Consider the following 576,716-nt stretch of genomic DNA (forward strand, 5'->3'; position numbering starts at 1 on the left):
TCCACTACGCACTGAGGCCCATTCAGAGCACATTCCATAAATCACCATTCACTGTTTTCTGTTGTACAGCCAATTACAGTACTTACCCAAGTACAAATAGTGTTTCCCACCCCAAGCTCTCTCAATTTGAAAATTAGTGTCTTATGTGGGACTTTGTCAAAGGCCTTAGCAAAGTCCAAGAAGATCACATACACTGCTTTACTCTGGTCAATATTTTTGCTCACTTTCTCATAGAAGCTTATTAAGTTAGTTTGACATGAGCTGTCCTTTACAAAACCATGTTGGTTTCTATTAATAACCTTGGAGGGATCTAGTTAATTATCCATTAATATACCTTCAAGTATTTTCACCAACATAGATGTCAAACTTAACGGTCTATAGTTGCCGGGATGAGTTTGAATTCCCTTTTAAATATTAGGACTACCTCTGCTATATTGGAGGAAGAGAAATGCAGATGCACATTCTAAGCACTAAGAACACTGATAGTAAAAATAATTTAAATAAACCCTCACAATTAACATGGAGTATAATTGAAGTTCTTAGCACACATTTGTGCAAATATGCGGGCCCATGTACCACAGCCAGGTGACTTCATCACATGGGTCCCTAACTTTCCTAATACTATCACATTCTATAAATTTATTCAGCACTTACCTCTAAATAGGGTGTATATATTGTACACTGGCAAGCAAGGCTTCCTTCCTCTGGCATTGGCACTCCTTCCATTCACCCTCAGGTGTTTTAATTAGCTGGGTTCCTGCATTTCAGATTACACATTGATAAGGCCCTATTTAGAGGTAATTCCTGAATAAATTTATAGAATGTGATAGTATTAGGAAAGTGAGGGACCCATGTGATGAAGTCACCTGGCCGCGGTACATGGGCCTGCATATTTGCGCAAATGTGTGCTAAGAACTTCAATTATACTCCATGTTAATTGTGAGAGTTTATTTAAATTATTTTTATTATGGAGAATGGAGAAACACACTTTTTCTCAACTCACAGGGAAGCAACAGTTTGGCTTGATATACATTTCCCAGCACAGAGAGCTATTGCTGATGGCTGAACACTGGACTTCTGTGCATCCTGCTGCAAGTATTATTTGTCAATGTATTGCATCCTCTGCTACAGTGCTGTTGCAGGGCTGCTTGGCTTTTTTTCCCTCCCCCCTCTCTCCTTAATTAAGCTTTTGTGCCTAGTTTAACGGGTCATACAGGCTCACTATTTGCACGGATTTATATTGCATTCTTCTCTGCTTGTTATATGCTGTTATATGCACCATGTTCTCAACTTTAGTTATATTGTGGTCCACGGTAGTTCTAGGGGGGGGAATATACTTTAGCTGGGAGTTTCTCCCACCTTGGTGTCATTAAATTCTTGGCTTCCCTCCCTTTTTTCCCCGCTTTTTCCCTCACTGTTACCGGGGCTAGCATAGTGTGTATGTGTTTACTTATACCATAGTTGTTATATTTTTTCTTGGGGTAGTTTTGGTTTAGTTCGGGTATTAGGTATGCTACAATTTCGGAGTGGCATACAGGATGGGGGGAGGGTTTTTTCTTACAAATTATCTGTTTTCGTATATCTGGTTGTAAAGTGAGTCAGACATTGTTTTACTTGTATTGCGAGCAAGAGTGGTTGTATTTTTTTCTGGGTGTGGCCTGTCCGTGGGCTGCCTGCTTCAGTACTGTGTCCATTTATCATGGCTACAGTTAAAGTTTTAGCTTGGAATGTGCATGGCATTAATGACAAAATCAAGCGGTCCCTTGTGCTTAGTCAGATCAAGCAATATGCATCTGCCATAACCTGTCTCATGGGTGGGTAGTAAGATTTTGTCCCTTAAAAAATCTTGGGTGGGTTGAGCATTCCATTCCATTCATACCTCGGCATCACGCGGGGTCTCTGTCCTTATTAGGAAGACAGTCCCTTTCTCTCTTGCCAGTGTTCAAACAGATCCCTGGGGTAGATATGTTTTTCTAAATTGTAGAATTATTTCTATACCCTTGCCTCTCATGGCTGTCTATGTCCCGCCTCCCTACTCACATGATATACTCAAAAAAGTAGCAAGTTTTCTGGAATTATCTCTGGGTGTGCCCACCATCTGCCTGGGAGATTTTAACAATGTCCTTGATCCTGCATTGAATAGGCTGTTTGCGGTGCCCGCTCTTTCCCCCTCAGGTAGTACACGGTTTGCGGATACTGTCTCTGAGCTGGGCCTGTTTGATCCTTGGAGATTGAGGCACCTCTCTCTGAGACAGTTCTCATGTTTCTCACATTCACACTCCTCCTTTTCTCGAATAGACATGGCCCTTCTCTCCAAAGAGTTGGTTCCCAAGGTTCACGATGTTGGTTACGAGACAAGGGGCATCTCGGATCACTCTCCTCTATTACTTAATATGGATTTAAATTGTCAACGGGGTCAAGCGGTTTGGAAATTTAATCCCTGTTGGTTGACGCATATGGGGGAGGGCACCGAGCTGGACGCAGCTTGGCTGGAATTTTTTTAACTAAATAAGGGAACAGTTACTATCTCCTTATTATGGGATGCATTTAAGGCCTTCCTGAGAGGGACTTTGATTAAACGGGTGGCGGGTTTGAAATCCTTCTTTAAAAAGAAGGAGACTGATTTGGAAGCCCGAGTAGTTGCTTCTCAATTGGCCTACTTGCAGGATAGACTGGAAAGATCCAAAATGATTTGGCTCTCTGCTCAAAAGGAATGGAAAGACTTTTTGATGGAAAAAAACTCAGCATAGGCTTCTCTTTTTCTCTCATGTTTTATATGCCATGTGGGATGAGCCAGGTTCTTATTTAGCTAAGCTTGCCCAGGGTGATCGTTCCATCTGCACGGTTGCCTCACTTATAGGGTCTGGAGGTGCCAGTTTAGATAGGACTCCTCAAATTGTAGCAGAATTTGTTGCTTATTACCAGCAACTTTATAGCTCTAAATTGAAGTGTCCCCTACTAGAACTGACTAATTATAATTATTTACATGATATACCACTGCCTTGTCTATCCAATGATGCCCGTGAGCTTCTTGAAGCTCCTTTAATATCAGACGAGATTGAAGCTGCGATTAAGGCATCTCCTGGTGGTATAGCTTCGGGTATGGATGGTATAACGTCGGAATTATATAAAAAAAATCTGTCTTTCTTTGTCCCCCAGCTACTCCACTTATTCAACTCAATTTTTGAACAGAATGCACTTCCTCCTTCCATGGCGGAGGTGTTAATTATAGTTATTCCCAAACCAGATAAAGACCCTAGATATGTTGAGTCTTACCGTCCAATCTCTCTCTTACCCACTGATATTAAGTTATTGGCTAAGGTTCTAGCAAATAGACTTAATCGGGTTATAACACAAATCATTCACCCTGATCAAACGGGCTTTATGCCTAGCAAATCCACCTCTATTAACTTGAGGCGTTTGTTCATCCACTTCCAGCTTCCCTGGAGACTGACTACGCTGTTATAGTCTACTTGGATGCTGCTAAGGCCTTTGATTCAGTGGAGTGGGCATTTCTCTGGGAAGCTATGAGCAGATATTGTATAGGCCCTAATTTTATAAACTATGTTAAGCTGCTGTATTCTTTGCCCGTGGCTAGGGTTTCAGTGAATGGCTATGTTTCACAATCCTTCCCACTGTCTCGGGGAACGAGACAGGGGTGTCTTTTATCTCCCACTTTGTTTGCCATTGCTATTGAGCCATTGGCCTGCTTAATACGGGCTAGCCATGACATCTTGAGGATCAGAGTGGGAACTAAGGAGGATAGAATAGCATTATATGCCGATGATTTACTATTGTTCGTGGATGATTATGTCCGATCTATGCCCAAGATCCTGGATATGATAAATAATTATGGTAGCTACTCTGGACTTAAAATAAACTGGGATAAATCCTGCATCACTCCGCTCAAGGGTGAACTCTCGAAGATTCCTCTACTCTCTCTACCGCTCAAGTGGGTGGATTCTTTTAAATATTTGGGTGTGTGGGTGTCAAATAACTCTCTTCTTTATGTCTCTCTCAATATTACACTGCAGATAGCCTATCTTTGCTCTAAAGTTAGGATCTGAGGGACATTGTCCTTGACTGTCACAGGCAGAGTCAACCTGGTCAAATGGTATATCAGCCCAAGCTCCTTTATGATCTCCAGCAATCTCCTGTGTATATTATACTCTGAAAATATTTAGACAAATTGACGGTCTGTTGTCATCATTCATTTGGGCCAATGAGAGGGCGCGAATTAAGCTCAACACTCTATCCAGACCCAAATTATTGGGATGTTTGGCCCTTCCTGTTTTTAAATTCTATTACTATGCAGCCCAACTAGCGCATATCTGGGACTGGGTTAATGATTCTAATCCTCTTTCTCTACAATCACAATTAATGGTACAGGAGTATCCAGGTGGCACACCCCTTCAAATGCTTCTATGTGGACAAACCAAAATGTCCAATGTCCCCTTGATTAAACAAGCTATTCTTATTTGGAAATCGGTGCACTCTGTTTTACGGGGTCCGGGTGTGGACCCGGATACTCCATTAGATAATACCTTTGGTTTCTCTGAGTTGTCCTCTCTACAAGTCAGGGAAGTGTGGGGGAGGTGGGGTATAACTTCCCTTGGGATGTATTTAAATCTTTCCAACAACTCCAGCAAGACTACTGTATGCTATCCTCCTATTTTTATCATTTTTTGCAACTAAGGCATGCGATTCAAACAAACAATACAGAAAGGCATGCGACTAATGCTCAGTTTTCTGATTCTCCCCGCTGATTATTGACTCTCCAGTTAAGTCTTTATTACAAAACCGGGAAAATAGTAATTTGGTTTCTGGTATTTCCACGACTATAATCCAATCCCACCGCTCGGACCAGCTGACCACCCTTAGAACTAAGTGGGAATCTGATTTAGGCCCTTTTACAGACAAAATATGGGAGTGTGCCTTAAGTTCTCCTCGCTCCTCAACTACTAGCATCCGATACCAACAAATTCAATTATTTATACTCCACTGACGATATATTACACCTGTGAGAATGTTCCATTTTGGGGGTACCCACTCCACGAAATGCCCTAAATGTGAATCCTTATATGCCGATTTGTGGCACTTAATCTGGCACTCTGATAGCAGCATTCTGGACTGTCATTATTAATTATTAATACCTTAGTGTTAACAGACCTTCCCTTGTCTGTCTTTACCCCTGCGGTATATGTCCTGTCGGCTGTGGAGGGGGAGACTCTGGATTCCTCTAGCAGACGTTATATTGTCAATATGTTTGGGTTGGCTAAGGTGTGTATTGCCAGACTGTGGCTTGTCAGTGAAGTTCCCAACATTACAGTCTTGGATGATACTTGTCAATGACACGGCAACACATGAGAAATTTGTATACCTGGCCAGGAAAGCGCTAAATAAATATTGTGATATTTGGGGTAGATGGCTTGAGTTTCCCTACTTGACATGCCGCCGGGTCTAACCTTTGAGCTAGCACATTTTCAACTGATTTTGGTGGGGACGGATTATTTGGGTATTGCCAACGGCCTGCGGCCGGCCACTCACACAATCACTCATTTGCTCGATTATCCTGTATTTATGTATCCCTTGTCACGCAGCTTGCTAATTTATGATATTTGTCTATATACTGTACATGACATGATATAAGTGTTAGGGTTGTCAATATACACTTGTATGTGCTTTCCTACTTGATCTAACCTAACACCATGTTTTTTTTTCTATTTGCCGAATGACGAACTGAGACCACACACAACGAATGTTCTTCTAGAATATGTTTATTGTTTGAACTGTTATGTTTAATTGTATGTCTTTTTTTCTTGTAATGTATAATTACAAAACTCAATAAAAATTATTGAATTAAAACAAATTTAGCCTTTTTTGATTTCCAGTTAAATCACAATTTCAATTTAATGATGAATACATTACAATATGATAATATAACTTCTTTAAGGTTAATAAAGTACAATATCTTGAAGAAAATAATAACTAACCCCATCCACCACCACTGGCAATATGTTTTACATTATGATTTCCTTTTGATCCTAATATATAAACTAAATAACAATAGTCCAATACCATAAAGATCAAAACAGTATATATTTATTCACCTCAATTACAAACTTGGCTACAATAAAGGCTTTTAGATAAGTTTATACTCCCCAATTTAAGGTGATGCTTTTCCAGACTTTCCAAAGGATATAAGTTTTTAAGAGAACAGTTTTAGGTTTAAGTACAGTAAATATGCATGGAACAAGGAATATGTTATATTTGCTGAAATGTTTCAAACCTAATACAGGTTGAGTATCCCATATCCAAATATTCCGAAATACGGAATATTCCGAAATACAGACTTTTTTGAGTGAGAGTGAGATAGTGAAACCTTTGTTTTTTGATGGCTCAATGTACACAAACTTTGTTTAATACTCAAAGTTATTAAAAATATTGTATTAAATGACCTTCAGGCTGTGTGCATAAGGTGTATATGAAACATAAGTGAATTGTGCGAATGTACACACACATTGTTTAATGCACAAAGTTATAAAAAATATTGGTCAAAATGACCTTCAGGCTGTGTGTATAAGGTGTATATGTGACATAAATGCATTCTGTGCTTAGATTTAGGTCCCATCACCATGATATCTCCTTATGGTATGCAATTATTCCAAAATACAGAAAAATCCCATATCCAAAATACCTCTGGTCCCAAGCATTTTGGATAAGGGATACTCAACCTGTATAATAGAATGCATTTAATTGCTGCCAGCATACATTTGATCCAGATTCTAGAGCTTGAATTAAACTTATTTTCTCCTGTTAATTGAATCAATCCTATAACCTACTGTATGTATATCAGGTTGAGTTTTAACCTTCATTACCTTGGCAAGAATAGAAAGTATCAATATTCAGAACATTTAGGGGTCTATTTACTGAGGTACAGGTATTTAGAAGTGGAGATTTTGTCCATAGCATTAAATTAGATTCTAGCTTTTATCTTCTAGAAGGTGCTAGTTAAAGGTAAGTAGAATCTGATTGGTTGCTATGGCCAACAACTCCACTTCTAAAACTTTTCACTTTAGTAAATATACCCCATACGATCTGATATTGAGATGCTTTTTAAAAGCATAAAATATGGTATGCAAAAATATACATTATTCCTATAAGAAACCTTTTTAAAATTGACTCTAACCACCTATCCTAATTGTTACAAAGATAGAAACATTTAATACTGTATGAAAATTGATTTAGGGCACAGTGGGGTCTATTTACTAAGTCATGAATGGATTCAGAGTTGATCGCAGCAGCAAATTTGTTAGCAGTTGGGCTAAACCATATGCACTGCAGGGGGGCAGATGTAACATGTGCAGAGAGAGTTAACATGTACAGAGAAACCATATGCACTGCAGGGGGGCAGATATAACATGTGCGCGATGTGTGCTGTGCATGTGGGGGGAGACGGGGGGGGGGCGCTCATTTCACCCAGCGGGTGAAATGAGCGACCTGCTAGATTGAGCCTGCACGCAGGCCAATCTAGCACCAGCGATAGCGATGCACGGGGCCGTGCATCGCTATCACTGTGGGGGTACACACGGAGTGATCACTGATTAAAATCTAAGCAGTCTAGTCAGATTGCTTAGATTTTAAACAGCGATCACTCCGTGAGTACCCCCCTTTAGATTTGGGTGTGGTGTGTTCAATCTTAAATCTAAATTGCAGTGTAAAAATAAAGCAGCCAGTATTTACCCTCCACAGAAAAAAATAACCCACCCAAATCTAACTCTCTCTGCATATGTTATATCTGCCACACCTGCAGTGAACATGTGGGGTAATTCAGACCTGATCGTAGCAGCAAATTAGTTAGCAGTTGTGCAAAACCATGGCCCTCATTCCGAGTTGATCGCTAAGTTTTTCGGACGCACAACATATTCGCAAAGTTGCGTTAATGTAGTAATTTTGCGAACTTCCGCCCTCAACGTATTTTTGCAAATTCGCACGCAGTATTACACAAAGTGGGCGTACGCCAAATGACATCGCAGTAATGCAAAACCATCGCAGCATTGCGAAATCATCGCAATAACACATACTTAATCGTAAAAATACTAAGTTTGAGTATATTTACAAAGTTTGGCGTAAAAGTGCACACTTTTAAGGTAAAACGCACAAAAATGTTTTTTTGGACTATTAAGTGCAATTACACCTTTCCTTTTAAAGACCACAAGCCCTTTTCAATTACGAACCCAATTAGTGTTTTGATTGTTAATGTTCAAAAACAATTAAGTCTGTGAACAAAACCAGATTAACACTTTGTTGCCATAATTGCCCATCAACATGTCAAAGTGTAAATTTTTTTTTTTTTTTCTTCACTTTTTTAATTTTTAAAGGTGTTGTTTGTGAATGAAGGTGTTTACATGTTTCTTAACACAATATTATCCTTTTTTTTTGGGTAAAAATGTAACGTTAGATGTGTGTAATTTTTTTGTCATAAAAATTCTACCTGCAAATCTGCTGATCCTTTTTTGCATTAAGAAACACAACACCCGGTTAACTTTAAACAACTTTTTTTTTATTTTTTTTTGTTTTTTTTTGTTTTTTTGGTAAATCAAATATTCTAAATTATGCAAATTTTTCCAAATGGTCCACACAATCCAGCATTGCTTGCAGGTGTTGGCGCATGGTGTTTAGAATCCCTGCAAAACTTGTGGGATCTCCAACTGCAACATCTGAAATTAAGATGCAACACAAACATTAATAACTTAATTACATTACTTATTAGCCAAGCAAGGCGCAAAGCACACTTAAATGCTGGCATGTACAAACTGCTGGACTCCAGCTGTTGTGAAACTACATATACCAGCATGCCTTTACACAGTTTTGTGGTCAGGGAATGGCAAAGCTGTGTGAGGGCATGCTGGGATGTGTAGTTTCTCAACAGTTGGAGTGCCGCAGTTTGGACAGGTCTGCTTTAATGGCAAAATTACTACATCCTGGCTGTTTTATGGTACAATCATTAGCAGAACACACAAGCCTGCTCAGCCTTTTTTTCAGATTTTAAAGTGTTCCAGACCATGTGTTACATTTACTACTATGTGAGTTATATTTAAGATGGAACGTTGCCCATAGCAATCAAGCCAAAATATGATTATTATATTGTAGAAGTGGCTCCCAATTTTTTAAGTATAATCTTATTGGTTGCTATGTCCGACATCCCATGTTAAAGATAACTACCATCTTCGTCAATGTGACACCATGTTGGCATTCATTCCCATTTGTTGTTTATTTATTTTTTTATTTTTAGGGGGTTGGTCCTGCATCATCACACTGCATAAACACATCTTCAGCAGCCCAACATATCATAGCATTCCCACACTCCCTGAAAGCTGCCCTTACTAAATAAGTGGAAACATGTTTGACTCGAACAATTATTAATTTTGAGAATGTAACTTTCACACAAAAAAACAGTGTGTCATTAGGCTGCATAACAAAGTGAAGCATGTGATTTGTAAGTGTAAATATTCAGACTACACAGGCCCAAGTGTAAAAGGCAAACAACATACTAAACTCCACTCAGGTCTAACTGTTTCACTGAAAAAGTAACACATATAAACCCTGTTGTCCTGGCAACCCTGGCTACCTAATGAGTGTCAACCTAGAGTGGACACACAAAACATTGCACACATACACACTGTACATATAATGACACTCACAAATATGTAAAGGCAACATGTACACCATGATGAAATGTTTAATTATTTTTCCAGGGTCCAAGAATTCAAACAGTACAACACTGCATGTTTTGCCATTGTAAGTGTAAGTGGGTAATCTTATTGTATAAAATTTAAATAAACTTACTGTCCTCGGAAACATCCAGACTCCCGGAATGCGGAATGTTCTGCAGGGGCTTCCTCTGCCCATTCACTTGGTGGGGATGTTGCCTGGATGGGGGAAGGCGGCTGGATGGGGGAAGGAGGAGGGATTGGGGAAGGAGGAGGGATTGGGGAAGGAGGAGGGATTGGGGCAGGAGGCTGGATGGGGGAAGGAGGCTGGATTAGTGCCGCAATTTCAGAGGGGGGGTCTGATTGAGAGGGCGAGGGGGGCGGAGAGAAATTTAAAGCAATAGAGGGTGAGGGGGGTTCAGATGGGGATGTCGAAGTGGAAGGAGAAGGGGTATGGGAAGGAGGAGAAGGGGTCCCAGAAAGAGATGGAGAGGTGTGGTGAGAAGGGGAATGGAAAGTGGAGTGGGCCAGGGAAGCTGAGGGGGACTGGGAAGCTGAGGGGGACTGTGAAGATGAGGGGGACTGGAAAGCTGAGGGGGAGTGTGAAGGGGAGGGGGAGTGAGAAGGGGAGGGGGAGTGAGAAGGGGAGGGGGAGTGAGAAGGGGAGGGGGAGTGGGAAGGGGAAGGGGGTGGGGAGTTGTGCCGTTGTTGTTGTCCTAGAATGAAAATATTGTCCACATTTTTTAATCATGCCAAATTACATAGTATTGATTTTTAAATATAAATGTTATGTTACATGTTTTTTTTAATAAAATTTAAAATAGAAAATCAAACATGTTAAGATCCTCTTCATGTTGGCCATAGCAAACAAAATGAAGCCAAACTTTAACTTTGAAGCTCATTCCTTAATCTAGTCCATTGAGTCATAGTGATTTGTCTAGGCAACATCACCAGATTACTATTCAAGGGCCCTTATTATATAGCCAGCACTTATCAAGTATTTTGGACCAGTTTCCTGGCTGCTTCTTATTTCTTGGAAACATGCACTTGTTTCGTGTCACTTTACTACAGTCAGTACTGTTTCCCCTAACCACACACACTGACCTAATTTCCTAAAAAGGAGACTGAAGGTTGCAATTAGCCTACCACTTACTGTAAAATGTAGGTAATTCAAAGGGGATTACAGCTGGAATTTAGTTTGCAATTGTCCAAAAGCATGTGCTCTGCAGGGGTTGCATATATAACATGTGCAGAGAGAGTTAGATTTGGTGGACTTTTTCAATTATGGGCATGGAAAATACAGGCTGTTTAATTTAAACACAGCAAATTATTGAGATGCTTTAACACACCCCACCCAAATCTTACTCACTCTGCACATGTTACATATGCTTCCCCTGCAGTGCACATGGTTTTGCACAATGGTTTACAAAAAACCTTTTGTTCAAAATTGGGAAGATCAAGCATTATCACATTTTAAGATAAAAATCTTATGTAATGTAACTTACTTCGGGTATGGAGAGCACGGATTTGCTGGCGGATCTCCGCCAACAAATCTGGAGTCCGCCTGCGGAGATCACTCCATCGCCTCTCGAGCTGGATGATTGTCCGCCTGCTGCGGACGCGAGTCCGCAGCAGGCGGCGGACCTCCGCGTAGGCCTCGCGCTTCACCCGATTGGGGATGAAGCGCCCAACGCGGCCTACGCGGCGGTCCATCACCGCTACCAGCACGCGGAGCTCCCGCCTGGAGAACGGTGCTGCACGCATCATGGCAATGGCGTTTTCCTTATTTGGGCATATATTTATAGTGTCTGTTAGCATGTGATTGGCCAAAAATATGTCATTTCTAATAACTTTATTGATCTTTGCAATGCTGTGAAGAGCAGAGAGTTATTTTGCACGAGCGGAAATTCGCATTAGCAGAAGCGAAAATGTTTGTTAGAAACAATTAGAATAAACACACAGAGACACAGACTTTACTGAAAATTACTAAACATATCTGTGTACTCACCACAGGTCGTGTGATCATTCAGCTGGACAGTCACAAAGTGTCAAACATTGAGGATCATTTGTTTGTGTGTTTGTTTACATAATCAGGATTTGAGGATATAAAATAAATAAGGACACTATTTATTATCATTACAGTATTTAAATTATTACATAAACATTGTCAGCTTAACGTGTTTTTGTTTTTTGTGTTTAAAAAGAAAAAACCATTCCAACACAACAACAGCATTACCCAATCACTTTACAAGAACATACTAAATGCAATCATGTTTAAAAATACATAAGCATACTGGGTTGTATTATTTGTGCAAATATAAATGTTAAAAACACTATACCTGAAATGTTCTGCTACAATTCTTGCCCTCACTTGGCTCCCCCTCCGTGTCACACTCCCCCCACCGAAGCGTGGCACAACCCCTGGCTCCTCATCAGGCAATTTCTCTGCCTGAGGAAGCTCGACACTACTCCTTACCGCGATATTATGGAGTATTGCGCACAGGACCACTATTTTACTTGCCATCTCCGGCGAATACATGATGTCGCCACCCGTGCGGTGGAGCACACGAAAGCGCCCTTTCAGGACACCAATTGTGCGCTCCACCAGCTGCCTAGTGGCAGTAAGCGCGGAGTTAAATGCCATCTGTGGTCCTGGCCTGGGATTACGGTAAGGAGTCATGAGCCAGGGGGTGCAAGGATATCCACGGTCTCCTGTTGGAATAAAAGCAAAATTTTAGATCACAAATTTCATATATTTTTGTAAGTTTGTAACTAAAATATTTGAGCAACAACTCACCCAATAACCACATGTCTGGTCGTTGACTTGATCTTAATCTCTGCCATATCCCTGATTGTCTAATGACATACGCATCATGGGAACTTCCTGTAAACTTTGCGTTCAGGGAAAGGATCTGGAGGGATGGCCCACAAACAACCATTACATTCAGAGAATGAAACAGTTTCCTGTTTCTATAAATTTCTTCATTATGTCTTGGTGGCTGAATAGCAACATGTGTGCCATCCACAACCCCAATAACATGTGGGAAGCGACTACCACCTTCCGCAAATTGCCGCTTCACCACATCTAGGGCACCAACATCCAAAGGCATAGCAATAAATTGCTTAACACGCTTGATGAAAGCCTGGCAGACACGTCGCAGGACCTTACTGAACTGGCCCTGCGACATGCCAACCAGGTCTCCAACAACATGCTGGAATGATCCTGTGGCCAAAAAATGTAACACTGCAAGGAATTGTGTCAATGGTGGTATTGCTGTAGGATACCGAATTTCAGACTCCAGATCACTCTCTATTATGGAGAGAGTGTCTAGGATTAGATGTGGTGGCAGCCGGTATCTACGCACCACCACATCATCTGGCATCCCAAAAAGTATGACACGGGTTCTGAAAATTGGTGGCCTAGCACGCCTCCGTTGCCTTGGTTGATGAGGAGCCGGCTGTGGTTGTGGGGCTGGCGGTTGGGGTGGGAGTGCTGGCGTGGGTTGGGGAGGTAGGGCTTCTGCCGCAATATGTATTGACATCACACACTTTTTGGAGAGAATGTTAAGAAATGTAAAAAAATAAAAATTCAAAGTTTTCCAAAATTTTACACAATAACTGTTTTTACAATTGTGGTGTCAACTTACTGCAGGAGCGTACATTTTTTTCTGTGTTGAATTCATGTCCAAAATGCAAAAATAAAAAGCAAATAAAACTAAATTTAATATTTGGATATAAAAAACATATATTAATGCAAAAAAACTTTATAAAAAAAAAAAAAACCCAAAAAATAAGAAATTTAGTACCTAGTCCAGGAAAGACAAACACTACTTTGCAGATCAATCCTGGAAAACCCAAACACTTTGTTTAGCAAACTTTACCAAAAAAAAAAAATACAAAAATTGAACAAACACAAACAAGCACCAACACAGGCCAAGGACACTTACCTGCTCCTAAAGAAATAAAGTCTTGTTTTTGTGGACCACACCCAAAAATGAAGACAAAATTGGTTTTTCTCACCAAAAAAACAAAATCCTACAAGAGAACACAAATGACAGTCAAAAACAGCATACAGACACTTCCAACAAACAAGCTCCAACACAGGCCAACGACACTTACCTGCTCCTAAAGAAATAAAGTCTTGTTTTTGTGGACCACACCCAAAAATGAAGACAAAATTGGTTTTTCTCACCAAAAAAACAAAATCCTACAAGAGAACACAAATGACAGTCAAAAACAGCATACAGACACTTCCAACAAACAAGCTCCAACACAGGCCAACGACACTTACCTGCTCCTAAAGAAATAAAGTCTTGTTTTTGTGGACCACACCCAAAAATGAAGACAAAATTGTTTTTTCGCACCAAAAAGTAAATTCCTACAAGAGAACACTAATGACAGTCAAAACAAAGAAGCACGGGAATATTTTCACAAATGGACTTGCAAAATATATATGTGTTATAAAAATTAAAATATTAAAATGTATTAAAAAAACTTGCCAACACAAAAAAAAAAAAAAAAAAACTGAATACTCACAAACGAAAATACCCACAAAAAATGCCACTGTCTATATTCAAAACGCAAAGAAAAGGACAAAGGTATGCTTGACAATTACTCACTCTGCCAATTCCACTATCACCTTCCCGCACAAGCCAACAACTCAAACGCCAAACTACCAACACTTACAGCATGCACAGTAGGCCCTTAAATAAGCAGTGCAATCATTCAACAGAATAACAGTGTACACCTGTGTGAATTAACGAGTCGCACGTAGGTATATAAGCGCACACACCTCGGCGTACACACGTCATCACAAACATGGCTTCTCGTGAGCAAATCGCAGCAGAGATAGACCGCATTGCAGAGCAGCAGATGGCATTGCAGAAACAACGGATAGAGTGTCAAAGGCGCTTGTTAGAATACGCCTCTGCGGAGGTTAATGCAGGACCTAGTACTCTGCAAATTTCTGCTTCTGAACCTCAACAATTGAGTGTGGATACCCTGCCACACACACATAGTGAGCAAACTGAGGGAGAATTGACTTTAGCCACACAAACACAGCAGACAGAAGCTGCTAGTGAGGAGGAAGATGGAGATGACCAACCTGAAGAAACCTCACAGGCTACCTCCAGACGGAAAAAAAGACAGCCTGCATTCACTAAGAGGGAGTTGCGTGTCTTGGTCACGCAGGCCATGTCCAAAATACATAGGGGCCCCAAAAACATGGGGGCTGCTTCCAAAGAACGCATCTGGAGAGACATCACAAAATCTGTGAATGAAGTTGGCTCTGTCGTCAGAACATCACAGGAAGTGAGACGACGGTAAGTGCATCTTGACAATCCTTTTTCTGTGCTAAGTTGCATAAAAAATGTAGTTACATGTCATGTTATGTCTAGCAAACACAAGCAGAACATGTGTGCTATATATTTACTTTGAACAATAAGAAGACTCAACTTTTTCCCTCTTTCACAATATTTATGTAGGTGGGCCGACTTCAAATCCCGCCTGAAGGCAAAGAGGGCTGCGGAGTGGAATGCCTCAAGGGCAACAGGGGGGGGACCACCTGTCGCTGTGGAGTATACTGACTTGGAGGAGATGGCGATGGCCTGTGTGAGTTATGAGGAGGGCCAAGGGGTGTCTCATATGGACACGGACCTGCCTGAGATTCTGACGGGACATGACTTGGAAGGTAAGTTTACACATGTATTTGTCTGAAATTTGAACTGTATTAATAATCTTAAACTAATTTTGACTCCAACTTTTCCCCCACACATTCTTCTATTTGCTTGCCACAAAACACAGCACAGGGGGGTGAACAGTTTGAGTCACAGGCCGGTTATGTGGTTGAGGCTGAGGTGGAGGGACCTAGTGGGTCTGCCAGTGTGGGCCAACAAAACCCACCTATGCAGGTTCCTACTGGCCCCCCCACCCAACCCTCTGCTATCCCGGAGATCCTGCTTGAAATTGCTAGGTATGGTGAGAGCCTAAACACATTTCAAGACGGGGTCATCCGGGAGGTAAGCCAGATAACTGTCCGGCTCACTGAGATCCGAACCTGTGTTGAGCAAGGTGTTGCTCAACTCTGCCAAAGTCTGGCAGAGATCAGGCAGGCCCAAGAACAACTGGCCTCCTCAAACCAAAGCCTTGCAACTAACATCTTGCAAGGGCTCCAGGCCATCGCTGTCTCCCTTGCCCACAGTGGCAGAGAGCCAACCACATCGGCTCCCTCCCCTGCCCCTGCCCAGGAAGAACAGGACACTGGGCAGGCCCAACGAAGGTCACTCCGCAGACCAAGCAAAGAAGATCAGCCTCAGGCGGGGCGAAAAAGAAGAAAGTGATGTCTCTCCAGATGGGCAGCACCCATGTTTTTGTAGTTGCCTCTATGTTATTTTGGACTTGGCTTGTGTGGCCAGAATGGATCACTCCCTCTTAGTGAAATGTCTTTTTTCTGTTTGGAGGAATTGTAGCCTGTGAGTTTCTTTTAAAAAACAACAGAGCCATCTTCCTCTCACTAGTGTGCTGTGTATTGTTGTGTTTGTGTGGTGGATACTAATTATTTCTCAGTTTGTGTCACATTTTTGTGTGGCAGGGTGTGAAATATGTTGAATTTATAAGATACTTTTGTCAGAAGCAGAAATTTGCAGAGTACTGAGTTCTGCAATATAATTTTTGTCAGTGCCATCTGCTTGGTGCTTGGTCTATCTCTGCCTGTGAGACTCATGTGGAGCCATGTTTAAATGTTGGATCATATTATTTCTGAAATAAAAAATATAAATTCAAAATGTGTGCAATTTCTTGAAGGTAATGCATTAGCAAAATCTTACTTACAAAAAGATTATGTCAACATATAGACACTTGGTGACCAATCTGCTAATTCTCCTTCAAATTAAAAAAAAAAAAAAAAAAAAAAGGTATGTTTTGCACCACACTTTAATGTCCATATTAATAAAACAGACACGACAACTTGATAAAATATCTTTGGACAACATGACATCATTGAAAACATTGACAGATGTTAAAAACATATATTATTGTGACTTTTAAAAATAAATCATAGTGTATGCGGCATTATGTGGGTGTTGGTTAATTGATCAGAATGTTGCAGAATTATATAACTTTAAATAAAAATGTAACTTGTTTGTATTTAGTAGTCTAACACACATTCAAACATTTCTGCACAATGCTTACACACCAAGTTAAACACAAATAACAACCTTATTTAACAGTGTGTGAGATTAATATGTGAGTAGAATAAACATGTAATGTGTGTTCAGTCAATTGCTGGTTGGTAACTTTCATGGGCTCAGTAATTAACAAGTAATTGAACATCAGATGAATGTGCTCTCCAATTAACTGCTAATTACTGCATACACACTTGTACCAGTACTTCGCAAATGTAGAGTAACTGCAGACCTACTCTGCTGCTGCGTGAATATTGCTACGGTTTCCTATGTTAGTTTTAACAGCGACAAAGTTTATGTGCGAAAAACACGCCCATTGCAAGTTGCATACTCCCACACAGTACGCCCACTTTCACGCCCATGTCGGAGCATTGCGAAGTCTCGCCTCCGCCACGCCCACGCCACTCCTTGTTTTCGTTTGGCAGTTACGGCTTTTTTTGTCCAAAGTAATTTTGCACAGTTGTCGTACGTATGTCTTCGCGCATGCGTAATCACGCATTTGCGCATGCGCAGATACTTACATTTCGGACATTTGCGATGCGATGACTCTTAGCGATCAACTCGGAATGAGGGCCCATGTGCATTGCAGGTGTGGCAGATATAACATTTGCAGAGGGAGTGGGTTATATTGTTTCTTTGCAGAGTAAATACTGGCTGCTTTATTTTTACACTGCAATTTAGATTTCAGTTTGAACACACCGCACCCAAATCTAACGCTCTCTGCACATGTTCTATCTGCCCCCCCCCCCCCCCTGCAGTGCACATGGTTTTGCCCAACTGTTAACAAATTTGCTGCTGTAATCAACTCTGAATTACACCCAGAGATTTATGCATGTTCTTTTACATGCATACAGTACATACAAATATACATATATTTAGAGTGTTTAATGTGATATTTTTTAATATATGTACAGTATTTGATATTTTCTGTACTTCAGAGTTATGCAGTTTCTCATTAAAAAATGATAGCACAGGTTTGTACAATTTTATAATTCATAAAAACATGCATCAAATTTCCAGTCTTTTTAATTGCGTGTCTGGAAAATACATACAAGGCACCCTAATCTGGAATTGAAGGTACACTTGTAATATCAACCTAAATTGCTTCATGAATTATAGTCATTAAAATGTCAAACATATAAATAAATCAAATTATTGCCTTAAATAAATCATTTATCCTGACAATATTGTAATCTAAAAGTATACAAATAAAATTATAATTGCTATAAAAATGTGAATTTAAATCAGTAATTTAAGTGCAAAATAGTTTTCTGCTTACAGTATTTTAATTGTTATTTGTACATTATACCAGGTACTGATTAATTTAAGAGAGGTACTGATATTTCCATACAGAAGGTCAGTTGGGAAGTATAAATCACCTCCTATTTCCTATTGGTCTACTAAATTCATAGTCTACTTATACTGTGACTTGTCACCTTTTAAAAAATCACAATTCCTCTTTTGATCCTTCAAATCTTGTAGATGCCATGATTAAATTCATCATGGCAATGCAATACACCAAGCAATCTGTCATTAGCCCTTTGGCAATAATGTGTCTAAAGTGACAATTTCTCAGACAAGCTAAAGAGATTATACTAAACATCTTCATGCTAGTATGAGGCAAGCCACTCTTCATCAACGGTTAACCTTAACCAGTATTTAATGCACTGCCAAGTTTAAAATCTGCCTTTTTCAAGCAGAAAATAGAGTACAATGGATTTATACAATATACAAAAACAGTATCACATATCACTTAAATGTATTGTATTATCAGCCTTAAAAGCAGCAATTTGGTGATAAGATTTTTATAATGTCTAGAAAAATAAATTGTAGTCTGAAATGTTGATGCTTAACATCTTTTGGAGCAATGCAAAAAAATGCAAGTACCTTTGCAGCTTGAACAAACCATGGGCCTAATTCAGAGTTGATTGCAGCAGTTGGGCAAAACCATGGCACTGCAGGGGTGGTGGTGGTGGTGGTGGTGGGGGGGGGGGGGGCTAGGCAGATATAACGTGCAGAGAGAGTTAGATTTGGGTGGGGTGTGTTCAAACTGAAACCTAAATTGCAGTGTAAAAATAGAGCAGCCATTATTTATCCTGCACAGAACCAAAATTACCCAACCAAATCTAATTCTCTCTGCAAATGTTATATCTGCCACACCTGCAGTGCAGGTGGATTTGCCCAACTGCTAACAAATTTGCTGCTGCGATCAACTCTGAATTAGCCCCATGTTGGAATGCCAGGGGTGTACATTCTTTTATTTATTTATTTTTGCATGAAGCTACATAAATACTAGCTGCAGATGCTGAAAATCTTGATTTTTACAATGAAATTTAAATTTGAGCTTCGGCAGGCCCTTCTGAAATCTAAATAATAAATAGCACTAATAGTCCGACATTCCAGAAAGTATTTTTCCTCAGAGACTATATATATGTGTGTATATATATATATATATATATATATATATATATATATACATTATTATTATCCTTTATTTATATGGCGCCACAAGGGATCCGCAGCGCCCAATTACAGAGTACATAAACAAATAATCAAAACAGGAATACACTGACCTACAGTTTAAGACAATATAGGACAAGTACAGGGTAAATAAACATAGCTACATCAGCAGATGATACTGAAATAAGTATCGGGGTAGCAGAAATCCCGTGGGATTTGGTGCAGTGGAAGATTATTACAGTTAGAAATGATTAACACAATAGGAAAGAGGGCCCTACTTGTGAGAGCTAACATTCTCTCTCTCTCTCTCTCTCTATATATATATATATATATATATACACACATATATATATATATATATATATATATAATCGGTACCTAGAGATATCCACATGGGACAAAAACCAGGAGACCAGCACACCACCATTTAGAAAAAATTAGAAAAAGTCTTTAATATATAAGTAGCATCAAGACATCGGAATTATACTCATCCACAAGAAGTGGATACAGTCAGCATTCAGGCACATGGCCATCCCTACGGCCCGTTTCGATTACAACACCTTCATCATGGGGACCCATATATATAATGTATATCATTTGAAGGTTTTTACAAATTTTACTCATGACTTAAGTAAACTGAGCTATTTGACATTTGAGATGGAATCTCTTGTATTATATTACAAATGATTTTTTTTTAAACTGAATTAAAAATATTTTCTTATGCAAATTGTATAACAGATAGTTTTTTGCAACTGTAGTATCTGTTCAATAATTAGATTTTTACAATGTTCCATTGGCTATCTTACATTGAATTGCACAGATATGCAGTACAGAGGATGAGAACTGTAATGGCCAGAGAAAAAAACACTTTGTAGATTCCCAGATTAAAACTGAGAATGTCACATCTGAAATGAATCTTGCAAAGCAAGTTAAATCTATACACTGTACAGTACTAGACTAAAGCAAGTACTTTCCTTGATTAATGTAACGATGATACAGTATTTAGCGCACCTTAATTTTTCCCATGAAATCTTTGGTTAAATAAAACAAATACCGTATATACTCGAGTATAAGTCGACCCGAATATAAGCCGAGGCACCTAATTCTACCACAAAAACCTGGGAAAACTTATTGACTCGAGTATAAGCCTAGGGTGGGAAATGCAGCTCTAGCCGTACACAGCCCTCAGTGCCAGATATGCCCTCATACTGCCAGATATGCCCTCATACTGCCAGATATGCCCTCATACTGCCAGATATGCCCCCACAGTGCCAGATATGCCCCCACAGTGCCAGATATGCCCCCACACTGCCAGATATGCCCCCACACTGCCAGCCCACACTGCCAGATATGCCCCCACACTGCCAGATATGCCCCCACACTGCCAGATATCCCCACAGTGCCAGATATGCCCCACAGTGCCTGATGTGCCAGATATGCCCTCATGCTGCCACATATGTCCCTCATGCTGCCACATATGCCCCTCATGCTGCCACATATGCCCCCTCATGCTGCCAGATATGTCCCCTCATGATGCCACATATGCCCCCTCATGCTGCCAGATATGTCCCCTCATGATGCCACATATGCCCCCTCATGCTGCCAGATATGCCCCCTCATGCTGCCAGATATGTCCCCTCATGCTACCAGATATGTCCCCTCATGCTGCCAGATATGTCCCCTCATGATGCCACATATGCCCCCTCATGCTGCCAGATATGCCCCCTCATGCTGCCAGATATGCCCCCTCATGCTGCCAGATATGCCCCCTCATGCTGCCAGATATGTCCCCTCATGCTGCCAGATATGTCCCCTCATGATGCCACATATGCCCCCTCATGCTGCCAGATATGTCCCCTCATGCTGCCAGATATGTCCCCTCATGCTGCCACATATACCCCCTCATGCTGCCAGATATGCTCCCTCCCCAAGTGCCAGGTATGCCCCACAGTGTTGTTACTTACCCCTCCGTCGTTCCCGCGCTGTCTTCTGGAGGGACACGAAGCGCACAGCGCGCGGCTCTCCTGTGTCCCTCCTGCATCTTCGGCGGCCGCGGCAGGTCTATTAAAGGAAGTGCCGGTTCGTGATCAGAGGTCACGAACGGGTACTTCCTGTAATAGAACCGCCGCTGCTGCCGCCGGAGATGCAGGAGGGACACAGGAGAGCCGCGCGCTGTGCGCTCCGTGTCCCTCCTTCACACTGCTCTGCCTCTGCCTGTCACTGACTCGAGTATAAGCCGAGGTGGCTTTTTCAGCACAAAAAAAAGTGCTGAAAAAGTCGGCTTATACTCGAGTATATACGGTATATCAATTTTCTCCATTTAAAAAGCCTGTGTTTGATTCCTATTACCAATTTTGAATAGGTACGTACTAGCTTATAGTCCTTATCTCTGACATGGGGAGTGATTCAGATCTGATCGCTCGGCTGCTAATTTTGCTCTCCTGTGTTCAGATAGTTGCCGCCTCCATGGGGAGTGTAAATTCGATGTGCAAGTGCGTGATCCTATGTGTACGCTGAGCTGCTAAAATCCAGTGTGTGCAGTGTGTGTGCGCAGCCCAGGACTTACTCCTTCAGTGCGATGAGAACAGGCTAATCGGGGCCAGAGCTGACGTCAGACACCCTCCCTGAAAATGCTTGGACACGCCTGCATTTTTCCGGACACTACCTGAAAACGGTCAGTTGCCACCCATGAATGGCCTCCTCCTGTCAATCACCTTGCGAACGCCCGTGCAAACTGATTTTTGCACACCATCCCGTCACTAACCGCCAATGCCCGTTGTTGTTGTCCGAAACACGTGCGCATTGCGGTGCATACTCAGGCGCCATTAGTACCTGATAGACCTCTGTGTGAAAACGCACAGCAGCAATCAGATCTGAATCACCCCTATTTTCCTTCTATTTTCAGTTGCCAGAACAGTTCCCATAGAAGTATATGGAGAATTTGTTCTGAGCAAATTCATTACCTCCCAATAGCCATTACCTTCCAATAGCCATTGTAGGCAATAGGCTACAACATACTGTTATTTTTCAGGAAGGGAGACCTGTTACTGGCTGTACGTGCACATTAGCTCTGGTAAGTTCAAACTCATAAGTAGAGTAATTGTTCAAGTAAGAGTTGTTTATAGCATTGTCTCAAACATATACTATATACAGGTGAAACTCAGAAAATTAGAATATCGTGCAAAAGTTCATTTATTTCAGTAATTCAACTTAAAAGGTGAAACTCATATATTATATACACTCATTAAATGCAAAGTGATATATTTCAAGCCTTTATTTGTTATAATTTTGATGATTGTGCCTTACAGCTTCAGAAAACCCCAAATCCAAATCTCAGAAAATTTGAATATTGTGCTCAAAGTGTCACACTCTAATCAGCTAATTAATACAAACCACCTGCAAAGGGTTTATGAGCCTTTACATGGTCTCTCAGTCTGGTTCAGTACAAATCACAATCATGGGGAAGACTACTAACCTGACAGTTGTGCTGAAAACCATCATTGACACCCTCCACAAAGAGGGAAAGCCTCAAAAGGAAATTGCAAAAGAAGTTGGATGTTATCAAAGTGCTGTATCAAAGCACATTAATAGAAAGTTAAGTGGAAGGGAAAAGTGTGGAAGAAAAAGATGCACAAGCAGCAGGGATGACCACAGAGTATTGTCAGGAAAAGGCCATTCAAAAGTGTGGAGGAGCTTCACTAGGAGTGGACTGAGGCTGGAGTTAGTGCATCAAGAGCCACCACACACAGACGGATCCTGGACATTGGCATTAAATGTTGGAACGTCAGAAGTGTCTTACCTGGGCTAAAGAAAAAAAGAACTGGTCTGTTGGTCAGTGAGAGCAAATTTTGCATCTCATTTGGAAACCAAGGTCCCAGAGTAGAGTATGTAGGAAGAATGGAGATGCACACAATCCAAGATACTTGACGTCCAGTGTGAAGTTTCCAAGGCCTGTGTTGATTGGGGAGCCATGTTATCTGCTGGTGTTGGTCCAATGTGCTTTATTAAGTCCAGAGTCAACACAGCCATCTACCAGGACATTTTAGAGCACTTCATGCTTCCTTCAGCAGACAAGCTTTATGGAGATGCTGACTTCATTTTCCAGCAGGACTTGGCACCTGCCCACACTGCCAAAAGTACCAAAACTTTGGTTCAATGACCATGGGATTACTGTGCTGAATCGGCCAGCAAACTCGCCTGACCTGAACCCCATAGAGAATCTATGGGGTATTGCCAAGAGAAAGATGAGAGACATGAGACCGAACAATGCAGAAGAGCTGAAGGCCGCTATTGTAGCATCCTGGTCTTCCATAACACCGCAGCAGTGCCACAGGCTCATAGAATCTATACCTTGCTGCATTGAGGCAGTAATTCATGCAAAAGGGGCCCAAACCAAATACTGAGTACATATGCATGATTATACTTTTCAGATGGGCGACATTTCTGTATTTAAAATACTTTTTTTATTGATTTTATGTAATATTCTAATTTTCTGAGATTTTGGATTTGGTGTTTTTTTAAGATGTAAGCCACAATCATTAACATTATAACAAATAAAGGCTTGAAATATCTCACTTTGCATGTAATGAGTCTATATACAGGTTGAGTATCCCATATCCAAATATTCCAAAATACGGAATATTCCGAAATACTGAATATTTTGAGTGAGAGTGAGATAGTGAAACCTTTGTTTCTGATGGCTCAATGTACACAAACTTTGTTTAATACACAAAGTTATTAAAAATAGTCTGCTTTAATTTTACACTGCAATGCTTTTGTACTTGTGCGGGGGGGGACAGCCTGACATGAGGGGCGGACTAGCTCTGTGCTGGGCATTCCCCCACATGTCAGTGTAAGTGATCGTAGCAGCTACAAGAAATAAAGAACCAAGTTGCACTCAACAATCAAAATAAAACAAACATTTATTAAAAGATTAATACAATAATACTCCTGGGAGTGCCATATATTTAAATCAATACAACATAAAATATGAGAGATATAAAATGCCTGTTCCCAGGTGAATTTATGATGATATAATTCTTTTTCAACACTTCCTATTATTTTACAGCATCTAATCTCAGAAATTTAGTAATAAATAGAATACCAGCAATAATTGGGAACTGTTAATGACTAATAATACCTAATGGTATAGAATGATGGGTCTAAATGCCAGTGTGACTCACTTGGTTCATGAAAAAGTCCCAAAATGTCCTTATTCCATGCGGACCCGTGTCAGTTCGGATAGAACTGGTGTAGATGGAGTCTTTAGGATGAATTGTGCTTCTCAGAAGGACACATTAGTGTCGGATGAGCTGTATGTTGAAAGCCAGAAAAGTGAAATAATGCTGGCAGGGAGAGCCCGGAGTGATGTAAATGCTACCAGCCGTTCACTCCCACGCCGGGGAGGGGGAGCAGTGCCCGCACTCGCCGCCGGGCTACGATGAAATGCAGCCGTACACCGACTGTGCGACGGCTGTGAGTCCCAGGCGGCTGGAAGTGACCCGTGCGGCAGTGTGACTATGCTCTTACCGGGAGCGGCTGGACTGTCCTCTCACGGGTAGGCTCAGAGGAGCCTCCCTGGTGAACGCTTGATGTTTAAAGATGTTGATGGTGGAGCCACAGGTATGTTGTAGTGGCTCTGTGCAGGAGCCAGCTGCGCTATATTCTGCATAGTAGAGGCTGGACATACACACAGAAAACCGACTTATCCTCACCACAATTGGCCGCCGGCGGGATAGAGCAACACTGGAGCCTCAGCACCTGAGATGTCAGCTGGGCAAAAGGTTCCTGTAGTAGCAGCAGCCGTGGTGAGCCTGATCCACTGTAGTGGCTCCACTGGGTCTAACTTCTGATGGTTAGGACAAAGGTATTGCTGGATAGATAGACCTGTATCCTTAACGCGTTTCAACGCCAACAGGGCGTCTTTTTCCAAAAGGCAGGTATCGTAGCAGCTATGATAAGGTCGGAATGACCCCCTATGTCCTGCTGCCAGTCTGCCTGCCCCCTCCGGCATCAACAATCCCCACTCCCTAGCCGTGGTGTAGGTGGAACAAAAGCTGCTGTGGCCACCGGCATAGATGTGTATGAAAGCGGCAAAGCGGAAGGCTTTCATAGCCCTCCCTGCGCCACATACTCTCTGAGCCCCGGAGCCTCCTCTGCGCGTGATGTCACAGAAGTGCCTCCCCACTACAGCCGCGCACAGATCCCCAGAGGCCCTGACTCTGCAACACAGCACTTGGGCTGCCGGCCTGGAAGCCCCGAGATGGCTACTGTAACGGATAGAGTGGGTGCTATCAAGGAGGGTAATGTCTGGATGCTGAATCAATGTAAAAGGTGACAGTGCTGTGCAGTACAGTGGGTGTGCAGTGTCAATGACACTGCACAGCACTCTCACCTTTTACACTGATTCAGTGAGTCATTCAGTTCTTCCAGCCAGTCATTATTGTTAGCGCTGGTGTCCCAACGCGCAGCATTACAGGGAAGTAGATGCACTAAATAAAAACAGCTCCCAGCAACCCTTTGCGCCGATTCATTCTGGTGCTAAGGCATGCTGGGAGCTGTAGTTTATTGAGTGCATCTTCTTCACTGTAATGTGGCGCGTTGGGACACCGGCGCTAACAATAGTGATTGACTGCTGTGAGAGTCTCCAGAAGAGCCACTGCCAAAGGGAGGACAGCAGCCTAGCTGCTTCCAAGAGAACAAGCAGGAGAAGCATTTACCGCCCCTCCCCCACTCACAGTACCTCTGGGCCCCATCTGCGGCACCTGCACACACACCCTCCACCACCCACGGTGGCTCCGAACCTCCTCCCCCCACCCACAACACCCCCGCACCCACCCCTCCCCCACCCACGGCACCCCTGCACCTGCGGTGGCTCTGAAACCCCACCGGCAGCACCCACCCTTCCCCCACCACCTCACCAGCCCCTCCCCCACCCGCGGCACCCTCAGACCTCCTCCTTCATCCATGTCTCCCCTGCACCCACCACTCCCCCAACCACAGCACCTACTAGGTGATTCATCAGGGTCTGTGTGCGCTGTTCATGCTGTTGCAAGGGGCTATGACCCCTTAACCATTGCACGCCCTTTGTCCGGGCAATATTTAACCACTCACACAATTATGATTGGAGGTAATACGCCATATAATACAAAAATTGCACACCACAAGGGTATGCAAGGGTTAAGGGGGCACAACCCCTTACGACAGTGTGAACAGCGCCCGTAGGATGCGATGATTCACCTAGTGTGCATATAAGGAGGATAGACATAACAAAGAATAATAAACAAGTTTCAGTATGCTCCTGGTTATACATGTATAGCAACTGTCTTTTCCCTGAGATCTACCCTCAAATGGCTACTCATATGTTCCCATCTCTTAAATACCATAAAGTAGTTGGAACTACAAACAACAACTGAGAAGTAGACCAAGACAGTAAATCAATATAAAGAAGTAACAGTAATGGTGCCCATACACTTGCATCGCACCGGCAGTTCAGGTGCGATGAAATTGCACCTGAACTGCCAAAAAGATTACCATGCAATCATGTGATAGATCGCATGGTAATCATGTGATGGGCACATCACCGCAGAGTGGGAGCGGCCTCCGGCCGCTCCCGGCGGGTGCCCATCACACATCGCAGTGCGATATATAGCATGCGTTTCTAAAAACATATGCGATTGCACTGCGATTCGATAAATATTATGTGCAGCACATAATATCTTGAGATGCGATATTCGACCGGCATGCCCGCGCATAGCGTCAAAAGGTACTAAAATGTGCATACAATCCTTTGATTTCTCTCACAGATGTGGTTGAAATCGAAGGATAGTACCGATAATCTCATAAGTGTATGGGCACCATAACTAAGCAAAGGGACAAAAGCTATTGTAAGCAATGAGATAAGATAACATATCACAAAAAACAGGACTGAGACAGAGACTAGATACCCAATATGAAATAATACAAAACAAAAGGAACAAGACAACAGCTGAGATAGGATCAAAATGACCAGAAAGTCAAATATGATCTGGAAAACTTCTGATGTACATTGGAAAAACAAGCTTTAAAAATACTTTGAAGCAGGGCCGGTGCTACCTGCCCATATGGGTATGCAGTACAGTGAGGCACCGTGCTGAAGAGGGGTGTGGTATGGAAGGTCGACAGTAACTAGGTCATCCGTGTCTAAGTCAACCACTATTGGTTGACAGTAACTAGGTCGACAGGTTAAAAGGTTATCTCTTCATCTTTCTTCCTGACACTGTCTCTCTCTCCCAACATGGGCCTATATTTACTAATAATCCGAGTTTGACCGATTTGTGGTTTTTTTTTTCTAAGTCCCAACACGGGAATTCACTAAGCACAAATCCTGGCAGTGTTTGGGCTATTCGTAATGGTTTTCAAGGCTAAGTTCAGAAATACGAATGAATAGACCATCGGTCAAATGCGGCTGTTGGCCCTCATTCCGAGTTGATCGGTCGCAAGGCGAATTTAGCAGAGTTACACACGCTAAGCCGCCGCCTACTGGGAGTGAATCTTAGCTTCTTAAAATTGCGACCGATGTATTCGCAATATTGCGATTACTAACTACTTAGCAGTTTCAGAGTAGCTTCAGACTTACTCTGCCTGTGCGATCAGTTCAGTGCTTGTCGTTCCTGGTTGACGTCACAAACACACCCAGCGTTCGCCCAGGCACTCCCACCGTTTCTCCGGCCACTCCTGCGTTTTTTCCGGAAACGGTAGCGTTTTCAGCCACACGCCCCTGAAACGCCGTGTTTCCGCCCAGTAACACCCATTTCCTGTCAATCACATTACGATCGCCGGAGCGATGAAAAAGCCGTGAGTAAAATTACTTTCTACATAGCAAAGTTACTTGGCGCAGTCGCAGTGCGAACATTGCGCATGCGTGCTAAGCGGATTTTCATTGCGATGCGATGAAAAATACCGAGCGAACAACTCGGAATGAGGGCCGTTATTTCATACAACACGGGTATTCACTATTAATTCGTATTTGGGTGTTAGTCTCTGAATGCTCAAGTGCGGGTGTTTTTTTTTGCGATTCGTTAAAAAAAGCAGCAAAAAAATAGACTTGCTTTTTCCTGGCGAGTTTGGATAATCATGCACGGATCAGTGAGATCTGTGCATGTTTATCTATGGGAAAGGGTCGTTTAGTGTAAAAAGTGAAGAAAAACAAATGGCGTGGGGTCCCACCTCCTAAGCACAACCAGCCTCTGGCTCTTTGAGCTGGTCCTGGTTGCAAAAATATGGGGAAAAAATTGACTGGGGATCCCCCATATTTTAACAACCAGCTCCGGGCTCTGCGCCTGGTCCTGGTGCCAAAAATACGGGGGACAAAAAGTGTAGGGGTCCCCCGTATTTTTAACACCAGCACCGGGCTCCACTAGTCAGAGAGATAATGCCACAGCCGGGGGACACTTTTATATAGGTCCCTGCGGCCCTGGCATTAAATCACTAACTAGTCACCCCTGGCCGGGGTACCCTGGAGGAGTGGGGACGCCTTAAATCAAGGGGTCCCCCCCTCCAGCCACCCAAGGGCCAGGGGTGAAGCCCGAGGCTGTCCCCCCTCAGCGGCGGATGGGGGGCTGCTAGCCATGTGTAAAAATAAGAATATTGTTTTTTGTAGCAGTACTACAAGTCCCAGCAAGCCTCCCCCGCAAGCTGGTACTTGGAGAACCAGAAGTACCAGCATGCGGTGGAAAAACAGGCCCGCTGGTACCTTTAGTACTACTACAAAAAAAATACCAAATAAAAACAGAACTCACACACCTTGAAAGTAAAACTTTATTACATACATGCACACCTACATACTTACCTATGTTCACACGTGGCTCGGTCCACTTCTCCAAGTAGAATCCATGGGGTACCTGAAAATAAAATTATTGACCGCGAGTAACCTCAACCGCTGACCGCAAAGTTCCCACCATTGGATACAATGGAGCGCCTATGCGCTACATTGTATCTCTGCCGTGCGCAGCCTGAGTGACAGCTCAGGAGCGCACAGCCAATCAGGAGAGTGCCACGACGTGGCGCTCCCTGATTGGCTGAAGGGACCCTCTTTGACAGGAGTTACGGGGGGTCTCGGCAGTCGAGGAAAGGGGTCCCATGTGTAAACATGGGGCCCCTTTCAGTGCGTGGTTCGGGTTTTTCGGTTTGTTTTTTTGCCAAGTACGTGGATTACAAGCTCAGAAGAGGACCGATCTACACTGCATTGTGTGAGTATCATTTTATTTTCAGGTACCCCATGGATTCTACTTGGAGAAGTGGACCGAGCCACGTGTGAACATAGATAAGTATGTGTGAATGTAGGTGTGCATGTACAGATGTAGCCACCTTTATCTTGACTGGCTGAGGCGTTTGTCCCGATCGAGCATACGCAGCGTAGGGAGGCGCGCCTAGTCACAGAGAGGCGTACCTAATCGCACGGAGGCAGACAGAGCGTTTGGCGTTACCTTTACGTGTAATACCTGTGATCAGCCACCAGATGTCGCTTTTTACAATCACCACTGAGCATGCGTGTGGTCTCCCGTAAAATACAATACTGAAATATATAATAAGGACTACTTTACTAAGCGTCTCATTATGCTGCATACAGTAAATACTCATTACGCTGCATTATTTAATACAGTAAATACTCATTATGCTGCATTATTTAATACAGTATATACGGTACAGACGCAAATAGTACAGCATACAGTATATGATCCATCTACAGTACTTTATGAATATGTGAGCGTCCAAGTCCAGCAGACAAAACAACATAAAACCAGTAGTGTACACTGTCGCAAATGGACGTGTTAGAAGTTCACTATTGCCTCTTGAGATTAGGAATTTTGTACAGTATGTTAGCGTCCTAATCCCATAGCCATTACAGCATAATCAAAACCAATGGATTTATTCATCTGTCTGCGGCGAAGTGGTGAAGTGTTCCGCTTCCTATACTCAGAGTCCCGAGTTCGATTTCTAAAGTACGAATGCATGTTAGTTTTTTCCAGACACTTTATTATTTTTTTATTCACATAAACCAGGGCAAAGCTGCAGGAGCGGTTCTGTTAAGGTTCTATGCACCGTACAGTACACATACAATTCTGTAGCAGGGCAGACTCAATTGAAATGGCTACCACCTATGACTCCTTGCTCCACGGAGGCCCTAGGCTACGGAGCAAGTAACAGTCCAGATTTTGCAGGCTATGGGGCAATGCTGAAGGAGCGTCACAATCCCCTAGCTAAAATACACAGGGGCGATAGGACTAAGCGAGGTACAGTATATGCACATAACGATACACTGCAAAGTTCCCCATGGTTTTAATTATGCCTTTTCTTTGAACACAGTATTTTCGACTGCCTCGCCCTACACCCATCCCAATTTCCCCTTCCCCCCTGGGAGCCTGCAATGTACATGCAGTAGACAGGGAGGGAGTTCCGATCAGGTTACAAGACGTGCAACAGTATACTACTGTATGTAGGAAAATCCCCCGCCCACTCTGATTTATGTGAAACCTGTGTGCACCCTTCCATTGAATGTATAACAAAGAAAAAAAAATAATAATAAAGTGAATGTTACAGGAACACATTAAAAAAAGGTTGGCACTTCCTTCCCATTGGTGTTGGTTTATGCCTTAGGGGACTCGGACGCAAATACTTGTATTTGAAAAGCACGTATTTTCCACTGCCTCTCCCTACCCCCATTGCCCTTCCCCCCTGGGAGCCTGCACAGGTCATGCAGTGGACAGGGAGGGAGTTCAGGTCAGGTACAATACACAAATGCCGACAATCTACAGTACTGTGTTGCTCAGTTAGTTGCGTCGGAATACACTAGTTTATACTCATTACCGCTGTGTATTTGTATATAGCGGAATGAATCGCTGCTGCAGATTTACTTTGATTTATGTGAAACCTGTGTGCACCCTTTCATTGAATGTATAACAAAGAAAAACAATAATAAAGTGAATGTCACGGGAACATATAAAAAAAAAAAGGTTGGCACTTTGGGACTCAAAGCTGGGACTCTCAGTGTGGGACGTAAGAGCCTTCATCGCTAGGTTGGTATGGAAGAGGAGACAATTAGCTACCAGAGGGTACCAACTCCAAGTTTCTGTGACCCCCACAAGGCTCATGGCAAGCGTCGGAACCCATGGTGGGTCTGAATTAACGGGCCCATTATAGTCTATGGGAAAATGAGTCCAATTTGCGTATTGATATCTCTGGTTCTGGGTGTCCCAGAGACTCGGGACTGGTACCATTTAAAAGAGGAGACTCTTGGGTTTCAGGGCAGACCAACGACTAGTTTATGTGACACTGGAAAGGGAAACAGTAAGCAACCGTGTATCGGGTCCCCTCCAGTTGTCCGCCTAGCTTGCACAGGATGCAGGGTTTCTGGCTAGATAGGAAATACTGTACAGAAATGCTAAGCATGGTAATTTGACATCCAGGAACATAGGGAGGAGTTTATCTCTCTCCATTATACTTAGAAAAATTACACTTGCCACTGTACGTTACAAGCTGTTCGTGCTAATTAGTACAATAGTAGAACATACTGTACAGAGATACTAAGTACAGTGATTTGGCATCCACAAACTTAGGGAGGAGCTTTAATCTCTCTCCATTGTAATCTTTCTAAGCATAATGGAGAGAGATAAAAGCTCCTCCCTAAATTCCTGGATGCCAAATTGCCATCCAGAGTATCGCTGTACTCTATGTTCTACTAGTGTACTAATTAGCACGATCAGCTTGTAACATACAGTGGCAAGTTTAATATTTCTATGTATAATGGAGAGAGATAAAAGCTCCTCAGTAAGTTCCTGGATGCCACATCACTGTACTTAGTATCTCTGTACAGTATTTTCTGTTAGGGTACTAATTAGCTGTTCGTGCTAATTAGTACCCTAATAGAACATACTGTACAGAGATACTAAGGACGGTGATTTGGTATCCAGGAACTTACTGAGGAGCTTTTATCTCTCTCCATTATACATAGAAAGATTAAACTTGCCGCTGTATGTTACAAGCTGTTCGTGCTAATTAGTACCCTAATAGAACATACTGTACAGAGATACTACAGACAGTGATTTGGCATCCAGGAACTTAGGGAGGAGCTTTTATCTCTCTCCTATATACTTAGAAAGATTACAGCGGAGAGATATAAAAGCTCCTCCCTAAGGTTCCTGGATGCCAAATCACTGTCTGTAGTATCTCTGTACAGTATGTTCTACTAGTGTACTAATTAGCACGAGCAGCTTGTAACGTACAGTGGCAGTTTTGATCTTTCTATGTATAATGTAGAGAGATAAAAGCTCCTCCCTCAGTTCCTGGTTGCCAAATCACCATCCTTAGTTTCTCTGTATAGTATTTTCTATTAGGGTACTAATTAGCACGAACAGCTAATTAGTACCCTAATAGAAAATACTGTACAGAGATACTAAGTACAGTGATGTGGCATCCAGGAACTTACTGAGGAGCTTTTATCTCTCTCCATTATACATAGAAAGATTAATCTTGCCACTGTACGTTACAAGCTGTTCGTGCTAATTAGTACACTAGTAGAACATACTGTACAGAGATACTACATACAGTGATTTGGCATCCAGGAACCTTAGGGAGGAGCTTTTATCTCTCTCCATTATGCTTAGAAAGATTACAATGGAGAGAGAATAAAGCTCCTCCCTAAGTTCGTGGATGCCAAATCACTGTACTTAGTATCTCTGTACAGTATGTTCTACTAGTGTACTAATTAGCACGAACAGCTTGTAACGTACAGTGGCAAGTTTAATATTTCTATGTATAATATAGAGAGATAAAAGCTCCTCCCTAGGTTCCTGGTTGCCAAATCACCGTCCTTAGTATCTCTGTATAGTATTTTCTATTAGGGTACTAATTAGCACGAACAGCTAATTAGTACCCTAATAGAAAATACTGTACAGAGATACTAAGTATAGTGATGTGGCATCCAGGAACTTACTGAGGAGCTTTTATCTCTCTCCATTATACATAGAAAGATTAATCTTGCCACTGTACGTTACAAGCTGTTCGTGCTATTTAGTACACTAGTAGAACATAGAGTACAGCGATACTCTGGACAGCAATTTGGCATCCAGGAATTTAGGGAGGAGCTTTTATCTCTCTCCATTATACTTAGATAGATTACAATGGAGAGATTAAAGCTCCTCCCTAAGTTCATGGATGCCAAATCACTGTACTTAGTATCTCTGTACAGTATGTTCTACTAGTGTACTAATTAGCACGAACAGCTTGTAACGTACAGTGGCAATTTTAATCTTTCTATGTATAATATAGAGAGATAAAAGCTCCTCCCTAAGTTCCTGGTTGCCAAATCACCATCCTTAGTATCTTTGCATAGTATTTTCTATTAGGGTACTAATTAGCACAAACAGCTTGTAACGTACAGTGGCAATTTTAATCTTACTATGTATAATATAGAGAGATAAAAGCTCCTCCCTAAGTTCCTGGTTGCCAAATCACCATCCTTAGTATCTCTGCATAGTATTTTCTATTAGGGTACTAATTAGCACAAACAGCTAATTGGTACCCTAATAGAACATACTGTACAGAGATACTAAGTATGGTGATTTTGTATCCAGGAACTTATTGAGGAGCTTTTATCTCTCTCCATTATACATAGAAAGATTAAACTTGCCACTGTACGTTACAAGCTGTTCGTGCTAATTAGTACCCTAATAGAACATACTGTACAGAGATACGAAGTATGGTGATTTGGCATCCAGTTAAAAGCTGTTCGTGCTAATTAGTATACTAGTAGAACATACTGTACAGAGATACTAAGAATGGTGATTTGGCATCTGGGAACTTCCAGAGGAGCTTTTATCTCTCTCCATTTTACATAGAAAGATTAAACTTGCCGCTGTACTTTACAAGCTGTCTGTGCTAATTAGTACCCTAATTGAAAATACTATACAGAGATACTAAAGACGGTTATTTGGCACCCAGGAATTTAGGGAGGAGCTTTTATCTCTCTCCATTATACTTAGAAAGATTACAATGGAGAGAGATAAAAGCTCCTCCCTAAGTTCGTGGATGCCAAATCACTGTCCTTAGTATCTCTGTACAGTATGTTCTACTAGTGTACTAATTAGCACAAACAGCTTGTAACGTACAGTGGCAAGTGTAATTTTTCTAAGTATAATGGAGTGAGATAAAAACTCCTCCCTATGTTCCTGGATGTCAAATTACCATGCTTAGCATTTCTGTACAGTATTTCCTATCTAGCCAGAAACCCTGTATCCTGTGCAAGCTAGGCGGACAACTGGAGGGGACCCGAAACACGGTTGCTTCCCGTTTCCTTTTCCAGTGTCACATAAACTAGTGATCTGCCCCGAAAGCCAAGAGTCTCCTCTTTTGTATGGTACCAGTCCTGAGTCTCTGGGACACCCAGAACCAGAGATATCAGTACGCAAATTGGACCCATTTTCCCATAGACTATAATGGGCCCGTTAATTCAGACCCACCATGGGTTCCGACGCTTGCCATGAGCCTTGTGGGGGTCACAGAAACTTGGGGTTGGTACCCTCTGGTAGCTAATTGTCTCCCCTTCCATACCTACCTAGTGATGAAGGCTCCCACCTCCCATGCTGAGAGTCACAAAGTGCCAACCTTTTTTTTTCTATGTTCCCGTGACATTCACTTTATTATTTTTTTTCTTTGTTGTACATTCAATGAAAGGGTGCACACAGGTTTCACATAAATCAAAGTAAATCTGCAGCAGCGATTCATTCCGCTATATACAAATACACAGCGGTATTGAGTATAAATTAGTGTATTCCGACGCAACTAACTGAGCAACACAGTACTGTAGATCGTCAGCATTTGTGTATTGTACCTGACCTGAACTCCCTCCCTGTCCACTGCATGACCTGTGCAGGCTCCCAGGGGGGAAGGGCGATGGGGGTAGGGAGAGGCGGTGGAAAACACTGTGCTTTTGAAATACAAGTATTAACGTCCGAGTCCCCTAAGGCATAAACCAACACCAATGGGAAGGAAGTGCCAACCTTTTTTTAATGTGTTCCTGTAACATTCACTTTATTATTATTATTTTTCTTTGTTATACATTCAATGGAAGGGTGCACACAGGTTTCACATAAATCAGAGTGGGCGGTGGATTTTCCTACATACAGTAGTATACTGTTGCACATGTCTTGTAACCTGATCGGAACTCCCTCCCTGTCTACTGCATATACTTTGCAGGCTCCCAGGGGGGGAAGGGGAAAGTGGGATGGGGGTAGGGTGAGGCAGTCGAAAATACAGTGTTCAAAGAAAAGGCATAATCAAAACCATGGGGAACTTTGCGGTGTATCATTATGCGCAAAGACCTCACTTATCCCTATCACCCCTGTGTATTTTAGCTAGGGGATTCTGACGCTCCTTCAGCATTGCCCCGTGACCTACCAAATCTGTGCTGTTACTTGCTCCATAGCCGAGGGCCTCCATTGGGCGAGGAGACACAGGCGGTAGCCATTTCAATTGAGTCTGCCCTGCTATGTATACCATATGGTGCATAGACCCTAAACAGTACAACTCCTCCTGCAGCTTTGCCCTAGTTTACGTGAATAACTCCCTCCCTGTCTACTGCATGACCTGTGCAGGATCCCAGGGGGGAAGGGCGATGGGCAAGCGGGAGGCGGTGGAAAATACTGTGCTTTTGAAATGCAAGTACTGTATGAGTCTGAGTCCCCAGTAGCCTCCTGCTAGCCTATTGCCCTTCCCCCCTGGGAGCCTGCACAGATCATGCAGTAGACAGGGAGGGAATTCAGGTCATGTGCAATACACAAACGCCGAATATCTACTGTATAGTACTGTTTGCTCACAGTAGCGTCAGAATACACTCATTTCTACTCATTCCCGCTGTTTAGTTGCATTTAGCGTAAAGAATCGCTCCTGCAGATGTACTCTGATTTATATGTAACTTGTGTGCACCTTTCCATTGACTGTCTTACAATGTAGATAAAATAATACAGTGTATTATTACAATAAAAAAAAAAAAAAGAAGACACATCACGTCTCGAACCCTGGACCCCCAGCGTGGGAGGTGGGAGCCTTCACCCCTAGCCCACGACGCCTCATGAGAGACTCCCAATTTCATGTGTGAAAGTACTGCAAACAGCGCCCGGCCCCCACCCCATTGGTGTTGGTTTATGCCTTAGAGGACTCGGACGCTCGCATTTGTAAAGCACGGTATTTTCCACCGCCTCCTGCTAGCCTATTGCCCTTCCCCCCTGGGAGCCTGCACAGATCATGCAGTAGACAGGGAGGGAATTCAGGTCATGTGCAATACACAAACGCCGAATATCTACTGTATAGTACTGTTTTGCTCACTTAGTAGCGTCAGAATACACTCATTTCTACTCATTGCCGTTGTGCAGTTGCATTTAGCGTAAAGAATCGCTCCTGCAGATGTACTTTGATTTATGTGAAACCTGTGTGCATCCTTCCATTGGATGTATTAGAGAGAAAAATTTTTTTTTTTAAATGAATGTCACGGGAACACATAAAAAAATGGTTGGCATTTCCTTCCCATTGGTGTTGGTTTACAGTATGCCGTAGTGGACTCGGACGCTCATGTAATTGCATTTCAAAGGCACAGTACAGTATTTCCCATCGTCTCCCCCTACCCCCATCGCCCTTCCCCCCTGGGAGCCTGCACAGGGAGGGAATTCAGGTCATGTCAAATACACAAACGCTGAAGATCTACAGTACTGTTTTGCTCAGTTAGTAGCGTCAGAATACCCTCATTTCATTCCCGCTGTTTAGTTGCATTTAGCGTAAAGAATCGCTCCTGCAGATGTACTCTGATTTATATGTAACTTGTGTGCACCTTTCCATTGACTGTCTTACAATGTAGATAAAATAATACAGTGTATTATTACAATAAAAAAAAAAAAAAAGAATGCACATCACGTCTCGAACCCTGGACCCCCAGCGTGGGAGGTGGGAGCCTTCACCCCTAGCCCACGATGCCTCATGAGAGACTCCCAATTTCATGTGTGAAAGTACTGCAAACAGCGCCCGGCCCCCACCCCACTGGTGTTGGTTTATGCCTTAGAGGACTCGGACGCTCGCATTTGTAAAGCACGGTATTTTCCACCGCCTCCTGCTAGCTACTGTAGCCCTCCATTCCCAGACGCTCATGTATTTTAAAAGCACGGTGTTTATACATTGTCCTGTACATTCTTCCTTTTACACAATTACTGTAGTTGCGTCTCCATACACATACAGTACTCCATACTTTTTCCACCGCCTCACGTTACGCCTACAGTATTGCCAGAGCTGTAGATCAATCCGCCGCTATACTGTACGATCGAAAGTACTGGATTAGTGGAGCATTAGCCACACAGTGGTGGAGATGTGTAATGCATGATGAGTATCTAGATCGCCTCAACGCGCCTACCTGTGATTAAACTCAGCTATCGCCTTAGCGTGACTAAACGCCCGTCTCGGCGGAGAAACAGTCAAGATAAAGGTGGCTACATCTGTATGTAATAAAGTTTTACTTTCAAGGTGTGTGAGTTCTGTTTTTATTTGGGTATTTTTTTGTAGTAGTACTACAGGTACCAGCGGGCCCGTTTTCCCACCGCATGCTGGTACTTGTGGTTCTCCAAGTACCAGCTTGCGGGGGAGGCTTGCTGGGACTTGTAGTACTGCTACAAAAAACAATATTCTTATTTTTACACATGGCTATCAGCCCCCCATCCACCGCCCTTGGATGGGGGGGACAGCCTCGGGCTTCACCCCTGGCCCTTGGGTGGCTGGAGGGGGGGACCCCTTGATTTACGGGGTCCCCACTCCTCCAGGGTACCCAGGCCAGGGGTGACTAGTTAGTGATTTAATGCCAGGGCCGCAGGGACCTATATAAAAGTGTCCCCCGGCTGTGGCATTATCTCTCTGACTAGTGGAGCACAGTGCTGGTGTTAAAAATACGGGGGACCCCTACACTTTTTGTCCCCCGTATTTTTGGCACCAGGACCAGGCGCAGAGCCCGGTGCTGGTTGTTAAAATATGGGGGAACCCCTGTCAATTTTTTCCCCATATCTTTTCAACCGGGACCGGCTCAAAGAGCCCGAGGCAGGTTTTGCTTAGGAGGTGGGACCCCACGCAAATTTTTTCTTGATTTTTAACACTTAAAAATTTTTTTTAAAGGTGCACAATGAAGCCCTGCACGGATCTCACAGATCCGGCCGGGATTCCTTGTGTTTTGTCAGGCAGTGTTTTACTCATCACTCCCGTAAACACTGCCTGACATTATGAATCACATCGACATCGGAAAAGACGAATGTTGCAAACTCGGCAGCTTAGTAAATGACCTTATCAGGATTCAAAAAGTTGCAGTAAAATGCACCCGATACCATTCGAGTTCAAACACCCTTAAAAACGGATAAAACACGAATATTAGTAAATATACCCCATGGTCTTTATCCTTCTCTCTCTCCCTGACACTTAGTCTCTCTCTCCCTGATACTGTTTCTCTCACACCGTCTCTGACACTGTCTTTCTCTCTGACTGTCCCTGACACCATCTCTATGTCTGACTCTCCCTGACACACTCTCTATCTCTCTCCCTTACATTCGCTCTCTCTCCCTGACACTATCTCTACCTGACACTGTCTCTCCCTGACATTATCTCTCTCTCTCTCCCTGACACTGTCTCTTTCTTCCCCTCTCTGTCTCTCCCTCTTTTTTTTCCGTGACACTCTCTCACACTCTATTGCTCCCCTTTTTTTTTTGTCCCTGACAATATCTCTCTCACTCCCCCCCCTCTCTCTCTAGCTCCTCTCCCTCTCTGTGACTCTCTCTCACTCTTTCCCTGATGATCTCTCTCTCCCTTCTCTCATCCTTTTCTCCTTGACACCCTCTCTCTTTCTCTTACTCCCTCTTTTTCCATGAAAACCTCTATCTATTTCAAAATCCGAACATGCACATTTTTATTCCCTATAAATGTAGCAGATCATATGGTCCCAAAAGCCAACTTTTTGCATATGAATGAACCCAGCTCATAATCAAGCAAAAGAGGTTCAACCAGATAATACACTGTAACAGAAGTTTTGGAACAGGGTAAAATGTGAGTTTCCATGACTAAAAAAATTACAGCCCCTTGTTCATTTAAATAAACATTATAAAAAACTACTGAGTAGACTGTATTGTGATGATGATTGTCATTGAAATCCCTTTGTCCATTTAAGTGTATGAAAATCCTATGAACATTTTCCAGCACATGGCAGCACTGGTCACTACGAGTTTGAAAGATGGCTTAGGGCCTAATTCAGATCTGATCGCAGCAGCAAATTTGTTAACTAATGAGCAAAACCATGTGCACTGCAGGTGGGGCAGATATAACATGTGCAGAGAGAGTTAGATTTGGGTGGGGTGTGTTCAAACTGAAATCTAAATTGCAGTGTAAAAATAAAGCAGACAGTATTTGCCTTGCACAGAAACAATATAAGCCACCCAAATCTAACTCTCTCTGCACATTATATCTGCCCCCCATGCAGTGCACATGGTTTTGCCCATTAGCTAACAAATTTGCTGCTGCGATCAGATCTGAATTACCCCATTAATCCACTAAAATCTGGCTATTTCACTATTGATTGTAAGCTTGCGAGCAGGGCCTTCCTACCCATATGACTGATTGTTATTACCCAGTTTTGTTTTATTATTGTGTCCAGTTGTAAAGTGCAACTGAATTTGCTGCGCTATATAAGAATCGGTTAATACATTTAAATAAATGAGAGGTGAATATCCCACTTTAGTAAAACTATGTACTTTATCAATCAAATTTCAGCAAAGGTGTTATGCAAACAGTAATTGTTGTTGCTTAGATTATCAAAATATTGAATTGTAATGAATTGTAATGTTTTGGTGTACGAGCTACAATGCTAGCAAAAGAAGTGCTATAGAGGAGGAGGCCCATGTGTAGACTCCGTCAGGCCTACCTCCTGCCTAGCTTGCAACACTGTGTACTCTTTGCCCTAGGGTCAGTGCTGTCCCAAAGTCTATGTGCAGGTTTCCAGGAAAATGGCACAGTGGCCATTTTCCCAGTGATTTTTCTACTGTGCATGCGTGAAATGCCAGGAAAATGTCGGTGGTACCATTTTCCCAGTGATTGCTGTTTCTGTGTTGCTGCCAACGCAGAACTCTGGAGAATAAGTATTGAAAGATATGGGTGCAGGGCGTGCAATGTGGGCCCCCTGGACCCCAGGGGCCTGTATGCACAGCACACACTGCACCCATTATAAATACGCCAGTGGCTAGCAAATTATTTTCCATTAGAATGAACATTGGGTCTAAGTGACCAAACCATATTTTACGGGTCACGTAGGGCCTCGTTTATCTACTTTACCAGTGTCATCACAGGGATACACCAGAACTACGCAATGGTTCATAAAGGGTTAATAAAATATGTTTGCTATTGTGGTATTGTTTGTATCAGTAATACAGTATGGTCCTTATTTAGAATTGGTGTCTTACTAAAGATTACTGTGGTTCTACCTGTGTGTCTCCAGCACCATCCCACTGTGCATCTCCAACACCAGCTTCTTCCTTTTGTCTCTAGTATACCAGCCCCCTGTGTCCTCTCTAGCACTGCCCATATGTCTCTCCAGCACCACCCCCCTGGGTCTCTCCAGCGCCATTTCCTTATTTCCCCAGATACATCTCTTCCATATTCCCAGCTCCATCTCCTATGTGCCCAGATCCATCTCCTCCATGTCCACAACAACATCTCCTCTCCCCAGCACCATCTACACTCCCCCCAGCACCATCTTCTCTGTGTCTATCTGGCCCCATTCCCGGGAGTCTCCAGCCCTGCCCATATCACCAACCCCCATCTTATTGCATCCCCATGTGTCATGCACCCAGCCTTACTGTACCTCCATCATCAAATCATATTTGCTACACCATCTGATTGTACCCACATGAACTCAGTCTTACTGCACCCCATATCACCCTGAATCCAGCCATACTTCACCCCAATTCACACTGCATCCATTTTACTGCATACAGATATCCCCAGCCTACATATTACTACAGCACTGCCACCCCTCTCACTTCATTAACAGTGAATTGGATTATGATGAGCAGGATTGCCTCCCTTATATAGAAGCATCCATCTCCTCCAACAACCAGAATCGCATACTGCCCGATGTAGGAGTGAGGTGGCTCTAGCTGCACTGACTGTTTATATTTTATGAAGAAAACTGACAGTGTGCTTACATAGGTCATAGTATCTGTTATATACAGGAGACTGGCAGTGTGCCCACGTAGAGCAAAGTACACTTTATCTGCAGGCAACTGGTAGTGTATTCACTGTAGGGCATAGTACATTACATGCAGATGACTGGCAGTGTGCAACATACAGTAAGGCATAGTATATGTTATATACAAGAGACTGGCAGGAGACTTGCAGTGTGCCCATATAGGGCATATTATTTTTATTGCATATGCAGGGGACCGGCACTGGCCTTGTCTCTGGGTTTTTTCCTAAACCATATGAAACAGAGCCTGTACAGAAACCTCTCTCTCCCTGCCACCACTATCACTGTACCCCTGTCTCCTATATGAGCACCAGCTGATACATTTATGGCCTGATCTGCACATACGGTGTCTCTACAGTATACAGCTGTCGAAAAATGCATGAAGCAAAGGCCACTACACCTCTGTACCAACTGGCCACACTCAACTGCATACGAAAGCAGTGGCTTGCAATTCCCACTACAGCAGGTGTGTCGAGATGGGGGGTGATACAAATTACCCGGGCTGCTGGAGGGACCTGGCGGGGCCTGGTTCTCCTAACCTCCCTAGAAGTTCTCAATTTTGGTATACATGCCAAAACCACACACTCTCTAATTTGTTTGAACTATATCACTACTGCCACACTTCACTGGCTACACTCAAATCCGTCCGATCTTGGAAGCAAAGCAGTGACAGGCCTGATTAGTACAAGGTTTGGTGACTACCTTGGAATATCAGGTGCAGTAGCTCCAATGCACATTTATCAACAAAAAGCAGAAGTGGTGGAGAAAACATTGGCTTTACCTCTATCCCACTCGTAGAAAATCTTTAGATATCTCCTGATACAAGTAAAGGAAACTCTGCTAGCAGAAAGTACCAAGGGAACTAACATCAAGGAGTACTGTACATATCATTATCACTGAGAAAATTTCCTTTCTATTATCTGATAATATACTCCTGATGTAAGGAGATATCATATATATCCCTGATTTTAATATTTTTCGCCTGAGGCGAATTTGAATTGGCACTAGACACTAAGAAACACGACTGGTGTCATCTGAGTGTACTCTAACCCTAATATCAACACCATTCAACTCTACTCAAGGTGATTGTTGTTTTTTTATACAAAAACCTGTGCTGATCCTTTTTTTCTGATCAACCTTAATAAAAGTTAAGATTTAATATTTGTTACATTTACACAAGCGTGCCCCAACACAGAGTCTTTCTTTTTTCTTTTCAATCTTCAAACTGTACTACTGACTCTGGGTTACCACCAACAAATACATGTACAACAGATATTCCCAGCACATACAGTTGGATTTTGCAAAGGGATATACACAATCCTCCGCAATCAGAAGTTCAGTGCGGTGCCCAACCAACCTAAACCTCCCCTGTTATCTGTGCTGTGGCTGGCGGCGGCACCATCTTCCCAGTGATATCTTCTGTGATATCTTCGGGAAGATGGCACCGCACGTAGAAAGCAGAGAGGCTGGGACTGTGCCAGAGTCCTTGCTCTCTAGTGGCCAGTGTCATCTTCCCAAATATCACTGGGAAGATGGAGCTGGCAGGGGAGAAGGGACCCACTTACAGCTCGAGTTTGGTATGAAGTGGGTGCCCTCCCAGCATCCCCCCACCCTCCCTGTGCGGGACAAATTTTATTATTTACAGCTTTTTAGTGGCACCACAAGAAAGGGTTAGGGCTAGGCTGCAGGGAGGGTAGAGTTTGGTTTAGGCTATGGGGGCGGGTTAGGGGGCCAGGGGGGAGGTAAGTATACTTACCTTCACCTGTCGAGATTCTAACTATCGGGATGCCATGGTCGGTATTCTGATGATCAGCATCTTATATGCCAGCAAATCGAACCCAACCAATTTTGTTTGGCTGGTGCTGCAAGTGATATATTAAAAAGTATGACAGCTATGGTCTGCAACAGCTATTATTTGATAGTATCCGAAGTCTTTCTGCATTATGTGCTATGGGCTCTGGGGTAAAAATATAGGTGAGTGTATAGGGAAAGGGAAAGGGTCTTTTTATGGGATATTTTTGAATAAGGATGGCAAATGAAACAGCTGTCATTCCTTAGTAAACAACTGCCATTCCATGTCATTCTGCAGGTAAAATATGTGAAGTCATCCTAGCAAGATTTGTGCTGAAGATATAGGGTCTTTCAGATATGCTCACTATGCCAATATTTATGCAGTCAGGCAAATATTGGCCAACCACGCATGCATCGTAGTCACTTGTGATGATTCTCACAGTGAGAATTATTCGCAAAATGATTGACAGTCAGGGACCATTTGGGGGCGGTTACTGGGAGGGGCAGAAGAAAGGTAGGCATGTCACTATCCTTTTTGGGGCGGGCCAATATATGCAATCTTGCACGCAGAAAACATGGCACCAGCATCTCATCTCCTGAGGCCATTTTGTATGACCATATGGTCACTCAGATAATTGACTATCAGAGACTCTACGACCACCACTGCATGTTTGTATGCAGATGCTGATATTTGCAGTGTCTTCAGTGGGCGTCTCAATACATTTCCAAGCGGATACAGCATTAGCATATATTCACACATCTGCTGTGTATGGAATCACAGCTGTGAATGCATTAGTGTACATCTCTGAATAACTCCCATAGTGCTTAGGTTTAAGATTAAAAAGAAATACATATAAAAGTTTAGTCTGCTCTCATAGTCAATTGGCATTCCGTTTCTGTAGACCTGAGCTGTCATTGTTTTTAGTATCCCTCATGCGATGAGGCCCCTTTCTGTAGTGGATGTGACTGAATTTAAGTGATCCTCCTGAGGCTGGTATCCAGCTACATTATAAAACTTGCCCTCCACGTAGCTTACCAGTGCAACCAGTGTGCATTGCCCTGCAGTTTGAGCTATGATCAATGTAAAACACCTTCCTGTGAGATTGCTAAGGAGAATCTTTGTTAGTCTGACCAAGATATCACCATGTGCTTTGGATTGCCACGCCTGACAGACAATCATTGATTCCCTGTTCCTGCTGACACCGAGTCTGATAGCTACAGTATTTGAAGGCTAATGCTGCTCAGCATCTGTAACAGGCAGACGTGAGATAGCCATATGCCAATTTGGCCCATGTTTGAAGCCTGTACTTCTTTTACTGTTTTTATCAAGAGTGCTCCATTTCTCCCTTCTGGTTTGTCAGTCCTTTGCTTTCAGGAAAAATCTGTAGCAACAGGCATTTGAGTGACCTGTGAAATTCCATAATACCCTGGATTTAATGTTTATTATCCCCGGTATTTCTTGAGCCCAAAATTGACTGGAATACTTGGGAATCAGACACAATTACCAAGAAAAAAAACTTGTTAAGTTAACATCACTTATGCTAAGTAAAATGAACTACAAACAGTTAGTAGCTGAGTATAATAGTAGTGCTGGAAGAGGCATACATATAAGAATTTAGAACATCTGGTAAATTTCAGGGATGGGACATGGCAACAGATGCTCAGACATCAGATCTTAATCAGGGAATCCTTAGGATAAGACTCAACAAAAAAAGAAAATCTCCTCTAACTAATTTGAATAATTATGTTGCGCATGCAATATTAACTCTATTCTCCACTTTGACATCTTGTTGAGTTTATGCCTGAGTAGGCATAAGGCTGGGTACACACTGGAATGACCAGCAATCATTCCAACTTTCATTGAGCGTACACAATGAGATATATTGCTGAGATATGTTGCTCCTGTACACACTAGAACAGTGGTTCTCAACCTCGGTCCTCAAGTACCCCCAACAGTTTGTGTTTTCCAGGTCACCTAGCAGTTAACAAGTGTTTTCATTACTCACTGACACATTTTAAAGGACCCACAGGTGGAGCTAATTATTTCACATGCAATCTTGTGAGGAGACCTGGAAAATATGAACTATTGGGGGTACTTGAGGACCGCGGTTGGGAACCACTGCAGTAGAACGATCACTGGCTAATTTAAATACTGGGAATATCGTCAGGACATCTGCTTGGCAGTACACACTGCATGATAGGCAGCAAATCGCTGGTGATTTTGCTAGGTTTGATGTGCAGCACATTAACTTGACAACATTGCATGCGACTGCGGGAGCACACTTATTAAGCCTACACACTGAGCAATGTAGACGATATGTCAGTCTGTAGCGCCCGATCGGGCGACATATCACTCAGTGTGTGCCTGGCTTTACAATAATATCAGAAAAGATGTAAAGCACGTATACCTTATATAAATATATATATAGAGCCACAGCAGCCGGCACTCCTATACATATCGACAATGTGTCTCAGTGCCCAAACAGCAGCATACACATTCTTCCAAAAAGAATGGTACTTGAGGCTTTTCAAATGCAATAAAACTTGTATTCAACTTTCAACGTTTCGGAGTAGCTGCCCTGTCGTCAGGACCATACAAGTGCACTTATATGGTCCTGATGATGGGGCGGCTGCTCCAAAATGTTGTTCATTGAATGCAAGTTTAATTGCATGTAAATAACCTCAAGTGCTGTCCTTTTTGAAAGAAAAAATAAATAAAATATAAATAAAGTAAAAAAATAATAATATATATATATATATATATATATTGTACCCTAGCTATCACAGAATAGACTGTGGGTCAATCAATACAAAGTGGTCCAACACCTGTTGCTTGTCCATTTTTTAGGAAAACAAATCATTTTTTGTCAGTTATCTTCCCTATATGCCAATAATTACAAAAATACATTGTTCTCAGCAAAGTTTGGGCTACATTTTTGACTTGATGCATAGGTTGTCTTATTTCACTATAATGGTGAAAAAGAGGGCCCAACTAGAACAAAATATTTGTGAAAATATGACTTTCATGGTGCTATTATCTCAGCTTGGAAAAAAATATAAAGTTTCAGGGTTTTTTTTAATCAATAGTTTTTATTGAATTTTCGTATTGCAAAACAGGGGTACAGAAGGAAGAAAAAAGGGGGGGAAGTAGGTACATAAATACATGAGACAACGCTATGACAGACATGTGCAGACAGTTCAAAGTTAATCAAACAGGTACATCATAAGAAAAACAAAAAAATTAAGGGAAAGGTGGCAATGGGCATATTATAAATACAACACAAAAAGAAGGTCATCTCAGGCTTAGGGGGGGAGGGGGGCCTCATCAGCCGATAGGACTGGAGGGAGCATGTCTAAGGGAGAGGAACATAATATCAGTCTAGCACCCTCACCCTCCATGGTAAACAGATGCCAAGGCATCCAACGCACAAATGGAGATTTAGCGGTGAAGGAGTATGGGATGTGTTCAGTCTCCATCAAGAAGTGCAGCTGTATTTTGTGTAACACCTTCAACAGGGGAGGTGGTGTGGGCTGTTTCCAGTTTTGGGCTAAAGCCGCACATGCGGCGAGACAGATGTGGCCTAGGACATAGTGTAGATGTGCACCCACGGATCGTGGGTATACATTCAATAAAGCTATAAGGGGGGAGGGGGACAAGTCAAGATTCAAAACTTGGTTGATAAGCCCAAATACCTCCACCCAGTACAATTGAATATGGGAACATGACCAAAAAATATGGAAGAGGTGGCCTACCTTTTCGCATAGACGCCAACAAAACTTCGAACATGCAGGCCAAATCGTATGCAACCTTTCCGGTGTGAGGTATAATCTAGGGAGCAGCTTGACATGCATTTCGGAGTGATTCAGGCATTTAGACATAGTAAAGATGACATAAAAATGTGTTGCCATTGAGAATCATGGAAAACACAGCCAACATCCGCCTCCCACCTGATTTGGGCTCTAGATTTAGAAACGGGGAGTAGTGAGAGTAATGTTCTATACCAGAAGGAAATCTCCCCCCTAGAAGTAGCACTAGAAAATCAGCCTATGGCGTGCAGAATACCAGGGGTTGGGGGGGAGGGGGTAAGGTGGAGGCTAGTCCACCAGTGCTGGATTTGATAATATCGAAGTCTCTCAGAGTCAGGCAGAGTGAAGCGTCCCTGAATATCAGAAAAGGAGGTGAGCACAGACCCATTAAACAAGTCTCCCAGGACCGCCATCTCCCTGGACCGCCAGCCTGCCAGATTAAGGTTAGGGACCAGGGAGGCCACCGTTCGTAGTGATATCAAAGACATATTATGATAAGAGGGGGATATGGCCACAGTCAATTTGTCCCAAACCTAGAGCGTGGCTCGGGTAGAGGGAAGGAGGTTTAAGTTCTGTGGGCGAAGGGGTTTGGGGATCCAAAAGAGATCTTTCAGGGGAAAACGGGGCAGGTCGCCTCTTCCAGACACGTCCCCCGGACATACATCTTTGTAGAATTCTTTAATCTGGGCCAGAAGGCAGGCCTCCTGGTACAGTAGTAAATTAGGCATATCCAGGCCACCGGCTCTCCTCGGTAGAGACATCCGCGCGCGAGCAAGTTTAGGCGGGCGCGAAGACCATATATAATTAGTGAGGATTGTAGTGGCCTTATCTAGATATTTCTTGGGGAAAATAAAAGGGATAGTACGGAACAGGAACATTAATTTAGGGAGCAACGACATCTTAAAAGCGGCCAGACGTCTCAACCAAGAAACTTCATAGTTGAGCCATGATTTGGTGAACATCTGAAGGGAGGACAGCAGAGAAGGAAGATTAACCTCGAATACAGAAGAGGTAGATGGAGGATGTAGATACCTAGATATCGTATCGAGGATGTTTGCCAGTTATATGGGTACTTAGCGCGTAATGGGGGCAAGGAGTGAGTGAGATTAATGGGCAAAGCATCGGTCTTAGAGGCGTTTAATATATAATAGGATGCTGCAGAGTACATATCTAAAATATTGTGCAAATGGGGAAGTGTAGTGGAAGGGTCCGTTACAAATAAAAGAACATCGTCCGCGAACAAACATAGTTTGTGTAGCGAGGCGCCTAATCGCAGTACAGGGAACTGCGGGTCCGCTCGAAGCCTATCTGCCAGTGGCTCAATGGCCAGTACAAAAATGAGAGGGGAGAGAGGGCAGCCCTGGCGGGTGCCATTGTAAATTGGAAAAGAGCAAGATAAAAAAACATTACTGAAGACCCGGGCCGACGGGGAGCTATACAGGGCTAATATCGAAGAGATGATGCGATCGCGCAGGCCAAATTTTAGTAGGACTTCTCGCATATAAGACCAGTTTAAACGATCAAAGGCCTTCTCTGCGTCCAAAGATAGCAGAAGGAGACCATGCTTAGGGGCTAGGGAATCGACAAGGTTAAAAACCCTGCGTGTATTATCAGACGCTTGTCTTCCCGGGATAAAGCCAACCTGGTCCGGATGTATCAGGGAGGGGAGGAGGGCGTTCAATTGAGAAGCTATTAATTTAGCATATATTTTAATGTCCCCATTCAGTAACGCAATGGGACGGTCATTTTGACAAGAGGTCACATCTTTGCCCGGTTTAGGGATCGTGACAATACGCGCCTCGAGCATCTCCTCAGGGAGGATGCCCTGAGAGGTAATGTCGTTGTAAACTGTGACCAAAGAGGGAGCTAGGAGGTCTTGGAGCGAAACATAAAAGTCATTAATAAAACCATCGGGGCCCGGCGCCTTACCTCGAGGAAGGGACTTGATCACTTGGAGGGTTTCTGATAAGGACCATGGGGCATTCAGTAATACTAATTGATCGTCTGAGATAGTTGGGAGGTTTATATCAGCTAAGAAGGAGTTAATAGAGGAGGGGGTAGGCTGGGGGGTGACAGGATCAGTCGAGAGGTTATAAAGTTGGGAGTAGAAGGTGGCAAATTGATTCGCTATCTCCCTTGGGTTAGAAATTTTGGTGCCTGTGGGGGATACAATGAGCTTGATTCTATTCCGAGCCTGCTGAGCCCTAAGTTTACGGGCAAGCATTTTCCCCGGCCTGTTCCCCGCTAGGTAAAACTTCTGACGCATCCTATTTAATGAAGCCTGGGTGCGCGCCATAAGTAATTTCTGGAGTTGGGACCTAATGTCGGCTAACTGCTTCTGTAGGGTTTTCGTAGGTCTAGATTGATTTTTGTCCTCTAATTCCTTCAGCTTGAGCTCCAAATCGGCCTGACGTTGTAGGTTAAGTTTCTTAAGCTGCGCTCCTGCCTGAATCGCTGCCCCCCCGGGTGACGGCTTTAAGTGCGCACCAGAAGTTCAGGGTGGACGTGTCCGAGGGGGAATTAAATTCCATATAGGACGAGATACTGTCAACTATGATTTATTTGAGACTGGGTTAGACAGCAAGTTAGGAGAGAGTCTCCAAGGGCGGGGGGGAGAGTGTTGACTAGCAACATCCCAGTTAAGAGTCAGCGGGGCATGGTCTGACCAAGTTATAGGGAGAATGTCCATGGATCTGGCAAACTGGAGGGTCCATTTGTCCGAAAACATAAAATCAATACGGGAGTAAGAGTTGTGGACGGGGGAATAATAAGTGTACTCCCGACCAGTAGGGTTTTGCACTCGCCAGATGTCATAGAGGTCAAATTCAGCTAAGAGGTTACGAAAGGCTAAGGAGGTGGCGTTGGGGGAGGTTGAAGAGGGGGAGAGGACCTAGGAGACCTGTCCAGTTTAGGGTCAAGGACTAAATTAAAATCCCCCGTGAGTAGAAGGGAGCCCGTACGAATCTTCTGAATAGCTACACATAACTTACGGATAAAAGCAACTTGGTTTGAATTCGGGGCATATGCAGAGACCAGAGTGACCGGCTTATCGTTTAAAAGGCCGCTCAGTATAAGATACCGGCCATTTTTATCAGCTATCTGAGAATGCAAAATAAAGGAGATGGAGTCCATAAACAATATGGCCACACCGTTCCTCTTAAAAGGGCCATTAGCAAAATAACCTAGAGGGAATCTGCGATCTTTAAAAGTAGGGGGTGCTACAGATGAAAAGTGTGTCTCCTGCAGCGTGACAATATCAGCTTTATGCCTAGCAAAATAACCCAAAGCCAGCCTACGCTTATTAGGGGAGTTCAGCCCCTTGACGTTCATGGATAATACCCGAACCATCGGAGCAAACGAATGCACGTTGTGGGAGGTGAAAGTCCTTGACACATACAGAGATGGAATTGTCTCAAACAGCGAATACCTACATCATAAAATAGGGGGTGGGGGGGAGGAAGGGTGAAGGGAGGTGAGAGGAAAGGAACAAACCAAAACGACCCAGTACATCGGGTCGGCATAACTACTGCAAGGAAGGCAAAAAAATGCAGTAGTATATTACCAGGGGGGAACATGTGGCCTAGCGCCACCACCCATGAAACTGAACAGGTAAAATAACAGTAAGCAGGAGCAAATATGCCTACCAACAATACAAATTAGAACAAATGTAGAAACAGATACATATAAACTAAGATATAACATGAAAAGATAGGACACCATTATCACAACTGCACGCAGGGCAACTCACGTGACCGCAACAAGGATAATGGCTAAGTCCATTCTGTGATAACGGTACCGGAGACCGTCCAACGTGAAAACCAAAGCTGGAGGCATCAGTGTCAGGCGGTGACCCATTCCGAGTGGAGGGCAGGCTGTTTCTTGGAGCCAGGAGGCAGCGTGACAGAGATATCCCACTCCGCCAGTAGTTTAACTCCGGTCTCCAATGAAGTCACTGTGTAGAACTTATTTTCATACGAGATGACGAGTTTCACCGGAAAACCCCATCTGTACGTGATGTCTTGGTCGCGAAGTGCCAAAGTGATAGGAGGAATACTCGTCGTTTGGCCAAGGTCAGAGCAGAGAAGTCCGGGAACAGTTGTAAGCCGCCAACAACATCCGAGTCGGAGTCGCCCGACTCTCTGGCCGCTTTCAGAATGCGTTCTTTGGTTGTAAAGAAATGCACCCTCAGGAGCGTATCTCTCGGGAGCAACTGAGCGTGGTTTAGGCAGTCTATAGATCCTGTCTATAAGCAGCTCTTTAGAGTCGGCTCTAGGCAGAAGCTTCTGGAACAGCACGGTAGCGTAATTCTCCAACTCGGAATTCTGCACGGAGTCGGGGATGCCTCGGATCTTAATATTATTGCGCAAGGATCTGTCCTCTATATCTGCAATCTTGAGTTTAAACGCCTCAAGGTCACTTTGCTGCTGATCGTGGGCCGTTATGAGGTCATTATGAGACGAGACCAGTTCCTCTACTTTCCTCTCTAAATGGTCCGTACGGTCTCCTATAGCGTGCAGCTCCATCTTAACCTCCCGAAGAGCGGCTGTGAAGTCCTGAGTCAACTCAGACTTGAACGCTGAGAGGGCCTGATATAGAGTTTTGACCATGAGAGGTGCATCAGAATCAGGGTCAAACCCCGGCAAAGAGGCAGGGCTGCAGGGGGTATCTTGTGGAGAAGCGGCAACCGGGGACTTCCGTAGAGAAGAGGCGGCAGGGGCCGTCTTCTGAGGTGGAAAATATACTCTGGGAGGCAGCACCCCTTTTGAGGAGGCATTCCAATGAAATGAGGTTCCGTAGGTGGAATGACGATGATAAAGAAGCTCAGGATCTCGTAGAATATATGGCGGAGAGTTAGGTAAGCATAAAGAACACGGGTGGTGGCGGACAAGCGGTCTGGGCTACATCAGAAGATTGGTATCACACATGGCCAGGCAGAGGGTCATCTCCATCCTGCGGGGCCCAGATGGAAGGCACCCAGCCGGGAGAGAGGGGTGAGCGGTCAGGCACACAGCCAGGGTCCAGCAGCACTGCACGTTAAATAATGTGAAAGAGGACTGAACTGATAGGGCACACTTCCCTCTAGGCACTTCCCTGTTGCAGGATCCAGGAATCAGCAGGCAGGAGAGGAGTAGGTGAGTAATAACTGCCACCCAGGAGAGCAGGCAGGCTGGAAAGGGGGCAGTTTCGGGTCTCCACGTTGATATGGAACTTCCGGCGGGGGGAGGCCCAAATCTAGGCCGCGGCTCCCGGTTATGATATAGGCCGCGAATGGCCGGAGCTCCGAGGGAGGTAGGCAACCACTCCACCCCACCGTAGGAGGGCGTCTGGGTGATCAGGGGTGCGGAGGAGCGTGGCCGCCGCTCGCCGGTGCGGGGCGGGGAAGCAGGAGAGGCAGTCATGTGGAAGAAGATGGCCACCGGGAGGAGAGAGGCAGACGCAGGCCCGCCGCAGCCGCGGCTCAGGAGGGCAGATAGAGGAGCCCCGAACTCATCGCCGGTCCCGGAGCCCCAGAGCAGATGGTAGGCAGTGGGGGAACCTCGTCCGGGGCGGGAGGGAGCCACCACCGATCCCGGTCTGGCTCCAGCACGTCCCCGGAGCTCACAGCCGGGGAGGCACCAAACGCAAGGCCCCAGTCTCCACAGGGGTGGTAGGCCTCAGTCGCCAAACGTCTCGGGGGGGCCACTTTGGAATCTCCCCGAGGCCCACACGCCACGTGGGGCTACAGGAGGGGTATTGCAGGAGGAAACCATCCGTAGGGGACAGTTATTTAACAGGAATCTGGCCTCAGGCAGCAGGAGCTCTGAAACTGCATGTCTGCTCAGAGCTAGGTCCAGGCCACGCCCCCCCCTCAAGTTTCAGTTTTATGTACTAGCAGTTTGTTACTAAAAATTCTGAGGTCTAAGATATGTGCCCTACTGTTTTTATTACATTTTTAAAAATAATTTTGTTCACAATTTTTACCAAATTTGGTCCTAAAATTCTCAGGTTGTCAAAATAGAAAATATTAAATTTTTTTGCTCAAGTTCCATATGACTCTAAGCTACTGTGAAAATGTCAAGTTGAGACTGAAGCGGAACTAGAGTGAGTTATACAATAACTTACTTTCTAGAAGATTTAATTTTTCAGTAAAAATAAATAAATAATGAAATATAATTGTAAAAGAAATGTGTATTTTATTTTATGTTGGTCCCGAAATACAGTTGATTAGCTTGTTTGGAGGTTATATGGTTGAGTAGAGGACAACTTTTTTCTGTTGAGACATGCACAGAGTAGAGCAGGCTGAGATGATTTGACATGTCTGCGCATGTTGAGACATGAACTTGGTGTTACCGCTAGGCAATTTTAGCGGTACCCTGCTAAAACAGTTTAGCGGGAACAATAAGTACATGTCTCAGCAGTGCTGGAACACAGATGTGTCTTAATACACTGTTGCGCGGGTGGTATTCATGTGACCGCCGGTCAGCTGACCGACAGTCACATGACCTCCTCCACCAGCCTGATGGCTCACTATCCCGATGGTCGGCATGCCGACCAACAGGGACTATTTCCACTCGTGGGTGTCCACGACACCCATAGAGTGGGAATAAAACCCGTGGCGAGCGCAGGTCGCCACCGAGCCCACAGTGTGGTGAGTGCAGCGAGCCCGCAAGGGGCTTGCTGCACTCGCCCGTCCCCGCTGGGATCCCGGCATCGGTATGCTGCCGGGATCCCGGCATCGGTAAGCTGACCGCCGGTCAGTAGTACTACACCCCTGTTGCGCAAGTCAAATAATCCCTCTCTGTACACCAAGCCCCAGGTGACTCAGCCATACAAAGCTTCTTTCTCGCTCAAAATGTGCATTTTATTTGCAGAAATATAACAACTGGAAGCAACAAAACTGCTTTGCCCGATTACTCTGATCAATTCCATGTGCATCTCAGTATAAATCTGTGCAAGAAATGCTATGGTGTAGCTGCTGGGGCTTTTTTTTCCACAAAGTTCTGTTGTACTTCATCTACATCTTTCCTTGTGTTTTTAACTACAGTAAATCCTGCATGATTAAAGTCACAGACCAGCATCTGCATTGTGAGTGGTGTTTTGCTGTGTCTGTGATGCAAATGAGATGCTAAATTTCAATAAAAACACACTACACATCTCTTCTGTGGGCATCTCAGTTGTGTAGACATCTCATGCCGAGGACACATCTGTAAAGTCTGAAGGTCCCTTCTGGTAATCTGTGTTTTGACTTTTAAGTCTCATATATGCTTATCATTTGTGTATGGCAGTATGACATCAGTAAATGGACCTTGAATGTGATATGTGTGTACAATGTGAAAGAGAATATTTTGTTTTAAAAGCAACTTTTGTATTAAAAACTTAAATGTAATAATAAACTTATTTTGTGTATGTTACTGTATCTGTTAGTGTGCAGGTCAAAAAGGGCATTTCTTGTGTGGCATAGGAGGAGATTGGGGCAGCATAATAAACTGCAATTACCTCTTTTTGTCATTATCTATGGAATTAAAAACAAAATACAAAAATAGTAACAAAAAATACGTATCTCTTGGAAAACATAAGTAGCTGTTACTTTTTAAGGGATCATTTTACATTATATATAGTGATTTGCACCGAGGTCGCTGAATGACTAAGCTAAGCGACCCAAGTGGCCGACACAAACACCTGGCCCATCTAGGAGTGGCACTGCAGTGTCAGACAGGATGGCAGATTTAAAAAATAATCCCCAAACAGCACATAATGCAAAGAAAAAAAGAGGTGCACCAAGGTCGCTGGATGGCTAAGCTAAGCGACCCAAGTGGCCGACACAAACACCTGGCCCATCTAGGAGTGGCACTGCAGTTTTCTAACAAGAGGATGAGTGCTTCCATCCTCATGTGAATCTGACCCACTAGCCATGAACATAGGCCAGGGCCTCAGCCGTTCCTTGCCACTCCGTGTCGTAAATGGCATATTGGCAAGTTTATGCTTCTCATCAGACGCTTTTAATTTTGATTTTTGGGTCATTTTACTGAACTTTTGTTTTTTGGATTTTACATGCTCTCTACTATGACATTGGGCATCGGCCTTAGCAGACGACATTGATGGCATTTCAACGTCTCGGCCATGACTAGTGGCAGCAGCTTCAGCAAGAGGTGGAAGTGGATCTTGATCTTTCCCTATTTTACCCTCCACATTTTTGATCTCCATTTTTTAATGTGTGGAATTATATGCCAGTAATATATTAATAGCAATGGCCTACTGTACCGTACTGCTATATATTATATACTGGTGGTCAGCAAAATTATGTACTGTCCTCCTACTATATATACTGTGCACAACAACTAAAATGCACCACAGGTATGGATGGATAGTATACTTGACGACACAGAGGTAGGTAGAGCAGTGGACTACTGTACCGTACTGCTATATATTATATACTGGTGGTCAGCTAAATTCTGCACTATCCTCCTACTACTGCGCAAAACTTAAATGCACCACAGGTATGGATGGATAGTATACTTGACGACACAGAGGTAGGTAGAGCAGTGTACTACTGTACTGTACTGCTATATATTATATACTGGTGGTCAGCAAAATTCTGCACTGTCCTCCTACTATATATACTGCGCAAAACTTAAATGCACCACAGGTATGGATGGATAGTATACTTGACATCACAGAGGTAGGTAGAGCAGTGGACTACTGTACCATACTGCTATATATTATATACTGTTGGTCAGCAAAATTCTGCACTGTCCTCCTACTACTGCGCAAAACTTAAATGCACCACAGGTATGGATGGATAGTATACTTGACGACACAGAGGTAGGTAGAGCAGTGGACTACTGTACCGTACTGCTATATATTATATACTGGTGGTCAGAAAAATTCTGCACTGTCCTCCTACTACTGCGCAAAACTTAAATGCACCACAGGTATGGATGGATAGTATACTTGACGACACAGAGGTAGGTAGAGCAGTGGACTACTGTACCGTACTGCTGTATATTATATACTGGTGGTTAGCAAAATTCTGCACTGTCCTCCTACTATATATACTGCGCAAAACTTAAATGCACCACAGGTATGGATGGATAGTATACTTGACGACACAGAGGTAGGTAGAGCAGTGGACTGCTGTACCGTACTGCTATATATTATATACTGGTGGTCAGCAAAATTATGCACTGTCCTCCTACTATATATACTGCACACAACAACTAAAATGCACCACAGGTATGGATGGATAGTATACTTGACGACACAGAGGTAGGTAGAGCAGTGGACTGCTGTACCGTACTGCTATATATTATATACTGGTGGTCAGCAAAATTATGCACTGTCCTCCTACTATATATACTGCGCACAACAACTAAAATGCACCACAGGTATGGATGGATAGTATACTTGACGACACAGAGGTAGGTAGAGCAGTGGACTACTGTACCGTAGTGCTATATATTATATACTGGTGGTCAGCAAAATTCTGCACTGTCCTCCTACTACTGCGCAAAACTTAAATGCACCACAGGTATGGATGGATAGTATACTTGATGACACAGAGGTAGGTAGAGCAGTGGACTACTGTACCGTACTGCTGTATATTATATACTGGTGGTCAGAAAAATTATGCACTGTCCTCCTACTATATATACTGCGCAAAACTTAAATGCACCACAGGTATGGATTGATAGTATACTTGACGACACAGAGGTAGGTAGAACAGCGGACTGCTGTACCGTACTGCTATATATTATATACTGGTGGTCAGCAAAATTATGCACTGTCCTCCTACTATATATACTGCACACAACAACTAAAATGCACCACAGGTATGGATGGATAGTATACTTGACGACACAGAGGTAGGTAGAGCAGTGGACTACTGTACCGTACTGCAATATATTATATACTGGTGGTCAGCAAAATTATGCACTGTCCTCCTACTATATATACTGCGCACAACAACTAAAATGCACCACAGGTGTGGATGGATAGTATACTTGATGACACAGAGGTAGGTAGAGCAGTGGACTACTGTACCGTACTGCTATATATTATATACTGGTGGTCAGCAAAATTATGCACTGTCCTCCTACTACTGCGCAAAACTTAAATGCACCACAGGTATGGATGGATAGTATACTTGACGACACAGAGGTAGGTAGAGCAGTGGACTACTGTACCGTACTGATATAATACTGGTGGTCACTGGTCAGCAAAATTCTGCACTGTCCTCCTACTATATACTACAATGCAGCACAGATATGGAGCGTTTTTCAGGCAGAGAACGTAGATATTTTCAGCACACTGAGCACAGATATTTGCAAGCACACTGAGCACAGATATTTGCAGCAGACTGAGCACAGATATTTGCAACACACTGAACACAACTGAGAGAACACTGCACACGTCCTCTCCCTATCATCTCCAATGCACGAGTGAAAATGGCGGCGACGCGCGGCTCCTTATATAGAATACGAATCTCGCGAGAATCCGACAGCGGGATGATGACGTTCGGGCGCGCTCGGGTTAACCGAGCAAGGCGGGAAGATTCGAGTCCGCCTCGGAACCATGTAAAATGGGTAAAGTTCGGGGGGGTTCGGATTCCGAGGAACCGAACCCGCTCATCACTAATTATATAAAACATTTCCATATGTTTAAATAACATCCTTTATCTAGTAATTACTTGCCACAGAGGTAAATATTATGGAATTTAACTGGTGGGTGATGGATGAAAAACAGGTTGAGGAGAATGAAACCGGAAAACAAATAACATACTGGGTGGTATTAAAATGATATATCCCGCCCAATCTCCTTTCTAAAGTGATCGCCATTATCGCGCATATCATGCCCGTAGTAATCAGGTTTAGCTGCGTAAAGGGTTGGGCGCCCTTACTATCCCAGGGGTAGCGAGCGAAAATTATTATACCACACCCGTCAGCAGAAACAGAACAGGTGTGGAAGCGGGTGAAAATAATTGAATACCGCCCACTGTGTTTTCTTACGATATTGTATTTTCTCCTAAAATAGAATCTCATGCAATAGTATGAATAAAACACAATGTCAATAAAATGCAAGTGGTAATAAAAGTGAAACTTTTATTCATGCATTGAAAGTTGGAGCAGTTTATGAACACAATTTAAACTGCATGCATTAGTTTCAAGCTATCACTAACAGCTAATAAATTTCCCCTTTATACATCCATCAGGAACTACAGTAACCTAGAAAAGTACTTAGAGATTAAGAAAAAGAGGGCATTGACACCCAAATATTCGTTGTCTGTTAATGAAGTCAATGTTTATCACAATATACTGTAGGTTAGTTTTTAAGGGAAAATGCTAATTTATTTTATAATAATATGCAGTAGTGTGACAATATTTATATTTCATTCTCAGTCAGATGCTAATTAATATACTTCGTTCACTGTATATGAAGCAATTTCATGCATTACCTACTGTAGTTGCTTCATTCCATGACATATTTTCATAAGCAGTGCTCTTCTTGATAATGTTTACACAGAACCAATTTGGGTATAATAATGAAAGTATTCCCTCGCTACTCACAGCCAGAAACTTTAGTTTTTAATAACCTGACTTTGTAATTGGGTGCAATTATGAGTAACCAACCATAATTGAATAAAATATAATACAATACACTATGTATATGATATACTCATATACTGTGAACTAAATGAATACTAAAAGTCAACTGAGGAATTATAAGCCCATTTATAAGTAATAGGCTGCAATTTATTATTACATGATGTACAGTATTATTATTCCATAAACCTCAAGGATTGCATATATTTGACAGGCAATCATAAACCAGTTACGCAGTATTTGTACATCTAATGCTGTTAATCCAGATGTATCAGAATGTGTACATTCTAGAATACAAGATATTTTATTATTTTTATATTTAGTGTCTCCTTGGTCATTTTTAAAGGTCTAATTTATATAGACAGTATTTTATATGGCAAGAAAATGAAAATAATAAGGTGTATAAATAGGATACATTTCTAGATTAAAGCAGAAAAGTGGCAGCTGTTTTAGGGATCCGCAAACTCCCAAAAAAAGAGAAAAAACCCTAATACCAAATGAGAACAATAGACAATTTTAGTAATCCCATAAATAGGAAAAATATGGAAAATTCCAGAACATGATCAGTATGCTAAATAAGATAAAAATGATTACACTAAAAAAAACCTGCAACTATAAATAATATTATAGTAAATAGCAAATACTATCTGGTAGCATACACTATATCACTGCAGTGACTGAGAGCCATTAATACACAGTCACCAATAAAATAATCATGTAAGAAGAGCTGGACTAAGATCCTATGGGGCCGTATGCAAGTCACTTGTTTGTGCCGCCCTCCTCTTCCAATCCATCCATGTCAAAATGCCTTGCCCCTGGCAATACTAATCCCCTTGCCATTATACTACTCTATTTACAGTACTTACTGTAGCTAACACATCTTATGAGCTTTTCTCTCATATGCCAACCTGCCTACTAGAATTTTCCAACAGTACCCACACTGCCCCTTCTACTTGCCTGCTTCTACACCATGGTTGCACAAGAACCTCCAGAATTTTGTGATTACAGATGCACCAGAGACAGCAAGAAGAACCAACATTCAGCTTCAGAGCAAGTACTGTTCCAGCCTGGAGGCATGAGCTTGCAGCTGTAGGCAATAGGTAGACAGGTGAGGTGAGATAGGGCATTCAACAACACCCCCTAAGCATGCACTTGATCTTTCAGCTGTAGGCAATAGGTAAGGAGGTGAGGTGAGATAGGGCATTCAACAACACCCCCTAGGCATGTCTCATATATAGACAAACACATATATAGATGTAGGGTTACATATAGAGATACACATATAGACACACATCTATATGGCTGGGTTACATGTATATACACACATACACAGGCAGGATTATAGATAGAGACACACAAATATATACATACATACAGAGTTACATAACAGGATTTTGGTACTTACCGGTAAATCCATTTCTCCGATTCCACAAGGGTCACTGGAGGCTTATGACTGTGGGTTATAGACGGGTGTTTAAATGGAGCTGCCACTTTAAATTTATAAGTATGAGTGTCTCATTCCCCTATATGCCCACCTTCCTGACCAGTTAAAGAAATTGAGCCCGAGGAGAGATGGAAAAAACAGAACTTTAGAGAAGGAAGTGAAACACGTGAAACAGAATATGAGCATCCATAAAACAATCTGCAGTAACAGATGCAGTCACAACTGAGAAACACACTTTCCATGGAAGGAAAAACAGTGTAAGGTGGATATCTATTGTCCCCTATGGAATCAGAGAAATGGTTTTACTGGTAAGTACCAAAATCCTGTTTTCTTCTTCATCCACTAGGATACACTGGAGGCTTATGAATGTAGGGACATCCCAAAGCACCCTCCATGGGTGGATGAGTGCTGAGACACCTGCAACACAGAGCATCCAAATAGAGATTCTTGGGCAGCAAAGATATGAAACCTGTAGAAGTTTTAAGTCAGCCATTTCTAAAGGCTCAAAAAAAGGATGACTGGAGGAAAAATAGTTTTAGGTTAAAGTCCCAAGACATCATGGGAGGAACAAAGGGATGCTGAATGTGAGGCACTCCCTGGAGAAAAGTCTGCAGTTCTTGTATTAAGGCCAGCCATCACTGGAAAAAAACAAATAAGAGAGCAGAGTGTATCGTTTAAGGACCCAAACTTTAAAAACTCCTGAAAACCCTGCCTGTAGAAAAAAGCAGGAGATGGGACAATCTGAATGATGTGGTAGGAAACTGTCACCTTTTACCCCATGCCACACAGTACTTCCAACGTTGGTAGCAATGTGCAGAAGTCACCTGCTTACTAGCACAAAGATAGTATAACAGACCTGGGAAAACCCAACTGTAACCCAAGGAATAACAAACCTGGGAAACCCAACTGTAGTAGCTGCGCGGTCTTATCATTCACGCTGTCAAACTCAGATCACGTCCTGCAAAGTACTTCAGTGCACTTTATGCACTGAAGTACTCGAGGTAGAAGAAGAAAAAATGTGGGAAAAGGTAAATTACTGTAGCTGGAACAGCCAAGGAGTCATTAAGCCACTGGGTCCCAAGTACTCCTGTTATGAGGAGATTGTCTTTATAAGAAATTATAGTCACCTCTTGCACATGGAGATGAGTCATCATCACAGCCATCACCTTGGTGAAAACTGTTCCAGATTGGAATGTGGAGAGAAGCTTCACTGATATCCAATGAAACTACAAACTCCTCTGCCTCCATCCCCACAATTACTGAGTGGAGCAATTCCATCTTCAACTTGAAAACCCTTAGGAATGGATTTAGGGGCTTCAAATTCAGAATGGATTTGATGGATCCATTAGGCTTCAGGACTACGAACAGGGCTGAGCAACAAAAACATTGTCTTTTATTATAGGATAGGGGGGGACCGGGAGCAACCTTTTTCTGTAATACCCCCCTCCTTTCCTCTGAAACTTTCGGAGTGATGAAATGATGAGGGGGTTTGAAAAGTAAGTCTATTTCGTACCCATGCATTATTAGTTTTAGCACCCAGAAGTCCCAACAAGTTAACTTCCAATGACCTTGAATTTCCAAAGATGGGCTCCAACCCTGGAGTTCCCCCGGTGAGAGGGCAGCCCATCAAAGAGCTGAGTTTTGGGCATTTTTAAGAACCTGTTGTCTTGAAACGGCTGCAGTTCGAACTCTAGTGCAGTACCTAGGGAGCTGGAGGTTGTGCCTGGATGTCACAAGGCATATCCGTGGCTTGCCCCAATGATGGACTAGCTGTGTGAAGACTTTTGGATGGAACACCCATTTTCCCCCGATGAAAATCCTGATGATCTAGGCAGTCAGCCTTTCAATTGTCAACAGAAGAAAAAGATATATATGTTTGTAACTTGCGCCAATGACCGTAGCCCATTTCTGGTCCAGAGCCACACTCCTGCTTAACCACAATACTCAACAACACAAGCAAACAGAACCAAGGTCCAGTCAGACCTATGTAAGGAAAAGGACAAATGGTGAGATCTTAAATATCACCTAGACCTAATAGTGTTGATGCCTCCGTGACACTAAACTTAAGGCAGTGCCCTATTTTCATTGAAAGGTTCCTTTATGCTTCTATATGAACAAGGGGCCTAATTCAGACCTGATCGCTAGGCTGCGTTTTCGTACAACCTGCGATCAGGTCTGAACTGCGCATGCGTATGCACTGTAATGCGCAGACATGTCAGCCCGCAGCGACGAGGATCTGCAGGCAGCGACGGGATGTTGCGAGAAAAGAGATCGCACAGGTAATCGCAAGGTGACTGACAGGAAGTATCCATTTGTGGGTGGCAACTGACTGTTTTTAAGGAGTGTCCAGAGAAGCGCAGGAGGGACCAGGTGTTTGAAGGGAAGGTTTCTGACGTCAGCTCCAGCCCCGATCATCGCACTGGAAAAGTAAGTACTGGTCTGTGCAGAGACTGCACAAGCTTCTGTTTCTGCAGCTCTCCTGCACATATGATTGCACCCCTGCACAGCGATTTCCCCCTCCCCCCTGTAGGCGGTGACTACCTGATCGCAGAGATGCAAAAAAACACACCCTAGCAATCAGGTCTGAATTAGGCCTAGTGTAGGGTGAAACATCCTTCCTGGAGATATCACATCAGTAGTGGACCATACTGACCTTCAAGAGGTGCCCTATGTTTACATAAAGGTTTCTTTAGGTGGGTCCAGGTGATCACTCAAATAGTTGGTAGCTTATTTCCCAGAGTTAGGAAAAAAGATGTCAATTACCAACATGGATAGAATAAAAAATACAAAGTTTATTATCACAATAAATACTCAAATGGGAGTTACACAATCCAAAATTTTTAGTAGCATATGTAAAATTATTTTAGCATATGTAAAAAGGAAACATGCAAAAAAGAAAATATTCCCTGACTGGAGACACACAAATTAATTGGTGGTAAGGGGAACTAGCTAAAAGACAGAAAAAACACCCCAAATCTGGATATCTAGGAGGTATTTCTGTCTCTCTGCCCACACAGATCTTACATATCCCAGCCAACCATAGAGGGATCTCCAGTCCAGTCTCCATAACACTAATGCATTTCGGATCAAGTCCTTTTTCAAAGTGTCTCTCAATTGTCAACTCCGGGAATGAAAACTGCTGAGATCTCCATGGCATAATTGCAATCCAGAGGAGGATGCAACTTACCTCCCCCCTTCACCCTCTGCTTCAAGTTCCCATTTTAATCATGCATGCAATGGCCGTGGTGTTGTCTGACTGGACTCAAATTGCCTGAGCAGAGGAAAGGACAGATGAAAAGCAGTGTATAGCACCCCAATTTCCAGTATGTTGATTGGTAGGGATGAATTCTGATGTGATCAAAACCCTTGGAACAGACTCACCATCTTTACAGCACCCTATACTTGAAGACTGGTGTATGTTGTGAGGAGAATCCAGTTCCATACCCAAAATTGATGGCCCTCTAGAAGGTAAGAAACCTGCAGCCACCATAGGAGCAAAAGTCGTGTCCTGGGTGTTAGATGGACTAATTGATGCATCAGCAAATGTTACCCCGGCCATCTGAGATGCTTGACATCTGCCCCCCCATGCAGTATCTCCAGCAGAGGACTCGGCAGAGATGTGATGAAGTGCACAGCGCCACAAGGAGCCATGGCATTTGCGTGGTTAGGCAGTGGGAGGAAGGAGAGAAGGCATCCAGTGTGAGCCCACACTGCAGCTACAGCCCAGTGCAGCGTGAGCATGTAGCGCAAAAGGTGCACTGCTCTGCCACCAGTCCATTCAGACAATTGGTGACCTTTCCTTCACCTGCCCTCAGTCACAGATCTTGAAGGTGGTGAGTGTGGTACATAAAATAAGAATGTATATTGTATAATAATATAATTTATTAAGTCCAGTGAATGATGAGCAAGGGGGGTAGAGGTAGAATTAATTTCAAAACGTAGATGCTGTTTCTTGCAAACTGCACTAAAATGTCTAGTTACGGCACTGGTGGTACTAACTGTGCCAACTTCTGTAGCACCATGTCAAAGATCCTCTCTATGAACTGCAGTCTCTGAGCTAATTTCAGGTGTGACTTCGGGAAGTCGTTGAGCCATCCAAGCTGTACCAGAACCTGATGACTTAAGGCAAATATCCAGCAATAATGTTTCCCTCAATTGAACTGGTGGAGGAAGAACCTCTGACACGACCAATGAAGATTGAGTTTACATGAAAAGGACCAGAATGAGTGCCCAGAGTATGATGTATGTGGGGCTGATGAGGTGGACGGTAGACACGTGGATTTACCTTAGCTGGAGAAAACCACTTGTCTAGCTCCAGGCCAATAATATGTTCCTGAAAAAGGGTGAGCCTCTACTGCCCCTTTTATATATAACATCTGCCTTTCCCTGGCTGAAGCCATAGGGCTCTGCCGGTCAAGACTGCCTACATAGAAATAGGACAGTTAAGCATGCCTACATAACTGGTGGCATCTCCTAAATAGACAGCAGAGTCACTGGTTTGTTCTGCTATTGTGACAAGTGTAACTCTTGGGATACCAGCTTGCAACCCTATTGACAGCATCTTGGCCCAGGCTTCTGTGGGCCTGTTAACTGAGGAGCCAACAAGAGCAGAGTGAAGGATTACCCCTGCTATTGATAAACTTAAGCGTAGTCCAATTTATGGTCTGGTGTTTCCTTTAATAAATTTGCGGAAGACACTGGTTTAATAGTCTTCCCCAACTGACATCACGTGAAAGGTTCCACTGTTGGAGTAGTCTCCCACTGAACTGTACTATCTGTGGGAAAAATATAGGAGGCAAGCAGACGCTGATTGAGGCTCATAACTTCATGGACAGCCCGGTGAAATTTGAAAATGAGTCAGGAGGTCATAGATTTTCTTGATGTGCGCATAATTAAAAATGGCAATACTTTTACCACCACACTATTCTCCAAGGCTACAGATTTAAATTCATTATTATTAGTATATCAAAGTTGCCACCCAAGAAATTTTAAATTAGGGTTACCCTACTCTCAAATGATCTGAGTCCACTAATTGAATAGCGATATTGGAAATACTATTAATCAGTTAGATTTAATGATTGAAAAATTTGTCACAAGAGGCTGTTTGACATCATTTGCTAAATACAAAAAGGCAGGTATTGGCTTTTCAAAGGCGCAAATTACTTATGCAGAATCCCAAGGATAGAATAAGTGGCAGATAGCCATGGGTATCACAGTATACAACAACATCACCAGATATACGTACCACTTCGAACAAGTTGTGGCTATTGATCACTTCAGATCCCGAATTGGGGTTAACTGAAACCACCATAATTCCTTGCTACTCTAGATGGAGAAACTTACGTGACATTTTAGTTAAAACAAAGTATAGTTCCAAATCTATGGCTAAACAGAGTAACTTTATGTCATGTTAGCGGCTTGGCTGCTTTAGATCTGGAAGTGTGACCTGCAGCTTTTTAATTGCTGGCGACACATTCAATCATCCTCATATGGGCAAACAAATGAAAATTAGATATCAGTTAACATGCAGCAGCAGCTTTGTAATTTATCAGTTGATTTGCCCCTGTGGATTATCCTATATAGGGAAAACACAAAGCAAATTCAAAATAAGGATGGCAAATCATCGCTATGCTGTACAGCTGGCACTGTTGAATGGTACTAGTGACCAACCGATGTCTAGACACATTCTAGAAAAGAAACACTTCTTAGCTCCATTAAAGTATAGGATGATTGACCATATGCCATTTAATATTCGTGGGAGGGAATCGCAACAAAGCTTTACTGCGGAGAGAAGCATATTGGATTTCTAAATTAGATGTTGTTTTTCCTATAGGCTTGTATGAATCTATCTCATTTCGCCTGTTTTTTATAATTCATTATTATAACAACCTTCCCACTTGGTAGGCATAGTTTGCTTATGTGTAAACAGACCGGAGGTCCCTCTGGGTGTGTTCTTGATTTGGCAATGTGGTGTGCTGGCCATAACCTTTCATAACCTTGTGCAACTTTGTGTATGATAGTTATCCTTACCGTTATGCTTGATGAGCTGTGATACTCACTGCGGCAGCTACCTCTTGATGTGGATGTAGTAGTGACTGATAATTTACTTTTTGATATAGATATAAATATGTTATATATAGCTGTTGAGGTCTGTATAATTCCATTAATGTCATGGATTTATGTTTACTCTATTTACAATGACTGTATATCACTTTTTCTGTGTTGTGTTGCTTGACAACAGTCCTACGCTGGGTGTTCACATGGTGTGTGGCACCCTACAATACGTGATGATGTCACTGCAGGTGATGGAGGTGGGATGACATCATCCAAAGATGCCGGGACGGCGTGGCTGCTGGGCTTCACATGGTGGTGGTGAGGATATATTAAGGTCACCTGTTACTGTTTGTATTTATCTTGAAAACAGTTTAGATAAAAACTTAAAAGTTGACTAGGCTAACTGCTTATTATTACTGAGCTCTGAGTGCCGCATCCTGAGTACTGTGAGTACCATATTGTGTTGGCCCCGGGACAAGCTGCTGAGATTATGTTAATGCTGGACCTATATGAGAATATGTAGATTTATAATTAAAAGTGCCTTTTTAATGTATAGTCTATGTATATAATGTATTTACTTTATGCATTTTTAGAATTGTAGACACCCACCCCTGATGAAGTCTCCCAGGAGACAAAACGCATCAGGTTTTTGTCTGTGATGTCCGCTGTGACCCCAAAGGGGAAGAACAATCATTGTACCTTTGAAATTTTAAGAAGAACATTGTAATAAATTATGTAGCTCTTTTATTGTGTTTTTGGATTATCATACGAAGACTAAGGAGAGGGCTAATAACATTGTGACCCTTATTGGAGCGCCATACTGCTATTGTTTATATTAGTGGTGGGCAATGATTAAAATATCTAATCGCGATTAATCGCATGTTTTTCTCAGATTAATCACGATTAATCGCATTGTTATGCGCAAGATTCAATAATGAATTCAAAAGTAGTGTATTGCGCACATTTAGAGAGCGAGACAGAGAAAAAAGAGAGAGAGAGAGATACACATACATACATACATACATACATACATACATACATACATACAGCATGTAAGTATTCTATTGTGCAAAACTGGATCAGGCTGTGTAGTGCATGGCTGGGAGCACAGGCTGTGTAGTGCATGGCTGAGAGCCAGGCCGCTGCCACTATTGCATGTGGCTGCTGAGCTGGCTAATGCAGAAAATGATGGTGATGGGCGGGGCTTGTAGAGAGGGCGAGGCTACCGATCAGTGTGCTCCGTGTTGTGGAGGCAATGACATGAGAGTTACTGCCACTGAAAGAAGGGGAGTGGGCGGGACTTCAGTGTCACTGCAGGGAGATGGAGAGGAGCTGCATGTCTTCCCCGATGGCCGATAAGCGTTAAAATAATTGTGGACGTCAATTAATTAATGCGTTAACGCGATATAAACATGTTAACTTGTCCAACCCTAATAAATAAATATATATATATATATATATATAGATCGCAGGTCTGGCACTCCATGCTCCACTTGAAACTGCGCCGGTGCCCTCACAAGATTATTTGTGTAGCATGCACAGGTGCGGCACTCAGGCTTGTAAAAATGACACTTAAGTCTGTGGAGTTATAATCAATGTTTCAATATTATCAATATTGTCATCAGGATAATACAATAGAAGTGAACATACCTTTTATATGTGTACACCACAAGTGAATGCTGGCGTCAGGGCCGGGACCACTCACCCTCCCCGTTGCCGCGCTGCAAGGTGACGTCATTCAATTGAGACCGTACACCCGTTAGTGAACCAATAGCAAATAACGTGATGAAAATATGGAAACAGGAACATACATAGTAACAGGCATTAAACATGAACATATGGATACATAATCTCCAAACTGTAACATCCACAAAAAAGATACATTGAATATGTAATGGTAATTACTGTTCAGTTAAATACAATTACTCACTGATCACTGTCATTAAATAAAACTAGAAAGGTGGGTATTTAAACTACCGTAAGGCTGCATAAGCTATATTATCATTTAACCCTTTCGGATACATGAAATTCAAATGTTGTATCCACCATGCTTCACATTTTAACAACTGTAAAGATCGATCACCCTCCCCCCCCCCCCCGTTTGTTTAAAGGGATAGTGTCAATCATCCTATAGCGAAGGCTGGTTAAGGGGTGACGGGCTTCTAAAAAATGACGTGCGACCGGTTGGTCGCTAACACCAGTAGCTAATGCCACCAGTATGGCAGCCCTATGATTACCCATACGCTCTTTGAATTTAGTCTCAGTTTTGCCAATATAGCAAAGCCCACAGGGGCCTATTAACTGGTACACTACAAAAGTTGAATTGCAAGTAAAATAATGTTGTATTTTATAGGTCTTGCCAGTATGAGGGTGTGTAAAAGAATCTCCCGTTAATAAAAATTGACATGTGGTACATTTGCATTTAAAACATCCCACTCAAATGTTCCTCAGAAATGTTGTCTTTCTTTGTATAGGTCCAGCAGTGTCAGTTTTCACTAAGATATCTTTTAAATTACGGCCATGGGAGTAACATGACATTAGTCTATGCTCTCTCAAATTTAACTTAGTATCACTTTGTACCATTGGCCATAATGATTTAGCTGTTTTAGCAATTGCTGGTGATGCTACATTAAATTTATTCACCCAGGGTAAGATCTTTACACTAGATGCCTTATTTGAATCAAAATTATCCAGTATTGCTAATCTATCTAAAGCTAACACTTTATGTTTACAAGATTCTAATAGCTTAGCACTGTAACCACGTTCCAGAAATTTCTGTACCATTAGATCAATTTATTTTTCCGCTAAAAAAGGGTCACTGTTAATGCGAAAGACTCTAAGCATCTGCGAGTAAGGGAGACCATTAATCAAAGATCTTGGGTGATAACTTTGTGCCTTCAATAGCGTGTTTCTGTCAGTAGACTTAGTAAAAAGACTATTATGTATGACCTGGTCTATGATAGAAACATGTACTTTCAAAAAATCCAACAACTTTTTATTGAAAGTGTAAGTAAACTTAATGGGGTTATCTGTGGCGTTGTGTTCCTCCAACTTCATTTGGAGGACATTAATATCCCCACGCCGAATCAAAAATAAATTGTCTAGAAATCTTAAAAATAAGACGATATGATCCTTAATTACACCTTCTGTAAAGAACACCAATTGTTCAATAAAGAACATCACTATATTGGCATAGGCCGGTGCCATTGAACTGTCCATGGCACAGCCTTGAACCTGCAACTAAAAATTATTATCATAAAGAAAAAAATTATTATGCAAGATGAGATTAAACAATTGTAATATGATGTCAATTTTATCACCAGAAAATGTGCTCATTGATTCTAAAAACCCCGTAATGAATGCAATCCTAAATCATGAGGGATTGACGTATATAAATTAAACACGTCAATACTAATGAGCCAACAATTGTCATCCAACAAAGGGACAGTACGTAAATTCCTCAAGAATGTTGTAGTATCAAGAAGAAATGTCTCCTCCTTTTGAATCATCGGTTGTAGGATTGAATCCAGAAAAGTGGCTACTGGCTGAAAAAGAGAACTTTGGGCCGATACAATAGGGCATCCCAGGGGTGGGTCTATGCCCTTATGTACCTTAGGAATGTTATAGAAAATTGGAATAACCATTGCACTAGAGTACAGTACATCCATAATTTTTTCAATAATTAACCCCATGTCCAACGCTGCTAATAGAAGTTGATGCAATTGTTTTTTACAGGTTTTAGACGGGTCTCCTGATAATTTACTGTAAACAGAGGAATCCAATAATTGACACATAATCTCTTTATGATAATCTTGGTAGTCCTGGAGGACTATTGCCCCTCCCTTATCCGCTTGACGAATAATTAAGTCTATATTATTTGATAGGGTTTTAAGTGCTTGTCGTTCAACTGGGGTCAAATTTGGATGAGATTCTTTTGAAGATTTAACAAACATATTAACATTCTGATCAAGTAATCTCATAAACGTTTAGATGGCTGGGTTGATAGATGTCAGATCATAATTAGATCGTGGGCAAAATTTCTTTAGTTGGTTTGGTAGCTGGTCTTCCATATTAGTATTGTTAGCACCAAAATGTTCTTTAAGCCTTAGACTTCGTGTCAGCTCATATTTCTCTACCCCCAACCAAAACTATCAAAACGTGAGGTAGGAACGAAAGACAACCCTTTTGATAGAAGACTATATTCCCCATCTGATAACTCGTATGATGAAAGGTTAAAGATTAAGTTTTTCTGGATTAGGGAGGATGCCCTACTCTTCCCCTGCCTTTTTGACTGTTTGCCCCTCCATGTGTATTTCCTTTGTGGCTTTCTGTGGTGTTTTCTTTCACCACTCTGGAAGGTGTTCCTAAAGGGGCTGAGGCTGTATCAGTTTTCTCCTGTTCACTATTGGAACTAGCATAATCGTTTGAAGACTCAGTATCAAAGAGTGTAATGTTACAGGCTCATTGAAATGTATTCCTCCTAAAAAAAAGGTTGTTTTCGTTCCTGTGAAGAATTCCTTGTTAACCATTTGTACACAGTATGTTTCTCATAGTCCGCCTCGACTTTCAACAGCTTTTCTTTTTTGAATTGCAGAAGTTCTTTTTTTATAGGTTGTTAATTGCTGTTTTAATAGATCCATCCAATCAGTGCTTTCATCAAGGGACAGAGTGGGAAGGTGGATTGCCTCAAATTGTGAGATCTTCTCTTTAATGAGTTGTGATTCTTTTGTTGCTTGCTCTATTACTAAAATCATTAAATCGAATGAGCAGCGATTTAAAATTCCAATCTACTTCTTACAGAAGGCAGGATCAAAACATCCTATAGTGGGACAATTTTGAATGCAGAAATCGCGGGATATTTTCTTGGTTTTATAATAATCACTTAATGATAAGCTGTGCAAATAGAAGTCAATCTCCTTTTTTAAACATAACAAATCTCAATAAATAATGTCAGGAGCCGTTGCCTCAGCCTCATTATTCATTCCCGTATCAAATAAAATTGCCTCCACTTCAGATCCTGAAAATGTGTATACATCCACTGTAGGGAAATGGAATTGTGCTGTCACATTTTCTGTATCAGACGTTACAGCCACCATTGTATCCAAAAGATTTACAAAAAGATACTATCAGAACTGTGATACCAAGAAATCAGTGTCACTCTCTTGTTGCTAATAGTGATGAGCGGGTTCGGTTTCTCGGAAACCGAACCCCCCCGAACTTCACTCTTTTTACACAAGTCCGAGCAGACTCGGATCCTCCCGCCTTGCTCGGCTAACCCGAGCGCGCCCGAACGTCATCATCCCACTGTCGGATTCTCGCGAGATTCGGATTCTATATAAGCAGCCGCGCATCGCCGCCATTTTCACACGTGCATTGAGATTGATAGGGAGAGGACGTGGCTGGCGTCCTCTCCGTTTAGTTATAGAGCCTTAGAGTTAGTTGATCTGATTGATTGCTACTGCTTAGCTTATTGTGGGGAGGATTGGGGAGCAGCTGTTAGGACAGGAGGAGTACAGTGCAGAGTTTTGCTAGTTTTTTTTAATCCGTTCTCTGCCTGAAAAAAACGCTCCATACCATATCTGTGCTCAGCCTTAGTGTGCTGCATGATATATCTGACTGTGCTGAGTGCTCACACTGCTTAATTGTGGGGGAGACTGGGGAGCAGCTATAGCAGGAGTACAGTGCAGAGTTTTGCTGACAGTGACCACCAGTATACATTTGTCTGCCTGAAAAACACTCCTGTGGTGTCTTTTTTTCTTTATACTATAAACGCAGTCTGCTGACAGTGTCCACCAGGTCCATTATACTGTATATAGCAGTACGGTAGGCCACTGCTGTACCTACCTCTGTGTCGTCACTCGTCGTCATACATAAAGTATACTAGTAGTATATCCATCCATCTACATTGTATACCTGTGGTGTCTTTTTTTCTTTATACTATAAACGCAGTCTGCTGACAGTGTCCACCAGGTCCATTATACTGTATATAGCAGTACGGTAGGCCACTGCTGTACCTACCTCTGTGTCGTCACTCGTCGTCATACATAAAGTATACTAGTAGTATATCCATCCATCTACATTGTATACCTGTGGTGTCTTTTTTTTTATACTATAAACGCAGTCTGCTGACAGTGTCCACCAGGTCCATTATACTGTATATAGCAGTACGGTAGGCCACTGCTGTACCTACCTCTGTGTCGTCACTCGTCGTCATACATAAAGTATACTAGTAGTATATCCATCCATCTTCATTGTATACCTGTGGTGTCTTTTTTTTTTTATACTATAAACGCAGTCTGCTGACAGTGTCCACCAGGTCCATTATACTGTATATAGCAGTACGGTAGGCCACTGCTGTACCTAACTCTGTGTCGTCACTCGTCGTCATACATAAAGTATACTAGTAGTATATCCATCCATCTACATTGTATACCTGTGGTGTCTTTTTTTTTTATACTATAAACGCAGTCTGCTGACAGTGTCCACCAGGTCCATTATACTGTATATAGCAGTATGGTAGGCCACTGCTGTACCTACCTCTGTGTCGTCACTCGTCGTCATACATAAAGTATACTAGTAGTATATCCATCTATCTACATTGTATACCTGTGGTGTCTTTTTTTTTTATACTATAAACGCAGTCTGCTGACAGTGTCCACCAGGTCAATTATACTGTATATAGCAGTACGGTAGGCCACTGCTGTACCTACCTCTGTGTCGTCACTCGTCGTCATACATAAAGTATACTAGTAGTATATCCATCCATCTACATTGTATACCTGTGGTGTCTTTTTTTCTTTATACTATAAACGCAGTCTGCTGACAGTGTCCACCAGGTCCATAATACTGTATATAGCAGTACGGTAGGTCACTGCTATACCTACCTCTGTGTCGTCACTCGTCGTCATACATAAAGTATACTAGTATTATATCCATCCATCTACATTGTATACCTGTGGTGTCTTTTTTTCTTTATACTATAAACACACTCTGCTGACAGTGTCCACCAGGTCCATTATACTGTATATAGCAGTACGGTAGGCCACTGCTGTACCTACCTCTGTGTCGTCACTCGTCATCATACATAAAGTATACTAGTAGTATATCCATCCATCTACATTGTATACCTGTGGTATCTTTTTTTCTTTATACTACAAACGCAGTCTGCTGACAGTGTCCACCAGGTCCATTATACTGTATATAGCAGTACGGTAGGCCACTGCTGTACCTACCTCTGTGTCATCACTCGTCGTCATACATAAAGTATACTAGTAGTATATCCATCCATCTACATTGTATACCTGTGGTGTCTTTTTTTCTTTATACTATAAACGCAGTCTGCTGACAGTGTCCACCAGGTCCATTATACTGTATATAGCAGTACGGTAGGCCACTGCTGTACCTACCTCTGTGTCGTCACTCGTCGTCATACATAAAGTATACTAGTAGTATATCCATCCATCTACATTGTATACCTGTGGTGTCTTTTTTTCTTTATACTATAAACGCAGTCTGCTGACAGTGTCCACCAGGTCCATTATACTGTATATAGCAGTACGGTAGGCCACTGCTGTACCTACCTCTGTGTCGTCACTCGTCGTCATACATAAAGTATACTAGTAGTATATCCATCCATCTACATTGTATACCTGTGGTGTCTTTGAGTTGTGCGCATTAAAATATGGAGAACAAAAATGTGGAGGTTAAAAAAATAGGGAAAGATCAAGATCCACTTCCAGCTCGTGCTGAACCTGCTGCCACTAGTCATGGCTGAGACGATGAAATGCCATCAACGTCGTCTGCCAAGGCCGATGCCCTATGTCATAGTACAGAGCATGTAAAATCCAAAACACAAAATATCAGTTAAAAAATGACCCAAAAATCAAAATTAAAAGCGTCTGAGGAGAAGCGTAAACTTGCCAATATGCCATTTACGACACGGAGTGGCAAGGAACAGCTGAGGCTCTGGCCTATGTTCATGGCTAGTGGTTCAGCTTCACATGAGGATGGAAGCACTCAGCCTCTCGCTAGAAAAATGAAAAGATTTAAGCTGGCAAAAGCACAGCAAAGAACTGTGCGTTCTTCGAAATCACAAATCCCCAAGGAGAGTCCAATTGTGTCGGTTGCGATGCCTGACCTTCCCAACACTGGACGGGAAGAGCTTGCGCCTTCCACCATTTGCACGCCCCCTGCAAGTGCTGGAAGGAGCACCCGCAGTCCAGTTCCTGATAGTAAAATTGAAGATGTCAGTGTTGAAGTACACCAGGATGAGGATATGGGTGTTGCTGGCGCTGGGGAGGAAATTGACAAGGAGGATTCTGATGGTGAGGTGGTTTGTTTAAGTCAGGCACCCGGGGAGACACCTGTTGTCCGTGGGAGGAATATGGCCATTGACATGCCTGGTCAAAATACAAAAAAAATCAGCTCTTCGGTGTGGAATTATTTCAACACAAATGCGGACAACAGGTGTCAAGCCATGTGTTGCCTTTGTCAAGCTGTAATAAGTAGGGGTAAGGACGTTAACCACCTCGGAACATCCTCCCTTATACGTCACCTGCAGCGCATTCATCATAAGTCAGTGACAAGTTCAAAAACTTTGGGCGACAGCGGAAGCAGTCCATTGACCAGTAAATCCCTTCCTCTTGTAACCAAGCTCACGCAAACCACACCACCAACTCCCTCAGTGTCAATTTCCTCCTTACCCAGGAAAGCCAATAGTCCTGCAGGCCATGTCACTGGCAAGTCTGACGAGTCCTCTCCTGCCTGGGATTCCTCCGATGCATCCTTGAGTGTAACGCCTACTGCTGCTGGCGCTGCTGTTGTTGCTGCTGGGAGTCGATGGTCATCCCAGAGGGGAAGTCGGAATACCACTTGTACTACTTCCAGTAAGCAATTGACTGTCCAACAGTCCTTTGCGAGGAAGATGAAATATCACAGCAGTCATCCTGCTGCAAAGCGGATAACTGAGGCCTTGGCAGCCTGGGCGGTGAGAAACGTGGTTCCGATATCCATCGTTACTTCAGAGCCAACTATAGACTTGATTGAGGTACTGTGTCCCCGGTACCAAATACCATCTAGGTTCCATTTCTCTAGGCAGGCGATACCGAGAATGTACACAGATGTCAGAAAAAGAGTCACCAGTGTCCTAAAAAATGCAGTTGTACCCAATGTCCACTTAACCACGGACATGTGGACAAGTGGAGCAGGGCAGACTCAGGACTACATGACTGTGACAGCCCACTGGGTAGATGTATTGCCTCCCGCAGCAAGAACAGCAGCGGCGGCACCAGTAGCAGAATCTCGCAAACGCCAACTCGTTCCTAGGCAGGCTACGCTTTGTATCACCGCTTTCCAGAATACGCACACAGCTGAAAACCTCTTACGGCAACTGAGGATGATCATCGCAGAATGGCTTACCCCAATTGGACTCTCCTGGGGATTTGTGGCATTGGACAACGCCAGCAATATTGTGCGTGCATTACATCTGGGCAAATTCCAGCACGTCCCATGTTTTGCACATACCTTGAATTTGGTGGTGCATAATTATTTAAAAAACGACAGGGGCGTGCAAGAGATGCTGTCGGTGGCCAGAAGAATTGCGGGCCACTTTCGGCGTACAGGCACCGCGTACAGAAGACTGGAGCACCACCAAAAACACCTGAACCTGACCTGCCATCATCTGAAGCAAGAGGTGGTAACGAGGTGGAATTCAACCCTCTATATGCTTCAGAGGATGGAGGAGCAGCAAAAGGCCATTCAAGCCTATACATCTGCCCACGATATAGGCAAAGGAGGTGGAATGCACCTGTCTCAAGCACAGTGGAGAATGATTTCAACGTTGTGCAAGGTTCTGCAACCTTTTGAACTTGCCACACGTGAAGTCAGTTCAGACACTGCCAGCCTGAGTCAGGTCATTCCCCTCATCAGGCTTTTGCAGAAGAAGCTGGAGGCATTGAAGGAGGAGCTAAAACAGAGCGATTCCGCTAGGCATGTGGGACTTGTGGATGGAGCCCTTCATTCGCTTAACCAGGATTCACGGGTGGTCAATCTGTTGAAATCAGAGCACTACATTTTGGCCACCGTGCTCGATCCTAGATTTAAAACCTACGTTGTATCTCTCTTTCCGGCAGACACAAGTCTGCAGAGGTTCAAAGACCTGCTGGTGAGAAAATTGTCAAGTCAAGTGGAACGTGACCCGTCACCATCTCCTCCTTCACATTCTACCGCAACTGGGGGTGCGAGGAAAAGGCTAAGAATTCTGAGCCCACCCGCTGGCGGTGATGCAGGGCAGTCTGGAGTGAGTGCTGACATCTGGTCCGGACTGAAGGACCTGCCAACGATTACTGACATGTCGTCTACTGTCACTGCATATGATTCTGTCACCATTGAAAGAATGGTGGAGGATTATATGAGTGACCGCATCCAAGTAGGCACGTCAGACAGTCCGTACGTATACTGGCAGGAAAAAAAGGCAATTTGGAGGCCCTTGCAGAAACTGGCTTTATTCTACCTAAGTTGCCCTCCCTCCAGTGTGTACTCCGAAAGAGTGTTTAGTGCCGCCGCTCACCTTGTTAGCAATCGGCGTACGAGGTTACTTCCAGAAAATGTGGAGAAGATGATGTTCATTAAAATGAATTATAATCAATTCCTCCGTGGAGACATTCACCAGCAGCAATTGGCTCCAGAAAGTACACGGGGACCTGAGATGGTAGATTCCAGTGGGGACGAATTAATAATCTGTGAGGAGGGGGATGTACACAGTGAAAGGGGTGATGAATCGGACGATGATGATGAGGTGGACATCTTGCCTCCGTAGAGCCAGTTTGTGAAAGGAGAGATTGATTGCTTCTTTTTTGGTGGGGGCCCAAACCAACCAGTCATTTCAGTCACAGTCGTGTGGCAGACCCTGTCGCTGAAATGATGGGTTGGTTAAAGTGTGCATGTCCTGTTTATACAACATAAGGGTGGGTGGGAGGGCCCAAGGACAATTCCATCTTGCACCTCTTTTTTCTTTCATTTTTCTTTGCGTCATGTGCTGTTTGGGGAGTATTTTTTTAAAGGGCCATCCTGCGTGACACTGCAGTGCCACTCCTAGATGGGCCAGGTGTTTGTGTCGGCCACTAGGGTCGCTTAGCTTAGTCACACAGCTACCTCATTGCGCCTCTTTTTTTCTTTGCGTCATGTGCTGTTTGGGGAGTATTTTTTTGAAGGGCCATCCTGCGTGACACTGCAGTGCCACTCCTAGATGGGCCAGGTGTTTGTGTCGGCCACTAGGGTCGCTTAGCTTACTCACACAGCTACCTCATTGCGCCTCTTTTTTTCTTTGCGTCATGTGCTGTTTGGGGAGTATTTTTTTGAAGGGCCATCCTGCGTGACACTGCAGTGCCACTCCTAGATGGGCCAGGTGTTTGTGTCGGCCACTTGGGTCGCTTAGCTTAGTCATCCAGCGACCTCGGTGCAAATTTTAGGACTAAAAATAATATTGTGAGGTGTGAGGTGTTCAGAATAGACTGAAAATGAGTGGAAATTATGGTTATTGAGGTTAATAATACTATGGGATCAAAATGACCCCCAAATTCTATGATTTAAGCTGTTTTTTAGGGTTTTTTGAAAAAAACACCCGAATCCAAAACACACCCGAATCCGACAAAAAAATTTCGGTGAGGTTTTGCCAAAACGCGTTCGAACCCAAAACCAAAACACAAAACCCGAAAAATTGCCGGTGCACATCACTAGTTGCTAATAGCAATTACATCCAATGCATGTATGAAATATGCTTCACACTCCCAAGTAATGTCCTTTTGTAGATAAATACTGTTAAAAAATCCCAAACAGAACATCCAATGTGATGAATAGAAAATTTGCAGGGTGCCCTGACAGAGTACTCACTCCACAATGTCTACTCTATGTAAAGATCACAGGTCCGGCACTCCAGGCTCCACTTGAAACTGCGCCGGTGCCCTCACAAGATTATTTGTGTAGCATGCAGAGGTGCGGCACTCAGGCTTGTAAAAATTACACTTAAGTCTGTGGAGTTGTAATCAACATTTAAATATTATCAATATTGTCATCAGGATAATACAATAGAAGTGAACATACCTTTTAAATGTGTACACCACAAGTGAATGCTGCCATCAGGGCCGGGACCACTCACCCTCCCCATTACCGCGCTGCAAGGTGACGTCATCCAATTGAGACCGTATACCCGCTAGTGAACCAATACCAAATAACGTGATGAAAATATGGAAACAGGAGCATACATAGTAACAGGCATTAAACATGAACATATGGATACATAATCTCCAAAATTTACCATCCACAAAAAAAAGATACATTGAATATGTAATGGTAATTACTGTTCAGTTAAATACAATTAATCACTGATCACTGTCATTAAATAAAACTAGAAAGGTGGGTATTTAAACTACCGTAAGGCTGCATAAGCTATATTATCATTTAACCCTTTTGAATACATGAAATTCAAATGGTGTATCCACCGTGCTTCACATTTTAACAACTGTAAAGATCGATCTCCCCCCCCCCCCCCCCGCTTGTTTAAAGGGACAGTGTCAATCATCCTATAGCGAAGGCTGGTTAAGGGGTGACGGGCTTCTAAAAAATGACGTGCAACCGGTTGGTCGCTAACACCAGTAGCTAATGCCGCTCGTATGGCAGCCCTATGATTACCCATACGCTCTTTGAATTTAGTCTCAGTTTTGCCAATATAGCAAGGCCCACAGGGGCATATTAACTGATACACTACAAATGTTGAATTGCAAGTAAAATAATGTTGTATTTTATAGGTCTTGCCAGTATGACGGTGTGTAAATGAATCTCCCATTAATAAAACTTGACTCGTGATACAATATATATATATATATATATATATCTGTGCTATGAGAAATTATATTTAATATATGTAAAAAAGGAGAAGCAGGCTCACAAGAGTCAGAAAAAAGAGGGGCCTCTGCCTGTCTCTGTGTAGATTATGGATTACATGCAGACACAGTAACAAATATACAAACTGTAGAACCTCAAGAAGCCACTTCCAACTCCTCCATGATGCCATGGCAGCAGAAGTTGAACATAGTCCCATCCCTTGCTCAGGTCAGAGGCATTACCATAGATCTGAAAGTGCCAGAAGGAGCAGCTGCTCTTGTAATGTATCGCACACCATTACCCAGCTTTTCCCTAGTGCGATTCTCCCAAAATTGGGAGAAGCAGATTGCCCCATATACAGCCTGATAAATAAAACAGAGGCAATGGGCCCCCATGGGACCACCATAGCTCTCCCTATTAGTTCATAGTATAAGTCAAATTCAATAAGAGCAGTACAAATGGAAAAATAACAAGCCAAAATATTTCCCAAATACTGGTACATTATGCTCACTACTCTTTATGTCAGTAATCCCCTTTTCCAGCATGTACTGTAATGTATGAGCAGTAATATCTCTAACAATAGAGTTAAAGAGCATTCAGAAAGTAGATGGACTACACACTGTTAATGTGGTGGTGGTGGGGCAGGGAAACCAGAAGGACGATAACGGCGCCACTATCACTGCATTTGCCTGTATCTCTCTGCTGGTTGCCCTGTACAGCAGTAGAGACACTACTGCCCATAATAATAATTAATAATAATTTTATTTATATAGTGCTCTTTCTCCAAACAGGACTCAAGGCGCATCCATGCTTAATAAATAATTTATTCTACATCTGAGATACTAATACAATGAAAACCCACAGGTCATTTGCAGCTACGATACAGCTGTGTTACATTTACAACTTTGCAGTGGTGGTTTTAGGGGAGGGTTAGCAGGGTGATTGCCCAGGGCACTGTAGCTTGAGACCACACTAGCACCATCTAATTTAACTGTGCCCATCCGCTGCCCACTGTTCACTTCTGCCCAGCTGAATGCTGGGTGGAAGTGAGGTATCGGGAACTGCAGAGGCTAGAAGTATCCACTCCATCCATGTGAGATATTTATGGGAGCTGAGGACCTACTGCTGCTGCAGGCAGGACCTAGAGCTGCTGTGCAGTGAGTGATGGGGACACAGGCATCAGGGCAGACAGCACACACACATACTTTCTCTCTCTCTCTCTCTCTCTCTCTCTCTCCTCTCACTCTCTGTATAAAAGGGCTCTACCTGGCATGTAATGTGTGTAAGGGGCTTTACCTGGTGTAACGTGTATGTTGGTCTCTACCTGGTGTAATGTGTATAAGGAGCTCTACCTGGTATAACGTTTAAAAGGGTCTCTACATGGCATAATGTGTAAAAGGGCCTCTACCTAGTTTAATGTGTAGAAAAAGAGCTCTACCTGGCGTAATGTTTATAAGGGGCTCTATGTGGCATAGCATGTATCTGAGGTTCTACCTGGTGCAATGTGTATAAAAGGTGTTCTACCTAGTGTAATGTGTATAAGGGGCTCCACCTGGCTTCATGTATATACGTATCTACTCTACTGTGGTGTAATGTGTGTAGGAGGCTCTAACATGGCATAATGTGTACACACTCACAGACACACACAGTATGATTCTTCACAATATCTCTATTGTCTAATCCATACATTGAAGATTATAATATATTTTCATGATGTATAGCATATAGTTTTGTTATTTAAATCATATTGTTAAATATCTATTATGAGTAAAGTAACGCAGCTCTCTCATCAGAAACACAAACTTGCAAAAAAAAAAAAGTACTGTCATTTTCTTATGGGAACATATGTTGCTTTTAAAGAATAAATAAAGAGAGTAAAAGTGTATTTTATAGCCCCCACCTCAGGAAGTATATCAATAGGAAAAATCTCCTTCTTCAATGTTAATCCAAATCTACTCTAATTGAATTTTGTGGCACAACAGCGTTTATGCTGTTCTTTCTAATTAATCTTGTTATGTTTAATGATTTAATGGCTTTCCTATCACACTATTGTGTGATTTCATTGTTTCTATTTATAGTACATCTTGATTACGAGATACAGCAGACATTCCTTTAATCAATTCAATACAAGTACAGTAAATTTACATACAAAAATTAAAAAAATGTTTCAGGAGTAAGCTGTTTAACTCACTTAAAGAATAGTTGCCTATTTAAAAATATAAAAAATTGTGTTAGTTGAGATACTGTAAGTCTTAAACAGAAACAGTTAGACCTCACACAAACAATTTTGCTTTCTGAAATAATTGAAATCATTCACCTAGTAAATGTCATCTATAAACATTAGTAGTTAGAAAGGTAACACAAATGTTCTTCGGTAATCACTTTTGTACAAGTGAACCTACTTATCTGTGACAGTTCTTGTATTTGTGGTACAATATTTAGTAACTTGTACTTTAACAGCTATTATCAATATGAGGAATTATGTGGATTAAGTATTTCCCTTGCTAAATGTAATTAAGAACACACGCATGTCTACTTTTGCACTGAAATGCAATCCATTTTTTTAATTTTGTGTTATGATTATTCAATGGCTGAAAAAAGAGCTTTTACAGTGGTATTTGATGCTTGGAAGAGGTTACTAATCCTTTCTTTCCCATAAAACTAGTTCAATTCTCAGACCCCTTAGAAGTCCCAGAGATCGGAATTTATATGATATATATATGGGTACTAGTATGTACATTTTCATTTGCACTTATTATTTTTTATATGTAGGGCTCAAAAGTGCTTTACAGCATCAGACAGTGGGGAAAACAGCATACATAAAGCAAGTGCAAACCAGGTAGTCAAAACAAATGCCGATATAAAAACTAAGGGTAGAAAGTGTCCTGTTAATGAGAAATCTTACTCTCTAATGCAGAGATTCCCAACCACCGTGCTCAAGGCACACAAACAGTCCAGGCTTTAAGGATAACCATACTTGAGCACAGGTGTCTTAATTATATATATGTAACACCTTCACATAATTTTCTTTTACTCCTCACATTATTCACACATGCAGCAACAGCTGCTCCTACCTCTTTAACCTTATATTTTTATCACTCCTGCGATGCCCTGGGGTTGTCTGGCTGGGTGGCTCTGGGGTGTCCTGCCCCCCGGACCTGAACCCCTATAGTTAGTGTTAGGGACTTACCCAATGAGAGGCTACCTTGATGCGGTGGGTAAGCTCATAGCCCTGGCCAGGAATATGCTAAGTGCCTCTGGTTACTACAGGTTGAGCTAGTGTGAGATAGTGCACCTGCTACCTTTTCCCTCTGTACACTTTACTAAGTCTCAAGCAGAGTAGCACCTCACTACCAAATTAAGGTGTGCAAATTAGGGCCCTTTTCCCTCTGTAACTGATGTATTCATACATTTTTGAAGGTAGGAGACACCTTCACCCTAATTTAGCACCCTGCCCCACCCACCCTTCTGATTTTAAATAGTCCAACACTCTAGCCTTTACATTTGGAATGAGCACACTGAGGTAAGACTCCTTCATTTTGTTTAATATGGCAGTCCATAATGGGGGGAATTCTCTGGGGTGCGGGGCTCCCTGTGCCTGCCGTGGCTGGGTGTCCCTGGGGCATCGCAATTTAACACTATTTCATTACTCCATGGCCCTTATAGTTTGTTTTATATATATGTAACACCTTCACATAATTTTCTTTTACTCCTCACATTATTCACACATGCAGCAACAGCTGCTCCTACCTCTTTAACCTTATATTTTTATCACTCCTGCGATGCCCTGGGGTTGTCTGGCTGGGTGGCTCTGGGGTGTCCTGCCCCCCGGACCTGAACCCCTATAGTTAGTGTTAGGGACTTACCCAATGAGAGGCCACCTTGATGCGGTGGGTAAGCTCATAGCCCTGGCCAGGAATATGCTAAGTGCCTCTGGTTACTACAGGTTGAGCTAGTGTGAGATAGTGCACCTGCTACCTTTTCCCTCTGTACACTTTACTAAGTCTCAAGCAGAGTAGCACCTCACTACCTAATTAAGGTGTGCAAATTAGGGCCCTTTTCCGTCTTAATTAGTACCTCAGTTATTTTGATTTAAACATCTGTTCTCAAGCATGGATCACTAAAACTTGGACTAATAGTCTGTCTTGAGGAACGATGTTGGGAAACTATAATTGGAAGAGGACACTGCTGAAGCAAGATTAGCAAGTTTGGCTCAGGGTGGATTATAGGACAGTTGTTGGGGTATGCCTCAGTAGGTACAGATGTAGCCAGGCTCATCGTTGCCACAATGCGTACGCATGTGCATTTACAATGATTAACTGCACCTAGCTGTGCCGATTCTCACCCGCAACCTGTCAATGCAATGCAAATGGTTTGTATATATGAATATACGCACGCAAGTACCAGCGCGTGCATGCATCGTGTCGACCTAGTCGCACTCACGACTAGGTGCATATAACTAGCATATGTGGTGTTGTATGTTAGGCTGGCAGTTCTTGCAATATATAAGGTGAAGAGAATGCTGAAATGTTGACATGCAACCAGGGCGTATTAACAGAGGAGGAGGTCCTTGTGCAGTCTCCTCCCTCTGGGTCCCCTCCTCTGTATCTGGGGATATTTGTAGCTCTCTGGATGCTAGTTCACCTGTAATTAATTCAGAGAGTCCATGAATAAATGCAGCAACCAGGGCTTCATTATTCGACCCTAGCTTGGAGGCAAAGTTTCTGAATTGCACCACATTCTGTCCCATGGATATAGGATACCTGATGATGCAGAGGACACCTATTTGGGTGTATGATTGATGAAAAAAGTACATAATCTACAGTAAAAATACAAAAACATGTGTGATGCGAGTGATATGTGCCATACATCATTATGCTTAATTTGTGGCTTTATCCCAACTCTTTTGATACAAAATACTAATCCTAAGTACTAAGAGGTCTATTTACTAAGCCTTGGATAGTTATAAAGTGTACGGAAATAAATGACCAGCCAATCAGCTCCTAACTGCCATGTCACAGACTGGGTTTGAAAAATGAGTTAGGAGCCGATTGGCTGCTACTTTATTTCTGTCCACTTTACCTCCATCCACGGCTTAGTATATAGACCCCTTAGTGTACTATAAGCAATGTAAGATGCCAAATTAAGGATAAAGTAGGCAGAATGTATAAAAAGGGCAATTCATTGTTATACTTCATCTATGATTTTTTTTACAACTTTCTTTGTGACAAAAAAACTAATCCTTAGTACCTAGTACACTATAAAAAAACTAAGATGGAAAATTGAGAAAAAGTGAGCAAAGAATCACACTAGGCATCTTGTGCAATATGGTACAAACATGGTAAATGTATGAGAACACATATTTAGGTCATACACAAGGTGAAAAACTTATTTTAAAGAGGTATGGAGAGAGATCCTGAGTTAAGAAATTGTTTCTTTAGGATTGGTGAGATGAGCATATTATTTAAAGGAAGATGAAAATGTGCTAGTTGAGAGAGACAGGTTGAAGAAGTAATAGAGGTGCAGAGGGTGTGGGACCAGAAAAGTTGTATGGGAAAATTGGCAAGGGGGCAGGTTGTAGGGTAAGATAATAACATGAAGTTAAAGACTTCCTCCTTGGTTATTTGGGAGAATGCACTGAGGGTGGATTGGTAAATGTAAGAGAATGTGAGTGGGATATTTATTTATTTATTTATTTATTAACAGTTTCTTATATAGCGCAGCATATTCCGTTGCGCTTTACAATTAGAACAACAGTAATAGAACAAAACTGGGTAAAAACAGACAGACAGAGGTAGGAAGGCCCTGCTCGCAAGCTTACAATCTATAGGGAAATAGGCATAGATACACAAGGATTGATGCTAACTATTGCATAATGGTCCACCAGATTGCTAGGTTCTTAATGGGTTGTATGATGATACCCCACAAAGTTATCCAAGTGTCAGGAGGGTGTGAGAGTAAAGAAAGACAAGATATGTGATGTTATGAATACTCTACAGAGGATGTAATTAGATAGGGAAGCACTGAAGGTTATGTGGGTGGGTCTGGAATTTGATCGGCTTGTCTGAAGAGGTGAGTTTTCAGGGAACATTTAAAGGTTTGGAGACTAGAGGCGAGTCTTACTGTGCGTGGGAGGGCATTCCACAGAGTGGGTGAAGCCCGGATAAAGTCCTGTAATTTTGAGTGTGAACAAGTAATGCGTGTGGATGAGAGACGTAGATCTTGTGCAGAGCGGAGAGGTCGGGTAGGGAGATATTTTGAGATGAGTGAAGAGATGTATGTTGGTGCAGTTTGGTTAATAGCCTTGTATGTGAGTAAAAGTATTTTATATTTAATACGGTAGAATACCGGTAACCAATGGAGGGACTGACAGAGCGGATCTGCAGACGATGAACGTCTGGCAAGGAAGATTAGCCTCGCAGCTGCATTCAAAATGGATTGTAGTGGTGAGAGCCTATGTTTGGGAAGACCGGTCAGGAGACTATTACAATAATCAATGCGGGAGATAATGAGAGCATGGATTAGAGTTTTTGCTGTGTCTTGTGTAAGATAAGGGCGTATTTTGGATATGTTTCTTAGATGTATGTAACATGATCTTGAGACAGATTGAATGTGGGTAACAAAGGACAGTTCAGAGTCAAGAATGACACCTAGGCAGCGAGCTTGTGGGGTAGGGGTGATTGCAGAGTTCTCAACAGTGATAGAGATATCAGGTTGGAAACTACTATTGGCCGGTGGAAATATAATTAATTCTGTTTTGGAAATATTAAGTTTGAGGTGGCGAGATGTCATCCAAGATGAAATGGCAGAAAGGCATTCAGTGACACGGCCCAATACAGATGGTGACAAATCAGGGGAGGATAGGTAGATTTGAGTATCATCCGCATACAGATGGTACTGAAATCCGAAAGAGTTGATTAGTTTGCCAAGAGATGTGGTATAGATAGAGAAAAACAGAGGACCTAGGACTGAGCCTTGCGGTACTCCAACTGAGAGAGGTAGCGAAGGAGAGGTGGAATCAGAGAAACGAACACTGAAGGAGGGATATGTAGGATTTGGTATGAGACTATTTCTCACTGTGTTAATTTTGCTTATAAAATTACTGTAGGTTAAAAAAATCATGAGACTTTTGAGGGGAAGAGGAGCAGATGTGCAGAAAAGTTAGATGAAGGTGAAAAATATTTATCAGGGGTTAGAAGATTAGGTGAATATTAGATAAGTGCCACATGTTTTCCGTGTAAGTGAAAGGACAAAGGGCCTAATTCAGAGTTGATCGCAGCAGCAAATTTGTTAGCAGTTGGGCAAAACCATGTGCAGTGCAGGTGGAGCAGATATAACATGTGCAGAGAGAATTACCCCCATTGTTGGAAGATGAAAGGACACATTTATGCATGCTGTAATAGGTCAGATTAGGACCAAGGTTTCCCTGGTTGCTTTCAGTGGTATTAGAGATCTTTGCAGGTAGAAGGTATGTTTGGTGAGCCATGATTAATATATGGGTAATTAAAACTGTAGAGTTTCAGAGTTTCATATGTATGGAACTAGCATTTTTTAGTAGACTGCTCAAGGGTTGAGGAATGCATATACAATTTAGAGCATCCATGGGTGATCTAGAGTCACACACATTCCAGTCAGATCTTCACTTGTGGCGTTAAAATGTAGGTTAAGTCTTGAATGTACATACCATGAGTGTATTGGTGGAATTGTGCTATGCAGATGTGTGCCTATGTTGATATCTGTCTGGCTTCCATCAGATTTCTTGTACCAAGGATAGAGCTGGTGCAAATGTGTGCTACTGCTGCTACTACTGATGTCTGCTTTCACCAGTGTATGGATAAGGCAGTGCAGTCACAGAGATGCGTCTGATTACAGTAGGCCTTGTATGTGCTGACTTGAACTTCATGGTCTAGTGTGTTTTGGTATAGAAAGAGACGTCCTGATTAGGGCTTTATAGATAAAGAGAAGTGGATCATGTTGAGAGTTTCTAAGTGCTATTCATGTGGATTTTGTTTGTAGGTGGGGGATACACAAGGTAAAGTAAAGCAAAAGAAATTAGTAGGCATGAGAACAGGAAAGTCAAGCTGAAGAAACTAGAAATGGAGCAGAAGCTGGAGAAAAGAAGGTAAAAAGTAAGCCTTTAACATTGAGTGTGTATTAAATTATACTTAGAGGGACAATAGGAGTAAAAAAGAAGTGATAGAGATAGTGGAGATAGTTGAGTTTGCATTGGGAATGTTGAATTCACTTAATATCAGAGTAGGCAGGTCACATGATTACATTAAACACAGCAGTTCAATAGCAAAACTGTGAAGAAATTGGGAAAAATTAACTGGATATTAAGAAATGACAGAAACATGAAGTTGGAGAGAAGATAATAGATGAGCAGCACGGGTGTATATATATATATATATATAGCTTCCAAAGTGGGACCCTGGCACTCCGGCCTTAAGTGTAACCTGCTCAGGTGCCTTCCCATCAGTATTGTCCCTGCTGTATATACTCCATAGGTTGGACGGCACTCAGAGACTTTCACAAACCAGGAAACAGTGAACAAGCCCCTCGTGGTAGTTTTAATGTGACGTTTTGGGGCAAAGATCCCCTTCCTCAGATTGTTTTTTTATGATGCACATTATGGACCCCACCCACCCAACAAGTCCTGCCTAGCCATTGTCTGCTGTCCTAGAAGCACAAATACTGCTGGACCTGGTAAGAAGGATTCAGGATGCAGCAAACTGTGACATTTCCAACTCATCAAAGAGTGGGCACTGAGAGCTCCACAAAAGGTTTTTGGGGAAACTTTGTTTGGAACTTGAATACCAGTTGATGGGCATGGATAACCAAAGACTTCACCCAATCTCTCTTCTCTGGACCGAAACCCTTTCAGCCTGCCAATTATTGAATGCATCTTTGGAAAAATCAATTAAGAATAATGGGTTTCAGAAGAGAGGCATGAAAAACACTAGAAGTCTTGAGTGCATGGGGGAGTTTTAACCTGAATGGCACTGTATTGATAACTTGCAAATTTTGGAATGGGATCAATAAATCTAAGAGAAAGTTTCATAGTAGTCACCTTTAAATGTAGATGTTTAAAAACTAAATAAATAAACATTTGTTTTTACTTTTTTTATTTTTATTCTTCATTAAATACCTCTACAGAACACATTTTAAGATATTATTCTCTTTGTGTTGTATATATATATTTCTAATATATTTTTTATACTGTATAATTTTTTATCTTTATTACATTTTTCATATAATTTACGCAACTATTATTTCACACTTGTTGTGTGGCCTCAAAATTCTCTCCAAAACCATTCTTAATTGGCATTTATTATTCCTTTACTGTTAGTCTAGAATTCATACTACTAGGAGAAACAAATGCATTCGGTCTATATTGGTTCTTTTTTATGTCTTTAAATTGGTCTTTAATGGTGCAAATACACATTGATGAAGATGGTTGCCAGCACTAGCTAGCTGCTCCTGGTTGTTTTCTTAATTGATTGTGCCTATGTAATATGATATTCTTTTTTTGATGCTTTTTTGGTTACATGAGCAGAAAGAGTATATCTGTGGTATTACAGGAAATTCTTTTTGTATTTAAATTAACACAAACACTGTATGCACTCTTTGCTTTCAAACAAATGTTGACAAATGCTGGCCTTACTGCTATATTGCTATGTAACACCAAGATGGCTGCATCACCTTTTGCATGCTCCTGATCATCTCCATAAAACAGCTGAAATTCACCACAACTGACCCATAAATCATCGTAAATATCCAAGGACTTACCTTTAACTTGTTCTACTCTACGCGGACATCTGATCAAAACCAACGGATTGCATTCCTGCGCTGAGATACACACTAGATTGAAACCTCTGCAACTCTCCACTTAGAAGTCCTTCAGTTTGGAATCTACTGTGCTCTGCAATGGAGATCCCAGACAAGGTACTGTGAACTACAACCTATATTTGGCTCCATCCAGCCCCTCACTTAGACATCATTCACCTCTGTTCTCTGAGCAAAAAATAACTGACTTCTTGCATTAATCAACTAATATACAGTATATTCAGGCTCTGAATCACTGAAGGGTCACTGCTCACTTCAATTTGCAGGAGCCATTCCAAAGGACACATGTTATCACTACCCCCCACAAGAAATTTACTTCAAAGGCCTCTCACACTGAGATCTTTCACACCTACACAACAGGAATTGGATTCTAACACCTCTCCACAAGCCTGCTTTTGACTAAATCAGCAACAGAAAAAGCAGTTATTTTATTTACAGTATCACTTGTTTCAAATATACCCATTGTATTAAGGAGCAGCAATAGGTTACAGCAACAACGATTATTGCGATTACAATCTAAGATGGCGCCGCAGATGGCTGCCTCGGAGCTACGCAGCTCAGCCAAAATACCTGTTTCCCCTTGTTTTCCCTTGCCCTCGTCTACCCCACCGGTGACCAAATACAGCAGGGAAGCCCTCCTTAGTTGGAGCGCTCCCGAGGTGCTTACCACACGTTCAGGCCCGTCGACGGGCAGATCAGCGGCCCTTGCAGCCCTCGCTGCCCTTGCTGCCCTGTGTGGCAAGGATGCAGACGTTGTGGACACCGAAGTGGATGACCGAGCGGCTGCGCCCCCCCCCGCAGCCCAGGTGGCGACTGGCGGATGGATCACCGGCCCCGGAAAGAGAATGACGGAGGCCCTCATGTCGGCCCTAGTAGAAGGACCTGGACTCAGAGGAGAGGCTGTTGCGCAGGCGCCCTAGTGAGGTGGCGGCGGCGAGGGCACCGGTCTGCACTACCCGCGATCCTGCTTTCGAATGTGCGCTCACTGGCAAACAAGTTCGACGAATTGTCCCTCCTTCTGGGCAGCGCAGGGTCAGGCATTACAGGGTCATCTATCCTCTGCTTTACGGAGACGTGGCTGGACGACCATATTGCGGACAACCCGATGTCTCTGCCGGGCTTCAGTCTCTTCAGGGCCGATCGCTCCAAGGTTCTCTCAGGAAAAACGAAGGGTGGTGGCATCTGCTTCTACATCAACGACGTGATCATAGGTAAAGAAGATGGTAAAACAAAATTATACACATACCGTTCATAGTAAAGTTACAAAGTCACCTGAGGTTTTATGACCAGCCCTTGCCTCCTATCATTAAGGGCCAAGGATATAAAACAAAATTGAGAAGTAGCTGGCAAATTGCAGATACTTTTATAAAAGAAAAATAATAATTACAAAAATATGAGTAAATTACAGTATATAATACAATATACTGTACATTAAAATGGAACCTATATATTTCACAAGTATATATATTCTCTTCCTCAGGTGTAATACTGAGCTTCTATACACAATTATATCATTGTGATGATGTCATTTCCTGTTTCCGAACATAGGGCCTAATTCTGAGTTGATCGCAGCAGCAAATATGTTAGCAGTTGGGCAAAACCATGTGCACTGCAGGGGGGACAGATATAACATGTGCAGAGAGAGTTAGATTTGGGTGGGGTGTATTCAAACTGAAATCTAAATTGCAGGGTAAAAATAAAGCAGCCAGTATTTACCCTGCACAGAAACAAAATAACCCACCCAAATTTAACTCTCTCTGCAAATGTTATATCTGCCCCCCCCCCCTCCTGCAGTGCACATGGTTTTGCCCAATTCCTAACAAACTTGCTGCTGCGATCAACTCAGAATTACCCCTATAGTTTTCTTTCTTGAGCATGGGAGCTGCTGCATCCATTAACGGAAAGTAAGAGAAGAACTTCAGCTGACCCTTCACATCACAAAAAGTTAAGTGAAATACTGTAGCTTTAATAAATAATCAGTGTCTTCTGATAGTATAATGTACCGATTATACAAACAATATTACCAGAAGTAAAAAAAAAATGGATTATGTGCATGAAAATGTTTTATATAAACTTATTTATTTCCTAGTTAATGCTACATTAATTAATCCTTAATGTTTTGCTTATTTGGGATTTGCATAAGATTGGTTGTATTCTGCATATTAATGGTACATGCAGATTGACATACATTTACCAGGTTTTGCATTTAAGTTACTGTTACCCTGTGGGGTTTTACACATTTAATTACATAGAGGGTACAGTATATTTCTAGCTAAACTGAGATGAAGCCATCTGAGTCCAAACACTTTCCCCGCTGAATGAAAGTTTAAGTAGCTTAGCTGTTTAGCAAGATATATTCCTAGAGACAAACAAGTGTGCCAACTCATTATGCAAACCATATTAAATACTTAAGAAATGAAAACATAAGCAGTGCTTTATTCAATGTAGGTTTTGGCACATGGGAAATTCTGACAAAATCTTCAATGCTTTTCTTTTATAAACATCCTACTTTAATTAAGAACATATTTCCATATAAACAACATATCTCCTGATTGTAAAAAAAAAACACCTTGATTTCAATAACAACAGTACAGTATATATTAGGTAGCATATTGTGTACAATATGCATATGCTGCTCAACACCTGTGCTGAACAAAATGCCATGGATTTTCTGGGCATATTTTGCATTGATGTTAAGATGTGCATTTACTCTCCACTCTTTGAAGATACCTCTGCAAATGATATAAATACTAGTAACCAGCATATGCTAAGTCACCTTAGTGTTTGCCCACTGTTTAGCTGCTCTGCCCCTTGACCTGTCCCTACCCACCCTACCCAGCTCTTTTCCTGCAAATGGGTCCCTCTATAGCCCCAGCTATCTCCAGCCCCACTCCCTCTCTGTCTCCTGCTGTTCCTCCTTCTCCTCTGTTTTTTTTCTGCAGTCACTCTGTCCTACCCTTGACCAGTCCTGCCCCCTTTTCTTCCTGCCCCCATACTTACCATGTTCCCAGTGGCCCTGGTACCTATCCTCCTCTTGTTCTAGAGTACAGTCTGTCCCATCTTCCTAGCAGTGGGAGCCAGAGCTCACTGCACAAGCATGTTAAAGACAGTAAAGACCTTAGCAGATTTTTTTATAGATAGCATGCTATTCATTCAAATTGCATTGATGTAGTATATATTTTTTTACAAAAACATAACATAACATGGATTATTTTTGTGTGCATTTCCAGCCACCTTCCAGTCACCACTGAAAATGGCCATCACTTTTGTGCCACATTTCTTATACTGTCTCTTTTGCAGCAGCGCCTATATACACTTTTCTGTGGGTGGCACTCAAGCTGACTTAATTAGCAAGGATACTGGTCCCCAAAATTGATATCAATGTTCAGAACTTTTATACCCCGTTCACACCAGCAGCTTTGAACACGGGTTATTGACACATGAGCATGCATAACCCGTGTTCCTGTGCGGTGTGAAAGGTACCAGGGGCAATATACCGGGTTGAGCGACCTGGTATTTCAACCCAGCTAGCGAGCAGGGTTGAACTCGTGTTCAACCCGGCTCGCTGTGTGGTGTGGTCGGGAGCCGGGTCAGTGCGACCCCGTTTCCCGTTCACAGTGTTTGGATGGGCAGGGCTTGGAGATCACTGCCGACGTTATCAACCTGGCAATATGCTGGGTTGCAGTCTGCGGTGTGAAAGGGGTATTGAGGCGGATTGCACACTGGAAGCTCCCATGTCAGGCTCCCGTGTGTGACCCGCCTTCAGACGGTGTGAAAGTGGTATTATTTGCATTCTTTCATCAGGATACAAAAAAGAAACAACAGTTTGTACATACCTTCAATGCTGACACCACGTGAATGAAAGCATCAAAACTGCCCACGGGAACTCGTTGTGATATCAACTGTAAACCTACACCTTAGAAACTAACATAGAGCTTCTACTGGTAATACAGAAGCCTGTTTAGGACATTATGTATACAAATGCATTTTTTAGATTCAACATCTCTAGTATTAACTGAATTACCTTTTTGTAAAATAATATTGGTTGTCGCATCTCAAAAAAACAAACAAACAACAAATGGTTAAAAAGCTGTTAAGGTAACATGTTATAGAAACTTTGTGATTATTCAGTTCTTGCCATAACTGACATATAGCACTTCCCTATCTATGGACTGCTAGTTATAATGTACTGTATCAATATTACCTGCTCCAAACCTCTACGGTGATACCATCATATAATTAGAAATACAATAACTTGATACAAACACATTTTTAAAACACTGAAGACCTAATTGTTCATTCAGACCCAATGGACGTAGAGAGTTTAAATGGTAAATCAACTGCGATTCCCGCTGTAGTATTAACTGTGACCTGTCCCTTCTGCTTTTCAGGGGGGGGGGGACATGGTCAATACTTCTGGAATGAAGTGAAGCTAAACTATGCTTGGCTGCCGCAAAATGTTTAGCTACTGGATGGTCGCTAGTACAGTACCTTTATTAAGAGCACTTCTGATAGTGCTTCTGTGCATCGCAATTTTTTATCTAAACATGTACTCAGTTTTCCAGTATAATTCTTGCTGCATGGGCAGCTGATCATATAAACCAAAAATGTAGTTGTACAAGTTATAAAGTATTTGATGTAGAATTTTTTTACCTGTTTACGGATGGTAGAAGGAATTAGGCAGAAGTAATTACTGCTTATCATGTAATTGCATGTAAGACAGTCTAAACAGTTATAGCAACCTAATTTTCTAGAGACAGACAGTTGACCCACTAAAAGTAGGGAGGTTCGAATATGTACAGGGACACCCTTTTTTTCTTTTTGGTATTGTAAGGATGTATGCGCAATCTAAGCTTGATTGGACATCTCTAACTCGTGCCTCAAGAGGATTTAATTTTCCACATTTTATGGTTTTCCATGTATTTTGTGCCATGCGTACTGTTACTTGTGGTAGGCTCAAAGACACGTTTCAACACATATAAAGGGTAAATAATATATTCTGAGATGCAGTGTCTGCCCGCACTCATAAAGTAAAGGCGGTTGCAAATCTTATCAATAAATGGAATCTCTCAGATAAAGTTTAAGCGATGTGCATGCAGACTACAAGCAGTAACACATGTAGGAATAGCGTTTATTGTTTAGTTCAGGGAAGCCAGATATTTTGTAATTTTCTTATAGTTGACCAAACATGTTTCCCAGATTTCAGTAGTGGCACCTGAGTTATGTTAGAGAAAATGCTTGACTAAGACCTTCTGTACATAGCTTGTTGACACCATATGTTCGAGGTGGTTCAAGTTCACTGTGGCAGTATCCACTGTTCCTGACATAATTCTCTTCAAGAGGTTCCGAGAATCTAGGGAAGAAGTAGACAATACATCATATGTCACAGGGATCAACAACAGACACTAGTCACAGCATCTGAAACAGAAAGCAGAGGAAGTACTCTCATTGTTATGTAAATGCTCCAGTTACTTTAATACTTACTGACTACTAGATGTAAACTAGCAAATTATTTTTTTTCTTTATGACAGAAGACACAATGCCAGGATGATTACAGAAACTTTCTTGAGCTTGTTTGTATATATTTGGGTGGAACTCCTGCAAGAGGTATCAAATTTGCCCGACCTGGTGCCATTCACGATGCCCATTTCATGGCTCGATCAATATGATCTTTGAAGGTCTTGCTCTTTAAAGACCAGTTTAAACTGTAGCATTGTGAGGAAGTGGAAATGTGTGACTTCTGTTTGTTTGTAACAACTGTGTACATCAGAGTGTGGTTCACAGCACCTTGTGCTGTTTGTGCCCCAAACCATGATTTTAATTTCATGAAACTCCTGCATGCCTATGTCAGTGTCAACAAGAGAGATTAAGAGGCTGTGAAAATCTTTGTGGTCACCTTTGGTATCTGACACAGGAATTGGCTGGGTTGGCTTTGTTTGATCATGCTGTCCCTTTAGAAACATAGAAATATAGAATTTGATGGCATATAAGAACCACTTGGCCCATCTAGTCTGCCCCGTATTTTTACCATATTTTTATCTCAAACCTTTCTTGTTTCTTATTTATTTGTAAGGATATCCTTATGTCTATCCCATGCATGTTTAAATTGCTCTACTGTCTTAGCCTCTACCACCATGATGGGAGGCTATTCCACTTGTCCACTACCCTTTCTGTGAAGTAATTTTTCCTCAAATTTCCCCTGAACCTACCTCCCTTCGGTCTCAGTGTATGTCCTTGTGCCCTATTGCTTCTCTTCAGTTGAAGAATTTTTCCCTCCTGGACTTTATTGAAACCCTTGATATACTGTAGTTAAAAGTTTCTACCATGTGTCCCCTTTCCCTTCTCTGCTCCAAACTATACATATTGAGATTTTTTTGTCTTTCTGGGTATGTTTTGTGATGTAGGCCATGCACCATTTTATTTGCCCTTCTTTGTACAGTCTCTAATGTATTAATATCCTTTTGAAGATATGGTCTCCAGAATTGAACACAGTATTCTATAGATTGAGCCATGCTAATCGTGGCTCCATATGTGCCTGGGCGCGCCCACCTAGGGGCACCCATCACCAGGTCTTTGGCTCAGGCGCACCCGAGATGCGCACGTGGCCCATTCACTTTAATGGGAGCGTCTCTGTGCGCTCCCGTAGTGGGGCTAGGCATCGGACCACCTAGTCCCACCAGGAGTGCATGCCTGTGATGGAGCCACACTAGATGAGTGCGGCTCCATCTGTAGATGAGGCCATACCAATGATCTATTCAGTGGCATTATTACTTATTTCTTTCTGCTGCTGATTCCTCTCCCAATGCAGCCAAGCATCTGAATAGTCTTCCTCATTGCTTTGTTACATTGCTTACCTGCCTTCAAGTCACCTGAAATAGTGACTCCTACATCCCTTTCCTCCTCATTAGTTTCCGGTATAGTGCCATTAATATTGTATTTAGCCTTTGGATTTTTTGAGACCCAAGTGCATGATTTTGCATTTTTTGGCATTAAATTTCCACACTCTTGACCATTCCTCTAGTCTACCTAGATGCTCAATCATTTGTTTTAACCCTCCTGGTGTGTCTACCCTGTTGCATACCTTTGTGTCATCTGCAAAAAGGCATACTTTCCCTTTAATGCCATTTGCAATGTCACCAATAAGGATATTAAAAAGCATTGGTCCAAGAACAGATCCCTGGGTTACTCCACTGGTAAAATTTACCTCCTGTGAATGCACTCCATTTACTACAACTCTCTGTTTTATACCCTGCAACCAAGATCTTATCCATTCCAAAATCTTAGTATCCAATCACAAGCTTTCAAGTTTATTTAGCAGTCTGCAATGTGGAACAGTGTCAAAAGTCTTACTAAAGTCTAGAGAAGCTATATCCATGGCTCCATCTTTATCCTTCACTTTAGTCACACAGTCTAAAAAGTCAATAAAGTTTGTTTGACATGATCTCCCCCCAGTGAATCCATGCTGTTTGGGATCCTGTAAATTTGCTGGATTTGAGATAATCTACAACTCTCTTTTAAGAGTGTTTCCATCAATTTTCCTACTACTGATGTAAGACTCACTGGTCTGTAGTTGTTTGCTTCTTCCTTGCTTCCACTTTTGTATAGTGGGACTACGTTCACTCTTTTCCAGTCATCTGTAGCTAATGACTGGTTGAATAAATCTTTTAATGGTTCTACCAGCACCTCTTTAAGCTCTGGCCCCATAGATGTGTCCACTTTCAGCTTTGAGAATTCTGTTAGGACCTCCTCCTCTGTAAATGTATTTGTTTCATTTTCCTGAATATCCTTGCTTAATTGTGGCCTCTTCCCCTCTCTTTCAGTAGTGAATACTCAGCAAAAATAATTATTAAGATGATCTGCTATTACATTGTCTCCCTTAACAAGACTCCCAGCCTCTGTCTTTAGTTTTATTATTCCGCCATTTGTTTTTCTCCTTTCGCTTATATACCTAAAAAAAAGTTTTGCCTCCTTTACCCACTGACTGGGCCATTTTATCCTCAGCTTGTGCCTTTGAACATCTGATTACCTTCTTAGTCTCCTTCTGTCTAACAAGATATATCTCTTTGTCTTCATTATTTTGTGTCTGCTTATATTTCCTAAAAGCCATCTTTTTTGCTTTCACAATACTTGCTACTTCTTTCGCAAACAACCCTTTGTCTTTGGATACAAAACACAGCATGTTCACAGCCATGCTTGCAGATTTGGAGGAGAGTGAAAATTGACCCGTCATCACAACGAAAAAGATTTACCTCACTTGGGGGGTCATTCCGAGTTGTACGCTAGCTGTTTTCGGTTGCAGCACGGCGATTAGGTGTAAAAGTGGCAATAATACGCATGCGTATGGTGCGCAGTGCGCACGCACGATGTACTTTCACACAAAACTATGCAGTTTCACACAAGGTATAGCGATGCTTTTCAGTTGCTCTGCTGATCGGTGAGTGATTGACAGGAAGTGGGTGTTTGTGGGTGGTAACTGACCGTTTTATGGGAGTGTGCTAAAAAACGCAGGCGTGTCAGGTAAAAACGCAGGCATGCCTGGGGAAACGTGAGAGTGGCTGGCCGAACACAGGGCATGTTTGTGAGGTCAAAACAGGAACTAAATAGTCTGAAGTGATCGCAAGGTAGGAGTAGGTCTACAGCTACTCAGAAACTGGATGGAAAAATTTCAGCACTGTTCTGCTAACCTTTCGTTCGCACTTCTGCTAAGCTAAGATACACTCCCAGAGGGAGGCGGCTTAGCATTTGCACTGCTGCTAAAAGCAGCTAGCGATCAATCAACTCGGAATGAGGGCCTTGGTGTCCAAGAGAATGAGTGACTTTGTTTCTCCAGAATCTGTTTGTACTTTTAAGAGTTTCAGTTTGCCATTTGATTTTTTAGATGAAGTGTGGAATAAATGTGCAGATTTTAAGCAAGCCTGGGAATTTTCTTTTGTAAATGATCCAGCTGAATGGGGAGCTGCTTTGACCTAAGAGTAGCTCAGTCAAGTTAAGAGTGGGGACAATTTTCAGAGTCTGTTGTTCTCTCGGCACACATGCAGGGCAGTAAAATCCTGCACAAAGGAACATTTGTCATTTAATTTGACTAATAGAAACTGAGTGTCAGAACATTACTTCACGTGGATAAATGTGATTATTTTGTTACTGCAATCCAAATAAATAATTTATAGCATTTCAACTAAATTGTCTTATTTTCAAGTACTTTGAGGCACGAGTTGTGGTAGTCCGATGGAGCTCAAACTTCGCATACATTTTAATTAAACCAAAAGGGGGAAAAATTAGGGGGTGTACCACATCAAATGAAAAAAATATGTCAGAATCGCCCTATATATGGGACACCCTTATTTAACTAAGAAGTCTTTCCAAAATTTACCCCTGGTTACTCTGCATTAAGGTGCTATTTTTTCTGCTCTACTACTGTGTTAGTGGCTTTATATACTGTATATACAGGTTGAATATCCCATATCCAAATATTCCGAAATACGGAATATTCCGAAATACGGACTTTTTTGAGTGAGAGTGAAATAGTGAAACCTTTGTTTTTTGATAGCTCAATGTACACAAACTTTGTTTAATACACAAAGTTATTAAAAATATTGTATTAAATGACCTTCAGGCTGTGTGTATAAGGTGTATATGAAACATAAATGAATAGTGTTAATGTACACACACTTTGTTTAATGCACAAAGTTATAAAAAAATATTGGCTAAAATGACCTTCAGGCTGTGTGTATAAGGTGTATATGTAACATAAATGCATTCTTTGCTTAGATTTAGGTCCCATCACCATGATATCTCATAATGGTATGCAATTATTCCAAAACAAGGAAAAATCCGATATCCAAAATACCTCTGGTCCCAAGCATTTTGGATAAGGGATACTCAACCTGTATATATATTTGTGATTAGCGCAGTTCCTGATACACATCAATCTACTGTATCTATTGTTGACAAAATGGTAAAAGTACTCTTACAGCTCTCAGCCAATATCAAAATACAGCTGAATATGTATGCTGTTTAAATTGTAGTAGTAACTGATTTTCTTAAATTTTGACAAACAGCAATAGAAAACATGTTATCACTGATTTGTAAAAAAAAAATAGGGGTCCCAGTGAGAAGAGCAGAGGCATGAGTGGAAGAATACTGCATGTTTATCATCTATCCCTTCTTTTCTTTGGGTTATGCATTGATCTTTGGGGGGCTATGGTAAGGAATACAAAAGATCCTTCTATAGTAAAAAAAAAATACAATAAACCTTAGAGTAGCCTATAGTTTACAATGAGATAAAACCATCTGAAGATGGCATTAGCTATTGGTACCAAGCTTCAAAATCCTTGCATTCTAGAGCTTGGTAAGTTTGACATTTTAGCGGCCTGATTTTGTGATCAGAAATGTAGGGGCAGTGGTAGGTATCAGAGAAATCTAGAAGATGTATTTTAGAGGATGTGCCAGAGGAAAGGAACTTTGACTACAGTTTCCAACTTTCTTTTCTCTGCAATGTTTACTTCTACCCATGCTCAATTAAAATGTCATGATGCAAATGATCAGTCTGCCCTTGTTATGCACACCAGTGCCTGCAGGAAAGTACTGGTGTCAGAACTGTTATGCACTCCAGTGTCTGCAGGAATGTACTGGTGTTTGAACTGTTATGCAAAACAAATGGACTCACAGACAAACTGGGGAATATGACATAACGTACACAGAAGGTAATAGGGTAACAAAATACACACAAAGTGAACAGAGAAGCCCAGAGGCTAAGGAACTGGGTATCTCCCTTGTATTAGAACTGCACAGATGGAAAAAGCAAGATGTTGTGTTTTAATACGTAGAGAACCCGAAATGCTGTTGCTAAGGGCAACAGCAAAACCCTAAAGGGTTACCAACGGGTGTGGCAGTAAACTCCTTGGTCAGAGATGGAATGATAGACACAAGGAGAGTCTCCACAATCCTATTTCTCACTTGCAGTGCACAGGTTTTAGCTTACTGCCACTAAACTGACCCCTGACACCTAGCACAGTGAGACAGGATTAGACAGGCAAGTCTTAGAATACAGCCGCAAACTTGCTAAGTTCACAGAGTAGTAACAGAACCCCGACCCAACTGGAGACTGTGAAGGTCTGATAAATCCCTTAGCCAAGTTCTCCTGAATGTACTCTGCCATAGCCTGAGTCTCTGGACGTGACAGGGAGTACAACCTGCTCTTGGGAAGCTTAGCATTTGGCAACAAATCAATGGCACAGTCATAGGGGCGATGGGGAGGTAGTACCTCTGCAACTTTTTTGGAGAACACGTCCGCAAAATCTGCATAACACCCTGGCAATCCTGGCAAACTTAGCTGCGAGAGCCTGACTGGAAGGCTCAAGCAACTCCTGAAACAATCAGTACCCCAACTAAGAATCTCCCCAGAGACCCAGTCAAATTGAGGATTGTGGGCCCTTAACCAGGGTAACCCCAACACCAATGGGGCAAAAGTACAGACAGTCACATAAAAGGACAATTTTTCAGAGTGTGTGGCTCCAATAAACAAAGAAATCTGGCTAGTGCAAGAGGTAATTTTACCTTGGGATAATGGTTCCCCGTTTAACCCACAAATCTCAATTTCCGATGCCAAGGGTACTAAGGGAACAGAGTGTTTCAGGGCGAATTGGCGGTCCATAAAAACCCCGTCGGCCCCACTGTCCACAAAGGCCTCAGTCTTGACAGTTTGACCGAGGATCTTCAAGGTCACCGGAATGATAAAAGTCTTCTTGGGAAATTCTGACTTCTGGCCTGACAGGATATTTCCCATCACCCTCAGGCCCTGAAGTTTTCCGGCTTTTCTGGGCATGATACTACCACATGACCTTTATTCCCACAGTACAAACACAACCCCTGCTGTCTCCTCCGCGTCTTCTCACGCGAGGAGAGGCGAGTAGCCCCAATCTGCATAGGCTCCTCAGAAAATTCCTCAGAGTCTGAGGTTCCCTTGGGAAGGAAGGAAATCTCAGTCTCCCTTTCAAGCCTACGCTCTCTCAGCCGTCTATCCACCCGGATGGATAACTGCATGAGCTGATCCAAGCTATCAGGCAAGGGATATTGTACCAGTTGGTCCTTTATCTGGTTAGAAAGACCTCTTCGGTACTGGTGTCTCAGGGCTGGGTCATTCCACTGGGTATCATGGGCCAACCTCCGAAACTCCGTACAGTAAACCTCAACTGGCCTTCGCCCTTGCTTAAGGATCGAAATCTGAGCCTCGGCTGAGGCCGTCTTGTCAGGGTCATCATACAACATGCCCAGTGCCGTAAAAAAAGCATCAACACTTTTAAGCGACGGACAGTCAGGCTGCAACCCATATGCCCAGACCTGTGGGTCTCCTTGTAGCAAGGAAATCACTATGCCCACCCGCTGAATCTCCGACCCAGAAGACTGAGGCCTAAGCCGGAAGTATAGCTTGCAGCTCTCCTTGAAACAAAAGAACTGCGAGCGATCTCCAGAAAAACGATCCGGGAGATTTACTTTCGTCTCCTTAACCCCTGCAGGTGCTGCTGCTGCGGGAGCTCCGCCAGCAGCCTGGGAGGTGTGCATTTTAATGGACAAATCATTAAATTGTCGAGTCAGGACCTGCACCTGATCGACCACCTGTTGCAACGTATTTTGAGGGGTATGCTCCATATTCCCACAAAATTTCAACAGGAGTATTAGGCTGCTGAATATGTTATGCACACCAGTGCCTGCAGGAAAGTACTGGTGTCAGAACTGTTATGCACTCCAGTGTCTGCAGGAATGTACTGGTGTTTGAACTGTTATGCAAAACAAATGGACTCACAGACAAACTGGGGAATATGACATAACGTACACAGAAGGTAATAGGGTAACAAAATACACACAAAGTGAACAGAGAAGCCCAGAGGCTAAGGAACTGGGTATCTCCCTTGTATTAGAACTGCACAGATGGAAAAAGCAAGATGTTGTGTTTTAATACGTAGAGAACCCGAAATGCTGTTGCTAAGGGCAACAGCAAAACCCTAAAGGGTTACCAACGGGTGTGGCAGTAAACTCCTTGGTCAGAGATGGAATGATAGACACAAGGAGAGTCTCCACAATCCTATTTCTCACTTGCAGTGCACAGGTTTTAGCTTACTGCCACTAAACTGACCCCTGACACCTAGCACAGTGAGACAGGATTAGACAGGCAAGTCTTAGAATACAGCCGCAAACTTGCTAAGTTCACAGAGTAGTAACAGAACCCCAGCAAGCTAAACGACTGACTCCAGTCTTACTGCTAGGTCTGGATTGGCAGAGTGTAATACCAAATCCCCAGGCCTATTTGCAGTAAGCAACAAACAAATACAAAGCTACACAGTACTGGCTAACTTTCATGAACTGACTAACCAACAAAGATTCAGCAGCATCTGCTTACCCTGAAAAGAGGCCTTATAAAGCAGGTGCTGTCCACGCCCCACTCAGACCTCACAGACTGTGAGCACAAAAACCAGCACCGGATCCCCTGCTGTGCACAGAGCCTATATCCACTGCACAGCAAAAGACCCGAACCGGAGTATCAGCTGCGCTCAGGCTACTCCACTAGCACTTGTCTCCCGGTTGCCATGACGACGTGGCAGCACAGGGCAGGAGACCCTAACAGCCCTATGTATTAAATATACTTATATGCATTAGTAGCAATATGTAATTCTATTAAAACCATGTATACTGGTCTTGAGAAAGAGGTATGTATATTAGCCATCAGAATGGAGACTTTTTTTTATAATTGACACCAAGGGCCTGATTCAGATTTGTATGGTAATGCATTTGCAATTGCAATTTTCTAGGCTATGGAACGGCTAATGTTAGCAAGCAAAGCTGCTGCTCAGAAATGAAATGAGATGCTCACCGAAGCAATCACAACTCATTTTCATTTGCATACACATTCAAAACCTAAATGTAAAAATGAGGAACATCTACTGCTCAAGTAGGTCTATGGCTATGCAGACTGGACATGGCAGTAGCAATGCAGGCACCATGTTTTTTTAGACACATGGGTAAAGGTAAAAGTCTTGAATAGGTGTGCAATAAGGATAACAGTGCAGCTCTAAATAAGGTGCAGGAGGGTACATCCACAATTCCTTAAAGAGAGCAATTGCAGCTAAGAGCATATACATGCCCCGCAAATGGCCATGACATGGCTGCATTTTTTCCACCACTCCCCACTAACACGCCTAAACTGGGTCACTTTCTGTCAATCATTGAAGGAAATCCTCACTGTGAGCAGACCTTTACATATGCGTAGTGCAATCACAGTGTATGCGCAGTCTGCTGATAATTGTCAATTGCAAAAATATTGGCCTAGCATACAACTCTGAATCAGGCCCTACCTAATTAGCCATGGTAATTTACTGCAGCTAATTACCTTCCTCTGGGCTATCCAATTAGCCGTGAAGCTGGCAATGATCGAGGATTTGAGGCAGGGGAAACCAAATCCCCAATAACAAGTCATTGTTTCCCTGTTCACAGCTGTAAATAGACATAGGTCCTTGACTTTTTGCAGATTTTATATGCCGCATACCCCTTAAAATTACTAGCTGCAATACAAATAATTTATTTTAGGAAAATATCTACACCTTCAAGTTGCTTATGTTTTAAAATGAACTCCGGTTTCTTATGCCCATGAATGTCAATAAGGTATCCCTTCATTTAATTTTAATTTAGATGAAGGTTGACCCTAGGCATATGTACTATCAAGATTAAGATATATGTCCTGCTAATGGTGCTATTAGTGCTGCACAGGTGAGATACATTAGCCAGTGTCACTGGGAACATATTTGTCTTCTATTTCTTGAGCTTGTGCAGTGGGGATGAACTGCATTGTGCAATGGGATATTGTATTTGCTACCTGTGGAATATATTTGGAAAAACAGTTGGAGACTGATTGACAAGCACATCCTAGCATTTATATTGCCATATCATAAATGGGCATATGCAATAGTACCCAGTTGAACCTAACAAGTCTGTATCAATGATACAGTAGACATCATATAGATGCTCTGACCATCGTAATATGTAATGAAGTTTGGTACATTATATTCTTTTAAAAATTGTTACACATACTGGACTATGTTAAGGCTGGTTGTCATAGCACAGGACAAGTTGTGCATGCATCATTTCTGTTTCTCAGTGAGAATAAGTTTGAAACTTAATTGTAACACTGACAGATGGATGCATGTTACATATGGAAGCCCTATTGAACAAACAAGCTGTCTATGCCAACATTAGTCATTCAGACATTAACTTAATGTGCTGTCCCATTAATTTCATAATAATTAAAACACATTGTAAAAGCAACAGGAAACAAGAAGTATGGTACTTTGGATCATGTATCTTGTGTTTGGAACAGATTTTATAAAGAATACTAATTAATCAGCTAAAAGCTGTATATTTTAATAATACATAACTTATTTCAAAGAACAGTTCTGTAATAGGAAAGCATATCCTTAGAAATAGGCAGCATTTGTATTTCAGCATCTAAAGTAATCCTTAAATACAAAATGGGTAATATAAGAGAGCTAATTAATATACAATACTTTGCTGATATTATAAGTTTTATTATACTGCATTTATAAAGGGCTTAGCATTATCTGTAGAGCTGTGCAGTCACAGAGAACAAATAGGGGCTTACAAACACAAACTTACATTTACAAATGGAACATAGTCAAATACAGTAAAAAAAGGTTTTCTTTAACATTTGAAACCCAAAAATATTTTCCAATGTTTCTAATTTGCAAGTTCCTTGTTAAATGTAATTGATGAATACAGCGCATTCTTCTTTCATCGTACCGAAGGGGCAATGTGAAAGGAGAAATAGAATGATTAGCATACAGTATAAGGACAGATGCTATTTGTGCTTTGCAGTCATATCAAGTATTACATGCTACTATATCCATGTGCAGATTTGGGTGCACTGTATCTTATACTTAATACTTCAATTAGACAGGCAAGATGGGGAGAGAATGGGGCATTTGTAATTTGTTGGGTCTAAATCAATGATGTGAATAAAGTAATCAAACCTTACTGGGTCATTGTTCTTATTCTTTAAATAGCATATTGGTGCCCTAATTTCTGGGGATTTTCCAAATATGTTAACCTCCTCCCCCAGGACATAGGTAAACTGATGTATCAAAATCTTATTGCAGTTAAATGTGTACTAGACAGGAACTGGAAAAATTTGCTTGCTGCACAATCTTAGGGGTAAATCCAATTCCATGTACAGTTCTAACGAGTTTTATGTTAGCTCAAATTTGTGCAAAACTGCAAGAAGTCAGGCTCAGAATGAGCCTTGAGGGATGCAAGATGCAGTGCCATTGGCTGCATTTTAATGCTGCGGCAATGGCAACTCGCACCCTTACTCAAGATTGGATTGACTCCTTAGAATTGCAAAACTACAGTATAGCTGGCATATTACAGGCATGGAAGAAATCTTCTGCTACCTACATGACAAAAGTCATCTCTTTGATCAGGTGTGCTCCCCATGGTTTTTCAGGGAGTGCCATGACCACTTTCAGCTCATTGATTGATATGCCTCCTTCCAGGCTAGGGACTGCATGTTGAGATCTCTCAGCAGTTCTAAACCTGCATATATTGACTGATTGCCACAAACAAAGTGCAATACTTGGATATTGTCACCTTCATATTTTAACTAACTATTGTAAAGACCTGCAACCCTCTCCTTCACAAATGTTAATGACCACCCCGCACCCCTTCCCCTGTAATTCTCAGACTCTACTTTATCATAGTCAAAGTATTGTTCTTCATTTTAGGATATACTTGCATTTTCAGACTGAGATTGTTATTGTTAATAACTAAGGTCTACGGTGTTATTTCTCTGCTTTATTCAGTATTGCGTATTGTCTTTATCTGACAAAATGTCAAGTGCAAATACTGCATAAATGGATTATATAAATGAATTCTAAGACAAAATGTTGGGCAATTTTATTAAAGTCCTGTTTTAGTAAAAACCTCCATTTCTACACAACAATAATTTAGCAATTGTCTGAAACCAGAGAGTTTACAGTGGTTAAAAATATTAAGAGATACTTAAATTAAATTGAATTGAATTCTACAGTATGAACCTAAAATGTAACATTTCAGGTTCTGTTTCAAGTAGAAATAAAAATTCTAATATAAGCTACTGTATATAGTTGCAGGGGGAAAAAAATTATGCCGCAGACATCAGAATAGGTTGCCAAGGTAAAAAAAAACTTTTGTTGACAGGCAGTTATTGCTTCAAAGCAAAACTAAAATAGACCTAGAAGTCTTATGTACTTTATGTTAAAGTATTAAAAATTACATATTTCGTATCAGTAACTTATGCACCAAGTTTAAATCAGGCACCCATACAGCCACGTACACTATACAACCAGATCATAATCATAAAGAAAGCTTTATTTTAATAGTGAAAAAAGCATTTGCTATTAACTTTAATTGAAATAAAAAATCTCTATAATACATGAGATAAAATATTCATTCTCTCATATGAATAAAAGTAGCAAGAAAATCATTATTAACATAGAGGCACAAATTCATATACAGTAACATATACCTGTATAATCACCCAATTAGATGTGCTGGCATCTGTCATCATCATCTTCATCAATATGTATTTGAAGTAATCCTTTAGGCATCTGCAATTGAGACAGTTACAGACAAGCATATAGATAGAATAAAGGAGAAAGGATAAGTTCTGGTATCCTGAGCGGAAGCTATTAGCAGACTGTCCTACTATGTTCTCTAGTGGTGTCCATGTATAGTATGTGAACTAAGGAGAAGATTCAAACTGCTAAAGAGGTCAAAAGGGGGTGTTGCCCAAGGCAACCAATCCAATTCTAGTTACAGTATCCTTTATCTAATCTCTAAAAAGATATCTACTGTAGAATCTGATTGGTTATTTTAGACAACACCTCCATTTGTCCTTTTATGAGGTTTAACACGGTTTTCCCTTAGAGACCATTGGGGACATGACCATGTGCTTGTTTCAGATGCTGAGTAATGGGGTTTGTTCTCCTACCACAATTGACATTCTGATGAGTGAGAAATACTTATTCTCCATTCCATGTAGTTGGTATGAATCATTAGGTTGAAGAAAAAAAAACACAAAAAAAACTATCTTCTGGTTTCCCAGGTATCCTTTAATCCTTTAAAGAAAAACAATGACCCACTGTTGCGAAGAGTAGTTAGTTCTATCCTTTTTCTGTATTTGGTGTCCCGATTAAAGCCACCTCATACTAAATAATATGTATTTGCTATCCACCTAATAAAGCTATTCTATAACTGATACATTTGGGTTTTATATTATTATTATTATTATTATTAGCAACATTATTATTATGCTGGCTAAAATATAAATATTGTATTTTCCATCATGGGGGATGAGTCAGTAAGGATTACTGATGCGATCCTTACTGCTTGTACCCTGATGGACGGGTCCTGCGTATGCGCAGGACCCATTTTGCGCATGTGCAGAACGGGTCCTGCGATCTCAATGCAGGAATGCGAATGCCTCTGCCTGATTGAAAGGCAGAGGCATTCACGGGGAAGGGCAGTGTTTGGGAAAATGGGGGCATGTTGCCCCAGTTTTCTGGGAGTGACAAGGCCAAGGAGTGCATCGCGAGAGATAAACATTGCGTTGGTGAATGCAGTGGTTATCTCAAATTCAATCTCTTCGCATATGCATGGAGGTGGTATTCTAAGAATTGCAATTGCAATGGTGATGTAAACAGCTTTGCAATTGCAATCCTTAGTGAATTAGTCCCATAGTTACTTAATCCGATGGATATGTACCCAATGGCTGGATATATGAACAAAGGTTTATAGGCTTCTAGCAGCTCAATAAATGTTCTATATTTGATGCTCAGTTCAGAAGATTTCATGTACAATATGGGATTGAGTATTTAAGAAGACAAGCAAAGGATATATTATCCAATACTTTGGAAACCATGATGAACATACAAAATAACTATGCATGATATTTAAGTTTGGTTTACTAATATTATCTACAGTACAGTACTCACTTATTGATGTGATGCACTTTTTCACAATTATTTCTCGATACGGGATCTTAGTACATATACTTCTGTAAGATTGATGAACATTGAAAAGATTCTAACCAAGATTTTCATGACTCATTAATCATTTCATTTGCATTTTCATCTTAATTATCTTCATTGAAGCTCATTAACTTCAACTTACTCATTTGTGGTGATCATTCATTCATTATCTAGCTATCATTCATTTCTATTCTTGGACACAATCTCTTCAGATGTTTCTTCTCTATTGATTCAGTTTTACATGTAACCAATTATTTTATTTGCGGAACACTAATCTGTATATTATACCATTTCACTGGACTTTTATTAGCAGAATTTGATTGGCTCCCATTTGGGTAATTATTTCAGTATATTGAGACTATCTATATAGATATATCTTAGTTATACATACATATACATATATAGAATATACATGGTATTTTATATTACATACCGTAAGCCGCTAACAGGGCCGGCAAAAGACATCTTGGGGCCCGGTAGCGTGATATCTCTGGGACCCCTCATAGCAACGGAATTTGCTGCACTATATAATAAACCGTTATTAAATAAATATATATATTTTTATTTATCTGTAGTATACAGATATATAAATATGTATATCTCTCTTTCCTCCCCCACACACACCATGCTCTGTCTCTCCCCAATAACTCCATGATGATTCCCTGCTCACATCCCTGCTGGACACTAAGTAGCATATACTTGGGGCCCTTCTGATCCTTGGGGCCCAGTACAGGTGTCACCTTTGTCGCCGGCCCTGGCCGCTGAATATATTTTCAGAAAAGAAACAACTCAGTGTGAAAGTATATGTAAATATGCTACAGAAATTTATTTTGCATGCTTCTCAGAGTTCTGTTTATGCTGGAGACAACTTTTGCAAAACCACATTCAATGTAGGATCCAAGAATATTAGCATACCATATTTTTAAGCAACACATTTTATCATCACTCTCATGTATTAACTTTCCTTGTGAAATTACAGTAGTAATCATATATGGAAAACAGACTAAGGGTTGTATTCAATTGGCCGCTGTAAAACAACGGGTGTGAAAAACATCCTTTTTTTTTTTTTTGCTATTTTTCCCAATATTTCACCTATGTTTTTTTTTTTACAGGCTATCCAATTAGGATTGCCTGTAAAAAAAAATTCTCACAAAAACATACAGGTTCAAGGAAACCTGTGTGTTTTCACCAGGCACAGCACCGATTTTGCTTGACCACTTTCAGGGATTTTGTTTTGACTACCTAATGCATAAAATTACAAGTAGGCAGGGGCATGGTGTCAGGACGAGGAAAGGATGGAGAAAAGTAGTAGAACCCAGTGAAGATGGTGGAGTGCTTATGATCTTGTAGAATGAATTAGTTTGTTGAATGGCACAAAGAAAGGTCTAGTTCAAACTCCCGTAACAACGCTTGCTTTTGGTGACTTTTTTAAATTCTTCATTTAAAGAGCTCATGAGAGTAGACAGACTGAACCAGGGACAGATTGGGAATTCCATCCGGCCCTGGCCTACATGCGCACAATACGCCCCCATTTGCAGTGTCCGCACGCCCTTTATACGGTGCGTGGACACAGCAAATGGGGCGTGTCATGAGTCATGGGTCGTGGACTCACAGCATGTCCCCATATTGCTTAGCAACGGGGCATGTCTGGCAGTGGCGGCAGCAGCGGGGGACAAACCAGAGAGCCAGGAGCTGCACTGAGCACAGCCTTCCCGGCTCTCTGTGGACCGGACCGGCTTACCAGCCCTTTGGCCCTTCTGGCATTTGCCAGAAGTTTAAGAAGGCCAGTCTGGCCCTGGGCTGAACATATAAGTGTACATATGAATGTAAATAGCATCAACAATGAGACCATATTTTCAAATGTAAAAAAAATACAATAGGAATCAGAATCATTAAATGGAACCAATAGAAAATAAAGTCTGGGGACTGGGGTAGACTGTGGCGGTATGGAGTGTAAGTGTGTGTGTGTGTGTGGGGGGTAGGTGGGGGGCGGTAGCAGGACTACTTGAGAAGACAGAACATACCAAGGAGCATCAGATGGTGTGCAAAAAATATCATTATAGGGACAAAGTAGATTACCTATCAAAGGTAGTAGAGCAAGACAGAGTAAAGTGAGGAAGATGGCCCTACCTGTTGTGCATGGGTCCAGTGGAGGAGGTAGGTATAGGGGTCAAGAGGGAGGGATGCCTCTTTTGCAGGACTTAACTATAAATAGAAGACAATGACTCAACTGAGTGTTTGATCAGTTAGTATAGCAAGCTAATTAAAGGAGGGAATGTTGCAGGAAGAAAAGTTAAAGTTCTAAACAGACTTTCAATGTAAAATATTTTAGGTGTGAAAAGTTGTAGCCAGGGAGAAACAAAACATCAGATTTGTAAAACCTGCAATGAAGGGATGTACAGATGGGTCCTCCATTATCTTGGCTCTTTCTGCACCTAGACGGAGGTTTAGTCACGCCTAGACGATAGCTTAGGTTGCTGAGTTTAATCATGGACAGGCGCGTTGAGATGCAACTAGATACTCAGCATGCAATACACATCTCCACCACTGGGTGGCTAATGCTCCACTAATCCAGTACTTTAGATCGAATAGCGGCGGGTTGATCTACAAGCTCTGGCAAATGGTCAGTGACAACTGTAATGTTAATATACAGTCCTGTACTGCATAGTGTACACACAGATGGTGACCAAACACTTGTGTATGCAGACACAACTAAAGATTGCATATGCAGATGCAACTAATGTGTGAAAGGAATAATGTAGCTCATTGACTTTCAAGTATGTACAGTGCACTAAATACCGTGCTTTTGAAATATGAGCGTCCGAGTCCCCTAAGGCATAAATCAACACCAATAGGAAGGAATCGCTCTTTGCAATAATTTTATACATGAACTTGTGTATCTTCCATGCAGTGTCGTAGGCTAGTGATGAAGTCTCCCGCCTGACACTCTGAGAGTCCCGGGTTCGATTCCCAAAGTGCCAATCTTTTTTTTTTGTGTTCCCATGACATTCACTTTATTATTTTTTTCTGTGTAATCCATTGTAAAACATTCAATGGAAGGGTGCACACAGGTTTCACACAAATCGGGGGGAAATCTGCAGGAGCGACTCATTTGCTATCTACACAGCAGTAATGAGCACTTGTAGACATACCAGTAAATAGAAATTAGTGTAGTCTGATGCAACTAACTGTTCGAGCAACACAGTACTGTAGATTGTCGGTGTTAGAGAATCTGTGTTGTGAGAATCTGTGTTGTACGTTACAAGCTGTTTGTGCTAATTAGTACACTAATAGAACATACTGTACAGAGATACTAAGGACGGTGATTTGGCATCCAGGAACTTAGGGGGAGCTTTTATTTCTCTCCGTTATACTTAGAAAGATTACAATAGAGAGAAATTAAATGCTCCTACCTAAGTTCCTGGATGCCAAATCACCATCCTTAGTATCTCTGTACAGTATGTTCTATTAGTGTACTAATTAGCACGAACAGCTTGTAACGTACAGCGGCAAGATTAATCTTTCTATGTATAACGGAGAGAGATAAAAGCTCCTCCGTAAATTCCTGGATGCCAAATCACCGTCCTTAGTATTTCTGTACAGTATGTTCTATTAGGGTACTAAATAGCTGTTTGTGCTAATTAGTACTCTAATAGAAAACACTGTACAGCGATACTAAGAACGGTGATTTGGCATCCAGGAACGTAGGGGGAGCTTTTATCTCTCTCCTTTATACATAGAAAGATTACAATGGAGAGAGATAAATGCTCCTCCCTAAGTTCCTGGATGCCAAATCACTGTCCTTAGTATTTCTGTACAGTATTTTCTATTAGGGTACTAATTAGCTGTTCGTGCTAATGAGTACTCTAATAGAAAATACTTTACAGAGATACTAAGGACAGTTATTTGGCATCCAGGAACTTAGGGAGGAGCTTTTATCTCTCTCCATTACACATAGAAAGATTAAACTTGCCGCTGTATATTACAAGCTGTTTGTGTAAATAGTACACTGATAGAACAGACTGTACAGAGATACTAAGGATGGTGATTTGGCATCCAGGAACTTAGGTGTTACACTCAAAGGTAACGCCAAACGCTCTGTGTGTCTCCCTTCCACTAGGTGCACCTCCTTGCTCCCAGGCACGCTGCGTATGCCTGATCGCGACTATCACCTCAGTCAGCCAAGATAACAGAGGACCCATCTGTAGTTAGCATCCCGACGGTGACTATGCTGATGGTCATAATCCCGGAAACAGAATCTTGACAGTGCTAACAATACTGCCTGCAGAATCCCAATGGTCACAATTCTGAAGTTAGGTCTTAGGGTTAGGGTTAGGGGTTAGGCACTAGGGAGAGGGCTACAGTTAAGCTGCAGGAAGGGAGGGTTAAGGTTAGGCTGCAGGAAGGCAGGTTTATAGTTAGGATGTTGGAGTGGTGTGTTAAGGGCAGAGGCTTATCTAGAGAGGAAGGGACCCATGTGCAGTCTCCGTGTGTGAGCCCCCTCCTCTCCCATAGCTGGCAGCGCTGCTGTTAGCGCTCTGAGCACTGAGACTCTGGCACAGTGCCAGAGTCTACAGCGCATGCACAGGACTCCAAAAAAATGGGCACCCCACCATTTTTTCAGGAGTCCTGTACATGCTCTGTAGACTCTGGCACTGTGCCAGAGTCTCAGTGCTCAGAGCGCTAACAGCAGCGCTGCCAGCTACGGGAGAGGAGGGGGCCCACACACAGTCACCGATGGATGCCGTAAAAGGTAAGTATAGAAGAAATATGTGCAGTGTGTGTGGTGTGGGCCCCCTCTGGACCCAGGGGCTCATGTGCATCGCACACCCTGCACCCATTACAAATACGCCACTGGTTAAGGGGATGCTAAGGGTTAGAGTACTTACCAAAATGTGTTGGGATTTTGACTGCCAAGATGGTGCTGTCGGTATTCTGACTGTCAGCATCCTGACATTTGGAATCCTGTACACAACCTATGAGGAATAGAGAGATGGGGTTCAAACTACATTTACTGTATAACACTTCATATTTTAGAGAACAAGTTTAAAATTCAAGCTTGATTATGAAGACTAAAGCCATGTTTATATTAGAAATTCAAATTTAAAACACATTTGTTTTCTCTTCAGCAAATCCACTTTTTGGTCTTTGGAATTATTATTGCTTGGGCTATTTAGGATTGTACAGAACCTTGCACATCTTTTCAATAAGTACAGAAAAAAACAATTAGAGAAAATCCAAATAATTTGAAAACTTTGGTACTGTATCTATTATATAACAGCCTATATTCTGTCTCCACAGTTGGCCCTGTCCCCTTCAGAGCTATCAGTGTCCCCACCCCACTTTCACAGACACAGCTGGCACTGTCTGCACTGAATTCTGTCCTTACCTGGAGTTGGTGCCACCTCCAATTGCATCCCCCACTCACAGCACCCACAGCACACCCAAATATGACATCCCCCAGCACCAGCAGCAGCAATACCCACATGCCCCGATTTGCTGCAGCCTCCACTTGCGATACCAACACCTCCTGCACTCATTAAACCTTTGTATCTTGCCTTTTCCCCCAGATGGGAAAAAGGGGATAGAAATGAGAGAGATTGGGGAGTAGAACAGATAAGAGATGGGGAAGGCATTGGTGTTTCCATCGTGAATGCTATTGGTCTAAAGGGGGCCCACACTGCACATACTGCACCCATTTTATACTTACCTTTCTGTAGTCCAACATGGCTTCTGCATTTGAATATACTGTAACTTATTTTAAAAGTTATTTTTTATATATATGCAGATGTTTCAAACATCCATAACATATTCTCTTTTCCATTTCCTTAGGGTACAGTATTTTTAGCATGTTAGCACTTATTCAGTTATATTCTTTCCTTCTCCCCAATATGTCCAGGGGCATACCTCAAAATAATGATATAGCGCATTACCTTAATTTATCCATAACTCATTGAATATAGTCTGAAGCAAGGATGTGGTAACCTTCACAGTAAACTTCCATATTTTGCCTAGTAAATGATTGCTGCTTTAAAAAAAAAAAAAAAAAACTAGTACAAGTACCACACCTCTGGCAAATCGCAGACCACTATATTTAGCCCTGGGTTTACTATTCCAAATAGGTAGTTGAATTTCTCACACCACCAATGTGATTCAACTTGAATATCTTCCTCAGGGTGATGTCTGTACTGACCAAGTGTCCTCTTACTATATATACCCTCTATATGTCTCTCCTCAAATTTGTATGGTTACTACGATTAATCTTGAAGTGCTTATGAAAAAAAATTGTTCCCCAACTTCAATTGCTGACCCTGAGTAAATTTGATGGCAATCTGAAGCTCTGTCATTGAATCAATGCAAAATACTCTTCAAGCGACTTTATAATAATTTTTCTGACAGCAAGATCTAGAGTTGCATATACAGTATTATTTCTCTGTTGTGAGGATCAGTCTTGGATGGGGTTTCTCCATTATGTAAGCGAGCAGATCATCTCCTGTCAAACTATGCTGAGTTCATTTCCACCTTCAAAATGTTTGATGAGTCTGGCAGACCATCTTCTCTGTCAATACTTCAGGATAAATCAACTGGTACAATACATCTCTTTCTCATAACTTGTGTAATCCACGTGCTGTGGAGGACATTCACCAGTCCCTTGCCTGCATGCACTTCCTATGCCATCTTCTCTTTAAAGAGTCATTTGAAGTCAGAAAAGTGCTTGTGACAATTCAACACTTCCATCTCCAAGCTGCAGATACTGACAGCATCATGCATTGTCTGCCATATCCATTTTTTTCTTTATCATATGCTTATCATACACTGGCACAATTAGTGTGCCATTTTCACCATAACTGAAGTGGATATACTACACGATTTTAGTCTTGCCTGAGGCAGACTGTTCAGGTACTTCTACAGCATCAACATCCTAATCCTCTACACTCTTCTCCACTTAATCATGAGGTGTGTCCCTCTCCCGTATTTATCACTATGCTCCACCTGAACCCTCTTACTCACCATATTCTTCCATACATAATACAAATAAAAGGTAACAAATAAACAAACAAAATAAAAAATACAAACATATGCTATCACATAACACTTACACGCCACTCACACACATATAAGACAGGACAGGCAAAAACAGATAAAATACAAGAACCAATGTCAAAACTTATCAGAAAACACTGCAAAATCTATGCTTCTATTAGGCTAATAAGGTCCAACTCATGCAACTTTGGTGGGTTTCAGTTGCAACCAACCCAACAGAAGCTGTTGACAAGTAACATAGCCACTGTGTGACTCCTTGTCTATTACACTACATTTGGCGACTTGATTTGCAAATTCTACATACTGTAGGTACTGTAAGGAGGTGGAGTCAGAAGCTTAGTGGGTAAAGTGCCTAGAGACAGAGATAAGAAGTCACAAGAGGACTCACATTTCAGGGTCATGATATAATAGTCAGGACATAGAACAGGAGGGAAGGAGGTCTTGAAAGTGCATAAATGGCCTGCAGCCATGATAAATCATGTGTTTTTAAGAAGAGTAAGGGGAGATACTCCCCTACAAGGAGGAGAATCACTGCCACTCTCACATCATAGCTGCACTGAAGTAGTTAAACAGCATGTGTGCAATGAAAGAGGTCATCTAGAAAGATAGAAAATGAGTATCCACATGCTAGAGAGAAGAGTGAGCTTGAAAAGTTTCCCCATATTATGAGGTATAGGGATACTGGTGCAATCAGAAAGTAAGGCTTGAGGAGAAGCACAGGTGAATTGGCTGTAAGGGATGGTGACAAAAAAGCTGTAATCCTGTGTGATTGTGAAATTACTGTTCCCAGCAACATTTGAGGCAACACTGCTGTGATTAGGACCTGCACTTGTAGAGTGAGGCGACTGTGATTTAAGAACAGCATTTAACATCTGCTAACATATTGTGCTGGAGGATTTGTAATATTACAGATGTGTGTTCTTCCATTACCATTAATACAGGAGGAAATTGGAAATTCAATCATGTCCACCTCCTGGAATCTTATTTGCTAAATATCTGTGTATTCGGGGGACTTCTTGTAAAGTATACTTTATCCATGACATAAGCCTAAGAGGAAGGGTCTGAGTCTGACACATTTGTAACCTGTTTTTACACTCAGCCAAAGGGAGTTTACATGGGAAGTGGTTAAAATACCGCTAGTCAGGATCCCAGCAGTCACAATGCCAATGCCGGAATCCCAACAGGCGGTGAAATGCCGCCACTGGAATATGACAACACAGGCTATTCTCTCTTTGTGGGCATCCACGACACCCATAGAGGGAGAATATAATCTGTGGTGAGCACAGCAAACCACCGTGCCCACTTTCTAGGACTTGCTTCACAGCCGGCATACTAGTGGCCAGGATGCCACTGTCGGAATGCTGATGGCCAGCATCTCAGTCACCGGCAATTCATACTATACCTGTTTACACTAGTGCAAAACTGTGAATACTGGGTATTAACCTCTTAGTGTCTGAACAGCTACATATTCATGTTCTATTCAACATAATAATGAAATATGTCATTTATTACATGCAAGAGTACAAATCTGTTATGGTGGATTTACCAGATTCATATTTAGGCAAAAAATGTAAACTTAACCATGGCACAAACAGGCAGTTAGCAAAAATGAAAAACATGAGTGTATAAAGGGCACAAAGCAAATTTAAGGCAATTACTTTCATCCAGGTGAAATAAATAAGGACATAAAATGTAGGCATAATCAGAAGCAAATATACATACATTAAATTACCCTGATTACCTGCAACTGTGGCTAGCAGAGCTGCAAGACCTCAGTGACTTTAAAGGAGTGATTTGTTGGGGAACCTTAACAGGTTCATGTTCTTTTTTTACTTTAATCATATCAAGATTCATCCATAATGTTGACACATTACTTGACTACTACAACTCGCAGCAAAGTCATCTGATGAATTGGTCCTGGTGGTATGCTTCCCTATATATAACCCTCAACTGTACTGTCTAACTCTAACCATGCCTCATGCAGCCTAACCCTAACCCACCACTCCCACAGTCTAAGCCTAACCTTCTACTCCTGCAGCCTATCCCTAATGAAAGAATTGTTCAGAATGCAAACATTTCACATGTGGACATTTCAGATACTGACATTGTAAATGTTGTCTACATTTTGACAATGTTGACATCACAAATCAACATTGTAGACATCCTAACTGTCAACCGTTATGCATCCACTTTATCAGCAGCTTCATTGAAAAACTGTTCGAAGTGTTACTGTACATTTCATGAACAACATTGTGCAGGGTGATGTCAGCATGAAACTTGGAGGTAAAAACATCATCAGCAAGGGCAGCAGTGAGCATAAGCGCATACAGTACTTAATATAAATTTAAAGTGCAAAGCAATATAGAAGTGTAGATCAAATGTCTGCAATTCGCAACCTGTGGTATCATCAGCTAGTTTAGAAATTGCCAAATTCAATGCCACAAGCTCATTATCATGATCAGGTTGCAGTTTATAAACAGTTCATCTCTCTTGGCAATGCATAGTGTGACAGTAAAGACAAGCAGCAGATGAATCATTCCTTATCATGTTTCTGACAAATGACTGAGTGCATATGTGAAAGCAACTGCATAGCCTTGAGTGCTAGTTTCCATCAGTGGTAGGTTACAGTGATTCTGTTATGTTGAGCGAGATTATTTTTGGTAAGTATTGAGTGCAGTTATTTCCAAAGTGGTAAGGCCAGTGATGATCATTACTTAATGGTACTAAGTTATCATCTTCACTACATGTTCCATCATTTCTTTGACAATGGGAAGGGTGTCTTCAAGGATAACAGTGCCTGCATCCTTAAACCAATGTAGTTGCTTAATGGTTTGATGACAATCACAAGATCAGAAATCAGTTAAGCACTATTGAATATTCTGGAATTATGGGCTGTATGTAATGAAGTCCGAGTTGGGCAGAGACGCGGGTTCCCACCAAACTCAGATGTTTTTTAAGCAGTAATTATTTGCAAGGCATGGTTATGCCTTGTAAATGACTGATACTTTAAAAAAATTCTGAGTTTGGCCGGGAACCTCCTGCCAACTCAGACTTTATTACATCTGGCCCTATTTCTGAGACAGCATTTTTCATCACCATCATCTACAGTCCCCTGTGAGTTGATAAGTGTTTGAGGATTACTCTGCAGTTTCCACCTTGGAAGCCCTCTATTCAGTTCACAGGTGAAATACGAGAGGTGTGCAATACTTTTCCGGATGTGAAGTGCATAGTCAGAGTAGGCACAATCTGACTGTCTGATTGTGAACTTTAATCTCTGACTATAGTTCTTGTAAAACATCAAGGCACACTGAAGGAGTCAGCATGTTCACTTCCTTCACAAACTCATTATAGAGCTCACCACTCCATAATGAGCTCACCACCGGAGCTCACCACTCCATAACAAGCTCACCACTGGAAAACCATGATTTTCTACGACTACAAAAGGGGTCTGCGACAGCAAAAGAGTTTAGATGGAGTGCAAGAAGAAGGAGAGATGCATCTCATTGAGATCCATCTGCTTAAAACTTCACAAAAAGCTTGACCTGAGCAAGGTTTCTGCACCTTGGATGACCCATCAGGTGACTCAAGAGCCGAAACACACTCAGGTGACTTTGTGCCGCAACATGGGGCCTAATTAAGACCTGATCATAGCAGCAAATTTGTTAGCAGATGTTCAAAACCATGCGCACTGCGAGGGGGGCAGATATAATATGTGCAGAGAGAGTTAGATATGGGTGGGTTATATTGTTACTGTGCAGGGTAAATACTGGCTGCTTTATTTTTACACTGCAATTTAGATTTCAGTTTGAACACACCACACCCAAATCTAAATCTCTCTGCACATGTTATATCTGCCCCCCTTTCAGTGCGCACAGTTTTGCCCATCTGCTAACAAATTTGCTGCTATGATCAAGTCTGAATTAGACCCATGATGGCCAGGTTTGATGGAAGTCACTCAAACTCATTCTGGGTGATCATCAGTGGCAATGATTCCTGGATCTACAGTTTTGACTCCAATACTTAATAACAGTCGACCCAGTGCTTCCTGGTTGGTGGTGCGCCACTACAGAAGTTCCAACATGAGCGCAGCATGGACAAGGAGATGGTGGCTGTTTTTATGGCCAAGACTGGTCTTGTAGCTACCGTAGTACTCATGCAGCAGTGCACCAACCAATGCCTGCCGAAAGTGCTGGAATCCATTTCCAGGCACCATCCAAGAACTCACGCTCTTGGTGCCCTTCTCTATCATAACAAGGCAACTGCCCACAAGTTCAGAAATGTGGTGGATTTTCTAGCCTATGAACATTTCCAGGAGCTTGACAATCCAAGGTTTTGTGCTTGCTGTGCCCTTCTTCATCATGACAATGCACCTGCCCACAAATCCAGGAAAGTGGTGGACTTTCTAACCCATAAACACATCCAGGATCTTGGTCATCCGTCGTACAGTCCAGACTTGGCCTCCTGCGACTTCTTCATGTACCCACAATTTAAGTGCAAGATGCGTGGGATTCGTTTTGAGTCACCAAAAGCTACCTGGCTACCTGGCTGTTTATCAACAGGCCACTCACAGCCAATCAGTGGGCTGTTACTATAGTAGAGGCTGCTAATTTTCTGGCAGCTCTGCAAAGATGGAACTATATGTGTATTAACAAATAGCTCCTCTATGTCCAGCTGGATCAGATGATGTCTTTTTTTATTTTTAACCCATGGATGCCTACTGGACAAAATGGACCCAATTTGCACAAGGGATAGATGAGTGTGGATCCCCCCCCCTCCCCCCCATGAAGCGGATTTGACTGGAAAAGAAGAATTTTCCAGGAACAAGGTGAGTATTGATTATGTAAGTGTGTGAGTGCATGTATTTATTAAAGATACACTTTCAGGGTATGTCTTTATTTTAATATTTATTTTACATGGAGACTAGAGGTACTAGCACACCCTTACTGCCCTGCATGCAAGTATTTGTAGTTCTCCACATACCAGCATGAAGAAGAGGCTTGATGGGACCTGTAGTCCTCCTGTAACAAACAATATTGCTTCTAACTTTCAACTGAATTGCTATCAACTGGGTACCCATCACCTAGGGGTTCTAGGGATAGCCCCAGGCTCCAGTCCAGGCTTTGGGTGCCATGGAGTGGGGAATATCTGGTAGTGTTGTTCGAAACTAGCACCCCTAACTCTATCGTTGGTATCCAGATCCCCATTAGTCCTAAACAATTTCTTTTTCCTGTAGGCATCCCTGAAGCATCTCATCACCAGAATTAACTATTCACTCACATGGTTTTGGCAGCCAGATGTGTCATAGCCTTAGCATGGACGTCAACTAAGACACCTACTATGGGTGATATTATAGCCAAAATAAGGCATATCCACTCTATGGAATATACTGCATCTCCAGCATATTGAAAGTTTTTCCAAAAAGTTTCTATGGTCTGGGAACCATGGACCTCCTATTACCAGACTCCTCCTGCATTCAATTGATCACTTCTATTTTGTTTATTTTAAATATTGACCCCAATACTAGGCTGCCCAGCTGAATAGTCATGTACCTGACCAGTCGTGTTAACCCTCTCCTCCCTCACCTACTCTACCCCCCCCCCCTTATCTCTCTTTCCTTGCTTCTTTCTTTTCCTGTTCTTCTTTTTAATGCTCTATTCTTCTTCTTCTTCTTAAAAAGGAAAATTAGATGAGACTACAGGTGACTTGCCTTCATATGTGCTCAATGAATGCCTTTTGTTTCCAGTTTGACAATTCTATTGGACCTCTACGCAGGTAATTTCTGTAATGTGTCTCATCTTACTAATAAAATATATCATAAAGGTAACTGAGTAGATCTCTGTTAGTCAGTGACAGGGATATGAGCATTTTACTGTGTAATGATTGTTCTGTGCTTATCCTGACGAAAAATAAAGCTGTAGTGGAGAAGTCCAGAGCCAGTGTGTGCTTCCACTACAAAGCTTCTTTATCACAAGACACACAGACATACACACACTATATATATATATATATATATATATATATATATATTTTATATATACATATATTTATATATATATATTTATATATACTGTGTATATATATATATATATATATAATTATATATACTGTATATATATATATATATATATTTATATATAGTGTATATACTGTATATATTTATATATACTGTGTATATATATATATATATATATATAATAGTTTGGAGTCTATGTAGTAGGTGAAAGGCTCAGTGCTTTATTACATTATTATTGTGATTATTATTATTATTATTATTATTTGTTTAATTATATTTATGATAATAAAGCACTGAGAATTTCACCAGCTAAATAAACTCTGAGTGCCACCTGCAGAGGCATAACTAGGGTTTTTGGAGCCCAGGGCAAGATTAGGAATGCCCCCACCCCCCAAAAAAAAAAGAAAAAAGAAAGGCCTATAAAGTAACTGCGTGAGCGCACTGAAAAAATGGTTGTGGAAACACATACCAGAAGGGGCGTGGCCACTGAAAATCGGGCGTGCCACCATGATATGCTACCTGTTTCACGTCACACTGGGAAAAAATTTTTCAATTCAACATGCACCTTACCTTTATGTTGGTTTCTCACAATGTGAAACCTCTGAAGAACTGTATCCTCTACGATAAATGCCAAGTTCAGTTGTTATTCAATATTCATGTAAGAGATCACATCGTCCAGAAGATGCCTGTTTGTGTAGGAATATTAACAAGGTCAGCATCATACAACAGCGGTTCAACAAGACTCACATCCTGCCACCTCTGTCACATCCTGCCCCCTGTGTCTCTCAGACACACTATCATCTCCCCTCATCATCTCTCAGCCACACCATCACCTCCTCCTGTGACGTCTCTCAGCACACCATCACCTTCCCCACGTGTTGTCTCTCAGCACATCTCCCACCCTGCATAGTCACTCAGCACACCATCACCTCCCCCTGCATCGTCACTCAGCACACCATCATCTCCCCCTGCATCATTACTCAGCACACCATCATCTCCCCTGCGTCATTACTCAGCATACCATCATCTCCCCCTTTGACATCACTCATCACACCATCACCTCCCCCTGCATCGTCATTCAGCATGCCATCGCACTCTGTCTCTCTCTATGTGTGTGTCACCACACACACACTGCTAACCCCTTCCTTTGTGTCACCTCCCCCTTGTAATCCTATAACTGTGGCACCTCTCCCATTCCTCACCCCCTTATCATCTGGGAGGTAGGAGCTAGGAATTGTGAGCAGTTGGGCACTGTGTGCGAGGTCCTATGCTAACAGGTATGTGTAGCCCAGGGGGGTACAGACACCACACCTATCTCCCATCTGGCACAGAAAGGGTCAGTGGTCTCTCCCACAGCATGTTCCACCACCGGCCCTCTCCTCCCTGGACTCTGCCGTCTACTCCCCATCTCTTCTCCCATGCGCTGGGAGCTGCTGCTGCTGTCAGGGAGACTACACCGCTCCTGACTGACCTGTGCTGGCATGTGTGCCTTCCAGACACCTGGGACCAGGACTGCAGCCCCGTCACAGCAATCCGTTCACACCTGGTTTGGCACTCCGTTCATTAGAACGGGACCATGCTCCCAGCAGCAAGCAGACATGGTGGAGGATGGCTGGGGATCTGGTTACAGTGGTCACAGTGATGTGAGCAGGCTGTGCAGGTGCCAGTGGCTCCTCCCTCTGCTGGGTGTGCCATGATGCCCATGGCACATGCCCTGCTTGCACCCACTAGTTATGCCACTGGTGGGTGGCCTCAATATTTATTGATGGGTGCCCCCACACATTTGTTGCCCTGGGACCCCCAAAAGCCTTAATCCGGCCCTGCCCTTCATTTTGTGTCTCTATGTGTCCCACTCCCCCTTTTAGAAAGAGAGAGAGTGAGAGTGTGTTTGTTTTTGTGTGTGTCTGTGTCTGTCTGTGTTGTTTCACCCCTTGACCCTCCTTACCTTTAGCTGGGAGCCGTCAGTCAGGGAGACGGGAGCCAGGGGTCCGGTGAGCCTGCAAGTCAGGATCAGGGGTGGCCAAGCAGCGGGGAGCTCAGGGAGCGTGACACTGGTGCTGCAGTCACGCTCCCTCCCTGCAGCAGGAGACTGGATGCTGCTGCTCAAACGCCGCCGAGCACCACGATTACGGGTCTAGCTCGGCGGCACAGTGGGCATGGCGGGTGGCAGCAGCACAACTATGGAGGGAGGTGGAGCAAGTATGATGCCCTGGCCAGTGGTGCCCCCTTCTGCTGGGCCTGCCATGATGCCCAGGGCATGTGCCCTGCTCAACCCCCCTTAGTTATGCCTCTGTCACCTGGCTACTTCGGATAACCAGAAATGAAAATAATTGCCCACCGGAGTGGATGCAACTACATAGCAATTTATGTAGATATACGCAACCTATATGCAAAAATGTTTAGCATCAACTGCTCGAGTAGGTCTATGGCTATGAAGACTAGGCACAGCAGTAGTCATGCTTGCGCCATGTATTTGCATGCAACATCACATACACACCCTATAAACAGCCAAGACGTGCCTGCATTTTTACAACCACTCCCTGCTAACAACATGTTACCACCCCCAAACTGTCACTTCCTGTCAATTACTTTTCAACTGAATTTTGTTTGGGAACGCAATTGCAAAGATACCTTTGTGCATGTGTAGTATCATTGCAGCTCGTGCACAGTTTACTAGTAATCACTCCCTTGCGAAAACATCATAGCGTACACCTCTGAATTATGCCCCATGTCCCAAAACTATGGAAAATGGTATTTATTCCCCTCAAACTTTGCTCTTGTGAATGGGCATCTTTACATCTTAAAATGTACCTATTTCAGATTATAAAAGGGGTGAATTTGCATTTTCTTTTACACAATGTGAGAAAAAAAATCAACATACAGATGAATGTTGTGAATGAGATGCAATTTGGCGGGAAAAATTGCATAAAAAAACATCCAGTGTTAGTAAATGCACTCAAGACTAGGTGCAACTAAAAGGCATGTTTAACTTGACTGCAGCAACTATGAAGGAAGACACATGCGTATGTATGAAAATGAACATATAAAATTGTACTTACAGGACCACACAAGAATTAGAAGTGAGTAGCTTTTCAAGATTTATGATTATACAGTATATGACTTTCACGAATCAGCCCACAGATCTAGTTTCCCATCATGTTTTATACTGTCCTTGGTAGCAGCATTCAGACTCAAGTATATCCTGGAGGAAGCACTCACCTTGCTCCTCAAAGTATGCTCCCATGTTTTTTTTTAATTTCTCAAGATGAGCATCAAGAATATGAATTTGAGGGACATCCTCCAGCCCATTGTGCCAAACTTCATTACCAAATTCTCAACTACATGTAGTGTTCATCTTGTGATTTCCCAGGAACCCCTGTACCACTGTGAAGAAGCTGATCCAAGTAGTTGCTTGCACTGCATGATCTTCCTAATCTGTGGTCCCACAAAAGCACTGACTTCTTTGCCTCAGACAGCTTAGGGAAGAAGTCTTGAAGGTACTTAAAGGCTGCCGAACCCTTATCTAGAAAGCTAACAAATTGTTTCATAGGGCCCAATTTGATGTGTAGTGGAGGCATCAGCATCTTCCTGGAGTCCACCAGTGGCTCCCACGTGATGTTATTCATCCCCACACAGAACTTGCTGTGACCAGTGTGATCTGTTGTAGTGCTAGCACCTTGGTGTCCCTGCTGTCCCAAAGGAAAAGAAAACTGACAAACTTGTTAAGACAGCCTTGTAGACTCATTAGGAATCCCAACATTTTGAAGTCTCCGATGATCTACCAGCCATGCTCATCATATTTCAAGGCTTCTAGCAAGGGCTGACACTGTTGTCATCCTCTTTGTGGTACACCGAGTGAACCAGAGGAAGAGATAGGTTCTTGTTCCCATTATCGAGCACCACAGTTTTGAGGTTCTTAATAAGAGAGAACACACTCGCTTCGGTTCAAGGTGTTTCCAATTGCATCGAACAGACCAATCACACTAAGCAGTACACCCAGTCCGTGTACAGAAGAAAACTGTGGATGCTACTTTTTACACAGATATACAATACAAGTGTGTCCTTAGCAGGAATAAAACCCTAGCTCACTGCATTGTAACCATCGGTGATACCACTAAGCCAAGAGATCCTTTGAGACAGGGGACTGTTACCTACAGTGACATAGTGATGTCGCTCATTGTAATTTTTTTATAGTGCTGTTTGCCCCAACTCTATCGCTGATTGTAATGATTTTTTTTCTTTTAGAGAGCTGTGTAGAACTCTAGACTGTGCTTTTCTTTGTGTGCGTCGGAGACTCTGAGCCAATTGTTTTCTGTGCTTACATTGCTAATAAATGTAGAGATCATCTAAAAAAAGTAGTTCTTAAACTACAATCATCGTTTGACTTTACAGTGGAGACTTCACGCATGTGTAATGGTGGTTTTAAAAAGTAACACCTGGTGGACAAATACCTGTATTGCACTTGATGGAGTCTCAACTCATTACACTGTGACTAAATGCACCACACTACAATAAGCCGCAGGCAAACGTAATACGACTAGTTTTTCACACTACACACCACAAGTAGGATAGATAAGCATGGCTACAGCTGCAGATGGCTAGTTGATTGTTAGCTCCTTGGAGCAGGGCCCTCTTCCCTCCTGTTCTCACAACTCTCTTCTCTCACGCTTCAATTGCAGCTCTCTCCTACTCAGTGAATGTCTATACCCGCATCTCTTCTTGCTCGTTATTGTTTATTTCTTTCATTGGCTGCCTGCCCCAAGTAGTATGCCGACTACTCCTTTGCTTCCTTAAATCTTAGCTGTATCATGTACTGAGAGTTTTGGTGCTAATTGTTACCTTTGCTTTGTTTTAGTTTTTCAGTTACTGTAATGTTAATTCTGTGTACCCTGTATTGTTCTAATGTCTGCCATATGTATGGTGCTGTGAAACACTGGTGGTGCCTTATAAATAAAATGTAATAATAATAATAATAATACAGTGATGTACTCATATACTATTGCTGCAGTCATGCCAAAGATCCCTTCTCATGCACCAGGTCCAGGTTGTGCCAAACATTTCTTTGCCTGGAAATGCATCTTAGCCACAAATGGATGTGACAAGCTGCTTCATGCGACTGCATAGATTAATTTGATATGCGACAATTGTATGCGACTGAGTCTGAGTCTGTACATAAAGTTCTTCGATGTAACCACTGTGGCTTTTCTTCACTCCAAGTTATGTTATGCTTCATATACTATACAAGTGCCACATCTATTTGCGACTAAAACACATTGGTGGAAATTTACTAAGTTCCCGATTTGATTCGAGATTGCATTTTCATACGAAAATGCAACTCGGAAATGTACTAAACACAAATCTTGGCAGTGTTGGGCCAATTCGTATTGAAATACACTGCCGTCCACATAAATACGAATCAATAGGCCATAGGTCATCAAGCTCACCTCAATTAACCTTGTGGTCTACCGCAGACCACAGGTTCTTCCCATAGGCGTTAATGGGGATTTCTTTCCCCATTACTGCCTATGCGCTCCACTTGATTGGATGGCCGGGAACGCAAAGCCAATCAGGAGAGCGCTATGGTGTGGCGCTGTCTGATTGGCTAGCGGGTCCCCAAGTGACAGGTGTCACGAGGGGTCCCGGGATTCAGGGAAAGTATGTGTACTCATGGATCCCCTCAAGTTGCGTGGACTGGGTTTTTTGCGTTTTGCTTTTATTAACCCCCTGTATGCCTACATGGAATGAAGAACACCGATGTATCGGATTAGGTGAGTATAATTTTTTTATTTACAGGTTCCCCGTGTATTCTACTTGACAAGGGGACCAAGGGGCTCTGTGGTACACTAGGTAAATATGTGTGAGTGTGTAAGTGTGCATGTATGTTTTGTGTGTGTCTTGTGGTTTTTTTGTATATTTCTTTTACTGTGGAACTACAGGGCCCCTATCCCTGAATTCCCCCAGTGGGCCCTTCTTGCCACAGTCCGACACTGTGCGTGGGGTATGCATGGCATATGAGGCAAGGTGTATAAGGACACATCTGTATATACCATATTCTTTTCATTGCCCTTCATATTTGTATTTGTTTTGTCATATGGATGTACCTTCTAGTTTTGTGAAAGTGCAGGGAACACTGATGCCTATTATCTGTGAATTCTTCATAACATTTTTTAGACAAACATCTGCTTATATTCATATGTAAATGCTTTAATTATGTATGACATTTCAGTATTCATGTTATCACATTTCACATAACTGAGGAAGGGGAGGTTATTTCAAAATAACAGTACTGTAGTACAACATTACATTATAGCCACTCAATGCAACTAGTACAGTTGATGAACCACAGAGTACAGTACGTCTCTTTTACAAATGTATTTAGTAAACACGAGTAATTGTCTCCTATAAAATTGGACAAACAGCAGCACATCATTCTATCTTTACTATAAATCCTGTTTATTGTGTGTTCAGACATACAAGATATATACTGTACTTGTGGAAATGTAACCATTTCAAGATGCGGTTTATTTTGAAAGATACAGTATGTAACAATTTTGCTTTACAAGTGATACTTTCTGACACTGCGGAATTGGTCTAACTATGGGCCTAATTCAGACCTGATCGCAGCAGCAAAATTGTTCTCCTCTGAGCAAAACCATGTGCACTGTAGGGGGTGCAGATATAATATGTGCAGAGAGAGTTATGGTGCCCATACACTTGTGAGTTTGCATTCTACATGATATCGGGCCTGATTTCCCTTGAAGCTCACCTTGAGATAAATCACATCGAGAGTGCATTTTTTTGTGCATTCAATGCGCATACAATCCTGCAATTTATTGCATGCCCCTTATGATTAGAAATCGGGTGGCATCGGATGATCGAATGCGAGCGCATCGTATGCTGACCAAAGCACACCAGATTTATCTGCAATATCTTTAAAAATTTAAATAGAGAGCTGGGCTATCTGGAGGAAATATAAACATGCAGCCATTTTAACTCTGTGCACTTCTGTTTGCTCTGTGACTAGAGAAGTTTGGTTTATACCTGCTGCTTGTTCCACATTGCTAGCTACCGTGCACTGCTTTGTTCTGCTTGCATTACAAAGTGTTTCTATACTGCTGTGTGTGTGTAGAGATGGATTATACTCGCTATCAGGCTCTCATGTGCTATTCTGTGCTGAAGATGAGGGGAGACAGGGAGAGGGCCCAGCAAAGGCGGAGGGAGAGATCTTGCTGGACCAAAGAGTGGCGGCTTAAGCGGCCTACTCGCTCCTACATGCCCCTCCTGGATGAGATCAGGGACAACAACCCGGATGACTACCGCAACTTCCTGCGCATTGATGATGACACCTTCCAGGAGTTGCTGCGTCTGGTGACCCCCACCCTCATACAGAAGCAGGATACCAAATGGCGGGTTCCTATCCCTGCTGGGGAGAGGCTCGTGGCTACCCTGCGGTTCCTTGCTACTGGACAGTTGTTTGAGGACCTGAAGTTTGGGACCCGTATCTCTACGCAGGCTTTAGAACACATCATACCTGAAACCTGCAAGGCTATTATCAAGGTGCTTCAGAACAATTACTGTAAGGTAAGAAAATTACACCACACATTGCTTGTCGTGTAACAAAATGTTTTATTTTGCAAACTGAATTTGGTAGAAAAAAATGTGCTTTTTAGTTCAAGACATCATTTTATTAAATATGTGGCCAACATGGCTAAACTTTAGCAAACAGTATAAATTTTCATAATGCAGCACATCTGCATCATTACATTTATGAAATGAAAAAAAAAAGCTACAGTATATATAGCAACAACTGTGGTGCATTCTGGTACTATGGAGTTGAGTGGCACCACAGCCAGGTGCACAATGCACACATGCAACTTCGTGTAGGGAGATGAGTCCCCGGTGCCCCTGACAGCAGTGCCACTCAACTCCGTAGTATCAGAATGCACCACATCTGTTGCTATATATAGCAAGGACAGCATTACATTTGTGAAACATAAACAAAATGCCATATATATATCAAAATATAACTATTTTTATAAATATGCAGCCAACATGGCTGAACTTTTTATAACAGTATCTTTACAGTAGCATCTGAAGCAGTATGAGATATGGTGGTAGTGGCACATGATTTCTGACTATACCATGAGGAAGAGTGCCTGTGGGTGACTGAACAAACAGAAGAGAGAGACTGCCTATAACCACCTGGTGGAGTAGTCAAAGCCCACCTTCTTAGTGGACACTGTGGCCTGGAAAAATTGTGGTTCCCCGGCACCAACCAGCTGCCCCTAGCAGCATGTTTGTATTGTGCGCCTGAAAGCGGTGCAACTCTTAACCATGGTTTTCATGATGCAGCACATGTGCATCATTACATTTATGAAATTATAATAAATTGCTATATATTGCAGCAGATGTGGTGCATTCTGAGACTACGGCATTGAGTGGCACCGCAGCCAGGGGCACAATGCCACATGCAGCTTTGGGTAGGAAGATGGGTCCCCGGTTCCATCAACCTGCATCAAGTTGCTTGTGTGCACTGTGCCCCTGGTAGCGGTGCCACTCAATGCCGTAATATCAGAATGCACCACATATGCTGCAATATATAAGTGCATGAATACACTTGTGAACCAAAAAAATAATTGTATATATATTTATATATAAACATAAGTATTTTAGTAGTATGCGGCCAACATGGCTGAACGTTTTCAAACACTAGAACTTTATATTAATGTTTCTTCTAATTGTAATTTTGAATATAAATATGGTGCAGTATGATATACAGTGATTTTTTGAGTGGCAGCGCTTTCAGGGGCACAATGCACACACGCAGTGAGGCCCGGCTTCAGGCTCCCCGGCACCATCTACCTGACCCAAGCTGCATGTGTGCATTGTCCACCTGAAAGTGGCACCACTGAAACGCAGTATATCATAGTGCACCAGATCTATCGCAGTATATACAGTACCAGGGCAGCAGGAATTTTATATATACCAACAGATGTGGTGCATTCTGATACTACGATGTTGAGTGTCACTGGTGACAGAGGTGCAATGCACACATGCAGCTAGGGGCAGGAAGATGGGTCCCCAGTACCATCAACCTGCCCTAGCAGCATGTGTGCATTGTCCACCTGAAAGTGTTGACACTCACCGTAGTACCAGAATTCAACACATCTGTTGGTATGTATAACAAGGGCATCAGTAAATGAGAATCACCCTACATTTGAAAGAGACTTGTCTCCTCCACCTCTTCCTGTTCCCCCTGTTACATCAAGGAGGTCAAAATTTCAGAGGGGATGGTGGATGTGTCGCTGGCTTGGGAAGGATAGCTGGGTTGAGGAGGAGATTGGATAGTGGGGGAATGGTGGGTGGATGGGGGTTGACGATAACGGGAAGGGTGGCTGGTTTGAGGAGGCTGGAAAGTGGAGGAAGGGTAGGTGGATGAGGTCTGCGGTTGCAGATAACTGGAATGGTAGCTGGGATGCGGAGGGGGATGGGTACTAGAGGAAGAGTAGGTGGGTGGTGAACTGAATGTCATTGGGAGATGAGGAGCAGATGCTTGAGGTTCTGGCTCACTCTGGTGTCAGTTGTCCTGTGAGTGTTTTGTACAAAACCTGTGACTCGCTGACACTCTACTTGCTGCTGCTCGGAAACCTTACGCATGGTTTTGCTAACATATGATGCAAAGTCATCAAATTCATCAGGTTTCCGGAGCAGCGGTGAACAGGCCTCCAATAGTAGTGGGTCTTCCACAAATTATGTTTTCCGTGGCTTCCTCCTGGAACCCTGTAGTTGTGTAGATTTCGGTTCCTCTGGTGATGTGTTGTTGAGGTCAGGGGTACGGCTGAGGTCTTCAGGTGTCTGTAGGGTAAAAAAAACATACTTAGTAAATAGTCAAACATTTTTTTTTTCTTTTACAGTTCCCTACAAGCGTGGAAGAATGGCAAGCTATTGCAGAGGACATTGACAGGTGCTGGAATTTCCCAAACTGTGGTGGTGCAATAGACGAGAAACATGTGCGCATCACCAAACCCACCAACAGCGGGTCGGACTACTTCAATTATAAAGGCTACCTTAGCATTGTTCTCATGGCGGTGGTTAATGCAAACATTTTGGGCAGTGGGCCAGTATAATGGTGGGTGCAGCAGCAGTGGCGCTTGCAGTGGGGTAGCATAATGGTGTTTAGGGTGCGGCCAGTGGCTTGCAGTGGTGCAGCATTTTGGGCAGTGGGCCAGTATAATGGTGGGTGCAGCAGTATAATGGTGGGCAGTGGTTTGCAGTGGCACAGTATAATGGCGGACAGGGCGCGGACAGGGGCATGCAGTGGTGCAGCATTTTGGGCAGTGGGCCAGTATAATGGTGTGTGCAGCAGCATAATGGTGGGCTGTGGCTTGCAGTGGTGCAGAATAATGGCGGACAGGGTGCGGCCAGTGGCTTGCATTGGGGCAGCATTTTGGGCAGTGGGCCAGTATAAATGGTGGGTGCAGCAGCATAATGGTGGGCAGTGGTGGTAAAACATCATAATAATCATTGGTGGCCAGTGGTATAGCCTGCCTGCCTACCTTGTCAGCTGTTTGGGAGCTCAGCAGCAGGCTTCCAGCCTCCTCTCCAGTCATGTGCGCAGTGGGGGGAAGATGAGTGGCCAGGAAGTCGGCTCCTATCTTCACAGATCGCACATCACAGTGTGATAAATCGAAAGTTGTAAAAAACAGCATGCGATCGCACCGCCATTCAATAAATATTAAGTGCAGCACATACTATCTTGAGATGCAAGATTCGACCAGCGTGCCCACGCATCATGTCGCATAGTACCTAAAATGTGCATACAATCCTTCGATTTATCTCACAGCTGCGGTCGAATTCGGAGGATTGAACCTGATATCTCACAAGTGTATGGGCTACATTAGATTTGGATGCAGTGTGTTCAAAGTGAAATCTAAATTGCAATGTAAAAATAAAGCAGCCAGTATTTTACTTTTGCACAGAAACAAAATAGCCCACCCAAACCGAAGGGGTCATTCAGAGTTGATCGCTTGCTGCCATTTTTCACAGCGCAGCGAACATGTTACTACTGCGCATGCGCATGCACCACAATGTGCAGGCGCGTCGTACGGGTACAAAGCGAATCGTTGCTGGACGATGGATTTAACAAAGAATCCATTCGCACAGCCGATCGGAAGGAGATTGACAGGAAGAAGGAGTATATGGGTGTCAACTGACCGTTTTCAGGCAGTGTTTGGAAAAAAGCAGGCGTTTCCAGGCGATTGCAGGGTGGGTTTCTGACATCAATTCCGCTACCAAAAAGACGGAAGTGATCGCAAGGGCTGAGTAAGTCCAGAGCTACTTAGAAACTGCCAAAAACGTTTTTGTCCCACTCGGCTGCAAAGGCGTTCACACACTTGCAAAGTGAAAATACACTCCCCCGTGGGTGCCGACTATGCATTTGCACGGCTGCTAAAAGTAGCTAGTGACCTATCAACTCGGAATGACCCCCCTAACTCTCTCTGCACATGTTATGTTATATCTGCCCCACCTGCAGTGCACATGGATTTGCCCATTAGCTAAGAAATTTTCTGCTGTGATCAGGTCTGAATTAGGCACTATGGGGGTAATTCCAAGTTGATCGCAGCAGGAAATTTTTTAGCAGTTGGGCAAAACCATGTGCACTGCGGGGGGGCAGATATAACATTTGCAGAGAGAGTTAGATTTGGGTGGGTTATTTTGTTTCTGTGCAGGGTAAATACTGGCTGCTTTATTTTTACACTGCAAATTAGATTGCAGATTGATCTCACCACACCCAAATCTCTCTCTCTCTGCACATGTTATATCTGTCCCCCCTGCAGTGCACATGGTTTTGCCCAATTGCTAACAGAATTCCTGCTGCAATCAACTTGGAATTACCCCCTATGGGCCTAATTCTGAGTTGATCGCAGCAGCAAATTTGTTAGCAGTTGGACAAAACCATGGCCCTCATTCCGAGTTGTTCGCTCGGTAAAAATCTTCGCATCGCAGCGATTTTGCGCTTAATGCGCATGCGCAATGTCCGCACTGCGACTGCGCCAAGTAAATTTGCTATGCACATAGTAATTTTACTCACGGCTTTTTCATCGTTCTGGCGATCGTAATGTGATTGACAGGAAATGGGTGTTACTGGGCGGAAACAGGCCGTTTTATGGGCGTGTGGGAAAAAACGCTACCGTTTCCGGAAAAAACGCAGGAGTGGCTGGAGAAACGGAGGAGTGTCTAGGCGAACGCTGGGTGTGTTTGTGACGTCAAACCAGGGACGACAAGCACTGAACTGATCGCAGATGCCGAGTAAGTCTGAAGCTACTCAGAAACTGCTACGAGGTGTGTAATCGCAATATTGCGAATACATCGTTCGCAATTTTACTATGCTAAGATTCACTCCCAGTAGGCGGCGGCTTAGCGTGTGCAAAGCTGCTAAAATTCACTTGCGAGCGAACAACTCGGAATGAAGGCCCATGTGCACTGCAGGGGGGACAGATATAACATGTGCAGAGAGAGTTAGATTTGGGTGGGGTGTGTTCAAACTGAAATCTAAATTGCAGTGTAAAAATAAAGCAGCCAGTATTTACCCTGCACAGAAACGAAATAACCCACCCAAATCTAACTCTCTCTGCAAATGTTATATCTGCCCCCCATGCAGTGCACATGGTTTTGCCCAATTGCTAAGAAACTTGCTGCTGCGATCAACTCAGAATTACTCCCTATATAATAAACATCCACTTGTAGACACTTTGGGGAATATCCTATTAGCAGCGGTAATATACCATGGAGGTCATTCCGAGTTGTTCGCTTGTTGCCGATTTTCGCTATGCTGCGATTTGTTGCAAAATGCGCATGCGCAAGGCACGCAGGGCGCATGCGCTTAGTTATTTAAAAACTTAGCAGTTTTGCTGTGGATCCTGCAGCGCTTTTCAGTCGTACTGCTGATCGGTGAATGATTGACAGGAAAGGGGCATTTCTGGGTGGTAACTGAGCGTTTTCCGGGAGTGTGCTAAAAAAACGCAGGCGTGTCAGGGAAAAACGCGGGAGTGTCTGGAGAAACGGGGGAGTGGCTGGCCGAACGCAGGGCGTGTTTGTGACGTCAAACCAGGAACTAAATGGACTGAGCTGATCGCAATCTGTGAGTAGGTCTGGAGCTACTCAGAAACTGCAAAGAATTATTTAGTAGCAGTTCTGCTAATATTTCGTTCGCTATTCTAAGCTAAAATACACTCCCAGAGGGCGGCGGCCTAGCATGTGCAGTGCTGCTAAAAGCAGCTAGTGAGCGAACAACTCGGAATGAGGGCCCATGTGTATTCCTCCTGGGCCAATCCTATTAGCCCCCATGCCAGCGTGCTCTTCGCCTGATGCTGGCAATTATCGGGGATTATCCTTTGGGTGCTTCAGGCACCCAAATTATAACCATCCCATAAGCAGCTCTTCAGAGCTGCGATAACATATGGATCCCGGAATTTTTCTGCTCAATATAAGGTCTATAATAGGATAGCCTGATACTCCCCATTATACTAAAATCGTGAAAAAAGAAAATTTTGGGGGGATGAAAAATTAATTGGGCTAATAGGATACTCCCGTATATCTGTAGTTACTTTTTCTGTCAGAGACATGGAGCATAATTCAGACCTGATCGCCAGCAAGCGATTTTTGCACTGCTGCGATCAGATAGTCACCGCCCACAGGGGAGTGTATTTTAGCTGTGCAAGTGTGCGATCGCATGTGTAGAAGAGCTGTACAAACAGATTTTGTGCAGTCTCTGAGTATCCCAGGACTTACTCAGCCGCTGCGAACACTTCAGCCTGTCCGGGACCGGAATTGACGTCACTAATACTCTCAGCAAACGCTTGAACATGCCTGCGTTTTTCCAACCACTCTCAGAAAACGGTCAGTTGCCACCCACAAATGCCTTCTTCCTGTCAATCTCCTTGCGAATGCCCATGCGAATGGATCCTTCACACAAACCCATTGCTGAGCGGCGATCCGCTTTGTACCCGTGCGATGCACCTGCGCATTGCGGTGCATACTCATGTGCAGTTTATACCTGATCGTCCGCTGTACGAAAATACAGCCTAGAGATCAGATCTGAATTACCCACATTGTCGCCCCAGTAATTCTCTCTTTGGCTGTGCTGGGCCATGTGACTTACCAACCAAAATCAGAAACTAAAAGCTTTCATAGTCTCTGGAATCTAACTCATTTTCTAAGGACTGGCATCAGTTAGAATCTTACCCCTCATTGCATCAGCAAATGAGGGGCAGTAGAATTCAGAAAATGTTTTTTTTTTAAACGGCATTTTTATTAGAATACTGTATATTAAAATTTACATTTTAAATACTCTATATACAGAGCCGGCCATAGGCATAGGCAAACTAGGCAATTGCCTGGGGCATTTGATATGCCTAGGGGCATCAGCAGCTTCTGCTGATTCAAATGATATGCAGCATGCCTATATTCTGTGTGTAGCATTTCATATGCAGATGCAGCCACAGTCTCACACAGTATATAGGCATGCTACATATCATTTAAATCAGCAGAATCTGCTTGTGCATCCTAGCCACATAGCAATGCAAATAAGCTGCATTTTCATAACAAAAAGGTGCCCGACGTTAGCATTGAGGCAAGATTTATGAGGACACATCTGTATCCAAGCAGAGGCAGAGGTCACAGTGTCAATGGCAGTGTGAGTGCTGTGTGCACTGTGCATGTGAGTGGGTTGGTTGTGCAGTAGTGTTCGGAATATGTGTAAGGAGCATTATGTGTGTCATGTAAAAATGCATTAATAATGAGCAACATATGTGTAAAGGGCACTGTGTGTTTCATTATGTGTATAAGGGCATTAATAATGTGCGGCATATGTGTAACATGGTACTACTGTATGTGTCATTATGTGTATAGGGGCACTAATAATGTGCAGCAAATGTGTAGGGGGCACTTTGTGTGTCATTATGTGTTTAAGGGCATTAATAATGTGCGGCATATGTGTAACAGGGTACTACTGTATTTGTGTCATTATGTGTATAGGGGTACTAATAATGTGCAGCAAATGTGTAGGGGGCATTATGTGTGTCATTATGTGTATAAGGGCATTAATAATGTGCGGCATATGTGTTAGGGACATTATGTGTAAAAGGGCATTAATAAAGGTTGTCATAATGTGTAAGGCGCATTATGTTTATAAGGACATTAATAATGTGTCTCATATGTGTAAGGGGCATTACTGTGTGGAATTATGTGTATAAATGCATTACTAATGTGTGGCATTATGTGTATAAGGTGCTCTACTATGTGGCATTGCGTGTAGAAAGGGCACTACTGTGTCGTCTAATGTGAATAAAGAGCAATAGGGTGTGGTGTAATGTGAATTAGGAGCAATTCAGTGTGATGTAATGTGAATAAGGGGCTGTACTGTGAGGAGTAACGTTTATAAGGTAAAGAGATACTACTGTGGGATGTAATATGAATTATGGACACTATCGCATGATCAAATGTGAATAAAGTTGCAGTACTGTGTGGCGTAATTGGAATTGGGGTTACTATTGTGTGGCCATGCCCCTTGTCAGCAAAAACACACCCCCTTTTTGGCTGTGCGCCAAATGTGCGAACTGTTCCTTTTTAAAATATAGGGGGTGCAAATACCAAAATAAGGACTGCTAAGGGTGAGGGGTGATGGTGCTGGGAAAGGGGTGCAAGGTCAGAGGCGAAACCAGCTGTGGTGCTAGGTGGCACCAGCCAAAATCTTGCCTGGGGCATCATATTGGTTAGGGCCGGCTCTGTCTATATCCCACCCTACTGCTATCAATAAGAGTGCCACAGTGAATAAGAGTCTTTCCTATACTAGTGTAGGTTTTCTTCATTGGCTTCAGTTTATATTATTCTTAGGGAGCACCACCACAAAAGCTCACTGTGATTTCTGCCGCTTACAGAATTTATACGGTACTAACTCTTGCACTTGAGAATACCTGAGCAGCGAAAAAATATATATATATTTTTATAAACATCCGTGATTCAGTGAAGTATGCTTACAGGTGAAAAATCTGTTGATTAGTTACTTAGTTACTGTCTGACCTGCCTCCCATTTTCCATGCTCTGAGAGTCACCCAATGGTAACAAAACACCTACCTGCTCACCGCCTGTTGCAACAGAGTCAGAAACCAGGAGCTACATCATGGCCTGAATCACCTGTAAACAAAATTATCATATGAGTAAAATTTTTAAACAACACATATATATTTGTGTGAGTTTTTAATAATCTTTACACCTGAGCAACTGTATACATATCCAGCAGTCACCCCTCTGTCATTTGTCCCACTTCAAACTTATCATAGAGGGATGACTGACTGTGGATGAAGCCATCATGACATTAACACTCATTAAGTTTTGTTTTGCATCCGGGGATGGCAACACAAATTTTGGGGCCTGGTACACTCATGTCTCTGGGGAGGTTAAGTATGACTGACCACCAGACAGGACACCGGTGGTCACAATTAGTGATGAGCGGGTTCGGTTTCTCGGAAACCGAACCCCCCTGAACTTCACCCTTTTTACATGGGTCCGAGGCAGGTTCGAACCTTCCCGCCTTGCTCGGCTAACCCGAGCGCGCCCGAACGTCATCATCCCGCTGTCGGATTCTCGCGAGATTTGGATTCTATATAAGCAGCCGCGCGTCGCCGCCATTTTCACTCGTGCATTGGAGATGATAGGGAGAGGACGTGGCTGGCGTCCTCTCCGTTTATTGTTGAAGTTGATTGGTTTATTGATTAATTGTGGGGAGGACTGGGGAGCAGCTGTTAGGAGGAGTACAGTGCAGAGTTTTGCTGATAAGTGACCACCAGTTTTTATCCGTTCTCTGCCTGAAAAAAACGCTCCATACCATATCTGTGCTCAGTGTGCTGCATAATATATCTGTGCTGAGTGCTCACACTGCTTAATTGTGGGGACTGGGGAGCAGCTATAGCAGGAGTACAGTGCAGAGTTTTGCTGACAGTGACCACCAGTATACGTTGTCTGCCTGAAAAACACTCCATATCTGTGCTCAGTGTGCTGCTTTATTGTGGGGACTGGGGACCACCAGTATAATTAATATTATATAGGAGGAGTACAGTGCAGAGTGCACTACTGTACCTACCTCTGTGTCGTCATCCATTAAGTATACTATCCATCTACATTCTATACCTGTGGTGCATTTTAGTTTTGCAGTTTGCTGACAGTGTCCACCAGTATACTATATATAGCAGTACGGTAGGCCACTGCTGTACCTACCTCTGTGTCGTCATCCATTAAGTATACTATCCATCTACATTCTATACCTGTGGTGCATTTTAGTTTTGCAGTTTGCTGACAGTGTCCACCAGTATACTATATATAGCAGTACGGTAGGCCACTGCTGTACCTACCTCTGTGTCGTCATCCATTAAGTATACTATCCATCTACATTCTATACCTGTGGTGCATTTTAGTTTTGCAGTTTGCTGACAGTGTCCACCAGTATACTATATATAGCAGTACGGTAGGCCACTGCTGTACCTACCTCTGTGTCATCATCCATTAAGTATACTATCCATCTACATTCTATACCTGTGGTGCATTTTAGTTTTGCAGTTTGCTGACAGTGTCCACCAGTATACTATATATAGCAGTACGGTAGGCCACTGCTGTACCTACCTCTGTGTCGTCATCCATTAAGTATACTATCCATCTACATTCTATACCTGTGGTGCATTTTAGTTTTGCAGTTTGCTGACAGTGTCCACCAGTATACTATATATAGCAGTACGGTAGGCCACTGCTGTACCTACCTCTGTGTTGTCATCCATTAAGTATACTATCCATCTACATTCTATACCTGTGGTGCATTTTAGTTTTGCAGTTTGCTGACACAGTGACCACCAGTATACTATATATAGCAGTATGGTAGGCCACTGCTGTACCTACCTCTGTGTCATCATCCATTAAGTTTACTATCCAATATCCATCTACATTCTATACCTGTGGTGCATTTTAGTTTTGCAGTTTGCTGACACAGTGTCCACCAGTATACGATATATAGCAGTACGGTAGGCCACTGCTGTACCTACCTCTGTGTCGTCATCCATTAAGTATACTATCCATCTACATTTTATACCTGTGGTGCATTTTAGTTTTGCAGTTTGCTGACAGTGTCCACCAGTATACTATATATAGCAGTACGGTAGGCCACTGCTGTACCTACCTCTGTGTCGTCATCCATTAAGTATACTATCCATCTACATTCTATACCTGTGGTGCATTTTAGTTTTGCAGTTTGCTGACACAGTGTCCACCAGTATACTATATATAGCAGTACGGTAGGCCACTGCTGTACCTACCTCTGTGTCGTCATCCATTAAGTATACTATCCATCTACATACTATACCTGTGGTGCATTTTAGTTTTGCAGTTTGCTGACAGTGTCCACCAGTATACTATATATAGCAGTACGGTAGGCCACTGCTGTACCTACCTCTGTGTCGTCATCCATTAAGTATACTATCCATCTACATTCTATACCTGTGGTGCATTTTAGTTTTGCAGTTTGCTGACAGTGTCCACCGGTATACTATATATAGCAGTACGGTAGGCCACTGCTGTACCTACCTCTGTGTCGTCATCCATTATGTATACTATCCATCTACATTCTATACCTGTGGTGCATTTTAGTTTTGCAGTTTGCTGACAGTGTCCACCAGTATACTATATATAGCAGTACGGTAGGCCACTGCTGTACCTACCTCTGTGTCATCATCCATTAAGTATACTATCCAATATCCATCTACATTCTGTACCTGTGGTGCATTTTAGTTTTGCAGTTTTCTGACACAGTGTCCACCAGTATACTATATATAGCAGTACGGTAGGCCACTGCTGTACCTACCTCTGTGTCGTCATCCATTAAGTATATTATCCATCTACATTCTATACCTGTGGTGCATTTTAGTTTTGCAGTTTGCTGACAGTGTCCACCAGTATACTATATATAGCAGTACGGTAGGCCACTGCTGTACCTACCTCTGTGTCGTCATCCATAAAGTATACTATCCATCTACATTCTATACCTGTGGTGCATTTTAGTTTTGCAGTTTGCTGACAGTGTCCACCAGTATACTATATATAGCAGTACGGTAGGCCACTGCTGTACCTACCTCTGTGTCGTCATCCATTAAGTGTACTATCCATCTACATTCTATACCTGTGGTGCATTTTAGTTTTGCAGTTTGCTGACAGTGTCCACCAGTATACTATATATAGCAGTACGGTAGGCCACTGCTGTACCTACCTCTGTGTCGTCATCCATTAAGTATACTATCCATCTACATTCTATACCTGTGGTGCATTTTAGTTTTGCAGTTTGCTGACAGGGTCCACCAGTATACTATATATAGCAGTACGGTAGGCCACTGCTGTACCTACCTCTGTGTCGTCATCCATTACGTATACTATCCATCTACATTCTATACCTGTGGTGCATTTTAGTTTTGCAGTTTGCTGACACAGTGACCACTAGTATACTATATATAGCAGTACGGTAGGCCACTGCTGTACCTACCTCTGTGTCGTCATCCATTAAGTATACTATCCAATATCCATCTACATTCTATACCTGTGGTGCATTTTAGTTTTGCAGTTTGCTGACAGTGTCCACCAGTATACTATATATAGCAGTACGGTAGGCCACTGCTGTACCTACCTCTGTGTCGTCATCCATTAAGTACCCGCAGTCCAGTTCCTGATAGTCAAGTTGAAGATGTCACTGTTGAAGTACACCAGGATGAGGATATGGGTGTTGCTGGCGCTGGGGAGGAAATTGACAAGGAGGATTCTGATGGTGAGGTGGTTTGTTTAAGTCAGGCACCCGGGGAGACACCTGTTGTCCGTGGGACGAATATGGCCATTGACAAGCCTGGTCAAAATACAAAAAAAAATCAGCTCTTCGGTGTGGAATTATTTCAACACAAATGCGGACAACAGGTGTCAATCCGTGTGTTGCCTTTGTCAAGCTGTAATAAGTAGGGGTAAGGACGTTAACCACCTCGGAACATCCTCCCTTATACGTCACCTGCAGCGCATTCATCATAAGTCAGTGACAAGTTCAAAAACTTTGGGTGACAGCGGAAGCAGTCCACTGACCACTAAATCCCTTCCTCTTGTAACCAAGCTCCTGCAAACCACACCACCAACTCCCTCAGTGTCAATTTCCTCCTTACCCAGGAAAGCCAATAGTCCTGCAGGCCATGTCACTGTCAAGTCTGACGAGTCCTCTCCTGCCTGGGATTCCTCCGATGCATCCTTGAGTGTAACGCCTACTGCTGCTGGCGCTGCTGTTGTTGCTGCTGGGAGTTGATCGTCATCCAAGAGGGGAAGTCGGAAGACCACTTGTACTACTTCCAGTAAGCAATTGACTGTTCAACAGTCCTTTGCGAGGAAGATGAAATATCACAGCAGTCATCCTGCTGCAAAGAAGATAACTCAGGCCTTGGCAGCCTGGGCGGTGAGAAACGTGGTTCCGGTATCCATCATTAATTCAGAGGCAACTATAGACTTGATTGAGGTACTGTGTCCCCGGTACCAAATACCATCTAGGTTCCATTTCTCTAGGCAGGCGATACCGAAAATGTACACAGACCTCAGAAAAAGACTCACCATTGTCCTAAAAAATGCAGTTGTACCCAATGTCCACTTAACCACGGACATGTGGACAAGTGGAGCAGGGCAGACTCAGGACTATATGACTGTGACAGCCCACTGGGTAGATGTATTGCCTCCCGCAGCAAGAACAGCAGCGGCGGCACCAGTAGCAGCATCTCGCAAATGCCAACTCGTTCCTAGGCAGGCTACGCTTTGTATCACCACTTTCCAGAATAGGCACACAGCTGACAACCTCTTACGGCAACTGAGGAAGATCATCGCAGAATGGCTTACCCCAATTGGACTCTCCTGGGGATTTGTGACATCGGACAACGCCAGCAATATTGTGCGTGCATTACATCTGGGCAAATTCCAGCACGTTCCATGTTTTGCACATACATTGAATTTGGTGGGGCAGAATTATTTAAAAAACGACAGGGGCGTGCAAGAGATGCTGTCGGTGGCCCGAAGAATTGCGGGCCACTTTCGGCATTCAGGCACCGCGTACAGAAAACTGGAGCACCACCAAACATTCCTGAACCTGCCCTGCCATCATCTGAAGCAAGAGGTGGTAACGAGGTGGAATTCAACCCTCTATATGCTTCAGAGGATGGAGGAGCAGCAAAAGGCCAATCAAGCCTATACATCTGCCCATGATATAGGCAAAGGAGGGGGAATGCACCTGACTCAAGCGCAGTGGAGAATGATTTCAATGTTGTGCAAGGTTCTGCAACCCTTTGAACTTGCCACACGTGAAGTCAGTTCAGACACTGCCAGCCTGAGTCAGGTCATTCCCCTCATCAGGCTTTTGCAGAAGAAGCTGGAGACATTGAAGGAGGAGCTAAAACAGAGCGATTCCGCTAGGCATGTGGGACTTGTGGATGGAGCCCTTCATTCGCTTAACCAGGATTCACGGGTGGTCAATCTGTTGAAATCACATTTTGGCCACCGTGCTCGATCCTAGATTTAAAACCTATGTTGTATCTCTCTTTCCGGCAGACACAAGTCTGCAGAGGTTCAAAGACCTGCTGGTGAGAAAATTGTCAAGTCAAGCAGAACGTGACCCGTCAACATCTCCATCTTCACATTCTCCCGCAACTGGGGGTGCGAGGAAAAGGCTAAGAATTCCGAGCCCACCCGCTGGCGGTGATGCAGGGCAGTCTGGAGCGAGTGCTGACATCTGGTCCGGACTGAAGGACCTGCCAATGATTACTGACATGTCGTCTACTGTCACTGCATATGATTCTCTCACCATGGAAAGAATGGTGGAGGATTATATGAGTGACTTCATCTAAGTAGGCACGTCAGACAGTCCGTACGTATACTGGCAGGAAAAAGAGGCAATTTGGAGGCCCTTACACAAACTGGCTTTATTCTACCTAAGTTGCCCTCCCTCCAGTGTGTACTCCGAAAGAGTGTTTAGTGCAGCCGCTCACCTTGTCAGCAATCGGCGTACGAGGTTACTTCCAGAAAATGTGGAGAAGATGATGTTCATCAAAATGAATTATAATCATTTCGTCCGTGGAGACATTCACCAGCAGCAATTGCCTCCAGAAAGTACACGGGGACCTGAGATGGTGGATTCCAGTGGGGACGAATTAATAATCTGTGAGGAGGGGAATGTACACAGTGAAAGGGGTGAGGAATCGGAGGATGATGATGAGGTGGACATCTTGCCTCTGTAGAGCCAGTTTGTGCAAGGAGAGATTGATTGCTTCTTTTTTGGTGGGGGCACAAACCAACCAGTCATTTTAGTCACAGTCGTGTGGCAGACCCTGTCGCTGAAATGATGGGTTCGTTAAAGTGTGCATGTCCTGTTTATACAACATAAGGGTGGGTGGGAGGGCCGAAGGACAATTCCATCTTGCACCTCTTTTTTCTTTCATTTTTCTTTGCATCATGTGCTGTTTGGGGACAATTTTTTGGAAGTACCATCCTGTCTTGATTGACACTGCAGTGCCACTCCTAGATGGGCCAGGTGTTTGTGTCGGCCACTTGTGTCGCTTAGCTTAGTCACACAGCCACCTTAGTGCGCCTCTTTTTTTCTTTGCATCATGTGCTGTTTGGGGACAATTTTTTGGAAGTGCCATCCTGTCTTGATTGACACTGCAGTACCACTCCTAGATGGGCCAGGTGTTTGTGTCGGCCACTTGTGTCGCTTAGCTTAGTCACACAGCCACCTTGGTGCGCCTCTTTTTTTCTTTGCATCATGTGCTGTTTGGGGAAAATTTTTTGGAAGTGCCATCCTGTCTTGATTGACACTGCAGTGCCACTCCTAGATGGGCCAGGTGTTTGTGTCGGCCACTTGTGTCGCTTAGCTTAGTCACACAGACACCTTGGTGCGCCTCTTTTTTTCTTTGCATCATGTGCTGTTTGGGGACAATTTTTTGGAAGTGCCATCCTGTCTTGATTGACACTGCAGTGTGACTCCTAGATGGGCCAGGTGTTTCTGTCGGCCACTTGTGTCGCTTAGCTTAGTCACACAGACACCTTGGTGCGCCTCTTTTTTTCTTTGCATCATGTGCTGTTTGGGGACAATTTTTTGGAAGTGCCATCCTGTCTTGATTGACACTGCAGTGCCACTCCTAGATGGGCCAGGTGTTTGTGTCGGCCACTTGTGTCGCTTAGCTTAGTCACACAGCCACCTTGGTGCGCCTCTTTTTTTCTTTGCGTCATGTGCTGTTTGGGGAGGGTTTTTTGGAAGGGACATCCTGCGTGACACTGCAGTGCCACTCCTAGATGGGCCCGGTGTTTGTGTCGGCCACTAGGGTCGCTTATCTTACTCACACAGCGACCTCGGTGCAAATTTTAGGACTAAAAATAATATTGTGAGGTGTGAGGTATTCAGAATAGACTGAAAATGAGTGGATATTATGGTAATTGAGGTTAATAATACTATGGGATCAAAATGACCCCCAAATTCTATGATTTAAGCTGTTTTTTAGGGGTTTTTGAAAAAAACACCCGAATCCAAAACACACCCGAATCCGACAAAAAATTTTCGGTGAGGTTTTGCCAAAACGCGTCCGAATCCAAAACACGGCCGCGGAACCGAATCCAAAACCAAAACACAAAACCCGAAAAATGTCCGGTGCACATCACTAGTCACAATACCGATGCTGGAATCCCGATCTGTGAAATCTCGACTACCTTAGTGCCTAACCCTAACCTCCCGATAGCCTAACCCCAATCTCCCCCACCCCACAGCCTAACTCTAATTCACCTGCTATACTTACAGATGGGAAGATGGCTATTGGGATTCCAGCATTGGTCACCTGACCCTGTCGGGATTCTACTGTCAGCATTTTGACAGGTGTCAGGATTCTGGAATCGGTATTCCGACTGCCAGGATCCTGACAGCCAGCATCTTAACTGCATCCTGTGCCATCAACCCTTCTCAACATACACACATAAACATATTATAACACACACACATGGGAAATTGGGAGCCCTACCATAATAATTTTTACAGGGTTTGCCCTGTGTGGTGTAGGGGTATGCTCGCCTGTGCTGCATATTATTATAATAGCTCCAAATAAAAGGGTTATTATTATCCAAATTAATTTTACAGGCTTTGCCGTGTGTGTGTGTGTGTGTGTGTGTGTGTGTGTGTGTGGTTTAGGGGTACGCTCTCCTGTGCCACCAATATTGTGTGTGTATTACATATGGGAAAATTCAGCATGTCCTATGTTGTTTGTGCTGCACACTTGTGTCGCTTAGCTTAGTCATACAGCCACCTTATTGCACCTCTTTTTCTTCTTTGCATCCTGTCTGCCATTGCAGTGCCACTCCTAGATGGGCCAGGTGTTTGTGCCGCCCACTTGTGTCACTTAGCTTAGTCATCCAGCCACCTTGGTGCAACCTTTTGGCCTAAAAACAATATTGTGAGGTGTGAGGTGTTCAGAATAGACTGGAAATGAGTGGAAATGAATATTATTGAGGTTACTAATACCGTATGATCAAAATTACCCCCAAAGTTTTTATGTTGTTTTAAAAAATCATCCAGATCAATAACCATAACCAAAACGCGAAAGGGTGGTTTTGGCAAAACCACTCCAGATCCAAAACATGAGCATGGAACCAGAACCAAAACGCGAAAGGGTGGTTTTGGCAAAACCACTCCAGATCCAAAACAAGAGCATGGAACCAGAACCAAAACCAAAACACAAAACACGAAAAGTGCCCGCCGCACATCTCTAATAAAAAGGGGGGGCAGGTGCACTATGATTATTTCAGTATGCAACCAGTACTTCACAGGGCTGCTGTCAGGGAGACCTGGCTGCGTGTGTGGTCAGAGGGAAGTGGATTGGCATGTGACTGCAGGTCACACTGCATGGGTCTCCTGAGGTAGCCTGCCAGAGAGGAGAGCTGTGCTGCCTGGGGCAGAGAGAAGTGTTAGAGCGGGAGACAGCACTGCTGTGAATCCTGAGACAGCAGTGGTGAAGCAGGGAGCTGCAGAGGCTGAGTACCACTTTATGGAGACATTGTAACTACTCACTGGTGATAGTAAGGAAATGGATGCTGGGTATTCAGCGCCAAGACTTCATGGGAAAGATTGGCAGGCAGCAGCACCACTGTGACTGAACAGGACAGCCCACAAGGGAGGGAAGGGGGTTGGGGAAAGTGATATGCCACATGCCCTTAGAATCCTGCCCATTAAACCCATATGAAGAGATGGCCCATTGCTGATCCACAGGGCACCTCTAAACTTCGAGCCCGGAATAGTTGTCCCCTTTTCCTCCCTGTTGCTGGACCTGTTTGCATCCCACATCACCTACAAATTCATAAAATAGGCATGGTGCCTATTTATACAGATGTCATCCATATTCTCAGGTGATATCAGCCAAATGTGTTTGTAGTCTACAGCTCCGAGGACATTAGGCATCATTGAGAGACTATAGAAAGCTACCCATACAGATGGAGCCTCGCTCATCTAGCCTTCTCTGCTGCGCCTAGGTGCATCAAGGTTTATTAGCATGAGCCTTTCATCTATTGTTCTCAGCTGCAATACAATACAGAGAACAACACAGCAGGGGATTAAGTCATTACGGAAGGGGATTAAGGGGGTCATTCTGACCCGATCGCACGCTGCAGTTTTTCGCAGCATAGCGATTGGGTCAGAACTGCGCATGCACCGGTGGTGCAGTGTGCCGGCGCATGGCCGCCCGTTGCTGCGCTATGATCGCCTCTGCCTGATTGACAGGCAGAGGTGGTCGATGGGCGGGAGGGGGCGAAATGGCGGCGTTTGGCAGCCGTTTCGTGGGCGCGGTCCGGATAATGCAGGTATGGCCAGACCATGTGGGGAGTGGCCCGCAGCGGCTGCGTGACGTCACACGCAGCCGCTGCGGGCCGGGGAGCGATGAGTAGCTCCCGGCCAGCACGCTAAAGCTGAGCTGGCCAGGAGCTACTCTTGAAGTGCAGAGGCATCGCCGCTGTGCGATGCCTTTGCACTTCTGGGGGGGGGGGGGGGCGGCACTGACATGCGGGGCGACCCCCCACATGTCTGAGTTCATGATCATAGCTGTGCTAAATTTAGCACAGCTACGATCAACTCGGAATGACCCCCAAAGTCCGACAGCACTGGCTCAGTTAAAGGGATAGATGAGCAGGGCTTCATCTGTGTTTCATGTTACTATGACTTCTGGCTAAGTAAGCAGATACAGGTGTAGGAGAAGGTCATGAGGGCTGCCATCACCTGGGTAAGATGAATAGAGAACATTGCTTGTAATATGCCCAGCACTGTAGAATAGACTGTAAGTCATTGGCACGTTAATACAGATCAGCCACAAGCTGGTACCTACCAAATATGGCACATAAACATAAAGTTTCTGGCTCAAGCTGAGTCACCATCGGACACTGCATTGAAATTTAGCCATCCTTGGAAGATCCCAAGCCTGCTTAGGCTAAGCAGTACCTTACCATATGTTGCTGATCCTTCTCTGCTTGTGCTTCCTTTCTATTCAAATATCCCTTTTGCTTTGAATACTGTACATGTAAACCAAATTATAGACTAGCATTAATATCCTACGCAATATCTGTTTTATCAAAGTGCAGAAAAAATCAGAGCATGCTAATAGTGATAGTGATAGGTACTGTAAATGACTATGGGCTTTGGCACACTATATATTAAGTATATACAGTTGCATATTTCTCATACTCTGTTAGTATACCATGTATACATTTTCACAGTATTTTGAGTATTCTCCATTTTTCAATATTAAATGTGCAGGACTGGACTCCAGACTTATTTATTGAATAGGGAAGGCAATTATAATGAATGTAAATAGAGTACATACTGTATTTTTAACAGTTAAAATGTATTCATCTAAAATATATTGACATGTTTATGATGTAAAAATATAAGCAACTAGTTACCAGACCATCAAAATAATGGAACTACTTAATAGTAATGTCAGCGTCGGCGGCTGTTTGCACCCGAATGGAGCAACTCTTGAATTGCTCCGTCGGACATGATCTAGTCGCTTTCAGCACACAAAGCACTTGAGGTGAGACTCAGCATTATCCTTTTATTATATATGATAAATAATTTTCAAAAAGAGCAGCACGGAACATTCTCTACAGATTCTATAACATGAATGTCTACCTTCTTGTAAGGCATTATTATCCTATTTCAGTAGAAACTTGCAATCATATTTTGCTACTGCATCCAAAATATAATAATGGTGCCTAGTATAAATAGCAGGTGAAGAATGGCAGATGTTGAGCTCCTGTTGAGCTCAGGGTCCCTGTGGTCAAGCTATTATATGACTAAAGTCTAAGCATGCTGGAACTTGTTGTTCCATAACAACTACAAAGTCACAGTTTATCTAAGCTGTTTTATTTAGGACATCAGCAACATGAGAGTACCCAGCTATTTTGAACAACCATGCAGGTCCATCATATTAGAACATGTAGTAGCACAATTACAGGAGAGCCATACATGACCTGTTTTATGCAATACTTTGCGGTTCCTATTATTTTGTTTTTATTGGTATTTGGTAGGTTAAAGGCATATTAGTGCTGGACTATGGTGTATCTGGAACAGAAGAAACATTTTTTTAATAGTGATCTGATGAATATAAGATGTTTATTTATATTATTCAGTTAATTGTATCCATGTAAAATGTGTGGTTATGTTCATTGTGTAAAAATCCAAATAATAAAAAATTTAAACTAATTGGCAGCGTGAAACATCCACCAACTAAAATGATTGCTCTTTAGTAAAAGGGGCACGTTATGTCAGTTACACAAATGAGTCCCATTGCTTTCAAATAGTGTTCTGTGCCACCTTGTAAGCTGCTTGGTTTTGCATATTACTATAAGCTTAAGGATGGCCAGTGGCTTAGCAATGAATGGTTCTTCATCATCATTGGCTGTGATAGCAGAAAGTTTTGCCTCCACAGCACAGAGTATCAGAGCTTAGCCCCACCCCTAGTGACCCACTAAACCCCACCACCTTCCTTTATAAGCCCACCACCTGTCTTTTCTGACAGCAGGGACAGCCACCAATGGGTGCAGAACCATTGATGGTTTGCCATTGATTGTTTCATGGCATAGAAGTTAGCCATTGATCATGATAAAAGATGGTGATCATAGATGATAAACCCACTAATAGCCATCTCTATATCTTCTTACTGACTTCTTTAACATAGCTATAGTAATCTACAGCAAACAATAGGGTTACCTTATTATTATTATTATTATTATTATTATTATTATTGCATTATTGTTTTACACCATTCCCTCAACAGTGAGTGCTAATCAACTAAAAATGGTAAATATGGATGGAGAGACAATCAGCCATAACTATCAAATTTAAAGACCAGTACAATGAATACATTAATATATTCAGTTTCATTTAAATATGTATACAGTAACAGTAAAAGAAAGCAATCATTTGTTGTGTATAAAATATTAAAACAATTCTGTGTTTTGGTTGTTTAGATGATACTATCGCTATTAAAACAATAAAAAATGCATTATTCATTCCGTCTAATAAATGAGTTGTTTGTAGTAATAGAATTATGTTTGACTGCTGTTTCTAGGAGCTTTCTGTAATTGTAACAATCACTTGAGCTTTGGACAAACATGACATTGTTTCCTTTTACATTGTTTCCTTTGCAGTTCTAGTGCTATACATTATAGTCAGTATTTTTTAAATATATACAGTCCAGAATTTTACAATGTTGATTGAAAATGTTGATGGTAGAACATAGATAGCAGAGCCTTTTCATGACTCTAACAAAATATAATGGGCTATTGATTTTAATGATGCATTGCAATGTGGTCATTGATTTGCTTTACAGTATAGTGCATACAAAATATATAGTTCAATGACAACAAGAGACATACTGAATTGTATTTTTTATTCAGTAACCAACCCCATAATAATACAGTATTTTTGCCTGCAAAAAATAAATATATTTTAGAAGGCAACAGAAACTGAATTCAACAGATAATCTTTCTGCAGATAGTGAGTCAAATAAAAACAGACCTCACTACACTTCCCCCTTCCCTTTTTCAGTGATATGCAAAGCCTTTGCGTTGGCTCTCAGGCTTGTGATGCTGAGTGCTCTAGGTTGCAGCATTGGTGATTCACAGGAAAAGTCTGGTGCATATTGTAAGGGAGGTTGCAGCGCCTCTCTGTGCTTATCTCTGCATTGTAGTCTACTGTACGTGCTGCTTTACTTGGAGAAGGGGGTTATTTAAGAAGGTGGGCTCCTAATGGAAAGTGAAGCTGACCCCTGCAAGAGGCAGCCATCACCCAAGGGAAATACACCTCAGTCTTGGATGTCTAATGCGATCCACAGTTTCTTCAGCTCATATGTTTTATCCCTTTTAGGTATATTTTCTCCCACAACGCATCTTATTTTTAAGAAGTAATAGAATGGATGGTGACTTTTTATTTTGTGAGCATCTCTCTGAAACCATCATGGCACGATCTCTGTGTACACTGGATTGCTACGAGGGAAAAGAATAACATGTGGCTATGGGATTAACTACTAAAGTTTTATTGTGCTGTGAATATTAAGGGAGTTTGGAGAAGAGCTAACCCTGGAGCTCCGGATGAGTGCTTCCATTGCACAGGCTGTGTGCCTGGGGTAGAGGACTGATCGCCTTCTGCTGATAAGGGATTGCATCCATACAGTATATTGATATCTCTGGATTGGTGGTCTTATTTCCTTCCAGAAAGGGGTCTGTGCCTGTGTTATTCACAATTGTTTGCTGCTTGATACTATGCAACAAACAGAGCATTTGGATTTGCTCCACACTAAAGGATTTTCCTGTTTTAATGCGGATTTCATCGTAGAAATATTATTAAATCCCTATTTTTGTCAAGCTTCCCTTCAGAAGATTGCAAAGGTGGAGCGACCGGAGGGAGCAGATGACGGACCCATTAATCCTTTCAATGCATGGGAAGACCCAGGAAACGCTGCTATGTAAACCGGGTGAAGGTTTCGATCTGGCTTTGGTCTTATATGAAACTAATGATTAGATTCCCTGCATTAGTTACTTTTGTATCGTCCTTATTATTCCTCCTTATCTTCAATACTAGCAGTGGTTATGGTCAGTCCATGGCGATCTGTTGCCAAGCCCTGGGGATCTGGATTGGAGATGTGATCTAGTGTGTGAATGCAGTGCTTACATACATTTATTTCTATATATGTGATCATGGTGATTACTTGAGCCGTTTAAAGAGAAAGTGTCAATTGCTGCTGTCTTGGCTTGTATTTATTTTTTCTAATCCATCCTATTCCCCCGCACTGGAAGTCCTCCCGTATCTAAATGGAATTAGTGGAGATCGAAGCCCCTTGTGTAAGGAACAGACATGGTCCATGGGCGCAGTTTGTTTCACAGTGAGTATATGTCTCCAGCTGCAGCTTGCAGCACATTACTTCTGTCTGTGTCTTATAATACTATACTTAATGCGGTTTAAAAGCTACCAGCCTGGCAAACACATTACCAAGCCTGATATTCTGATTGTATAGAATATTGATCTTGGCATAAGGCTGTGCACAAAGGTGAATGAAATAATAAAAGCTTGTACTGTACATTTTGCTGAGCATACATTGACATTCTGGAGCTGTAGCAGAAGTCCTTCCATATGCTTACTATGAGAAGTGGGGGGTGATGTTGCTGTGGTGAATCGAGGTATAACAGTGTCATTTTCTCTTCTGCAGTTATTAATAAATGCTGTACAAAGCAAAGTGCTTTAGTATGATAAAGCCCTTTATGACACTATAGGTATAAGTAATCCACAGCACTTCATATAGAACACTTGCATCGTCTGGATTTGATGGAAAATGACACCTAGTACTGTGTTTCTTCACAGTACTGTTGTTGTGTTTGTATAGAACTGCATTAAAATGGCTAGGACAATCAGTTTCACTACATTAAAAATTCAGAGACACTTTAACGTGTGTATATTAAGAAGGTACATTTCCATAACTCATTAAGAACCAAGGACAGCTCCGTTGGTGTGTCAATACAGTATATTGGTCTTTTGATACGGCTGTTTGTGTGTGTTCTCTGTAATAATCATTGCTCCCACAGTCCTTTTATATTTGCATTTAACTAAAGCCTAGAACATAACGAAATAGGTTATAATAAAGCATAATTATACAATGCATTGGACATTTATTCTAACCTTATCTCACATTGCATTTTTTAATGCACTTAATACTTTTATTGCAATTTTGAAAAAGATACCATCAAAGTCTAGTTTGTTCTGACTTTAATACTATTGGGTAGGAAAAATAAATAAATGTGTTTTCTTTTGGAACTGTAAATTTTAATTGGTGGTTGACTGCTGTAGCTACCTCAGTGTGCCAGGAGTTAAGCAGAGCACACATCACCTTATCTTGTGACAGAGTCAGTGAGACATAACGCATTGTCTGACATATCAGACACACTCTACATCCTCAAACGTGGCTTGTGTGATACAGAGAAGTTCAAGATAATCCTATGTGTATGTTGACTATATTAAATTAAATGAATTCTGCATCTAATGGAAAATAATCTGTCTATGTAAATAATCTGCAATGCTGGAAAGATCTTGGTGTGAGGCTCAGAAGGATGCCTGTAAGAAATGCGTTTAAATTTATTTATTTAGTAACAGTTTCTTATATAGCGCAGCAAATTCCGTTGCACTTTACAATTTTAAATGACAAATACCTTTTTTTATTGCAGTTGTAACAAGTCTAATTATTCTGCATGTGTTTTCGGCAACAAAAAAAGTAGGCGGTAAGTACTTCCCACAACGGTTTCCTCTACAAAGTTAGTTTGTTTAATAAAATGCTATTAATAGCTTTAAATATCAATATTAGTCTTAATGGTCTTCCTCTTTCTTCAGACAAACCAACCACTTCAGAAGGACAGAAATCAATGCAGTGTGGATCTTGGACAAAAAATTCAGATGGAGGAATATTTACCTCCCCCAATTACCCCAACAAGTACCCTCCTGACAGGGAGTGTATTTACATAATAGAAGGTAACTGCAGTTTAACACTGTTCAATTTATTTGCCAACATATTTTATGAGACTATTATATCTTATAAAATATTCTAATTATGATTTGCTTGAATTTATGGGTCAGATTCAGAGATGTATATAGATCTCTGTCCGCGATGATAGTCACAGTACCTCCCATGCTGCACCATGATTGACATTTTGCACCCATTTGGGGGTGTTAAAGGAGCCGCATTGGCCAACATTTCTGAAAATGGTGGTGACGTGGCCTGCCTCTGATGATGCAGCTTCACTGGCCCCAGATGACAGAAAACACCGGCCATCACACCTGATGGTTACTCAGATAGGGAATGATGTTCACGCAGATGATCCGATGCTGCGTCGGTGGATACAACAGTGGATCAGAAAAGCCAGCAGGAGGTATCTGTTTATACAAGACACCTCCTGTGACATCAGCATGTTATCGCACAGCCAATGGTACAAGGCCACAATAACGCACATCTGTGAATCCGGCCCTATGTTTTTTATATGGTGAAAACGCATTATTTCATTGATCAATATTAGCCAAAAAGGCAGATTTTAAATGAAAAAAGTTATCTCTGAATCATTTCTATATATAATTTTAGCAACCTGTAGAATTTTACTCTACCCACGCAGCATATATTTAAAAACAATGCTATAGATTGAGTAGGCACAAAGAGCAATACAAATGTTGCTGAATAAGGTTACTGCTGGGCATGCAATTAAACTTGAGGTATTTTTTGGATATATTTCACACATATTTCATCAGAATTAATAGAATTGTGAGTTTATATTAACATTCAATTACATTTTCCCCAATGTTTAGGGGACCGTACTATTTCTGTGGCCTACTATAAGGTATATCAACTCTTGGGGATAAAACAGGGACAGGTCTATTAAAACACACTGATGATATTGAGCCAGATATTATTATGTCCATAGTACAGATTCCATCAAGACAGACCTTTCTCTCAGCTAAAGAGATGGAACCTGAAACTGAGATAGTTACAGTATATAAATGTGGCAAGCCTCTTAATTATTCTTTGTAGGCCCATATTTACAGATAACCTAGATACTCTGGACTCTCTCTTATAACATATGTTTTAGGGGATCCAGCTTAGAAACGAGAAAGTAATCACAGCAAGATGTTGGATGTCATGGCCTAGGCAAAGACTTACTGTAGCGCAACATATGACTTGGGCCCCATTTAAATCCCTGACCACTAATTACACCCATTAAACACTCATACACAAACACCAAATAAATTGCACTTACTTCATTTTGGATAGTTCATCCAAGGCTCTTCGTCTGTCACTTATTCCCTATTTGTTGTCTTCTACCCTCATTACTGTCTTCTTTGTCTATTTTACTCATGCTCTACAGTACCTCTGATCAAAGTTCTACAATATACCATAAAGACCCTTCCGAGCAATAGCTGTTGCTGTCACTAATATCTCTTTTAGAAGGCCACTTGTTTTATCTTATACAGGCACAAAGAATTGATGTATGTATTGTGCGGCACAATACATCAATTAACAAAAAAAAAATCAACTAGAAGTGCACATGACTTTGCTGTCTTACTGTTACTTGTAACACTATTATCTGCATGTTTTCAGTAATGGGCCCATTCATTATTAGGATCCTGTTAGGGCCCCCTTATATTTAACAAACTCTGAAAATTGAAAGTTTTTAGAGTTTGTCTGTGGGAACCTACATATGTAGCCATGATCATCTTTCTGCGATGCGACATACTGCATGGCATGTCAGGCTGCAACTATTTGCAGCCGGAGATCACTCCATGAATTCCTTTATGAATCTGCATTGCAGCAAAGATAATCATGGCAACATGTGTATGCCATCTTCAGATTGCATTGGTTTCCAGATCCCCACACCTTCCCATGTGAAGGAACGCTGGATTGTGAAGAGGGTTCCAAATGAATTTCTCTGCATGCTGTGCAACCATGTGTATGCATGAACTCAGGTGACACATAAGCATGGTATATAATGTGTGTGGGGAAATTGTCACTGTGCTCGTGTAATGTGTAATATTTTTTATAATATGAATATTCAGCACCAGGATGTATACACAGAGATTGTATAATAAATTAATGTAAATAGTGCAAATAGTAATTAGGGATTAGATGTGACAGAACAGATGCATTTCTGTCTTCACTACCAAAGCAGCTTGTTTTCTAATGTAGTAATTTGTTCCACTGTGTTTTCACAGTTTTTTTCTGGTTTAATTGTAACATATTCAAGCAAATCATATTGTTATTGTATTAAGAAGGCTGTCATTATTGGCACCAATAATCGTAAATAGTATATGAAGAGTATATAACATTTAATATATCACATATTCTTTAGTGTTTTTAATAGGAATGACAATTTTATTGACTCAGCTAGATATTCACCAAAAAATGCCTCTTTTTGTTTGTTATAGATGGGATAGGATGGAGTTTTGGGTCAATAATACTCAATGCCTCATTTGCATTTATCATGGACATTGGGCCTAATTCAGACCTGATCACACCTTGTAGAGGTTAGCAATTAGAGAGTCGCCAACCAGACAGAGTGAAATACTGCCCCATGCAAGTCTGCGTACGCAGTGTGAAAAGCTTTTCAAAAGCCGGTCCGCTGCAAATCTGTGTGCAACTCACTGACCATCTAATGATTTTTCCAGTCTGTGCAGTCTGTGCGTAGCCCAGGAATTACTCCTACAGTGCGAAATAAACTGGCTGATCAGGCCGGAACTGACGTCACCCCCCCCCCCCCCCCCCTGAAAATGCTTGGGAACACCTGCGTATTTCCAGGAATTTCCATAAATGGCCCGTTCCCTCTCCCAAATACCCGCTTCCTGTCAAACAGCCTGCGTTTGCCTAGCAATAAAAAAAGACGCAGGATTTTTTCACAGTGTGGCCTTGCACCTGCGCATTATGATCCATATGCATGCGCAGTCATTCGATTATCGGCCGTTGTGCAATTTCACACAACAGCGATCAGGTCTGACTTAGGCCTTTTGGTGTGTAATTAGTCCATACCAGTGGTTGTTGACCCACAAACAGGAATAAAAGCACCTTCACTGTAAAGATGATTCCTGTTAAACCCTCAAGCAGCAGCTTTTTCAAGTACATTTGAGGCATATGATTATAATATCTCCAAGTAAATATATGGAAAGAATAAACTGCACATTTTTCACCCCACCACTAGAATAGTTTCCTTCCATTAAGGATTATTTATGTTGTTCTGAGCCTATTTTGGCACTTTCTAGATTCATTACATTGCAACATAAGTGTAAACCAGTGGTTCCTAAACTGAGTGCCGTGATACCCTGTTAGTGTCGCAGGGCACTTGCAAGGGTGCCACAGGTTGGTGGTCCACTGTCAAGTAACGTCATTTTTGGTCAATATTATAGGCAAAACTAGTGATGATGGCTAACATTCATAAAATATGTGGACAAAGAGAAATGTAACACTGTCCACCACCACATAACTTAAGCTAAGAATGAAAGTTAAGCACAAATTTTGAAGGTTATCTTGGCCTAGAGTTTCAGGAACATTCTTTAGCTTTATATTTTTATGTTTGCTCCTGTTCTGTGTATCTTATTTAGCTCAGCTACCTCTGTCTCTAGTACAGTAGGGTTCTCATTGGTGTATGTCACGTTATCTACTATTGCATTGGTTTTGGATACCTTTGTACTTATTTGTTGAATGTGATCTCTCTCTTTTAAATAGTTGTAGAAATAATTGGTATCACAACAATGGATTGTTTAAAATCATGGCAAAGATCTTTCGGTTTATCTTTGTACCTCCATATGGAGTAATTATTGTGAAGTAAAGTGGTCTGTGGGCAAATCACCATAAGACTCTGGAAAGCTGCAGAAGTATGTCTTTACTCATTGCAATCATGCTCTACAATGGCTGCAGATGCACTTCCTGAATAAAAAAAAAAACATTTCCTGTAGGATAAAGTGGATGGCAAAGATTTATCTTTCGCTCATCCACATACAGCATACTGTAAATCTACACCCTCTCTTTCTACATAAAGAACAATAAGTAGGTGTGTATTTGTAAGGGGTCCACTACAATATCCCGGCTGTCGGGATCCCGGTGCCCAACATACTGGCGCTGGGATCCCGACCGCCGGAATGCCTGCAGTGGGGCAAGTGCAAAAGAGCTTCTTGCAGGCACGGTGGCGCACTACATGCAACAAACTATTTATTCTCCCTCCAGGGATGTCGTGGACACCCCAAGAGGGAGAATAATTATTGGTATCCTAGCAGTCGGGATCCAGTCGCCAGTATGCTAAATGTCGTGATGCCAACAGCCGGGATATCGAATGCTTCCCATTTGTAAGACAGTGTCACAGATGTTGGATGTGAGGATAGTATGCAACAAAGAACAAACATATGCTAATAAAAATGGAAGATTAAGTAAAATAGGGGCAGATTCAGAGGTCGATGCTAATGGCACAGCCACTGCGTTTTTGTACACAGAGGCTATGTAAAGTTATCCAAAAGCTGCAGTAGGTGTCTTAAGTAAAATGTCCCTACTTCCAGCTTCTCTGATCTGCTGTTGCACCTGAAGATGCAGCATTGGATCAACTGCATGAACATTGGACATCTGAGTATCCTTAATGTTACTCAGGATGCCTGGAAAAATCATACTGCCTTGACCAGTGAAGCTGCATCCAAAGAGGCAGTCTCTTTCTTTGACAAGCCAAATAAATGGTGCTGGCATGCCCTCATTTTCTGCAATGCTGCCTGTCACGCAACCCCAAATGCCAGTAGCATTTCAATCATGCTGCAGCTTTTGGGAACTGCAAGCAACGTCACAGGACTTGATCTGCACATGCACAGTACGGCTTCTGCACTTGCACTGATCATTAATCATCAGAGATTTATGTAAATATCAGATCAGATATACTTCATTATCTGAATCAAGCCTATAGTCCTGGAAATTTCAATTAGACCTGGAAATTCTTCCAGACCTGGTTATAAAGAAAGGGGTTAGAGATGTGCCTTTTTTCGGAATAGGCTTATTATTAGGCAAGGGCATGGGACTGTCCTACACTCACTTCATTAGGTGCTTGTTCAGTGGCACCTGTTGCGCACATACAAAAGTAAGAATTAGAGATGAGCGCCTGAAATTTTTCGGGTTTTGTGTTTTGGTTTTGGGTTCGGTTCCGCGGCCGTGTTTTGGGTTCGACCGCGTTTTGGCAAAACCTCACCGAATTTTTTTTGTCGGATTCGGGTGTGTTTTGGATTCGGGTGTTTTTTTAAAAAAACACTAAAAAACAGCTTAAATCATAGAATTTGGGGGTCATTTTGATCCCATATTATTATTAACCTCAAAAACCATAATTTCCACTCATTTTCAGTCTATTCTGAATACCTTACACCTCACAATATTATTTTTAGTCCTAAAATTTGCACCAAGGTCGCTGGATGACTAAGCTAAGCGACACTAGTGGCCGACACAAACACCTGGCCCATCTAGGAGTGGCACTGCAGTGTCACGCAGGATGTCCCTTCCAAAAAACCCTCCCCAATCAGCACATGACGCAAAGAAAAAAAGAGGCGCAATGAGGTAGCTGACTGTGTGAGTAAGATAAGCGACCCTAGTGGCCGACACAAACACCGGGCCCATTTAGGAGTGGCACTGCAGTGTCACGCAGCATGTCCCTTCCAAAAAACCCTCCCCAATCAGCACATGACGCAAAGAAAAAAAGAGGCGCAATGAGGTAGCTGACTGTGTGAGTAAGATTAGCGACCCTAGTGGCCGACACAAACACCGGGCCCATTTAGGAGTGGCACTGCAGTGTCACGCAGGATGTCCCTTCCAAAAAACCCTCCCCAATCAGCACATGACGCAAAGAAAAAAAGAGGCGCAATGAGGTAGCTGACTGTGTGAGTAAGATTAGCGACCCTAGTGGCCGACACAAACACCGGGCCCATTTAGGAGTGGCACTGCAGTGTCACGCAGGATGTCCCTTCCAAAAAACCCTCCCCAATCAGCACATGACGCAAAGAAAAAAAGAGGCGCAATGAGGTAGCTGACTGTGTGAGTAAGATTAGCGACCCTAGTGGCCGACACAAACACCGGGCCCATTTAAGAGTGGCACTGCAGTGTCACGCAGGATGTCCCTTCCAAAAAACCCTCCCCAATCAGCACATGACGCAAAGAAAAAAAGAGGCGCAATGAGGTAGCTGACTGTGTGAGTAAGATTAGCGACCCTAGTGGCCGACAAAAACACCGGGCCCATTTAGGAGTGGCACTGCAGTGTCACGCAGGATGTCCCTTCCAAAAAACCCTCCCCAATCAGCACATGATGCAAAGAAAAAAGAGGCGCAATGAGGTAGCTGACTGTGTGAGTAAGATTAGCGACCCTAGTGGCCGACACAAACACCGGGCCCATTTAGGAGTGGCACTGCAGTGTCACGCAGGATGTCCCTTCCAAAAAACCCTCCCCAAACAGCACATGACGCAAAGAAAAATAAAAGAAAAAAGAGGTGCAAGATGGAATTGTCCTTGGGCCCTCCCACCCACCCTTATGTTGTATAAACAGGACATGCACACTTTAACCAACCCATCATTTCAGTGACAGGGTCTGCCACACGACTGTGACTGATATGACGGGTTGGTTTGGACCCCCCCCAAAAAAGAAGCAATTAATCTCTCCTTGCACAAACTGGCTCTACAGAGGCAAGATGTCCACCTCATCATCACCCTCCGATATATCACCGTGTACATCCCCCTCCTCACAGATTATCAATTCGTCCCCACTGGAATCCACCATCTCAGCTCCCTGTGTACTTTGTGGAGGCAATTGCTGCTGGTCAATGTCTCCGCGGAGGAATTGATTATAATTCATTTTAATGAACATCATCTTCTCCACATTTTCTGGATGTAACCTCGTACGCCGATTGCTGACAAGGTGAGCGGCGGCACTAAACACTCTTTCGGAGTACACACTTGTGGGAGGGCAACTTAGGTAGAATAAAGCCAGTTTGTGCAATGGCCTCCAAATTGCCTCTTTTTCCTGCCAGTATAAGTATGGACTGTGTGACGTGCCTACTTGGATGCGGTCACTCATATAATCCTCCACCATTCTTTCAATGGTGAGAGAATCATATGCAGTGACAGTAGACGACATGTCCGTAATCGTTGTCAGGTCCTTCAGTCCGGACCAGATGTCAGCATCAGCAGTCGCTCCAGACTGCCCTGCATCACCGCCAGCGGGTGGGCTCGGAATTCTGAGCCTTTTCCTCGCACCCCCAGTTGCGGGAGAATGTGAAGGAGGAGATGTTGACAGGTCGCGTTCCGCTTGACTTGACAATTTTCTCACCAGCAGGTCTTTCAACCCCAGCAGACTTGTGTCTGCCGGAAAGAGAGATCCAAGGTAGGCTTTAAATCTAGGATCGAGCACGGTGGCCAAAATGTAGTGCTCTGATTTCAACAGATTGACCACCCGTGAATCCTTGTTAAGCGAATTAAGGGCTCCATCCACAAGTCCCACATGCCTAGCGGAATCGCTCCGTGTTAGCTCCTCCTTCAATGTCTCCAGCTTCTTCTGCAAAAGCCTGATGAGGGGAATGACCTGACTCAGGCTGGCAGTGTCTGAACTGACTTCACGTGTGGCAAGTTCAAAGGGCATCAGAACCTTGCACAACGTTGAAATCATTCTCCACTGCGCTTGAGACAGGTGCATTCCACCTCCTATATCGTGCTCAATTGTATAGGCTTGAATGGCCTTTTGCTGCTCCTCCAACCTCTGAAGCATATAGAGGGTTGAATTCCACCTCGTTACCACTTCTTGCTTCAGATGATGGCAGGGCAGGTTCAGTAGTTTTTGGTGGTGCTCCAGTCTTTTGTACGTGGTGCCTGTACGCCGAAAGTGTCCCGCAATTTTTCTGGCCACCGACAGCATCTCTTGCACGCCCCTGTCGTTTTTTAAATAATTCTGCACCACCAAATTCAAGGTATGTGCAAAACATGGGACGTGCTGGAATTTGCCCATATTTAATGCACACACAATATTGCTGGCGTTGTCCGATGCCACAAATCCACAGGAGAGTCCAATTGGGGTAAGCCATTCCGCGATGATCTTCCTCAGTTGCCGTAAGAGGTTTTCAGCTGTGTGCGTATTCTGGAAACCGGTGATACAAAGCGTAGCCTGCCTAGGAAAGAGTTGGCGTTTGCGAGATGCTGCTACTGGTGCCGCCGCTGCTGTTCTTGCGGCGGGAGTCCATACATCTACCCAGTGGGCTGTCACAGTCATATAGTCCTGACCCTGCCCTGCTCCACTTGTCCACATGTCCGTGGTTAAGTGGACATTGGGTACAACTGCATTTTTTAGGACACTGGTGAGTCTTTTTCTGAGGTCCGTGTACATTCTCGGTATCGCCTGCCTAGAGAAGTGGAACCTAGATGGTATTTGGTAACGGGGGCACACTGCCTCAATAAATTGTCTAGTTCCCTGTGAACTAACGGCGGATACCGGACGCACGTCTAACACCAACATAGTTGTCAAGGCCTCAGTTATCCGCTTTGCAGCAGGATGACTGCTGTGATATTTCATCTTCCTCGCAAAGGACTGTTGAACAGTCAATTGCTTACTGGAAGTAGTACAAGTGGGCTTACGACTTCCCCTCTGGGATGACCATCGACTCCCAGCAGCAACAACAGCAGCGCCAGCAGCAGTAGGCGTTACACGCAAGGATGCATCGGAGGAATCCCAGGCAGGAGAGGACTCGTCAGAATTGCCAGTGACATTGCCTGCAGGACTATTGGCATTCCTGGGGAAGGAGGAAATTGACACTGAGGGAGTTGGTGGGGTGGTTTGCGTGAGCTTGGTTACAAGAGGAAGGGATTTACTGGTCAGTGGACTGCTTCCGCTGTCACCCAAAGTTTTTGAACTTGTCACTGACTTATTATGAATGCGCTGCAGGTGACGTATAAGGGAGGATGTTCCGAGGTGGTTAACGTCCTTACCCCTACTTATTACAGCTTGACAAAGGGAACACACGGCTTGACACCTGTTGTCCGCATTTCTGTTGAAATAGTTCCACACCGAAGAGCTGATTTTTTTGGTATTTTCACCAGGCATGTCAACGGCCATATTCCTCCCACGGACAACAGGTGTCTCCCCGGGTGCCTGACTTAAACAAACCACCTCACCATCAGAATCCTCCTGGTCAATTTCCTCCCCAGCGCCAGCAACACCCATATCCTCCTCATCCTGGTGTACTTCAACACTGACATCTTCAATCTGACTATCAGGAACTGGACTGCGGGTGCTCCTTCCAGCACTTGCAGGGGGCGTGCAAATGGTGGAAGGCGCATGCTCTTCACGTCCAGTGTTGGGAAGGTCAGGCATCGCAACCGACACAATTGGACTCTCCTTGTGGATTTGGGATTTCGAAGAACGCACAGTTCTTTGCGGTGCTACTGCTTTTGCCAGCTTGAGTCTTTTCATTTTTCTAGCGAGAGGCTGAGTGCCTCCATCCTCATGTGAAGCTGAACCACTAGCCATGAACATAGGCCAGGGCCTCAGCCGTTCCTTGCCACTCCGTGTGGTAAATGGCATATTGGCAAGTTTACGCTTCTCCTCCGACAATTTTATTTTAGGTTTTGGAGTCCTTTTTTTACTGATATTTGGTGTTTTGGATTTGACATGCTCTGTACTATGACATTGGGCATCGGCCTTGGCAGACGACGTTGCTGGCATTTCATCGTCTCGGCCATGACTAGTGGCAGCAGCTTCAGCACGAGGTGGAAGTGGATCTTGATCTTTCCCTAATTTTGGAACCTCAACATTTTTGTTCTCCATATTTTAATAGGCACAACTAAAAGGCACCTCAGGTAAACAATGGAGATGGATGGATACTAGTATACAATTATGGACGGACTGCCGAGTTCCGACACAGAGGTAGCTACAGCCGTGAACTACCGTACTGTGTCTGCTGCTAATATAGACTGGTTGATAAAGAGATGTCGTAGTATGTATGTATGAAGAAGAAAGAAAAAAAAAACACGGTTAGGTGGTATACAATTATGGACGGACTGCCGAGTGCCGACACAGAGGTAGCCACAGCCGTGAACTACCGTACTGTACTGTGTCTGCTGCTAATATAGACTGGTTGATAAAGAGATGTCGTAGTATGTATGTATGAAGAAGAAAGAAAAAAAAGCCACGGGTAGGTGGTATACAATTATGGACGGACTGCCGAGTGCCGACACAGAGGTAGCCACAGCCGTGAACTACCGTACTGTACTGTGTCTGCTGCTAATATAGACTGGTTGATAAAGAGATGTAGTAGTATGTATGTATGAAGAAGAAAGAAAAAAAAGCCACGGGTAGGTGGTATACAATTATGGACGGACTGCCGAGTGCCGACACAGAGGTAGCCACAGCCGTGAACTACCGTACTGTACTGTGTCTGCTGCTAATATAGACTGGTTGATAAAGAGATGTAGTAGTATGTATGTATGAAGAAGAAAGAAAAAAAAACCACGGTTAGGTGGTATACAATTATGGACGGACTGCCGAGTGCCGACACAGAGGTAGCCACAGCCGTGAACTACCGTACTGTACTGTGTCTGCTGCTAATATAGACTGGTTGATAAAGAGATGTCGTAGTATGTATGTATGAAGAAGAAAGAAAAAAAAAACCACGGTTAGGTGGTATACAATTATGGACGGACTGCCGAGTGCCGACACAGAGGTAGCCACAGCCGTGAACTACCGTACTGTACTGTGTCTGCTGCTAATATAGACTGGTTGATAAAGAGATGTCGTAGTATGTATGTATAAAGAAGAAAGAAAAAAAAACCACGGTTAGGTGGTATACAATTATGGACGGACTGCCGAGTGCCGACACAGAGGTAGCCACAGCCGTGAACTACCGTACTGTACTGTGTCTGCTGCTAATATAGACTGGTTGATAAAGAGATGTCGTAGTATGTATGTATGAAGAAGAAAGAAAAAAAAACCACGGTTAGGTGGTATACAATTATGGACGGACTGCCGAGTGCCGACACAGAGGTAGCCACAGCCGTGAACTACCGTACTGTACTGTGTCTGCTGCTAATATAGACTGGTTGATAAAGAGATGTCGTAGTATGTATGTATAAAGAAGAAAGAAAAAAAAAACCACGGTTAGGTGGTATACAATTATGGACGGACTGCCGAGTGCCGACACAGAGGTAGCCACAGCCGTGAACTACCGTACTGTACTGTGTCTGCTGCTAATATAGACTGGTTGATAAAGAGATGTAGTAGTATGTATGTATAAAGAAGAAAGAAAAAAAAAACACGGGTAGGTGGTATACAATTATGGATGGACTGCCGAGTGCCGACACAGAGGTAGCTACAGCCGTGAACTACCGTACTGTGTCTGCTGCGACTGGATGATAAATAATGATATAAAAAATATATATATATCACTACTGCAGCCGGACAGGTATATATATTATATAATGACGGACCTGCTGGACACTGTCTGTCAGCAGAATGAGTTTTTTATAGAATAAAAAAAAACACCACACAAGTGAAGTCACACGACGAGTGTTTAACTTTTTCAGGCAATCACAATATAGTATACTACTAACTATACTGGTGGTCAGTGTGGTCAGGTCACTGGTCAGTCACACTGGCAGTGGCACTCCTGCAGCAAAAGTGTGCACTGTTTAATTTTAATATAATATGTACTCCTGGCTCCTGCTATAACCTATAACTGGCACTGCAGTGCTCCCCAGTCTCCCCCACAATTATAAGCTGTGTGAGCTGAGCACAGTCAGATATATAATATATACATAGATGATGCAGCACACTGGGCTGAGCAGTGCACACAGATATGGTATGTGACTGTCTTGTACTCCTGGCTCCTGCTATAACCTATAACTGGCACTGCAGTGCTCCCCAGTCTCCCCCACAATTATAAGCTGTGTGAGCTGAGCACAGTCAGATATATAATATATACATAGATGATGCAGGCATGCAGCACACTGGGCTGAGCAGTGCACACAGATATGGTATGTGACTGAGTCACTGTGTGTACCGTTTTTTTCAGGCAGAGAACGGATATATTAAATAAAACAACTGCACTGCTGGTGGTCACTGTGGTCAGTCACTAAACTCTGCACTCTCTTCTACAGTATCAGCCTCAGGTCAATCTCTCTCTCTCTCTCTCTCTCCTAATCTAAATGGAGAGGACGCCAGCCACGTCCTCTCCCTATCAATCTCAATGCACGTGTGAAAATGGCGGCGACGCGCGGCTCCTTATATAGAATCCGAGTCTCGCGAGAATCCGACAGCGTCATGATGACGTTCGGGTGCGCTCGGGTTAACCGAGCAAGGCGGGAAGATCCGAGTCGCTCGGACCCGTGAAAAAAAACATGAAGTTCGTGCGGGTTCGGATTCAGAGAAACCGAACCCGCTCATCTCTAGTAAGAATGCACCACATAGTTGTTGTGCCTGTTGGAAGATCCCTATACCGTTCCGACTCTGTCAAACATGACAGGGATCTGGATGCAGACAGTCTTCCCAGAGAACAATGGTCTTAAGTAGAGATGAGCATTTTGGATTCCACAGAATCTGAGCTGCTACGAACATTAGGATCATCGACGCTGGGAAGAGGACTTTGACCTTGATGTGGAATCCGAGTCTGGTGGGAATACCTGAGCCACGGATTCCACGTAGAGGCCAAACAACATCTTACTGGCATTGAATTCTCTCTGGACTTGGACTCCTATGAGGTACTGTGGCCTGAACTCGGTGCCATTTCACTCAATGCATGCTGACGAATGCTGTGCAATACACTGCTGTTTAGGCTGTGCTGTGTACATCCAGAGACTAAATAGTGACTGTATATATAGGGGCATGCTGCATTGTACTCTGCAGTTAAGGCTGTACTGTGTGTCCATCCAGAGACTAATTGTGGCTGTGCACTGTGTGTGCAGTATAGTATCTGTATAGGGACACACTGCACTGTACTCTGCTGTTTAATCTGCTCTATGTCCATCCAGAGACTCCAGACTAATTGTGGCTGTGCAGTACAGTGACAGTATAGATGAGCACACTTCACTGTACTCTGCTGTTTAGGCAGTGCTATGTCCATCCAGAGACTCCAGATTAATTACGGCTGTGCAGATTAGTGACTGTATAGAGGGGTACACTGTGCTGTACTCTGTTGTTTAAGCTGTGCTGTGTACCTCCGGAGACTCCAGACTAATTGTGGCTGTGCAGTATAGAGACTGTATAAGGGCACACAGTGCTGTACTCTGCTGTTTTGACTAGCTGTGTCCATACAGAGACCCAAGACTAATTGTGGCTGTGCACTATAGTGACTGTGTATATAGGCTGGGGCATGCTGCACGCTGCTGAATGTTGCACTGTACTCTGCTATATTGACTGTGCTTTTTCAAGTGCGCTTTGTTTACATGTTCATCTATAAGCCCTGTGATCTGCACAGTTCAAACCAAGCTACGAGTTTAAAAATAGAAAAAAAAAATCTATTGTTTTTGTACTGGTTGGTTGGTGTACTTTACTCAAGTGTGCTCTGTTCACGTACATCTATAAGCCCTGTGATCTGCACAGCATGAACCAAGCTACAAGTTTAAAAGTAGAAAAATAAAATATATCTAGATTTTTTGTACTGGTTGGTTGGTGTTTTTTACTCAAGTGCATTTTGTTCATGTGCATTTATAAGCCCTGTGATCAGCGCAGTGATATGCAACTTGACAAATGGATAACTCTAAGTTTAGAGAAGAGAAACCAAATACTAGTGCAGCATCTGCTGCCACCAGTCATGATGCTGATGCTAGTCCAACAATGTCACCTACTAAAGCTGATGCTCAAGGGCATAGCGGGTCTACTTCAGGGCATCTAAAATCAAAAACCCAAAACACAGTGTTAAAGAAAAAGACACCTCTTATAAAGGGAAGGTTTGGTGCAAAAAAACATAAAATTGTCAACATGCCATTCACCACACGCAGTAACAAGGAAAGGCTTAGACCTAGGCCTTTATTTCTGAGTGGTGGTTCTGCAACTGTCAGTGAGGCATCTTCTTCTGCCTCTCATGATGATAAACAGTGGTAGCTGCTCAATAATTACTGCAGATAATTATGTATTAGGTGCTAAAAGAGGGGAGGAGTCACAAACAAAAAGCAGACAGAGAAGGTGTGTGTGGGGGGGGGGTCTTCCTTCCCTGGTATCCACCAAGCACACTGACAATTACCTGTAACAATACCTGAACCTATCTGGTAATAGAATTTCAGAGAAATTAGTCACATGTGTTTGCAAAGACATGTTTAGCTGCTGCCCATGTCAAGGTTTCTCCGATATCAGCAGTCCTAACACTACATAGTAGCAGTGCCCACGTTGGGCCATATGATTTGTCTACAGTAAGGCCTCATGATAAAGGCTCATAAATAAATGCATCCAGACAGAGGGCTATCTTACCTGGGAGCCATCCCTAGGATCTCCTATTAGCACTACAAGGACCAGCATGTCTTCCAAATGCTGCTCCCATTCAATGTCTTCTCACACATGCAGACAAACAGTGGTAGCTGCTCAATCATTCCTGGAGATAATTATGTATCAGGTACCAAAAGAGGGGAGGGGTCACAAACAAACAGCAGACAGGGAGGGGGGTGCTTTACCCCCCTGATATCCACCAAGAACACTGACAATTACCTTTAGAAATACCTGAACATATCTGGTAATAGAATTTCAGAGAAATTGGTCACATGCATTTGCAAAGACATGTGTAGCTGCTGAGCCACATCAAGGCTTCTCTGATATCAGCAGTCCTAACACTACATAATAGCAGTGCCCACATAGGGCTATGTGATTTGACTACAGTAAGGCCTCATGATGATGCTAGAACTTTTCACTCAGAGTCTAGCAGATGTGTCCAAAAAATGAAAACCAGTAGAACAAACTGTGTCTTCAGAACTGTCAAACATTCCTAACAAATGTTTAGGGGTGTTCACGTTAGCTATGTGTAAGTCTGACATTTCTCACACTGTCCTCATAGAGAAGCTTCTTTCACCTCCTTCCACCATTTCTGCACCTGTGGGGAGCGATACAAGTAAAGATGGTGATAAGGGCATACAGTAATTGAAATTGACGATTCATGCATGGAAGTGGAACAAGATGAGAGAGATATGTGTATACTACTAATATCTGACACTGAAGATGTTGATGATGTTGTTTGTGTAAGTCAGCCACCAGTGGCTGCAGTTCTTTCCCATGATAAAAAGAAAGCCATTGTGATGCATGGGCATAAGACCAAAAAAGTCACCTCTAGGGTGTGGCATTATGTTTACCCAAATCCTGACAATGTTTGCAATGGCATCTGCTTCATTGGGGGCCAAAGAAGAAGTAGGGTTGTTAGCCATCTAGGCACCTCCACCAGGTTACGTCTTTTGTGGTGAGTTCAAGAAATTTATTTTACAAGATTGTTATTAATTAACACCCTCATCATCAACCTCCTAATTAGTGATAAAAGATTGTCCTTCCAAAAAACCTTTGTGGAGGCCCAAACAAAGAAAGGACTTCAGACACAAAAGTGTATGTCTTTGTCGCTAAAGTGCTTCGTTTCTTTAACTGTGCGTGTCCTTTTTAATATCCAACATGAGGCCATAAGGGTGGGAGGGAGGACCCAAGGACAATTCCATATTGCACCAAGTCACATTTCTGCCACTGCTGTGTGGCAATGTTAAAATAGAAGCGCTATAAACTGCCATGTGTCTGTGCCGCTGCTCCGTTCGCTGTAGCCCAATAATGGTGAAAACAATATCATAAACTGTGAGGTGACTGGAAATTAATGTCACCAAGGTTAATAATACTCTAGGAACATAAAAAGACCAACATTAAGTAATTTTAGTTTTTTTGTCAATTTAAAAAAAAAATCTAAATCCAAAACCAGTCACTGAGGTTTGGCAAATCCAGATCCTAATCCAGCAATAATGGTCCGGTGCACATCTCTAGTCTTAAAAGATTTTATTATGAGTCACAATTTGAAGCCCTGCAGAGCATCTTGCACGTTGTTCTCAACTTGTGGTCTAAGAGCCTAATTCAGACATGATCGCAGCAGCAACATTTTTCTCTAATGGGCAAAACCATGTGCATTGCAGGTGGGGCAGATATAAAATGTGCAGAGAGAGTTAGATTTGGGTGGAGTATGTTCAAACTGAAAACTTAATGGCAGTATAAAAATAAAGAAGCCAGTATTTACCCTGCACAGAAATAAAATAACCCACCCAAATGTAACTCTATCTGCACATGGTATATATGCCCCACCTGCAGTGCACATGGCTTTGCCCATTGGAGAAAGATTTTGCTGCTGTGATCAGGTCTGAATTAGGCCCTAAGTTTTAACTTGTTTGTGAGAACGATGGTGCAGGTGCACCTAGACTTAAGGTACTGAGCAGGAGAGGGAAGTCCATCTCTCTGAGCATTTCTCAAGATGAGGAGTACCAAAAACCTGACAAAACCACCTCTATAACATTTGTCTAACAGGTGCTTGCAGAATGTACAGCCCTTTCCGTTGGATAGTGGATAGCAAGACTGCTGGTGAGATGCCACATTCACTGGTGAATTCACTGTAATTCACCACTCATGAACTGCATGTCTTTGTTGATATGTAGCTTGCGTGATAAGCCATATGCAGACAAGTAAACAATATAATCTCAAACCTGCGCTCCAACTCAGTGGTGCTGCAGCGACTGCTGGAATGGTCACCTCCACTCCCAAAAGTCCACAATACAAGTTCAGAATTTGCAGACGCGTGCTCCTTCAGGGTGTATAGCCACTGGGAATCTTTAAAAAAATCATGCAGTCTTAGATCAAATATAATTCTTCTCTAGGATATTATCTCCCCATGTCCATATTCCATGGTATACATAAGAATTCTCATAATGGAAGCACACGCGACACCTTGAAATCGATGAGGTCTCTAGGAAAATGCGATAAAGGGGATTGTGTACATAGTATAAATGGGCGATTCTCCAGAAAGTTAACATAAAGTCCTGTGCATCACACGCATTTAATATTTTTTTTCTTTTAAACTGGTCTGTTAAGAAATTGTTCTTATATCAACTAAGGGGTAATACCCTTTGGCAATAATAATATCCTGATCTACAGTACCAGTAAAATAGAGCAATATCCTGTTTTTTCATTATTTTTTGTTATTTTTCAGCAATTTTATTGACTCAGCAAAGATACAGCATATGCATTATCAAACGGTGGGGTGGTTCTTGCAGTCTATGTCATATGATTGCCACTCAGGCTTCCAATGGTGAAATCACTTCTCCATATTCTGATTTTCTTAAAACAACTGAACTACATCTACTGTATATCTGATTTTCTGTTTTTATATACAGTTCAAGGCAGTGGCGGAACTAGCGAGCGGTGGGCCCAGGTGCGACAAAATACTTTGCCCCCCCCCCACCCCCACATCCCATCCAAGTCCACCCCCTCACCCCTGGAGAGGATCTGGTGAGGGGGACATGCTCAGGGCCAGAGAAATGGATACCTAGCAACAGTGCCGTAACTAGACATTTTAGCACTGTGTGCAAGAAACGGCATCGGAGCCCCACCCCTGCATGCAAAACAGGGGCAGTGCGCGCCGTAGGCGCGCGCAAAAATACATAGTGGCGTGGCTTCGTGGGGAAGGGGTGTGTCCACAAAATAATACCAATTCATAAAACGGTGCACAGTAGTCTCCATTATTCAAATTACGCCGCACATTAGCACCACTACACCAGGTAGAAACCCTTTTACACCTTACAGCGGACAGATTCCTCTTTTTACACATTACGGCAGACAGCGTCCCCTTTTTACACATTACGGCAGACAGCGTCCCCCTTTTTACACATTACGGCAGACAGCGTGCACTTTTTACACATAACTGCAGTCAGCATGCCCTTGTTACACATAGCGGCAGACAGCGTACACTTTTTACACATAACGGCAGACAGCGTGCCCTTGTTAAACATAGCGGCAGACAGCGTACACTTTTTACACATAACGGCAGACAGCGTCCCCCTTTTTACACATTACGGCAGACAGCGTGCCCTTGTTACACATTACGGCAGACAGCGTCCCCCTTTTTACACATTACGGCAGGCAGATTCCCCCTTTTTACACATAGCGGCAGGCAGATTCCCCATTTTTACACATAGCGGCAGGCAGTCCCCCATTTTTACACATTACGGCAGGCAGATTCCCCCTTTTTACACATTGCGGCAGGCAGTCCCCCATTTTTACACATTGCAGCAGGCAGTCCCCCATTTTTACACATAGCGGCAAGCAGATTCCCCCTTTTTACACATTGCGGCAGGCAGATTCCCCATTTTTACACATTGCGGCAGACAGATTTCCCCTTTTTACACATTGCGGCAGGCAGTCCCCCATTTTTACACATTGCAGCAGGCAGTCCCCCATTTTTACACATAGTGGCAAGCAGATTCCCCCTTTTTACACATTGCGGCAGGCAGATTCCCCCTTTTTACACATAGCGTCAGGAAGTCCCCCATTTTTACACATAGCGGCAAACAGATTCCCCCTTTTTACACATTGCGGCAGGCAGTCCCCAATTTTTACACATTGCGGCAGGCAGTCCCAACAAAGACAGAAAGAAAGAAAGAAAGAAAGAAAGAAAGAAAGAAAGAAAGAAAGAAAGAAAGAAAGAAGAATTATACTTACCCTCTCCGCTGGCTCAGGCTCCTCGGTGCAGCTTGACGATTCCCGGGCAGTAGAGAAGGAGGAGGAGGGAGGTGGAGGAGGGAGCCGCAGCAGCGCTTTGTTATTGGTGGAGGCGCTGCTGCTGCTGCCCCTCTGCTTCACTATAGGCTGTTATCGGAAGACAGCCTATAGTGAAGCAGAGGAGCAGCAGCAGCGCCTCAACCAGTAACAAATCGCTGCTGCGGCTCCCTCCTCCACCTCCCTCCTCCTCCTTCCCCCGTACCGCTGCTCCTCTCCTCTCTCCGGGCGGCTGTGCGCTGCGGGCAGCGGTTGCCCGCAGCGCACAGCGGCATGTAATGAGTCAGTTTGACTCATTACATGCTTTGGGCCCCTAGACAGAGGCTTGGAACCAGTGCAACACACTGGTTGCACTGGCGGTAGTTCCGCCTCTGGTTCAAGGAAGCATGAACTGGAATTTGTTAAGCCAGCAAACTTCAATCACATGACTATCATAGTATTTTCTTCCAAAAATAAGAGCCTTGTGTACATTTATGACTAACACTAAGGGGGAAATTCAGACCTGATTGCTGGGGTGTGTTTTTCCATCCCTGCGATCAGGTAGTCATCGCCTACAGGGGGAGGGTATTACCTTTATGCAGGTGTGTGTTTGATTTTGTTAGAGACCTGCACAGTCTCTGCACTGGCCAGGACTTACTCAGCTGCTGCATTGATCGGGGCCGGAGCTGACGTCAGACACCCTCCCTCTAAACGCCGGGTCCCTCCTGCCTTTTCCGGGACACTCGTCCAAAACGGTTAGTTGCCACCCATAAAACGGCCTCTTCCTGTCAATCACCTTGCGATTGCCCGTGCGATCGCTTTTTTATCACCATCCTGTCGATATGCACCGATGCCCGATGCAGTCATCCGACGCACCGGCGCATTGCGGTGCATAAGCATGCACAGTTCTGATCTGATCGCAGGCTGCGAGAAAACACATCCTAGCGATCAGGTCTGAATTGGCCTCTAAATCTGTTAGATCCGTCACATAAATTATAGTGGAAAGGGACTCAATGGAAGTTGTATTGAGATTTATAAAAAATCTCTACTTAATAGCTTGACAAGCAAATTAGTTGAAATGTTTTTTCAGAGTTTTGACCCCAGGGTCAAAAAGGGTAAAATATTTACCACTATAATTATTTTTATAGCATATTCTGTTTTTGCCCTACTTTTAATTTGTGACACCTAGACATTATTGTAAGACTTGTACAAGGCCCTTGAGGTCTGTAGTGTTGAAACCCTCAACTGACAGATCTCACTTTGTTGCCTCTGTTTCCTAGATAGTTTGAATGTTTACTGATCAGTTTAGTATTGGTCAATGCCAACCCAGGCAATTTGAGAACATGCCTTCACCAGTGCCGGATTTCCCACTAGGCACGTGAGGCACGTGCCTAGGGGTGGCACCTGCTGGGGGCAGCATGTTAATTCCCCCCCACATTAGTCTAGCTGATGTCCCACTGGCCACTGGGGGCTGCTGGCTGCTCCTGGCAGCGCAGCCGTGGTTAGTAACACAGCAGCCCTCTGTTATGTAGCAACAATACTAGGCAAGTTGTCTAACTGTGAATCTGTTAAGAACACAAAGCAGAACCCTAATAAATTAGATTTATTATGATAAAATGCAATGCTTAATGTATAATACATAAGATAACAATATAAGGAACAGTATTTATTATGCAGTAGTTTCTTTGAAATAAAAATGAACTCTGCAGAAATAGAGAATTTCATGTTATTTCTTTATTTCTGTTCTTGCGTAAGCAGAAAGGATACAATGATTTAATAATACATTGATGCCAGGAATAAGAACAAAGATTTGTTCTCATTATTTTAAAACATCAGCTACCCCTTCCCTTTGATGTCAGGCTTGCCATAACATCCCTTTAATCTGGGACACCTATGATGTACACAAATTTGGTGGCATTTAAAACCAGGTAAAAGACAGGCTGATTTTAACCAGCCCCAGAAGCTGTGTAAACCATAGGTGTCCTGGAATAAAGGGATATTATGGCAAGTCTATGTGAAGACAGTGTACAGTATATGCTAAAAATCGGAATCTCACACCTCATTGTGAAACAGAAAGGTCCTGATTTGGAGTTGAATGCAATTACAACTGTCTAAGGATTTTGCAGTTTTTAGCAAACTGCGTATGTGTTGAGGCCTGCATACACAACTTAAGACAGTTACGTGCAGTTCAGATTCACACACATCACGGTTGCATCTCTGCTTGATTGAGTGTCTGTTACTGGGTGGCATGAAGTCAGAATGTCATTTTTTTGTGTTACGATATATTCAAAATGGAGTGTGTGCAAAGATCTGACCACTTTCAGCAAATATGTGCTACAGTATTGATGGTGACACCTACTTTCTCCAGTAGAGGAATGTAGCAGTCAGGACCAACTTAACATACAGGAACACTGGACAGTTGCCCAAAGTTCCATGATTCTAGGGACCTTCGATCATCAGTGGCAGGCTGAGTGGGGGGGATATCTGACCCCTTGGGTGGTGCCTCCGGAACTTCTTGGAGGCATATAGAGCATGCTGCCTAGCTCCTCTGATTATGAATTATACACAATCAGAGCAGCAGGCAGAATTCCCTACCTGCATCCAAGCCTGCAACCAGACAGTGATTGTAATGCTGATTGGTGGATGGTTGGAGCTATCCACCAATCAGAGTGCTGACAACTATTCACTTTATGAAAGCATGTGAAGAGACGCTGCAGGCTTGCAGGAGTTATAAGTTAAGATTATGATTTTTTTTCATCTATTACTGTGAATGTGTGTGTAGGGGCTCCAGTACATTGCTTTGCCCATAGTCTACAGTGCTACAGTGCATTAAGATGGCCTTGGTGGCAGCGTATTCTCAGACTGTAGATAAAGCTGCCTCTGAATACAGGTGGAAATCTGCATTTATTTCAAAACACGTAAAGAGGACAACTCTTTACTTGCAACTCTGAATCAGGCCTAATATATTTAAGAATAGTCAGAAATTCTAATACCAGACAGACATTTTCTCTCAAATATCACAGAAGTCATAATAATACATGTACAGGTAATCAACATAATATACATTCACCTATCTCTTAGGGAGATTCTTGGTTACTATGGTTTTTCAGGGGGACACATTTTTGTGTGTGACACAGTGCACTACTAATACATTTGAACTGAGACTTTTTCATCACAAAGAATAAAATAGATTGCTTTGATTTATACAGGCCTGTTAGAAATAATATGCGACATACATCATGTGCTCTGATGATACAGAAATAAACTCTTATATTGTAGAGCTGCTACTGGTGCTGTTGTTGAGGTTGGGTATCACCATGTCTTCTCAGCATAACATGCAGTGGAGATGGCTAGAAGAGATGACATGGTCATTGGAGATGGCCGGCATTCTGGACGTGTGTTTGGATTCCGGTATCGGGATTGCAAGTGTCGGCATCTCGACAGCTGGCATCTGCACACAAAGACATATTTTCATATTTTATTTCATCTTGCATTTGCTCTCATTATGGCTTCATATTCTCTAAATTAATATTACATTTCATGCATAAACATGGAAATCCTAGATATTTATTTACCTACTGTAGGAAAAGGTGAACTTACGCTGAGGCGTCACTCACCTCTCAAACACCAGGGGCGGCTGGCAAAAAATGGGCGTGGCTTCACAGAATGGGGCCGAGGCTTCACAGGATGGGGGTGTGGCTTCACGGGCGGGGGCGGGGCTTTGCATCCCTACCCCCGTTTTTGACACATCGTGGGTCCGGGAGATGCGGCCTGGACCCAGAGAATGGAATTTCTTCAGTGCCGGCTTCAACAGGTGACAGGAACAGGGTTGCTGCACGTAATATTACAGTGCAGCACCCGGCTCCTGTCACTGAGCAGGAGCCAACACTTTGGTGTCACCCCTCGGCGGGTGACACCCGGGTGCGGGCAGCACCCCCCCACGCCCACCTTCTTATGCCACTGAACTTACGGCTTCTGCAAATCAATATCTTCACTAAAACAGTCAAAATAATTTAACTAACCTACAAAAAATAAACAGATAAGCAGGTAATGTAAAGAAAATTACATCTTAGCCTTTTAATTGTAGCATTCACTATGAAGTTGACATAAGAAAGAACCAGTGGCGGAACTGTGGGAGGCAGTGGAGTCGGCTGCCGCCGGGCTCCTGGCCACAAGGGGGCACATCTCCTCCCCTGCCTGACGATCGCTCGCTGCTATTGCAGATGGAGGAGCTGTGTCAGTGACACGGAAGCTGCCTCCTGTGTATACACTGGCACTGGCTGCAGCTAGGGGGAGCTCCAGAGCGCAGCTCCTCCCGGGCCCTGCCAGTTAAGCAAGCCAGCCCGGAGAAGCTCTCTGTTCCTCTCTCAGTCTGATGGTAGCCAAAGGTGGGCACTGTGTGGGGGGTGGGGGAGAGGTGTAGTTGGGGGTGCTGGGGGGGGCTTTAATAAATGTTTGAAGCGCTGTGTTTTGTGTGTGCATGTTTTTAAGTGAGGTGTGTGTGTGTTTTTAAGGAAAGTTGTGTGCTCAAGTAAAAGAGGCATGTGTGTGAGAGGCATGTGTGTGTGTGAGTGGCATGTGTGTTAGAGGCATGTGTATGTGTAAGTGAGAGGCATGTGTGTGTGTAAGTGAGTGGCATGTGTGTGTGTAAGTGAGTGGCATGTGTGTGAGAGGCATGTGTGTGTAAGTGAGTGGCATGTGTGTGAGAGGTGTGTGTGTGTGTGTGTGTGTGTGTGTGTGTGTGTGTAAGTGAGAGGTATGTGTGTGAGAGGCAAGGATTAAAGGAGGCACACACCTGGTCTGGGTACACGCTACCTTACAAATAAATGGAGGGGTGTCTGTTTCTGAATGTGTGTGTGTGAGAGGCATGTGTGTGTGTAAGTGAAAGCGGCGTGTGTGTTTTTAAGTGGAGGCATGTGTGTGTGTGTGAATGCGGCGTGTGTGTGTGTTTTTAAGTGAAGGAGGCGTGTGTGTATGTGTGTGTGTGTGTGTGTGTGGAAGAGGCATGTGTGTTTTTAAGTGAAAGCAGCGTGTGTTTTTAAGTGAATGAGGCGTTTGTGTATTTTTTTTATATATATCTAGTGTTCACGCTAGGTGTCTTTCACAGGGCGCTGCGCCCTGCCCCTTTCTTAGACAGCTAAATCCCGCCCCGGCCCGTTTTTGTGTGCCCTGCCACCCCGCCGTTTGCTGCCCGCCGGACCTCGCCACGCCGCCGGACCCAGCCGTGCGCCGCCCGACCGGGTAAGCACATGAGAGTCCCCCACGGCCCGCCATGCCCGTCCGTAGCTGTCAGCCGCCGCTGTCTCAGCCTTGCGCTGACACAGTGACTGACAGCATCTCCCCAGCCCTCCTGTGTATGAATGTTTAAAAGAACTCGGAGACGCCAGGGAGGATCAACAGGTCGCCATCTTTAATGCAGCTCCGCAAGTGTGGCGGTGATCAGCGCTCCCCCTCTGTGTCCTGGGCTAAATTTACCTTGTAAGTACTACAGTTGTAAACTTCAATCTCAGTGCTCTCTACCTGGTGCTCTCTACCTGGTGCAATGTGTCTCGGTGCTCTCTACCTGGTGCAGTGTGTCTCAGTGCTCTCTGCCTGGTGCAATGTGTCTCAGTGCTTTCTACCTGGTGCAATGTGTCTCAGTGCTCTCTACCTGGTGCAATGTGTCTCAGTGCTCTCTACCTGGTGCAGTGTGTCTCAGTGCTCTCTACCTGGTGCAGTGTGTCTCAGTGCTCTCTACCTGGTGCAATGTGTCTCAGTGCTCTCTACCTGGTGCAGTGTGTCTCAGTGCTCTCTACCTGGTGCAATGTGTCTCAGTGCTCTCTACCTGGTGCAATGTGTCTCAGTGCTCTCTACCTGGTGCAATGTGTTTCAGTGCTCTCTACCTGGTGCAATGTGTCTCAGTGCTCTCTACCTGGTGCAATGTGTCTCAGTGCTCTCTACCTGGTGCAGTGTGCCTCAGTGCTCTCTACCTGGTGCAGTGTGCCTCAGTGCTCTCTACCTGGTGCAATGTGTCTCAGTGCTCTGCCTGGTGCAATGTGTATAATGTGCTCTCTACCTGGCGCAGTGTGCCTCAGTGCTCTCTACCTGGTGCAGTGTGCCTCAGTTCTCTCTACCTGGTGCAGTGTGCCTCAGTGCTCTCTACCTGGTGCAGTGTGCCTCAGTGCTCTCTACCTGGTGCAGTGTGCCTCAGTGCTCTGCCTGGTGCAATGTGTATAATGTGCTCTATCTGACGCAGTGTGCCTCAGTGCTCTCTACCTGGTGCAGTGTGCCTCAGTGCTCTGCCTGGTGCAATATGTATAATGTGCTCTACCTGGCGCAGTGTGTATAGAAGGTTCTACCTGGTGCAATGTCTATGAGGTGCACTACTGTGTGGTGTAATGTGAATTGCCACTATTATGTGGCCACGAGCCTTCCCCACGAAATATTGCCCCTAAATTTTTGCTGCGCGCCGAAGGCTTTAGCCTGTAGGAATGGGAGCTTTAGCCTGTAGGAATGGGAGCACCAAGCATTATAGTATGTACCTAAGCATTATAGTATGTACCTAAGTTAACCTATCTAACTTAAAAATGTGCCCTACTGAATGAAAAATGTGCCCTCCCCGTGATCAGCACCCTGCCCTAAAAAAATCCTAGAGTGAACACTAATTATATCGGCACACCGCTGCGCCAAAGCATCTCCATCGAGACCCGCTGGCGGGTGAGGGAGCACTGTAGGTTTACTATAAAGGTATGCTGGTGTTTGTTTTATTGTAATGACTGACTTGGAGTGCATCCACTTTCTATGTGTATCTACATTACTATTGGGAAAGGTACCTGAGCACGCTGCTACTGTTCACCCTGAGTTCCGGATAGCTATATATGGTATGTGTGTGTAAATGTAGGGGGGCACCAACATTTACCATGCCTCCGGGCGACTGGGACGAACTTACGCCACTGGACAGAACAGTAATTAATTTTTATTTTCAAGCCATCAGAAATGGATATTTACCAAACTATATAGAATTAATTGCAGTTATTTTGTTATGTCTGAAAAAAAAAAAAAAACTTCTAATGAACTCAACACTAAGTAAATTTGCTTATGTAGAAAGTTTAGCACATTCTTGGATTTAAAAATTTAAAGCATCATGTTTGAAGTTCAAAAGGATCAAATAGATCAAACACTCATCAGTTAACCAACATCTGCTTGTATTACACATCTTTTAGCATGAATGTATTATATTATGTATTATGTATATTATGTAGTATATATTGTACATGCAGGGAACACTAATTACATTCTTCAGATCAGGTATTCACACTGCACATTATATTCTGTCCCAGAAATGTTGGGGTTTAATATACAGAATAATTGTGTTATCTGTACATCAATGCTACTAAAATACTTAAGTCCAGTTCATACTGTTTGTTCAGTTAAAGGAGAATAACAATTATGAGCCAACTAATAATATTCATTAATGCACAAATTATAGTTTTTTTTTTCAAACTCCTGCTGGTCTTTGCTTAACCACAATTACAAGTAGCAGTTCAATTAGTGCATATAAGCTGAGTTTGAATAACAAATTACACTTTTAATTGATTTAAACCAAAGAAATGAAAAATGCATTACAAATACATTTAAAATGTAAGATAATTCTATTGTTTCACGTGTTTGAATATATTTATTGCTAATATTTAAATATATAACACATTGTAAGTCAATGATATTGATTGGTTATGCTACAGAATGCTGCAGTTGCAGGTGCCTGCTTTTGCCACATAGTTGGAAACATTGCAATATTCTGTGGATGTACAGACAGCACTTATTGCAGTGTTTTCAGGGGGGAGTGAGGAATAAATGTCTGTCACTTATGGTTAGTGTAGTGACCTGCTGAGTTGTAAGTATAGAGGGCAGTGAATGCTTGTTGTCTTATTTCACTGATGGAGGACCGGGGAAGGATAGCTACAAGTGAAAACTGACAGAAGAGCAACATCCAGCCAGAGCCGGCCCTAAACAATATTATGCCCTAGGCAAGATTTTGGCTGGTGCCTTCTTGCACAGATGCTAGTTCCGCCTCTGACCCTGTACCCCTTTCCCAGAACCATCACCCTTCACCCATAGCAGTCCTCGTTTTGGTGCAAATAGGAATAGTGTGCACATTCGGTGCGTGTTCTTGCTGGGAAGGGGCATGGCCACACAATAATACCCCCAGTTGATATTACGCCACCTAGTGCAACTTTATTCACATTATATCATGCAATCGTGTCTCTTATTCATGTTATATCACACAGTCGTGCCACGTTACTCCTCACAGTAGTGCCCTTTCTATACAGCACGTTATGCCTCAAAGTACTGTAGTACACCTTACACACATAATGCCGCTCATTAGTAATGCATTTTGTATGCAGATAGAGCCGCAGTCACAGACAGAATATAGGCATGCTGCATATCATTTTAATCAGCAGAAGCTACTTGTGCCCCTAGGCATTCCAAATGCCCAAGGCATTTGCCTAGTTTGCCTATGCCTAGGGCTGGCTCTGCATCCAGCAGCTTCAAGACAGACGCTATGCGGGGTTACTGTGGGGGCATTAACAAAATGCTGGAAATGAGACATTATGAGACATTGAGAGTTTTATGTGCCCCCTAACTATAGGTCTAGGTTTGCTTTATGGTTGAACCCTCCTTAGTTAAAGGTTGGTTCAGTTAATCAGCACATACTGTAATAGTCACTGTACCTTCATGTGCATATACCATCCCGTGTAAACTGACATGCAAGAGAATTGGCACTGAATGAATAATGGCTGTAACTGACATTTCAGTCACAGTCAGTATTAAATATGAAGGAGGAAAATAATCTATTTGTGAGATATCCCCTACAATTACAGTCTGGCTGTCTATAGCTATATAGCTGATATAAAAGCAGAAGAACAGGGTGCATGTAAGGTATGCATTGAAAAGGCGTTACTTTATTATATGGAACATTATTGCATTGATACTGTAGGAGGTTTATTTGTTTGTACAAAACCATTGCTTTTACAAGCATGGAACATGTAACATGTAAAATAGTCAGTGACTTGTTATAGGCACCTGCAAGACAGGCACACCAATTAACATGGTTTTGATTTTGAATGCTAAATGTTTCATAGGACTTTCATTTTGATTAAGTCAGTATTTCTGCTGAAGTTAGAGTGAGTGTAGAAAATTAGTCTGTCATTAAGATATATTAAAGAACTACTTTCCTTCTTGAAGCAGCTAGATATTTACAGGGCCAGAAAGTGAATCAAACTTATACAGCCCACATACATGATGTGCAGCATCATAAAACAATCCCGTTTTTAGAGCCCACATACATGACAGAATAGTGCATAGAATACTTATTTACTCTCTGAGATTGTAAAAAAAGAAATCAGAAATTAAATTGACCCCTTAAGAAGGCGATTCTCCCATATATGCCATGCGGTGGGATCTGAGGGCAAATACGGGTAATCTGGAAAGGACTGATGGCACAAAAGGGGCATGTGGAAGGTGCTGATGACAAACAAGTATCTTAGGTAAAGGTTTGAGGGGCAGTTAAGTGTGGTAAAAAATGAAGAAAGAAATTAGTCACAGTACTGTAGTTTTGCAGCCAATATGGAGGAATATGCTATATCTTATACTCAACAAACAAAATATAGAAAATGAACTGCTCTGAACAAACCAAGAATATTGTAAATATTTAAAAAAGGGATGAATTGGCATAACAAAAAAACACATATTACAAATTACACATACAGTAACAATAAAAATGTCTTCATTCTCAAAGTACCACACCATCAATAGTTGCAGAGACAAGGGGCTAATTCAGACCTGATCGCTAGGGTGCGTTTTTTGCATCCTTGAGATCAGGTAGTCGCCACCTACAGGGGGAGGGTATGGAATGTGTGCAGGTGTGCAATCACATTTGTAGCAGAACTGGACAAACATCAGTTTGTGTAGCTTCTGCTCAGCACAGGACATACTCAGCCGCTGCGATGATCAAGGCCGGAGCTGACGTCAGAACACCTCCCTCCAAACACCTGGTCCCGTCTGCATTTTCCCTGACACTCCTTGAAAATGGTCAGTTGCCACCCACAAATGCCCTCTTGCTGTCAATCAGTCCCGCTCCCGTCGCCGCCCACCTGCTTTTCCTCTTCGGGTATCTCCCAGAGAGGAGAAAAGAAATGTAGGTAAGTATGCTGCAGACTAGTACAAGGTAGATCCTCCCTTTACTGCAATAGCAACTTTCAATCTATTAGGGTATGTGGATACCAGGTTTTAACATTGTTTGAGATACATTTTTGCCAATTCTTTATTGATTGTAGACTGCAATTCTTAAACAGTGGCACAGATTCTCAATTGGATTGAGATCTGTACTTTGACTTGTCCATTGTAGAATATTCATCTTTTTGTTGTTTAGTCACTCTGGTTTTACTTAGATCATGTGATAAGTGTCCTGCTTAAAGGTGAACTGTACCCAATCTTTTATTTTCTAGCAAACTGAAGGCTGCCTTGTACTATATGCCCTTTTTTCACAATGAGGAATCATCCATGCAACATGATGCTGCCATCCCCCATACTTCACTCTTGGGGTAGTGTTTGCTGAGGGATGGGCAGGGTTAAATTTGCACCAGACATTATTAAGAATTGGAGCAAAAAAATACCAATTTTTGTACACATGACCACAAACCTTATCCCACATTTTAGCTGGGTCACTGTGATGTCTTTTGGCATAATCCGGATGTGCTTTGATGCAGTTTTCCTAATGTAATGTCTTCATTCTAACACAGGCCAGTTATATGCATAGCTCTGGATATTACTGTCTGGTGCATCTTCTCTACAAGTCACAGCCACTAAAACATGTAGCTCTTGCAAAGTCATAGTAGACCTCTCCGTGGCTTCCCTCACATGTCTCCTCCTTGTTTTGACATTGTTTGGAAGAACGGCCTTGTCAAGGCAGTGTCTTGGTGGTATTATGCATCTTTCAGTTCATCACAAATCCAACAGTCCTCACTGAGATATCCAAGCATTTGAATATTATTTTTTAGCCTTTTCCTATTGATTGCATGGCTATAATGTTCTTTTTAACTTTCATGAGTGAAATAATTATCTTTGGTCTTCATTTTGACAATTTTCCTGCAGATTCAGAATATGACAGCTGTTATTTGAATTAGGGGATAATTTATCCATAACAGACAACCTTTTTTTTTAAAATAATGATGGTATTATTACTTAGACAAGCAGCATTTTTGAATTTTATATTGTTAGAGAAAAAAATCTGGCAAGGAATTATGAATTATAATTTTTAAGATTAACTTTAAGTATTTACTGTTTTGCAATACAAATACTGTTATAGATACATAGAATTTGACGACAGATAAGAAACACTTGGCTCTTTTAGTCTGTAACTTTTTTATCCATATTGTTACCTCAAAGCCTATTTCATCCTTATTTCTTTGTAAGGAGATACTTAAGTCTATCCCAAGCATGTTTACATTGTTCTACTACAGTATATTAGCCTCTACCACATCTGATGGGAGGCTATTCCACTTTGTCTACTACCCTTTCTCTGAAGTAATTTTTCTTCAATTTTCCCCTGAAGCTACCTCCCTCCAGTTTCAGTGCATTTCCTTATGTTCTAGTACTTCTCTTCTTTTGAAGAAAGTTTCCATCCTGTACCTTGTTAAAACCCTTGATATATTTAAACGTTTCTATCTTGACTTCCTTTCCCTTCTCTGCTCCAAACTATACATTGTAAGATATTTCAGTCTTTCTGGGTAAGTTTTGTGCTGCAAGCAGTGCACCATACCAGTTGCCCTTCTTTGTACAGTCTCTAATGTATTAATATCCAGCTGGAAATATGGCTTTCATAAATAGACTATCCCCAAAAATATTAAAGTCAGAAAACCCCATTTTCCCTTGAAAATATTTAGAAGAAAGTAGAGATGAGCGGGTTCGGTTCACCGAGAACCGAACCCCCCCGAACTTCACGTGGTTTACACGGGTCCGAGGCAACCTCGGTTCTCCCCGCCTTACTCGCAAAACCCGAACGGGGGAAAACGTCATCATCCCGCTGTCAGATTCTCAAGAGATTTGGATTCCATATAAAGAGCCGCGCATCGCCGCCATTTTCACTCGTGCATTATAGATTGAGCGGAGAGGACGTGGCTACGTTCTCTGCCTGAAAAGCCCAATATCAGCTAAATATCAGCTCAATATCTGTGCTCAGTATCAGTGCTGCATTGTGGTGACCAGTATACTACAGTACAATAGTCCATTGCTGTATCTTGCTGCTCCGTGTCAGTTCTAGTATCCTCATCAGTGCTCAATATCTGTGCTCAGTATCAGTGCTGCATTGTGGTGACCAGTATATAATACTACAGTACAATAGTCCATTGCTGTATCTAGCTACTCCGTGTCAGTTCTAGTATCCTCATCAGTGCTCAATATCTGTGCTCAGTATCAGTGCTGCATTGTGGTGACCAGTATATAATACTACAGTGCAATAGTCCATTGCTGTATCTTGCTACTCCGTGTCAGTTCTAGTATCCTCATCAGTGCTTAGTATCACTACTCATTGTCTTGTGCTGCATTGTTGTGACTAAAAGTCCAGTGCCTTGTGCTGCATCTTGCTGCTGTAGGGTGCTGTGGTAGTGTACTGTCACTGTGCATAGGTCATCATCATTCCAGTCACAGTGGTATCTCGTATCTATCTAGTGGTATCTAATTCCAGACATTACTGCCATCTAATTCCAGATATATTACTGGCATATAATTCCACACATTAAAAAATGGAGAACAAAAATGTGGAGGGTAAAATAGGGAAAGATCAAGATCCACTTCCAACTAGTTCTGAAGTTGCTGCCACTAGTCATGGCAGAGACGATGAAATGCCACCAACGTCGTCTGCCAAGGCCGATGCCCAATGTCATAGTAGAGAGCATGTAAAATCCAAAAAACAAAAGTTCAGTAAAATGACCCAAAAATCTAACTTAAAAGCATCTGAGGAGAAGCGTAAACAGGCCAATATGCCATTTACGACACGGAGTGGCAAGGAACGGCTGAGGCCCTGGCCTATGTTCATGGATAGTGGTTCAGCTTCACATGAGGATGGAAGCACTCATCCTCCCGCTAGAAAAATAAAAAGAGTTAAGCTGGCAAAAGTACAGCAAAAAACTGTGCGTACTTCTAAATCACAAAACCCCAAGGAGGGTCCAATTGTGTCACTGGAAAGGAAGAGGTGGCTCCTACCACCATTTGCACGCCCCCTGCAAGTGCTGGAGGGAACACCCACAGTCCAGTTCCTGATAGTCAAATCAAAGATGTCACTGTTGAAGTACACCAGGATGAGGATATGGGTGTTGCTGGCGCTGAGGAGGAAATTGACCAGGAGGATTCTGATGATGAGGTTGTTTGTTTAAGTCAGGCACCCAGGGAGACACCTGTTGTCCATGGGATGAATAAGGCCATTGACATGCCTGGCCAAAATACAAAAAAAATCACCTCTTCGGTGTGGAATTATTTCAACAGAAATGCGGACAACTGGTGTCAAGCCGTGTGTTGCCTATGACAAGCTGTAATAAGTAGGGGTAAGGACATTAACCACCTAGGAACATCCTCCCTTATACGTCACCTGGAGCACATTCATTGACAAGTTCAAACATTTTGGGTGACAGCGGAAGCAGTCCACTGACAACTAAATCCCTTCCTCTTGTACCCAAGCTCCTGCACACCACCCCACCAACTCCCTCAGTGTCAATTTCATCCTTAGACAGGAACGCCAATAGTCCTGCAGGCCATGTCACTGGCAAGTCTGACGAGTCCTCTCCTAACTGGGATTCCTCTGATGGATCCTTGAGTGTGACGCCTACTGCTGCTGGCGCTGCTGTTGTTGCTGCTGGGAGTCGATCGTCATCCCAGAGGGGAAGTCGGAAGACCACTTGTACTACTTCCAGTAAGCAATTGACTGTCCAACAGTCCTTTGCAAGGAAGATGAAATATCACAGCAGTCATCCTATTGCAAAGTGGATAACTCAGGCCTTGACAACTATGTTGGTGTTAAACGTGTGTCCGGTATCCGCCGTTAGTTCACAGGGACATAGAGAATTGCTTGAGGTAGTGTGTCCCCGGTACCAAATACCATCTAGGTTTCACTACCGAGAATGTACACAGATATCAGAAAAAGAGTCCCCAGTGTCCTAAAAAATGCAGTTGTACCCACTGTCCACTTAACCACGGACATGTGGACAAGTGGAGCAGGGCAGACTAAGGACTATATGACTGTGACAGCCCACTGGGTAGATGCATTGCCTCCCGCAGCAACAACAGCAGCAGCGGCACCAGTAGCAGCATCTCGCAAATGCCAATTCATTCCTAGGCAGGCTACGCTTTGTATTACCGCTTTCCATAAGAGGCACACAGCTGACAACCTCTTACGGAAACTGAGGAAAATCATCGCAGATTGGCTTACCCCAATTGGACTCTCCTGGGGTTTGTGACATTGGACAACGCCACCAATATTGTGGGTGCATTACATGTGGGCAAATTCCAGCACATCCCATGTTTTGCACATACAATTAATTTGGTGGTGCAGAATTTTTTTTAAAATGACAGGGGCGTGCAAGAGATGCTGTCGGTGGCCCGAAGAATGGCGGGCCACTTTCGCCATTCAGCCACCGCGTGACAAAGACTGGAGCACCAGCAAACACTCCTGAACATGCCCTGCCATCAGCTGAAGCAAGAGGTGGTAACAAGGTAGAATTCAACCCTCTATATGCTTCAGAGGATGGAGGAGCAGCAAAAGGCCATTCAAGCCTTTACATCTGCCTACGATATAGGCAAAGGAGAGGGAATGCACCTGACTCAAGTGCAGTGGAGAATGATTTCAATGTTGTGCAAGGTTCTCCAACCCTTTGAACTTGCCACACGTGAAGTCAGTTCAGACACTGCCAGCCTGAGTCAGGTCATTCCCCTCATCAGGCTTTTACAGAAGCAGCTGGAGAGATTGAAGGAGGAGCTAAACCGGAGCGATTCCGCTAGCATGTGGGACTTGTGGATGGAGCCCTTCATTCGCTTAACCAGGATTCATGGGTGGGCAATCTGTTGAAATCAGAGCACTACATTTTGGCCACCGTGCTCGATCCTAGGTTTAAAGCCTACGTTGTATCTCTCTTTCCAGCAGACACAAGTCGGCAGATGTTCAAAGACCTGCTGGTGAGTCAATTGTCAAGTCAAGCAGAACGTGACCCGCCAACAGCTCCTCCTTCATTTTCTCCTGCCACTGGAGCTGCCAGTAAAAGGATAAAATTTCCAAAATCACCCGCTGGTGGTGATGCAGGGCAGTCTGGAGCGAGTGCTGACATCTGGTCCAGACTGAAGGACCTGCCAACGATTACTGACATGTCGTCTACTGTCACTGCATATGGTTCTGTCACCATTGAAAGAATGGTGGAGGATTATATGAGTGACAGCATCACTGTAGGCATGTTAGACAGTCCGTATATATACTGGCAGGAAAAAGGCAATTTGGAGGCCCTTGCATAAACTGGCTTTATTTTACCTAAGTTGCTCCCCCTCCAGTGTGTATTCTGAAAGAGTGTTTAGTGCAGCCAGTAACCTTGTCAGCGATCGGCATAGGAGGTTACTTCCAGAAAATGTGGAGAAGATGATGTTCATCAAAATGAATTATAATCAATTCCTCCGTGGAGACAGCAATTGCCTCCAGAAAGTACACCGGGACCTGTGATGGTGAATTCCAGTGGGGACGAATTAATACTATGTGAGGAGGGGGATGTACACAGTGAAAGGGGTGAGGAATCAGACGATGAGGAGGAGGTGGACATCCTGCCTCTGTAGTGCCAGTTTGTGCAAGGAGAGATTGATTGCTTCTTTTTTGGTGGGGGCCCAAACCAACCAGTCATTTCAGCCACAGTCGTGTGGCAGACCCTGTCACTGAAATGATGGGTTTGTTAAAGTGTGCATGTCCTGTTTATACAACATAAGGGTGGGTTGGAGGGCACAAGGACAATTCCATCTTGCACCTCTTTTTTTATTTATCTTTGCATCATGTGCTGTTTGGGGACTATTTTTTAAGTGCCATCCTGTCTGACACTATAGTGTCACTTCTAGATGGGCAAGGTGTTTGTGCTGCCCACTTGGGTCGCTTAGCTTAGTCATCCAGCGACCTTGGTGCAAATTTTAGCACTAAAAATAATATAGTGTGGTGTGAGGTGTTCAGAATAAACTGGAAATGAGTGGAAATTATGGTTATTGAAGTTAATAATACTATAGGATCAAAATTACCCCAAAATTCTATTATTTAAGCTGTTTTTGAGGGGTTTTTGAAAAAAAACACCCGAATCCAAAACACACCCAAATCCAACAAAAATTCTTAAGGGAGGTTTTGCCAAAACGTGTCCGAATCCAAAACACGACCGCGGAACTGAATCCAAAACCAAAACACAAATCCCGAAAAATGCCCGCTGCACATCTCTAGAAGAAAGACAGGTGCTTATATTTTGAAATAGGTCAAAAATGTCCCTTTGGTGGTTCTAGGGTTATTGTAGAATACTGTAGGTCCATTCACTGTTAGTTTTGTTGAATGTGCTTAGCACAATATATTGTATGAATTCATAATTGTAACTAAGAATGACAACACAGAAAAAGATTTGCTTGCATTGAACTGATTGTGCCTCTCCGACGCACACAACCAGCAATACCTTATATGCATAATCAGCTTCTGCTGATTAAAATGATATGTGGCATGCCTATATTGCATGTGTGCGAGTAAAACTGTATTGGCATATGAAGTGCTAGATTACAGTGATCTCCAGGATAACACTGTAACATAGCATTGCCTCCGCAGAAACATCCGCAGTCTCACACTGAATATAGGCATGCCACATATCATTTTAATCAGCAGAGTCTGCTTGTGCATCCTATTAGTGCATAGTGATGCATAAAAGATACCCAATGTTAGCAGAACTGCCTGGGAACTAAAGGCTCATTCATACAGGCATCTTGCGGTGCATGCACAATCCTAACATACCTTACAAATGAATGTGCCTTTTGTGCCTTCTGGATTCCCTTCCCCAACCAAAAGCCAGCATAAGCCATTCATTTACATAGTGTAGCTGCTGTGTTGTGTTTGTCATTTACTAAGCAGTACACCCAGTCCTTGAAATCACAAGTCTCACAGAGTGTGGGGTTGGGGGAGGCTGCCTATTAAAGCAATGGAGAGGCCCGGGAAGAAGTACAGTAAACTCAGTCTCATAAAGATAACACTCTTGTATTTTTAAAAGCCACACTTCTATACAGTATCTGTGTAAAAAGTAGCAAGCACAGCTTTTTTCACAACTGATTGGTATACTGTATCTACAGTACGTGCATATCTAAATCTGTATATGAAGCATGACAGAATTTTTGGGAAAATTAGAAAAAACCTGCTACTTATTACACAGATATACAATAGAAGTGTATCTTTTCAAATTACGAGAATGTTATCTTTCTGAGAATAAGTGTACTGTACTTCTTCCTGGGACTTCCCATTACTTTAATAGGCAGCCTCCCTCACCACCAATCCCACCTCCAGTGAGACTTGTGAATTCACAGACTGGGTGTACTGCTTAGTAAATGACAAACACAATACAGCACACAATGTAAATGAAGGGCTTATTCTGGCTCATGCTCACTGGGGAAAGGGAACCCAGAAGGCTCAGAAGTCATGTTGGTTTGTAAAGCATGTTAGCATTGTGCATGCACAGACAGATGACTGGTGTGAGTGAGCCATCAGTTCATGGGCAGCTCTGCTAACATCAAGTGTCTTTTTTGCCATAAATGCATCTTATATGCATCACTATTCAGCACAAGCGGACTCTGCTGATTAAAATGATATGTGGCATGCCTATATTTGGTGTGAGATGTATCTGCATAAGAAATGCTGCGTTACAGTGTTTTCCTGGAAATCACTGTAATGTAACATTTCATGTTCAGATATAGCCACACTTGCACACAGAATATAGGCCTGCCACACATAATTTTAATCAGCAGAAGCTGGTTGTCCATCCTAATAGCATAGTGATGCATATAAGGTATGGTTGTGTGTGTTTATTTATTACCAGTTATTTATATAGCGCACACATATTCCGCAGCGTTTTACAGAGAATATTTGGCCTTTCACATCAGTCCCTGCCCCAGTGGAGCTTACAATCTATGGCCCTCATTCCGAGTTGATCGGTCGCAAGGCGAATTTAGCAGAGTTACACACGCTAAGCCGCCGCCTACTGGGAGTGAATCTTAGCTTCTTAAAATTGCGACCGATGTATTCGCAATATTGCGATTACTAACTACTTAGCAGTTTCAGAGTAGCTCCAGACTTACTCTGCCTGTGCGATCAGTTCAGTGCTTGTCGTTCCTGGTTGACGTCACAAACACACCCAGCGTTCGCCCAGGCACTCCCACCGTTTCCCCGGCCACTCCTGCGTTTTTTCCGGAAACGGTAGCGTTTTCAGCCACACGCCCCTGAAACGCCGTGTTTCCGCCCAGTAACACCCATTTCCTGTCAATCACATTACGATCGCCGGAGCGAAGAAAAAGCCGTGAGTAAAAATACTTTCTTCATAGTAAAGTTACTTGGCGCAGTCGCAGTGCGAACATTGCGCATGCGTACTAAGCGGATTTTCACTGCGATGCGATGAAAAAGAACGAGCGAACAACTCGGAATGAGGGCCTATATTCCCACATGTACACGCACACACATTCATGCTATGGTTAATTTTGTCAGGATTCAATTAACCTATCAGTATATTTTTGGATTGTGGGAGGAAACCAGAGAACCCTGATGAAACCCACACACGTACGGGGAGAATATACAAACTCCACACAGGGTCATGGTGGGAATTGAACCCATGACCTCAGTGCTGTGAGGCAGTAATGCTAACCATTACACCATCTGAACTGTGTTGGAGACGCATAATCAGTTTAATGTAAGCAGATCTTTTTCTGTGTTTTCATTCATAGTTACAGTGTCTTCTCACTGCATACAGTGATCCTGGGGCCCAGCGTTAATTTGTAAGGCATGTTAGCATTGTGTGAGCACACTGCAGAAATTGATGATCAGCGCTTGCTGAATAATGTGTACTGCACAAGTCCCAGTGTCTAATAAAATGAGACTTGCAATGTATAACATACAGTATATCCAGCATATAATTGGGTATTGTAACCACTAGCGATACCACTGTACCAAGAGAGCCATGGAGACAGGTGACTGACACCTGCAGTGACAGAATGATGTTACAAATTGTAATTTTTTTCGATAGTGCTTTGTGTCCCAACTTTATCGCTGATTGTAAAAGCTATGTAAAACTCTGAACTGTGCTTTTCTTTGTGTGAGTCGGAGACTCTACATAAATCTTTTTTCTTGTTCACATTTCTACTTACTGTAGAGATAATTTTATACAGTGCACCAGCGGAGGGTTTAGTTGTAAGGCACATTGTCACCGGGTGCCTGCCATTCCAGTAAATTCACACTCCACCTTACAGTATTACAGTATTAAAAAACAACAACACTATATTTACAGTGCACTGGCCCACTTGTCAGGGCTTGTACATTGTCCAGTACTCTGTAGTTCCATATACATGTCTATTATTTCGTATCACATGCCTTCTGGCAGATGAAACAAAATTCCAGATGATGCCGGCTATCTGGGACAATCAAATTGCCCCCTGGGGATCAATTAGCTGCAATAATTTACTGTGGCTAATAGAATTGCCCGCATAATCTCATAGTTGTTCTCTTTCACAGAGTAACCACCCATTTCCCTTCCAATACCACTTGTCTTTTGCTGGGTTATACATGAATGTATGTTATTGAGGCACACTCTGCTATCAGGACTCGTTCTATTGGGCTCTACTCTGCAGTGAAAAAAGTAGAGGAAAGGGTCCTGGGTACCGGTGCTGCAGTATGTTACAGTGGAGGTGACAGGTGCAGTCACAGTTAGACAGCTTACATTTTGTGTTGGACTCTTACATTAAATCTAGTCACAACTACATTGTGCTTCTGTTACACTGCCCTCTCTAAAGTGCATTTGCCAGATCTGTAGAGAAGTTAACATTGAAGTGCCTGAAATGTAAAAAAGATCAGTGGCACCAAGAGGGGGTGTAGGAATGGGTACTCTTTACCTGAGCCCAGACGGGGCCCAGGTCATGCTAACCCCCTTCCTTGTTGTAGACAGCAGGCAGGCAAGGGGAGAGGACTGACTGCTGATGCTTCAGCAGCCCCTCTCCCCCAGCGCAGCACATGCTGCTCTGTGCTGAGTTAGGGAGAGAGGCATCATCAGTCAGACTCTCTCCGATGGGTGGTGGGGAGGTGATCGCACCTTCCCTCCGCCGCATACCTGCCCCATGCGACCCACCAAATCTTATATAGCCACCCCCCGCTGGTGTGTGCGCCTGTTCCACGCCCTCACATTACAAATATTTTTGTAAGGAGGGGGCCTGACAACACCTCCCCCATTGGTCATTCCCCCTGCCATTACCAGTGCCCAGCAGAGCTGTCAGCGCCACTGCTAAAGATTAAGGGGCCCATTTGTCAAAAGATATTTGTGTCTTGTTCCCCAAAAATACCTGTTTTCAGGAGTTAGCTGCAAATATTTTGGATCACCTAAATGTATGACAGAGGGACCACAGCAGACATCTCTGATACCTACTGCAATTACTCCATTCTTGCCTGCATCCGCATCCCCCATAGGTGTCTATGGGGGATGTGACGCTGCCAGATATACCAAAATCTGGAGATTGGCCGCCACAGCTCTGATGATGATGGTAGTCCTTTGTAGCCTATAGGTTACACACAGCATATGCAGCCAGCAGAGGGTTCATCCCAAAACCTTCCCTGGAAATGACCGTTATGTATTTGTGTTCTGTGGGACAGCGCTTGTGCAGCAGTCCTGCTTCCACATTAAGCACCCTGCGGTTACTTCTTAGTGCATCCCGCTGATGTAATCGCTTTATGCAATGTGATTGTGGGCACTATTATCGCACCCAGATCACATTGCAAATGCAATTATTAATAAATGAGCTCCTAATACTGTTTTACTTATAATAAATAAAACATGTTAGGAAGTTACCTTTGCCCATGGCCATGTGTAGCAGCGGGTTAATTATCTGCCTCCACTTATTGTATTTTCCAAAAATTCTTTCTCCAGCAGGACAAGCCAGAACTGCAGCTGCACTAAATCTAAATGACACCTAGGCAGGGTGTGTAACAATCAACATGAGACCGTACACAGGGCAAAAGGCAGTGACGTAGAGTGGGGGTGAGTAAGGTTAAGCAGACAGGGTCAAGTCAATGAGTGGTACTGAGAGAAAGGAAGAGGAGGGGAGGAAGAGGAGGGTTGCCGGCACTATTGAGAGATCAAGGTTACTTACTGTAGAATGTAGCCCTGAGCTTTATGAATAAGAGTCACTGCTGTTTGTTTGCTGCATGTGGGCTGGTGTTTCTAGTGTTGCAGCAGTGCAGGCATTGTCAATGCTGTGTCTCATACAATGTAAATATGGGGCAGTACCTTACTGCAGGAAAATGGAGTCCACCTCCAGCTTAATCCTATTTTCATATCTTTTGCACTTATTATAAGGCTCGGGCAAATGCACACTGAGGATTCTGAGAACGATGAGTGATGAGCAGCAAGACATGTACAAGTCGGCATATGGGCAGATATACATTTTTTTTTAAAGCACACAACTCATGAGCAAATATACCAGATTTCCATACAACTCTGCATCAGGCTATATTAAAATGGAATTATGCAGCCCTTACCATAACATGATCAATAGTAGAAGTACTTGTCCTAATATATGACTGATGAGCAGCAATTATCAATACTACTCTGCAACATATTTTCATCATTCTGCATTTGGCTGTGATATATTGCATGTATTGCCACCTGGAATATGGCCGTGTGTTCCCAGTCCTACCCTGACATCACAGAGCAGAAGGAATAACCCAACAATATTCCAGCTTAATGTACAGACCTTCATTTACACAAAATGCAAATTTACACATAGAGTGCAAGAGGATATTTCACAGAATACTGATTCAATTCTCCAAGACCCCACCGTGCCCTCTTTACATAATAATAATAATAATAATAATAATAATAATAATAATAATGTAATTCTGCCCATTGTGACAGATATTACAATTCAAGATAATTCAACTTAGTGTTATGCCACTACTCACTGTGGTGGAAATGTATTTTTTTAAACAAAAACAGAAGAACATGGAAGACACAAAAATTACTTTATTTTAAACAGAAATTCTACAATGAACAAACCTTAACACTCGCTAAAATGTATGTAATCATTCATGTAAAAATATTGGCATTTTTGACAATTAAAATGAATGTTTCATTTCTAGAAATTGTTCCACATTCATAAATTAAGTATAATACGGCAATGTTTCAGAACTACATTACTAGAGGGCAGATACTGCAATTTCAACGCATAATATTCCTGTACAAAAGATTGTTTATGGATGTAATTGCTTAGACCAGTATTGACAATAAATTAATTATTTACAATACATAAAAATATAATAATGTTGTGTTTCTTTTACAGCGGCCCCTCGACAATGCATTGAACTCCATTTTGATGACAAATATGCTATAGAGTCCTCATGGGAGTGTAAATTTGACCATATTGAAGTAAGAGATGGACCCTTTGGCTTTTCTCCAATTATTGGGCGCTACTGTGGACAACAAAACCCTCCTTTTATAAAATCAAGTGGAAGATTCTTGTGGATTAAATTTTTTGCTGATGGAGAACTAGAATCTCTTGGATTTTCTGCACAATATAATTTTACACCAGGTGAGCAAATTATATATGTTTTATACACAAATGTGATTTGTTTTTATGGATTTACTAATATACTGTATTAAATGTTTGCAGGACAAATGTACCACATAGTTTATATGTAATTTATATGAAGTAAAAAAACAAATACAACATTACAACAAAAAAATAATTACAACATTTCAGGAGTATAGTGGGGAAAGTCATTTATACTTTCTATAGGAACAGTAATTTGCATTGGTTGTCAATCTGCTGTAAATCCTCGATTTCTAAAGTTCATCTGTGTTGCATTGGGGAATTGTTTGTTATTCTTACAAGCTATGGTTATGCACTACTGCAATTTAGTAAAGTAACGGTTAGTTTATTCCAAGTTCTCAAACAGCTATTTTTGGTATTTTTTGCATGTCTCTGTGACACTCTTTTATATATGTTAAAAGTGGGTTTTATTTGCTTCGTCAATCATGTTCTGGGAAAAAAAAAATAATGAAGCACCAGTGCATGGATGTAAATTGAGGTTGTGGTAGCAAGAAACCAGATAAAACATATGGTCTATTGAAGTGTGGAATGTATGACCTACTCTTGATTGTTTCACCGGGAGACGCCGGTGATTAACTGTTTAATCAGGATTAATGTTGAGCTCTGGAGAAACTTGGTGATTCTGTATGCAATGCAAAATAAGTTCAGAACTCTGCAGTGTAGAAATTCTATTCATATTAATATCTGGCACTTCTCTAGCTTAGCTAGGAGAGAGCACAGCAAACATGGAGAAACACTTAGGACAGTATAAGTAGTCAGGCAATCATATATAGTTAAATTATGATACAACCTGTTTTAGGTCAGTCTGGTCAACAGCTGATGATAGCTGTTGCTGTTGGGTGTTTCTGCTTTGTGTGGGGAATCTTAGCAAGAAGTAGCTACTGTAAGCTGTTTTTGAATTTGAAATACATTGAATTAATTAATTAATTTTCTATTAACTTTGTATCTATTATTTTTTCATTGAGAGTTGATTTGCTAGCTGGGTGACACTCATATACCTAAAAACTTCCAGAACTAGCTGAGAAAGTAGTAAGAATATCATTCTGTAGCACCTGTGATGTTTTATTGGTTAATTGGGGCAAAATATAAGTATAGATATGAAGTTAAACTTATCACCGGTGATTAGTAAATAAGCCCATTGTGCCTATTTATTGCATTTGAGGTATGACATAAGTAGTTAGGTCAAACTAAAGCAAAATCTTATAAATAAGAGGTGATAGAAGCAATTATCTTTATGATTGGTAAGAAATACCAATCGCGACCTTGTTTGTATGGCCGATGATTTAGAAAGTAGAAACTAACATAAGTAGATCAGATAAATCACATGAACCAAAGAATTTAAGTACTAAAAACACATTCTATTGTTTACATTATGATAAAAAAATACATGCACAATGTACAGATTAATAAATGAAACTGACTAATGAATAATAATAGAGGATCAAAGGTACAGGTATGACATTTTTCATTAGAAACTGTTAACGAAATCTGAAAAGAAGATGATTAAAAAAGTTTTCTGTTACATACTGCCATGATCATCAAACATATAGAAATAGAATACTCTGCGCTATAAAACACTGTGTTAAACAAATATGTGCAGTCTGTCATAGAGAGTAATTGATTCAGTGAGACTTGAATATAAAAAAAATATCAATTTATATAACATCTATTAGGAACAACATATATGACAAACATTCAACATGCAGTTAATAACTGAATACTTACACTATACTTGAACCGGAGACTTCCTCAAGACGGTTGCTAGGAGATGAAACGCATGGACGCCCACTCTCCTTTACTCGGCTCTCCAGTTGGTGTTACCCGCCAAACACAGTCCACGGCTCTTCACAGCTACAACTTATTGCCACACGAGACTTCTGCTACCTGCCGGGTGAACTCCATCTGGCCCCCGATGTGAGGTCTAACATCCGTCATCTGAATAAGCTCTCCGGCGGCTTCATACACCACAAGTGGTCAGTGCTCACCACGCTGTTAGAGATGTGCAGTGTCTCCTAATTGAAGCGGCTGATACTCAGTGCTATTTAAGCAGCCATATACCGATACATCTTTACCCTTCGTGCAACTTAGTATCATAAAGGACCCTGACTGCATTTCATTACAGGAACCAGCACATGGGTAACTATTACAGATGGCACCTTTCTATTGTTGCATAAAACGAGACTGTGATTACTCATTGCGGGAAATCTATACCAACATACACTAGGACGCCAGTGTTTTCACCTTCTATATGCCACCATCTGAAAGAGCCCATACCAATTAGTTTTAATTGCATTTTATATGTTATATATTTTTTTTACTAACAACAGCTCTTGTGATAGAGCAAGTATTCAGTTATTAACTGCATGTTGAATGTTTGTCATATATGTTGTTCCTAATAGCTGTTATATAAATTGATATATTTTTTTATATTCAAGTCTCACTGAGTCAATTACTCTCTATGACAGACTGCACATATTTGTTTAACACAGTGTTTTATAGCGCAGAGTATTCTATTTCTATTAGTTTCTATTGTTTTGCAACTTAGCAAGTTGCTTTTACTCAGCTGCTGATAAACACCACTTTTATTGAAGTATACCTATTTCTAGCGTCGGTTTCTAATAATCAGTGACATCTGCCCCGATTCACTTTTTAAACCTTTTGTATGATCATCAAACATACCTTCCTACAGAAGTATTGCAACTACATGGGTTATTTTTGAAATATAATTCAATGTATTTTAAACATAATGTTCCATATTAAAAAAAAAACTTTATATATAAATCATTGACAACACATATACTTGAGTAAATGATCATATATTTATCTGAGAGTTAAAATAATTAACTTATATTTGATTTTACTATGAACAGGATGGTATTTGGGTTTGGAATGGAGTGATGAGAAGTATGAAATACATACAGTATGTCGTGGTTACTAAATGGTTGAGATTAAATGCATCAGAACATACAGTATTCAGAGGATAATGTGTTTTAATGCATACAGTATTTGAAAATGACATTTATTGGGATTGATGAAGCAGGTCAATACATTCAGTACATCTACAAGTTAATGTTTTCATTTGTTGAGGGATATTTTTAATTTTGAATACCTTTTAGCATACTGTAGTGACTGAATCTTTCCTTGACACATGTAAAGGAGTCCATAAACCTAAAGATTATGTTTACAGCCATTGAACTAAATGGCTGGTTGAAAGAAAATCTGGTAATGTAAGGGAGTAAACAGTGGAAAATGGTTGAAAACGATCATTCAGACAATTCGATTAAATCAGTTTGATATTAATTGTTAACCAGTTAGTTTGAACTACTATTTATGTGCATTTTCTGGAGGTTTGTGGGAAAATGGTTGGTACTGGCTGCTCGTTTATGTGCAATCTGATGATCATGCATTCGCAAATAGTGCGTCAGGTTCCTGAACAAGAATTGAAGTGATTACATTAGCTTTATCATCATGCTTAAATTTATAGTGCAAAAACTTTTAAAATACTTTAAATAACATACAACAGAGTCAGCTGCCAGTATTGTGCCTTTGACATACAGTATAGAAGTCACTGTCGACATTGTGATTTTTGACAAGATAACGCTTACCACATGGAGGCTGGACTGATTACGAACTATTTACCTAAAGTTGACAATCAGCTCTAGGGCACAGATGTCAGCTGGAGAATCAGCGATATTTGCTAAGGTGTAATAATATGCTACTGCAAAGTACAAGCATGTTTTCTCTCCAATGAAATATAATGATTACTCCCAAGTGATAACCATTATGCAGTGCAGACTCTCCTTTTTAAGGCTATTAGGGAATGGTTAACCCCGCTATAAAATCAGTTTCACAATGTCCATCCCAATATCTCAAGTAACATAGGCAAATGCAGGAAGGGAGGGGAGGGTGTTCCAGTTGTCCAGAAACAATATGAATTCTTACTTGTACTTCTGCATCTCAGTAGCAGAATTCTGTACTGTGGAAAATGTTTCTCTTACTACCCAAATGTTAATTGTGCCTCTAATAACACAGGCCTGCAAAATTGAGGTAATTGAAAACTGTCTGCAATTTCATAACTAATTCTTATGGGTTTTGGCATGTTGATTTTAAATATAATCATGCACAGTTTTTTCACAAAAAGAATGCAGAAATATGAAGAAAAATCATAATAATACGTATTCTGGTTGAAAGATTTTTAATTGTTAAATAAACCATTGAAAATATTTTTATGCAACAGATTATTGACAGAAATCCATTTTGACATTGTAAAAACATTAAAAAAAATGTTATGCACATTTACAAGTCCTTTTAGTGGATTCAGTATGATATGCCAACAGCCGGATTACCGGTGGCAAGCACAGCGTGTCCCCTCGCGGGCTGCTGTGCTTGACACGCTTCGGGCCCAGTGGCGACCTTTGGTCATCAAAGGGTTATATTATCCCTCAGGTGGTGGCATGGACCACCAACCAAGTGGGGATTCCAAACGCCGGTATTTCACTGTCAGCATTCTGGCATTGGTATTCTGACAGGCAGGATCCTGACAACCAGCAAAAAGAATTCCTCCCCTTATGCTGCATTTTCCATTTCCCCTCAAAGCTCCTTTTGGTACTTCTTCTGTTGTAGTCTGCTTGCGACTCTTCTCTGTGCAGCATCCAACAGTAGTCCACAATCATGCTGATGATCAACTTACACTGGTATCTGCATCCTACCTCTTGATGAAATGTCTCCCCCTGCTGTTCACTTACAGCACCCAAAATAGGGAAATAGTCTACATAAGAATCTAGGATTTGCACATTTAAACCCACTGAGCAAACCCAATGTTAATACCACTCTTTGTACTTAGAATAGTCATTCTTTAAAACTTGATCAAATTATAGCATAAAAATTTTCTCAAAGCACTGTAATGATTTTTTTATAAGCTTAATACAGTAATTCTGGAAATACTGAAAATGAAAATTGAGTTTGTAGAAAAATGGCATGTGATTGAACTATTTAGTATGCTTTCTGAAAATGTTTCCATTTGAGGCCTGGGTATTGAAAGGTTGCCTATCATAGCAAATTAACATTTACTGTATTTCTATGTCAGTGTAATCTACCTTAATATGTAACCAGTCTTTTTCATATAAATTATACCTTTTTTTAAATTATTGTTATTATACTCATTATTATTCTTTGTCACTTGTATGCAAACATGATATTGAGACAAATTCAGCAGACACCATGAAGCTATTCCACTGCGGACTCTGGAAATTGTCAGGTCTTTAACCTGGCAAATACCTGGGTCCTCAGCCTGAGCCTCGATCTTTTTCCACTGCCAAAATTTTGGGTACACTCAGGGCCAGTGCTAGGGTATTCAGCGCCACCCTGCAAACTATAAATTTGCGCCCAATCTCCCATTTTTGATAAAAGGACAGTGTGCATCGTAGTTGCGAGCCACATAAAAGGTATGTGGTCTCTCAAGGAAGGGGCATAGCCACACAATAGTACCCCCAATTCAAATTACGCCACACAGTAGCACAATCTTATTCACATTATACTGCACATAGTGCCCCTGATTCATATTACACATAGACCCCGGTACCTTCCAGCCACGTCATAGGTGCAGCGACGGCTAGTTGTCAAGGCAACAGGAACGCTTGATGTTGCTCCTTTCTCTCGCTGGAAGTGAAGAAAATAGTGATATATTATAGGAACCTTCACCGTATCAGGTTACATATACTGTAAGAAAGTACATTGTCGAGGGGTAAAATATATAAAATATAATGATCCTAGTACATATAACTTTAATATTTCATCCCTGTTCTCGCTGTTAAGTGGAGACCCCATGTGGGCACTGGTATATAAATACTGTCAGCATGATACCAAAGTGATCCCCGGGCCGACTGCCCTGTGCAGATGTATAATCCATTGTGTACCACTGTGAGTGTCCTTAATCAATGGTACCTATAGAAGGTATCTCAATGTGTCTTATTACGTGTGTAAACAAAAAGTAAACATGTGAAGGTCCATATAGACCTAAAATACTCTTTACCTTTCACTATTCTTACTTAAGATGTGCTACAAATAAATATCCGTGTATTCAATTTCTACGGGCATTACATAGCCCATGTACACTTAATCATTTGTGGCATTAAATACAAACTAAAAATGAGAGAAATACAACATGCATGTCTATAATTTTGCCTAATACCTGAAATGGGGACTCCTACTTCTAGAACTACATTACGGTGTATCTTAAAAAAATTACAAGATCAACATAACATTTCTGCATGTAAGGCTATCTGGGTAATACAAAAAAATTTAATGACTTATCAGACCCGTTGACAAGGCATGTTAGCCAATCATGTTTAAAAGAAACTGATTATCTTGGTTATGTCTGGGATCTATGATCCCTAAAGGTGGGTACACACTGGAAAGATATATCTGCAGATTAGTTGATCTGCAGATATATCTATGGACGGATCGGGCAGTGTGCTGTGCATACACACTGCCCGATCCGTCGGGGACTGACGTCATGAACTGGGCGGGCGTGTACACACGCCCGCCCAGTTCAGCTGTCAATCACCGGCGGCCGCCGCAGCATGTGTACGGGCGGTCAGCCGACCACTGTACACACACAGCGACGCGCCAATATTTCGGTAGATATATTGGCCGTCGGCTGTGCTGCGGGGCCGACGCGATACATCTGTAAACGACGGAGTTCACAGACGTATCGGCCGTACATACTGGCCAACGGACCCGCGATATATCGGCCAGTGTGTACGGGCCTTTATACTCCCTTGTCTGTCCATCACCCAGTTCGGGCATGTGCTGGTTAATAAAGACTAGTAGATCTCCACTGTTTCCTCTGACATTATATTGTCGGAGGGCACCGACGCAGATTTGCAAACTAGTGCCGGTCCATACATCAGTTTGTCTATATATATATATATATACACACACACACACACACACACACACACACACACACACACACACACACACACACACACACACACACACACACAGATAATATATATACAAGCCCTGCAGCCTAACGCTAATCCCCCAGCCAATTTGCTCCGCAGCCTAACCCTAACCCTCCCCAGTGGTACCTAAGCCCCCCTTCCCACAGCCTAAACCAGGCTGGGAGCCATAACCTCCCTCCCTGCAGCCTAACCCTAACCCTCCTTCCCCTGCAGCCTAACCCTAACCTTCCCCACCTACCTCATCATAACCCTAACCCTCCCCCTCCCCCCGCAGCCTAACCCTAACCCTCCTCAGAGGTGCATAAACCTAATCCCCCCATAGCAAAACACCCCCCCACCCCCGCAGCCTAACCCTAACCCTCACTATGGGTGCCTATCCATAACCCCCCTCCCCACAGCCTAACCCTTCCCCTGCAGCCTGACCCTAACCCTCTCTCCACAGCCTAAACTTAACACACACCAATCCCCCTGTTCCACATCCCCCCGCACCAGAGCTTGATTGGGATCCTGGCACCTGCATTTCGATCCATGTTGACATTCTGACTACCAGACTGCCGAACGCCGGTATCCTCCAATGTATAGTACAGTCCCCATGCTCCAATATATAGCACAGATTCACCCCCCCCCCCCCACACACACAGCATTTATCTTGTTACAGTACTTACCTGCTCTCTACTTCTCCTAGCTTCTCTCTGTGCTGCTTCTCACAGGCTGGTCTCTTGCTTGCTGGCTCTGGCTGCTGCTCTTCCTGGGTATGAGACATCTTTGTGCTGTCTCATAGCCCTGTGAGGAGGGGGACTCAGTTTGGGGAGTATAGTGACAGTTGAGTCTTTCTATCAGTGTCACATTTGAGCTGGATGCACCACCACTTCCCCACATGATCACGGCCTGCTAAGCCCTGCCCCTCACAGAAAGGGGCATGGCTTAAAAGCAGCGGTGCACGTCTGTGAATTACCTGGCTCCAGGACGAACCTTCTGTGCTTGATAGCACCTACCACGGCAGTAAGTTTGGAGAGGGGGGTAGGGGGGCATGTGGTGCTATTGGCCATAACATCCAGCTTAGTGGGAGATGGGGGAGTTGCTCTATCGGCGCTGGCTGCAAGCTCCCCTAATTTGGAAGGGCACAGCAGCAGCACTTCTCAGCTCTGCAGGCTCAGCCTAACTTGGAGAGCCGATGCTTAAGGTACAGTTGTCTTCTTCAAAGCGCTTCCTGCAGTGGTGGTACACTCAGCGCTCAGCAGGGATGCAGAGCAGGGAGAGCGCCTCTACAGCTTTGCACCTCCCTGCTTTGCATCCCTTTTCTGAGCGGGTTGCGCCGGGCCTGGGTACAGTAGATGCACCTGCACGTTGAGATTTTTATGTCAAAGGGGTTTAGTTCTAAGATGCACACAAAGTGGCTGTAGTTTTGGGCAGCCATGGAAGCATTTTTTCTACTTTTTGCTGATGCATGTATCTGTTTAACTAATGCAGTGGAAACATGTGCCTCCCATTTATGTTATGCTGGCAGCCGCAAGCATCATCATTGATATGCCCACTTGCACCATCCCAATGCTAGGAGCAAGAGGTCTGACTGAAACAGGCTTCCCTTCTCTGTACGCATGACTCAGATTCATATGGAGCTTTTGATTCATGCACAGACACAACCAGGAACAGTTCTAGGCATGGGCAAGCAGGGCGGGCGCTTGGAATGCTGCGGCCTGCTGGTGCGGCCAGTCACCCCGCAGACATCCGCCGCTCACCCGCACCCCGCTCCCAGCAACCCAGCTGCAGCAGGCGCCATGGGCTGTGTGGGCTCCCATGCAGCCGACGCCACTGTCAGATGCTAGAGGTTATAATTGACCTATAGTGTCTCTCCGGCACTGCTATGGGAGAGATGTCATGATGTTTCTCCCATAGAGAGGAGTGGGTGGCCAGTGATGGTGGGCAGCGCAGCAGCGGTTGGGAAGCAGGAGCGGGGCTGGTAAGTATTGTGTGGTCTTGCGGGTTATTTTTGTGTTTGTAAGTGGTGCTACTGGGGGCACAGCTACAGGGGGAACAGCTACTGGGGGCACATCTGGAGGCACAGCTACTGGAGGCACAACTACTGGGTGCACAACTACTGGGTGCAAATCTACTGGGGCACAACTACTGGGGAAAATCTACTGGGAGCACAGCTACAGGGGGCACAGCTACTGGGGGCACAGCTACTGAAGGCACAGCTACTGGGAGCACAACTACTGGGTGCAAATCTACTGGGGCATAACTACTGGGACAAATCTACTGGGGGCACAGCTACAGGGGGCACAGCTACTGGGGGCACAGCTACTGGGGGCACAGCTACTGAAGGCACAGCTAATGGGAGCACAACTACTGGGTGCAAATCTACTGGGGCACAACTACTGGGGCAAATCTACTGGGGGCACAGCTACAGGTGCCATAACTGTGGCCATGCCCCTTCCCTACAAAGCCACGCCACTATTTAGGCGCGCACCAACTCTGTTTTGCCTGCCAGGGGGGAAACGTGCCAAAGGAAACTTTCGCCCTGGGCACGACAAGGTCTAGAACCAGCCCTGGACACAACCATGACTCTCCCACAAGTCATTGTGGTTCTATGCAATCACTTTGCCACAACTCAGTTCTTGCTCCAAATTGCCCTATTTCACAGAAAGACAGATCAAGTTCTGTCCAATTCAGAATAGGATTTACATACACAAAAATGCATAAAGTTGCTTGTACACATGCACTGTATGCAAAGAAAGACCAATGTGATACAGTATTTACTGCAACAGGTATTTGTAATACTGTTAGCCTAAAAAACACACACAACTTCCAACATTATGACACCTGTTTATGAGAGAAGTATTTCTCTATTGAAAATGCTTATCTGAGCTTCTCACAGTTGACGAAGCGTGACGTATGTCCTGTAATATGTCTCTTGGTCCCCCTTACTGGGGGCATGACTAATTTTACAAGTAATGAAAAGCACAGCGTGATGCCATATCAGAGGAGCATACACAGAGGCGGAACTCTGGGAGGCAACGGAGTCATCTGCCACCGGGCACCTGCTCTGAAGGGGGGCGCCTCTCCTCCCATTCTGTGACACCATTGATTTAATTGATAGCTGCTGCTATCTTTTCACTATATGAAGTTACTTCTCTGACAATTACACATAACTTCATATAGTTACAATTCTTATGCTTCCTGTACAGGAGCAAATAGCTACATCAGTAAAGTGTCTGCTGTCAGTGTAACAGGTCATGGGTTCTAATCCTGGGTATGACTGCTAAGAAATGTGTGATTTAAAATAAAAGACAATGAAATGTATATATAAAGTATATATATATATATATATATATATATATATAGGGAGGGGGGCAACTGGGATGAACTTGCCTCCGGGCAACTGGGACGAACTTATGCCACTGAGCACACACTTGTTAAATTGCAGCAATACAGTATGATTGATACTGCTGGGACTTGTTAAATAGACCCTACAGTATATCTATGGCCCTTTTGGCATTTTCGTGATGCATTCAAATGTATTATAATTTATAATGAGTATGGCCCATTTTTGTAAACAGATGACTGTACTCCTATCTACCGTTTGCTACTTTTGCAAATTCTGACTACAGTACTGTATTAAAAGTGTTAATTAGCATATTTCCCATAATGAGTGCAACTTAATGTTCTCTAAATCCTGGCTTTCTGAATTGGGCAGTACAGATGGTGTAATGGTTAGCATTACTGCCTCACAGCACTGAGATCATGGGTTTGATTCCCACCATGGCCCTAACTGTGTGGAGTTTGTATATTCTCCCTGTGCTTGCATGGGTTTCCTCCAGGTGCTCCGGTTTCCAATCCACAAATATACAGGTAGATTATTGACTCCCAACAAAATTAACCCTAGCATGAATGTGTCTGTACGTGTTATAGGGAATATAGATTGTAAGCTCCAATGGGACAGGGACTGATGTGAATGGCCAAATATTCTCTGTAAAAAGCGCTGTGGAATATGTGTGCGCTATATAAATAACTGGTAATAAATAATAATAAAAAAGAAAGTTACAGATTGACTGAAAATCTCATTATGCAATGTTGATTCCTAAAGCTGGCTACACACTGAATGGGTGTAGTATGGTATGCCGGCATCGGGCTCCCGGCGACCAGCATACCGGCGCCGGGAGCCCGACCGCCGGCTTACCGACAGTGTGGCGAGCGCAAATGAGCCCCTTGCGTGGACCCCCACGAGGGAGAATAAGTGTCGGTATACCGGCGCCGGGATTCCGACAGCCGGCATACTGAAGACCACCCCACTGAATGATGGGCAAATGATGCAATGTCTCCAACGATTTCTCTTGAACTCCCGGACAAACGATATAGTGCATACACACTGCAATCTTGCTGACGACCGAATGATATATCATGCATTGTTTGGTAGTTTGGTCATTACTGATCGGGTATATATGTAGGTACACACTGGGGGTAATTCCAAGTTGATCGCAGCAGGATTTTTGTTGGCAATTGGGCAAAACCATGTGCACTGCAGGGGGGGCAGATATAACATGTGCAGAGAGAGTTAAATTTGGGTGGGGTGTGTTCAATCTGCAATCTAATTTGCAGTGTAAAAATAAAGCAGCCAGTATTTACCCTGCACAGAAACAATATAACCCACCCAAATCTAACTCTCTCTGCACATGTTATATCTGCCTCCCCTGCAGTGCACATGGTTTTGCCCAATTGCTATCAAAAATCCTGCTGCAATCAACTTGGAATTACCCCCACTGCGCGATGTGCTAAACATAATCAATGAAATCTTCAGATTTAGCAACATGTAGGTCGACCAAAAGATGCGATGAACACTCACAGGAGCACCCAACAGTGCGTGCACACTGGACAATGTAAATTATTTATCATTATGATTCATCGCTGAATGACAAATCACACAAAAAAATCGTCTAGTGTGTACCCAGTTTAAGATGAAGAAACAGACTGTACTTATGACATACTGTACTTAGTGACTTTTAATCCTTAAATAATTAAATATTTGGCATTAGATTTATCAAAAGCTTGGAGAGAGATAAAGTGGAGAGAGATAAAGTACTAATTAATCTGCTCCTAACTGTCATTTTACAGGCTGTGCTTGAAAGGTGACAGTTAAGAGATGATTGGTTAGTATTTTATCTTATTCTACTTCATCTCAATCTTTGATAAAACTTCCCCATGGATAGGAGGTTCAAGTAGGAGCTTCAGTTGTTAAGACATCGATTTGTGCCATGGAGCAATGCAGGGTAGGGCAGCAACCATGTGATTCATTGCAAATCATCGCATCAAGTTGCCAGACACCCTTTTTTACTCATGGGTTCATGGAGACTGACTTGCTGTATGGAATTCTGGAGACAACTAAAATTGGGAGTCTCCCGGAGAGTAGGCAAGTATGCAGTATGTGGATATTGGCGGTGATTCATACCTGATTGCTGTGCTGCAAACTTTGCTGTCCTGCGTTCAGATAGTCACCGCCTCCAGGGGGAGTGTAAATTCGCTGTGCAAGTCTGCGATTCCATATGTACGCAGAGCTGCAAAAATCCTCTTTGTGCAGTCTCTGCGCACCCCATGACTTACTCCTACAGTGCGATGAGAAGAGGCTGATCAGGGCCGGCTCTGACGTGATGTCAGACACCATCCCTGAAAATGCTTGGACATGCCTGCATTTTTCCGGACACTCCCAGTAAACAGTCAGTTACCACCAACAAATGGCCTCTTACTGTCAATCACATTGCAAACAATTTTGACTCTGTCATGTAAATAACTTACTCAGATGTCTTTGCTCATTTTTGACATATTTGCATATTTTTAAAACAGCATTTAAATCTCGCTTTTTGCATTGGGAAAGCTTTCCACTTGATATTTATATTGTATTAGTTAATTAGACTAATACAATATAATTAGACTATAAGGATTTTTTAACAATTCTCTGCAAGCGTTGAGATTTATTATCACTTCAACAGAACTATGGCAGTGCAGCTGAGTGGGGATCAGCTCCCCTGTGATGCCGTCTGCCAATGAAACAATTGAATTGACCACTTTGTCAGGCCAGTGTGGAGGCAAATGTGCACGTTTTACCCAGGTTTAACTAGAGTACCACATTTGGGATTTCTGGCCCACTTTTGCTAAAGATTAGAGAATAGATATAAAAGCAAATAAAGTAAAAAGTTTAAAAAATGAAATTACATTTTTTTGTACAGGTAAAAATGTAAAAAGCTTTATTTAAATAATAATGCTTTTTTCTCAGTAATGATCTCCTGCAAAAGAGAATAAATTTACTTGTAGTTTTTAAATAGGATTTTTTATGCTTTGCATGGGGAAGCTATTGTCAGAGGTAGCTATTGACATTTTTTTTGCCAGATTTAGAGCCCTGTTTATTAAATATTGCCCATGGTAAACATTTCTGGGGGATAGAAATTTGAAATTCAATCTGATTGATAATCACAATAGTCTGATAGAAAACTAATTAAAACTTGAAAACCTTAAACTGTAAAAGTAAACATGAAGACTTCATGAGCAACTTCTGTATCATAGCAGAATGTATACCAAGTAGCATGATATTTTAAGGTAAAAAAGGAATATCAGATTATAATTGTTCAGTGGCGCTGTGATATACTCTAACTGTCTGTTATGTAAAATGCTCTCATTTGTTCTAATTATATTTCTTCTCTATTTCTTATCTTACTGTGTACCATATTAAACTAAATATCCACCCATTAATGCCTGTGTAAACATTTATGGTTGATGTACATTTAGCTAAAAAAATTATGCCACAAACACATATGCATGACTAATAACTTCCCCCTCTTTTACTGAAATGTAAATTGTTGGATGTGTGTCTTGTTTATGACAATTAGATGTCACATACTTTTGACCATGTTTATAATCACTTACTGTGAGATACACATTCCTATTAGGCATATTTAAAAACCACTCTGATACAGCAGAAACACTGTCTAAAGGCCAATAAACCCCATAATGCTAAAACTAGAGATGAGCGGTTTTGGTTATCAGAGAACCGAACCCTACCAGACTTTGCCTTCCGAGTTCGGTCCTCAGCCCGGTTCTGGTTTTCCCGCCTGACTCGGAAACCCGAACGCGGCAAAACGTCATCATCCCGCTGTTGGATTCTCGCGGGATTTGGATTCCATATAAGGAGCCGCGCGTCGCGGCCATTTTCACTCTAGTCTCGGAGAGTGTAGTGAGAGGACGTGTCTCCGTCCTCCAGTGTCTGTGTGGGGGTGGGAAAGTGGGGTGACAAGTCTTGTGCTGTGTTGTGCTGCTCAGTCCAATTCAGTGTAGTCAGTGTATTGAGCTGCATCAGTCCAGCCAGTCACAGTGTTGGTGTCCTCTCCTGCCAGTGTAACTGTATAAAGTGGTGCTGTGTTGTGCTGTCCAGTCCAGTGTAGTCAGTGTATTGTGCTGCATCAGTCCAGCCAGTCACAGTGTTGGTGTTCTCTGCTGCCATATATCCAGTGTAGCTGTATAAAGTGTTGTTATGTTGTGCTGCATCAGACCAGTGGTAGTGTCCTGTCTCATCAGTCATTCCAGTGACGATATACGCTGCTGCTATATGTCCACTGCTGCTGTATAATAAAAATAACAACAACCACAAGTCCCTTACAGTGTTGTTGTGTTGTGCTGCATCAGACCAGTGGTAGTGTTCTGTCCATCAGTCATTCCAGTTATTCCTGTGCCACATATTGTCTTATATAACTCCCAAAAAATAATGGAGAACAAAAATTTTGAGGATAAAATAGGGAGAGATCAAGAAGAACCACTTCCTCCTAGTGCTGAAGCTGCTGCCACTAGCCATGACATAGATGATGAAATGCCATCAACGTCGTCTGCCAAGGCTGATGCCCAATGTGATAGTAGAGGGCATGTAAAATCCAAAAAGCCAAAGTTCATTAAAAAGAACAAAAAAAAAAAGAAATTTAAATCATCTAAGGAGAAACATAAACTTGCCAATATGCCATTTACGACACGGAGTGGCATGACTAGTGGTTCAGCTTCACATGATGATGGAAGCCCTCATAACTGAGGCCTTGACACTTATGTTGGTGTTAGACGTGTGTCCGGTATCCGCTATTAGTGCAGTGGGATTTAGACAGTTGATGGAGGTATTGTGTCCCCGGTAACAAATCCCATGTAGATTCCACTTCACTAGGCAGGCGATAGCGAGATTTTGCCATTTAATTCCAGTGATTTGGATGTATAATTACAGTGATTTTGCCAATTAATTTCAGTGATTTAAAATGACTAATTACAGTGACCTTGTCAATTAATTCCAGTGATTTGGACGTATAATTCCAGTTGGAATTGTTTGTGTCGCTTGGCTTAGTCATATAGCTACCTCATTGCACCTCTTCAACATCTTTGCATGAGGTGCTGTTTGGGGCCTAGTTTTTGAAAAGTGCCATCCTGTGTGACACTGCCGTATGAGTCCAGGGGTACAGCTGTATAAGTCCACCAATTGCAGATTTTTTTTAAAAGTGACTGGAGCATGCTGGAGATGCTGTCAGTGGACCGAACAATTGCGTCCCACTCTCAACATTCAGCCACTGCATGACACTGGGCCAGTGTCATGCAGATGGGCCAGGTGGTTGTGTCGCTTAGCTTAGGCCTACTGCAACCTCGGTGCACCTTTTTTTCTTTTTTGCATCATGTGCTGTTAGGGGCCTTTTTTTGATATCTGCACTCCTGTCTGCCACTGCAGTACCACGCCTAGATGGGCCAATTGTTTGTGTCGCTTGGCTTAGTCATAAAACTACCTCAGTGCAATTCTTTTTCATCTTTGCATGATGTGCTGTTTGGGGCCTTTTTTTAAATATCTGCCCTCCTGTCTGACACTGCAGTGCCACGCCTAGATGGGCCAATTGTTTGTGTCACTTGGCTTAGTCATACAACTATCTCATTGCAATTCTTTTTCTTCTTTGCATGATGTTCTGTTTGGGGCCTTTTATTTAATATCTGCCCTCCTGTCTGACACTGCAGTGCCACGCCCAGATGGGCCAATTGTTTGTGTCACTTGGCTTAGTAATACAATTAGCTCATTGCAATTATTTTTCTTCTTTGCATGATGTGCTGTTTGGGGCCTTTTTTTTTAAATATCTGCCCTCCTGTCTGACACTGCAGTGTGGCACTGCAGTGTTTGCGTCATTTGGCTTAGTCATACAACTACCTCATTGCAATTCTTTTTCTTCTTTGCATGATGTTTGGGGCCTTTTTTTTTATATCTGCCCTCCTGTTTTGGGGCCTTTTTTATATCTACCCTCCTGTCTGCCACTGCAGTGCCATGCCTAGATGGGCCAATTGTTCGTATCGCTTGACTTAGTCATACAACTACCTCATTGCAATTCTTTTTCTTCTTTGCATGATGTGCTGTTTGGGGCCTTTTTTTATATCTGCCCTCCTGTCTGACACTGCAGTGCCACGCCTAGATGGGCCAATTGTTTGTGTTGCTTGGCTTAGTCATACAAGTACCTCATTGCAATTCTTTTTCATCTTTGCATGATGTTTGGGGCCTTTATTTATATCTGCCCTCCTGTTTGGGGCCTTTTTTTATATCTACCATCCTGTCTGCCACTGCAGTGCCACACCTAGATGGGCCAATTGTTTGCGTCATTTGGCTTAGTCATACAACTACCTCATTGCAATTCTTTTTCTTCTTTGCATGATGTGCTGTTTGGGTCCTTTTTTTTTATATCTGCCCTCTTGTCTGCCACTGCAGTGCCACGCCTAGATGGGCCAATTGTTTGCGTCATTTGGCTTAGTCATACAACTACCTCATTGCAATTCTTTTTCTTCTTTGCATGATGTGCTGTTTGGGGCCTTTTTTTTTATATCTGCCCTCCTGTCTGACACTGCAGTGTCACGCTTAGATGGGCCAATTGTTTGTGTCGCTTGGCTTAGTCATACAACTACCTCATTGCAATTCTTTTTCTTCTTTGCACGATGTTTGGGGCCTTTTTTTATATCTGCCCTTCTGTTTGGGGCCTTTTTTATATCTACCCTCCTGTCTGCCACTGCAGTGCCACGCCTAGATGGGCCAATTGTTTGTGTCGCTTGGCTTAGTCATACAACTACCTCATTGCAATTCTTTTTCTTCTTTGCATGATGTTTGGGGCCTTTTTTATATCTGCCCTCCTGTTTGGGGCCTTTTTTTATATCTACCCTCCTGTCTGCCACTGCAGTGCCATGCCTAGATGGGCCAATTGTTCGTGTCGCTTGACTTAGTCATAAAACTACCTCATTGCAATTCTTTTTCTTCTTTGCATGATGTGCTGTTTGGGGCCTTTTTTTATATCTGCCCTCCTGTCTGACACTGCAGTGCCACTCCTAGATGGGCCAGGTGTTTGTGTTGTCCACTTGTGTCACTTAGCTTAGTCATCCAGCAACCTTGGTGCAACCTGTTGGCCTAAAAACAATATTGTGAGGTGTGATGTGTTAAGAATAGACTGGAAATGAGTGGAAATGATTGTTATTGAGGTTAATAATACCGTAGGAGCAAAATTACCCCCAAATTCTGTGATTTTAGCTGGGTTTTTTTCAAAAATCATCCAGCTCCAAAACCAAAACATGAAAGGGTGGTTTTGGCAAAATCAAGCCAAAACTAAAACACAAAAGTGGAATTAGAACCAAAACACAAAACATGAAAAGTGCCCGCCACACATCTCTAGCTAAAACATGCACTCATAGGCAAAATATATGCCTAAGCAATGATGAGAGCACCTATCAATGTCCTTGCTGCACTCACAATCAGTCAAGACAAAAGCAAGAAGGTTTCCACACAGGTTCAATTCGACAAACCCCAATAGGAGATATTTTACCGAATAGGTGTATACGGCAAAAAGGGCTGTGCTACCTGCTACCAGTTAGACAGCTATACTACAAAAAGAAAAAAAGGTAGCAATATGGTGCACTTAGTCAACTTTACATAGAAATAGACATTAAAATATAACTTTTAATCAGTATATATAAAATAAAATAAAATAGATCCCCCACCTAGGTAGTTAAAAAGTGAAAATATTAAAAGTTAGAAAATAGATATTAAAAGAATATTAAAATATCATGCCAGGGTGCCAATTGCAGCTCCTGCTAAATCTTATTGCAATGACTCACATGTCACTAAATAATGCAAATATTTATAATTATACTGTGACAACAATTATATTAGTTAGCAACAAGGGACTGTTTTATTTTATATATTTTTATACAAAGATCTATTTATTTTATATATATTGATTAAAAGTTATACTTTAATGTCTATTTCTATGTAAAGTTGACTAAGGGGGTAATTCCAAGTTGATTGCAGCAGGATTTTTTTATAGCAATTGGGCAAAACCATGCGCACTGCAGGGGAGGCAGATATAACATGTGCAGAAAGAGTTAGATTTGGGTGGGTTATTTTGTTTCTGTGCAGGGTAAATACTGGCTGCTTTATTTTTACACTGCAAATTAGATTGCAGATTGAACACACCCCACCCAAATCTAACTCTCTCTGCACATGTTATATCTGCCTCCCCTGCAGTGCACATGGTTTTGCCCAATTGCTATCAAAAATCCTGCTGCAATCAACTTGGAATTACCCCCTAAGTGCACCATATTGCTAACCTTTTTCTTTTTGTAGTATATGCACTCACATTCAGCCAATCGCAAGCCGTTCACTGGTGCTGATGACCATAATAAACATCATCAATATCAGTAGCAGCAGAGGTTGCTGCTCTGCATGTGTTCGCAATTCTATGAACACCTGTTACTGCATCATCCTGTGTTAGAATGCCCCCTTCAATCTCTATTCTGACTCTCCAAGCACAGATTAGCATAATTGGCAGAATCTCATTTTTCTGCATAGGCATAAATGCATGAGTACATCTTCTGATCAAGGGTCAGAGTGATTTCACTAGAGATGAGCGGGTTCGGTTCCTCGGAATCCGAACCCGCCCGAACTTCAGTTTTTTTTACACGGGTCCGAGCGACTCGGATCTTCCCGCCTTGCTCGGTTAACCCGAGCGCGCCCGAACGTCATCATCACGCTGTCGGATTCTCGCGAGGCTCGGATTCTATCGCGAGACTCGGATTCTATATAAGGAGCCGCGCGTCGCCGCCATTTTTCACACGTGCATTGAGATTCATAGGGAGAGGACGTGGCTGGCGTCCTCTCCGTTTATAGAGATTCGAGAAGAGAGTGAGACAGAGAGAGACACAGTAGTAATTTTGGGGAGCATTAGGAGGAGTACTACTACTACTAGTACTTGCTGAAGTGATAGAGAGAGATAGTGTGACTGTATTATCTGACTTGTGGGGGAGACACTGACAGTGGGGAGCAGTTAGAGTCTGAGAGCAGGACTCAGGACTCAGTAGTACATATAACGTACAGTGCACACTTTTGCTGCCAGAGTGCCAGCCACACTGCCATTGTTTGTGACCACACTGACCACCAGTATAATATATATTGTGATTGTTTGCTTAGGACTCAGGAGTACTACTTGCAAGTTGCTGATAGTGTGACCAGTGACCTGACCACCAGTTTAATAATCACCACCAGTTTATGAGTTTAATATATATATATATATATATATATATATATATAATTGTATATAATTAATATATATATAATATTGTATACCACCTAGCACCTACCCGTGTTTTTTTTTCTTTTCTTTCTTCTTTATACATACTACTATAGTAGCTTACTGTAGCAGTCTGCGGTGCTGCTGAGCTGACAGTGTCCAGCAGGTCCGTCATCAGTCATTACATAATAAATATATAATATATACCTGTCCGGCTGCAGTACTAGTGATATTATATATACATATATATTGATTTCATCTCATTATCATCCAGTCTATATTAGCAGCAGACACAGTACGTTAGTCCACGGCTGTAGCTACCTCTGTGTCGGCACTCGGCAGTCCATCCATAATTGTATACCACCTAGCAGTGGTTGTTTTTTTTTTCTTTCTTCTTTATACATACTACTATAGTAGCTTACTGTAGCAGTCTGCGGTGCTGCTGAGCTGACAGTGTCCAGCAGGTCCGTCATCAGTCATTACATAATAAATATATAATATATATACCTGTCCGGCTGCAGTACTAGTGATATTATATATACATATATATTGATTTCATCTCATTATCATCCAGTCTATATTAGCAGCAGACACAGTACGTTAGTCCACGGCTGTAGCTACCTCTGTGTCGGCACTCGGCAGTCCATCCATAATTGTATACCACCTACCCGTAGTTGTTTTTTTTTTTCTTTCTTCTTTATACATACTACTATAGTAGCTTACTGTAGCAGTCTGCAGTGCTGCTGAGCTGACAGTGTCCAGCAGGTCCGTCATCAGTCATTACATAATAAATATATAATATATATACCTGTCCGGCTGCAGTACTAGTGATATTATATATACATATATATTGATTTCATCTCATTATCATCCAGTCTATATTAGCAGCAGACACAGTACGTTAGTCCACGGCTGTAGCTACCTCTGTGTCGGCACTCGGCAGTCCATCCATAATTGTATACCACCTACCCGTGGTTGTTGTTTTTTTCTTTCTTCTTTATACATACTACTATAGTAGCTTACTGTAGCAGTCTGCGGTGCTGCTGAGCTGACAGTGTCCAGCAGGTCCGTCATCAGTCATTACATAATAAATATATAATATATACCTGTCCGGCTGCAGTACTAGTGATATTATATATACATATATATTGATTTCATCTCATTATCATACAGTCTATATTAGCAGCAGACACAGTACGTTAGTCCACGGCTGTAGCTACCTCTGTGTCGGCACTCGGCAGTCCATCCATGATTGTATACCACCTACCCGTGGTTGTTTTTTTTTTCTTTCTTCTTTATACATACTACTATAGTAGCTTACTGTAGCAGTCTGCGGTGCTGCTGAGCTGACAGTGTCCAGCAGGTCCGTCATCAGTCATTACATAATAAATATATAATATATACCTGTCCGGCTGCAGTACTAGTGATATTATATATACATATATATTGATTTCATCTCATTATCATCCAGTCTATATTATCAGCAGACACAGTACGGTAGTCCACGGCTGTAGCTACCTCTGTGTCGGCACTCGGCAGTCCATCCATAAGTATACTAGTATCCATCCATCTCCATTGTTTACCTGAGGTGCCTTTTAGTTGTGCCTATTAAAATATGGAGAACAAAAATGTTGAGGTTCCAAAATTAGGGAAAGATCAAGATCCACTTCCACCTCGTGCTGAAGCTGCTGCCACTAGTCATGGCCGAGACGATGAAATGCCAGCAACGTCGTCTGCCAAGGCCGATGCCCAATGTCATAGTACAGAGCATGTAAAATCCAAAACACAAAATATCAGTAAAAAAAGGACTCCAAAACCTAAAATAAAATTGTCGTCGGAGAAGCGTAAACTTGCCAATATGCCATTTACCACACGGAGTGGCAAGGAACGGCTGAGGCCCTGGCCTATGTTCATGGCTAGTGGTTCAGCTTCACATGAGGATGGAAGCACTCAGCCTCTCGCTAGAAAAATGAAAAGACTCAAGCTGGCAAAAGCACCGCAAAGAACTGTGCGTTCTTCTAAATCCCAAATCCACAAGGAGAGTCCAATTGTGTCGGTTGCGATGCCTGACCTTCCCAACACTGGACGTGAAGAGCATGTGCCTTCCACCATTTGCACGCCCCCTGCAAGTGCTGGAAGGAGCACCCGCAGTCCAGTTCCTGATAGTCAGATTGAAGATGTCAGTGTTGAAGTACACCAGGATGAGGAGGATATGGGTGTTGCTGGCGCTGGGGAGGAAATTGACCAGGAGGATTCTGATGGTGAGGTGGTTTGTTTAAGTCAGGCACCCGGGGAGACACCTGTTGTCCGTGGGAGGAATATGGCCATTGACAAGCCTGGTGAAAATACCAAAAAAATCAGCTCTTCAGTGTGGAAGTATTTCAACAGAAATGCGGACAACAGGTGTCAAGCCGTGTGTTGCCTTTGTCAAGCTGTAATAAGTAGGGGTAAGGACGTTAACCACCTCGGAACATCCTCCCTTATACGTCACCTGCAGCGCATTCATAATAAGTCAGTGACAAGTTCAAAAACTTTGGGTGACAGCGGAAGCAGTCCACTGACCAGTAAATCCCTTCCTCTTGTAACCAAGCTCACGCAAACCACCCCACCAACTCCCTCAGTGTCAATTTCCTCCTTACCCAGGAATGCCAATAGTCCTGCAGGCCATGTCACTGGCAATTCTGACGAGTCCTCTCCTGCCTGGGATTCCTCCGATGCATCCTTGAGTGTAATGCCTACTGCTGCTGGCGCTGCTGTTGTTGCTGCTGGGAGTCGATCGTCATCCCAGAGGGGAAGTCGTAAGGCCACTTGTACTACTTCCAGTAAGCAATTGACTGTCCAACAGTCCTTTGCGAGGAAGATGAAATATCACAGCAGTCATCCTGCTGCAAAGCGGATAACTGAGGCCTTGACAACTATGTTGGTGTTAGACGTGCGTCCGGTATCCGCCGTTAGTTCACAGGGAACTAGACAATTTCTTGAGGTAGTGTGCCCCCGTTACCAAATACCATCTAGGTTCCACTTCTCTAGGCAGGCGATACCGAGAATGTACACGGACGTCAGAAAAAGACTCACCAGTGTCCTAAAAAATGCAGTTGTACCCAATGTCCACTTAACCACGGACATGTGGACAAGTGGAGCAGGGCAGGGTCAGGACTATATGACTGTGACAGCCCACTGGGTAGATGTATGGACTCCCGCCGCAAGAACAGCAGCGGCGGCACCAGTAGCAGCATCTCGCAAACGCCAACTCTTTCCTAGGCAGGCTACGCTTTGTATCACCGCTTTCCAGAATACGCACACAGCTGAAAACCTCTTACGGCAACTGAGGAAGATCATCGCGGAATGGCTTACCCCAATTGGACTCTCCTGTGGATTTGTGGCATCGGACAACGCCAGCAATACTGTGTGTGCATTAAATATGGGAAAATTCCAGCACGTCCCATGTTTTGCACATACCTTGAATTTGGTGGTGCAGAATTTTTTAAAAAACGACAGGGGTGTGCAAGAGATGCTGTCGGTGGCCAGAAGAATTGCGGGACACTTTCGGCGTACAGGCACCACGTACAGAAGACTGGAGCACCACCAAAAACAACTAAACCTGCCCTGCCATCATCTGAAGCAAGAAGTGGTAACGAGGTGGAATTCAACCCTCTATATGCTTCAGAGGTTGGAGGAGCAGCAAAAGGCCATTCAAGCCTATACAATTCAGCACGATATAGGAGGTGGAATGCACCTGTCTCAAGCGCAGTGGAGAATGATTTCAACATTGTGCAAGGTTCTGATGCCCTTTGAACTTGCCACACGTGAAGTCAGTTCAGACACTGCCAGCCTGAGTCAGGTCATTCCCCTCATCAGGCTTTTTCAGAAGAAGCTGGAGACATTGAAGGAGGAGCTAACACAGAGCGATTCCGCTAGGCATGTGGGACTTGTGGATGGAGCCCTTAATTCGCTTAACAAGGATTCACGGGTGGTCAATCTGTTGAAATCAGAGCACTACATTTTGGCCACCATGCTCGATCCTAGATTTAAAGCCTACCTTGGATCTCTCTTTCCGGCAGACACAAGTCTGCTGGGGTTCAAAGACCTGCTGGTGAGAAAATTGTCAAGTCAAGCGGAACGCGACCTGTCAACATCTCCTCCTTCACATTCTCCCGCAACTGGGGGTGCGAGGAAAAGGCTCAGAATTCCGAGCCCACCCGCTGGCGGTGATGCAGGGCAGTCTGGAGCGACTGCTGATGCTGACATCTGGTCCGGACTGAAGGACCTGACAACGATTACTGACATGTCGTCTACTGTCACTGCATATGATTCTCTCACCATAGAAAGAATGGTGGAGGATTATATGAGTGACCGCATCCAAGTAGGCACGTCACACAGTCCGTACTTATACTGGCAGGAAAAAGAGGCAATTTGGAGGCCCTTGCACAAACTGGCTTTATTCTACCTAAGTTGCCCTCCCACAAGTGTGTACTCCGAAAGAGTGTTTAGTGCCGCCGCTCACCTTGTCAGCAATCGGCGTACGAGGTTACATCCAGAAAATGTGGAGAAGATGATGTTCATTAAAATGAATTATAATCAATTCCTCCGTGGAGACATTGACCAGCAGCAATTGCCTCCACAAAGTACACAGGGAGCTGAGATGGTGGATTCCAGTGGGGACGAATTGATAATCTGTGAGGAGGGGGATGTACACGGTGATATATCGGAGGATGATGATGAGGTGGACATCTTGCCTCTGTAGAGCCAGTTTGTGCAAGGAGAGATTAATTGCTTCTTTTTTGGTGGGGGTCCAAACCAACCCGTCATTTCAGTCACAGTCGTGTGGCAGACCCTGTCACTGAAATGATGGGTTGGTTAAAGTGTGCATGTCCTGTTTATACAACATAAGGGTGGGTGGGAGGGCCCAAGGACAATTCCATCTTGCACCTCTTTTTTCTTTAATTTTTCTTTGCGTCATGTGCTGTTTGGGGAGTATTTTTTGGAAGGGCCATCCTGCGTGACACTGCAGTGCCACTCCTAGATGGGCCCGGTGTTTGTGTCGGCCACTAGGGTCGCTTATCTTACTCACACAGCAACCTCATTGCGCCTCTTTTTTTCTTTGCGTCATGTGCTGTTTGGGGAGGGTTTTTTGGAAGGGACATCCTGCGTGACACTGCAGTGCCACTCCTAGATGAGCCCGGTGTTTGTGTCGGCCACTAGGGTCGCTTATCTTACTCACACAGCTACCTCATTGCGCCTCTTTTTTTCTTTGCGTCATGTGCTGTTTGGGGAGGGTTTTTTGGAAGGGACATCCTGCGTGACACTGCAGTGCCACTCCTAGATGGGCCCGGTGTTTGTGTCGGCCACTAGGGTCGCTTATCTTACTCACACAGCTACCTCATTGCGCCTCTTTTTTTCTTTGCGTCATGTGCTGTTTGGGGAGGGTTTTTTGGAAGGGACATCCTGCGTGACACTGCAGTGCCACTCCTAGATGGGCCAGGTTTTTGTATCGGCCACTAGGGTCGCTTAGCTTAGTCATCCAGCGACCTCGGTGCAAATTTTAGGACTAAAAATAATATTGTGAGGTGTGAGGTATTCAGAATAGACTGAAAATGAGTGGAAATTATGGTTTTTGAGGTTAATAATACTTTGGGATCAAAATGACCCCCAAATTCTATGATTTAAGCTGTTTTTTAGTGTTTTTTGAAAAAAACACCCGAATCCAAAACACACCCGAATCCGACAAAAAAAATTCGGTGAGGTTTTGCCAAAACGCGGTCGAACCCAAAACACGGCCTCGGAACCGAACCCAAAACCAAAACACAAAACCCGAAAAATTTCAAGTGCACATCTCTAGAATTCACACAAGCCAGCATTCTGTAGTGATCAGTTTGCTTCGGTGTCCCTATACAATTTTTTTTGAAGCATGTACTCTCAAACACCTTGTCTCAGTTTTCTTTTCTTTAAATTGGTCACTACATTCTTTATTACATCTTCACAAATATTTACACCTCTTTCTAACACAATGTAAAGCCAGAAAATCAGTAGAAACCATAAATCTTAAAAATGCTGAAGGCATATTTTGTGATTCACTCATGCTTGTAGTGTACACTTCAGTACAACTGCAAGATTTCTTCGGTGCCCTAAGCAAATCATTAGCCTACCCTTCTCCTCCACCAAGGCCTCACGTTTTGGCTATTCAAACACTTACCTTTGTTAAAATAAAATAAAATTAATAACTTTTACCCTTTCCTTGCTGGCTGCCAAAGCAGCAGTCCATGCACTTTGATGTCTGATGTAGAACACTGTACAGGCTCCACTGCGGTGTCTTCCACTAATGGGAGATATTCTGTATTTTTATTACTAGTACATTATTAAATTAAACTGCTTTCTTGTTCACACTAGTATTGTAGCGAGTTATTTAGGTTACATCTGCTGTTTTTATTAGCATTGTCACATTTTCTTTTTTTTGTACTAAGGTTCAAATGCTGCCCTGGGGAAAATGTGGGAATTCTAGAGTAGAGGTTTCCAAATATTGGATTTCTAATCAAACCAAGATAACATTTCTCAAAATAATGCAACAAAACAGACTATTTTTGTGAGGATTTCTTTGACTCGTTGCGTATGTATTTTGCATTTTTTGAAATACACTGTGACATTTCTTTAAACTTGCAAAATATATATAGTATATCTATTTTAAATGATGGAACATATGATAAACCTAAAACATGTACTTTGTATTGCTGCTGATATAATAACTAAGCATTGTTTTTCATTGCAAGTGTGTATATTTAAAGGCATAACAACATTGTTACACCACAATATCAAGTGATGCAATGGTAGCACCAGGTCTGCTACTCTATCAATAATTTGCCTTCACAGATTTTCAGCCAAATGTTATATATACAAAATCAAACATAAAAGTGTATTTTACAAATGTAATTCCTTATTCCATGTGTAACAGTTTTCTAGATACACTTTCTAGTAGAGTATATCTAGCTCTTTCCATTCTAGATTTGGGGAGATACTGTAGAATGATAACCTCTATCTATGGAATACATATGAAATACAGGCATTCGGGATGCCAGCGGCCACATGATCAACAGCGGCATCCTGACACTAAAAATCCCGAAAGTGGGCGGGGTAAGTATTTTTACTCTCCACTGTCCCCTACCCCTTGAGGATGGTGGCTATATCTAAACCTTTAGTGGTGCCAGCTATGGCTAACAATCTGGAGGTGGCTGCTATGGCTAACCACCCCCACTAGTGCCTAACACTAACCCCCATAGAGCCTAACCCTATCCCTCCCCCTGGGACCTAACCCCAACCTTGAACCCTGATACCTTCGGGATGTCAGCTGTCGGTAAACCTGTGCCAATTTCCTGAGTGGTGTTGGGTTTTCGGCGTTGGTGACAGGACCGTAGGCATCTCGACCGCTGGGATGCTGAACGCAACCATTATCTATGCCTGGCCCCATGAATGCATTGTAAACACGTATTTTATTGTGTTTAAACTGATTAATGTGAAAAACCTACAACATGGCACTACTTAGATGCTAAAATTACAATAGGATTTTTATTGTCAAAATAGACAATTAGGGGGCATGTAACACCTTCATATAGAAAGAACGGCAAAGTTTTCCTTATTTACTTGACAATATTATCAGCAGAGGAGGTAGTGTAAAACTTGTATAAAGAGAATAGAAGTACATGAAGAACTCATTAATGACTCAAGGACTCATCAAAGACTTATACGCATGACACATTTTCTCTATAATTGGCACTCCTTTTTCCCAGCTGTGATCACTGAAATACAAAATAACTACATGTACTGTATGTGGAAAGTACATTTTTACATTTATATAAAATGTAGAGATGAGCGGGTTCGGTTTCTTTGAATCCGAACCCGCACGAACTTCACTTTTTTTTTCACGGGTCCGAGCGACTCGGATCTTCCCGCCTTGCTCGGTTAACCCGAGCGCGCCCGAACGTCATCATGACGCTGTCGGATTCTCGCGAGACTCGGATTCTATATAAGGAGCCGCGCGTCGCCGCCATTTTCACACGTGCATTGAGATTGATAGGGAGAGGACGTGGCTGGCGTCCTCTCCATTTAGATTAGATTTAGAAGAGAGAGAGAGAGAGAGATTGCTGTGATACTGTAGATTAGAAGAGAGTGCAGAGTGCAGACAGAGTTTAGTGACTGACGACCACAGTGACCAGTGACCACCAGAGACAGTGCAGTTGTTTGTTTTATTTAATATATCCGTTCTCTGCCTGAAAAAAACGATACACAGTCACACAGTGACTCAGTCTGTGTGCACTGCTCAGCCCAGTGTGCTGCACATCAATGTATTGTATATAAAGCTTATAATTGTGGGGGAGACTGGGGAGCACTGCAGGTTGTTATAGCAGGAGCCAGGAGTACATGATAAATAATATTATATTAAAATTAAACAGTGCACACTTTTGCTGCAGGAGTGCCACTGCCAGTGTGACTAGTGGTGACCAGTGCCTGACCACCAGTATATTAGTAGTATTGTATACTATCTCTTTATCAACCAGTCTATATTAGCAGCAGACACAGTACAGTGCGGTAGTTCACGGCTGTGGCTACCTCTGTGTCGGCACTCGGCAGGCAGTCCGTCCATCCATAATTGTATTATATACCACCTAACCGTGGTTTTTTTTTTCTTTCTTTATACCGTCGTCATAGTCATACTAGTTGTTACGAGTATACTACTATCTCTTTATCAACCAGTGTACAGTGCGGTAGTTCACGGCTGTGGCTACCTCTGTGTCGGAACTCGGCAGGCAGTCCGTCCATCCATAATTGTATTATAATATATACCACCTAACCGTGGTTTTTTTTTCGTTCTTTATACCGTCGTCATACTAGTTGTTACGAGTATACTACTATCTCTTTATCAACCAGTGTACAGTGCGGTAGTTCACGGCTGTGGCTACCTCTGTGTCGGCACTCGGCAGGCAGTCCGTCCAACCATAATTGTATTATATACCACCTAACCGTGGTTTTTTTTTCATTCTTTATACCGTCGTCATACTAGTTGTTACGAGTATACTACTATCTCTTTATCAACCAGTGTACAGTGCGGTAGTTCACGGCTGTGGCTACCTCTGTGTCGGCACTCGGCAGGCAGTCCGTCCAACCATAATTGTATTATATACCACCTAACCGTGGTTTTTTTTTCATTCTTTATACCGTCGTCATACTAGTTGTTACGAGTATACTACTATCTCTTTATCAACCAGTGTACAGTGCGGTAGTTCACGGCTGTGGCTACCTCTGTGTCGGCACTCGGCAGCCCGTCCATAATTGTATATACCAGTGACCTAACCGTGGTTTTTTTTTCTTTCTTTATACATACATACTAGTTACGAGTATACTATCTCTTTATCAACCAGTCTATATATTAGCAGCAGACACAGTACAGTGCGGTAGTTCACGGCTGTGGCTACCTCTGTGTCGGCACTCGGCAGCCCGTCCATAATTGTATATACCACCTAACCGTGGTTTTTTTTTCTTTCTTTATACATACATACTAGTTACGAGTATACTATCTCTTTATCAACCAGTCTATATATTAGCAGCAGACACAGTACAGTGCGGTAGTTCACGGCTGTGGCTACCTCTGTGTCGGCACTCGGCAGCCCGTCCATAATTGTATATACCAGTGACCTAACCGTGGTTTTTTTTTCTTTCTTTATACATACATACTAGTTACGAGTATACTATCTCTTTATCAACCAGTCTATATATTAGCAGCAGACACAGTACAGTGCGGTAGTTCACGGCTGTGGCTACCTCTGTGTCGGCACTCGGCAGCCCGTCCATAATTGTATATACCAGTGACCTAACCGTGGTTTTTTTTTCTTTCTTTATACATACATACTAGTTACGAGTATACTATCTCTTTATCAACCAGTCTATATATTAGCAGCAGACACAGTACAGTGCGGTAGTTCACGGCTGTGGCTACCTCTGTGTCGGCACTCGGCAGCCCGTCCATAATTGTATATACCAGTGACCTAACCGTGGTTTTTTTTTCTTTCTTTATACATACATACTAGTTACGAGTATACTATCTCTTTATCAACCAGTCTATATATTAGCAGCAGACACAGTACAGTGCGGTAGTTCACGGCTGTGGCTACCTCTGTGTCGGCACTCAGCAGCCCGTCCATAATTGTATATACCAGTGACCTAACCGTGGTTTTTTTTTCTTTCTTTATACATACATACTAGTTACGAGTATACTATCTCTTTATCAACCAGTCTATATATTAGCAGCAGACACAGTACAGTGCGGTAGTTCATGGCTGTGGCTACCTCTGTGTCGGCACTCGGCAGCCCGTCCATAATTGTATATACCAGTGACCTAACCGTGGTTTTTTTTTCTTTCTTTATACATACATACTAGTTACGAGTATACTATCTCTTTATCAACCAGTCTATATATTAGCAGCAGACACAGTACAGTGCGGTAGTTCATGGCTGTGGCTACCTCTGTGTCGGCACTCGGCAGCCCGTCCATAATTGTATACTAGTATCCAATCCATCCATCTGCATTGTTTACCTGAGGTGCCTTTTAGTTGTGCCTATTAAAATATGGAGAACAAAAATGTTGAGGTTCCAAAATTAGGGAAAGATCAAGATCCACTTCCACCTCGTGCTGAAGCTGCTGCCACTAGTCATGGCCGAGACGATGAAATGCCAGCAACGTCGTCTGCCAAGGCAGATGCCCAATGGCATAGTACAGAGCATGTCAAAACCAAAACACCAAATATCAGTAAAAAAAGGACTCCAAAACCTAAAATAAAATTGTCGGAGGAGAAGCGTAAACTTGCCAATATGCCATTTACCACACGGAGTGGCAAGGAACGGCTGAGGCCCTGGCCTATGTTCATGGCTAGTGGTTCAGCTTCACATGAGGATGGAAGCACTCAGCCTCTCGCTAGAAAACTGAAAAGACTCAAGCTGGCAAAAGCACCGCAAAGAACTGTGCGTTCTTTGAAATCCCAAATCCACGAGGAGAGTCCAATTGTGTCGGTTGCGATGCCTGACCTTCCCAACACTGGACGTGAAGAGCATGCGCCTTCCACCATTTGCACGCCCCCTGCAAGTGCTGGAAGGAGCACCCGCAGTCCAGTTCCTGATAGTCAGATTGAAGATGTCAGTGTTGAAGTACACCAGGATGAGGAGGATATGGGTGTTGCTGGCGCTGGGGAGGAAATTGACCAGGAGGATTCTGATGGTGAGGTGGTTTGTTTAAGTCAGGCACCCGGGGAGACACCTGTTGTCCGTGGGAGGAATATGGCCGTTGACATGCCAGGTGAAAATACCAAAAAAATCAGCTCTTCGGTGTGGAGGTATTTCACCAGAAATGCGGACAACAGGTGTCAAGCCGTGTGTTCCCTTTGTCAAGCTGTAATAAGTAGGGGTAAGGACGTTAACCACCTCGGAACATCCTCCCTTATACGTCACCTGCAGCGCATTCATAATAAGTCAGTGACAAGTTCAAAAACTTTGGGTGACAGCGGAAGCAGTCCACTGACCAGTAAATCCCTTCCTCTTGTAACCAAGCTCACGCAAACCACCCCACCAACTCCCTCAGTGTCAATTTCCTCCTTCCCCAGGAATGCCAATAGTCCTGCAGGCCATGTCACTGGCAAGTCTGACGAGTCCTCTCCTGCCTGGGATTCCTCCGATGCATCCTTGCGTGTAACCCCTACTGCTGCTGGCGCTGCTGTTGTTGCCGCTGGGAGTCGATGGTCATCCCAGAGGGGAAGTCGTAAGCCCACTTGTACTACTTCCAGTAAGCAATTGACTGTTCAACAGTCCTTTGCGAGGAAGATGAAATATCACAGCAGTCATCCTACTGCAAAGCGGATAACTGAGTCCTTGACAACTATGTTGGTGTTAGACGTGCGTCCGGTATCCGCCGTTAGTTCACAGGGAACTAGACAATTTATTGAGGCAGTGTGCCCCCGTTACCAAATACCATCTAGGTTCCACTTCTCTAGGCAGGCGATACCGAGAATGTACACGGACGTCAGAAAAAGACTCACCAGTCTCCTAAAAAATGCAGTTGTACCCAATGTCCACTTAACCACGGACATGTGGACAAGTGGAGCAGGGCAGGGTCAGGACTATATGACTGTGACAGCCCACTGGGTAGATGTATGGACTCCCGCCGCAAGAACAGCAGCGGCGGCACCAGTAGCAGCATCTCGCAAACGCCAACTCTTTCCTAGGCAGGCTACGCTTTGTATCACCGCTTTCCAGAATACGCACACAGCTGAAAACCTCTTACGGCAACTGAGGAAGATCATCGCGGAATGGCTTACCCCAATTGGACTCTCCTGTGGATTTGTGGCATCGGACAACGCCAGCAATATTGTGTGTGCATTAAATATGGGCAAATTCCAGCACGTCCCATGTTTTGCACATACCTTGAATTTGGTGGTGCAGAATTTTTTTAAAAACGACAGGGGCGTGCAAGAGATGCTGTCGGTGGCCAGAAAAATTGCGGGACACTTTCGGCGTACAGGCACCACGTACAGAAGACTGGAGCACCACCAAAAACTACTGAACCTGCCCTGCCATCATCTGAAGCAAGAAGTGGTAACGAGGTGGAATTCAACCCTCTATATGCTTCAGAGGTTGGAGGAGCAGCAAAAGGCCATTCAAGCCTATACAATTGAGCACGATATAGGAGATGGAATGCACCTGTCTCAAGTGCAGTGGAGAATGATTTCAACGTTGTGCAAGGTTCTGATGCCCTTTGAACTTGCCACACGTGAAGTCAGTTCAGACACTGCCAGCCTGAGTCAGGTCATTCCCCTCATCAGGCTTTTGCAGAAGAAGCTGGAGGCATTGAAGAAGGAGCTAAAAGGGAGCGATTCCGCTAGGCATGTGGGACTTGTGGATGCAGCCCTTAATTCGCTTAACAAGGATTCACGGGTGGTCAATCTGTTGAAATCAGAGCACTACATTTTGGCCACCGTGCTCGATCCTAGATTTAAAGCCTACCTTGGATCTCTCTTTCCGGCAGACACAGGTCTGCTGGGGTTGAAAGACCTGCTGGTGACAAAATTGTCAAGTCAAGCGGAACGCGACCTGTCAACATCTCCTCCTTCACATTCTCCCGCAACTGGGGGTGCGAGGAAAAGGCTCAGAATTCCGAGCCCACCCGCTGGCGGTGATGCAGGGCAGTCTGGAGCGACTGCTGATGCTGACATCTGGTCCGGACTGAAGGACCTGACAACGATTACGGACATGTCGTCTACTGTCACTGCATATGATTCTCTCAACATTGATAGAATGGTGGAGGATTATATGAGTGACCGCATCCAAGTAGGCACGTCACACAGTCCGTACTTATACTGGCAGGAAAAAGAGGCAATTTGGAGGCCCTTGCACAAACTGGCTTTATTCTACCTAAGTTGCCCTCCCACAAGTGTGTACTCCGAAAGAGTGTTTAGTGCCGCCGCTCACCTTGTCAGCAATCGGCGTACGAGGTTACATCCAGAAAATGTGGAGAAGATGATGTTCATTAAAATGAATTATAATCAATTCCTCCGCGGAGACATTGACCAGCAGCAATTGCCTCCACAAAGTACACAGGGAGCTGAGATGGTGGATTCCAGTGGGGACGAATTGATAATCTGTGAGGAGGGGGATGTACACGGTGATATATCGGAGGGTGAAGATGAGGTGGACATCTTGCCTCTGTAGAGCCAGTTTGTGCAAGGAGAGATTAATTGCTTCTTTTTTGGGGGGGGTCCAAACCAACCCGTCATATCAGTCACAGTCGTGTGGCAGACCCTGTCACTGAAATGATGGGTTGGTTAAAGTGTGCATGTCCTGTTTTGTTTATACAACATAAGGGTGGGTGGGAGGGCCCAAGGATAATTCCATCTTGCACCTCTTTTTTCTTTTCTTTTTCTTTGCATCATGTGCTGATTGGGGAGGGTTTTTTGGAAGGGACATCCTGCGTGACACTGCAGTGCCACTCCTAAATGGGCCCGGTGTTTGTGTCGGCCACTAGGGTCGCTAATCTTACTCACACAGTCAGCTACCTCATTGCGCCTCTTTTTTTCTTTGCGTCATGTGCTGTTTGGGGAGGGTTTTTTGGAAGGGACATCCTGCGTGACACTGCAGTGCCACTCCTAGATGGGCCCGGTGTTTGTGTCGGCCACTAGGGTCGCTAATCTTACTCACACAGCTACCTCATTGCGCCTCTTTTTTTCTTTGCGTCATGTGCTGTTTGGGGAGGGTTTTTTGGAAGGGACATCCTGCGTGACACTGCAGTGCCACTCCTAGATGGGCCCGGTGTTTGTGTCGGCCACTAGGGTCGCTAATCTTACTCACACAGTCAGCTACCTCATTGCGCCTCTTTTTTTCTTTGCGTCATGTGCTGTTTGGGGAGGGTTTTTTGGAAGGGCCATCCTGCGTGACACTGCAGTGCCACTCCTAGATGGGCCCGGTGTTTGTGTCGGCCACTAGGGTCGCTAATCTTACTCACACAGTCAGCTACCTCATTGCGCCTCTTTTTTTCTTTGCGTCATGTGCTGTTTGGGGAGGGTTTTTTGGAAGGGCCATCCTGCGTGACACTGCAGTGCCACTCCTAGATGGGCCCGGTGTTTGTGTCGGCCACTAGGGTCGCTAATCTTACTCACACAGCTACCTCATTGCGCCTCTTTTTTTCTTTGCGTCATGTGCTGTTTGGGGAGGGTTTTTTGGAAGGGACATCCTGCGTGACACTGCAGTGCCACTCCTAGATGGGCCCGGTGTTTGTGTCGGCCACTAGGGTCGCTTATCTTACTCACACAGCGACCTCGGTGCAAATTTTAGGACTAAAAATAATATTGTGAGGTGTGAGGTATTCAGAATAGACTGAAAATGAGTGTAAATTATGGTTTTTGAGGTTAATAATACTTTGGGATCAAAATGACCCCCAAATTCTATGATTTAAGCTGTTTTTTAGTGTTTTTGGAAAAAAACACCCGAATCCAAAACACACCCGAATCCGACAAAAATAATTCGGTGAGGTTTTGCCAAAACGCGTTCGAACCCAAAACACGGCCGCGGAACCGAACCCAAAACCAAAACACAAAACCCGAAAAATTTCAGGCGCTCATCTCTAATAAAATGTAGTGCACTTTTAAAATGCATGTAAAGTTGTATTACATTTGATTCCTAAAATATAATTTAGCAAATCTAATGTCTGTCACCTTAAAATTTAACAATAATTAAGAAAAATATTTACATGTGATTTAATGTGTAATTTGTTGTATAATAATTGTAACAGCATTGTACAGTAGTCTTTTGCTAAGTTACCAAGCAATTTCATATAGTATTTTATTTTAATTTATGGCAATAGCTTATTTACTGAATATTTCTCCATGGTTTAAAAAAAATAAGTCCTCTGAAGATTCTCCATAGCTTAAATTTTTGTATGTTGGCTTTGAGCTAGTTTAGAAGTATTTCACTGATAAACATATGTCTATACAGAACAGTAAGAAACAAAATTCAAATAAATTGATTACTGTGTCACAGTCATTATTAAAAAATCTTTTGAAGCGTGACAGAAGCAGACTGGCTACATTATTATTCTAGTCACAACCCAACCTCCCAGATGAAACTGTGAAGCCGCCATTTGTTATATAAAAGGACTAACAAACATCTTTGGCCAGATGTTATCTAATAGTTAATCGCCAAAGCACCCTGCACTGAGTTTTAATATACAGGCAATGATCATGGTAATAAAATACCTAAAATACATTAGTTTTGCTATTATTAAATTGTGCATTCAGATTTTATAATGTAAGTATTGTTTTTCCAACAGCACAATGTGATATGACATCATAATTAGTTAAATAATAAAAAAAAATCAACCTGTTAGTTAATGAATATAAAAAGTGTAATTTTGAAATTTCCAGTTCACAGTGGCTTTTGTTCTGCATGAATTGCAGCATTAGTAAAATTATGCCTTGCTCTGTTTCAATTATATTTTCATTAGAATTACTGTGTCTAAGCTGTTTTCCTTTGAAACAGTGTAGGATGCTATAACACCATTCATTCTATTATGCATGGTCTAACATAATACATGAATTTATTAACCTGCTTACTAGAAATGAGAGAAATATTCCATTTTTTTTATTCCATAAAATATTTACTGTTTGCTTATGGCTAGAAGTTTTGCACACTTACCATTAGAATGTGCTCTTAATTTTTCTATCCTCGACACATCACACAGCAGAATTGTTATACCAGCTCTCTGTATAAGGAACAACTTTAGCATGTGTGAATTTACTGTACAAATGCAGTGCAAAATGGTAGTAAGCAGACTACTAACTTATGCACAGGAAGATGTTTTCTAAATTATAGCAACAAAAAAAATTCTACAGTATTATTTTTTATAGTTCAGTAAGAAACAAATAAACTAAACATATATCTGTATGGATGATATAGAGTAACTTTCCTGAGACCTCCTGCTTTAAACCCATAAAGCCAGAAGGACAGTGAGGCCAGGCTTTTATGACCTGCATTCAGTGCTGCTGAGAGGTCTGCCGGGCCTGGCTAAAATTTGGGGGCATTGCCTATTGCGGGAGGCATGGCCACACCCCTTAGAAAAAAATGAAGAAAAAAAAGAATGTAGGGCCCAGAAGGGGGAAGCGAATTGCCCTCTCAGCCAGGGGCAATTTAAGAAGGGAGCAAGATCAGTGTGATCGCTCACCCCTTACCCCACAAAGCAACAGGCAGAGGCTCAGCAGCAGCCTCTCTGCTTCACTGCAGCTCAGCACACTGCAGCGTATTCCCTCCATCAAGCCCAGGCCTGTGTAGTTAGTACCCACCCCTCCCCCTCTTGACGGCACTGTTTGCATTCTTACCAAAATTCAAGATCATGCAGGAAGAGGTCAAAATGAAGCAATTGAAGCTATTTACAAAATGCCTGTGTGACAAAAGCACCAGGATATGTGTTTTCTTTTGTCACAAAAATGAATTCTCACGCTCACTTATTAAACACTAGAGCTTTGGATTGATCTTTAACTCACTCAAATTTAGGGGATCTGAGTCAAATTAAGTCCTGGCTTGGAGCTTTCCTTGGTTTGGAACTCGGATTTAAAATCAGAATCTTGGGTTTTGGATTGCTTCTACAATAAGTCTGCCCCTCATGATTTCAGGTGCCATTTCACACAGGAGAGTGTGGTGAAAATTGACTGGAAATAACTGGAAATTAATGTTATTGATGTTAATAATACAGTATGAACAAAACTAGGTCCACAGTACATGATTTCAGCTGTTTTTAGGAACTTTCAAGAAATCCAAAAGTAAAGCCCAATCCGAACCAAAAAAACACTTGAGGGTGGTTTTGCCAAAGCCAAAAACCATAACACAGAGGGTCCTCACACATCTCTATTAAACACCCAGTTCTAAAGCCAACTTTATTTCAAGAATTAAAACATTTAGGAAATCAATGCACAATAAAGAAAATAAAGAAAGTTCTTAATTAGAAGTGTACTAAGAACATCTTAAAAAATATTTTTATTAATCTGCCTTAATCTATAGTTTGCTTTGTGAAATTATCAATCACTGTACAACAATATTTATAAAAGTACTACATACTATGCAACCATTCAATATAATATAGGAATTCAATCAAATTATTTTATTTTACTCATTATATTGTTAGTAATTGATGATTCTATAGAAGTACTGTAGGAGTGCAGAGTATTTAATTGCTGTTATAAATATGGGGGATAAGTGACTTATGATTGTGAAATGAGCACAGCTTACCTATATACTTATTAGAATGAGCTATGTTTCTTTAAAATACACTGTACTCATAGTTTCATTATTTGAGCTTTCTTCAGTAAGGGTGGTTAAACTCACCGCAGATTATCTTTTTTTGTTTCTGTGACTACAGCACAAAATCTGTCATTATAATCACCAAACTCTGAATTTATAGGATGGGTTCATTGTATTTATGGATCCATCATCTCACAAACTTCTTGATAGGGCAACTGTTTTAGTGTTTAGAGACTTGTGCTCAGTGTATATGACCTTTAGAGTACTGATGTCTTGTTTTTATTTATTTCATTCTAAGCAAAATGCTAATACAGTAGCTCTCTATTGTCCACCAAATAATTTTATAAGTGGATTCCATTATACAGTAAAAGGAACAAAGGTGTAATAATAATATAATAGTTGCTTATCACCTTGTCTTTGGAGAGCACAGCTCCATAGCTGGTTTTGTAGGCATTTACTTTAATATATCGACTCCACTTCAACAATGCATTTTTCAAGCTTGGTGCATAGACCACAGATTCATATAGCTCTTACATAGCATTCATGTTCAGATAGCATTCAACAATACATTAAAACATTATCCAAATATGTCCAGATATTGGTCTAAGATATCATGATATTCATTATTTACAAATTGTTGATAAGTGAAGACTTGTGGAGGAATGCAATTTCTTGGACAGTTATGAAATTAGAATCAAATAACTAAGTCTGTAGGCCTTGTGTGAATAATAGCTTTTGAGTAACACAGATAGGTTTATATACAGTAGAGTAAGTTATTATTGGATAATCATGTTATTGGACATAAATGAGAATGAACAGTTATCAATGTCACTTAGGGACCTCCAACAGAGCAGGTATTGTTTCTGTAACCTCTGGTCTGGAGACGTCTAAATGGTTTACAGAGAGGCATAAAGATTGTTGGCATTGAGAAGAATACATCATCTCTGTATCAACTTCAATAAGATTGCTCATGCACCCAGACTTCACTAGGGTTGAAGACAGTATTTGGCAGTTACTCAATGGAACTGTGGTAGGAGAGAAATGTAGCAATTTGAAATGAGGTCAGATTAGATAATAAATGTATTTATTATTATTATTATTATTATTATTATTATTATTTACAGCTTCTTATATAGCACAGCATATTCCATTGTGCTTAACAATTGGAATAAAAGTGATAAGACAAATTGGGTAATAACAGACAGACATATAGGTAGGAAGGCCCTGCTTGCAAGCTTACAATCTATAGGGAAATAGAAAGGATACACAAGGATAGTCGCTATCTATAGCATAGTGGTCCCACCAGATTGAAAAGACAGTCCTGATGGGATGTAATTAGATATGAATGCCTCTGAAGTTTATGTGGGCAGTGCCATAATTTGATAGGCTTGCCTGAAGTGGTGAGTTTTCAGGGAACGCTTGAAAGTATGGAGCTTGGAGGAGAGTCTTATTGTGCATGGGAGGGCAATCCATAGTGTTGGTGCAGTCCAAAGAAAGCCCTAAAATTGTGAATGGGAGCGAGTAATCCATATGGATGAGAGAAACAAATTTATGAAGAGCAAATAGGTCAATTTAGGAGATATTTTGAAATAAGTTAAGAGATATATGTTGGTGTAGTTTGGTTAATAGCTTTATACATGAGTAAAATAATTTTATATTGAATACGGTAGAATACCGATTAGCAATGGAGGTACTGACAGAGCGGATCAGCAGACGATTAACGTTTTGCTAGGAAGATCATCCTCGCAGCTGCATTCAAAATGGACTGTAGTGGTAAGAGTCTTTTCTTGGGAAGACCAAAAAGGAGACTATTGCAGTAATCAGTGCGGGAGATAATGAGTGCATGGATTAGAGATTTTGCAGTGTCGTGTAAGATAAGGTCATATTTTGGAAATGTTTTTTTGATGCATGCAACATGATTTAGAGGCAGATTGAATGTATGGAAAAAAGGACAGTCCAGAGTCAAGGATGACACCTAGGCAGCGAGCTTGTGGGGTAGGGTAAATTGTCAAGCAGTCAACAGTTATGGAGATATGAGCTTGTTACTCTTGGCTGGCAGGAATATAATTAATTCTGTTTTGGAAATGTAGAGCTTGAGGTGGTGAGATGACATCCAAAATGAAATGGCAGAAAGGCATTCAGAGACATGGACTAAATCTGATGGTGACAACTCTGGGGAGGATAGATAGATTTGAGTATCATCAGAGTACAAATGATACTGAAATCTGAAAGAGTTGATTAGTTTGCCAAGACATAAGATATAGCTTGAGAAAAGCAGGGGACCTAAGACTGAGTCTTGCTGTATTCCAACTGATAGAGATAGTGAAGAGAAGGTGGAATCAGAAAAGTGAAAACTGTAATTAGATAGGATGAGAATCAAGAAAGGGCTGCATCCTGAAGACCTAGGGATTGCTTTGTTTGTATGAGAAGAGAGTGCTCAACAGTGTCAAAAGCAACAGAGAGATCTAGAAGAATAAGAAGTGAGTAATGCCCTTTAGCTCGAGCAGTGACCAGATCATTCACTACTTTAGTCAGTGCTGTCTCTGTGGAGTGTTGGGAATGAAAGCCTGACTGAAGTGGGTCCAATAACTTGCAGGAGTTAAGGAAGTGTGTAAGTTGAGTGTAGGCAAATCTCTCAAGTAGCTTGAAGAGCCATTGGAGCTGAGAGATGGTATTGTAGTTAGAGAGTGAGTTTAAGTCAGAATTGTGTTTTTTTCAGAATGAGAGTAGACATTGCATGCTTGAATAGAGAAGGACAGATACCAGAAGAGAGGGAGAGATAACAGATTTTAGTTAAGGTAGGGATAAGCACAGGAGACAGAGTTTTACTGACTTGAGAGGGTATAGGATCAAAAAGAGAGGTAGTGGAGTATGAGGATGAAAAGAATAATGATACTTCATCTTTATTTATTTTCCTTTGTGGGATAAAATGAAGAGAAAGTGCCAGAGGGTTCAATACGGAATTGAGCACGTCACTGTCTGAAGAAAGCATACCATTTTATCTTGGATGTCATCAATCTTGTCCTTGACCGTGGAATCAAAGTCTTGTGCACTGATAGTAGCTAGTGGGAAGGGTGAGGGAGGGTAAAGAAATTAGTTAAATGTATTAAAAAGTCACTTTGGGTTGGTGGCATGAGAAGAGATTGGAAGTATGTTTGTTTGATGATGTCCAGGGCATTACGATAGGATGTCTTATATGTGAGGAAGTAGGAATCATACAACAGAGCCCCACCTATCAAGGTACTCTTTCTCTTTGATATCTATGATCCATTTAGAACACTGTCTGTGGGATTGGCAATGGATCCCTGCAATAAAGATTCATAATGCTAATATCGAAAACAGTTCCACATGCTGTGCTTTAATGTTAGAATTTTTTTTATTCAACTTTATAATTAATTGTTGAAAATGTTGCAAGAGTACAGACAGATAAAAGGGAAGTGGAAGTTAAATGGTGAATTTAAGAATACTTGGGGTAGATTTATCAAACCATGGAAAGTTAGAAAATAGAAAGATATAAAGAACTAACCAATCAACTTCACTAATAATAATAATAATAATAATAATAAATAATAATAATAATTTATAGTCATAATCAAAAACAGCAGAATTTGATAAATGAGATTACATTGTACATACATACCAATACAGAGGCGTTTGCGGGGCAGGCAGAGGGTGGCGACCAAGCATTTTCGTGGTGGCTTCGGGGAAATGGAGAGATTTCGGGGCAGCCGCTCCGATCGAAAAAATGGTGGCAGTACTCCTGCCGTCGCAGCCAGGCTACGCAAGCAGGAGAGTAGCATAGTTTCTGTGATCATGCTCTAATTGTGTTGCGATAATCTACAATCATTACTGAATTAGACCCTAAGGACCTCATTCAGCAAGGATTGCAGTTTCTGCTAAAAAAAAAAAACAGTTGCCACACCAAAATAGAGAAAAATCGGCCAGTGCAGAAATTGTGAATGCATCGCAATATGCGGGCTGATCGCAAAATTATACAGTTACCAGAACATTGAAGATTAAGTTTATAATCTGCCAGGCAAGATCATCAACAATTCTTGCGACACAAGAGACTGGAAGTGGTCATCGCTGACGTAAGAGGCTCTCTTTAAAAACGCCTGGGCACACCTGCATTTTTTCAGGCATAACTAGAAAATGGCAGGTTTCCGGCCAGAAACGCCAGCTTCCTGTCAGTCAAACAGTGGTTGCATTGCGATCACAATCTGTACGCAATTTCTGTCCCTATTTTTGCTCATGCATGCGTAGTGCAAACGCTGAGCATGCGCAGTCATTCTATAATCAGATTGCGATTTGCTAATTTTGCAATCCAACCTGAAAAGGGTCCGAAATCCACATTTAGGCAATTTAAAAATACTGATAATATAGGCTGCTTACCTCCTCTTCTAAAATCCACCACTAATTCTTCAGTTTTTTCCACATTTAAACAAAGATGGTTAGCCTCACTGCAAGCCACCAAGTTTGTAATTACTGTCCGGTAGCTCAATTCATCCTCATCAGAAATTAACCCAACTACTGCAATGTCATCAGTGAATTTGATAACTTGTGCCGAATCAAAAAACACACAGTAGTAAGTGAATAATGAGTACAACAAGGGGCTGAGGACACAACCTTGCAGCACGCTAGTATTTATCAATATCTCCTTAAATGTACAGCTACTCATCTTAACCTGCTGTGGTCTGCGTGATAAAAAATCTAAAACCCAATTACAAATGAATCCGCTAAATCCCGGATTATGTAACTTTCTAATCAGAGACATAGGGATTACAGTGTTAAAAGCAGAACTAAAATCAACTAAAAGAGTTCTCACATAACAACTTTGCTGCTCTAAGTGAGTGAGACAGTGAGCACAGCATCCTCCATACAGCAGTTTGCTTTGTATACAAATTGAAAGGGATATTGAATGTTCTTCATCACTAGATGCTCAAAGCTTTTCATAATGAGTAATGTCAAAGCAATGGGGCAGTAATCATTATAACATTTAGGTGGGCCTTTCTTAAGGATAGGGACTATTGTAGTAGTCTTCAGATACTTAGGAATCATACGCTTTGCTAAGGAAAGAGTGAATAATGTAGTCAATATCCAGCCAAGCTGGTCAACACAACCCCTAAGCACATGCCTCATGATTACTTTATTTCCTGTGACTTCATGTCTACTGACATGAGGCCATGCCCCCTTTTGCGTGCAGCAGCAAATTATATTTCCAAGAAGTTGAGAGGTATGGTTAGGAGCTGTTTTGTTAGTGCTTTATCTCTCTCCACTAAATCTTTATCCATTCATTGATAAATATCCCCCCGTAACATTAAAAAAATGAAACATTCTCAATTTCAATTCTCACTAATCACAATAAATATGTAGAAGACCTCTAGAGAACAATATCAAAGGAGTATTTGTGAAATACAGTAGCTGGATATTAAAGGCAAAGCTATGAAATTGATATATTGATGAGGTGATACTTTAAAATATTCTAAGATGTTTAACTCTGTGATGATAGAGCATTGAACTAATTATGCTGCAGTTTATGGTGTGGCCAATTTCTAACTGTCACACATAGGATCACAACCACAATTTTTATATGAACTTTGTTTTTATCTTTAATATATTTAAATCATGTTGCCTTTTTGATGATATTATGTCTTTAAGGGCTATTCCTGCAGAAGTCTGTAAAATCACAAAGGAATGTTTCTTATTGCTGCATATAGCAGTAATGTGGAATGCCTTTTTGGGGCAATTTAACAACTTTTTGGAAATGCACTGTGAAAAGAGCTTGTTCTAGGAAAGTATAAAAACCAATCTCAGATATATGTGCATATATCAACATTATGATTCCAAAAGACAAACTATATATTAGCAAAGTATCATGAAATGTCTCATAATCTCAATTAAAGGACTCTGGGGTGGCTGTATCAGTCAATGGAAAGAGTGAAGAAGTTGGTGTAGCAACCAATCAGCTTCTCACTATCATTTTATAGAATGTTCTTAATAAATGCTACCTTGAAGATGATTGGCAGCTGTGGGCAATTACTCCAATGATCTGCATCTCCACCTTTTTTCATTGGTTGATACATCATCCCCTTTGCTACAGTTCTCAATGTTCTCCTATTTGTATTAATCCTGTTTCCCCCACTCTCTCCTTGTCACATTTGCTCCCTACCATTCTCCTCTTGTTACATGTATCTCAAGCTCTTGCAGCTTTGAACAGATGTTGCTGGTCACCTAAGCTCTGTTACTGCTTGCCCTGTAGCATACAGTTACTGAAAAAACCCCCAATGAATTTTAATAAATAAGACTTTTGGTTCCTGTTTATTGAGCATACAGATGTATATTCTAACACCCTTGTAGCAGTCAGTCATGTTAAATAGCCCTTCTAATCATGCCAGACCATGACTCTGTAGCACAGTATGTACCTTTTTTGCATGAAAATGCATCTTAGTTGCATCACTGTGTGACTAGGATGCACACACAGCTTATGCTGATTAAAATGTTATGCAGCATGCCTATATTCTGTGCGTGACTACGGCTGTATCTGCATACACAATGCTACGTTACATTGAGTACAGTGATGGCAAAAAAAGACGCCCGTTAGCAGAGCTGTCTGGGAACTGCCAGCTCAATCATACCAGGCATCTCCTGCTGCGTGGCATATTGAGGAAAGATGTATCAGGACCAGGGACGTGCAGTCAGAGGAGGCAGGGAGGGCAGAGCCTCCCCTGTCATAATGTTTAGATAATACAAAGAAGATATTTATAACACATATTCTGTGTCATATAAATCTTCTTTGTATTATTCTTATCATTTTGGCTGTGTAAATGCAGGCAACTGTGAATGGGGGGCAGCGAGAGCGCTGCCTCCCGCTGAGAATAATAAAGTGGCTGAAGCGGGGTGCGGGGTCAACCCACCAGCAGGAAAAGTCCATTTAAAAAAATGTATAGCTGCCTCATTGACAGGGCTTTCCCCTCAGCCTATATACAAAGCACGCCCCTGCCTCTCTCTAGCTCTCCCCTCATTCTATCATTCTGACTATACCCCTCTCCTCCAATCACCTCTCCCATACAAGGAGAGGAGGTCTATGAGGATCTGACTTTGAATGTTAGTGACTAGCATGTTCTCAAGGCTTCCCTTGCTCCGTGCTCGAACAGAGTAGTTGTCTCCGGTAAACTTAACAACACAGCAACAGTACAATCACTTTTGTATTGAAGCTGCAGCAGTGCAGCTTATCCTCTGGCCAGTTTGATGAGCTGCGGCCAGCTGGCCACGTAACATCAGCCCAGCCCGAGGCAAAGACACTCAATCTGCCAGAGCAGGGGCTGGTGACACCCCCTACCCCTCTCGTCACAGCTCCTTTCCTGGCCGGCACTCAGTCTCTTGGAGGCAGACCCTGCACACAGGCTCTCAGGCAAGTGAATGCACATTTATACATGAGTTAGCTGGTGAGACTTTATGACTGAGCTGGTGGGCTAGTGGTTAGGCACATTGTCAACTAACACAGAGGTCCTAGGTTCAATCCCCTCTTAGGGCTTCAATTACTGTGTATTTAACATCAGTAAGGTTAAATGCTGAGGACATAGTTTTGATTCCCAACTAAGATAAAATGTTTCTATTTATTTAGCAAAGTGTTGTTTTCTATCACTTTTAATATTCCTATCAAAACTGTTTTGTCATAAGCAGTTTGGTGGCCTAATGGTTAGATGTTTAGTTTTAGAATGCTGAGGACATGGGTTTGATTCCTTGCTAGGGTATACATATTTTTTAATTCTGAATTGATTATTAAAACATAGGGGTAAATTTACTAAGGTGGGAGATTTTTAGAACTGGTGATGTTGCCCATGGCAACCAATCAGATTCTACTTACCATTTATCTAGCTGCTTCTAGCAGATAATAGATATAATCTGATTGGTTGCTATGGGCAACATCACCAGTTCTAAAAATCTCCCACCTTAGTAAATTTACCCCATAGTTTTTTATGTCTCTAAGACATTATACATTATATTATTTTCTGCTGTGAAGGATTTCTGCCTCCCTCCCCCCCCCCCCAAATTAAAGTCTGGATTTGCCCTTGGGTGGTGCTGCATTGGGGGCTGTTTGTGCTGCATGTCCCTGGAGGCAGAGGATGATATGCCGGGGAGCGCCATCAGAGCACAGCCTGGGTAGAGAATGACAAGCATGGACATGGAGCATAATTTGTCCGGTTGCCTACCTCAGTATGAGTATACTTACCTTGATATGGAAGTGGGTCTCTCCTCCTCCTCTGCACCATCTTCCCAGTGACAACTTTGGGACGATGGTGCCGCACAGTGAAAATAAAGACTCTCGAGTTTTTGCTCTCTATTGCACATGCGCCATATTCCTAAATATTGCTGGGAAGGTGTGGTACCGTATATGCAGTAAATTCGGCTGATACTAGTCAGTGTCTCCCCAGCCATTGACCCCACCACATGTCACTGATGAGGACACATATACATATATTTAAGGATAAAAAAATTATAATTTATTACTGCAATTTATGAATAAAAGATTGCTGAAGCAACTGAGTTTTCTCTAATGTCCTAGGGGATGCTGGGACTCTGTAAGGACCATGAGGAATAGACGGGCTCCGCAGGAGACATGGGCACTTTAAGAAAGACTTTGACTCTGGGTGTGCACTGGCTCCTCCCTCTATGCCCCTCCTCCAGACCACAGTTTGAGACTGTGCCAAGAGGAGATGGGTGCACTGCAGGGAGCTCTCCTGAGTTTCATGCTAAGAAAGTATATTTGTTAGGTTTTTCATTTTCAGGGAGCACTGCTGGCAACAGACTCCCTGCATCGAGGGACTGAGGGGAGACCTACTTAAATGATAGGCTCTGCTTCTTAGCTACTGGACACCATTAGCTCCAGAGGGAGTCGGAACACAGGTTCGCCCTGGACGTTCGTCCCAGAGCCGCGCCGCCGTCCTCCTCACAGAGCCAGAAGAAAGAAGCCGGGTGAGTATGAGAAGAAAGAAGGCGTCAAAAGGCGGCAGAAGACTTCATTGATCTTCACTGAGGTAACGCACAGCACTGCAGCTGTGCGCCATTGCTCCCATACACCTCACAAACGGCAGTCACTGTAAGGGTGCAGGGCGCAGGGGGGGCGCCCTGGGCAGCAATATAAACCTCTTATTTGGCAAAAGAGAGCATATATACAGCTGGACACTGTATATATGCATGAGCCCCCGCCAATTTTACACTTTTACCGGGACTGAAGCCCGCCGCCGAGGGGGCGGGGCTTCTCCCTCAGCACTAATCAGCGCCATGTTTTTCTCCACAGCACCGCTGAGAGGAAGCTCCCCGGACTCTCCCCTGCTTATACCACAGTAGAAGAGAGGGTTTTAAAGAAGAGGGGGGGGCACATAATTCGGCGCAGATAATAATAACAGCGCTACAGTGTAAACATTAAATTGCTGTGTTTTTCCTGGGTCATATTGCGCTGGGGTGTGTGCTGGCATACTCTCTCTCTGTCTCTCCAAAGGGCCTTGTGGGGGAACTGTCTTCAGAAGAGCATTCCCTGAGTGGGTGGTGTGTCGGCACGTGTGTGTCGACATGTCTGAGGTAAAAGGCTCTCCTAGAGAGGAGATGGAGCAAATGTGTGTGTGTGGTGTCTCCATCGACAACGCCGACGCCTGATTGGATATGTGAAATTAAGTGCTAAGATGAATTTATTACACAAAAGATTAGAGAACAGACAGGGAATCGACCCATGTCTGTCCCTATGTCACAGAGACCTTCAGAGTCTCACAACGCTCACTATCCAAAATAATAGACACTGATATCGACACGGAGTCTGACTCCAGTGTCGACTACAATAATGCAAAGTACAGCCAAAACTGGCAGAAAAGTATTCAATATATGATTATTGTAATAAAAGATGTTTTGCATATCACTGATGACTCATCTGTTCCTGACACGAGGGTACACATGTTTTAGGGGAAGAAAGCTGAGGTAAATTTCCCTCCTCTCATGAAGAAAAAGAGCGGGAATCTCCAGACAAGAAGCTGCAGCTTCCCAAAAAGAATTCTCAGGGAGCATCCTTTCCCTAAATGGGGCCAGGATACGATGGGAATCTTCCCCTAGGGTGTACAAGGCATTGACACATTTACCCAAATAGGTAGCGCTGACTTTACAGCTATCCTCAGGGATCCTGCAGATAGCATGCAGTAAAAGTACTTTGAAGTCCATTTACACACATTCTGGTACACTACTCAGACCGGCGATTGTGTCGGCATGGGTTTATAGTGCTGTAGCAGCGTAGACTGATACCTTATCAGCGGAGATTAAAACCCTAGATAAGGATACCATGTTATTGTCCCAAGTATATATATATATATATATATAGATTTATATGTAAAAGATGTTGTCTTATATATATATATATATATATATATATATAAAAGACATGCCCAAAGAGACTTTAGTCTACTGGGTTCTAGAGTCAACGCTATGTCGATTTCTGCTAGACGTGTCCTGTGGAACATGCAATGGACAGGTGATGCCGACTAAAAGAGGCATATGGAGTTGTTGCCTTACAAGGGTGAGGAATTGTTCGGAGAGGGCCTTTCGGATCTCGTCTCCACGGCTACGGCAGGTAAATAAATTTTTTGCCATATATTCCCTCACAATCTAAGAAAGCACCTCATTATCAAGTGCAGTCCTTTCGTTCCAATAAAAGCAAGAGAGCACGTGGATCGTCCTTTCTTGCCAGAGGTAAGGGTAGAGGGAAAAAAGCTGCACAACACAGCTAGTTCCCAGGAACAGAAGTCCTCCCCGGCCTCTGCTAAATCCACCGCATGACGCTGGGGCCCCCCTGAGGGAGTAAGCTCCTGTGGGGGCACGTCTTCGACTGTTCAGCCATGTCTGGGTCCACTCACAGGTGGATCCATGGGCAATAGAAATTGTTTCCCAGGGTTACAGGCTGGAATTCAAAGAAGTGCCTCCTCGCCGGTTTTTCAAATCGGCCCTACCGAAACAACCCCGGGAAAGGGAGATAGTGTTACATGCGACTCACAAATTGTGTCTGCAACAAGTGGTGGTCAAGGTTCCCCTGCTTCAAAGAGGGCAGGGGTACTACTCAACTCTGTTTGTGGTTCCGAAACCGGACGGTTCGGTCAGACCCATTTTAAATTTAAAATCCCTGAACCTTTACTTTAAACGGTTCAAGTTCAAGATGGAATCACTCAGGGCGGTCATCGCCAGCCTAGAAGGGGGAGATTTTTTGGTTTCTCTGGACATAAAGGATGCATACCTGCATGTCCCCATATATCCTCCTCATCAGGCGTACCTGAGATTTGCGGTACAGGATTGTCATTACCAATTTCAGACGTTGCCGTTTGGGCTTTCCACGGCCCTGAGAATTTTCACCAAGGTAATGGCGGAAATGATGGTGCTCCTGCGCAAGCAGGGTGTCACAATTATCCAGTACTTGGACGATCTCCTCATAAAAGCGAGATCACGGGAGAAGTTGCTGAGCAGCGTATCACTTTCACGGAATGTGTTACAGCGACACGGCTGGATTCTCAATGTTCCAAAGTCGCAGATGAATCCTACAACTCGTCTGCCCTTCTTGGGCATGATTCTGGACATAGAGCAGAAAAGGGTTTTTCTTCCGAAGGAAAAAGCGCAGGAACTCATGACTCTAGTCATGAACTTATTGAAACCAAAACAAGTGTCAGTACATCATTACACTCAAGTTCTGGGAAAGATGGTGGCAGCATACGAAGCCATTCCATTCGGCAGATTCCATGCAAGGGCCTTCCAATGGGACCTATTGGACAAAGGGTCCGGGTCACATCTGCAATTGCATCAGCGGATCACCCTGTCCCCCAGGGCCAGAGTATCTCTCCTGTGGTGTCAAAACAGTGCTCACCTTCTAGAGGACCGCAGGTTCGGCATTCAGGACTGGATCCTGGTGACCACGGACGTGAGCCTCTGAGGTTGGGGAGCGGTCACACAGGGAAGAAATTTCCAAGGACTTTGGTCAAGTCAAGAGACTTGTCTTCACATCAAAATCCTGGTACTAAGGGCCATATACAACGCCCTACGTCAAGCGGAGATCTTACTTCGCAATCGACCAGTTCTGATCCAGTCAGACAACATTACCGCAGTAGCTCATGTAAACCGCCAAGGCGGCACAAGGCGCAGAGTGGCAATGGCGGAAGCCACCAGAGTTCTTCGCTGGGCGGAGAACCATGTAAGTGCTCTGTCAGCAGTGTTTATTCCGGGAGTGGACAACTGGGAAGCAGACTTCCTCAGCAGACACGATCTGCATCCGGGAGAGTGGGGACTTCATCAGGAAGTCTTCGCGCAGATTGCAAGTCGGTGAGGACTACCCCAAATAGACATGATGGCATCCCATCTCAACAAAAAGCTACAAAAGGTATTGCGCCAGGTCAAGAGACCCTCAGGCGGTAGCTGTGGACGCCCTAGTGACACCGTGGGTATGTGTTTCCTCCTCTTCCTTTCATACCCAAGGTGTTGAGGATAATAAGAAAAAGAGGAGTGAGAACAATTCTCATTGTTCCGGATTGGCCACGAAGAACCTGGTATCTGTATCTGCAAGAAATGCTCACAGAAGATCCGTGGCCTCTTCCTCTAAGGCAGGACCTGTTACAACAAGGTCCCTGTCTGTTCTAAGACTTACCGCGGCTGCGTTTGACGGCATGGCGGTTGAACGCCGGATCCTAGCGGAAAAGGGTATTCCGGATAAGGTCATTCCTATGCTAATAAAGGCTAGGAAGGACGTGACGTCTAAACATTATCACCGATAATGGCGAAAATATGTTTCTTGGTGTGAGGCCAGGAATGCTCCTACAGAAGAATTCCACCTAGGCCGTTTTCTTCACTTCCTACAAACTGGAGTGAATTTGGGCCTAAAATTAGGCTCCATTAAAAGTTCAGATTTCGGCCTTATCCATTTTCTTTCAAAAGGAATTGGCCTCATTACCTGAAGTACAGACTTTTGTGAAGGGAGTACTGCATATTCAGCCTCCTTTTGTACCTCCAGTGGCGCCTTGGGACCTTAACGTGGTGTTAAGTTTCCTTAAGTCACATTGGTTTGAACCACTTAAGACAGTGGGGTTGAAATATCTCACCTGGAAGGTGGTCATGTTGTTAGCCTTGGCTTAGGCTAGGCGAGTTTAGGAATTGGCGGCTTTATCACATAAAAGCCCCTATCTGGTTTTCCATATGGATAGAGCGGAATTGCGGACCCGTCCTCAATTCCTGCCTAAGGTGGTCTCATCCTTTCATATGAACCAACCTATTGTCGTGCCTGTGGCTACACGTGACTTGGAGGATTCTGAGTCCCTTGATGTGGTCAGGGCTTTGAAAATTTACGTGGCCATAACGGCTAGGATCAGAAAAACAGAAGCACTGTTTGTCCTGTATGCAGCCAACAAAGTTGGCGGCCCTGCTTCAAAGCGGATTATTGCTCGCTGGTTCTGTAATACGATTCAGCAGGCACATTCTACAGCAGGATTGCCGTTACCAAAATCGGTTAAGGCCCATTCCACTAGGAAGGTGGGCTCTTCTTGGGCAGCTGCCCGAGGGGTCTTGGCGCTACAGCTGTGCCGAGCTGCTACTTGGTCTTGGTCAAACACCTTTGCAAAGTTCTTTAAGTTTGATACCCTGGCTGAGGAGGAACTCCTGTTTGCTCAATCGGTGCTGCAGAGTCATCCGCACTCTCCCGCCCGTTTGGGAGCTTTGGTATAATCCCCATGGTCCTTACAGAGTCCCAGCATCCTCTAGGACGTTAGAGAAAATAAGATTTTAAACCTAACGGTAAATCTTTTTCTCGTAGTCCGTAGAGGATGCTGGGCGCCCGTCCCAAGTGCGGACTACTTCTGCAAGACTTGTATATAGTTATTGCTTACATAAGGGTTATGTTTTAGTTTCATCGGTCTTGGACTGATGCTATGTTGTTTTTCATACTGTTAACTGGGCAGTATATCACAAGTTATATGGTGTGATTGGTGTGGCTGGTATGAATCTTGCCCTTGGATTAACAAAAATCCTTTCCTCGTACTGTCCATCTCCTCTGGGCACAGTTTCTCTAACTGAGGTCTGGAGGAGGGGCATAGAGGGAGGAGCCAGTGCACACCCAGAGTCAAAGTCTTTCTTAAAGTGCCCATGTCTCCTGCGGAGCCCGTCTGTTCCCCATGGTCCTTACGGAGTCCCAGCATCCTCTACGGACTACGAGAAAAAGATTTACCGGTAGGTTTAAAATCTTATTATACTCCATAATATTCAGCTGCCTAGCCTGGCAATACTGCCTGGTAAGATTAACTAGTCTTGATGCACATGTATATGTGACTGGTTTTGTTAGGCACATGCGCAGAAGAACCGAAATCCCTGACTTTGGATTCCATTTGAAAATAAAAAAAACAGATAGCTTAAAAACAGAATATCTGAGATGACCAGATCAAGGGACTCCATGCATGAGGTAAAAAAATTGTCACGGAGGAGATGGGAAGAAAATAAGTACACGGGTATGGGCATTCCCTTGACTGTAGGTGTGCCCATAAGTCAAGCTGCTCCAGAGCCCTTAAGCTTCAAGGTCTTTGTACAATGCACAAGATGCACCCATTGCAAATACACCACTGAATTATGATATAGTTAACTTTTACAGCAAAGTTCTTTAGACAAACTATAAAAGTACTTGTTACAGCTGGAAATGTAATGAACAATTTCATGTCTCCAGCACTCCACAAAGATTGGTGACATTTAAAGGCAGCTGGCATTAGCTCTGCTTTAAGTACATGGTATAGTACAATAAGCTGTTTTTGAACAACATAACTTGATTTACATGCTGACATATTCTTTGTTATGCTAGTCAAGGACATGCTGTAGAAACTCTCAGAAGCATACAACAAATTTTTCCAAATTGCCTTATTCCCTGTAAAAGAAGGTGCTGAAAAACGTTATGATTACTATTTATTACAGTCGTCAAGATGTTGATCTAAAGTGTAAAATCCCAGGCTAATATCAGGTTGTGCATTTAATAAGGACTAAACTATTTCCATTCTGCAAAGAAAGTTTAATTGAATATTTATTTTTAACTTTATATTATTATTATTATTATTATTATTATTATTATTATTAAACCTTCCAAATGTTGAGATTAATATACATGTAAAACCAATGCGCTTAAAGATATATGTAACAAAGCTTGCAGAGAGATAATGTGGAGAGAGATAAAGAACCAACCAATCTGCTTCTGTCATTTTATGGGCTATGAGCCAGATGTACTAAGCCTTGAAAGTAATAAACTGGAGAGTGATAAACTACCAGCCAACCAGCTCCTAACTGTCATTTTTCAAATAGTGCCTGTAACATGGCAGTTAGGAGCTGATTGGCTAGTACTTTATCACTCTCCACTTTATCACTTTTTTAGGCTTAGTACATCTGGCTTTGTGTCTGAAAAATGACAGGAGCTAACTGGTTGATACTCTCTCTCTCCATATTGGGGGGTATAAAATTAGCTATTATCTCGATTATAGCCCAATGGTCATTATCGGGCAATCAGTTGTCAGTTTTTGGCCGATAACACATGGGTTTCGGGATAAATTCCCAGACCCATATGTTGTTGCAGCTCTGATTCCTCGTTATCTGGTATTCTGCTTTGTTTGCCTGGGGCACGTGATGCATAATCACCAATAAATGCTGTCTATCGGGGTTTTTTGGATAGCCCCCGGCGAATCCATTAGCCATGGTAAATTTCTGCAGATAATTGGATACCGCTGTTTATCTCTCACTAAGCTTTGATACATACGCACCACAGTTTTAAATGCTTTGCTTTCATGCTTTAAGACTTTTTGTGAACTGACAAGACCAAAAAGATTCAGAGGGCATTACACATTGATTGGTTAGCTGCTTATAAAACTGTCAATATATAAATATTGGTTTATTTACATACACCCAGCAGAATACAAGTATTGGTGTGTAATACATTATACCAAATACATTGAACATCCATCATTAACCTCTTAAACATTAGTATTGGATATAAAATACATTTACATCAGAAAATTACTACCCTAAACAAAAATAAATATTTAATTTCATATTACGAGTCAATACAAATTTGATCTCTTGAAATTTGCAGAAACATTCTGGAAAATTTTGATTTTTTTTAACTTTTCTTAATTCGTTTTTACTTGTCAAAAAATATTTATTGGCTCCAATTTGATGTAATAGTACACCTATCATGTTACAGTGGTTGTTTTTTACCTACAGAATTGTTTTTAAATACTGTAGTGAATTTATTTGTCTTGTCACTGCGAAATGCTTCATGATTTCCTTGGACGACCCATTTTTCTGGGGAAATCTGAGAGTCTGTCCTACTGAGCTCTAAGTGTCTCCCAGACATTCTGGGAGAAGAGGCAGAACTTTGGTTACAATTTCACTACCAGTACAACAATAAAACACATCCAGAGAATACACCAGCACATTGGCAGATAATAGTATACTGGATCAAAAACAGATGGTTCGGGCTCTACGGTAGGCCAGTTTGTGCATGTCTGCATTCAGGGGTATTTCAAGAGAGGTGGGGACCCGCATGCAGCCTCTATCGTGGGCCCCCTCTTCTCCGGCAGCAGTAGACTCTGGCATAATGCAACTTACTCGGAAATGGGTGCAGCGGCTATTTCCAATGGATTAATGCCCGCACCAGAGGGCCACCGCCACGGGACTCCCGAGTGGTAAGTATAATATATGGGTGTTGTGTGTGCGGTGTGGGCCCCCCTGGACCCATGGGCCCATGTGCAGCGCACACACTGCACTCATTATAGAAACGCTTATGCCTGTACTATATTCTGTGCATCAGCTTCAGATATAGGTAGCTCTTCATTTTCTCGTTCTGCTGAATTCCAAACAAAATAGATTTTTTGATTGTTAATAGATTTTCTCTGGGAGGGAGTTTTAGTGACAGTTTGCTGAATTTCATTATTCTGTTCATGTTGTGAGCATGCAGTTTGTCTCCCTGACATTACCTGTGCTTGCCATGTGAATGATTGAACAGTTTATGTACTGTAGGTTTTTCTATGCAATGGTCAAGCATTACCTGCATCACATGCAGCAAAAATGTGCCCATTTTGACCATACATGTCTCTTTATTAACTAGTGAAAGCCTAATTAGTCTGGTGACAAATAATCCATTTAAGATCATACAGGTAGGCCTAGTTCAGAGATTGACACATGTGCCACGATGGTCTTGTGACGACGGTCACAGTGAGAATTTATTCACAAAGTGATTCACAAGCAGGCACTGTTTGTGGGGGGTAATGGGGGAGTGGCGAATCAAATACAGCTGGTGTGTCAAGACTGTTTCAAGGACATGTCACCGCTTGCAATTGCGATCCAGAATGCAGTACCATTGGCTCTGACATCTTGTTTCCAATGCTATACTGAGCGATTATAGAGTTATTGTACTCATAAGTTTGTTGTTTGACTAATGTGTGTAGGATGGTTGTGTCTTTTGTATGGGATTGGTAGTTCAGAATTTTTTTTTAATTGTCTTCGAAGTCAGTGGTGCAAGGTCTTAAAAGTTGAGCATGTATGACCCAGAATAAGATTTAATGCTTCTGGATGTGAATACTACTCATTCCTTAATCCAACAAGGGCATACCTAATGTGGGTGCAAGGGGTGGAATAGTTTCTGGAAAAAACAGATGTGGCCCAGCACGTAAATGACTCAACTGTATCCTTTGGATGAACCACATACTGTAGGAGCATATGCTCTGCATAGTTGGATGCATAACCCTATTACAAAATAGAGGCAGCATGTGATATCGCTGCTTAGTTTAGGGGGTGGAGCCTCTACTTGTGCATAGTATACATGCGCACTCCTCACCTCTGCTCCTCCCCCTGACCTCTGCTCTTCTCCAGCTAAATGGTGCTCCTCTTCCTTTTTTTCCTTGCCTTATTTCTCTGTTGTACCATAACCCACAACCCTCATTGGCTATATATCTCATTACCACTTCTATCATTAATCATATATATGCATTTTCTTTGTCTTACTCCTTCTTTCACTTTTGTACCACCTGCCTAATGCATGTCTTTCATTACCCACCCTTATGTATGTGTTACTCTGTTTCCCACTATTTGATTACAATGAGCTTTTTACATTTTGAGAAACACACCAAATGTCTTTTAAAATACTTATTTGGTTGGTAATCTTATTTATTTTAGATTTAATCATGCATACTGTACTGTACAGTATGTGACAACAATTGTTTTATGCATTATTGCGTCTGTGTGCTCTCTGGGCATCATTTATGAGCTTGCGTTTTTTTAATGTCACAGATTTTCAGCAATTTTCAATGTTTTAAAATGCACATTTTATAAAGACAAAACCCTGAGTTAGAAAATGTATATTTTCCTACCCAACAAACTCTTTTTTGCTTTTAATAAAATTGCTGTTTATTAAGATGCTGGTAAATTTATAAAAAAAATAATACAGATAAATAACACCCTTAGCATTCCTTTGTGGGTGTTAGTCCTTTCTTCCTTATTCTGTGCCTGTCTGCCTCTCCTTATCTCCTAATCATATATACCCTTTCACTGTAATTTACCATTTGCCCCTACTTTTCCACTGTTCCACTCAGAACACACTATCACACTGCCCTGTACCTTAAAATACCTACCCTTTCTGCTTCTACTACTCCCCTGTTCAACCCTTACCTACCTCTTCTGATATGCTAATTTAGGACAGAGTCCTTGAGGCTGCTGATCTGACACATCATAGACAAACAGAGATACAGCCATGTCCAACACCACACAACTGCACTAAGAATGGCAGTTACTGTATGTTCAGACCTCTAATTTTAATACATTTTACTGAGCAACAAAATACAGTAGCAGAGTTCAGCAATCATCACCAGTATCATGCTGAGCAGGTCCAAGGTAAACAGCGGTGAACATACCATGAATGTTGAGAGAAAACGTGCTGCAGATAGATACAATGGCGCTTGAAAGTTTTTGAACCCTTAAGAATTTGGTCTAAAGCTACCTCAGATTGTCACATAAGTCCTAAAATTAGACCAACATTTTTTAGACATGCTCATTTTTTTATTTAGGAAAATGATCCAATATCACATATCTGTGACTGGCAAAAGTATGTGAACCTTTGCTTTCAGTATCTGGTATGACCCCCCTTGTGCAGCAATAACTGCATGCAAATGTTTCTGGTAGTTGTTGATTAGTCCTGAACTTCGGCTTGGTGGAATTTTACCCCATTCCGCTGTACAAAACAGCTTCAACTCTGGTATGTTGGTGTTTTTCCTCCATGATCTCAATTCAGATCCTTCCACAACATTTTGATTTTATTAAGATAGATGCACCTCATGGACAGATGTCCTGACAGTCTCCTTTAGAATATTCTGTTATTAATCAGCATTGAATGTCCCATCAATGATGGCAAATTGTCCTCGGCCAGATGGAGCAAAACAGGCCCAAACAATGATACCACTGTGTTTCATAGATGGTATGTGGTTTTAACATAAAACTTCTCATTTAAACCAAAAAGCTCTATTTTGGACTTATCTGTCCACAAAACATTGTCCCATAGTCTTCTGGCTTGTCCAGGTGATCTTTAGCAAACTGCAGATGGGAAGCAATATTCTTTATGGAGAGCAACGGCTTGTTGTACACCATTGTTGCTCAGTGTCCTCCTCATGGTGGACTCATGAGCATTAACAGTATGTAATGTGAGAAAGACCTTCAGTTCCTTAGAGATTACCTTGGATTCCTTTCTGACCTTGCAAACTATTAGATGCCTTGCTCTTGGCATGATCTTTGTTGGTCGACCACTCCTGGGGAGTATGGGAGTAATGGTATGGAATTTCCTCCTTTTGTACACAATCTGTCTGACTGTTGATTGGTGGGGTCCAAACTCTGTAGAGATGCTTTTGTAACCTTTTCCAGTCTGATGAGCATCAGCAACTCTTTTTCTGAGGTCCTCAGAAATCTTGTTTGTTCATGGCATGATACACTTCCACAAAAATGAGTTGTGAACATCAGACTTTCATAGAGCCCTGTGCTTTTAAAAAGACAGATTGTCCACTCACATATGTTTGTTATTCCATAGATTGAAACTACCTGACTCTAATTTCACCTTCAAAATATCTGCTAAGCCTAAAGGTTTACATACTTTTGCCACTCACAGATATATGATATTGGATAATTTTCTTAAAAAAAAAGAGCAGGTCTATTTTTTTGTCCCATGTGTTTGAGTTGGTTCTCTTTATCTACTTTTAGGACTTGTGTGAAAATTTGAGGAAGTTTTAGGCCAAATTTCAGCAGAATCATTGAAATCTCAGAAGGGTTCACATATGCACCACTGTATGTCCCTCCATAATAAGCATTAGGACAGGGTCTCTTCAGAATGTTGCTATGAGGCCCACACAATTCTACCTGTGCTATTGCTTGCAGGGCTGCCTTCAGAAATTGTGGGGCTTGGGACCAATATAATAGGCAGCCCCCCCTAAAAAAAACAAAAGGAGAGAAAGAAAATATATAAAATAAACATTATATATATATATATATATATATATATATAAATAGAGATGGAGGAATTTCTAATTCATTTTGATGAACATAATCTTCTTTACATTTTATGTAAGTACCGTATATACTCGAGTATAAGTCGACCCGAATATAAGCCGAGGCACCTAATTCTACCACAAAAACCTGGGAAAACTTATTGACTCGAGTATAAGCCTAGGGTGGGAAATGCAGCTCTAGCCGTACACAGCCCTCAGTGCCAGATATGCCCTCATAGTGCCAGATATGCCCCCACAGTGCTGCCAGATATGCCCCCACAGTGCTGCCAGATATGCCCCCACAGTGCTGCCAGATATGCCCCCACAGTGCTGCCAGATATGCCCCCACAGTGCTGCCAGATATGCCCCCACAGTGCTGCCAGATATGCCCCCACAGTGCTGCCAGTTATGCCCCCACAGTGCTGCCAGTTATGCCCCCACAGTGCTGCCAGATATGCCCCCACAGTGCTGCCAGATATGCCCCCACAGTGCTGCCAGTTATGCCCCCACAGTGCTGCCAGATATGCCCCCACAGTGCTGCCAGATATGCCCCCACAGTGCTGCCAGTTATGCCCCCACAGTGCTGCCAGTTATGCCCCCACAGTGCTGCCAGATATGCCCCCACAGTGCTGCCAGATATGCCCCCACAGTGCTGCCAGATATGCCCCCACAGTGCTGCCAGATATGCCCCCACAGTGCTGCCAGATATGCCCCCACAGTGCTGCCAGTTATGCCCCCACAGTGCTGCCAGATATGCCCCCACAGTGCTGCCAGATATGCCCCCACAGTGCTGCCAGTTATGCCCCCACAGTGCTGCCAGATATGCCCCCACTGTGCTGCCAGATATGCCCCCACAGTGCTGCCAGTTATGCCCCCACAGTGCTGCCAGATATGCCCCCACAGTGCTGCCAGATATGCCCCCACAGTGCTGCCAGATACGTTCCCTCCCCAAGTGCCAGGTATGCCCCACAGTGCTGTTACTTACCCCTCCGTCGATCCCGCGCTGTCTTCTGGAGGGACACGAAGCACACAGCGTGCGCGGCTCTCCTGTGTCCCTCCTGCATCTTCGGCGGCCGCGGCGGGTCTATTATAGGAAGTGCCTGTTCGTGATCAGAGGTCACGAACGGGTATTTCCTGTAATAGAACCGCCGCTGCTGCCGCCGGAGATGCAGGAGGGACACAGGAGCGCCGCGCGCTGTGCGCTCCATGTCCCTCCTTCACACTGCTCTGCCTCTGCCTGCACTGACTCGAGTATAAGCCGAGGTGGCTTTTTCAGCACAAAAAAAAGTGCTGAAAAAGTCGGCTTATACTCGAGTATATACGGTAACCTCCTACGCCGATCACTGACAAGGTTACCAGCCTCACAAAACAATCTTTCGGAGTAAACACTGGAGGGGGGGCAACTTAGGTAAAATAAAGCCAGTTTGTGCAAGGGCCTCCAAATTGCCTCTTTTTCCAGCAAGTATACTGTACATACGGACTGTCTGACATGCCTACTTGGATGCTGTCACTGATATAATCCTCCACCATTCTATCAATGGTGACAGTATCATTTGCAGTGACAGTAGACATGTCAGTAATTGTTGGCAGCTCCTTCAGTCCGGACCAGATCAGTCAACACTGGCTCCTAACTGCCCTGCATCACCGCCAGCGGCCTGGCTAGGAAATTGTATTCTTTTACTTGCAGCCCCAGTTGTGGGAGAAAATGAAGGAGGAGCTGTTGACAGGTCACATTCTGTTTGAGTTGACAATTTTCTCACCAGCAGGTCTTTGCACTTCTGCAGACTTGTGTCCGCTGGAAAGAGAGATACAACATAGGCTTTAAACTTAGGATCAAGCACAGTGGCCAAAATGTAGTGCTCTGATTTCAACAGACTGACCACCCTTAAATCCTGTCAAAGCGAATAAAGGGCTTCATCCACAAGTCCCACATACTAAGCGGAATCACTACATCTTAGCTCCTCCTTCAATTTTTACAGCTTCTTCTGCAAAAGCCTCATGAAGGGAATGACCTGCCTCAAGCTGGCAGTGTCTGATCTGACATCACGCGTGGTAAGTTCAAAAGGTTGGAGAACCATGCACAACACGGAAATCATTCTCCACTGTGCCTGAGTCAGGTGCATTCACCCTCCTTTGCCTATATCATAGGTATAGGCTTGAATGGCCTTTTGCTGCTCCTCCATCCCCTGAAACATATAGAGGGTTGAATTCCACCTCGTTACTACCCCTTGCATCAGGTGATGGCAGGGCAGGTTCAAGAGTGTTTGCTGGTGCCTCCAGTCTTTGGCACGCAGTGGCTGAATGTTGAAAGTGGCCCGCAATTTTTCGGGCCACTGACAGCATCTCCTGCATGCCCCTGTCATTTTTCAAAAAATTATGTACCACCAAATTAATTGTATGTGCAAAACATGGGACATGCTGGATTTTGCCCATATGTAATGCACGCACAATATTTGTGGCATTGCCAGATATTACAAATCCCCTGGAGAGTCTTAGTGGGATAAGCCATTGTGCGATGATGTCCCTCAATTTCTTTAAGAGGCTCTCAGCAGTGTGCTTCTTATGGAAACCAGTGATACACAGCGTAGCCTACCTAGGAACGAGTTGGCATTTGTGAAATTCTGGTGCTGCTGCTGTTGTTGTTGTTTTAAGGCAATACATCTACCCAGTGGGCTATCACACTCATGTAGTCCTTAGTTTACCCTGCTCCACTTGTCCACATGTCTGAGGTTAAGTGGGCAGTGGGTAAAACCGCATTTTTGAGGACACTTTTCTTAATGTCCCTGTACAGTCCGGGAACCGCTTGCTTAGTGAAGTGGAATCTGGATGAAATTTGGTACGAGGGACACAGTACATCCATCAGCTGTCTAAAGCCCACTGCACTAATGGCAGATACCGGACACATGTCTAACACCAACATAGTTGTTATGGCCTCTGTAATCCACTTTGCAAAGGGTGACTGCTGTCATATTTCATCTTCCTCACAAAGTACTGTTTGACAGTGAATTGCTTAGTTAAAGTAGTAAAAGTAGTCTTCCGACTTCCTCTCTGGGATGACAATCGACTCCCAGCAGCAACAACAGCAGCGGCAGAGGCGTACCACTCAAAGATCCTCCGGAGGAATCCCAGATAGGAGAGGACTCATCAGTCATGCCAGTGACATGGCCTGCAGGACTATTTAGGTTCTAGACTGAGGAGGAAATTGATGTTGAGGGAGTTAGTGGTGTGGATTGCAGGAGCTTAGATACAACAGGAAGAAGTGATTTAGGTGTCAGTGGACTGCTTACGCTATTACACAAAATTTCTGAACTGTTTCTGAGAATGAATTATGATGAATGCACTGCAGGTGATGTATAAGGAAGTATGTTCCTAGTTGGTTAATGTCCTTACCCCTACTTATTATGGGTTGACAAAAGCAATGGCTTGACACCTGTTATCCAGATTTGTGGAGAAATAATTCCACACTAAAGAGGTGGCTTCTTTGGTATTTTGCCCAGGCATTACAATGGGCTTTTTCATCCCATGGCCAAGAACTGTCTCCACTGGTGCCTTATTCAAACATGCCACATCACCATCAGAATCCTCATCATCCACTTCCTCCTCAGCTCCAGCTACACCAATATACTCCTCATCCTGGTGTACTTCTACAGTGACATCCTCAATCTCAATATCAGCAACTGGACTGGCAGTGCTCCTCCCAGCACTTGCAGAGGATGTGCAAATGGTGGTAGGAGCCTTCTCTACCATTACAGTCTTGGGAAGGTCAGGCCTTTACATCACAACAGCTGACACACTTGGACTCTCCTTGGGGATGGTATTATCTCTGAACACACAGTTGTTTTTTCCTGTACTTTAACAACCTTAATTTTTTAAATTTTTTGAAAGGTAGGAGGGCTTCCATTTTCATGAGAAGCTTAACCACCAGTCATGTACATAGGCAAAGGCCTTAGCCTTTCCTTTCCACTTCGAGTCGTGAATGGCATATTGCCAATTTTACATTTCTCATCAGAAAATTTATTTTTGTTTTCTGATTATTAATTTTTGCTTCTTGGATTTTACATGCCCTCTATGACATTGGGCATCGGCCTTAGCAGATGATGTTGATGGAATTGCATCGTCAATGTCATGACTGGTGGCAGCATTAGCCTCAGTACTAGTACTAGGAACTAGAGATGTGCACCGGACATTTTTCGGGTTTTGTGTTTTGGTTTTGAATTCGGTTCCGCGGCCATGTTTTGGATTCGGACGCGTTTTGGCAAAACCTCCCTGAAAATTTTTTGTCGGATTCTTTTTTTTTTTTTTTCAAAAACCCCTCAAAAACAGCTTAAATCATAGAATTTGGGGGTAATTTTGATCCCATAGTATTATTAACCTCAATAACCATAATTTCCACTCATTTCCAGTCTATTCTGAACACCTCACAATATTATTGTTAGTCCTAAAATTTGCACCGAGGTCGCTGGATGACTAAGCCAAGTGACCCAAGTGGCCGGCACAAACACCTGGCCCATCTAGGAGTGGCACTGCAGTGTTAGACAGAATGGCACTTAAAAAAATTAGCCCCAAACATCACATGATGCAGAGATAAATAAAAAAAAAGAGGTGCAAGATGGAATTGTCCTTGGAGCATCCCACCCACCCTTATGTTGTATAAACAGGACATGCACACTTTAACAAACCCATCATTTCAGTGACAGGGTCTGCCACATGACTGTGGCTGAAATGACTGGTTGGTTTGGGCCCCCACCAAAAAAGAAGCAATCAATCTCTCCTTGCACAAACTGGCTCTACAGAGGCAAGATGTCCTCCTCCTCATCATCTGATTCCTCACCCCTTTCACTGTGTACATCCCCCTCCTCACAGATTATTATTTTGTCCCCACTGGAATCCACCATCTCAGGTCCCTGTGTACTTTCTGGAGGCAATTGCTGGTGAATGTCTCCACGGAGGAATTGATTATAATTCATTTTGATGAACATCATCTTCCCCACATTTTCTGGAAGGAACCTCGTACGCCGATTGCTGACAAGGTGAGCGGCTGCACTAAACACTCTTTCAGAGTACACACTGGAGGGGGGGCAACTTAGGTAAAATAAAGCCAGTTTGTGCAAGGGCCTCCAAATTGCCTCTTTTTCCTGCCAGTAGACGTGCCTACTTGGATGCGGTCACTCATATAATCCTCCACCATTCTTTCAATGGTGACAGAATCATATGCAGTGACAGTAGACAACATGTCAGTAATCGTTGGCAGGTCCTTCAGTCCGGACCAGATGTCAGCACTCGCTCCAGACTGCCCTGCATCACTGCCAGCGGGTGGGCTCGGAATTCTTAGCCTTTTCCTCGCAGCCCCAGTTGCGGGAGAATGTGAAGGAGGAGCTATTGGCGGGTCACGTTCCGCTTGACTTGACAAGTGTCTCACCAGCAGGTCTTTGAACATCTGCAGACTTGTGTCTGCCGGAAAGAGAGATACAACGTAGGCTTTAAACCTAGGATCGAGTACGGTGGCCAAAATGTAGTGCTCTGATTTCAACAGATTGACCACCCGTGAATCCTGGTTAAGCGAATTAAGGGCTCCATCCACAAGTCCCACATGCCTAGCGGAATCGCTCCATTTTAGCTCCTCCTTCAATCTCTCCAGCTTCTTCTGCAAAATCCTGATGAGGGGAATGACCTGACTCAGGCTGGCAGTGTCTGAACTGACTTCACGTGTGGCAAGTTCAAAGGGTTGCAGAACCTTGCACAATGTTGAAATCTTTCTCCACTGCGCTTGAGTCAGGTGCATTCCCCCGTCCTTTGCCTATATTGTAGGTAGATGTATAGGCTTGAATGGTCTTTTGCTGCTCCTCCATCCTCTGAAGCATATAGAGGTTTGAATTCTACCTCGTTACCACCTCTTGCTTCAGCTGATGGTGGGGCAGGTTCAGGAGTGTTTGCTGGGGCTCCAGTCTTCGGCACGCGGTGGCTGAATGCCGAAAGTGGCCCGCAATTCTTCGGGCCACTGACAGCATCTCTTGCATGCCCCTGTCGTTTTTTAAAAAATTCTGCACCACCAAATTCAATGTATGTGCAAAACATGGGACGTGCTGGAATTTGCCCACATGTAATGCACGCACAATATTGGTGGCATTGTCCGATGTCACAAATCCCCAGGAGAGTCCAATTGGGGTAAGCCAATCTGCGATGATGTTCCTCAGTTTCTGTAAGAGGTTGTCAGCTGTGTGCCTCTTATGGAAAGTGGTGATACAAAGCGTAGCCAGCCTAGGAACGAGTTGACATTTGTGAGATGCTGCTACTGGTGCCGCCGCTGCTGTTCTTGCTGCGGGAGGCAATACATCTACCCAGTGGGCTGTCACAGTCATATAGTCCTGAGTCTGCCCTGCTCCACTTGTCCACATGTCCGTGGTTAAGTGGACATTGGGTACAACTGCATTTTTTAGGACACTGGTGACTCTTTTTCTGATGTCTGTGTACATTCTCGGTATCGCCTGCCTAGATGGTATTTGGTAATGGGGACACAGAACCTCAAATAATTCTCTAATTCCCTGTGAATTAACGGTGGATACCGGACACACTTTTAACACCACCGCAGCTGCCAAGACTTGAGTTATCCACTTTGCAGCAGGATGACTGCTGTGATATTTCATCTTCCTCGCAAAGGACTGTTGGACAGTCAATTGGTTACTGGAAGTAGTACAAGTGGTCTTCCGACTTCCCCTCTGGGATGACAATCGACTCCCAGCAGCAACAACAGCAGCGCCAGCAGCAGTAGGCGTTACACTCAAGGATGCATTGGAGGAATCCCAGGCAGGAGAATGTCTCCACGGAGGAATTGATTATAATTCATTTTGATGAACATCATCTTCTCCACATTTTCTGGAAGGAACATCGTACGCCGATTGCTGACAAGCTGACCAGCTGCACTAAACACTCTTTCGGAGTACACACTGGAGGGGGGGCAACTTAGGTAAAATAAAGCCAGTTTGTGCAAGGGCCTCCAAATTGCCTCTTTTTCCTGCCAGTATACGTACGGACTGTCTGACGTGCCTACTTGGATGCGGTCACTCATATAATCCTCTACTATTCTTTCAATGGTGACAGAATCATATGCAGTGACAGTAGATGACATGTCAGTAATCGTTGGCAGGCCCTTCAGTCCAGACCAGATGTCAGCACTCGCTCCAGACTGCCCTGCATCACCACCAGCGGGTGTGCTCGGAATTCTTAGCCTTTTCCTCGCAGCCCCAGTTGCGGGAGAATGTGAAGGAGGAGCTGTTGGCCGGCCACGTTCCGCTTGACTTGACAAGTGTCTCACCAGCAGGTCTTTGAACATCTGCAGACTTGTGTCTGCCAGAAAGAGAGATACAACGTAGGCTTTAAACCTAGGATCGAACACGGTGGCCAAAATGTAGTGCTCTGATTTCAACAGATTGACCACCCGTGAATCCTGGTTAAGCGACTTAAGGGCTCCATCCACAAGTCCCACATGCCTAGCGGAATCGCTCCATTTTAGCTCCTCCTTCAATCTCTCCAGCTTCTTCTGCAAAAGCCTGATGAGGGGAATGACCTGACTCAGGCTGGCAGTGTATGAACTGACTTCACGTGTGGCAAGTTCAAAGGGTTGCAGAACCTTGCACAACGTTGAAATCATTCTCCACTGCGCTTGAGTCAGGTGCATTCCCCGTCCTTTGCCTATATTGTAGGTAGATGTATAGGCTTGAATGGTCTTTTGCTGCTCCTCCATCCTCTGAAGCATTTAGAGGTTTGAATTCTACCTCGTTACCACCTCTTGCTTCAGCTGATGGTGGGGCAGGTTCAGGAGTGTTTGCTGGTGCTCCAGTCTTCAGCACGCGGTGGCTGAATGCCGAAAGTGGCCCGCAATTCTTCGGGACACCGACAGCATCTCTTGCATGCCCCTGTCGTTTTTTAAAAAATTCTGCACCACCAAATTCAATGTACTGTATGTGCAAAACATGGGACGTGCTGGAATTTGCCCACATGTAATGCACGCACATTATTGGTGGCGTTGTCCGATGTCACAAATCCCCAGGAGAGTCCAATTGGGGTAAGCCATTCCGCAATGATTTTCCTCAGTTTCTGTAAGAGGTTGTCAGCTGTGTGCCTCTTATGGAAAGTGGTGATATAAAGCGTAACCAGCCTAGGAACGAGTTGACATTTGCGAGATGCTGCTACTGGTGCCGCCGCTGCTGTTCTTGCTACGGGAGGCAATACATATACCCAGTGGGCTGTCACAGTCATATAGTCCTGAGTCTGCCCTGCTCCAGTTGTCCACATGTCCGTGGTTAAGTGGACATTGGGTACAACTGCATTTTTTAGGACACTGGTGACTCTTTTTCTGATGTCTGTGTACATTCTCGGTATCGCCTGCCTAGAGAAATGGAACCTAGATGGTATTTGGTACCGGGGACACAGTACCTCAAGCAATTCTCTAATTCCCTGTGAATTAACGGTGGATACCGGACACACATTTAACACCACCGCAGCTGCCAAGACCTGAGTTATCCGCTTTGCAGCAGGATGACTGCTGTGATATTTCATCTTCCTCGCAAAGGACTGTTGGACAGTCAATTGCTTACTGGAAGTAGTACAAGTGGTCTTTCGACTTCTCCTCTGGGATGACGATCGACTCCCAGCAGCAACAACAGCAGCGCCAGCAGCAGTAGGCGTTAAACTCAAGGATGCATCAGAGGAATCCCAGGCAGGAGAGGACTCGTCAGACTTGCCAGTGACATGGCCTGCAGGGCTATTGGCTTTCCTGTCTAAGGAGGAAATTGACACTGAGGGAGTTGGTGGTGTTGTTTGCAGGAGCTTGGTTACAAGAGGAAGGGATTTAGTTGTCAGTGGACTGCTTCCGCTGTCACCCAAAGTTTTTGAACTTGTCAATGACTTCTGATGAATGCGCTCCAGGTGACGTATAAGGGAGGATGTTCCTAGGTGGTTAACATCCTTACCCCTACTTATTACAGCTTGACAAAGGCAACACATGGCTTGACACCTGTTGTCCGCATTTCTGTTAAAATAATTCCACACCGAAGAGGTGATTTTTTTTTGTAATTTGACCAGGCATGTCAATGGCCATATTCGTCCCACAGACAACAGGTGTCTCCCCAGGTGCCTGACTTAAACAAACCACCTCACCATCAGAATCCTCCTTGTCAATTTCCTCCTCAGCGCCAGCAACACCCATATTCTCATCCTGGTGTACTTCAACAGTGACATCTTCAATTTGACTATCAGGAACTGGACTGCGGGTGCTCCTTCCAGCACTTGCAGGGGGCATGCAAATGGTGGAAGGCACCACCTCTTCCCATCCAGTGTTGGGAAGGTCAGGCATAGCAACCGACACAATAGGAATTTTCTTTGGGATTTGTAATTTAGAAGAACGTACAGTTCTTTGCTGTGCTTTTGCCAGCTTACGTCTTTTAATTTTTCTAGCGAGAGGATGAGTGCTTCCATCCTCATGTGAAGCTGAACCACTAGCCATGAACATAGGCAAGGGCCTCAGCCGTTCCTTGCCACTCTGTGTCGTTAATGGCATATTGGCAAGTTTACGCTTCTCCTCAGATGATTTTAATTTTGATTTTTGGGTCATTTTACTGAACTTTTGTTTTTTGGATTTTACATGCTCTCTACTATGACATTGGGCATTGGCCTTGGCAGACGACGTTGATGGCATTTCATCGTCTCGGCCATGACTAGTGACAGCAGCTTCAGCACGAGGTGGAAGTGGATCTTGATCTTTCCCTATTTTACCCTCCACATTTTTGTTCTCCATTTTTTAATGTGTGGAATTATATGCCAATAATATATCAATAGCAATGGCCTACTGTACTGTACTATATATGTATACTGTTGGTCACTAAAATGCTGCACTGTAATACTAGAAGCTATAGAAAAGTATATATATTATTGTATATATCCGTACAGAGCGGTGTAACTGTGACCCATGTGTCCTGACAAGCAGTATAGAAGCTATAGAAAAGTATTTATAGTATTGTATATATCAGTACAGAGCAGTGTAACTGTGACACGTGTCCTGACAAGCAGTATAGAAGCTATAGAAAAGTATATATATTATTATATATATCAGTACAGAGCGGTGTAACTGTGACCCATGTGTGTCCTGACAAGCAGTAAAGAAGCTATAGAAAAGTATTTATATTATTGTATATATCAGTACAGAGCAGTGTAACTGTGACCATGTGTCCTGACAAGCAATATAGAGGCTATAGAAAAGTTTATTTATTATTGTATATATCAGTACAGAGTGGTGTATCTGTGACCATGTGTCCTGACAAGCAGTATAGAAGCTATAGAAAAGTATATATATTACTGTATATATCAGTACAGATCAGTGTAACTGTGACACATGTGTCCTGACAAGCAGTATAGAAGCTATAGAAAAGTATATATATTATTATATATATCAGTACAGAGTGGTGTAACTGTGACCATGTGTCCTGACAAGCAGTATAGAAGCTATAGAAAAGTATATATTATTAAATACTGGTGATCCCCAGTCCCCACAATGCAGCACACTGATCAGATATTTGCAGCAGACTGAGCACAGATATGGAGCGTTTTCAGGCAGAGAACATAGATATTTTCAGCACACTGAGCACAGATATTTTCAGCACACTGAGCACAGATTACGGAGCTTTTCAGGGAGAGAACGCAGCCACGTCCTCTCCGTTCAATCTCCAAAGCACGAGTGAAAATGGCGGCGACGTGCGGCTCCTTATATAGAATACGAATCTCGCGAGAATCTGACAGCGGGATGATTACGTTCGGGTGCATTCTGGTTAACCGAGCAAGGCGGGAGGATCTGAGGCTGCCTCGGAACCGTGTAAAATAGTTGAAGTTTGGGGGGGTTTTGATCCCGAGGAACTGAACCCGCTAATCTCTACTAGGAACTAGAAGTGGTTACTGATCTTTCACTATTTTTTCTTCCAAATTTGTGTTCTCCATTTCACAGGACAGCACCCCTGTATTATTGCAGCACACAGAACAGTGCCCCTTTATTTTCACAGCACCCCTGTCATTTTACAGCATACAAGACAGGGCCAGTGTACCTTTATTTTAACAACAGCACCCCTGTAATTTTACAGCATACAAGACACGGCCAGCACCCTGTATTATAACAACACCCCTATAATTTTACAGCACACAAGACAGGGACAGTGTACCTTTATTTTAACAACAGCACCCATGTAATTTTACAGCATACAGGGCAGGGCCAGCACCCCTGTATTTTCACAGTACCCCTGTATTTTTACAGCATACAAAACAGGGCCAGTGTACATTTATATTCACAGCACCCCTGTATTTTTACAGCAAACAATACAGGGCCAGTGTACCTTTATTTTAACAACAGCACCCCTGTATGTTTACAGGATACAGGACAGGGTCAGCACCCCTGTATTTTAACAAAACCCCTGTAATTTTACAGCACACAGGACAGGGCCAGCACCCCTATATTTTAACAACACCCCAGTAATTTTACAGCATACAAGACAGGGCCAGCGTACCTTTATTTTAACAACAGCACCCCTGTAATTTACATAGAAACAGAAAAATAGAATTTGACGGCAGATAAGAACCACTTGGCCCATCTAGTTTGTCCCTTTTTTTTACCATATTTTTTTATCTCAAACTTTATTTGATCCTCATTTCTTTGTTAGGATATCCTTATGTCTATCCCATGCATGTTTAAATTGCTCTACTGTCTTAGCCTCTACCACCTCTGATGGGTGGCTATTCCACTTGTCTACTACCCTTTCTGTGAAGTTATTTTTCCTCAAATTTCCCCTGAACCTACCCCCTCCAGTCTCAGTACATGTCCTTGTGTCCATTTGCTTCTCTTCATTTGGAGAATGTTCCCCTCCTAGACTTTGTTAAAACCTTTGATATATTTGAAAGTTTCTATCATGTCCTCCCTTTCCCTTCTCTGCTCCAAACTATAAATATTGAGATTTCTTAGTCTTTCTGGGTATGTATTGTGATGTAGGCCATGCACCATTTTAGTTGCCCTTCTTTGTACAGTCTCTAATGTATTAATATCCTTTTGAAGATATGGCCTTCAGAATTGAACACAGTATTCTAGATGAGGCCGTACCAATGACCTATATAGTGGCATTATTACTTCTTTATTTCTGCTGCTGATTCCTCTCCCAATGCAGCCAAGCATCTGACTAGCCTTCCTCATTGCTTTGTTACATTGCTTACCTGCCTTTAAATCTCCTGAAATAGTGATGCCTATATCCTTTTCCTGCTCAGTAGTTTCCAGTATAGTGCCATTAATACTATATTTAGCCTTCGGATTTTTGAGACCCAAATGCATGATTTTACATTTTTTGGCATTAAACTGTAATTGCCACAGTCTTCACCATTCCTCTAGTCTACCTAGATCCTCAGTCATTTGTTTTAGCCCACCTGGTGTGTCTACCCTGTTGCATACCTTTGTGTCATCTGCAACAGGGCATACTTTCCCTTTAATGGCATTTGCAATGTCACCAATAAAGATATTAAAAAGTACTGGTCCAAGTGCAGATTCCTGGGGTACTCCATTGGTAACATTTCTCCTGTTAATGTACTCCATTTACCACAACTCTCTGTTTCCTATCCTGCAACCAAAGAACTTATCCATTCAATAATCCTAGTATCCAATACCAAGATTTCAAGTTTTTTTTAGCAGTCTGCGATGTGGAACAGTGTCAAAAGCCTTACTAAAGTCTAGATAAGCTATATCCGCGGCTCCACCTTTTTCCATCACTTTAGTCACACAGTCAAAAAAGTCAATAAGATTTGTTTGACATGATATCCCCCCAGTAAATCCATACTGTTTGGGATCCTGTAAATTGCTGGATTTGAGATAGTCTACAATTATTTCTTGTAAGAGTGTTTCTATCAATTTCCCTACTACTGATGTAAGACTCAGTAGTCTGTAGTTTGCCTCTTCCTTGCATCCCCTTTTCTGCAGTGGGACTACGTTCGCTCTTTTACAGTCCTCTGGAATTACTCCTGTAGCTAATGACTAGTTGAATAATTCTGTCAATGGTGCTACCAGCACCTCTTTAAGTTCTTTTAGTATCCCTGGATGTATCCCATCTGGCCCCATAGATTTGTCCAATTTCAGCTTTGAGCATTCTGTTAGGACCTTCTCCTCTGTAAATGTACTTGTTTCATTTTTCTGAATATCCCTGCAACTTAACTGTGGCTCCTTCCCCTCTCTTTCAGTAGTGAATACTAAGCAAAAATACTTATTAAGATGATCTGCTATTACATTGTCTCCCTCAACAAGACTTCCAGTCTCTGTCTTTAGTTTTATTATTCCACCTTTTGTTTTTCTCCTTTCCCTTATATACTTAAAAAAAAGTTTTGCCTCCTTTACCCACCGACTGGGCCATTTTCTCCTCAGCTTGTGCCTTTGCACATCTGATTACCTCCTTAGTCTCCTTCTGTCTAATAAGATATATTGCATATCGTCCACCAGGTGGCGTCGATCCTTAGTTCTCACAATAGATGGTTTAGAACATCAATCCTCACAGATGCACTGGAAGCTCAAGAAGATAAATATATGGTGCAGTAGAGCTTAACCATAAAACACGTTTTTTATTTTGACAAAAACACACTTACATCAATCAGAAAATTAAAAGCATATATCACCCATTGGGATCAGCACCGGAGACCAAATTCCAAACAGAGCCAGCTGTAACTGTGTTGTGCACAAGGTTCCTGCTATCCGGAAATCCATCCACAACACAGTTACAGCTGGCTCTGTTTGGAATTTGGTCTCCGGTGCTGATCCCAATGGGTGATATATGCTTTTAATTTTCTGTTTGATGTAAGTGTGTTTTTGTCAAAATAAAAAACGTGTTTTATGGTTAAGCTCTACTGCACCATATATTTATCTTCTTGAGCTTCCAGTGCATCTGTGAGGATTGATGTTCTAAACCATCTATTGTGAGAACTAAGGATCGACGCCACCTGGTGGACGATATGCAATATTGACTCATACTTATGTGAGTTGAACAAATAAACACCTCCTATATTTATTACCAAAAATTGGTTGCACTATGTTCTGTGTGTCTTAATCTTTCAGATATTTACCTTCTTTTGAAATGAGATCGTTATGATACCAATGTAAATATGAGCATTACTGAAAAAGTAAGCTGTTATAGAAAATCCTTTTTTTGGGTGAATTAAGTAGCGCCGGGTGTGGTCACTACATTCTGTTTTCTGGTTTTATTCTGGTCTTGGTGAAGGCTAATTGTACCACACAGGCTGCCACTATATACATTTTAGCGCAGATCAAACCACACTATTTGTTTTGTTTGTAATAAGATATATCTCTTTGTCTTTATTATTTTGTGTCTACTTATATTTCCTAAAAGCCATCCTTTTTGCTTTCACAATATTTGCTACTTCTTTTGCAAACCACACTGGCTTCCTTTTCCTTGTGTTTTTCCTAACACTTTTGATACAAGGTATGTTGCCTTTAATATTGCACTTTTTAATATTTCCCACCTCTCCTGCACTGCTTCAATGTTCCTCCACTCTGCCAAAGAATCGCTTACACATTTTCCCATCCCTACAAAATCAGCCTTCCTAAAATCCAACATCTTTGTTTTTGTATGGGGTGAATCAGTCTCTGTCTTTATGCTGAACCATACTGCTTGATGATCACTGGATCCCAGGTCTTCACCCACTTTTACATCCGATATTCTGTCTCCATTTGTAAGTATTAGTTCTAATATTGCGTCTTTCTGAGTGGGCTCCCTCACCAATTTACAGCATACAGGACAGGGCCAGCACCCCTGTTTTCTTAGAGCATAAAAGACAGTGCCGGTGTACCTTTATTTTAACTACACCCCGGTATTTTTTAACAATGCAGGCTTGGCTTTGAAGGTACAATGGTCCAAAATTAAGTCAACAGTAAAGAGTCTGGAATAACGGTTTTAAATAGATCTTCCAGACATGTTGAAAACTTGTCTAAGGAAATGTTTTCTATATTTTTATTAATTCTTATATTGTTTTGCCTTTAGACGCATTGCTGGTCCTCTCTCTTGAAGTGTGTCCAATTGAAACAATGGTTAATCCATGTAATCATGATAACTGCATAATTCTGCCACTTTTCTCTCTAAAGCTTTTCAGGTTCCAAATGCAATAACTTCAGATCTGAACTCAACAATGACTTACCTTTTAATGTGTATCATAATTACTGCCTTGGTTGAAATATTTTGAGTATGGACATTGGTAGGTTATGGAAGCAGTTCATCTTTCTCTTGTCATTTACAGTAGCTTAGGGTTTTGGGTTTTTTTTTTGCCTTTGTGACTTTGCTAATCAGAAAATGCAAGTTGTCAATATTTGATTCAATTAACCACCATAACCTGCAGTATCTCGCTTATTATTTTTGTTCACACTAAATTACAGTTACAGTAATGCAAAACTATTTGGAGATAATTAAACAATGTACCGTTCTTTTGGACAACAGCAATATATAAATAAAACTGTTGTTTTTTTAATTATAATTATTAATAATAATAATAATAATAATAATAATAATAATAATAATAAAAACACCTTGTGGAAACATATCTTGCAAGACTACTATGAAAACTTCAGGCTGTAATTGCACATTTAGTGTAAAAAAAGAAGTATGGTGAAGGTACTGTATGCTTCTTAATAGAGGTGTTATTCCTCTCCTCTCATAAGAGATTATTTAATGGAGAAAGAAACAGGATGAGATAATATAGATCATAAATAAATGTATTTAATATTTTTTTTGGACAGCTGGTCCAATGTTCTTTAGGATTTTAATTGAATGGTAACTGATTATACCAGTTGTTTGCATGGAGCTGTACTCAAAGGGTCTGGCCTTAAGTTTTTAAGATGTCTCTGCAGGTAAAAAAGCGTAGCATGGTATATTGCAGATGTTGTCTTGAAGCTTTATTACTAATCTGTTAGTTCCCTCTGGTGACACTATAGGGTAATGCAGCTCTTTTTACAATGTAACTTGGAAAGGTGATTATATATGATTTTTTTTATATAAACACACACACACACACACACACACACACACACACACACACACACACTATATTAGAGATAGGAAAAAAACAGATTTTGTTTCCCCCAGCACCCTGAATAATAGCAGTAACCAGATTTAAATCCCATATAATATCTTAGAATTCAGAGATCTTGGTTACAGATATATGCGCAAATGTATGTATTAGCCCCCAAGCCACATCATGGCCTCTCTGTATATATATTGGGGGTCCCTTGCGCTATATCTAGGTGCATGGCGTGGCACCCCAGAAATCAGCATAAGCCAGACAGCCCATCGCAGCATACCAGTGAAAAATCTATACTGTTAATAGATTAGTGTTAAGAAGCCAAAGCTATAGAGAAAGTCATACAAAAATGAGATGTAATTTAAAAATAAGAAATAGTGATAAAGAATTTAGTATGTTATAAGTGTTAATAAAGTGTAAGGGTATGCCAATCCAAGGGCACCACATCCCACACCTTCACAACCCCAATCTGGGTCTATGATTAACCAGCAAGGAGCCACATGATAATGGCTCCCTGCTACAATATATCTAAGCTAAGAGCTACCTACCTTGGAGCAACCCCATAATGCTCCATATGGCATATCAGGACCTGCATCTGCTCCTAATGCAAGCTCCTCTCTGCCTCTCACAACAAGCATATATAGTGGCAGATGCTCAATTAGCTTAGTGATATCATTCAGGTGCTTGAAAGGGAGGGGTTTTTCTAAGCAGGAAAAAACACATTTTGTTTCCCCCAGCACCCTGAATGATAGCAATAACCAGATTTGAATCCCATACAATATCTTAGAATTATATTATATATTTATATATGCGAGTATATTAGAGATGTACGGGTTCAGAGTTACTCGGTTCTTAACGCCAAAATTAATGCGAGTTCGGATTTATCCAGATTTTTCTTATTGGCTATACAAAACTTGTGACATCCGAGAACCGATAAGATGCCGTTTTGAGATCCGAGTAAATCTGAGTAAATATGAACCCGCACATCTGGGCAGCACTCCTGGTGACTCCCAAATTACAAACTTAAGCAGGCATCTATTTGGCAACGTTTCAGTGCCCTTTAATATAGCAGCACTTTTGTCCGGACTAAATTGGTTAAAAAAAAACAAGCTTACCTTTGTTTATACCATTGTACAAAAAATAGTCTTTAGAATGATATACAATAAATTTATGCATAAATTGATGTCAGGGCCAGTATACAGAGGGTTGTTGGTAAGGCGTCCCAAAGGTGAATTCAGCCTTTTCCAATGTTGCTAGCATTCATCCAGTGTCTCCTACTGCTCAGATCTATATAGATCTAATATTATATATTATATATTTATTGTTATTATTATAATTATTATTATTATTATTATTATTATTTATTTTTACCAACCTGTCAAGGGGTAGGATATATTAGGCAGCAAGTAAACACTCAGTTCTTGAAGTTGATGTGTTGTAAGCAGGAAATATTGACAAGCAATAGGATTCTGGATTCTAAATTACTTTGACAAGCGCCAGTCTTTGATGGCTAGACGACTGGATCAGGGCATGTTCAAAATGGCAGGTCTTGTCAGGTTTTCATGTATTAGTTAGTACTTACCAAAGAGTTCCAAGGAAGGCCAACTGATAAACCAGCAATAGGGTCATAAGTGGGTGCTCAAGGCTCATTGATTCATGTGGGGATTTAAGGAAAGTCCATTTGGTCCTGTCCCACAGAAGAGCTACTTGGCACAAATTGCTGAAAAATGAATGCTGGCTATGATAGAAAGGTGTCAGATGATACAGTGCTTCAGAACTTGCTATGGGGCTGCATAGCTAAAGACTGGTCAGAGTGCCCATACTGACCGCTGTCCACCACAGACAGCACATACTATTGAGCAATAGAAGAAGCTTTCCTGGTCTCATGAATCAAATTTTCTTTTATATCATGTGGATGGCCAGGTCCATGTGTGTACAACATATTAAACATTATTACAGAAATTGTTCAGGAATGGTTTGAGGAACATGACAAGGAGTTCAAAGTGTTGACTTGGCCTCCAGATTACCCAGATCTCAATCTGACTGAGCATCTGTGGGATATGCTGAAACAACAAGTCTGAGCCATGGAGGCCTATTCTTGCAATTTACAGGATTTAAAAGATCTCTGCTAATGTCTTTATGCCAGATACCACAGGACACCTTCAGAGTGAAACATATACAGAATAGTAAGAAAAAAATGTTCAGAATAGGCTGTTTAATTTAATTTTTTTTAATGAATAAACATTTAACTGGATTACAATGTAAGTGAATAAAACAGTTGACATTTTCCTGTCAGAAATGTGTATATCTGTCATTGGGGAAGTGATGTGCTGTCAGGGCCATAATTAAGGTGCTGCTGAGTGTGCTCATATGCAGCGTGTATGACCGGTGGGCAGAGAAACTGCCAAACCCCCTGCATCCACCATGACCAAGCACCCGCGTCCATCTGAGGCTGCCGGCTGCCAGCTGCCCGCTGTAATGTATGTAGCACTACATACATTAGAGCGGGCCCCATGTGCTCTGCCCCCTTCCAGCTCCTCTGTATCCCTCAGTCTGAAGGGAAAGATGTCATGGTGTCTCACCAGACTAGACTAGAGTGACTGTCGGCAGGAATAGTGAGGAGGGACTCCACTCTGTGGTCTGCCGCAACATGGGGGATATTGTAAGCAGCTCAGCATCTCCCAGGGGAGTGGAGGGGAGTTGTGGAAGGAGAAATTATGAGTACAAGAAGCAATGATAAGGAGGAATGATAATGATTCACAGCAGCTGGGGGAGGGAATAATGTGGAGGAGTAGAAATTATGTGTATGAATGAGGAGGATTATTAATGAGGAATGAGGAGTTGGAATGATAAGAAGGAGCAATGTAGAGGAGGAATGATGATAATGATGATACACAGCAGCTGGGGGGGTGGGGGTGAGGGGGGGGGGTGAGGAATGAGGAGGAGGAGGAGAAAAACAGAGGAGTAGAAATGAAGGAGGAGTGGAAATGAGAAGGATGAGCTCTATTGTGAGCAGGGCCTTTCTACCTCTATGACTGTTTGTTATTACACAGTTTTATCTTATTATTGTGTAAAGTTGTAAAGTGCAACAGAATTTGCTGTGCTATATAAGAAACTGTTAATAAATAAATAAATAAATAAATAAATACTGTGGTAATGTATATAAGCAGCTCTACTGTGCTCTGTAATATGAACAACGGACACTACTGTGTGGTGAAATGTGATTTGACACTATTCTGTGGCCACTGCCCTTTTCCATGAAGCCATGCACCTATATTTCTGTTATGCACCTTCGCTACACACAGTCTCTATTTTAAATATGGGAGAGGTGCAGAAAAAAATTGGCTTTCTGGCACCAACATGTCTAGTTACGGCACTGTGTGCTGCTATCAGTGAATTAGTGATTGATGCTGTCAGTGTAGCAGTGATGTGCTTCTGTCAGAGAATCAGGGATGTGCTGCTGTCAGTGAGGCAGTGATGTGCTTATGTTAGTGAGGAAGTGATGTCAGTGGGGCAGTGATGTGCTTCTGTCAGGGATGTGCTGCTGTCAGGAGTGATGAAGCGCTGCTGTCAGTGAAGCAGTGATGTGCTTCTGTCAGTGAGGATGTGATGCGCTGTTGTCAGTGAAGCAGTGATGTACTGCTTTTAGTGAGGCAGGGATGTGCTTCTGTCAGTGAGGCAGTGATGTACTACTGTCATTGAAGCAGTGATGTGCTGCTGTCACTGAGGCAGTGATGTGCTGCTGTCAGGCAGTGATGTGCTGCTGTCACTGAGGCAGTGATGTGCTGCTGTCAGTTAGGCAGTGATGTGCTGCTGTCAGTGAGGTAGTGATGTGCTTCTGTCAGTGAGGCAGTGATGTGCTGCTGTCAGTGAAGCAGTGATGTGCTGCTTTTAGTGAGGTAGTGATATGCTGCTGTCAGTGAGGCTTGATGTGCTGCTGTCACTGAGGCAGTGATGTTGTGCTGTCAGTTAGGCAGTGATGTGCTGATGTCAGTGAGATAGTGATGTGCTTCTGTCAGTGAGGCAATGATACGCTGCTGTCAGTGAAGCAGTGATATGCTGCCATTAGTGAGGTAGTGGTGTGCTGCTGTCAGTGAGGCAGTGATGTGCTGCTTTTAGTGAGGTAGTGATGTGCTGCTGTCAGTGAGGCAGTGATGTACAGATGTGTCCACTATTACCTTTCTGAAAAGAGTGCCATGGCAGTAAATTTGGCATGACATGAATTCCTTTTGTTGTTGGGCCATCATGTTGTGCTGTGACAATTCATGACAATTCATAGTTTCACCACTGGGTGTCCAGTGCATCACGTAACGTAGCTTTCCACCAACATTGCTGTTAAATAGACACTGTAATCAGGTCGTTGTGATGTATGGCCAGCTTTAGAGTGTAATTGCTAATTGTGTAGGTGTGAAAATCACAGTGTGAGAGGCCTTTGAAGTAGACTCCTTGGGGGGTACAGATTTTTTCCTGGCTGGGGGATGTTACTATATGTTGCTCATAGCACAGAGGTGAATGAAGTCTAAAGTGAAATTAAATAATAAGTTAAGAAAAACCTTAGTGCTAGAGAGTAAAAGAACATATAAGATTTTGCAATGATAAAATATTTCCAAATAAAGGGCCTCATTACGAGTTGATCGCACGGAGCTGCTTTTTGCAGCCCGTGCAATCATCTAATCTCCACCTATGAGGGTTGGTTTTTTCCCATAGCAAAGCTGCAATCGCTTGTGCAGGCCTGCTATGGTAAAAAATGTTGTGCAGTTTCTAAGTAGGTCTGGACTTAGGGGGTCATTACGACTCGATCGCAGCATGTCGTCGTTCGCACAGCTGCAATCGGGTCCGTGCTGCGCATGTGCGGCGGCTGCTATGTGCACGCATGGCCATCGCAGGGCAACGACGCTGGGACCGAAAAAAGCGATCGCAGCACCAATCGCACGAAGATTGACAGGCGGAGGGCGTTCCTGGGCAACTCACCGTTTGCAGCCGTTTTCGGGGAGTGGTAAGAAAAACGCAGGCATGGTGAGAGAAACGCAAGTGTGTCCAGGGCGAGTGTTTGACGTCAGAGCTAGGACCGAACAGGTTGAAAACATTGCAGCAGGTAAGTAAGTCACCGGCTCCCCTGCACTGAGCATACTGCCGGCACTGCCGACACCCCTGCACCGAGGACACTTCTGGCACTCCCACACTGTCGACACTCCTGCACTGAGGACACTGCCGGCACAACTGCACTGGGGATACTGCCAGCACTCCTGCACTGAGGACACCTCCTACACTGCCGACACTGCCAGCACTTCTGCACCGAGGACACTTCCGGCACTCCCACACTGCCGGCACCCCTGACTGCTGACACTGCTGGCACCCCTGCGCTGGGGATACTGCCAGCACTCCTGCACTGATTACACCACCTGCACCTCTGCACCGAAGACACTACTGGCACTCCCACATGTATTGGAGATATATTAATACTTCACAATTAGCTGCCGCTGCTGATACTCCCGTGTGCCTGATGGATAAATTGCCCTGCACATATGGATGTCCATGTTGCTGCCCACGGTGCTGTTGGTGGCTAGAGGTGGGAGGAGAAGCCACCGGCATCTGTGATTCTGATGACCGGAAGTCGGACCCGGTCACTTGCTCGTTGCCAGGGGTTACATGCTCGTTGCCAGGGGTTACATATGCTTGTTGCCATAGGGGTTACATGCTTAGTACCAGGAGGTTACATGCTCATTCTGGGTAGCGCTGGGTAATGGTCTAGTACACAGGTTCTCAAACTCGGTCCTCAGTACCCCACACGGTGCATGTTTTGCAGGTCTCCTCACAGAATCACAAGTGAAATAATTAGCTCCACCTGTGGACTTTGTAAAATGTGTCGGTGAGTAATTAATACACCTGTGCACCTGCTGGGTTACCTGCAAAACATGCACCGTGTGGGGTCCTGAGGACCGAGTTTGAGAACCTCTGGTCTAGTAATACCCCTGGCATCTGTCTCCTAGAAGGGCCGTCTTCCATGCTGTCTGCATGGAATCTGCAGCTTCCAGTAGTAGGTAGATCCTAAGCATCTATTGTGCCGCTGCTGCGCCCCCCCCCAGCCCCAGGACTCAGCCATCCAGGCTGCAGCCTTATGGCTGATGAGGCCCTGGGTCTCATGTTTCTTCACCTACTTGTATGGCAGGCAGAGCACCCAGTGACTTATTATGGAGCACAGCCCAAGCACTGGACTGATTTGTGGCAGACAGGCACAGCACCCACTTGTATGGCAGACAGAGCACCCGGTTACTTATTATGGCAGCACAGCCCAAGCACTGGACTGATTTGTGGCAGACAGGCACAGCACCCACTTGTATGGCAGACAGAGCACCCGGTTACTTATTATGGCAACACAGCCTCAGCACTGGACCGATTTGTGGCAGACAGATGCAGCACCCACTTGTATGGCAGACACTGCCGATCTTCAGACCGGATCCCAGTGAAATATATGCGGTATTGAAATACCAAAAATTCTCTCTACTCACACCTTAACCACCAAACAATTGCAAAAAATGACAAGTATCAATAGTGCCTTTTAGTTAGTATCATAATTTCCATATCGAATCTCTGTGTGGAGTTTGTATGAACTCTTCATCAGCACATTATCAATCATAAGGGAAAAGATTTTTTCAAACATATAGGCAACATTGAGCCAGGTACATGTTGGAAGTTAGTATGAGAGATGTATTGGAAAAATATTAATACTTCACAATTAGCTGCTACAGCTGATATTCCCGTGTGCATGATGGATAAATTGGCCTGCACATATGGTTCATGGGGGTCATTCTGACCCGAACGCTGCTGCTGACCAGCCGCTGCAGGGCGTGTAGCGATGATTAGCTCCCGGCCAGCACGCTAAAGCTGCGCTGGCCGGGAGCTACTCCTGAAGTACAAAAGCATTGCCGCTGTGCAATGCTTTTGTACTTCTGCGGGGGAAAGGGGGGCGGAATTGACCTGCGGGGCGGACTAGCCCTGTGCTGGGCATCCCCATGCATGTCTCAGTTCCTGATCGTAGCCTTGCAAAATTTTGCAGGGCTACGATCAACTTAGAATGACCCCCCCCATAGCCGCAATTTTGTTAGCAGATGGGCAAAACCATGGGGGTCATGCAGACCTGATCGCACGCTAGGTTTTTTCGCTGCGCTGCGATCAGGTCATAACTGCGCGTGCGTGTGCACCGCAATACGCAGGCGCGTTGCACGGGTACAAAGTGGATCGTTGCTGAGCAATGGATTTAATGAAGAATCCATTCGCACAGACAATTGCAAGGAGATTGACTGGAAGAAAACATTTGTGGATGTCAACGGAACGTTTTCTGGGAGTGTTTGGTAAAACGCAGGTGTGTCCATGCATTTGCAGGGTGGGTGTCTGACGTAAATTCGGGGCAATCACTTTAGGCTGTTCGTGTCCGGAATTGACGTCAGACACCTGCCCTGCAAAAGCTTGGACATGCCTGCGTTTTTCCAAACACTCCCAGAAAATGTTCAGTTGCCACCCACAAATGCCCTCTTCCTGTCAATCTCCTTGCGATCTGCTGTCTCTGTGTCTCCCACCCTCTGATTTTCTTTCTCCTAGACTTTATCTCCTTCCCCATGACTCTCTCTCACATGACTGTCTCAGTGTCTCTCGCCATCTGACTGTCTCTCTCCCTCTAACTCTATCGCTCTCTCTCCTTTAATCTATCTCTCCCCTTCACTATCTCTGTGTCTCTGTCCCCTGAATTTGTTGCTATCTCCTCCTGACTCTATCGCTCTCCCCCTGACTCTGTCTCTCAGTGTCTCCCACCCTCTCATTTTCTTTCTCCTAGACTTTATCTCTCTCCCCGACTATCTCCATCAAAGTTTGTCTCTCTCCCTATAACTCTATCACTATCTCTCCTTGACTCTCTCTCTCTCCCCTTAACTTTCTCTCTATGTCTCTGTCCCCTGAATTTGTCACTCTCTTCTCCTAACTTTATCGCTCTCCCCCTGACTCTGTCTCTCACCCTTTGATTTTCTTTCTCCTAGACTTTATCTCTCTCCCTCTGACTATCTCTCTCACATGACTATCTCACTTTGTCTCTCCATCAAACTTTGTCTCTCTCCCTCTAACTCTGTCGCTCTCTCTCCTTGACTCTATCTCTCTCCCTTTAACTATCTCTGTCCCCTGAATTTTTTTGATCTCTCCTCCTGACTCTATCGCTCTGCCCCTGACTCTGTCTCTCAGTGTCTACCACCTTCTAATTTTCTTTTTCCTAGACTTTATCTCTCTCCCTCTGACTTTATCTCTCTCACATGACTCTGTCTCACTTTGTCTCTCTCCATCTAACTCTATTTCTCCTTGACTCTATCTCTCTCCTCTTTACTGTCTCTCTGTCCCATTACTTTGTCGCTCTCTCCTCCTGACTCTATCGCTCTCCCCCTGACTCTGTCTCTGTACCTCCCAACCTCTGATTTTGTCTTTCAAGTAGACTTTATCTCTCTCCCCTGACTCTATCTCTCTCACATGACTCTGTTTCACTTTCTCTCTCCATCTGACTTTCTCTCTCCCTCTAACTCTATCTCTCTCCCCTTAATTATCTCTCTGTGTCTGTCCCCTGACTTTGTCACTCTCTACTCCTGACTCTATCGCTCTCCCCCTAACTCTGTCTCTGTGTCTCCCACCCTCTGATTTTCTTTCTCCTAGACTTTATCGCCTTCCCTCTGACTCTGTCTCTCTCACATGACTCTGTCTCAGTGTCTCTCTCCATCTGACTATATATCTCCCTCTAACTCTATCACTCTCTCTCCTTTACTCTATCTCTCTCCCTCCTTTACTCTATCTCTCTCCCCTTAACTATCTGTGTCTCTGTCCCCTGAATTTGTCGCTATCTCCTCCTGACTCTATCGCTCTCCCCCAGACTCTGTCTCTCAGTGTCTCCCACCCTCTGATTTACTTTCTTCTAGACTTTATCTCTCTCTCTCCCTGACTATTTCTCATATGACTCTTTATCTCCATCAAACTTTGTCTCTCTCCCTATTACTCTATCACTCTCTCTCCTTGACTCTATCTCTCTCCCCTTAACTATCTCTCTATGTCTCTGTCCCCTGAATTTGTCACTCCCTCCTCCTAACTCTTTCGCTCTTCCCCTAACTCTGTCTCTCAGTGTCTCCCACCCTTTGATTTTCTTTCTCCTAGACTTTATCTCTCTCCCTCTGACAATCTCTCTCACATGACTCTGTCTCACTTTGTCTCTCCGTCAAACTTTGTCTCTCTCCCTCTAACTCCATCACTCTCTCTCTCCTTGACTCTATCTCTCTCCCTTTAACTATCTCTCTGTGTCTCTGACCCCTGAATTTGTCGCTCACTCCTCCCGACTCTATCGCTCTCCCCCTGACTGTCTCTCAGTGTCTACCACCCTCTAATTTTCTTTATCCTAGACTTTATCTCTCTCCCTCTGACTATCTATCTCACATGACTCTCTCACTTTGTCTCTCTATCAAACTTTGTCTTTCTCCCTCTAACTCTATTGCTCTCTTCTTGACTCTATCTCTTTCCCCTAAACTATCTCTCTGTGTCTCTGTCCCATGACTTTGTCGCTCTCTCCTCCTGACTCTATTGCACTCCCCTAACTCTGTCTCTCATTGTCTACCACCCTCTAATTTTCTTTCTCCTAGACTTTATCTCTCTCACATGACTGTCTCACTTTCTCTCTCCATCTGACTATAGTTTATTGTAATGTTAGCAGCCACACAGCAAAACACAAGCTAAAAATCATTCTCCATAAAGGAGCTGTACAATAAAGAGCATATTACCCCATATTAATAAAGATCTGTTTACAGACTACAGTGAGTGGCCAATTGAACACAGGAAAGTAGCAATCATGCCATAGCATTAGAGTCCAATTCCTAATTGTTTACAGTAGGTGTGAAAATCTCAGTGTGTGAGGCCTTTGTAGCAGATTCCTTGGAGAGTATAGATAGCATATATCCTGTCTGGGGGATGGCCTGGGATTTGAAATGAATAATTCAATTCCAATTTAAGTGTTTTCAGCTTCTAACTTTAGTCTATGCAGCTACAATATCAAAAGATTTTTTATACATTTCTTGTTCCTTGCAATAAACAAATATGGTATTAAAAAATATAATTGATTCAACTTCCTTCATAACTGGTCAAATAATGTAAAATGCTCAGGAAATGCACTCTTTTCTGTGAGGGGAGCCTGTGCCATTCCTTAGAGGAGAGTAGGGAGTGGGCATCACAGCATCTACTGTATAAAAGGGCCTACACAGTACACATGGGGTGACTGTGCTGAGCAATCTGAGCGATGCTAGATCACTCAGCAAGATTGCTCAGCACACAGCGCTGCACAACAATGTGTCAACGATGTGTGCTGAGCGATCTGTCAGGGCCAGTGAACACTGGCCCTGAGAGGCGTTCTGACTAGATTTATCCTGCATGCAGGATCTTAATCGCTGCACCATTGCGACAACTGAACATCTATGTACTTGGGATATACAGTACCTATCAGCCACATAATCACTGTTGAAGTCTGGTTCCAGTTTAAGAAATATAGCATCATAACTATTTATTTACAGTTTCTTACATAGCGCAGCATAATTCTTTCCCATTCGTCCATTTAAAAAATATTAGTTATTTTGTGTGCACTGTGACTGTGTAAAGTAATTGCTATCACACAGAGCTGCCACTGCTGTGATCGGGCAGCGTGGGGGATGGGACTTGCTTGAGCTGTGTGCACTGTGCCTGATTGTTGTCATTCTGTTGGGGGAGGGGAGAACACACAGAGCTGCATAAAGGGGGTCATTCCAAGTTGATCGCTAGCTGCCGTTGTTCGCAGCACAGCGATCAGGCTTAAAATCTGCATTTCTGTGCATGCATATGTCCCGCAATGCGCATGCGCGACGTACGGGTACATAGCCCTTTGTGGTTTTGCACAGATTCTAGCAAAGTTTTCCTTCACACTGGCGCCCGCTAGAAGATTGACAGGAAGGGGGCGTTTCTGAGTGTCAACTGACCGTTTTCAGGGAATGTTTGGAAAAACGCAGGCGTGTCTGAAAAAATGCAGGCGTGGCCGGGCATTCGCTGGGTGGATGTGTGATGTCAAATCTGGACACGAATAGGCTGAAGTGATCGCAAGCACTGAGTAGGTTTAGAGCTACTCAGAAACTGCACAAACTGTTTTTGCAGAGCTCGGCTGCACATGCGTTCGCACTTCTGCTAAGCTAACATACACTCCCCAGTGGGCGGCGGCATAGCATTTGCACGGCTGCTACAATTGGCCAGCGAGTGATCAACTTAGAATGACCCCCAATGCTTGGTGCTCAGACCTGCATTAAATGCTTTGCTCACTACAAGGATACTAAAGGTTATGATTTGTGACATGGATAGACAAGGATGGAAAAAGTAAAAAAATATGAAAACATTCCCAAAACCTTGTGTTGACCATATGTGTGTTTTAACCATTTCCATGTCGACCATTTGCTGCTGTGAGTAGTTGTTTCCTAATTTGGGAGCAGTCGGTATATAATGAGCTGTCCAGGCTCATGGTAGTATTATGTAGTTTCAGGGGTGGTGATATCTGCGCTCACCTGATGTCTAGGTGTATGTGTCTTACATTATTACCAGTAATTTATATAGCGCACACATATTCCGCAGCGCTTTACAGAGAATATTCAGCCATTCACATCAGTCCCTACCCCAGTGGAGCTTACAATCTATATTCCCTACCACATGTACACACACACATTTGCACAAGGGTTAATTTTGTTAGGAACCAATTAACCTATCACTATATTTTGGGATTGTGGGAGGAAACTGGAGTACCCGGAGGAAGCCCACTCAAGTACGGGGAGAATATACAAACTCCACACATTATAATGAGTGTACAATGGTGTGTTTGTAGTGTTCTTTATTGCGACACAATGCTCAGGTCACATGCATATTAATTAGACAGGTAAAAAGAGAGGTTTTTAAAACTGCACAGGACCTGTGTTTGGTTCACACTATGATTAGTTAGAAATTCAAAAAACCAACATAAAGGCAATAAAGGGTCAATTACTCCTGGCACTTGGTTGGTGGTGCTCCCAGAAAAAATAGTTCAATAAACTTTAAGCTTAGTACATCAGGCCCAGTGCACTGTCCCAAGACAGACAACTAATTAGATTTCCATTTGCCCTCCCCCCTGCCTTATGTTAATGCTAATTGATGTTGTATTGAGACTTTTGTTCAGTCTCTTACTCACAAAGTAGCACATGCACTGTAAAGGGTCAAATACTCCTGGCACCTGGTTGGTGGTGCTCCCAGAAAAAATAGTACAATAAACTGTATAAATGGAAAATCTTTACATAGGAGGTAAAGACAAAAGGAGACTTTAAGTCTGTCCTGGGGCACACTTGTCAAAAATGATTAATAAAATATAACTTTTAATATTCACAATTAAAAAAGATCATCTCACAAAGCGACATGGCGACATGTAAAAATTGTAATCATAAACTTTTTGATACAGTAATCCAATGTATTATTATAGTGAAATATGCAGTATGCGGTATTGAAATACCCAAAAATCTCTCAGAGGTGTATTACCTCGTTACAATACTTTGAGAGAATTGGCTTCTCTATACTCACACCTTAACCACCAAACAATTGCAAAAAATGACAAGTATCAATAGTGCCTTTTAATTAGTATCATAATTTCCATATCAAATATCTGTGTGAAGTCTGCCCGGCTGCTGGGATGAGAGAGCCAGGTACCTATATGGAAGTTACTGTAATATGAGAGATGTATTGGAGATATATTAATACTACACAATTAGCTGCCGCTGCTAATATTCCTGTGTGCCTGATGGATAAATTGCCCTGCACATACAGATGTCCATGTTGCTGCCCACGGTGCTGTTGGTGGCTAGAGGTGGGAGGAGAAGCCACCAGCATCCATGATTCTGCTGACCGGAAGTTGGACCCGGTCACATGCTCGTTGCCAGGGGTTATATGCTCGCTGCCAGGGGTTACATATGCTTGTTGCCATAGGGGTTACATGTTTAGTGCCAGGGGGTTACATGCTCAGTGCCAGGGGGTTACATGCTCATTCTGGGTAGCGCTGGGTAATGGTCTAGTAATACCTCTAGCATCTGTCTCCTAGAAGGCAGCTGCCATTTTAAAGGGCCGTCTTCCATGCTGTCTGCATTGAATCTGCAGCTTCCAGTAGTAGGTAGAGCCTAAGCGTCTATTGGACCGGTGCTGCCCCCCCCCCCCAGGACTCAGCCATCCAGGCTGCAGCCTTATGGCTGCTCAGGCCCCGGGTCTCATGTTTCTTCACCCGCTTGTATGGCAGACAGAGCACTGAATGACTTATTATGGAGCACAGCCAGCCCCAGCACTGGACTGATTTGTGGCAGACAGGCGCAGCACCCACTTGTATGGCAGACAGAGCACCCAGTGACTTATTAAGGCAGCACAGCCCCAGCACTGGACTGATTTGTGGCAGACAGGTGCAGCACCCACGTGTATGGCACACAGAGCACCCAGTAACTTATTATGGCAACACAGCCTCAGCGCTGGACCGATTTGTGGCAGACAGACGCAGCACCCACTTGTATGGCAGACACTGTCGATCTTCAGACCGGATCCCAGTGAAATATATGTGGTATTGAAATACCAAAAATTCTCTCTACTCACACCTTAACCACCAAACAATTGCAAAAAATGACAAGTATCAATAGTGCCTTTTAGTTAGTATCATAATTTCTATATCGAATCTCTGTGTGGAGTTTGTATGAACTCTTCATCAGCACATTATCAATCACAAGGAAAAAGATTTTTTTAAACATATAGGCAACATTGAGCCAGGTACATGTTGGAAGTTAGTATGAGAGATGTATTGGAAAAATATTAATACTTCACAATTAGCTGCTGCAGCTGATATTCCCATGTGCATGATCGATAAATTGCCCTGCACACACGGCTCATGGGGGTCATTCTGACCCGATCGCTGCTGCTGACCAGCCGCTGCGGGTCGTGTAGTAATGAGTAGCTCCCGGCCAGCACGCTAAAGCTGCGCTGGCCGGGAGCTACTCCTGAAGTACAAAAGCATCGCCGCTGTGCAATACTTTTGCACTTCTGCAGGGGGGGGCGTAACTGACCTGCGGGGTGGACTAGCCCTGTGCTGGGCATCCCCCGCATGTCTCTGTTCCTGATCGTAGCCCTGCAAAATTTTGCAGGGTTACGATCAACTCGGAATGACACCCCATAGCTGCAATTTTGTTAGCAGATGGGCAAAACCATGGGGGTCATGCAGGCCTGATTGCACGCTAGGTTGTTTTGCTGAGCTGCGATCAGGACATAACTGCGCATGTGTGTGCCCCGCAATACGCAGGCGCGTCGCACAGGTACAAAGTGGATCGTTGCTGAGCAATGGATTTAATGAAGAATCCATTCACACAGACAATCGCAAGGAGATTGACTGGAAGAAAACATTTGTGGATGTCAACTGACCATTTTCTGGGAGTGTTTGGAAAAACGCAGGTGTGTCAATGCGTTTGCAGGGTGGGTGTCTGATGTAAATTCGGGGCAAACACTTTAGCCTGTTCGTGTCCGGAATTGATGTCAGACACCTGCCCAGCAAACGCTTGGACACGCCTGCGTTTTTCCAAACACTCCCAGAAAGCGTTCAGTTGCCACCCACAAATGCCCTCTTCCTGTCAATCTCCTTGCGATCTGCTGTGCGAATCGATTCTTCGTTAAATCCATTGCTCAGCAATGATCCGCTTTGTACCCGTACGACGCACATGCGCATTGAGGTGCATACGCATGTGCAGTTTCAACCTGATCGCACCGCTGCAAAACAACCTAGCGTGCGATCATTTCGGAATGACCCCCATGGTTTTGCCCATTTGCAAATAAAATGCTGCTAGAATCAGGTCTGAACTACTCCCTCTAGAATCTCTTTATCAGACTTTCTGCTTGCTCAGTTTCTGAAAATGCCACCTGCTGTCTGAAAAGTGGTACTGCACTATATTTCAGAGGAGATACACATGGCTTGCCGTGTATATCTTAAGAGGAAAGCTTATCTCGGGCCATGAACGGCAGGCCATGATACTTTTTTCAGAAAGGTAATAGTGGACACATCTGTATCAGTGAATAGTGTCTCTGTGAGTGATGCTATTATTTACATGTTGCTTTATGATGAAATTTTGCCGGCATTGCAAGTATTTCAGGTTTGCAGTTAGGCTGGGAGTTGTGTGAATGTTGTGAAATAATGCACGGCCATGTGATATAGTATGTCCAATCAAGTTAGTGTTATTTCTGTCATTCTAGCACACAATTTTAGTCTATATTTCTAATAGACTTTTGATTTTGTGGTACCTGGATTTGAATGATGCTGCTAAACTATAGTGCAGGCAAGGCCCCAATAAGTGCCATGTGATTGTGGCTTTCTATTGATGTTGACTAAAGAGTGTTTTTAACAAGGTGCTGGTCCCAACAAGAGGGATACGCTTGGTTTGCTTCAATACAGTACTCTCCCAGAACTTCTGGGAGACTCATTAATTTGGGAGAGAGTCTCCAGGGAAAGTATGCAACCTGCTGGCTACCGCCACTTTTCTGGTAAAGTGGGAATAGCAAGTGGCATGACAAAGCAATTCAATATAAATTGCATTCTCACAGCCCCTCCCCCAGTGAAACAAAACCAGGAAACATGGCAAAATGTTATGATTCGCTGCACCATGCCCCCTTCCCACAGATCTGGTATGATATACTAGCAGACGGGATGCTGGATGTCACTATAGCAACACTGGCATCTCGTCTGCCGGAATCCCATCAGCGATTCCACGAGTCCCCTCACAGGCTCGTTTCGCTCACCACAGGTTCTATTCCCACTCGGTTGGTGGCATTGACCCACCAACTGAGTGGGAAATCTGGACAGGTGTCGGGATTCTGGCCACCGGTATAATGTCGGATGTCGGAAATCTGGCGTTGGTATCCTGAATGCCAGGATGCCGACTGCAGACATTTTAACTGCATCCCCTTCCCGCACATCTGGAACTCCTTCTCCATGAGCATCCCAGTTGGCAAGTTTGCTTTTATTGTAAATTATCACAATTTTCTCTGCAGCTTTGTCTGTATTGACAAAATTATACCAATTTTAAAAGTTCACATTTGACTATCCAAGCTAGTCATTTTTTTCTGCCTAAGAAAATTAATATTTTTTTCTTTTTTATGGAAAATTCCCAATCAGGTTTACAAAAAATTTCCTTCAAAAGTTCTACTGCTACTACTGTACTAAAGCTACCACGAATAATATATAGTTACGTGACCCAGATTCTTTTCCTGGATGCATGCTCCTAAGAATTTTGTGGCTCTTACAGAGTGTAAATAATATTTACACACTAAGGGGATTATTCAGTAAGGATCGCTCCTGTGATCATCAGCACAGTTTCCCACTTGCTCAGCTTCCAGCCTGTGGGAAACATCGCGACCATCAGTTGCAATGTTGATCCCAGGCTGGGACGCGGTTGCACAGCTAGCATCACAAATGCAGCAAGGAGGTGTGTAACACCTACTACTGCATTTGCATTGCTAAGGATCGCATTTTTAAAGCTGCCTGCAAGCAGCTTTACAAATGTGATCCATGCTGAATTAGCCCCAAAGCCAATTATTAGAGATGAGCATAATTGCACTGAAACAAAGTGCTTAATGCTTTTCCATACTGCATTCGCAAATTTGCTCAATTTAACAACAATGAATAAATCTGGGATAACTTTTTTTCTCATTTTGGGGTATGGGAAAATATAAGGTCAAATCCTGGTTGCAAAGTGTCCAAAATGTAGCATTCAAATGTAGAATGAGGCAAGTTGATATTAAAAATGATAACTGTAAGTGCTTGTTTAAGTAGAGTTTAACAGGTTTCCACTACTATATGGTATACTTTACATATGATGCCTCTTTAAAGTGGCCATAACTAGGAGTAGGCGAGTAGTGCTGCCTTCAAGAGTGCAGGGCCAAAGAGATTGCACCATTGCTCCTCTGTGCCTTGGAACAGCAGCCTGCACCCTTGTGAGCCATCATAGCTTCTTCCCGACCATTGTTGTGACACCATGATGTCACATGTCCATGGGCATTGCTAGCACAGGGCAGATTCTCAAGCTGCTACGGAACTGCCTACTTTGTTCTTCATATTCTTATTTACATAAAATGTTACCAATTATTAAATACAACTTTATAGAAGGGTTTTTCTCTCCATTTAAATATGAGAGAACGCAAAATAAAGAAAATGGAACCCTTTCACTTAAGTATTGGCATGCTAGTATATATTTACAATGCTAAATGTAGTTTAGTCCAGTGAATTTGCTGAGTAGAACAATGTTTAATGAAACAACGACTTTTTGTATTATCTTCGTTTCTGGCTAATTAGCTTAGTTCTTGTAAAATCATTTTCTATTACATTGCGCTCTATTTAATTTCTTTGTGGTGATAATAATGAAATTGAAAATGCACATACTGTACTGTAAATATGTGCTCAGGATTAAGTTGTTGCTTTCTGTTGGGATTTAATACAATTATTGTGCCTTAACTTCAGGACAATCAGTTTGAACTGAAAATACAAAGTATACAGTATATTCAAATTAGACAGAAAAAAAAAAAAACAGAATGTATGTCCTTAAATAAAAAGTAGCATACAAAATAAAATGGCAAGAGCACCGCGCCAAACTACAGTACTTGAAAATGAAGTCTAAGCCTGCATAAATTAGACTGAATTGTATTCATTGTTTTATACTGTATGTTGTGTTACACTATGTGTGAATGGAGCCAGGTGGATCCAGTAGGTACCAACAGATTCCATGATATACTCCATAAGGGGAAGATGTATAAAAACTTTGAAAGATATAAAGTGGAAAGGACAAAGTATCAATCAATCAATCAGCCTCAAACTGACATTTTACAGGCTGTATTTGACATGACAGAAGCTGATTGGTTGATATGTTATCTCTCTCCATTTTATCTCTTCCAAGGTGTGATACAATTCCCCATTTATGAGCTACTATTACTGTACATCAGTCCCTAGGGTACCCAGCCAACCAGAAGCATCTCAATTATTAGTGTTATTAGTGCTAGGTCGTTGACATTGAACATGGTGGGACATTCATTACTAATAGTTGTCCATGTTGTGCCAACAGTCCCAATTGGTCCTGAGCATAACATCATCCAAAGATACTATTACAGGTTTAAACTGTGCTACATTCCAGATCACCAGATACTGTAGAAGTGTGATTTTGATTCTTTATGCAAACTGGGAAAAAGAAACATCACTTGGTCAGTTATCAAGTTTAAAAAAATCAAAACATATATATAAAAATACTGTAAATAACAGTGTTATTATCGTAGTAATAATAATAATAATAATAATAATAATAATGATGAAAACATATATTGAGTAATCATAATGAATATATGAATTTACATACTTTCAAATAGTTGTCAAAATGTAACATTACACACAAAGGGCCCGTTTCATGTTTGTATGGAATTACACAGCTGCAAGGACGCAGATTTGCAATTCCATATAATTAAAAGTGCAATGCAGCAGGAGGCATCTGTAGGAGATAGATGCCTCCTGTTAGCATTAGCGAGAATCCAAGTGCTGCATCTGAGGACATCATGACCATTGTGACCATCGGTTAATATCACGTAATTTGGATCTGTTTTTGTTCCTACAGTATTATTATCCTCAGTAACATTATTTTCCAGTCATTTCCAGTGAATTTTGACCACTTCACAGCTCATATTGTTTACCAACATTGGCCAAAGGCTGCCTTGCAAAACTACTATAAGCAACAGAGAAGTGGCACAAACACTCGGCAGTTATTTCTGTTTAAAAATGTCACACAATATCAGCTCATCCCCACTGGAATCCACCATTAAATTCTCTGTACTTTGATGTAATTAGAGGGAAAGGACTTCTTTGTGGAATTTGTGGTTAATTTTTATGAACATCAGCTTTTCCACATTTTTAGGAAGAAGCCTCCTATGCAGATCGCATACAAGGGTCCTGGCTGCTCTACACACTTTCTGAGTACAAACTAGAGGGTGAGCAGCTTCAGTAAAGCAAAGCTACTTTGCACAAGGGGCTCCAATTAGCTTTTTTCATCCCAGTAGTCAAAGGGACTCTCTGACATGCTAACTTTTACTCTGTCATTAAAATTATCATCCACTAATCTATTGATTGGTTACTGTATCATATTGAGTCATGGTGGAGGTGTCAATAATTTTGGCAAATTCTTGCAGGCCTGATCAGATGTCATAATGTTGCTTCACTCTGGTGTGCAGAGTAGATTCATCCTTATCACAAGTTGTTCTCTGGGAAAAGGTTAGGTTTTTCCTGGCAACAGTTGCAGTAGGAACTAAAGCAGGGGACTTTGTCATGTTATGTGCCACTTGAGTTTACAACTTGCTCACAAAGAGCTCTTTGAAGACCTGTGCCAGTTGTAAAGAAAGACATTACATACACCTTAAAAGTAGGATCAAGCATGGACGCCAAAATGTAGTGATCTGATTTGAAGATGTTGACAACCATTTGATCCTGGAAAAGCTAATAAAGAATTTGATATACAAGTCTAACATACTTAGGGGAATTGCTTTATTTCATCTCCTCCTTCAGTTTCTCTAGCTGCTTTTCCAGTAGTTTCATTAAGGGGATCACCCTCAGGGTGAAAGTATCTGAACTCACTTCATTGGTTGCTACATCAAATGGTTTCAGTAGCTTGCATAAAATGAACAGTATTCTCCACTGTGCTAGACTAAGGTACATTTATTTTCCTTTCCCATTATCATGATGTGCTGTGTATACTTGGATGGGTTGTTGCTGTTCCTCCATTCAATTTGCCATACTTCAGTTGGTGGCATGGCAAAATGATTCGTTCTTGCAACCACTGCAATCTTCTACATGCAGTTGCTGAATGGCAAAAATTTCCATCAGTTTTTCAGGCCACAAATGCATCTCCTGCATGCCCCGGTCATTTTTGAAAAAGTCTGTACCACTAAGTTTACTGTGTGTGCAAAACATTGGGTAGGTTCAAATTCACCCATTTGTAATGCTCTCACAATATAAGATGTGTTATCAGAAAGGATAAATGTTGAGGAGTGTTTTAACAGTGTAAGACACTTTGCTATGACATCACTGAGTTTTTCTAACTGGTTGACACTGGTCTGCCTCTTAGTGAAGCTGGTGATATATAAAGTAGCCTGCGTGTGAATGAGCTGGCATTTTGTGTTACATACTGCTGCTACTGGTGTTGTTGAAGAAGGTGATACACCCATCCAGTGTGCTGTCACAGTTATGTAATCTTTAGTTTGTATCTGTGATTAAGTGGATAGTGGGTACAATGGTATTTTTTTTAGGCTAACAATTAGTTGTTTGTTTATCCTCCTGGGAAAAGGCGAAGTATTGCTGTCCTGGTAAAATGGAACCAGGATGGGATTTGGTAGTGGGGACATAGGACCTCCATTAACTGTCTAAAGCCAGATATACTAATAGCGGATATTGGATTAGATCTAATACTAGCATGGCCATCAAGGCTTCAGTAAATCACTGTTAAACTGGATGGCAGCTTTCATACTTGCTTCCTCTTTCAAAGTATCGTTTCACAGTCAATTGTTTGAAAATATTAGTCTTTTTGGTCCCTTCTTGGATGAAGATTCACCCCCAGCAGCAGCAGCCTTAGCATGCAAGGATTTTTCTGGGGAAACCTAGATGGGGTAAACCTTGCAAATTGTTAGCAGGTCTACCTCTAAACATTAATGAGGAGATTGATGATGAAAGGCATGACAATGGCCTACTGTTTTTTATCATGGACAAGAGCTGCTGCCACTGGTGGTTGACTTTCTTTGACACAAGCAACATCCTCATCATCAACGTCCTCATCATAAAAATCCTCTTTAGCATCAGATACACAAATATGTGCCTCACCCTATTGCACAGTAACATCCTCAATTTTTATTTCATCATCTTTACTTATAATGCGTCTAGAGGGTGCAGAAATGGCAGAAGGAGGCTTCTCTACGAGTATAGTGTCAGAAATGTCAGACTCTCACATAGCTAACATAGACACCCTAGACTGTGAACAAACAAAATATACAACAATTTGGGAGGCATATAACCCTAGGCGCTTATATATAGTAAGAAGAACAATGTCTGTATGCAATACGTTCCTGTTTAAGAATATATTCCAACGTCAATCCTTAGATGAGCTCTACGCTTGATTCTCATTCAGGGTGATGAAAAGAAAAAACAAACAAAAAAAAAATAGTGTGATACAGTTTTTTTTATAGATGTTTAAATATATAAACGAAAAAGAGGATAAGGTGGTTTTAAGCGACCAGTGGTGTCTAATACTAATAGGAGACTCAAATTTAAAAGAAAACATTTTTAATAAAACTAATATGCACCAATAAAAGCAAATAAAATAGTAGCCCTAGTACAAGGAGCCTAGAAAAGTTACTAAAACTGTATATAAGACATAAGTTAGTATAAAATTAGTAATACAAACTTAAATAAGACAAGAGGAAAAAACGTCCTAAAAGTAAAAAATTGGACATAAGATCAGCATAAAAAGTATACAAATAAGGTTCTTAGCTTTTTGAGAGGGTATGTATCATAGCACCCAACGCGTTTCGTCCTATCTGGACTTCCGGCGTCCGGCACGTGACATCACCCGCGATCCGGACAGGAAGTCTGGGACTTTGAACTGTATCAGTGCTTTTTATAAACTTTAACACACAGAAAACAGTTATCTACAAAGCGTTTTTACTCAGCATAGTGATACTATGCTATAGGAGTATTGCCATTACGTTTTAAATGTTTAAACAATATATGAAATCTGACACCTGTTAATTGACAGGAAGTGATGTAGCTATCACTTCCTTACTAATACAGGTATATATAGATGAGCTGTCCCAGTTGTTTGTCACCCCTTGATGAAGTCCAGATAGGACGAAACGCGTTGGGTGCTATGATACATACCCTCTCAAAAAGCTAAGAACCTTATTTGTATACTTTTTATGCTGATCTTATGTTCAATTTTTTACTTTTAGGACGTTTTTTCCTCTTGTCTTATTTATGTTCGTATTACTAATTTTATACTAACTTATGTCTTATATACAGTTTTAGTAACTTTTCTTGGCTCCTTGTACTAGGGCTACTATTTTATTTGCTTTTATTGGTGCATATTAGATTTATTAAAAATATTTTCTTTTAAATTTGAGTCTCCTATTAGTATTAGACACCACTGGTCGCTTAAAACCACCTTATCCTCTTTTTCGTTTACACTATACATGAAGCACCTTACCAATGCTTCTTTCTTTAAGGTGTAGCTGACGCCCGAATATTATAAAGGGAGTGTCTAGAAAAAGGAGACTTTTTTGCTCATTTATAAATATCCTGGACTACATTCTAGTATAATTTGGTATCGCGGTTAAGCGACGATAAGCTTTCCCCCATCAATCTACTATTAGTTTAAATATATAAGTGCACCAAGACTCTCTTTTGCACCTATACAGTATATGGATAATTACAAATATTAAACAAAGTGTGAAGACTTCACAATAAACAGTGCAACCGTGTAATAAACAATTTCCTCTAAGTGCTTGAAGTTTCTTTCTAGTGTCTTATTCCAAATGCAGTTGAAGTGATAAAGGCGCACCCCACTCACTATGATAATGAAGTGGAGTAAGCTCATAAAGGTATCTTTGATCAAGAAAAAAAAGCGTACCCCACTCACAGTGCAATATACGATTTGAAGCTTATCAAGGTATCCTTTCTTGTTGTGTATTGTTTTTAGATGTGTGATGGCATTTGAGGGTGGTGAATAATCCAGGGCAGCTAAACATAGCGTCAGTGTAGCAGGGATTCTTCATTTTTTTCTGTTTCACTGTGAACAGAGATTTGTGAACACACAGTTTGAGCTTCAGCCTTAGTGTTCTTTTTTTTTTTTTTTTTGGACGCTGATTTGTCTGTTTTAAAGGTGACATCTTTACTAGACTCATAGGTTAAATTTACTAAGATGGGAGTTCTACTGTATTTAAGATGGGATGTTGGGCCTAATTCAGAGTTGATCGCAGCAGAAAATTTGTTAGCAGTTGGGCAAAACCATGTGGGTAATTCTGAGTTGATCGCAGCAGGATTTTTGTTAGCAGTTGGGCAAAACCATGGGGGTAATTCCAAGTTGATCGCAGCAGGAAAATTTTTAGCAGTTGGGCAAAACCATGTGCACTGCAGGGGAGGCAGATATAACATTTGCAGAGAGAGTTAGATTTGGGTGTGGTGTGTTCAATCTGCAATCTAATTTGCAGTATAAAAATAAAGCAGACAGTATTTACCCTGCACAGAAATAAAATAACCGACCCAAATCTAACTCTTTCTGCACATGTTATATCCGCCTCCCCTGCAGTGCACATGGTTTTGCCCAACTGCTAAAAAATTTACTGCTGCGATCAACTTGGAATTACCCCCATGGTTTTGCCCAACTGCTAACAAAAATCCTGCTGCGATCAACTCAGAATTACCCCCCATGTGTACTGCGGGGGGGGGGGGGGGGGGCAGATATAACATGTGCAGAGAGAGTTAGCTTTAGGTGGGGTCTGAAATTTAAATTGCAGTGTAAAAGTAAAGCAGCCAGTATTTACCCTGCACAGAAACAAAATAACCCACCCAAATCTAACTCTCTCTGCAAATGTTATATCTTCCACACCTGCAGTGCACATGGTTTTGCCCAACTGCTAACAAATTTGCTGCTGTGATCAACTCTGAATTACCCCTGTTGCCCATAGTAACCAATCAGATTCTCATTTATTTAGCACCTTCTAGAAGATAATACCTGAAATCTGATTGGTTGCTATGGGCAACATCCCATCTCAAATAGAACTCCCATCTTAGTAAATTTACCCCAGAGTGGCAAGGTGTTACCTCATCATCATCATATGAAGTTACAGAAGAAGATGCCTGACTGAGTTGGGTCCCAGCTTCCGCTATAGGCATTCTTCAAGTGCATGAAACAGTAGCACTAGCAGGACCACTACTCACAAAGACCATGGTCTGAGAATTTTATAGTAACTGCATGTGGTGTATGGCATGTTGTCAATTTTTAATTTTTCATCTGTAAACATTTCCTTTCATATTAGAGGTGATGTTTTCTTTAACATTTTGAAATATTTAGATTTCAGGTTTCCTTTCTTAAACTTTGTGTCCCCTGAACACTTATAGTAATGGTGGCACACTGGCACCTAATGAATGTTATTATTTTACAACATAATACCTGAACAACACATGCATTTTTTTTTCTTTTTCTTTACATACTGCTGTGACTCACTGTAATTATAGTAATGGTGGCACACTGGCACCTAATGAACGTTATTATTTTACAACATAATACCTGAACAACACACACACACATTTTTTTTCTTTTTCTTTACATACTGCTGTGACCCACTGTGATTATATTAATGGTGGCACACTGGCACCTAATGAACATTATTCTTTTTTACAGTACTTGAACAAACATACATTTTATTTGATTCTAACACTGCAGTAAGTAACGGTGGCACCTACTAAACATAATTTATTGCAGTATAGTGCCTGAATGACAACACATACTGTACATTCATTTTTTATAACATTGTAGTTAGTAGCAGTGGCCCCTGCAAAATGTTATTTTTTTAAGTACATTGCCCAACTAACACTTTTTTAACACTGCAGTAAGTAATGTTGTTGTGGGGGCAGGCTGCGGTGGCTGCGTGACATCACATGCAGATGCTGCGACCCAGAATGCATGCAGGTAAGGAGCTACTTGGCGGGTGCGAAAGCATAGCTGCTGTGTGATGTTTTCGAACCCGTGCTGAGGGGCTGGGGGGGGGGGCTGACATGCGGGGCTGACTAGCCCTGTGCTGGGTGCCCCCTCGCATGTCAGAGAAACTGTTCATAGATGTGCTAAATTATGCACATCTACGGTCGGCTCTGAATCACCCCCAATGTCTGAACAACTACAAATGTTTTATGTATTTTAACACTGCAAAACATACCAGTGGCACATATATAATTTTTATAATGATGATTTGTTTAACATTGACACAGTCACAGTGCTGCCACAGCCCTTCACTGATTACACTGACACAGTAGCCCACAGCCATTAATCTACACTGACAGTCACACTGCAGCCCACAGCCCTTCACTGGTGACACTGACAGACTGACACAGCCCACAGTTCTTAACCACTTGGCTGGCATGGTCGCATCAGATGTGACCATACCAGCAAGTGTTTTATCTGAGCTGGTCGCACAGTATGCGACCAGTCAGATAAACAGTGTTAGCAGCTGCAGGGAAGACAAACTTCCCACTGCTGCTGCTCTCAGAGGGACCGGAAGGTCCTTTTGCCTCCCTGCACTCTCCCCTCAGTGTTGCCGTGCTGCCAATCATTGCTGGACCCCCCACCCAGTGTAAACCCCCCCCCACAAGCCCCCCCCCCCAACCCCCCTGTGTACCTGTCAGCTGTCTTGGGGTAAAAAGATGTTACCAATGTTCCAATGTTATCGATCTTCCTGACCAATGTTCCGATGTTTTGAGATAAATTATATGTAGAATTTTTTTTTCATTTTTTTAACTAAAATCCTTTTGGATAAGATTAAATTCATGTTCTTCACCTAATTCACTCATTTAAAAAAAACTGACAATTTCGGAGCGGTTTTTGGGGAAAAAAATCATCAGTTAAGTGGTTAATCTTCACTGACAATCACACTGCAGCCCACAGCCCTTCAATTATGACCGGTGAGATGTGGTGATGTCAATGGCTGGTGAGGTTTACACACACACATACATACCTCCCAACTATCCGGAATTTTGCGGGACAGTCCCATTTGTTTGGGACTGTCCCGCTGTTCCACCTATGGGTTGCACTTTCCTGTGGTTGGGGGGGCAGTTGGGAGGCTCCTATCAGTCGCTGCTCTGCCTAGCACAGCAGCAGTTAATAGACGCTGTGCATATGTGCACGCATCTATTCACAGGAGTCAGAGGGACAGGGGGCATACCAGCAGCTCACAGAATGCTGGGAATGCCCCTTCAATGACAACATTGGGAGGAGTGGCTTGCGGTCTCGGCATCCCTATGAAGCCATGCCCCCTTTCCCTGAGGTCACGTCCCCTTTTCGGGTGCAGATTATTTCTAAGTTATAAATATCTTCTTTGTATTATTCTGACAATTTTCATACTCATAACTCTGGAGTATGACTTCCTATATCCCCATGATGTGTGGTAGGGTGAGGAAGGTGAGGCAGAGCCTTTCCTATATACTAAAATATGAGAAATACAAAGAATATATTAGAAATATCTTCTTTGAATTATTCTAATCATTTTCATAGTCAAATCTCTGGAGCATAGAGTCTATGGCAGGTGAGGCAGTGCCTCCCCTGTCTACCTTTTTGTACATCTCTAATCTCTAAAACTCAACAAATTTCCAGCAGTATATATTGCTGTACCAGTGTATGATGTCCACATGAATCCTTTGGCTCATATATTGTATGCAAATCTGGCTTTGGTACTACCCAGTGCCTCCTGGGCCATTTACCTCACCACATGTGCCTGCTATATCCTGACCACACATCACTTCAGATGACGGACATTGACACAGTCACAGAGATTGCTGCAGCCCACAGCCGTAGTTCTTTGATGATGATAATCATAAACGTTCAGGGTAGCTGCGCACTAAGTATAATCTTGTCGGATGTACTGCTGCACTGAAGGCAACCAAACCTGTGTACAAAAAAGCCTGTTCTGTGTTCTAAGAATAGATCAATAGAACGAGAGAACACTGGTTTCTATTTTATGCTGAACTTTTCTAGTGGTTATGAAAGTTTCAAAGTATCACAAAACATACAGTATCAATATACAATAAACAGTGTAACATTCAAAGTATTGTTACTGTAGGTGCTTGTGCTGCAGATGTACACCTGCTTCTTTGTTCTTAGCAAGGAACAAAAAGTCACTTAATGAATGCCATTCTGTTATATTTGTAAACAAAAACAAAAAATCAATAAAAATGAAAAAGGAAGAAAAGATACTGAGTAAAAATTAAGTGAGAAAGAACACGAAAAGTAGTGCTGAAGAAAAAATAATAAATTGTAAAGAAAAAATGAAATGAAAATTGAATGAATGGATAGACAGTATGAAGTCTTTTTGGATAGGGAACTTGCTTCTCTATCCCCTTTGTACTAAAACAATAAGTATATATGATAAAAAAAAGTTGCAGACTGCGGCGTCCCGCTGGTCTGTGGAATACCTTCTGTGCACAGTGTTGTAGCTGATCCTGAGTTGGTCACTTCACGGCACTTCCTGGGGATTCGGGAGCGAGTATAGTTTGGGTGGGCAGTTAATCATGGTTGGGGTCTCCAGACTGCTCCTCCTCTCTTCTCTGATCGGTGCCCTGTTGTGCACCTTGTTACAGACACTCCAATGGCTTCGGCACTTTCTGGGGGATGGATACTGCCTTTGTAGGGGATGTTAGTGGTGCAGACTCTGCGGAACTTCGTGCCATGCACGCTCTCCACATACAGAGACTCACAGCACCACTCAATTGATGATAATAACACTGAGTATGATACAGTTGCCCAAATCCCTTAATCACAGTCACAATCACTGCAACCCACAGCCAACACCCTAACACTCCAGCGTCCTGTGTGAAATGGCACCTGGACAACAAGAGAGGGGCTTTTGCTGAATCCAAAACACACAAGATACAACGCCGGGAAGATTACATTTTGTCTCATTTTTGGATACGAGCTTGGCAGGAAAGACCAAGGCTGAGTACGGAAATACTCATAAACCAGAAGTTCGGGTGGTTTTAGTTTCCTTGGAAACTGAACTGCACATCTCTAATAATTACTGGAGGGTTCTCAAGCATGATGGAATATAAAATGTAATGTTTTTCGTCTCCATGTTTAAGAAATAGGCTCCTAATATTTGTTACTGTATATAGAAAGATGGAAATATTTACCAAGTTTAGTGTTAATGAAACTTTACAGTACCATCTATATAAATCTTGTACCACTTCTATTGGATTATGTCAATATTTCACATGTATTAATTGTGTTACCAAGGTTATGTTTCCTTTCCTTTATCATGTGGGGGTCTATTCATGTAGAGAATGAAAAATGATTTGTTACTTATCACTGTACATTGCATCAGTTCGATGCAATATATAGCTTTGGTAAGTAGCAATACATGCATACTCACCTCGGCAATGCGATCCAGTATCCAAGGCTCTAGTGGTGATGTCTTCAGCTCTGGCCCCCTCTGCGCAGAGTGAAGTCAGCCATTGGGCCCTTCTGCGCATACACTGCAGGCTGAGCTCCCAGGAGGCTGCATGGGCTACTGGGAGGTCAGGGGGTGGAGCCAGTGCTGGGGGCCGGGCAGAAAGCAAGCATGCATTGAGCTTTCCTGCTGTTTCCGCACCAAAGTTCAGATTATGCGATCTTGAGATTTGAACTCCATGGAGAAGGGGAAAGCTGAGCTGCCCATTCCTTCATAAATCACACTAACCATACAAAATATGGTGATGCGGTTCAGGCAAGGAGCGGAGGTGCCGCTGGAGAAGTCAGGAACTTCTCCACAGTAACCCAATCTGTGAATAGCCCAAAGCAGAGAAAATCCCTGTTTACGGCAAAACAGGGCTTCTTTCTGCTTTATGAATAGACCCCATTGTCTTCCATTATCTCATACAACGTGGGTGTAAGAAACATCACATATGTCCCATGGGCATCATTTAGAGTTTTAATGGTGTAAGCATATGCATTTTCATACTGCACATAGGTATTTCTATCTAGATTTGACAGAATCTTGGTATTGCTGTCTAATAATTGTTATATAGAAAAATGGAAATATTTACAGTACCAGTTCTCTAAGTTTAGTGTTAATGAAACTTTACAGTACCATCCATATAAATCTTGTACCACTTGTATTGGATTACGTAAATATTTCACATTTATTAATAGTGTTCCCAAGGATATTTTTTCTATCCTTTATCATGTGGGGGTCTATTTATCTAGAAAATGAAAAATTAATTGTTACTTATCACTATACATTGCGTCAGTTTGATGTGTCATATAGCTCTGGTAAGTAGCAATTCATGTTACTTATGACCCAAAGACCCTTGGATGAATCACCAGATGCACTGTTTAATTTATCTTTTAGTGGTACTGAATGCCTGTTGTAAATATATGTGGTGATCATGATGACAATGACAATTGCAACACTATCTGCTTCTTATTGGCTGTATTCATACTGAAGCCACCAACAAAGAGCAATTCATTTACAGTATTTGTGCTACAGCAATGTTATATCAAGTCACAGCTGTCTATTCAGATTTCTTATTAACCATTCCATTTGAACAGAGAACATTATTTCCATTGGATTTATAAAACTCTAAACAACTGATGTGCAGGACTTTGCATTTCATTACATTTCATATGGGAAATGCAATATTAGTATTATTTACTTTTTCTCTTTTGTGTATGACATGTTACTACATTATACTGTGTATGAATAGGGTATTATGACATTCTTATTTACTACTTATATTGTTAAACAGAATTTCAGATATCATGGGGAATTTAGATTGTTATCTACTGCACACTGGGGCAGGGATTCATGTGAATATTTAAATATTATCTTTCAGGAGTTGGGATTGATATGCCGGAATTTAAGATGACGGTCAGAATACCGACCACAGCATCCCAATTTTGAGTATCCTGACAACGCCCAGTGGCCCCCTAACCCTCCCTTCCAGAAGCCTAAACCTAACCCCCCCACCACTGCAGCGCAGCCCAACCCTCCCCCCCGCCCCGCAGCTTAACCCTAACCCATCCAGGAGTGCGTAAACCTAACCCTCCCTCCCTGCAGCCTAAACCTAATCCCTCAACCACTGCAGTGCAGCCTAACCCTCCTCCCCCCCCCCCCCGCAGCCTAACCCTAACCCATCCAGGGGGGGGGGGGGAAACCTAATCCCTCCAGCCTACAGCCTAAACCTAACCCCTCCAGCCTGCAGCCTAACCCTCATCCCATAGCCAAAACCTAACCCCCAAGCCTGCAGCCTAACCCTCCTCCCACAGCCGAAACCTAACACCCACCCACAACACATGTCTTACTTGTTAGATGGGCCTGCCATGCTCGTTTGGCATCCCGGCGGTTGGGATTCCAGCACCGAGCGTGTGACCCTATTCGGGATGCCAGTGTTGGCAGTCTGAGTGGAGTCAAGATTCCGGTGTTGGTCTTTTGACTGCTGGGATCCTGACCGGATCCCATCTTTAAGGCACTACATAATATGTAATCACTGTATAAGTAACTATTAATAAATACATACTACTGTACTGTGTTTATAATTGGATCTTGAGGTAACTTTAAATTGATATCAGTTACACACATAAGTACGCATTCTGGCAAAATAATATTTTACATGTATGATTAGGGTATAAATTGTTTCCAACTCTACATGATGTCCACAATAAGGGGTGGTATTCATGTGATCGCCGTTCAGCTGACCGACAGTCACATGACCTCCTCCACCAGCCCGATGGGTCACTGTCCCGATGGTCGGCATGCCGACCAACAGGGACTATTTCCACTCGTGGGTGTCCACGACACCCATAGAGTGGGAATAGAACCCGTGGCGACCGCAGGTCGCCACCGAGCCCGCAGAATGGCGAGCGCAGCGAGCCCTCAAGGGGCTTGCTGCACTCGCCCCTCCCCGCCGGGATACCGGCGTCGGTATGCTGCCGGGATCCCGGCGTCGGTAAGCTGACCGGCGGTCAGGAGACCGCCGGTCACCCGTACTTCACCCCACAATAAGTGCTCTTGTTGTATGCATTGAAAACCTAAATGTGCTGCATTTTCAAGTATGGTGTTAAATAGTAGATTTGGAATAGAACAGGCTAATCATTTAGAGGGCTACTTATTAAACATGATGCTTTTGGATGTGTATTCTTATTTCTATTTTATTAAAATGTACAGATTTTTGCTGCATCATTTTTTGGAATTATTGTATCTTTTAATTAATAAGTAATTATGTACTAGATTATGCTTAATGGAATTGCAGAGCAGTTATATACTAACCATGCACTTATTTTCATTTTTCCCTTGTGTAGCGTACTATTTTAATTTTCACTATTACTTGTATTTGTTGGAAGTTGAGTGCGATACTGCGCTGTCCTAATAAAATGTCTCCTCTGGAGTAAACTTCATTCCCTAACCAAGATGGCTGGCCAGCAGTGGCAGTTTTAGATGCGGGCTAGCATGGCGGGTGGCTGGGACACTGCAGCCTGAGGTCACTAATGCAGTTTCCCCACCATGGCCATCAGTGCAAACCCCTCCCCCCTGGCCGCACCCTGACAACCCCTGCCCCCTCCCACTCACTTTTGCCCAGATTCATGCTGGGTGGAAGTAAGGGAAGAGAGCATGAAGCCAGGAGACCTACTGTACAGGAGGAGCCAGGTTCACTTCATGGACAGGAGCCACCGCAGGATGATGAGTGAAAGAAACACACACACTTTCACTCTCTCTCTCTATAGAGGGGCTTTACCTGTGCATAATGGACTACCTGGTGCAATATGTTTAAGGAGCTACATGCCACAATGTGTATAATGGGCTACTTGGTGCAATGTGTATAAGGGGCTACCTCGCACAGTGTGAATAAGGGACTACCTGGCGCAATGTGTATAAGGGACTACGTGGCACAATGTGTCTATGGGGCTACCTTGCGCAATTTGTTTAATGGGCTACCTGGTGCAATGTGTATAAGGAGATACCAGGGGCAATGTGTATAAGAGGCTACCAGGTGCACACAAAATTGATCAAAAATTGACCAAACAGTGACAAAAATCTATCAAAATAAACCCAAATCGACTTTTAATAAATATACTCCCAAGTTCCATTGTGCTTCATGAGCAATTTTGTATGTGTTTATAACTAACCTGTGTATTTAAAGTCACAGCTCAGTATTTGTATTACATTTTGAGTGGTGTTTTGCTTCATCTGAAATGCGAATTAGACACAAAATGAGTTGAACAATATGGTATGTTACACTTCTCATGCAGCTCAACTGCGCCGGGTATTTCACACTGTATGGCTTATTGAGCCTAGGTGTATGAGGACTCATCTGTATGGCTTTTGATGGTGGGGTGAGTCAAACCCATTAACAAGGAAATTTAATAAAAGTGTATACAGTGGTCTAGTAAATATGCACTGTAAGAATGGTCATTTTCTGCAAAATCTGAAACATGTCAGATTTAATATAGTATATGTTTTTAAATGCCACAATTTTGTATTATTTTTTAAACTTTTCTATTTTTTTTATTTTAATAGATCCAGATTTTAAAGACCTTGGAGTTCTTAAACCATTACCTGGTTAGTAGCTTTATCCAGCTGTTTATTTTATTTATTTATAAAAAAAAAAATTCTATCTATCTATCTATCTATCTATCTATCTATCTATCTATCAATCTATCTATCTATCTATCTATCTATCTATCTATCTATCTATCTATCTATCTATCTATCTATCCATCCAGAGTTGGACTGGCCCACAGGGAACAGGGGAAACTACCGGTGGGCCCCAATGCCTGGGCCCCCCACCTCCTCTAAGGAATCTGGTTCCAGACTGTGCACTTGAATTATACATTATACATATATTACCTTATACTGCACAGGACTATGGTGTATTTTATAGAGTCCATTTCCGTTATTAATCTGGTACATTATAATGCATGCACTTTTTTTCTCTCTCACTCCCATACTCCAGTTAGTGAGACAAAATTTCAGATTATTACGTATAGTTTCAGATATCACTTATAATTGTCTTTTGAACTTCCTCTGCATCAATTCAGGGGCATTGCTAATAGCGAAAATCTCCTTGCATACCACTATTAGGATTAATAGTATGTACTGGGAATATGCACTATTATAAGAAATCTTAAGATATCTGTGTAGTTTCATACTTTTATTCAATAGGCACAGATAAACCCGCCTCTCTCATCCACTGTCCGCTGTATTAAATTATATGACAGTGGACAGCAGAAGACGGGCTCTGAACCTATACGTTTCCTGAAACTTACTGGTTCGGTACTCTCTCATTCTGACGACAGTTAAATAACTATCCTGCAATGCTTAAAGTAACAGGATAACTGTGAGTATTAATGGACAGCAGAAGTACCCTAACAGGTATATGTCAATAACCATACATTCTCTCTTCACAATCTATGTGATATTACTGCCATATCTCACTGGCTACGCCCAATCTCGTCTGATCTTGGAAGCTAAGCAGTGATTAGCCTGATCAGTACCTGGATGGGAGACTTCCTGGGAATATTAGGAGCAGTAATAAATATCTCTGTGTGAAAAGTAGAGGTGGTGGAGCAACCTTTGACCATTACCACTTTTCATTCCTAATTTTCCTCCTTCTTATAGAATTTTCCTTCTGATCATACACTCATCTAGAGTTCTTTGGCATATTGCTATTTTTGACTCATAAATTTCTAGATTTTGAAATAGCAGATTAATCGTTACCAGGACACACCATTATAACAGGCATTGGAAGAATTTTCTCCTATGCAGAAACAGATTTCTTAATATTTTCATCTCAGGTGTCACTGTCACCACAAATAATAATATCATTTGGAAAATTATTACTCCAAAATTATTACTTCTTAAAGTGAGAATTATTTATTATTATATTTTTTCTCCTTAAATGTTATAAACTATATGTGTGTTGAACTGTGTACCATAAATTTTATCATGCTATAATTAAAAGTTAAGTTTTAGTTTTTCAAGCGTGCCCCAACACAGAGTCTCTCTTTTTCTTTTGCTAACATTAACATTATAATGCATGCACTAGCAGTATTTACTGTGTATATTTATCAACGGTTAGCCAAGCCTCTGAAGTTTGATCACACCCTTAAACATGGGCCCCTACAAATGCAACCCCTGGTGGGCCCTTTATGCCCCAGTCCAACACTCTATCTATCTATCTATCTATCTATCTATCTATCTATCTATCTATCTATCTATCCTATTTTAGATATATATGTATCTATTTTACAGTATGCTCAAGTGTATTTTAAATAATACATTCTGCTTTTTTTGTTATTTTGTAATTATAGTTTGTGAATTTGAAATAGGAGGACCAGAAGGAATAATAGAATCTCTGCAAATCATTAAAGAAGGAAAGGCTTCTGCAGATGAGGCAGTTGATTGCAAATGGTATATTCGGGCACCACCACGGTCAAAGGTCAGTTGTGTTATTAAAAGAAGCATGTACAGTACTCACACTCTTCAATACAAGACCAGCATTTTCACACAGCATCAACAAACTTTTTCTTGTTATTGAAATATGGAGATTTTCATTTTGAGATTAATTTATGATGTAAATCAGGGATGGGGAACCTTTGGCCCTCCAGCTGTTTTTGAACTACACATCCCAGCATTCCCTGCAAAACTGTAGCAAGGCATGCTCGTATGTGTAGTTCAACAACAGCTGTAAGGTCAAAGGTTCCCCACCCCCGATGTTAATGAACATGTTCAGATAGAAGAGAAAAAACTGAGTGTCGTCTCAAATACATAGAAAGCCCAAACTTACTGTAACCAGAATATCAACCAACTTGTTATGCAGCCAGAAACATTCTAAGAATCAAATAGCAAATGCCCTTTGTGCAAGTCTAGAATACATTAAAAAAAATATGGTTCTTAAAAAAATGAAGTTATAGTAACAGACAAAAAGTTTACATTCTCACCTCAATTTCCAAAGTGGATTTGATCTAATGTGATCCTTGGAATAATCAATTCTTCACTAATCAACTCCATTACAATTCACCACAAAAGGAAAATTCTGTATATACTGTATAATGGTATCCAACAATGTGGTTGCTGAAATTGATAAGTTGTGCTACATTATGTGCTCAGGTACAATATGTGCAACAAGTGCTTTGAAATGTCCCACTGTCAGGCCCGGGTGTTTTTGTGAATCCGTTAACCCGGAACCAACCACAGGTGTAGGTGCTGGGGTATGAAGAAAGCAGGGAGGACAAAGAAAGTTCCGCTTCATATATTTATTAAATAACAATTCAGTAAGGAGTTAAATGACTAGTTGTTAATCATCATTATACTGAAGTATTGCAAGAATGGCAGAAATAATATGCAAGAGAAAACTCAAAAATAAATAAAAGAAATGTTCATGGATACATATGCAAAAGCAAGCTGAAGAATAAATGTTGGATTGTCCAAATATAAACAAGCTTTGATGCAGAACTGCAGATTGTGTTTAACTGGTTAATGCAGACATGGTGAATTAACTGTAAGAATTTGCAATGGAGTTTTGAGGGTTAACTGAGAGACTGTGATGAATTATCCTTGTAATGACAACATAGCAAATAAAAAGTACTGAATTGGGTTACTTGCGGGTTCCGGAGATCACTGTGAAACTGTAGTAGAAGACAAGGTGATGAATGGGTTAAATGCAGAGTTGAACAAACGAACAGCTGAGAGAAACAGAATCCTCCAGACTTTGAATGATAGGCAGACTGACAAGGTAACCTCATGCAGGACACTGGGAATCCAACTATTTCCAATAGGAGTGCAATTAACTGACAGCACAGCAGAGAGCCGGTGGATCTTTCAGCAGTGAAGGCTGCAGACGGACCTCTGGGAACGGAGGCGATATCTGGACCACGGGAATCACACAGGAATGCACGGAGAGAGCTCAGAGCTAGAGCACAGCTTTGATACAACAAAGCACTGGCCCAGAGTGACATAATCCCAGCCTACTTAAAGGCAGCACAAGCACGGGATTGGCTTACACCTGCCCACAGGTGTTTTCACAAGTGCTCAGTATTAGCTATTTGGTCTCCAACATGGCCACCTCCTATACAGCAGACACACCGCAGTGCCTTAGGCCATTTGGTCCCCGCACTCACAGTTCCCAGACTCTGCATTACCTGTGCCATTGATCACGCCGTGTCCCCACACGGGCGCACAGCACCGCGAGCAACCGCACTGGCAACGGATGAACCCCAGAACCCGCAAAGGTGAGAGACCGGTTCGTGACAGTACCCCCTCTTCTACGGGTGGTCTCCGAACACCTTTGAACCTTGTCAGGATTTTTGGAGAAGTATTTCTGTACCAGTCTTGGAGCATGAACATCTTCAGAGAAAACCCAGGATCTCTCCTCCGGACCGTAACCCTTCCAGTCGACCAGAAACTGTAAACGTCCATATCGGGAACGTGAGTCCACAATCTCTTTAACTTCAAATTCCTCATTCTGCAAAGAGTGAACTTTAGGAGATTTGGACTGGGTAGTACGGAACTTATTGAGAATCAAAGGCTTCAGTAAAGATGTATGAAAGGCGTTAGGAATTCTCAAAGACGGTGGCAGCTTGACTTTGTATGACACAGGGTTGAGTACCTTTACAATGGGAAATGGACCAATAAACCTGGGAGCAAATTTCTTAGAAGGAACTTTGAACTTGAGATTGCGCGTAGAAATCCAAACTTGGTCTCCCACTTTGTAATTCGGTACAGCTTTACGTTTTCTATCTGCAAAAGATTTATAACGAGCAGAAGTTTTGACCAAGGACTTACGTACACAACTCCAGATGCTAGATAGACGTTGAAGCTCTTGATCTGCCGCTGGGACCTCTAGGGCTGGCAATGGATGAAACTCTGGCACACGAGGATGAAAGCCGAAGTTAATATAAAAGGGCGTAGATTCTGAAGATGAATGGAAGAGATTATTATGAGCAAATTCTGCCAATGGAAGGTAGTCAACCCAGTCATCCTGTGAGGACGATATATATAGCCGGAGAAATGTTTCAAGGTCTTGGTTGACTCTCTCAGTTTGTCCATCTGTCTGAGGATGATATGCAGAAGAAAAGTTCAACTTGACATTTAAAGATGAACAAAGCGACCTCCAAAACTTGGCCACAAACTGTGTTCCCCGATCAGAGATAATTTCTCGAGGAAGGCCATGCAACTTGAAGATTTCAGAGATGAACAATCTGGCTAGTAAAGGGGCTGATGGTAACCCAGTTAATGAAATGAAATGTGCCATTTTCGAAAATCGATCCACTATCACCCAAATGGTATTTCGCCCTTTTGATGGAGGTAGATCGGTCACGAAATCCATTGAGATATGAGTCCATGGTTGTTTGGGTATGGATAGTGGATGTAGTAGACCTGGTGGAGAACTTCTTGGACTCTTATGTTGGGCACATTTAGGACATGCTGCTATAAACTCTTGGACATCGGCTTTGAGACGTGGCCACCAATAAGACTGTTGAATAAATTTGAGAGTCTTTAGAACCCCAGGATGACCCATGAAGGAAGAGGAGTGAGCCCAGGTAAGCAGCCGTTTTCGAAGACTTGTGGCGACAAAGGTCTTGCCAAGCGGAGGAACTGGAGAGGTTCGAGTCATTAAAAAGGACGTAGGATTCACAATGGCTTGATTCGTGGTAGCATCATTTAATTCAGAAGAAGCAAAGGACCGGGAAAGGACATCTGCCTTTTTGTTCTGAGACCCTGGACGATAGGTGAGTTTGAAATCAAATCGTGAGAAGAAAAGCGCCCATCGAGCTTGTCGTGGATTCAAACACTGAGCTGACTGCAGATACAGAAGATTCTTATGATCAGTATAAACTGTAATGCGATGTTGAGCTCCTTCTAGAAGGTATCTCCACTCCTCAAATGCCAACTTGATGGCAAGTAACTCTTGCTCACCGATTGCATAATTACGTTCTGCCGGGAGGAACTTACGGGAGAAATATCCACAGGGATGGACCTTTTTATCTTCAAAGACTTGTGACAACACAGCTCCTACTGCTTCTGTAGATGCATCCACCTCTAGTAGAAAGGGACGATTCAAATCAGGCTGTCGAAGAATGGGGGCTGACACAAAGGCTTGCTTTAAATCAGAGAAGGCTTTGATTGCTTCAGAAGACCAGTTCGTAGGATTTGCTCCTTTGCGAGTTAGGGCTGTGATGGGAGCAGCTAACGTAGAATAATTCTTGATGAATCTCCTATAGAAATTCGCAAAGCCAAGAAATCGCTGAATCCCCTTGAGAGTTGAAGGAGTGGACCAATCTCGGATAGCTTGTACCTTACCTGGATCCATACATAGCTCTGATCCAGAAATGATGTAACCAAGGAACGGTATGGAAGATACTTCAAAAGTGCACTTCTCTAACTTACAATAAAGTTGATTTTTCCTCAGACGTGTCAGTACCTCTTTAACTTGGTGACGGTGAGACTTTAGATCCTTAGAGAATATTAGGATATCATCCAGGTACACTACTAGACACTTGTAGAGAAGATCACGAAAAAGTTCATTCACATAGCTTTGAAAAACTGCAGGTGCATTACAAAGACCAAAGGGCATTACGAGGTATTCGTAATGCCCATCCCGGGTATTAAAAGCAGTCTTCCACTCGTCCCCTGCACGGATGCGGATTAAATTGTAGGCCCCTCGGAGATCCAGTTTTGTAAACACAGTAGCTCCCTTTACCCGGTCAAATAATTCTGTAATTAAGGGTAATGGATACTTGTTTTTCACAGTGATCTCATTGAGTCCACGGTACTCTATGCATGGTCGTAACCCACCGTCCTTCTTCTTAACGAAAAAGAATCCGGCTCCTGCAGGTGAAGAAGATGGTCTGATAAATCCTTTGATTAGATTTTCCTGTATATAGTCAGACATAGCTTGCGTCTCTGGGATGGATAGCGGATAAACTCGTCCCCTAGGAGGGGTTTTGCCTGGAACCAGGACGATTGGGCAGTCCCATTCGCGGTGAGGAGGTAGAGAGTCTGCTGCTTGTTTACTGAAAACATCTGCAAAAGATTGATACACCGGAGGTAGGTCGGGAAGGCTAATTGACCGGAGAGGTACAATTGAGGCTAAACAGTCCTTGGTACAAGATTTACCCCACGAAAGGACTTCCATGGTTTGCCAATTGAGTTGAGGATTATGTTTCTGCAGCCAAGGTAAACCAAGTATCACATCTTGAGAGGCTTTGGGAATCACGTAGAAGGAGAGGTATTCGGAATGGAGCACACCAACTTTCATCTTGAGACATACGGTTCGATGAGTAATTATACCATCTGGAATTCGACTTCCATCCACTGCTGTAACGGCAACTGCTGCTTCCAGAGGTATGGTTTGAACTTTAGACCGCATGACAAAGGCTGAGGAGATGAAGTTCTCGGCTGCCCCGGAATCTAGGAGAGCTGAAACTTTCACTGTAGAACTTGGAACTTCTAATTGAATAGACAAGGTCGGCTCTTTCCCAGAACGTGATTCTAGAGTAACTCCTAGCTTAACCTCTCTTGAATAAGCTAGGAGCGAGAGTTTCCCGGTCGGAGTTTGCAGAATTTAACTAAGTGTTCGGAGGACCCACAGTACATGCAGAGGTTACCCTGTCGACGATGAAGTCGTTCCTCTTCTGTGAGGCGAGAGCGCCCAATCTGCATAGGTTCTTCTGTCGTTACCGGAGACTGTGAAGAAGAGTCTTGTCGAGGCCTAGGATGATAACGTGGACTGGATCGCTCTGCCCTATATTTCTCTAAACATCGCTCCCTGTAGCGTAGGTCAAGTTTGTTACAGAGAGAAATCAATTCATCCAGTTTAGTTGGCACGTCCCGGATAGTTAAATCATCCTTGATTCTCTCTGAAAGTCCATTCCAAAACGCGGCGATCAGGGCCTTCTCATTCCAGTTTAACTCTGAAGACAACGTGCGAAACTGAATAATATATTGACTGACAGGACGTAAACCTTGACGTAGACGGAGAATCTCCAAGGATGCTGAGGTGGTCCTGCCTGGTTCGTCAAAGATTCTCCGGAAGGAAGATACGAACTCTTTGTAATTAGAGAGGATAGGATCACCTCTCTCCCATAATGGTGATGCCCACTCCAGAGCCTGACCAGAGAGGAGGGCAATAATATATGCGACCTTAGAACGAGCTGATGGGAAACTGGCGGACATCAGTTCGAACTGGATCTCGCATTGATTCAGGAATCCTCTGCAAAGTTTTGGAGTCCCGTCAAACTTACTTGGAGAGGGTAACTGCAAGCGGGACGTAGGCAGCATCACAGGAGAAGCTGTAGTGGTAACTGGGACAACCGGAGTTGGAATCTGAACTTGAGACGTTTTAATAGCTGTATGAAGAGTCTCTAAACGGTCTGCCATAGTTTGCATAAACTGCACTATTTGTGTCTGTATAGACTCCTGGTTTTCCAGACGGGAAAGGATATCTGACGTAGCACCGCCTCCTGCGAATTGGTCACTTGACGGATCCATGTGGCCAGTGCTTACTGTCAGGCCCGGGTGTTTTTGTGAATCCGTTAACCCGGAACCAACCACAGGTGTAGGTGCTGGGGTATGAAGAAAGCAGGGAGGACAAAGAAAGTTCCGCTTCATATATTTATTAAATAACAATTCAGTAAGGAGTTAAATGACTAGTTGTTAATCATCATTATACTGAAGTATTGCAAGAATGGCAGAAATAATATGCAAGAGAAAACTCAAAAATAAATAAAAGAAATGTTCATGGAAACATATGCAAAAGCAAGCTGAAGAATAAATGTTGGATTGTCCAAATATAAACAAGCTTTGATGCAGAACTGCAGATTGTGTTTAACTGGTTAATGCAGACATGGTGAATTAACTGTAAGAATTTGCAATGGAGTTTTGAGGGTTAACTGAGAGACTGTGATGAATTATCCTTGTAATGACAACATAGCAAATAAAAAGTACTGAATTGGGTTACTTGCGGGTTCCGGAGATCACTGTGAAACTGTAGTAGAAGACAAGGTGATGAATGGGTTAAATGCAGAGTTGAACAAATGAACAGCTGAGAGAAACAGAATCCTCCAGACTTTGAATGATAGGCAGACTGACAAGGTAACCTCATGCAGGACACTGGGAATCCAACTATTTCCAATAGGAGTGCAATTAACTGACAGCACAGCAGAGAGCCGGTGGATCTTTCAGCAGTGAAGGCTGCAGACGGACCTCTGGGAACGGAGGCGATATCTGGACCACGGGAATCACACAGGAATGCACGGAGAGAGCTCAGAGCTAGAGCACAGCTTTGATACAACAAAGCACTGGCCCAGAGTGACATAATCCCAGCCTACTTAAAGGCAGCACAAGCACGGGATTGGCTTACACCTGCCCACAGGTGTTTTCACAAGTGCTCAGTATTAGCTATTTGGTCTCCAACATGGCCACCTCCTATACAGCAGACACACCGCAGTGCCTTAGGCCATTTGGTCCCCGCACTCACAGTTCCCAGACTCTGCATTACCTGTGCCATTGATCACGCCGTGTCCCCACACGGGCGCACAGCACCGCGAGCAACCGCACTGGCAACGGATGAACCCCAGAACCCGCAAAGGTGAGAGACCGGTTCGTGACACCCACCTAAGGATCATATCTGAGGAACAATGGAAAAATATTGAAATGAACATAACACATTTTATTTGTGAATTGCAAGATGTACAATTCTGAAGGAGTTAAGAGGCCTATTTATTAATTATAAGGTTCTACAGTACAGTATATCTGAAAATAATTTCTTATCACCGATTATTGTCACAGTAGTATATTATAGATCACCCAGATGAACCATTAAACCATGTAGACACTGGGGGTCGAAAAGGAGGGTATGGGTCATTGGGTCAACCCAACTTAGGTTGACACTCATTAGGTCGACCACTGAAGGTTGATATTGCCATTAGGTCGACATGGGCGTTAGGTCGACATGTACTAGGTCGACAGGTCAAAAGGTCGACATGAGGTTTTTGACTGTTTTTGGTGACGGGGAACCCAAATTAGTGCACCGTGTCCCCTCGCATGGCTCCAAGATTACCATTCCAATCGTAGGCCATGTGGATCAGTAAGTATGAAAAAATAAAAATAAAACACAAAAAAAAAGTGAAAAACTCATGGCGATCTTTTGACCTGTCGACCTAGTACATGTCGACCTAACGGCCAAGTGCGACCTAATGCATGTCAACCTAATGGCATTGTCAACCTTCAGTGGTCGACATAAGTTGTGTCGACATAACGACCGTAACCCCAAAAAGGAAGAAAAGTGTTCACTAATGTAATCACTTCACTTCTTCAGGAACTGGCCATGCTACTGGTCTGCTGACCATGCTTGATCCCTCTCCTAGTAAATGTTGGTTAAAGTATCCATAAGGTACAATGACTAACTCCATCTACAGATGGCGTTATCTACTGGGGCAAAGCTCCAGAAAACTTTGATTCTGGAACACTTTAATTGTGGCAATAAAACAGCTTTTATGGTCAAAAACAGAGGACATCAGCAGTATTAGCGATACTGTATCTACTGTGGTCCATGTAGATACAGAACATGTATATCTAAGGGATACTTAAAATTTGTAGGTACTATCCGAAACAGGTGTTTACAGGGGACATGCTGCAAATATTATTTGCTAAATAGGCATCTAAATCTTGTATGTAGCGATTAAAGAGTATTTTGTGCCCAAAAAAATTAAAGTGTAATAGAGTGCAGTGCTTTAAAAACAAGGAATACAAGAAAAATAATACTGTAACACCTCCTGAATTGCAGCTAGAATTATAATAGTCTTAAGCTCTTGCAAACATAGACATCCTATTGGACTGGTACATGCCTTTTCATAATTGATGTTAAAGTGGATTTTCAACTAATATTTTGTGCACTTAGATACACAAGAACAATGTAAGAAATTACTTAGAGTAACAAATATTTTATATTACCTAAACACATCTTCATTGTACCCTTAACATAGGATCAAATAATAAGCTAAACAACAGTACATTAGGAAAGTTATCTACAGTCTAAGAGGGAAAAGTCCAAATGAACACTGGCAGGAAGTTATTAAAGGGCATATTTGTTAAACAATATTTGCAGGATATCCACCAGAAACAGCTGTTTTGGGGGATACCCTAAAATATTAAACAACCCCAGTACCTGTCGCTGTCTCTCCAGTTACGGCCACAAAACATCTCACATAGGCTTCCAAGTTCTGGAATGCGCATCTGAATATAGAGTTAGGCTATAGTAGCCAATGGGCTACTTTAACACAAATGTTATCATACGGTATGCGTATTTATCTGCAGTGGGCCCAAACTCTGCTTCGGAGTTAAATTCCTATGAAAATTTCCATAGTCACATTGTAAATGTTACTTGAATAACATTTTTTACATTGCCATTAAAAATCATATTTTGAATTACTTATTTCGTACTTATTTCATAGGGTCCTAAATATGATATTTGTCTCTTTACATCAGAGTCTATAAGCATCACATACTACAGGTATAACTTGCAAATGAGTAAAAATGTCACATCTCAAAATCAATGTTTTCACATTCATATTACAGTGTACAAAATGTACAGTAGTTCATGTAAGCTGGAAAAGGCGTACACATAAAAAGTACATTTACTTACATCTGTTCAGTCAGACACATCTCAAGATGCATCCAGCTGTATTGTACATCACTAGCATACATGTGGTACCTCAGTGATACTATTTTGCTTTACCACACCCTGCAGAGATGTAAGGACCAATGTTCGCGAAAATGCGCTATAGCGTATTTTACCCAATATTTGGTACCCGGGACTCACTTTTTCAAATGTGTGAGTCCCCGGGGACACACTGCACTGGGATTGGCTACAGGTTAAATGATTAATGTCTCCCTTGCCCACCTGCACAGAGGACTATAAAAGTGAAGGAGGAGACAGCCCTGCAAGGGAGACATCAATCACAGCCAATAGACAATCCCAGTGGAGTGCATCTAGGTGAAATCACACAGCCCCAAACCCCCCCTCCTCCAACTTTGGAACAGCGCCGCCGATGTACATGTGCAAAGTAACTCAAAGTCCCTGTCTGCCGGCGGTGCTAGATAAGCTGCTGGCGGACAGGGAGCTAGAATGTGGCAATGGGGCGAGCGTAAAGAGTCCCCTTGTGGACTTACCAAGCTACAGACTAGGTGGCTCTCTGCACTAACCACAGGATCTATTCCAACTCTATGGGTGTCATGGACACCCAAGATTGGGAATAGCCCTGCTGTCGGGATTCTGGCATCGGTATCCTGATCGCCGGCAAATTGCATACCTTTCACATGTCTCCCACTATGTATCCTAACTAATCCCATATAAATGGGGCAGCTGTGTTCATAATACCTTGTTATTAACCAGATATACATGGGAACATGGGATCCGGTGAAGATGCCAGCTGTTGGGATCCCAGCAGCCAAATCCTGATGCTGGAATCCCGACACCCATCAGAATACCGACACCGGAATCTCAAAAAGGTTAGGACATTCTGACAGCCGGCATTTCGACTGTGAGTATAGCGGAAGTGTTAGGTTTAGGGCCCGGAGTTAGGGGGTGGGAGTTTTTAGGTTTAGGTGCCACCCAGGGAGGTTAGGGTTAGGCTGCGGGGAGGGGGTTTAGGGTTAGGCACCACCGGGGGAAAGTTAGGTTTAGACAACAAAGGGGGAGGGCTATGTTTAGGCTGCGGGAAAGGGGGTTAGGTTTAGGCAACAAGGGGGGGAGGTTAGGGTTAGGGACCAAATGGGGAGGCTAATGTAAGGCTGCTGGAAGGGAGGGTTAAGGGGTAGTGGAGAGGGGAGAACCAACCTGTCAGGATTTCAGTTGTTGGGATTCTGTTCATTGGTATACTGAATGCTGGCATCCCGACCGCCAGTAAATTATACCCAACCCAGAAACACCTATATTACACACACTAATGTATCTGCCTGCCTCTAGCTCCTTCCTTACCCATCAGAACTATCCCAACTGCTGTCAGCACTTACCCCCTTCCCTGCCCCCAGCACTGTTTGCTCTTACCCCCTCTACCCCCAGCTCAACCTAACTTCTCCCTGCCTCTACTCCATCTGTAACCAAATTCTCCATACCTCTCCTCGCATAATATGTGAATGTACCCTGAAACAATGGAATGGGACCCACATTTTTTAAAGTAATGGGTCCCTGGGACCCACAATTTTTTTTGCTCACCGCGATCACTGAAGGATTGAACCCAGAACAGACATAAGGAGGTATGATTTGGGTGATAAGTAAAAGATATGTGGTATTTATCTTGTAACCAGGATATCTGTAAAACTAGTGTACGGTAGCTCAATTATACTAGGATAAAATAGGATTTTAATACCTACCGGTAAATCCTTTTCTCTTAGTCCGTAGAGGATGCTGGGGATGCTTCAAGAACCATGGGGTATAGACGGGATCTGCAGGAGACATGGGCACTTTAAGACTTAAGAACTGGCTCCTCCCTCTATGCCCCTCCTCCAGACTGCAGTTATAGGAACTGTGCCCAGGGAGATGGACATTTCGAGGAAAAGGATTTATTTAATTTTTAAACTAAGGTGAGATACATACCAGCTCACACCTCAAACACGCCGTACAACATGGCATTTAACAACAATGCATGCAATGGCATGACCAACATCAGCCACAGACTGACTGTACTTAACTCAACATGAGGGTAACCAAAACCAAACTGCAGATTAAGCCCACACTGGGACGGGCGGCCAGCATCCTCTACGGACTAAGAGAAAAGGATTTACTGGTAGGTATTAAAATCCTATTTTCTCATACGTCCTAGAGGATGCTGGGGATGCTTCAAGAACCATGGGGTTTATACCAAAGCTCTAGAACGAGCAGGAGAGTGCGGATGACTCTGCAGCACCGATTGACCAAACAAGAGGTCGTCCTCAGCCAGGGTATCAAACGTGTAAAACTTTGCCAAGGTGTTTGAACCCGACCAAGTAGCAGCTCGGCAAAGCTGTAATGCCGAGACCCCTCGGGCAGCCGCCCAGGATGAGCCCGCCTTTCTGGTAGAATGGGCTTTCACCGATTTCGGTAACGGCAACCCTGCCATAGAATGAGCCTGTTGAATCGTATTAAAGATCCAGCGCAATAGTCTGCTTGGAAGCAGGAGCCCCAATCTTGTTGGGAGCCCGCAGGACAAACAGAGCTTCTTTTTTCCTAATCTGCGCAGTTCTGGCGACATAGATTTTCAAAGTTCTGACCACATCAAGAGACTTCGATTCTGCCAAGGCGTCAGTAGCCACTGGCACCACAATAGGTTGGTTTACGTGAAATGAGGAAACCACTTTTGGTAGAAATTGCTGACGAGTTCTCAACTCCGCTCTATCAGCATGGAATATTAAATAGGGGCTTTTGTGAGACAAAGCCGCCAATTCAGAAACTCGCCTTGCGGATGCCAAGGCCAACAACATGACTACTTTCCAAGTAAGGAATTTTAACTCAACCTTACGTAAAGGTTCAAACCAAGGAGATTGCAGGAACTGCAATACCACATTAAGATCCCACGGTGCCACAGGGGGCACAAACGGAGGTTGGATGTGCAGCACGCAATATCATGAAGGTCTGAACTTCTGGAAGGGAGGCCAATTCTTTCTGAAAGAAGATTTATAAGGCCGAAATTTGTACTTTAATAGAGCCTAACTTTAGGCCCGCATCCACACCTGCTTGCAAAAAATGGAGCAAACACCCAAGCTGAAATTCTTCCGTAGGAACCTTCTTGGATTCACACCAAGACACATATTTTCTCCAAATACAGTGGTAATGCTTTGCCGTTACTTCCTTTCTAGCCTGAAGAAGAGTGGGAATGACTTCACAGGGAATATCCTTTCTGGCTAGGATCTGGCGTTCAACCGCAGTCAAACGCAGCCGCAGTAAGTCCTGATACACGCACGGACCTTGTTGTAACAGGTCCTCCCGAATAGGAAGTGGCCAGGGATCTTCTAGGAGCAACTCCTGAAGATCTGGATACCAGGCCCTCCTTGGCCAGTCTGAAACAATGAGTATCGCCTGAACCCTTGTTCTTCTTATAATCTTTATCACCTTTGGAATGAGTGGAAGTGGAAGGAACACATAGACCGACGGAAACACCCACGGTGTCACTAGGGCATCCACCGCTATTGCTTGAGGGTCCCTCGACCTGGAACAATATCTCTGAAGATACAGATTCAGATCAATATCTGAAGTTTCTTGTTGAGGCTGGATGCCATCATGTCTATTTGAGGTATTCCCCAACGACTTGTCACTTCTGTAAAGATCTCTTGATGAAGACCCCACTCTCCGGGATAGAGATCGTGTCTGCTGAGGAAGTCTGCTTCCCAGTTGTCCACTCCTGGAATGAAGACTGCTGACAGAGCGCTTGCATGTCTTTCCACCAGCGAAGAAATTTCGGGGCCTCGGCCATCGCCGCTCTGCTCTTTGTTCAGCCCTGGCGGTTTATGTACGCCACAGCTGTTATGTTGTTATGTGGTCAGCGGTTGACCGAAAGTAACCTCACCGCTGACCACAAAGTTCCCACCATTGGTTACAATGGAGCGCATAGGCGCTACATTGTATCACTGCCGTGTGCTGCCTGACAGACACTACAGGAGCACACAGCCAATCAGGAGGGTGCCACCACGTGGCGCTCCCTGATTGGCTGAAGGAACCCTCTTAGACAGGAGTCAGGGGGGGTCCTGGCAGTCGGGGAAAGGGGTCCCATGTGAAAACATGGGGCCCCTTTCAGTGCGTGGTCGGGTTTGCGTTTTATTTTTTTGACAAGTACGAGTACGTGGATTATACAGAGAACAGAAGAGGACCGATCTACACTGGATTATGTGAGTATAATTTTTTCCACAGGTACCCCATGGATTCTACATGGAGACGAGGACCGACCCTTGTGTGAACATAGGTAAGTATGTATGTTTGGAGGTGTGCATGTATGTAATAAACTTATACTTTCAAGGTGTGTGTCTCCTGTTTTTATTGGGGTATTTTTTTAGTAGTAGTACTACAGGTGCCAGCGGGCCCGGTTTTCCACCGCATGCTGGTACTTGTGGTTTTCCAAGTACCAGCTTGCGGGGGAGGCTTGCTGGGACTTGTAGTACTGCTACTAGAAACAATATTCACATTTTTTCAAAAAGGCTATCAGCCCCCCATCCGCCGCCTTTGGATGGGGGGGACAGCCTTGGGCTTCACCCCTGGCCCTTGGGTGGCTGGGGGGGGACCCCTTGATTGAAGGGGTCCCCACTCCTCCAGGATACCCCGGCCAGGGGTGACTAGTTGGGGTTTTAATGGCACGGCCGCAGGGACCGATATCAAAGTGTCCCCCGGCAGTGGCATTATCTACCCAGCTAGTGGAGCCCGGTGCTGGTTTCAGAAATACAGGGGACCCATACTCTTTTTGTCCCCCGTATTTTTGGAACCAGGACCAGGTGCAGAGCCCGGTGCTGGTTGATTAAATATGGGGGAACCCCTGTCATTTTTCCCCCCATATTTTTTCAAGCAGGATCGGCTCAAAGAGCCCGAGGCTGGTTATGATTAGGAGGGGGGACCCCACGCAATTTTTTTTCTGATTTTAAACTTAACAGACCCTTTCCCATAGATAACCATGCACAGATCTCAGTGATCCGTGCATGGTTATCCAAACTCGACTGGAAAAAGCAGGTCTATTTATTTGCTGCTTTTTTTAACGATTCGAAAAAAAACAGACCCGCACTTGAGCACTCAGAAACTAACACCCAAATACGAATGAATAGTGAATGGCCGTATTCTATGAAATAACAGCCACGTTTGACCGATGGTCTATTCATTCGTATTTCGGGACGTTGTCATTCACCATCACAAATAGACTAGACACTGCCGAGATTGGTGCTTAGTAAATTCCCGGATTGGGACTTAGAAAAAAAAACACAAATCGACCAAACTCGGACTTTTAGTAAATACTGGCCCGTGTCGGTATCTGTATCTGTTAATTGGGCAAATGCAGGTTTATGTGACCCCGAGGGGGTATGAGTTTGTGACAATGCATCTTCCATGGATTTCCTCCATGTCTGGCTTTTAGACTCAGATTTATCTAATCTCTTCGTCAACCGAGCCACATTAGCATTCAAAACACTCAACATATTCACCCAATCAGCCATCGGCGGTGCCGACACGGTCACTCCCCCAGTCTTTTCTGTTCCCACTCCAGCCTCCTCCTGAGAAGAGCACTCAGCCTCAGACATGTCGACACACACGTACCGACACCTTGAAGCACACTGGGGCTATGGGAGACAGACCCACAACAAAGCCTGTTAGAGAAACACAGAGGGAGTTCTGCCAGCTCACAACCCAGCGCCTGACCCGGTTCTGAAGCGAGTAAAATACTGCCCAGACCTGCTAGTGCTTTCACATTACAATAATTAGCACCAAATCTCTTGTGCCCCCTCCCCCTTTTGCACCCTGTTACTCGGACAGTAGTGTGGGAGGCCAGGCTCAGCATCTCTGCAGCTTCTGTGAAGAGAAAATGGCGCTGGTCAGAGCTGTGAGGGCTAAGCCACGCCCCCTTAATGGCGCGCTTCAGTCCCGCTTATTTTCATATTTTTTATACTGGTGGGGGCCTGTAATCAGTGCCTAGGCACATTATACACTTTTGCCAGTGGCCAATATTGAGGATTAATGCTGCCCAGGGCACCCCCCTTCGCCCTGCACCCTGCAATGCCGTCTGAATGTGGGAGCATGGCGCGCAGCGCGGCCGCTGCGCGGTACCTCAAAAGCCATCTTCTGCCATCACTGAAGTCTTCTGATCGTCTTAATACTCACCCGGCTTCTATCTTCTGGCTCTGCAAGGGGGGTGACGGCGCGGCTCCGGGAACGAGCAGCTAGGCGCACCAAGTGATCAGACCATCTGGAGATAATGGTGTCCAGTAGCCTAAGAAGCAGAGCCTTTGAACTCAGAGAAGTAGGTCTGCTTCTCTCCCCTCAGTCCCACGATGCAGGGAGCCTGTTGCCACCAGGTCTCCCTGAAAATAATAAACCTAACAAAGTCTTTTTTCTGAGAAACTCTGGAGAGCTCCTCAGTGTGCATCCAGTCTCACTAGGCACAGAATCTAACTGGAGTCTGGAGGAGGGGCATAGAGGGAGGAGCCAGTTCACACCCCTTTTAAAGTCTTAAAGTGCCCATGTTTCCTGCGGATCCCGTCTATACCCCATGGTTCTTGAAGCATCCCCAGCATCCTCTAGGACGTATGAGAAAGATACTGTAAATGTATGTAATAAACCTTGCAATAATATGCATTAGCACTCTTTACAGGACTTTTGTTCAATAGAGATAAACTCCTAAAAGACATTTAAAAGATGTGTCCTAAAGTATTAAAATATGCAATATTTTTCAGTCTTCAGAACAGTGTAGGACTAATAACATATATTATCACTTACTGTATTAACATACAGTGAGGCTGACAGCACACATCAACTCTGACAGTAAAGTCTTTAGGTAACACTAAAGTCCAATATGTAATAACAGTAAAAAGGGACCTTGCAAGGTACAGTAACCGGATTATAGCTAAGTATTTTATAAAGATGTGCATTGGGGATATTGCCTGCCACCATGCAAGTATAGTCTTGTGACCTACCTGGCGTCACACCCTATCACCTCTAGGCTGCATTAATGGTCCTGTTGCACACTAAAAGCACACCAATGGGTAAAACCATGTTGCACTGCAGGTAGGGCAGATGTAACGTGCAGAGAGATTTAGATTTGGGTGGGTTATATTGTTTCTGTGCAGGGTAAATACTGGCTGCTTATTTTTACACTGCAATTTAGAATTCAGTTTGAACACACCCCTCCCAAATCTAATTCTCTCTGCACATATTACATCTGCCCCACCTGCAGTGCAGCATGGTTTTGCCTATTAGAGTGCTTTTTTGGTTTGCTAACAAACCTGAATTAGGTCCTTAGTAGAAATAATCACTGGCACTTTTGGCCTCAGATCCTGAGTTTTACCTTTGGGTATTCACCCACCAGATGAGTACTAGACCTTGCACCAGATGCAGTAGCAAAATAGTTCAAACAAACAAATACAATTTCCAACACATACTAGAGTAGCCACAATTATGATAATGTCCCTTTAAATATTTCTGCCTGCTTATACAGAGCTACCCTTCTCCTCTTCTAGCTGGTAGGATGGTGATGATTTATTCTGAGTGGGAAACATTTTGCAGGAAAGAGGGTTAACGTGGGGACTAGACAGCCCTCCACAACTTGTCAGAAGATCCAATGACCACAGACTTACTGCCCAAACTAATTTGACATAATGTAAATCCTTGAGGACACAAGAATTTGATCTGGGCCTAATGCATAGACACACCAACAGGGATGATATTTACTGTATGTACCCTGGACCAAATGCCTAAATTCATTAAAGGGGCACAGTATTCAATTGTCATAGGCATAATGCCAAGGTTTACTAACAGTGTCCCTCATTCCGAGTTGATCGCTCACTGCCGTTTTTCGCAGCATAGCGATCAGGCTAAATTCCGGCTGTTCTGTGCATGCATATGGGCCACAGGGCGCACGCGCCAAGTAATTTCACACAAAACTAAGCAATTTTACACAGTGGCGAGCAACGCTTTTCAGTCGCTCTGCTGATCGGTGTGTGATTGACAGGAAGTGGGTGTTTCTGGGCGGAAACAGACCGTTTTCCGGGAGTGTGCTAAAAAACGCAGGCGTATCAGGCTAAAACGCAGGAGTGGCTGGAGAAACAGGGGAGTGGCTGGCCGAACGCAGGGCGTGTTTGTGACGTCAAACCAGGAACTAAACAGTCTGCAGTGATCGCAGTCTAGGAGTAGGTCTGGAGCTACTCAGAAACTGCAGGAAAAGATTTTCGAGCAATTCTGCTAATCTTTCGTTCGCACTTCTGCTAAGCTAAGATACACTCCCAGAGGGCGACGGCTTAACGTTTGCACTGCTGCTAAAAGCAGCTAGCGAGCGATCAACTCGGAATGAGGGCCAATGAGCATGGATCTTGTGTCTGCCTATCTGGCCTAATGTCCACGCTATTATCAGGACTGAGGCCTAATGCCTGCCTAACTGCTACTTAAACCAAGTGACCTGGACCTAATACCCAAAGTCACTTATTATCTGGGGCAAGGCTCTCTGACTGCCTAACATGCACAGATTAACCTGGGCCTAATATCGAGAGTCACTTATACAGGGGACTAAAAAACTTACAGGGCCTAGTGCCCTTTTATGTGTCCAAGCCTAAGTCATGCCTATTGTGCCACAGGCCAGATACACACTGTCCCAGTAAGAGCTACTATGTGTGCAGCAGGGGACAAAAAACTCATCATGCCACCGCTGTTCTTCTGGTGCTCAGAACTCTGCAGGTGTATGTTGGCTAACATAGAAATACAGTACAGTCTTCATTCATTCCAAGAGAAATTCTTTCAGTAGAACAATTCATTCCTGTGATGTTTGAGTCCTAATTGTCAAAGCAATGGAACTTGCAGTAGTGTAAGGTCAGGTACACATCAGAATGATGTGTAGCCCATCTGACCCAGTGTATAACTAGGAATGTGCGCTGAGCCATTTTTGCTGGATTTGGATTTGGTTCTGATTTGTCGGCCGGCTTTGGATTTGGATCTTCTTCAAAAATTGACAAAAAAAGCTAAAATCACTTATTTGGGCCTTTTTTTATTCCTAGAGTATTATTAACCCCAATAACATTAATTTTCAGTCATTTCCACTTAATTTTGACAACCTCACAGCTCACAATATTGTTTTGACCAATATTGGCCAAAGGCTGGCTGACTAAACTGCAGTATACAGTGTGGGTTGGATACAGTGCGGGGTATAGTGCAGGTTGGATACACTGCGGGACACAGTGTGGGTTGGATACAGTGCTGGTTGGATACTGAGTGGGTCAGATACAGTGCGGGTTACAGTTCAGGTTGGATAGAGTGTGGGTTGGATACAGTGCTGGTTATATACTGTGTGGGTTGGATACAGTGCAGGATATATTACTGGTTGGATACAGTGTGGAACGGAATCAGTGCAGGTTGGATACAGTGTGGGTTGGATACAGTGCTGCTTGGATACTATGTGGGTTGGATACAGTGGGGGTTACAGTGCAGGTTGGATAGAGTGTGGGATGGATACAGTGCTGGTTATATACTGTGTGGGTTGGATACAGTGCAGGTAAGATACAGTGCAGGATATATTACTGGTTGGATACAGTGTGGGATACAATGTGGGTCAGAATTAGTGCAGGTTGGATACAGTGTGGGATACACTGCAGGTCAGATACAGTGCGGAATACACTGCAAGTTGAATACAGTGTGGGTTGGATACTGTGTGGGTCAGATACCGTGCCTGGATAAATTGCTGGTTGGATAGAGTGCATGATACATTGCTGGTTGGATACAGTGCAGGTTGGATACAGTGCGGGTTACAGTGTGGGATGGATACAATGCAAGATACAGTGCAGGGCGTATACACCAATAGTGCACTTACTATGACAGGGGATGCCAGTGGTGTCCTCAGTGCGGGAGTGTGGGCAGTGCGGGGGTGTTGGCAGAGTCCACAGTGTAGTGATGCTGGTGGTATCCTCATCACGGAGGTATCGGCAGTATGGTGGTGTCAGCAGTGCATGCGGTGGTGTAATTACCACGGTGCGGGCCACCATCTAGTCCTGTGACAGATCAGCGATCAACCCATTGACTTAATGGGACTTTTAAAATTGGCATCTAAGCTGAAACTGTGAGATCTGACAGCAGGATCTTGTGGTTTCATCTTGGGCCGACTGCCTCAGATCCCGTAAGTTCGGAGCCGTTCAGATTTCTTTAAACCTGAACCGCTCATCTCTATGTACAACCATACAATGGGGGTCATTCCGAGTTGTTCGCTCGCAAGCTGTTTTTAGCAGCTTTGCACACGCTAAGCCGCCGCCTACTGGGAGTGAATCTTAGCTTCTTAAAATTGCGAACGAAAGATTCGCAATGTTGCGATAAGACATCTCTGTGCAGTTTCTGAGTAACTCGAAACTTACTCGGCATCTGCGATCAGTTCAGTGCTTGTCGTTCCTGGTTTGACGTCACAAACACACCCAGCGTTCGCCCAGACACTCCTCCGTTTCTCCAGCCACTCCCGCGCTTTTCCCAGAAACGGTAGCGTTTTTTCACACACACCCATAAAACGGCCAGTTTCCGCCCAGAAACACCCACTTCCTGTCAATCACAGTACGATCACCAGAACGAAGAAAAAAACGTTAGTAAAATTCCTAACTGCATAGCAAATTTACTTGGCGCAGTCGCAGTGCGAACATTGCGCATGTGCACTAAGCGGAAAATCGCTGCGATGCGAAGAAATTTACCGAGCGAACAACTCGGAATGACCCCCAATATATCCTTCAATTGCGCATTCCCGTTGTCAGCGGGATTGGACCATCTGACATGCAGCACATCAGATGGGATGACGCTACTGATAACGCACGTAAACACTTGATTGAGCATACACACTGTGTGATGTGTCTGATACGTCATTCCAATTTGCCTCAAAATGACATGTCGTCTGATATATTGCCTGCTTCTGCATGTGCAAAAAACCACAACATTGGGCCTAATTCAGATCTGTAGCAAATTTGTTAGCTAATGAGCAAAACCATGGGGGGTAATTCAGACCTGATCACTAGGCTGTGTTGTCTCACAGCCTGTGATCAGGACCGAACTGCGCATGCGTATGTACCGCAATGCACATACGCGTCACACGGGTGCAAATCAGATCGCCACTCAGCAATGGGTTTGTGTGATGGGCGATCGCAAGGAGATTGACAGGAAGAAGGCATTTGTGGGTGGCAACTGACCATTTTCAGGGAGGGGTTGGAAAAATTCAGGCGTGTACATGCGTTTGCATGGAGGGATCCTGACGTCAATTCCAGTCCTGGACAGGCTGAAGTGATCGCAGTGGCTGAGTAAGTCTTGGGCTGTGCAGAGACTGCACAAAATCAGTTTATGCAGCTTTGCTACACATGCGTTCGCACACTTGCACAGCTAAAATACATACCCCCTGTAGGCGGCGACTATCTGATCGCAGCAGTGCAAAAATTGCTTGCTGGCGAACAGGTCTGAATTAGCCCCCATGTGCACTGCAGGGGGGAGGGCATATATAACATGTGCAGAGAAAGTTAGATTTGGGTGTGGTATGTTCAAACTGAAATTGCAGTGTAAAAATTAGAGAACCGAATCCCTCCGAACTTCATGCTCCAAGCCCGGATCCGAGTCTGACCAGAGGCGTCACCAGGTGTGGTGACACCCGGTGCGCGCCCCTGATGTACTGCCGCGATCGCGGCAAAAAAGGGGGCGTGGTCTTACAGCTAGGGGTGTGGCTTCGCGGGGATACTGGTATCGTCACTCTGGGGGCGTGCCCAGCATCTCCGGAGATGCTGGGCTTCCCCCTGAGACGGTCTCAGTGTGCTGTCGGCTCCTCTGCTATGACAGGAGCCGGGTGCTGTAGCGGAATTTCACACTGCAGCACCTGGCTCCTGTCACTACGGAGGAGCTGACATTTGGTGTCACCCCCTCCAGGTGTCACACCCGGGTGCGGGCCGCACCCCCCGCACCCGCCTTGTGACGCCACTGAGTCTGACTTCCCGCTACACTCAGAAACCAGAACGAGGCAAAATGTCATCATCCCGCTGTCAGAATCTCGCAGATTTTGGATTCCATATAAACAGCTGCACATCGCCACTATTTTCACTCTGAACTTGGAGAGTGAGGGAGACAGACCTCTGTCTCTCTCTGTTGGTGGTGGCATCAGGTGGGGTTAGTGTCTGCTCTGTAAAGGCGCTACTGCAGTCACTGTGGTGTACCTGTGCTGTGTTAGGGGTTCTGTCCTGGCTGTCACTGTTGTTTCATGTGCTGCAGCTGTAGGTGTTGCTGTCCTGGCTGTCACTGTGTTGTACAAGGTGCAGGGGCACTGTCCTCCTGTATGCTGGAAAATATAGGGTTGCTGCCGGCCCTGTATGTTGTAAAAATTCAGGGGTGAAGTTGTTAAAAATTAAAAGCACACTGCTCCTGTATGCTGTCAAATATAGGGGTGTTGCTGGCCCTTTATGTTGTAAAAATTCAGGGGTGCAGTTAAATATTAAAAGCACACTGCTGTATGCTGTAATATATAGGGGCAGAGACGTAGCTAGGGTTTTCGGAGCCCAGGGCAAGATGGAAAATGGCGCCCCCCAAAAAAAAAAAAAAAAAAACACACCAAGAGAAGCATGTGCGCGCGCCGAAGGCGCGCGTGTTGACATAATGGGCGTGGTCACACACCAGAAGGGGTGTGGCCACTGAAAATGACCCACAGTGCCAGTTACATTGCCCCACAGTGCCAGATACAATGCCCCACAGTGCCGGATACATGCCCCACAGTGCCAGATACATGCCCCACAGTGCCGGATACATGCCCCACAGTGCCAGGTACATGCCCCACAGTGCCAGATACATGCCCCACAGTGCTAGATACATTGCCCCACAGTGCCAGTTACATTGCCCCACAGTGCCAGTTACATTGCCCCACTGTGCCAGATACATGCCCACTGTGCCAGATACATGCCCCACTGTGCCAGATACAGTGCCCCACTGTGCCAGATACATGCCCCACAGTGCCAGTTACATTGCCCCACAGTGCCAATTACATTGCCCCACAGTGCCAGATACATTGCCCCACAGTGCCAGTTACATTGCCCCACAGTGCCAGATACATTGCCCCACAGTGCCAGTTACATGCCCCACAGTGCCAGTTACATGCCCCACAGTGCCAGATACATGCCCCAAAGTGCCAGTTACATTGCCCCACAGTGCCAGATACATTGCCCCACAGTGCCAGTTACATTGCCCCACAGTGCCAGATACATTGCCCCACAGTGCCAGTTACATGCCCCACAGTGCCAGATACCTGCCCCACAATGCCAGATACCTGCCCCACTGTGCCAGATACCTGCCCCACTGTGCTCCCCCGAGTCCCCCCCCCGGTCACTCACCGCTTGAGTTGCTATGTGAGGGGAGGAGAGTGCAGCGCCTCTCCTTCCCCTCACCGCTCCAGGTCTCCGGCGGCTGTGTGGCACCGGTTCTCTAGCCAATCAGAGCTCGTGGACCGGCAGCCAATCAGGAGCCGGTCTGCAAGCTCTGATTGGCTAACGTTGGAGACCGGACACACGCAGCGCTGCTGGCAGCGCTGCTAGTCCTGGCAGCGGCGGTGAGGGGAGGGAGAGACGCTGCGCTCTCCTCCCCTCACATTTCAGCGTGACGGGGCAAGTGGGGCATGATGCCCTGGCCGGCGGCGCCCCCCTCTCCTGTGCCTGCCAAGGCGCCCAGGGCACGTGCCCCACTCGACCTGCCCTAGTTACGCCTCTGTATAGGGGTGTTGCTGTTCAAATAGCATTACACTAGCCCTGTATGTTATAAAAATCCAGGGGGTGCAGGTGTTAAAAATTGCAAGTACACTGCTCCTGTATGCTTTAAAATATAGAGGTACTGCTGGCCCAGTATGTTGTAAAAATTCAGAGGTGCAGTTGTTAAAAATTAAAAGCACACTACTGTATGCTGTAAAATATAGGGGTGCTGCTGTTCAAATAACATTACACTGGCCCTGTATGTTGTAAAAATTCAGGGGTGCAGTGAAAATCAATGTACACTGGCCCTGTCTTGAAAGCTGTAATGATTCTAGGGTGCAGTGAAAATCAATGTACACTGGCCCTGTATGCTATAAAAATTCAGGGGTGGTTAAAAAATAAATGCACACTGCTGTAAGCTGTAAAATATAGGGGTGTTGCTGTTCAAATAACTTTACACTGGCGTGCATGTTGTAAAATTTCAGGGGTGCAGTTGGTAAAAATGAAAAGCACACTTCTGTATGCTGTAAAATATAGGGGTGCTGCTGGCCCTGTATGTTGTAAAAATTCAGAGGTGCAGTTGTTAAAAATTAAAAGCACACAAGTATACTGTAAAATATAGGGGTGCTGCTGTTCAAATAACATTACACTGGCCCTGTATGTTGTAAAAATTCAGGGGTGCAGTGAAAATCAATGTACACTGGCCCTGTCTTGTAAGCTGTAATGATTCTAGGGTGCAGTGAAAATCAATGTACACTGGCCCTGTATGCTATAAAAATTCAGGGGTGCAGTTAAAAATTAAAAGCACACTGCTGTATGCTGTAATATATAGGGGCAGAAGCATAGCTAGGGTTTTCGGAGCCCAGGGCAAGATGGAAAATGGCACCCCCCCCAAAAAAAAAACTAAAAGAAGCATGTGCGCGCGCCTTTGGCGCGTGTGTTGACAAAATGGGCGTGACCACACACCAGAAGGGGTGTGGTCACACACCAGAAGGGGTGTGGCCACTGAAAATGACCCACAGTGCCAGTTACATTGCCCCACAGTGCCAGATACAATGCCCCACAGTGCCGGATACATGCCCCACAGTGCCGGATTCATGCCCCACAATGCCAGATACATGCCCAACAGTGCTAGATACATTGCCCCACAGTGCCAGTTACATTGCCCCACAGTGCCAGATACATTGTCCCACAGTGCCAGTTACATTGCCCCACAGTGCCAGTTACATTGCCCCACAGTGCCAGATACATTGCCCCACAGTGCCAGTTACATTGCCCCACTGTGCCAGATACATGCCCCACTGTGCCAGATACATGCCCCACTGTGCCAGTTACATTGCCCCACAGTGCCAGATACATTGCCCCACAGTGCCAGTTACATGCCCCACAGTGCCAGATACATGCCCCACAGTGCCAGTTACATTGCCCCACAGTGCCAGAAACATTGCCCCACAGTGCCAGTTACATTGCCCCACAGTGCCAGATACATTGCCCCACAGTGCCAGTTACATGCCCCACAGTGCCAGATACCTGCCCCACAGTGCCAGATACCTGCCCCACTATGCCAGATACATGCCCCACTGTGCCAGATACATGCCCCACTGTGCTCCCCCGAGTCCCCCCCGGTCACTCACAGCTTGTGTTGCTATGTGAGGGGAGGAGAGCGCAGCGCCTCTCCTTCCCCTCACCGCTCCAGGTCTCCGGCGGCAGTGTGGCACCGGTTCTCTAGCCAATCAGAGCTCGCGGACCGGCAGCCAATCAGGAGCTGGTCCGCAAGCTGTGATTGGCTAACGCTGGAGACCGGACGCACGCAGCACTGCTGGCAGCGCTGCTAGTCCTGGCAGCGGCGGTGAGGGGAGGGAGAGACGCTGTGCTCTCCTCCCCTCACATTTCAGCGTGACGGGGCAAGTGGGGCATGATGCCCTGGCCTCCGGCGGCGCCCCCTTCTCCTGTGCCTGCCAGGGCGCCCAGGGCACATGCCCCACTCACCCTACCCTAGTTACACATCTGTATAGGGGTGTTGCTGTTCAAATAACATTACACTAGCCCTGTATGTTATAAAAATCCAGGGGGTGCAGGTGTTAAAAATTACAAGCACACTGCTCCTGTATGCTTTAAAATATAGAGGTACTGCTGGCCCAGTATGTTGTAAAAATTCAGAGGTGCAGTTGTTAAAAATTAAAAGCACACTACTGTATGCTGTAAAATATAGGGGTGCTGCTGTTCAAATAACATTACACTGGCCCTGTATGTTGTAAAAATTCAGGGGTGCAGTGAAAATCAATGTACACTGGCCCTGTCTTGAAAGCTGTAATGATTCTAGGGTGCAGTGAAAATCAATGTACACTGGCCCTGTATGCTATAAAAATTCAGGGGTGGTTAAAAATTAAATGCACACTGCTGTATGCTGTAAAATATAGGGGTGTTGCTGTTCAAATAACTTTACACTGGCGTGCATGTTGTAAAATTTCAGGGGTGCAGTTGGTAAAAATTAAAAGCACACTTCTTTATGCTGTAAAATATAGGGGTGCTGCTGGCCCTGTATGTTGTAAAAATTCAGAGGTGCAGTTGTTAAAAATTAAAAGCACACAAGTATGCTGTAAAATATAGGGGTGTTGCTGTTCAAATAACATTACACTGGCCTTGCATGTTGTAAAAATTCAGGGGTGCAGTGAAAATCAATGTACACTGGCCCTGTCTTGTATGCTGTAATTATTCTAGGGTGCAGTGAAAATCAATGTACACTGGCCCTGTCATGCATACTGTAATAATTCTAGGGTGCAGTGAAAATCAACGTACTCTGGCCCTGTCTTGTATGCTGCAAAATTACAGGGGTTTTGTGAAAATAAAGGAGTGCTGGTACTGTCTGCGGTTGTGATGTATAGGCCTGCCCTTCACAACACTGTATGGGAAGAGGGGGCTCCTACCACCATTTGCATGCCCCCTGCAAGTGCTGGTAGGAGCACTGCCAGTCCAGTTGCTGATATTGAGATTCAGGATGTCACTGTAGAAGTACACCAGGATGAGGAGGATATGGGTGTAGCTGTCGCTGCGGAGGTAGTTGACGATGAGGATTCTGATGGGGATGTGGTTTGTTTGAACAAGGCACCAGTGGAAACAGTTGTTGGCCAAGGGAAGAAATAGCCCATTGTCGTGCCTGGGCAAAATACCCAAAAAGCCACCTCTTCAGTGTGGAATTTGGGGGGGGGGGGGGGATTTGAGGATGAGGATGACATCTTTCCACTGCAGAGCCAGTTGTGCAAGGAGAGATTAATTGTTTCTTTTTTTGGTGGGGCCCCAAACAAAGCAATCATTTCAGCCACAGTTGTGTGGCAGAACCTGTCACTGAAATGATTGGTTTGTTAAAGTGTGCATGTCCTATTTATACAACATTAGGATGGGTGGGAGGGCCCAAGGACAAATCCATCTTGCACCTCTTTATTCTTTTCATTATGTGATCTTTGGGGCCTGGTTTTTAAAACTGCCATCCTTTCTGACACTGCAGTGCCACTCTTAGATGGGCCAGGTGTTTGTGCCACCCAGTTGTGTCGCTTAGCTTAGTCATCTAGCTACCTCATTGCACCTCTTTTTCTTCTATGCATTATGTGCACTCTGGGGCCTAGTTTTTAAAACTGCCATCCTGGCTGACACTGCCGTGCCACTCCTAGATGCGCCATGTGTTTGTGCCGCACCATTCTTTCAATGGTGACAGCATCATATGCAGTGACAGTAGACATGTCAGTAATCGTTGGCAGCTCCTTCAGTCTGGACCTGATGTTAGCTTTGGCTCCTGATTTTTTAAAAACATAAAAACAGCTAAAATCACAGAATTTGAGGGTAATTTTGACCCTACGGTATTATTAACCTCAATAACATTAATTTCCACTGATTTCCAGTATTTTCTGAACACCTCACACCTCACAATATTGACTGCCCTGCATCACTGCCAGCGGGTGGGTTAGGAAATGTTATCCTTTTCCTCACAGCCCCAGTTGCGGGAGAAAATTAAGGAGGAGCTGTTGATGGGTCACGTTCTGCTTGAGTTGACAATTGTCTCACCAGCAGGTCTTTGAACCTCTGCAGACTTGTGTCTGCCGGAAAGAGAGATACAACGTAGGCTTTAAACTTAGGATCGAGCATGGTGGCCAAAATGTAGTGCTATGATTTCAACAGATTAACCACCCTTGAATCCTGGCAAAGCGAATGAAGCGCTCCATCCACAAGTTCCACATACTTAGTGGAATTGCTCCATTTTAGCTCCTCCTTCAATTTCTCCAGCAGCTTCTGCAAAAGCCTGATGAGGGGAATGACCTGACTCAAGCGGGCAAGGTCTGAACTGACTTCACGTGTGGCAGGTTCGAAGGGTTGGAGAAACTTGCACAAGATGGAAATCATTCTCCACTGCGCTTGAGTCAGGTGCATTCCCCCTCCTTTGCCTATATCATAGGTGGATTTATAGGCTTGAATAGACTTTTGCTGCTCCTCCATCCTCTGAAACATATAGAGTGTTGAATTGGGATCCGGTCTGAAGATCGACAGTATCTAGGTCGACAATGTTTATGTCGACCACTATAAGTCGACAATCACTAGGTCGACATGGATGGAAGGTCGACAGTGTTTCTAGGTCGACATGTGCTAGGTCGACATGCGTTTTTCAAATTTTTTTTTTTTTTTTTTAATTTTTTTATACTTAACGATCCACGTGGACTACGATTGGAACAGTAATCTGTGCCGAGCGAAGCGGTAGCGGAGCGAAGGCACCATACCCGAAGCATGGCGAGCGAAGCGAGCCATGCGAGGGGACGCGGTGCCCTAATTTGGGATCCCGGTCACTCTACGAAGAAAACGACACAAAAAAAAATCCTCATGTCGACCTTTAGACCTGTCGACCTAGCACATGTCGACCTTCCATCCATGTCGACCTAGTGACTGTCGACCTATAGTGGTCGACCTAAACATTGTCAACCTAGATACTGTCGATTTGATGAACCACACCCGTTGAATTCTACCTCGTTACCACCTCTTGCTTCAGGTGATGGCAGGGCAGGTCAGGAGTGTTTGCTGGTGCTCCAGTGTTCGGCACGTGGTGGCTGAGTGCCGAAAGTGGCTGGCAATTTATTGGGCCACCAACAGCATCTCCTGCATTCCCCTGTAACTTTTCAAAAAATTCTGCACCACCACATTAATTGTATGTGCAAAACATGGGACGTGCTGGAATTTGCCCAGATGTAATGCACGCACAATATTGGTGGCATTGTACGATATCACAAATCCCCAGGAGAGTCTAAGTGGGGTAAGCCATTGTGTGATGATGTCCCTCAGTTTCCGTAAGAGGTTGTCAGTGGTGTGCCTCTTATGGAAACTGGTGATACACAGTGTAGCCTGCCTAGGAAAGAGCTGGCCTTTGTGAGATGCTGCTACTGGTGCTGCTGCTGTTGTTGCTGCGGGAGGCAATACAGCTACCCAGTGGGCTGTCACAGTCATGTAGTCCTTAGTTTGCCCTGCTCCACTTGTCCACATGTCCATGGTTAAGTGGACACTGGGTACAGCCGCATTTTTCAGGACACTGAGGACACTTTTCTTAATGTCCTTGTACAGTCCGGGAATCGCTTTCGTAGTGAAGTGGAATCTAGATGGGATTTGGTACCAGGGACACACTACCTCCATCAATTGTCTAAATCCCACTGCACCAACAGTGGATACCGGATGCACATCTAGCACCAACATATATTTCAAGGCCTCAGTTATCCACTTTGCAACAGGGTGACTGCTGTCATATTTCATCTTCCTCGCAAAGTACTGTTGGACAGTCAATTGCTTAGTTGAAGTAGTACAAGTGGTCTTCCAACTTCCCCTCTGGGATGATGATCACCTCCCAGCAGCACCAACAGCAGTGGCAGCAGCAGTAGGCGTACCATTTAAGGATCCTCTGGAGGAATCCCGGTTAGGAGAGGACTCGTCAGTCATTCCAGTGACATGGCCTGCAGGACTACTGACGTTCCTGACTGAGGAAAAAATTGAAGTTGAGGGAGTTGGTGATGTGGCTTCCAGGAGCTTGGGTACAAGAGGAAGAAGGGATTTAGGTGTCAGTGGACTGCTTACACTCTTACCCAAAGTTTCTGAACTTGACAATGACTTCTGATGAATGTGCTGCAGGTGACGTATAAGGGAGGATGTTCCTAGGTGGCTAACGTCCTTACCCCTACTTATTAGGGATTGACAAAGGCAACACACGGCTTGACACCTGTTGTCGGGATTTGTGGAGAAATATTTCCACACTGAAGAGGTGGCTTTTTTGGTATTTTTCTCCTCAGCGCCAGCGACACCCATATCCTCCTCCTGGTGTACTTCAGAAGTGACATCTTCAATTTGAATATCAGAAACTGGACTGTGGGTACTCCTTCCAGAACTTGTAGAGGGCATGCAAATGGTAGAAGGAGCCACCTATTCCTGTCCAGTGTTGGGAAATTCAGGCATCACAACCGCCGACACACTTGGACTCTCCTTGGGGATTTGTGATACCATCTTAGAACGCACAGTTCTAAGCGGTGCTTTTGCCAGCTTAACTCTTATAGTTTTTCTAGCGGGAGGATGAGGGCTTCCATCGTCATGTGAAGCTGAACCACTAGTCATGAAAATAGGCCAGGGCCTTAGCCGTTCCTTGCCACTTCGTGTCGTAAATGGCATATTGGCGAGTTTACGTTTCTCCTCAGATTATTTAAATTAATTTTTTGGGTAATTTTACTGAACTTTGGCTTTTTGGATTTTACATGCCCTCTACTATGACATTGGGCACCGGCCTTGGCAGACGACGTTGATGGCATTTCATTGTCTATGTCATGACTAGTGGCAGCAGCTTCAGCACTAGGAGGAAGTGTTTCTTGATCTTTCCCTATTTTATCCTCCAAATTTTTGATCTCCATTAGTTTTCTGGAGTTATATAACAATGGGGGTAATTCCGAGTTGATCGCAGCATCAAATTTGTTAGCAGTTGGACAAAACCATTTGCACTGCAGGTGAGGCAGATATAACATTTGCAGGGAGAGTTAGATTTGGGTGGGTTATTTTGTTTCTGTGCAGGGTAATTACTTGCTGCTTTATTTTTACACTGCAATTTAGATTTCAGATTGAACACACCACACCCAAATCTAACTCTCTCTGCACATGTTATATCTGCTTCCCCTGCAGTGCACATGGTTTTGCCCAACTGCTACCAAAATTCCTGCTGCGATCAACTCAGAATAACCCCCAATATGTGGCACAGGAGAGCGTACCCCTATGCCACACAGGGCAAACTCTGTAAAAAATATTTGGATTAAATATTAATAATCCCTTTATTTGGAGTAAAAAATATACAGCAAAGGACATCACCACTGGACTTATACAGCAGTACCACTGGAATGGACTTATATGGCTGTACCACATGACTGGACGTATACAGCAGTACCACTGGACTTATACGGCAGTACCACTGGACTGGACTTATATGGCAGTACCATTGGACTTTTACGGCAGTACCCCTGGACTGGACTTATATGGCAGTACCACTGGACTTATACGGCAGTACCACTGGACTTATACAACAGTATCTCTAGACTTATAGGGCAGTACCACTGGACTTATACGTCAGTACCACTGGACAGGATTTATACGGCAGTACCACTGGACTTATACGGCAGTATCACTAGACTTATATGGCAGTACCACAGGACTTATACAGCAGTACCACTGGACTTATACGGCAGTATCACTGGACTTATACAGCAGTACCACTGGACTTATACAGCAGCACTACTGGACTGGACTTATACATCAGTACCACTGGACATATACAGCAGTACCATGGGACTTATATGGCAGTATCACTGGTCTTATATGGCAGTACCACTGGACTTATATGGCAATACCACTGGACTTATACAGCAGTATCACTGGACTAGATTTATACGGCAGTACCACTGGACTTATACGGCAGTATCACTGGACTTATATGGCAGTACCACTGGACTTATATGGCAGTACCAATGGACTTATACAGCAGTATCACTGGACTGGATTTATACAGCAGTACCACTGGACTTATACGGCAGTATCACTGGACTTATATGGTAGTACCACTGGACTTATACAGCAGGGTTTGGATCATCAAATCGACAGTTTCTAGGTCGACAATGTTGAAGTCGACCACTATATATTGACAGTCACTAGGTCTACAGGGTCTGAAGGTCGACAGGGTTTCTAGGTTGACATGTGCTAGGTCGACAGGTCAAAAGGTCAACATGAGTTTTTCATGTTTTTTTGGTGTTGTTTTCTTCGTACAGTGACCGGGAACCCCAATTAGTGCACCGTGTCCCCTCACATGGCTCGCTTCGCTCGCCATGCTTCGGGAAAGGTGCCTCGCTCTGCTACCGCTTCACTCGGCACAGATTACAGTTCCAATCGTAGTCCACGTAGATCGTTAAGTATGAAAAAGTTCAAAAAAGGGAAAATGTGAAAAACTCATGTTGACCTTTTGACCTGTCGACCTAGCACATGTCAACCTATAACCCCTGTCGACCTTCAGACCCTGTGGACCTAGTGACTGTCAACCTATAGTGGTTGACCTAAACATTGTCGACCTAGACAGTGTCGATCTTCAGACCGGATGCCATACAGCAGTACCACTGGACTTATACGGCAGTACCACTGGACTTATATGGCAGTACCATTGGACTTATACAGCAGTATCACTGGACTTATATGGCAGTACCACTGGACTGGACTTATATGATAGCACTGGACTTATATGGCAGTATCACTGGACTTATATGGCAGTACCACTGGACTTATACGGCAGTACCACTGGACTTATACGGCAGTAACCCTGGACTTATACAGCAGTACCCCTGGACTTATACAGCAGCACCACTGGACATGTAGCACAACACAACACATCTGCACTGTACTTATACAGCAGCACCACTGGACATATGGCAGCACAGGACACAGCACCACTGGACTTATGGCAGCACAGGACACCACCACTGGACTGATGCAGCACAAGACAGCACCACTGGACTGGACTTATACAGCAGCACTGGACTTGTGGCAGCACAGGACAACACCACTGTGACTGGACTGATGCAGCACAATACACCACCACTTGACTGATGCAGCAAAAAACAGCACCACTGGAGTGGACTTATAAGCCAGCACTGAGATTATGGCAGCACAGGACACCACCACTGTGACTGGACTGATGTAGCACAGGACACCACCACTGGACTGATGCAGCACAAGACAACACTGAAATGACACATAAGAGCAGGTCGCCACACCACTTTCCCGCACAGACAGACACTGAGGAGAGAGCACGTCCTATCGCTACACTCTCCAGGACTGGAGTGAAAATGGTGGTGAAAATGGAGTGAAATGTGCGGCTCCTTATATGGATTCCAAAACCCGTGAGAATCCCATGGCGGGATGATTTCATTTTGCCTCGTTCTGGTTTTTCGAGTCTGGCGGGAAAACCCGAGCTGGACTCAGATGTGATGTTTGGTAGGGTTCGGTTCTTAGAGAACCGAACCTGCTCATCTCTAATATATTTATACTCATGGGTGTATTTAGGGGTCCGAGCGCCCCTGGCAAAGTAAAAGACTGGTGCCCCCCCCCATATTTTAAATAGGGAAGGCACGTGTGCCAAAAAAGGGACATGGCCACTCAATAGTACCCCAATTCAAATTACACCACAATAGTGTGCCTTACTCACAATACACAGCACAATAATGTACAGTACATTATTCACGTTATGCTACACAGTAGTACCAGGGGCATCTCTAGACAGGAGGGGACCCGTGTGCAAACTCCATGTTTGGGCCCCCTCCTCTCTCATAGCCATCGCCACTCTCTCATAGCCATCAGCACAGTGCCAGAGTCTACAGCATATGCGCAGGACTCAGAAAAATGGCCACCGCGCCATTTTCTTTAAGTCCTACGCATGCGCTGTACAGTGCCAGAGTCTCTAGTGCACTGTACAGCACACTAGAGGGGACCCATACACAGTCAGCGATGGACTCTGGAAAGGAAAGTATAGGAGAAATGGGTGCAGTGTGAGCCCCCGTGGACTCAGGGGCCCGTGTGCACCGCACACACTGCACCCATTATAGATACACCACTGAGTACTACCCTTTATACACATTATGCCACACAGTAGTGCCCATATATATGGGAAGGCGTGCATGCTCCTGGGAAAGTGGGCGTGGTCTCACAATTTTATATTATATCAAACTATAAATATATAATCATACCCCCTACACATGCACACGCACAATTAGCAGCCTTACACATAATACTCACAGTAGTTCTCCTTACACATAATGTCCCGAGTATAGTGTTAGATGCACATAATGTCCCACAGTATAGTGCCAGTTACACATATTGACCCCAGTAGTGCAGTGCCAGATACACATAATGCCTCTGAGTATAGTGCCAAATACACATATGCCTCCACAGTGCCAGATACACATACAGTATGCTCCCACAGTACCAGCCACTCATATGCCCGAACAGTGCCAGACACTCAAATGCCCCCACAGTGCCAGATACACATATGCCCCCACAGCGTCAGACACATGTATGCCCCCACAGTGCCAGACACACATATGCCCCAACAGTGCCAGACACACATATTCCCCATGTTGATTTTACTATTAAAGGCAGCACTTTTAGGTAGATTCACTTTTAGAGGCAGCAGCTATCCCCCCATGTAGTTCCTCAACAGCAGGGATGCCCATTAATGATCAAAGAATGCAGCAGCCACTATAATTGGCGCCAGGGTCCAGCACCACACCACAATACAGACAAGAAACTCTACATAAACTACAGCTCCCAGCAGCTGCTGCTGCATGCTGTGATCATTACTGGGCATCCATGCTGGTGAGGAACTACACGGGGGTGGGGGGATAGCTGCTGCCTCTAAAAGTGAATCTACAGTACCTACTGTCCGTGGATGGGCACCTCTGGATGGCACCCCTCCTCGACTGGCGCCCCTGGCGAGTGCCATCCTGGCCAATAGGAAGATACACCCCTGTTTATACTTATCTGCATCAATAAAATGCATCCATTACATAAACATTATTATGAGGCTTTTGCTGAGTTTCAAAGCATTTGTGTCATTAAGCACAGATGTTAAATGTATTTACTCAAAAAAATGCAATTGCGTGTATAAGCAAATGACACTTATTTTGATAATGAAAAATGAAATTTGAATGAAATAATAAAATAAATCACAAATAAGGTAAATCAAAAGCAACAGTCAGCTTCAGCGGTGAATCCATAAAGCAGAAAAACCAATGATAAGAAATGTAATTATCTCCACAAAAAGGAGAAACTCACTTACAGTACCTCTTAAACTAAAAAAATAACTAAAATAAATATTTCTGCTAGTGCTAATGCAATAATAAATATGACAATTAAAGTAGCTATACAGTATGTCAAATGATCCAAAAAATAAATAATTAAATATCAAAGCAGTTGTTTATATGTAGCAGGTGCTGCAAATTAATGAGAGGGTGCAGTAATTGATCATTATCTTAGAATAAATAAGTGGCCAGCTTGCTGTACATGTATCATTCCAGAATGTCCAATATGCTGTTTCCAGAATTGCCTCTTAAGCATGTAGTCACAGTGGGCTAATAATGGGAAACTACCAAAGCAATGTTTCACAGACTCTGTAATTACAGTCCAGGTTTTAATTATATCATTGCTTGAGTACAGATGGTTAAATCAAATTGACTGAGGTACCAATTTAGTTACCTGTTCTCACGCCTGGATACCCTTAACCCTGGACTGTAATGGTGAAGTTTGGGAACCTCTGTACCAAGCACCAATGGCCTCTTACAGCTATTGGCCTATGTATATAAACGCAAGGAAATAGGGGATTGTCTAATATAACAGAAACCCAACTGAAGTGTTTCATCCGTACAGTAGTAAATTGTTTCAAAGATAATGAGGGGAAGTAGTCTATAGTTATTTAACCACCTACAGTCACCTTATTACCTCAATTCTTGATTCATTTCTTTATAATTACTGTAGCTAAAACATGTGCTGGTCACACTGTATTGGTACCTTAGTGTATAATGATCAAGGCCAGCAACAGAAATCTTGCAGCCAAGCACACTCATGTAGGTACTGGCTGGCTGGCCATTGTGTTCCTCCAGGCTCATCCACCCTCTGTCTCTTCAGCCAACCTTATCCTTGCCTGTTTCTCTCAGCCTTATCCCTACTATGTCTCTCCAGCACTATCGCTGTGTCTCCAGCCTCAACCTCCCTGTGTCACTTCATCTCAGTCACCTACTCATGTCCCCTGTGTCTCTAAGCCTCATCCCCCTGATGTCTTTCAGCCTCCTTCCCCACCATGTGTCTCTCAGTCTCATTTCCCACCCTGTGTCTCTTAGCAACATCTCCCACCATCTCTCTCAGCCTCATCTTACCTGTTACTAACCCCCAACCTGTGTCTCTCAGCCTCAACCCCAACCTACATGTTTCTGAGTCTCAACCAAAACCCTCCTCTGTGTCTCAGCATCCATACTCCACCATGTATCAGCCCTATCAGCCCTTGTCTCAACATAAAATCCCATTGTGTCTCCCCAGCCCTGTGTTTTCAGCTTGATCCCCTGTCACACCTCATCTCTAGTCCCGCTAACCCCAGCTCATGTCTCTCTAGCCCTCCAAACCCCAGCTCATGTATCTCTAGGCACCCATGACCCCCTCTCATGTCTCTCTAGCCCCTATGACTCCCACTCATGTTTGTCAGTCATGCCCACACTTACCTCCTGTAGACTGCTAAGTCTGCTTCTCCCATTCGTGGTCACGAGAATCGTGGCTCCTCTCTGAACCTGCATCATGACATTATGATGTAGCATTGTTCTGGCAACAAAAACTTTATTGTGCCGGTCACACACCAGGCTCCTGTGGCTACTGTGTGTTGTGCTATATACATAAGTTGAGAAGCGCCATTTTACAGGCAAGGGGTTCACATGTTCAAGATTCCTGAAAGACTGGGCCTGAATGACATACAAGTATGAAAAATAAAGACCTTATAAACTAATTTTATGTGATAGCAAATAAATGTGTTGTTATACAAAAGAAATCCTAACTATTCTCCTGGGAGTACATAATATAAACATACCAAGTGCTGCGCTGGTGCAAAGATCTGTAAACCTACATTGTCAATAGTCTGAACATTTTGCTATACCCCTGTCATATCACTACTAAACATCCAGGAATAATCTCCATGTTCAACTTCATGTATAAACACATGAGTGTTGACTTTATTTACATTATTTTGTTTCTGCTTCATAAAGCACAGTTACATTCTCTTTAGACCAAGGGTACTGTAATAAAAATCAAGTGTGCTTAGAACCCTATTCAGGTTGGGTTGCTAATCTTGCTAAAAAGCAGTTGCTGCGATCAAATAATTGCCGCCCACAAATAAAGAAAAAAATGGCCATTGCAGAAATTGTGAATGCATCGCAATGCCGATGCGATCGCATAACTATATGCAAATGCTGGAACATCAAAGAGTTTTTCCATATGCGCCAAACAAAGTAATCATCAATTCGGCATACACAATAGGCTGGAAGATGTCATCGCTGTCATCAGAGACCCACCCGAAAAATGCCTTACCACGCCTGCGTTTTTTCAAACGAACCCACAAAACACCATGTTTCCTCCCATGAATGCTGGCTTCCTGTCAATCAATATGCAATTGCGTTGAAGCACAATGCGTTCGCAGAAATAATCATTAATCACAGGTGTGTACGCACAGTGCAATCTCTATGCATATGCAGTCATTTAATAATCGGCTGGATTGCGTTTTCTCAAATTTTGCAATCCAACCTGAATAGGGGCCTTAATATATACAAATTCAGAAAAGTACATTCAAAATGTATTTAAATATGATACTTATCTAGCAAAATTCTTTCATAAATATACATACTTGATATGGAACTTTAACATTTTTGTTTATGCTCTAAAGAAAGGGGACTTATCATACCTACATACTTAGTTCAAGGAAATTGTAATAAATATATAATTATGTTACTCAAAAACCTTATATCTATACTCAAGTACAGTACAGTACAGTACAATCCTGTACTTGTATGTCTACTGTAGGCCTAAGACAAGTAGGAATACATATACATATGTTATGTATATTGCACAAGTAGGAAAACCTATGTATATTGCATATACCATAACCTATGTTTTGAGAAAATATATCTTGCTTAAGTTTTTAATACATAATGGCCCTCATTCCGAGTTGTTCGCTCGGTATTTTTCATCGCATCGCAGTGAAAATCCGCTTAGTACGCATGCGCAATGTTCGCACTGCGACTGCGCCAAGTAACTTTACTATGATGAAAGTATTTTTACTCACGGCTTTTTCTTCGCTCCGGCGATCGTAATGTGATTGACAGGAAATGGGTGTTACTGGGCGGAAACACGGCGTTTCAGGGGCGTGTGGCTGAAAACGCTACCGTTTCCGGAAAAAACGCAGGAGTGGCCGGGGAAACGGTGGGAGTGCCTGGGCGAACGCTGGGTGTGTTTGTGACGTCAACCAGGAACGACAAGCACTGAAATGATCGCACAGGCAGAGTAAGTCTGGAGCTACTCTGAAACTGCTAAGTAGTTAGTAATCGCAATATTGCGAATACATCGGTCGCAATTTTAAGATGCTAAGATACACTCCCAGTAGGCGGCGGCTTAGCGTGTGTAACTCTGCTAAATTCGCCTTGCGACCGATCAACTCGGAATGAGGGCCAATATTTCTCTGAAGTTTTATTATTCAAAGTTAGCCATTTTGAGACATTCTCGGGAAACATTTATCTAGCAAGTATTAAATATCCTCTTTTCATCAATAATGTGCAGTTTAATAAATGGTTTGCTTTGAATAGCAGATAATTGAAGTACTTACTGATTGAACTTTGAATGCTCAATCAATGTGTAATAGTGCTCTCAATATGTACTTTCTTTATTTCCAGATATATTTGCGATTTTTGGACTATGAAATGCAAAATTCAAATGAATGTAAAAGGAATTTTGTTGCTGTGTACGATGGAAGTAGTTCAGTAGAAGATTTGAAAGCTAAATTTTGCAGCACTGTTGCTAACGATGTGATGCTGCGCACGGGTCTTGGAGTCATCCGAATGTGGGCAGATGAAGGCAGCCGCACAAGCCGTTTCCAGATGCTCTTTACATCTTTCCAAGAACGTAAGGCAATTTTTTTCTTAGGATATACAAATGTACCATAGTGCATGTTTACACTGATCATGGTTTATGTCCTGTGAAGCATAACATTAATAACACAATTACTGTAAGTTACATAAGAAATATTGGCCCTCATGTAGAGTATTGTGTTTTGTGTGAAATTGCTTTGTGCGTGCCCTTTTGTGAGTCTGGTACTTATACCAGCATGGAGAGTGAAGTGACATTCCTACTTACAGTAGGTTATACAGTATATGTCTGAGAAAACAATGTTGTTTGTGGGTGGTCAAGGGTAGGTACAGATAGTTGTTGATGATGATAATCACCAGCACTTGCAAGCTGCTGCCGATTGCACTACTAACTATGGTCGATGGTTTCTTTTTGCGCAGACATAGAGTATATAATGCTTTTGTAATTATTACTATAATCTAAAAATATGGTGGAATCTACATTTAATTACTTGGATGTAAGCTGTCGTATTGCTTTCTCTGTCAAGATAATATTCTATTTTACCATTGGATACCACATAAACAGTGTCACAGTAAAGTATATTTGTAAGTAGAAAAAATAATAGGCACAGTAAAGCTGGGTACACACTAGATGATAAATTGGGCAATTTATAATTTTTAGCCAAATCGGAATAACAAATTGTTAACATTATCTAGTGTGTACGCATTATCGCATGCTCCTGTGCATCATTCATCGCATCTTCAGAACTGAAGATATATTTAAAGATTTTGTTCAAATCATCTAGCGTCTAGTATGTACACACTACTGGACACACACACACACACACACACACACACACACACACACACACACACACAGTATATAAAATGACTGAATGATGCAAGATATATCTTTTGGTCATCTGAAAGACTGCACAGTGTGTACGCACTAAGGGCCTTATTCAGTAAGGCCTGCAGAAGTGCGAATATCTATTTGCAATTTCCACACTTCTGCGCATGCATGCACAGTGGTGCGCACATATGTAAGGTCTTAAATGGTAATCGCATATGACGCAGTGTTTTGTGGGCATCAACGCACCTTTTAGGGTGCGTTGATGCCCACACCATCTTTGAAGTCTCGAAATGATAACTACACATTTTGTACGTTTTAAAATAATTTATTTTTAGATGGAAACTGCTTTGATTATTTGATTTAACTTTGATTTATATTTTGTTTTAGTTTTTTTTTGTAAGAAACATTTATCATCCATGTATTGACATTTGAGAAAATGTAATTGTCTTGTCTTGTCCCAGTAGTTTAGCATTTAACAAATCTGCAGCCCTAGAAAATTTGTTTTGATGACTTATGCCTTTTAAATGGATTAAATAGATTTTCATTTTTTTTCCCTTCTCAGCCTTAATGGTATTGCAATTTTTTTTATAAATAGCTTATGCAAAGGCTGGCATTACCCTATAGAAGCCTATGGGCTTCTTTCCACATCAGTGCTGTCAGAGGGATCCAATTGGATTCCCTCCCAGCATCCCTTGTGGCCACCGCCTCCTTCTGCGTATACACAGATGGATTCCCGGGACCCTCCAAGCTGTATCTCCTGCTGGGATGATTCTGGAATCCCTGTTGGTTTTGGACCTTTATAAGGAAGCTTACCTTTTAGAACTTACATGTATGTATGGATATGTATTTGTATTCATTTGTATTAATAAATAACTCATATTTTTTAATCATAAAATTTCGTTACTATTTTATGATACCACTAGGACACTATTGAAGTGCACAGGACTAAGGAACTTCACCTAAGCGAGCTTAGGCAAAAAAAAATGTTTTTGCCCCCACATTGTGGGACGTCATTATACACCTGAATACAGAGCACAAGTCACTTTAAGAAATTGCTTGTTGCACTAGGAGTTGCATTTCTTCTTTTTATTTTTAATATATATATATATATATATATATATATTAGGGATGTGCACCGGAAATTTTTCGGGTTTTGTGTTTTTGGTTTTGGATTTGGTTCCGAGGCCGTGTTTTGGATTCGGATGTGTCTTGGCAAAACCTCCCTGAAATTTTTTTGTCGGATTCGGGTGTGTTTTGGATTCGGGTGTTTTTTTAAAAAAAAAACTCAAAAAACAGCTTAAATCATAGAATTTGGGGGTCCTAAAATTTGCACGAGGTCGCTGGATGACTAAACTAAGCGACCCAAGTGGCCTACACAAACACCTGGCCCATCTAGGAGTGGCACTGCAGTGTCAGACAGGATGGTACTTCAAAAAAATAGTCCCCAAACAGCACATGATGCAAAGAAAAAAAGAGGCGCAATGAGGTAGCTGTGTGACTAAGCTAAGCGACCCAAGTGGCCGACACAAACACCTGGCCCATCTAGGAGTGGCACTGCAGTGTCAGACAGGATGGCAGATTTAAAAAATAGTCCCCAAACAGCACATGCTGCAAAGAAAAAAAGAGGTACAATGAGGTCGATGTGTGACTAAGCTAAGCGACCCAAGTGGCCGACACAAACACCTGGCCCATCTAGTCCCCAAACAGCACATGATGCAAAGAAAAATGAAAGAAAAAAGAGGTGCAAGATGGAATTGTCCTTGGGCCCTCCCACCCACCCTTATGTTCTATAAACAGGACATGCACACTTTAACAAACCCATAATTTCAGCGACAGGGTCTGCCACACGACTGTGACTGAAATGACTGGTTGGTTTGGGCCCCCACCAAAAAAGAAGCAATCAATCTCTCCTTGCACAAACTGGCTCTACAGAGGCAAGATGTCCACCTCCTCCTCATCGTCCGATTCCTCACCCCTTTTACTGTGTACATCCCCCTCCTCACAGATTATTAATTCATCCCCACTGGAATCCACCATCTCAGGTCCCTATGTACTTTCTGGAGGCAATTGCTGCTGGTGAATGTCTCCACGGAGGAATTGATTATAATTCATTTTGATGAACATCATCTTCTCCACAATTTCTGGAAGTAACCTTGTACGCCGATTGCTGACAAGGTGAGCGGCTGCACTAAACACTCTTTCAGAGTACACACTTGAGGGGGGGCAACTTAGGTAAAATAAAGCCAGTTTGTGCAAGGGCCTCCAAATTGCCACTTTTTCCTGCCAGTATACATACGTGCCTACTTGGATGCGGTCACTCATATAATCCTCCACCATTCTTTCAATGGTGAGAGAATCATATGCAGTGACAGTAGACGACATGTCAGTAATTGTTGGCAGGTCCTTCAGTTCCAGGCCAGATGTCAGCACTCGCTCCAGACTGCCCTGCATCACCGCCAGCGGGTGGGCTCGGAATTCTTAGCCTTTTCCTCGCACCCCCAGTTGCGGGAGAATGTGAAGGAGGAGCTGTTGACGGGTCACGTTCCGCTTGACTTGACAATTTTCTCACCAGCAGGTCTTTGAACCTCTGCAGACTTGTGTCTGCCGGAAAGAGAGATACAACGTAGGTTTTAAATCTAGGATCGAGCACGTTGGCCAAAATGTGGTGCTCTGATTTCAACAGATTGACCACCCGTGAATCCTGGTTAAGCAAATTAAGGGCTCCGTCCACAAGTCCCACATGCTTAGCGGAATCGCTCTGTTTTAGCTCCTCCTTCAATGTCTCCAGCTTCTTCTGCAAAAGCCTGATGAGGGGAATGACCTGACTCAGACTGGCAGTGTCTAAACTGACTTCACGTGTGGCAAGCTCAAAGGGTTGCAGAACCTTGCACAAGACGGAAATCATTCTCCACTGCGCTTGAGTCAGGTGCATTCCCCCTCCTTTGCCTATATCGTAGGCAGATGTATAGGCTTGAATGGCCTTTTGCTGCTCCTCCATCCTCTGAAGCATATAGAGGGTTGAATTCCACCTCGTTACCACCTCTTGCTTCAGATGATGGCAGGGCAGGTTCAGGACTATTTGCTGGTGCTCCAGTCTTCGGCACGTGGTGGCTGAATGCCGAAAGTGGCCCGCAATTCTTCGGGCCACCGACAGCATCTCTTGCACGCCCCTGTCGTTTTTTAAATAATTCTGCACCACCAAATTCAATGTATGTGCAAAACATGGGACGTGCTGGAATTTGCCCAGATGTAATGCACGCACAATATTGGTGGCGTTGTCCGATGTCACAAATCCCCAGGAGAGTCCAATTGGGGTAAGCCATTCTGCGATGATGTTCCTCAGTTTCCGTAAGAGGTTGTCAGCTGTGTGCCTCTAATGGAAAGTGGTGATACGAAGCGTAGCCTGCCTAGGAACGAGTTGGCGTTTGCGAGATGCTGCTACTGGTGCCGCCGCTGCTGTTCTTGCTGCGGGAGGCAATACATCTACCCAGTGGGCTGTCACAGTCATATAGTCCTGAGTCTGCCCTGCTCCACTTGTCCAAATGTCCGTGGTTAAGTGGACATTGGGTACAACTGCATTTTTAGGACACTGGTGACTCTTTTTCTGACGTCTGTGTACATTTTCGGTATTGCCTGCCTAGAGAATTGGAACCTAGATGGTATTTGGTACAGGGTACACCATACCTCATTCAAGTCTCTAGTTGCCTGTGAATTAACGGTGGATACTGGAAACACGTTTCTCACCATATAGGCTGCCAAGGCCTGAGTTATCCGCTTTGCAGCAGGATGACTGCTGTGATATTTCATCTTCCTCGCAAAGTACTGTTGGACAGTCAATTGCTTACTGGAAGTAGTACAAGTGGTCTTCCGACATCCCCTCTGGGATGACGATCGACTCCCAGCAGCAACAACAGCAGCGCCAGCAGCAGTAGGCGTTACACTCAAGGATGCATCGGAGGAATCCCAGGCAGGAGAGGACTCGTCAGACTTGACAGTGACATGGCCTGCAGGACTATTGGCTTTCCTGTGTAAGGAGGAAATTGACACTGAGGGAGTTGGTGGTGTGGTTTGCAGGAGCTTGGTTACAAGAGGAAGGGATTTAGTGGTCAGTGGTCTGCTTCCGCTGTCATCCAAAGTTTTTGAACTTGTCACTGACTTCTGATGAATGCGGTCAAGGTGACGTATAAGGGAGGATGTTCCTAGGTGGTTAACGTCCTTACCCCCTACTTATTACAGCTTGACAAAGGCAACACATGGCTTGACACCAGTTGTCCGCATTTCTGTTGAAATAATTCCACACCGAAGAGGTGATTTTTTTTGTATTTTGAGCAGGCATGTCAATGGCCATATTCGTCCCACGGACAACAGGTGTCTCCCCGGGTGCCTAACCACCTCACCATCAGAATCCTCCGTGTCAATTTCTTCCCCAGCGCCAGCAACACCCATATCCTCATCCTGGTGTACTTCAACAGTGACATCTTCAATTTGACTATCAGGAACTGAACTGCGGGTGCTCCTTCCTGCACTTGCAGGGGGCGTGCAAATGGTGGAAGGCGCAACCTCTTCCCGTCCAGTGTTGGGAAGGTCAGGCATCGCAACCGACACAATTGGACTCTCATTGGGGATTTGTGATTCAGAAGAACGCACAGTTCTTTGCTGTGGTTTTGCCATCTTAGCTCTTTTAAGTTTTCTAGCAGGAGGATGAGTGCTTCCATCCTCAGGTGAAGCTGAACCACTAGCCTTGAACATAGGCCAGGGCCTCAGCCGTTCCTTGCCACTCCGTGTCATAAATGGCACATTGGTAAGTTTACGCTTCTCCTCAGACAATTTTGATTTAGATTTTTGGGTCATTTTACTGAGCTTTATTTTTTGGGGATTTTACATGCTCTCTACTATGACATTGGGCATCGGCCTTGGCAGACGACGTTGATGGCATTTCATCGTCTCGGCCATGACTAGTGGCAGCAGCTTCAGCACGAGGTGGATGTGGATCTTGATCTTTCCCTATTTTACCCTCCACATTTTTGTTCTCCATTTTTTAATGTGTGGAATTATATGCCAGTAATATATCAATAGCAATGGCCTACTACTATATATACTGCGCACAACTGAAATGCACCACAGGTGTGGATGGATAGTATGCTTGACGACACAGAGGTAGGTAGAGCAGTGGCCTTCTGAACCGTACTGCTATATAGTATATACTGGTGGTCAGCTAATTGTGCAAAACTGAAATGCACCACAGGTATGGATGGATAGTATACTTGACGACACAGAGGTAGGTAGAGCAGTGGCCTACTGTACCATACTGCTAAATAGTATATACTGGTGGTCAGCAACCTGTGCAAAACTGAAATGCACAACAGGTATGGATGGATAGTATACTTGATGACACAGAGGTAGGTAGAGCAGCGGCCTACTGTACCATACTGCTATATATTATATACTGGTGGTCAGCAAACTGTGCAAAACTGAAATGCACCACAGGTATGGATGGATAGTATACTTGACGACACAGAGGTAGGTAAAGCAGTGGCCTACTGTACCGTACTGCTATATATTATATACTGGTGGTCAGCAAACTGTGCAAAACTGAAATGCACCACAGGTATGGATGGATAGTATACTTGACGACACAGAAGTAGGTAGAGCAGTGGCCTACTATACCATACTGCTATATAGTATATACTGGTGGTCAGCAAACTGTGCAAAACTGAAATGCACCACAGGTATTGATGGATAGTATACTTGACGGCACAGAGGTAAGTAGAGCAGTGGCCTACTGTACCATACTGCTAAATAGTATATACTGGTGGTCAGCAACCTGTGCAAAACTGAAATGCACAACAGGTATGGATGGATAGTATACTTGATGACACAGAGGTAGGTAGAGCAGCGGCCTACTGTACCATACTGCTATATATTATATACTGGTGGTCAGCAAACTGTGCAAAACTGAAATGCACCACAGGTATGGATGGATAGTATACTTGACGACACAGAGGTAGGTAAAGCAGTGGCCTACTGTACCGTACTGCTATATATTATATACTGGTGGTCAGCAAACTGTGCAAAACTGAAATGCACCACAGGTATGGATGGATAGTATACTTGACGACACAGAAGTAGGTAGAGCAGTGGCCTACTGTACCATACTGCTATATAGTATATACTGGTGGTCAGCAAACTGTGCAAAACTGAAATGCACCACAGGTATTGATGGATAGTATACTTGACGGCACAGAGGTAAGTAGAGCAGTGGCCTACTGTACCATACTGCTATATAGTATATACTGGTGGTCAGCAAACTGTGCAAAACTGAAATGCACCACAGGTATGGATGGATAGTATACTTGATGACACAGAGGTAGGTAGAGCAGTGGCCTACTGTACCATACTGCTATATAGTATATACTGGTGGTCAGCAAACTGTGCAAAACTGAAATGTACCACAGGTATGGATGGATAGTATACTTGACGACACAGAGGTAGGTAGAGCAGTGGCCTTCTGTACCGTACTGCTATATAGTATATACTGGTGATCAGTAAACTGGGCAAAACTGAAATGCACCACAGGTATGGATGGATAGTATACTTGACGACACAGAGGAAGATAGAGCAGTGGCCTACTGTACCGTACTGCTATATAGTATATACTGGTGGTCAGCAAACTTTGCAAAACTGAAATGCACCACATGTATGGATGGATAGTATACTTGACGACACAGAGGTAGGTAGAGCGGTGGCCTACTGTACCTTACTGCTATATATTATATACTGGTGGTCAGCAAACTGTGCAAAACTGAAATGCACCACAGGTATGGATGGATAGTATACTTGACGACACAGAGGTTGGTAGAGCAGTGACCTACTGTACCGTACTGCTATATATTATATACTGGTGGTCAGCAAACTGTGCAAAACTGAAATGCACCACAGGTATGGATGGATAGTATACCTGACGACACAGAGGTTGGTAGAGCAGTGGCCTACTGTACCGTACTGCTATATAGTATATACTGGTAGTCAGCAAACTGTGCAAAACTGAAATGCACCACAGGTATGGATTGATAGTATACTTGACGACACAGAGGTAGGTAGAGCAGTGGCCTTCTGTACTGTATTGCTATATAGTATATACTGGTGGTCAGCTAACTGCGCAAAACTGAAATGCACCACAGGTATGGATGGATAGTATACTTGACGACACAGAGGTAGGTAGAGCAGTGGCCTTCTGTACCGTACTGCTATATAGTATATACTGGTGGTCAGCTAACTGAAAAACTGAAATGCACCACAGGTATGGATGGATAGTATACTTGACGACACAGAGGTAGGTAAAGCAGTGGCCTACTGTACCGTACTGCTATATATTATATACTGGTGATCAGCAAACTGTGCAAAACTGAAATGCACCACAGGTATGGATGGATAGTATACTTGACGACACAGAAGTAGGTAGAGCAGTGGCCTACTGTACCATACTGCTATATAGTATATACTGGTGGTCAGCAAACTGTGCAAAACTGAAATGCACCACAGGTATGGATGGATAGTATACTTGACGGCACAGAGGTAAGTAGAGCAGTGGCCTACTGTACCATACTGCTATATAGTATATACTGGTGGTCAGCAAACTGTGCAAAACTGAAATGCACCACAGGTATGGATGGATAGTATACTTGATCACACAGAGGTAATTAGAGCAGCGGCCTACTGTACCATACTGCTATATATTATATACTGGTGGACAGCAAACTGTGCAAAACTGAAATGCACTACAGGTATGGATGGATAGTATACTTGACGACACAGAGGTAGGTAGAGCAGTGGCCTTCTGTACCGTACTGCTATATAGTATATACTGGTGATCAGTAAACTGTGCAAAACTGAAATGCACCACAGGTATGGATGGATAGTATACTTGATGACACAGAGGTAGGTAGAGCAGTGGCCTACTGTACCATACTGCTATATAGTATATACTGGTGGTCAGCAAACTGTGCAAAACTGAAATGTACCACAGGTATGGATGGATAGTATACTTGACGACACAGAGGTAGGTAGAGCAGTGGCCTTCTGTACCGTACTGCTATATAGTATATACTGGTGATCAGTAAACTGTGCAAAACTGAAATGCACCACAGGTATGGATGGATAGTATACTTGACGACACAGAGGAAGATAGAGCAGTGGCCTACTGTACCGTACTGCTATATAGTATATACCGGTGGTCAGCAAACTTTGCAAAACTGAAATGCACCACATGTATGGATGGATAGTATACTTGACGACACAGAGGTAGGTAGAGCAGTGGCCTACTGTACCTTACTGCTATATATTATATACTGGTGGTCAGCAAACTGTGCAAAACTGAAATGCACCACAGGTATGGATGGATAGTATACTTGACGACACAGAGGTAGGTAGAGCAGTGACCTACTGTACCTTACTGCTATATATTATATACTGGTGGTCAGCAAACTGTGCAAAACTGAAATGCACCACAGGTATGGATGGATAGTATACCTGACGACACAGAGGTTGGTAGAGCAGTGGCCTACTGTACCGTACTGCTATATAGTATATACTGGTAGTCAGCAAACTGTGCAAAACTGAAATGCACCACAGGTATGGATTGATAGTATACTTGACGACACAGAGGTAGGTAGAGCAGTGGCCTTCTGTACTGTATTGCTATATAGTATATACTGGTGGTCAGCTAACTGCGCAAAACTGAAATGCACCACAGGTATGGATGGATAGTATACTTGACGACACAGAGGTAGGTAGAGCAGTGGCCTTCTGTACCGTACTGCTATATAGTATATACTGGTGGTCAGCTAACTGAAAAACTGAAATGCACCACAGGTATGGATGGATAGTATACTTGACGACACAGAGGTAGGTAGAGCAGTGGCCTTCTGTACCGTACTGCTATATAGTATATACTGGTGGTCAGCAAACTGTGCAAAACTGAAATGCACCACAGGTATGGATGGATAGTATACTTGACGACACAGAGGTAGGTAGAGCAGTGAACTACTGTACCGTACTGCTATATATATAGTTATACTGGTGGTCAGCAAAATTCTGCACTGTCCTCCTACTGTTTACTACAATGCAGCACAGATATGGAGCGTTTTTCAGGCAGAGAACATATAATACTGGTGGTCACTGGTCACTGGTCAGCAAAACTCTGCACTGTCCTCCTACTATATAATACTGCTGGTCCCTAGTCCCCACAATAAAGCAATTAGCACACTGAGCACAGATATTTGCAGCACACTGAGCACAGTCAGATATGGAGCGTTTTTCAGGCAGAGAACGTAGATATTTGCACTTGCAGCACACTGAGCACAGATATTTGCAGCACACTGAGCACAGATATTTGCAGCACAATTTGCAGCCCACTGAACATAGAAACTGAGAGGACGCCAGCCACGTCCTCTCACGATCATCTCCAATGCACGAGTGAAAAATGGTGGTGACGCGCGGCTCTTTATATAGAATACGAATCTCGCGAGAATCCGACCGCGGGATAATGACGTTTGGGCGCGCTCGGGTTAACCGAGCAAAGCGGGAGGATCCGAGTTGCTCGGACCCGTGAAAAAAAAGGTGAAGTTCGGGCGGGTTCGGAACCCGAGGATCCGAACCCGCTCATCACTAATATATATATATATATATATATATATATATTAGAGATGAGCGGGTTCGGTTTCTCTGAAACCGAACCCGCACGAACTTCATGTTTTTTTCACGGGTCCGAGCAGACTCGGATCCTCCCGCCTTGCTCGGTTAACCCGAGCGCGCCCGAACGTCATCATGACGCTGTCGGATTCTCGCGAGACTCGGATTCTATATAAGGAGCCGCGCGTCGCCGCCATTTTCACACGTGCATTGAGATTGATAGGGAGAGGACGTGGCTGGCGTCCTCTCCATTAGAAATTAGATTAGAAGAGAGAGAGAGATTGTGCAGAGTCAGACAGAGTTTACCACAGTGACCAGTGCAGTTGTTGTTAGTTAACTTTTATTTATTTTAATATAATATATCCGTTCTCTGCTATATCCGTTCTCTGCCTGAAAAAAAACGATACACAGCAGCAGCCAGTCACACAGTGTGACTCAGTCTGTGTGCACTCAGCTCAGCCCAGTGTGCTGCACATCAATGTATAAAAGGCAAAGCTTATAATAATTGTGGGGGAGACTGGGGAGCACTGCAGGTTGTTATAGCAGGAGCCCCCAGGAGTACATAATATTATATTAATTTAAAATTAAACAGTGCACACTTTTGCTGCAGGAGTGCCACTGCCAGTGTGACTAGTGGTGACCAGTGCCTGACCACCAGTATAGTAGTATATTGTTGTATGTATTGTATACTATCTCTTTATCAACCAGTCTATATTAGCAGCAGACACAGTACAGTGCGGTAGTTCACGGCTGTGGCTACCTCTGTGTCGGCAGTCGGAACTCGGCAGGCAGTCCGTCCATCCATAATTGTATTACAATATATACCACCTAACCGTGGTATTTTTTTTTCTTTCTTTATACCGTCGTCATAGTGTCATACTAGTTGTTACGAGTATACTACTATCTCTTTATCAACCAGTGTACAGTGCGGTAGTTCACGGCTGTGGCTACCTCTGTGTCGGCAGTCGGCAGGCAGTCCGTCCATCCATAATTGTATTATTATTATAATATATACCACCTAACCGTGGTTTTTTTTTCATTCTTTATACCGTCATAGTGTCATACTAGTTGTTACGAGTATACTACTATCTCTTTATCAACCAGTGTACAGTGCGGTAGTTCACGGCTGTGGCTACCTCTGTGTCGGCAGTCGGCAGGCAGTCCGTCCATCCATAATTGTATTATTATTATAATATATACCACCTAACTGTGGTATTTTTTTTTCTTTCTTTATACCGTCGTCATAGTGTCATACTAGTTGTTACGAGTATACTACTATCTCTTTATCAACCAGTGTACAGTGCGGTAGTTCACGGCTGTGGCTACCTCTGTGTCGGCAGTCGGCAGGCAGTCCGTCCATCCATAATTGTATTATTATTATAATATATACCACCTAACCGTGGTTTTTTTTTCATTCTTTATACCGTCGTCATAGTGTCATACTAGTTGTTACGAGTATACTACTATCTCTTTATCAACCAGTGTACAGTGCGGTAGTTCACGGCTGTGGCTACCTCTGTGTCGGAACTCGGCAGGCAGTCCGTCCATCCATAATTGTATTATTATTATAATATATACCACCTAACCGTGGTTTTTTTTTCATTCTTTATACCGTCGTCATAGTGTCATACTAGTTGTTACGAGTATACTACTATCTCTTTATCAACCAGTGTACAGTGCGGTAGTTCACGGCTGTGGCTACCTCTGTGTCGGCAGTCGGCAGGCAGTCCGTCCATCCATAATTGTATTATTATTATAATATATACCACCTAACCGTGGTTTTTTTTTCATTCTTTATACCGTCGTCATAGTGTCATACTAGTTGTTACGAGTATACTACTATCTCTTTATCAACCAGTGTACAGTGCGGTAGTTCACGGCTGTGGCTACCTCTGTGTCGGCAGTCGGCAGGCAGTCCGTCCATCCATAATTGTATTATTATTATAATATATACCACCTAACCGTGGTTTTTTTTTCATTCTTTATACCGTCGTCATAGTGTCATACTAGTTGTCACGAGTATACTACTATCTCTTTATCAACCAGTGTACAGTGCGGTAGTTCACGGCTGTGGCTACCTCTGTGTCGGCAGTCGGCAGGCAGTCCGTCCATCCATAATTGTATTATTATTATAATATATACCACCTAACCGTGGTTTTTTTTTCATTCTTTATACCGTCGTCATAGTGTCATACTAGTTGTTACGAGTATACTACTATCTCTTTATCAACCAGTGTACAGTGCGGTAGTTCACGGCTGTGGCTACCTCTGTGTCGGCAGTCGGCAGGCAGTCCGTCCATCCATAATTGTATTATTATTATAATATATACCACCTAACCGTGGTTTTTTTTTCATTCTTTATACCGTCGTCATAGTGTCATACTAGTTGTTACGAGTATACTACTATCTCTTTATCAACCAGTGTACAGTGCGGTAGTTCACGGCTGTGGCTACCTCTGTGTCGGAACTCGGCAGGCAGTCCGTCCATCCATAATTGTATTATATACCACCTAACCGTGGTTTTTTTATACCACCTAACCGTGGCAGTCCGTCCATAATTGTATACTAGTATCCAATCCATCCATCTCCATTGTTTACCTGAGGTGCCTTTTAGTTCTGCCTATAAAATATGGAGAACAAAAAAGTTGAGGTTCCAAAATTAGGGAAAGATCAAGATCCACTTCCACCTCGTGCTGAAGCTGCTGCCACTAGTCATGGCCGAGACGATGAAATGCCAGCAACGTCGTCTGCCAAGGCCGATGCCCAATGTCATAGTACAGAGCATGTCAAATCCAAAACACCAAATATCAGAAAAAAAAGGACTCCAAAACCTAAAATAAAATTGTCGGAGGAGAAGCGTAAACTTGCCAATATGCCATTTACCACACGGAGTGGCAAGGAACGGCTGAGGCCCTGGCCTATGTTCATGGCTAGTGGTTCAGCTTCACATGAGGATGGAAGCACTCAGCCTCTCGCTAGAAAAATGAAAAGACTCAAGCTGGCAAAAGCAGCACAGCAAAGAACTGTGCATTCTTCGAAATCCCAAATCCGAATTCCGAGCCCACCCGCTGGCGGTGATGCAGGGCAGTCTGGAGCGACTGCTGATGCTGACATCTGGTCCGGACTGAAGGACCTGACAACCATTACGGACATGTCGTCTACTGTCACTGCATATGATTCTCTCACCATTGATAGAATGGTGGAGGATTATATGAGTGACCGCATCCAAGTAGGCACGTCACACAGTCCGTACTTATACTGGCAGGAAAAAGAGGCAATTTGGAGGCCCTTGCACAAACTGGCTTTATTCTACCTAAGTTGCCCTCCCACAAGTGTGTACTCCGAAAGAGTGTTTAGTGCCGCCGCTCACCTTGTCAGCAATCGGCGTACGAGGTTACATCCAGAAAATGTGGAGAAGATGATGTTCATTAAAATGAATTATAATCAATTCCTCCGCGGAGACATTGACCAGCAGCAATTGCCTCCACAAAGTACACAGGGAGCTGACATGGTGGATTCCAGTGGGGACGAATTGATAATCTGTGAGGAGGGGGATGTACACGGTGATATATCGCAGGATGATGATGAGGTGGACATCTTGCCTCTGTAGAGCCAGTTTGTGCAAGGAGAGATTAATTGCTTCTTTTTTGGTGGGGGTCCAAACCAACCCGTCATTTCAGTCACAGTCGTGTGGCAGACCCTGTCACTGAAATGATGGGTTGGTTAAAGTGTGCATGTCCTGTTTTGTTTATACAACATAAGGGTGGGTGGGAAGGGCCCAAGGACAATTCCATCTTGCACCTCTTTTTTCTTTTATTTTTCTTTGCGTCATGTGCTGTTTGGGGAGGGTTTTTTGGAAGGGACATCCTGCGTGACACTGCAGTGCCACTCCTAGATGGGCCCGGTGTTTGTGTCGGCCACTAGGGTCGCTTATCTTTCTCACACAGTCAGCTACCTCATTGCGCCTCTTTTTTTCTTTGCGTCATGTGCTGTTTGGGGAGGGTTTTTTGGAAGGGACATCCTGCGTGACACTGCAGTGCCACTCCTAGATGGGCCCGGTGTTTGTGTCGGCCACTAGGGTCGCTTATCTTTCTCACACAGTCAGCTACCTCATTGCGCCTCTTTTTTTCTTTGCGTCATGTGCTGTTTGGGGAGGGTTTTTTGGAAGGGACATCCTGCGTGACACTGCAGTGCCACTCCTAGATGGGCCAGGTGTTTGTGTCGGCCACTAGGGTCGCTAATCTTACTCACACAGCTACCTCATTGCGCCTCTTTTTTTCTTTGCGTCATGTGCTGTTTGGGGAGGGTTTTTTGGAAGGGACATCCTGCGTGACACTGCAGTGCCACTCCTAGATGGGCCCGGTGTTTGTGTCGGCCACTAGGGTCGCTTATCTTTCTCACACAGTCAGCTACCTCATTGCGCCTCTTTTTTTCTTTGCGTCATGTGCTGTTTGGGGAGGGTTTTTTGGAAGGGACATCCTGCGTGACACTGCAGTGCCACTCCTAGATGGGCCCGGTGTTTGTGTCGGCCACTAGGGTCGCTAATCTTACTCACACAGCTACCTCATTGCGCCTCTTTTTTTCTTTGCGTCATGTGCTGTTTGGGGAGGGTTTTTTGGAAGGGACATCCTGCGTGACACTGCAGTGCCACTCCTAGATGGGCCCGGTGTTTGTGTCGGCCACTAGGGTCGCTGAGCTTAGTCATCCAGCGACCTCGGTGCAAATTTTAGGACTAAAAATAATATTGTGAGGTGTAAGGTGTTCAGAATAGACTGAAAATGAGTGTTAATTATGGTTATTGAGGTTAATAATACTATGGGATCAAAATGACCCCCAAATTCAATGTTTTAAGATGTTTTTTAGGGTTTTTTGAAAAAACCACCCGAATCCAAAACACACCCGAATCCGACAAAAAAAATTCGGTGAGGTTTTGCCAAAACGCGGTCGAACCCAAAACACGGCCGCGGAACCGAACCCAAAACCAAAACACAAAACCCGAAAAATTTCAGGCGCTCATCTCTAATATATATCTATCCAGAAAGTCCACACTCACTGCTCCAATTTGCAACCTGAGCGGTGCTCCATAAGAGATTCACAAGAAATCCAAAAATATATCCGAAAAAAGATACAGGCACTCACCACTTCCTTGATGATGAAAACTTTATTGGTGTGTCTCACATAGAGACAGTTAACAGCATGTCAGCAAAAGGTGTCGACGTTTCGGCTCCATCTGAGCCTTTTTCAAGACTAACAAGATTACAGCAGGTTCTCACCCAGCAGCCCATGACACACAATGAACCCTGGAGCACTTTTATAGCAGAGGCATATCACAAACCCCGCCCATCAATCATCCAACAGGAAATAACAAAAAATACTGGTATTCAAGTGTTTAACATGTGTAATCAAGGATACATGTGCAGCCAATCGAATGTCCTATAACATCAACTAATTACACAACATGTGAACACAATCACAACCATTTAAAACCAAAAGAACAACCGATAGCGGCTGATAGTCGCGTTACCGGAAGTGTTGTGCGTTCCATTGCCAGTGGAACGCACACGTCTATCCGGCGGAAGTGGATTTAGCAGACGTGACGTGCGCTTCACTGTGTATGTGGCCGGAGATGTAAATGGCAAAGGAAGGCTGTACGTCGTTACTAAGCAACCCGACTAACGCCAGTATAAATGATCACATGACCAACCAAAACACATAAGTAAATATGTATTAATATAGTCATAAAAAGTATGTAATAAGGCGCGCAAGCACGGGAATAATTCATAGATGTATTAAACATAGGGCAAGGGCTCCATATTAGTCCTGAGTGCGGAACAAGCATTAACCACATTAAACATCTTCTTAGTTTGATTCCAATAGATGGCAAATAATTATTGCATAATGGTTCATGTTTACTGTTGTCAAAAACTTCATTCCTAAGATAAAAGCTTATTAACCGCCTATCACTGACCAAAAGAACCACACATTCTCGCCTTTATACATATATATAGAATAATTCATAATAACTTATACAGCTTAGCTGAGAAATGTGTAATAGAAGTTTAAAACACATAATATGGATATAAATGGAACCCAGGACTTAATGGAGACCGTATTGGGTGTGTGATATTGCCTCTGCCACTAGGTGAACCAGAGTGATCACCAACACAAAAGACAAGAAAATCACAAACAAGACAACACACATAATTGTGAACATACATTATGAAAAGTACGGATATTAAAAAAGTCTAGTTACAGCCCTATCCAAGAAAAATACTGAATGGATTTGCCTCATTTAGGCCCCGTGGTGTCAGAGTGTCCAGCTCATATATCCATTTAGCCTCTCGTTGTCGTAACTGCCTCTCCCAGTCACCCCCACGTGGAGGTTTTGGTACATGATCAATCAGCATGCACTTCAAACTGGAAATTGAGTGCCCCCTACTTGCAAAATGTTGTGCTACAGGTTTGTCGGACACCTTTGAGACCAACGCAGCTCGAATTGATGTGCGATGGTTAGCCATTCTGTCACGGAAGTTTCTAGTTGTCATGCCAACATAATAGTACCCACAGGGACAGATGATGATATAGATTACATGGTCCATGGTACAATGTAATCGATGACGAATTTTGATTTGTTGACCACTATGTGGGTGTGCAAAACTTGCACCAGTCATCATCGACCGGCACGTGGTACAATTAGGGCAACGGTAGCAACCCTTCTTGGTATCTGAAAGCCAGGTCTTAATGGTGGCAGATGGTTGCAAAGTAGGACGCATTAGCATCTGTCGTAAATTCTTACCACGTCTGTAGGCACAGAGAGGTGGTTGATGGCCTAACCCTTTGAAGACTGGGTCAGTGGCAATAATTGGCCAGTGTTTGCGTAAAACATGTTCAGAATGTGATGAAGCAACATCAAACGTGGTCGTGAAGATCATTCTATTGGCTATTCGCTTGGCACAATGACTGAGGCTATAGTGGGAGTGCCTGTATCTTGCTTTGAGCAAACATCTTTCAACAGTTCTCCTCGAATAGCCGCGTTCGTAAAACCTTTCAGCCATCGCCTTAATCTGTGTCTCAGTGTCCTCATTCAAGGTGTTATTTCGGAGCACACGCATAAATTGAGAGATGGGAAGACTCTCTTTCAGATGAGCAGGGTGGTGACTGGAAGCATGAAGCAGCGTGTTTCTATCAGTCTCTTTTCTATAGAGAGTTGAGGCAAGTTTACCGTTGTGTCGAAAAAGAGACACATCCAAAAAATTCACTCTATCACGATTGATGTGATATGTGAAGCGGATAGGGCTATCTAGACTATGTAAATAATCAATCATCTCATAGAACTCTGTGTCGGTCCCTAGCCAAATGATAAAGACACCGTCAATATAACGAACAAAAAATAAACATTTGGATCCAAATCTCGGTATGATGTTATTGGATTCGTACTTATGCATGTACAGGTTGGCATACGATGGGGCCAAATTTGACCCCATCGCAGTGCCACTGCACTGCATAAAGAAATCCTTGCCATAGGCAAAATGATTTTTGTTTAATACCAAGCTAGCAAGCTCCAACAAAAATTCAGACGGTGGACCATCGTGTGGACCTGTGATCAAAGCTTCACGCATGGCCTCTAGGCCCTCTGTATGCGGTATGACTGTATATAAAGACTGGATGTCTAAAGTTATTAACCAGGCATCTTCAGGTATAATGCCAATGGAATCAATCTTATCAAGCAGGTCTGCCGTATCCCTAATATAACTTGGCATCCTGGATACAAGTGGTTGGAGAAATGAATCAATAAAGATTGCCAATGGCTGTAAAACAGAGCCCATTGCCGAGATGATTGGGCGACCCGGGGGATCAATCATAGACTTGTGTATTTTAGGTAGCGTGTAGATGATTGGACATACTGGACTATCCACTGTCAAGTAGCCAGCTATTTTTTGGTCCAACCATCCACACGCCAAAGCCCGATTGATGGTGATATCCACCAATTTTTTAATCTGCAACATTGGGTTGCCTCTACACTTCACATATACCATGGGGTCTGCTAATTGTCTGAGTATCTCAGCATTATATTTACACCAGTCCTGTACCACCACGGCACCGCCCTTATCAGCTTGTCGAATCACGATCTGTTCATTATTAATCAAGCTCTTTAATGCAACCCTTTGTGCGGGAGAAAGGTTACTGTACCGTGGTGGTACAACCCCGGTACTCATCTCATTGTTAGTCAAACTGAGAAATGTTCGTATACTCGAATTGGTTGATTGAGGGTCAAAGACACTCGGTCTAGCTAAACCACTTATTTGGGTCATTTCATTTGATTTATTGGATTTATATGATTTATTATTCAATTCAACCCCAACCTCCTCAATCATCTACACGCTACCTAAAATACACAAGTCTATGATTGATCCCCCGGGTCGCCCAATCATCTCGGCAATGGGCTCTGTTTTACAGCCATTGGCAATCTTTATTGATTCATTTCTCCAACCACTTGTATCCAAGATGCCAAGTTATATTAGGGATACGGCAGACCTGCTTGATAAGATTGATTCCATTGGCATTATACCTGAAGATGCCTGGTTAATAACTTTAGACATCCAGTCTTTATATACAGTCATACCGCATACAGAGGGCCTAGAGGCCATGCGTGAAGCTTTGATCACAGGTCCACACGATGGTCCACCGTCTGAATTTTTGTTGGAGCTTGCTAGCTTGGTATTAAACAAAAATCATTTTGCCTATGGCAAGGATTTCTTTATGCAGTGCAGTGGCACTGCGATGGGGTCAAATTTGGCCCCATCGTATGCCAACCTGTACATGCATAAGTACGAATCCAATAACATCATACCGAGATTTGGATCCAAATGTTTATTTTTTGTTCGTTATATTGACGATGTCTTTATCATTTGGCTAGGGACCGACACAGAGTTCTATGAGATGATTGATTATTTACATAGTCTAGATAGCCCTATCCGCTTCACATATCACGTCAATCGTGATAGAGTGAATTTTTTGGATGTGTCTCTTTTTCGACACAACGGTAAACTTGCCTCAACTCTCTATAGAAAAGAGACTGATAGAAACACGCTGCTTCATGCCTCCAGTCACCACCCTGCTCATCTGAAAGAGAGTCTTCCCATCTCTCAATTTATGCGTGTGCTCCGAAATAACACCTTGAATGAGGACATGGTATATGGACTCCTGACCATATGTGTGGAATTATAAATACAAGCCACGACCAGCAGGTATAAGCTGGGGTACGTAAGAGGAGGATAACATATCAGCTCTGTCTCAAACATCTTATGATATAATGCTTTAATAAAATACCATCGCCACGACCAGCAGGTATAAGCTGGGGTACATAAGAGAAGGATAATATATTATCTCAAGGTACCACTGTGGACATACATCCTAAGAACATAATGGTCATATTTTTCTAAATAATATCTAGACAGAGTATGGATGTAGAATCATAAGCCATAAACAGGGGGCACAAGTCGTCTATCAGCATAGTGCTTGTTATAGAAGATAAACTGGCAATATTCCTGAATAATTGACAGGGAACATAATTGTCCATGGATGCACGTGACATGAATTAAGATCATTAATACAGGCATGTAAAAACAGCACGGTCAGATTATCAAATTAATTCAGTAGTGTCATACATTACGACTATCATCAGTCTCACCATAACAGGCATAATATTTTCATCTGTAACATAATCTCATGATCAGATGATCTCAAGCAAAGTCTAATACAGTAGAAGATAACATATCAAGAATCAGAAATCGATTTATAGGAGGCTACAAAGGATAATTCTGTGAGATAGATAGTCAGGACAATGAAGGACCTATTATAGGTACTATATAGGATATAACAGTGCCTGATTATAATACTTGGAAAGAGTGTTGCGCACACTACCAAGAATGAGAGATTGTCTGTTAAGAATGACAATTTAATCCTTCACAGTTCTCACAGAGGTACTTATAAAGGATACTATTGTTTCGAACAGGATAGTAAAGGAAAGATTTTTTGCAATAAAAATAGATACATTCAAACCACTTGAGAGAGTGAAGAATGAAAAGGCAGCAGTGACTGAATTTTTAGCTTTATTTCACATTTTGTTTATTATTTTTGCACTTGTTTTCACATGCACAATATTTTCGCAGATGTTTTAAGATAATAAATAAAAGTTATATTTTAACATTAGTGGTCAAATATCATTTCGATATTTGACTTAAAGTATAGTGTCACAAAGTCCGAGTGTGCCCATAATAGGGAATACTTTCTTCTTCAGGTTTCTACATGTGTATAACTTATTCCCAGGAGCACCTCCCATAGAATTTAATTGATAGATAAACAACAAGATTTAAACATATGGGAAAAGACTATATGTGACTTACTGATAATTATTGACTAGTACATATATAGGTCTGTGCGACCCCCTTTTTCTCCTTTCTTTCTACCCAATGAGGACACTGAGACACAGATTAAGGTGATGGCTGAAAGGTTTTACGAACGCGGCTATTCGAGGAGAACTGTTGAAAGATGTTTGCTCAAAGCAAGATACAGGCACTCCCACTCTAGCCACAGTCATCGTGCCAAGCGAATAGCCAATAGAATGATCTTCACGACCACGTTTGATGTTGCTTCATCACATTCTGAACATGTTTTACGCAAACACTGGCCAATTATTGCCACTGACCCAGTCTTCAAAGGGTTAGGCCATCAACCACCTCTCTGTGCCTACAGACGTGGTAAGAATTTACGACAGATGCTAATGCGTCCTACTTTGCAACCATCTGCCACCATTAAGACCTGGCTTTCAGATACCAAGAAGGGTTGCTACCGTTGCCCTAATTGTACCACGTGCCGGTCGATGATGACTGGTGCAAGTTTTGCACACCCACATAGTGGTCAACAAATCAAAATTCGTCATCGATTACATTGTACCATGGACCATGTAATCTATATCATCATCTGTCCCTGTGGGTACTATTATGTTGGCATGACAACTAGAAACTTCCGTGACAGAATGGCTAACCATCGCACATCAATTCGAGCTGCGTTGGTCTCAAAGGTGTTCCACAAACCTGTAGCACAACATTTTGCAAGTAGGGGGCACTCAATTTCCAGTTTGAAGTGCATGCTGATTGATCATGTACCAAAACCTCCACGTGGGGGTGACTGGGAGAGGCAGTTACGACAACGAGAGGCTAAATGGATATATGAGCAGGACACTCTGACACCACGGGGCCTAAATGAGGCAAATCCATTCAATATTTTTCTTGGATAGGGCTATGACTAGACTTTTTTAATATCCGTACTTTTCATAATGTATGTTCACAATTATGTGTGTTGTCTTGTTTGTGATTTTCTTGTCTTTTGTGTTGGTGATCACTCTGGTTCACCTAGTGGCAGAGGCAATATCACACACCCAACACGGTCTCCATTAAGTCCTGGGTTCCATTTATATCCATATTATGTGTTTTAAACTTCTATTACACATTTCTCAGCTAAGCTGTATAAGTTATTATGAATTATTCTATATATATATAAAGGCGAGAATGTGTGGTTCTTTTGGTCAGTGATAGGCGGTTAATAAGCTTTTATCTTAGGAATGAAGTTTTTGACAACAGTAAACATGAACCATTATGCAATAATTATTTGTCATCTATTGGAATCAAACTAAGAAGATGTTTAATGTGGTTAATGCTTGTTCCGCACTCAGGACTAATATGGAGCCCTTGCCCTATGTTTAATACATCTATGAATTATTCCCGTGCTTGCGCGCCTTATTACATACTTTTTATGACTATATTAATACATATTCACTTATGTGTTTTGGTCGGTCATGTGATCATTTATACTGGCGTTAGTCGGGTTGCTTAGTAACGACGTACAGCCGTCCTTTGCCATTTACATCTCCGGCGACATACACAGTGAAGCGCACGTCACGTCTGCTAAATCCACTTCCGCCGGATAGACGTGTGCGTTCCACTGGCAATGGAACGCACAACACTTCCGGTAACGCGACTATCAGCAGCTATCGGTTGTTCTTTTGGTTTTAAATGGTTGTGATTGTGTTCACATGTTGTGTAATTAGTTGATGTTATAGGACATTCGATTGGCTGCACATGTATCCTTGATTACACATGTTAAACACTTGAATACCAGTATTTTTTGTTATTTCCTGTTGGATGATTGATGGGCGGGGTTTGTGATATGCCTCTGCTATAAAAGTGCTCCAGGGTTCATTGTGTGTCATGGGCTGCTGGGTGAGAACCTGCTGTAATCTTGTTAGTCTTGAAAAAGGCTCAGATGGAGCCGAAACGTCGACACCTTTTGCTGACATGCTGTTAACTGTCTCTATGTGAGACACACCAATAAAGTTTTCATCATCAAGGAAGTGGTGAGTGCCTGTATCTTTTTTCGGATATATATATATATATATATATATAAACCAAAAATTATTTACAAAAAAGCACCCACTTTGAAAGATTCCTTTGTAACGAGTGCTTTACTAATGGATAGAACTAGATTCCTCCCTCGCAACAAGGGATTCTACCGTTGTGGGGATTGTAAAATGTGCAAGGCATGCCCAAGTGATAGCACAAAAGTGACTGAGGTCATTACTTCTCAATACACAATAAAAATACAAGATTTTATAACATGCCATACTAATTATGCATTATATATGATTGAGTGAACATGCAGTCTGATCTTCGTGGGAAAGACTTAGAGGCAATTAAAAATTTGTTGGGCCGAACATGTTCGGAATATTTTAAAAGGTGAAGAAAATCATCCATTCTCCTTACATTTTAAATCAAAACATGGGTGCAGTGTCAAAGGTATTAAACGTTTTTGTGATCTTTCAGTTACTAAAAATAACTGGAGGAACATAGATAGGGATATCAGGTTAGCTAGGAAAGAGATGCAGACTATTTATGACATTAAAACATTGAAACCACTAGGATTAAATTGCAAATTTGAGATCAAGTGGTCTCTGTAGGAGGTTAAGTGGTTTCTGCAGGACAGTTTATTATATTTTATATTTTATATATTATTAATGTAATTATATACCTTTCCTGTATGTATTCATTTTTTCTTTATTTAATATGTATATTAGAGATTTTTGTGTTTTGGTTTTGGATCTGGATCTCCGCTTGTGTTTTGAATCTAGATTGGTTTTGCTAAAACCACCCTTTCAGGTTTTGGTTTTGGATATGGATAATTTTTGAAAAAAACAAACATAAAACAGCTAAAATCACAGAATTTGGGGGTCATTTTGATCCTACTGTATTATTAACCTCAATAACATTCATTTCCACTCAATACCTCACACCTCACAATATTGTTTTTAGGCCAAATGGCTGCAACGAGGTCGCTGGATGACTAAGCTTAGCGACACAAGTGTGTGGCACAAACACCTGGCCCATCTAGGAGTGGCACTGGAGTGGCAAACAGGATGGCAGTTTTAAAAACTAGACCCCAAACAGCACATAATGGAAAGTAAAAAAGAGGTGCACTGAGGTCGCTAGATGACTAAGCTAAGCGACACAAGTGGGCGGCACAAACAACTGACCCATCTAGGAGTGGCATTGCAGTGGCAGACAGGGTGGCACTTTTAAAAACTAGGCACCAAAGAGCACATAATGCAAAGAAAAAAAAGAGGTGTACCGAGGTCGTTGGATGACTAAGCTAAGCGACACAAGTGTGCAGCACAAACACCTAGACAATCTAGGAGTGACACTGCAGTGTCAGACAGGATGGCAGTTTTAAAAACTAGGCCCCAAAGAGCACATAATGCAAAGAAAAAAAAGAGGTGCAAGATGGAATTGTCCTTGGGCCCTCCCACCCACCCTTATGTTGTATAAACAGGACATACACACTTTAACAAACCAATCATTTCAGCGACAGGTTCTGCCACACGAATGATTGGTTTGTTTGGGCCACCACAAAAAAGAAGCAATTAATCTTCCCACCAAAAAAGAAGCAATTCATCTCTCCTTGCACAAACTGGCTCTACAGAGGCAAGATGTCATCCTCTTACCCAAAGTTTCTGAACTTGATCATGACTTCTGATGAATGCACTGCAGGTGACATATAAGGGAGGATGTTCCTAGGTGGTTAATGTCCTTACCCCTACTTATTACGGATTGACAAAGGCAACACACGGCTTGACACCTGTTGTCTGGATTTGTGGAGAAATAATTCCACCCCGAAGAGGTGGCTCTTTTGGTATTATGCCCAGACATGACAATGGGCTTATTCATTCCACGGACAACAACTGTCTCCCTCGGTGCCTGATTTAAACAAACCACATCACCATCAGAATCCTCCTCCTCATCAACTTCCTCCTCAGCGCCAGCAACACCCATATCGGGTGTAGTACTGGTGACCGGCGGTCTCCTGACCGCCGGTCACCTTACCGACGCCGGGATCCCGGCAGCATACCGACGCCGGGATCCCGGCGGGGAGGGGCGAGTGCAGCAAGCCCCTTGCGGGCTCGCTGCGCTCGCCACGCTGCAGGCTCGATGGCGACCTGCGGTCGCCACGGGTTCTATTCCCACTCTATGGGTGTCGTGGACACCCACGAGTGGAAATAGTCCCTGTTGGTCGGCATGCCGACCATCAGGATAGTGAGCCGTCGGGCTCACGGAGGAGGTCATGTGACTGTCGGTCAGCTGACCGGCGGTCACATGAATACCACCCCCCATATCCTCATCCTGGTGTACTTCAACAGTGACATCTTCAATTTGAATATCAGAAACTGGACTGTGGGTGTTCCTTCCAGCACTTTCAGAGGGCGTGCAAATGGTGGAAGGAGCCACCTCTTCCTGTCCAGTGTTGGGAAGGTCATGCATCACAACCGCCGACACACTTGGACTCTCCTTTTTTTGTGTTACCATCTTAGAACGCACAGTTCTAAGCTGTGCTTTTTCCAGCTTGACTCTTATAATTTTTCTAGTGGAAGGATGAGGGCTTCCATCGTCATTTGAAGCTGAACCACTAGTCATGAACATAAGCCAGTGCCTTAGCCGTTCCGTGTCATAAATGGCATATTGGCAAGTTTACGTTTCTCCAGAGATGATTTACATTTATTTTTTGGGGTAATTTTACTGAACTTTGGCTTTTTGGATTTCACATGCCCTCTACTATGACATTGGGCATCGGCCTTGGCAGACGACGTTGATGGCATTTCATTGTCTATGTCATGACTAGTGGCAGCAGCTTCAGCACTAGGAGGAAGTGGTTCTTGATCTTTCCTTATTTTATCCTCCAAATTTTTGTTCTCCATCATTTTTCTGGTGTTATATAACAATGGGGGTAATTCCGAGTTGTTCGCTCGCTAGCAGTTTTTAGCAGCCGTGCAAACACTTAGCCACCACCCTCTTTATCTTAGCTTAGCAGAAGTGTGAACAAAAGGATCACAGAGCGGATACAAAAAAATATTGTGCAGTTTCTGAGTAGCTTCAGACCTACTCAGCACTTGCGATCACTTCAGACAGTTCAGTTCCTGTTTTGATGTCACGAACATGCCCTGCGTTCGCCCAGCCATGCCTGCGTTTTTCCTGGCACGCCTGCAGTTTTTTGAACACTCCCTGAAAACGGTCAGTTGACACCCAAAAAATGCCCTCTTCCTGTCAATCTCTCTGCGGCCAGCAGTGCGACAGAAAAGCTTCACAAGACCTTGTGTGAAACTACAGCGGCCGTTGTGAAAGTACGTTGCGTGTGCGCATTACGCCGCATACGCATGCGCAGAAGTGCCTATTTTTGCATCATCGCTGCGTAGCGAACATTTTCAGTTGGCGATCAACTCAGAATGACCCCCAATATGCGGCACAGGAGAGCGTACCCCTACACCACACATGGCAAACCCTGTAAAAATGATTTGGATTAAATATTAATAATCCCTTTATTTGGAGCAAATAATACACATCACAGGACAGCACCACTGTACTTATACGGCAGTACCACTGGATTTAGACAGCATTACCACTGGACTTAAAAGGCAGTACCACTGGACTTATACAGCAGTACCACTGGACTTATACGGCAGTACCTCTGGACTTATACGGCAGCACCACTGGACTTATATGGCAGCACACATGGACTTATATGGCAGCACCCCTGGACTTATACGGCAGCACGACTGGACTTCTACGGCAGCACGAATGGACTTATATGGCAACACCACTTGATTTATACGGCAGTACCCCTGGACTTATACAGCAGCACCACTGGACTTATGGCAGCACAGGACACCACCACTGGACTTAGGGCAGCACAGGACACCACCACAGGACTGATGCAGCACAACACTGCACCACTGGAGTGGACTTATACAACAGCACTACTTAACTTATGGCAGCATAGGACACCACCACTGGACATATGGCATCACAGGACACCACCATGGAACTGATGCAGCACAACACAGCACCACTCGACCGATCATATACAGCAGCACCACTGAACTTATGGCAGCACAAGACACCACCACTGGACTGATGCAGAACAACACAGCACCACTGGACTGAACTTATACAGCAGCACTGGACTTATGGCAGCACTGGACACCACCACTGAGACTGGACTGTTGCAGCACAAGACACCACCACTGGACTGATGCAGCACAAGACAGCACTGGAATGACACAAAAGAGCAGGTCGCCACCCTACTCGCCACGCTAATTTCCCGCATAGACACTGAGAAGACACGTTCTCTCGCTACACTCTCTAGGACTGGAGTGAAAATGGCAGCGAAACCCGCGAGAATCAGACAGCAGCATGATGACGTTTTGCCTCGTTCTGGTTTCCGAGTCTGGCGGTAAAACCTGAGCCGGCTCACATCTGGCCTCAGGACGTGATGTTCGGGGGGGGGGGTTCAGTTCTCAGGGAACCAAACCCACTCATCTCTAGTTGAATTGCGAGAGTGACTAAGGGATAGAATTTTGCTTGCCCAGCATACAGCATAGTCAGCCATCACCTAGGAGCAGGAGACACCTGGGTTTTCCATCTTCCATGATAGTGGTGACTATATTTACATCTGACTGTTGCTGACATGTGCAAAACTATATCCCAATTTTTTATTGTTTTGTAAAATACATTTTATTCTGTGAATTAACTTTGGTGGATGGTCCATCATTTTTTCTGGTGTGAATTTACACATCATTTTTTATGTAAGCATAGTGTAAGCATCTGCTTAATTATCGCTTATGTCACATGCTGTCAGATTCTGAGATGCTGCGGGGAGTACATGAGTGGCGGGGACCTGTCTGTACACTATTTCTGCTGGTATACAATGGGACTTCTTATTAAGGAACCTGTGCAGACGTTATTACACTATTGTATTTTTTTTATTTGTGTTTTTGTTCCATATGTCGACTGTATTGGTTGGAGGAAAAAGCTTATTTGACTGATAAATATATGAATTGGGGGGATTTCCATAACAAATGACCATTATCCTGATGTATACTGGCCATTAAAAGATACCGTTACGGGTATTTACACAGCATTTTAAATGTAAGTTTTGTGTAAGCATCGATCTATTGGTTATTAACAACACATCGCTGCTGCAGTTCCTCCTGGAGCCTCCTCTAGAAGCTCCAGGTATTTACACAGCAGCTTGTACATAGGACTCTAACACTAAAGGCATTTAGAGCAAACTACAGACTTTATAAATTTATTTTCCAGATAATCTCAGAAGAGAATTGTTGGTAATGTATTAAGGACCTGCAAATAAAATGTATCACCTAACGAACTAACTAACTAACTTATAACAATAGCATACCTCCCAAATGTACATTTTTTTGTGGGACAGTCCCGTTTTCTGGTCACAGTCCCACTTTCCTACCCATGGGCCACAGTGTCCATGGTGGTCAGGCATTTGGGAGCGCCCTGTCCCTCGTGACCATGCTTAGCAGAGCAGCAGCATATAGATGCTGTGTGCATGCGCACAACGTATATTCACGGTTGACAGAGGGGTAAGCCCAGAGCGCTGGGCTTACCCCAACAGTGACAAAAAAAAAATGGCATAATTCACGAGTTTAAATAGTTTCATTAATAGCGTTGCATGTAGCATACACTTGAAGTGGGATGTAATGGAATTCGAGAGAGACAGAGGTGCAGGATGCCAGCCAATCTTGGACTTTTTTTTAAACAGGAAAACACTTAAAAGGCAAAACTATTCCTTGTAAGTGATTGCCCGTTTGAAAAAACATCTGACATCGTCCGGCATCTCGCTCCTCCAGCGATCTGGAATTCCATTACATACTGCCGCCGAAGTCAATACTTTAGGGTATATTACAATATTGCCCTAAAAATATAGTGTGGCAACTTTTTTTTACAAATAAAGATAATAGATCCCTTTGAAAAATCTAGCGTCATTTTTCTACTTTTAAGCTTATAGTATACAGCATGTATTTAATTATATATGTTATTGTTATCAATGTTGGCTTGTTACTTCAAAGGAAACAAACTAGATTGCATATCTATATTCCTATAGATATTCAGCTTGCTGAAAACTGAAGTACAGTACACATCATATTATGATCAAACACTGCCATCTGCTGTACTTCTCATTACTTGCAGTCTCAGAATATTTTCGACCAGCCAGACTTGTACATTATTCTGGCCCAAACATCATCATCATCCCGCTGTTGGATTCTCGCGAGATTCGTATTCTATATAAGGATCTGCGCGTCACCGCCATTTTCACTCATGCTTTGGAGATGATCGCGAGAGGACGTGGCTGCGTTCTCTCAGTTTCTGTGTTCAGTGTGCTGCAAATATCTGTGCTCAGTGTGTTTGCAAATATCTGTGCTCAGTGTGCAGAAAATATCTACATTCTCTGCCTGAAAAACGCTCCATATCTGTGCTGCATTGTAGTATATAGTAGGAGGACAGTGCAGAATCTTTCTGTGACCACCAGTATATATATAGCAGTATGGTACAGTAGTCCACTGCTCTACCTCTGTGTCGTCAAGTATACTATGCATCCATACCTGTGCTGCATTTTAGTTGTGCGCAATATATAGTAGGACAGTGCAGAATTTTGCTGACCACCAGTATATATATATATATATATATATATATATATATATATAGCAGTACGGTACAGTAGTCCACTGCTCTACCTACATCTGTGTTGTCAAGTATACTATGCATCCAGACCTGTGCTGCATTTTAGTTGTGCGCAGTATATAGTAGGATAGTGCAGAATTTTGCTGACCACCAGTATATATATATAGCAGTATGGTACAGTAGTCCACTGCTCTACCTCTGTGTCGTCAAGTATACTATGCATACATACCTGTGCTGCATTTTAGTTGTGCGCAGTATATAGTAGGAGGACAGTGCAGAATTTTGCTGACCACCAGTATATATATAGCAGTACGGTACAGTAGTTCACTGCTCTACCTCTGTGTTGTCAAGTATACTATGCATCCATACCTGTGCTGCATTTTAGTTGTGCGCAGTATATAGTAGGAGGACAGTGCAGAATTTTGCTGACCACCAGTATATATATAGCAGTACGTTACAGTTGTCCACTGCTCTATCTCTGTGTCGTCAAGTATACTATGCATCCATACCTGTGCTGCATTTTAGTTGTGTGCAGTATATAGTAGGAGGACATTGCAGAATTTTGCTGACCACCAGTATATATATAGCAGTACGGTACAGTAGTCCACTGCTCTACCTCTGTGTCATCAAGTATACTATGCATCCATACCAGTGCTGCATTTTAGTTGTGCGCAGTATATAGTAGGAGGACATTGCAGAATTTTGCTGACCACCAGTATATATATAGCAGTACGGTACAGTAGTCCACTGCTCTACCTCTGTGTCGTCAAGTATACTATGCATCCATACCTGTGCTGCATTTTAGTTGTGCGCAGTTTATAGTAGGAGGACAGTGCAGAATTTTGCTGACCACCAGTATATATATATATATATATATATATATATATATAGCAGTACGGTACAGTAGTCCACTGCTCTACCTCTGTGTCGTCAAGTATACTATGCATCCATACCTGTGCTGCATTTTAGTTGTGCGCAGTATATAGTAGGAGGACAGTGCAGAATTTTGCTGACCACCAGTATATATATATATATATATATATATATATATATATAGCAGTACGGTACAGTAGTCCACTGCTCTACCTCTGTGTCATCAAGTATACTATGCATCCATACCTGTGCTGCATTTTAGTTGTGCGCAGTATATAGTAGGAGGACAGTGCAGAATTTTGCTGACCACCAGTATATATATAGCAGTACGGTACAGTAGTCCACTGCTCTACCTCTGTGTCGTCAAGTATACTATGCATCCATACCTGTGCTGCATTTTAGTTGTGCGCAGTATATAGTAGGAGGACAGTGCAGAATTTTGCTGACCACCAGTATATATATATATATATAGCAGTACGGTACAGTAGTCCACTGCTCTACCTCTGTGTCATCAAGTATACTATGCATCCATACCTGTGCTGCATTTAAGTTGTGCGCAGTATATAGTAGGAGGACAGTGCAGAATTTTGCTGACCACAAGTATATATATATAGCAGTACGGTACAGTAGTCCACTGCTCTACCTCTGTGTCATCAAGATAACTAGGCATCCATACCTGTGCTGCATTTTTGTTGTGCACAGTATATAGTAGGAGGACAGTGCAGAATTTTGCTGACCACCAGTATATATATATATATATATAGCAGTACGGTACAGTAGTCCACTGCTCTACCTCTGTGTCGTCAAGTATACTATGCATCCATACCTGTGCTGCATTTTAGTTGTGCGCAGTATATAGTAGGAGGACAGTGCAGAATTTTGCTGACCACCAGTATATATATATATATATATATATATATAGCAGTACGGTACAGTAGTCCACTGCTCTACCTCTGTGTCGTCAAGTATACTATGCATCCATACCTGTGCTGCATTTTAGTTGTGCGCAGTATATAGTAGGAGGACAGTGCAGAATTTTGCTGACCACCAGTATATATATATATATATATATATATATAGCAGTACGGTACAGTAGTCCACTGCTCTTCCTCTGTGTCATCAAGTATACTATGCATCCATACCTGTGCTGCATTTTAGTTGTGCGCAGTATATAGTAGGAGGACAGTGCAGAATTTTGCTGACCACCAGTATATATATAGCAGTACGGTACAGTAGTCCACTGCTCTACCTCTGTGTCGTCAAGTATACTATGCATCCATACCTGTGCTGCATTTTAGTTGTGCGCAGTATATAGTAGGAGGACAGTGCAGAATTTTTCTGACCACCAGTATATATATATATATATATATATATATATATATATAGCAGTACGGTACAGTAGTCCACTGCTCTACCTCTGTGTCGTCAAGTATACTATGCATCCATACCTGTGCTGCATTTTAGTTGTGTGCAGTATATAGTAGGAGGACAGTGCAGAATTTTGCTAACCACAAGTATATATATATATATATATATAGCAGTACGGTACAGTAGTCCACTGCTCTACCTCTGTGTCATCAAGTATACTAGGCATCCATACCTGTGCTGCATTTTTGTTGTGCACAGTATATAGTAGGAGGACAGTGCAGAATTTTGCTGACCACCAGTATATATATATATAGCAGTACGGTATAGTAGTCCACTGCTCTACCTCTGTGTCGTCAAGTATACTATGCATCCATACCTGTGCTGCATTTTAGTTGTGCGCAGTATATAGTAGGAGGACAGTGCAGAATTTTGCTAACCACAAGTATATATATATATATAGCAGTACGGTACAGTAGTCCACTGCTCTACCTATGTGTCATCAAGTATACTAGGCATCCATACCTGTGCTGCATTTTTGTTGTGCACAGTATATAGTAGGAGGACAGTGCAGAATTTTGCTGACCACCAGTGTATATATAGCAGTACGGTACAGTAGTCCACTGCTCTACCTCTGTGTCGTCAAGTATACTATGCATCCATACCTGTGCTGCATTTTAGTTGAGTGCAGTATATAGTAGGAGGACATTGCAGAATTTTGCTGACCACCAGTATATATATAGCAGTACGGTACAGTGGTCCACTGCTCTACCTCTGTGTCGTCAAGTATACTATGCATCCATACCTGTGCTGCATTTTAGTTGTGTGCAGTATATAGTAGGAGCACATTGCAGAATTTTGCTGACCACCAGTATATATATATATATATATATATATATATAGCAGTACGGTACAGTAGTCCACTGCTCTACCTCTGTGTCGTCAAGTATACTATGCATCCATACCTGTGCTGCATTTTAGTTGTGCGCAGTATATAGTAGGAGGACATTGCAGAATTTTGCTGACCACCAGTATATATATAGCAGTACGGTACAGTAGTCCACAGCTCTACCTCTGTGTCGTCAAGTATACTATGCATCCATACCTGTGCTGCATTTTAGTTGTGCGCAGTTTATAGTAGGAGGACAGTGCAGAATTTTGCTGACCACCAGTATATATATATATATATATATATATATATATAGCAGTACGGTACAGTAGTCCACTGCTCTACCTCTGTGTCATCAAGTATACTATGCATCCATACCTGTGCTGCATTTTAGTTGTGTGCAGTATATAGTAGGAGCACATTGCAGAATTTTGCTGACCACCAGTATATATATATATATATATATATATATATATATAGCAGTACGGTACAGTAGTCCACTGCTCTACCTCTGTGTCGTCAAGTATACTATGCATCCATACCTGTGCTGCATTTTAGTTGTGCGCAGTATATAGTAGGAGGACATTGCAGAATTTTGCTGACCACCAGTATATATATAGCAGTACGGTACAGTAGTCCACAGCTCTACCTCTGTGTCGTCAAGTATACTATGCATCCATACCTGTGCTGCATTTTAGTTGTGCGCAGTATATAGTAGGAGGACAGTGCAGAATTTTGCTGACCACCAGTATATATATATATATATATATATATATAGCAGTACGGTACAGTAGTCCACTGCTCTACCTCTGTGTCATCAAGTATACTATGCATCCATACCTGTGCTGCATTTTAGTTGTGCGCAGTATATAGTAGGAGGACAGTGCAGAATTTTGCTGACCACCAGTATATATATAGCAGTACGGTACAGTAGTCCACTGCTCTACCTCTGTGTCGTCAAGTATACTATGCATCCATACCTGTGCTGCATTTTAGTTGTGCGCAGTATATAGTAGGAGGACAGTGCAGAATTTTGCTGACCACCAGAATATATATATATATAGCAGTACGGTACAGTAGTCCACTGCTCTACCTCTGTGTCATCAAGTATACTATGCATCCATACCTGTGCTGCATTTAAGTTGTGCGCAGTATATAGTAGGAGGACAGTGCAGAATTTTGCTGACCACAAGTATATATATATAGCAGTACGGTACAGTAGTCCACTGCTCTACCTCTGTGTCATCAAGATAACTAGGCATCCATACCTGTGCTGCATTTTTGTTGTGCACAGTATATAGTAGGAGGACAGTGCAGAATTTTGCTGACCACCAGTATATATATATATATATAGCAGTACGGTACAGTAGTCCACTGCTCTACCTCTGTGTCGTCAAGTATACTATGCATCCATACCTGTGCTGCATTTTAGTTGTGCGCAGTATATAGTAGGAGGACAGTGCAGAATTTTGCTGACCACCAGTATATATATATATATATATATATATATATATAGCAGTACGGTACAGTAGTCCACTGCTCTACCTCTGTGTCGTCAAGTATACTATGCATCCATACCTGTGCTGCATTTTAGTTGTGCGCAGTATATAGTAGGAGGACAGTGCAGAATTTTGCTGACCACCAGTATATATATATATATAGCAGTACGGTACAGTAGTCCACTGCTCTACCTCTGTGTCATCAAGTATACTATGCATCCATATCTGTGCTGCATTTAAGTTGTGCGCAGTATATAGTAGGAGGACAGTGCAGAATTTTGCTGACCACAAGTATATATATATATAGCAGTACGGTACAGTAGTCCACTGCTCTACCTCTGTGTCATCAAGATAACTAGGCATCCATACCTGTGCTGCATTTTTGTTGTGCACAGTATATAGTAGGAGGACAGTGCAGAATTTTGCTGACCACCAGTATATATATATATATAGCAGTACGGTACAGTAGTCCACTGCTCTACCTCTGTGTCGTCAAGTATACTATGCATCCATACCTGTGCTGCATTTTAGTTGTGCGCAGTATATAGTAGGAGGACAGTGCAGAATTTTGCTGACCACCAGTATATATATATATATATATATATATATATATAGCAGTACGGTACAGTAGTCCACTGCTCTACCTCTGTGTCGTCAAGTATACTATGCATCCATACCTGTGCTGCATTTTAGTTGTGCGCAGTATATTGTAGGAGGACAGTGCAGAATTTTGCTGACCACCAGTATATATATATATATATATATATATATATAGAGCAGTACGGTACAGTAGTTTTCTGCTCTTCCTCTGTGTCATCAAGTATACTATGCATCCATACCTGTGCTGCATTTTAGTTGTGCGCAGTATATAGTAGGAGGACAGTGCAGAATTTTGCTTACCACCAGTATATATATAGCAGTACGGTACAGTAGTCCACTGCTCTACCTCTGTGTCGTCAAGTATACTATGCATCCATACCTGTGCTGCATTTTAGTTGTGCGCAGTATATAGTAGGAGGACAGTGCAGAATTTTGCTGACCACCAGTATATATATATATATATATATATATATATAGCAGTACGGTACAGTAGTCCACTGCTCTACCTCTGTGTCGTCAAGTATACTATGCATCCATACCTGTGCTGCATTTTAGTTGTGCGCAGTATATAGTAGGAGGACAGTGCAGAATTTTGCTAACCACAAGTATATATATATATAGCAGTACGGTACAGTAGTCCACTGCTCTACCTCTGTGTCATCAAGTATACTAGGCATCCATACCTGTGCTGCATTTTTGTTGTGCACAGTATATAGTAGGAGGACAGTGCAGAATTTTGCTGACCACCAGTATATATATATAGCAGTACGGTACAGTAGTCCACTGCTCTACCTCTGTGTCGTCAAGTATACTATGCATCCATACCTGTGCTGCATTTTAGTTGTGCGCAGTATATAGTAGGAGGACAGTGCAGAATTTTGCTAACCACAAGTATATATATATATAGCAGTACAGTACAGTAGTCCACTGCTCTACCTATGTGTCATCAAGTATACTAGGCATCCATACCTGTGCTGCATTTTTGTTGTGCACAGTATATAGTAGGAGGACAGTGCAGAATTTTGCTGACCACCAGTATATATATAGCAGTACGGTACAGTAGTCCACTGCTCTACCTCTGTGTCGTCAAGTATACTATGCATCCATACCTGTGCTGCATTTTAGTTGAGTGCAGTATATAGTAGGAGGACATTGCAGAATTTTGCTGACCACCAGTATATATATAGCAGTACGGTACAGTGGTCCACTGCTCTACCTCTGTGTCGTCAAGTATACTATGCATCCATACCTGTGCTGCATTTTAGTTGTGTGCAGTATATAGTAGGAGTACATTGCAGAATTTTGCTGACCACCAGTATATATATATATATATATATATAGCAGTACGGTACAGTAGTCCACTGCTCTACCTCTGTGTCGTCAAGTATACTATGCATCCATACCTGTGCTGCATTTTAGTTGTGCGCAGTATATAGTAGGAGGACAGTGCAGAATTTTGCTGACCACCAGTATATATATAGCAGTACGGTACAGTAGTCCACTGCTATACCTCTCTGTCGTCAAGTATATTTTGCATCCAAACCTGTGCTGCATTTTAGTTGTGCGCAGTATATAGTAGGAGGACAGTGCAGAATTTTTCTGACCACCAGTATATATATATATAGCAGTACGGTACAGTAGTCCACTGCTCTACCTCTGTGTCATCAAGTATACTATGCATCCAAACCTGTGCTGTATTTTAGTTGTGCGCAGTATATAGTAGGAGGACAGTGCAGAATTTTGCTCACCACCAGTATATATATAGCAGTACGGTACAGTAGTCCACCGCTCTACCTCTGTGTCGTCAAGTATACTATGCATCCATACCTGTGCTGCATTTTAGTTGTGCGCAGTATATAGTAGGAGGATAGTGCAGAATTTTGCTGACCACCAGTATATTTATATAGCAGTACGGTACAGTAGTCCACTGCTCTACCTCTGTGTCGTCAAGTATACTATGCATCCATACATGTACTGCATTTTAGTTGTTTGCAGTATATAGTAGGAGGACATTGCATAATTTTGCTGACCACCAGTATATATATATAGCAGTACGGTACAGTAGTCCACTGCTCTACCTCTGTGTCGTCAAGAATACTATGCATCCATACCTCTGCTGCATTTAAGTTGTGCACAGTATATAGTAGGAGGACAGTGCAGAATTTTGCTGACCACCAGTATATATATAGCAGTACGGTACAGTAGTCCACTGCTCTACCTCTGTGTCATCAAGTATACTATGCATCCATACCTGTGCTGCATTTTAGTTGTGCACAGTATATAGTAGGAGGACAGTGCAGAATTTTGCTGACCACCAGTATATATATAGCAGTACGGTACAGTAGTCCACTGCTCTACCTCTGTGTCGTCAAGTATACTTTGCATCCAAACCTGTGCTGCAATTCAGTTGTGCGCAGTATATAGTAGGAGGACAGTGCAGAATTTTTCTGACCACCAGTATATATATATATAGCAGTACGGTACAGTAGTCCACTGCTCTACCTCTGTGTCATCAAGTATACTATGCATCCAAACCTGTGTTGCATTTTAGTTGTGCGCAGTATATAGTAGGAGGACATTGCAGAATTTTGCTGACCACCAGTATATATATAGCAGTACGGTACATAGTCCACCGCTCTACCTCTGTGTCGTCAAGTATACTATGCATCCAAACCTGTGCTGCATTTTAGTTGTGCGCAGTATATAGTAGGAAGACAGTGCAGAATTTTGCTGACCACCAGTATATATATAGCAGTACGGTACATAGTTCACTGCTCTACCTCTGTTTCATCAAGTATACTATGCATCCATACCTGTGCTGCATTTTAGTTGTGCACAGTATATAGTAGGAGGGCAGTGCAGAATTTTGCTGACCACCAGTATATATATAGCAGTATGGTACGGTAGTCCACTACTCTACCTCTGTGTCGTCAAGTATACTATGCATCCATGCCTGTGCTGCATTTTAGTTGTGCGCAGTATATAGTAGGAGGACAGTGCAGAATTTTGCTGACCACCAGTATATGTATAGCAGTACGGTACAGTAGTTCACTGCTCTACCTCTGTGTTGTCAAGTATACTATGCATCCATACCTGTGCTGCATTTTAGTTGTGCGCAGTATATAGTAGGAGGACAGTGCAGAATTTTGCTGACCACCATTATATATATAGCAGTACGGTACAGTAGTTCACTGCTCTACCTCTGTGTTGTCAAGTATACTATGCATCCATACCTGTGCTGCATTTTAGTTGTGCGCAGTATATAGTAGGAGGACAGTGCAGAATTTTGCTGACCACCAGTATATATATAGCAGTACATTACAGTTGTCCACTGCTCTATCTCTGTGTCGTCAAGTATACTATGCATCCATACCTGTGCTGCATTTTAGTTGTGTGCAGTATATAGTAGGAGGACATTGCAGAATTTTGCTGACCACCAGTATATATATAGCAGTACGGTACAGTAGTCCACTGCTCTACCTCTGTGTCATCAAGTATACTATGCATCCATACCTGTGCTGCATTTTAATTGTGTGCAGTATATAGTAGGAGTACATTGCAGAATTTTGCTGACCACCAGTATATATATATATATATATATATATATATATATATAGCAGTACGGTACAGTAGTCCACTGCTCTACCTCTGTGTCGTCAAGTATACTATGCATCCATACCTGTGCTGCATTTTAGTTGTGCGCAGTTTATAGTAGGAGGACAGTGCAGAATTTTGCTGACCACCAGTATATATATATATATATATATATATATATAGCAGTACGGTACAGTAGTCCACTGCTCTACCTCTGTGTCGTCAAGTATACTATGCATCCATACCTGTGCTGCATTTTAGTTGTGCACAGTATATAGTAGGAGGACAGTGCAGAATTTTGCTGACCACCAGTATATATATATATATATATATATATATAGCAGTACGGTACAGTAGTCCACTGCTCTAACTCTGTGTCATCAAGTATACTATGCATCCATACCTGTGCTGCATTTTAGTTGTGCGCAGTATATAGTAGGAGGACAGTGCAGAATTTTGCTGACCACCAGTATATATATAGCAGTACGGTACAGTAGTCCACTGCTCTACCTCTGTGTCGTCAAGTATACTATGCATCCATACCTGTGCTGCATTTTAGTTGTGCGCAGTATATAGTAGGAGGACAGTGCAGAATTTTGCTGACCACCAGTATATATATATATATATATATATATATAGCAGTACGGTACAGTAGTCCACTGCTCTACCTCTGTGTCGTCAAGTATACTATGCATCCATACCTGTGCTGCATTTAAGTTGTGCGCAGTATATAGTAGGAGGACAGTGCAGAATTTTGCTGACCACAAGTATATATATATAGCAGTACGGTACAGTAGTCCACTGCTCTACCTCTGTGTCATCAAGATAACTAGGCATCCATACCTGTGAAGCATTTTTGTTGTGCACAGTATATAGTAGGAGGACAGTGCAGAATTTTGCTGGCCACCAGTATATATATATATATATATATATATAGCAGTACGGTACAGTAGTCCACTGCTCTACCTCTGTGTCGTCAAGTATACTATGCATCCATACCTGTGCTGCATTTTAGTTGTGCGCAGTATATAGTAGGAGGACAGTGCAGAATTTTGCTGACCACCAGTATATATATATATATATATATATATATATATATAGCAGTACGGTACAGTAGTCCACTGCTCTACCTCTGTGTCGTCAAGTATACTATGCATCCATACCTGTGCTGCATTTTAGTTGTGCGCAGTATATAGTAGGAGGACAGTGCAGAATTTTGCTGACCACCAGTATATATATATATATATATATATATAGCAGTACGGTACAGTAGTCCACTGCTCTACCTCTGTGTCATCAAGTATACTATGCATCCATACCTGTGCTGCATTTTAGTTGTGCGCAGTATATAGTAGGAGGACAGTGCAGAATTTTGCTGACCACCAGTATATATATAGCAGTACGGTACAGTAGTCCACTGCTCTACCTCTGTGTCGTCAAGTATACTATGAAACCATACCTGTGCTGCATTTTAGTTGTGCGCAGTATATAGTAGGAGGACAGTGCAGAATTTTGCTAACCACAAGTATATATATATAGCAGTACGGTACAGTAGTCCACTGCTCTACCTATGTGTCATCAAGTATACTAGGCATCCATACCTGTGCTGCATTTTTGTTGTGCACAGTATATAGTAGGAGGACAGTGCAGAATTTTGCTGACCACCAGTATATATATAGCAGTACGGTACAGTAGTCCACTGCTCTACCTCTGTGTCATCAAGTATACTATGCATCCATACCTGTGCTGCATTTTAGTTGAGTGCAGTATATAGTAGGAGGACATTGCAGAATTTTGCTGACAACCAGTATATATATAGCAGTACGGTACAGTGGTCCACTGCTCTACCTCTGTGTCGTCAAGTATACTATGCATCCATACCTGTGCTGCATTTTAGTTGTGTGCAGTATATAGTAGGAGTACATTGCAGAATTTTGCTGACCACCAGTATATATATATATATATATAGCAGTATGGTACAGTAGTCCACTGCTCTACCTCTGTGTCGTCAAGTATACTATGCATCCATACCTGTGCTGCATTTTAGTTGTGCGCAGTATATAGTAGGAGGACAGTGCAGAATTTTGCTGACCACCAGTATATATATAGCAGTACGGTACAGTAGTCCACTGCTCTACCTCTCTGTCGTCAAGTATATTTTGCATCCAAACCTGTGCTGCATTTTAGTTGTGCGCAGTATATAGTAGGAGGACAGTGCAGAATTTTTCTGACCACCAGTATGTATATATAGCAGTACGGTACAGTAGTCCACTGCTCTACCTCTGTGTCATCAAGTATACTATGCATCCAAACCTGTGCTGCATTTTAGTTGTGCGCAGTATATAGTAGGAGGACAGTGCAGAATTTTGCTCACCACCAGTATATATATAGCCGTACGGTACAGTAGTCCACCGCTCTACCTCTGTGTCGTCAAGTATACTATGCATCCATACCTGTGCTGCATTTTAGTTGTGTACAGTATATAGTAGGAGGGCAGTGCAGAATTTTGCTGACCACCAGTATATATATAGCAGTACAGTACAGTAGTCCACTGCTCTACCTCTGTGTCGTCAAGTATACTATGCATCCATACCTGTGCTGCATTTTAGTTGTGCGCAGTATATAGTAGGAGGATAGTGCAGAATTTTGCTGACCACCAGTATATTTATATAGCAGTACGGTACAGTAGTCCACTGCTCTACCTCTGTGTCGTCAAGTATACTATGCATCCGTACATGTACTGCATTTTAGTTGTTTGCAGTATATAGTAGGAGGACATTGCATAATTTTGCTGACCACCAGTATATATATATAGCAGTACGGTACAGTAGTCCACTGCTCTACCTCTGTGTCGTCAAGAATACTATGCATCCATACCTGTGCTGCATTTTAGTTGTGCACAGTATATAGTAGGAGGACAGTGCAGAATTTTGCTGACCACCAGTATATATATAGCAGTACGGTACAGTAGTCCACTGCTCTACCTCTGTGTCATCAAGTATACTATGCATCCATACCTGTGCTGCATTTTAGTTGTGCACAGTATATAGTAGGAGGACAGTGCAGAATTTTGCTGACCACCAGTATATATATAGCAGTACGGTACAGTAGTCCACTGCTCTACCTCTGTGTCGTCAAGTATACTTTGCATCAAAACCTGTGCTGCAATTCAGTTGTGCGCAGTATATAGTAGGAGGACAGTGCAGAATTTTTCTGACCACCAGTATATATATATATAGCAGTACGGTACAGTAGTCCACTGCTCTACCTCTGTGTCATCAAGTATACTATGCATCCAAACCTGTATTGCATTTTAGTTGTGCGCAGTATATAGTAGGAGGACAGTGCAGAATTTTGCTGACCACCAGTATATATATAGCAGTACGGTACATAGTCCACCGCTCTACCTCTGTGTCGTCAAGTATACTATGCATCCAAACCTGTGCTGCATTTTAGTTGTGCGCAGTATATAGTAGGAGGACAGTGCAGAATTTTGCTGACCACCAGTATATATATAGCAGTACGGTACATAGTTCACTGCTCTACCTCTGTGTCGTCAAGTATACTATGCATCCATGCCTGTGCTGCATTTTAGTTGTGCGCAGTATATAGTAGGAGGACAGTGCAGAATTTTGCTGACCACCAGTTTATTTATATAGCAGTACGGTACAGTAGTCCACAGCTCTACCTCTGTGTCGTCAAGTACACTATGCATCCATACCTGTTCTGCATTTTAGTTGTGCGCAGTATATAGTAGGAGGACAGTGCAGAATTTTGCTGACCACCAGTATTTATATAGCAGTATGGTACAGTAATCCACTGCTCTACCTCTGTGTCGTCAAGTTTACTATGCATCCATACCTGTGCTGCATTTTATTTGTGTGCAGTATATAGTAGGAGGACATTGCAGAATTTTGCTCACCACCAATATATATATATAGCAGTACGGTACAGTAGTCCACTGCTCTACCTCTGTGTCATCAAGTATACTATGCATCCATACCTGTGCTGCATTTTAGTTGTGTGCAGTATATAGTAGGAGGACAGTGCAGAATTTTGCTGACCACCAGTATATATATATATATATATATATATAGCAGTATGGTACAGTAGTCCACTGCTCTACCTCTGTGTCGTCAATTATACTATGCATCCATACCTGTGCTGCATTTTAGTTGTGTGCAGTATATAGTAGGAGGACAGTGCAGAATGTTGCTGACCACCAGTTTATATATAGCAGTACGGTACAGTAGTCCACTGTTCTACCTCTGTGTCATCAAGTATACTATGCATCCATACCTGTGCTGCATTTTAGTTGTGTGCAGTATATAGTAGGAGGACAGTGCAGGATTTTGCTGACCACCAGTATATATATAGCAGTACGGTACAGTAGTTCACTGCTCTACCTCTGTTTCATCAAGTATACTATGCATCCATACCTGTGCTGCATTTTAGTTGTGCGCAGTATATAGTAGGAGGACAGTGCAGAATTTTGCTGACCACCAGTATATATATAGCAGTATGGTACAGTAGTCCACTGCTCTACCTCTGTGTCGTCAAGTATACTCTGCATCCATACCTGTGCTGCATTTTAGTTGTGCGCAGTATATAGTAGGAGGACAGTGCAGAATTTTGCTGACCACCAGTATATATATATATATAGCAGTACGGTACAGTAGTCCACTGCTCTACCTATGTGTCGTCAAGTATACTATGCATCCATACCTGTGCTGCATTTTAGTTGTGTGCAGTATATAGTAGGAGGACATTGCAGAATTTTGCTCACCACCAGTATATATATATATAGCAGTACGGTACAGTAGTCCACTGCTCTACCTCTGTGTCATCAAGTATACTATGCATCCATACCTGTGCTGCATTTTAGTTGTGCGCAGTATACAGTAGGAGGACAGTGCAGAATTTTGCTGACCACCAGTATATATATATATATATATATATAGCAGTACGGTACAGTAGTCCACTGCTCTACCTCTGTGTCATCAAGTATACTATGCATCCATACCTGTGCTGCATTTTAGTTGTGCGCAGTATATAGTAGGAGGACAGTGCAGAATTTTGCTGACCACCAGTATATATATAGCAGTATGGTAGATTAGTCCATTGCTCTACCTCTGTGTCATCAATTATACTATGCATCCATACCTGTGCTGCATTTTAGTTGTGTGCAGTATATAGTAGGAGGACAGTGCAGAATGGTGCTGACCACCAGTATATATAGCAGTACGGTACAGTAGTACACTGCTCTACCTCTGTGTCGTCAAGTATACTATGCATCCATACCTGTGCTGCATTTTAGTTGTGCGCAGTATATAGTAGGAGGACAGTGCAGAAGTTTGCTGACCACAGTTTATATATAGCAGTACGGTACAGTAGTTCACTGCTCTACCTCTGTTTCATCAAGTATACTATGCATCCATACCTGTGCTGCATTTTAGTTGTGCGCAGTATATAGTAGGAGGACAGTGCAGAATTTTGCTGACCACCAGTATATATATAGCAGTATGGTACAGTAGTCCACTGCTCTACCTCTGTGTCGTCAAGGATACTCTGCATCCATACCTGTGCTGCATTTTTGTTGTGCGCAGTATATAGTAGGAGGACAGTGCAGAATTTTGCTGACCACCAGTATATATATATAGCAGTACGGTACAGTAGTCCACTGTTCTACCTCTGTGTCATCAAGTATACTATGCATCCATACCTGTGCTGCATTTTAGTTGTGCACAGTATATAGTAGGAGGACATTGCAGAATTTTGCTGACCACCAGTATTTATATAGCAGTACGGTACAGTAGTCCACTGCTCTACCTCTGTGTCATCAAGTATACTATGCATCCATACCTGTGCTGCATTTTATTTGTGTGCAGTATATAGTAGGAGGACATTGCAGAATTTTGCTCACCACCAATATATATATATAGCAGTACGGTACAGTAGTCCACTGCTCTACCTCTGTGTCATCAAGTATACTATGCATCCATACCTGTGCTGCATTTTAGTTGTGCGCAGTATATAGTAGGAGGACAGTGCAGAATTTTGCTGACCACCAGTATATATATATATATATAGCAGTACGGTACAGTAGTCCACTGCTCTACCTCTGTGTCGTCAATTATACTATGCATCCATACCTGTGCTGCATTTTAGTTGTGTGCAGTATATAGTAGGAGGACAGTGCAGAATGTTGCTGACCACCAGTTTATATATAGCAGTACGGTACAGTAGTCCACTGCTCTACCTCTGTGTCGTCAAGTAAACTATGCATCCATACCTGTGCTGCATTTTAGTTGTGTGCAGAATATAGTAGGAGGACAGTGCAGAATTTTGCTGACCACCAGTATATATATAGCAGTACGGTACAGTAGTTCACTGCTCTACCTCTGTTTCATCAAGTATACTATGCATCCATACCTGTGCTGCATTTTAGTTGTGCGCAGTATATAGTAGGAGGACAGTGCAGAATTTTGCTGACCACCAGTATATATATATATAGCAGTATGGTACAGTAGTCCACTGCTCTACCTCTGTGTCGTCAAGTATATTATGCATCCATACCTGTGCTGCATTTTAGTTGTGTGCAGTATATAGTAGGAGGACATTGCAGAATTTTGCTCACCACCAGTATATATATATATATATAGCAGTACGGTACAGTAGTCCACTGCTCTACCTCTGTGTCATCAAGTATACTATGCATCCATACCTGTGCTGCATTTTAGTTGTGCGCAGTATACAGTAGGAGGACAGTGCAGAATTTTGCTGACCACCAGTATATATATATATATATATATATATATATATATATATAGCAGTACGGTACAGTAGTCCACTGCTCTACCTCTGTGTCATCAAGTATACTATGCATCCATACCTGTGCTGCATTTTAGTTGTGCGCAGTATATAGTAGGAGGACAGTGCATAATTTTGCTGACCACCAGTATATATATAGCAGTATGGTAGATTAGTCCACTGCTCTACCTCTGTGTCATCAATTATACTATGCATCCATACCTGTGCTGCATTTTAGTTGTGTGCAGTATATAGTAGGAGGACAGTGCAGAATGGTGCTGACCACCAGTATATATATAGCAGTACGGTACAGTAGTCCACTGCTCTACCTCTGTGTCGTCAAGTATACTATGCATCCATACCTGTGCTGCATTTTAGTTGTGCGCAGTATATAGTAGGAGGACAGTGCAGAAGTTTGCTAACCACAGTATATATATAGCAGTACGGTACAGTAGTTCACTGCTCTACCTCTGTTTCATCAAGTATACTATGCATCCATACTTGTGCTGCATTTTAGTTGTGCGCAGTATATAGTAGGAGGACAGTGCAGAATTTTGCTGACCACCAGTATATATATAGCAGTACGGTACAGTAGTTCACTGCTCTACCTCTGTTTCATCAAGTATACTATGCATCCATACCTGTGCTGCATTTTAGTTGTGCGCAGTATATAGTAGGAGGACAGTGCAGAATTTTGCTGACCACCAGTATATATATATATAGCAGTATGGTACAGTAGTCCACTGCTCTACCTCTGTGTCGTCAAGTATATTATGCATCCATACCTGTGCTGCATTTTAGTTGTGTGCAGTATATAGTAGGAGGACATTGCAGAATTTTGCTCACCACCAGTATATATATATATATAGCAGTACGGTACAGTAGTCCACTGCTCTACCTCTGTGTCATCAAGTATACTATGCATCCATACCTGTGCTGCATTTTAGTTGTGCGCAGTATACAGTAGGAGGACAGTGCAGAATTTTGCTGACCACCAGTATATATATATATATATATATATAGCAGTACGGTACAGTAGTCCACTGCTCTACCTCTGTGTCATCAAGTATACTATGCATCCATACCTGTGCTGCATTTTAGTTGTGCGCAGTATATAGTAGGAGGACAGTGCAGAATTTTGCTGACCACCAGTATATATATAGCAGTATGGTAGATTAGTCCACTGCTCTACCTCTGTGTCATCAATTATACTATGCATCCATACCTGTGCTGCATTTTAGTTGTGTGCAGTATATAGTAGGAGGACAGTGCAGAATGGTGCTGACCACCAGTATATATATAGCAGTACGGTACAGTAGTCCACTGCTCTACCTCTGTGTCGTCAAGTATACTATGCATCCATACCTGTGCTGCATTTTAGTTGTGCGCAGTATATAGTAGGAGGACAGTGCAGAAGTTTGCTGACCACAGTATATATATAGCAGTACGGTACAGTAGTTCACTGCTCTACCTCTGTTTCATCAAGTATACTATGCATCCATACCTGTGCTGCATTTTAGTTGTGCGCAGTATATAGTAGGGGGACAGTGCAGAATTTTGCTGACCACCAGTATATATATAGCAGTATGGTACAGTAGTCCACTGCTCTACCTCTGTGTCGTCAAGGATACTCTGCATCCATACCTGTGCTGCATTTTAGTTGTGCGCAGTATATAGTAGGAGGACAGTGCAGAATTTTTCTGACCACCAGTATATATATATGTATATATATATATATATATAGCAGTACGGTACAGTAGTCCACTGTTCTACCTCTGTGTCATCAAGTATACTAGGCATCCATACCTGTGCTGCATTTTAGTTGTGCACAGTATATAGTAGGAGGACATTGCAGAATTTTGCTGACCACCAGTATATATATAGCAGTACGGTACAGTAGTCCACTGCTCTACCTCTGTGTCGTCAAGTATACTATGCATCCATACCTGTGCTGCATTTCAGTTGTGCGCAGTATATAGTAGGAGGACAGTGCAGAATTTTGCTAACCACCAGTATATATATATAGCAGTACGGTACAGTAGTCCACTGCTCTACCTCTGTGTCGTCAAGTATACTATGCATCCATACCTGTGCTGCATTTCAGTTGTGCGCAGTATATAGTAGGAGGACAGTGCAGAATTTTGCTAACCACCAGTATATATATATAGCAGTACGGTACAGTAGTCCACTGCTCTACCTCTGTGTCGTCAAGTATACTATGCTTCCATACCTGTGCTGCATTTTAGTTGTGCGCAGCATATAGTAACAGGACAGTGCAGAATTTTGCTGACCACCAGTATATATATAGCAGTATGGTACAGTATTCCACTGCTCTACCTCTGTGTCGTCAAGTTTACTATGCATCCATACCTGTGCTGCATTTTAGTTGTGTGCAGTTTATAGTAGGACGACAGTGCAGAATTTTGCTGACCACCAGTATATATATATAGCAGCACGGTACAGTAATCCACTGCTCTACCTCTGTGTCTTCTAGTATACTACAAAAGTTCAGTAAAATGACCCAAAAATCAAAATAAAAAAGCGTCTGATGAGAAGCGTAAACTTGCCAATATGCCATTTACGACACAGAGTGGCAAGGAACGGCTAAGGCCCTGGCCTATGTTCATGGCTAGTGGTTCAGATTCACATGAGGATGGAAGCACTCATCCTCTCGCTAGAAAACTGCAGTGCCACTCCTAGATGGGCCAGGTGTTTGTTTCGGCCACTTGGTTCGCTTAGCTTAGCCATCCAGCGACCTCGGTGCTCCTCTTTTTTTCTTTGCATCATGTGCTGTTTGGGGACTATTTTTTATATCTGCCATCCTGTCTGACACTGCAGTGCCACTCTTAGATGGGCCAGGTGTTTGTGTCGGCCGCTTGGTTCGCTTAGCTTAGTCACACAGCTACCTCATTGCACCTCTTTTTTTCTTTGCATCATGTGCTGTTTGGGGACTATTTTTTAAATCTGCCATCCTTTCTGACACTGCAGTGCCACTCCTAGATGGGCCAGGTGTTTGTGTCGGCCACTTGGGTCGCTTAGCTTAGTCACACAGCTACCTCATTGCACCTCTTTTTTTCTTTGCATCATGTGCTGTTTGGGGACTATTTTTTAAATCTGCCATCCTGTCTGACACTGCAGTGCCACTTCTAGATGGGCCAGGTGTTTGTGTCGGCCACTTGGGTCGCTTAGCTTAGTCACACAGCTACCTCATTGCACCTCTTTTTTTCTTTGCATCATGTGCTGTTTGGGGACTATTTTTTAAATCTGCCATCCTTTCTGACACTGCAGTGCCACTCCTAGATGGGCCAGGTGTTTGTGTCGGCCACTTGGGTCGCTTAGCTTAGTCACACAGCTACCTCATTGCACCTCTTTTTTGTTTGCATCATGTGCTGTTTGGGGACTATTTTTTAAATCTGCCATCCTGTCTGACACTGCAGTGCCACTCCTAGATGGGCCAGGTGCTTGTGTCGGCCACTTGGGTCGCTTAGCTTAGCCATCCAGCAACCTTGGTGCAAATTTTAGGACTAAAAATAATATTGTGAGGTGTGAGGTGTTCAGAATAGACTGGAAATGAGTGGCAATTATGGTTATTGAGGTTTGTAATACTATGGGATCAAAATGACCCCCAAATTCTATGATTTAAGCTGTTTTTGAGGGGTTTTTGTAAAAAAACACCTGAATCCAAAACACACCCAAATCCGACAAAAAATTTTCAGGGTGGTTTTGCCAAATTGCGTCCGAATCCAAAACATAGACGCGGATCCGAATCCAAAACCAAAACACAAAACCCGAAAAATTTCCGGTGCACATCACTACTTTTAAGTTATACTACCCTTCTTTCCAATCACATGAGCTGCACTTCCATATAAACTAGGGATGGCCATCAGTGTGTTTGTCATCGATGCTTACTATTGATAGTGAGATGGCAAGTGACCATCGATGGTTGTAAATGATTCAATGGATGACCATCAATGGTTTCCCTGACATATGGACAACCCAGTTCTTTCACTGACAGGTCCGTGGGCCATATAGAACCTAGGGACAGGGCTTGGCGAGTGTTGGGAGTGGAGCTATGCTCCGTTTCCCAAGACGTTGTAGAAATAAAAAGAACTATTGAGTGGTTCTGTACCAACAATGGCGGGAAACCATCTAGTTCTCCCCCATCAATGGCAGAAGTATTCACCATAGGCCATAAACCATAAATGATTTGGAATCATCGGTAGTTAGTGGCCATCCCTAATATTAACTAGAGTGAATAAAATTTAAAGTCTGAAACATGTTTGACCTTGACATGATAAACTAGCTATAATGCCTAATGTTGTCCTGCTATCACTTAATTTTTCTCTATCTCCCTTCCTCTCTTTCTCCCCACCTCTCTTTCTCCCTCTCCCAATATCTCTCCACCATTGCCTCTTCACTCTCTCCCATTCACCAATGACAGGTTTGAAGGGTCAGAGGTCATGCCAACTATCATTACATTTCAATGTAACAACATAATTTCTATCAGAAGTCGATTATATTAAAAATACTGAGTATTACATTTTTGTATCCGAATTGTGATTGGTAACGTTTATATGACCAAATAAGTAGTATCCTTACTAATAGAGATGAGCAGGGCCAATTCTTCACAGCACTGGACCCACCAAAACATAGCGTTCCGAGACGGGTTCCAAGCTCCGGCTCTGGTTTTCCCGTTTGACTCGGTTCCCAAAATAAGCAAAACACCATGCTCCTGCTTTTAGTTTCTCATGAGTTTTGGACTCTATGAAGGTCACCAGTGATTGTACCATCTTCACTCCAGCTGTGGAGTTTATAGTTAGTGTATGTGTCCATGCTGTGTCCATCCAGGAGTGCTGCTGTGTTGTCCATCAAGCTGCTGGGGCTGCTGTGTCTAACAAGAGGTGCTGCTGTGTCCTCCAGGGCTGCTCCCTCCATGCTGTGTCTGTCATACAGTGGCTGCTATGTCCTCCAGGTGTGCCCTTTATATTTTTTATGTTCTATAACCCAGTGTATTATATTATTATTTTTCTGTGACACTGCCAGTCAGACCATAGGGTATATTCATACGTGTATTGTTACAGTGTAGATATTACCCCAATTGTAGGTGCTCTGTCCGCAGAGGTGCTTTGTTGTATATAAAAGGGTGCTGTGTAGTCCATCAAGTGGCTGCTGTGTTTGACAAGGGGCTGCTGTGTCTGTCATGGGGTGCTCTGTCACTATAGGGGTGCTCTGTCCCAGTGTAAACAAAAACAAAAATAAAAATATAATTGAACAAATATTTTTTTCTGCTATACCCCAGTGTACTATACTATTATTTTTTCTGTGACACTGCCAGTCAAATCACAGTGTATAATTGTACACATATTGTAACACTGTAGGTGGTACACCAACTGTAGGTGGTCCATCCCCAGGGGTGCATTGTTGTACATAAAAGGGTGCTGTGTTGTCCATCAAGGGTCTGCTGTAACACTGTAGGTGGTACACCAATTGTAGGTGGTCCATCCCCAGGGGTGTATTGTTGTAAAAGGGTTCTGTGTTGTCCATCAAGGGTCTGCTTTGTCCAACAAGGGGCTACTGTTTCTGTCCAGGGGTGCTCTTCCCACAGTGTAAATAAAATAAAACCTAAAAAAGTAATTATTAAAAAAAAAAAATAATAATAATAATAATAATAATAATAATAATAAAAAAAAAAAAAAAATATATATATATATATATATATATATATATATATAGTGTGACACCATAGGTGGAAGTGAACTGCAGTTAGATTATTATTTATGATTTATACACATATTGAGACACTGTGGGGATAATTCTGAGTTGATCGCAGCAGGAACTTTGTTAGCAGTTGCGCAAAACCATGTGCACTGCAGGGGAGGCAGATATAACTTGTGCAGAGAGTTAGCTTTGGGTGGGTTATTTTGTTTCTGTGCAGGGTAAATACTGGCTGCTTTATTTTTACACTGCAATTTAGATTGCAGATTGAACACACCACACCCAAATCTAACTCTCTCTGCACATGTTATATCTGACTCCTCTGCAATGCACATGGTTTTGCCCAACTGCTAACAAAGTTCCTGCTGCGATCAACTCAGAATTACCCCCTATAGGTCGTACAGTTTTTGCACAAATTGTGGTATGTGCAGTATTTCACTTCGTTCATGTTTTTGATAGAGGACGAATAATTGAGAGGATATCAGGAAGCACATACTAGTGCTTCAGCTGCTGCAACCAGTCATGACCATACAAGTCCGTCAACATCATCTAATAATGCCAATGCCCAAGGCATAGAGGGCTTAAATCAGGGTATGTAAAATCAAAGAAGCAATATAATATTACAGTGGTAAAGAAAAAAAACATAAAATGTAAAGTTAGCTACAGAGAAACAGAAAATTGGCAATATGCCACTCACCACACAAAGTGGCAAGGAAAGGCTAAGGCCTTGTCCTTCACTTATGACTGGTGGTTTTGCCTCTTATGATGATGTAAGCCCTTCTCCTTGTCAAAAATTTAATTTGTTAAAGCACTGGAACCAACTCTCTGAGGAGAGTTTAAGTGCATCTGTGGTTGCCATGTGTTAGCCTGAACTTTCCAATACTGTACTCAAAGAGAAGGCTCCTTCCACCATTTGTGTGGCCTCTGCAAATGAGGGAATGAGCAGCACAAGTCAACATGTTGACATAGATATTGGGTATGAGGAGTATATTTGTGTAGTTCTCGCTAATAACGATGTTGATGATGAGGATGTTGATGAGGATGTTTGTGTAAATTAGGTACCAGTGGAAACCGTTGTTGCCCATGAAAAAGCCTATTGTCATGCTTGAGAAAAAAAATCCACCTCTTATGTGTGGAATTATTTCTACCCAAATCTGGACAACAACTGTCAAGCCATATTACCCTTTTTAAAGCTATAGTAAGTAGAGGTAGGGACCTTATTAATCTAGGAACCTCCTCCCTGTTACATCACTTGCAAATTCATCAAAAGTTTTTGACAAATTCAGAAACATAGGCCCTCATTCCGAGTTGTTCGCTCAGTAATTTTCTTCGCATCGCAGCGATTTTCCACTAATTCCGCATGCGCAATGTTCGCACTGCGACTGCGCCAAGTAAATTTGCTAAGAAGTTTGGTATTTTACTCGCATTACGAGGTTTTTTCTACGTTCTGGTGATCGTAATGTGATTGACAGGAAGTGGGTGTTTCTGGGCAGAAACTGGCCGTTTTATGGGAGTGTGTGAAAAAACGCTGCCGTTTCTGGGAAAAACGCGGGAGTTGCTGCAGAAACAGGGGAGTGTCTGGGCGAACGCTGGGTGTGTTTGTGACGTCAAACCAGGAACGAAACTGACTGAACTGATCGCAGTGGCAGAGTAAGTCCCGAGCTACTCAGAAACTGCTAAGAAACTTATATTCGCAATTTTGAGAATCTTTCGTTCGCAATTTTGCTAAGCTAAGATTCACTCCCAGTAGGCGGCAGCTTAGCGTGTGCAATGCTGCTAAAAGCAGCTTGCGAGCGAACAACTCGGAATGAGGGCCATTGGCTTAAAACTTAATAACAACCAGTCTAGCATCACCTAGCTCCCTTCTCTGTGTTAGATCCAAGCGTCTCACAACCAACACCTTCTTTATCAATATCCTCATTCATGATCAGAAGTAGTCCTGCATCCAATTTTATAAGCATGACTGACTCCTCTCCTTTCCGGGCTTCCCCAAAAGGATCCTTGAGTGCTACCGCTTCTGCTGCTACTGTTAGTGGATCTTCATCCCAGAAGTGGACCAGGAAGATTACTTGTAGTAGTTTAACAAAACAATTTCCTGTTAAACAATCCTTTGCAAGGAGGAGCAAGGACAAGGACAATTCAATCTTGCATCTCTTTTCTTTGCATTATGCTCTGTTTGGAGCATTACTGACTGTCTTCTTGTGTAGACAACAAACATTTTCAAAGTTTATTAAACTGCCACCCTGTCTGCCACTGCAGTGCCACTCTGTTTCCTAGAAGTGCCATGTTGGGAGTTTAAGTGCCACATATTTGTGTCACCCACTGCTGTCGCTTAGCCTAGTCATCCAGCTACTTTGATGCAAACTTTTGGTCTAAACATGTAGAAAACAATATTGTGAGCTGTGAGGTGGTCAAAATTGACTGGAAATGACTGGACATGAATGTTATTGAGGTTAATAATACTGTAGGAACAGAAACAGTCACACATTCTGTGATTTTAGCTGTTTTTATAATTTTTGTAAAAAATACAGATCCAAAATAAAAACCCACAAGGGCGGTTTTGGCAAAACCAAATACAGAACCAAAACACAAAGAATATACAGATCCAAAACCAAAACCCATAACCGGGGCCGGTGCACATCTCTACTTACAGGATTTTAAGAGTTTAATATTTTAGTTGTTTACTGTATTTTGCGAAGAGAATTGTTCTGCAAGATACTTTTCTACATGTCTAGCATTTTTGGCACTAATATGTATAAGCGGCATTATATACTGCTATAGACCATCTAGCCAGGAACCATGTTGTCATACTTGCCATCCCCTACCGGAATGACCGGGAGTCTCTCAAACATTGGGTGGCCCTCTCAACCCCCAGAAAGGTGGGAGAGTCTTCCAAAAGCAATACAATGGATACTGTAATCCCTTGTCCATTGGACACAGGGATGCATCTTTACAGTACAGGAGAGGTCATAGGTTGATTTGAAAAGGTGGGTGATGTCTTTCTCAACTGCTCTTGTGGGTGGTCACCTCTGGATTCCCGCCGCATACATAATATACAGTAAATACAGTTTATATCTATATTCTGCTTCTGCACATAACTATCTACAGGAACATGTGATCTTCCGCAAACCAACACCGGAATGTTACCCTTAAAATACCCTACAGCTGGGTACCAGACACCACCTTATAACCTTAGTCTGTCCCCTCCTATCATGCAAAGGTGAATCCCTTTGTTCTGGAATCATTTAAACTGTTGATACTTGCTGATGTGGTGCAGAGGGACTATGTGTACAATGTGCACTATTTGGATTAAATATGTAATGTTTTGATAGCCCTCCATGCATTCACAAACTCCGCCATAAATACCCATACCACGCGCAGGACCGCGGGAGCGACCATACGCAAATTGCGGATATGTGCACGCACGGCGGAACAAGTGCACGCGCAGTGGGCATGTGTGTGTATTTTATATGTGCTGTGTGTTCTGCAATATTTTTCGACTTTGACAGTCCACCATTTGGCAGTCAACAATAACTGCCACTATCTAATCACTAAACAGAAAAATATCAATACAATATCTACAGACGATTGGATGGTAGGAGGAGAGTTGTAGGAAGGAAATGTATCACCTAGTGGGATAGTAATAAGCATGTATGTATGAATCCATGTCTGAGGGGCATGTATCATCGTGCCGTATATGTTCTAGATAAGCTTCGAGGTATTGCGAAGTATACATTAAATCCTTATTATCCCGTATTAAGGGTCTGTAAGTGGGCCAACAAACACTACCGAGCTCTTTTTCGCTTTCTTGTTCCAACAAATGGGGTGCACATTTAGTTGATGATACATAGAGGGGGAACATATGTGAGTGCTAGTATATGTGGATATCACCTGTCGACTATGTGTGTCATTAACTGAAGGTTGTAGAGATGAAGATAAGACACATATCTAAAATACATTCACATAACATTTTCGTAATCATTCTTGGGTATAGTCGATGTCTTTTCCGGATCGGTGTATCTGGGCAGAGAGGGAGACAAAGGAAAAACGGGTGAAAGAAACAGGCCATGGAATTCATTTGCAATCCTTATCATAACACTGTCTCTATGGATGGGTCGTACATTAAATCTGCTGCTGTAACAATGCCCCCGCTCCTTAAACTCATCAAATTTGTGCTGTGCTTGCGCCGCGTTAGAATTCGAACACACCTAAATATCAAGCCAATAATTATGACGACTCCCAGGATACAAAGGAGAAACTTTCCTACACTCATAATAACATTTTGAGCCCACTCTCCTAATCCTGAGAACCAATTTCGTGGGTTCAACCATGAGACCCAGCCGGTCAGCTCATTACCCACAGCGGTCAGGGTAAGGTTGTGTCTCCTCCGGAACTCCCACTTCAACTGCAATATATCATCCATCTTTTGATCGATAATCTCTGTGGGGTCGTCAGTGCTGTTTGTAATATACGTGCAGCACTACACACCATATTGAGTTGCCAAAGTGACACAGTACCCACCCGTCACGGCTGTGATATAATTGAGGACCATCCTATGCTGGATCAGTTCTGTCTTGTAAGCTTGCAATTCCCTACCCGTATACCTGAAGTTGTCGTCATACATCTCAGTGATATTATCTATCAAGTTCGCTAGCGCATGGATATACCTATAATTTATAATTCCTCTGGCAGTACAGGTGATGTCTAATGCGAGAAGGAATTGAATCCCGGTGGATTTGTGGATCAAATCAGAGGCTACGTGCTCTGTCCTATCTATGAGGTGTCTCTTGACGATGTGTTCATAGTGAGTATGAGTATAAGGAGCCTGAGCACTGCGGTGAACATCTTTCATCTTATCATGGGTTATGGTCATGACCTCTGGCAACACTCTTCCAACATAACACAATCCCTCTGAGTTCGGGGCAAGCCACTTATACGCCTTCCTCCCACATATGAAATAGGCATCATCGGGGAGAACATATGGGACATAATATGACATTACCATATTACAAACTTTCCAAGTGAAAAACCCAATCCCTAGTTCTCCCATCTGCTCAGTACAGGTATCAGTACAAATGTGTAAATACAGTGAGAGAATGATCTCAAACTGTATAACCTGGCGCTGTATATAATAGTATTCAGAAAAATAGTTGTGAGCTATGGAGCCGCTGAGCAAAAACAGTTGGTTAGACTGAAATAAAATATGGTACAAAACATAAAAAAGGAGAATGCTCTGCGCTCCAAGAATCAATTAGTTAATTAATTGGTTTAATTAAGTGCAGTCTAGCAGGAAGAATGATTGACTCACTGCAACTCACTTTGAAAATGAATATCTTTATATCAAAATAATATAAGAAACAGACACACAGCTTAAAGAAGCAATTGATACATATAAAGCAAGTTAAAAGAAACAAAAGTTGCAACTTCTTACATGCACAATAGAGAATAGTAATCACTGTCTCCAAAATGTGCTGGTTAAGACAGGATATATTCTTACTGAGTTAAAATTTAGACAAAGCTCTCACTAAAATGAATGATTACTGATTAAAACACTGGCGTCCCAGTGTAACATTGAATCATAAAGCTCCACACTGATTATGGAATTAATTGAGGCATACAAGCTGTGATAGTTACCACCGTGCTGGTTCCTGAATATTGCTACAGGGTCCTGTGTGCAAATGCACTTGGTAAGTAGAAATGATGTGTTTGTTGCCTCTGAAAGTGAATGTAGAGCAAACCCACTGGTAATAGGAACTCGATGCTGTAAAGGCCGTCAGTCATCAGCGGGATGTTGTTAAATAAAAAAACCTCACAGCGGAGGACGTCATCCGTTTAGCTAGCAGCAGCGGTGTGTGGCAGTATACCCGCAATTGGCCGGCGCTGTCTCAGCCTTATAACGGGAGTCTGTGGGTGTACGGCTCCCGGAGATGGTATCCAGAGAACAGCTGTACAATAGGTAATCGTGGTGATCGTACCTCACTGCGGAGGTTTTAGCTGAAATAGACTGGATGGCTGGGCTGTAAATGAGCAGCGAAGTGTGGGAGTAGTAAATAACGGAGAGCTGATCTGTGCTGCTGTGCTGTTCATTCAAACGAACTCAATAGTGGAAGGGGGCGTTAACGCATTTCGTCTCCTAGCAACCGGAGACTTCCTCAAGACGATTCAAGACCTGTCCACCATTTGCTGATAGATAAAGTCTGCTTTAACCTGCTAGGCTGTGGGTATGTGGAAAAACCGGACGATGCCCCCAATTGATAATGTCGATATTATCTTAAACCATAAAGCTATACCTTTAAACACACATTTACCATGGAGCCGCTACGGCCGCTAAACTTAATATGCACTCTACGTACCTTTTACACTATTTGCGTAATGAGTCCCGAACCATGTACGCACTCTGCGTACAAACGCTGCGCTGGGGGTACAAAGTACACGCAGCACGTACACACTCAATTAATACACTTTTAAACCTTATACAGTTAGGCAATGTAATACACTTTAAACCTTATACAGTTAGGCAATGTAATACACTTTAAACCCTAGCAGGGAAAAGAGGACACAACACCGATTTGCAGTTAATCACTGGGTTCCGACACCACAGAGTAATATTTCTGAAAGGGGGTTTAACAATACAAATTATGCACTACAATACAACAGAGTAAATGGCTACAGTCAATGTACATACGTGAGAATATTCACATGCGCTTCCCGGTCCGGTCCTCCGCTATCAGGTAGATAAACGTTAAGAGTCTTGTGTGTGGCCGGACTGCAGCAGGCTTTATTTATACAAGTCTGCCAAAAGCAATACAATGGATACTGTAATCCCTTTGTCCATTGGACACAGGGATGCATCTTTACAGTACAGGAGAGGTCATAGGTTGATTTGAAAAGGTGGGGATGTCTTTCTCAACTGCTCTTGTGGGTGGTCTCCTCTGGATTCTCGCCGCATACATAATATACAGTAAATACAGTTTATATCTATATTCTGCTTCTGCACATAACTATCCACAGGAACATGCGATCTTCCGCAAACCAACACCGGAATGTTACCCTTAAAATACCCTACAGCTGGATACCAGACACCACCTTATAACCTTAGTCTGTCCCCTCCTATCATGCAAAGGTGAATCCCTTTGTTCTGGAATCATTTAAACTGTTGATACTTGCTGATGTGGTGCAGGGGGACTATGTGTACAATGTGCACTATTTGGATTAAATATGTAATGTTTTGATAGCCCTCCATGCGTTCACAAACTCCGCCATAAATACCCATACCACGCGCAGGACCGCGGGAGCGACCATACGCAAATTGCGGATATGTGCACGCACGGCGGAACAAGTGCACGCGCAGTGGGCATGTGTGTGTATTTTATACGTGCTGTGTGTTCTGCAATATTTTTGACTTTGACAGTATTTAAAGTCTTATCACTCACTCTTCCATGTCTTTCTGGAAAACCATTAAAGCTACTGTGTTAGTAAAAATATATATATTTTTGCCTTATTGATAAACAGACCCATGATTTCATAAACTCAAATCATTCTAAAATAAATATTGGTTTCAGAAATAAATTTCAATGAATAGTTTCACTAAGCACAGCACTTACTGATTTCACTTTGCTTCCAGTTGGAGTAGGATGTTGTAGAATATAGATTGTGCAAAACTTCACTAGATAAACAGTACAATACAGCATCTGTTACTTGCCAATCCAATCCTTTCATGCTACAGATTTTGAACACTTATAATTTCACTGAACACTGTTGAATGGTTGGGATTTGAGTGGCATGATCTAGATAACATTCCTCTAAAAAGGAAGCCCTAAATTGCATGGTTTCATGCACCAAATTGCATTGTTTTGCTCAATACACCTAGTCCCGGGATCCAGTTACCATACCGGTGTTCGGGATGCTGATAGTCAGAATACTGATACTGGAATCCTGACACTGGTTAGAAGACCGACACCGGTTACCCAACATCGATCACAATGGCGGCACAGGAATCCTGACTGCTGGAATCTCGACGCCCGGAATCCCAGTTGTAAGTACAGTATGCAGCGGAGGGTTAGGGTTAGGCTGGGGGGGAAGGGGGTGTTTAGGCACTAAAGGGTTAGAATTTTACCTAGCAGGTGTCAGGATTCTCCACATCGGGATGCTGCTATTGGTATTCTATCTGCCTGCATCCCAAGCGCTGGGATACTGATACCATCCTTCAGTTCTGTCTGTAGCAAAAATAGAGAACAACATGTCACCAAAAGTTAGAATATTACAGTGCAACACTGTATATGGGCTATTACACATGTTTTTTCCTTGCATACAGTACTTCTTTGGAGCAATATATGTCCACTATATTTTTAACTGTATCATGCCTATAGGCTCTCCTTGGTATGTAGTTACTATACCGGCTGTCGGGATCCCAGCGTTCAGGATCCCAGTGTTCAGGATCCCAATGCCGGAATCCCAACAGACGGTAAAATCCTGACATCCAGCAAAGATTGCCACTGGGCACAAATTGCAGCAAGAGCAGCGAGCGTGCGAGGGGTCTTGATGTGCCCGCTGCCAGTACTATGGCTGGCGGGATGCCGCTGCCGGGATCTTAACAGCCGCCATCCCATCAGCTGGGATATCATACTGAAACCCTCTACTTCTATTTAGTGAAAAACAAAATGCAGTTCTATTGCTAATGTATGTAAAATGTAAATAAATAATGTCCTAGAATGTTATTTTCAATAGTGTAGATTTCATTAAAACCTTAATGCCATAGTTTTGAAATGATCACCTGGTATAATTTCTGCCCATTTTGCTATGCCCCCTCCATGATTCGGCAATAGCCACTTTTGGTGGTGCACTACAATGCATGCACTAAACCACACTACAGATCCAGGATTTTTACTGTTTTGCCACCTCTGAATTCTTTTTTGCAGTGTCCCATCCCTTTCCCTTCTATTATGCAGCAGTCTGTAGTTACAGTACATTGCTTCTATTCTGCTCCTAAACTCATCCTGATACTATGATAGTATTACTGTCTCACTAGTCTACTCACACAAGTAGTCAATTTATCTGCACATTCAACTGTGAGCATGTTGATGATCTGATTGTCTAATAAACAGGCAGTGTCGGACTGGGGCATAAAGGGCCCACCAGGTAAATGCAGTAGTAGGGGCCCATGTTTAGGGGTGTGGTCAGCCACCCCAAAGGCTTTCTCCTGGACCCCTGTGGGCCAGTCTAACCCTGTAAAGGGTATATGCATATGAGCAGAAGCCTGGATATAATAAGATATTAAGCAATATCTCAAATGCACCGTAAAAGGGTGAGGTATGGAAAATCGACCACACTTAGGTTGACAGTGTCTAGGTCGACCACGATTGGTCGACAGTAACTAGGTTGACAGGGATTCTAGGTCAACAGGGTTTCTAGGTTGACATGGTCTAGGTTGACAGGTCGACATGAGTTAAAAAAAAATTGGTGTCTTTGTTTTCTCCGTACAATGACTGGGAACCCCAATTAGTGCACAGTGTCCCCTCGTATGGTTCGATTCAGTTGCCATGCTTTGGGCAAGGTGCCTCGCTCTGCTACTGCTGCACTTGCCACAGGTTACTATTCCCAATCGTAGTCCACGGGGATCATTAAGTATGAAAAAGTTCAAAAAAAGAATAAAAATTGTGAAAAACTCATGTCGACCTTTTGACCTATCGACCTAGAGCATGTTGACCTAAAGACCCTGTCGACCTAGAAATCCTGTTGATCTAGAAACCCTGTGACCAATAGTGGTCGACCTAGACATTGTCGACCTAAGTGTGGTCAACCTAGAGACCGGATACCCCGTAAAAAGCATCAATCACACAAAATACAGCACTTAAAAAGAGTTAATGAGTTAAGGGGATTGACCTGCTGTATTTGTAAGGTGTACTTATGACATTGTAACATGCTCAAGTGTCTCATACTAGGCATGCAAGTAGTGGGCTTGCCCATTTAAATATGGGTTATGGATCTGTACTTTTTGCCGTTTGTAAATTGACCTCTGTATTTTAATTAAATGTACTGAAGTAAAAAAAATACTGTTGCATACTATATTATAATTTTCTGCTATTAATTTAATGTTTCTCTCTCTTTAATTTTAGCGCCATGTGAAGCAAATTCATTTTTTTGTCATAGTAATATGTGCATTAATAATACATTGGTTTGCAATGGAGTTCAGAACTGTGTATACCCTTGGGATGAAAACCACTGCAAAGGTAATATTTAGAATATGAATTGATTATAGGAACATTTACAGCACAAATAAATATTAATTGTTGTTTTAATGTGAAACTATGGTGTCACTGTGATACATACGGCTTGATTCCGAGTTGCAAAAAACAGCGAGTAACTGTACACCTGAACAACATGTTGCAATGTAAGTGATGAAAATACTGTATTATTAATTTATTTTTGCATTCAGGGTAAATACTGGCTGCTTTTGCATGTAGCCCAGAGATTCTGGACAGCGTTTTTTTTTTAAACTGCAAATAAGACTATAATAGGATACACCCTTCCAATTCTAAATCTCTGTGCACATTTTAATCTACCCGAAATGCAGTGCCAAGATACACAATTACTTGCTCTTTTTTGCTTTGTTCCCAACTCACAGTCGGGCCTGGTACCATGTAAATTACCGTGCGGACACATTTTGGAGTTGGGTGAATACCCCACTCCTGAGCAATAGCTTTCTCTACCCCACTGGAAGCCTAACACTGATGGCAAGGCATTCAAACAATCCACAGGTCCCCCATTTACGGACATTTGGTATCGCCATCTTAAGTTCAGTGATTTATCTGTGGTATTCCCCCTTCTTAAATCAAAGGAAGTAGTAATAACGTCTTTCTCCAGCAAACAAACCAGAAGAAGGGGTTATCACTGATTCAGAAATAGATCCCTGTTTTCCTTCATTAATAATATGGCTAAATTCAATGCATTTAGTGAGTGAGGTTTTTTAAGTTGCTTATTATAACTTGCACATTATCACTGCTACTTTATTTGGACTGTTTGGTTATTTTAGACGTCTGCAAATTTCTGCATACTGTATGTTGAATGAAAAAACAAAACCTGAAAATGTATTTGATTGAAAATCTTAGCGTTAAAGGGGTTTAAGGTTTGGTTTCAGTTAAGGAGAATGTATATAGGGGGTCATTCCGAGTTGATCGCACGTAGCAAAAAGTTGTTAATCTTTACAAATTTAGATAGGGACTGGCAAGTAAATATGTTGTTTGCCTTTTAAATGTTCAGACATATAGAAGCACCAAAGATTTGAAGATCTACAAAAGTTCAAGCCATTATTGTAGTTTACATTTTATAATGCAGTTTTTTTTTAACTTGTTACCTAAAAAGTTATTTTCCTGTCTATTGGGGCTGACATTTGCAGACCACCTAGCCTTCCCTGCAAGTTAAACAGTGTGACTCGATAGCGCAGAGTGTCTTTTCATGTGACTTTTTCCATTTACATGTGTCTTCTTCACAAAACGTTGTAAATAGAATGCACAAGCAGCTTTTGCTGATTAAAGTAAAATACAGCATGCCTATATAATGTGTGCGACCGCAGCTGTAGCTGCATATGCCATGCTACAGTACAGTGTTTTCCTAGAAAACACTATAATGTAGCATTTTGTATGCAGATACAGGCACGGTCGCACACAGAATATAGGCAAACCGCATATCATTTTAGTCAGCAGAGTCTGCTTGTGCATCTTGTTCATGTAGCATTGTGAATAAGACACAGTTATGGCAAAAAAACCACGCTCAACACTAATGGAGTTGCATGGGGCCTGTCAGCTCCCACTGTGTGGTGTATTGAGGCAAGATGTATGAGGACTCATCTCCCTGAACAGAACTTTCTGCCTGTCTTGTGTGTGACTGACAGGTAGGACTTCCAATAGGAAGACACTGCCAGTCACAGTGTAACCAGTGCAGTCAAGGCCTGCATCTGGTTCACTGACTTGAGTTGAGGTGACAGATTTTACTGGGGGGTTGCAGTCCTGCAGCCCAAAGTTAAATCTGCCACTGGTGGCTGGTGTGCGATTGCTACACACCAGTGAGTAGGAGCATTGTAACTTAGAGTCAGTTGGGTAGGATGGACTCTGAGAGGGTTAAGTGGTGTACATCTTTGTGGATAATGGAGACCCGGAGGGGGTTAATGAGTATGAAAGATTTACAATGTTCACTGTCCTTTGGACTTTTTTGAAATTTTTACTTTAAGATTGACAATAATGCATATCTGCTGACTTTGACCACACCCTCTCTGGGAGGGCAATGTTGGAGGATAGTGCAGATGGATGAGATGGGGGCAACATAGAAACTATTTGCCATGATTTCTGGCATTACATTGCTGGGGTGGGGGACGGGACCGCAATGATACAATTCTCTGTGATCATATCATCTCATCTCTTGCTCTACCCACTACAACTGAGAATGGCTAACATGTTGGATAGATGCCAATTTTTGCAGGATCTAGGAGAGGGATCAGTACTAAATGCCGCCGGCCGGAATCCCGGCGGCCAAAATACCGACGCCGGAATCCTGACCACACAATCCCGACAGGGGTGGCGAGCGGAACGCAGCCCCTTGCGGGCTCGCTTCGCTCGCAAGGGGCACCCACGGACACCCACGGAGGGAGAATATGTCGGGATTGTGGCGGTCGGGATTCCGGCGTCGGTATTTCGACCGCCGGAATTCCGGCTGGCGGCATCTTGACCGCATCCCCTATGAGACTCTCCCTACATTTCAGGAGTCTCCAAAAAATTCTGGGAGAGTCAGCAAGTATACAGCAATGGTCGTGAGCACTTGCTGTGCACATTAGGTCTGATGTGTACTCCTGTGCTCCAACATATTGTTTTATCAGCAATCAGTTTTATTATATAGATTATCCTTAGCATTACCTTTTTTCCTTTTCCTTTTCACTTTTGCATGTTTTGAGACTTCCTCAACTTTTCTCCTATAGAGAGTGCTTTTTCTTTCTATATTTGGCCTATGCATCCCGATGTGCATTTTACTTTCTTCTACACTGATATACAATTTATATGCGGAAAAAGGGCCTAATTCAGAGTTGATCACAGCAGCAAACAATGTGCACTGCACGGGGGGGGGGGGGAGGGGGGCAGATATAACATGTGCAGAGGGAGTTAGATTTGGGTGGGGTGTGTTCAAACTGTAATCTAAATTGCAGTGTACAAATAAAGCAGCCAGTATTTAACCTGCACAGAAACAAAATAACCCACCCAAATCTAACTCTCTCTGCAAATGTTACATCTGCCACACCTGCAGTGCACATGGGCCCTCATTCTGAGTTGTTCGGTCGTTATTTTCCTTCGCATCGGTGCGATTTTCGGCTAACTGCGCATGCGCAATGTTCACACTGCGGCTGCGTCAAGTAAATTTGCTAAGAAGTTTGGTATTTTACTCACGGCATTACGAGGTTTTTTCTTTGTTCTGGTGATCGGAGTGTGATTGACAGGAAGTGGGTGTTTCTGGGCGGAAACTGGCCGTTTTATGGGTGTGTGTGAAAAAACGCTGCCGTTTCTGGGGAAAATGCGGGAGTGGCTGGAGAAACGGGGGAGTGTCTGGACGAACGCTGGGTGTGTTTGTGACGTCAAACCAGGAACGAAACTGACTGAACTGATCGCAGTGGCAGAGTAAGTCTCGAGCTACTCAGAAACTGCTAAGAAATGTCTATTCGCAATTTTGCGAATCTTTCGTTCGCAATTCTGCTAAGCTAAGATACACTCCCAGAGGGCGGCGGCTTAGCGTGTGCACTGCTGCGAAAAGCGGCTAGCGAGCGAACAACTCGGAAATGAGGGCCATGGTTTTGCCCAACTGCTAACAAATTTGCTGCTGCGAACAACTCTGAATTTTCCCCCTTAGTTGTGATGTTGTTATTGGTTTATTTCCAAAAGTGTCTATGCTTTTATCATGATGTGTTACAGTATGTGATGAGTAAGTTAGGGAAATAATAAGTGTTTTGAGACTATACAGTAGATGTCTATTATGCTTCTAGAAGTAACATCACAGAGTTCAGAATGGCTATAATTATCTACTAAAGTGACATCATTTTTTATCAACAGTCAACTAATTATATAGATCTCCTATATAATAGTCCAGATCTGTGACTCTGTGCCTGTGTGTCTAACGCTGGGCTTGACTAGGAGCTCTCATTGGGTTAGTGGCAGGTCTATCACACCCAGTCCACAGCTGATTGGGTGAGAAACACCCTCAGGGGCAAATGCAGTATTTACTGTAGGGGGTTTCTATACTATATATATATATATAGAGAGAGACAGTATAAAGGGGCACTCACCAGAGTATTGCACGTAAAAGCATTAATTTTTAATTCATACTTATCAAGGTGATTTCAAAAAAGAGTTCTTTCAACGTTTCGATCCCTCAGGATCATCGTCAGGAAAATACAGCAAAAGCAGCATGTACAGAGAGTTGCATCTGTTCATATACACCAGTGTCTAGATCTGAATGAATGAAATATTCTTATTAAATACTTTGTTCTTTACATAGTTGAATGTGTTGACAACAAAATCACAAGAAATTATCAATGGAAATCAAATTTATTAACCCATGGAGGTCTGGATTTGCAGTCACACTCAAAATTAAAGTGGAAAAACACACTACAGGCTGATCCAACTTTGATGTAATGTCCTTAAAACAAGTCAAAATGAGGCTCAGTAGTGTGTGTGGCCTCCATGTGCCTGTATGACCTCCCTACAACGCCTGGGCATGCTCCTGATGAGGTGGCAGATGGTCTCCTGAGGGATCTTCTCCCAGACCTTGACTAAAGTATCCGCCAACTCCTGGACAGTCTGTGGTGCAATGGAGCGAGACATGATGTCCCAGATGTGCTCAATTGGATTCAGGTCTGGGGAATGGGCGGGCCAGTCCATAGCATCAATGCCTTCGTCTTGCAGGAACTGCTGACACACTCCAGCTACATGAGGTCTAGCATTGTCTTGCATTAGGATGAACCCAGGGCCAACCGCACCAGCATATGGTCTCACAAGGGGTCTGAGGATCTCATCTCGGTACCTAATGGCAGTTAGGCTACCTCTGGCGAGCACATGGAGGGCTGTGCGGCCCCCCAAAGAAATGCCACCCCACACCATTACTGACCCACTGCCAAACCGGTCATGCTGGAGGATGTTGCAGGCAGCAGAACGTTCTCCTTGGCGTCTCCAGACTCTGTCACGTCTGTCACATGTGCTCAGTGAGAACCTGCTTTCATCTGTGAAGAGCACAGGGCGCCAGTGGCGAATTTGCCAATCTTGGTGTTCTCTGGCAAATGCCAAACGTCCTGCACGGTGTTGGGCTGTAAGCACAACCCCCACCTGTGGACATCGGGCCCTCATACCACCCTCATGGAGTCTGTTTCTGATCGTTTGAGTAGACACATGCACATTTGTTGCTTGCTGGAGGACAATTTGCAGGGCTCTGGCAGTGCTCCTCCTGTTCCTCCTTGCACAAAGGCGGAGGTAGCGGTCCTGCTGCTGGGTTGTTTCCCTCCTACAGCCTCCTCCACATCTCCTGATGTACTGGCCTGTCTCCTGGTAGCGCCTCTATGCTCTGGACACTACGCTGACAGACACAGCAAACCTTCTTGCCACAGCTCGCATTGATGTGCCATCCTGGATGAGCTGCACTACCTGAGCCACTTGTGTGGGTTGTAGACTCCGTCTCATGCTACCACTAGAGTGAACGCACCGCCAGCTTTCAAAAGTGACCAGAACATCAGCCAGAAAGCATAGGAACTGAGAAGTGGTCTGTGGTCACCACCTGCAGAACAACTCCTTTATTGGGGGTGTCTTGCTAATTGCCTATAATTCCCACCTGTTGTCTGTTCCATTTGCACAACAGCACGTGAAATTGTCAATCAGTGTTGCTTCCTAAGTGGACAGTTTGATTTCACAGAAGTGTGATTGACTTGGAGTTACATTGTGTTGTTTAAGTGTTCCCTTTATTTTTTTGAGCAGAGTATCTATATATATATATATATATTTATACACACATACATATTATATATACATAATACATATACATAAATATATATATATATATGTATACACACACACATACATATATATACATATATATATATATATATATATATATATATATACACACATATATATATATATATATATAAAGATTCACAATAGCATACATATGGCAGACGCTGCAGGGAGACTGCTGGCAAGAGCCCCCTGCAGCAGTAGCTGCGATCGCGGCTTTTTTTGAGACGGAGATAAAGCTGTCTCCGCCTCTAAATAGCAAATTCAGTCCATCAGGGGGGTTTCTGTGCAACCAGAAACACCCCCTGCCTGCGCTACTAACCCTACCACACAGGTTACATCCAATGGGAGGCTCTGCAATTGGCTGCTGTGTGTTCCTAATGCAGGATTAACAATGGGGCTGATGGAGCATCAGCTCCAGGTCCACACCCCAAAATAGGCCCACTGCATCTGCAGCAACATACCCTCCAACAATTTACTAATAAAAATCACTACAAATTCAAAAAGGGGGCATGGCCACGGGTACAGTGCGTGGCCACGCCCCTTTTCCTATACTTTCAATGGAAGTTTGGAGAGCCAAAAATCAGTACAGACCATAAAAAAGGTACTGTACCTGCCAAATAGGTGCAGCTTGAGGGTATGCCACTGCATCTTCAGCTGTAGATAGGGGAGGAAAAAAATCCTTTTACTGCAGCGTCCTATGTCCTGCTGCCAGTCCGCCTGCCCCCTCTGGCATCAAAAATCCCCACTGCCTAGCCACAGCGCCAGTGGAAAAAAAAGCTGCTGCAGCCACTGGCATAGATGTGTTTTCATAGCCTTCCCTGCACTGCATACTCTCTGACTCCGCAGCACAGCACCTGGGCTGCTGGCCTGGAAGCCCCGAGATGTCTAATGTAATGGATAGAGTGAGTGATATTACAGAGGGTAATGTCTGGACGCTGAATCAGTGTAAAAGGTGATAGTGCTGTGCAGTGGGTGTGCACATCACTCTCACCTTTTACATTGATTCAGCGAGTCAGTCAGTTCTGCCAGCCAGTCACTATTGTTAGCGCCAGTGTCCCAACGCTTCACATTACAGGGAAGTACATGCACTAAATAAACTACAGCTCCCAGCAACCCTTAGTGCCAAAGCATTATGGTGCTAAGGGCTACTGGGAGCTGTAGTTTATTGAGTGCATCTTATTCCCTGTAATGCGAAGTGTTGGGACACCGGCGCTAACAATAACAATGAAAAGTTTCAAGATCTATGACACAACTTGGAAATTTAGAGCTAAAGAGGACACAAAATATGACTGGCCATACACTTTTTCTACACTTGTCCATACATGCCTTACTGTTGTGTTAATAGAAATTTAAAGGAAGGTAACTTTGAAGTACTTTTTCTTTTCAGTAGACAAAAATGAATAGAACATAATGGTTACATTTTGGATATAAAAATCTATTTTAAATATTTTTTTATTTGTAATTGGCCCCCACCCAGTTTGTCTAGTCCAGAAAAATACATTCTCAGTACATTTATTGTATATTACTTTCATTGCAGTGTTTATTATATATACAGTATATCTTGCCAAATTCATGTTACATAAAAAGGTAACTTTTTTGACATAAAAAAAAGTTGGATGCAATTTAAACTTGTCAAAATCTTTTTTATGAAGAATTAGTATAATGTAAGCTTATAGTATTGTACACTTTGTAAATATACTTTTTATGGCAATGAAATGGTCATTACTCCTACTAGTATAAGGTATACTATTATAGGGTCTTTACTTGTGGTGTTGCAGTATATGGCAGTGTGTTGTTTGCACTACTATCAATACAATAGAAACACATACTGAAAAATCTTCACTTTCAGAAAAGAAAAAGTCCTCATTCAGGGGTGGATTAAGAGAGTAGGGAGCCCATGTACAGCATCCATATGGGCTTCTTCCTATCTCTGCACTGTGCTAGACTCTACTGCACATGTGCCAGTCTCTGGGGACATATCTCCTGCGCAGGGGCATAACTAAACCACAGCAGGCCCCACAGCAAAATATTTTAAAGTGTTCTCTGCCATTATGCCGCACCCCCCACCTGCAACTATTCCAATTGCAGCTGCCACCGCCTGCCCCATACGGCATTCTCAAGCAAATTTCCATCAACACACAGCTCCAGTGCACTCTATCTTTTTTCCCCATCCAACTGAGAGTCCAACAGCATCTGGATCCATCTACTGTGACATGCAGCACAGTCAGTTCCATCCCAGAAGGATAGGCAATTGGGATGGAGTGTGCTGCTGCAAAGTGACTGGGTGGAGGGTCCGAAGAAGGACAGGTACCAGCCAAGCTGGTGCCACTTCCTCCTTGTTTCTGCAGCCACATAGTGTAACTGGGTGAACAAGGAACTTGGGCCCCAAAGGTGTTGCAGGCCCCATAGCAACTGCACCCTTTGCACCCATGGTAGCTACGCCTTGCTCCCACAGCATGGGGGTCATCCCGACCTGCTTGCATGCTAGGGTTTTTCACTGTGCTGCGATCAGGTCAGAACTGTGCATGCATATGCACCGCAATGTGCATGCGCATCGTACGGGTACAAAGCGTATCGTTGCTGAGTGATGGATTTTACGAAGAATCCATTCGCACAGCCAATCGCAAGGAGATTGACAGGAAGAGGGCGTTTGTGGGTGTCACCTGACCATTTTCTGGGAGTGGTTAGAAAAATGCAGGCGTGTGAAAGCGTTTGCAGGGCGGGTGTCTAACGTGAATTCCGGGCAAGAACAGGCTGAAGTGATCGCAGCGGCTGAGTAAGTTCTAAACTACTCAGAAACTGCAAAAAACTTTTTGTAGTGCCCGGCTGCACATGCAATTGCACACTTGCAAAGCAAAAATACACTCCCCTATATATACACTGCGACTATCTGTTCACAGCGCTGCAAAAAATAGCTAGCGAGCGATCAACTCGGAATGACCCCCCATGTTTTCTGTACTGCACATGAAAATATTTCTGGGAAAATGGTACAGAATGGACACAAGACTCCATAGAGTAAGTACACTAAATAAGTTAAGGGCATGCGGTATGGCTTCCCCTTGATCCATTATAGTTACGTCACCCTGCACTCATTTTAGATACACAGCTGCCCTCAATTGTTCTACTCTCACCTACATTTGTGATATAATTTCTGCCCTAACTCCCTCCAGTCTTCTCCCCCCAGTGACATCTGCAATGAGCAATTGCAGATATCACTGGGGGGGGGGGGGGGGAAGACTGGAGGGACTGATCAGGCCCTTTTTTTCTGCATCCAAGATTTTGCCTTGGATGCAGAAAAAGCAGCATGCCCCTTTATTTTAGAACTAACTCCCTTGCTTTATCTAAGTCTTGGCCAGCATAGTGCTCTTCTCTGTACTTTTGACTACCCATCTAACCTTCCTCCCATTCTAGTAACTCTACTCACTCTTAAACTGTAAGCAGTCACAGACAGGGACCACTTCCCTAATTGCTTCTCCTTTGAACCAGAATCTGTGGGCAGACGTATACTGATGTGTTCTCATACATATTAAATGGTAAGAGGCTAAAAATGGAGAATATAGGACCATTTAAAAGCAAACTGGGATTCCTGATAAATAACGACAAAGAAAAAGCTGAAATATTGAACACATTTTTCTCATCAGTGTTTACTGTAGTAGAGAGGACCAGATTGTGGGATCAGTGAGTAACAATAACAATAGTATTGATAAAAGTCTATTGCTTAATACTCATCTGTCTGAGGAAGTAGTCCATGAACGAACAAAAAAAAAATCAAGACTAATAAATTTCCTGGTCCAGATTGCCTACCTCCTAGGGTTCTGGTGGAGCTAAATGCTGAAACAGCAAGGACACTGTATATGATTTTCACTGAGTCACTTAGATCAGGCATGGAGTACTGGCGTATAGCGGATGTACTCCCAATATTTAAAAGGGGTATTAAACTTCATCCTGGTAACTATAGATCGGTTAGTCTGACATCAATAGTGGGGATACTATTGGAAATAATACTAAGGGACAGCATACAGGATTACTTGGAGAACTCCCATGCTCATATTAAGAACCAGCATGGTTTTGTGAGAACTAGGTCCTGCCAAACTAATTCGATTAGTTTCTACGAGATAGTAAGCGACAATCTCGACCAGGGTAATGCAGTTGATGTGGTTTATCTAGAGTTTGCAAAAGCGTTCGACACCTTAGTACCCTACATGAGGCTGACTTTCAAATTAAGGGAGTTCGGTATAGGAGACACTATTTGTACATGGGTGAGAAATTGGCTTGATAACAGGGAACAGCGAGTGGTGATTAATGGGATGTTTTCCACCTGGGCTAAAGTAATTAGTGGAATACCGCAGGGTTCTGTGCTGGGGCCACTATTCTTTAATATATTTATTAATGATTTAGGATAAGGACTAGAAAGCACAGTTTCAACTTTTGCAGACGATACTAAAATATGTAGGGTAATCAAGTCAGATGTGGATGCGGAGTCTCTTCAGAGCAATTTATTTAAATTGGAAGTTTGTGCAATGAAATGGTGTATGAGGTTTAATGTAAAGTTATGCACTTTGAGACTAAGAATAAACATGCAACCTACCAATTAAATGGGGGAAAAAATAGGGTAAATTGTTTTAGACAAGGATTTGGGGTTCTCATTGATATTAGATTTAGCAGCAACACACAATGTCAAAGTGCAGCAACAAAGGCAAATAAGGTGATAGCATGCATTAAAAGGGGAATTGAGACAAGGAATGAGAGAGTAATCCTGCCACTGTAAAAATCATTGGTATGGCCACATCTTAAATATTATGTACAATTCTGGGCACAACACTAAGATATAAAAGAAACATATTAGAACTTGAAAAGGTTCAGATGCGGGCTACCAAATTCATTAAGGGGTTGGAGACACTGGACTATGAGGAGAGGCTATCTAGGTTAGATATGTTTACACTAGAAATGAGATGACTAAGGAGATATGATTAATATTTACAAATATATAAAGGGGCAAGATGCGGAGCTATCATGTGAGTTATTTACTAAGAGACCTCTACACAAAATGCGCGGACACACGCTAAGGCTTGAGGAGAGGAAATTTTGTACTCAACGCAGGAAGGGATTCTTCACTATAAGGGCAATACAAATATGAAATACACTGCCAGAGAAGGTTGTAATAGTGGACTCAGTCAATGCATTTAAAAATGGGTTAGAAAAATTTCTATCGGAAAAAGATATACGAGGATATAGCCTTTATCCTAAATAGATTAGGGAATGCAATATAATTCAGGTTCAACTCAATGGACTATTAGTTTTTTTTCAACCTCACCGACTATGTTACTATGTTACTATATTTGCTGCTGCCACACCAAATATCTGCTCTTGGCATGCCATGTCATGTGAGACTCTGTTAGCATTGGTCATCTGTTTTGTGTATTTTTTGTGCTGATAAATTAGAAATGCAATATTTGTATATCTATGTGTGACTAATACAACTTTCAGACATATGACCTGGGAATTTCTCTGCTCAGACCCGGGGTTTTCACTTCAGCAAAATCCCACGTTTTTTGCTGGAGACCCACTTTCATATTACACCTGAGACAAGGAAAATTCCTGGTTCGTCCCCTTTTACACATAAGCCAGGTCTGCCCTAGCATTCTACAAGCCAGAACTGCCAGGCTGCATACATGTCATACACACACGTCATAATCATACATACACACACATACATGTCATACTCATACATACACATACATGTCACACATGGACCACAGCCCCCTTCCTGCATCATAGCCCCAGCCCCCTCTCTGTTTAATGTACACTGCCCCTGCCCTGTATCACAGATGCTGCCCCCTCCCTGTATAATTGTCCCCTGCCCCTTCCCTATATCATGGATGCTGCCCCCCAGGCAGAAAAGCGAGGAACCCCAACCCTATGGCTTTTGTGCCTAGGGTTCCAGCAGTGAGATCCAGTCCAAGAAGGTGATCCCAGGTGAATAATCCAGATTATCCATAAGGATAGACCAACTAATCAATTCAACAGAATGGAACAGAATTGTGTTTCTAAGCCATTCCTAGTGATGTAGAGAGACATTGGCAGACATAAATTCATGGAGAGAGTTGTATAAAATCAGGTTCCCCTGGAAAAGTACGATCCCGAGATACTTGAACCAAAGAACAGGATATTGATATACCTTGAGTCAAGCTGTAACCCGGTACGCAATTTTATTTTTGCGCGTGACAAACACTTCAGAAACTACTAGACCATAGGTGCTTGTTTGTTCTTCCTGTTGCTTTTTCAGATATATATATATATATATATAAATATATATATAAATATATATCTATATATATATAGATATATATATATATGGAAAAACACAAAATTCCCAAGTGCGCTAAAGTGAAACGTAATTATACAATTCCTCTAATGTTCGTAGGAATGTAGACTGGAGGATGTTTAACTCTGGGGACCTGTAACAGACACCCCTCACCAAATAGTCATCCAAACAAGAGGCCAACAGGCCAATTAGTAAAAAGTTGTTTTAATAACATACATTTGAACATATACATTTTTTTACAGTTCAAAATTACAATTGTGTCAATAAGTACAACCAAAAAAATACACAACCAACACGTTTGTTAGATGGACTTTAGATACTCCCTCACCTTTTACAAGGTGCGAGCTCAAAAGGGAGTATCTTCACAAATTAGGTTGCAATTTTCTGACTGACAAACCAAACGCGTTTCGTCTTATCGACTTCATCAGGGGTGGCTTGTTTGGGGAAAAAGGAAATTATGTTCTATTTAAAAAAAGCTACTAATTTAAATTGAGGAAAATTGTATATATGTGGTATGCAATAAATACCTACCAAATATGAAAAAAAGAACTAATTTGCTCTTGATGAGTTTATATACAGAGGGTCATGACCTAAAAAAATAAATAAATATAAAAGCCCATTCTTAAGTGCATTTTTTGATAGAGCTACTAAGATGTTTTCTATTAATAGTATAGATGGTAGATAAGCATACCTCAGATGTGAAGTTGATCAGAATCTCCTATATCGAGACTTAGTGGATGGAACTCTTTTATTGGGGCTCCTAATTGGAGCTTGAATGATAATTCCACTTGAAAGTGTATTCTGTTAAAATTGGTGTTTTTTTCAAACTACTTAATTAAAAGGAAAGGGAAATCCAATGTGAACCAGTTTTGAATGCTTTTACCCCCTCTTAATAGTAGCTAGACATACCTCAAGTGTAGAATTGATCAGAATCTCCTATATGGTACTTAAATGCTGATCCCTCTAAGAAGTATATTCTGTTAAAATTGGTGTTTTTTACCAACTACCTAATGGGAAAGAAAAGGAAATCCAATGTGGACCAATTTTAAGCAGTTTTACCCCCTCTTAATTTCTATTAATTTGGGAAATAACATACCTTAAAACTAATACGACATAATTCCTTATAGAGTCACCTAGGGAAACTATTAATTATAGTCTCTTAGGAGTGTTGACAGCCATATATCGGCGTTTTTGTAAACTGCCTATTATATGAAGAAAGCAAAAATAATATAAATATATATAAAAAAGCTGATATACCTGTATATATGAAATAATCAAATCTATTCTATGCATACCTAAGGTGTGGTATCCAACTCTTATAGTGAAGACTATTTCTAGTTCAAATGTTGATCCATGGGAAAATGAAACTCTAAAAAGCCAATGCTGATTTTTAATGGAAGGTGTGTCAGTCATTGAAAATCACTTTCAAATATATATAGGTGTACATAGCAGGAATTAATTCCTGCTATGTACACCTATATATATTTGAAAGTGATTTTTGTCTCGATATAGGAGATTCTGATCAACTTCACATCTGAGGTATGTTTAGCTACCATCTATACTATTAATAGAAAACATCTTAGTAGCTCTATCAAAAAATACACTTAAGAATGGGCTTTTATATTTATTTTTTTAGGTCATGACCCTCTGTATATAAACTCATCAAGAGCAAATTAGTTCTTTTTTTCATATTTGGTAGGTATTTATTGCATACCACATATATACAATTTTCCTCAATTTACATTAGTAGCTTTTTTTAAATAGAACATCATTTCCTTTTTCCCCAAACAAGCCACCCCTGATGAAGTCGATAAGACGAAATGTGTTGGCTTTGTCAGTCAGAAAATCGCAACCTAATTTGTGAAGATACTCCCTTTCGAGCTTGCACCTTGTAAAAGGTGAGGGAGTAGCTAAAGTCCATCTAACAAACGTGTTGGTTGTGTATTTTTTTGGCTGTACTTATTGACACAATTTTAATTTTGAACTGTAAAAAAATTTATATGTTCAAATGTATGTTATTAAAACAAGTTTTTACTAATTGGCCTCTTGTTTGGGTGACTATTTGGTGAGGGGTGTCTGTTACAGGTCCCCAGAGTTAAACATCCTCCAGTCTACATTCCTACGAACATTAGAGGAATTGTATAATTACGTTTCACTTTAGCGCACTTGGGAATTTTGTGTTTTTCCTTGTATGCTTTTGAGGTCTCCCAACAAAGATCTCTCCCATTGTGCTGCTCCCAGGTTGGCGTGAGATAAAGATACTATTGTTTTATATATATATATATATATATATATACATATACACAATCCACAAACCGGCACTCCTATATCACCAATGAATAACTTGCCAGGGTGCACTCCTAAGGGCCAGCAAACCCTCTATCATAAATCCCACAACAGAGGAGGCACTCCCGGACTCAGTCTTTAGTGAGACAAATCCATGCTTTACTTCAGCATTTCGGGGTGCTTCCCCCCGTCATCAGGACACACATAAAACAAACAGTGCAAAAACAATGCTTATAAACATTTACTTACAGGTCTTCTCAGCAATGTTGAAGTAAAGCACGGATTTGCTTCACTAAAGACTGAGTCCGGGAGTGCCTCCTCTCTTGTGGTATTTATATATATATATATATATATATATACAGATGGGTCCACGTTTATCTTGACCTTTAATAGGTCAAGATAAACGTGAACCCATCCATGTTTATGGGTCTGAGCCAGGTCAATCAGACTTAATCCCCTGCTGTAATGACTTAATCCCCTGATGTATTGTTCTCTGTATTGTATTCAGGGCCGGTTCAAGCCCTTGTGGCGTCCCGGGCAAAAAATAGGGGCGTGGCTTCATACGGTGGCGTGGTCAGTTACGCCCCCATTTGTGCCCCCTGTAGCGCTGCTGAAATAAAAAAAAAAAATAACACTTACAATCCCCCCTCCTGATTCCCGACCGCTGCAGAACTCCACCAGCGCCGCTCCTCTCCTTGGATCTATGGGAGAGACGTCATGACTACTCTCCCATAGCACAGCAAAGACAGACACTAGAGGTCAATTATGACCCCTAGCATCTGTGTCAGTCCCACAATGCTGTGCAGTGCGCGATGACGTCATCGCGCACCACACAGGCAAAGGTCCTCTCCACGAAGGGAAACTAGATGCGTAGCGTCTAGTTCCCTTCACAGCGGAGGACCAGCTGGGGAAACAGCAGGGGGGGGGCACAGTAGCGGATCTTGCCATGGTGCGGTGCCCTCAGGATGGCGCCAGTGCCCTCCGGAAGGCGGCGCCCCGGGCAAAAGTCCTGCTTGCCCATGGCAAGATCCGCTACTGATTGTATTGCAGCTGAGAACAATAGATGAAGGGCTTTTGTTAATAAACCATGGTGTGCCTAGGCGCAGCACAGAAGTCAAGATAAATATGGACCCATCTGTGTATATATATATATATATATATATATGTGTGTGTGTGTGTGTATGTGTGTAGTCAAAAAATATCTTTGAATTGAAATATATGAAATATTAAATACAGTGTTCACCATTAAGAATGAAAATGATTTTTTATTAAATCACATCAACTAATATTACTCACTACATTTTCTTAACCTGCAGAAAAAAGAAAATCAAACCTTTTGGACCAGCTTACAAATACTGGTGGGACAGTTATTGGTGTTTCCTCTTGCATTGTTATAATCCTCATAATTATATCAGTAATCGTACAGATCAAGCAACCTCGTAAAAAGTTTGTCCAAAGGAAAGCAGACTTTGACCAAACAGTGTTCCAGGAGGTCTTTGAACCACCTCATTATGAATTATGCACTCTTAGAGGTACTGGAGCTGCAGCTGACATTGCTGATGTTGCAGATGATTTTGAAAATTACCATAAATTACACAGGTCATCTTCAAAATGCATTCATGACCATCACTGTGGATCACTACTGTCTAGTACTAAGGGAAGCCGGAGTAACCTTAGTACAAGGGAAGCTACCATATTAACAGACACACCAAACCAGCCTGTTAAAACCAATTCACAGCCTATGAACAGAAGAAACATCCTTGTAATGAAGCATAGTTATTCACAGGATGCTGCAGACGCATGTGATATTGATGAAATTGAGGAAGTCCCTACCACAAGTCACAGGCTGTCCAGGCATGAAAAAGCTGTCCAGCGGTCAGTATCTATAAATTTTTGATGAAGACTATTACCTAAGGACTTGCTGTTATCTTCAAAAATTTACTTTCATATTTTTGTTTGATCATTTCCTTTTCATTAACTTACTATCCTTTATTTGTTATTCCATGAGCAGAAAAACAACACATGAAAAATCTACTTACAGTAGAATGAGCATACAGCCATTTATCATAATAAAATAAGAAAAAGTTTTCCTTTCTCATTGAAAAAAAAATAATTGTGAACAATAAAATTATTTTATATTCACTGGTTCCTAAATTAAAATAGTAATAGAGCAATCTTTTATAGATCATTTTACTTTTATTTTATTTTTGGAGAATGGTTATTTTTGAATATATGGATTGCACATTTTAAAATTTCAAAGCTTGCCAAATCCCTAAATGCATGTAATATCATACTAGCTAGCATATGACACTTCTTCTAATTTAGCTCAGATAAAAGGTACCATTTATTAAATATTGCTAGACATGACACGTGGTTCTGTTTTATGAATCAGTAAAAAAAAAATCTAACTGCATTTTTAATGCAGACATCTTTTTTTATAATGTAATGCACAATGACTGATTGTAAATTAGAGTTATATAGACATTTTTAGGGAAATAACCTTTCCATGAACCATTGGATGTTATAGCACTATTTGTATGTTTATCTGTGTTTGTAATGCATGCATAATTGTGCTTATGTTTTTGGTTACATGCACTACATACTTTCTTTGCACATTAAAATCACTTATATCTCTTAAAAACTCTCTCTTCTTTTAGTGTGTTTTGCATGCCAGTGTGTTTATTGTAATGTGACTTGTTAATTGAAATCATATCTGAATGTAATCTGTTTTATACAAACACATTGAATGAAATAGCCATAACATTCCAGGTTCTGCCTCATTGGGTCTCTAAACAAACATGAAACTGAATACAACACAACTAGAGTATGAGGAGCAGACTTAAGGTAAGCAAACAATATGTGACATGTTTTCATTTAAATATGGATAACACATTAAAGGGACACTAACACCTTAAGCTAAAAAGTTGTGCTATATGCCTATTGTCCTAGAAGTATTAGTGCTTTAGCTAAGTACCCAGTTTATTATTTTGTATGTTGACTTAGGAGTTTATTTATCAATCAGTGATAAAGTGGAGAAGTGGACCAGTTGAGAAGTTACCCCTAGCAACTAATCAGAATTGCTGTAGCATTTATCATGTGTATTCTGTATAATGATAGTTAGAAGCTGATTTGTTGCTATGTGCAACTGCTCCACTGGACCACTTCTCCATTCTTTTCATTGCTTTATACATCAACCCCATATTTCTATAGTTGTCAGGCTATTATACCTGTGACTATCACAACTGTGGAACTTACAACAGTGACTGACTGATACCCGGATATCCTAGTAAATATTTCACCTGGAACCCACTATTGATTTATATCCGGACATCTAATCACAGTGGCACAGTTCTATTATAATCTGTTTTTGTATGCTCTAACACATGATTGTGTAGCTATGGTATTGTACTGTATGTATGCTCATGTATAGTATAACAAAAACAATTAGAAAAAATTATTTAAAAATATCTGGTTAGAGTTTAAAGAAATGGTACTTCTTGAGTTTCAAAAGATAAAATTTCAAACTGTGATTAAGTTAACCCCATTAAACTTTTAAAGCATATATAGTAGTAACTCCAAATCATGACATATCTGCTTATTTCATATTATTATCATGATTTAAGATGGTTTTAACTCATAAATATATTCTAAATTGAGAAATTAAGATAATTATGATTAATGTGAAAATAAAAGTCATCTTACAATTATATTTTTTTATTCCATTGGTAAAGTTTTACCTGTTACTTTTTTATCTTAGCAAAATGGACTTATTTGTAATAAGTTGTGAGAATAAAATGGCAGAATAAAACAAATAAACACATATTTGTTTACACAAGTGAAAAACAGTTGATAGTTGTTAGTGTCCCTTTAAATTAAAAAAATATAGCCATTATAAATATTATTATTGTTTTCAGCGTCATTTCTTATTAGTTGGCAATAATAGAGAATCAATGATGAGTATACTTACTTGAATTGCTTTGCAATTGATTTTAAATGTATTTTGCAATATTCTAAACAATTTTATTTAGTGGTAAATTTTGACTAATTTCATTTTATGTAAATCTAATATTATTTGTCATTTATTCAACTGAGAGAGGATCAGCTAATTTTTAATTTTCCAGTCTTTTTAATTTATCAATCAACTATCACTATAAATTACTGCAGACAAAATAATATTCTTTGTCCTATTCTTTTTAGGATTTTCCTGAATTTTAACATGGTGATTTCACCAATGGTGTTTTTTGTAGAAGCTCCCATTTATTTAATACAATTTATATAGTGTCTACTTGTTATAGAGAACATTACTTAAATTAACCTTTAGTCATTAGCATCAGACTCTGCCCAAGGATCCTTCTTTTTATATTCCATATGACTCAGAAACACAGACATGCTAAGATTAACCGGAGCTCCCAGAAAAAATGCATGCAAACCCAAGGCAAACCCAAGTAGAATGTGTAAACTCCGGGGGGGGGGGGGGGGGGGCTGGTGGCTGAACGGATAGGAAACATTCACAGAGTGCTTTTCAGATTGGGCTTCTGAATCTCCCATTTATACAGTTTATTGCCCCTGCTTTGTGGCCCCCACGACTGTGCTCATATACACTGGACCCCTCTGGTTTCCCAGCTCCTGCGGGTTGCGGCCTGTTCGCCGGCATCAAGCCAGGACCTCGATTACCTGCCACCAGGGGTGCTGCTGCCGCGGACATCGGTGATAAGAGCCTCGGGTACCATGATCCCCGCTGCTGAGCCCGTGCCCGACTGCAGGGAAATACTATGGATGCCGGCCCTGTGGTCCCTGCTCTGAGGCCCCGGGTGCCCGTGAGTGCTGAGGCCATTTCTGAACGGGAGGACGGAGCTACGAGATCCCGCGACGTCTTACGGGATCACAACCCGGCCGGGGCCTGCAGGTTTGCTGGGGGGAAGAGATCGCAGCTGGTGCCGGGATCATCTCAGCGCTGATATAGCTGCTCTCCAGCACTGCATAGTCCCTGCTCTCCTCGGTGGGCGGGGAGACAGTCACCAGAGCCGCAAAGCTGCCGCTGGCTCCTGGTGCTTCACCCTGCCTGGCGGCTGCTCTAAGGGGCAGCAGGTTCCTGGTCACATTACAGTGCCAGCCGCCCTGAAAGGAGCACAGCTCTGGCATACACTGCAGCTGCTGGCTCCCTGTGCTAATTGCTGACAGCTATATTGCAGTTTCAATAGTGGGGCTATTGTTTCTCCCCCCTGGTGCCACAAGGTCCTTGCTCCCTCTGGCCTGCAAGGAAATGACCCCTGGACCACACTGCAACCACCCATCTTTGGCGATGCTCACTATTTGTTGACTGCCCTGAGGAGATTGCGGTGCGGTCATTGATCCCTATTCCCACCTCTGACACTGCCTAGTTTTTGCTCCTCCTGGCCAGTGGAGAAACAAGTTCAGGGGTGACAGTGCAGCCGCCTACTACCTAGGGCACTGACTGCCCTTCATCTACCCGGAATGCTCGCTTAGTAGCACAAATTGTCCTACCTGGACCGCGGTGGGTTTCTTTATGCTTTTCCCATTTTCTACTTAACATACTTCTTACAAGCAACATCCGTGTCTCCTTTTACATTTGTGATTTCCCGTCTGCCCTATCAATCTTCCGTAATGGCGCAAAAAAATAAGAAAAACACACAGGCCCCCACAATTTTTTTTGGGTCGAAATCTAAGGGCCCTCCGCCTGCTTTGCTTACTGACTCTCCTTCCTCCCCCTGTTCTTCGGAGATGGGTATATATCCGCAGATCCAAGCAGTTATGACCAGTTTACTCGAGGGGGTTCAATCTGCCTTTAAACAAGAACTCTCCATGGCTATTGCTGACTTCAAGTCTGATCTTACGGCCCTTGGTAATTGTACAGACGCTCTTGAATCTAAGACGGATGACCTCTGCCGCTTTCAGCAACGTCTTGACTCGGAACTCTTTAGACTTCACGATGAGATGGAGGATCTCAAAGAACGTCAAGAAGATCAAGAGAATCGCTCCCGTTGCAATAATTTGCGCATACGCAACGTGGCGGAGTCAATTCTTAGCTCCGCTCTACCATACTTTTTGAAAGATTTTTTTCAACACGTATTGCCTGATCTCTCGGATGGCGACTGTCTTTGTGATAGAGCTCATAGAGCGCTTCGGGCGAAGCCTGCTCCGTCTCAACCGCCCAGGGATATTATAGTTCGTCTACATTATTTTCGCTCAAAGGAATGGATCCTCATGTCGGTTCGAGACTACCCAGTTATTGATTTCCGAGATATGCAACTGCAGGTTTTTCGGGATCTGGCCCCGTCTACCATTCAAAAACGACGAGATCTCCAACCCGTTACTAGGATACTACTACAGCATCAAATTCGCTATAGATGGGGATTTCCTTTTATGTTACAGGTTACGGTGAACAACTCCACTCACTCCGTTAAAACTTTGACTCAGGGTCAGGATTTGTTTTCAAAACTTGGTCTCCTCCCTATCCCGTTAGATGATGGTGAGACTGCCTCCTCCTCTGGGCCAAAACGCCCCATGATTCCACCCCCTGAATGGACAAGGGTAACTCGTCATCGCAATGGCACTAATGACTCCCCTTGATCTTAGCGGACACTTTTAGAGCTAATCAGATAGTTCTCACTGTTTTAGGGATGTATCCCCCTGTACCATGTTCTATGCTGACGGGTGGAGACTCTGATCTCCCTGTTGTTGGGTTTTTTTTTTATTTTCCCCTTGAGAATGATTATTAGTTCTGATATTGCTCACCAAACTTTAATGTTTGTTATGTTATGCTTAGTTTTATGTTATTACGTTGAGCTTGCCCTTTTCGCCTTATTCCCCTTTGCCCCCCCCTTTTTTTTCTTCCCTTTCCCCTCCCCTTCTTTTGCCTTCCCCCCTACTTTCCTTTACTCCCCCCCACCCCTCCGTCTCCCCCCCTCCTCACGACACAGTACGTTTTTCTTTTTACTATATGTTTTGGGTTACCTTGCTGAATTTTTGGCCATTGCCGATTCCACTACCGCGGTCCGGGAGGACCTGCTTCTCCTGCATTGGGTCTTTTTTTTTGTTTTTTGTTCCTGCTACCCCCGTGCTCCCTTTATTTGTTGTTTAGAGTATAATGTTTAATAACTGTGCAGCGGTCCTTGAATGGGACCCTCCGTTTCAGGGTTTTTTCCCGTATGGGTCCTCTATTACTTTCTCTTTATCTGCATCTCTGCTCCTGATTTCTTGCTGTTCCTTTTTTTCCTTCTTTTCTTTACTTCCCCGGGATGGGTTTCTATTGATTCTTTACAATTCCTTGGTATCACATGGCACTTAAATTGTTTTCTGTGAATGTTAACGGGCTTAACTCTCCCAAGAAACGTACACTGACGTTATCTGCCTGTCGGAGAGAAAAAGCAGATGTGGTTTTCCTTCAGGAGACCCACTTCACTGGTACACACTCTAGGCTTCAAGGTAAACAGTTTACCCCAACTTTTTTTTGCTTCTGCTGACTGTAAAAAACGGGGGGTTGCTATATTGATTCACCGTAACATCCCATTTGTACATACTACTACCATTGCTGACTCTGAAGGCCGATATATCATAGTAATTGGCACGCTTCGCACAGAAATCCTCACACTGGTGTCAGTATATGCCCCTAATCAAGATCAATCATGTTTTTTCCTCACACTTTTTTTTACATATTAATAGAGTAGCGCAGGGCCATATTATTCTAGGTGGGGACTTTAATACTGTGCTAGATCCTCTCTTGGATAAATCCAACCCCCCGAAGAGTAAGAAAGACGCATCCCCAACTGAAACCTCTCTCACTTTAACATCCTCCCTCGCAAGACTTAATCTACAAAACACCTGGCATCTTAAACATTCCACTGCTAGGGACTACACCCATTTCTCCGCACCTCACCAGCACTACTCTCGTATAGATATGATCCATGTTTCTCAATCACTCATGACATTGATTTCTGATGCAGGCATCACTCCCTGTTCGTGGACAGACCATGCGGCGGTATATATTCGGTTGGAACTCTACAGAACCCCCAATACGGCACGCAAATGGCACCTAGACAACACCCTTCTTGCGCATCCCTCCACTCTTTCAGACACCAAATCAACCCTAAAATATTTTTTTGAGGAGAATATCTCCCCGGAAGTCTCCTAGTCTTGTTTGGGAAGCACACAAAGCCACTATTCGTGGTCATTTTATTTCTAAGGCCTCAGCCTTACGTAAGAAAGCAGCACAGGAAATTTCCTCATTGGAATCTCAAATTTCTGCGCTCTTAGCTCAACACTAGAATGCCCCAAGTGATCCTCTACTGTCCCAGATAGACAACCTCAAGGGGCAGTTGAATTCTCTTTTGTCACGACGAGCAGCAGCTATACTACAGAAGCTCGGTCAAACATTCTATGATAAAGCAGATAAAATAGACAGTCTCTTAGCCAATAAACGGAGAAGTAAACGAGCTACTGGAATGATAGAAAAACTGCACTCCAATACATTAAATGCGCTCACTTATGACCCTAAACTGATGGTAGAGGAATTTCGGAGCTTTTATAGCTCCTTGTATAATCTCCCTGTCCCTCCTCTCTCCTCTGCTGGTCCAGAGGGAGTATGTTCATATTTATTAGACACCCCCTTACCGTGCCTGACGGAGCGGCAGATTTCTCTTCTCAATGAGAATATCTCATTGGAAGAGACGGTTGCTGCTATCAAATCTATGCGGTCGTCAGCTGCGCCTGGCCCAGATGGCTTCACTGCCCAATATTACAAAAGATTCACTACGGAATTAGCCCCTTATCTCACTTTGCTTTTTAACACTGTTCTAGAGGGAGCATTGTTTGCGCCGGCAACGATGCAAGCTGCCATCGTTGTGATTCCGAAACCAGAGAAAGATCCCACGCAATGTTCCAATTATCGCCCGATCTCATTACTGAATGTTGACCTTAAGATTTTTGCAAAAATTTTGGCCAACCGCTTGGCTCCCCTAATCACACAGTTGATACACCCAGACCAAGTGGGCTTTATCTCTGGCCGTCAGGCCTCCGATAATACCAGGAGAGCCATAGATTTGATTTATTCTATTCATAAACAAAAGCTTCCATCATTGTTACTAGCACTGGATGCCGAGAAGGCTTTTGATAGGATATCTTGGTCCTTCGCTTTCTCGGTAATCAGAAGGATGGGCTTCTCTGGCAAATTTTTGGAAGGTGTTTTGGCGCTTTATAGATCCCCTACTGCCACAGTCTCGGTCAATCGCCTCACCTCCTCTGCTTTCGGAATCACTAATGGCACCAGACAGGGATGCCCATTCTCCCCCTTGCTGTTTGCCTTAGTAATGGAACCGCTGGCAGCTAGGATCCGTGCTAATACGGATATAGCTGGGGTGCGGGTGGGTCCTTCTGAACATAAAATTGCTTTGTATGCTGACAATGTTCTCTTATCCCTTGGATCCCCGACTCAGTCGTTACAACCACTTCTTTCTGAAATTGATCTCTACTCCAAACATTCCGGTTATAAAATCAATGCGAGTAAAATTGAAGTGCTGAATTTTTACATCCCTGGTCCGATTAGGCTCAATTTGGAAAATTCCTTTCCATTTCAATGGAACAAACAAAAAATTAAATACCTAGGCATATTTTTAATGCATAGCCATCATCAACTTTACCAAGCTAATTTCCCTAGACTTTTAGACCGAATTAAAACAGATCTGTCTTCTTGGTCCAACCTCTCTATCTCATGGATAGGTAGGGTGAACTCAGTGAAGATGAATGTGCTCCCTCGAATACTATATCTATTTCAAACCGTACCGATTTTTATCCCTCCATCTGACTTTAAATTCTTACAGTTTCACACATCGCAATTTATTTGGGCAAATAAGCATCCCCGAGTTCGACTAAAATTGTTACAGCACCCCACATGTAGTGGTGGTCTTGGCATCCCGGATTTTAAAAGATATTATTTAGCTACGCAACTCTCACAATGTGTACAATGGTGCAACCCCGAGTCTCGAAGGGTCTGGGTATCTATAGAAGCTGCTAAATTAGGTCTCTCTACTCTCTCTTCTCTTCTTTGGCTCCTGAAATCCTGCCGCCCTCGAAATGTGTCCTCCCACCCCATGGTTTCCTGCTTACTAACGGTTTGGGACTTTGCCAATAGGAAATTTGGCTTGGCCCCGACCCCTCCCCCATCATACCAATACTGCATAACCCTGCATTTCCCCCGGTACACACAAGCCATTATTTGCCCCTTGGCAGGATAGAGGTATAATATACCTGAATGATATCACCAAAGATTCTAGTTTTCCTCAATTTTCCAAGATTCAGGAAGATATGGATAACCCCTCCAGACATTTTTATCAATTCTTGCAACTTAGGCTCTTTCATTCCTCAATGAGCCACATTCTCTCTAGCAGACCCCTTACTACGTTCGAGGCAGTGTGTCTCCGGAGTCACTCTACCAATGGCCTAATTTCTCTCTTATATACCACTCTCAATGGGGAACCATCCTCTCAACGTGTTCCTCATGAGAGAGCATGGGAACTGGATCTGGGTTCAACTTTAGATGATGAGGAATGGTCTGAAGTCTGGGATAACGCAGCTTCTAGCTCCATATGCGTTAGAATTAAAGAAAATGTTTATAAACTATTATATAGATGGTATTATGTACCAACTCGTTTAAGCAGAATGTACCCGGATACATCGGATAGATGTTGGAGAGGATGTGGCGCAGAGGGCTTCTTTCTTCATATATGGTGGTCATGCCCTAAAATAGTGACTGTGTGAAAAGATGTGATTAATCTTATTTCTAGCTTATTGCAGACTTCTGTTCCTTACGACCCTAAATATATTCTCCTCCCCTTAAACCTGCCAATGTTATCGAAATCTCAAAATAAACTGTTGCATCATATATTCTCTGCACTGACATGTCAATTGGCTGCAAACTGGAAAAATCCCACTCCGCCCTCCATGCAATCTATAATCGCCCGCATCTGGTATGTCTACCATATGGACTACATGACTAGTATCGTAAACTGCTCCTTTAAATAATTTGATAAAATTTGGAGTCCATGGTTGACCACCAAACATGCTCCCTCGCCTTTCAATCAGTAATACCATGTGCTACACCTAATGGAACCCCCCCCCCCCCCGTGATCTTATTCTATTCTACCCTATCCTGTTCTTCTATATCTCTCACTCTCCTCTTTTCTCTCTTCTCTACTTCCTTCTTTTTTACTCTTTAATCTACATCAGTTGGCCTCTTAGCTAACTGCCATTCTTTTTGTCTTATACTGCCCAATTTATGGGTCAAAAACGGATAATTTTTGTTCTTTTTAGTCTTCTCTTTATGTACCAACTCTTAGACTGTTTTAGTACTGTACTATGTTGTATATGATATATGTTGGTTTCTGCTGCTTTCTGTGATCCAACGAATAAAAACTATGTTAAAAAAAAAAAAAGAATGTGTAAACTCCACATAGATAGGACTCTATTCTGAATCATATCCATGACCCCAGTGATGTGAAACAATGCTAATCACTTTTTCCAATATGCTGACCTCCTTCATGAGTTAATTAGTTTAATGTATGTGCTACGTATAGAAGCTTCATTAAAAAGAAATGAAAGCTTATTTTATGACAAGCTGCAAAAGTTGTTAGATGTATTCCAACTGATCCTGCATTTCTTTGTGTCTGACACATTCATTCCGGTGTCCAAATCTTAGCGCTTTCCCTTACAAGCCCAATGAGAAAACTCCATAGATTGAGCTTTTCACATTAATTTTAATTATTTTATTTATTTCATAGTATTATTAGCTCACCTGTGTAAACATCAAAAAGAAAATAAGATTTTACTTACCGGTAAATCTATTTCTCGTAGTCCGTAGTGGATGCTGGGGACTCTGTAAGGACCATGGGGAATAGACGGGCTCCGCAGGAGACAGGGCACTTTAAGAAAGAATTAGGACTACTGGTGTGCACTGGCTCCTCCCTCTATGCCCCTCCTTCAGACCTCAGTTAAGGAAACTGTGCCCGGAAGAGCTGACAGTACAAGGAAAGGATTTTGGAATCCACGGTAAGACTCATACCAGCCACACCAATCACACCGTATAACTCGTGATAAACTTACCCAGTTAACAGTATGAACAACAACAGAGCATCAGACAAACCTGATGCAACCATAACATAACCCTTATTTAAGCAATAACTATATACAAGTATTGCAGAAGAAGTCCGCACTTGGGACGGGCGCCCAGCATCCACTACGGACTACGAGAAATAGATTTACTGGTAAGTAAAATCTTATTTTCTCTAACGTCCTAGTGGATGCTGGGGACTCCGTAAGGACCATGGGGATTATACCAAAGCACCCAAACGGGCGGGAGAGTGCGGATGACTCTGCAGCACAGAATGAGCAAACTCAAGGTCCTCCTCAGCCAGGGTATCAAACTTGTAGAACTTTGCAAATGTGTTTGAACCCGACCAAGTAGCTGCTCGGCAAAGCTGTAATGCCGAGACCCCTCGGGCAGCCGCCCAAGAAGAGCCCACCTTCCTTGTGGAATGGGCTTTTACTGATTTTAGATGCGGCAATCCAGCCGCAGAATGAGCCTGCTGAATCGTGTTACAGATCCAGCGAGCAATAGTTTGCTTTGAAGCTGGAGCACCCAGCTTGTTGGATGCATACAGGGTAAACAGCGAGTCAGTTTTCCTGACTCCAGCCGTTCTGGCTACATAAATTTTCAAAGCCCTGACTACATCTAGTAACTTGGAATCCTCCAAGTCACGAGTAGCCGCAGGCACCACAATAGGTTGGTTCAAATGAAAGGATGACACCACCTTCGGCAGAAATTGCGGACGAGTCCGTAACTCTGCCCTGTCCATATGGAAAACCAGATAGGGGCTTTTACATGACAAAGCCGCCAATTCAGACACACGCCTAGCCGAAGCTAAGGCCAATAGCATGACCACTTTCCACGTGAGATATTTTAACTCCACGGTCTTAAGTGGCTCAAACCAGTGAGATTTCAGGAAACTCAACACCACGTTAAGATCCCAAGGTGCCACTGGTGGCACAAAAGGGGGCTGAATATGCAGCACTCCCTTTACAAACGTCTGAACTTCAGGAAGAGAAGCCAGTTCCTTTTGAAAGAAAATGGATAGGGCCGAAATCTGGACCTTAATGGACCCTAATTTTAAGCACATAGTCACTCCCGCCTGTAGGAAGTGAAGGAAACGGCCCAGTTGGAATTCCTCTGTAGGGGCCTTCCTGGCCTCACACCAAGCAACATATTTTCGCCATATACGGTGATAATGTTTTGCTGTCACGTCCTTCCTAGCCTTTATCAGCGTAGGAATAACGTCATCCAGAATGCCTTTTTCCGCTAGGATCCGGCGTTCAAACCGCCATGCCGTCAAACGCAGCCGTGGTAAGTCTTGGAACAGACAGGGCCCCTGTTGCAACAGATCCTGTCTGAGAGGCAGAGGCCATGGGTCCTCTGTGAGCATTTCTAGCAGTTCCGGATACCAAGCCCTTCTTGGCCAATCCGGAACAATGAGTATTGTTCTCACTCCTCTTTTTCTTACGATTCTCAGCACCTTGTGTATGAGAGGAAGAGGAGGAAACACATAAACCGACTGGAACACCCAGGGTGTCACTAGTGCATCCACAGCTATTGCCTGAGGGTCTCTTGACCTGGCACAATACCTTTGTAGCTTTTTGTTGAAGCGGGATGCCATCATGTCCACCTGTGGCAGTTCCCATCGATTTGTAATCTGTGTGAAGACTTCTTGATGAAGTCCCCACTCTCCCGGGTGGAGGTCGTGCCTGCTGAGGAAGTCTGCTTCCCAGTTGTCCACTCCCGGAATGAACACTGCTGACAGTGCTTGCACGTGATTCTCCGCCCAGAGAAGAATTCTGGTGGCTTCTGCCATTGCCACCCTGCTTCTTGTGCCGCCCTAGCGGTTTACATGAGCCACTGCGGTGATGTTGTCTGACTGAATCAGCACCGGTTGGTTGTGAAGCAGAGGCTCCGCTTGACTCAGGGCATTGTATATGGCCCTTAGTTCCAGGATATTGATGTGCAGACAAGTCTCCTGACTTGACCACAGCCCCTGGAAGTTTCTTCCCTGAGTGACTGCCCCCCACCCTCGGAGGCTTGCATCCGTGGTCACCAGGACCCAGTCCTGTATGCCGAACCTGCGGCCCTCGAGAAGGTGAGCACTCTGCAGCCACCACAGAAGAGACACCCTGGCCCTGGGGGATAGGGTGATCAGCCGATGCATCTGAAGATGCGATCCGGACCACTTGTCCAACAGATCCCACTGAAAGGTCCTCGCATGGAACCTGCCGAAGGGAATGGCTTCGTATGATGCCACCTTCTTTCCCAGGACTCACGTGCATAGATGCACCGACACCTGTTTTGGTTTTAAGAGGTCTCTGACCAGAGTCACGAGCTCCTGGGCCTTCTCCTCTGGGAGAAACACCTTCTTCTGGTCTGTGTCCAGAATCATGCCCAGGAAGGGCAGACTCGTCGTAGGAATCAGCTGCGACTTTGGAATATTCAGAATCCAGCCGTGCTGTTGTAACACCTCCCAAGAGTGTGCTACGCTGATCAGCAACTGCTCTCTGGACCTCGCCACCATCGTCCAAGTATGGGATAATTGTAACTCCTTGCTTTCGCAGAAGCACCATCATTTCTGCCATTACCTTGGTAAATATTCTTGGTGCCGTGGACAAACCAAACGGCAATGACAGTCCTGTACCACAAATCTGAGGTACTCCTGATGAGGTGGATAAATGGGGACATGCAGGTAAGCATCCTTTATGTCCAGAGACACCATTAAATCCCCCTCTTCCAGGCTTGCAATGACTGCCCTGAGCGATTCCATCTTGAACTTGAACCTTTTCAGGTAAATGTTCAGGGATTTTAAATTCAATATGGGTCTGACCGAACCGTCCGGTTTCGGAACCACAAACATTGTGGAATAGTAACCCCTTCCCGGTTGAGGGAGGGGAACCTTTACCACCACCTGCTGGAGATATAATTTGTGAATTGCCACTAACACTACTTCCCTTTCTATGGGGGAAGCTGGCAGGGCCGATTTGAGGTAACGGTGAAGGGGCATCACTTCGAATTCCAGCTTGTATCCCTGAGACACAATCTGTATAGCCCAGGGATCCACCCGTGAGCGAACCCACTGGTGGCTGAAATTTCGGAGACGCACCCCCACCGCTCCTGGCTCCACCTGTGGAGCCCCAGCGTCATGCGGTGGATTTAGTGGAAGCCGGGGAGGACTTCTGTTCCTGGGAACTAGCTGTATTGTGCAGCTTCTTTCCTCTACCCCTACCTCTGGCAAGAAAGGACGCACCTCTGACTTTCTTGCCTCTTTGTGATCGAAAGGACTGCATTTGGTAATACGGGGCTTTCTTAGGTTGTGAGGGCAAAATATATGGCAAAAAATTTGACTTCCCAGCCGTAGCTATGGAAACTAGGTCCGAGAGACCATCCCCAAACAATTCCTCACCCTTATAAGGTAAAACCTCCATGTGCTTTTTTGAGTCTGCATCACCTGTCCATTGCCGAGTCCACAGGACCCTTCTGGCAGAAATTGACATTGCATTTATTCTAGAGGCCAGTAGGCAAATGTCTCTCTGGGCATCCCTCATGTATAGGACAGCGTCTTTTATATGCCCCAAGGTCAGCAATATAGTATCCTTGTCCAAGGTATCAAGCTCCTCAGACAGAGTATCTGTCCATGCTGCTACAGCACTACACATCCAGGCCGACGCAATTGCCGGCCTTAGTAGGGTACCTGAATGTGTATAAACGGACTTCAGGATACCTTCCTGCTTTCTATCCGCAGGATTTTTTAGGGTGGCCGTATCCTGTGACGGCAGGGCTACCTTCTTAGACAAGCGTGTCAAAGCTTTGTCTACCCTAGGGGAGGATTCCCAGCGTAACCTGTCCGTTGGCTGGAAAGGATACGCCATAAGTAACCGTTTGGAAATCTGCATTTTCCTATCAGGAGAATCCCAAGCTTTTTCACATAACTCATTTAACTCATGTGAAGGGGGAAAAGTCACTTCTTGCCTTTTCTCCCCAAACATATAAACCCTCTTGGCAGGGACAGGGTTTTCCTCTGAGATGTGCAATACATCCTTCACTGCTATAATCATGTAGCGGATGGCTTTAGCCATTTTAGGCTGCAACTTTGCATCATCGCCATCGACACTGGAGTCAGAATCCGTGTCGATATCCATGTCAACAATTTGGGATAGTGGGCGCTTCTGAGACCCTGACGGCCTCTGCGCTGTAGGATCAGGCATGGGTTGGGACCCTGACTGTCCCAAGGCATCAGCTTTATCCAACCTTTTATGCAAGGAGTTTACATTATCATTTAACACCTTCCACATATCCATCCAATCAGGTGTCGGCGCCTTCGGCGGAGACACCACATTCATCTGCACCTGCTCTGTTTCCACATAGCCTTCCTCGTCAAACATGTCAACACAAGCGTACCGACACACCACACACACAGGGGATGCTCTATTTGAGGACAGAACCCCCACAAGGCCTTTTGGAGAGACAGAGAGAGAGAGTATGCCAGCACACACCCCAGCGCTATATGACCCAGGAATTACACAGTAACTTAGTGTTTACCCAGTAGCTGCTGTATATACTGATATTGTGCTAAAATTATGTGCCCCCCCCCTCTCTTTTTACCCTCTTTCTACCGTGAATCTGCAGGGGAGAGCCTGGGGAGCTTCCTCTCAGCGGAGCTGTGGAGAGAGAAAATGGTGCTGGTGAGTGCTGAGGAAGAAGCCCCGCCCCCTCAGCGTCGGGCTTCTGTCCCGCGATTTTGTGTAAAATAATGGCGGGGCTCATGCATATATACAGTGCCCAACTGTATATATGCCCTTTTATGCCAAGAGGTACTTAATTGCTGCCCAGCCCCCCCCCCCTGCGCCCTGCACCCTACAGTGACCAGAGTGTGTGGGTTTGATGTGGGAACAATGGTGCACAGCTGCAGTGCTGTGCGCTACCTCATATGAAGACTGGAGTCTTCTGCCGCCGCTTTTGACGTCTTCTTGCTTCACACGCTGGCTTCTGGCTCTGCGAGGGGGACGGCGGCGCGGCTCCGGGATCGGACGACCAAGTGTGCGTTCCTGTGTTCGATCCCTCTGGAGCTAATGGTGTCCAGTAGCCTAAGAAGCATGACCTATCCGCAGTTAGTAGGTCTGCTTCTCTCCCCTCAGTCCCACGTAGCAGAGAGCCTGTTGCCAGCAGATCTCTCTGAAATTAAAAAATCCTAACAAAATACTTTCTTATTAGCAAGCTCAGGAGAGCTCACTAAAGTGCACTCAGCTCGGCCGGGCACAGATTCTAACTGAGGTCTGGAGGAGGGGCATAGAGGGAGGAGCCAGTGCACACCAGTAGTCCTAATTCTTTCTTAAAGTGCCCTGTCTCCTGCGGAGCCCGTCTATTCCCCATGGTCCTTACGGAGTCCCCAGCATCCACTAGGACGTTAGAGAAAATCATTTCAATGCTTGTACATACGTAAGTTTTTCTTCCATGTAACTTGTTTTTTACTTGTATCACTTTAGATAATGAACAAAGAGTTTGTGTTTCACCCAAAACTATTTACTGTAATTAACCAATATGTCATACTGTATATTAACTTGTTCTAAATGTACAGTATCTGTAAAAACTGGTGATTAAGGAATATCTATTTTTTCCAGAGGATAAGTAAACTGGCAATTTATACAGTAGGTCATTTTGTCTTTAATAGATAAAGCAGGAAACTGACCTACTGTATAAATAAAAAAAGTGAGAATATTTTTGCTGTTTACACAAAATGACCTTTAGCAGAAAACAACCAATTTCTTTTTATCATGGAAATAGAATTATATTTTCTGTGACTGTATAATAACAGATTTTGTTAGAATAATGAAGTTATGGAATGTATTAACTATTATTTTTGTTTTTTCTTTTTAGGATGAACTATTTTAATATTTTGTTTGCTTTCAGAGAACAACATTTTTTGCATCTCTAGAAAAAATGAGTATGTTCTTTACAGAATTATTACACCCATCTTCAGAGAGTGGACTCTGTTCTAAACTCATCCCACTGCCTTGTTACAAATATAGGATTTACAGACATTCTTACCCTCAACACGATGTTCCTGCTACTCAATGACATTTGTTGTAATTTGGTTGCTGGCCACCAAGTGCTCCTTAGTTTTTAAATACATTTTGAAATTTACTGGATACTTGAAGAAGAATCTAGTTACTGATTGCAGATATCCCAGCATTATGTGGTATTTTAATTTTGAAGAGCTGAATTTTTGTTTTGTTTTATTGAAGAAAACTGATGTGAAACAAAAAATAACACTCTTTTCTCTCAATAAAGGTTCTAAATTTGTATATTATTTTCATCTTACTAATTACTTGAAATAATTGTTCCTTATTTTTAAAATTAGAATAAATACAATTAAAATTATCACATAATAAATATTAAAAGGGTTAACAAATATTCAGTGAAATACATAGGGAACATTTAATTAAATCACTAACTGGCAATAAGATCTTTTACTGTATATTTTTTTTCTTACTTTAGTCATATTTTGCATTATTTAGTTTAAATCTGGAAAACTATTTTAAGATTATATTCTATGTACAGGAGTCATTACATTTTAAATAGGTGAAAAAATTGTAGCCAATGCTTTTCAAATTAGTATTTATAATTTTGAAGTAGGAAAAGATGCTTCTTATTAAAATGATATAATAAGCATGCATTATAATTTGAATCACTAATGATTTTGTTTCTTTTTTGCTTGCATACTATACTTTTTATATATTATTACACAAAATGATGTATAATATTTCCTAGAATAAGCTCTTATATTATGTTTTCATTTACTAAATAATTGAGCTTAAAATTAAAATGAAATCTTGTTTAAAAATCAAAAACAATCTATTTAATATTGCTATTAAATAGATATGGCTTCAAACATCACTAATCTGAAACATTTTTTAGTATAAAATAATTTCAAAGAAAAGCAATGGAAAATGCAAGCATATTTTTCCAAACAAATAAAAGTTATCATTAGGCTTTTGTTCATAAATTTTAATGAAGTACTAAAATAAACTGGTTTCTATGTTATATTTTATATAAATTAAGAAAAAACATACAGTATTGTATCTCAGAATATGTATTAAAATATTCTTTAGAAAAATTATATTACTGTTGGTCTGAATCACTTGAACCCCATAAAAACATATTTTGTACCCAATTAAATATTGACATGATTTTTGTGCTTTAAGCAATATGAAATGGAAATACTTTCAAGTATAGTATTAGCAAATTGAAATACAGTTCTGAACACTTATACAAACATTGCTATAATAGGGAGGAGATGGGACATGTTTTTCAAATAACAGAAGAGTTACTTGACACTAATATTTTAATACATTTACTCAAAATTTTGAATTTGGCATTTGTAACCATGCATATGCTCCTAGCCTCATTCACTGCCTAATTAGTGCTCTTAAAGTTCTACTAACGCTGTTGCAGTGATTAAATGTTTGTATAACCTTTGTAAAGATAAAACCACATCACAGTGATGTGGTATTAAATAAAAGAAGTACAGTAGTGAGCGTCAGCTGTAAGAATATTAGAAATCCATTTACAATTAAGTTATAATATAAAATTATATAGGTCATGGAATAAAGTAACTTTATTTTAGAACAGGAAAGTTGTTGAAGTATTTAACCTTAAAAAACAATTATGAAAATCATTAAGAAAACTACTTAAAAAAACATGTGACAAATGGCATAACTTATGAGTGATGTCATCAATAAGGTTTAAACACTTTGGCTGTAATTATATATTTTATATAGTTTGTATACTTATAAAGATGCTTTTCACATGTAGCATATTGGTAATGTTTACAAAAGTAAACAATGAAAGAATAGTTAGAAGAGATCAGAGGAGGTCATATATCGCCCTAATCCTATTCTGCATAATCATACCAAAAGATTTTGCAATCCTAACCAAGCAGTGACACATTTTTAAATCATACTCTGTACATATTTTAAAAAAGTTCCCCATTTTTTATAATATCGGACAATCCACTTCTCAATATCAATAAGAGTTCTACATCATTCATAATACATTATCAAAAGTAAAGACATGTTTACCATTGCTATCATTGGTGAGTTTGGGGAGAAACACTTTTGTAAAATAGCTTTCCTTTCTAGTAATCTATACAGTTAGAAATTGGACGCTTGCCTTAGGTAAAATATTTTGAATCTAATAATGTATGTAAGATCAAGTAATAATAAAGGCATCCAAGAGAAAGGTAAGGTGACCTTTATTAAATCCATTATAAAATTGTGAAGTTTATAACACAATTTCTTAATTTTAGAACATCGCCAAATATTATGAAAACAAGTTGCAGGAGAATAGTAGTATTTATGACACATGCTGGAGATTCTACTTGAAATCATGTGTTTTTGTGCCTGTAATATGTATCTCTGTTTATAAATTTATATTATATTTCCTGTAATTTAGTTGAACCAACAAAATGCATTAATTGGGACATGGTGCTTAATAAAGATTATAATGGCTTAAATTCCGGGAAATCAACCGACCGCACTTTGCAGACTCCAGACCACAATTTTTCCAAATTCTGTATGATGGCGAAGTAATTATAAAATCTCAATTTAAATTTTGGAGAAATACAAAGTGTAAGTATTGATCGAAAAAAGGCATTTATTATTAAGAAGACATTTGGTGCCTGGGGTAACTAAAATTGCAAGTTAGGTGTATTATATTTAGCCTGAAGTTCCTGGTAACAATAAAGTTTCCCTCTTGGATCAAATACATCCTTAATTGCCGCTATACCATTCTGTTACCAAATAGCATAATAAGAATGGACATAGATGGTAAAAAATGCCAGATTACCCCAAAGTGATGCAAAATTAATAAATGTAAAATCAGAGCCTGATTTCATATGTATAACTATCCATGACTTACAGCATAATTACCTGATGCTGGAATTGTAAGGAGGGGTTTCTGTGTGTGTGTGTGTGTGTGTGTGTGTGTGTGTGTGTGTGTGTGTATGTATGTGTGTGTATGAATATATATATATATATAATGCATTATATATATATATATATCTATATATAAACATATTCTATAGAGATATACGTAAATCCATGCCACTCCAATAATATAAATAACTTTACCAGGTGCAAGGGAGTCAAGTATAAAACATGTAGTGTGTGGCACTCAGGTTTCAAAATAAACATGATTGTCAGGAATTATATTTCTGGCTCAGGTGCTGATTTTTCAGCAGAGGAAGCAGCTATCCCACTTCTGCAAATTCTGGTTCTGATCTATTAGCAATGGGGAGACAGTCAGGCAGGTGCCTTAGTACTCATCACCAGCCCGTAACTGCTTGGCTGAAACTTGTCTCTGCCTCTCTCCTCACAAGTCTGCAAGTTGCGACAAAATGAAGTGGGTATGGGGCCTATCAGCACTTGTGGGCAGGGCTACAATTGCGGGTCCTAATCAGGAAAAAAAATTGTTCATTAAGAAGGGGGATTCTGGGTACTCAGAACCCTTCCCCCTGCGTGCGGCACTGAAACTAGCCGGTATTTTAAAACAAGGTAAATAGAGAACCACTACTAATGAATATCAATTGAATAAAGACTGTTTTACCAAAGAGCCTAAGATCCAATCAGATATATATCAAAACGTAGGTGCAAGCATAGCAGAAAGATGTATTGTCCGTAAATTCTAATCTTCCTTTTGCCTTTGGTAATATAAGTCTATTTCCAGCTAATCTCAATTTTTTTACCATTCCAAATAAAGGATTGAAAAGATTTTGTACATAATTTAGTAACTGTAGAAAAAAGAAGGATAGGAAGCAGTTTCATTTCAGAAAGAGTACCATTACAACAATATGACCTAGAAGTGATAAAGGTAATGACATCCACTGTTTTGATAGAGAAGCAATTTTGTCAATAGCAGAAGGGAAATTTGCAGCATACATACCCTTAACAGAAGGGGAAAAATTGACCCCAAAAGGTGCGTACACACTATTCAATATCGCATATGATTCGGCTGACATTGGCTGGTTTGTTGCAATATTGTTAGTGTGTACGCACGATATAAGATATGATGCACGCTCCCTCGGGTGACTGAAATATTATAAAACATGTCAAAGTATAGCATTATTCCAAATACATATGCAAGTAACAAAATTTCATGGATTCTAAAATGATAACTTGACTTAATTTTAGTTCACATAGCAGCAGTAAAGTGTTAATCTGTTAAAAATGTTTAAATACTATATAAATTTTAAATAAATGTGTCCATAAAAAAATGTACATGCGAAACTTCTTGAAATGAATCATATTTAAGTAAATTTAAACTACCATACCTACACCATGTAAGTTATTATTTTATTATAAAAGAGACAAATTTGGTTTTAAATGTTTTGAAAATGTATGGTTTTAGAATCTTTTGGGGGCAGAAATTTGGATACTTCTTTTTCTTTTAATGTTGCTTATATACAGTAAATAGGGAGAAAGTATCAGCAAACAGTCTCTGCATCCAGGCTCCAATTGTAGAACATAGTTTAGTAAAGGAACAAGTTTTTCCTCAGCTTAGTCAGTATGTGTCCTACAGCCTATCAGGGGATGCAGTCACTTTACCTCCAATCATAATCCCGACGGACTATATACCGACACCCATTGACCGATGGTCGAAATCCCGACAAGGTCAAAATACCGACACGGACTAAATACCGACATGTAAAATACCGACAAGGTCTAAATACCAACATGTAAAATGCCGACAGGTCGAAATACCGACACAAGTTTTTCATGATTTTTTTCATTAAAACCGACTTGTTCATACTTTACCGTCCCAGTGGACCTGGAGGGGGAATATAATAGTGTGCCGAGCGCAGCATGGCGAGCGCAGCGAGCCATGCGAGGGGACGCGGTACACTTTATATGGTGTCCATGTTGATTTATGTCGACATACACACAAAAAAACATCAAAAAATGCATGTCGGTATTTCGACCTGTCGGCATTTTACATGTCGGTATTTAGACCTTGTCGGTATTTTACATGTCGGTATTTAGTCCGTGTTGGTATTTAGACCTTGTCGGGATTTCGACCATCGGTCAATGGGTGTCGGTATATAGACCATCGGGATTATGATTGGCGGGATTTCATACCGATCCCCCTATCAGGGTTAACATAGCTATAAATCCTGCTACACTAAATTGCAGAACTTTTGACTATAGCATCCTGTAAAAATAACACTTTAATTCAGGTCATGAGTATTATTTAGGCTGTATTTATAAAATTGTGTGCTATTCACAGCTGGTGACAGGAGCATCTTTTTGTTGTTTTAGTGGAAAATGGGCATACCCATGGGCTGATATTGTTGTTTATCCTCTTATATATAGAAATTTGGTGCTTTTCATTTACTATAGCTGTTTATAATTTTTTTCAAAGTGCAGTTATTTGAGGCTGTTTGAAGATCCTAAAGTGGCAGGTTAATGCCTAAAAAATAAATAAATTACATATTAGAAAAAAGGGTACACACATTACCATCATATGCAGAGAGAATGAGAATTGCCATGAGAATTACATCATATTCTATACAAAAGCATTAAAGAATTGTAATAAAAACACACAGACACACACACACACACACACACACACACACACACACACACACACACACACTGAATTGACAATAGTCATGGGATAGCAGTATGTAAATGGAATAATGGTAGGAGGCATGTCTTGGAATTGGCCAGACCTGCATCCGTTGTAATCTGACATCTTGTGAGTCAGTTTGAACACAGACTGGGCTGCTCATGACAAAGCGATGAACGCTGCATGATAGTGGGTGCCTGACTGATGGACATTCCATTTCCAAGGTTTTGTGGACATTCAACTTTCCTCTATTTACTGTGTCACATGTGTACCAGGAATAAATCATGGAAGGCATTACCACCCACAGTGGGCAGCACAGTGGGTGACCATGGGTGCTTAGTAATCATGACCTACAGCATCTGTCTAGAATTGTCCATGGTAACAGAAAAGTGTCTCAAATCACATCCACATTCATTGCAGGAGGTAAAGACACATACCCAGTAGCCCAGTGCAGCATTCTTTAGCTTCCATGGGATATGGGAGCAGAAGACCCACCGGACTGCCCTTGTTTACACTATGACACCATACACAGCACCTCACATGGGCTCAAACATCAATAATGGGACCACGGAGGACCAGTATCATGGTGTGGTGTTATGAGTCATGGTTCCAGTTGTTTCAGACTGATGGTAAGGTTAAATTGCAGACCCCAGTTGTCAACAAGGTACCATGGAGGCTGGTGGTGGTTCCATAATGGTGTAAGGTGCTTTCGCATGGGTTGGGTCCACTGGCCTACCTGAATGTGTAATTGACCAGTAACTGCTGCATTGGAATACTTGCTAAAAATTTGCAGCCCTTCATGGACTTCATGTACCTCCACAATGATGGAATATTCCAGCTGGATAATGCTCCATGTCACTGGTCCTTAGTTATCCAGAAGTGGTTTGAGGAGCATTGTGCCACCACATTTGCCTGACATGAACCCAGTCAAAAATGTATGGAATGTGGTGGAGCGGTCCCTTCACACCCAAGATTCTCCACCTACAAATATCAGGAAATTATCCAGAGTGCATGGGTCAACACTGTCCTCTTGTAGAAATGTTGCCACCTTGCCAGGCTAGAGGGCTAGAGGGGGTCCTACATGATACTAAGCACCTATCCTATGACTTTTGGCACTTCAGTTTGTGTGTGTCTGTATATATATATATATATATATACATAATTTTATATATGTATATATAAATATATATATATATATATATATATATATATACACACTGCTCAAAAAATAAAGGGAACACTAAAATAACACATCCTAGATCTGAATGAATGAAATATTCTTATTAAATACTTTGTTCTTTACATAGTTGAATGTGCTGACAACAAAATCACACAAAAATGATCAATGGAAATCAAATTTATTAACCCATGGAGGTCTGGATGCTGAGTCACCCTCAAAATTAAAGTGGAAAAACACAGTACAGGCTGATCCAACTTTGATGTAATGTCCTTAAAACAAGTCAAAATGAGGCTCAGTAGTGTGTGTGGCCTTCACGTGACTGTATGACCTCCCTACAATGCCTGGGCATGCTCCTGATCAGGTGGCGGATGGTCTCCTGAGGGATCTCCTCCCAGACCTGGACTAAAGCATCCGCCAACTCCTGGACAGTCTGTGGTGCAACGTAGCATTGGTGGATGGAGCGAGACAAGATGTCCCAGATGTGCTCAATTGTATTCAGGTCTGGGGAACGGGCGGGCCAGTCCATAGCATCAATGCCTTCGTCTTGCAGGAACTGCTGACACACTCCAGCCACATGAGGTCTAGCATTGTCTTGCATTAGGAGGAACCCAGGGCCAACCACACCAGCATATGGTCTCACAAGGGGTCTGAGGATCTCATCTCGGTACCTAATGGCAGTAAGGCTACGTCTGGTGAGCACATGGAGGGCTGTGCGGCCCCCCAAAGAAATGCCACCCCACACCATTACTGACCCACTGCCAAACCGGTCATGCTGGAGGATGTTGCAGGCAGCAGAACGTTCTCCTTGGTGTCTCCAGACTCTGTCACGTCTGTCACATGTGCTCAGTGAGAACCTGCTTTCATCTGTGAAGAGCACAGGGCGCCAGTGGCGAATTTGCCAATCTTGGTGTTCTCTGGCAAATGCCAAACATCCTGCACGGTGTTGGGCTTTAAGCACAACCCCCACCTGTGGATGTCGGGCCCTCATACCACCCTCATGGAGTCTGTTTCCTATCGTTTGAGTAGACAAATGTACATTTGTGGTTTGCTGGAGGTCATTTTGCAGGGCTCTGGCAGTGCTCCTCCTGTTTCTCCTTGCACAAAGGCGGAGGTAGCGGTCCTGCTGCTGGGTTGTTGCCCTCCTACGGCCTCCTCCACATCTCCTGATGTACTGGCCTGTCTCCTGGTAGCGCCTCCATGCTCTGGACACTACGCTGACAGACACAGCAAACCTTCTTGCCACAGCTCGCATTGATGTGCCATCCTGGATGAGCTGCACTACCTGAGCCACTTGTGTGGGTTGTAGACTCCATCTCATGCTACCACTAGAGTGAAAGCACTGCCAGCTTTCAGAAGTGACCAAAACATCAGCCAGAAAGCATAGGAGCTGAGAAGTGGTCTGTGGTCACCACCTGCAGAACAACTCCTTCATTGGAGGTGTCTTGCTAATTGCCTATAATTCCCACCTGTTGTCTATTTCATTTGCACCGCAGCATGTGAAATCGATTGTCAATCAGTGTTGCTTCCTAAGTGGACAATTTGATTTCACAGAAGTGTGATTGACTTGGAGTTACTTTGTGTTGTTTAAGTGTTCCCTTTATTTCTTTGAGCAGTGTATATATATATATATATATATATATATATATATATACATACACACACATACAATACATGCAACAATATTTTTGGCAGTTAACACTTAAAATAATATTTTAAATGAGAAAAGAAAAAGAAATCTCTAAATATTATTAATTAAATAAATATATATATATATATATATATATATACATGCAGCTGGACGGCACTCGCAAGTGCAGTACAGATGGTGTAATGGTTATCATCACCGCCTCACAGAACTGAGGTCATGGTTTTGATTCCCACTATGGCCTTAACTGTGCGGAGTTTGTATATTCTCCCCGTATTTGCGTGGGTTTCCTCTTGGTAGTCCAGTTTCCTCCCACAATCCAAAAATATACTGGTATGTTAATTGGCTCCCAACAAAATTAACCCTAGCGTGAAAGTGTCTATGTGATAGGGAATATAGATTTCAAACTCCACTGGAGCAGGGACTGATGTGAATGGGCAAATATTCTCTGTAAAGTGCGGCAGAATATGTGTGCGCTATGTAAATAACTGTTAATAAATAAATAACTATATATATGCACTGCATAACAATATATATATATATATATATATTATATATATGTATAATCACTGCATAACAATATATATATATATATATATATATATATCAGGTAGTGGGGGTATGGCGCCACAGGTATGTGTGAGCAGATACTTATTACAATATAATACTTTGGTAAAAGACACTCCTTTTAATAATATAAGGTGTCAGCTAACCCCTAAGTACTCAGCAGTGATAAGCTGCCTTTAGAGTTAAAATGTGGAAAAAAAGGGGGGATAGGGGTATCAGCGACTTGCAATGTCTAATATATTGATATAAATATGAAGAATATAGCGGGATACGGTTTAGAAAAAAAAGGTAACAATATATTTATTTATACAATTTGAAACGTAATGATGGGATAAAAATAGAAGATAAAAGCTTGATAATACAAAAAAATAAAAATATAATAGATAAAAAAAGTGTATAATTTAGCTAGAACCCAGAATCACATAAAATCAGTTAAAACAATTTTGTACTGATAAAAAGTATTTTAGGATAAGAGAATAATGCTTATCTTTAAAAATGGAGAGTCAGTAGAGGTACACCCTACTGACTCTCCATTTTTAAAGATAAGCATTATTCTCTTATCCTAAAATACTTTTTATCAGTACAAAATTGTTTTTACTGATTTTATGTGATTCTGGGTTCTAGCTAAATTATACACTTTTTTTATCTATTATATTTTTTTGTATTATCAAGCTTTTATCTTCTATTTTTATCCCATCATTACGTTTCAAATTGTATAAATAAATATATTGTTACCTTTTTTTCTAAACCGTATCCCGCTATATTCTTCATATTTATATCAATATATTAGACACTGCAAGTCGCTGATACCCCTATCCCCCCTTTTTTTCCATATATATATATATATATAGGAAATCATGACAGCACTCAAAGCCTATGTATATAAAGCAAAAAATGGTGGTGCAAGGCAGCAATAAATATAAAACACTCACTTCTCCAGCGATGCAGAAAAAGTAGACAAGCCAGCACTCACGTGTAGATGAAAGAAAAGCAGGATTTATTCCTTAACCAAACGGCATGGTTAAGTACAGCAAATACAGCAAACACAGCCCGACAGCTGTTTCAACCAACTGGTCTTCCTCAGAGGCCCAGCATTTGTGTTGTGACGTATTGTTTATGATGTGGTTTTAATTTTAAATTGTAGCCCAATTGTGTAAACTTTATTTCAATTTTAAGATTAATTCCTTAAATGAGTCGTATTCTGTAGAATACTATGATTCAAAGCTAAAGTAATATTTTGTCATTTTTACTCCATTTTTGGTATATGTAGTTTATTTTAATAGAGTAATCCCTTATAATGAAATTGAAATTACTTTTTCCTTGTCACACTAGAGTGCTTAAACTGTAAAAGTGCTTCTTAGAGTATTTTTACAGCTGGAGTTTTACTATGTGAGACAGAAATAATGTTTCTGCATTGAAATGTATGCTCACTTCAGTAAGTTTAGAGTGCTCCAGATTAATATTTTAATATAGGATGGCAAACATTATTGCTTTTATGTTTTTACTCTATGAAACAGTAATTGTTTCCTTGTGCCTATTATTATTGTACCATTTGCAGAGATTACAAAGTACGTCAGGATAGAAAAATGTATTCATTCAACCTTTTTCTTGTCTTTCCAATTGGTAGTAAACAAGCAACAAGTTATCCAACAGTTAAAAGTAACTAATTTTGGCCCATAAAAGTACCATAAAGTATTAGACCATTATTGGATATGGTCTTTTGAAGTAGGTAATGCTTGCAGTGCAATAAAGGTTGATATATGATTGGTTGTGAGCATCTCCAAATGAATGAGATGCCACATTTAACAGCACTGAACAGCCTTCCCTTCACAAGATCCTCTGAAAGCTGTAATGTGTTGCATTTATCTTTGAATAATTATTCATCCCATTAACCAGAAATTAAGCACTGTGGAAAGGTAAAGACAAATCAAAATAGATTTATGAGCTTTGTTTCAAATAAGTTTGTTTGAGGCCACAAATTTCATACAGCCTTCTCCTCTGGTTTTGGGATATCTAACTAATTTCATTATAACCTGCGAATCTGTGGCTCCCTACGTTCCTCCTTTCCCCTCCTTAAATCATTTAACTGCTCCTTTCATATGCAGCTATGTCCTAATTTACATATCCTCCTGAAACATCAGCACATTTAACTCCTGCAAAAAATATTTTCCTTAGTGAAACTTAATAACAATCTGACCAGATACAAGTTTTTCTATCCCTGTCCATTTTACAGATGGGAGATAATGGACAAGCAGAAGATGAAGATTGGTGATATGTAAGATCCACTTTAACAATTAATTATGCTGACATATATTCTAATATGAAGCTGGTGTTATTTAGTTTATTAAGGGTCGTTATACTAAAAAATGTAAAATAAAATATTTAGTGGTTATAATTTTGTAAATATGTGATTTCCAATTAATAAAAAATGTTGTCCTCTTTCAAAAGCTATTGCTTTGTAGAGCATTGAAAGCACAGTAGTCTGGTGTTTTTCTTGATAATTTGCCAAGTGAGTGAGATTATTGTCTTGTACACTATAAATTGTATATTTTATTGAATGTAAACAATCTAACTCCAAGTAATATTAAGAGACTAATTTTTGTAAACTGAAAACTAGGTGATAACTCGACTTGTAATTGAATATACATTTATAAAATGACAATATTAAAAGGATGACCTTTTTATTTGAGGGTGTCTTTATAACATAACATATATTGACTTGCTTATTTTTCATAGTTTGACTCAAAAGTTCACTTCTCTTAAAATACCATTTGATGTGTATAAAATCTGAAAGAGTAAGCATTTTGTTCTATGCACACTAATGCAATGTACCTGTCATAGCCAAAATTGTTATGCCAAATAGCAATGATCTAGCTAACAAATCAAAATAATGTATATTATCAGATCAATTCAGTTTTAACATTTTAGAATTTCAGGGAAAATAATAATATTTCTTATGATTCAGAAAAAAGGTAATTTTAACATTAAAACATGCAACAAAGGCATTATATGTTTTTTTGTGTTTGTTTAGTCTGTGCTGTACTGTATCTCTTCTTACTACTTGTTATTGTTCAATGTATATTTTCCATATGTATGTACAGTACAGTATGTTCTCACATAAGCTGGGCCAGTACAGGAAATCCCCTTATCCTCTTACATTCTTTAAATAGCATCTACCCTGGTTTTTCTTTTAAGCTATTTCAGTTGGCAGTTATTAGTGCTATCTTTATATTTGTTGTGTTTTTTTCTTGAGTACAAAATCAAGTCATTTTTTATTGGATTATATTTTATATTGGGAACTAAAAAGAAAAGGGGAGTGTCTTTCTCTATTAAGAAAGTGTTCCCTCCCTTGCAGAATAATAGCAATTCTGATAGAAAATTCAAAATAAAGGAAATGTGCCAACTCAAATATATGGGGATTTATTTCACTTGTTCATGCACTATTACTAATACTAATAACATACTGTATAATAGGGGTCTTTTTACTAAAGGTCAGTTTTCATCCAGTTTTTATTTATTTCTAAATGATGAAAATTTATCTAAATCAATGTTGTGTTTTAAGGGCTGAAACACATTCACTAACTAAGTGGACATGTTTCCCATATTACCAAATCAGCTCTTCCCTATCATTTTTATATTATATATAATGTACTTGATGAATGCTAACTAGATGCTGATTGATTGCAAAAGTATGGACACCTTCATTTGTCCACTTCTCCCCTCTTTAGATGGTTTGATATGTTTCCCATTAATTCACACATGTATTCAAAGAAATAGAGAACATTTTCCACTGTATAATGTAAGTTTTATTCACTCTCAAACACTTTACTGTCTTATACCTAGAAATGGTGTATTCCACCCAAAAATGTATTTACAAAATAACCACAAACACCATGAGCCAATTTCCCTATCTGCTCATCTTGTACAAGCTTATCTTCCATTTTACATAAAACACAAATCAACTGAATAACAAACAAATACCATGTAGTATTCAGTATAGTATTTCAACCACCATATCACTATGAAATGTACACTACAACAGATTGTCAAACTGTACTTTGCAATGAGGTGACAACATCTCTTTAAATAGTAAACCTAAAAAAGTTACTCAACACACTCACCTTCTCATTCAATACCCATACTCCGCTATGAAACCAAACAATTCTATGATCAATCAAGGGTGCTAAATTTCCTAAAAGATACTGTAGATATGAGCAGTTCACATTTTCTCAGTTATTTTCACTAAACTAGCGCAAGTTTGGATTTATCTTATCGGCTATCCAAAACACAGCTAATAAGTTTGGAGATCCGACCATAACCGAAAAAAATCAGGTTCAATATACAAATGTCCTTTCATACTGTGGTTTCACTTGAAGCATAAAGTCCCTCTCATTCGACTTGGTCATATCCGAACATTTTTTTTCACCCAAAATGTGCATCTTATTCACATAATTAAAGAAGCTGGAAATAAATTACATAACTGCATTACTAGCATACAGAGTGATTGATTGAGAGGGGCACATTATTTACATAGCCACTGCATCTTTGAACTCAGCGCCTGTGCAATATTATGTAAAATCCGCTGGAGGCATCTTAAGAAAAAATAAACGCCCACTGCCGGCTTCTGTGATCTGGAGATGCAGCATCAGATCATCTGCATGCACATCATATTCTAAGTAAAGATGTGCACGGGACACTTTTCAGGTTTTGGTTTTGGATCTGGATGTTTTTTAAAACAGCTAAAATCACAAAATTTTGTTTTTTTTTAGTTCCTACAGTATTATTAGCCTCAATAACATTAATTTTCACTCATTTCCAGTCTATTCTGAACACCTCATACCTCACAATATTGTTTTTAGGCCAAAAGGTTGCACCAAGGTAGTTGGATGACTAAGCTAAGCACAACAAGTGTGCAGCACAAACACCTGGCCCATCTAGGAGTGGCACTGCAGTGGCAGACAGGATGGCAGTTTTAAAAACTAGTCCCCTAAGAGCACATACAGATGGAGCCTGCCTTATCTATGCCTGCCTAGTCGCAGGCGTGCACTCCCAGTGTGGCTAGGCAATCTGTGTGCCTAGTCACGCTGGGAGTGCACAGAGCCGCTTTCCATTGTAAGCATCTCTGTCTGAGTGCGCGCCCGCGCCCGGATAGAGATGCTCTCCATTCAAGTGAATGGGGCACATCTCCATCCGTCAAGCTGGAGACGCTCACAGCGTCCAGATGTGCGCCTAGTCACAGATAGAACCATGACTAGTGTGGCTCCATCTGTAATACAAAGAAAAAAAAGAGATGCAAGATGGAATTGTCCTTGTGCCCTCCCACCCACCCTTATGTTGTTTAAACAGGACATGCACAGTTTAATAAACCCATCATTTCAGCGACAGGTGGTCCCCGTGGAGAAAGCTAGACAAGTTCTCCAAATCTTAACTACTGTAGCTACAAACATACCACCTCCATATTTGATGACTTTTCACATTATGAGAAGAGGCAAGAGGAAGAGGACAGTGTAAAGAAAGTGATTAAAAATTAGAGAGGCACACACAATCAGGAACAACACACAGGCTTTCACCTCCACTCCGATCTTGGCGTGGAACAGAAAGGATTTTAACAAAGCAAATATATAATTACCACATTACTGGGCAACCTGAAAAACTAGGGGCCAAAGCCTCCAAATTTTTACCTCCTTCTCTATTTTCAGGGATTAAGATAATCTCGGATTTAATGCTGGGATGCAAACAAACTGGTGTATACCACAGGATCAAGATTGGATATTTTCCCCTCCACAGAGCCTGGAGATTTATTTTGTGAAAATCTTGTGGGTTCCTTTTTTTTCCATTTTTTAATTGTATTTTTATTTACATATTTTGTGGCAGATGCCTTATGTTAGTTTTTAATAGCTGCCAGTTACACACATGTGAGCATACCTGTGTGTACCAGTTACACGCATGTGAGAATACCTGTGTGTCTTGTTGAATTTATTCACAGTTTACTTTTAAATAAAGCAGCTTCAGTTTGAACACACCCCATCCAAATCAAACTCTCTCTGCACATGAAAAGATAAAATACAATATTTTCCTGGCGCCAACCAAATCCCTTACACAGTTGCCGCAGCTTTCAATTAGGGAATACTCAGCCCTTATATAGAACAAGACAAAAAAACAAAAGAAAGCGCTGGCAAACCATGGGGTATATTTACTAAGATCCAGATTTTGACCGAGATGCCGTTTTTTCTTCAAAGTGTCATCTCGGTAATTTACTAAACTCAAATCACGGCAGTGATGAGGCCATTCGTATTTTTTTGGAAGTCCAAGAAAAAAATTACGAATGAATACACCATCGGTCAAAACGCGGCTGTTTAAGTATGAATCTCGGTCATTTACTAAGAAGTGCAAAGCAAAAAAAAAAAAAAACACTGCCGTGAAAAATTACAACTCGTAAAAAAGTGCTAAAAAAAAACCAGACCTGCTTTTTTTTACCGTGATTGGATAGGCATGCACGGATCCATGAGATCCGTGCATGTATATCAGTGGGAAGGGGTGGGAATGTGGTTATTTTCCCCCCAAAAAATGCGTGGGGTCCCCCCTCCTAAGCATAACCAGCCTCGGGCTCTTTGAGCCGATCCTGGTTGCAGAAATATGGGGAAAAAATTGACAGGGGTTCCTCCATATTTAAGCAACCAGCATCGGGCTCTGTGCCTGGTCCTAGTTCCAAAAATACGGGGGACAAAAAGAGTAGGGGTCCCCCGTATTTTTAAAACCAGCACCGGGCTCCACTAGCTGGACAGATAATGCCACAGCCGTGGGTCACTTTCATATAGTGCCCTGCGGCCGTGGCATCAAAAATCCAACTAGTCACCCCTGGCCGGGGTACCCTGGGGGAGTGGGGACCCCTTCAATCAAGGGGTCCCCCCCCCCAGCCACCCAAGGGCCAGGGGTGAAGCCCGAGGCTGTCCACCCCATCCAATTGGCTGCGGATGGGGGGCTGATAGCCTTTTGTGAAAATTAAAAGATATTGTTTTTAGTAGCAGTACTACAAGGCCCAGCAAGCCTCCCCCGCATGCTGGTACTTGAAGAACCACAAGTACCAGCATGCGGCGGAAAAACGGGCCCGCTGGTACCTGTAGTACTACTACTAAAAAAATACCCAAAAAAAAGACAAGACACACACACCTTGAAAGTAAAGATTTATTACATACATCCACACAAACATACATAATTACCTATGGCCCCACGCAGGTCGGTCCTCTTCTCCAGTAGAATCCATGGGGTACCTGTTGAATAAATTATACTCACCAGATCCAGGGTCCCAGGCTCCTCGTAGAATCCATTTGTAATCCAGGTACTTGATTAAAATAAAAAAACGGAGACCCGAGCCACGCACTGAAAGGGGACCCATGTTTGCACATGGGTCCCCTTTCCCCGACTGCTAGAAACCCACTCTGACTTCTGTCTAAGTGGGTTTCTTCAGCCAATCAGGGAGCGCCACGTTGTGGCACCCTCCTGATCGGCTGTGTGCTCCTGTACTGACTGACAGGCAGCACGCGGCAGTGTTACAATGTAGCGCCTATGCGCTCCATTGTAACCAATGGTGGGAACTTTCTGCTCAGCGGTGAGGTCACTTTCGGTCAACCGCAGGGCAGAAAGTTCCCACCATTGGTTACAATGTAGCGCATAGGCGCTACATTGTAACACTGCCGTGTGCCGCCTGTCAGTCAGTACAGGAGCACACAGCCGATCAGGAGGGTGCCACAACGTGGCGCTCCCTGATTGGCTGAAGAAACCCACTTAGACAGAAGTCAGAGTGGGTTTCTGGCAGTCGGGGAAAGGGGACCCATGTGCAAACATGGGTCCCCTTTCAGTGCGTGGCTCGGGTCTCCGTTTTTTTATTTTAATCAAGTACCTGGATTACAAATGGATTCTACGAGGAGCCTGGTACCCTGGATCTGGTGAGTATAATTTATTCAACAGGTACCCCATGGATTCTACTGGAGAAGAGGACCGACCTGCGTGTGAACATAAGGTAAGTATGTATGTATGTTTGTGTGGATGTATGTAATAAATCTTTACTTTCAAGGTGTGTGTGTCTTGTTTTTTTTTAGGTATTTTTTTAGTATTAGTACTACAGGTACCAGCGGGCCCGTTTTTCCGCCGCATGCTGGTACTTGTGGTTCTCCAAGTACCAGCATGCGGGGGAGGCTTGCTGGGACTTGTAGTACTGCTACTAAAAACAATATCTTTACATTTTCAACAAAGGCTATCAGCCCCCCATCCGCAGCCCATTGGATGGGGGGGACAGCCTCGGGCTTCACCCCTGGCCCTTGGGTGGCTGGGGGGGGGGCCCCTTGATTGAAGGGGTCCCCACTCCCCCAGGGTACCCCGGCCAGGGGTGACTAGTTGGATATTTGATGCCACGGCCGCAGGGCACTATATAAAAGTGACCCCCGGCTGTGGCATTATCTGTCCAGCTAGTGGAGCCCGGTGCTGGTTTTAAAAATATGGGGGACCCCTACTCTTTTTGTCCCCCATATTTTTGGAACCAGGACCAGGCGCAGAGCCCGATGCTGGTTGCTTAAATATGGGGGAACCCCTGTCCATTTTTTTCCCATATTTCTGCAACCAGGATCGGCTCAAAGAGCCCGAGGCTGGTTTGCCTTAGGAGGGGGGACCCCACGCAATTTTTTTTTTAACATTTAAACTTTATTTTTTTTTAAAACAAAGTGCACAATGAAGCCCAGCACGGATCTCTCAGATCCGGCCGAGATTCATTGTATTAAAGTCGGCAGTGTTTTACAATTCACTCAAGTAAAACACTGCCTAAAAAAACGAATGACATCGACATCGGAAAACCCGAAAATGCAGAATACGGCAGCTTAGTAAATTAGTCGTAATAAATTCAAAAAGTTGCAGTTTTACACTTTCGATGTCATTCGTGATTATTCTCCCACCAAATCGGGAGAATTACGAATGTTAGTAAATATACCCCCATGTCTTAAAAAAGCTTTTTTATTATTTAATATTTCTTTCTATAACGTCCTAAAATAAAGATCTCAATAGTTTCCCATATATACTCTGTTAAATTGTTAGCACGTCATATGCAATAATTGTTATAGAAAACATACACTCTCAATTTATTCCTCCAAGTTCCAGAGATAAATTTAGATCAAATGGTTCAGTTATATTAACAGCCTCTGCTGAGCCTGGACGAATAATAACACATTTATTGCAACTTATATCCTAACTAAACATTCACATCTTAAAAAGATACTGTTGCCCGCTTCATAAAAAGATAACTTGTATCTCTGATGCACTTCAGGGTTAGTTAGCCACAGCTGTAGATTTAAAGCACCATATCATAAAATCTTTGCTTAGCCAGTAAGATCTATTAAACACGATCTATTAAACACAATTGTGCTCAAAGTTGCTCTTCAATCCTTTTATATGTCAAAGTTCTCAACAGTCAGTTATGGATATAACTCTTAAAGTGGAAGGCGCCAATCACTGTGATTAAAACATGGCCATGTTTAATAGTTTAAAAAGTCAATATTACCACATCCATCCTTCCTATAATTATGGAGAACACTGGTCCGATCACTCCCGGCCCTGGTAGCAAATTCTTTTATTGGGTCCTATCTGGAGGTTTGGATCCGGTTTCACAGAGTGTATTGGATATGTGCAGATCTCTCCTGATGTCCGCAGGATAATAATAAAACGCATTTCTCCGCCTGTCTGCGATCATCGGCGGCTTCCTTAGTCAGTCTGGATTTTTAGATGTGAATGTTTAGTTAGGATATAAGTTGCAATAAATGTGTTATTATTCGTCCAGGCTCAGCAGAGGCTGTTAATATAACTGAACCATTTGATCTAAATTGATCTCTGGAACTTGAAGGAATAAAATGAGAGTGTATGTTTTCTATAACCATTATTGCATATGACGTGCTAACAATTTAACAGAGTATATATGTGAAACTATTGAGATCTTTATTTTAGGACGTTATAGAAAGAAATATTAAATAATAAAAAAGCTTTTTAAAGACACGGTTTGCCAGCGCTTTCTTTTGTTTTTTTTGTCTCTCTGCATATGTTACATCTGCCCCCCCTGCAGTGCACATGGTTTAGCGCATTAGCTAATTTGCTGCTGCGATCAGGTCTGAATTAGGCCCCACGGTTTACAGCAATGTGCTTTGATCTGCCATAGTGATCCTATGATTGCATGTTGAGAGCTTCTTTTAGGGTTCAGATCACTTCAAGCTCTATTACACTAAAGTACCTTTTTTGCTATTTCAGTCAAAGCCATATATTCTGCTCCTGTTGAAGATAAAGCAACTGTTGGTTGTTTCTTACATGCCTAGCTTATCACTGCACCTGCTAATTCAACAAGGTATCCAGTAGAAGAACATCTTTCATCTTCATAAAGTTATTGTTCTTGAAACATAAGTTATAATGAACTAGTACCCTTTAGGTACCTCAATGATCGTTTAACCACTTAACAATGCTGTTTTCCAGGATTCAGTGAAAACTGGCTAATGGGGATCACTGAATGTGTGATGTCTGGGTGACTATCAAAACTTACAAACATCATATTTCCAATTGCTTTTTGGTATGGAATAGCTCTCATCTCCTCTATTGCAGATTATTTAGTTAATGACATGCTTCTAGTTAGTTTGGTACTTTTGTCAAAATTTAGTATACACTGGTATTGCATGTGACATACCATATTTTAGTAGTACAGTTTCTATATACAGAAGTTTTGGTGATCTATACTGATATTTCCAGATTTTAGATGTTACAAATATCTTTGAATCCAGCAGGAGATTTGCAGGACCTAGGTCTGTCAATACAAATTTTTCTCCTAAAAGTTTCTTTGCATTTTCAGTGTGACTATTAGGAAATCACTCATGTACACAATGACAAGGAATAGCTTTCCATCTATCATTTTATGGTAAAGAAAATAATCTGTTTCTGATCTTTCAAAGTCAATTTCTAGCAGCACAGTGTCTAGTTTGATGTACAAACATCTTTCACTTTGTTTTAAGCTGTAGAATGATTTCCTAAGTAGGCATACTTTTCCTTCTGGTGGCTTCATAAAGATAATTGGTCTAATTCAGACCTGTTCGCTTGCTAGGTTTGTTTTTTGCAGTCCTGCATTCGCATAGTCGCCACCTATAGGGGAGTGTATTTTCGCTTTGCAAGTGTGCGAACGCATGTGTAGCAGAGCTGTACAAACAGATTCTGTGCAGTCTCTGAGTAGCCCAGGACTTACTCGGCTGCTGCGATCACATCAGCCTGTCCGGGAACGGAACTGATGTCAGGAACCCTCACTGCAAATGTTTGGACACGCCTGTGTTTTTTCAACCACTCCCAGAGAATGGTCAGTTGACACCCACAAATGGCTCCTTCCTGTCAATCTCCTTGCGAACACCCTTGCGAATGGATTCTTCACACAAACCCATCGCTGAACGGCTATCCGCTTTGTACCCACACAATGCACCTGCGCATTGCGGTGCATACGCATGCACAGTTTAGACCTGATCGCAGGCTGTATGAAAACGCAGCCTAGCGATCAGGTCTGAATTAGGCCCATTATCAGCTAGTTCAACATTAAGAAATTGCAAATCAAAATTTAGTTAATATAGTAATGAGTCATATAGCGCAAATATAGCAATAACTATATCAAACCTTTGTTACTAATCCTTGCAACAGGGAAGAACACTTCACTGTAATCAATTCAGGGCCTTTGAATAAATCCCTTTGCAATGAGGTACCCTAGTAATGGGCAATTCATACATCTGTATTCAGCTTTCTACAGAAAATCCATTTGTTTTCAATTGTTTGCTGTTGGGTTGGAAAATAGCATATGTCCTGTGTTCATCTAAATATGCCTTTGCCTAATATACAGCAGACTTCCAGTCAGACCACTCATACTGTAACTTAATGTTGCTTCTTCTAATTTTTTGAGAATGTAAAATTGGAAAATCCCTCACTATAATATTTTGAGGTTTCCCTTTTTTCTGTAATGTTGAAATCTTTGTTTCTTGATGATTTTCAATGTTTCAAGTCTCTTGATTAGAACTGTTGGTATTCACAGGTAGTTCAAATATTACACATTTACCAGGCACTTCACAGCTTTACTCATGAAATATGACATCTCATGAATTAACAAGTTTTTTTGTTAGTAATATTGCAAAATCTATATCCCTTGCTCTCAAGACAATATCCCAAAAATTTGATTTGTAGTCCACCTTGTGTCTTCTCTCTTTTGGAATATATTATGTACTTAAGCTTTGCAATCAAATACTCTTACATGACTTATGTACATTTATTACCGGTCCTTGGGACTAATTCAGACCTGTTCAATCACTAGGGCTATTTTGCAGTCCTATGTTCCCATAGTTGCTGCCCATAGGGGAGTGTATTTTCGCTTTGCAAGTGTGTAGCAGAGCTGTACAAACAGATTTTGGGCAGTCTCTGAGTAGCCCAGGACTTACTCAGCTGCTGCGATCACATCAGCCTGTCTGGGACAGGAATTGATGGCAGGAACCCTCCCTTCAAACGCTTGGACATGCTTGCATTTTTCCAACTACTCCCAGAAAATGGTATGTTGGCACCCACAAACGCCTTCTTCCTGTCAATCTCTTTGCGAACGCCCATGCGAACGGTTTCGTCGCACAAACCCATCGCTGAGCTGCGATCCGCTTTGTACCCGTATGATGCGCCTGCACATTACGATGCATATGCATGCGCAGTTTAGACCTGAACGCAGCCTAGCGATCAGGTCTGAATTATGCCCCATGTTTCCATTATTGTTTTCTGTTTCACGGCAACATAGGCTGCAGTAAACGGCTGTTTGAACTGCCTCAGCCCAACATTTTTATTCAAGGTAAGCTTCGTTCAGCATTGCAGAGGCTCTTTCTACTATAGTATGATTTGCATGCTCTCTTACACTGTTTTGTTTTGGTGTCTACTACATGGTTAGCTGATGTTGATTTCATATTGTCTCAAGAAGTCCGAAAAACGTTTGTTTTTGTACACTCCCCTATGGTTGGATCTCAAAGTCTTTAGGTTGTAGCTCATTTAAGTTTCTACTAAATTCTTGTAGCTCACAATTTTGTGTATAACTTTTTATTCTTAGAAAGTGCACATGGGTCATCCTTGTAAATCTATTAGTGTCATGAAGTAACTGAATCCACTAAAGAATTAATGTTCCATAGATCCACATACATCTTTGGGCACCAATGATAATGGTGCCTCAACTGTTGTTGCTGGAAAAGATATCAGGGCTTAATGCAACTGTCACCTACTGGATGGTCAGGATTGCTTATAGCCAATACTGCCACCATTCCTTCATGAAGTTTTTCTATGTTTTCATACCCTAAATGGCCCAATCGCCTATGCCACAGTTCCATAGTCTGATTGGGGTCAGCAGCAGTCATTGCATAACACTCTTCAGTATTTAAGACATAGAATATCTGCCATCGGGTAACAGTAGCTATTATTGTCCATTTCTTATTGCACAATGTACACTTGGTTTCTGCAAAGTTGAATATGTAGGTTTTGTTTTTTTCAAGGATACTGATGGTGGTTAAGCTATTTATAAGGTCTGGTACAAAAAAAACTTCTTCAATTTATGTGTCTATAGTTTTGTTTTTTATTTTTAGGTTCACCGTAATTGACCCTACTTTAACATTGTGAGGACTTTATTCCCAACTCTGCTGACTGTAATGGGTTCACATTTACTCAATGAGTTTAACCATTTTTTTTATTTGCAACCAAAATGTCTAGTGGCCCTTGAGACCATACACCAGTAGTTTCTCATATAACTGCTATGTTCAAAGGTGACTCACTTTTGTTATAATGCTTTTTCTACATACCACTTTGGTCTTTAATTCTGCAATCTGAAACCTTGTGCCCTACTTTGTGGCAAATAAAGCATTTGTACTTATGTTTTTTAAATTTAGTGTCTATAGTGCATAATGGTGTATAATGGCTGAGTGATTAGACAGATGAGTCACGCACAATAACACACAGTTATGAAACTGCATGTAGTAATTAACAACTTCACTACATACTGTATCAACAAGGTCTCTATTATTTTTTATTGTTGTCCACATAATCTTTTGCATAATTATAGTAGTCTCCATACAGCCCACTAAAATCCTTGGTCACCTTCAATGCTCACTAAATTAAGCAGCTGTCTATAGAAAGATGATCACAGAAGGCAATCCCTACACCCTGGGATCTGATGTGTCATTATGGAAACTGAAAGTGTAAATAATTATGGTGGTCTGGATGTTAAACTATTGTGGGACTCCCTTTGTGTATATCAGTAACCAGTTATACCATTTATCCTGGAAGTCAGATCACTGCAGGACTTTACTTTTGTATAAATTGGCAACCAAGGAGACCATTTAGCTGGAGTCCAATCACATGATCAGATCGCCTTGCATTATGATCGGTGTGGTTGACCACTGTGGAGCACCAATTGTATATACTGGTAAGCTGGGAAACTGTTCAGCCTGGTATCATGAGAGTTTATTTTTGTATAATCTAGAAACCGAGGAGATCAATTAGCGGAGTGCAGTCACACTATCTGATCACCTGGCATTATGATTGGTGCATGTGACTATTATGCATGGAAGAGGGGAAAGTTAGAGTAGTTAATATTATATAGTTAGGTTGCTGGTCGTAATGCTGATGATGGATAAACAGGGATATTTAAGGGGCGGGGGTGAGGGATGGACATAGTTTGTTGCTTTGCCTTGAAAAAGACCCCTGTGCAGATTAAAACGCATCAGCTATTGGGTGCTTATCCAGACGGTGATAGTGTCATTGATTCAGGTACTCCATTGGTGTCATACACATTGCTTTTTAGAACTAAATGCTGTCTGTTCTCAAAGCCCTGCTGAGAATTACTTCAATTCTCCTCTGACCTCTCTTTGTACATTTATGTGATATGCTTTATTAAAAATAATGACACTATATTATTTTCCCCTCACTTTTTGGGATACATACATGTGGTGCTTTGAGCTGCTGATTGTGATTGGAAGACAAAGGAAAGAAGAGGAACTGTTTTTTTCTCTGTACGTGAACATTGGGATGAGTGCACTTCCATTTGGCACTAAAGGAATGTGACTATGTTAAAGTATTTTAATACTTTGTATGCAGCACCAGTGGGGAAGTAACCATTTTTGCATTTTTATTGGCTTAGTAGTCCAAACAGCATAGATAGGCATGGGCTGCAACACTGTTGAATACTCCACTTTGCACAAAAACACTATCAGTTAGTCTGCAAACTAAAGATGAGCCGTTCAGGTTCTCTGAGAACCAGACCCACTCAAACTTCCAGATCCAAGTCCGGCTCAGGGTTTCCTGCTAGGCACGGATCTCAAAACAAAGCAAAATGTAATTGTCTTGCTGTTGGATTCTCATGGGGTTTTGGATTCTATGAAGGTCCTGGTAATCAGCACTATTTTCACTCCGTCCATGGAGAGTGCACTGAACGGATGTTTCCATCTCAGTGCTGGGTTGTGTGGCGTGGGGCTGCTGGCTGCTGTAGGGCTGATGTATCAGCCCAGGGGTGCTTTGCCAGCATTAAGTGGTGTATCTGACAAGGGGTGATCTGTCCATAATCTGTCCATAATCCATATACAGGGGCCCTAGTGTTAAAACCCAGTATACTGTGTGTACAACCAAGGGCTTCGCTCCGAGTTATGCCAACATTTTTATGGGCAAATGGGAATCTGATTACATCTGGACCAACAATTCCCATGGAGCAAACCTGGTGTCCTTCTTAAGATACATTGACAACATCTTATTTATATGAAGTGAGAGTCAGTTAGAGCTTGACCTTTTTTGTGCTAATCTTAATCAGAATGATAGAAATATTAAACTATTACTCAAAATCAGTAGCGAGACCTTGAACTTTTTAGACATTACTATGCATGTGAAAGATGGAGTTTTACACAATTTTTTTTTACCAAACCCACAGATTCCGGTGCCTACATAGGGGCATCAAGCTGTCATCACAGAAATTGGCTGGAGTTGATACCAGATGGACAACTGAAATGACTACATAGGAATTGCACTGAGATAGAAGTTTTTAAGAATCAAGCACAAAAAATGTGTCAGAAGTTTTAAGCATGTGGATAGGACAGAGAGAAAGTGAATTATTCCCTAATGAATATTGAAAAAATGGAAAGGGATACCCTTATTAAAGATAAGGAAATGAAGAAACAGAGAAAGAATGCTGAAAAGTTTTATTGGGCTTTCACAAATGATTACAGTTCACAACATAAAGATTTTGAAAAGATTTTTCGCAAACATTGGAACATATTGAAAAACGATCTGGTTATAGTCAGTTCCATTGCAGAAAAGCCTGTGTGCATATATAGAAAGGCTCCCAATTTAAAACCTAAACTTGTTTCTAGCATGGTCCCTTCAAAAAACACATTTCCCTAATCAAATCGAAAGGTTTCTTTAGATGTCATGATTGCTAAGGTTGTAGGAATATAAAAAAATAATACTACAAATAAGATAGAAAATATTGTTATTAATCATAAGAATATCATCATCAATTAATTTATTACCTACAACAGCAAGAATGTTGTCTATGCTATAAGCTGTAGTTGTAATAAGTTTTATATAAGTAGAACGTCATGACCTCTAAAGGTTAGAATTAGTGAACATCTAAGAAACATTAAAAAGGGTTTGGAGACCCATGCCCTTTCCTTGCATTTTAAAGAGGTTCACAATTGCTGTATATCTCAGATTACAGGCTTCTATGGAGTACGTCTTGTGATCCCTAATATTAGAAATAGGGATTTGGCGAGTAGATTAGCAAGAGCAGAAATTCATCTAATTTATTCTGTAAAACCCTCCTTCCTACTGGCCTGAATAGTGATTTCTAAAATGAAATGGTTCATGTAATATCTGCAATATATCTGTTGTAGCCTATTTTTCTCCTTATTTGTTCAAGGCCATGTTTATCATCTGGATCTACATTCTTCTTCAGACAAAGATATCTTCTGAAATACGGACATGTGACATCTCGATGACCAATGAGAATACTTCTGTATTATACTATAGGAGGAATTATTATGTTGTGGTCTTGTTATTTTGAATTAGGATTTGAAAATAACAGTGTGTGTTTATTGTAGGCTGATATGTACATTAGATTATATATTCTTTTGTCATCTATGAGGGTTAATTATTGAGTTCATTTCTGTGATTTTTGGATGGCTTAAATAATAAAATCCCTTGTTTTACTTTTTACCATCTAATGTGTGTTTTATAAACTTAAAATATCCACTTTCCAGTATTTGGAATGCATAATATAAAGGTGGAACGTACAAGCACACAAGGCTTGAGGTTCTTTTCCTGTACTCAGACATGGGGGCTGTCCAAAACCTCGGAAGCGTCACACTTACGGAGTTTGGAACGCAAACCACGAGGTGGAATGCACGCACACCTCTGGTGCGTTGTTAACTTCCGGTAAACAAGTTTACACTATTTTGTCTCTCTAATACCGATGAAGTGATTGATAAAAGGTTTCTTAAGATTTTTATTTGAGATGGATAGTAATTGTATTAAGTATGAACAATTTTATGTAACTGATATGCCAGAAGTGGTATCATGTTTGATGTGGTCAGGAATCTTACTTCACTTCCTGTCATTAAATGAATAGGGGTATAAATACCCCTTCAGTTGCTCCTCTCTGTATGGCCTGAGGAAGGATCCAGCAGGACTGAAACGCGTTGGCCAATACAGAGGGGAACACCTGTACCAAGTAGCACACCAACTCATGACCCCACCTTTGGTCCATCAGGGTGTTTAGTGAGTGGGCAATCCGGGATGCTCAATGCCATTTTTTCATCTTTCACACCTGGGTCATTGTTGTATTTGTACTGAGTACTTACCCTCTATGTTTTTCTAATTTTTTTAAATGTTTTTATGCTTACTATAGATTTTCAATAAACTGTACTCCCCTTTTCTGTGGATAAGAACATCCTTGTTTTTTCTGATTCCAAGTGTTAAGAAACCTTGAGGCGAAGGTAGCAGCTGTTCTTCCCTGTGAGTTGGGTATGATTATTCAGACCACCAGACAATATTACTGAGGGGGGAACTAAAGATACCTTTATACACATGGGCACTCACTGAGAGTGTGAGTTTGGGTACGCATCTTTATGCACCTCTAAATATGTCATCGGGGGACATGATTCTGATTGCATACCTCCCCCTTTGCCAGCTGATATAGTTGGAGCATTTAAGAGCAATATTATCAAGGCCTGCAATCAGGGCTTGGCCTGCTTGCAATTGTGAAGAATGCATTTGTTAAGAATGTGTTTAAAGAATGGAGTTCGAACCGGAGTTTGAACTGGATTTGGACTACGCTAAAATCTCGAATAAAACTATTTCCCCAAACACTGCAACTCAGGACCATCATGTGGCCTCTCCTCACCTCTGCCTTGAGAACACCAGGACCAATGCCTACTACTTCTCTGTCCAAGAACATCATGACTGCCCCCAAGACTACCCCTCAAGCTGAGCAGGGAACTGAGGGGCGTGCGCATCAGGACCAGATTTTGCTGGGTCAGTTCCATTGGACATTAGTGTGCACTCCACATTCTTACACCCACCCGCACTGCTCCCCACACTCTCACACCCACCCGCACTGCTCTCATGAGACCAGGAAATGTATCATTTTCACAAATTAATGTTTTCCTGCAAATGTGTCTTTCTCTTCTTTCTTCTTACAGGGTACTTTCCCCCCACTGTGTGCTATTCCTGTAATGTGTACCTCCATTGGTTGCACACCCTGCCAGAAGTAACCTACACAGTGCGCCTCACATGGCTGCCTCGGATGGTTCCTCCATGGGCAGGGTGTGCTTCATTTGGATCTTTCCATGCAGGGTATAGCATACTCCTACACACATGTCAGTTTTCCCGTGAATGCATTTGGCCCTTGTATGGCTCATCTCCCACTATGTAACCTTCGTAGTGCGCCCAACGTGGCTGCCTTATCTGGTAAACTTGTGGATGGGATGAAAAATACATGGACCTGATGGTTTTATTGGAACCCTACTCTGAACCTAAGGACTCTGCAATCTCCCCGTTTTGTGTTCTCTTCTAGGGGTGGACTATTCCACCCTGGCTAATCCTACGCAGTGCGCCTAAGAAGGCTGCCCCACCTGGTACCTTGTGAGGGTGGAATACACAACCCCTGGAGGTTATTACCCAAAATGCTTACACCAACCCTGCATTATGCTTTCTGTCTTTATTGTCTGTGTGGTTTATCTTTTGATGTAATACTTAAATCTTCTGTATTATGTGCATTGTTTGAGTTCTAGTTGGCGCCGCGGATGGCTGCCTCGGTACTGCTCTGCCAAGCAGCCTTTGTGTTTAGTCTTACGTGTATAATATGTCTAATATGTTGAGTCTATTGTACAGTTGCAATGTGCAGTATCAACTCATACGTGTAATGTGTGTAATGTATGCTATGTTCTTCCCCCTTCGTATGCTATGTATTCCCCCTTCATGTTGCTGCTTGGCGATGCATTGTACCACAAAGAATTCCTAGTGTACGTGAGTACACCTGGCCAATAAAGCTGATTCTGATTCTGATTCTGATTAAACATCTTTCCACTTAATTTAGTATTACATTGTACATTTAAGTGTGGGATCAATACAAAGAAACCTTTATACGCTTATCTTATCATCTCCGCTGAGTGAGTACGGTACGCCATCCAAGAAAGTCTGATTTACATCTTCTAAGAATAATACTGATATGGGACATATTTACAGAGAAATTTAAGGGAACTTACTGTATATGATCTTTTTTTGTTATTGACATACTACACTATGATGTGTTTTATCTTCATTTCATGTTTCTGCCGAGTCTTAGAAAATCCATTCAAGGACAAGATTCAGCATAAAAGAGAAGGAGTAACATTCTATGCACACCACTTCCACCCCATAAGAAGGGAAGTAATATTTTTTAGCGCTTGTGACTGTTTTACACTTATTCTTTGTTGTACCTATTGTCCTTTCAGTATCAGTCCAGGGGTACTCTGTCTGTCGTCTGGTGGTGTATCTGACAAGGGGTGATCTGTCCATATATATCCAGGGGCTCTGCCGAGTGTTAGAAAACCCAGTATTCATCCAGGGACTGGTGTGTCCGGATCCTATTATTATAATTTCAGGGGTGCTCTGTCTGTCATCTTGTGGTTTATCTGACAAGGGATGATCTGTCCATATACATCCAGGGGCTCTGCCCCAGTGTTAAAAAAAACCCCACTGTAAATCCAGGAGCTGGTGTGTCCCACTACTATCAGTATTAGTCCAGGGGCACTCTATCTGTCGTCTGGTGGTGTATCTGACAAGGGGTGATCTGTCCATATTCATCCAGTGACTCTGTCCCAGTGTTAAAAAAAACCAGTATACATCCAGGGGTTGGTGTGTCCAAATCATATCACTATCAGCCCAGGTGTGCTCTGTCTGTCATCTGGTGTATCTGACAAGGGGTGCTCTGGCCACATAGTGGTGATCTGTTCATCCATAATGGGGCTCCGTCTAAGTGTAAAATTAAAATAATAAAGACTAAAAAACCTAAAATATAATTATAAAAAAATAGTTTAAGCTCTACCCCAGTGTACTATACAATTTTTATTTTATTTTCACAATTACTGTGATACTGCCAGTCAGTATATTATTATTTCATACTCATACATGTATTGTGCGACACTGTTGGTGAAATTTTAAATGCAGTGTTTGATTACTATTCCTGACTCATACACATATTGTGACAGTGTAGGTGGTACATTTTTTTGTACAAATTGTGGTGTGTGCTGTACCATTCTTCATTCGTGTTTGTGGATAGATATGGAGGATGAACCACTGAGAGAGCAGGTAGCACATACTAGTGGTGTAGGTGTTGCCACCAGTCATGATGATACAAGTCCATCAACATCATCTATTAAGGTCGATGCCCAAGGGCATAAATGGTTTTAGTCAGGGCACGTAAAATCAAAAAAGCAATATAATTTTACAGTGGCAAAGAAAAAACATCAAAAATAAAGTTAGCTACAAGAAAGTTAAAATTGCTATTCACCACACAAAGTGGCAAGAAAAGGCTAAGACCTTGGCCTTTAATTTATGAATTGTGGTTCTGCCTCTTATGATAATGTAAGTCCTTCTCACTGTCAAAAAATGAAACTCGTTAAGTCACAGGAACCAACTGTGTGCTCAGAAAAATTATAAATCCTTCAGGAGTCTAAGTGCATATGCAGGTGAAACGCATAAGCCTGACCTTTCCTATACTGTACTCGAAGAGTACCATTTGTTCTCCCACTGCAAATGTGGGGATGAGCAGCACAAGTCAACATGCTGACATAGAAATTGAGTATGCTTCTGTGGAAGTGCACCAAGATGAGGAGTATATTTGTGTAGCTGGCACTAATAAGGATGTTGATGATGAGTATGTTGATGAGTATGTTATTTGTGTAAAGCAGGAACCAGTGTAAAAAAGTTGTGGAAACAGTTGTTACCCATGATATGATAAAAGTAAACCCATTGTCATGCCTGGGCAAAAGACAAAAAATACACCTCTTCCATGAGGAATTATTTCTACCAAAATCCAGACAAGTGTCAAGCAATCTGTAGACCTTGTAAAGTCATAGTAAGTAGAGGTAAGGACGTTAACCACCTAGTAACATCCTCCCTGTTACGTCACTTGCAGCACATTCATCAAAAGTTATTGTCAAATTCAGAAACTTTGTATAAAAAAAGTAACAGTCAGTCCAGCATCATCTAGCTGATCCCTTATTTCTGTTAGATCAAAGGGCCTGCAATCTCCACCAACACCTTCATTATCAACATACGCAATCATTATCAGAAGTAGTCCTGCATTCAATCTCATAGGCGTGACTGACGTCTCTCCATATCCGGGATTCCTCAGCAGTATCCTTGAGTGCTATACCTGTTGCTGCTGCTGTCCAGAAGGGGACCAGGAAGACTACTTGTAGTAGTTTAAAAAAACAATTGACTGTTAAACAATCCTTTGCAAAGGGAAGCAAGTATTACATAAGTCACCCAGTTGCACAGCGGATTACTGACGCCATAACAACTATGCTGGTATTAGACGTGCATCCAGTATCTGCCATTAATGCAGTGGGTTTTAGACAGTTGATATAGGTACTGTGTCCCTGGTAATAAATCCCATCTAGATTCCACTTCACTAGACAAGCAATACCTAGCCTATACAAGGACATTAAAAAAAAACATTATTACGGTCCTCAGAAATGAATTTGTACCCACTGTCCACTTAATTACAGATATGTGGACAAGTGGAACAGGGCAAACTAAAGACTACATGACTGTAACAGCCAACTGAGTAGATGCATTTTGTCAGCAGCACAAATAGGAGCAGCAGCATCTCAAAAACGCCAGCTCATTCAGAGACAGGCTACTCTGTGTATCACCTGTTTCACTAAGAGGTATATTGCTGACAACTTCTTAGAAAAACTCAGGGAAGTCATTGCAAAATGGCTTACCCCATTTGGACTCGCTTCAAGATTTATGATATTTGACAATGCCACCAATATTGTGAGAGCATTCATCTGGGCGAATTCTACATGTCCCATGTTTTGCTCATACAGTTAACTTGGTGATGCAATTTTTTTTAAAAGACAGGGGTGTGCAGGAGATGCTGTTCGTGGCCCGTAAAATTTCAGGACATTTTCGCCATTCTACAAGTGCATGTAGAAGATCACAGCACTTGCAAGAAATGTTGAATTTGCCCTGTCATCAGCTGAAGCAAGAGGTAGTAACGACGTGGAATTCAACCCTCTACTGTATATGCTTCAGTGGATGGAGGAGCAGAAAAAGGCCATCCAATGCTACACATTGACCTATGACATAGAGCGGGAATGCACCTTAGTTAAGTGCAGTGGAGAATAATTTCCGTGTTGTGCAAGGTTCTCAAACCCTTCAAAGTTGCCACATGTGAAATTAGTTCACACACTGTCAGCTTCAGTCAGGTCATTCCTCTTATTAGACTCTTAGAAAAGAAGGAGGAGGTGAAATGAAGTGAGTATCATAAGTACAGTTGTGCACCGGAAATTTTTCGGATTTTGTGTTTTGGTTTTGGATTCGGTTCCGCGGCCATGTATTGGATTCGGACACGTTTTGGCAAAACCTCCCTTAAAATTTTTTGTCGGATTCGGGTGTGTTTTGGATTCGGGTGGGTTTTTTTTCAAAAACCCCTCAAAAAAAGCTTAAATCATAGAATTTGGGGGTAATTTTGATCCTATAGTATTAGTAACCTCAATAACCATAATTTCCACTCATTTCCAGTCTATTCTGAACACCTCACACCTCACAATATTATTTTTAGTCTTAAAATTTGCACCAAGGTCGCTGGATGACTAAGCTAAGCGACCCAAGTGGGCAGCACAAACACCTGGCCCATCTGGGAGTGGCACTGCAGTGTCAGACAGGATGGCACTTAAAAAATTGGCCCCAAACATCACATGATGCAATGATAAATAAATAAAAAATAGGTGCAAGATGGAATTGTCCTTGGGCCCTCCCACCCACCCTTATGTTGTATAAACAGGACATGCACACTTTAACAAACCCATCATTTCAGTGACTGGGTCTGCCACACAACTGTGGCTGAAATGACTGGTTGGTTTGGGCCCCCACCAAAAAAAGTAGCAATCAATTTCTCCTTGCTCAAACTGGCTCTATAGAGGCAAGATGATGACCTCATCATCATCCTCCGATTCCTCACCCCTTTCACTGTGTACATCCCCCTCCTGACAGAGTATTAATTCATTTCCACTGGAATCCACCATCACAGGTCCCTGTGTACTTTCTGGAGGCAATTGCTGGTAAATGTCTCCACGGAGGAATTGATTATAATTCATTTTGATGAACATCATCTCCACATTTTGTGGAAGTAACCTTGTACGCCAATCGCTGACAAGGTGACCGGCTGCACTAAACACTCTTTCGGAGTACACACTGGAGAGGGGTGGGGCAACTTAGGTAAAATAAAGCCAGTTTGTGCAAGGGCCTCCAAATTGCCTCTTTTTCTGCCAGTATACGTACGGACTGTCTGACGTGCCTACTTGGATGCTGTCACTCATATAATCCTCCACCATTCTTTCAATGGTGACATAATCATATGCAGTGACAGTAGACGACATGTCAGTAATCATTGGTAGGTCCTCCAGTCCGGACCAGATGTCAGTTTTCGTTCCTGACTGCCCTGCATTACCGCCAGCGGGTGGTTTTGGAAATCTGATCCTTTTCCTCGCAGCTCCAGTGGCGGTAGAAAATGAAGGCGGAGCTGTAGGCGGGTCATGTTCTGTTTGACCTGACAAGTGTCTCACCAGCAGGTCTTTGAACATCTGCAGACTTGTGTCTGCCGGAAAGAGAGATACAACGTAGGCTTTAAACCTAGGATCGAGCACGGTTGCCAAAATGTAGTGCACTGATTTCAACAGATTGACCACCCGTGAATCCTGGTTAAGCAAATAAAGGGCTCCATCCACAAGTCCCACATGCCGAGTGGAATCGCTCCATTTTAGCTCCTCCTTCAATCTCTCCAGCTTCTTCTGCAAAAGCCTGATGAGGGGAATGACCTGACTCAGGCTGGCAGTGTCTGAACTGACTTCACGTGTGGCAAGTTCAAAGGGTTGCAGAACCTTGCACAACATTGAAATTATTCTCCACTGCGCTTGAGTCAGGTGCATTCCCCCTCCTTTGCCTATATCGTAGGCAGATGTATAGACTTGAATGGCCTTTTGCTGCTCCTCCATCCTCTGAAGCATATAGAGGGTTGAATTCCACCTCGTTATCACATCTTGCTTCAGCTGATGGTAGGGCAGGTTCAGGAGTGTTTGCTAGTGCTCCAGTCTTCGGCACGCGGTGTCTGAATGCCGAAAGTGGCCGGCAATTCTTCGGGCCACCGACAGCATCTCTTGCACGCCCCTGTCATTTAAAAAAAAATTCTGCACCACCAAATTAATTGTATGTGCAAAACATGGGACGTGCTGAAATTTGCCCACATGTAATGCATGCACAATATTGGTGGCGTTGTCTGATGTCACAAATCCCCAGGAGAGTCCCATTGGGGTAAGTCAATCTGCGTTGATGTTCCTCAGTTTCTGTAAGAGGTTGTCAGCTGTGTGCCTCTTATGGAAAGCGGTGATACAAAGCCTAGCCTGCCTAGAAACGAGTTGGCGTTTGTGAGATGCTGCTACTGGTGCCGCCGCTGTTGTTGTTGCTGCAGGAGGCAATACATCTATGCAGTGGGCTGTCACAGTCATATAGTCCTTAGTCTGCCCTGCTCAACTTGTCCACATGTCCGTGGTTAAGTGGACATTGGGAACAACTGCATTTTTTAGGACACTGGTGACTCTTTTTCTGACGTCTGTGTACATTCTCGGTATCGCCTGCCTAGAGAAGTGGAACCTAGATGACATTTGGTACCGGGGACACACTACCTCAAGAAATTCTCTAAGTCCCTGTGAACTAACAGCGGATACCGGACGCATGTCTTACACCAACACAGCTGCCAAGGCCTGAGTTATCCGCTTTGCAACAGGATGACTGCTGTGATATTTCATCTTCCTCACAATGGACTGTTGGACAGTCAATTGCTTACTGGAAGTAGTACAAGTGGTCTTTCGACTTCTCCTCTGGTATGATGATCAACTCCCAGCAACAACAACAGCAGAGCCAGGAGCAGTAGGCATTACACTCAAGGATCCATTGGAGGAATCCCATTCAGGAGAGGACTCGTCAGACTTGCCAGGGACATGGCCTGCAGGACTTTTGGCTTTCCTAAGGAGCAAATTGACACTGAGGGAGTTGGTGGTGTGGTTTGCAGGAGCTTGGGTACAAGAGGAAGAAGGGATTTAGTTGTCAGTGGACTGCTTCCGCTGTCACCCAAAGTTTTTGAACTTGTCAATGACCTCTGATTAATGCGCTCCAGGTGACGTATAAGGGAGGATGTTCCTAGGTTGTTAACGTCCTTACCCCTACTTATTACAGCTTGACAAAGGCAACACATGGCTTGACACCAGTTGTCCGCATTTCTGTTGAAATAATTCCACACCGAAGAGGTGATTTTTTGGGTATTTTGACCAGGCATGTCAATGGCCTTATTCATCCCACAGACAACAGGTGTCTCCCTGGGTGCCTGACTTAAACAAACCACCTCTCCATCAGAATCCTCCTTGTCAATTTCCTCCTCAGCGCCAGCAACACCCATATCCTCATCCTGGTGTACTTCAACAGTGATATCTTCAATTTGAATATCAGGTACTGGACTGTGGGTGCTCCTTCCAGCACTTGCAGGGGGCGTGCAAATGGTGGAAGAAGCCACCTCTTCCCGTCCAGTGTTGGGAAGGTCAGGCATCGCAACCGACACAATTGGACTCTCCTTAGGGATTTGTGATTTAGAAGAACGCACAGTTCTTTGCTGTGCTTTTGCAAGCTTAACTCTTTTCATTTTTCTAGCGGGAGGATGAGTGCTTCCATCCTCATGTGAAGCTGAACCACTAGCCATGAACATAGGCAAGGGCCTCAGCTGTTCCTTTCCACTCCGTGTTGTAAATGGCATATTGGCAAGTTTACGCTTCTCCTCAAACGCTTTTAATTAAGATTTTTGGGTCATTTTACTGAACTTTTGTTTTCTGGATTTTACATGCTCTCTACCGTGACATTGGCAGATGACGTTGATGGCACTGAATTGTCTCTGCCATGACTAGTGGCAGCAGCTTCAGCACTAGGTGGAGGTGGATCTTGATCTTTCCCTATTTTACCCTCCACATTTTTGTTCTCCATTTTTTAATGTGTGGAATTATATGCCAGTAATGTATCAATAGCAATGGCCTACTGTACTGTACTACTATATACTGGTGGTCAACACAATACTGCACTGTACTACTATATACTGGTCACAACAATGCAGCAGATATTAAGCACCGATCAGGATACTAGCAGTGAAACAGAGCAGCAAGAAACAGCAATGACCTTCTGTACTGTACTACTATATACTGGTGGTCACCACAATGCTGCACTGTACTACTATATACTGGTCACAACAATGCAGCACAGATATGGATACCAGAAGTGACACAGAGCTGCAAGATACAGCAATGGCCTACTGTACTGTACTACTATATACTGGTGGTCACCACAATGCTGCACTGTACTACTATATACTGGTCACAACAATGCAGCACAGATATGGATACTAGAAGTGACACAGAGCTGTAAGATACAGCAATGGCCTACTGTACTGTACTACTATATACTGGTGGTCACCACAATGTTGCACTGTACTACTATATACTGGTCACAACAATGCAGCAGATATTGAGCACTGATCAGGATACTAGAAGTGACACAGAGCAGCAAGAAACAGCAATGGCCTACTGTACTGTACTACTATATACTGGCAGTCACCACAATGCTGCACTGTACTACTATATACTGGTCACAACAATCCAGTAAATATTGAGCACTGATCAGGATACTAGAAGTGACACAGAGCAGATAGAAACAGCAATGGCCTACTGTACTGTACTACTATATACTGGTGGTCACCACAATGCCGCACTGTACTACTATATACTGGTTGTCACCACAATGCAGCACTGTACTACTATATGCTGGTCACAACAATGCAGCAGATATTGAGCACTGATCAGTATACTAGAACTGAGTCTGACACAGAGCTGCAAGATACAGCAATGGCCTACTGTACTGTACTACTATAATATACTGGTGGTCACCACAATGCAGCACACTGAGCACAGATATTGAGCTTTTCAGGCAGAGAACGTAGCCACGTCCTCTCCGCTCAATCTACAATGCACGAGTGAAAATGGCAGCGACGCTCGATTCTTTATATGGAATATGAATCTCGCGAGAATCCGACAGCGGGATGATGACGTTCGGCCTCGTTTGGGTTAACTGAGCAAGGCGGGAAGATCCGAGGCTGCCTCGGACCCGTGTAAACCACGTGAAGTTCGGCGGGTTCGGATTTCGACGAACCGAACCCGCTCATCTCTAATCATAAGCATGTCAGACTTGTAAATCAAGTCCTTCATTGGCTTCACTAGGATTCAAGGGTCATCAATCTCTTGAAATCAGATCACTATATTTGGGCGACCATACTTGATCCTAGGTTTAAGTCTTATGTTGTGTCTTTCTTTCTTCTATGGGACACAAACCAGAAGAGATACAAAGAGCTATAGGTGAGCAAATTGTCAGCTTAAGCGGCACATATCCTGCTTCTTTTTCTCCAACAACTGCGGCTGCAAGGAAAAAACAAAATTTTCCTAAGAGACCAGCTGGCGATGATCTGTCAGGAAAAACTTCTGACATCTGGTCCAGACTGAAGGGGCTGCCTACAATTACTGACATGTCTACCATGACTTGTTAATATCTACTTATTGGCAGTTGCCAAAAAAAGAAAGATTGCTTTTTTGGAGCACTCTTTTATATTTTGTATATGTGATGATTAAATTGATATGATTGTTAATTTTAAAACATAACTTTTAATATTCTTACTTAAGATAATAGGGTAAGTAATTGTGATTTGTGTGACTGTAAATAATTAAATGTACGCCACCCCCTCCTTATTCTAAATATTTATTAAAGAACAATGGGGGTCATTCCGAGTTGATCACTCACTAGCTATTTTTTGCAGCGCTGCGATCAGATAGTCGCCGCCTATGGGGGAGTGTATTTTTGCTTTGCAAGTGTGCGAACGCTTGTGCAGTCGAGACTAATGGTCATTTACATGTAGGTTAAAACATAACTTTTATTGGTATACTTTAAAAAGTACCATCAACAAAAAGCCCCTTCCTTGTTAAATTTTTTTGTGTAACATTTGTAAACTCAGTTTTACTTTAAACAATTCTAATCATGAAGATATGGAAGAACATATAATTGTGAGTTGCACAAATGCAACATTTCTGGCAAGAGACCATGCAGAGATGTATCCCCGTTTTAGGGTAATATGGTCAAATCACCTACAACACCTGGTATTCCCAGGTGGTCTCCACTCCTAGTACTGACCAAGCCCACCACTGGATTGCTTCTAAGATCGGACAGGGTTGGGCATGTACAGTGTGGTAGTAGGTGTATTAGGACCTATCCCTGCAGGGTGCCATCCTGTTGCAAGGTGAGTGGCTGTAACTGAAAGTTGTATTACTGAGTGATAATGACCATCATTCACTTGTGGGCAACCCAATTACTCAGGGTATACAACAATGTTAAATCATCTGGTCATATTCTGTAACCTAGTTGGGAGGCACGAGGCATCTGTGTCTCAATTTCTGGTATTACTTTAACTTACAACATATAATGGTAGTAAGCAACTGAAGTTCTGGTATGACCTCTCTTCTGCTTACCTCCCATTGTGCCAAGTAGCGGTATTGGGCAGGGGATGAGAGAGGGTGGCCCCTTCCTTCAGTTAGAAGAAAGAAATTTGAGATATCCAGCACTATTGGAATGTGGAATTCTGCCTGATGCATAGGTTGCAGCACAGAGAGAGAGTTACCGATATCAGTCCAATGTGCGATATGCTCATAAGGGAGGAAAGGAAGACAAAGAAAACATATTCATTCTCTTACTTGGACAATTAACATGCTGTATGCAGCGTTATTGGGTCACTCTAATTCAGGAGCATAACAAAGTGTATCTTATGTCTGGTGTTTTTCTCTAGTAGTTCTACCCCTGACTGGAGTTGTTAACCAAGTTAAACTTCCCCAGTGTGTATAATAGTTTTATCACGTGGAATCACTCCAAGTGGTAGTTTCCTCCCAGTTGTGCAAACCTCCGTATATAAACTCCCTAGGATGGACAGTTTGCAGCACTTCCCAAATGCAAAGGTTGGCCTGCTAATGTGTAGCAAATTGCTGCATTGTCAACATATGACAAGTTAATGGTTACTATATAGCATGGCAACGGGGGACCGGAGGGCCTGTAAATATGATAGTCCTATATGCATATTTGTACTTCATGCTGTTGTCCTACTGACTAAGTCTCAGTGTGCTGGTATGACTATGTTGCAGTGTACGGGACACCTATTTAACTTCCCTGCATGTCACTATCCAGCGGCATAAGAGAGGTGGTGAGACCTCTGTAAAATTCCTTTAATTCCAACTCCGGATGCAAATTTACCATATAAATCATAACGTTACCATACAGGTGAAGCACCCAGTGGGCTGTGTACTAGCCCCGATCCTTCTCCTGCCGGCTCTGTAGGTCACATGTGTGAGCTGACATGACTGTGTTCACCTCTCCCCAACGTACGTTTCACGATCGCTTGTTCATGGGATGTGCTGAATATGGAGGGTATGCTTTTTCTCTTCTTATGCAGCTGGAATGCATAAAATATGTCCGTGATTATGTGGTATCCAGCTGCATTTACTGATTGAATTAAAAAGTGCAGCATAATTTGGAGGTTAGGCAAGTTTGTATCTGCACACACTCAACTTTTTATATAGAGAAATGGAACTATGGCTCCAATAGAACCCCAATTTAATTATTGGTATCTACCATTTATTGTGGGGGTGCTACCAACTACAGTTATAGTAAGTACAGTAGAGAAAGAAAAAAGACTGTATTGTCGGTGCACAAAAAGGGAGAGTGACCTGATACTCACATCTACCTCAATACTCATAAAATTTAACTTTTAATATTCTTGAATTAAAACAGTGTGACATTGACTAACACACAAACTACAGGTATAGGCGAAACATAGAGGTTAAAATTTAGACATATACAAGACATTGAATAAGTGCATGAAAGAAGCGAGTGTGATTAAAGATTTAAAAATATGTGTCCGCGTGTTTATTCTAATGCCCTATTGGGTATGTTATTGTTCTTAGTTTGAACCAGAGAGTTAATTTATTTGATTATCAACAATTCATCTCTTGGATCACTTATTCATACGGCGCATGCCATGATTGTCCCACTCGTGTATTGATGTTCTGGCTGACAATATAAATCAGTTTCGCTCAGCCAGTAATCATGTGCTGCTTGTCATATTCCCAGCAATCTCATCTAAGTGCTACTAATGCTGATAATACAGTATGCAATTATCCACGCTGTATGATTACTCTGGAGAGTGGTATCCTTTATTAAATATTACTTTGTTATACAGCCACTCATATAAGATTTATTGCTAATATATGAAATGCCCAGGTATGGTATCAGTTTAATTGGTTGCCAGTAATTTATAGTTCACTAATTCATATATCATGTGCCGTACTTGTCCCACTTATGTAATAATAATGGCGACTTGGCACTATAATTGGGCTTTTCTCAACCTGTGATCATATATTGATTAACAAGTGGGCTGAGGATAATAGTAGCATGTGCAATTACTAAATCGAATGTGAGAGATATATATCTCTTCCACTCCTCAGTGTTAATATATTCAGATTTATGGCAAGTTGCTGTGTTGGTCAGCTATTCACAATTGTACAGTATATCTCTGGAGGGAAGGTATGTTCGACACTAGGGATTAAATATCTATCATAATTTTCACCACTGAGAATATATACATATCTGGTTTACTCAATAATGCCAGTTTTATTGTTATGATTTGTATAATCTCTGTGGCATCAGTGTGTTTGCTGTGTGGTTACATAAATTGATACTGAGGTATTTCTTATATTTGTATTTGCCAGATTGTATCATAAATGTTTCTATGTAGCTACTGAGCAGCTGTGGGAAATAGCTTTGAAACAATGTTGCATGTCTATCTTATAGATTGAATCACAAAAACCTCACACTACTCCCAAGTTGCTGACATGAATATGCACCACACGTCTGCTAAATTCACTCAGCCTGTGTCCTCCTGATATAGGATGTGAAAGTATATAGCACTTAATATAACAATTTATCTAATCTGTTTGTCTGGGTAATGACAGTGCAGATCCCCAGTGTTGAATATACTCGTCTGCCGCTGATTATATCATGGGTACTTCTGCATAACTGCTAAATACTGTAGCTTCAAAAATAAGCTTGAAAGCGTAGCTGTATCTATCTCTTAATTTGCACTGCAGAGCCTAATATCACTCCTAATTCATTGACCTAAATAAACAACATAAGTCTGCTACATTAACACAGCTATCGTCCCTCTCTTAAATTCAGAGTGTCTGACCATTAGCCTAGTACGAGTAGCACTTGCACTGAGCTGTTAACTTAAGAGCAGGACTGAGTATCTACATTTGGATATAATAATCCATTAGCACTGGTTTAAACAATCATTTCGTAATAGAGAACGGGCATAGATGACACGCGGACACACGCTGCCCACACGCGTGTTCCGCCGTTACACTGACACATATTTTTAAATCTTTAATCACACTCACTTCTTTCATGCACTTATTCAATGTCTTGTATATGTCTAAATTTTAACCTCTATGTTTCGCCTATACCTGTAGTTTGTGTGTTAGTCAATGTCACACTGTTTTAATTCAAGAATATTAAAAGTTAAATTTTATGAGTATTGAGGTAGATGTGAGTATCAGGTCACTCTCCCTTTTTGTGCACCGACAATACAGTCTTTTTTCTTTCTCTACTAATTTGGAGGTTATACTTTTTCTCTATCTGTATAACTGGAATGCACAAACTGTATTCGTTATTGTGAGGTATCCAGCAAAAACAATAATGTATCATCAATACTGATTTAGAATCCTAAAGACCATCTGCTATAAGAAAGTGATACACTCCTTGTTGTGCATAGCATAGAATCACTGCCTGGGTTATTGACTTGTGAAATTGTATATAGGAGTGTTTCTATGATAGCTATGTAATATACTTTTTACAATCAGGATATATTTACAGGTGTTGATTGGTGAAGGTTTATGAAATAATTATCAATAGGGTTGAAAACAGATTCCTAACCTATAATCTTATATGGAAATGTTACGTATACTGTAGCGGCCATAACAACTATCACTGCTAAAATAATAGGCAAATAACTATGCCCTAAATTAACTACTTTTGATACTTTGATCTAAGCTGTATGACCTGGGTATTAATTAAAATCAGTGTCAGTGTACTTATTCGCTCCTCACCGCAGGAGGAAGACGCATCCAGCAGTATCCAACCGCTACTTCCAGCACGGTAACCTATACGATCGCCTTCACCTCTCTTCTTTCCCAGCACTCACACATTCTCTGTTGGCGCAATTGGACCTTGCAATGCCATTGGTATCAAGGTCCATCTAACACCATATACAGGGAATCGCAGTAGCACTGTATCTGTGTTTCTATCAGTATGGCAAAAATCCTTACTCTCACCCGTTATCCACTCCAATGATGATGACGGGAAGCAGATGAGGATGACTGCTACACATGCTGTACTACCTTCTATATCAGAATAACAATCCTCAAACATATCTCCAACAGTATTGAAATTATGCACAATTCTCTTAAATGCATGTGTACAAGACATTTCTTTCTTATGGCAATGGGAGGTGAGCAACGGAAACAGTTGCAGTGAAGATAAGTTGTAATTTTTCATTGCACTCTTTCTGTTGTCACTCCTGGATAAGGGGTACCCCATTTAACACAATATCAAGCAATGATACCAATAAGATTCTATATATCAGGCAAATTGTATTTAATTGCCAACACCACAGTGAATATCTGGTAAAATCTGCTTTGTGTTTGCATTTGTTGATTGCATTTAACATCAAGGTGCAGTGTGATGTGCTGAATATGGAGGGTATGCTTTTTCCCTTCGTATGCAGCTGGAATTCATAAAATATATCCGTGATTATGTGGTATCCAGCTGCATTTACTGATTGAATAAAAAGGTGCAGCATAATTAGGAGGTTATACTTTTTCTCTATCTGTGTAACTTGAATGCACAAGCTGTATCCGTTGGTGTGTCTATGACAGCTATGTAATATTCTTCTTACAATCAGGATATATTTACAGGTGTTAACTGGTGAAGGTTTTTATGAAATAATTATCAATAAGGTTAAATACCGATTCCTAACCTATAATCTTATATGGAAATGTATTGAATGCTGTACCGGCCATAACAACATATCACTGCTAAAATAATAGGCAAATAATTATGCCCTAAATTAACTATTTATGATATTTTGATCTAAACTGTATGACTTAGGCATTGATTATCCATACATTGGATTTAAGTAAATATTTTCATTCATACAAAAAAATCACAATGGAGACAAATATTGTCCTTTAATAAATATTTAGAATAAGGAGGGGGTGACAAACATATAATTATTTACAAAGTCACACAAATCACAATTACTTAGCCCTATTATCTTAAGTAAGAATATTAAAAGTTACATTTTAAAATTAATAATCATATCAATTTAACCATTACATAAACAAAATATAAAAGAGTGCTCCAAAAAAGCAATCTTTCTTTTTTTGGCAACTGCCAATTAGTAGATATTAACATGTTAAAGTTCTGATTGTTTGGAGCACCTCCAGCACCATAAACTATAAACCTATTATAGAGGATTCATTTTCAGTGGCTGGTTTTTTACGAACTGAAAGTATCAATAATTATATTTGAAGTCTGGTGCAGGATACTAAAATACCACTGCACATGTCTACCGTGACTGAATATCATATGGTCACCATTCAAAGAATGGTTGGTGATTATTTCAGTGATAGCAGAAAAATAGGTATGTCAGACAGTCCGTTTCAATACTGGCAGGAAAAAAAGGCAATTTGGATGCCCTTGCACAAATTGGCTTCACTTTACTTAAATTGCCAACCTCCAGTGTGTACACAGAAAGAATTTTCAGCTCAGCTGGGAAGCATGTCAGTGATCGGAGTAATTACATCCCCAAAATGTGCAAAAGATGAAGTTCATAATGAATAACAAATTCCACGACCAGCAATTATGTCCACAAAATACAGAGGCACCTAATATAGTGGATTCCAGTGGGGATGAATTAATATTGTGTGAAGAAGATGATGTACTGTACACACTTATGGGGATGAGGAATTGATGACCACATTTGTACTGTACACACTAATGGGGATGAGGAACTGATGACCACATCTTGTCTATGTAGACCCAGTTGCACTGCCCATTGCCAGCTTGTTTTGTTGGGGGCCCAAACAAACCAATAATTTCAGGCACAAGTGACAGTCCCTGTCACTGAAATGATTGGTTTGTTAAACTGTGCATGTCCTGTTTAATACTGTATTTACAACATAAGGGTGCACTGGAACAATTCCATTTTGCACATCTTTTCTTTGCATTATGGGCCTAATTTAGATCTGATGGCAGCAGCAAATTTGTTAGCTAATGGGCAAAACCATGTGCACTGCGGGGGTGTGTGTGTGTGGGGGGGGGGGGCAGATAAAACCAGCAGATAGTGTTAGATTTGGGTGGGGGGTGTTAAAACTGAAATCAAAATCGAAATTGCAGTGTTAAAATAATACAGCAAGTATTTACCCTGTACAGAATCAATATAACCCACCCAAATCTAACTCTCTCTGCAAATATCATATTTGCCGCCCCCCCCCCCCCCTCCCCCTGCAGTGCACATGGTTTTACTCATTAGCTAACAAATTTGAAGCTGCAATCAGATCTGAATAACCTCCCATGTGCACTGCAGGGGTTGCGGATATAACATGTGCAGAGAGAGAGTTAGATTTGGGTGGGTTATTTTTTTCTGTGCAGGGTAAATACTGGCTTCTTTATTTTACACTGCAATTTAGATTTCAGTATGAACAAACCACACCCAAATCTAACTCTCTCTGCACATGTTATATCTGCACCCCCTGCAGTGCACATGGTTTTGCCCATTTGCTAACTAATTTGCTGCTGCAATCAGATCTGAATTAGGCCCTATGTGCTGTTTGGAGCATTGCTGACTCTCTTCTTGTGTAGATGACAAACATTTGTATACTTTAATAAACTGCTACCCTGTCTGCCATTGCTGTGCCATTCTGTTTCCTAGCTTTCCATGTTGGAAGTTTAGGTGCCACACGTAATGCCCACTGCTGTCGTTTAGCTTAGTCATCCAGCTATCTCGGTGCAACCTTTTGGCCTAAACTGGTTTAAAACAATATTGTGAGCTGTGAGGTGGTCAAAATTGACTGGAAAGGAGGGGAAATGAACGTTATTGAGGATAATAATATTGTTGGAACAAAAACAGGCCAAAATTCTGTTATTTTAGCTGTTTTTTATTATTTAAAAAACAAATACAGATCCAAAACCAAAACCCACAAGGGCGGATTTGGCAAAACCAATCCAGATCCAAAATTTAACATAAAACCACTTTAGGTTTCAGGCACTTTTGGGTTTTTCTTCCAGACAGCTAAAATAATGAAGACAGGAAGCAGCAACATTCACTGACACACCCATGACACTCTATAACATGCCCATGAGATGGCCTGTTTTGCAAACACTTCAGGCCACCTCCCAGTCTCTGACCCCCTCCCAGTCTCTGCGCCCGGAATGCGCATGGGTGTGTTTATACAGTCAGGGGAACACATGCACCATTGGGCTTATCAGGAATTTTTGTGCATACACAGTAGTTAATAATTGCTCAACTCAGCATACATCAGCATTGTGTACACCTCTAAATCAGGCCCAGAATCTGAAACCCATATATCTTTATCTAGAATATAGTTGATGTAACAACTTTGTAACATTAGAAACATTTATTCACACTGATATCAAAGCTAGTTAATTGGATGGTGTTAATGTCAAAATGGAAATTATTTAATAAAGGCAATTATACTATGTAGACAAGTGTGATTGCACATTCCACGCAAGCAAAATGGTGTGCTCCTGCAGCAGACACGTCTTCATGAAGGTATAAGACAGGTAGAAGGGGACTGATTACATCATTTGCTAATGAACTGGCTTGCCAGAAGGAGCTTACAGAGTTTGAAAGGGGATCATCATAGGATGCACAATGTCATGTTTCCAGGGAGACACTGGACTGGTATAAATAAAATTTAGCAACCCAAATGGACTGCCCAGCTCACAATCCAAATCTTGGCGCCTACTTCAGACCTGATCGTAGATGTGCTAAATTTAGCACAGCTACGATCAGTCACACAGACATGCGGGGAGACACCCAGCACAGCGCTCGTCCACCCCGCATGCCAGGCCCGACCCCCCTGCACAAGTACAGAAGTATCGCCCAGCGGCGAATGTGTGAGACCAATGTGTGAAAGCTGTATAGTAGACAAGAAAGCTGTTATCAGCAAACAGAATTGGTAAATACAGATGTGTGTGGTCCAATGGAGGACAAATTGATAAGTGGATACAGATGCTTCATAATGTTTATCTATGACTTCACAAGAATAAGACCTTTATTTCAACAGAGCTAAGAATGAAGTAATGCAGACTACAAGAGATCAGCAGATACACAAACTAATCACAAATTAAAAGTCTTCAGGTCTGAAAAAGGAATATAATATCAAAACAAAGATGTTAAAACATTCCTAAAGAAGCATGAACATCAAGTGACAAGCCAGAGCAGAATAGTGTAAGTTTGGGTGCAAACCAGACTTTAGTGTAGAAAGCTCAATCTATGCTTTCCGCCAGAAGCATCGTCTACAGCAGTGTAGTTGATGAATTGTTCTCCCACAGTCCCTGTGAAAGATAACAACTGATAGAGGACTGGGGTCAGGACTGGGGTCTTTTATGTTCCTGGCTGTGCTGCTGTTGGACCAGTGGTGGAAGCTTTATGGAGAAGATGGGAGGCTTGAGGTAATTCTTGCACATGAGCAGAAGAGAACCAGCAACCCTCTGCCTGGCTCTCTCAGAACTAAAGCCTAATAATAACAGTGAGTGAGTATGCAGGAACCTATGGTTTGAATATCAGACTGGGACAATGACTGAGGATATTGGAGTGGAACCAATGACTAGTAATATTGGACTGGAACAGATGACTAGGAAAATCGTGCTGGAACCGATGATGCTTCTTATATTGGGCTGGGACCGATGATGCTTCTAGTATCGGGCTGAAACCGATGATGCTTCTAGTATTGGACTTGAACCGATGATGCATCTAATATTTTGCTGGAACTGATGATATGATTATTGGACTGAAACCAATTATGTGACTATCGGAGTGGAATCAATGATCAGACTGAAACTGATTATATGACTATCAGCCTGGAACTCATGATGTGACTATCGGACCAGAACCGATGATCAAACGTGAACCGATGATCGGACTGGAGCAGATGATTACACTGTTCTAAGCAGGAAGTCACAGGTACTTTGAGTCTGGCTTGAACTGAAGAATGCTCTGTGCAAAGCTGAACACAGCAGGTGTGATGAATTAGGCTAAATGCAGCAGAACTATTTGAGTCAGGCTGGAACTGACAATGCTTTGCAGGAGAATGCAAACACAGTGGATGTTCAGTAGTCAGGCTGGAACGGATGAGCACTCTGAGAGAGTGTCACAAGAGTGGTCTGAAACCAGATAATCTTCAGTGCAGAAGGTATGCATTCAGGAGATGGTGTTATGCTGAAGCAAGCAAGTAATGGTGGTCATTCCGAGTAGATCGCAGCCAGAAACTTTTTGCTGCTGGTGCGATCAACTAATCCCCGCCCATGGGGGAGTGTATTTTAGCATAGCAGGGCTGCGAACGCTTGTGCAGCCCTGCTTGGCTAAAAAAGTTTTGTGTAAAACAAGACCAGCCATGGACATACTTGCCCTGTGCTACGATCTCAGCGTTGATGGGGCCGGCTTTGACATCACACCTCCGCCCTCCATTCACCTGGACACGCCTGCGTTTACTTACCACTCCCCGAAAATGGCAGGAAACGGTAAGGTGATGCCCAGGAATGTCCTCTTGCTGTCCATCTTCTTGCGGTCGCCGCTGCGACGGCTTTCTTCATTGCTCGCATTGTTGCAGCAATGACGCACGTGGGCAACACACACGCCGCGTATGCGCATTCCCGACCCGTTCCGACCGCAGCAAAGAACCGCTGTGAGCGAACGGGTCGGAATGACCCCCAGTGAGTGCTGAGAACCTGCAGCAAACACTGAATGCACCCAGCACAGTGTCTATTCACTTGCAGAGAGTGACAGGGGCATGGCCAGCAGCCTCATAGAGTGCTGTCCATGCCACCAGAGTAACAAAAATGGGGGTATGGCTCACGATTGCGGCACTTGTCATGAGGACACACCCCCTTACCACAAGCCCACACACCCTTATTTCGGGAGCGCGCCTCCAGCATGTGAATATGTCCTTCCTCGGACACTGAGAAAGTTAGGAGGTATGATTAAACTGCAATTTAATGGTGTGTTGGGAATATATGCTATTGTAGCAAATTGCAGAGAATTGGGGTCCCTTAACGATGGGCTGCCAGCTTAAATGTTTTGATCAAAATATGAAACAAACTCCATGCTTTCATTTACTAAATACATTCAAATTTTCACTGAATTATTGTAAGCGTGATAGCAAAAGTCTTTCTGTTTTCTATACATACAGTATATGGCATTAGTACTGCCAAGCAGCTAGGACCATGTACAATATGGGTAAAACTGAGCAAAGGCTATTTCTTTTCTGTACATGTAAAAGCAGCCATTGTTTACCATGCATGCTAAAAAAAATTATTTGTATTCCCTTGTATTGCAACATAGTTTATCCAGGTGCAATTTTACATGCGTTTGGCCTTCATTCAGGATGGAACACTTGTGTGATCCCCTGCACACTTTCCCGATTATTGTAAAACTGCACAGGCCCAGAACCTGTTCTGCACAAGTGCAGAGGGGGTCCTGTATCTGGCTTGCATTTTTTTGATAGCCTCTGCCTGTTTGCTTACTCAGCTGGCAGTCTGCGGGAAACATCGCTGCAAGGAACACTGATGGATGTGATGTTGATCACAATCTGTAACGCAGTCGCATCGCTGGGATCGTAAATGCAGCAAAGTCTACTGTATTTGCATTACTATGGGTCGCATTTGCAAAGCTGCCTATGAGCAGCTTTATGTATGCGATCCATGCTGAATGAGGGCCTTTCTATGCTTTATTTACAACTCAAAAGCAGCACAGAGAGTGTATCTGCTTCTATAAAAAAATCTGTATTGTACAGTAACTGCATATCAATACATTGGTTTTGAGTCAATATCAGAGAGTGCTTTTTCTATAATTTAGTAGATTGCAATGTCCTATTACAGTGTCCATACTTCCCAACATTACCTTAATAGAAAATGCCAGGAAAAGGGATGCAGCCTTATCTGAAAGGTATAGTGCTTCATGGCAAACCCCTACTTACATCACTTTAGGGCAAGGATGGGGAAACTTTGGCCCTCCAGCTGTTGTTGAACTATACATACAAGCATGCCTTGCTACAGTTTTGCTATTTGGCCATGCTAAGGGCCATATGCAATTGCAGTCGAATTGCCGCAAATGTCGAAAAACGGGGCATTTTCGACACAAAATAATGATTCGACTATGCAATACAGTACTTTTCGACAAAAAAACGTCCATTTCAGATTCGACTTTTTGCAATTCGACAGTTGTCAAATTCGACATGTCTGCAATGGTAAAAATGCGGTTTTTCAACAAAAGTATATTCAATTGAAGAATGTCGATTCGACAACAATGCTTTTCGACAGTCATTTCGTCAATTTCAGTCTGCCTCATTTTGCTGGCGTGATCTAATAAAAATTTTTAAAAACATGTTTTTTGTGTTTTTTGTTGTTGCTAATAGCATATCTATTTATATTAGAAGGGATTATCTACTTGGTTTGTCTATTAGGAGCCACAAGTATTATTTAACATATTTTTTAAAAGAATATTTTTTTTTACTGACTAAAATAATATGCAGAGATCAGAGCATGTTTTTCAGTGGGAAGGGGTGGGAATGGGTTAAAAACCCTGAACAAATATGCGTGGGGTCCCCCCTCCTAGGCATAACCAGCCTCGGGCTCTTTGACCCAGTCCTGGATGTAAAAATACGGGGGGGAAAATGACAGGGGATCCCCCGTATTTTAACAACCAGCACCAGGCTCCGGGACCGGTCCTGGTGCAAAAAATATGGGGGACAAAAGACATAGGGGTCCCCCATATTTTTCAAACCAGCACCGGGCTCCACTAGCTGGAGAGATAATGCCACAGCCGGGGGACACTTTTATACCGGTCCCTGCGGCCGTGGCATTTAATCCCCAATGTCACTGACCTAGGTTAGGGGTGTTGTGAACTCGGGGGTTCTCCCGATGGTAGGGGAGAGGAACCACAGTTGGGTTGGAACGGGGATGGCTTGATATAGGTCTTCCTCATACAGGACTCTGATAGAAAAGCTTGGTGAAAATATTAAAGGACTTTATTGCAGGAAGAGAGCAACACAATGTCACATAACAGAGAAGGAGTGTATGGAGAAATGTCCAGGAAGTACTTGTGAGTGACGGTAAAAGATACTGGTGACTGAAGAACTTGAGAGCGGTGGTTAAAAGACACTGATGATTTGAAGAACTTGAGAGCGATGGTTGAGACTCTGACAATTTGAAGAACTTGAGAGCGGTGGTTAAAGACACTGATGATTTGAAGAACTTGAGAGCGGTGGTTAAAGACACTAATGATTTGAAGAACTTGAGAGCGGTGGTTAAAGACACTGATGATTTGAAGAACTTGAGAGCGGTGATTAAAGACACTGATGATTTGAAGAACTTGAGAGCGAGGGTTAAAGACACTGAAGACTTGTTTACCTTGAGAGTGAGGGTTAAAGACACTGAGGACTTGTATAACTTGAGAGCAAGGGTTAAAGACACTGAGGACTTGTATAACTTGAGAGCGAGGGTTAAAGACACTGAGGACTTGTATAACTTGAGAGTGAGGGTTAAAGACACTGAGGACTTGTATAACTTGAGAGCGAATGTTAAAGACACTGAGGACTTGTATAGCTTGAGAGCGAGGTTTAACCTGCAGCCCACGCTGACTCCAAGAAGCACTGGTGACTAGAGCGCAGTGGAACCCAGCAGCGGCTGAGAACGCTGGAAGCTGTGCAACAACTGACACCTGGAAATGCCGGAGACACTGGGGTATGCTGCAGAGAGATCCGCCGAGGACAGAAGCGCTGGCATCCACTTCAGGGGAAAAGACGATACTCTGGCGCCGAGGTGCTGCCCGGCGTCTGCCTTTGAATCTCCCGCCTCCGCTGGATTGGTGGAACAGTCTGATGACGTCACCTGCTCCCCGCCCACGTGATGCCGGGTGTCATGGCAGCGCCCCTGCCCCAGAGAACCACCGGGAGCCGCGCCAGCCAGGTGCCGGAGCCCGTGGACCAATGAAGGCGGAGGCCGCAACACCGCCCAGCAGGCACACAGGGGTAAGCGTGGTGAACGCCGCCTATGGCGTGTGACAGTACCCCCTCCTCCAGGAGTGGCCCCCGGACACTTTCCAGGTTTTGTTGGATGTCTGGAATGGAAAATCCGCACCAGTCGGGGAGCCATAACTTCAGTAGCCTTGACCCAGCTCCTCTCCTCAGGGCCAAAACCTTTCCACTCCACCAAATACTGTAGATTCTTGTGAAGATAACGAGAGTCAAGAATAGCTTTGATTTCAAAGTCCGTTCAAGCTTCAGACTCTGCAGAGGTTGGCCTTGAGGACTTCGAATGGAACCGGTTTAAAATAAGGGGGCGAAGGAGAGAAACATGAAAGGAGTTTGGTATCCGGAGGTGGGAAGGCAATCCCAATTTGCAGACAACCGGGTTCAGGACTTGTAACACATGGTACGGACCAATAAACTTTGGGGCGAACTTCATAGTGGGCACCCTTAACCGGAGGTTGATGGTGAAGAGCCATACCCTGTCACCAACCTTGTATTGGGGAGCTGCTCGTCGCTTCCTATCTGCAAATAACTTATAGCGGCCAGAAACTCTCTTGAGATTAGCATGAACTCGACTCCAAATTCGGCTGAAGTGCCGAAGAGTAGAGGCTGCAGCAGGAACCTCCTCCGGAGGACAAATGGGTAATTCAGGAACTTGAGGATGGAACCCATAATTAATGAAAAATGGGGACTCACCAGTCGAAGAGTGGTACAGATGATTATGGACAAACTCGGCCCATGGCAACAGTTCCACCCAATCATCTTGCGAAGGAGAAAGATAAACACGAAGATAAGTCTCTAAATCTTGATTGACGCATTCAGTTTGCCCATTGGTTTGTGGATGGTAAGCGGATGAAAACTTGAGTTTTATTTGTAAGGCAGTACAGAGAGCTCTCCAGAATCTTGCAGTGAATTGTACCCCCCGGTCAGAGACAATTTCCTGAGGTAAGCCGTGCAGGCGGAAATGTTCTCGGATAAATAACAAATCCAACTTGGGAGCTGATGGTAACCCAGTCAAAGGTACAAAATGTGCCATCTTAGAGAAACGGTCGATAATTACCCAGACAGTATTGTGACCCTTGGAGAGGGGCAATTCGGTGACTAAGTCAATAGAGATATGGGTCCAAGGCCTCTGAGGAATGGACAGTGGATGCAATAACCCCACAGGAGGCAAACGAGGAATTTTGTGCTGTGCACACTGAGGACATGAGTTGTCATAATCTTGAATATCCTTCTTCATAGTGTCCCACCAGTAAGACCTTCGTAGAAACTCCCACATCTTTTGAACTCCAGGATGACCGGAAAACTTGGAAACATGAGCCCACTGCAACAACCTTGGTCGAAATTTAGCTGGCACAGACATTCTCCCAGGAGGAGGACCCAAAGCAGTGGGAGCCGCTGACATAGAAACTGGACTGAGAATCAAAGCCTTCTCAAAGGAATTCTCCTCATCCGAAGCTGTTAAGGAACGGGATAAAGCATCAGCCTTGGTGTTAAAAGTCCCAGCCCGGTACTTAATAACAAACGAAAACCGGGTAAAGGAGAGCGCCCATCTAGCTTGACGGGGATTCAAGCACTGGGCCGTCTTGAGGTACAGCAAATTCTTGTGATCAGTGAAAATTGTAATTAGGTGTTTAGCACCTTCCAAAAGATATCTCCATTCCTCCAAGGCAGATTTTATTGCAAAAAGCTCTTTGTCTCCAATGGTGTAATTCTGTTCCGCAGGAGAAAATTTGCGAGAATGGAAACCACATGGATGTAACTTCCCATCTGGAGCGTACTGCGAAAGCACGGCACCTATGCCTACCGAGGAAGCATCAACCACCAAGAAGAATGGTTTTGAAAAAATTGGTTGTTGTAGGACTGGAGCGGACATAAAGGCTGCCTTTAACTGAGCGAATGCTGTTACAGCTTCGGAGGACCAATGACTTGGGTCAGAACCCTTCTTGGTTAGGGCAGTAATGGGTGCCACGATGGTAGAGAATCCCATTATGAATTTCCGGTAGTAATTTGCAAAGCCCAGAAATCGTTGTACCGCTTTCAAGGAAAGAGGCTGAGTCCAGTCCCGGATGGCAGTGAGTTTCTCTGGATCCATACGAAGCTCCGTGCCCGAAATGATGTAACCAAGAAATGGAATCGAAGGAACCTCAAAAGTACATTTGGAAATCTTGCCATAAAGATGATTCTCTCGCAATCAAAGTACCTCTTTGACCTGTATTCTGTGCTCTATGAGATTTTTAGAAAATATCAGAATGTCATCCAAATATACCACTACACTTAGGTATAGCATATCCCGAATGACTTCGTTAATGAATCCCGGGAAGACGGAAGGGGCGTTGCTGAGGCCAAATGGCATTACCAGATACTCGTAATGCCCATCCCTGGTATTGAAGGCCATCTTCCATTCGTCCCCCTGTCGGATACGTATCAAATTATAAGCCCCCCTTAAATCAAGCTTGGTGAAAACTTGGGCTCTGCGAACTCTATCAAAAAGCTCCGTAATGAGCGGCAAAGTATACTTGTTCTTAATGGTGACATCATTTAGACCACGATAGTCAATACATGGTCTAAGCCCTCCGTCCTTCTTCACAAAAAAGAAACCCGCCCCCACCGGAGAAGTAGAGGGGCGGATGAATCCTTTCTGTAGATTAGACTTGATATAGTCCGACATAGCTTGGGTCTCGGGCAATGATAAGGGATAAGTGAGACCCGAGGTGGCATTTTCCCCGGAATGAGCTCAATGGGGCAGTCCCAGGGTCTATGCGGTGGTAGCTGATCGGCCGCTTGCTCCGAGAACACGTCAGAAAACTCCCGATAGGCCTCCGGAATGAGCCCTTCATCTGACTTGGAAGATACACGGAGTGGATAGACTGGGGTGAGACAATTTGAATGACAAAAAGAACTCCAAGATGTTATTTGTGTCGAACTCCAGTCGACGTGAGGGTTGTGAAGTTTAAGCCAAGGAAGGCCAAGAACCAGATCGTGGGGCATCTCCTGAATCACTAGGAACTCTAGGTGTTCTTGATGCAGAGCTCCCACTTGCAGTTTGATTGGTACTGTACAACTTGAAATCAGACCGTTAGAAATTTGGGTACCATTGATAGCAGTCAACGTAATAGGTCGTTCGACCGACCGTAGCTGACAACCCAGATCCTGGGCACAGGAAAGGGAAATAAAATTCCCTGCAGCCCCTGAGTCCAGCAGAGCCTTAACGGGTTTGGCTATTGACTCGGAGAACAGAGACACGGAGAGTAAACAGTCCGCTGGCGGAGAAGGTTTAGAAGAAACTCCTAGCTCGACTCCTCCGGAACAAGCTAGGACTGCCCGTTTCCCGGGCGAGACTTGCAAAACTTGATAAAGTGATCCGCGGCTCCACAGTAGAGGCAGAGTCTACCCTCACGACGATGCTGACGTTCTTCTGGGGACAGCCGGGATCGATTAATCTGCATGGGTTCGTCAGAACTTGGAATAATCGTTTGCTTAGACGGAAGAGAACGGACGCTTGATCGATCTGACCGACTACGTTCGCCACCTCGTTCCTGCATGCGAAGATCTACCTTTACACAGAGCGAGATCAACTGTTCTAAAGAATCCGGCAAATCTCTACTGACCAACTCGTCCTTTAGACGATCGGAGAGCCTGTTCCAAAAGGCAACCTGAAGGGCATCATTATTCCAGTGCAGTTCTGAGGCTATGATCTGAAAATTAATCACATACTGTCCCACTGAACGAGAACCTTGTCGGACACGAAGCAAGTCTGCAGAGGCAGCGGTCGTCCTGCCGGGCTCATCAAAGATCCTCCGGAATGACATAATGAAATTGGTGTAACTAGAAACCAATGGATCAGATCGGTCCCATAACGGAGACACCCAATCTAACGCTGAACCCTCGAGCAAAGAAATAATGTATGCCACCTTGGACCGATCAGTAGGGAAGTTATGTGAAAGCAGTTCAAAATGTACCTTGCACTGATTGAGAAAACCATGGCAACTCTTTGGATTCCCATTATAGCGAGGAGGAGTAGGGAGCTGAAGGCGTGACCTGGTTCCAGAGGAGGATGGAATATTACTAGAGACACCCACTGGAGCGGGTACTGGAGCTGGAGCCGGTACTACTGAGGCCAGAGAAGTCTGAATTTGATCCAGCCAACCAGATAATTCCTGGAGATAATGCATCACCTGGCCCTGTGCTGCTTCCTGACTTTGTACTCGAGAAATCAAGTCCTGGATGGTACTTGTCTCTGGGCTCCAATCCCCCGGGTCCATGTTGCCTGAGTATACTGTCAATGACCTAGGTTAGGGGTGTTGTGAACTCGGGGGTTCTCCCGATGGTAGGGGAGAGGAACCACAGTTGGGTCGGAACAGGGATGGCTTGATATAGGTCTTCCTCATACAGGACTCTGATAGAAAAGCTTGGTGAAAATATTAAAGGACTTTATTGCAGGAAGAGAGCAACACAATGTCACATAACAGAGAAGGAGTGTATGGAGAAATGTCCAGGAAGTACTTGTGAGTGACGGTAAAAGATACTGGTGACAGAAGAACTTGAGAGCGGTGGTTAAAAGACACTGATGATTTGAAGAACTTGAGAGCGGTGGGTGAGACTCTGATGATTTGAAGAACTTGAGAGCAGTGGTTAAAGACACTGATGATTTGAAGAACTTGAGAGCGGTGGTTAAAGACACTGATGATTTGAAGAACTTGAGAGCGGTGGTTAAAGACTGATGATTTGAAGAACTTGAGAGTGGTGATTAAAGATACTGATGATTTGAAGAACTTGAGAGCGAGGGTTAAAGACACTGAAGACTTGTTTACCTTGAGAGCGAGGGTTAAAGAACCTGAGGACTTGTATAACTTGAGAGCGAGGGTTAAAGACACTGAGGACTTGTATAACTTGAGAGCGAGGTTTAACCTGCAGCCCACGCTGACTCCAAGAAGCACTGGTGACTAGAGTGCAGTGGAACCCAGCAGCGGCTGGGAACACTGGAAGCTGTGCAACAACTGAAACCTGGAAATGCCGGAGACACTGGGGTATGCTGCAGAGAGATCCGTCGAGGACAGAAGCGCTGGCATCCACTTCAGGGGAAAAGACGATACTCAGGCGCCGAGGCGCTGCCCGGCGTCTGCCTTTGAATCTCCCGCCTCCGCTGGATTGGCGGAACAGTCTGATGACGTCACCTGCTCCCCGCCCACGTGATGCCGAAAGTCATGGCGGCGCCCCTGCCCCGGAGAACCGCCGGGAGCCACGCCAGCCAGGCGCCGGAGCCTGTGGACCAACGAAGGCCGCAACACAGCCCAGCAGGCACGCAGGGGTAAGCGCGGTGAACGCCGCCTATGGCGTGTGACACCCAACTAGCCACCCCTGGCCGGGGTATCCTGGAGGAGTGGGGACCCCTTAAATCAAGGGGTCCCCCCTCCAGCCACCCAAGGGCCAGGGGTGAAGCCCGAGGCTGTCCCCCACATCCAAGGGCGGCGGATGGGAGGCTGATAGCCAAGTGTCAAAATAAAGAATATTGTTTTTTGTAGCTGAACTACAAGTCCCAGCAAGCCTTTACCGCAAGCTGGTACTTGGAGAACCACAAGTACCAACATGCGGGGGGGGGGAAACGGGCCCGCTGGTACCTGTAGTTCTACTGCAAAAAAAAATTACCCAAATAAAAACAGTACACACCCACCGTGATAGTAAAACTTTATTACATACATGCACACCGACACACACATACTTACCTATGTTGACATGAAGCAGTCGGTCCTCTTCACCAGTAGAATCCACGAGTTACCTGTAAATAAAATTATACTCACAAAAATCCTGTGTAGATCTGTCCTCTTCAGAGTTTGTAATCCACGTACTTGGCAAAATAATAAAATGCAAAACACGAGCCACGCACTGAAAGGGGTCCCATGTTTACACATGGGACCCCTTTCCCCGACTGCTGGGACCCCCGTGACTCCTGTCAAAGAGGGTCCCTTGAGCCAATCAGGGAGAGCCACGTCGTGGCACTCTCCTGATTGGCTGTACGCATCTGAGCTGTCAGGCGGCGCATAGCACATAGCCGCTTCATTATATTCAATGGTGGGAACTTTGCGGTCAGTGGTTGACCGCGAGTAACCTCAACCGCTGACCCAAAGTTCCCACCATTGGATACAATGTAGCGCCTATGTGCTACATTGTATCTCGAGTGCGCCGCCTGACAGCTCAGACGCGCACAGCCAATCAGGAGAGTGCCACGACGTGGCGCTCCCTGATTGGCTCAAGGGACCCTCTTTGACAGGAGTCACGGGGGGTCCCAGCAGTCGGGAAAAGGGGTCCCATGTTTAAACATGGGACCCCTTTCAGTGCAAACTAAGAAGATGACAGATCTGCACAGGATTTTTGCGAGTATAATTTTATTTACAGGTAGCCGTGGATTCTACGTGGAGAAGGGGACCGAGCCTCGTGTCAACATAGGTAAGTAATATAAGTAACAAGGGCCCTCATTCCGAGTTGTTTGCTCGCTAGCTGCTTTTAGCAGCTTTGCACACGCTAAGCTGCCGCCTACTGGGAGTGAATCTTAGCTTTGCAGAATTGCGAACGAAAGATTTGCATAATTGCGAATAGAAATTTCTTTGCAGTTTCTGAGTAGCTCCAGACTTACTCTGCCACTGCGATCAGTTCAGTCAGTTTCGTTCCTGGTTTGACGTCACATACACACCCAGCGTTCGTCCAGACACTCCCCCGTTTCTTCAGACACTCCCGCATTTTTCCCAGAAATGCCAGCGTTTTTTCGCACACTCCCATAAAATGGCCAGTTTCCGCCCAGAAACACCCACTTCCTGTCAATCACACTCCGATCACCAGAACGATGAAAAATCCTCGTTATGCCGTGAGTAAAATACCTAACTTTTGAGTAAAATAACTCAGCGCATGCATTCTGCGAACCTTGCGCATGTGCAGTAAGCGACTAATCGCAATATAGCGAAACTCGGCAACGAGCGAACAACTCGAAATGAGGGCCAATATTCTTTATTTTGTCACTTGGCTATCAGCCTCCCATCCGCCGCCCTTGGATGGGGGGACAGCCTCGGGCTTCACCCCTGGCCCTTGTGTAACTGGAGGGGGGACCCCTTGATTTAAGGGGTCCCCACTCCTCCAGGGTACCCCGGCCAGGGGTGACTAGTTTGGGATTTAATGCCACGGCCGCAAGTACCGGTATAAAAGTGTCCCCCGGCTGTGGAATTATCTCTCCATCTAGTGGAGCCCGGTGCTGGTGTGAAAAACACGGGGGACCCCTACGTCTTTTGTCCCCCATATTTTTTGCACCAGGACTGGACGCAGAGCCCGGTGCTGGTTGTTAAAATACGGGGGATCCCTGTCATTTTCCCCCCCATATTTTTACAACCAGGACCGACGCATTTTTTTCAGGATTTTTTACACACTTTTGTGCCGTCCATGAAGTTGAATCCAGGACGCACACTATCGTCAATTGGTCCGTTTTTTTCGACAGCGGGACTGTCGAATCCATTTTTTATTAAATATGTCGAATTCAGATCCCAGCGGGAGGGTGTCTGACTGTCGAATTGTGTTGAATTTAAAAACGGTCGAATTCCAGCCGTAATTCGACCGCAATTGCATTTACCCCCAAATCTGTTGCAGGGCATGCTGGGATGTGTAGTTCAACAACAGCTGGAGGACCGAAGGTTCCCCATCCCTGCTTTAGGGGGTGCCAAGTACCCTCCGTGATGCTGTGCTGCCCCATGCTCTTTCCTGCACTGTGAATAGATGCTAAGCGGGACAGTTGGTAGGTATGAAGTGTCTGTGATAATGGATTATCAATGTATATCAGGTATAATTAAGTTGTACTTATGCATAAAATAGGGTTGGGGCCCCGTTAATGGCGGCCGGGATCCCGGTGGTCAGCATCCCAATGCCGGGGATACTGGCTGCAGAATGCTGGTGGTGGGGGCGAGCACAACAAATCCCCATGTAGGCTTGGTGGCGAGCTGCACTCGCCACAGGTTCTTTTCCCACTCTATGGGTGTCATGGACACCCGCGCGTGGGGATAGTCCTTGCTAGTCGCCATGCCGAGTGTCTGGATTGTCAGGGCTCGGGATGCAGGGTTCTATATTGTGACTGGCAGTCTCCTGAACGCTGGTCACATAACTACGTCCCATAAATTATGTATATTTTATAATAATTGTTATTGCCTTGTTTCAAAATGTGGACTATGTATTACTGATTGATAGGTGTAGGTACATTTATATGAAACAATACATTTTACAAGCGGAAAATGCATATTAAAAACCATTATCCTACCAATATTTTCAGGTGGCTCTTCTCTTGTCAATTAAATGAGTTCTTGTCATTTCTTTCTTGTGTAGTTTCACTAATAGGCATGACATTTACAATATTGTCAGTCTTAATACTCCATTGACAAATGGATTGCTATGAGGGCACATAGTACTTCAGGCCTTATAATATTCACCCTCCTGCCCTTCTTAAATTGACATGTGAGTTCTGATTTATTTACTTGCCCTTTCTTTGGGCATAAGCGCTTAAGGGAAACTCATTTAATCTTCCACATGAGAGATTTGTCACCACTAAGGAATGCTTGCTGTCTCTACTTGTCAATCAAATGAAATTGAAGTTTTTAGTGGATTTCTTGTACTTGTACATTGTTTTACTTGCTCTTTTGAGTTTTTAATTACTTGTTAAGCCTGATGTTCAATTAAGAAATATATACAGTAGTTATATATAAGGAATGTAAAGAACTTTGGAGCATACTGTTGCTGTTTAAATATATATTATTAATACTAAGGAGAAATCTAAACAAACAAAATATTAAATGAATAGGATATCATGCATGTTAACTAAATACATGTTTAGAAATACAATGCATTTATAATGGCACTTTAGGTATACAAGTAAATGCTTCCTGAAGTTGCAATAAAGATTTATTTTAAATTGTAATTGCATATCCATGACAGGCAAAGCATATCACCACTATTATTAAAGTGTACTTGGTGAAAAAAAAATCTTTGTTTTTCTATGCACATTATTAAAACAAGTTAGAAATTAGAGGTAAGTCAAGTCATACCTCCCCTTTGTCTAGAGAGAAGCAACATGGACGTGCAAGATTAAATTTTGTACAGGAAGGTTATGCACAGGTTAGTGTGCCATAAGAAATCTCCGCTCATCGGGGGGGTTTCCAGGTACTCAGAACCCCCCTTCTTGCGCCACTGCTGCCGCCTGCAAGTCCCTCCAAACCCTGGCTGCCATTGCAGTGTACACAACCCATCAGCCCCCAGCCACCACCTGTACCTCCCTCTTCCACCATGCACAGAGTACTGGGACCAAGAAGGTGGCAGCCTGATCACCTGCAGCATCCGGGACAGCAGATTAGGAACCACAGGGTGCTCCATGGTGCATGGCTCCATGTCACCCACTGCCTCCCCAGTCATCCACTGCCTCCATGTCACCCACTTTCTCCCTGTCACACCTGCCTTTCTCTGACACACATTGTCTCCCCAGTCACCCACTATCTCCCTATCACCCCTGCCTCCAGTGTCAGACTGGGGCATGAAGGGCCCACCAGAGAAATGTAGTGGTAGGGGCCCATGTTTAGGGGTGTGGCCAGCTGCCACAGAGTCTTGGCTAATCATTAGAGAGTGCATAGTCTCGGCCCCTTGATAAATATAAATATATATTAAATACTGCTAGTCCATGCATTATAATGTACCAGATTAATAACAGCTCCTCCTCTAGAGAACCTGATCCCTAGAGGAGGAGGTGGGGGCCCCAAAGCAGTATGGCCCACCGGGGGGGGGTCCCTGTGGGCCAGCCCAACCCTGCCTGCCTCTCTGTCACCCACTGCCTTTGTCACTCACTGCCTAACGAGTCACCCACGATCTCCCTGTCATCCTCTATCTCCCTGTAACCCTTTGCCTCTCTCTTTCATGCTCTGCCTCTATCACCCACTGCCTACAGTACATGTCACCCACAGTCTCTCCCTGTCACCCCTGCCTCTCTCTGCCACCCACTGCCTCCATGTCACCCAATGCTTCCCCAGTCACCCACTATCTACTTGTCACCTACTGCCTCTCCCTGTTACCCCTGCCTCTCTCTGTGACCCACTGCCTCTATGTCATGCACTGCTTGCAAAGTCACCCAGTATTTCCCTGTAACTCTCCGTTTCTCCCTATCTAATGCCTCTACCTCCCACAACTGCTTCTACCATCATGCACTGTTTCTTACTGTCATCCTCTACCTCTCCCTGTCAGGTCTGCTTCTACCACTCACCTACTTCCTTTCCCTTTCACCCTTTCAGGTCACTCACTGCCTTTCTCCCTAACCCAATGGAGTAGGGTGAGCCATGGAAGGGGTGGGGGGGTGGGGGGGGGGGTTAGTAGGTTTAGCCTGTGGGGAGAGGGTTAGAGTTAGGCTGCAGGAAGTGATAGGTTAGGTTTAGGCTGCACGGGGGAAAAGAGTTAGGTTTAGGCACCCACCGGGAGGGTTGGTATTAGGCTGCAGGGTTTTTTTGTTTAGGCTGCTGGAAAGGGGGATTAGGTTTAGGCACCACTGGGGAGGATTAGGGTTAGGCTATGGGGGGAGAGGGTTAGGCCAGCTGATGTGGTACACAGCATGTAGAAACCTTGCTCAGGCCAAGCATTTTGTAGAGTATCAAGCAGATGAATCCTAATGCAATGTCTTCAGAAATAGCTATGTTCATCCATCCCATGATGCGTAACCACCTTGGCATGGACGGTGTGCTGAGTGTGCCTGCGTCTATGACATGCACGTGGAGCGAAGGCCAGCTGCAACTAGTCACAGCATGATGTACAATCAATGCAACTTCCCGTGATATATATGCCCATGCATACGCATCATGGCAATGATGAGCATGGCTACATCTGTATCCCCTTCTGTAGCTGGTCCATGGACACCCTGGCATCCACCTCAACAATAGTGCGCACGGCAGCAACATTGTTATCAGTGATGGCAAACACAGGTTGGCTCCTCATCTTCCATGGAACATCTCCCACACTGAAATTCTGCAAACGTAGTGGTTTGGGATGGTGCTTCCTTCTCAAAAGCAGCTTGTAGTTGGTCAAAACTCACCTGCTGTTTCAGACTACTCTTGTAGTCATAGAAGATCATGGCTCTCCAGAGGACTTTGTTGAGCCCCATAATGAGTGTGTGAAAGAAGTGAACATACTGACTTCTTCAGTGAGGTTGATATTGGAATGCCGGCGGTCGGGATCCCGGAGGTCAGAATACAGAACAGCAGTGGGGCAAGCGTTAGAAAGCCCCTTGCAGGCTTTGTAGATGGTATGGTCACAAATTGTTGGGAGCATACCCATGAATAATAAGTACGCCCCAAATGTAAACAGCCAGGAACCGAAGCAGATATTAGAGATTTCTGCTGCATTCTCCCATTTTTGCTTTCAAATAGCAGCCCCTGTTGGTTTCTATGAGAGCTGCTTTTTAGCTGAGTATACCAAGCTCTGGAATGTGACGCATTCCAGAGCTTGGCCCTGGTAGATAAACGCCATCTGAAGATGGCGTTAGCCCACAGTATGGCTCGCAGCTCCTGAAAGAGTAGTGAAGGGATTGCGACTACGATTACTTCATTACTTATATACGACAGAGTGGTATATAAGTGACTCTGTCTGTGACTCTGGAAGTGACGCGGTGGGGGTTCTACCTCAGGTGAGGGCAGAGCGTGTCTTTCCAGTTTCATCGGCATGTGTCTGCAACAGGACATCAGGTGGGAGGGTCTAGATTCCTGTGCTGGAGTGCATGCACATAGTACCTCCTAGAGAGCCCAGGAGCCTGGAGAATAAAGAGACCAGTAGATCTGCCACTGTGTGTGTGTGTGTGTGTGTGTGTGTGTGTGTGTGTGTGTGGTGAATGTTAAGTTACTAGGACCTTAGGAAGGAACATATTGCGTATCTCCCCTCCCATACCCCTCCGTTGTCTAGCCAAGGCAGTATAGTGAAAAATGATATGAAGCACTTTGAAAATAACCTCCCTGAGGCCCTGCTTTAGGGTGTACCTGTGTTCACGAGGCAGACCCCATGCGTATGCCTATGTAGATAGATAGATAGATAGATAGATAGAAAGAAAGAAAGATTTTAAGAGGTCCATGGTGGTTTTTCTGGAATAACCCTTGATACTTTCCCCAGTCTCTCTAATTGTGCTGAGTGCCCCTGAGATTTGTATGTCATTGTCATCCCCTCATCTGCCAGTTCAGGGTCAGTATTTACAGTAGATCAAAGTTCGGCAGGTGAGGAGGCTCAGTTAGTGTAGTTGAGGGCATCTGGTGGCTCCTGGCAGTAGTGCAGGCAGCACACTAACGGCAGCTCTCTGCTCCCGGTTCCCAGACAGCTCATGATGAGCCCTTCTCTGCTTGTCTGCCGGTCAGTCCTAATCAGGGGAGGGGGGACTGGAGACAGAAGCACAGTGCTTGTGACGCTGCTGGCGCCACTGCCTATGACATGCGCTGATGACAGCATCAGTGGACTGTAGCGGAGTAGCAGAGCGGGGAGTGCAGCTCCCCAGCCTGGCACCTCCCTGCTTTGCATACTCCGCTGAGTGCGTAGTGCTGGCTCTGGGCATAATCTATAAAGGGGGCGTGTCCATGCTCCTTAAAAAAATTATGAATGGTAAAAAATAATAATTGAAGGGCTGCATGGGGGGGGGACCATTTTAATACAAGCTGGGCAGGTGGGGTGTGGGGGAAGGCATCTGCTTCCTACCTCACTCTCCCTCCTCCTCTGCCATTGACAGTCATTTTTGGGAAGATGATGCATGGACACTAGAGAGTCTTTGCTTTCAATGTGCGGTGCCATCTTTCCAAAGATGTCACTGGGAAGATGGCACCGGCCATTAGCATTAAACTCGCTATACTCAAAGGGGGGCAACGGATCTGGGCTACTCCAGCAGCCTGGCCCAGGTTATTAGTACCCACCCCCCACAGTGCCAGTGATCCTAGTCAAATGCCTAGCTTCTCCTATGCCCAGGGCTGGCTCTGTTTCTGCTAAGTCATTAAATAAATCGAAGGGGTGCAAAGCATAATGCACCTTCAGGAGAGAAAATTTAGAAACCTAAAACTGATTCCTAAAGACAACATGCCTAATTCAAGAAGAACATAAATAGCATTTTATTCTAAAAATAAGCTACCAGTATCAAGCATCTATAGCAATGGCTAATGAAAGAATGTTGAATAAAAAAATGCAAAGACTACTCAGTTTTTGGACAGTATGTAGTCAAAATATAAAAAGTCAAAACTTAGACAATCAAATTGTTGGCAAGGTCAAAAGTGGACAGTTAAAATGTAGACATTGAATTAATAAATAAATAAATAAATGTAAACAGGGTCAAAAGACAGTTAAAATGTTGATAGTCAAAAGGTCTACAACCAAAATGACGACAGGGTCAAAATTTTGACAGTCATAATAAAACAACTCCGCTGCTGCTAAAACTCAGCAGATGCTAAAACCCGGTCTGCAGCTCAGACGCTGCTAAAAATCTGCATCTCAGACAACTGTGAGAGCCTTCAGACTAGGACCAGCAAAATACTGTATGTACTGTACATATTTTTAAAATAATGCATGGGTTCTCCCCCAAATCATAACCAGACCTCTCAGCCTGGACTTGTATTAGAAAATCAGGAGGAAAAGAGGTGTAGGGTTCCCTATGTTTTCTAATAACCAGTAGTCAACTGACCTAGGGGTATAACGATATAGCAGAGAGACACATTGTAGGGGTCCCTCTGCCATACCATTAACCAGCCCCAAACCGGTCATCCCAGGGCTGGAATTCCTCAGAAAATTTGCCCTGCAAAAAATGGGGTCCCCCTCCCGAAAAACAACCCCATTGGTGGTGGATGCAGGGGTAACAAAAAATAAATAGTTAACAATATTGTTCTTTATCGGCTGCCTACAAGTACCAACAAACCTGCAATGGCATGATGGCACCTGAGCAACCACAAGTGCCATCATGCCCAGATATTAATGACCCACTGGCACCTGTACTCTGGGGGTCATTCTGAGTTGATCGCTAGCTGCAATTGTTCGCAGCAGTCAGGCTAAAAAATGGCAGTTCTGCGCATGCCTATGCGGCGCAATGCGCACAATGAACGATGTAGTTTTGCACAGGGTCTAGCGATGCATTTCAGTCGCACTGCTTGCCGCAGAGTGATTGACATGAAGTGGGCGTTTCTGGGTGCCAACTGACTGTTTTCAGGGAGTGTGCGGAAAAACGCAAGCGTGCCAGGAAGAACGCAGGCATGGCTGGGCGAACGCTGGTCGGGTTTGTGACGTCAAATCCAGAACTGAATAGTCTGAAGTGATTGCAAGCGCTGAGTAGGTTTTGAGCTACTCTGAAACTGCACAAAAAATGTTGTAGCCGCTCTGCGATACAACCGGTCGCACTTCTGCTAAGCTAAAATACACTCCCAGTGGGCGGCGGCATAGCGTTTGCATGGCTGCTAAAAACTGCTAGTGAGCGATCAACTGCTAGTGAGCGATCAACTCTGCCTATAAAGAAGATATTACAAAAAAGACAGGACACAGACACAAATATTTTGTTACATCTCCTATATAATAGCCCAGATCTGTGACTTTGTGCTTCATTTGCTAATGCTGGGCGGAGTCAAAACACTGGGCGGAGTTAGTCAAATGAGTCACAGATCTGGGCAAATCTATTGGAGACTTGGAGCAGAAGCAGATGGTATGGGCATGGCACAGGCAGAGGTGCATACCTCCCAACTTTCTTAAGGCTGGAGGGACACACGCACAGCAAAAAGGGGGCATGGCCAACGGGAAAGGGGGCGTGGCTTCGCGGGTGGACCCGCGATCGCAAGCCACGCCCCTGTTTTCGTCAGTGAGGGGGCATGCCCAGCGCTCTGTGAGCTGCTGTCATGCCCCCAGCGGCGGATTATGAGTCCGGATTGCCCAGGGCACTTGAGACAGGAACCCTATCTCATTGCTGTGCCTGCTGTGGGTTTTGGGGCGTGGCCTAATTGCGCCCCTCATGGCCACGCCCCCTTATGCAAATTCCTGTGTGTGTTTTTTATGGCATTTTGGCCCCTCAGCTAGGGGTAAATCCAGAGGGGGTGGTTGCTCCCCCTTACACACCCACACAGGCAGAAGACAGCAGGGAGGCTGCTGCCTCCCTGCAACACCACAGACCTGCCAACACGCAGCAGCATGTGCTGACTATAGCACAATGCTGCTGCTGTTGCTGGCAGGACGGGGGAGCTTCAGAGCTGGGACAGAGCTACTCCAGTTGGGGGCCCCCCTAAAACTGTGAGGCCCGGGGTACGTACCCCCTGGGCCCACCCTTAATCCGTACCCCCTGATGCCCCCTCCCCCTCTGTCTCCACTAAATAGATGCTGTGTGCATGCTAAGCAGAACAGCGAGTACAGGAGCTTCCCAACTGCCCCCCCCCCACCCCCACCGCGGGACACTGCGGCCTTTCGGGTGGGACAGTGGGACAGACCCAAAAAAATGGGACTGTCCCGCAAAAATCGGGACAGTTGGGAGGTATGGGGGTGTGTGAGGGGGTGTGCCATACAGACAGATGGGCACCGGCTCACTGTGTACTTGACCCCCCACATCAGCATACTCAGCAGGATCTCTCTGACGCGGAGGAGCGTCACTTTCTGGCACACTCCACGCTTCTTAGCTGCAGTTTTGTGGGGCACCTGCCGCTGTGCAGGTTCCGTACTGCCTCTGTTATCTCCAGCCCCGGCAACCTTACCGCTAGCTGCAGCGCTGCTGCCCGCAGTGAGGTGCGCCCAGCTCCTTCACACACTTTAGCCGGCGGGCAGCGCTGCAGAAGTCCACGCTGCTTGCAGGCTCCGACCCCGTCCTCCCTTCAGCCGCAGCGTTTCCTGGGGGCTAACCAGTCACTCCCAGTCTCCCCTTACCACAGTGCCCGGCAGCCGCGCGAGGTCCGCGGTGTGTGACTGAGGAGTGGGGGGGGGGGATGCGGACGGGCAGAGGAAGCAGGACTCCAGCCTGAGAGAGTCAACCATGCCAAGTCTCCACCAGCAGCAGATCCAAACAGGTTGGAGTGGAACAGCAGCAGCCAGCAGCAGTGACTCCGGTAATACACATCTGTCTGTCACCACTGTTTTGTCCCTAATACCAATCTCTCCTGTGCCCTGTGTTCTGTCATGTCCCTGTCACCCTTATCCTGGCCCTGTCACCCCTATCCTGGCCCTATCAACCAAATCCTGACCCTGTCAACCAAATCCTGGTCCTGCCACCCCTACCCTGGCCCCATCGCCCCTATCCTGGCCCCATCATGGCCCCGTCACCCCTGTCCTGGCCCCGTCACCCCTGTCCTGACCCCGTCACCCCTGTCCTGGCCCTGTTACTGCATACCCTCCAACTACCTTTTTGGAAGGTACAGTACCCGCAGCGCCTCCAGTCCAGACCCCTCACCAATGCACCACACCTCCGCACCTTCCCCTCCACCACATGCAACACTCCACCCCTCTTCCACATGCTGTGCCTCCAGACCCCCTACACCACCAGTGGCTCCCACTCCCCCACCACCCACAGCACCTCCAGACCCCCTCCACCATCCACCCCCCACATATGTCTCCCCCCACACCTGCCCCTCTCCACCCACAGCATCTGCAGACACCCTCCTCCATTCGCGGTCCCCCCCTCACCCACCCACGGCACCTCCGCACCAGCCCCTCCACCACCTGCAGCGCCTCCAGACTCCCTTCTCCGTCCGCCACACCTGCCTCTCCCCCACCGCGATGTGCCTCCGGACCCCCTACCCCACCCCCGGCACCCCCGCCCCTTCCCATCCCACAGCACCTCCGGAACCCTTCACCCATCCGGAACATCCCTGCACCTGCCCCTCCCCCGTGGCACCCCTGCCCCTCCCCCACCTGCAGTGCCTCCGGACCCCTCCCCAATCTACAGCCCCCACTCTTCTGTCTCTCCCCCACCCGCAGCCCGTCCCAACCCTTCCCCATCTGGGCCCCCCCGCATCTGCCCCCCCTCCACCTGCAGCATCTACAGACACCCTCCCCCATCCGCAGTCTCCTCCGCACCCGCTCATTCTGTACATCGTGCCCTGCAGGTGCTGTTCATGCCGTCGCAAGGGGCTTCACCTCCTTCACCATCGCACGCCCTTTCATTGTGCAATATTTAACCACTAACAAAGGAATGCAGGTAATACTCCATATAATACAAATATTGAACCCCATATAGGCTTGCAAGGGTTAAAGGGGCGTAGCCCCTTGCGACGGTGTGAAGAGCGCCTGTAGGGCGCGATGAAGCACCTAGTTATTGATAATACTCTTCCCAACACATCTCTCTTTCACTACTGTATTGCTCACAAAATCCACGAAGTAGGTAATCTTCATTCCATGCAGGGGCATTTTAACCAATTGCCTGGCATGGTCGCATCAGATGCGACCACACCAGCAAGTGTCTTATCTGACCTGGTCACACAGGGTGCGACCAGTCAGATAAGCAGTGTCAGCATCGGCAGGGCTGTTTCTAGCCAATTTGGCTCCCAGTGCGAGATTTAAAAATGCGCCCCCCATGACATAAAAAATGTGCCCCCCCCCCACACACCTAGATAAAAAAAACTTGTGCGCGCACCCGGCAAGGGGCGTGGCCTCATTTAAATGGGTGTGGCCTCATATAAATGGGCATGGCCTCGTCTGAAAAGACTACCTCACAATCCAGTTTTTGACCCTGCTCCAACAGATCACGACCACCACAGGAAAAAAAATTCTACCATATTAAGCCCCACACAGTAATGTCCCCTGCACCATATTATGCCACACACCGCAATGCCCTTGATACATTAAATCCCCACATTACGGCAGGCAAGAGTCCCCATTTCACACATTACGGCAGGTGTCCCCATTTTACACATTGAGAGAGAGAGAGAGAATACTTACAGAGGCGATTACCGCTCTTCGGCCTGCCTCACCAGTCGCTCCTTGCGCCGGCCTTTCCCTCTTCCTAACTTAGATCCCCCTCTGTACTCTGCTCGGGGGGGGGGGGGGAGTTTCGGGGAGTGACGGGGTTGCGTCGTGACATATCGACGCAACCGCGTCATTCCGTGAAACTCCACCCCCCGAGTGGGTTACTCGGGGAGAAATAGGAGGGGGAAGCAGGGAGCCACAGTTAGTGCCGCGGCGGGCGCCCAGTGCAGTTGCACTGGTCGCCTGCCCCAAGAAACGGCCCTGAGCATCGGCAGGGAAGAGAAACTTCTCTCCGCTGCTGCTGGCAGAGGGACTGGAAGGTCACTTTGCCTCCCTGCACCCTCCCCTCAGTTTTGCCGTGCTGCCAATCATTGCTGATCGGTCAGCACGGCAGGACCACCCACCCAGCAGCTGCAGGCAATGGCAGGCGCTGGGAAAGTGTAAAACAACCCCCCAAGCCACCCCAGACCCCCTTGTGTACCTGGCAGATGTTTTGGGGGTAAAAAGTAACGCTGCGATGTTCGCAATGTTACCAATGTTCTGATGTTACTGATCTTTCCGGCCGATGATCCGATGTTTGAGAGAAAAATTTTTTTTTAAATTCCCCAAAAAAGGTTTTTGTTTTTTTTTCTAACTAAAATCATTTTGGATAAGGTTAAATTTATGTTCTTTACCTATTTCACTCAGAAAAATGACAATTTTGGAGCTTTTCTGGGGAAAAAAATCATCAGTTAAGTGGATTAGAGAGGAGGAGGCCCATGTGCAAACTCCGGGTGGTCCCCATCCTCTCCAGTGTGCCATAGTCACCAGCATTGTGCTGGAGTCTACTGTGCATGTGCAGGTCTCAGGACACATGGCACCCACCATGGTCCAGAGACAAATATTATACTGCGCATGTGCTGTGGCCATTTTGGGTGAGAATTTTATTGTGGCTGCAGCGCCCATTGCAGGGCTCTGGAAGGGTATGTATTAAAACAACATGGGTGGAGTGTGTGCGGTGTGGGCTCCCCTGGATCCAGGGGTCCTTGTGCACCGCACACATTGCACCTATGACAGAAACGCCAATGATTACACATAGCATCCACAGCATCTTGGAAAAATAAATAGATTTTGTGAGTATTAAAGTGTTTAAAGAGGGATCTATGGAGGGTTGTTTTTCAATAAAGTAATAATATATTCTGTGTTTGTGTCCTGTACTTTTATATTTATTTTCTTTCTGGTGGACTACAGGTGCAAGCGGGCTTTTACTATCCGGGTATGCTGGCACTAGTGGTTTCTGGTTCTACAATTGCTGTCATGCAGCTGGTTGCGGTATGAATGGTCGACCATGTTATGGTCGACAGTCATTAGGTCGACCACTATTGGTCGACATTGACATGGTCGACATGGACACATGGTCGACACATGAAAATGGTCGACACATGAAAGGTCGACACATGAAAAGGTCGACATGAGTTTTTTTACTTTTTTTGGTGTCGTTTTTTGCGTAAAGTGACTGGGAACCCCAATTAGTGCACCGCGTCCCCTCGCATGGCTTGCTTCGCTCGCCATGCTTCGGGCATGGTGCCTTCGCTCCGCTACCGCTTCGCTCGGCACAGATTACCGTTCCAATCGTAGTCCATGTGGATCGGAAAGTATGGAAAAGTTCCCCAAAAGAAAAAAAAGTAAAAAAACTCATGTCGACCTTTTCATGTGTCGACCTTTCATGTGTCGACCATTTTCACGTGTCGACCATGTGTCCATGTCGACCATGTCAATGTCGACCAATAGTGGTCGACCTAATGACTGTCGACCATAACATGGTCGACCATGTGAACGGATACCCATGCAGCTCAGGCTCGCTGGGTCTTGTAGGCTACTTGTAAAAAACAATATTATTAACTCTTTCTTTACCATTACCCCACACCAAAGGCCCATGGGTGCTGGGAAGAGTGCAGGGCTGGTTGTCTCTCGAGAAGCGTGACTGAATTTTTGGCAGCATTCAGACTTTGGGATGGCAGGGGGAACCCAAACTGTATATCTCCAGGCTATAACATTTTGGTGTCAACCTTATGACTTGCTCTATTTTAAATGGCAACATTTTATTTGTGTCTACATAATAACAATCAACATTTTGGTTTCAACCTGTCTATAAACTGTATTAATTGTCTACATTATGTCCATGTCTACTTTATGTCCCTGTTGAAATTTGAGCTGTATAAATATTGATTGTCGACAGCGGCAGATTGGCCATTAGGACACCATGACAGATTCCGATGGGCCGGTCCCATATCCTCCTCAGCCAGGGGGATTCACACACAGGCTGGGCTGGCTCACACTGTTTCCAGTACTTGCAGTTCATTGGAACGCAATCCGGAAGTTAGGCTAGCAGGCACTTCCAGGTGCCGCTAGCCACGAAAAGTGGTGAAACTGTTCTACCAACGGGGGACCTGGAAAAATTTAACCAGCCCAACAGCATCCTTTCTCTGGCCCTGGTCAAAGGTCTCTTTAATGAGTGATGGTCGGAGCTGGGTTCACTACACCCGCCACCACCCTAGCTCCCGCACCCTCACTGAACTGGCCAGGGTGGCAACTGAGCACTGAAGAGGATCCGGCAGAGAGGTTATATTTACTTACATTATTTGCATTATCATATTGGTGTAAAGGTTAGGGTCACAGTGTATGGTCTGGAGACTGTACAGGAGCAGGATGTACCTTGTTCTCAGGATGCCAGCTGATCAGGCTGCACTCACAGCCAGCCCTGGGACAATCTCTTGTGCATAGTCCTTCAGCCCTATAGCTGCCCAATGTCTGTCCATGATGATGGGCCTATTTATGTAATGCGGTGGCTACGTATGTAATGTGGTGGCTATGTATGTAATGTGGTGCTATTTGTGTAATGTGGTGCTATTTGTATAATGTGGTGCTATACGTGTAGTGCGGTGCTATACATGTAATGTGGTGGCTATGTATGTAATCAGGGGTGGATTGGCCAATGAGATAGATTCCGCTGCGCTGGTCCCCTGTGTCTGTGTTTCACTACTTGTGTGTGCAGGGAGCACACACAAGTAGTAAAACACAGACACAGGGGACCAGCGCAGCGGAATCTGTCCCAGTGGCCAACCCGCCAATGATTACACACATAGCCACCACATTATTACATGAATACCACCACATTACATGTATAGCACCGCATTAAATGTATTGTGCTGTATGTAGTGTGTGCTCCCCCTCCCTGTACTGTGCTGTATGTAGTGTGTGCTCCCCCTCCCTGTACTTTGAAACATATAAGGTTAAAAAAAGGGGTTTGTAGATTGAAAAATGAATAAAATCAGAAGTAGAATAAAAGTATGACAGCAGTGTCAATAGACAGTGAAAATGGGCATTTTCAGTTCTTGTATATTCAGATGTGCAGATGTCAAGGAAGGGCATTGTAGCAGCATATGCATAAAGTCGCAGGTAAACATTAGCATAAAGTGGAGCAAAGGAGGCCCCAACTGTGTCTATCTCAGAATCAGGACCTCTGAGGAGTTACCCTGCCCTCTTGACAGGCCCCTCCCCCTCAAAAGAGTCCTCCCCCATTAGGGCTGCTTCCATAAACTTCCCCGGGCTGGTGTTCAATCCCAATCTGCCCGATTGTCGACATACAGTCCATATCAACATTTTGGTTTTCTAAATATACCTGTCGACAGGGCTGGATTAAGGCTGGTGGGGGCCCAAGAGCAATGAAGTTGTGGGGCCCCCCCAGTAACACTGCATATAGACACACATACACACCCCATGCTTAACGAACCCATGCGTGACACATGCACTCACCACAGACACCCCACTAGCCACCCACATGACAAATGCAAACACCATGGATACCCTACAAGCCCCCTACCCCCACATGCCATAACAGGCACACACCACAGAGACCACGTATGCTCCCCACCCCCCTGTGCGGGACACACTTACACACCTAGACATCACAGAGGAGCAGCAGCCAGAAGGACAAGCGCATGCCACATCACACGCTGCCGTCTCTGGGGAACACAGCTATATGTGGGGGCCCCTACTGTGTGGGGACTAAGGGACTCACCTGTTGCCTCTGCTTTAATCCAGCTCTGGCTGTCGACATTATGGTGTCTATATTTTGTGGTATCCTGTCGCTAGGTCGACAAGACTTAGGTCGACAGTGTCTAGGTTGACCACTATTGGTCGTCAGTAAGTAAGTCAACAGGGTTTCTAGGTCTACAGGGTCTCTAGGTCGACATGTTCTAGGCCGACAGGTCAAAAGGTCGACATGAGTTTTTCACATTTTTTTCTATTTTTGAACTTTTTCATACTTTATGATCCATGTGGACTACGATTGGGGATGGTAACCTGTGCTGAGCACAGTGGAAGTGGAGCGAGGCACCTTGCCCGAAGCATGGTGAGCAAACATGTTGAACTAATTCGGGTTCCCGGTCACAGTAAAAATTTAAAAAGTCATGTCGACCTTTTGACCTAGAATCCCTGTTGACCTAGTTACTGTCGACCAATAGTGGTCGACCTAGACACTGTCGACCTAAGTGCGGTCGACCTCCAATACCACACCCATTTTGACTGTCTAACTAATACACCAAACCGTTTTGGATAACTGTCTATTGAAGGAGGCATTTAATTGGGTCCATGTGGATGTTTTAAAAAAAAATGGGATCCCGACAGTCGGCTGCCAGAATCCTGACACTGCTCGGAATACTGGGATCCTGACATGGATCACAATGCTGGCACCGGAATCCTGAATGCCGGGATCCTGAATGTAAGTATGCCGGGACTGCTGAGAGGTATGTTGTAGGTGTGTGTGTGTGGGGGAGGTTATGTTTAGGATGCGGGGCGGGGGGTTATGGTTAGGCACCACCAGGAAGTGTTAGGGTTAGGCTGTGGGAAAGGAGGGTTAGGGAGGTTCGGGTAGGGGTAGCATACTTACCTAGTAGGTGTTGGGATCCTGAGCGCCAGGATGTCACTGTCGTAATCAGGCTGCCGACATCCCAAGCCCTGGGATCCTGATACCATCCCGTCATAGTTATTATCTAACAATTATAGCTATGTTACTGCAGATACGATACGTACCTAAAAATACGCAAGGTGTATAATTTCCTAACATAGGAGGCGGTCTTGGTATATTTCATATTTGAAAGGATACAAAAAATAGCTTCTGTAGGCTAATAGATTTTATCATTCGGCGATTGATTCAGGAAATGAAATTGCTATTTCTGTTGTCAGGAAAGCATTTTCTATGCCTCCTTCCCTCTGTTAAATTAGAAACTGTACCTCTGGGGCTTTTGTTTTATCCTCCAATGTATCAACACACATATATTACACCAAAAATAGAACTTTATGGACTTGAATCTTTTTCAAATCTCACCAAATACCATAAGCTGTATATATGAAATCCATGATATAAATAAATAATTAATGTGCCAAAATAAATAATTAATGTGCCCTTATTTATATGCATGTGAGTGTCATTGTTTGTTTTTATTAACATTACTAAAGTATTATAATACAGTATATATACAAGAGACTTTCTTTTCCTTTGCAGACAAAAGAACTGGTAGTAAAGGAATCTATCCAGTGGAGGGCAGTAGATGCATTCATATGCAAGTTCTAAAAGGAAAAGGAAAATATTAATAGAACTGAAAAGCTAAATAGTAAATATCTTCTATCAAATTGCTCCTTTGGGTGTTATTTTTCAATCAGCGAACAAGATGTTATTATTTTGATGAGCCCATAATAGATAGCAACCCCATTCATATTAAATGTAACTTTTTTATTTCTAGGAAACAATATTTCACATTAAATATAATTAACTTTCAAAACCTGGCATTTACTGTAGTATTACAATTATAAGCTATCATAAAACAGGTACAATCAAAGTGACTGTAAAATCAGACTGTATCAATGGACAGTAACCTAGAATACAAAGTTTAACCACTTAACTGACAATTTTTCCATCATAAACTGTTCATAAAATAGTTTTTACATTTTTTAATTCAATATAGTTTAAAAAGTAATTTTTAAAAAATGTTTAAATATTATATAGTGCACATCTGCAGAACGTATCTCCTCATCAAAACCTAGCGGACACACAGAGTCAACGCAGTCGCATGTGATCTGACCATGTCAGTTAAGTGGATTTATTAATAACACCAACAAATACTGTACACAAATGAATCTGTATGCATCTTTTAAATAATCGGAAATTAAGATAATATGCAAATAAAAGAATTAGTTAAGTATTGGTAGTTTGCCATTCTCACTTTAATATCAATGTTTTACGGTATTACTCTTTACACTGAACCACCTGCAAACATTAGAAACAATTTTTGCAGTTACTTAAAAAAAAAGAATCAATACTGGATACTATAGATGCAGCATGTGCCCCGAAACTTAGGGTCAGGTATTCAGGGTAAGGGATTTACAACTAAGCAACCTTAAAATCATTAGGATAACACTTCTGCACTGTATAATAAATGTCAAAAAAGTGTTCTCTCTTTTTTCCTGACAAATGAAAATTTCACTTCTCTTTATTGACTTTCATTAGATGTAATGGAATTTAGCAACCCTGCATTGATCTTTGGTGTTATTAGGTTTTACATGACACACCAGTGGCGGAACTGTGGGAGGCAGTGGAGTCGGCTGCCGCCGGGCTCCTGACCTGTAGGGGGCACGTCTCATCCATTGGTTTCCACTGCCCACTGATCCATCGTGCTGCTGCATTCTTTTTTCAGATGGAGAAGAAGAGCTGTGTCAGTGACACGGCAGCTGCCTCCTCGTCTCTCCAGGGAGCCGGCACTGGCTGCAGCTAGGTGGAGCTCCAGCGTTCAGATCCTCCCGGACCCTTCCAATTGAGCTGGTCAGGCGAAGCACTCTCTGATTCTCCGTCTTTCCAGCCTTAGGTAGGCACTGGCAGCACCTGCCTCAAAGTGCACTGTGCGTGTCTGTGGTGCATGTGGAGAGTGGTGGCTTTCTGGGGGTTACTTTAATAAATGTCAGCAGCACTGTGTTAATATATGTGCATGTTTTTAAGTGAGGTGTGTGTGTGTCTGTTTTTTTAAGAAAACTTGTGTGTTTAAGTGAAAGAGGTGTGTGTGTGTGTGTGTGTGTGTGTGTGTGTGTGTGTGTGTAAGTAAAAGAGGCATGTGTATGTGTGTAGGCAAAAGAGGAGTGTATAAGTGAAAGAGGCATGTGAGTGAGCAAAAGAGGTGTGTGTGTGTGTGTGTGTGTGTGTGTGTGTGCGTGTGTGCGTGTGTGTGTGTGTGTGTGTGTGTGCAAGGGAAAGAGGAGTGTGTTAGTGAAAGAGGCATGTGTGTGTAAGTGAAAGAGGAGTGTGTGTGTGTAAGCGAAAGAGGCGTGTGTGTAAGCGAAAGAGGCGTATGTGTTAGTGAAAGATGTGCACATGTATGCGTGTGTAAACAAAAGAGGCGTGTGTGTATAAGTGAAAGAGGAGTGTGTAAGTGAAAGAGGAGTGTGTGTGTGTGTGTGTGTGTGTGTGTGTGTGTGTAAGCAAAAGAGGTGCGAGTGTGTAAGCAAAAGAGGCATGTGTGTTTAAGTGAAAGAGGCGTGTGTGTTTAAGCAAAAAAGTCATGTGTGTGTAAGTGAAAGAGTCGTGTGTTTTTTGTATATATTGTCAAACCATCGCACCGAAGCATCTCCATCGCGATGAAGGAGCACTGTAGATGTGCTATAATGACTGACATTTATTATGCCTCCGGGCGACTGGGGTGAACTTACGCCACTGTGACATACACATTGCTTTACAAAACCATACACATGTACACTAGGGGCGGGATGTAATGAAGACCGAGATAAGCGGCCATGCAGAATGGGGGCCGAACACTGACTTTTTTTAAAGAGACATTCATTTACAAGGCTAAACCATGCCTTGTAAATGATTGCTACTTTTAAAAAATACTTCTAAGTTTGGCCGGCATCCTGCACAGCCGAGGAACTCGGACTTCATTACATCCCGCCTATATATTGCTTATATTATTTTCAAGATTTACTTCAATGGGTAGTTTTTGACAATCCCTCTGTATCTGAAAATCCTTTCTAGTTTGACATTACATTATTTAACAAAACCTGCTATGTTGAAAACTCACCATGTATGAAACCTGTTTCTAACTTTGACTGACCTGACGACTAAGGGCCTAATCAGGGCTGTTTCTAGCCAATTTGGCTCCCAGTGCGAGATTTAAAAATGCGCCCCCCCATGACATAAAAAAATGTCGTCGTCCCCCCACACACACACCTAGATAAAAAAAAACTTGTGTGCGCACCCGGCAAGGGGCGTGGCCTCATCTAAATGGGTGTGGCCTCAATGAAATGGGCGTGGCCTTGTCTGAAAAGACTACCTCACAATCCAGGAAAAAAAAATTCTACCATATTAAGCCCCACACAGTAATGCCCCCTGCACCATATTATGCCACACACCGCAATGCCCTTGATACATTAAATCCCCACACTACGGCAGGCAAGAGTCCCCATTTCACACATTACGGCAGGTGTCCCCATTTTACACATTGAGAGAGAGAATACTTACAGAGGCGATTACCGCTCTTCGGCCCGCCTCACCAGTTGCTCCTCACGCCGGCCTTTCCCTCTTCCTAACTTGGATCACCCTCTGTACTCCGCGTGCGGGGGGGGGGGAGTTTTGTGGAGTGACGGGGTTGCATCGTGACTTAACGACGCCACCGCGTCATTCCGTGGAACTCCGCCCCCCGAGCGGGTTACTAGGAGGGGGAAGCAGGGAGCCACAGTTAGTGCCGCGGCGGGCGCCCAGTGCGGTTGCATTGCTCGCCTGCTCCAAGAAACGGCCCTGGGCCTAATTCAGACCTGATCGCAGCAGCAAATTTGTTAGCTAATGGGCAAAACCAGGGGCAGATATAACATGCAGATAAATTTAGATTTGGGTGGATTATATTGTTTCTGTGCAGGGTAAATTCTGGCTGCTTTATTGACACTGCCATTTAGATTTCAGTTTGAACACACCCCACCCAAATCTCTCTCTGCACATGTTCTAACTGCCCCTCCCCATGCTATACACATGCTTTGCCCATTAGTTAACAAATTTGCTGCTGCAATCAGATCTGAATTAGGCCCTAAAATGGGTTAGCAAATTACAATAGCTTTTTAGGACACCAACTGCACTGGTGGCTGAGCCACTTTGAAAATGGAAGTATATTAAGAAATTGTGACATCTGCTATTTTTTTCCCCTTCTTTTCTTGCCCCATTTATTATTAGAAATAATACATTAGGATCTTCTCTACTTGGATCTGGAGGCTAGTGAAGAAACAGCTCAAGTTCGAGTGGGGCAACCAATGAGCTTCTAAATTTAATTTCAAAAACTGTAGTAGATAAATTACATTTGAAAGCAGATTTAGTTGCTTTGGATACATTCTCCACCTTATAACTTTCCAAGGCTTGATACATATCCCCCTCTATGAGTAAATATTCTTAAATACAATCTCCTTTCTGAGATTTCATTGTGATTTTCACAAAGATATATTCATTCACCGAATATTGAAAGATGTATTCACCGTTATGCAGGCCAACATTGCTAATACAATAATCAATTAATTTTACCTACCCAATTCAGCCATCATTGTCATTTGATTTCAATATGCCTGCATTATGTCGTTCATAATTAATAAATTAATCATTTTAACATTTTGGGGCTCAATTTCTGCATCCAATGCAAAGCAGTGTATGGGCCTGATTTTGATATGAAAGTATAGCAAAATAAGCAAGTAGCTTTGAATCTGGAACAAGCCATGTTGCAATGCAAGGGGAGCAAGTTAATAATTTTTTTTTCTGTGCAGGGTAAATACTGGCTGTGTATGCATGTAGCTCATAAATGTTAGACAACTATGGGGGTCATTCCGACCCATTTGCATGCTGCAATTTTCGCAGCCGTGCGAATGGGTCAGTACTGCGCATGTGCGTGGGTGGCAATGCACAGACGCGTTGCTTCCCGCTGGCGGGCGTTGCCGTGCAGCGATGAAATGGATGAAGAAAGCGTTTGCAGCGTCGAACGCTAAAAGAGTGGCAGGAAGAGGCCGGCCGGGGGTGTCTACTCACAGTTTTGAAGGAGTGTCCGGGCGAACGCAGGCGTGTCCAGCCGTCTCCAGCCATCTCCAGGGAGGGATCCTGACATCAGCTCCAGACAAGATCATCGCAGTGGGTGAGTAAGTCCTGAGCTGTGGAGAAACTGCACAAACTTTTGATTGTGCAGCTGTCTGCACAGCGGTTCGCAGCCCTACACAGCGGTGACTACCTGATCGCAGCAGTGCTAAAAGTAGCCTGCTAGTGATCAGGTTGGAATCACCCCCTTTATTTTTACACTGCAATTTAGATTTCAGTTCGGACACACCCCACCCAAATCTAAATTGCTTTGCACATATTGGGGGTAATTCCAAGTTGATCGCAGCAGGAATCTTTTTAGCAGTTGGGCAAAACCATGTGCACTGCAGGGGAGGCAGATATAATATGTGCAGAGAGAGTTAGATTTGGGTGGTGTGTTCAATCTGCAATCTAATTTGCAGTGTAAAAATAAAGCAGCCAGTATTTACCCTGCACAGAAATAAAATAACCCACCCAAATCTAACTCTTTCTGCACATGTTATATCTGCCTCCCCTGCAGTGCACATGGTTTTGCCCAACTGCTAAAAAATTTCCTGCTGCGATCAACTTGGAATTACCCCCATTATGTCTTCCCCACCTACAGTAAAACATAGTTTTGTCCAGGTGCAATGTTGCTTGCTATTTTTTGCATTACTTCCAAATTAGAACCAGCCCATTGTCAGATTATGCTGCAATACCTTTATTTACTGACTTATGCCAGAGGCGTTTCTAGAGAGGAGGGGACCCGTGTGCAGACTCCGTGTGTGGGCCCCCTCCTCTCCTGTAGCTCTCACTGCCGCAGTTAGCGCTCTCAGCACTGAGACTCTGGCACAGTACCAGAGTTTACAGCGCATGCGCATGACTCCATAAAAATGGCCGCCGTCCTGCACATGCGCTGTAGACTCTGGAACTGTGCCAGAGTCTCTAGTGCTTAGTGACGGCTATGGGAGAGGAGGGGGCCCACACACAGTCCCTGATGGATACCAGAAAGGTGAGTAAAGAAGAAATGGGTGCAGTGTGTGTGGTGTGGGCCCCCTCTGGACCCAGGGGCCCGTGTGCACCGCACACACTGCACCCATTATAGATGCGCCAGTGACTTATGCCCTTTGCATTGTTATTCAGCTTTCTGCAGTCTGCTGTTGACGAGAAAATTGTAAAACTGGAAGTGCTGTAAGATTGTGAAACTGTAACATGCAGCATAAATCTTAAGAAGGCTTCACAATTAGGTATGAAAGACCAGATTAATAAAATACTGTCCGTAAACCTCTGACAGTCTATTTTGACAATATAGTTCCTTGTACAAAATATTTTCCTTCAAAAGAATTACAATTTTCACCTCTATAGTTTCATTTTTTCAGACAAGAGGTAAAAGTGATCTCCAATATGCTAACGCTATATTGCAGAAACTGATTAGATAAGTACAGTAGCTGTACCAGTGCTCTAAAGTACCCAATCTACCAAGTCCCAAGACTGGAAAAGTGGGTGGTAATTAGTTTGCTTTTGATGTTTGTTGCCTTTATGTGTTGCCTAACATCAACTTAAATGTGTGTTCTGTATGTCATATAATAATATCAGTTCCCTCACAAGGTCACACTTAAGCAATGCATCATTTCCACATCTGCTTCTCTTAGCTAAGAGCCTCTTTATGGTGCAGATATTGAAGGTTATTCGGTATCTAGGGAGATGTAAAACTGTGTGTAGCATGAGTGGTTTAAAGAATATGTGCAGATAAAAATAGGTTAAGCAAAGGAAAATTGTGATATGGTAACTAAAAGGATGCTGCATTTAGTTTGGCAACAGGACAGAGTGTATAAGGTGCTCCTCATATACTGTAGGTGTATCTTGCCACTGATTGCTATGCATTTCATTACAGAACATTTTCAGCATTAAGAAAAATAAATCTAAAATTTAAAATAAAACCATGTATTTAGTATTTTATTTTATTTCTTTTTGGTCATATCATGATTTTAATATTGTATGTAAATCTGTCAAGTTAATCCAGGCTTGTACTTGAATCAGCTTTGGAGTTATCTACAGTACCTTATAATGGTTCCTCTAATGTGTTTCACATCCTTGGGTGCTTTTTGAAAGAGTCCTACACTTCGGTCCTATCTACCCTCCCCTCCAATGGGGATTCCTGACCCTCCGGATGGAGGTAGGGGGAAAGGGGTGTACAGAAATGCTGCACTGCTTGGGGCTGTGTGTGTTTTTCCTGTGCTGCAGATAGTGGAGCTAGGAGTTACCTGTAGGAATAGGGAAATTATTTGTGCAGCCTGCGTGAGTCCCTACATAACTCCAGTGGGAGACACTCAGAGGTCTAATACTGTCTTAAGTCAGCCACAAGTACCAGGGCACAGAATCTCAGACCACACCACTATGTTGAAGTGTATTGACCGAGCAGCCGGGAATTGTAAGACCAGCAGGTGTTCAACAGTGATGTGCAGCAAGATTGATACCCATCTGTGAGCACTGTGCCTATAGCCCTGGATGCAGACTGGACTGGACTGGGGTATCCACACAATTACCACAGGCAGGAATCAACTTAATGTGCCTCTGGGCAAACATTTCCTTTTGCACCCCCCCCCTTCATTCAAAACAGTGACAGTGCTTCCCGGAGGCAATTGCCATAAATAGAGGGGCATGGCTTCATGGACATTATGCCATGTAGAGTCCCTTAAACACATTATGCCAGGTAGAGCCCCTTACACATGTTGTGCCAGGTAGAGTCTCTTATACACATTACATCAGGTAGAGACTCTTATACATTTTGTGCTAGGTAGAGCCTCTTATACATTTTGTGCCAGGTAGAGCCCCTTATACATATTGCAAGAAGTAGAGCCGATTATGCACATTGCACCATGTAGAGCCCCTTATAGACGTTGCGCCAGGTAGAGAACCTTATACACATTGTGCAAGGTAGAGCACCTTACACATGTTTCACCAGGTAGAGCCTTTTATACATGTTGTAGGGCCCATGATGTAGGGCCCATTTATATATATAGAGAGAAAGAGAGTGAAAGAGTGTGTGTGTGTGTGTGTGTGTGTGTGTGTGTGTGTGTGTGTGTGTGTGTGTGCGTGTGTGTGTGTGTGTGTCTTCACTCAGCAGGTCTGGCCATGGCAGCAGGTCCCCTGGCTCCTGACAATCTCTGCGGCCAATAAAAATTATATAATCACTGCGCTTGAATAATAGAAAGCATCTCCATTCAAAAAATAAGTAACAGTGTAATAAGTAATATAATATAAGAAGTTTAAGCCCTTTCTACACACTCAGCGCAACATAAAAATATATACGTCCCTTTGTTTTCTTCCTTGGACGTTACTGTTCCTTCTTGTAATTCTTCTGACAGCTAGTCTCTGATCCGTTGCCTTCAAAATGTGAAAATAAAAACAGAAATAACAACCACCGATGTGTAGTTCTTTCTTATTTGTAAATAGTCTCTATAACAGTTATCTCTATATCGAGATTAACTCCAGCGTACCAGGACTCACACCAAAATAAGATTAATATGTTCTCATAAAGGTATCTTTATCCTCTCTTTTCAATCATCCAGTGCTCGATTCACCAAAGAATGTGAACGTAGAAGTGAAATATTTAGGTGAAGGATATTCTGATTGGAAGCATACCCCGGAACTCACACAGGGGATGCAAGCTGTAAACACATCTAGGTATCTTTGGGGTATAACACACTGCATACCCAAACTCAGTATGCACGACGTGAGATGACTCCTATAAAGGTATCTTTCAGGAGTTTGTGATTCGTCAGTCCGTTCTCCAGCCAGATGTCTTGTGTGTTCAGTATTAACGTGAAAAACAAAATATACAATAATGTGTGGTACGTTCTCATAGGTCAATTTATATATTAAACTAAAGGAATTTAGACCAACTCGTACATAGCAAACATAACATGTGCCAAAAAAGTATCCTGAATCCCTTTCTTTTAGCTCCTTTGTGTCAAAAAATACACCACAAAGTGTAGAAGGGGAAAAAAAAGGGAGTTTTATCCGAATAGAGAAAGAGCTGAATGGGATGCGTACCCCAAAACTCACAGAAAGAATGCAGATAGTAAGCACATCTAGGTATCTTTGGGGTAAATTATACAGCGTACCCGAACTCACACTAGAGGATGTATGGTAACTCCTATAAAGGTATCTTTCGAACACTGTTTGTTCTCATCCATATGTCTCCGACCATACAACTTGGTAAGCTCAGGAAAGAACAAAGTATAAAACAGTAGAAAAAATGTGTAGGAGGTTCTGAAGTAAGCTGGTAAACTTCACAATACTCAAGTTGTAGCGTACCCCCACTCACACAAATAGGGAATAGTATACACATATCAAGGTATCTTTGAATGTTCCTATATTAGCAGGTGTATAGACAGGAATGAGGGCCCAAGGAAAGAACCAATCATAGAAGGATGCGTACCACGACACTCACAGGAACAGTGCAGAGATCAAACACATCACGGTATCTTTAACATGTGCAATATCCACATATATCTCGTACCCTGACTCACACTCTGAAATGGGATGTCGTTTCTATCAGGGTATCTTTTCTGGGTGTTCAGTGAAGTGTCCCTTTTTCCAACTTATATCCACCAAAATCGCATGTATCCACAGGTTTTTCCATAGAAAAATGAATTTATTTGTATAGAACAGTTAAAAAACAATCCATGATAAAAATCCATCCACATAGGAAGAAACAAAAAGTGTCCAATAAAAAAGAAAAAAGTATCAAGATATATACAAAGGTAAAAACTTTCACAGATAAAAAATTATGTTGGCTACTCACACTCCTGATAGCAGTATCAACGCGTTTCGGTCATGTGACCTTTATCAAGATAATGTGGAGTGTGCAGGAGCAAGATAATTAAGAGGAGTAGCCAATGAAATTGCAGCAGGAAATGACATCATACAATTAATGTAAAAACGTATAAATATCATTCATAGATAATCAAAACACAGACTTATTACAAACTTCAATGTACTGAATTCAAGGTGTTAATCATCCTGATGTAAATTGCGCTTGTAGGCAACTTTACATCCTTAAACCACAGCCTAATAAAATCGCGCTGGCCGGAAGTGTCCGGCCGCCGGGACTGCTGGGAAATGTAGTTTATTTCTAAATCCCCCATGTAGTCCAACGAATACAATATCCGGAAGTGACATCGTACAGATGGATGGAAATAACCAACTTCCGGGGCTGATGGGAAATGTAGTTCATTCCTTGCTTTTCTGTGTAGTTCCATAGACATAATCCCCGGAAGTGGCGTTGCGCACATCAGCGGAAATGATGATCGTCAGTCAGATTTGTGAGAAATGTAGTGCGGACCATACAGAAGATGTAGTTCAAACGGAACAGGCAAGATGACCCGTTCTGATCACATGGCGTTTACAAGCCAGAACGGGAAGCATCATGGGATGTGTAGTTTGTTAACATTTTCTAAAATAAAACAAATCGTCAGTGTCATACCAAACTACTATTTCAAGATGAAATAATACAACGCCCAATGTTTACATATCCTATTTCATTACAAAGATTGATTGGGATGCTGTCCATCTTAATATTTAAAGGTAGTGCAATATTCCAGTATATTATGCAAAAAGAAGGTAAATATACATCAATGCCTGTACTGGATACAAACTTATACAGAGACAAGCCCAAATATGTAAATGTTCAAATACAGATATCTATACAAGATACAAACACACATCTGGAAATGCAGGTCAAAGTATATAGATTTTATAAAAAACACTTTAGTTCAAAGTCACAGTTTAGTCCATTTGGACTAAGAATATTGTAATTAAATATACAGTTCATTTCCATTTTCGCTAAACTGCTTGCTGTATCTCTATTTCTCAATGTGCTTTGAACATGCCTAATACCATAAAAGCCAGTAATGCCCGAAATTAGTGAGTCATGTTTATTTTTAAAGTGGAGAGACAAAGAATGTGTCTCCAGCCCTTTCTTTATGTTCCTGTGTTCTCCCATTCGTACCTTAAGGGGACGGGATGTCCTCCCAATATAGAATAGGTTACAATTACATCTAATAGCGTATATGACATTTTTGGTATCACATGTGATAAAGTTTTTAATATCCACATCTACACCATTAATGGAGACTTTTTTGATGTTACTAATGCCCTCCCCTTTCACGTTCCTGCATCTGATGCAACACCCACACCTAAAAAAACCTTGTGAGGTAATTCTTATCGATGGGAGAGATGGTTGGAAGGCACTGGAGACTAACTTAGTTTTTAGGTTAGGGGCTTTACGATAAATATGGACCGGATTATTAGGTATAAGGGTACCAATCACCGGATCTTTTTTCAAAAGTTCCCAGTGCTTTTTTAAAACCCGTTCAATTGATTTATGTTGTACATTGTAATCCGTGATGAAAGCCCATTCAAATTTTTCATCTTTCTTTTTGTGTTGTCCTATTTTTGATAATAAATCCTTATGCCCTAACGCATTACTATTCTCCATTGCCTGATTCACTCTATCTATGTTGTAACCACATACTTCAAATTTCTTAGACAATTCTACTGCCTGAATATGGAATGTTTCATCTTTACTGCAATTCCTTTTTAGCCTGGTGAATTGGCTCACCGGAATCGAGTTCAGCCAATTCTTATGGTGACAGCTTGTGGCCCTAATGTAAGTGCCACAATCTGTAGGCTTGGAAAAAGTTTTAGTATTGATCCTTTGGTCCTCTACATATACTGTGATGTCCAAAAAATCAATAGTTTCTTTATCACTAACAAAAGTAAGTTTTATATTCCTATTGTTGGTATTCAAAAGTGTACAGAAACTTTTTAATGAGTCCTCATCACCTCTCCAAATAAAGAAGATATCGTCTATATAGCGGGCATATGACACCAGGCTCGCTCCGAGCCCATCACTGGACCAGATGGTTTCGGCCTCCCACAACCCCATGAAGAGATTTGCGTAGCTCGGAGCAAACCTAGTGCCCATAGCAGTGCCCGTCTTTTGCACATAAAACTGTTCTTTAAACAGAAAGAAATTATTTTCGAGAATAAATTGTATCCCATCAATAACAAGATCTTTCATATCTCCTGACATCCCTGATTGATTGAGAAAGTATCGAATGGCATCCATCCCCTGTTTGTGATCAATTATTGTATAAAGGGAACTCACGTCAGCAGTTACTAACCAGTCACCCTCCTCCCATTTAACTGTCTCTAATACCTGGAGGAATTCTTTTGTGTCCTTTAGGTGTGCTCTGTTTGTTAGTAACATAGGCTGTAGGATGAAGTCTATAAACTGTGAGAGGTTAGCTGTAATTGAACCTATTCCCGATATTATTGGTCTTCCGGGAGGGTCAGTGAGACTCTTATGTACTTTAGGAAGCACATAAATAACCGAAACTGTCGGATTTTCAGTAATAATAAATTTAGCTTCTTTTTCACTTATCGTCCCCTTCTTCTCATACTTCTCTATCAGGTTTTTTAATTTAAACATAGTGGGTTCAGTGGGATTGTTCCTCAGCTTTCTCTATGTTAAGGGGTCATTTAGTTGTCGCATTACTTCACTTTCATATTTATCCTGATCCATCACCACCACTCCCCTGCCTTTGTCGGAACACAAAATGATGGAACACTGAATGATTATAGTGTGTGTCTATTAATTGTATGTGCAATATCTGTAAAGGAAAAAAAAATTAGTGGTATGTTTACAGCACTTTTAAGTGCAATGGTTAAAATCCATTTGTAGTTCGTTTAGATAGGGGTTCCTTTTATGTTCCGACGGTTGGTCCCACAATAAGGTGGTGCTGCTGAGAAACCTGTCTAACTTTCCCTACAGCTGCCTACCTTTGCATTGTCTCTCCTGGGTTTTTCTCTCCATGCGGCTGGTTCCCACTGGCGTCTATCTTCTTTCTCGCCCTTGGCGCGATGTGGATGATATAACGGATAACCAGACTTCATCTCTGGCATTTACCAATGCATTTCGGGCCGCTGGGCCCTTTCTCTAGGATTGCGCCTCTGATCTGAGGTCTCCTTTTTATTGGAAATCTTTATTAATCAATTAAGTAATTAAAACCATGTTCTTTCTGAAAAATGTAGAAATCTCCTCTTTTATTAGAGTAATAATAATAAAACCAGGTATTGCACTGTAATAAATATGTGATATGTTTAAAAAATGTGATGAATATAGATAAAAGCTTTTAGAAATTATAAATAACAGTAAATGATATATCTCATAGAAATGAACTAAAATCAAAGTCTATATTAAGCCCTGTAGGTACTAGGGTTTGCAAATAAAAAAAGATCCATTTTGGATTCTGCACTCCTTAACAACTAAGAAATGTCACCACCTCTCTAGTTTGGGGTGATTTTTTTGTATCCCCATAAATTTTAATCCTATAGGGTAGAGATTTTCAACCTTTTACAACTCGTGGTACACTGAACAAGATTTAAATATTGCCAAGGCACATTCAAATATAATGGTGATGCATGGTGCAGTTGTGAGTCCTAGGATGTCATGTCACAGCTTCTCCATAGGTAACGCCTGAGCCACATCTGAGAAAGCCAGAAGAGCACAACACTGCCTGGGCCCAAAATTAGAACTGGCTCTGCAACCACTAAACCCACCAGTATTGATCGTTCCAGGGCCTCAGTAGTGGCAAAATGCTGACGGGCCTGGCTGTGCTTCTATGGCAGCACACTTGGAGACTGCTCAGGGCACATTAGTGTGCCACGGCACAGCAGTTGAAAAACACTGCTATAGGGTTTTCGCTATGAACATCATAAAAATGCTTGGAAACGCTGTGTGTTTATAAACCTTTTTTAATATTGTAAATACAGTATGTTCAGCTATGCATATCTTAATTTTCTTTTTTGTTTGGCCTACATATTGTAGGCCACATGGGCACTGCAGGAGATAAATTAGTCCCTCAGTTTCACATGTTAATTTATCTCTTATTCTGTATTCCTTTTTTTGTTACATTTTATGTGAACAAAGTAACAGGTTTTGTAGTTGTTTTCTTTGTTGCTTTACAGGCTGAACAATTTAAACAGAAATAGTGTCCTTTCTCTGGATGGGTCCACAGGTTATCCACAGGATAACAATGGGGTATGATGGAGCGACAGAGGATTGGCACCAAACGATCACAAGCTTTCAGGCCTCCCAGGATGCAATGGGCTCATCCATATATACCTGCCCACTGGCTCAGTCAAATAATTTTTTTGTTTGGTGCGGCAGGAAGTCGGACCATGATCACAGGGCTGCTGTGTTTGGCAGCCCTAAGCTTTTTTATTTTATTTTTATAGTCTTGCTACATTGTTTTTTGAGTGATCTTTCCTAACAGTGTCTTACAGACATATTGGAAAGAGTCACTCCAACAACTCTCCGCCTGGTTGCAGCAACGCTTACCCACGGTACAAGTGCTGTCTCGATGGGCGTCTGTGTCGGGTATACTAGCAGGTCCAGCAGACGTTACCAGGCTGTGGCCGGAGCACGGGGAGAAGGTAAGGCATCGGTTCCGCTTAGAAGGGGAATACGGACACAGCCGCACTGTTTGGGGGGACTACCAAACAGTAGCTGGCCCTCCGCCACCATGGGTGCTCCAGCGCTAGGTCTTAGGGATCATAAGGCACCAGGATTAGTTTGAGGCTGCAATCCCTAGGGTTGATGTCAGTGTTGGGCAGTCAGACGCTCTCCTGGTCTCCCCTCCCCCAGTTCATGACCAGTTTTCGTGCGTCTCCTGCCATGAACTGATTGCCTCACTTCCATCTCAGACGCTACCATGAGGGGACTCAGTCGCAGCATAGGCCACTGTGTCTGTGTACACTAAGTTTACTGCTAGGAGATTGGGTCACAGATGGGTGCGTCTGCATGCACTGGCGTTCACTGTGCGTCTGTGTCCACTAAAAAGTTACCGGAGCGGCAGTGTACACTAGTAGCATCTGGATCCACTCAGCGTATGCAAACGTATTGATCGATCCTGGAAGTGGAGTGAGTCTCCCTGTATTCCACTCTACAGAGTAAGGGTTTTACAGCACTAAATTTCTATCTACTTTTGTTAGTATGAATAGTTAACTTTAGTGCCTATTGCATATGAACTGTGTACATTACTGTGGTTTTATTCGCAATGCATCTGAATACGTTAAATAACTTTATAGAACAGAATGCAGTAATATGTACTCCTACATTCTTGAAATGTGTTCGTAGTTGATAATATGCTCATATGACTAATATATAACATGTGACTGACTGCTAGTGTGATTGCTGATTTTATATATGTTTGTCAGTGTTTCTTCTGAGCCTCAATGCTGGTGCATGGGCTGGGGACAGATTGATATCACTTTAATACAGTAAAGTGATTACAGTCACAGATTGTGTAGTATACTGTGAAAAGCTGATTATTTATCATGTCTAAGAGCAGCAAAAGTGACGAGGTTACAATAACAGTAACACCAACACTTATAACATGTTTATCCTGTAACATGGGGTTATCAGCTCAGCATCTGGCACATGATGGGTTATGTGCAAATTGTTTTGCATTTCAGCAGATTACAAAGCAGATCCCTGTTCAACAACAAATAGATCCACCTTGGGCTATGTTTGCACAAACCTTATCCAGTATAGCTGACAGGTTAGTCCCTACAGCTTCAACCTCAGGAATAGGGTACACTATTAACCCATACATGCAGCTCCCATCTTATGGGAAATCAACAAGCTGATAAACCAAGAGTAAATATATCATCAAATTCACAGGCCACACAGGATGATAGATCAGATGAGGATAGCTCCATTTACTCTACTTCACCATATGAACAGTTAGAAGGTTTCAGCTCAGAGGATATAGCTGAGTTAATTTGAGCAATGATGGCTATTCTGTCTCTAGAGGATTCAACAGAGCCAATAATTAAAACTAAAGCACCTGTGTTTAAACGTCCCAAAACAGTTAGGGTTGAGTTTCCAGGGTCAGAGGAACTGACGGAAAATATGGAGGAAGCTTGGGCTACACCCAATAAAAAATATAGAATAAAAAAAATGGGATTTATATTACCCTTTTCCAACTGGGGACTGTTTAAAAAGAGAGGTGCCTCCTAAGGTAGATACGCACGTCATTCGATTAGTGCGAAAATCTATTTTGCCTTTACCATCAACATCATTAAATGATGTCACAGACAGAAGAGCGGATGGGTTTTTGAAAAACATTTTTTCTCTGTCAGGGGCAGTCATAAGGCCAGCTAAGGCCTCGGCCTGGATGGCAAAGGCGGTAGCTGAATGGGCTGACGAACTGGAAAACGGGACTTCAGCACCTACTGTACTAGGAAGCAAGAATTCCATAGAGCTCATATGAAACTGTGCTATTTTTAGAAGAAGCAGCAATAGATATGGGCATGATTGCATCCAAAGCATCAGCATTAATGGTAGCTGCTCGCAGAGCAATTTGGCTGTGTACATAGAAAGCTGATTCAGAATCCAAGAAGGTTCTGGAAGCTTTGCCTTTTGTTGGGAACATTCTCTTTGGTAAGGAATTGACAGATATTCTGGAGGCAGAAGCCAAATCCAAGAAGGTCAGGTTTCCTGCCAGTTATAACACTAGGCCTAAGGGTTCAGGGTTTCGGCCATTTCGGTGGCAGCGTAAAACAAAAGGCAAAAATGAGTCTAAGCAGACCCAGTACAATAAGTCTGCTAAATCAAAGAAGCAATTGGCCACCAGAGGGCCAGCTTCTAAACCGGAACAGAAACCATCAGCCTGATGGTGTGGGCCTCCACCTGGGGGACCCAAGGTAGGGGGATGACTTCTTCAGTTTGCACACATATGGCTTCAGTCGATGACAGATGCTTGGGTTCAAGAAGTGGTATCTCCAGATTATGTTTTCCCTTTCAAGAAGCAGCCTCCTCGTAGGTTTTTTTTGCACCAGCCCATCTCATATAGAGGCGAAGGCCAGAGCACTGCAAGAAGTAGTTCAGATATTGCTTCAGTCCAGGGAAATTATTCCAGTACCCCTGACACAATGGGGACAGGGTTTTTACTCCAACCTATTTTTGGTTCAGAAGCCAAATGGGTCATTCCGGCCAATTCTCAATCTCAAAATGTTAAACAAATACATTTGGGTCCCAGGGTTCCACATGGAGACATTACGCTCCATAGTTTTGGCCATGGAACCAGGGGATTACATGGTATCTCTGCATATACAGGATGCTTACCAGCATGTGCCTATAGCATTGTCCCAGGTTCACCATCCTCCAGCAACATTTTCAGTTCCAGGCATTACCCTTTGGGCTAGCCACAGCCCCCAGAGTATTTATCAAGATCATGGTGGTTATGGCAGCTTATCTCCGCAAGCAGGGGATAAGGATTTTTCCATACCTCGACAATCTTTTAATCCTGGCACAATCCCAGGAATTGCTCTTGCGCCATTTCCAACAGACAATAAATTGTCTACAGAAACACGGATGGCTCATAAATTGGGCAAAGTCATCTCTGATTACGTCACAACGGATGATTCACTTGGGGGCTGTATTGGATTCAAGTCTGCAGAAAATATTTTTACCTCAGGAAAAGATATCCAAGGTGCAGTTAATGACTCAGGATTTAATACACAGTCAGACAATATTAATTTATGCAGCAATGTGAGTGATGGGGTTGATGGTGTTAACATTCAACATGGTGGAATATGCACAATTCCACTCAAGACCTCTGCAGCAGCTGATTCTGACCAAATGGAATGAAATACATCAGACAATAAAGAAACAAATGATGGTACTTCCAGTAAAGGTAAAAAGGTCAAAAGCCTGGTGGCTACAGACATCCCATCTAGACAAGGGAAGACCATTTTAGATATCAGATTGGGAGATCCTAACAATGGATGCCAGTCCACAGGGCTGGGGAGCAATGTCCGGAAGATTATGGTTCCAAGGACAATGGACCACAGAAGAAAGTCGCCTGCCAATAAACCTGTTGGAACTCCGGGCCATATACATGGCACTGATTCAGGCAAAGGACATTCTACAAGGAAAACCAGTCCAGATCTGTTCAGACACTGCAACAGCAGTAGTGTACCTCAACCATCAGGGAGGAACTTGCAGCCAAAAAGCAATGGAGGTAAGTCACATACTAAGGTGGGCAGAACTCCATCTTCCAGCATTGTCCACAGTTTTCGTTCCAGGAATCCTAAACTGGGAAGCAGACTTTCGCAGTTGACACACCATTCAAGCAAGCGAATTGGCTCTACACCCGGAAGTCTTTCAGACTCTAGTAGACAAGTGGGGGTTGCCAGAGATAGACCTCATGGCATCCCATCTGAACAACAAAGTTCCGGCATACGGGTCAAGAACAAAGGACCCTGGAGCGATCCTTTGATAAAGCTGCCAAATTGACAGCGAAACGCATTAGTGAGCCAGTCCATGACCAGGATATCGCCAGACCAGGGGTCAGGACCTTCTGCAGCCATCCAAAAAACTGCCATCCATTTTGAATTCTTATTGTGGACATCATCATTTGGGACCACCCAAAGTGGGCCATAGAGCTTCACCAATCCGGAATCCATCAGTGTGGACGTGTAATAAAAAGGGAGAACCACCATTGCTATTGCGCAGGACAGAAGTACCTTTTTCCTCGCTAGGTGGAATACCCGGCTCACCACATGGAATCTGGTAATTATCTATTGGATGTCCCTACATGAGGTATTGCTTAAAAGACTTTTATAAGAGTGACTTTCAATTGGCTGATTTAGATATCCAAGGCAAAATATATGGTCAAGAGACTGGCATTGAGGCATATTTAAAATTTAATTTGATGTATTTTAATGTTTTATTTATTGCGTATTGATTAAATTGTTCTACAACATTTATAATTAGCACCTGGTTAGCACTGTTTATTTCACAATTTTCTTGTTTCTTCACACAGGGTTACTGACTATCACCCTATTTTAACAGCCGCTTAGAAAACCAGCCCTGTTAAAGCGCCTGATAATATATTAATTTATAAATATATTTCTATACATTTTCTTGTCAGTGTAATGGGACTTTCACCTGGCATATTTGTTTCCTCCAATCTCCCTGCTACCCAGGGTGGTGAGGAAAATAAAGCAAGCAAAGGGTGCTATGATTCTGATAGGTCCGGCTTGGCCCAGAAGGCATTGGTACATAGATCTGCAGAGGATGTCGTTGGATGTTCCAATTCTGCTCCTTCAACATCCAGATCTACTGATGCAGGGTCCTTGATATCACAGACATCTGGATTGGCTGTCTTTGATGGCGTGGCTGTTGAAACCTCTATCCTGAATTCAAGAGGATTCTCACAACAAGTAATTCAAACTATGCTCAGAGCAAGGAAACCCTCCTCAGCTCGCATTTATCACCAAATATGGCAAGCTTATAATCATTGGTGCAGTGAAAGAAGTATTGATCCAAAATCTTTTAGAGTATCCAGAATCTTACAATTCCTTCAGGCAGGAATGGATAAGGGTTTGAAGATGGCTTCCTTGAGAGTTCAAGTATCAGCATTGACTGTATGGTTCCAAAAGAAAATTGACACTTTACAGGATGTGCGTACTTTTTTTCTAGGGAATGCTGTGCATTCAACCACCCTTTGTTCCTCCTGCAGTACCTTGGGATTTAAGTCTGGTCCTCAAAGCCATTCAGGGTGCTCCGTTTGAACCACTTAATAAAGTGGATCTTAAATGGTTGACAGCTAAAGTACTCTTTCTACTGACTATGACATCAGCTAGAAGAGTGTCAGATTTAGGAGCGCTGTCAAGTAAGTCTCTCCTTTTCTGGTTTTTTTATCCAGATAAAGAAGTTCTCAGAACTAGGTCTGGGTATCTTCCTAAGGTCTCTAAATTCCACCTTAATGAAGAAATTGTAGTCCCAGCTTTTCAGGTATTGGGACTTTCTGCGGGAAAAGCGTTGCTGGATGTAGTCTGTGCATTAAGAATCTACGTGGATCGTAGCAGTGCCATCAGAAAGACAGATTCTCTCTTCATCCTCTACGGATTTCGTAAGAGGGGATGTCCTGCTACAAAACAGACGCTAGCAAGATGGCTTCGAATGATGATTTCAGAAGCATATTCTCGAGCTGATCTCCCTGTTCCGGCTAATGTCTCTGCTCACTCTACACGTAAGGTAGTTCCTTCATGGGCAGCAGAACATGGTGCTTCAGCAGAACAGATATGTAAGGCAGCCACATGGTCTTCCATTAACACATTCATTAGACATTATGCCTTGGATACTTTTGCCTCTCATGACGCTGAATTTCGGGCGTAAGGTCCAATCAGGAGCATCCCCATCACTAAAAATTGCTTTCGGAAATCCCATTGTTATCCTGTGGATAACCTATGGACCCAGCTGGAGAAATATGCTAAGAACTTACTGTTGATAACGGGATTTCTCCTATGTCCACAGGTTTCCACAGGGATCCCACCCTAACGCACCTGATTTGAGAATCTTTATACTCACTAACCTCTTCCCTCTTGCATGGAAGGGTGTGCATGTGTGTTCTTCTCGCCTGAATAGGGTTCTAAATAATGCTCTTGCCTAAATGCTTTGGAATACAACTGATTTGACTGAGCCAGTGGGCGGGGATATATGGACGAGCCCATTGCATCCTGGGAGGCCTGAAAACTTGTGATTGTTTGGTGCCAATCCGCTGTCGCTCCATCATATCCCATTGTTATCCTGTGGAAACCTGTGGACATAGGAGAAATACCATTATCAACGGTAAGTTCTTATCCATATATTATCAACGGTATATTTCTTATCCATATATTTCTTATCCTCTTTCAAGTGGTGTTCTTTATTTTCATTGGGCATATATCTTCTTACAAGTTCTTGTTTTAGTGATACTGCTTTCTTATAGATAATGCGAGTTTGTTTCTGAAGTAGTGGTGCAAGCTGTTTGTCTAATAATAGGATGTGCCAATGATTTAGCAAGATTTTTTCAAATGCTAGATGTTGACTGTTAAATTGCATGACAAATGATATACTAAAGTCTTCTTGTTGTCCTTTTTTATATCTTATTAGGTCTTTTCTGTTTATTCGAGATAGTTCATCTATTTGTTTCTGGAGATCTTCTTCTTTGTACCCTCTATGGACAAATTTATTCTTCATCTGTGTTGTCTGTTCTTCAAAAGTTTTTCTCTGTGAGCAATTTGTTTTTAGTCATCTGAATTGACCGCCAGGGATATTTTTTATCCAATCTTTTTGATGATTGCTTATTGCTGATATTTTGTTATTTCCACTTCCTTTTTTTGATATGATTTCTAGTATGTATGGTTTTGTCTTGTATATAAATTTCTAGATCCAGGTATATGATCACTGTTTGACTGATTTCTGATATAAATTCCAATCCATACGAGTTTTTGTTAATATACTCAAGGAAGTTTTTTTTGCGTGCCACTACAAAGGAAAATTAAGTAATCTATATAGTGTTTCCTATTTTTATGTGACGGGAGAAAGGATTGTTGTTCCATATACTATCTTCTTCCCACCTAGCTATAAATAAATTTGCATGGCTAGGTGCGAACAAACTTCCCATCGCTTTCCCTTTTGTTTGATTGTAGTATACACCATGATCCCTGAAGTAGTTCCGGTGTAAAATGAAATTAATACAGCCCATCAGGAATTTAATTTGGTAATTAGGTAAAGTGATTTCAGTGGATAGAAAAAAATCTTGTTGCGTCGCAACCCTTTTCATCTGAAATGCATGTATAAAGTGATCTCACATCACTAGTGCAAAGTATAATGTTTTCTTTCCATTTGACTTCAGCTAGAATCTGTAATATGTTTAAGGTGTCTCTGAGATAGCTCTGTTGTGACTGTACAAGATTTTGAAGAAAATAGTCCACATATTTTGATATATTGGCTGAGAGTGAATTAATCCTGGACACAATTGGGTGTCCCGGTGGATTCTTCAGATTTTTATGTAATTTCAGCAACTGATAAAAGGTCGGTATCTGTGGATGTTCCATATATAAAAAGTCATTTTCTTTCTTTGTCAATATGTCCAACTCCAGACCTTCATCTAGTAGTTCCTTTAACTCCTTCTGATACTGAGCTGTTGGATTATCTGTCTTTTGTTTGTATGTTGTGCTGTTTGATAGAAGGTTGATGATCTCAGCTTCAGATTGTTCTTTATCCAGGATGACTAATCCACCACCTTTGTCTGCTGGTTTTGATACAATACTTTTATCTTCTTTTAATTTCCTGAGAGCTTCCTTTTCAGATTTTATAAGATTGAATTTCTTTTCTTTTCAAGTCATTGCTCTAATATCATTCTCCACAAGTCTATGAAATGTCTCCATGTGTGCTCCTTTGACACGAGCAGGATAAAATTTGGAAGTTGGTTTAAATGTTGTGTGGACATATTCTTCCTTGCATGAAAAAAATTCTTAATACAAAGTTTTCTTACAAATAATTGGGTATCAATATATAGGTCAAATTGATTGGCATTGAATGTGGACAGAACTTTAAACCTTTGTTCAGTAGCGATATTTGCTGTTCCAAGAGGATATTTTTGCTCAAATTATATATTCCTTCATTATTTTGCATCGATATAGTCATATTCATTTTTTTCTTTGACATTCCACCCCGGATACCCCTTTCTCCTGGGGAAAAAGTGATCTTTTGTTTCTTCTGATAACTTAATGATCATGGTACTTCTGGTGGCTTCTCTTTCTCTGTGAGAAATTCTAAAAAAATCCTCATCTTCATAATTGTTTTCTTCCACAGCGTATGCTTGTTTCAAAGGTCTTGTTCCATTTTTTTGTTTCCTCAGTTAAATTGCGTGCTTCAATATTCTGTATGAGTGTTAACGCTTATGTCTTTTTTTGTCTTTTATCGCTGATTCGATCCTTTCATAATATGAATTTTTAATAGATTGTGTGTTAGGTGTGTTTCTTGAAAATTCAATTCTTTGGGGATTATACAGTAAGTATTCTTTCCTCTGTGCTGTTGGCTGTGGGTATTTCTTTATAAGCGGTTCTTTATTTTTTGATTGATTCCTCCATTTTGAATTTTGTTTTCTTTCTTTATTTTGTAGATTTGTTGTGAAGTTGTTCCAAGTTTGTATGCGATCCTGAGTCCTCTGTAAATTATACTACATGTTCTGCTTTGTTTCCAGTATCTGATTCCTTTACATTCTTTCATTATTCTGCATAAGTTGATTTTCAGTAAGGTCTCTATTAAATTTTCTTTGTTTTTGTTCTATAATTTCATCTTCTAATTTTTCCATATTTGTATTTGTTAATTTCCTCAAAGTCTTATAATCTTGCATATTTTCTATAGGCTTAAATTTATCCTCAATTATTTTGATATTGTTGGTGATTTTTTTCTAATGAAATTTTCCTGTCCTCTATTATTAAGGAAATGAGATCATGTGAGCATTTATCTAGTATGCTGTTCCATTTCATAAAGAAATTGGATTGACAGGGTTCAAAGGTTGGGTTTTTTTGCATTTGTAACCATCTTGGAATAAGATATTTTGTAAGTGTGGCAATTTCCTACCACTGTTTAATTTCTTGATTGTAAGATTTTTCTAATAATAAATATAAGGAGCAGAATCTTTCATCATCTACCCTGGGTTCTGGTGATGGTTTGTTAACTGAAATAATATTTTCTATATTTTGTCTATGTGCATGTGTGCTATAACTAGTCATATTTTTAAAAAATAGCAGCAGGTGAGAATAAAGTTAAATAGCAGAATAAAAATGTATCTAATCACTGCACTTGAATAATAGAGAGCAGCTCCATTAGAAAAGTAACAATGTAATAAGTAACGATGGAGCGCTGAATGATTATAGTGTGTGTCTATCAATTCTACGTGCGACAAATACAAAGATGGAAAAATTAGAAGATGAACTTATAGAACAAAAACAAAGATAATTTCATAGAGACCTTACTGAAAATCGACTTATGCAGAATAATGAAAGAAGGACAATGAATCAGATACTGGAAACAAAGCAGAACACAAAGTATAATTTACAGAGGACTCAGGACCGCAGCCAAACTAGGAACAACTTCACAGCAAATCAACAAAAGAAAGAAAGAAAACAAAATTCACAATGGAGGAATCAATCAAAAAATCCACTTAGAAAGAACCACTTATAAAGAAATACCCACAGACGACAGCACAGAGGACAGAATACTTACCGTATAATCCCCCAAAAATGTAATTTTCAAGAAACACACCTAACACACAATCTATTAAAAATTCATATTATAAAGGAATCGAATTAGCGATAAAAGATGAAAAGACATAAGCGTTAACACTCATGCAGAATATTGAAGCACGCAATTTAACTGAGGAAACAACAAATGAAACAAGACCTAAGAAATGAGCATACACTGTGGAAGAAAATGATTATGAAGAAGAGGATTTTTTAGAATTTCTCACAGAGAAAGAGAAGTCACCAGAACTACCATGATCATTAAGTTGTCAGAAGAAACAAAAGATCACTTTTTTTCCCAGGAGAAAGGATATCTGGGGTGAAAAGTCAAAGAAAAAAATTAATAAGACGTCATTGATGTAAAATAATGAAGGAATATATAATTTGCTCCTGAATAAAGGTTTAAAGCTCTATCCACATTCAAATGCTAATCAATTTGACCTATATATTGATACCCAAAGATTTGTAAGAAAACTGTGTATTATGAAAACATTTTTACATGAGGAAAGCAATCGAGAGGAAAAGTCACAACAGGAAGAATATGTCCACACAACATTTAAACCAACTTCTAAATTTCATCCTGCTCATGTCAAAGGAGCACACGTGGAGACAGTTCATAGACTTGTGGAGAATGATATTAGAGCAATGACTTGAAAAGAAAAGAAGAAATTCAATCTTTTAAAATCTGAAAAGGAAGCTCTCAGGGAATTAAAAGAAGATAAAAGTATTGTATTAAAACCAGCAGACAAAAGTGGTGGATTAGTCATCCTGAATAAAGAACAATCTGAAGCTGAGATCATCAACCTTCTATCAAACAGCACAACATACAAAAAAATGACAGATAATCCAACAGCTCAGTATCAGAAGGAGTTAAAGGAACTACTAGATGAAGGTCTGGAGTTGGACATATTGATATTAGCATGCATAAAATGGGGAATTGATGCAAGGGACGAGAGTGTTATACTCCCTTTATACAAATCACTAGTGAGGCCACATCTTGAATACTGTGTACAATTTTGGGCACCATACTACAATAAGGATATCCTGGAGCTAAAAAAGGTTCAGAGGCGGGTGACCAAACTAATCAAGAGCATGGAGATGCTGGAATACAAAGAAAGGCTTGCAAGGCTAGGCATGTTTACACTGGAAAAGAGGAGACTAAGAGTGGACATGATCAACATCTACAAATATATGAGGGGACAATACACAGAGCTTGCACGGGACCTGTTTTTGGTAAGATCAGCACATAGGACTCGTGGACACTCGCTTAGGTTAGAGGAGAGGAATTCCACACAATGCGGTGTAAAGGATTTTTCACGGTAAGGACAATACATGTTTGGAATTCCCTGCCTGAGGGAGATGTAATGGCAGACTCAGTCAACACCTTTAAGAATTGGTTAGATAAATTCCTAATTGATAAGGATATACAGGATTATGGTGCATAGTCATGCAATATAGTTACTATAAAAAGAGGGATAAAACGCAATGGCTGACATCAGCATCAGACAACATTTTAGACCAAAATAATCCTGCATAGGAGACCACACATAGGTTGAACTCGATGGAAAAAATTTCTTTTTTCAACCTTAGATACTATGTTACTATATTACTAATTTAATTTATCCTTTACAGGTATTGCACATAGAATTAATAGGCACACACTATAATCATTCAGCGCTCCTGTGCGGCCAGTTCATATCTTACTTCTGCCCAGTGAGTAGCAGGAAGCAAACAGCAGGGGGCAGTGGGGTCAAGTGGGAGGTGTTGCAGAGTTTCTGGGTGGGCTGTATGATATATTCACACAGCATTTTGACCAGCGGTCAGGAGGATGTCAAATTGAAGAAAAAAGATACTGCATTTTAGGATGTGTACAGAGGGGATATAATTAGATATGAATATCTATGAAGGTTATATGGGTGGGTCTGGAGATGATTAGCCTCTACTCCTGAAATATGATGGTTATTACTTATGTGGGCTGCTTAGGGTTTCATCTCTAGCATAAATAGCAATGGTTCTTGTGAACACATATATCTAGCCCAGTTGAACACTATGACCAGGATAAATTCAGTAGAATTGAGGCCACCGGAGAACATGTAGAGGGCCAGGTGCTGGAGAACACACAATCAAACTCATAATATTGAAAAGTTTGGAATTATGGTGAAACTATGTGTGCTATGTAATATGTCCCACATGTGGCTGTGAATCTCCTCAGCTCGAATGAGACATTACCACACATCACTTTTACGGACAGTGTGTTGACATTGTGTGACATGTATAACAGAACCTATCCTAACTCTGATTGACAGGAAAGGCTAGTCTTGGGGGAAGCAATAAAGTAAATTGCTCTCTCCTCTCCTCAGGCTCTCACAGCCCAGAGTCACACTGACACTGAGTACCCCCACTCCTTCCCTGGCTGGGACAAGATCATGGAAGCCCCTCCCACTACTTGACCATCATATGGCAGCATCCTATGGAACCAGCAACTGATTCTGGCCACAGCCCGCAGCATCACGCACAGGTGAGTACCCGGAACAGGAGACAACCACACAAGGAACAACAAGACAACTGGGTGGGGTCATGTAGTGTGTGTGTCACACTGACACGTGCAGGGAGAGAGTGAGAGAAGCGTGGACAGAGGGGGCCGGAAGTGTTGCTAGTGTTGGAGTTACTGGAGGTGCAGGGAGCGGGCAGGCGCTTACGGGCTGCCCTGCTAGCCCACATGTAAAACCGCCACTGCTAGCATATATACGTCATATGGTGCGAGGCACCCCTGGCACAACTGAGCCTCTCAGAGAGGTGTAGTGTAGTTTAGCAGCGAACCACCACTCACAGTGTACGACAGATGTTGAGTTGCATCTTTGACCACACAGGCATTTTGTTTTTTATACACATATAAAGTTACATATAAAAGGCAATGAAACTTGGCATGAGAAAAGGCAGAGGCAACTGCTTTGTAGCACTTTGTATACAGATTCCGACTCATTCGCACAAATAAATAGCTAAAGACTAAAATATTGTAAAAATAGTAGAGATGTGCAGCAGACACTTTTCTGGTTTTGTGTTTTGGTCTTGGATCTGGATCCCCACTTATGTTTTGGATCTGGATTGGTTATGCCAAAACCACTCTTTCGGGTTTTGGTTTTGGATCTGGATGAATTTTGAAAAAAACATAAAAAAAGCTAAAATCACAGAATTTGGGGGTCACTTTGAACCTACAAAATTATTAACCTCAATAAGATTAATTTCCACTAATTTTCAGTCTATTCTGAACACCTCACAATATTGTTTTTAGACCAAAAGGTTGCACTGAGGTCGCTGGATGATTAAGCTAAGTGACCCAAGTGGGTGGCACAAACACCTGGCCCATCTAGGAGTGGCACAGCAGTGGCAGACAGGATGGCAGTTTTAAAAACTAGACCCCAAAGAGCACATAAAGCAAAGAAAAAAAGAGGTACAATGAGGTAGCTGGATGACTAAACTTAGTGACCCAAGTGGGTGGCACAAACACATGGCCCATCTAGGAGTGGCACTGCATTGGCAGATAGGATGGCAGTTTAAAAACTAGGCCCCAAAGAGCACATAATGCAAAGAAAAAATGAGGTGCAAGATGGAATTGTCCTTGGGCCCTCCCACCCTTATATTGTTTAAACAGGACATGCACAGTTTAATAATCCCATCATTTCAGCAACAAGATAATTTCAGATTTAACGCTGGGATGCAAATAAACTGGTGTATACTACAGGATCAAGATTGGATATTTTCCCCTCCACAGGGTCTGGAGACTTATTTTGTGAAAATCTTGTGGGTTTCTTTTTTTTCCATTTTTTAATTGCATTTTTATTTACATATTTTGTGGCAGATGCCTTATTTTTGTTTTTCACAGCTCCCAGTTACAAGCATGTGAGGATACAGTACCTGTGTGTCCCAGTTACACGCATGTGAGCATACCTGCGTGTCTTGTTTATTTTATTCATATTTTATTTTTAAATACAGCAGCCTCTTAGATGTTTTAGCAGTCCCTCCTGAGCCCCCACAGCAGCCCCGGATGGGGCAAGTTGAGCTCAGGTGGGTTTGGTAAAGTACTAAGCACAACTGTGCAGTAAATGTTTTGGTTATTGAGCCCCTGCCCTAGTGGAGCTTACCACTCTAAAGTCCAACCTCATTTCATACTATAAATAGGATTATGGGAGCAAGCAATACTAACCTCTGTGCCCACAGCATGCCTCAGCCTGGAAAGCCAGACATCTTCCTGGCTGTAAGCCACCATGAGACTCCATACTGGGCCTTATTCAGTAACTGTGCCTCACAGCAGCTCCTGGCCCATCTATTGATGCAGTGCAATGGAAAGCTGGATGCAATGCATGATCACTGAAACTCTGTTCTTCTAACACCGCAAGGTCTTGGGATAACCCTATGCAGCCCTTAGGAAAAGAAGATCCCTGTACAACAAATGCGTATTATCTAAATAAATAATCCTAAAATGTGGAACATCAATAATAAATCAAAATTAAGGTTGACTAATTGGAGCCATTCATTTGAGTGAGTCACTAACCTCAAATAATTAAGAAGAACCTCTCTCTAATGCTCTGGCAGAAAACATCACTTTTACCTCTCCAGAAGTTGCGCTGGATTATTATTCAGTCTTTTCTGAGTCACACTGACTTTGGTCACAAATGTGGTCTTTCCCCACTTTATTTGAAAACACTTTGGCAATTTCTATTTCCACCTTTGTGGCTAGTTTTCACAAATCTGTTTGTGATGTTGAAGCTTGTTTCATATCTGCTGTAGGCTTTCATTTAAACCTAGGATCAAGTACAGCAGCACCCCTGGAAATATATACGGCAACACCTCTGGATTTATACAACATTGGCAGCACCCCTGGAGAATTACACAGCACAGCAGACAGGCAACAGCACCCCTGGACTTAAACAGCAGTGGGTCAGCACCCCTGGACTGATATGGCAGAGGGGCAGCACCCCATGTAGGGCAGCACCCCTTGAAAGATTTTGTAAAGAAAAGATGTGCAACATGGAATTGTCCTTGGGCCCTCCCACTAACCCTTATGTTGTATAAACAGTACATACACACTTTAACAAACCAATCATGTCAGTGACAGGGTCCGCCATACAACTGTAGCTGAAATGATTAGTTTGTTTGGGCCCCCACCATAAAAGAAGCAATTAATCTCTCCTTGCACAAACTGGCTCTACAGAGTCAAGGTGTCATCCTCATCCTCAGATTCCCGCTCCCCTTCAGTGTTTATAGCCTCCTCCTCACAGAGAAATAATATTCAAACAAACCACATCGTTTAGGTCTCAGTGGACTGATTACGCTATTACCCAAAGTTTCTGAACTTGAAAATGACTTATGATGAATGCGCTGCAGGTGATGTATAAGGGAGGATGTTCCTAGGTGATTAACGTCCTTACCCGTACTTATTATGAATTTACAAAGGCAACAGATGGCTTGACACCTGTTGTCTGGATTTGTGGAGAAATAATTCCATACCAAAGAGTTGGCTTTTTTTGGTATTTTGCCCAGGCATGACAATGGGCTTTTTCATCCCATGGCCAACAACTGTCTCCACTGGTGCCTTATTCAAACAAACCACATCACCATCAAAATCCTCATTGTCATCTTCCTCCACAGTGCCAGTTACACCCATATCTTCCTCATCCTGGTGTTCTTCAGTGACATCCTCAATCTCAATATCAGCAACTGAACTGGCAGTGCTCCTCCCAGCACTTGCAGGGGGGTTGCAACTGGTGGTAGGAGCCTCCTCTTCCCATACAGTGTTGTGAAGGGCAGACCTAGACATTGCAACCACGGACAGTGCCAGCACCCCTGTATTTTCACAAAACCCCTGTAATTTTACAGCATACAAGGCCAGTGTACATTTATTTTCACTGCACCCATGTATTTTTACAGCATACAGGACCAGTGTACTTTTATTTTAACAACAGCTCCCCTGAATTTTTACAGCATACACTGCCAGTGTACATTTCTTTTCACTGCACCCCTGAATTTTTGCAGCATTCAAGACAGGGCCAGTGTACATTGATTTTCACTGCACCCTAGAATAATTACAGCACACAAGACAGGGCCAGTGTACATTGATTTTCACTGCACCCAAGAATTATTACAGCATACAAGACAGGGACACTATACATTGTTTTTTACTACACCCTAGAATTATTACAGCATATAAAACAGGGCCAGTGTACATTTATTTTCACTTTACCCTGAATTTTTACAGTATACAGGGCCAGTGTAATGTTATTTTAACAGCAGCACTCCTATATTTTTTACAGCATACAGGAGCAGTGTGCTCTTAATTTTAAACAACTGCACCCCTTACTTTTAACAGCATACAGGGCCAGTATAATGTTTTTTTAACAGCTGCACCCCCATATTTTACATCATACAGGACAGCTACACCCATGTACAGTGGCAGCACCCATAACAGCACATGAAACAGAAACACCAGTGACAGCCAGGATAGCCAGGACAGCACCCCTAACACATCACAGGTACACCACAGTGACTGCAGCAGCACCACTACAGAGCACACACTAACCCCACCCGACACCACCACCCACAGAGAGACAGAGGTCTGTCTCCCTCACTCTCCATGGGCCTAATTCAGACCTAATTGTAGCAGCAACTTTGTTAGCAGATGGGCAAATCCATGTGCAGTGCAGGTGGACAGAAGTACCATGTGCAGAGAGAGCGTTAGATTTGGGTGGGGTGTGTTAAAACTGAAATCTAAATGGCAGCATAAAAATAAAGCAGCCAGTATTTACCCTGCACAGAAATAATATATTCCACCCAAATCTAACTCTCTCTGCACATGTTATATCTGCCTCCCCTGCAGTGTTCATGGTTTTGCCCATCTGCTAACAAAGTTGCTGCTACGATCAGGTCTGAATTATGCCCCAAGTCTGAAGTGAAAATGGCGACGATGCATGGCTGTTTATATGGAATACAAAACCAGAGAGAATCTGACAGTGGGATGATGACGTTTTGCCTCGTTCTGGTTTCCGAGTCTGGCGGGAAGTCCTGAGCCAGACTCTGATATGGACTCGGAACAGGATGTTCGGGGGGGTTTGGTTATACTTGCCTACCTGACCCTCTCCATGATGGAGAGGTGCTCTGTTCCTGGACTTTCCTGGTAATGTATTACTGCCATCACCTGTGGTGAGCTAGTTAATTGATAAGAAAGGTGTTTCACCACAGGTGACGGCAATCATACATTACCAGGAAAGTCCAGGAACAGAGCATTTTCTCCCTCATGGAGAGGGTCAGGTAGGAAAGTATGGGTTTGGATCTCTGCGAACCGAACCCTCACATCTCTAAAAAATAGATAAACAGAATTAATGAAGCATAATTTATACACACCTAAAAAAACAGTATTTAAAATGCAAATCAAAGACAGAAAAATGAATTAAAAGTTAAAAACACATATTATGTAAATGAGATTTTTATGATGTGATTTTATATCCAGGATTGCTGTGAAAAAGAGGTTTCTTGGAAAAAAAACACCTGTTCTTCTAGAAACAGCTAAATAAATGTTACGTAGAAACTGATTCGTTTCTAAAAAAAAACTGCCACCTTAGTAAATTTACACCAATGTATCTACAAACAGTTACAGTTGGCACCACTTCAGGGAGCCTAATGTCTATGGGGGTCATTCAGATCTGATCACAGCCATCCGTTTGTGGGTGGCAACTGTCCATTTTCAGGGAGTGTTTTGAAAAATGCAGGTGGGCTCAAGCATTTTCAGGGAGGGTGTCTGATGTAAGCTCCGGCCCCGATCAGCAGGATTCGATCGCACTGGAAGAGTAAGTCCTGGGATGTGCAGAGACTGCACAAACTGATTTTGAGTAGCTCTGCTATACATAGAACGCACACTTGCACAGCGAAAATACATTCCCCCTTTAGGGGGCGACTATCTGATCGCAGGACAGGAAAAAACACAGCCCAGTGATCAGATCTGAATTAGGCCTGAATTGTGTTTGCAAGCATGCTAAAAATAAGAAAAAGTATATGTGAGTATTCCCATTTGAGGTGTTTTTGCAATGGTTAACCGAGAAAGTGTTTTATCCAAGCAAATACTTACAATCACTGGCAGTACAACAATAATAAAGGGATGTGACTTTGTGGGGAAGGGGCATGACCACAGAATAATACCACATATCTGTGGTTAAGTGGATAGTGGGTACAGTATAATTTTGTAGGCCAATAATTTGTATTTTTTAACCTCCAAGTACAGGCAAGGAATCTCTGTTCTGGTAAATTGGAATCGAAAACCGAATAAAGTTTGTCGGCGCTGTGTGAGCAAGTGGAAATGTTATTATGCAGAGCAGCAGCAACCTGGTGAAGAGGTAGCCAGCCTCTTCTTAATGATGGAAATAAAAAAATTCCTAGGTGGCGCTTAATAATGCATAGACAATTTTTATTTAAAATAACACAATTTTAAAAAAAAATATTAAACATGGTGGGCGTGGCCTGACCGGACAGCAGCACTTCTGCAGAGCTCTCGTCTCTGACCGCATAAAAGTGCCCCTTTTGTCCAGTATACCCCCTTCTTTGCTCCCCTCTCTCTGATCTCCTTACCTCCTACCACCAGCAGTTTCCTGTGCTGTGAGCTGCGGAGCTGGGAGACGCTGCTATAGGTCTCTCTCTGCGGGTTGCGGCCTCCCTCACCACCAAAGTCGGGGACTTGCATACAGGGCCGGACTGGCCATCTGGCACTTCTGGCAAATGCCAGAAGGGCCGATGGCCACGTGGTCCGGTCCAGCAGTCACTGAGACGCGCTGCCGCTCAGTCCGGCGGCAGCGCGTCTCAGCTGTCAGGATTGGAGAGCTGTGAGGGACGGGGGTGAGAGCGCCGGGCGCCCGCCAGCACGGCTGTGTCTGGCGCGGCGCGTATAGCGGACTTCAAAGCAGCCGCCGGTTCGTGAGCCAATCAGAGCTCGCGGACCGGTAGCCAATCAGAAGCCGCCGGTCCGCGAGCTCTAATTGGCTCACGAACCGGCGGCTGGTTTGAACGCTATACGCTGCCGCACCAGACACAGCCGTGATGGCGGGCGCCCGGCACTCTCACCCCCGTCCCTCACAGCCCGGAGGAGGAGGTAGCAGCAGCAGCAGCAGCAGCGGCGGTAAGCAGCTGCAGCACTGGCTGCTGTGGGGGCAATTGTATACCTGGCACTGTGGGGGCAATTGGCTGGCACTGTGGGGCATTTGTATACCTGGCACTGTGGGGGCAATTGTTTACCTGGCACTGTGGGGGCATCTGTATACATGGCACTGTGGGGGCATCTGTATACATGGCACTGTGGGGCAGGGCCGGACTGGGACTAAAAATAGGCCCTGGCATTTTTGAAGCACACAGGCCCACCTCTGTGACTCCTCCCACTTATTAGTCTATGTTCTTACAAATATAATTAATATTCTAACAACATACAGGCGTACATCATTCTCTATTAAAATATACACAACCAGTGGTTGAAGTGGAAATTTTTAAGTGGGGGTATGGAAATGTGAGGTTTGTAATTAAGTGCGCGCCGAAGGCGCGCGCGCTCCGGAAAAGGGGGTGTGGCCACTCAAAGGGGCATGGCCTTCCGTGTAGTTTACCACACCATACACCCCTTATACGCATTATGCACCACAATAGTAGGACCCCTTATACTATCTAGTACTGCTGCCCCTTTCACATTATACCACACAGTATGAGCCAAAATTCACATTACAGCACCCGGTATGAGCCGAAATTTACATTATATGCCCCCGATAGTGCAGTGCCAGGTATACAAATGCCCCCACAGTGCCAGGTATACAAATGCCCCCACAGTGCCAGGTATACAGATGCCCCCACAGTGCCAGGTATACAGATGCCCCCACAGTGCCAGGTAAACAATTGCCCCCACAGTGACAGGTAAACAATTGCCCCCACAGTGCCAGGTATACAAATGCCCCCACAGTGCCAGATCCACAAATGCCCCCCAACAGTGCCAGGTATACAAATGCCCCCACAGTGCCAGGTATACAAATGCCCCCACAGTGCCAGATCCACAAATGCCCCCACAGTGCCAGGTATACAAATGCCCCCACAGTGCCAGGTATACAGATGCCCCCACAGTGCAAGGTATACAGATGCCCCCACAGTGCCATGTATACAGATGCCCCCACAGTGCCAGGTAAACAATTGCCCCCACAGTGCAAGGTATACAAATGCCCCACAGTGCCAGCCAATTGCCCCCACAGTGCAAGGTATACAAATGCCCCCACAGTGCCAGGTATACAGATGCCCCCACAGTGCAAGGTATACAGATGCCCCCACAGCAGGGCCGGACTGGCCATCTGGCACTTCTGGCAAATGCCAGAAGGGCCGATGGCCACGTGGGCCGGTCCAGCAGTCACTGAGACGCGCTGCCGCTCAGTCCGGCGGCAGCGCGTCTCAGCTGTCAGGATTGGAGAGCTGTGAGGGACGGGGGTGAGAGCGCCGGGCGCCCGCCAGCACGGCTGTGTCTGGCGCGGCGCGTATAGCGGACTTCAAAGCAGCCGCCGGTTCGTGAGCCAATCAGAGCTCGCGGACCGGCAGCCAATCAGAAGCCGCCGGTCCGCGAGCTCTGATTGGCTCACGAACCGGCGGCTGGTTTGAACGCTATACGCTGCCGCGCCAGACACAGCCGTGCTGGCGGGCGCCCGGCACTCTCACCCCCGTCCCTCACAGCCCGGAGGAGGAGGAGCAGCAGCAGCAGCGGTAAGCAGCTGCAGCACTGGCTGCTGTGGGGGCAATTGTATACCTGGCACTGTGGGGGCAATTGGCTGGCACTGTGGGGCATTTGTATACCTGGCACTGTGGGGGCAATTGTTTACCTGGCACTGTGGGGGCATCTGTATACATGGCACTGTGGGGGCATCTGTATACATGGCACTGTGGGGGCATCTGTATACCTTGCACTGTGGTGGCATCTGTATACCTGGCACTGTGGGGGCATTTGTATACCTTGCACTGTGGGGGCAATTGGCTGGCACTGTGGGGCATTTGTATACCTTGCACTGTGGGGGCAATTGTTTACCTGGCACTGTGGGGGCATCTGTATACATGGCACTGTGGGGGCATCTGTATACCTTGCACTGTGGGGGCATCTGTATACCTGGCACTGTGGGGGCATTTGTATACCTGGCACTGTGGGGGCATTTGTGGATCTGGCACTGTGGGGGCATTTGTATACCTGGCACTGTAGGGGGCATTTGTGGATCTGGCACTGTGGGGGCATTTGTATACCTGGCACTGTGGGGGCAATTGTTTACCTGTCACTGTGGGGGCAATTGTTTACCTGGCACTGTGGGGGCATCTGTATACCTGGCACTGTGGGGGCATCTGTATACCTGGCACTGTGGGGGCATTTGTATACCTGGCACTGTGGGGGCATTTGTATACCTGGCACTGTGGGGGCATTTGTATACCTGGCACTGCACTATCGGGGGCATATAATGTAAATTTCGGCTCATACCGGGTGCTGTAATGTGAATTTTGGCTCATACTGTGTGGTATAATGTGAAAGGGGCAGCAGTACTAGATAGTATAAGGGGTCCTACTATTGTGGTGCATAATGCGTATAAGGGGTGTATGGTGTGGTAAACTACACTGAAGGCCACGCCCCTTTGAGTGGCCACACCCCATACCCCCACTTAAAAATTTCCACTTCAACCACTGGTTGTGTATATTTTAATAGAGAATGATGTACGCCTGTATGTTGTTAGAATATTAATTATATTTGTAAGAACATAGACTAATAAGTGGGAGGAGTCAGGAATAGTAAGGGGAGGAGTCACAGAGGTGGGCCTGTGTGCTTCAAAAATGCCAGGGCCTATTTTTAGTCCCAGTCCGGCCCAGCTTGCATACAGCTTCCTCCCGATGTGAGCTCCACGCCGGAGATCGTGGGTAAATGGAGCCGTGGATGCCGCTGCAGTACCTCCCTGCAGCCTCGCAGTGTCTGTCTCCCCTCCTGTGACCCCATGGACATCACGGGCATAAAGGGAGGATCTCCTCGCAATGCAGCAACAGAGGTGAGAATCGCTCTAAGCTGCTGTTTATACACACTGGCCTCTGCAGCAGCGGTGGCCATCTTAAGCATTGCTGTCACATACTCCCAAGCACTTTGTCACCCTGCCTGCCTGGCACTGTTCCATCACCCCCATACTCCCTACACAGCTTTCTATATAGTTTTCTCCTACTGAGCCCTTCATTCAAGCACTAAATGTGCTTGTTATCAATAATGGCTGGATACACAATACACAGCCCAGGTTCAGCATATTTTGATATACCTTCTGCTGCACCCCTATGCTCCTGGTCCGTAGCTACCTGTGGATTCTGTCATCATCCACTCCAACCCCACATTTGCTGTGATCTACATTTCTACATAGCTGATTGCCTTACTTTCAATCCCTGTGAATCTCAATACATTGTAGAGGAACCTGCAGTTCTGCTGGTCAGGCTGCTGCCCTTCGTTACAATACTGTTTGGGATTTCTGCATACGCTTCCAGGGACTCATTCACAGGAAAATTTATTTACGTGATTTGATATGTAACTACATTTATACAATGCGCTGATAGACGTCCTCAAAGGCCTCATCTTAGTCAATTCGGTGGTGACATTATAACTCTAACACTTATTGTATCCTTCCGAGAACCCCTTTGTCCTTGTTGCTGCTTATATGGAAAAATACCTCACGTCTTCTGCATCCACGCAGCCTCTTCATTAATGACAGGAGAAAAGGAGGGCGGATCCCAATTTGACTTCTAACTCTTATACCATGGCTTTGTTACCGGCTGCCAAAAAGTCAGTTGCTCCTCAGGACTCCTATGTTACTTACAATGATGTGGTAGACGTGATCAAAGCGACCATGGGGCCATTATTATCACAAGTCGTTTCTGATATCACCTCGCCTCACTCATCGTGTTGAAGAAACGGAACATAGAGTCAGCAGTTTATTTTAAGACGTTTCTCATCTTAAACATGTGGTTCCCAAATTGGAGAAGAACAACTATCATCTCTGAAATAATGTGGACAACCTAGAAAATCGGTCAAGGAGCAATAACAGCCATCTTGTGGGTCTCCCGGAAACGGTCAAGGGCCTAACTTTAGCCCACTTTGTGCATAATACTCTCCCGACCCTCTTGTGGGTTGAATCTGAATGTCGTGACCTCATCATTGAGAGGGTACACAGAGTGGGTCCATCTGCTTCTAACCGCCCTCGAGTTGTTCTTTTTCATTTCCTCAACTACTTACATAAATAGACATTATAGTCCGCCTCCCACAATAAGAAATCAATACTATGTGAATCATCTAAACTACACCTATTTCAAGATTTTTCAGTCGAATTGTCTCGAGCATGAAAGGCCTTTTCTCCCATATGCTCCCGCTTAGTGGCAGAACAAAATAAATTCACCCTGATCTACCCAGCCAGACTCCGACTGTTCAATGGGTCATCTTACAAAGATTTCAATACCGCTACTGATGCAGAAGCTTTCTTGGCTGAGGAAGGATGTTCTAAATCCCAAGCAGACATTACTGACCCTCCTCCTACTACTCGCTAATTTACACGGTTTTCAGATGGTACCACTTCTCCTCTTTACTGTTCAAGTCTGATGGAAATGATTAATATTCCCTAATTGCTATGGCTTATTCAGCCTCTGTTCTTTATAATTAATTTTTATTTATACTATACTCTAGCTTATGATATTATGCTGTCTGATAATTGTCCTCCTCTACCTTCCTGTTGCTTCTCTATATTAACATCTTACCACATTTTCTGCTGTTTAGGTTTAACTGTTACTTTACTGTTTCCTGACTGGGATTGAGGTCTATCTAATTTGTCTCTACTATACCCTACTTATCAAGGCTTATCATGCCCATTGTATGTTGTTGCTATATTCATATACTATATACCATGCTTCAAATGGTATTTGATTTAATTGCTAAGATTTACATTTGTTGTCCATTGTTGTTCCCGTTTGTCTGTTTGTCCTTTTCCTTTTGTTCCTTCCCCCTCCCTTTTTCTCTTTAATTGACAGGTTAAGTCGGGATGTTCCTTTCTGGTCTCTGTTTGACTCCCCCATTACGTAAATGTCAGTACGAATAGGTACATGGAATGTGGGAGGAATTAACTCCCCAGCTAAAAGACATAAGATACTCATATCTCTAAATTGAAATTAGACATTATTTGCCTTTAAGAAACCCATTTAACTCTCCCGGAATCCTTGAAGCTGCAGATATTGGGTTGTAAATTATTAGCAGCTGCTTCATTTGATTCCAAATCTTGTGGCATAGTCATATTAGTCAGAAAATCCTTGCCCATCTCTATCTCTACTTTAGTGATTGACCCTGATGGTCGTTATTTGATTATAGAAATTTTACTCAATAATTCCCATATGTCCTATGTACAATTTACAATTTATGCAACAAATGTTTATAGGAAATCCTTTTTTACCAACTTACTTGCCAAACTGTTACCATATAGCTCTAGCACTCTAATTTTATTGGGTGATTTTAATCTCACCTACTCTCCTATACTTGACAAATCCACATCACAGAAATCCCCCTTTTTCCTCCCAAAACTATGTGTCCCTGCTCTCTCTAAACAACTCTGCTTAGTTGATGTTTGGAGAGCAATGCACCCAACCAAAAAAGATTATACTACCTGTCGGCGGCTCATCAGACTCTTTCTCGTATTGATTATATATTGCTGGCTACCTCCTTATCTCCCAAAATACATGATGCCTCCATCGAACCTAAAGGTTTGTCTGACCATGCTCTAGTGTGGATTACTTTTCAGACTACAATAGATAAAGGCCCTTTTAGACTCTGGAAATTTCCTAATTACTGTATCTATCTCAATCCAAAAAATTTCACCAGAAAATCGAGTCCGCATGGATGGACTTTAAACATGCTAATTTGGATTGTGAGACCTCGGATCCTTCTTTATTCTGGCAAATGGGTAAGGCAGTCCTCTGAGGTGTCATTATCTCTCATATGGCTGCTGAAAATAAATGTTTAGCTGCAGCTTACCTTGACTTACAATCCAAATTGACTGAATCTGTCCAAGCCTATAAATCTGCCCCTACCCCATCTAATAAATTAGCATATAACACAGCGAAAGTTCACTTTGATGAATATTTTAAAATTAAAAGTGATTGTTCACTTTTTACCACTAATTACAAATTCCACAGATTTGGAAACAAAACAGGATGACTTCTTTCCAATTTACTAAGAGGCTCACAGCCACCAATGTTAGTTCACCCTCTTCATTGTGATGATGGCTCCATAGCAGACTCGAGGGACCAAATCACTGATACTATGAATTTTTTTTATAAAAAAATATATTCAGATCTTCTTAACACATATTCTCCCTTTGCTGATAATGACTTCTCTTATTCTTGGACATTTCCACCCCTTCCTCAGTTTCCTGAGGAATTCTCACAATTATTGGAGGCCCCTATTTCCACTGAAGAAGTCATGAGAGTTATTCAACAATCCAAATGCCTGAAAGCCCCTAGTCTGGATGGCCTAACTGCAGAATTCTATAAGATTTTATTTCCTAGGTTTGGGGAGAACTTGGATTGATTTTATGATAATATAATCTCTACTCGTTCTGTTCCTCTTTATTTTATTTCATCAATCATTAAGTTACTCCTTAAACCAGGAAAGGACCTATCCCTAGCGTGATCTTATGGAACAATCTCCTTACTAAATTTTGATTACAAATTGTTTACTAAAATTCTTGCTGACAGACTGATATTGTATTTGCCCCAGATTATACATCCGTATCAGACTGGCTTCATTTTAGGTAGACATTCAGTTGTCAATGTTCATAAAATCTTGGCAGTGATTCATCACTCGATCTCTCCTATTTATACTTCCCCTAAGATAATTGTTTCTTTTGATGCCGAAAAGGCATTCGATTTAGTAAAATGGAATTACCTTTTCACCGCTCTATGTTTATTTGGTTTCCCCCCCATTTTCATATCCATTCAACAAACTCTATACCATTACCCCAGTCACAAATTTCCTGCAATGGCTCTATATCTTCATCCTTTACTATTTCTCATGGAACAAGACAGGGCTGCCCTCTATCCCCCCTTTTATTTGCTATATCCATAGAGCCATTGGTGATTGCAATACATAACTCAACTCTAGTTGAAGGGATTGCTATTCGTTCTAAACTACTCAAAATTTCATTATACGCAGATGACATGGTGCTCTTCCTTTCTAATCCAGCATCCTCTCTTCCAGTTGTCTTAAACCTCATTTCCTCTTTTGGCTCCATTTCTGGCTACAAAGTCAATTTAGACAAATCAGTAATTCTCCTTATCCTTGGCCCGCCCTCATATTTTCAATCACTACCTATTCTTCAATCTTTTCATGTTCCTCACTCTCCCATTAAATATTTGGGTATCCATGTATCAACAGACTTATTGGATCTTTATAAACTAAACTTTATCCCAATCATTGCCAAGATTAAAAACTACTTAGACAACTGGACATCTCTGCCCATCTCCCTCTTAGGCAGATTAGCAGCCATAAAAAGTGTTTTGTTTCCAAAGATTTTTTATGTAATGCAGATGCTGCTGATTTGACTTCTCACCAAAGATATTAAAATTTTAAACTCTCTCTTTTCCCATTTTTTGTGGCAAGGGAAACATCCTCAAATAGCCTATACCAAATAAAGATTATCCCGTAAAAAAGGAGGTCTGGGCTTCCCTGACCTGGACCTATATACTCATGCTATATTTTTTCGCTATATCAGTGATTGGTTACTTGACACTAGCTCTTACACTGATAGTCAATTGGATTCTGCCTTGTTTGCTCCCTATTCTCCAAATACCTTGCTGAATTCTAAATTATCAGATATTCCGATTTTTATCAAAGAAAACCCCTTATTTATAGACACGTATCATTCCTGGACTATTATAAATAATACATTTGATGCTAATCCTAGCTACACTTAGTTGTGGGGGAACTCTGTGTAGCTAGGATTAGCATCAATCCTAGATACACTTTGTTGTGGGGGGACTCTGCTTTCCCCCCTTTATTACCTAATATCTGTTTTCTTCTGTGGAAAGAGAAGGGCCTGGCCTCAATAGCAAAAGTATTCGACCCTGGTGGCAACTTGCTTTCATTTGCCGACCTCCAGTCCCGATTTTCTATTCCACCTCATCACTTTTATATGTACCTCCAAACACGTCATTACATTCAATTCCTACCCACTTCTTCAACCACAGACAATACAGTGTCACCATTTCTTTCTCTTCTTAAACTTCTTTCCTCTGTACCATACAAAATTAGTTTATTGTATGAACCATTGGCTTCCTTATCGGCTTCATCTCATTGGGAACCATCTCTACGGAAATGGTCCATAGACGTCCCTAGTATCATCTTATTACCAGACCTAATTTCTCAATGACACTTCTCTTAAATTTTTACATTCTACTTATTTACAAGAAGTTTATATTAGAATGATACATAGAGCATATATCTCCCCTGCACAGAGGAGATATATGACATCCCTAGAAACTGGGGCCTGTATTATGTGTTCAATGTCTCATGCTACATTTATTCATTGCATTTAGGAATGTGATAAAATAAAATTCTGGAACAAATTAATTCAACTAATCAATTCCATGTTCTCTTCTACTGTGATTCCTGACCCTTTAGCATGTCTTTGCGGAAATTAAAAAAATTGGGATTTAGGCCCCAATAAGAAATAAAAACTCTGATTGCTAATCATGGTTATTACTGTTGCCAAAAAAAATCATTCTTATTCATTGGACTCACCACACTGCTCCCTCTTTATCAGAAGTCAAACACAAATTGTTACAAATACTATATTATGATAGATGCACTACTATTCCTGATATTGAAAATGGAGTTGAAAATTTTTAACATAAATGGGAATATTTTATTAATATTTTAGATGAACATTCACAGAACCATATTCTTAAACTATTCGAAAATACTTCATGGAACTTTCTTAGGAGACTTTCTAATGACATATGACTTTTGTCCTCGGTTGAACTTTTTCTTGGTACACTAGCTTGATCAGGAGGGAATGGTATAGAGTTTGTTGAATGGATATGAAAATGGGGGGAAAACCAAATAAACATAGAGCGGTGAAAAGGTAATTCCATTTTACTAAATCGAATGCCTTTTCAGCGTCAAAAGAAACAATTATCTTAGGGGAAGTATAAATAGGAGAGATCGAGTGATGAATCACTGCCAAGATTTTACGAACATTGACAAATACTATATTATGATAGACGCACTACTATTCCTGATATTGAAAATGGAGTTGAAAATTTTTAACATAAATGGGAATATTTTATTAATATTTTAGATGAACATTCACAGAACCATATTCTTAAACTATTCGAAAATACTTAATAGAACTTGCTTAGGAGACTTTCTAATGACATATGACTTTTGTCCTCGGTTGAATTTTTTCTTGCTACACTAGCTTGATCAGGATGGAACACATGACTTCTAATGACTTATTTTCCCTTCCCCCCTCTTTCCCGTTTCCTCTTCCCTTTTATGTGTTTTTTTTATCCCCCTTTTGTTTCTTTATGTGTGTTCAATGTAGTTGCAATAATGTGGCATTTTCCCTGATTATTTTTTCTTGCTTTGTCCTAATATGTATGTTCTGATAGATTTGTGAGAGGTGATAGCTCCCTGGCTTCAGACCAATAGGATTTTAGGATATTTTATGTTCTTCCATTTTATTAGTATATTTACTGATTGTATTTGTAATAGCTTATTTATTGCAATAATATGCAGTCCACAATTCTCTTGAAAATTCAATAAAGTTTATGTACAAAAAAGCATTAAAAGTAAAAGATGCATTTACCTAAAAAACACACATATAAAATTACATTTAACAATAAGCTCTGGATAATTCGTAATGTATCAAACATAAAGTCACAAAGTGACAGTTAAGTTCATAAGAAGCAAGTAGTGTGGATGCCAGAAAGTTAGATCTGTACATCGTATAGTGAACAGTGGTGTATATAGATAGTTAATTGTAAATGGTACTGGATATATAACAAGCCTTTTTTATTGAATTCATCTCTGAACATTGGAGGCATTATTAAGAGAATCATTTAAGAATATTCCTCACAATATACAACACATGGCACTTTAAATACGCTATGTATAAATATAGTGTTAATTATCTTTTATTTTCAGCTTTATGGCACAATCACTTTCCATTCACGTCTACATTATTCAATATGGCGGTGCATTTCATTTTGCGTTCCACCGTCGTTATTATTAATGGTGGTGCATTCCACCGATAATCACTATATCACCAAGGCTCATTACTGTCAATATATAATTATAGAGCCTTCTATAATTCTTCTTATTTGTGGTCTTCCCCTTTAATTTTGGTTCCTGAGTACACCTCCACCAGCTACCTTAGTGCAGCGGAAGTGACATGTCACATAATGGCGGTGCATTTCACCACCATCATCATCATCATTAAGGGTGGTGCATTCCACCTAGATTCAATCTTTCATTAAAGTTTATTAGTCTTCACATTCAACTCTTTATTATATAGTTTGACACTTTCTTATATTATAATCCCTTTATCCTGGATCAATAAACACCTCCGCCTGCTTTCCCGCTTGCGGCGGAAGTGAGGCTTCACAAAATGGTGTTGTGCATTCCACGGGGCTTCTCTCCAGCGGCGGAAGTGATGAGTGATGCATCGCAAAACGGCGGTGCATTCCACCTGATATATAGATGGCTGTGCATTCCAAATCGTGCTCCACCGCCGTCTTTACAATTCTAAACTGCTTTGCGTTAACTAGTTTTCCCCTCACATTCACATCTGGCTATTTTCCTATCACTTGGGTATTTTTTCAGTCTTTTTGTCTTCTTATTACTGACATTGATTCAAACACAGGAAGTGATGTCAGAACCAGGAAGTGATACAAACACAGGAAGTGATGTCAGAACCAGCAGTCATGTGCAACCACCATATCTATGATATAAATAGAGCCTCTGGGCTCACCAGACTTATCCCCTTGATGAAGTCCAGACTTTGATGGACGAAATGCATTTGGACAGTTTGCTGCTGATCTCCTTTGATGGACAGATAAGCTTTTGATGTTTTAAACCTTGTACGTGTGTTTTTCAGCCATTGCATGTCTTTATATTTGGGACAGTTTGTTGCTGATCTCCTTTGATGGACATATAAGCTCTCTGTTTTAAATCTTGTACACATGTTTTTTAGCCATTGTATGTCTTTGTATATTAAACCTATGTATTTTTAACACATTATTGGGAATAAGCTTGTTCCCTAATTTATTGGGAATAAGCTTGTTCCCTAATTTCGCCCTCTATTACAAATGAGATGCTGTAAGTCTGATAACAGTACACACTATGTTTGCTGTGTTTTTTTCTCTTACATGTGATATCTCAAATGGTGGATACTCTTTGGAAGTTCTTTTAACCAGATAAGCGTTTTGGGCCATAAAAATTCCCACCTAAAAATTACTTTTATTACTAAGCATTCACACTCGTGGGCGCTTGTATTCTCTATTGCCTATTTTCATTTATTTGTACACCAAACACAAAATTTGTATTATGAGCTGCCACTCATGCAAGGGATGAGGAGTGTTTTCTAATCACTTTATATCATTGCACGTCTGTACAAAGCGCCTAGGTCTCTGCTATCTTATCTTTTATTATGGTAATTTTCCAAAGGCAGCTGGCACTTATACTGATAATGTTTAAAAATAGAGGTCATGAAAAAAGAAATAACCTCTGTCATCAAATATTCAATGAAAGTAATTCTAATAATGGAAACAATATATCTAATACTACTGATATGGACTCCCTGTTCTGGGAAGCAGAAAGATTACTCACTAAGGAAATCAAAACATGGTGGGAAATAAAAGGTCTTGAACAGTATATAACCGTGAACAGGATCCCAAGGGGCCTATGTTTATTAAAAAGACCTACATTTGGCCTAGAAAACCAGGAATTTATTAAAAACTGGGATGAGATTCTTCATAATTGTTCAATTTATTTAATGAAACTCATCATTACCGAGAATAAGAAAACCCTTACCATGATTGAAGAAGAATTCTCAATTAAAGAACAACAACTAGTTATCCACAAAGATAAAGAAGATTTAGAACGAATGACACAACACTTACTAAAAAGTTATAACACATTGAGGAAGAAGTCATAAAAGGCAAACAAAATAAATTTTTCAGAGACAAACAAGACTACCTCAATAATCGTATTCAGAATTGGAGCAGATTTCAAGAAAAGAGCTATCAACCCATTCCGGTCTTTCAAGATCCAAGAATGAAAAAATGGAAAATGACCCCTTACCACCAGAAAAAGAATACCCGCCTGGGCCAATTCAGACAACAGGGACAACAAGGAAGAGAAAAGGTCAACTCTCCATACCCAAAATACGTGACTACCAATAATAGATTTTTGGCCCTTCAAAGATGTGAATCAAACAGTGACTCCGATTTTTTATCTCCAGATCCAACCCCAGAAAATCAACTTTCCACAAAGAAAACCTTCTTCAGGGAATGGTTCAAAGGAAGGTCTCCCCTCAAAAGAGGTCTACAAGAAGAAGAGGTACTCAGGGCAGATGCAGGAAGAACAAACAAAACATGATATCTCCAATAAAAGACCCAGCCGAACATGGTATTTTCAATCTATCCAGCCATACACTGGAGAAGGACGAAATTTCCGTTTTGAGTAAAGGCCTTAAATTTGCTCCAACCAAACAGCTGAATAAATTCGACACCTTCATTGATATAAATACATTTGCCAGATCTTTGACCTTAAATAGACATTTCACCAAGAAAGAATAAGATAAGATCCAGACCTTACAGAACAATCAAAATCAGGTCTAAAATGAAAATCAAAATTTTATCCTTTAGAATCAAAAGGTAACCACAAAAATGTTTTCAAGGAACTGGTCAAAAAAGATTTATGTGATATTGATCTAATATCACAACCCCAATCTAACCTTAAGAACAGGGAAAAAGAAGCCCATAAATCTTTACAAGAAAATTTGAACATCGTGATAAAGCAAGCGGATAAAGGAGGAGGCATTGTCCTCCTGGATAGAGAAGCCTATGAACAGGAAGCATACCATCTCCTAAATGACACATCATATAGGAAACTTTCACAAGACCCCACTAATCTTTTTATTGAAGAATTAAGACCAATATTACTTCACTACTTCCACAAGAATATTCTGGATAAAAATGTATTTCAGTATTCAATGATGACAACACTGGTGATACCAACATTCTACTATCTACCCAAGATTCATAAATCATTAACCAAACCACCATAAAAAACTATCATTTTGGGAATTGATTCCCTCACAAGTCATCTATCAGAATACATTGATATCTTCCTCTACAAATATGTTACTTTACTACCATCCTTTTTGAAAGATACTAGCAGTACAATTAACATCCTATTTAAGATTGAATGGAAAGAGTCTTATATCTGGATCACTATCGACATACAAAGTTTATACACTTTTATAGAACATGAGAAAGGAATAGAAGCGTGTAGAAGATTCATGGACAGAGATTTGGAAATAACAAGAACCCATAAAAATGCAATATGTGACTTCATGAAGTTCATTTTAAGTCATAATTATTTCATTTTTCAGAAGACATTCTTTTTGCAAACATGTGGAACCGCAATGGGGACTACCTTTGCTCCAAGTTTTGCTAACTTATTGATGGGATCATGTGAGGAAGATTGTATTCACAATAACAATCCATACCTAAAAAATTTGATAGTCTATAAAAGACATATCGATGACATTCTTATCATCTGGGAAGGTGATATAGATTTATTCAAAATCTTTTTCGGTACTTTGGAGAATAACGATTATAATCTGAAATTTACACATGAAATAAGTAGCAAAAAAATTAACTTCTTAGATCTCTCCTTGTCAAACATTGGAACTCAGATCGTCACCAGTAACAACATTAAAAATGTATATACTAACAGCTATCTTCATTTCAAAAGCTGTCATGCCACAAACCAGAAAACTAACATTCCTTATTCTCAATTCTATCGGATAAAGTGTAACTGCAGTAATGAACAAGATTGTGAAAATAAGTTAGCTAGATATGCAAATAGATTTAAAGAAAGAAAATACCCTGAACCAGTCATCAATAAAGCACTAGAGAAAACAGTGATATTTCAAGACAAGAACTTTTCAACAAGAAAACTAAAGACAAAGAAAAAAGATAAGAATTGTATCCCATTCATCACCACCTTTAGCAATCAAGAATACAAAATTAAACAATCTTTAAGGAGACTTTGGGACATTCTTCTGCTAGATCCTATTCTTAAAGAGATCCTCCCCTCTAAACCAGATATCGTATTTCGGAAAAGCAGCAATTTGAAGGACATTTTGGCTCCTAGCCATCTGCCAATCAAACCATTAACAACAAAAAACAAATTTGGAATTTGCAAAGGATGCTACAAATGTGGCAATTGTATCGTTTGTAAGTTTCTTCATCCGAATAGGAAAAAATTCTTCAATCACAATAACACAAAGGAATATCAAATCAAGGACTTTCTCAATTGTAACTCCACAATGATAATATACGTATTGAAATGTACCTGCGGACTCAAATATGTCGGTAAAACAAAAAGGATCCTTAAAATACGGATACAGGAGCATATTAGAAATATAAAAAACAAAGTTTGACAATAATACGGTTTCTAAACACTTTACAGAAAAACATAAAGCCAATCTGGAAGAAATTACATTTAAAGGAATCGAATCGGTGAAACTCAGAGAAAGAGGAGGAGATGTACTCAATAAACACTCCAAACGAGAGATGTTTTGGATATATGAACTTCAAACACTGTCACCACAAGGACTGAATGAAGCCTTTGAAATTGCTCCCTTCCTTTAATCTTTACACCATTCATCTTTTACTTTCACTACACAAAGGTTTACTATGACGATTATATTACACTTAAAAATAGTAAGTTCCTGTATGTTCCTTTTCTTTACAGTTGATCAGCCTTCTACAAAATTGTATAACATGAATCGTCGATAACTACAAGCATTTTTTTTTCTTTGGATTCATCTCTGAACATTGGAGGCATTAAGAGAATCATTTATGAATATTTCTCTCAATACACAACACATGGCACTTTAAATACGCTATGTATAAATATAGTGTTAATTATCTTTTATTTTCAGGTTTATAGCACAATCACTTTCCATTCACGTCTACATTATTCAATAAGGCGGTGCATTCCATTTTACGTTCCACCGTCATTATTATTAACGGCGGTGCATTCCACCGATAATCACTATATCACCCAGGCTCATTACTTTCACTATATAATTATAGAGCCTTCTATACTTCATATTTGTGGTCTTCCCCTTTAATCTTGGTTCCTGAGTACACCTCCGCCCGCTACCTTAGTGCAGCGGAAGTGACATGTCACATAATGGCGGTGCGTTTCACTGCCATCATCATCATTAATGGCGGTACGTTCCACCTAGATTCACTCTTTCATTAAAGTTTATTAGTCTTCACATTCACCTCTTTATTATATAGTTTTCGACACTTTCTTATATTCTAATCCCTTTATTCTGTATCAATAAACACCTCCGCCAGCTTCCTTACTTGCGGCGGAAGTGAGGTTTCACAAAATGGCTGTGCGTTCCACGGGGCTCCTCTCCAGTGGCGGAAGTGACGCATCGCAAAATGGCAGTGCGTTCCACATGATATATAGACGGCTGTGCGTTCCAAATCACGCTCCACCGCCGTCTTTACAATTCTAAACTGCTTTGCATTAACTTGTTTTTCCCTCACATTCACTTCTGGCTATTTTCCTATCACTTGGGTATTTTTTCAGTCTTCTTATTACTGACATTGATTCAAACACAGGAAGTAATGTCAAAACCAGGAAGTGATACAAACACAGGAAGTGATGTCAAAACCAGCAGTCATGTACAACCACCATTTCTATGGTATAAATAGAGCCTCTGGGCTCACCAGACTTATCCCCTTGATCAAGTCCAGACTTTGATGGACAAAATGCGTTTGGACAGTTTGCTGCTGATCTCCTTTGATGGACAGATAAGCTTTTGATGTTTTAAACCTTGTACATGTGTTTTTCAGCCATTGCATGTCTCTATATTTGGGACAGTTTGTTGCTGATCTCCTTTGATGTACAGATAAGCTCTCTATGTTTTAAATCCTGTATGCATGTTTTTTAGCCATTGTACAGGTATGTCTTTGTATATTAAACCTATGTATTTTTAACCTTTTAATGTTTGGGCTATTAAATATGCATTATTGGGAATAAGCTTGTTCCCTAATTTCGCCCTCTATTACAAATGACATGCTGTAAGTCTGAGAATGGTACACACTATGGGGGTAATTCCAAGTTGATCGCAGCAGGATTTTTTTAGCAGTTGGGCAAAACCATGTGCACTGCAGGGGAGGCAGATATAACATGTGCAGAGAGAGTTAGATTTTGGTGTGGTGTGTTCAATCTGCAATCTAATTTGAAGTGTAAAAATAAAGCAGCCAGTATTTACCCTGCACAGAAATAAAATAACCCACTCTATCTGCACATGTTATATCTGCCTCCCCTGCAGTGCACATGGTTTTGCCCAACTGCTAAAACAAAATCCTGCTGCGATCAACTTGGAATTACCCCATATGTTTGCTGTGTTTTTTTCTCTTGCATGTGATATCTCAAATGGTGGATACTCATTGGAAGTTCTTTTAACCAGATAAGTGTTTTGGGCCATAAAAATACCCACCTAAAAAATCCTTTTATTACTTAGCTATCACACTCGTGGGCGCTTGTATTCTCTATTGTCTATTTTTGTTTATTTGTACACCAAACACAAAATTTGTATTTCGAGCTGCCACTCATGCAAGGGATGAGGAGTGTTTTCTAATCACTTTATATCATTGCACATCTGTACAAAGCACCTAGGTCTCTGCTATCTCATTTATTCTGGATACATATTTAAATATAGTTACAAATTTGTATGCTGACAAGCGAAGACTCTTAGTTCATGATCTGTGAGTCTCAATGCTTAATCCCACTATCTGGGTGCTAAAATGACCGGTCTGGAAATCTGTACATTGTTATAAGAGAAGGCAATCTGCCAGGACTGATATTACAATTGTAGCATACAGCCTGATATCCTGAGTAGATGACTTCTGCACACAGGACATCTTTGTCAAGAGGCAGAGTTACTCTACCTCCTGCCAAAGCTGCTCTATGTGCGTAAGAAACACATTAAGGACACAGAGGATTGTATGCCTTCGATCCAGTGGTGCTATTCTTTGACACTAGTAGATTTTCTATATGTGGCTCCTGCATTGCCGCACCTGGAAAATACTATGCAGCCACCTATTGAACATCCATAGAGTTGGGCTAACCCAATTTGCCTCTACTCGAAGTAACAGCAATACGTGGAGCCGGGAACTTATAAAGCATAGCCTACCAACTGTTATGGCAGGAGTATCCTTTTTTTCCAGGAAGACTTAGTTTGTCAGTGATCTTCTGGGCAATGACCCTTATATACCCCGAGTTAATACTTATAGTACTCACCAGGGGGTTCTTCTTGCCTATAATAGCCACTTTTCCTATAAAGCAAGATGTGCCTGCAGGTACTGGGATGTCACCAGGTCTTACGAGCTTAACGATAATCGACCTGAATCAATGCTGATAGGAGGAAAGACCCAAAACTAAACTAAAAGATGAAGACTAATGTGCCCTACACACTTGTCGACCCGCCGTCGAGCTGCACGACAGCCAATATGGCCAGTGGATGACCCAATGGTGGGGGGAGGTGATGGAGGGTGAGGTTTCTTCACTCCCCCATCACCTGGCTTCATAGCAGTGCATGCTAATATGGACAAGATTGTCCATATTGGCCTGCATGCATAAGCGATGGGGCACCAATGATGAACGAGCACGGGCCGCACATCGTTCATCGTTGGGGCTTCCACACTGAACGATATGAATGAGTCTTCATTCATATCGTTCGTTCACGGTTATCTTCCAGTGTGTAAGGCCTTTAGAAATACTTAAGACAAGACAAAAGACAAGGGAAAATCAGAAAGGTGGGGAGACAAGGGGAAATCAGAGAGGGCAAAATCATAAAAGCACGAGAAGTATGTCTGGGGAGTATTGAGTATGGATAAGAAGGGAATTTACTGTGGAGAATGAAGATGAACAATTAGCACTTAAACGCAGAGCTGTCCCAAACCATGGCCAGTTTTAGGACCAAAAGAGTACATAAAGTACACAGACAAATGATACACTCAAGGAGAAGTTAGACAAAATAACAAAGAGATCCTGTAAGTACAAGTACAAATCAAGGCATAACAAATAACGGGCTGACCTGGGGCTGGACATGGAAATTATTGCAAAAGTTGTGACTAGAACTGAGAGTCAAGAGCTCCTACTGCGACCAGAACCTATGACCAGCAAGGAGTCAGAGACAAACAAAACATATAAAGGAAGCAAGAGCCAGTCCCTAGCATAGAAAAGCCAAGCCTCTCCTTAATTAAAACTCACTGTAGCCTGTACATAGCCTCCTGAAGCTCACACAGGAAACATCCAGTGTCCTGCTGCCTAGCAACCCTGGCAGAAGTTCACAGGCATCTGGGCACATAGCAATGACCAGACGCTGCAGGAGTCCCGGGCTGCAGTGGTTTGTGATAGTAACCACCCTTCCCCTTGAGGAGGGGTCAAAGAAATTCCTTGAAGGCTTTCTTCAAACTGGGAGCATGCAGATTATTGTCCAAAACCCAGGATCTCTCCTATGGCCCATACTGCTTCCAATGGACCAGTAACTTCAGTTGTATATTTACCAGCTTAGAGTCCAGAATACTCCCCCCCACAAACGCTAATTCATCCCGAACTAGCACAGGAAGACTGGCTTAAGGAAAAAACAGTGAAAATTTTGTTAATTTTCAGGACTCTGGGCAAATATAAATTAAAGGCCACATGGTTAACCCATCCAACAATGGCCCAATAAACTTTGGAACAAATTTCTGTGATGGTTGTCAGTATGATGTTTTGGGTTGACAACCAAACCATGTCTCCATTCTTGAACGAACATGGGTCTCCTGAATTTCGACCACAATGAAGTCTTCTTTAGTGCCTGATGTGCCAGCCTTCAGATATTTCTTAACCTAAGCACCAAATGGGAAGAGTAAGGACCATTCTGAACAGGATCAAAGACATTGGCTTTAGGATGACAACCAGTAACACAGAAGAAAGGTGAAACCTTAGTAGCAGAGTGACATGAAATGTTAAATGCAAACTCAGCCAAGGGCAGAACTTCGTCTGAGGATGGCATCCCAAAGAAAGACTAACATGCTTTCCCATACTTGAACATAATTAACTCCAAAAGCCAGCAATGAACTGGGACCCTCTATCGGACGCAATATCCAAGGCTAAGCCATGAAGTTTGAAAATGTCAAGAATAAACAATCTGGCTAGCTCCTTAGCAGAAGGACGTTTTCTCAGAGCCATGAAATGAGCCATCTTGCTAAACCGATCAATTGTAACCCAAATGGTGTTCTGCAAAGAAGGTCCACAATAAAATCCATGGAAATATGGAGGTTTACATGGAATGGATAAAGGAAGAAGTTGCCCATGGGTACTCTCTGAGTTGTCTTATTCTGGGTGCACACCTCATACGACAATTCAAATTTCTGAACCATAGAAGGCCACCAAACTGCTTGTGTCAGATGCTTCAATGTCTTAGTAAAATCAGGATGTCCAGAAGTCTTAGCAGCATGGAATTTCAACAAGACAGCCCTACGAAGAATCTTGGGATTGAACAGATGACCAGATCGAGTCTCCGCAGTAGCTTGACAATGGCCCTCATTCCGAGTTGTTCGCTCGCAAGCTGCTTTTAGCAGCATTGCACACGCTAAGCCGCCGCCTACTGGGAGTGAATCTTAGCTTATCAAAATTGCTACCGAAATATTCGCAATATTGCGAAAAGACTTCTCTGTGCAGTTTCTGAGTAGCTCGAGACTTACTCTTCCAGTGCGGTCAGTTCAGTGCTTGTCGTTCCTGGTTTGACATCACAAACACACCCAGCATTCGCCCAGACACTCCTCCGTTTCTCCAGCCACTCCCGCGTTTTTCCCAGAAACTGTAGCGTTTTTTCACACACTCCCATAAAACGGCCAGTTTCCGCCCAGAAACACCCACTTCCTGTGAATCACACTCCGATCTCCAGAACGAAGAAAAAACCTTGTAATGCCGTGAGTAAAATACCAATCTTCATAGCACATTTACTTGGCGCAGTCGCAGTGTGAACATTGCGCATGCGCAATTAGCGGAAAATCGCTGCGATGCGAAGAAAATTACCGAGCGAACAACTCGGAATGACCACCAATGTACGGACAAAACTTGAGAGGTGAGATAATGCAATAGGCCAGCATGAATAGCAGAAGTTGACACAATAGATGATTCTGATCCCCTAGGCTCTTGCACAAGCATAAAACTATGGGATAAGGGATCTGCCTTAACATTCTTAGAACCCAGTCTGAGATAATCACAAAGAAACCTGATGAAGAAGAGGGCCCAACGTGCTTATGGAGGGTTCAATTATTTAGCAGCTTCAATATTGGCAAGATTTTTGTATCAGGAAACACTCTCACCACATGCAGCGCCCACTCCAACCAATTATGCCATTCCTTAAAGGCCCACTTAATGGATAACAGCTCCCAGTTACCCACATCATAGTTCCTCTCTGCCGAGGAAAACTTTTGGGACAGGAAAGCACATGGATGAACTCTTCAGTCCTCAGAATCTCTTTGCAAGAGCACAGCTCCTGCTCCAACATCCATAGCATCTATTTCCACTAGAAAGGTAAAATCCAGAATAGGGTGACAAAGGACTAGTGCTACAGTAAATGCCTTTTTAAGTTTGTTGAAGACCTGCACAGCCTGTGGTGACCAATGCTGGACATGCGCTCCTTTTTTAGTGAGTACTACTATGGGAGCGACAATGGTAGAAAAAGATCGAGTGAGGCGTCTATAATAATTAGAAAATCCAAGAAAGTGTTGGACTGCTTTTAGGTTGGAGGGACAAGTTCACGTCAAAACTGCTTAAACTTTCTTCGGGTCCATAGAAAATCCTATTGGCGAGATGACATAACCCAAAAAGACACCTCTCTCAACCCGAACTCGCATTTCTCAAATATAGCATTAAGTGTATGCTCCCATAGCTTTTGGAGAACCAACTTCATATGGCCTTGATGTTCAGGCAAGGACTTGGAATAGATCAGAATATCATCTAAATAAACAACAACAAAATGATCAAATCCTGGAAGATGGCTGGGGCACTAGACATTAGACAAATGGCATTACAAGATATTCGTAATGTCCAGTATGAGCAATAAAAGCCATCTTCCATTCCTCACTTTCTCGAATCCGCACCAGGTTATAGGCTCCTCTTAAATTAATTTTGGAAAAGATCACCGCCTCCCAAAGTTGATCAAATAAAACTGAGATGAGGGGTAAAGGATAAGAGTTCTTCACTGTGATCTTTTTCAAAGCCCTATAACCAATACAAGGTTGTAATGAACCGTCCTTGGTACCGAAGAAAAAACTTGCTCCCACAGTAGACCTGGAAGGGTGGATAAATCCTTTGGCCAAACTCTTCTGAATGTATTGATTAGAGATGAGCGGGTTCGGTTTCTCTGAATCCGAACCCGCACGAACTTCATGTTTTTTTTCACGGGTCCGAGCGACTCGGATCTTCCCGCCTTGCTCGGTTAACCCGAGCGCGCCCGAACGTCATCATGACGCTGTCGGATTCTCGCGAGGCTCGGATTCTATCGCGAGACTCGGATTCTATATAAGGAGCCGCGCGTCGCCGCCATTTTCACACGTGCATTGAGATTGATAGGGAGAGGACGTGGCTGGCGTCCTCTCCGTTTAGAATAGATTAGAGAGACACTTGATTTACTAATTTTGGGGAGCATTAGGAGTACTCAGTACAGTGCAGAGTTTTGCTGATAGTGACCACCAGTTTTATTTATAATCCGTTCTCTGCCTGAAAAAAGCGATACACAGCACACAGTGACTCAGTCACATACCATATCTGTGTGCACTGCTCAGGCTCAGGCCAGTGTGCTGCATCATCTATTATCTATATATAATATTATATATATCTGATTATCTGTCTGACTGCTCAGCTCACACAGCTTATAATTGTGGGGGAGACTGGGGAGCACTACTGCAGTGCCAGTTATAGGTTATAGCAGGAGCCAGGAGTACATAATATATTATATAGTGAGTGACCACCAGACACACAGTGCAGTTTATTTAATATATCCGTTCTCTGCCTGAAAAAAGCGATACACACAGTGACTCAGTCAGTCACATACCATATCTGTGTGCACTGCTCAGGCTCAGGCCAGTGTGCTGCATCATCTATATATATATATTATATATCTGTCTGACTGCTCAGCTCACACAGCTTATAATTGTGGGGGAGACTGGGGAGCACTACTGCAGTGCCAGTTATAGGTTATAGCAGGAGCCAGGAGTACATAATATTATATTAAAACAGTGCACACTTTTGCTGCAGGAGTGCCACTGCCAGTGTGACTAGTGACCAGTGACCTGACCACCAGTATATATAATATTAGTAGTATACTATCTCTTTATCAACCAGTCTATATTAGCAGCAGACACAGTACAGTGCGGTAGTTCACGGCTGTGGCTACCTCTGTGTCGGCACACGGCAGCCCGTCCATAATTGTATATACCACCTAACCGTGGTTTTTTTTTCTTTCTTTATACATACATACTAGTTACGAGTATACTATCTCTTTATCAACCAGTCTATATATTAGCAGCAGACACAGTACAGTGCGGTAGTTCACGGCTGTGGCTACCTCTGTGTCGGCACTCGGCAGCCCGTCCATAATTGTATATACCACCTAACCGTGGTTTTTTTTTCTTTCTTTATACATACATACTAGTTACGAGTATACTATCTCTTTATCAACCAGTCTATATATTAGCAGCAGACACAGTACAGTGCGGTAGTTCACGGCTGTGGCTACCTCTGTGTCGGCACTCGGCAGCCCGTCCATAATTGTATATACCACCTAACCGTGTTTTTTTTTTCTTTCTTTATACATACATACTAGTTACGAGTATACTATCTCTTTATCAACCAGTCTATATATTAGCAGCAGACACAGTACAGTGCGGTAGTTCACGGCTGTGGCTACCTCTGTGTCGGCACTCGGCAGCCCGTCCATAATTGTATATACCACCTAACCGTGGTTTTTTTTTCTTTCTTTATACATACATACTAGTTACGAGTATACTATCTCTTTATCAACCAGTCTATATATTAGCAGCAGACACAGTACAGTGCGGTAGTTCACGGCTGTGGCTACCTCTGTGTCGGCACTCGGCAGCCCGTCCATAATTGTATACTAGTATCCAATCCATCCATCTCCATTGTTTACCTGAGGTGCCTTTTAGTTGTGCCTATTAAAATATGGAGAACAAAAATGTTGAGGTTCCAAAATTAGGGAAAGATCAAGATCCACTTCCACCTCGTGCTGAAGCTGCTGCCACTAGTCATGGCCGAGACGATGAAATGCCAGAAACGTCGTCTGCCAAGGCCGATGCCCAATGGCATAGTACAGAGCATGTCAAAACCAAAACACCAAATATCAGTAAAAAAAGGACTCCAAAACCTAAAATAAAATTGTCGGAGGAGAAGCGTAAACTTGCCAATATGCCATTTACCACACGGAGTGGCAAGGAACGGCTGAGGCCCTGGCCTATGTTCATGGCTAGTGGTTCAGCTTCACATGAGGATGGAAGCACTCAGCCTCTCGCTAGAAAACTGAAAAGACTCAAGCTGGCAAAAGCACCGCAAAGAACTGTGCGTTCTTTGAAATCCCAAATCCACAAGGAGAGTCCAATTGTGTCGGTTGCGATGCCTGACCTTCCCAACACTGGACGTGAAGAGCATGCGCCTTCCACCATTTGCACGCCCCCTGCAAGTGCTGGAAGGAGCACCCGCAGTCCAGTTCCTGATAGTCAGATTGAAGATGTCAGTGTTGAAGTACACCAGGATGAGGAGGATATGGGTGTTGCTGGCGCTGGGGAGGAAATTGACCAGGAGGATTCTGATGGTGAGGTGGTTTGTTTAAGTCAGGCACCCGGGGAGACACCTGTTGTCCGTGGGAGGAATATGGCCGTTGACATGCCAGGTGAAAATACCAAAAAAATCAGCTCTTCGGTGTGGAGGTATTTCACCAGAAATGCGGACAACAGGTGTCAAGCCGTGTGTTCCCTTTGTCAAGCTGTAATAAGTAGGGGTAAGGACGTTAACCACCTCGGAACATCCTCCCTTATACGTCACCTGCAGCGCATTCATAATAAGTCAGTGACAAGTTCAAAAACTTTGGGTGACAGCGGAAGCAGTCCACTGACCAGTAAATCCCTTCCTCTTGTAACCAAGCTCACGCAAACCACCCCACCAACTCCCTCAGTGTCAATTTCCTCCTTCCCCAGGAATGCCAATAGTCCTGCAGGCCATGTCACTGGCAATTCTGACGAGTCCTCTCCTGCCTGGGATTCCTCCGATGCATCCTTGCGTGTAACGCCTACTGCTGCTGGCGCTGCTGTTGTTGCCGCTGGGAGTCGATGGTCATCCCAGAGGGGAAGTCGTAAGCCCACTTGTACTACTTCCAGTAAGCAATTGACTGTTCAACAGTCCTTTGCGAGGAAGATGAAATATCACAGCAGTCATCCTACTGCAAAGCGGATAACTGAGTCCTTGACAACTATGTTGGTGTTAGACGTGCGTCCGGTATCCGCCGTTAGTTCACAGGGAACTAGACAATTTATTGAGGCAGTGTGCCCCCGTTACCAAATACCATCTAGGTTCCACTTCTCTAGGCAGGCGATACCGAGAATGTACACGGACGTCAGAAAAAGACTCACCAGTGTCCTAAAAAATGCAGTTGTACTCAATATCCACTTAACCACGGACATGTGGACAAGTGGAGCAGGGCAGGGTCAGGACTATATGACTGTGACAGCCCACTGGGTAGATGTATGGACTCCCGCCGCAAGAACAGCAGCGGCGGCACCAGTAGCAGCATCTCGCAAACGCCAACTCTTTCCTAGGCAGGCTACGCTTTGTATCACCGCTTTCCAGAATACGCACACAGCTGAAAACCTCTTACGGCAACTGAGGAAGATCATCGCGGAATGGCTTACCCCAATTGGACTCTCCTGTGGATTTGTGGCATCGGACAACGCCAGCAATATTGTGTGTGCATTAAATATGGGCAAATTCCAGCACGTCCCATGTTTTGCACATACCTTGAATTTGGTGGTGCAGAATTTTTTAAAAAACGACAGGGGCGTGCAAGAGATGCTGTCGGTGGCCAGAAAAATTGCGGGACACTTTCGGCGTACAGGCACCACGTACAGAAGACTGGAGCACCACCAAAAACTACTGAACCTGCCCTGCCATCATCTGAAGCAAGAAGTGGTAACGAGGTGGAATTCAACCCTCTATATGCTTCAGAGGTTGGAGGAGCAGCAAAAGGCCATTCAAGCCTATACAATTGAGCACGATATAGTAGGTGGAATGCACCTGTCTCAAGTGCAGTGGAGAATGATTTCAACGTTGTGCAAGGTTCTGATGCCCTTTGAACTTGCCACACGTGAAGTCAGTTCAGACACTGCCAGCCTGAGTCAGGTCATTCCCCTCATCAGGCTTTTGCAGAAGAAGCTGGAGGCATTGAAGGAGGAGCTAAAAGGGAGCGATTCCGCTAGGCATGTGGGACTTGTGGATGCAGCCCTTAATTCGCTTAACAAGGATTCACGGGTGGTCAATCTGTTGAAATCAGAGCACTACATTTTGGCCACCGTGCTCGATCCTAGATTTAAAGCCTACCTTGGATCTCTCTTTCCGGCAGACACAGGTCTGCTGGGGTTGAAAGACCTGCTGGTGACAAAATTGTCAAGTCAAGCGGAACGCGACCTGTCAACATCTCCTCCTTCACATTCTCCCGCAACTGGGGGTGCGAGGAAAAGGCTCAGAATTCCGAGCCCACCCGCTGGCGGTGATGCAGGGCAGTCTGGAGCGACTGCTGATGCTGACATCTGGTCCGGACTGAAGGACCTGACAACGATTACGGACATGTCGTCTACTGTCACTGCATATGATTCTCTCAACATTGATAGAATGGTGGAGGATTATATGAGTGACCGCATCCAAGTAGGCACGTCACACAGTCCGTACTTATACTGGCAGGAAAAAGAGGCAATTTGGAGGCCCTTGCACAAACTGGCTTTATTCTACCTAAGTTGCCCTCCCACAAGTGTGTACTCCAAAAGAGTGTTTAGTGCCGCCGCTCACCTTGTCAGCAATCGGCGTACGAGGTTACATCCAGAAAATGTGGAGAAGATGATGTTCATTAAAATGAATTATAATCAATTCCTCCGCGGAGACATTGACCAGCAGCAATTGCCTCCACAAAGTACACAGGGAGCTGAGATGGTGGATTCCAGTGGGGACGAATTGATAATCTGTGAGGAGGGGGATGTACACGGTGATATATCGGAGGGTGAAGATGAGGTGGACATCTTGCCTCTGTAGAGCCAGTTTGTGCAAGGAGAGATTAATTGCTTCTTTTTTGGGGGGGGTCCAAACCAACCCGTCATATCAGTCACAGTCGTGTGGCAGACCCTGTCACTGAAATGATGGGTTGGTTAAAGTGTGCATGTCCTGTTTTGTTTATACAACATAAGGGTGGGTGGGAGGGCCCAAGGACAATTCCATCTTGCACCTCTTTTTTCTTTTCTTTTTCTTTGCATCATGTGCTGATTGGGGAGGGTTTTTTGGAAGGGACATCCTGCGTGACACTGCAGTGCCACTCCTAGATGAGCCCGGTGTTTGTGTCGGCCACTAGGGTCGCTAATCTTACTCACACAGTCAGCTACCTCATTGCGCCTCTTTTTTTCTTTGCGTCATGTGCTGTTTGGGGAGGGTTTTTTGGAAGGGACATCCTGCGTGACACTGCAGTGCCACTCCTAGATGGGCCCGGTGTTTGTGTCGGCCACTAGGGTCGCTAATCTTACTCACACAGCTACCTCATTGCGCCTCTTTTTTTCTTTGCGTCATGTGCTGTTTGGGGAGGGTTTTTTGGAAGGGACATCCTGCGTGACACTGCAGTGCCACTCCTAGATGGGCCCGGTGTTTGTGTCGGCCACTAGGGTCGCTAATCTTACTCACACAGCTACCTCATTGCGCCTCTTTTTTTCTTTGCGTCATGTGCTGTTTGGGGAGGGTTTTTTGGAAGGGCCATCCTGCGTGACACTGCAGTGCCACTCCTAGATGGGCCCGGTGTTTGTGTCGGCCACTAGGGTCGCTAATCTTACTCACACAGCTACCTCATTGCGCCTCTTTTTTTCTTTGCGTCATGTGCTGTTTGGGGAGGGTTTTTTGGAAGGGACATCCTGCGTGACACTGCAGTGCCACTCCTAGATGGGCCCGGTGTTTGTGTCGGCCACTAGGGTCGCTTATCTTACTCACACAGCGACCTCGGTGCAAATTTTAGGACTAAAAATAATATTGTGAGGTGTGAGGTATTCAGAATAGACTGAAAATGAGTGTAAATTATGGTTTTTGAGGTTAATAATACTTTGGGATCAAAATGACCCCCAAATTCTATGATTTAAGCTGTTTTTTAGTGTTTTTTGAAAAAAACACCCGAATCCAAAACACACCCGAATCCGACAAAAAAAATTCGGTGAGGTTTTGCCAAAACGCGTTCGAACCCAAAACACGGCCGCGGAACCGAACCCAAAACCAAAACACAAAACCCGAAAAATTTCAGGCGCTCATCTCTAGTATTGATCCATGGCTCAGATCTTAGGGATATATTAGGTGTACAATCTTCCCTTGGGTAACTTAGCATCAGGGATAAGATTGATTTGACAATCAAAGTCTCGATGTGGGGGAGGAGTGTCTGCCTCCTTCTTAGAGAACAAATCCTAGAAGACATCATACAGCTCAGGAAGATTCTTAAGAATGGGCTGAAAAACAAGCAGGAAGAGTGAGACAACCAGACTTACAAGTTGAATTCCAGTGATTAATCTCTCCGGACTTCCAGTCCATCACAAGGTCATGTCTCCTTAAACAAGGTAACCCAAGAACCATAGGGGCAAGAGGGCAACGAATAACAAAAAAACTTGATTTATCAGTATGAAGAATGCCCACAGAAAAAAGTAGAGGAGGGAGTTAGAAAGTGATCTGTCTATGAGTTAAGGTATTGCATCAAATCCACAAACTGAGACAGTCGACTCTATTCAGAAGGAATATTCAAAGATGAGGTGAAGGTGATGCCCATAAAATTTCCTGCTACCCCATAGTACAAGAAGGCAAGGACTTAAACCCTCCTGCCATCAAAATCAAGTTCAACAAGTATTAAGAGAGCATTTGAGGATGTAATAGAAGAAATTCCCAAATGAATCCCTCTATCCTCACTCAGGCTCTGTCTTTTACTGGTCTTTTGGGGCAAACACCAACAAAATAGCCTTGATCCCAACAATACAGACACAAACCCTTGGATCACTTTTGTCTTCTCTCATCAGAGATTAACCGAGCGCCCCCAAGGTGCATGGGTTCAGATTGATCCTCCAAAACATAAGTACCGGAAGGGTGGGCAGGAAGCACTCCAAACTCCCTCTCGTGTTTCTGCTGTGAGAAAGGACAGTCGATCCGAATGGCCAACTTTATAAGAGCATCCAAAGATTTGACAGCGGAATACTGCACTAGGTAGTCCTTAATCTGCTCAGAAAGGCTGATGCGGAACTGACTCCGAAGAGCCACATCATTCCATCTGGAATCCACTGCCCATTTTCTGAATTCTGTGTAATATGACTCTGCAGTTCCACGGCCCTGTCTAAGGGAGCGAAGATGAGCCCTTTGGCTGAGGCCACTCAATCCGGATCATCATATAAAAGACCTATGGCTGAGAAGAGTCAACTGAAGAAAGCGCCTCAGATCCTACAGGCAGTCCAAATGCCTAAGTCTGAGGATCCTCTCAGAGTAAAGAAATCACAATCTTAACTCGCTGACTTTCTGAACCAAAGGATTCTGGTCTGAGATTGAAATACAATTTATAACTCTCATGAAATTTAAAGAACTGTTCTCTGTCTCCTTAAAACCGATCTGGCAAATTACCTGTCATCTCTTTACTCCCATGAAAGGCAAACACTTTTTTAATAGTCTGTTCCTGAGAGGCCACTTTAATGGTAAGCTCCTGGAATCTCTGTGTAAATTCTTGACTTTGAATAGACAAGATCTAAGCTGAACTCTGTGTAGAAGGATCCATTTTGACTCTGAAAAGGCTGTTAGTTAAAACCTCTTTCTAGTTCTTCTGGCTGGTCATAATGTTATGGCAGGAGAACCTTCTATCTAGGGAGATAGCAGTGGTCGGTGTCCTTATGGGCAATGAACATTGTACAACCCAAGTTAAGACTCGTACAACTCATCAGAGAGTCTTCTTGCCTATAATAGCCACTTTTCCCATAAGGAGAGATTTGCCTGCCGGTACTGGGATGCCACCAGGACTTATACTCCTGGTAGTAGTACAAACTGAACCATGAGTGACATGAATCAATGCCTGTAGGAGGAAAGACCCAAAACTAAACTAAAAGATAAAGACTAAGAAATACTAAAACAAGAAAAATACAAGACTGTGGAGAAGAGGAAATCAGAAAAGAGAAGTATGTCTGGTGAGTTTTGATTATGAAAAGGAAGGGAATTTACTGTAGAGAAGGAAGATGAACAATAAACACTTAAACACAGAACTGTTCCAAACCCTGGCCAGTTTTAGGACCAAGAAAGTACATTAAGTACACAGAAAAACAATGCACTGAAGAAGAAGTTAGACAAAAAAACTAAGAGATAAGTACAAATAAAGGCATGCACTAGCACAACAGGTAATGGGCTGACACGGGGCAGGACACGGAAATTATTGCAAAAGTTGTGACTAGAACTGAGAGACAAGAGCTCCCACTGCGACCAGAACCTATGACCAGCAAGGAGTCAGATACAATCAAAACATATAAAGGAAGCAACAGCCAATAACTAGCGCAGAACAGCCTTCCCTTAATTAAAACTCACTGCAGCTGTGGTGCTGCACGTACACAAGCAATCTGAAACTCACACAAGAGACCTCCCACAACCCGCTACCTAGCAACCCCGGCCGCCGCATAAGCTCGGCTTCCTGGTTGCCATGGTGCTTGCAGCCAGGGAGCGTAAGTTCACAGGCGTCCGGTTGCATAGCAATGACCGGACACTGCGGGAGTCACAGGCTCATGATACCAATGCAAACGAGCACAAGTATATCACAGAGCTATTTATTTGGGATATCAGGCTGTGTGCTACAATTGTAATATCAGTACCGGTGGTTTGCCATCTCTTATACTGTTGTACGGATTACCAGCCCGGTCATTTTAACCAACAGATGGTGGGATTAAGCGTTAAGACTGACAGATCATGAACGGAGAGTCTCCACTTGTCAGCATACAAATTGGTAACTATATTTGAATATTTATCCAGTGTTCACTATACGATCTTCAGACTCAACTTTCTGGCATGCGCACAAGTTGCTTTTTATGAACTTAACTGTCACTTTGTGACTTTATAGGCTCGAATCAGACCTGATCTCTGTGCTGCAAATTACACTCCTGTGATCAGATAGTCACTGCCCAGGGGGAGTGAAAATTTGCCCCGTGCAATTGTGTGAATGCATGTGTATGCTGTGTGAAAATTCCCCTCAGTCAGCGGACAGATGCAAAGCCGTTCGCATCACACTCACTATTGAATGTTTTTCCCATTCTGTGCAGTGTGTGCAGTCTGTGCGTAGCTCAATACTTACTCCTCCAGTGCAAAGAAATCAGGCTGATCGGGTGTGGAGCTGATGTCACACACCCTCCCTGAAAACGCTTCATACCTAAGCCTACGAGGCACCAACATGACTTGGTTTCATGCATAGAGGCAGTTTTTGCATTGTGTAATAATGTGTTGGCACAGCTACAGTATGACATGAACTAGACATGAACTAGTTAATAATCTCACACATTATTTATGCATCATTATAATTCGATTTAGGTGCCTATTTATCACTGGCGGATGTGGGAGCCTCCAAAAGTATTATTCCTTATCATCACTTGTCATAGTGATAAGGAATGATCCGGGTGAAGATTAAAAAGTAAGGGCTTGTAATGGGGATCCGGTCTGAAGATCGACAGTGTCTAGGTCGACAATGTTTAGGTCGACCACTATAGGTCGACAGTCACTGGGTCGACATGGATGGAAGGTCGACAGGGTTTCTAGGTCGACATGTGCTAGGTCGACAGGTCTAAAGGTCGACATGAGTGTTTCACATTTTTTTTTTTTTTTGGATTTTTTCCATACTTAACGATCCATGTGGACTACGATTGGAACGGTAAAGTGTGCCGAGCGAAGCGGTAGCGGAGCAAAGGCACCATGCCCGAAGCATGGCGAGCGAAGCGAGCCATGTGAGGGGACGCGGTGCACTAATTTGGGATCCCGGTCACTCTACGAAGAAAACGACAAAAAAAAAAATCCTCATGTCGACCTTTAGACCTGTCGACCTAGCACATGTCGACCTAGAAACCCTGTCGACCTTCCATCCATGTCGACCTAGTGACTGTCGACCTATAGTGGTCGACCTAAACATTGTTGACCTAGATACTGTCGATAAAACGAACCACACCCCTTGTAATGTGCATGTGTGGCTACTGTACTGCTCATATAGTATGCAAGTATAGGCTGCTGGGAAGTTATCAATTACTATATTGTAATACAGTATATAGGCTGCAATGGCTAATACCATTAAAGATGGCCTCAAGCTTGCTTTTTAGAGCATGTAAAATTATTAAAGACTGCAGTCACCATTGAGAATTATGGAGACTGCAGTATCCTGCATTGCTTAGTTGAACAGCTTTTAGAAAACTGCAGGGATCCTTAAATCTTGCAGAGACTGCTGTTTTAGCATGATTTAAACGGACAATAAGCTTGATGAATAGATCCAAATACTTCAGCAGGGAAAACATTGCAACTTGCTTGTTCTTTCAGATTCATGTAATACAGTGAAATATTTTGATTTATTTTTAATTTTATTTTATCTGTAAATGAAAAGCCCAAATAGAAACCATTAATACATATTATTTACATTTAATAGGTTGTCACTGCACTAAATTTGGGAGTGTTTATTATTTGGGGTACAGTAATAGACCACTACAAAAGTGCATAAAGTCTCATTGCCACCAGCAAAACATAGATTGAAAAGGCAGGAATGTGGTCAGCATATCGCTTGTTGGGATCCCAGCTGTCACAATACTGACGCCAGGATCCCGACTGGGTTACCAGACCGCTGCCGGTATACACCCATAGAGGGAGAATAGAACTTGTGGCAAGCGTAGCTCACCACCCAGTCCACAAGGGTCTTAATTGCGCTCGCCCCCCTGCCAGCATTCCACCGCTTGGGATGCCGATGTCGGTATACCTGAGTGGCGGTAAACATACCGATCCCAAAAGGCATCTGTTAAAACTAGAGATGTGCGCAGACCCCATATTTTGGTTTTGGTGTTGGATCTGTATTTGGCTCTCCCTCATGTTTTAGATCTGTATTTGGTTTTTACAAAAACTGCCCATGTGGGTTTTGGTTTTGGATATGTATTTTTGTCATAAATTCATAAAAACAGCTAAAATCACATAATGTTTGCCTGTTTTTGTTCCTACAGTATTATTAACCTCAACAACATTAATTTTCAGTCATTTGCAGTCAATTTTAACCACCTCACAGCTCACAATATTGTTTTCATCCATTTTAGGGTAAAGGCTGCAGCGAGCCAACTCGTAACTAAACGACACAGCAGCAGAACAAACACATGTCAGTTTAAAGCACATCTATGAAATATTGCCACAAAGCAGTGCAGAAATTAAAAGTGGTGCAAGATGGAATTGTCCTTGGGCCCTCCCTCCCAACCTTGTGTTGGATATTAAAAAGGACATGCACACTTTAACAAAGCAAGCACTTCAGTGATAGGGACTGACACTTTTGTGGCTAAAGTGCTTGCTTTGTTTAGCTCCCCACAAAATTTTTTTGGGAAGGACTACCTCTTGTACAAAAAATGTCATGAACTCGCTGCAAATGACGGAACATGGAGGAGTTGCCCAGATAGCTAATGTCCCTACCTCTAGTAACTTTGGCCTCACAAATGGAGCAGATGCCTTCACAAACATTGTCAGGATTTGGATAAAAATAATCCCACACCCAAGAGGTGGCTTTTTTGGTCTTATGCCAAGGAATCACAATGGCTTTCTCTTTTCACGGGCAAGAATTGCAGCCGCTGGTGGCTGATTTACACAAACAACATCATCATCATCATCATCATCATCCTCATCATCAACATTCTCAGTGTCAGATAGTAGTACACACTTATCCCCCTCATCCTGTCCCACTTCCACACACAAATCCTCAATTTCTATTATGCCCTCATTATCACCATCTTTACTTGTACTGCTCCCCATATGTGCAGATGGTGCAGAAGTGGTGAAAGAAGGTGAAAGAGGCTTCTCTATGAGGACAGTGTGAGAAATGTCAGGCTCACACATAGCTGATGTGGACACCCCTAAATGTTCCTCAGGAATGTCAGACAGTTCTGAGTGCAGTTTGTTCTACTGCCTTAGTGGTTTTCATTTTTTTATATCTCTTCTAGAAGATGCCTTGATGACAGTTGCAGAACCACCACTCTCATTGCCACTTTAATGCTTCTCAGCAGCTAACTTTCCTTTTTGATGTTTTTTTCT

The 576,716-nt window shown here is 42.7% G+C and overlaps 1 protein-coding gene and 2 pseudogenes across 1 annotated transcript; all 3 read left to right on the top strand.

Annotated features, from left to right (window-relative positions):
* Positions 1–42,253: 42,253 nt before the first annotated feature.
* Positions 42,254–42,372, top strand: LOC134930264 (5S ribosomal RNA; annotated as a pseudogene).
* A 108,037-nt stretch (positions 42,373–150,409) lies between these two features.
* Positions 150,410–435,465, top strand: NETO1 (neuropilin and tolloid like 1). Its single transcript, XM_063924971.1, has 11 exons — positions 150,410–151,687; positions 153,021–153,074; positions 153,184–153,321; positions 194,673–194,921; positions 301,371–301,412; positions 303,164–303,291; positions 341,261–341,489; positions 402,526–402,639; positions 418,378–418,936; positions 419,831–419,905; positions 435,042–435,465. The coding sequence occupies exons 1-10, from the start codon at positions 151,660–151,662 to the stop codon at positions 419,889–419,891; spliced, it is 1,602 nt and encodes a 533-aa protein (XP_063781041.1). The 5' UTR covers positions 150,410–151,659; the 3' UTR covers positions 419,892–419,905; positions 435,042–435,465.
* On the top strand, positions 302,270–302,388 carry LOC134931110 (5S ribosomal RNA; annotated as a pseudogene).
* Positions 435,466–576,716: the final 141,251 nt, after the last annotated feature.

This window comes from Pseudophryne corroboree, chromosome 5 (assembly GCF_028390025.1).
Source record: "Pseudophryne corroboree isolate aPseCor3 chromosome 5, aPseCor3.hap2, whole genome shotgun sequence".
Taxonomy (NCBI): Eukaryota; Metazoa; Chordata; class Amphibia; order Anura; family Myobatrachidae; genus Pseudophryne; species Pseudophryne corroboree.

Excerpts from the sequence above, each read along its gene's own strand:
- NETO1 (XM_063924971.1), top strand. The coding sequence starts at position 151,660 with ATGGTCCATGGGCGCAGTTTGTTTCACA. Across the intron at positions 153,322-194,672 it reads GTGTATTTACATAATAGAAG|CGGCCCCTCGACAATGCATT; the intron begins GTAACTGCAGTT and ends TTTCTTTTACAG. Across the intron at positions 341,490-402,525 it reads CTTTACATCTTTCCAAGAAC|CGCCATGTGAAGCAAATTCA; the intron begins GTAAGGCAATTT and ends CTTTAATTTTAG.